Source organism: Homo sapiens, chromosome 3 (assembly GCF_000001405.40).
Source record: "Homo sapiens chromosome 3, GRCh38.p14 Primary Assembly".
In the NCBI taxonomy this organism is placed as follows: Eukaryota; Metazoa; Chordata; class Mammalia; order Primates; family Hominidae; genus Homo; species Homo sapiens.
Genome location: NC_000003.12, coordinates 126,210,655 through 126,656,194, shown reverse-complemented (window position 1 = coordinate 126,656,194; position 445,540 = coordinate 126,210,655). Strand labels below are relative to the sequence as shown.

The 445,540-nt window shown below is 47.5% G+C and overlaps 8 protein-coding genes, 6 long non-coding RNA genes and 2 pseudogenes across 47 annotated transcripts, besides 47 other annotated features; 9 read left to right on the top strand and 7 right to left on the bottom strand.

Moving 5' to 3' along the window:
• The first annotated feature begins 1,070 nt into the window (after positions 1–1,070).
• TXNRD3 (thioredoxin reductase 3) lies at positions 1,071–49,145 on the top strand. 2 transcript variants are annotated; one of them, NM_052883.3, is made up of 16 exons: positions 1,071–1,447; positions 8,899–8,959; positions 9,975–10,084; positions 11,794–11,898; positions 12,142–12,214; positions 14,044–14,163; positions 22,144–22,286; positions 24,316–24,431; positions 25,258–25,483; positions 26,724–26,816; positions 33,655–33,731; positions 34,297–34,453; positions 40,733–40,840; positions 45,063–45,158; positions 47,562–47,696; positions 48,222–49,145. In NM_052883.3, exons 1-16 carry the CDS (start codon positions 1,205–1,207, stop codon positions 48,288–48,290), a joined length of 1,932 nt encoding a protein of 643 aa, NP_443115.1. In that variant the 5' UTR covers positions 1,071–1,204; the 3' UTR covers positions 48,291–49,145. The 2 variants fall into 2 exon arrangements, with proteins under 2 accessions (NP_443115.1, NP_001166984.1); NM_001173513.3 differs by lacking the exon at positions 40,733–40,840.
• On the bottom strand, positions 30,087–31,403 carry METTL5P2 (METTL5 pseudogene 2; annotated as a pseudogene).
• Positions 45,169–45,352: a silencer, noted in NCBI's record as "fragment chr3:126329686-126329869 (GRCh37/hg19 assembly coordinates)". NCBI's record gives its function as "represses an EF-1alpha promoter that drives an FKBP-Casp9 reporter gene in an ReSE screen in K562 erythroleukemia cells {active_cell/tissue: K562}" and the evidence as "EXISTENCE:reporter gene assay evidence [ECO:0000049][PMID:32094911]".
• On the bottom strand, positions 48,655–97,182 carry LOC105374090 (uncharacterized). Its single transcript, XR_924455.2, has 3 exons — positions 97,006–97,182; positions 70,484–70,540; positions 48,655–51,567 (listed from the first exon to the last, which is right to left on the bottom strand). It is a non-coding gene; the product is annotated as an uncharacterized LOC105374090 (long non-coding RNA).
• Positions 84,877–85,786: an enhancer, noted in NCBI's record as "H3K27ac-H3K4me1 hESC enhancer chr3:126289252-126290161 (GRCh37/hg19 assembly coordinates)". NCBI's record gives its function as "activates a minimal SCP1, AML or CMV promoter by ChIP-STARR-seq in naive H9 embryonic stem cells {active_cell/tissue: H9 hESC(naive)}" and the evidence as "EXISTENCE:reporter gene assay evidence [ECO:0000049][PMID:30033119]".
• Positions 85,787–86,697: an enhancer, noted in NCBI's record as "H3K27ac-H3K4me1 hESC enhancer chr3:126288341-126289251 (GRCh37/hg19 assembly coordinates)". NCBI's record gives its function as "activates a minimal SCP1, AML or CMV promoter by ChIP-STARR-seq in naive H9 embryonic stem cells {active_cell/tissue: H9 hESC(naive)}" and the evidence as "EXISTENCE:reporter gene assay evidence [ECO:0000049][PMID:30033119]".
• On the top strand, positions 91,517–91,630 carry RNA5SP138 (RNA, 5S ribosomal pseudogene 138; annotated as a pseudogene).
• An 80-nt stretch (positions 97,183–97,262) lies between the features above and the next one.
• C3orf22 (chromosome 3 open reading frame 22) lies at positions 97,263–129,196 on the top strand. 6 transcript variants are annotated; one of them, NR_130715.2, is made up of 6 exons: positions 97,263–97,568; positions 102,765–102,893; positions 104,073–104,198; positions 106,588–106,658; positions 126,823–127,063; positions 128,322–129,196. NR_130715.2 is itself a non-coding variant. In XM_011512457.3 (5 exons), the coding sequence occupies exons 2-5, from the start codon at positions 102,805–102,807 to the stop codon at positions 109,615–109,617; spliced, it is 309 nt and encodes a 102-aa protein (XP_011510759.1). In that variant the 5' UTR covers positions 97,263–97,568; positions 102,765–102,804; the 3' UTR covers positions 109,618–110,431. The 6 variants fall into 6 exon arrangements, 5 of the variants coding, with proteins under 5 accessions (XP_011510759.1, XP_011510757.1, XP_016861240.1 ...); XM_011512457.3 differs by lacking the exons at positions 126,823–127,063; positions 128,322–129,196 and adding an exon at positions 109,595–110,431; XM_011512455.3 differs by lacking the exons at positions 126,823–127,063; positions 128,322–129,196 and adding an exon at positions 109,508–109,575.
• Positions 105,359–106,241: an enhancer, noted in NCBI's record as "H3K4me1 hESC enhancer chr3:126268797-126269679 (GRCh37/hg19 assembly coordinates)". NCBI's record gives its function as "activates a minimal SCP1, AML or CMV promoter by ChIP-STARR-seq in primed H9 embryonic stem cells {active_cell/tissue: H9 hESC(primed)}" and the evidence as "EXISTENCE:reporter gene assay evidence [ECO:0000049][PMID:30033119]".
• Positions 106,242–107,123: an enhancer, noted in NCBI's record as "OCT4-NANOG-H3K4me1 hESC enhancer chr3:126267915-126268796 (GRCh37/hg19 assembly coordinates)". NCBI's record gives its function as "activates a minimal SCP1, AML or CMV promoter by ChIP-STARR-seq in naive H9 embryonic stem cells {active_cell/tissue: H9 hESC(naive)}" and the evidence as "EXISTENCE:reporter gene assay evidence [ECO:0000049][PMID:30033119]".
• On the bottom strand, positions 112,904–132,040 carry CHST13 (carbohydrate sulfotransferase 13). The gene is made up of 3 exons (NM_152889.3): positions 131,766–132,040; positions 119,842–119,924; positions 112,904–114,462 (listed from the first exon to the last, which is right to left on the bottom strand). Exons 1-3 carry the CDS (start codon positions 131,860–131,862, stop codon positions 113,617–113,619), a joined length of 1,026 nt encoding a protein of 341 aa, NP_690849.1. The 5' UTR covers positions 131,863–132,040; the 3' UTR covers positions 112,904–113,616.
• Positions 116,076–116,250: a silencer, noted in NCBI's record as "fragment chr3:126258788-126258962 (GRCh37/hg19 assembly coordinates)". NCBI's record gives its function as "represses an EF-1alpha promoter that drives an FKBP-Casp9 reporter gene in an ReSE screen in HepG2 liver carcinoma cells {active_cell/tissue: HepG2}" and the evidence as "EXISTENCE:reporter gene assay evidence [ECO:0000049][PMID:32094911]".
• Positions 125,582–125,631: an enhancer, noted in NCBI's record as "active region_20439". NCBI's record gives its function as "activates an Ori minimal core promoter by ATAC-STARR-seq in GM12878 lymphoblastoid cells {active_cell/tissue: GM12878}" and the evidence as "EXISTENCE:reporter gene assay evidence [ECO:0000049][PMID:35858748]".
• Positions 125,616–126,604: an enhancer, noted in NCBI's record as "H3K4me1 hESC enhancer chr3:126248434-126249422 (GRCh37/hg19 assembly coordinates)". NCBI's record gives its function as "activates a minimal SCP1, AML or CMV promoter by ChIP-STARR-seq in naive and primed H9 embryonic stem cells {active_cell/tissue: H9 hESC(naive and primed)}" and the evidence as "EXISTENCE:reporter gene assay evidence [ECO:0000049][PMID:30033119]".
• Positions 125,642–125,761: an enhancer, noted in NCBI's record as "active region_20438". NCBI's record gives its function as "activates an Ori minimal core promoter by ATAC-STARR-seq in GM12878 lymphoblastoid cells {active_cell/tissue: GM12878}" and the evidence as "EXISTENCE:reporter gene assay evidence [ECO:0000049][PMID:35858748]".
• Positions 130,653–131,153: an enhancer, noted in NCBI's record as "H3K4me1 hESC enhancer chr3:126243885-126244385 (GRCh37/hg19 assembly coordinates)". NCBI's record gives its function as "activates a minimal SCP1, AML or CMV promoter by ChIP-STARR-seq in primed H9 embryonic stem cells {active_cell/tissue: H9 hESC(primed)}" and the evidence as "EXISTENCE:reporter gene assay evidence [ECO:0000049][PMID:30033119]".
• Positions 131,154–131,654: an enhancer, noted in NCBI's record as "H3K4me1 hESC enhancer chr3:126243384-126243884 (GRCh37/hg19 assembly coordinates)". NCBI's record gives its function as "activates a minimal SCP1, AML or CMV promoter by ChIP-STARR-seq in primed H9 embryonic stem cells {active_cell/tissue: H9 hESC(primed)}" and the evidence as "EXISTENCE:reporter gene assay evidence [ECO:0000049][PMID:30033119]".
• Positions 131,715–132,215: an enhancer, noted in NCBI's record as "H3K4me1 hESC enhancer chr3:126242823-126243323 (GRCh37/hg19 assembly coordinates)". NCBI's record gives its function as "activates a minimal SCP1, AML or CMV promoter by ChIP-STARR-seq in naive H9 embryonic stem cells {active_cell/tissue: H9 hESC(naive)}" and the evidence as "EXISTENCE:reporter gene assay evidence [ECO:0000049][PMID:30033119]".
• Positions 132,216–132,716: an enhancer, noted in NCBI's record as "H3K4me1 hESC enhancer chr3:126242322-126242822 (GRCh37/hg19 assembly coordinates)". NCBI's record gives its function as "activates a minimal SCP1, AML or CMV promoter by ChIP-STARR-seq in naive H9 embryonic stem cells {active_cell/tissue: H9 hESC(naive)}" and the evidence as "EXISTENCE:reporter gene assay evidence [ECO:0000049][PMID:30033119]".
• Positions 135,483–135,682: a silencer, noted in NCBI's record as "fragment chr3:126239356-126239555 (GRCh37/hg19 assembly coordinates)". NCBI's record gives its function as "represses an EF-1alpha promoter that drives an FKBP-Casp9 reporter gene in an ReSE screen in phorbol 12-myristate 13-acetate-treated (for megakaryocytic differentiation) K562 erythroleukemia cells {active_cell/tissue: K562(+PMA)}" and the evidence as "EXISTENCE:reporter gene assay evidence [ECO:0000049][PMID:32094911]".
• On the top strand, positions 138,422–175,029 carry UROC1 (urocanate hydratase 1). Of its 2 annotated transcripts, NM_001165974.2 has the most exons (21): positions 138,422–138,601; positions 145,401–145,531; positions 146,517–146,610; positions 147,720–147,779; positions 148,100–148,228; positions 148,392–148,453; positions 150,184–150,250; positions 150,351–150,494; positions 152,112–152,200; positions 154,247–154,394; positions 154,883–154,977; positions 155,321–155,500; positions 156,041–156,138; positions 156,786–156,858; positions 158,023–158,144; positions 160,087–160,157; positions 163,679–163,777; positions 166,820–166,919; positions 167,916–167,997; positions 172,727–172,826; positions 173,710–175,029. In NM_001165974.2, the coding sequence occupies exons 1-21, from the start codon at positions 138,476–138,478 to the stop codon at positions 173,848–173,850; spliced, it is 2,211 nt and encodes a 736-aa protein (NP_001159446.1). In that variant the 5' UTR covers positions 138,422–138,475; the 3' UTR covers positions 173,851–175,029. The 2 variants fall into 2 exon arrangements, with proteins under 2 accessions (NP_001159446.1, NP_653240.1); NM_144639.3 differs by lacking the exon at positions 154,247–154,394 and having other exon boundaries at positions 154,915–154,977.
• Positions 145,077–145,999: an enhancer, noted in NCBI's record as "H3K4me1 hESC enhancer chr3:126229039-126229961 (GRCh37/hg19 assembly coordinates)". NCBI's record gives its function as "activates a minimal SCP1, AML or CMV promoter by ChIP-STARR-seq in primed H9 embryonic stem cells {active_cell/tissue: H9 hESC(primed)}" and the evidence as "EXISTENCE:reporter gene assay evidence [ECO:0000049][PMID:30033119]".
• Positions 157,816–158,693: an enhancer, noted in NCBI's record as "H3K4me1 hESC enhancer chr3:126216345-126217222 (GRCh37/hg19 assembly coordinates)". NCBI's record gives its function as "activates a minimal SCP1, AML or CMV promoter by ChIP-STARR-seq in naive H9 embryonic stem cells {active_cell/tissue: H9 hESC(naive)}" and the evidence as "EXISTENCE:reporter gene assay evidence [ECO:0000049][PMID:30033119]".
• Positions 165,932–167,131: an enhancer, noted in NCBI's record as "BRD4-independent group 4 enhancer chr3:126207907-126209106 (GRCh37/hg19 assembly coordinates)". NCBI's record gives its function as "activates an origin of replication core promoter dependent on BRD2, P300/CBP, MED14 and CDK7 cofactors, and independent of BRD4, by STARR-seq in HCT116 cells {active_cell/tissue: HCT116}" and the evidence as "EXISTENCE:reporter gene assay evidence [ECO:0000049][PMID:35650434]".
• Positions 169,206–170,141: an enhancer, noted in NCBI's record as "H3K27ac-H3K4me1 hESC enhancer chr3:126204897-126205832 (GRCh37/hg19 assembly coordinates)". NCBI's record gives its function as "activates a minimal SCP1, AML or CMV promoter by ChIP-STARR-seq in naive H9 embryonic stem cells {active_cell/tissue: H9 hESC(naive)}" and the evidence as "EXISTENCE:reporter gene assay evidence [ECO:0000049][PMID:30033119]".
• Positions 180,035–180,544: a silencer, noted in NCBI's record as "silent region_14678". NCBI's record gives its function as "represses an Ori minimal core promoter by ATAC-STARR-seq in GM12878 lymphoblastoid cells {active_cell/tissue: GM12878}" and the evidence as "EXISTENCE:reporter gene assay evidence [ECO:0000049][PMID:35858748]".
• ZXDC (ZXD family zinc finger C) lies at positions 180,304–218,594 on the top strand. 7 transcript variants are annotated; one of them, NM_025112.5, is made up of 10 exons: positions 180,304–181,236; positions 183,890–184,042; positions 184,144–184,222; positions 185,170–185,300; positions 189,870–190,040; positions 193,975–194,660; positions 196,458–196,542; positions 214,249–214,430; positions 216,468–216,563; positions 217,734–218,594. In NM_025112.5, the coding sequence occupies exons 1-10, from the start codon at positions 180,330–180,332 to the stop codon at positions 217,818–217,820; spliced, it is 2,577 nt and encodes an 858-aa protein (NP_079388.3). In that variant the 5' UTR covers positions 180,304–180,329; the 3' UTR covers positions 217,821–218,594. The 7 variants fall into 7 exon arrangements, 6 of the variants coding, with proteins under 6 accessions (NP_079388.3, XP_011511421.1, XP_006713804.1 ...); NR_104249.2 differs by lacking the exon at positions 196,458–196,542 and having other exon boundaries at positions 193,975–194,925; XM_011513119.3 differs by lacking the exon at positions 189,870–190,040.
• Positions 180,615–180,874: a silencer, noted in NCBI's record as "silent region_14677". NCBI's record gives its function as "represses an Ori minimal core promoter by ATAC-STARR-seq in GM12878 lymphoblastoid cells {active_cell/tissue: GM12878}" and the evidence as "EXISTENCE:reporter gene assay evidence [ECO:0000049][PMID:35858748]".
• Positions 181,432–181,957: an enhancer, noted in NCBI's record as "H3K4me1 hESC enhancer chr3:126193081-126193606 (GRCh37/hg19 assembly coordinates)". NCBI's record gives its function as "activates a minimal SCP1, AML or CMV promoter by ChIP-STARR-seq in primed H9 embryonic stem cells {active_cell/tissue: H9 hESC(primed)}" and the evidence as "EXISTENCE:reporter gene assay evidence [ECO:0000049][PMID:30033119]".
• Positions 187,482–188,459: an enhancer, noted in NCBI's record as "H3K4me1 hESC enhancer chr3:126186579-126187556 (GRCh37/hg19 assembly coordinates)". NCBI's record gives its function as "activates a minimal SCP1, AML or CMV promoter by ChIP-STARR-seq in naive H9 embryonic stem cells {active_cell/tissue: H9 hESC(naive)}" and the evidence as "EXISTENCE:reporter gene assay evidence [ECO:0000049][PMID:30033119]".
• Positions 206,928–207,867: an enhancer, noted in NCBI's record as "H3K4me1 hESC enhancer chr3:126167171-126168110 (GRCh37/hg19 assembly coordinates)". NCBI's record gives its function as "activates a minimal SCP1, AML or CMV promoter by ChIP-STARR-seq in primed H9 embryonic stem cells {active_cell/tissue: H9 hESC(primed)}" and the evidence as "EXISTENCE:reporter gene assay evidence [ECO:0000049][PMID:30033119]".
• Positions 214,317–214,952: an enhancer, noted in NCBI's record as "H3K4me1 hESC enhancer chr3:126160086-126160721 (GRCh37/hg19 assembly coordinates)". NCBI's record gives its function as "activates a minimal SCP1, AML or CMV promoter by ChIP-STARR-seq in primed H9 embryonic stem cells {active_cell/tissue: H9 hESC(primed)}" and the evidence as "EXISTENCE:reporter gene assay evidence [ECO:0000049][PMID:30033119]".
• A 1,044-nt stretch (positions 218,595–219,638) lies between the features above and the next one.
• CFAP100 (cilia and flagella associated protein 100) lies at positions 219,639–261,286 on the bottom strand. Of its 9 annotated transcripts, NM_182628.3 has the most exons (17): positions 261,217–261,286; positions 260,146–260,253; positions 248,943–249,023; positions 242,016–242,110; positions 239,687–239,879; positions 237,670–237,737; positions 237,421–237,584; positions 237,039–237,119; positions 236,377–236,558; positions 236,174–236,215; positions 235,966–236,092; positions 232,819–232,870; positions 232,551–232,702; positions 222,991–223,126; positions 221,814–222,019; positions 220,543–220,636; positions 219,639–219,904 (listed from the first exon to the last, which is right to left on the bottom strand). In NM_182628.3, exons 2-17 carry the CDS (start codon positions 260,192–260,194, stop codon positions 219,791–219,793), a joined length of 1,836 nt encoding a protein of 611 aa, NP_872434.2. In that variant the 5' UTR covers positions 260,195–260,253; positions 261,217–261,286; the 3' UTR covers positions 219,639–219,790. The 9 variants fall into 9 exon arrangements, 7 of the variants coding, with proteins under 7 accessions (NP_872434.2, XP_016861811.1, XP_016861810.1 ...); XM_017006322.2 differs by lacking the exons at positions 219,639–219,904; positions 220,543–220,636; positions 221,814–222,019 and adding an exon at positions 260,766–260,870 and having other exon boundaries at positions 222,951–223,126; positions 235,966–236,084; XM_017006323.2 differs by lacking the exons at positions 219,639–219,904; positions 220,543–220,636; positions 221,814–222,019; positions 222,991–223,126 and adding exons at positions 224,197–224,283; positions 260,766–260,870 and having other exon boundaries at positions 235,966–236,084.
• Positions 222,013–223,399, top strand: LOC124906280 (uncharacterized). Its single transcript, XM_047449418.1, has one exon. The coding sequence runs from the start codon at positions 222,452–222,454 to the stop codon at positions 222,995–222,997; it is 546 nt and encodes a 181-aa protein (XP_047305374.1). The 5' UTR covers positions 222,013–222,451; the 3' UTR covers positions 222,998–223,399.
• Positions 237,142–238,039: an enhancer, noted in NCBI's record as "H3K27ac-H3K4me1 hESC enhancer chr3:126136999-126137896 (GRCh37/hg19 assembly coordinates)". NCBI's record gives its function as "activates a minimal SCP1, AML or CMV promoter by ChIP-STARR-seq in naive H9 embryonic stem cells {active_cell/tissue: H9 hESC(naive)}" and the evidence as "EXISTENCE:reporter gene assay evidence [ECO:0000049][PMID:30033119]".
• Positions 247,113–247,613: an enhancer, noted in NCBI's record as "H3K4me1 hESC enhancer chr3:126127425-126127925 (GRCh37/hg19 assembly coordinates)". NCBI's record gives its function as "activates a minimal SCP1, AML or CMV promoter by ChIP-STARR-seq in primed H9 embryonic stem cells {active_cell/tissue: H9 hESC(primed)}" and the evidence as "EXISTENCE:reporter gene assay evidence [ECO:0000049][PMID:30033119]".
• Positions 257,881–258,390: an enhancer, noted in NCBI's record as "H3K4me1 hESC enhancer chr3:126116648-126117157 (GRCh37/hg19 assembly coordinates)". NCBI's record gives its function as "activates a minimal SCP1, AML or CMV promoter by ChIP-STARR-seq in naive H9 embryonic stem cells {active_cell/tissue: H9 hESC(naive)}" and the evidence as "EXISTENCE:reporter gene assay evidence [ECO:0000049][PMID:30033119]".
• A 110-nt stretch (positions 261,287–261,396) lies between the features above and the next one.
• CFAP100-DT (CFAP100 divergent transcript) lies at positions 261,397–263,163 on the top strand. Of its 3 annotated transcripts, none has more exons than NR_103788.1 (3): positions 261,397–261,896; positions 262,661–262,712; positions 262,902–263,163. It is a non-coding gene; the product is annotated as a CFAP100 divergent transcript (long non-coding RNA). The 3 variants fall into 3 exon arrangements; NR_103787.1 differs by having other exon boundaries at positions 262,542–262,712; NR_103789.1 differs by lacking the exon at positions 262,661–262,712.
• Positions 263,164–263,946: 783 nt separating this feature from the next.
• On the top strand, positions 263,947–279,570 carry LOC107986044 (uncharacterized). Its single transcript, XR_001740563.1, has 3 exons — positions 263,947–264,012; positions 266,294–266,560; positions 279,222–279,570. It is a non-coding gene; the product is annotated as an uncharacterized LOC107986044 (long non-coding RNA).
• Positions 266,115–266,663: an enhancer, noted in NCBI's record as "H3K4me1 hESC enhancer chr3:126108375-126108923 (GRCh37/hg19 assembly coordinates)". NCBI's record gives its function as "activates a minimal SCP1, AML or CMV promoter by ChIP-STARR-seq in naive H9 embryonic stem cells {active_cell/tissue: H9 hESC(naive)}" and the evidence as "EXISTENCE:reporter gene assay evidence [ECO:0000049][PMID:30033119]".
• Positions 279,453–280,065: an enhancer, noted in NCBI's record as "H3K4me1 hESC enhancer chr3:126094973-126095585 (GRCh37/hg19 assembly coordinates)". NCBI's record gives its function as "activates a minimal SCP1, AML or CMV promoter by ChIP-STARR-seq in naive H9 embryonic stem cells {active_cell/tissue: H9 hESC(naive)}" and the evidence as "EXISTENCE:reporter gene assay evidence [ECO:0000049][PMID:30033119]".
• Positions 291,188–291,257: a silencer, noted in NCBI's record as "silent region_14676". NCBI's record gives its function as "represses an Ori minimal core promoter by ATAC-STARR-seq in GM12878 lymphoblastoid cells {active_cell/tissue: GM12878}" and the evidence as "EXISTENCE:reporter gene assay evidence [ECO:0000049][PMID:35858748]".
• Positions 293,320–293,821: an enhancer, noted in NCBI's record as "NANOG hESC enhancer chr3:126081217-126081718 (GRCh37/hg19 assembly coordinates)". NCBI's record gives its function as "activates a minimal SCP1, AML or CMV promoter by ChIP-STARR-seq in naive H9 embryonic stem cells {active_cell/tissue: H9 hESC(naive)}" and the evidence as "EXISTENCE:reporter gene assay evidence [ECO:0000049][PMID:30033119]".
• Positions 298,608–298,827: a silencer, noted in NCBI's record as "silent region_14675". NCBI's record gives its function as "represses an Ori minimal core promoter by ATAC-STARR-seq in GM12878 lymphoblastoid cells {active_cell/tissue: GM12878}" and the evidence as "EXISTENCE:reporter gene assay evidence [ECO:0000049][PMID:35858748]".
• Positions 298,608–299,485: a biological region, named in NCBI's record as "H3K27ac-H3K4me1 hESC enhancer GRCh37_chr3:126075553-126076312".
• Positions 298,726–299,485: an enhancer, noted in NCBI's record as "H3K27ac-H3K4me1 hESC enhancer chr3:126075553-126076312 (GRCh37/hg19 assembly coordinates)". NCBI's record gives its function as "activates a minimal SCP1, AML or CMV promoter by ChIP-STARR-seq in naive H9 embryonic stem cells {active_cell/tissue: H9 hESC(naive)}" and the evidence as "EXISTENCE:reporter gene assay evidence [ECO:0000049][PMID:30033119]".
• KLF15 (KLF transcription factor 15) lies at positions 298,787–368,070 on the top strand. Of its 5 annotated transcripts, XR_924449.3 has the most exons (6): positions 299,012–299,120; positions 303,248–304,354; positions 354,792–355,516; positions 361,718–362,276; positions 365,438–366,503; positions 367,258–368,070. XR_924449.3 is itself a non-coding variant. In NM_014079.4 (3 exons), exons 2-3 carry the CDS (start codon positions 303,273–303,275, stop codon positions 312,466–312,468), a joined length of 1,251 nt encoding a protein of 416 aa, NP_054798.1. In that variant the 5' UTR covers positions 298,787–298,958; positions 303,248–303,272; the 3' UTR covers positions 312,469–313,560. The 5 variants fall into 5 exon arrangements, 2 of the variants coding, with proteins under 2 accessions (NP_054798.1, XP_011511045.1); XR_001740124.3 differs by having other exon boundaries at positions 361,718–361,910; positions 365,438–368,070; XR_002959509.2 differs by having other exon boundaries at positions 365,438–368,070.
• Positions 299,486–300,245: an enhancer, noted in NCBI's record as "H3K27ac-H3K4me1 hESC enhancer chr3:126074793-126075552 (GRCh37/hg19 assembly coordinates)". NCBI's record gives its function as "activates a minimal SCP1, AML or CMV promoter by ChIP-STARR-seq in naive H9 embryonic stem cells {active_cell/tissue: H9 hESC(naive)}" and the evidence as "EXISTENCE:reporter gene assay evidence [ECO:0000049][PMID:30033119]".
• Positions 311,848–312,531: an enhancer, noted in NCBI's record as "H3K27ac-H3K4me1 hESC enhancer chr3:126062507-126063190 (GRCh37/hg19 assembly coordinates)". NCBI's record gives its function as "activates a minimal SCP1, AML or CMV promoter by ChIP-STARR-seq in naive H9 embryonic stem cells {active_cell/tissue: H9 hESC(naive)}" and the evidence as "EXISTENCE:reporter gene assay evidence [ECO:0000049][PMID:30033119]".
• Positions 314,064–314,825: an enhancer, noted in NCBI's record as "H3K4me1 hESC enhancer chr3:126060213-126060974 (GRCh37/hg19 assembly coordinates)". NCBI's record gives its function as "activates a minimal SCP1, AML or CMV promoter by ChIP-STARR-seq in naive H9 embryonic stem cells {active_cell/tissue: H9 hESC(naive)}" and the evidence as "EXISTENCE:reporter gene assay evidence [ECO:0000049][PMID:30033119]".
• Positions 323,720–324,323: an enhancer, noted in NCBI's record as "H3K27ac-H3K4me1 hESC enhancer chr3:126050715-126051318 (GRCh37/hg19 assembly coordinates)". NCBI's record gives its function as "activates a minimal SCP1, AML or CMV promoter by ChIP-STARR-seq in naive and primed H9 embryonic stem cells {active_cell/tissue: H9 hESC(naive and primed)}" and the evidence as "EXISTENCE:reporter gene assay evidence [ECO:0000049][PMID:30033119]".
• Positions 324,324–324,928: an enhancer, noted in NCBI's record as "H3K27ac-H3K4me1 hESC enhancer chr3:126050110-126050714 (GRCh37/hg19 assembly coordinates)". NCBI's record gives its function as "activates a minimal SCP1, AML or CMV promoter by ChIP-STARR-seq in primed H9 embryonic stem cells {active_cell/tissue: H9 hESC(primed)}" and the evidence as "EXISTENCE:reporter gene assay evidence [ECO:0000049][PMID:30033119]".
• On the bottom strand, positions 332,672–343,835 carry LOC105374088 (uncharacterized). The gene is made up of 3 exons (XR_924454.4): positions 343,680–343,835; positions 334,899–335,016; positions 332,672–333,931 (listed from the first exon to the last, which is right to left on the bottom strand). It is a non-coding gene; the product is annotated as an uncharacterized LOC105374088 (long non-coding RNA).
• Positions 354,762–354,962: a silencer, noted in NCBI's record as "peak4813 fragment used in MPRA reporter construct". NCBI's record gives its function as "represses an SCP1 promoter by STARR-seq MPRAs in K562 erythroleukemia cells {active_cell/tissue: K562}" and the evidence as "EXISTENCE:reporter gene assay evidence [ECO:0000049][PMID:32103011]".
• Positions 363,921–364,421: an enhancer, noted in NCBI's record as "H3K4me1 hESC enhancer chr3:126010617-126011117 (GRCh37/hg19 assembly coordinates)". NCBI's record gives its function as "activates a minimal SCP1, AML or CMV promoter by ChIP-STARR-seq in primed H9 embryonic stem cells {active_cell/tissue: H9 hESC(primed)}" and the evidence as "EXISTENCE:reporter gene assay evidence [ECO:0000049][PMID:30033119]".
• Positions 364,670–377,956, bottom strand: LOC107986124 (uncharacterized). The gene is made up of 3 exons (XR_001740882.2): positions 377,878–377,956; positions 377,187–377,221; positions 364,670–368,182 (listed from the first exon to the last, which is right to left on the bottom strand). It is a non-coding gene; the product is annotated as an uncharacterized LOC107986124 (long non-coding RNA).
• Positions 367,109–367,653: an enhancer, noted in NCBI's record as "H3K4me1 hESC enhancer chr3:126007385-126007929 (GRCh37/hg19 assembly coordinates)". NCBI's record gives its function as "activates a minimal SCP1, AML or CMV promoter by ChIP-STARR-seq in primed H9 embryonic stem cells {active_cell/tissue: H9 hESC(primed)}" and the evidence as "EXISTENCE:reporter gene assay evidence [ECO:0000049][PMID:30033119]".
• Positions 367,654–368,199: an enhancer, noted in NCBI's record as "H3K27ac-H3K4me1 hESC enhancer chr3:126006839-126007384 (GRCh37/hg19 assembly coordinates)". NCBI's record gives its function as "activates a minimal SCP1, AML or CMV promoter by ChIP-STARR-seq in primed H9 embryonic stem cells {active_cell/tissue: H9 hESC(primed)}" and the evidence as "EXISTENCE:reporter gene assay evidence [ECO:0000049][PMID:30033119]".
• Positions 388,067–388,777: an enhancer, noted in NCBI's record as "H3K27ac-H3K4me1 hESC enhancer chr3:125986261-125986971 (GRCh37/hg19 assembly coordinates)". NCBI's record gives its function as "activates a minimal SCP1, AML or CMV promoter by ChIP-STARR-seq in naive H9 embryonic stem cells {active_cell/tissue: H9 hESC(naive)}" and the evidence as "EXISTENCE:reporter gene assay evidence [ECO:0000049][PMID:30033119]".
• Positions 388,778–389,487: an enhancer, noted in NCBI's record as "H3K27ac-H3K4me1 hESC enhancer chr3:125985551-125986260 (GRCh37/hg19 assembly coordinates)". NCBI's record gives its function as "activates a minimal SCP1, AML or CMV promoter by ChIP-STARR-seq in naive H9 embryonic stem cells {active_cell/tissue: H9 hESC(naive)}" and the evidence as "EXISTENCE:reporter gene assay evidence [ECO:0000049][PMID:30033119]".
• Positions 397,062–397,969: an enhancer, noted in NCBI's record as "H3K4me1 hESC enhancer chr3:125977069-125977976 (GRCh37/hg19 assembly coordinates)". NCBI's record gives its function as "activates a minimal SCP1, AML or CMV promoter by ChIP-STARR-seq in naive H9 embryonic stem cells {active_cell/tissue: H9 hESC(naive)}" and the evidence as "EXISTENCE:reporter gene assay evidence [ECO:0000049][PMID:30033119]".
• Positions 408,462–443,163, bottom strand: LOC124909426 (uncharacterized). 7 transcript variants are annotated; one of them, XR_007096061.1, is made up of 5 exons: positions 440,498–442,959; positions 410,720–410,793; positions 409,578–409,731; positions 409,114–409,164; positions 408,462–408,512 (listed from the first exon to the last, which is right to left on the bottom strand). It is a non-coding gene; the product is annotated as an uncharacterized LOC124909426 (long non-coding RNA). The 7 variants fall into 7 exon arrangements; XR_007096063.1 differs by having other exon boundaries at positions 408,462–409,731; positions 440,498–440,777; positions 441,334–443,029; XR_007096057.1 differs by having other exon boundaries at positions 408,462–409,164.
• Positions 442,176–442,688: an enhancer, noted in NCBI's record as "H3K4me1 hESC enhancer chr3:125932350-125932862 (GRCh37/hg19 assembly coordinates)". NCBI's record gives its function as "activates a minimal SCP1, AML or CMV promoter by ChIP-STARR-seq in naive H9 embryonic stem cells {active_cell/tissue: H9 hESC(naive)}" and the evidence as "EXISTENCE:reporter gene assay evidence [ECO:0000049][PMID:30033119]".
• Positions 443,164–445,540: the final 2,377 nt, after the last annotated feature.

Here is a 445,540-nt window from a genome sequence, read left to right as displayed (position 1 = left end):
TAGTCTCAGGGAAAAGGAGGATGCACCTGACTTCAAGGCCCGTAGCTTCCACACACTCCCCCCTCATCCTGGACATGTGTCCTCACCTGAACAATGGCCCCATGACTGGTTGTGCCTCATGGGACCCAGGAGATGGAGAGACGCAGCCACACCTCATAGGAGCAGGGCGGCCAGCCTCATTCTCTGCCAAATCCGCAGCGCCCAGCACAGTATCTGGCACATGACAGGCACTCCAGCATCGCTGAGTGCACAGGTTAACAAAAAGCATAAAGTACCTACTAGGCTCCTTCCCCTGCTCTGGTTATTGCATGGGTTCCGCCTAGAGGACTTAACTGAAATGTAAAGAATTGTTGAGAAGAAGGAAACTCCAGGTTTTTGTTTTTGGTTTTGTTTTTTTTTTTTGAGACGGAGTCTCGCTCTGTTGCCCAGGCTGGAGTGCAGTGGCGCCATCTCGGCTCACTGCAAGCTCCGCCTCCCAGGTTCACGCCATTCTCCTGCCTCAGCCTCCCAAGTAGCTGGGACTACAGGCACCCGCCACCATGACCGGCTAACTCAGTCACTGCAGGCAAGTTCAGCTCCGAGGTCTTCCACTCATCCACCGAAATGGACAGAGGATTCCTCTTCTCGCGGTTTCAGAGTCCCTTTGTTAGGGGCGGCTCTGGAATTCTATGTAGAAGGGAACTGACGGGTAGCAACCTAGGAAACTCATTAAAGCTGCATTGCAATAGCAAACGCAATATATTTATTTAGCTTGTGTGATCTAAACTTTTAAAAATATCAATCTTTCCAATTCACACTTCCCATAAAAATTGAAGAACGTATATTTTAAGGTGGTTTAAAGGGGCTGTTGGGGATTATTAGGAGTAAAAGGCATTGCACAGAGGCCATCTCAGAGCGCCATCGCCAAGATTGGGTGGTCTCCGGACGCAGGCACAACCTGGAGATAAAGAGGCTCGCGCTTGGTACCCGCCCCTTTGCGAAGGGCAGGTGACACCTAGGCTGCGGGCGGGCGGGGGACCCAATTTCGCATGCGCGGGGCGGTGTTGGGGGGCGGGGCGAGCGGCTGCCTCGCGGATTCGCGCGGGTGGTGAGAGTGGCCAGCGAGGGCAGCGTTCGCCGCCCCTCAGGCCCCGTCCCGGCGCCGCAGCCGCCTGCGTTTCGGTTTGTGAGCAGGCCCGGCCGGGCCAGGAGCGAGAGCGAGACTCTGGAGCGGTCGCCGCCGCAGTCGCCCGGGCCGGGAAAGGCGGGCGATGCCCCCAACCGCCGCTCGGGCCATGTCCGAGGGGCGCGCGTGTTGTCGCCGCCGGGGCGCCGTGCCCGCCTGTCGTCCCCCGGGCCCAGCCGCTCGTCCGAGGCCCGCGAGGAGCTGCGCCGCCACCTCGTGGGCCTCATCGAGCGCAGCCGGGTGGTGATCTTCAGCAAGAGCTACTGTCCCCATAGTACTCGGGTAGGCGCGGCCCTCGCCGGTTCCACCGCGCGCGACCGGGCCCGCCACGCGGACGCCACCCGGGGCAGGGCGGGTCCGGGCCGGGGCGCCCGCGGGTCCCGGGCTGCGGCGGTGAGGTCAGCCGTCCGTCCTCTCCTCTCCCCGGTCGTCCCCTGAGGTGGGCTTGTGATAGTTTATCAAAACAGAAACTCTCCTAATTGCGTGACCTCGACCCGGGTTAGGACCCTGTGCAGAGCCTCAGTTCCCCCGTTTGTGAAACGAAGGTACGGGAAGGTTGTTAGGACGACTGAGGTAATTTCAGCTTCATGCACACTGCCTTAACTTTTCGGGGCGGACTAGGAATCCGGCATTATTTCTAAGGACAAATGTATTCTGTGTTTAAGAATACTTCACTTAGAAACGAGCCTTTGGGTGATAACCTACGTGTAAGGTACAGACTTTCAACGTTTAGGAATTTACTTCATTTTACAGAAAGTTGAAAAATGATACGTGGAAGACAGTATGCAAAAGCATAAACTATTGGGTTGAGTTCATGAAATTATAGGCTGTGTTTTTCAAATATATTTGAAGTTTACATTGATGTGTATAGTTTCTTAAAACATATATTATGCATATATATTTTTAAGAATAATAAAGTGACACTAGTACTGTAGAAGCTTCCTTGGCTGTCTCCTCCCTCCCTCAGGGTTAACCACTATGCAAAATTTCCTTTTTTTTTTTTTACATTTTTACCAAATATATATATTATTCATCAATATTTGGTTCCTTTTGGCCTGTTTTGGGACTTGATATAAATAGAACCATACATACATAGGTATTCTTCTGCAGTTTTCTTCCTCAACAGTTATGTTTCAGAGATTCATGCATGTTAGTATCTGTAGCTGGGGTTCATTAATTTTCGTTGCTGACTATTCCCTGGGATGAATCGTACCGGAGTTTATCATTCTGCTGTTTTTGGTATTTTGGTCTTAAAAAACAGTACAGCTATATGTTTATTCTTGCACGTAACTCCCAGCGCATTTATAAAAGACTTAACTCTAGAATAGGTATCTTGAAGCTGAGTTGCTGGGTCATAAAGGATGCATGATTTCTACCTTAGCAAGGTAATGCCCAACTGAGTTTCCAAGTAGTGATACCAATTTACTCTGCTCCTAGTTTGGAACAATTCATCTTGCTCTACATCCTTGCTAACAGTTGATATTTTTAATTTTTGCCATTCTGGCAGTTTTGAAATGGCATTCCATTATGGTTTGATTTTGCATTTCCCAAATGAAGTCCAGTGTGTTCATGCATCATTTGAGCTTCCTCTTCTGTGAAATTATATAGCGTGTTTTTCATTTTTTTCAGGCCTTTTGCCTATTTTCCTATGCAGTGGTTTTTAGTTGTTTGTACTGACTTATTCTTTATATATTTAGGATGCTTATTCTTTGGTTATGTATACAGTAAGTGCTCACTCAACATTGTTGATAGGTTCTTGGAAACCAACCTTAAGCCAAATGGCATGTAACAAAACCAGTTTTATTGTAGGCTAATCGATAGAAATAAGAGTTAAGTTCCTATGGCATATTTCTGACCACAAAAAGAAATCACCAGACTTTTAAATAAAGACCCAAAACATGTCTAATATTAAACATTGAAATAAACGTGAGCTATACATACATTTAAGAGAGATTAGTGAGAACAAGGAAGAAAATTATTTACCCAATTTCTGGTGAGTCAGGAGAGGTTGGGTTCTAATGGTGGTGGGTGAAATAAAAAAATGTTTGCAAAGCAGAATTTTAAGGAGCACCTCGTGCCACTGGGCAGTTCAAAAACAAAATCAGAGTCCCTTTGTTAGGGGCGGAGGGTGCACTGCATTCGTTATTGTTTGCATCTATATGATTATTGTCTACTTGATGAAGTTTTATTTGGCAATAATTTATATTTGCTTATTCATTCCTTTTCCAACCCACTTACTCCATTTCAGGGTTGCAAGTGGCCAGAGCCTATCTTGACAGCTCAGGGTGTTAGGCGGGATCCAAACCTGGCTGGGACACCATCCCATTGCAGGTGCACTTGCACACACACCCACACTCTCTGTGACTGGGAAAATGTAGATACACCAATTAGCCTAACATGGACATCTTTGGGATGTGGGAGGAAACCGGAGTACCTGGAGAAAACATGAAGAGAAGGTGCAAACTCCACTTGACAGTGGCTCTGGCTGGAAATAGTTTTTTAAATCACTGTTGTAATGAAATAATGTTATTTGAGGACCTGCTGCTGTAGAAAATCGGTCAGATTTAGCTTCCTTTTTCACTCTTTTTATGGGATTGATATGGTTTGGATCTGTGTCCCCACCCAAATACTGAAATGTAATCCCTAATGCTGGAGGTGAGGCCTGGTGGGAGATGAATGGATCATGGGGGTGGATTTCTCATGAATGGTTTAGTATCATGCCATTGGTACTGTCCTCATGATAGTGAATTCTCATGAGATCTGGTCATTTAAAAGTGTGTAGCATCTCCCCACCCCACTGTCTTGCTCCTGCCCTGGCCATGTGAAGTGCTGGCTCCCCCTTTGCCTTTTGCCATCATTGTAAGTTTCCTGAGGCCTCCCAGAAGCCAGGGAGATGCCAGTATCATGCTTCCTGTAGAGTCTACAGAACCGTGAGCCAATTAAACCTCTTTTCTTTATATATTACCCAGTCTCATATTTCTTTATAGCAATGGGAGAACAGACTAATACAAGGATCTATTCATTAACTGAAGTTTGTAAATTTAATGTATTTGCTTCTATCGTTCTTTTCCTTTTATGGCTTGCTTTTGGTGTCTTTTTTAAGAAATCTGTTTCTATTCAGAGATCATAAAGATATTCTCCTGTTTTAGCTCCTGAAAATTGAATAGTATGCTTTTCATACCTACATTCTTGACGTCTACTTGGGATTGATATTAGTAATAGGAGTGGGGATTCAGTTTGTTTTCTTCTTTGTGACTTCTCAGGTGTTCCTGTTTCCTTTTTTGGAGACCCCATCCTTTCCACACTAGTTCGTATGCTCACTCATCATTGATCAGGTTCTCATGTATGTGTTGGACTATTTCTGGGGTCTGTTTTCTATCTATATTTCTTAAGAGTTGTCCTTTGTAGTTTGCATAAACACCAAGAGATCAGAACTGTCTGTCTACTGCTGTATTACTGGGGCCTAGACAATAGTGTCAGGCACATAATGTAGGGTGAATTATCTTAAATAATGTTAGTCAAATCTTTCCTGATACAGAAAAATCTTAGGACAAATGATCCTCTATTCTGTATGTGTTAACATTTTCAGTAATGTGGCCACCATTTTGAGTCCCATGACATATTTGGACAACTCTGATTATTGGAATTTTTTTAAGTGAAGCAAAATCTGCCTCTCTGAAATATTTATTCATTCTTGGAGGTGAGCATTGCTCCAGTGGGCAGAATTAAGAACCTTGCTTCTGCTTGGAAGGCAGATCTTCCCGTACTTTCGCCAAGTGTTTTTCTTGCTTGACTGAGTAGCCTGCTTTCTTACATGTCCGTCTTTACATGTGGCCGCTCACTAACTTGGTTGTACAGTTTTCTTTTTGCCCATGAACCTCTTAAATGTATCCCCCAAAATTAGACACCATATTCCACATATGTTCTTATCCTTGCAGAGTCAAGGAGAGAGATTTGTTTCTTCATTGGGCTGCTAATGGCATTCAATAAGTGTTATTGGGTGCTTAGTGTTGCAGAGACACAGAAATGAATAAGCCTTGGTCTTGCCTCCCATACGCTCATAGTCTAATTGAGCTGTAATCAACCAGCTTGTTTGTGTAGAAAGAAGTGCGTAAGAAAAACAAGAGTTGTGGGAATAAGAGATAAAACAGTGGCTTCTGTGGAGGATCAGAACAGTCTAAGAAAATGCCATGTAAGCTGGTCCTTGAGAGTCTGTAGGTAAGAAAGAGCATCTAGTTAAGAAACTAGTATCAGCAAAGATAGATAACGATAAAAGGAAAATAGTATGGCTGAGCACAAAGTATATGCAAGGGAATCAGGAAGATTCATTGGAAAATGGCTGGAAGTTTAGTTTCAAAGGTGATTTAGGGAGGTCTTTTTTTTTTTTCTGAGATGGGGTCTTGCTCTGTTGCCCAGGCTGGAGTGCAGTGGCTTGATCTTGGCTCACTGCAACTTCTGCCTCCCAGTCTCAAGTGATCCTCCCACGTAAGCCTTCCAAATAGGTGGGACTACAGGTGCATGCCACCACACCTCAGTAATTTTTGCATTTTTTGTACAGACAGTGTTTCACCATGTTGCCCAGGCTGGTCTCGAGCACCTGCACTCAAGTGATCCACCGCCTGGCCTCCCAAAGAGCTGGGATTACAGGTGTGAGCCACCGTGCCTGGCCAAGGAGGTCTTAAAATGCTTGCTAATAAGTGTGGACTTAATGATGTGGCAAAGAAAAGTCATCTCACGCTTGTGAGCAGCGTCTGACCTGTGATTTGAAATCTAGCCATCATATGAAACTAGGCTCAGTGTAGAGGCAGCTAGACTAGTTGGAAAGTCAATGTTAAAGGACAGATGTAAGATAATAACGCAAACTATACAGTGAATAAAATGCCCTGACTTTTAGAAGTACTTTCCCCACATTAATTTTAAGCCATGTTTCCCCAGTCCTGAATTCATACATTTGTGAATTACAAATTTATATTTCCATTGGTTTGCTTTTGCTTTTTTAAAAATATTGTGATAAAATTCACATAACATAAAACTTACCATTTTTAACTATTTTTTAGTGTAGAGTTCAGTGGCACTACGTACATGTACATTGTTGTGCAACCATCAGCAGCATCCATCCACAGAACTTTTTCATCTTCCCAAACTGAAATTCTATACCCATTAAACACTTACTCCCTTTTCCTCCTTCTCCCAGCCCCTCATGACCACCGTCTGACTTTCTGTCTCTATGAATATGACTGCTTTAGGTACCTCATATGAGTTGAGTCATACAGTATTTGTCTTTTTGTGTCCAGTTTATTTCACTTAGAGTAATGTCCTAAACATTCAACCATGTTGTAGCATGTGTGAGAATTTCCTTTCTTTTAAAGACTGAATCATATTCCACTGTATGTATATAACACATTTTGTTTATCCATTTATCTGTCAATGGTCACTTGCATTGCTTCCACCTTTTGGCTATTATGAATAATGTTTCTATGAACATGGGTGTACAAATATTTATTTGAGTCTCTGCTTTCAGTTCCTTTTGGTACATACCTAGAAATGGAGTTGCTTGATTATGTGATATTTCTATTTGTAATTTTTTGAGGAACTGTCATTCTGTTTTCCATAGTGGCAACACTATTTTACATTCCCACTAAAGTGCACAAGGGTCTCAGTTTCTCTGCATCCTCACCAACATTTGTTATTTTCTTTGTTTTTAAAAATAATGCTTATCCTAATGGATGTGAAGTATTATTGTGGTTTTGATTCACGTTTCACTAAAGATTAGTGATGATGAACAACTTTTCACGTGCTTATTATTGGCCATTTATATCTCTTATTTGAAGAAATCTATATTCAAGTGCTTTCCCATTTTTAAGTTGGGGTTTTAACTTTTTTGTTCTTGAGTTTTAGGAGTTCTCTATATAATCCAGATATTAATCCCTTATCATATATGTGATTTGCAAATACCCTATTCAGTTCCTTGGGTCACCTCTCTACTCAGTTGATAATGTCCTCTTTTCTTTTTAAGAGATGGCATCTTGCTATGTTGCCCAGGCTGGAGTGCCGTGGCTATTCACAGGTGTGATCAAAATGCACTACAGCCCCAAACTCCTGGACTCCATGATCCTCCTGCCTCAGCCTCCTGAGTAGATAACTGTCCTTTGATGAACAAGAGTTTCAAATTTTTGTGAGGTGCTATTTGTCTGTTGTTTCTTTTGTTGCTTGTGCCTTTGAGATCATATCCATAAAATCATTGTCAAAGCCAGTGTCGTGACACTTTTGCCGTATATTTTCTTCTAAGAGTTTTGTAGTTTTAGCTCTGACATTTGGGTCTTTGACCCATTTCGAGTTAATTTCCATACATGGCGTTAGGTAAGGGTCCAGTTTCATTCTTTTGTTAGTGGACAGCCAGTTTTCTCAGCATCATTTGTTGAAAAGACTCTCCTTTCCCCATTGAATGGTCTTGGCACCCTTGTAAAAAATCATTTCCCTGTATATGTGAGGCTTTATTTCTGTCCTTTCTGGTCTCTTCCTTGGTCCATAAGCCTGTCTTTATGCCAGTACGGCACTGTTTTGATTACTGTATCTTTGTAGTAAGTTTTGTTGTTCTTCTTTACAAGATTGTTCTGGTTATTCAGGGTCCTTTGAAATTCCATATGAATTTTAGGATGGATTTTTCTATTTCTGCAAAAAAAGATCATTGGGATTTTGAAAAGGATTGCATTAAATCTGTAGAGTGCTTTGGGTACTACTGACATATTTGCAAGTATAAAATCTTCCAATCCATGAACATGGGATATTGTTATTTGTTGCTATCTTATTTAATTCCTTTCAGCAACATTTGTGGTTTTCAGCATCCAAGTCTTTTGCTTTCTTGGTTAAGTTTCTTCCTAAGTATTTAGTTCTTCTTGTTGCTATTATAAATGAAATTTTTTTTCTCAATTTCTATTTTGGATTGTTCGTTATTGGTATACAGAAAATCAACTGATTTTTGTGTGTTGATTTTGTACAATGCAACTTTGCTGAATTTCTTTATTTCAACAGTTTTGGTATGTGTGTGTCTGTGAAATCTTTAGGTTTTCTACGCATGAGATCATGTTGTCTGTGAACAGAGATAATTTAACTTATTTTCCAGTTAGGATGCCTTTTATTTCCTTTTCTTGTGGTATTGCTCTGGCTAGGACTAATAGTACTTTTTTGGAGGGGGACAGGGTCTTCTTGCTGTGTCACCCAGGCTGTTGTGAAGTGGTGTGATCATGGCTCACTGCAGCTTCAAACTTCTGGGCTTCAGCGATCCTCCCACCTCAGCCTCCTGAGTACCTGGGACTACAAGGCATGTGCCACCATGCCTGGCTAATTTGTTTTTTTATTTTTTGTAGAGATGGGGTCTTACTGAGTGGAAGGAGAGGAGTAGCATTGTGGGTGTGTTGCCTGTGAGATGCCTGTGGGACACGCAGGTGGAAAATAGATACTGCCTATTTGAGTTCAGAAAAGAGATTTGGGCCAAAGTTGTAGATTTGAAAGTCATAAGAGACAGTAAAAAGAAGGCAAGGGATGGCCTGAGATTATTCTGGGAAGATGTGTAGAGGAAAGGAAAAAATCAAAAACAAAAACAAAAACCACACGTTGGCTAGAACTCCTGTTCCTCCAGAACATTTATTGTTGACATCTCTCATTACTATGTTCATATTTCATAGCTGTTGAATCTTTTCTGAGAGTGAAACTTAGCTAAATTTTTTTTACAGGTGAAAGAACTCTTTTCTTCTTTGGGAGTCGAATGTAATGTCTTGGAACTTGATCAAGTTGGTAAGTAGACCAGTTACAACATAGTGTTGTTTATAATAAATGCCAGCGAGATTGACTTCTTTCCATTTACTTTGTTCAATTCAGATTACTCTTGTCTTCGGGTTAAATGAGGCATTTTTGTCTACATTCAGCCATGCAGAAAATGAACCCTAATGTGGCAGATAAATTGGTGTAGTTTTTTTATTTATACATTTTCCATATTTGAGGGAAGGGAGTGGGAGGAAGATATATAAGCTGCTCCCTTTGAAGTACTTAAGGCATTTCAGATGTATCTGCCAGCTCTCTAGCAGAACAGATAAAGCTGTAACAAATGAAAAGGATCCGCTCCCATTTCCTGGCTGTGTCATCCACCAGGGAGAGTGCATTAAGTTTTTAGCTTTATACTTTTGAATTCTTGGCATTCATACATCTAATATTAGTTCAGCACTTTACACATAAGGAGTTTTTCAGGGGTGAGGGCATGGTGATGAACAGAACAAGTTTGATTTCTGCCTTCATAGAACCTCACTGACTCACTTTAAAGTTGCCTTAATGAATGAAATGCTCTTGAATCTTGGAGACTTTTCTAAAGGGTTTACCAATAAGGTAGTCTTAAGTAGTGATGGACCAGTTTTATTTTTAGGGATGGAAGATAAATATTGGACTATGACCATAAACATTTTTCAAATGTAATTGTAAGAAGTATTTTCTGGGTTATTGTTACAGCGATTTTATCTTGATTCTTGCTCTTTAAAGAGGGCTCTTATCTGTCTTGGCATAGTCACTGAATAATATGTCAAAATCTAATTTTGAAGGGTTTATCTTTGAAGGAATCAGTAGATCTTTATTTTTTAAGATTTTCTTTGAAAGCAAGGATGTTTTCCCCTCTTGAGTTATCATTTCATAAAGTTATATAACACACTGACCTGTTATGAGTATGTACATGTGAACATTTGAGTGTTGTAACACTTTGTTTAACTCACAAAGATTTGAAACTCTTTTCAGTGTTTTTATATATAGTTTTTTTCTTCTTTAGATGATGGGGCCAGGGTTCAAGAAGTGCTGTCAGAAATCACTAATCAGAAAACTGTGCCCAATATTTTCGTGAATAAAGTGCATGTAGGTGGATGTGACCAAACTTTCCAGGTAATAATACTATTATATGTTCTTCAATGCTGTTTGTTCATATTTTAAAAAAGTATTTAAAAGAGGAGAAAATGGTTTTTAGGAGTCCACTCATCTTTTGGAAGTTATAAAATGAAGCATATAGGATAATTATCAGATAATACTGATTGCTTTAAGGGAAATTAGCTTTTCTGCCAGCCTGAACTTCAGAAGCTAGGATTTTTGTGTGAGGGCACCAGGACAAACCAGTGGGCCACCCTGGAGACATCCCAGGTCTTTTCCTCCTTGTAGGGAGAGATAACATTAATGTTTGCCCAGTAGAAAGAGGTCAACACTGCCATTCTTGTCTAGGACAATTAGAATTCCTGTTAAGACTGCTAACCTTGGGGTGGTTGCCAAAGGCCTATGGCTTTTGATTTTTTGATTCCTAGAGTGCTAAAAATGAGCAGGAGTTGTTAGGTAAGCAGTGATAGATAAAAATTGTTTATTAAATAAGATCCTTATTTTATAATTAGTTATTTACTTTTATTAAAATTCTACTCTGTCATATCCTTTATATATGTATACAATATGAGTAATCAGTGGTTGATTAAATAGTTGTATTTGAGACTTTAATTAAGAATTATATTTTTGTGGAGAAAAAAGATTGTCTATGTTGTGTGTTAATCTATGATCAGCATCCTTATGCAGTAACAATCTGCTTTATTAGTCCTAGAATTTATAACCTAGTTCACATAGTGGTAAGTCCTGTAAACACCTTCTGAAGTGCTTGTCTTGCCAATCCTAACTTGGAAAATGATGTCCAAGAATAAATCTGTAGATGCAGAGAGAGCAATTCTATTATTTCAAGACAGAAAGATATTTCTTGGATGGCAGATTCTGAGGAGGTGGATTTCCCTAAGGGCACCTAAAAGTAAGGAGGCCATAGGGACCCTTTTTAGAATGTCCCTAAAACCTTCTTGGGCACCCATTCTTCATGGGGACACATGGCATTTGGTGAGTCCACGTAGTTATGAAGCATCTGTTGTGTGTTACAGGAAGGGCTAGTTTGATCATGGTATTTGTCTAAAGCCAAGGTAATGGGAGTGAGCAACTGACTTGGCATAAAGAAAACTGTTACTAAATCACACATCGAACCTCTAACATCATCTAAGCTACTTCTGATCACAAGGAGGGCCAAATGAGCAAGAGGATATGGCCCAGGGCCAGCATCATGACTGTTGCTGAAAGAAAATGGGAGATGTTGGTGTTGTAAAGGAAGCTCACCTGTGTAACTACAAAAGTTAGATCGATTTATGAGAAGCCATGACAAAATTTGCTGATAATGCATAAGAATTGTTTTCAAAATGAAGACTAGCACAAGTGAGCTAATGAAAAATGATACTTGGCTATTCCACTGCACTTGACTATAATATTTTGATAATTAGACCAAGGAAAATGACCTCATCTTACATAGGTACAGAGCCACAACCTTCTAGGTTATTTGACACATTCCTAGCTGTCAGGTGTAAGAAGGGACAAAAACATATGTACTTTGGTATAAGTTCTAACTAGTTGGACCCTGTTTTTAAATAGCATCCAGATAAATTTACAACTCCAACTTAGATGAATTATAGATTTTTCCTAAGATTTTTATAAAAGAAATCCATACCAGTTGAACATAGGGTGTACATAAATAGCTGTAAAACTTTAAATTCTGCAGTGTTCTTTCTCCTGTAATTAAACCATAGGCATATCAGAGTGGTTTGTTACAGAAGCTCCTTCAGGAAGATTTGGCATATGATTATGATCTCATCATCATCGGTGGTGGTTCTGGAGGCCTTTCATGTGCGAAGGTATGAATATAGAAATGAAACTCGTAGATAATTTTCCTGATGACTGCCATAGCTATTTCTTCTGCTACTTAAAAAAAAACAAACTAATGTTACAGTTTAAGCTTTTGTTGTAATAGCTGGTATAATTCAGGTAAAAGATTGTGTGTCACACAAAAACAGTCTTTTACGGAAGACAAAGATTGAGGGAGTGTCAGGAAAGTGACAAGATCTTTATACGTAATTTTTGTTGTTGTTCGTTTGTAGGAAGCTGCCATTTTGGGAAAGAAAGTTATGGTGCTAGACTTTGTTGTCCCGTCACCTCAGGGCACATCCTGGGGTAAGTTGTTTTTCTCTGTTGTTCCTCTCTGCTCTTTACATATGTTGTTTGCTTTATGTAATCTCATTTAATCCTCACAACAATCTCAAGAGGTATAACTCGCCTGTTTCTTGGATAAGAAAACAAGCGAGTCTAGGCCTGGCCCAGAGGCTCATGCCTGAAATCCCAGCACTTTGAGAGGCCCAGAAGTTCCAGACTAGCCCGGAAATATAGTGAGACCTTGTCTCTATTCAAAAAAATAAAAAAATTTTAAAAAAATTAAAAAAAAGAAACTGAGTCTTAGTGAGGATATAGTTAACAAGCAGTGATGTTGGAAAGATAATATAAACATTAATAAGGAAGATTTTGCAAAAAGAAAAAAAAATTCCATGACCACAGTATTTCAGCACTTCTGCCGTAGTATTTTTTTGAGTGTATAGTTGAGGTCACAGTGTATGTACTGTGTCGTGGTCACGTAAGTTTGCCAGAAACACTTTTCTTTGTTTCTGTGTCGGTTTCATAATTGACTATATTAGCTGCACAATAGCTGATGGAGTGAGTGTATGTAATAATTACAGTTTAGCTTAACAAGGAGACCAATGACCAGCCCTGTGACTCTGCTGTCTACTGTAGACTAGAGTGCTCACCTTTCCATGTTGTTTTTCCACAGTGAAAAGAGCACATAGATTTTGTGCTGGATGTTTTCCATTTATTCTTTAAATGCATTCCCCCTCTGCCTCTGCCCTGCTGTACGCTCCATAAGACTGATCTGTTGGCAGCCTTGCCCTCTGGCTTCTGGGGCAGCTTGGCCACTTTGGGGTAAGGGGAAGAGGGCAGAGGAAGAGTGGAGTTGGGATTTTATTCCCCTGGCTCCTTCCCTGCTGGGTCCCTGCATCTTCCTGTGGAAGGCCACCCCCTCCATTGGATGGCTGGCTCCCTCTGGGTGGTGGCACTCAGTCTCCTTGCCCCTTCACATGGGGCTGCCAATGGTACACTGCTGTCACTAGTTTAGGGAACTATTCTATCCCTTTTTGCTCTTCCTGCTTACACCTTTGTGATAATTTCTCTGTTAATCCTTCAGTTACCCAACTCAAGTGTGTCTTCTCTTTTCTGCTAGAAAAAATTTTCTGGCAGATTTTTTTCACATAAAGTGTAAAAATCAATTTTTAAAATTCAAACTTACTCAGAAAGTTATAGCCTAGAATTTTATGTACAAAAGCTAATCTACTTCGATTTTTCTCATAATGTTCTTGTGGTGTGTGAACACTTGTTTTCTGTCCCTCACCCTGGCCTCTTTCCTCTTTTTCTCCTCCCTTTCTCCCTTTCTTGTCCAGAAATAATCCTACTTATCTGGGATACCAGAACACCTGCAGTCAGAGAGAATCTGAGACCTGCCCTGCAAAGGGGCACTCCGTTTTGCGTAATCCATTTTGTGTTGTTCAGGACTCAGAGTAAATGTGACCAGGCAGCTTGCAGTTGACAACGTGGCTCCGAGGAGTCAGAGTTATGGAGAGTACAGGGCTGGGAGCTGAGATTCTCACCCTTGGTGTAGTACATATCTAATTAATCTTAGATCATTCTGATCTCTGTGGATCAGACTGAAGTGAAAGTTTTGGATGCTGTGCCCAGAAAACTTCTCACATGCACATCTGTATTTTTACTCATCTTTGGGTCTCTTCTGTGAACCCGTAGTTGGAAAATTTGGGTTAATCCCTTGTGTCTTATTTTGGGGTGGGGTGTCATCCCCCCCACCATTGAGCTTGTCATTTCCACATGTTTTAATATAATATGATTGCAGATGTGTGAAACTAGACACACAAAGAAGCATTAAAACTTATTTTCTTCCTCAGGTCTTGGTGGCACTTGTGTAAATGTAGGTTGTATTCCTAAGAAATTGATGCATCAGGCTGCCCTTTTGGGGCAGGCATTATGTGACTCAAGGAAATTTGGCTGGGAATATAATCAACAAGGTGAGTAATGGTTCATAAAGTATAGATTGAGAGAAAAGAAAAAATGAGTTTTTTAGATAAAGACTTGGTATTCATATTTTTATAGTTGAGTTCGTAATTCATTTAATGAACATTCATTAGGAAGCTACTGTGTCAGCCAGGCACAGAGGATGCAAAAGGGCCCCCCGCTCTTGTGGGCCTCACCACCTAGAGAGGGAATTGTCTCAGCTGCAGCAATTCCACACCCTTAGCAGAATGTAAAAGATTAAGTAATCGCTATTTTCAGACTTCTTTCAAGTATAAGAAAAATAGAATAGCAAAGGTTATTGTTTGAATTATATCTGTTATTATAACATTTTTTCTCAGTGGTTATATATATCTTTGGTTAATGAAAAGTGGAAAAGAAATTCATCTAGTAAACATGTATTGGCTAAGCTCTGGGGATACAGATGTGAGGAAGACAGAGCTACCTGTAAGCAGCATGTAGTCCGTGGGAGAGAGACAAGGAGATCCATTCAGTGCACTCAAATTAGCCATGCTGCTTTGAGTATTGGCTCCATGTAGCCTTGAGGGTGGTGGGGGAGTGTCAGGGAAAGCTCTTCAGACAAGGTGACCCTTGAGCTGCATCTTGAAGGTCACAGAGGAGTAGGACCTTTAAGACTGGAAGCAGCTTGATGAACACTATGGAGATGTGAGGAAACATGGTGTTTTGGGGGGTTAATAGTGGCTGGAGTGAAGAGTAGATGAAGGGAGTTGAAGCAGGAGAGGAGCATGAGCCACGGCTGTGATTCTGAGTCCTACTGTCAAGCTAAGTAGCAAGCAGAAAAAAACTCCCTAAAGAAAATGATGCTTATTTGGGAAGTGGGCACTGCAGCTGGAATATGTGTGCCATAGTAAACTATTGTTTCCTACGCAAAAATGAGGAGGAGGATATGATTGTTTCGAAATGATTATCCTTGGCTACAAGGATCAATAACTAGGGTGACTCAAGTCTGAGGCTGGACAGGCAGTTGCTGGGCAGATGTCCTGGAAGATGTACTTTTATGTTAGGTTGTGATGGCCTTTGGGCAAGTTTGTGGTTTTTGTAGTCTTTGTGATGATTTTGTTATCAGGCATAGAAACCAGGAAACCCTTTCTTCATGGCCTTCCCCACCTCTGTTTGTCGGAGAGTTTTTTTTTTTTTTTTACACAAGTTACTCCATTTTGATTCTGACAACTTTCACACCTTTTATGGCACTGAGGAACTTAGAAAAGAGAGGAAAGGATAGGGAAGTGGGGGCAAGAAATGACAGAGGGTTGAGCAAAGACTGAAGTCTGGTTGAAGGGTAGTTGAAGGCATAAAATTGACCAGATATGGTGGCCAGTTGGATGTAGACACTTGGCTGTGTATCAGAATGTCTTGTGGACTTTAAGAAAAATTACAAACCACTTGTCTCTTTGTGCAGAGATTTTGATCTGGTAGATGTGGGCAGTGTACGTGCACATTTAAAGCATCATAGATGATCCTGGTTCTGACCGTAGCCAGGTGATTATGACAGGGCATCCAGGTCATGGTAGGATATGGATTGAGGGAGAGGAAAGAATACAGGAAGAGAGACTGGGGGGGAAATGGAATACTGTTCACTGAGATAGAAAACACAAGCAGCGGCCGGGCGCGGTGGCTCACGCCTGTAATCCCAGCACTTTGGGAGGCCGAGGCGGGCGGATCACGAGGTCAGGAGATCGAGACCATCCTGGCTAACACGGTGAAACCCCGTCTCTACTAAAAAAAATACAAAAAATTAGCCGGGCGTAGTGGCGGGCGCCTGTAGTCCCAGCTACTCGGGAGGCTGAGGCAGGAGAATGGCGTGAACCCGGGAGGCGGAGCTTGCAGTGAGCCGAGATCGCGCCACTGCACTCCAGCCTGGGCGACAGAGCGAGACTCCGTCTCAAAAAAAAAAAAAAAAAAAAAAAAAAAAGAAAACACAAGCAGCTTTGGTTTATTGGCAGGGTGGGGTTGAGTTCAGGATAATGGGTTGATGCTGGACACATTTCTCCAGTCAACTCAATGGAGAGCCTTAGGTCAAGCTAGGATCAGCTGGTTGTAGATAAAATGAGGCCTCCTGACTTGGCAGTGTAATTTTGGGGTAGTTTTATTTGCTTTCAAGAATCCTTCTTCTGGTTGGGCGTAGTGACTCACACCTATAATCCCAGCACTTTGGGAGGCTGAGGTAGAAGGATTGTTCAAGCCCAGGAGATTGAGACCAGCCTGGGCAACATAGTGAGACTCTGTCTCTACAAAAAATAGAAAAATTACTCTACAAAAAATAGAAAAATTAGGCAGGCATGGTGGCATGCACCTGTAGTCCTAGCTACTCGGGAGGCTGAGGTAAGAGGATAGCTTGAGTCCAAGGAGGTCAAGGCTGCAGTGAGCTCTGATTGCGCCACTGCACTCCAGCCTGTGCAACAGAATGAGATCTTGTCTCGGAAAAAGAAAAAAATCTTTCTTTTCCCTAAACCCTTCATCTTACTTGGACACTGTACTTCAGGTGCCTTGGGAACATCCTGGTAGAGTTTGCTGTATGAGGAAGGTTTGTTCCTGAAAGAGAGCTGGGCGAGAGCTGGGTGTGAGAGGCACAGCACATGGGGGACTGGGGAGAATGAAAAGCATAGAAAACAGAGACAGAACACTGAGATATTTTAATACCTATAGTAACTGGGTGAGGAAAAGGAGGAAAACCAAGAGAGTTGAATCACAGAAGCCAGGAGGAGTTTGGCTTTTTTAAGGGCATGATTGGGGCCTTAGGGAATCTAAAAAGAGCACTAACTGAATCAAATGCTGCAGAAAGGCTAAATGGAATAGGATTTGAATTATGCACATTTTGACTTGGCAGGTACTTATGGAATCTCTTTTTAAAATAAATATCTACACTGTTTCAAAACTAATTGAGTCCAAGAGGGGAGAAGCCCCTAAAACCTCAGTGGTAGGGAAGAGGCTGTAAAGGGTGAACCACAGCACTCACTCTGTGTTGGAGACACAGCAGGCAGAGGTGGCTTGTGTGGATGATATCAGACCTGTGTGGTCTGTGCCAGCTGGGGACCTTTCTGTGTGTTACTTCTGTCTGTTCTCCATTGTCTTACATTCTCAGAGATAGCAGGATGTCTGCACACATTGCTTTGCTGCACTCCCTGCCCCCATGGGGTCAAATGACGTTAATTCTGTTCTAAGTGCTGAATATTTCTAAATACTTTCTAATTTCCTTGAATGGGTAAAATCTTATAATTAGCTTCCTCAAAGTTCCCCCTATACAAAATACTTTCTTTTTTCTTTTTTTTGAGACAGAGGAGTTTCACTATGTTGCCCAAGCTGGAGTGCAGTGGTGCGGTCTCAGCTCACTGCGTTCCTCCATCTCCCGTGTTCAAGCGATTCTCCTGCCTCAGCCTCCCGAGTAGCTTGGATTATAGGTGCACACCACCACGCCTGGCTGATGTTTATATTTTTAGTGGAGACGGGGTTTCACCATGTTGGCCAGCCTGGTCTTGAACTTCCAACCTCAGGTGATCCACCCACCTTGGCCTCCCAAAGTGCTGGGATTGCAGACATGAGCCACCGTGCCCGGCTAAAATGCTTTCTAAGTCTTTGGGGTGCTGACTAAGAAATACTTAGCTAGCCAACACATGGTGTATTTAGGTATAGACTCAATAAAGGGCCAAGAGAAGTCATCAGAATCTGAGCAGCAAAAGAGAGGAAGTCAAAGCATGCCAAAATCATGTTCTGGGAGAATGTTCTAGATACTTGCATTCTTGATATTGATAAAGACATATAGGCTAGGCTGGACGTGGTGGCTCACGCCTGTAATCCCAGTCCTTTGGGAGACCGAGGCGGGCGGATCACGAGGTCAGGAGATCAAGACCATTCTGGCTAACACAATGAAACCCTGTCTCTACTAAAAATACAAAAAATTAGCCAGGCATGGTGGCATGCGCCTGTAGTCCCAGCTACTCGGGAGGTTGAGGCAAGAGAATCGCTTGAACCCAGGAGGCGGAGGTTGCAGTGAGCCGAGATCATGCCACTGCTCTCCAGCCTGGGCGACAGTGAGACTCCATCTCAAAAAAAAAAAAAAAAAAAAAAAAAAAAAAAGAGAGAGAAATATAGGTTAAAATAAGTTTATAATGTATAGATAATTTCCAGATTAGAAACTGAATGAGCTTTCAAGTGAAAGTTTAAAAAGAAAGGGGAAAATATACAAAGAGAAGGTAGTAAAGAAAAAATAGAAAGGGAAGCAACATGAAACTACAAGTTAAAACAAACAAAAATAGCAACAGAAAATAAGATACCTTACATAAGAGTAGTCATATTACTTACTAGGATAAAGCTGAATGAGTCAGATTTTTGGGTTAGTAGATGGCAAAATTCTTCCATATGCTATGTTTAAGACAAATACCTAAAACCAAAAGAAATAATTGTTGAAAATATGGAAATTTTACATTTTAAGTAGGAAATTAAGAATTTCCTATTTAAAATTTTAGATGAGAAATTTTTAAACAGGAAAATGATATAGCAGGAAAATGTAAATAATATCAGTGGTAGTTAATATCAGATAGGTTGAATATAAGCAAAAAACAAGCAAACAGAAAAACTCAGAAATTAATGTTAGCTCCCTTCCCAAATAGAACTGATAAACAAAACCAAGACTGTATTTGAAAATACAAATAAAATAGGCAAATGTTTGGCAAATCCAATTAAGGAAATAAGGGGGGAAACTCATACAGATATGCAGCATCAGACATTAGAAAAGAAGTATAACTACAGATGGGGAGAGATGCCACAAATTGAGTATAAAAATTAGTGGTCATAATGTTAAATATCTTGATGAAAAGGAATATCTTCTATGAAAATATAAATGACCAGAATTGACTTGAATAATCAAAGAAAAAATATTGTGTAAGAATAACCCAGTCTCCAAAAGGTACCATTAGTGTTACAGGTACATTTTTCCAAATCTACAAGTAACAGGCACTTCCTGTATAATTTAAACCAGGGGTGTCCAATCTTTTGACTTCCCTCGGCCACATTGGAAGAAGAATTGTCTTGGGCCACACATAAAATACACTAACAATAGCTGATGAGCTAAAAAAAAAAAAAAATCACAAAAGAAACCTCATGTTTTAAGAAAATTTACAAATTTGTGTTGGTCCACATTTGAAGCCATCCTGGGCCTCCTGCAGCCCATGGGCCACAGGTTGGACAAGTTTGATTTACACTGTTCTGGAAAAGCTAGACTTAGAAAAGCCACCTTTTTTTGGAGGCTGAAATAACCATGATACAGAAAGATAGTCTAAAAATAGAAAACTATACCCCATAGAGGTGCCCAAACTCTAGGGCAAGCATTGGCAAATCCTCTCTGGTAGTGTCTTGAAGGAACAAATGTGAGTGGGTAGGGCTCGCCGTGGGGTGCAGGGAGGGGGTCAGCCCAGGATAGCACAGCAGGAGTGCACAGAATCAGCATGATGGCCAGGATTTCAGCTCTGAGGGCATTTCACACAAATCTCATACCCATTCCTGCTTTAGAAAACAAACAGATACTTCTTCACATGGTGGAGAAGAGTCAGAAGCAATACTTATTGGAGAAGAACTTGGGGTATTTTAATTAAGTCAAGAATCAGACATTCACTACTGATATCTGCACTGTTTAGAGCTTTGGATCAGTGCACACAAAGGGCCGATAGAAAAAGTACATAGATTGGAAAAGAAGTAATAAAAAGATATTTTAAATGTATGAGTTATGTTATACATGATTATATACAACATACATAGAATATATAAAAGATTAAACAAGAAATATTAGAACTAATGAGTTAAGTTGATTGCTTTTGTGAGACTGTGGCAGGAAAATTGCTTGAGATGAGGAGCTTGAGACTAGCCTGGGCAACATAGCGAGACCCCTTCCTTACAAAAATAAAAAATAGAAAAATAAGCTGGGCATGGTGGCTCATGCCTGTAGTTCCAGCTACTCGAAAGGCTGAGGCAGGAGAATTACTTGGACCTGGGAGGTCAAGGCTGCAGTGAGCCAAGACCATGCCATAGCACTCCAGCCTGGGCAGCAGAATGAGACTCTGTCTCTTAAAATATGTTTGTGTGTGTGTTTGTATATATGTGTGTGTGTTTATGTGTATATAGGTATATATACATGTGTATGTGTATATATATGTATGTGTGATGTGTGTAATATAAATATATACACATACTCACATGTATAATGGAAAATTGTAACAAAAAATGAAAATAACTTGAAATAAATTCAACCAGGAATGTACAGGATATATAAGGAAAGAATATAAAGGCATAACAAAAAATTTACTATGCTTTTATAGAGGATGTCTCAATATTGTGAAGACAGTATCTCAAAAATGGTTTGTAAATTTTATATAAGTCCAGTAAGATCTCCATGAGACTTTTTTTTTCTTTTTGGAGATTGGCTGATTATTTTAAAATTCGTTTTGAAAAATACATATGTGAAAATAGCTAAGCAACCTTTGAGAAAGTATAGAGGGTGACCTTTCTCAGTATTTAAAAATATTATACTGTTGCAGGACTAAACACATCAATAAAACAGTAGAACAAGTGGTTTCAAAGTGCCAGTTCATTGATTTGGCATATCAAAAACTCCAGGAGGAGCTTTTTAACTGTACAGGTTCTGGGGTCCCACTCCTGATTCCATAGTTTTTGGCAGGTCCTAGGATTTGTATAGGTCCACATGATTCCCATTATGATGTGCAGCTGTATTTGAGAGCCTGTAATCTAAGATGCCTTTTGCAACAAGAACAAGAAACAAAAGGACACATGAACTGTTAGTTGAGCTGACAGGATTCTTAGGATAAATAGTTTAAGGGTTGGAAGAAAAGCTTTTCTAGGGGATGGGGAGGAAGTATCTTTAGGATGTGAGGATATGTGCCATTGTGGTGACGTGGTCACTGCTGGGACAGGTTCGGGAATCATAACCAACATCACAGGGTGTGGGAGGATGAGGTAATGTAGTAAGAAGAACGACTATTCTGGGTTGCAAAATTTTAGGAGACTGGTACATTGGCATCATAGAAAGGGCCGTGTGTGTTGACATTGGCTAAGCTTCTCTGTGCACTGACTGTCCCCTCCAGTCGACTCCCTTTCCTGCATGGTAACATCCCATGTCCCTGGATGAGTAGGGGGGCATTTCTTGACAGTGATAGATGGGGTAATTTTCCAGATGTTACCCTTGACCTCAGGTTGTTGGTTTGTCTTCGGGGATCTCATCCAGTTATGATGAAAGCCCTGGCTGGGCTGACCCCTGCATCTTATAAACATAGAGCTGCACAGGGTGACCTTCAGGATCTGGCATCTGTAGACAAGGTGAACACTATGCAGTAAATCCCACCTAGAAGATACAGGGATGACGTGGAATTCCAACACCCGAATCCTGCCCCACCTTCCAAAGGAATGGGTAAACACTGTAATATTGAAGGTTGGCAGTGGTGAGCGTGAACCATATTTGTTGTAAAGACATGTAAGATATTCACTGTCATGAAACCACTGCCCTGTGAACCAAATGAGAGTGGAACCATGCCAGTCTGTTGAGGTGAGTGTACCAAGCTCACTGACTTGAGGCCTTCTTCCCATCCAAGAGCCAAGTAAAGTAGGTCCCATGGAGTGGGAAAGGGTTCTAGGAGGTGCCACCGAGGAGAGGTGAGCCTCCTGCCTTACGTCGTGGCAGGCGTTGCCATATGAGGGCCAGTTTCCCCATTTTCTCCTCCATGGACTTTTCCCCAGTTTTCTTCTTTTCAGAACTCTTGATTTTTCCACATTCTTTGTAATATAAATTAGGAAGAGTATAAACTATGGCTGGCATACAAAATATTTAAGTTACTGATTGTCTACTTCTTGATTTTTAAAGCACTGTTAGTATGGCTCATGTGTGGTTATATGTAATTTACCATTAAAGGTAAAATTCACCTAACATCTTCACCCTGATTATTTCTTCTTAGTGAGGCACAACTGGGAGACAATGACAAAAGCGATTCAGAACCACATCAGCTCTCTAAACTGGGGCTACAGGTTGTCTCTGAGGGAAAAGGCTGTGGCCTATGTCAATTCCTATGGAGAATTTGTTGAACATCATAAAATAAAGGTAGTGCTTGAGTTTCTTGTCTTGTTCATCTCCTTTCTTTACAATTGTTTATACTTGCCTTCAACTAAAATTTCATGTTGCATGTTAAGGGGTGTAACAGGCGTGCGTGCACACACACACACACGGCCATGCATGTGTGTGTGTTTCTCCCCTATTGTTTGCTAATTCTACATGTTTGGTTAACTTGAAGAAATTGTGTTTTAAAGAACTCTTAATTAAAAATTATTTGTCTTTGATTTTATTGCCGTCTTAAAAGAGAACATGTTTAAACTAAGTAGTTCAAAGTTTAAAAGACTAAAAAGATCAAAATTTTATTAGTGGAATCCTTCCTAAAAATGAAACCTTAACTAGAACTCCAATATTATATTATTCATAAAAGCATTGATAAAGTAGCATTAGAATTAGTGTGTTTTATAAGTTTATCTTTGTAATATTTATATATTATTAGATTAATACATATGGAAAATGAGATCATTTTGAGGAACACAAACAGTTTAATTGGAATTATGACAATCAGATATTGTCCTCATCATCTAGTTTATTTTTGTACTTTGTTAGCACAGTGTGAGATAATCTTCACAAGATTTTAGATTATTTTGTATTCAGCTGTTATCTCAGAAATGTGTGAGGTATGGTCCATTTAAAGCTGCCCTTCAATGCTTATTTTCAGCATTTTATTTAAATTTTTTTAATTTAACAGGAAATTGGGAGTATAACACAGTAAATATCCAAATATTCAATTCCTAGGTTTAACGGTTGTTATCATTTGCCATATAATCTATATTTTGGATGATGTGCTTTATTCAGTTAAAGATATATTTCACCCCTAAAAAAATATAATAGGATAAAGTCAGCCCTTTAAAACCTTACATGGGCCAATTTGAATTATATTATTTACATGAAACACAGCAGAAATACATGTTGTGTTTCTCAAATTGCCTGGCACACATGGTTGAATAAGCCCCAACCAAGCCTGCCTGTTGTGTGGCTCCTTGTTTAGTGATGCTAGCACATTCCCAGTCTGCAGGCGAGAAACTCCAGAGTCTCCGTTTCACCCCAGAGCCTGTACTTGCTTGTCTGTTTCAGAGCCCTTCTAAGCAAGGCTCTTTCTCCAGGCTCTGTTCTCCATCCCACTCATGATGCCAACCCACTTGTTTAAACACCTTCATTAATATTAGCATGTGAATGGTTTTTTTCTTTTTTTGTTGTTTCTTTTTTGTTGTTGCTTCTTTCTTTTTTTTTTTTTTTTGAGACAGAGTCTTGCTCTGTTACCCAGGATGGAGTGCAGTGGCGTGATCTTGATTCACTGCAACCTCCAGCTCCCGGGTTCAAGCAATTCTCCCACCTCAGCCTCCCAAGTAGCTGGGATTGCAGGCATATACCACCATGCCCAGCTAATTTTTGTGTTTTTTTAAGTAGAGATGGGGTTTCACCATGTTGGCCAGGCTGGTCTCGAACTCCTGACCTTGTGATCTGCCTTCCTCGGCCTCCCAAAGTATTTGAATTTTTTTAAAATGAAAATGTATTTTTGAATTATTTGTATAATTAAAAATTGTGAGCAACCTTTGTTGGTTCCCCATAGCCTAAGTTGTTAGGATGACATAAGGGCCTTCGCACTTGGCTCTAGTCTGTTTCATGTGACTTCTGACACAACCCTGCTCTCCAGTCTTCAAACACCAACTCCTCCTGGGCTCATGTGCTTTTGTGCGCATTGTTCTGTCTTCCAGGTCTCCGTTCCTCTCCCATCATTTCATTTTTCTTATCTCCACTTGAAAATCTCTACTCCTTCTTTAATACATCCTTGATTGGCTTTCTAGTCCACTACCCTACCCTCACCATGGGGCTTTGATTAATATTTCATAAAGACTTCTGTTTTCTGTGCTTGTGCTTATCACATTGCATTATTACTTTTTCACATGTCTGCTGTTGCTGTTGAATGAGAAGCTCCATGAGGGTAGTAACTATTTTGTCCAGGGTGTCTGGTACTCTGTAGTGTTTGCTAAGTGAGGTTTACTTCTCTTTTTTCAAGGCAACCAATAAAAAAGGACAGGAGACTTATTATACTGCTGCACAGTTTGTCATAGCAACGGGTGAAAGGCCACGGTATTTAGGAATCCAAGGAGATAAAGAATACTGTATTACTAGGTAAGGTTAAATAGACTATTTTAACTTTAATGTTAATAAATTGAATTATATTGACATGTTTCCAGTTTACTTCCTGTCTTATTCCACAAAAGATTTGAATTAACAAATGAAAATATATACAATGCAAGAAGCTAAATAGTTAAAAGTAATGAAACAGAGAATATAAGGTCAGGTAAATAAGGCCAGTGGCAAAATTTATGTACAAAAATATGCCGTGTGTGTCTCGGTGATTCCTAGAAGTAGCCTGGGAGTTTTGTTCTAAACTTCTTACAGGCCAAAACAAAGAAGTAAATACAGTTAGCTCTAGGGGTTAGTGTCCTTATGATAAAAATGAGCCAGCTGGGGAGGAGCAGCACCACTTTTCTTAACACTGAGATTTAATGGGAATATTCCTTAGTGGTCAAACAGGACATGTGTGTAATGACTTGCAAACTTTTTTGAGCTGACTCACATTAAGAAATACATTTTTTGTTGCAGTTTTTTGTTCAGGTAAACAAACACACACCTCTTCACATAGCACATACGTACATACATCTCCAAAACAAACAGGTTTTTTTTTTTATCACATGTAATGTAGTCTGATATTTTCTATACTATTTTATTTTTTAAAAAATCTTGCTTGTGGTCTGATTTAGAAAAATCTGAGGTATACTTCTTGTTCCACATTCTCTCCACAGCAGACTCAATTACAAATTTCAAAAGGCTGTTGCTTCATTCAAGCACTAAATTATAATTCAGTCATCACAAGACCATTATACACTGAAACATGAATAACTCATTTCATTCTTGCTGCCTAGGTATTCTTTTTTTAATTTTTATTTTTCAGTGATGACCTTTTTTCTCTGCCTTATTGCCCTGGCAAAACATTAGTGGTGGGTGCCTCTTATGTTGCCCTGGAGTGTGCAGGGTTTCTGGCTGGCTTTGGCCTAGATGTCACAGTTATGGTACGCTCAATCCTTCTCCGTGGCTTCGACCAAGAAATGGCAGAAAAAGTGGGTTCCTACATGGAGCAGCATGGTGTGAAGTTCCTACGGAAATTCATACCTGTGATGGTAAGGCTGCATGGCATTTGCAATTTTTTTTCTCTAACTTTTCACTTTATCTCACCTTACTTCATTTCATTACATAAATTAGTCTGTATTCAAATAATGTTAAAACAGTGTTTCCACTCCCAAGTCTACAGAGCCAACCCCATTTTCCCCCTCGTCCCCTCTTCTGATATAGGAGGTGTCCTTGCTCTTCTCAGAGGCTGAGTCCCCTCATCTCCCACTTTGTTTCACCTTTTCAAGGATGTTCCATCTTCAGTTAGTAGTTTTCTTTTTCCTTATTCTTATCACTGTCTCTCATCTTGAACAATTAAGCCTTCTTTTACCCTCACTGCCTTTCTGACTGGGTGCCTATTTTTCTTTCTCCTTTACAAAAAAACAAAGAACAACTCTGCATGCTGCTTCTAATTTCTTGACTCCATTTCACGCTTAGCTGACTGTCAGCTGCTTCCATCTCCTTCACTTCTTTGAAGCTGATTGTCAGGCTTTTAGCAAACTTCCTGTCATCAAATCCAGTGGTCATGTCTCTGTCCTTATCTTACTGGGCCTCTTGGCAGCATGCGCTGAAACTGGCCATTCATTTGAAGCACCTTCCTTTCTGGCTTCTGTGGCCCCACAGTCTATAGTTTTCCCATCTACAGCTACTCAACCTACAGACTCCAGCACCCATTTGTTTTCCTCTGGGTCCCTCTTCACTTCTGTGCACTTGCATTACCTGGATGATCTTCTCTAGGCCCATAGTTTTAAACATTATCTAAATGCTAATGATTCTCAGATTTATATCTCCTATTTAAGAGTCTCTCCTGAATTCCATACTCATTTATACTACTGCCTACTAGAAATTGCCACTTGAATTCCTCATAAGCATTTCAAACTTAACAAGACAAAAATGAAACTAGATTTTTTACCTAAATATTCTCCTGCTAATCTTTCTGGCCCATCTCAGTACTCAGTAAATGGTACTTAACACAGTATATTAAGCCAGTATCTAGGAATACCCCTTAATTTATCTTTTTATGCTCCCTCCAATCTCAACTAATTCATTAATTCATTTCTACCTCCAAAATATATCTGTGACAGTCCACTTTTCTCTATTTCTGCCTTATCCAGAAACCTTATACTAACACCTATTATATGTACCACCACCAAACACACAAATGTACACGAACATACCGGTGTAGACCCTTTCGTGTATTTCTTTTTTATCATATTTAGATAACATCATTACACTCTTCATTCTTACTAGGTTCAACAGTTGGAGAAAGGTTCACCTGGAAAGCTGAAAGTGTTGGCTAAATCCACTGAAGGAACAGAAACAATTGAAGGAGTCTATAACACAGTGAGTTTTTATTTTATCATTACTAAGTTATTGAACACACTCCTAAATTAACAGAAATGAAACTTATGGGAAAATTATACCAGGATTAACATTTTTTTACTTTTTTTATTCTTTGTAAGAGCATTATCATAGAAGATAATTTGGCTACTGACATTTGAGTTTTCAGTAATGCATGAGGAATACCACGGTAAAGTATGTGTGTATGCGACTGTATGTAAAATTTGGAAGCACATATATCCAGATGTGTGCTTACTTTTGGAAAATTAGATATTTTATACATTTCTTAATTTGAATATTTTTGCAATAAATATTGAATATATTTTATAATGAAAAACAACAACAAAGCTATTTTTCTTTCTCAAAAACAAACAGTACAAAATCTCCAAACAATGTGAAATAACCCATGGAATACTTTGGAGGCCAACAATTCTTTTGTAATTAGTTTATAGTTTTGACAGAAACTATACATTTATGTTTTATATACTCTTTTTATGTAGAAATTTTTTCAGTTAAAAAAATGCAGCGTAGAGAAAGAACATCAACAAAGCAAAAAAACATGTAACAAAACCAAAATCCAAAAATCAACCTTATTGAGATTTTGATTAGGATTGGATTGGATATATAGGAAAATTTGGAAACACTTGACTTCTTTGCAATATTCAGTCTTCCCACCCATGAACATGGTATATCTATCCATTAATTTAGATCTTCTTTAATGATTCCCAGCAAAGTTAATACATTTCTCCTTAGAGATCAAGAATATCTGTTAGATTTATTACTAGATACTTATGTAATTTATATGTAGTCACAAATGGTATTTTTTTTGAAAATGTCACTATCTTTAAGTGTTTCTAGTGTATACAAATGCTGCTCATTTTTGTGTTTTGATTTAGTATTCAGTAATCTTGCTAAACTCTTACTGAAAAATTTATCCTTAGATTGTTTCAGATTTCCTGTGTACACATTTATTTATTTGTGAATAATAACAGTTTGTTTCTTCCTTTTTACTGGTTTTCTCTTTTTTTCTTGTATAAATGCATTAGTTAGGACCTCCAGTACAGTCCTGACAAGAAATGGCAATAGCAGGCACTCTTGTCTTATTTACAATATCAAAAGAAAAGACGTTTCACTAAAAAGCAATGTTTTCTGTAGGGTTTTGTTATATGCTGTTAATCAAGTTAAGGAGCTCGTTTTCTATTTTTTGTTACCTAAGTGTCTTTTTGTTTATGTTGTTTTGTATATTTAAGAAGGAATGTATGTTCAATTATAACAGTGTTTCGTTTGCAGCTGTGGATGATGAATTTTTTCTTTAATCTGTTAATTTGTTGAATTGCATTGATTTTCTAATATTCAACCAACTTTGTATCCTTTGTATAAACCCAACTTGGTAATGTTGGACTTCGTTATTTAGAATTTATGCATTTATATTTATGAATCATATTGGCTTGTAATTTTCCTTTTACATATTGAACATTTTAATTTTAGGTTTGAGTATCAAGGTATTCCTGCTCATGAAAGAATTTTGGAGTATGTTTCCTCATTTCCTGTTTTCTGGCAAAGTTCATGTAACATTAGAATTGGTTCCTTGTATGTTTCATAGAATTTACTGATGCAACTGTCTATACCTATAATTTTCTATGGAGATATATTTGACCACTGATTAATTTCTTTAATAGTCAAAGGACTTTTAAGACTTTTTATTTTTTCCTTGATTTACTTTTGATTAGTTATATTTTTTTCCAGGAATTAGTCCATTTCATCTGAGTTTTCAAATGTATTGGTATGAAGTTGTCCATAATATCTAACTGTAAATTATTTTTGTAATGAGGTATAATATACATGTAGTGAAATCCACAGATCCTAGGTGTACAGTTCAGTCAGTTTTGACAGATGTCCACGTTCATGTAATCCACACTCCTTTAGGTAACAGAACATTTCTGTGAGTCCAGAAAGCGCTCTGTGCTTTTTCCCAGTCATCGACCCCCAAGCAACCACTATTCTGATTCTGTCACTACAGACTTATTTTGTTTGGTTTGCCTCTAAATCTCATATAAGTGGAATTGTACAGTATGTATTCCTTGTATCTGACTTCTTTTATTCAGATTGATGTTTTTAGGACTCATCCATGTTGTGTGCATCAGTAGTTCTTTTTATCGTATAGATTTTATTAATGTAGCAGTTTATTCATTTTCCTGTGGGTAGATACCTAGCCTCTTTGCAGTTTGGACTATTGTGATTAAAACTGCTGTGAAGATTCTTTGTGGAAAGCTTTTTATGGAGAGATATATAGAGAGAGATGGTTTCACTCTGTCACCCAGGCTGGAGTGCAGTGGTGAGATCAAGGCTCACTGCAGCCTCCAACTCCTTGGCTCAAATGATCCTCCCAACCCAGCTTCCCTAGTTGCTAGGACCACAGGCACATGCCACCATGCCTGGCTAATTTTTTTTTTTTTACGGTTGGGGTCTCACTGTGTTGTCCAGGCTGATCTTGAACTCCTAGCCTTAAGCAAGCCTCCTGTCTTGGCCTCTCAACATGCTGGGATTATAGGCATCAGCCACTGCTCCCAGCCAACATATATTTTAATTTCTCTTTGACAAATACCTAGGAGTGAAATTGCTTGATCATGGGATGGTTTTTACTTTTTAAGAAACTACCAAACAGTTTCCCAATGATTATGCCATTTTGTATTTCCATCAGCTATATGTGAAGGCCTAGTTGTTCCAGACCCTTAGGACTTTTAGGGGCATCTGGCTTTCTCATTCTAGGCATTCTAGTGAATGTGTAGAGGTATCTTATAACTTTAATTTGCATCTCCCTGATGACTAATGATGTAGAGCAATTTTCATGTGTTTATTGGCCATTCATGTATATTTTCTTTGAAGTGTTTGTTCAAGTCTTCAGCCCTTTTTTATTGGATCGTTTGAATTTTTATTGAATTGCAGGGCTTCTATATATCTTGGGCATATTCCTTTTTCAGATATATGTATTTTGAATATTTTCTTCACGTCTGTGACTTGCCTATGTATTTTTCAGTAGTATCTTTGGGTTAACAGTAGTTTTAAATGTTTATGAAGTTCAATTTTATTAGTATTTTACTTTATGTTTCATGCTTTCTGTGTGCTCTAAGAAATCTTTGCTAACCCAAAGGTCATGGAAGTATCCCTTTGTTTGCTTCCTGAAGCTTTATAGTTTTAGCTTTTATGTTTAAGTCCATAATCTACCTTGAATTTTTTTAGTAAATAAATTAATTCTCATTCATTTTAATTAGAATTCATTTTAATTAGATTTAAGTTGCTTTTGGTTTTGGAGACTTTTGAAAAGAAAACTGAATTAGGTCCATTTCACTGTCCGTTGATTCCTTTTCCTGAAAGTTGTGTGATGCTGGCAGATCATCTCGAAGCTCTGCAATAACATCTGTCTTGATTTTCCATTCTGCAGCTTTGTTTTGAACATGTTTTCTAGTTGAAGATTTGGGTAAAGAATATACTGCTGTTCAAATCAAAACCACAATGAGATACCATCTCACACCAGTTAGAATGGCGATCATTAAAAAGTCAGGAAACAGGTGCTAGAGAGGATGTGGAGAAATAGGAACACTTTTACACTGTTGGTGGGACTGTAACTAGTTCAACCATTGTGGAAGTCAGTGTGGCAATTCCTCACGGTTCTTGAACTAGAAATACCATTTGACCCAGCCATCCCATTACTGGGTATATACCCAAAGGATTATAAATAATGTTGCTATAAAGACACATGCACACGTATGTTTATTGCAGCACTATTCACAATAGCAAAGACTTGGAACCAACCCAAATGTCCAACAATGATAGACTGGATTAAGAAAATGTGGCACATATACACCATGGAATACTATGCAGCCATAAAAATGATGAGTTCATGTCCTTTGTAGGGACATGGATGAAGCTGGAAACCATCATTCTGAGCAAACTGTTGCAAGGACAAAAAACCAAACACTACATGTTCTCACTCATAGGTGGGAATTGAACAATGAGAACACATGGACACAGGAAGGGGAACATCACACATCAAGGCCTGTTGTGGGGTGGGGGGAGGGGGGAGGGATAGCATTAGGAGATATACCTAATGTTAAATGACGAGTTAATGGGTGCAGCACACCAACATGGCACATGTATACATATGTAACTAACCTGCACATTATGCACATGTACCCTAAAACTTAAAGTATATTAAAAAAAAAAAGAATATACTGCTGTTCTTGCCATTTCCAAAGTGGTCTTTGGAAAAGCCATGTCTGTCCCTTTATTATTTTTGGTCCCAAAAGGAGGATTCAAAATTGCTGTCTCAACTGACTTGGACATTCCATTAGATAATGAGCACACATCACGTTGAACCATGCCAACATATGTTAATTCAGACTCTTCCACATGCCTATTAAATATTCCTAGTGCACCTGCATCTATGTCAAATCCAACATACAACCTGGCTCCTAACATTGCAGTTCCAAGACTAAGCACTCCACAGCCACATCCTAGATCTGCAGCCACTTTATTTTCTACCTCATCACATGTGTTATGGATTGTATAGAGCATACGTGCTTCACTGTGTAGTTCTTTTCTTTCCGTGTGGATATCCAGTACCATTTGTTGAAAAGACTTCCCTTTCTTTATTGAATTGCTTTGGAATCTTCAATGAAAGACCATTTAACCCAGCACTTTGGGAGGCCGAGGTGGGCAGGTCACAAGGTCAGGAGATCGAGACCATCCTGGCTAACACGGTGAAACCCCGTCTCTACTGAAAATACAAAAAAATTAGCCGGTCATGGTGGCGGGCGCCTGTAGTTCCAGCTACTCAGGAGGCTGAGGCAGGAGAATGGCGTGAACCCGGGAGGCAGAGCTTGCAGTGAGCCGAGATCACGCCACTGCACTCCAGCCTGGGTGCCAGAGCAAGACTCCATCTCAAAAAAAAAAAAAAGAAAGACCATTTAACTGTGGGTCTATTTCTGTGCTCTTCTCATAGACCGTTTGTCTGTCCTTTCCCCAGTACCACATTGTTTTGATTACTGAAGCTCAGTGGTAAGTCTTAGATCAGGTAGAGTGAGTCCTCTAATTTTGTTTAGATTGTTTGCATTTCTATATAACTTTTAAAAACAGCTTTTTAATTTTTAGAAACAAAAGTCTGCTGGGATTGTGGCTGGAATTGTCTTTTTTCCATAGTCAGTTTGGAAGAACTGACTTTTTAACAATATTGATTTTTCCAACATATGAACCTCATATGTTTTTCCATTTATTTGTGTATTCCTTAGTTCCTCTCAGCAATGTTTTATCATTGGGCTCTAGAGGTCTTTCACATATTTTGCTAAACATACTTCATGTTTTTAAAGCTAACATAAATGGCATTTTTAAATGGTTGGTTGGTAGTGTATAAAAATACAGTTTTTTTTATATTGACCTTGTAGCTTCTTAGGATTCATATCTACAAATAAAAACAATTTTGTTTCTTCCTTTCCAGTCTGCATGCTTTTAATCTTTTTTTTTTTTTTTTTTGGCCTTGTTTCACTGGCTAATACCTCCAATACAGTGTTGATTAGAAATGGTGAGAATGGGCATGCCTGTCTGGTTCCTGGTGTTAGGGGTGAAGCATTGAGTCTTGTATCATTGCCAGGATGTGACCTGTAAGTTTGCTACACTTGCCTTTTATCTGGTGACGAAAATTGTCTTTTCTTTTATTCCGAAGATTTTAATTATGAAAGAGTGTTTTAATTTTGTGAAACGCTTTATTGCATCTATTGAGATGGTTGAATTGTTTTCTCCTTTATTCTGTTAATATGATGAATTACATTGATGGATTTTTGTATGTTAAACCAAATTTGCATTTTGGGGACAAACTCACTTGATCACGAACAATTATCCTTTTTATATATTGCTATGTTTGACTTGCTAACATTTCATTAAAGATTTTACATCTATATTCATGAGGAGCGTTGGCTTGTGGATTTCTTTTCTTTTAATGCACTTGTCTGATTTTGGTGTCAGCTGCTTATATTGGCCTCATAAAGGAGTTGGGAAGTACTCCCTTTTTCTCTTTCCTGAAAGAGTTTTTGTACCATTAGCATTATTTCGTACTTAAGTATTCCATAGACTTTCCTATAGAAGCTGTCTGGGTCTGGAATTAATTTATGAGAAATTTACAAGTTGAGAATTCAGTTTCTTTAATGGTATAGGACATATTAGTTTGCCAGGGCTGCCATAGCAAAATACCGCAGACTGTGTGGCTTAAACAACATTTATTTTCTCACAGTTCTGGAAGAGTACCACAGACCAGGGGGCGTAAACAACAGAAATGTATTTCTCACAGTTCTAGAGGCTGGAAGTCTAAGATCAAGGTGTTGACAGGGTTGGTTTCTTCTGAGGCCTCTCTCCTAGGCTTGTACATGACTGTCTTCTCCTTGTGTCCTCACATGGTCATCCTTTGGTCTGTGTTGCCCATGTCCTCCTCTTCTTATAGCACACCAGTCATACTGGATTAAGGCACACCCATATGACCTATTTTACCTTAATTACCTCTGTAAAGGCTCTGTCTCCAAATATAGTCACCCTTGGAGGTACTTAGAGATAGGATTTCAGCATATGAATTTTGAAGGGACATAATTTAGCCTGTAGACTTTTCAGACTTGTGAAGTTTGGTAAGTTGTGTCTTTTAAGGAATCTATTTCACCTTAAGCTGTCAGCTTTATTGGCATAGATTGTTTGTAATATTCCATTATTACCCTTTTAATGTCTGAAGGATCTATAGTGATGTTCCTTCTTTCATTCCCGATATGGATAATTTGTGTTTTTGATTTCTCTGCAAATGCAGGTTTTGTTAGCTATTGGTCGTGACTCCTGTACAAGGAAAATAGGCTTGGAGAAGATTGGTGTCAAAATTAATGAGAAGTAAGTATATTGGGATCACTGCACTGTTGCTGCACAAAGCAACAGGTTTCTGCAGATCACCTCTAAGAAATTCTCATTTAATTACTGAGATATGTCTTAATTTATCTTATAAGTTCAGTGCCAGCTCTTTATAATCAATTTCTTCATCAATCAGTAACTCTTACTTAAAAAGCTCATATGCCTTAAAAAGCTCATATATTAAACAATGACTTTAAGAAATAATTGCAGAGATATATTTACCTAATGTCTGTGACTTAGAGCACATCTTTATGTCCTTGGTCAGGGAAAGAGATAAATTCCAAAGCTCTAAGTGAGTCTGTGGAGGCAGTCTATAGATATCCTTGGCATCCAGGAAATGCCTGTGGTTTCACCAGAGATATTTTCTTTTGGAGCTACAGAAACCCTTGTTACTTTAAGTCATTGACCTTATATATAATTGATATCCTGAGGTGCGTGAATTTTAAGAGGTCTTCTATGTATTTAGTCTTTTGGCTAATAGTATTAGTCAGCCAGCAGTGTAGAGTGAGTTGTAATATATATTTTTTCCCATTTCAAAAACTAATAGGAGTGGAAAAATACCTGTAAATGATGTGGAACAGACCAATGTGCCATATGTCTATGCTGTTGGTGATATTTTGGAGGATAAGCCAGAGCTCACTCCTGTCGCCATACAGTCAGGCAAGCTGCTAGCTCAGAGACTTTTTGGGGCCTCTTTAGAAAAGGTAAGTTTCTTACTGTTTTTGAGATAATGTCCTGATCAAGATCATGATTTTTAAAACTAATACAAGTAAAACTTGTGTGCCTGTTTTCCAAGTAAAGGGTTCCTCAGAGATATAATTTGCAGTAGACTTACTATTTACTAATGGATTAAAATAAGTATTTTTGAGTGTCCACTGTGTGCAAGATGTTGTGCTGGGTGATACACAAAGCACTGGCCATGGTCAGCCCCAGGGGCTTACCAGGTAGGTGGGATCATGAGTCAGGCAGGCACAGGCTGAGCAGAAGGCAGAGTGTGGTTGTGTGCCAGAGTGCTGTCAGCAGGTTGCTCTAGGGACACTGAAGGGATGTTTAATTCTAGCTGCAGGGAGGGGAAAGCCTTCATAAGTGGACTGTTGCACTGTAATAGCATAGGAGCTCTTGGCATGAATCAGGATTCTGGTCCTGGCTTCAGTGCCCACTTGGCCTGTAAACATGGTCAGGTTGTTTAACTTCTGAGGATCTTCTTAATTTCATCATCGACAAAGCCAAGGATGTGAATCAGATGATTTCTACAGAGGATTTCCACTTTTCATATTTTTAAATCAAATAATTTGGGATGAGCTTTATAGGATGAGTAATTCAAAATTGAGGAAGCGGAGGACTTTTCAGGTGGGCAGATAACTCGGCTAAGGACGCAGAGACCTGTAGTGCTTGGCTCGTGCTAAGGACTATGAGTAGTGTCCCAGGAGCTTTCAGCTGGGGAAGTACTGCTCAGCTCTGTTAGGAGCTCTGTGGCCGTGTGGTGGAGTTGGCGGGAGACGGATGACTGGGGAAGGGCCCTGCTGCATTAGTGGGTGGGGTCAGGAATGCTGAGTATACCATCTCATGCAAAGAAAAATTGTCCCAAACACAATGCAATAGAACATTTTGCAATGTGTGTAGGCAGAGTAGTTGGTGATAGGGAAGTACAATTGGGAAGGAGGCTGGAAAACTAATTTGGTGCCAGATCATCAAAAATCTTTGCCACAAAGAAGAATTGGTAGGGCCTTCTCTAGGCAGTAGGGATCTGTTGAGACCTTTATTTCCCCCAACTTTTTATTTAGAAAGATGTCAAAAGACAGAAAGAGTAGTAAAACAATCGCCCATATTGAACCTTTCACCCAGATTCCCCAGTTATTCACATCCTGCTGTTTTTGTTCTGTCTCTCCTTTTCTGAATATGTGTATGTGTAGTTCATATTCCTTTTTTGTTTTGCTGAGCTTTTTGCTGCCACTTTTTGAAGTGGCAGGCATCAATGACATTTTTCTCTAACTACTTCAGTATATATCTCCTAAGTACAAGGATGTTTACCTCCGTAACTGCAGTTCTGTTGCCATATCTGAGAAGTTCAACAAAAGTACTATAATATTCAATTTCCCCAGTTGTTCCTTAAGAGTGTTTGTGTGTGATTTTTTTTTTTTTTTTTTTTTTGAGACAGAGTCTCGCTCTGCCGCCCAGGCTGGAGTGCAGTGGCTCGATCTCTGCTCACTGCAAGCTCCGCCTCCTGGGTTCATGCCATTCTCCTGCCTCAGCCTCCCAGGTAGCTGGGACTACAGGCGCCTGCCACCACGCCCAGATAATTTTTTGTGTTTTTAGTTGAGACGGGGTTTCACTGTGTTAGCCAGGATGGTCTCAATCTCCTAACCTCGTGATCCGCCTGCCTCAGCCTCCCAAAGTGCTGGGATTACAGGCATGAGCCACCGTGCCCGGCCAAGAGTGTGTGTGTGTTTTGATTTGCACAGTACATGTGGCTCTTTTGACGCTTCAGTACATGTGGCTCTTATGACGCTTAAGTCTCTTAATCTGACACAGTCCCCCTGCCTTTGTTTTTTATTTTCTATGACAGTGACTTTTTTCCTTTTATTTTTAGTTGACACATAATGATTGTACATATTTATGGGATACAGAGTGATATTTTGATACACGTATACAATGTGTAATGATCAAATCAGGGTAGTTAGCATATCCATTACCTCAAACGTTTGTCATTTATTTATGTGGGAACATTCTGTTATATCCTCTTTTAGCTTTTTGGAAATATGCAATGAATTCTTGTGAATTATGTTCACCCTACAGTGCTGTAAAGCACTAGGACTTAACTCCTCCTGTTTAGCTGTAATTTTGTGTCTATTAACCAACCTCTCCCCATCCTCCCCTTTACCCTACCCTTCCCAGCCTCTAATAACCACAATTCTACTTTCTACTTCTATAAGATCAACTTTTTTAGCTCCCACATATGAGTGAGAACATGCAGTATTTGTCTTTCTGTGCCCAACTTATTTCACTTAATACAATGTCTTCCAGGCTCATTCATGTTGCTATGAATGATCAGATTTTATTCTTCTTTATGGCTGAATAGTATTTAATTGTGTTTATATACTACGTTTTCTTTATCCATTCATGCATTATGGATGCTTAGGTTGAGTCCATTTTTTCCTGTTTTGAATAGTGCTGCAGTAAACATGGGTGTGCAGATATCTTTTTGATACACTGATTCTTTCCTTTCGATAAATATTAGTACTGGGATTGCTGGATCATATGGGGTTCTGTTTTTAGTATTTTGAAGACCCTCCATACTGTGTTCCATAGTGGCTGTGTTAGTTTCCATTCTCACTAACAGTATGTAAGAGTTCCCTTTTTTCCACATCCTCACCAGCCTTTGTTATTTTTTGTCTTTTTGATAATAGCCATTCTAACCAGGATATGGTATCTTATTGTGGCTTCAATTTGCATTTTCCTGATGATTAGTGATACTAAGCATTTTTTCATATACTTGTTGCCCATGTGTATGTCTTATGAGAAACATCTGTTCAGATCCTTTGCCCATTTTTAAATCAAATTCTTTTTTTTTTTTTTTTTTTTGGCTCTGAGTTGTTTGAGTTCCTTGTGTAGGGATATTAGCACCTTCTCAGATGGATAGTTTACAAATATTTTCTCCCATTTTACAGTTGTCTCTTTACTCTGTTGATTGTTTCCTTTGCTGATTGCAGAAGCTTTTTAGTTTGATACCGTCTCATTTGTCTGTTTTCATTTTGTTGCCTGTGTTTTTGAGGTCTTACCTATAAAATCTTTGCCTAGACCAATGTCCAGAAGGATTTCTCCTGTTTTCCTCTAGTAGTTTTATAATTTGGGGACTTATATTTAAGTCTTTAATTCATTTTGAATTGATTTTTCCACATGGTGAGATATAGAGGTACAGTTTCATTCTTCTACATATACTGTTTTCCCACTACCATTCACTAAATATGATGTCCTTTCTCCAGTGTATGTTCTTGGTTCCTTTGTCAAAAATTAATTAGCTGTAAATATGTGGTTTTATTTCTGGGTTCACTGTTCTGTTCCATAGTCTATGTGTCTGTTTTCATATTACTATCATGCTGTTTTGGGTACTATAACTTGTAGTATATTTTGAAATCAGGTAGTGTAATGCCTCCAGCTTGATTCTTTTTGTTCAGTATTACTTTCGCTATTTGGCTTCTTTTGTGGTTTCATAAAAATTTTAAGATTGTTTTTTCTACTACTGTGAAGAATGTGATTGGTATTTTGATAGAGATTGGATTGCATCTGTAGATTGCTTTGAGTAGTGTGGTCATTTTAACAATATTAATTCTTCCAATCCATGAGCATGGGATATCTTTCTACATTTTTGTACCTTCTTCAGTTTCTTTCACCAGTGTTTTGCAGTTTTCATTGTAGAGTGGTTTCACCTACTTGATTAAATGTATTCCTAAATATTTTATTTTTTGTAGCTATTATAAATGGAATTGCTTTATTGATTTCTTTTTCAGTTAGTTTGTTATTGGTGTATAGAAACACTGCTGATTTTTGTATGTTGATTTTTGTATCCTGCAACTTCATTGAATTTATCAGTTCTAAGAATTTTTGGTGGAATCTTTAGGTTTTTCTACATATGAGATCATATTGTCTGCAAAGAGGGACAGTTTCACTTCCTGTTTTCCCAGTTTGGGTGCCCATTATTTCTTTCTCATCCTGACTGCTCTGGCTAGGACTTCTAGTACTGTGTTGAATAAGACTGGTGCCAGTGGGCATCCTTGTCTTGCTCCAGTTCTTAACTCTGACTTTTTTATGAATCCAGGTTACTTTTCTTGTAGAATGTCCCACTTTCTGAATTTCTCCAGTTGTTTTTGCATGAGTGTGTTCAGATGAAGAGGTTTGGGCACGGATTCTCCATGAGGAATGCCATGTTCTGCTTTGCTTCATCCCCCAGGTACCTGCCAAGGCCTTGCATGGAGACCTTGTGGGTGGGTGTATTTGGTGCATGAAGCCAGCCACTGGGGAGGGGTCTCTGCTGGCATTAATGGATGGGGACCAGGAATGCTAAATTTGCAAGGAATTATCTCAACTGCAAATAACATTTTGGGGTGTATGTCGGCAGAGCAGTTGCCTGATGCTGTAAGGAGTTAATCATGGTGACTGTGGGGAGGAGGGATTAGAATATAGAGCAATATGTGTAGAGTATAAAGAAAGAGATGAAAGGCTCAAGACGGAAAGAAGCCTATAAGAAGGATAGCATGAGTCAAGTCCAGGTGAAGGAGATGATGTAAGATGTGGAGAAAGTTTTTAGGAGAAAGGGGCAAAGCTGAGCCATTTCCTGTTTATTTTTCTTAGTTGATATGAAACAGGAAACAAAGGCATCTATTAAGAATGAGGCCTCCCATGTAAGCTATGGAATCTAGGGTCAGCTGCCAGTCAATAAATGGATCGGCAACATGTGAGTGCCTCAGAGAAGTCAGAAAATACCCAGGCAGTTCACATAGTTATGTGATTTTGTCAGCCATGTTGGGAAAAGAAAATAAATTCTTGGCTTACCCATGGTTTGCAGGTAGGCAAATATGAAGTGGCATGAGAGTGTAAGAATCTAGGCTGATGGATAACTTACCTGTGTTGTATGCAAATCCTCTCATTGATTTGGGGGATACGTGGTGGTGTTTTGGTTTTCTTTGGGGTAACAAAGAATAGAAGCTCACTCAAACTAGGCAAATTGAGGGAGGTTACTGTAAGAATCCTGGGATTAATAGGTAGAATCACAGAGGAACCTAAAAAAAGAACTATACTAGGGCTGGGCCTGCCTGCATTTGGAGGTGGGGTCCCAGCTGCTCTGGGGCCCAGCAGCACAGTGGGGGGTTTGTACAGATGTGCTCCTCCTTGGCCTAACTTGGCGACAACTCTGCAGGTCCATTTCTTCCCGTTCCTCTACCACCTGGAAAATTCTCTTTCCTTCTAGTTAATTTTCCTATAAAAGAAAGAATTGGATTGACTCAGCCCACCTTTTTCTGCCATTCTGTAGATTTCTGGCCAGCTTATGTGTTGGCTCTTGTGAGATCAGATGGCTGTCCCCAGTCTAATCACTTGTGGCCATTGGCAGGGATTGGGGAACATACAGTGCTGTGGATGGTGGTGTCTTTTGAAGGGGCTGTGGCTGAGCAGGCACCTTCCACCTTTTCTCTGCCACCTACACACAGCTTTCTCTCCATGCACATGGTTTCATGGTTCACCCACCAAAGTATTCCAGCTCCTCTCCACACAGCCAGAGAGGCCCTCTCTTCTCCCAAGTTGGGGCCTTTCCTAGGCAGGAGTGCCACCTTGCAATGTCCATTCTTCTCTGACTCAGTCTGATAAAGGCTCTGGAGATGGTTCTTTCTTAACCCCTGGACTATAGAGATGACCTGTGGTCATCCTTGTCCCTGCGGTGTATTAGCACCCCCCTCCAGACACACTCACACATGTACCATCCCCCTTTGATGGTCAAGAACACTTAGTCCAGCACCGTTGAGCTGCATATTTGCCTCACCTCTCAGTGGCATAAGGAATATGAAATGGCCAAGAGGTGGTCTCAGCTTCCACTGAAGTAGCATAATTCAAGGTTGCCTGGAAGAAGTGCTCCAGGAGCAGAGCCCAGAATCATGGGCATGGAAAGAAAACATTTTGGAGAGTGTCTTTAGGGGCAGATGGATGGCACCACCTCCACCTCTTACTTCTGGTTCTTAGACCTCCGAGTCTGTGCTCCAGGAGAGCCGGTCCCATTTGTTGGTGGCTAGCCAGTGTGTGGTCTCTTCCCCTGAGTCAGGGGCCCATCCCAGATCTCTGTTAAGGTACCTTAGAGTTTTCCTGAAGCTGTTGATGTTTTAAGAATTGGTTACACTGAACTGGACTGATTTATTTTCTTTATATAAATATATGCAATATAGATTTTTGCTATAAAGTTTCACAAAATAAGACAATGTAATTTGTTTGTCTTTCAGTGTGATTATATTAATGTTCCGACTACAGTGTTTACTCCTCTGGAGTATGGTTGCTGTGGATTATCTGAAGAGAAAGCTATTGAAGTATATAAAAAAGAGAATCTAGAAGTAAGATTGTGTTTTATTACTTCCTTAAAAAATTCTCTTTTAATCAACAATTTATCTTTGCGGTCACTTTTTATTTCATCATTTTGCAAGTTACTATGATGGTTATATTGTAGGAAATCATATTCCTATTTTAGGAAAATTAGGAATTAATTTAAATCCTGTCTGTCTAGCAAAGAAGAGGAATATGGTTGGGAAAGAGGGAAGTGTAATCTATAAGTCAGGACACTTGAATTACAAGTAACAAAAATCTATTTGAGCAAACTTGTACAAGGAAGCTCAAAGTTATTTTAAGATCTTTTGGGACTGCAGGGGTAGGAATGGCTACGGGTGGTAAGGTGGGAAGTTCCAGGGTTGTCTGCCTGTGGGCTCTTCAGATTTCCAAAAGGACGCCCTCTACACACCTTTATTGCTACCTCTTGTTTACCCCCCAACCCTGTCCAATTATAACCTTAAAAATATTTTCTTACATCATTTCTTGCTGGGAAGTTTGATTGGCTTTTTTCTGCCTACTCTCCCAACTAGGAGGGAGAGGGAGGATAAAAAGAATTGGAGGGTTATTAATACTTGATATTTCAAGTAAAAGAGAATTGAAATCACAGTGCTTTCCCTTGATTGTATGATTTAATTTATTATTGAGAATGTATTTAAATCACAGCACTGATATTCCCTAGTTAAATGGCCTAAGGATTTAAGAAACTCCTATTTAAATTTCTGGTGCTGGGGAAATGTGTGATTAAAACTTTATAATGTTATTTTAGATGGTTATTTTTGAAATTTACATTTTAGAGAACATTATTTTATCAGCGTTTATAACTAACTGTTTATATAATAATAAGCTATCCTTTTTGCATTGGTTGGTCTTTATGTGGGTCTTGGAAAATTGATGATAGTAATTATGGATTTAACATTTAGTTTTAAAACTTTCTGAAATTAATGAAAAATTAAGGTAGGAAGATGTCAGGCACATGACAGGAAGGATGTACAAGCCTGTATCCCAGACAAAAGAGTATCTTTATAGGAAACAAGTTCCTCAAGTTTTGGGGATTACTTTAAGGTCTTTCCACCAAGGTTTGCTGCAGATCAACTCACCTGTTTTATTTATTTATTTATTGCATTTTGACAGGACTGAAAATGTGATCTGTTAGTATTTTTTTAAAGTTCCTATTATAGAGAAACACAAACACATTGTAGAGCTGTACAAAATAATTTCTTTCTTTATATCCTTATTCTATAAGCTTTTTTCTATTAATTTTTTTACTTCTTGTTTATAAAAAAATGAAGACACAAACACACACATTAGCCTAGGCCTACGCAGGGTCAAAAACATCAATATCACCATCTTCTCCCACCACATCCTGTCCCAGGGGTAGTAACACACATGGAGCTGTCACCTCCTATGATGACAATGCCTTCTTCTGGATACCTCCTGAAGGACCTGCCTGAGGCAGTTTTACAGTTAATTTATAAGTTGAAGGAGTACATTCTAAAATAATAGTAGAATGTATGGTATAATAAATACATACATCAGTATCATAGTCATATCACATTTATTATCTTTATCAAGTATTATGTACTGTACATGATTATATATGTTAGACTGTTGGAGACTGGCAGTGCAGTGTCAGCATCACCAGCATCACCACAAACAGTGAGTAATGTGTTACACTATGATGTTACAATGGCTATAACGTCACTAGGTGGCAGGAATTTTTCAGCTCCATTTTAATGTTATGGGACCACAGTCACATATGCTATCCATCATAGACCAGCATTGTTTTGCAACACATGCAGTGCATGATTGGGGATGGGAGGAAGTGTGAGTGTATTTAGATCTGTGATCCATTTTGAGTTAATGTTTGTCAATGTTGTGAGCTAAGGGTGCAGCTTCATCCTTTGCTTGTTGCTTTCAAGTTGTCTTTGAATAGCTTTTACATAGTAAAGGAAACACTGGTAACTGTTGTAGCTAAGAGTATAACTGTATTGGGAAGATGGGGATGGAGGAGGGCAAGAAGGAGCTAGAGTGAGTGCTAGGGGACAGGGAAGAGAGCTCATCTTGCTCTTGCATAGAGCCGAATCAATAAATAAAGCCTAAATAGGAAAGTCAGGCAGTAACAATATAAGCATGTTATTTAGAAACATAGAGGTAAATACCCAAATGATTAAATAAAAGAGGTGAAGGTGGTGGCCTCTGGGTTCATTGAAATGGGTGGGGTCAGAGATCACTGTTTTCCACAGCAGAGCTTTAAAAATTATGTCTGTAATTGTGCATAAGTTGATAAAAAACTTCAAGAGTAATTTAATGAGGGGAGCCCTAATTAAATATGAAATGTTATCACATGGCTGCAGTGCTTACAGCTGTGCAGCAGTGGCACACAGATGGACAGCAAGATCAGTAGAACAGAATGTGAAACCCAGAAATGGATTCAAATGCTCGTAAGAATTAGTATGTGATAAGGTCATATTTTAAATCCATGGCAAAACACAGGCCATCCATTAAAGGGTGCTGGAATAAGTGGGTAGCTATTAAGGAAAAATGTAAAGTTGGAAGTTGAATCCACACTTCACATCCACTTTGAACCAGAAGGGTAAGAAATTTAAATATAGTAAAATCTTCAAAGTGCTAGAAGGAAAAACCACATTTGACAAAACCAGTGAAAGAATGAAAGGAAATGAGGGTAAGTGTGAGTGTTTACCTCCTTCCTTCATAGCAGAAGTGATAGAACACATCAGAAATAGTAGCTTGCTGTTTTAAAAATCATGTTTAAAACCTGGTAAGAGAACCCGGGAGGCAGAGCTTGCGGTGAGCCGAGTTTGTGCCACTGCACTCCAGCCTGGAGTGAGACTCTGTCTCAAAAACAAACAAACAAACAAACAAAAAACAAACCTGGTAAGAGTTTGTACCATCTCTTTTTAACCTTAGAGGTGTATTTTTAGGAAAGTGTATCCTAAGATAAAGAAATATGTCTATTTCTAGTAGCTGCAGAGATTAAAATGTTTGTGTTAAAATAGGTAGAAGTGGTGGGGGCTGGTGGCTCACACCTGTAATACCAGCATTTTGGGAGGCTGAGGCAGGTGGGTCACTTGAGCTTAGGAGTTCGAGACAAGCTGGGGCAACATGGCGACACCCCATCTCTACAGAAAATACAAAAATTAGCCAGGTGTGGAGATGCGCACCTGTAGTCCCAGCTACTTGGGGACTGAGGCAGGAGGATCGCTCGAACCTGGGCAGTCAAGGCTGCAGTGAGCTGAGATCTCACCACTGCACTCTAGCTTGGGTGACAAAGTGAGACCCTGTCTCAAAACAAACAAACAAACAAATAAACAAAAAAATGGGTAGAAGAGTTTATTTCTCTTCTGTTAAAAACAAGTTAAATCAATTTTGTTTTTGGCTACAAGTAACTGTATATTGTGATACCTCCTTAATAAAAATTTTGTTTTAACTCTACATGCACCAGCAATTAATGCTTTTCCCTAACATTTAAAATGGTTATTTCTGGGTGGTATTTTTAAATTTAAATCCATCCATCGTGGATTATTGTTCATACTACATTTCCAATTCTGTCACTCAGCATTAACTGCCTGTTTGTGTATGGAGTGATTCAGAGGTGCAACACTGGGAGAACACAGCAACCCCAAGCTGGAGAGAGGGCACATGGCATTTTATTCTGGTTCTTAGAAGACTGAGCCAGATTGAAGAGGCATAGAGGTACACTCAAGGCATTGGCATGAGGGCCTGGGGACAGAAATGTGAGAGACATGATCCCTGCTCTCCCATGGCTGGGTTCTGGAGCTCTAAATGGCTGGAGCGGTTTTATTTCTTCTGCGCCTCCTCAAGTTTGCTGGAATGTGAGCCTTGTTATCAGGGTCAGCTTTGACGTCAGGATCTCAGTCTTCAACTCTGCAGCCCACACGAGAGCCTGTGCCTAGTGCTCTGCCTTGGGTTGCTGGTACTCTATACATGTTTGAAAACTGAATTTTGTTTGTGGATTTTTGCTTGGACTAACAGCCAAACAAGCAAAACAACAGTCAACACACATATGCAGCTAGCATTTCAGGAGCCTTGACCCTGGGGCTCCCAACAGATACATAAAGTTGGGGTCACTGAACTTTGAATTTCCGAAAGCTGCTATGGAGATTATTGCCTTTATAGAATTAAAGAGCCTATCAAGGAATGGTTTCCATATACATTAATTCTGCCCTTTTTCTCTCTTTTATCTTCCAGATATATCATACTTTGTTCTGGCCTCTTGAATGGACAGTAGCTGGCAGAGAGAACAACACTTGTTATGCAAAGATAATCTGCAATAAATTCGACCATGTATGTAATACCACTAGAAGCCAAAATGCTGTGATTTTTAAATGTAGCTTTTATTTTTAGTATTTGGATTTCTATAATTTTTTTTTTTAGAGACGGGATCTTGCCATGTTGCTCAGGCTGGTCTCCAACTCCTGGCCTCAAGTGATCCTCCTGCTTCAGCTTCCTGAGCAGCTGGGACTGCTGCACTTTTATAGTCTTTCTAAGGTAGCTTTCAGGACAATGCAGAGCACCTCCACGTTGTCATTTAGTTAACATGTCACAGAGGCTGAGCAGTGACAGTTTGTGATTGAGCCCTACCAGTGTCCTCTCAAAATACATCACTGAAAGCTGCCTTTTCCCAGGGCCATCTTGATAGCTTGATAGTTTAAACTTGATAGTTTAGAACTAGAAGATCTGTGAAAATTTTGGTCATCAAATAATAAGTTGTATGTATGCATTTTATAAACAGACTGAATGTGTGTCAAAAGTCTTTAGATGGAGATGTTCACACAAAGTGAAACTTGACTTACTGAGCTAATTCCTGATGCTTTCACTAAAGCAGCAGCCCATTATTGGAGGCTTTCCTCCTCCCAGTTATGAGGGGTGAGCATGAAAATGGTTAATAGCCTTCCTCAGTAGCGTAGTTTAAAGCACAGTTTGTTTATAATTTGCTTTATAAAGAATTCTGAATGTAGAAAGCAGTGTTAAGACTTGGTTCTTCTCTTGAAGAGTTTATCATCTGGGGAGAGGAAACATACAAATAGATAAATATGAACTGCAACAAGTGACATCTACATAAAAGTTTACTGAACAGCAGTCATTATCTTGTTTAATTCTCACATCTCTGTATTTATCTTATTCTCAGTATAACAGAAAACAGGGTGTTGCAGGCTAGTAGCCCATTAGCATGTGCTCTTTTGCCTGAATGGTGAAGTCATCCAGAGCTCTAGGGCTTAGTCTGTTGGTAGTTGCATATGGCTACAGGGCAGTGACAGGGATGGCGGTCATAATGGCCCTGAAATGCTCCAGGTTGGGCAGGTTCACAGCTGTGCTCCTGAGGGTGGGTGCTCATGTGCTGGGCTATATCCTGATTCTTTGGGACAGAGTTATCTGAGGTCAATTTTTGGCAGTTGTGGGCGGCCTTTCCAAAGGGAGTAGGGAGAGACTGTACACATTGTTACCCTCTGAAAGTGAGAGGGTTGGGGTTTGATGGGAGAGCCGCTGCTGAAGGTGGGACTTGCAGCTGTCATGCTAGTTCTGACCTCCTCATGAGGGTGTGGGCTGCACCTCTGTGGCTGTCAGCCCCGTTTCCCATCTCTGAGCCCCTCTGCTATGTCCCACGCCACCCTTCTGGCTCCCGCCCAGATCCCTAGGCCACACTCTTGTCCTTGCTCTTTAACTATGGGGAGCATGCCCCTTCCCTTTACCCTGGCCACATGCCTATTTCTTGAGCAGAACCCTCGAACTTACGAAATGGAAATACTTGACTCCAGCTCTAGGGTCAAAATTGTAAATGAGACTTTCCTCACTCAGGACCTTCATTTACACCCCTTTTCTGCTTGCTGAGCAACCCACCACCTCAGGTTCCAATGCAGTAGTCTTCTGTGGGCCCTGGGAACTCACTCTGAAGTCCCAGCCCTGGCAGCTTCTGCCTGCCTCCCCTCTGGAGTGCCCGTCAGCAGATGTGGATGCGTGTGACTGTTCTGAGCTGTTGCTTTTTCCAGAAGCTTAGTGGGCAAGGGTTTCTCCTGGCCCTGGCCTCCGTTGCCCTTTTATAGTCTTTCTCTTCATCTATTGTATGCTTTTACTGTTGAAGATCACAGTGAAGGATAATCTGATGAAGGAACATTGACAAATGGACAGCCTAGAATGCACCGTTACCGTGGAAAACGACTGCACATCTTGCTTCCCATCTTGGTGGGTCAGCTCATTGCCTGCACCCCATACCTCTCAGCACACAGCCCTGGGTGACAGCCCTGCACCAGCCTCTCCTTTGTCTCCACTTGATGTTGGGAGCAGGGCATCTTGCTTCCTGGGCCAGCAACCTCTTATTTCCAGTAAAACCTGCTGCCCTAGAGTTATTCCAATGTTGGACTTTAATTCAGATTTGTTATGTTGTTGTTGAGCATTGTCTCAGCATAATTTGGAAATTTACATCATACTAATGAACTCCTTCATGCAGTGGGTAAATTGCTTGTTCTAGTAAATTTGAGTGCAAATTAACTCTGGATGTGCATTTACTGGCTCATTTAACAGATTCTTACAGTGGCTTAGTTTCATGGTAATGTTCTCTGCTCACTTTGACATTGAAGTTCTTTTTCTGTAGTAGATACTGTATATTTTAACTGTGAATTTGCAGTGAATGGATCCATATTCAGACCATTAACCTACTGGGATTCTCTTTGTTTTGTTTCTGTATTAAAGGATCGGGTGATAGGATTTCATATTCTTGGACCAAACGCCGGTGAGGTTACCCAAGGATTTGCAGCTGCAATGAAATGTGGGCTCACAAAACAGCTACTTGATGACACCATTGGAATTCACCCCACATGTGGGGAGGTAGGAAACAGGAGGTTTTAAAAATTGGCTTCAGTTGATGTAGTTTGAAAAACTATTATAAAGCACTTGTCAGAAAGATGTCATATTAGTAACTGATTTGTATATTTTTAAATTTATTTTATTTCATTTTATTTTTTTCAGACAGGGTCTCACTCTGTCATCGAGGCTAGAGTGCAGTAGCATGATCTTGACTCACTGCAACCTCCACCTCCCAGGTGCAAGTGATTCTCCCGCCTCAGCCTCCTGAGTAGCTGGGACTACAGGTGTGCACCACCATGCCTGGCTAATTTTTGTATTTTTAGTAGAGATGGGGTTTCACCATGTTGGCCAGGGTGGTCTCGAACTTCTGACCTAAAGTGATCCACCTGCCTCAGCCTCCCAAAGTACTGGGATTACAGGCATGAGCCACCATGCCTGGCCAGATTTGTATATTTTAAAGAATAGCATAAATATAATATTCAGAATGTGTTTTTTTAAAACAATACTAACATCTAAATATGTATTTGTTTTCTTTCTCTTGAACAGGTGTTCACGACTTTGGAAATCACAAAGTCGTCAGGACTAGACATCACTCAGAAAGGCTGCTGAGGCTAGGCCTGCTGCTGTTTAGTTCTCCTTGTCATATTCTCATTTCTCTCAAAGATAAGAATGCTCTCGGATAAAATGAGCCTGTGCTCATGACAGCTGCTCTGTTACTCAGGGACCAGTGCAGGGCTGTCTTACGACACTTAGATGAGAAAGTAGACAAGGAAAGAGGACAGCAGTGGGCATCTGCCTTGTGGTCTTGCTGACAGCGAGAAGCAGTGGGACTGCTTCCTTGACGCCTTAGCTTGGAGCCCCGTTATGAGGTGAGCCAAGGCTGACTCTCGCAAGCCAGGACTGAGCTTCCCTCGGAAAGACCTTTGAGTGGCACCATTCACCTAAGTTAGCTTTTCTGGTCGCTATTGTTTTTATCCCCTTTGCTTTGTTGTTTCTGTGAAAATATATTTTCAGTTAAGAAATGCTATAAAGTAGTGGTTTTCTAGTGCGTGGGCCTAGAATTCACACATGCTCACTGGTGAACAGTGTCTGTGGGCTGCTGTGGGCTGCATTTGGATAGCTGTCTGCATTAGCAGGAAGCTGTACACACTGTGTAGGGTTAGTCATCTCTTTTCTTTTTTGAGGCACATTTAACCTACTGTCAAAACGCTGACTCATGCTTCACCCTCACACTCACTACTTGGTGGTGATAACCTTGAAGCTATTCTCCCCTAATTAATATCTCGAGACTGAGCAAAATATCTCATGTAAGATAAAAGTACTTGAATTGCTTTTTCATGTTCATCTTAATAGTATTATTTCCAAAAGTTTTTAATACTGTATTATGTGAAATCTAACTAATTTATCTGTGAAATAATTCCATCACAGTCTGTTTAATGATGATAAAGTTCCATAAATGAATACAGGTAATATTAAGTGGTTGCATGGGAATTTACAAACATGTCAGCATTTCAGAGGTCCTTCAAGACAGAGGCCCATCCAAGGTCCTTTTGGAAAACCTCTGTGTTCTTGAGTATGCCACACAGTAGTCAATGCAAGGCTCTTTTAGGCCACTTGCTCTCATGAGCCACACTAGCTGTTTAGCTTAAGATTGGATAGGCTGGGGTCACAATTTCTAGCCATTTGTCTTAAAAGACAAATGTTAAGCTAACAGTTAGGAACACTGTTTGTAGACAGGCATTTTGTTACCCTCTTTGGAGGCAGGGAATGGAGCAGTGGGGGAGTGGGGCTGGGAACCCAAAGAAAACTGACATAGGACCTAGTTATGGAGTGGCTTTTTTATTTGGGAGAAAAAAATGTGTCTAAAAGGTGTAAAGTATGGTGTGGTAATTGCTATCCATGTGGCAGAAACAGTGCAGTGGGAAGCCGAGGGAGATGTTATTAATTTCTATTGGCTGTGGGGCAGGGGTAGGGTAATTGAACAGAGTTTAATAAAAGTAGCTGTATTTGAGCTGAATTGCAGGAGATAAAAGGATTAGATTAGAAGCAATATGGAGAGGGTGTGATTAATGCTTTCAACAGACTTGATTTAAATACTTGATAAAATATATTTTTAATAATTTTGTTACTGTATTGCTGAGTGCCACACACACACAGAGCCAGCAGAATCCCAAATGAAGCAAAACCAAAAACCCTGGAAGCCTTCAACTCCTGCTTTGCACTGAGCATGGGGCAAAAAAAAACGAAATCCCAGGCTTGCATGGGTGGAATTTCTAATAGGAAACCTTTGTATAAAGCTGGAAGCCCAATGGGCTGTACTCCAGTGCAAAGTTGAGTGGGAAGCAGACTGCCTCATAGAGAGAGGCAGCAGAGAAGCCTGTGTTCTCACTGATGTCGGTGGAAAGAAGCAATCCATCTTAAGCATTTGTAACCACTGTCCAGGTTACAGACCATTGGAACGGCTAATTATCTTTCTTTTGCAAGGAGGGGAGGATGCTTACATATAAACCTATCTGTGTTGGCTTCCTTTCACCTTTTTATTTTCCTCTCTGTCTCTTCTCCCTCTTTTTTCCTCTTTTTCCTCTCCTGGGGTAAATATGGTACCTATATATTGATGAGAGACTAATTTTACCTGGAAGATAAAACTAGTATGCATCAAATAACATACAGATGTATATAGATCTGCAAGAAATAATTGATAGTGTCTGTTATAGTGGAGATTTTAACATACTTCAGTAATTTATTAGGTCAGACACACAAAAAAATCAGTAAAGACTTATTTTTGAGTAGCAGAATTAACAAGCTCAACTCAAAGATTGTACCCAATATGAAAGCACACTCATTTCAAGCATGCATGGAATATTTATGGAGTTTGCCTTGTGCTAGGCCATAAAGGCTAGGCTTAAGAAATTTCAAAAGGCTAGTGTCGTATAGGCATTGGCAAGAGGATTTCAGCGGTGGGACTAACTAGAAACCCAAAGACCTTAAACTCCATATAGCATGATGGAAAGTAGAGGGAGGAGTTGGTGTGAGGGAAGTGAGGGGTTAGTGGGAGAACAAGCTGGAGAGTTGGTAGAACCAGGAGCTGCTTCACAGGAAGCAGAGAGCAATAGAAAGTTCCTAGGCTTTGAAGAATGATAAACTTGGGAATGCCTGGTCTCATGACTTACTAGATGTGTGATAGGATAAATTGCTTAAATTTTCTTATTCATTTATTAAGTATGGACAGTATTACCTGTCTCACAGACTTAAAGAATTGAACAACATTTATTAAGTTGTTAATATAGCACTTTGGATGGAAAATCTTGGCTTCTGTGATGATAAGTAGGGTCCCATTAAGGAAAGCTCTTGTGGACACTCAACAGTACAACCAGTAGGCAGGCAGACAGGAAGAAGGGGGACAAATTGCTGCTCTTGCAGACTTTCACTGTGGAAGGGAGCCTCCAGGTTGGCCGCCAAATTGGATCTCCACCAATGGGAAATCACACCTTTGTATAATCCCCGCCTGTTAGACCAGGGCTGGTCTGTGTGGCCAGTAGCATATGGCAGGAGTGATGGTATGTCCCTGCCACGATTAGGTCATGAAGAGATTGCAGCTTAAGTTTTGGTCACCCTCATGCACTCTCTCAGGTCACTTGTTTTGCGAGAAGGCAGCTATCATGTTTTGATGACGCTCAGGAATCCTATGGAGAGGCCCATATGGTGAAGAACTGAAGTCTCCAACCAACAGTCAGCAAGAAACTGAGGTCTGCCAATGTCTGTGTGAACGAGCTTGGAAATGAATGCTACTCCAGTCAAGCCATCCCTGGGCCAGCAGCTTGATAGTAACCTCTTGAGAGACTTTGAACCAGAACCATTCAGTTGGTTACTCCAAATTCCTGATCCTTAGAAACTGTGAGAGAATAAATATTTGCAATTTAAACTGCTAATTTTCAGAGTAATTTGCTACACAGCAATAGATAACTAATACATTCACCAAGGAAAATTAAACTAGTACAGACCTGATGAGTTAATAAAATGTCTTGGGGACTTTATTCCTAGGACAGATAAAATAAACCTCATATAGATTTTAAAATTCAACAAAAAGGGATTAGGGCACAGACTTAGCACTGAACTTACTTCATAATTGCAAACAAGGAAACCCCAAGCAGAGAAGTTCATGGGGTCTAGTGGAGTGCCCTCTGAGTTGGTGATCCTGAGCTGTGGCTGTGACAGGTTCCTGCTAAACTTCAATTAAAGCATCCTTGTCAAAGCTTGCACCAAAGATTACTAGGGAAACCTGTTCATCAAACAAAGCTGTGTTTATTAAGCTTAGCAAGGAAGAGCTCAGCCTTGACAGAGTCGAGTCTCAGTATCATTGCAAATGGGAGTTAGGAGAGAGTACTTTGTGAGACTAGGGTTAGTCATAGGGTAGTTATAGGAGAGAGATTAGTAAGTGTGTCTTGGCAGCAGTGGGTCAGAGTTTGAAAACTATTTGCTGGAATGGTCTGTTAGTGGTCTTATTTTTAGAATTGGGGGTATACGAGACCATATTGAGTTTCTGTTACTGTAGTCTTTTCTTGAAACATGGATCTGAATGAGCTAGTGTAAAAGATTTTCAACTTAGATAATTTGTTGTACAACATGGCTTAGTATGGTTCATCTATTTTTGAGTAATAGTACACTTGTTAAGTAGTTGGCTTTATTTTCCAATGGAGAACCATCCAGTGCTTCTAAGCAGGGAATAACAATGAGACCTGTTAGGATTTTATTGCAAAAGATTATTAAATATTTATTGAGACTTATGTTTCGAGCCATGCTGGAATTACAGTGACTATACTCACTTTTCCTCCATAAGCAAACTGGAGGATATATGAAATGACTACACCCAGACATGGAACAACAAACTGCAGGACGGTGATCCCAGACAGAAGGGAAACAAATGAGGTGATACTTAACGGTTGCCTCAACTTTCTGCATGGAAGTAATTTTCAGCTCCAAACAAAGGGAGAACTCAGACAGCCTGGTGACCTTCCTGAGTTATGGTGGACATCAGAGTTTAGGGAGGTTCAGACAGCTGACAGTTGTAGGGGAGATGCAGGTGGGAGCTATGGAGAAAAGAGCTCCAGAAATCTGCAAAAGGGTGCCCTTGAGTCTTTGCTGAGGACTAAATCCTTAGAATGGAATTCAGAGGACACATCCTATGAAAAGGGGGACACATCCTTAGAATGAAATTCTAGAAGGTTGGGCAAAAAGTGACAGGGAGTTGTAAGTTGAATAATTACTGTAGGTCTCAGAAGGTGGAGAAAAGTTCAAGCTCTGACCACCACAGAGGATTCTTCAATGATCCCTCCAGGCATTTTGTGAAGACCTGGTAAGGGGTCATGTCTTAGTATTAGGGTTTATCTGGAGTGAAAGCTATCTGTCCTAGATAAAATTGAAAAACCCTAGGCTTGATGGAACCACGATGATCCAAAAGTAATGGCCTGCAAGGGAAAGCATAACGCTCTTCAAAGGAAAACAGCAAAACATTCAACAATATGACAACCATAATGTCCAATATTTGGTTAAAAAAATTAATGCACATGCTAAGAAGGAGGAAAATGTGACCCATAGCCAGAAGAAAAATCAGTGAGTAGAAACAGACACAGAAGTGACAGATATGATGGAACTAACAAGGATGTTAAAGCCACTATTAAAACTATGTTCAAGTGTTTGCATGGAAACATAAACATAATGAGAGAAATGGGAGATGGTAAGAAGAACCAAATCAAACTTGCTGAGATGAAAAATTACAATATCTGTTTCAGGGGGGCTCATGAGCCTTAGCTAGTTTGGTACTTTGCTGAAAGTACTCATAACTCAACATAAAGTTATACTCATGCCTATGGATTATTATAGCAAAGGATCAAGTGCAGGAACAGCAGAAACAACAAAAGAAAACAACAGTCAAAGGTTAGATCACACACAGGCTTCCACGACCTCCATGTCTCTTTGAAAGGCATACAGATGTGCTTTTCTCTCCAGCTGTGAACTGAAAGATACATGTGATATATCCCCACCCAAGGAAGCTCACTCAAGTCCTGGAGTTCAGAGTTCTTCAAGGGGGACTGGTCACATAGCTACATGAGAAGCATGGTGTGGATGCCAGACCAGGCACCAGATGCACATCATGAATCTTCATGTTTACCTTAGACACTGATAAGCTGGTTCATCTTGACCCACCACTTTGGGCCTTTATAATAAGACTATCATTAAGCAGTAACTATGTGACCATTCCAGGAGTTTAGTTTTCAGGACTTGGCCAAAGATCCTTGTCCTGGCTACAGGGATACGCAAGAACTGAGTAAAATAAGCCTATTGCATTGTTTCCTGCCCATACCTCAAACTAATATTCACTGGATAGAATCAGCAGCAGACTACACAGTGTAGAAGAAAAAAATGAGTGAAGAAAAGATAGTTTCTACATAGCAGTAGAAACCATCCAAAATGAAGGACAGAAGGAAGAGACTAGAAAATAAAAACGCTGAATCAGTGAGCTCTGAAACAGTCTCAGATGGTTTAACATGTGTAATTAAGGTCCCGGAAAGGGGAAGCAGGAGAGCATCAGAACAATATTTTGGGAAATAATGGAAAAAATTTTTACAAATTTGATGCAAACTATAAAACTCACAGATCTGAGCCCTGTAAACATAACACATCATGCTAAAGGCCTGTCTACCTCAGTACATTTTACAAAGCCCATCATGTCTGGCTTTCAACAAAAAATTACAAGGTATGCTAAAAGACAGGAAACCGTTTGAGACAGAGCAAGCATCAGAACTAGAATCAGATATGATGTGTTGGGATTATCAAATTGGGAATTTAAAACAACTAAAATAAATGTGTTAAGGGTTCTAACTGAAAAAAAGTAGAGAACATTCAAGACCTGATGTGTAATATAAACAGAGAAATGGAAATTCTAAAAACTAAAAGGAAATGCTGGAAATCAAATCCGCTATAACTAAAATGAGGATGGCCTTTGGTGGCTCATCAGTAGACTGGGCACAGCTGGGGAAAGAAGCAGTGAGCTTGAAGACAGGTTGAAAGAAACTTCCCAAAGTGAAATGCAAAGAGAAAAAAGAAATGAGGAAATAAAAAGAGATCATCCAAGAATGAGGAAGAATTTCAAAGGCTGTAACATATGTGTAATTGAACTACCAGAAGAAAAAGGAGAATGGAGCAGAAGAAATATTTGAAGTAATAATGCCTGAGAATTCTACAAAATTAATGACAGCTACCAAACTAGAGATCTAGGAAGCTTGGGGAACACCAAGCAGGATAAATATCCCAACAACAAAAAACTACACCTAGGCATGTCATATTCAAACTGTAGAATTTAAAAAGAAAATCTGAAAAAAGCCAGAGGGAAAAATCACCTTATCTATGGAGGAATAGGAATAAAAATTATAGTAGGCTTCTTACCAGAAACCATGAAAGCAAGAAGAGTAAAGTGAAATATTTTAAATGTTTAAAGGAAAACCCTGCCAACCTAGGATTCCATATTCAGTGAAATTAACCTTCAAATATGAAAGAGAAAGATTTTCTTAGACAATGTGAAGTGGTATAGTGTTATCTGAAGGTTAAAATGCATATTGGAAACTCTAGGACAATCACTGAATTTCAAAAGGAAGTATATATGTAAAGAGAGGAGATAAAATGGAACAAAATAAAATGCTCAGCTGAAACCAGAGAAGACAGAAAAGAGGGATTTAAAAGAAATAATGAGTGCAACATAAAGCAGCTAGAAACATGGTAGATGTTAATTCATGTATATTAATTTAGTAGGTGATTGGGGCTGGACATGGTGGTGCACATCAGTAGTCCCAGCTTTTTGGGAGGCTGAGGCAGGAGGATTGCTTGATCATGCTCACATCACTGCACTCCAGCCTGCGCAAGAGTGAGACCCTGTCTCAAAAAAAAAAAAAAAAGTGGGGGAGACCTAAATGCACCAATTGTAACAGAGCCTCACTCCATTTTTGATGTTTGCTGACAGTTTTTAAACCTCATCCCCCTGTCTCTTTGTCCACATCTGGGCAAGCTGATAAAAAGCCCAGGTGCTTGTGTGAAGTTAAGACTGTGAAAACTCCAGCCCATGCATGGGAATCCCTAATTTCATGGTGTTTAGCAGCCCCACCCGCTGCATCAACTTGGGAAGTCTTCCCTCCTCTCCCAGAAAGCCTCACTATGTGTGTAATAAACCTTTTCATGTGCTCTTGGGGTGTATTTGAGGTCATCAGTCTTGTCAACTGAATCACAGTTGGGCTGCAGATCCATCCTGTCCCTCTGATGTGGTCGCAATAGTTGGCCAGCAAGCAGGACATCTTGATGATGACTATTGTGGCAGGGTGAGGGGTTCCTTCTCTTGCTTTGGCTCGCTAACTGGCTGTGCTGCTTGCTGACAAGCTTGCACTTTGAGCTGTGCTATTTTGTGTTGCATTGTGGAGTTCTGCTGAGCCTCCATTAAGGATTTAACTGACAAAAGTTGGAAATTTTGATTATTGGTATTCAGGACCAGAGCATGGGATTGGGCCATTCCTTAAAGTGGCCTTGGAGCATCTGTCTTGGTACAGATCTACCTGTATGTCTCAGATTGAATTGTATGTCTCACGCACAGGCATAACTGATGCTAGACTCAGGGGAATGACTCCTGCCCAGTGAGCACTGGCTATATTCTTAAGCAGTCATAACCCCTGTTCTATAGTGCTCAGGGGAAAGAATGATACCTTGTGCAATGCATGGGCTCCTCAACTGGTTGTTCATGTGGAGAAGGAGCAGTTAGCTGTGTGACATGCTAAGATCACACTCCTAAAAGCAGGTACTTTACTAGGACACTACAAAATGTCTTTTCAGCTACTGCTGCATATGCCTGTCACTAAAAGGATCTTGATCCTCAAGGTTATAGGAAAAAATTACCCACGGCACTCCCATGGCACAGGCAAGGAGTTAATTCCACAGTTGCCATGTGGGAGGCCTCTAACTAATGATACTGATTTGAGATTCTTTAGGGGAAGACAATTTTAAGTATGAGCAGCATGGAGAGGACCCCATCCCTAAAGTGTATTCAGTAACCACTATGAAAAGGGGAGGGATAGAGGGAAGATAGGAAAGAGGGAAGGAGAGAGAGAAGGAAAAAGGGAGTGAGGAAGAAGGGAGGGAAGGAAAGAAGGGAGGAAAGGAAGCGGGAAGGAGGGGAAGGAAGGAGAGAATGGAAGGAAAGTAGGGAATGGGGAAGGAAGGAAGGCAGGGAGAGGGGAAGGAAGGAGGGAAGGAAGGAAGGATAGAGGTGGGAAGGAAGGAGGGAGGGAGGGAAGGAGGAAAGGAAGAAGGAAGGGAGGGGAGATAATGGGGGTGGGGAGAAGCAAAAAAACTAAAATAGAAGCTCACAGTTTTACCCAATTGGAAATCTAAAATTATCTTTAAAAACTTATATAACAAAAAGATTAATGGACACTGATTGGCTGTTTGTTTCTTTAAAAAAAAAACTTTTTAAAGTATACAATTCAGTGGTGTTAAATAAACATCACCACTATCCATTTCAGAAGTTAAAAAAAAAATTCCAAATTGAAACTACTCATTAAACAATAACTCTCCATGCCTTCTCCCCCAAGCCTCTGGTAACCACAATTCTACTTATCGTCTGTATAAATTTGCCTGTTCTAACACCTCATATATGTGGAATTATACAATATTTGTCCTTTTGTGTCTGGCTTATTTCACTCAGCATTATGTTATAGCATTGTCATAATTTCATTCCTTTTGAAGGCTGAATAATGTTTTGTTGTTTGGATATACTGCATTTTCTTTATCCATTTATCTGTTGGTGGGCACTTGAGTGGTTTCCACCTTTTGGGTATTGTGAATAATGCTGCTGTGAACATTGGTGTACATGCATCTGTTTGAGTCCTTGCTTTCAATTCTTTGGGGTATATACCCAGGAGTGGAATTGCTGGATCATATGGTAACTCCATATTTAATCTTTGAGGAACTGCCAGATTGTTTTCCACAGTGGCCACATCATTTTACATTTTCCTCAACAATGCACAAGGTTCCAGTTTCTCTACATCCTCACCAACACTTGCTATTTTCATATCCTAATGGCTGCAAATTGGTAGCTTATGGGTTTTTATTTGCATTTACCTAAATAAAGCCTAATTAAAACATCAGACAAGTGGCCGGGTGCGGTGGCTCACGCCGGTAATCCCAGCACTTTGGGAAGCTGAGGCGGGCAGATCACGAGGTCAGGAGACCGAGACCATCCTGGCTAATGCGGTGAAACCCCGTCTCTACTAAAAATACAAAAATTAGCTGGGCCTGCTTGTGGTGGGCACCTGTAGTCCCAGCTACTCGGAAGGCTGAGGCAGGAGAATGATGTGAACCCAGGAGGCGGAGCTTGCAGTGAGCCAAGATTGTGCCACTGCGCTCCAGCCTGGGTGACAGAGTGAGACTCCTTCTAAAAAAAAAAAAAAAAAAAAAAAAAAAAAAAAAAATCAGACAAGTTGCTATTAAGGTATTCAAAAGTGAGGTATTCTACAAAATACCTCACCAATACTCTTGAAAGCCGTTAAGGTCATGAAAAATAAGGAAGGTCTAAAAAACTATCATAGTCAAGAGAAGCCTAAGGAGACATGGCAATCAAATAAAATGTAATGTCCTGGATGAGAACCTGGAACAGAAAATAACTAATGTTTTTATCTAATCTGAGTGAACTATTGACTTCAGTTAATAATGTAACATGGTTCATTAATTGTAACATGTGTACCATACTAATAAGGGAAACTGGGTGGAGTGAGGGGGTGTGTAGGAACTCTGTATTATTTTCTCCATTTTTTGTACATATAAACTGTCCTAAAATCTGTTTTTTAATGAAAAATCTACAGAAATTAACAAAATAATAGCAAAATATTTTAAACAACTCTATCCCACTAAATTGAAAAAAACTTATGGAAAATGGACAAACACCTGGAGAAACTGACTCGAGAAGAAATAGAAAATTTGAATATTGCTGTATTCATTAAAGAAATAAAAGGTATCATTAAAACCTTTCTGCAGTGAAAAAACAAGACTAAATGACTTTGCCGTCAAATTTTTTCAAACATTTAAGGGGAAAAAGAAGCCAATTCTACACAAATAGGAGAAGGAAGGAAAACTTCCCAACTCTTGCATCCAACAGAACAATGGTACCCAAAAACTGACAAAAATTTTGAGAGAAAATAACTATAGACCGATACAACATATGAAAATCAACTCCAATATTCCTAAAAATTCTATCTTCAATCCAACAAATTATACAATGGATAATACATCATGACCATCATGACCAAGTTTATATCCCAGAAATGCAATGAAATAATATGAGAAACAAAAGAAAGAAAGCAATATAGTCATCTCAATAGATTTAGAAGACAAAATTTTTTTGTTTTTTTATTATGTTTATCACTTATCCTCAAGTTTGCATTTATGATATAAATTCTAAGCTAACTAGGAATAGAACATCCTCAAACAAATAAATGACATCTACAGAACAAGTACAGCTAACATTATACTAAGATGACTGAGCACAGGCAAGGATGCTGACTTTTACCATTTTTATTTAACATTGTAATGGAGGTCCTAGTCAGTTAAGTGGTGCAGGAACTATAAATAAAAAGCACACAAATTTGAAAGGGAGACCTAAATGTCCTTATTTGCTGATGACATGATTGTGTACATAGAAAATCCTAAGAAATCTGCCAGAAATAACTACCAGAACTTCCAGATGAATTTAAAAGTTGAAGAATACAAAGTTAACATAAAAAATCAATTGTATTTCTTGTTTTATTCTTTTTTTTTTTTTTTTGAGACGGAGTCTTGCTCTGTTGCCCAGGCTGGAGTGCAGTGGCGTGATCTCAGCTCACTGCAACCTCCACTTCCTGGGTTCACACAATTCTCCTGCCTTAGCCTCCTGAGTAGCTGAGATTACAGGCATGCACCACCACGCCCGGCTAATTTTTGTATTTTTAGTAGAGACGGGGTTTCACCATGTTGGTCAGGCTGGTCTTGAACTCCTGACCTCGTGATCCACCCACCTCGGCCTCCCAAAGTGCTGGGATTACAGACATGAGCCACCACACTCGCCAATCAATTGTATTTCTAAGAACTAACAACAAACCATATTGAATTGAAAATATGATGATTACAATATCATGTACAACAGCATATAAATATGAAATACTTAGACATAGTTTTAACAAAATATGTGCAAGATCTTTATATGAAAAACTATAAAACATTGCTGAGAAATTGTAAAATGAAATAAAGATATATCATATTTTTGGATTGGAAGAATCCATATTATTAAGATGTTTCTTTCTGCTCAAATTGATTTTTGGATTCCGTGCAACCCCAGTGAAAAATCCCAGCTTTGTGGCCAAAAAAAAAAAAAAAAAAAAAAAATTCTCTTAATTTTTAAAAAATTTCACGCTTTCCGATGGATAATTTGCTGGATGTAGAAATCTGGGTTAATAATAATTATTATTATTTTCGAGACTGAGTCTTACTCTGTCACCCAGGCTAGAGTGCAGTGGCACGATCTTGGCTCACTGCAACCTCTGCCTCCCGGGTTCAAGCAATTCTCCTGCCTCAGCCTTCTGAACAAGCTGGGACTACAGGCGTGTGCCACCACACCTGGCTAATTTTTCTATTTTTAGTAGAGACACGGTTTCACCACATTGGCCAAGCTAGTCTTGAACTCCTGACCTCAGGTAATCCACCCGCCTTGGCCTCCCAAAGTGCTGGGATTACAGGCGCAAGCCACTGTGCCTGGCCAGTTTTCTTTCAGCAGTTATAAAATGTGGTACCACTTCCTTTTAGCTTTCATGGTTTCTAATGAGAAATCTGTAATTTGAATTGTCCCTTTATAAGTAAGTGTTGCTTTTCTCTGGTGGCTTTCAAGACTCTCTTTCATTTGTGCCAGTTTTATCATGATGTATTTAGATATAGATTTCTTTGGGTTTATCCTATTTAGAGTTCACTGAGTTTCTTGCATCCTTAGATTTATGTCTGTGTCAAAATTGGGATATTTTCAGCCATTAGTTCTTCAAATATATTTTTATCCCTGCACCCTTTCTCCTCTTCTTCTGGGACTCTGATGACAAAAAGGCTAGATATTATTGTCACACAGTTCCCTGAAACTCAATTAAGTTTAATTTTTTTTCCTGCCAGTTGTTTAGATTGGATAATTTCTGTTGATCTGTCTTCAGGTTCATAGACTTTTTAATCTGTCATATCCATTCTGCTATTGAGTCTATCTGATGCTTATTAAAATATTGGTTATTGCATTTTTCAGTCCTAAATTTTCCATTTTGTTGTTATTTATATCTTTTGTTTGTTTCCTGAGCCTTTCTATTATTTTATTCATTTCAGGAATATTTTCTATTACTGATAGGGACATTTTTATAAGAGCCATTTTCATATTTTCATCAGTTAATTTCACATCTGTATCAGCTCAGTGCTGGTGTCTATTGATTGTCCTTTCTTACACAAATGGAGATTATCTTGGTTTTTCATATGCTATTATTTTATATTGTATTCCAGACATTTTGAATATTATAAGTCTCTTGGTCTTATTTAAATCTTATAGCAAAGGTTGGCATTTTCGTTTTATCAGGCAATTGTCCTGATTGGGTTCAGGCTGCAAGTTCCTATGAGCATTGTATGGGGTTGGTTTCAATGTCAGTTCCATTTTCAAAGTGTCCTGCCACGCAGTGTTCTCTCTGCAACTTGAAATGTCCCACAATTCAGTTCTCAAGGCCTATAGTGTGCTGTTTAGGGTCATATCCATAGGTGTGTAGCTTTGAGTGAGATCAGTGATTTATAAACAACTTTGTGGGGTTGCATTCCCAAGTTCCTTCCTCTGTGCAATCTCACTAATATTTTCTAGTTCCCTAGGACTCCCTTTTTTTGTTTTTCTAGCCCCAAAGCTGGGATTTTATTCACCTCTCTCTGCCACACACTTTATGCAACTCTGCACATTAAGGGCCCAGTATCAGGAGGACAGAGAGAGGAAAAAATGGGGTTGTCCTACATTCCAGAGATAAGGTTCCCCTCAGAGTTTTAGGCCTCTGCCATCACTGCTACCAATCTCGTTGCCATGGAATTGCTTGGGGGCTGAGCATGAGCAGAGAAAAGGAAAAAAACAAAAAGCAAAAACAGAATTTCTCCCACTGTCTCTGAGCATCAGGAAGCCCTTTTCCCATTGCTCAAGTCAACAGTAGAAGGGCTTCAACTAGAGCTACCTGTCCTTGCCAATACCCAGTTCAGAGTTTCAGACTGCACCAACCAGCCATTCCTCTGTGCCTCTCTATCTCCTCAGGCCTCCCTATTCCCTGAGACACAGCAATATTGAAATTAGGCCAGTTAATAACCCTACAGTGGCCTCTAAGTGTTCAAGTGAAAGGAAAGGAAGAGTTGTACATCTCTCACTTTAAATCAAAAGCTAGAAATGATTAGGCCCAGTGAGGACAGCAAGTCAAAAGCTGAGATAGGCTGAGAGCGAGGCCTCTTGTGCCAAAGAGATAGCCAAATTGTGAATACAAAGGAAAAGTTTATGAAGGAAGTTAAAAATGCTATACAAGTGAACACGTGAATGTTTCACTGAAAGTGAAATAACCTTATTGCCCATATGGAGAAAGTTTTAGTGGTTTGGATAGAAGATCAAATCAGCCACAACATTCCCTCAAAGCCTAATCCAGAGCAAGCCCCAAACTCTTCAATTCTATGAAGGCTAAGAAAGGTGAGGGAGCTGCAGAAGAAAGATTTTAAGCCAGCAGAGGTTGGTTCATAAGGTTTAAGTACAGAAGCTGTCTTCATAACATAAAAGTGCAAGGTGGCCGGGCACGGTGGCTCACTCCTGTAATTCCAGCACTTTGGGAGGCCGAGGCGGGCTAATCACGAGGTCAGGAGATTGAGACCATCCTGGCTAACATGGCAAAACCCCGTCTCTACTAAAAATACAAAAAATTAGCCGGGCATGCTGGTGGGTGCTGTAGTCCCAGCTACTCGGGAGGCTGAGGCAGGAGAATGGCTTGAACCCGGGAGGTGGAGCTTTCAGTGAGCCGAGATCACGCCACTGCACTCCAGCCTGGGCAACAGAGTGAGACTCCGTCTCAAAAAAAAAAAAAAAAAAAAAGTGCAAGGTGAAGCAAGTGCTGTTGGAGAAGCTGCAGCAAGTTATCTGGAAGATCTAGCCAAGATTATTGATGAAGGTGGTAAACAGCAGATTTTCAATGTAAGCAAAACAGTCTTATATTGAGAGAAGATGCTATCTAGGACTTTCACAGCTAGAAAGAAGTTGATGCCTGGCTTCAAAGCTTCAAAGGGACAGATTGACTCTTGTTAATACCACTGGCGACTTTAAGTTGAAGTCAGTGCTCATTTACCATTCTGAAAATCCTAGAGCCCTTAAAAATTATGCTAAATCTACTCTGCCAGTACTCTAGAAATATAATAATAAATCCTGGATAACAGCACATCTGTTTACAACATGCTTTACTGAATATTTTAAGCCCACTGTTGAGCCCTGCTGCTCAGGAGAAAAGACTGCTTTCAAAATATTACTGCTCATTGAGGCCAGGCACAGTGGCTTTGGCCTGTAATCCCAGCACTTTGGGAGGCCAAGGTGGGTGGATCATCTGAGGTCAGGAGTTCGAGACTAGCCTGGCCAACATGGTGAAACCCTGTCTCTACTAAAAATACAAAAATTAGCCAGACGTGGTGGGGGGCACCTGTAGTCCCATCTACTCAGGAGGCTGAGGTAGGAGAATCGCTTGAACCAAGGAGGCGGAGGTTTTAGTGAGCCAAGATCATGCCACTGCACTCCAGCCTGGGTCACAGAGTGGGACTCTGTCTCAAAAAAAAAAAAAAAAAAAAAAAATATATATATATATATATATATATATATATATATATATATATATATATATAGCTGCTCATTGACAATGCATCTGGCCGCCCAAAAGCCCTCCTGGAGATATACAAGGAGATGAATGTTGTTTTCATCTCTGCTAACCCAACATCCATAGATCCCATGGATCAAGGAGTAATTTTGAATTTCAAGTCTTACTGTTTGAGAAACAAATTTAATAAGGTTATAACTTCCATAGATAGTGATCTTTCTGATGGATCTGGGCAAAGTAAATTGAAAGCTTTCTGGAAAGGATTCACCATTCTGACACCATTAAGAACATTCATGATTCATGGGAGGAGATCAGAATAAACATTAACAGGAGTTTGGAAGAAGCTGATTCCAACCGTCTTGGATGACTCTGAAGGGTTCAAGACTTGAGTGGAGGAAGTCACTGCAGATGTGGTGGAAACAGCAAGAGAACTAGAATTAGAAGTGGAGCCTGAAGATGTGACTGAGTTGCTGCAATCTCGTGATCAATCTTGAACAAATGAAGAATTGCTTCTTATGCATGAACAATGAAAGTGGTTTCTTGAGATGGAATCTTCTCCTGGTGAAGATGCTGTGCACATTTTTGAAATGATAACAGGATTTAGAATGATCACAAAATTGGTTGACAAAGCAGCAACAGGATTTGAGAGGATTGACTCCACTTTTGAAAGAAGTTCTACTGTGGGTAAAATGCTATCAAACAGCATCACATGCTACAGAGAAACCTTTTGTGAAAGAGTCAATCGATGTGGCAACTTTCATTGTCTTGTATTAAGAAATTGCCACAGCCCAGGTCCCACGCCCACAGAGCCTTGCTCACTGCTAGCACAGCAGTCCCAGATCGAACTGCAAGGCAGCAGTGAGGCTGGGAGAGGGGCGTCTGCCATTGCTGAGGCTTGACTAGGTAAACAAAGAGGCCAGGAAGCTTGAAATGGGTGGAGCCCTGCCTCTGTAGACTCCACCTTTGGGGGCAGGGCATAGCTGAACAAAAGGCAGCAGAAACTACTGCAGACTTAAACGTCCCTGTCTGATAGCTTTGAAGAGAGCAGAGGTTCTCCCAGCACAGAGTTTGAGATCTCAGAACGGACAGACTGCCTCCTCAAGTGGGTCCCTGACCCCTGAGTAGCCTAACTGGGAGATACCTCCCAGTAAGGGCCGACTAACACCTCATACAGCTGGGTGGCCCTCTGGGTCACCTCTGGGATCCTCTGAAGCTTCCAGAGGAAGGATCAGGCAGCAACATTTGCTGTTCTGCAATATTTGTTCTGCAGCCTCTGCTGGTGATACCCAGGCAAACAGAGTCTGGAGTGGACCTCCAGCAAACTCCAACAGACTTGCAGCTGAGGGTCCTGACTGTTAGAAGGAAAACTAACAAACAGAAAGGAATAGCATCAACAAAACAAAAAGGACATCCACACCAAAACCCCATCTGTAGGTCACCATTATCAAAGACCAAAGGTAAATAAAACCACAAAGATGAGGAGAAACCAGATCAGAAAAGCTGAAAATTCTGAAACGCAGAGTGCTTCCTCTCCTCCAAAGGATCACAGCTCATCGCCAGCAATGGAAGAAAGCTGGACAGAGAGTGACTTTGACGAGTTGACAGAAGTAGGCTTCAGAAGATCAGTAACAACAAAATTCTCTCAGCTAAAGGAGAATGTTCGAACCCATTGCAAAGAAGCTAAAAACCTTGTAAAAAGATTAGACGAATGGCTAATTAGAATAAACAATGTAGAGAAGACCTTAAATGACCTGATGGAACTGAAAACCATGGCATGAGAACTACGTGACACATGCACAAGCTTCAGTAGCCAATTCTATCAAGTGGAAGAAAGGCTATCAGTGATTGAAGATCAAATGAATGAAATGAAGCAAGAAGAGAAGTTTAGAGAAAGAAGAGTAAAAAGAATCAAACAAAGCCTCCAAGAAATATGGTACTATGTGAAAAGACCACATGTACGTTTGATTGGTGTACCTGAAAGTGATGGGGAGAATGGAACCAAGTTAGAAAACACTCTTCAGGATATTATCCAGGAGAACTTCCCCAACCTAGCAAGACAGGCCAACATTCAAATTCAGGAAATACAGAGAATGCCATAAAGATACTCCTCCAGAAGAGCAACCCCAAGACACATAATTGTCAGATTCACCAAGGTTGAAGTGAAGGAAAAAATGTTAAGGGCAGCCAGAGAGAAAGGTCGGGTTACGCACAAAGGGAAGCCCATCAGACTAACAGCAGATCCCTCAGCAGAAACTCTACAAGCCAGAAGAGAGTGGGGGCCAATATTCAACATTCTTAAAGAAAATAATTTTCAACCCAAAATTTCATATCCAGCCAAACTAAGCTTCATAAGTGAAGGAGAAACAACACACAGACAAGCAAATGCTGAGAGATTTTGTCAGCACCAGGCCTGCCTTACAAGAGCTCCTGAAGGAAGCACTAAACATGGAAAGGAACAACCGGTACCAGCCACTGCAAAAACATGCCAAATTGTAAAGATCATCAATGCTAGGAAGAAACTGCATCAACTAACGAGCAAAATAACCAGCTAACATCATAATGACAGGATCAATTTCACACATAACAATATTAACCTAAATGTAAATGGGCTAAATGCCCCAATTAAAAGACACAGACTGGCAAATTGGATAAAGAGTCAAGACCCATCAGTGTGCTGTATTCAGGAGACCCATCTCACATGCAGAGACACACATAGGCTCAAAATAAAGGGATGGAGGAAGATCTACCCAGCAAATGGAAAACAAAAAGAAGCAGGGGTTGCAATCCTAGTCTCTGATAAAACAGACTTTAAACCAACAAAGATCAAAAGAGACAAAGAAGGCCATTACATAATGGTAAAGGGATCAATTCAACAAGAAGAGCTAACTATCTTAAATATATATGCACCCAATATAGCAGCACCCAGATTCATAAAGCAAGTCCTTAGAGACCTACAAAGAGACTTAGACTCCCACACAATAATAATGGGAGACTTTAACACCCCAATGTCAATATTAGATCAATGAGACAGAAAGTTAACAAGGATATCCAGAACTTGAATTCAGCTCTGCACCAAGTGGACCTAATAGACATCTACAGAACTCTCCACCCCAAATCAACAGAATATACATACTTCTCAGCACCACATCACACCTTATTCCAAAATTGACCACATAGTTGGAAGTAAAGCACTGCTCAGCAAATGTAAAAGAATAGAAGTTATAACAAACTGTCTCTCAGACCACAGTGCAATCAAAGTAGAACTCAGGATTAAGAAACTCACTCAAAACTGCACAACTACATGGAAACTGAACAACCTGCTCCTGAATGACTACTGGGTACATAACAAAATGAAGGCAGAAATAAAGATGTTCTTTGAAACCAACGAGAACAGAAACACAACATACCAGAATTTCTGGGACACATTTAAAGCAGTGTGTAGAGGGAAATTTATAACACTAAATGCCCACAAAAGAAAGCAGGAAAGATCTAAAATTGACACCCTAACATTACAATTAAAAGAACTAGAGAAGCAAGAGCAAACACTTTCAAAAGCTAGCAGAAGGCAAGAAATAATTAAGATCAGAGCAGAACTGAAGGAGATAGAGACACAATAAAAACCTTCAAAAAATCAAGGAATCCAGGAGCTGGTTGTTTTGAAAAGATCAACAAAATTGATAGACCGCTAGCAAGGCTAATAAGAAAGAAGAATCAAATTGATGCAATAAAAATGATAAAGGGGATATCACTACTGATCCCACAGAAATGCAAACCACCATCAGAGAATACTATAAACACCTCTACGCAAATAAACTAGAAAATCTAGAAGAAATGGATAAATTCCTGGACACATATACCCTCTCAAGACTAAACCAGGAAGAAGTTGAATCCCTGAGTAGACCAATAACAAGCTCTAAAATTGAGGCAATAATTAATAGCCTACCAACCAAAAAGTCCAGGACGAGAGAGATTCACAGCCGAATTCTACCAGAGGTACAAAGAGGAGCTGGTACCATTCCTTCTGAAACTATTCCAATCAACAGAAAAAGAGGGAATCCTCCCTAATTCATGTTATGAGGCCAGCATCATCCTGATACCAAAGCCTAGCAGAGACACAACAAAAAAAGAGAATTTTAGACCAATATCCCTGATGAACATCAATGCAAAAATCCTCAATAAAATACTGGCAAACCGAATCCAGCAGCACATCAAAAAGCTTATCCACCACAATCAAGTTTGGCATCATCCCTGGGATCCAAGGCTGGTTCAACATACACAAATCAATAAACATAATCCATCATATAAACAGAACCAAAGACAAAAACCACATGATTATCTCAATAGATGCAGAAAAGGCCTTTGAGAAAATTCAACAGCCCTTCATGCTAAAAACTCTCAATGAACTAGGTATTGATGGGACATATCCCAAAATAATAAGAGCTATCTATGACAAACCCACAGCCAATATCATACTGAATGGGCAAAAACTGGAAGCATTCCCTTTAAAAACTGGCACAAGACAGGGATGCCCTCTCTCACCACTCCTATTCAACATAGTGTTGGAAGTTCTGGCCAGGGCAATCAGGCAAGAGAAAGAAATAAAGCGTATTCAATTAGGAAAAGAGGAAGTCAAATTGTCCCTGTTTGTTGATGACATGATTGTATATTTAGAAAACCCCATCGTCTCAGCCCAAAATCTCCTTAAGCTGATAAGCAACTTCAACAAAGTCTCAGGATACAAAATGAATGTGCAAAAACCACAAGCATTCTTATATACCAATAACAGACAGCCAAATCATGAGTGAACTCCCATTCACAATAGCTTCAAAGAGAATAAAATACCTAGGAATCCAACTTACAAGGGATATGAAGGACCTCTTCAAGGAGAACTACAAACCACTGCTCAACGAAATAAAAGAGGACACAAACAAATGGAAGAACATTCCATGCTCATGGATAGGAAGAATCAATATCGTGAAAATGGCCATACTGCCCAAGGTAACTTATAGATTCAATGCCATCCCCATCAAGCTACCAATGACTTTCTTCACAGAATTGGAAAAAACTACTTTAAAGTTCATATGAAATGAAAAAAAGAGCCCACATTGCCAAGACAATCCTAAGCAAAAAGAACGAAGCTAGAGGCATCACGCTACCTGACTTCAAACTATATTACAAGGCTACAGTAACCAAAACAGCATGGTACTGGTACCAAAACAGAGATACAGACCAGTGGAACAGAACAGAGCCCTCAGAAATAATACCACACATCTACAACCATCTGGTCTTTGACAAACCTGACAAAAACAAGAAATGGATTCCTTATTTAATAAATGGTGCTGGGAAAACTGGCTAGCCATATGTAGAAAGCTGAAACTGGATCCCTTACTTACACTTATACAAAAATTAATTCAAGATGGATTAAAGACTTAAATGTTAGACCTAAAACCATAAAAACCCTAGAAGAAAACCTAGGCAATACCATTCAGAACATAGGCATGGGCAAGGAGTTCATGACTAAAACACCAAAAGCAATGGCAACAAAAACCAAAATAGACAAATGGGATCTCATTAAACTAAAGAGCAAAAGAAACTACCATCAGAGTGAACAGGCAGCCTACAGAATGGGAGAAAATTTTTGCAATCTTTCCATCTGACAAAGGGCTAATATCCAGAATCTACAAAGAACTTAAACAAATTTAAAAGAAAAAATTAAACAACCCCATCAAAAAGTGGGCAAAGGATATGAACAGACACTTCTCAAAAGAAGACATTTATGCAGCCAACAGACACATGGAAAAATGCTCATCATCACTGGCCATCAGAGAAATGCAAATCAACACCACAATGAGATACCATCTCACACCAGTTAGAATGGCGATCATTAAAAAGTCAGGAAACTACAGGTGCTAGAGAAGATGTGGAGAAATAGGAACACTTTTACAGTGTTGATGGGACTGTAAACTGGTTCAACCATTGTGGAAGACAGTGTGGTGATTCCTCAGGGATCTAAAACTAGAAATAACATTTGACCCAGCCATCCCATTACTGGGTGTATGCCCAAAGGATTATAAATCATGCTGCTGTAAAGACACATGCACACATATGTTTATTGTGGCACTATTCACAATAGCAAAGACTTGGAACCAACCCAAATATCCATCAATGATAGACTGGATCAAGAAAATGTGGCACATATACACCATGGAATACTATGCAGCCATAAAAAAGGATGAGTTCGTGTCCTTTGTAGGGACATGGATGAAGCTGGAAACCATTATTCTGAGCAAACTATTGCAAGGACAGAAAACCAAACACCACATGTTCTCACTCATAGGTGGGAGTTGAACAATGAGAACACTTGGACACAGGGTGGGGAACATCACACACTGGGGCCTGTCGTGGGGTGGGAGGAGGGGGGAGGGATAGCATTAGGAGAAATACCTAATGTAAATGACGAATTAATGGGTGCAGCACACCAACATGGCACATGTATACATATGTAACAAACCTGCACATTGTGCACATGTACCCTAGAACTTAAAAGTATAATATATATATATAAAATAAAAAATAAATTGCCACAGCCACCCCAGTCTTTAGCAGCTACCACTCTGTCAGTCAGCAGCCATCAACATCGAGGTAAGACCCTCCATCAGCAAAAAGATTGTGACTTGGTGAAGTCTCAGATGATTGTTCGCATTTGTTAGCAATAAAGTATTTTTAATTATGTACATTGTTTTTTAGACATAATGCTATTATATACTTAACAGACTACAGGATAGTATAAACATAACTTTTATATGCACTTGGAAACCAAAAAATTCATGTGACTCCCTTTATTGTGATACTTACTTTATTGTGGTGGTCTGGAACCAAGTTCCCAATGTTTTCAAAGTATGTTTGTAACTTCTAGAAGAAAACATAGGAGAAAACCTTCATGATCTTGGTGTAGACAAAGATTTATTAGATAACATACAGAAATTATGAACTATAGAATAAAATAATGATAAATGTACTTCATCAACATTTTGAAAAAGTCATTGAGAGCTTTTATGAAAGAAAAAGGCAAGCCACAGACTAGGAGCAAAATATTTATAAAATATAGATCCAACAAAGGGCTTGTATTTGGATTATGTAGAGAATCCTTACCAGTCAACAATAAGAAGACAAGGAACCCAATAAAAAATGGGTAAAAGATTTGAGCAGATGTTTCATGTTTGCCAATAAAAGTGTGCATTTAGCAAAAATAGCAACATAAAAAGATGCTTAACATCATTAAGTATAGAGAAATTCAAATTAAAAATACAGTAAAATACAACAACACACCCATAAAAGTGGCTACATTTAGACTGACAATACTAAACGTTGGTGAGAATGTGGAGCAACAAGAACTTTCATACATAAAGGGTAGAAATAGGAAACCACTTTGCAGTTCCTTGTTAGGTTAGACATACACTTGCTATGTATGTTTAACTTACTATGTACTCTTACTATATATCCCCATGATTTAACTCCCAGGTAAAACACAAAGACTCGTGTGAAAGGCAGCTTTATTCATAACGCCCTCAAATTGGAAAGAACCCACATGTCCATCAGAAAGTGACTGGATAAATACATCATAATACATTCATACAATGGAATACTATTTGGCAATGAAAATGAGTAGATCACTGACAAAATTCAGTAACATGGGTGAACCTCAAGATCATTATGCCAAACGAAGCCAAAAAAGTCCATACTATTTGTGTATGTTCATAATACGTGTATGAAGTTCTAGAAAAGACCAACCTAATATGTAGTGATAAAAAGCAAATCAGTGGTTGGCTGGGGTAAGGGTTAGTAGTTATTGGGAAGGGACACAATGGGACTTCTTGGAGTAACAGGAAGGTTCATTATCTTGAGTGTGGTGATGGCTACAGGACTGTATGAATTAGTTGATTCATCAATCAGTCATAAATCAAAATGAATACCTATTTGGTGCATTTTATTATATGTAAATTATACTTCAAAATTGATTTTTTTTAAAGAGACGAGGTCTCACCCTGTTGCCCAGGCTGTATAGTGGTGCAGTCATAGATTACTGTAACTTCTAACTCCTGGGCTCAAGTGATCCTCCTGCCTCAGCCTTCTGAGTAGCTGGGACTACAGGCATGTACCACCATGCCCAGCTAAATTTTTTTAAACTTTTTGTAGAGTCGAGATCTCGCTTTGTTGCCCAGGCTGGTCTCGAATTCCTGGCCTCAAGTGATCCTCCTGCCTTGGTCTCCAAGAACGTTGGGATTACAGATGTCAGCCATTACACGTGGCCCAAATTGATATTTAATCAATGCTCAAAGTATACATTGAACAGATACCAAATGGTAGACACTGGTTGCATGAAAAGTATGTAACAATAGAGACTGGGGATGTCACATGTTTCTAGCTAAAGTGGCTGAGGACAGGATGAATGAAGGGAGATGAGAATCTAGGTAGAAGAGCAGGTCTGAGGGGTGTGTGTGTGTGTGTGTGTGTGTGTTTATCCAGAATTAGGCATCTGGGATGCAGTGTCACAGAATTTGCCCATTAGCAGACTGTGATTTTATTAACTCTCCTGATTAATCAATGTTTCCCATTAGCACTGGCAGACTGTATACTTGGGTTTCATTCTTTAGTCCCAGCATGACACTGCCATGTGAACAGTATGCAGGAAGAGATGTGTGGGAATTAGCTTCCAGCACTACTGATGGCTTTATTTCTGTGATTTGAACCACCTGTCTTGGGCTCCTATGGGCTGTACCAGGTCATCTATGACCCTGGCCACCCAGGTTTCTCAACTCCTTCAATTTCCCTCCAGATTCAAAGATGATCCATGATTGTCGCGTTTGAGGAGCAACTCAGTTGCTCCGTTTCACTTCTGTTGTCAAGCTACCTGCCACATGAGTGGGGAAAACATTTCATCATATTATGGCTTTCTTGGGAGCAGTTTCTATCTTAGGAGTGAATGCAGAGTGGCAGTTTTGTTCTTGTTTGGGGGCTGATGAAAATCCTTGGGTGAAGTCACTGCAGGATGTTAGCTGTGCGGGCTGAGTGGATGTAAGTGAACATATTCGGTGCACCGCTCCTGGCAAACATGCTGTGACTCTATTGCCCCAAATTGTCTTCTTAGAGCACAAAATGTTTTCTTAATATGTTTCTTTTGTGTGATATAAGTGACTATGGACTACTGAAGACTTCAGCTGTTCCCTGGAGGTTGCCTGATTATACTAGGTAGGAAACATTCTCTGCCTTGTTAACTTACCTTCATCCCTTTCTACAGCAAGAAGCCTGTGATGATTTTATAAGGTGGTATATGTGACTTCTTTAAGCTATAAGTCAGTGAATTCATTTAATACCATTGACAGCCTTAGCTAGTGCCATGCTATGGTGTTAGGAAATCACCCTTGTTTATTCGGCCATTGTTGTGACACAAGACCCAGTCCTGCATAGGGGATTATGTGTGGTCTGCACCCTCAAAGAGTTTATAATTGACTGGGAATACCAGGCACAGGTAAACAGTCAACTGCACAGATTGGTTTTGTCATGTGCAGGGAAGGGAATGAATATTGAATTCTGCAGTAAGCTGAAGTCATGCTGGGTTTATACATTCATCTAACCATCTCAACAACACTACGAAATACAGATGAGGAAACTGTCCACAGGGAGAGTGGCCCTCCTTTGGAGCCATGTTTCACACCTCAGCCTGTTGATTCCAAACTCATTCTTTTTCCACTTTATCAAGGCAGCATGAGATAATGTTAATAAATTAATAGATAGGACTCAGTTTATATTTCATGTGATCAGAACATTTTACCCGTTTTTGGACAGGTTTAATTTGTCTGCCATCTTTTGCTCATGAAAATTGCCATAAAAAATAAACAGTTTGAAAGGTATACATTATTTAAAAGCAGAGACCTATCTTCACTTAGTATTTCTTCTACTGATGGAAGTCTCAAAGTGATCAAAGACCATGCTGTGGGTTTTACAGCTGTTCATACAAAGCCCTCAGGCATAACTTCTCTGCCGTCTGTTCTGGTTGTGATCTTCAATATAAAGAGCCAGGACTCAAGTCATTCCCCAGCTGCGACAGATGTCCAGGGAATGCACCTCTTGCTTATTGGGAGAATAGGGGCTTGCCCCATCTGCTCTCGAGTCACTCACTGCTGCAGGTTGCTGCTGGATTTGTCTGCTTCTCTTGGAACTCTCGGAACTCATATTGCTTCCCTGCTGCCCTCTGCATGGCTCTCTGTGCCACCTAGCCACTTTCCTCATGGCCAGACATCTCTTTCAGCTCAGTGCTAGGACCCATATTTATATATTTTAATCTCTAGGAAGTTAAGCCATTTTCCATCTATGTTGTAAGTAGGGGGAAAACCCACAAGAAACAAATGAAAAGAAAATGCCTTAACTCACTTTTATCTGTTTTCGGCTTCAGCCAGAAGAACTTTAGCATTTCTCGCAGGTCTGGTAGAGACTGATTTCCTCAGCTTTTGTCTATCTGTAAATGTCTTTATTTCAATTTCATTTTTGAAGGTTATTTCTGCTGGATGGAGAAGTCTAATTAGACATTTTCCCCCTTTCAGCACTTTAAGGATGCAGTTCCTTCATCTTCTTGTTTCTGTTGTTACTGATGAGACATCAGCTGTCGCCCTTATTGTTTTCCTCTTATGTAATGTATCTTTTTCCCATTCTCTGCCAGCTCTTAAGATTTTTCTTCTTTATTTTTAATTTTCAGCAGTTTGGCTCTTATGTACCTATAGATGTTTTTCTTTGTACCTATCCTGCTTGAGCTTTACTGAGCTTTTGGATTTGTAGGTTGATGTCTTACACCAAGTTTGGAAAATTCTCAGCTATTACCTCTTCAAACGTTTATTCTGTCCATACTGTCTCTCCTAGAATTCCAGCTGCAGATGTGTTAAACTTCTAATGTCCTACATATCTCAGACTTTCAATTTTTTCCTCTTTGTTTTTCAGTTTGGATAATTGTAATTCAGTTTGGACATACTGACCTGTCTTTAGGTTCACTGATTATTTCTTCTACTATATCCAATCTTCTGTTAAAACTATTAAATGAATTCTTTATTTATGAATTGCATTTTTCCTTTTTAGCATTTCTGTAGGTTCTTTTTTATATTTTCACTTATCTTCTCAAATTCCTCCTCTATTCTCACATAACATCCACCTTTTCCTTTAGACTATTTAACATATTTATCCGAGTTCTATAGCCCCTGTCTGTTCCCAACACCTTGGTCATCCCTGTCTGCTTTTATTGAACGTTTTGAACGTTACCTCTTATTGATGGGTTACATTTTCTTGTTTTTTGACATGTCTCCTAAGTTTGCATGTCAGGCATTATGTATGAAAGGATAGGCTGAAGAAAGGGCAGGCTCTGCCCTCCACAGGTAAGGTAAGGGAGGGCTATCCAGGACCCTGGGGTTGGCTGCCCATTGAACAGCTTGAAGCCCAGCGCTCAGGGTGTTAGTGATTCTCACGACCTAAAGTAGAGGCTGAAGTATTAATAAATAACATTTACCCTCCAGAAAAAGAGTGTTCCTCCTTTTCTGCCCATGTGTTAGTGTGGGTGGCTCAGTCGTTCCAAATGTAGCCAAGCTGGGCTGGGCTTTTTTTGCAGTTGTAGTCAGACTCTTCTCCACAAACCTCACGTCTTGAAAGTGTGATCAGGACTGACCCATCGGTAGGGCTTAGGATCTCAGCACTGGAAAGACTCCAGCCATCTTCATGCTTTCCAGCCTGCACCCAGCATCTGACCACAGGAGACTTTTCTCTGCCTTACTGAGAGCCCTCGGCCCTGGGGACTGCTTAGGCATTCTTGTTGCTCTCCAGTGCTGCCTCTGGGGTCCCCTTGTGCCCTGCGCCATGCCTCCAGTCTTTACTGCATTGGAGGGATGCCTCTTATCAATCCTGTTCCGCCTTGTGCATGGGTGGAGAACCAGGGTGGGTGGGTGCCGACCTGTCCTGGGCTGGGGCTCCTGGGGATTGGAATCCACACACCCACTCCCCATGCGTTCTGCTGTGAGCATGGCTGGTTTCTCCTCCCCATCCATGGTGGGCTCCTCCACTTCCAGCCCTTTACCTGGAGGAAAGCAGCTTCCGGCCCCCTCCTTCTGAGCAGGCTTGTCACTTTTGGGGATTTATTTTAGTCTGCCTTGTTTTTGCTTTTGTTTTTGTTTGCATTCTCAGCTCTCTGGTGGGTTACAAACAAACAATCATTTTGTCACTTAAGCAGACTGTTTGTCTCATTAAGGCAGGATTGAGGATTTCCCTGTGACTTCCTCCATTCAGCAAATGTTTACTTGCCAGAAATACCATGTTTCACATAAACTGCTCCTTACAGAGCCCTGGGTTTCATAGCAGAATCCTAGCCCTTTGGTTTGCAGCTGTGTGTCGGAGGCCAACCTCTCACTTCTCTGAGTTCTGTCACCTTTTCTGAGGAGCGCAGGCAATGAGAGTCACTAACACCCTGAGTGCTGGGCTTCAAGCTGTTCCGTGGGCTTGAACAGGGGCCTGGCTAGCTAGCCCTCTCATACCTTACCTGTGGAGGGCAGAGCCTGCATTTTCTTATCATGGGAAATAGCAGAATGGCTCACACTAGTCCATATGTTTTATGGTAAAATACCAGGAAAACTGCTTTTAAAATCAACAACAACAATAGCAACGATGTATTGAGCTCTGTGCCAGGCACATTTTCTGTGTCTCATTTAACCTGCATCGCAGCTCTCTGAGGCAGGGGCTGTATTTAATTGTCAACTCCATGAGACACACAGGAAGCAGATGAAGATTTATAAAACTTGCCCAAGGCCCAGAGTTAGTAAGCGTTGGGACTGGGATTTGAACCCAGGCAGTCTGTCTTCTGAACCCAGGATGCCAGCCTGTGATCAGGGACTGCCCACCTTAGCTCTTGGTTTGCGGGAGGACAGGAGATGCCACCACACACAAGAGAGGGAGAGGATGGAAAGGAGGGTCCCATGTGGCATGCTGCTGATCACGGATCCAAGCCAATGGGGACCACCAAGGGGAGTGTTGGGGGTGCCACACAAAGCTGCTTCTCTGCTGGGGTTAGTGCAGGCTGAGTGTGCAAAGGGGAGGACATGGCGTGGACAGAACCCCAGATCTAGTGGTGGCTGTGTCTGGCCTGCAGAAAGGAGCAGGGCATGTGGGTGGGACAACAGCTCTCTGCGAGCCCCTTCTTCTGTGGCTGGTTCCTGCTCTACATGTTTGTCAGGGTGAAATGTGGTCATGACTATAGCTAAGATCACAAGGGAGAGACCCCAGACGAAGCAGTGTGACTGAGCACCTGGAGAAGTTGGCCAGGGCTGGAGCCCATCCCCTGGGAGGGCACAGGTGTGCAGGGACTGCTTGAGGGCAGTTTGGGGATCATCAGAGGCCCAGTGAGGGCAGCCCTTCTTCCCCCTTCATCCCTTTGCCCTGCGTTGCAAGGGACTCATCTAGCAGGTGTGTCGTCTTTAAGCCCACAACAACCCTGCCAGGAGGCATGGCTTAGTCCTGGCCTCCATTTGAGGAGACTGAGGGTCAGGAGGTGAAGGGCCTGCCCAGAGTCACACAGCACGAGGCGCAGAGCAGGACCAGGCCCCAGGTAGGGGGACCAGAGCCCAGGCCTCTCTTCCTCTAGGTGCAGCTCTCCAGGGTCGCCCACTCAAGGATCGTGTGGCCCTGGCACTGGGTTGTGTGTTGTTAGATTTTGTGTGTGGATCCCTTAGCTGCTGCCCAGAACCAGGCATGGGAGGCCAGGCTTTGTTCAGGGCAAGGGGCAGGGCACCAGAAGATGAGGTAAGGACATGGGCGTGGGGCTGCCCTCACCCCCACCAGGAGAGCAGTTCCTGGTGCACAGCAGAAGAATTAGGGAGTGGGGGGTGTGGAGGTCACTCGGGGCAGGAGGGGGGTGGGCAGAGCATTATGGGATGGTAGTGTGGGGGCTAGTTCGTGGGCTGGTACTTTGAGGATGGGCTTTTGAAGACAGAGCCCAGGGTCTGGTGGGGTCAGCCCAGTGTGTTGGGGAGGGCGGACTTGGAGCGCAGGGCTGCCCTCTGGGTGTTGGGCAGCCTTGAGACCTAGAGCACTGCCTCCAAACTGCAGTTGTGATGCCCCCCACTCCCCTCCCACCCTGCCCAGGGAAACTTGTCAATGTCAGAGACATTTTGGTCACCACAGCTGGAGAGTTGGGAGCTGCACTGGCATTCGGCTGGGAGAGTCCAGGGATGCTAAACATCCCAGAAGCATGGGCGGCCCCACACCAGGAAGGCCAGCAGTGTGGAGGCAGAGACCCCAGCCCCCCTGCTCCACAGCCCCGGGTCCTCCTTAGGCACTGTTTTCCCCTGGCCACCCATCTAGGCCGCAGCTCCCAGCACACACCCTGCCTCCTAGCACACACCACATCTACAACCCACATCTCAGCAATTGGCACCTCCATGCTGCCCCAGCAGAGGCTGGTCCTTGACATTTCCTTTGCCTCCCCTCCACATCCAACCTCTCAATTCCACGTCCTAAGTCCCCCTGTCATGTCCACCCCTCCCATCTGTCCTTCCCATGTCCACAAATCTGATGATACTCTCCTGCTTAAAACCTTTTAAAGATACCGTTTCTTTTGGATTGCATAAGAATAGCAAACACCCACCCAGCCTCCCAGTGTGCAAGTACCATCTGAGGACCTCCACAGCCATTTCATCCTCCCTGCAACTATGATTGCTTGCATTTGACAGGTGAGGAAACTAAGGTGAGAGAGTAAGTAATGCATCCAAGGTCATGCACTGGTGAGTTGTGGATCTTGACTTTGAGCCTGTGTAAATGACCACCAGTACTCTGATACCACAGACCAAAGTCCCTAGCATGGCTCAAGGCCCTGCCTAGTGGGGGGCTGCCCATCTTCCAGCTACCCCCAGCTCCCTGCTCTCCAGCCAGGTGCCCAGCCAGCCAGCTCTGCACTTTCTCTGCCCGCAGCCCTTTCCCTTCCCCTTTATCTAATCAATGTGTACTCAGCCCCCACCCACAGAGAATTTCCTTCTTGGTTATTTGGTTCCAGTCTGCCTCCCCCAGGAGGCTGCATACTGCGTGGGAGGAGGGCCTGTGTCTGGTTTGCTCATCACTGCATTCCCAGCTCCTGATACACTGCCTGACTCCTAGTAGGTGTGCAACAAATATTTGTGGAAAAGAGTTTAATGAATTATGTAGAAAGAACCTCTAACCCTAGGAGAACAGCTGCTGGGCACACACCTGCAGTGGTGTGTGGTGAGCACAGAAGAGGGTGCCTCCCACCCTGGTGACTGCAGCACCTGCCCTTGGAGGGGCTGCCAAGAACCTTCCCTGAGCTGGACGCATCAGTGTTCGTAGACCACATTTAATAACAGGCAGAACGGCCAGGCGCGGTGGCTCACACCTGTTATCCCAACACTTTGGGAGGCTGAGGCGGGCGGATCACGAGGTCAGGAGTTCGAGACCAGGTCGGCCAATATGGTGAAACCCTGTCTCTACTAAAAATACAAAAATTAGCTGAGTGTGGTGGCGTGCATCTGTAGTCCTAGCTACTCGGGAGGCTGAGGCAGAAGAATTGCTTGAACCCATTGAAATTTCTAGTTTTTCCACATCCTCAGCAATAATTCTTTATAATAGGCATTAATGGGTAGAGAGTGGTGTCTCACTGAGGTTTTAATTTTCATTTCTCTAATGACCAACAATATTGAGGGCCTTTTAGGTACTTCTCAGCCAGTCATATACCTTCTTTGGTGACATGTCTTTTCAGATCTTTTGTCCATATTTTAACTGGGTTGTTTGTTTTGTTATTTTTGGGTGATAAGAGCTCTTTATATTATTTGGATACCAGTTATTTACCATATATATGATTTGAAAATATTTCCTCCCCATTTGTGGCTTGTTTCATTTTTATAATGGTGTCTTTAGAAGCACAAAAATTATAATTTTGATAAAGTCTGACTGTCAGTTTTTCCCTCCTTTGGATTATGATTTTGGTATCTTATTTAAGAATTATGCCTAATGCAAAATCATAAAGTTTTTCTCATTTTTTCTAGAAGTTTTATAGTTTTAGCTCTTATATTTTAGTCTATGATCTATTTTTGGTAATTTTTGTGTATGATGTGAGGTAAGTTTTTAAGTTCATTTTTTTGCCTGCATATATCTAATTGTTCCAGTACCATTGGACAGAGTACCCTTGAAAGACTGCCTTTTCCGGCCGGGCGTGGTGGCTCATGCCTGTAATCCCAGCACTTTGGGAGGCCGAGGTGGGTGGATCACGAGGTCAGGAGATCGAGACCATCACGACTAACATGGTGAAACCCCGTCTCTACTAAAAATACAAAAAAATTAGCCGGGCGGGGTGGCAGGCGCCTGTAGTCCCAGCTACTTGAGAGGCTGAAGCAGGAGAATGGCTTGAACCTGGGAGGCAGAGCTTGCAGTGAGCCGAGATCGCGCCACTGTACTCCAGCCTGGGCAACAGAGCGAGACTCCGTCTCTAAAAAAAAAAAAAAAAAAAAGATTGCCTTTTCCACATTTAATTGCACAGCACCCTTGTCAAAAATCAGTTGGTCATAAATGTAAGTCCAGAAGGACTCTTAATTCTGTTCCATTGGTTATTCTTATGCCAGTAACACACTGTCTGTCTTCATTACTTCATTACTGTAACCCTGTATTACATTTTGAAAGTGGGAAGTGTGAATCCTTCTATTTCGTCCGTTTCCGAGATTGTTTTGGCTATTTTAGATTCTTTGTATTTCCATATAAATTTTAGGATCAGCTTATCAGTTTCTGGGATTTTGCCTGGAATATATAGATCACTTTGAGAGTATTTTATCTTAATGATGAAATCTCAGTATGTATGAACATAGAATGTCTCCCCATTTATATAAGAGCTTTTTGAAGTTTTCTCAGCAATATATTGTAGTTTTCAGGGTACAAGTCTTATACTTCTTTTATTAAACTTAGTCTCAAATATTTTATTCTTTTGGATGCTTTCGTCAATGAAATTTTCTTAATTTCATTTTTGGATTGCTCATTGCTAGTATATAGAAGTACACTTGATTTTTGTATATTGATCTTACAACTTGCAATCTTGCTGAACTAGTTTTATTAGTTCTGGTAGTTTTTCTAATGAATTCTTTAGAATTTTCTAGGTACCGGATCCTGTCACCTGCAAATAAAGATAATTGTACTCCTTCCTTTCCAATCTGGACAGGATTGTTTCTTTCTTCCTGGTTGCACGACCTAGAACCTCCAGTGTAATGTTGAGTGGAAGTGGCCAGAAGAGACCCCCGTGCCTTCCTCCCGATCCCAGGGGAGGCATTCAGTCTTTCATCACTGAATGTTCTATTCCCTGTGGAATTTTCACAGCCACCCTTTGTTGAGTTGAGGATGTTCCTTTCTATTCCTAGTTTATTGAGAGTTTTTATCATTTAAAGAGTGTTGGATTTTGTCAAAAGCTTTTCTCAGTCTACTAAGATGATCATTTGGGTATTTCAGATCAAACAAATTTGGAGATTTAGGTATCTTTCTTTACTTTCCTAATAGTTACAAAATCATTAAATTTCAGAAATATCTAAGGAACCTTAAAATTCCTTAAGTGCTGTGTTTCCCAAACTTCCATCACTCCTGATTTCTACCAGTCACTTTTCACCTATACTGTTTACCTAGTAATTTTTTTTTTTTTTTTGACATGGAATTTCGCTCTTGTTGCCCAGGCTGGAGTAAAATGGTGCGATCTCAGCTCACCGTAACCTCCGCCTCCCAAGTTCAAGAAATTCTCCTGCCTCAGCCTCCCAAGTAGCTGGGATTACAGGCATGCACCACCACGCCCAGCTGATTTTGTATTTTTAGTAGAGATGGGGTTTCTCCATGTTGGTCAGGCTGGTCTTGAACTCCCGACCTCAGGTGATCTGCCAGCCTCGGCCTCCCAAAGTGTTGGGATTACAGGTGTGAGCCACTGCGCCTGCCCTACCTAGTAATATTTTTATAAATCAACTCACATTTTATGAATATGTACTTAAATATATGTATTTTAAAAGGAAACAATATTGCTATGTGAAAGGTGTCAATGAAAAGAGTCAAACTGTAAAATATTTGAAGAGATTATTCTGAGCCAAATATGGGTGACCAGTGGCCAAAGAGATCCTGAGAACATGTGCCCCAGGTGGTCAGGACACAGCCTGGTTTTATACATTTTAGAGAGACAGGAGACATCAATCGAAAACATGTAAGATATACAGAGTGGCTTCCAGGTTATAGGTAGATTTAAAATTTTTCTAATTAGTAGTTGTTTGAAAGAGTTAAGTTATTATCTAAAGACCTGGGATCAATAGAAAGGAGTATCTGGGTTACGATGATAAGGGGCTGTGAAGACCGAAATTTTAACATGCAGATGAAGCCTCCAGGTAGCAGGCTTCAGAGAGAATAGAATATAAATGTTTCTTATCACACTTAAGGTCTGTGTTGATGTTAATGCTGGTCAGCTTTTCCTGAAATCCAAAAAGGAGTGTTATAGTATAGGTAGCTAGTCAGACATGAGCATGGCAGGAAAGGGCCTCCCCACCGGGAATGTCAGGCCACCATCAGGTGATGGTCAGGCAGTTGTGAAACTGTCTCTCTAAAAATAATAATTGGTCGCAGCCAGCGCCAGGAAAAGGCAGTCTCCCAATAGATAGATACAATCTGAAGCTGGTGAGCAGCAGCTTCCCGATAAGGTCTCTGGAGTTGGGCGAGTGGGTTCAAGCATGTGCACTAAGAGGCAAAACGGTGGAGTTTAAAACACTTGACTGGGACGGAAGAACGCCTCAAGCGAGCATGCGCACGGTTTCAGTAAACACACCACACCCGTGGCCCCTCCCAAGTTCTGGCAGGCCACTGCTCATGCAGACAGCCCGTCCCAAGGGAAGAATCAGAGAAGGGATGCAACCCTCCGGGAGCCTGCCAACATGTAAGCCCCAAGTCAGTGGTCAAACCGTGCACTTGATCTCTCAAGACACCCACTTGTCCTCTTCCAAGTATACTTTACTTCCTGTCATTCCTGCTCTAAACCTTTATAAAAAGTATATAAACCTTTTAGTGAACTTTCACTCCTGCTCCAAACTGCCCTCTGTCTCTCCCTTTGCCTTATGCCCCTCGGCTGAATTCTTTCCTCTGAGGAGGCAAGAACTGAGGTTGCTGCAGACCTGTACTGATTCGCCACCGCTGCTAACAGGAAGATGGTATGATGAAGCATGTTCAACGCTCCCTTCCCATCATGTCCTAAAACAGTTTTTCTGGTTAACTTTGGAATGCCCTGGTGGAGAGGAGGGGTTTATTCAAATGGTTGGGGAGCCTTAGAATTTTATTTTTGGTTTACAAAGGAAAATAAAACTGGGACCCCAATTCACTCTGCCTAAAGGAAAAAATTAAGCTGAAAGCCGAGTCGTGCAAGAAGCAGCCTTTCCTTTTGTTCCTGAGCAGACAGTAACAGATAAAAGTTAAAGAGCTTCACTCCATGTTCACCTTATCTTATAGTGAGCACAGGATGAACACATAATTGACCATTCCCCTACCTGCTCCTTTTCTCTTGCAACATGTGGATTCAGTAATGAGACCATACCCTCCCTCTGTCCCCTCCAGCAGGCTTTTCCCCTTTAAATATTGAAGCTGTTAAAACCATCTTTGGAGAAAGGCACAGACCTGTCTCCCGGGATGTGTCCTTAACCTTGGCAAAAATTGATTGGGACCTGTCTGAGATACTTTTGGTTTACAACTACCGTAAAAGGAAACCAATCTTACTGCCTTAAACAGAAAGGAATTATAATAATAATGGCACAGAAGAAAAGATATATAAGATAAAGTGGACCTCTGGGTTAAGAGGGTGGATTGAAAACAAATGTAATAATACTGTCTACCGAAGGTCCTCTCAGATTGCAGCGGGATGTTTCATGAAAGCCTAGACCCGGAAGAATAGGAGGATAGGAGACTGCAGCAGCTGACCTCTGGAAGCCAGAGCTGGATGAGGGACCTGAGCGAGAGGAGACTTGGGCAGCCGGAGCTGAAAGCTGAGCAGCAGATGCCACTGGAGCCTGTGAGGGCACGATTGAGTGTGGGGCTGGCTTGCTGCTGCTCCCACACCACTGCAGAGGCGTCCTCTCTGGAACATGGAGACAAGGTTTTTGGACAGGGGTTTCCCAGTCCCCTGGAAGAGATTAAGAGACTACTGAAGATCTCCAGGGCACTGCAAGCCAGATCTGTACCCTCCACCCAGGAGAAGGCAAAATGTCTTTCTGGAGAGCCTGGGCAGCCAGAGGGGAAAGGTCAAGAAACCTATCCTGGCCCTGGGAAAGTGGAGGGTAAGGCAGAGCCAGCCATGAGAAAGGATGATGTTTGCCCAGGCATGAAATGTAAGTGATGAATGCTGATTTATCCAGAAGTTCTCCTGTAATTGCTTTAGGGGATGAGATAGGGCATGGAGGCCGGTTTTTAACAGCTGAGTCCTCATCTCCCACAACAGGTATCAGCGGATGATCTCTCACATGGAAGAAGCCAAAGCAGCTACACCCAATGGCTTAGCAATAAGAAACACCAAACCAGACAAACACCACTGCTGCTGGGAAAGGGACCTGGCAGAAGGAAAAGGCTGTTCAGAGAGCAGAGGTATTTCGTGTGAGCCTTTTAGGGCTTCTTGTCTCTTTAGACCACATGCACATATTACTTGTATAAAATAATGCACCAGATACAAACAATGAAATACAAGTGCTGAGTTCGATAGACTCATACATCCCTGTTTGAGAATAATGCTCCCCTGTGAAGGATGGGAATGTCACCATTGGCCAGCTAGCAGGGGATTGTTGGCAGGCATGGCCTGAGACAGTAGGCACAGAGGGTATGGCCTTTGGTTTTGGTGAGCAGCGGGGAGCACCTGCCGCAGTGCGTGGTGGGGCAGGGGACAGCATGCCACTCACTATGCTGAGCTTGAGTCAGAAAAGTCATTCCTGAAGCAAAGCAGTGTGCTGGAGGTTCTGTTTGCTCCTGCAGACACCCCCCACCGCCCCCACCACCAGCCCTCCTCCACCTGCTTTGTGTCCCTGGAGATGACCTCCAGGACTTGTCAGCAGGACTCCAGCCTTGACCTCCACTCAGGTCCAACCCATGGGAGGCACCAGCAGGAGACCAAATGGGGTGGGAGCCCCACAGCCACCCCAGGTGGGCAGAGGCTGTGACCTCCACCCAGGCCGCAGCCCTCAGGCAGCTCCTCCCCGCTGACATGGGGTGCTAACATCTCCTGCAACTCTCCTGGTGAGTTCACCCTCAGGAGTGGGCCACCTGTTGCCTCCTGCCGGACCTGACAATGGGACCATGGGGGAAGAGCCCCCTGCTCGTGGAGGGTTATTTCAGGAAGGCTTTGCGGCTCTGGGCGCTGCTGCTCTGCTCGTGTCAAGTGATTCAGTGAGAGCCACAGAGTGGCAATGGCTGCTGTTGTCCAGTTAGGAAAGCCAGGGAGGCCCTGTTACCAACCCTCTCGCTTGAGCAGCTGCCTCCAGGAGCCCTGCAGCTGACAGCCATGAGCTCCTTATATGTGAACTGCTTGACTCTTTAAACCGCATGAAATAATGCGACGACACACAGTGATGGACCAGCAGAGAGTAGCGCGTATGGGAGACTCACGAACATTGAAGGGACGGAAAGGTGAGGCGGCTCCAGGGCCCAGTGTGCTGTCAGCCACCAAGCAGGGCCCTGAACACAGTTCGTCCTTCTAGTAGCCCCAGTTGACAGGGCCTATGAGCTGCCAAGGAGCCTCCCTGGCCTCTGAGCCCATGAAATGAGTCTGCCGCCATCTCTCCAGACTGCTTTCAAGACCCAGGCCTTGGCTGTGGATGGTTTCCCCGACCGCTTCTGCCAGCCCAGCCCCTTCCAGGAGGCCCTGTGCTGTGTGAGGGGAGGCAGTGAGGGTGTGTGTCTGGCTTCTATTCCTCCCTTGCCCTCCCTTCCGACCCTTGTCCTCCACCCCAGCCACATGTCCCTCCAGTCCTTGTCTGACGGTGTCCAACAGCCCATGTAGGCCACACACAGGTCTATGAGAGCCAAACCAAGAGCCCAGCACTGCAGGCTGCTCTCCTGCTCTCTGGCCACCCCCGGTGCCCTCTGCAGGCCAGGATGGGCTGTTCTGCTTCATGTGTCAAGACTGTCCAAATTCCTGCCTGGCTCACACCCCGGCCAGTTGGGCGGTGAGGTAAACCTTCCAGCTCCCCTCACCCCAGGAGGAGCTATTTTCTCAGTTTGCTGAGGAAGGGCCTGGCAGGGCACAACCATGGTGGCCTCCTGGGTGGTCACGGGGTGGCGGTGGGGTTGGGCACTGAGAAGGGAGGTGCCTGGACCTGGTATCCACATGTGATGGGACTAGGCAGGGCACAAGCTGCAGGAGCAGAGCAGGGCTCAGGGCCCATGCCCACCCTGCCAGAGGGTGCAGACAGGCGGGAGCACCCAGCTTGTGTGCTTCAGGGCATGGTCCCCCAACTAGCCTGGCTGCAGGACCCAGGGCAGTAAGGGCCTGTCCGGAACCAGCTTCTGCTCTGTGTCAGGGCATGCTCTGCTCTGCTGGACACATAGCACCAGCATTGGCGAGGACCCTCGAGCCACCAGTCTGTTGGGAAACTAAAGACCAATCTGCTTAGAGAACAGGCCTCTCATCACTTTAGAAGAGCTTCCTGCCAGTTCCTGCTGAAGCCAGTCCCTGCTTCTTCCTTTTAGGAGGAAAGTCTCGGCTGGGCATACAATGCCAGCTAGAGACCATATGTCCAATGTCCCTTTGCAGCTGGCATGGCTGCCAACCATGTGACTAGGTTTGGGACATGATGTTGCAGCTTCCACTTCAAGTCCTTATATGTGAAGTTTTCTGCCCTCCAGTTCCTCTCCTCTTCCAGCCCACAGGCGGGAGTACAGGTGTGAAAGGAGCCAGCTGCCGCCATGCACCTCAGGGAGAGGCGAACCACAAGGAAGGACCAGGGCTACTGAGTGACCTCACTGGGCACAGTCCCACCAACGTGGGCTGCTCATCTTTAGAGGGTTAGGAGAGGGAGGTGCCAGCTTCTGTGTTTCGGGGCCACTGCATTGGAGGTGTCTTTGTTGCAGCAGGTGAGTGCTGACCAACATGCCATCTCCGTGTGCCAATTTAAAGGGCATTTCCAACCCCAGGCATTTGGAAGACAGACTAGCCTCACAGTCAAGCAGTCTGAATTTCTTCCTGCAGCACCTTGAATGCACCTGTGGGAACCTGGGGCTCTGTTTTCTTGTAACCCCTTGGATCACCACCAGCATACCAAGGACGGCCCAGCCAAGTGCAAAGGCAGCCTGGCTGCCTGCACTGGAGAGCTGCTGCCCTGGAGGAACAAGCCTGGGCCTCTCCCAGCCCTGTCAAGGCCCCTTCCTCTGGTGTTTGGGGAAAGGGGTTGGACTCACATCTTCTTGGACAGCTGCCTGACCCCAGAGCTGGTGCCCTGCTCACATTCCCTCCATGGAGATGAGGCCAGGACTCAGGACCACCCTCTGCCTCCAGGGGACACAGCTCCCACCACAGGCTCTGGCACAGGGCTGGTGCCTTTCAGGTCACAAAAGGACTTCACACACAAAAGCTGTCAACAATATCAAATGTCCCTGCTCCTACAGCCATGAGCCACGCTCTAGTCTGGGAGGGGCTCACTCATTGGTCCCCCCTGCCGCCTCTGTGGTCCCCACTAAGTCCCCCACTGCACACACAGCTGTCTACTCTCAAACTTGAATCTGGTCTCTGTATTTAAAAATATGCAATTTGAGTTTTCTCTTTAGTGGACTCACAGGCCCCAGGTTGGACTTAGGGCAGAATTCAAAGCCCCATGATCTGATGTCCCTGACCCCTCCTCCCCAGCAGCCTTGTATGTGGTGAAAGGAGGGGATGGAAGAATGACCTCTTGCTGTCCCCAAAGCAAACACCATTACCCAGGCAAAATCCTGGGTCACAGTTGTAATGTGAAAAAAAGAATGTAAAATAAGAAACATTGAACAGGACGGAGAGGGTTTGTTCTGTTTTATGAAGGACACAATCTACACTGGAGTCATAAGCATCCTGAGCCTCTTTGCACCTGTGCCGGGAATGATGCTCCAGAAAATCTGAGGGGAGAGGTGGTTTCAGCCCTTGCCCACTCGTTTCATCACTGCACCACACGCATGCCTCATCAGAGAGCGCAGGCCTGCTGGGCCACCCCCTCCCTCTGATATTCAAAATCTCAAGGGCTGCAGTCCCAGAGCGGGGTCAGCCAGTCTTCCTGCCAAGCCTGGAGCCCGTGCATCCACCTCTGCTGTTCCCTTTTGCCAGCACACGATGGCACCAGGGAAAGCAGAGCCCATCCTGTGGCTGGGAGGGGCTGGGATTCCTGCACTGGCCACAGAGGCTTCCAGAGAGAGAACAGGGTGCTATTCCTGCAGATGCTTGCAGGCTGCCTCCAGATCAGGCTCCCAGGACACAACCCTTAACCCCAGTATCACTTCCCCCCCTTCTCTGTCCTGTAAGCCGTTTAGGAGTCAGGCACAATTTCTTTCTGCTCATACACCCTTGGAGTCCAGCGCTGACACAAATGAGTGAAGCAGCCCAGGTGTCCAAAGAGCACATGGGCCTTGTCAAGGGGCAGTCTCCACTCACCTGGCCCCCTGTGACCACCTGGGTCATGCGGGCCATGGCAGCTGGGTTCCCTGAATAGTGGAGAAATGTGAAGTCTCTTTCAAACATGGGCAGATAGTTCTATTTCCTATCCACTTTATTGAGGTAGCCACCATGATGGTTATATAGAATAATTCTATAACCCCAAAAATGTTCCCTAGTGCCTATTTGAAATCAGTCCACTCCCCTTCAGTACTGACCCCTGCCAACCACTGGTCTGTTTCTGTCACTATAGTTTTGCAAGTAGAATCACATGGTATGTAGTCTATAGTGGCTCATTTTGTTCATTTAGCAGAATGCATTTGAGACCAATCTACATTGTTGTGGACATCAGTAGTTTGTTTCTTTTTGTTGCTGAGTTAATAAAATACAGATTGTCCCTGATTTGACCAATTCAAGCTGGTTCTGGGTCATTTTGAAGTGTCCTCATCACTCTTTGATCACTGACTTGCTTTCTGGCAAACAAGATGTTCTAGGCTCATCTGTGTGTAGGGGGCGGTGGGTGGAGTTGTGTTTATTGAGATAAATTCACATGAATTAATCATTTTAAAGAGTGCAATTCAATGGCATTTAGTACATTCACAATATTGTGCCACCACCACCTCTTGTCAAAATATTTCCATCATCTCAAAGGGACACCCCATACCCATTAAACAGTAACTCCCAATTTCCCACCTCCCCAGCTCCTGACAAACTCTATTCTACTTTGTCTCTATGAATTTGTCTATTCTAGATATTTCACAAAATTGGAATAATATATGACCATTTGTGCCTGGCTTATTTCACTTAGTTTAATGTTGTTGAAGTTTATCCTGTTGTAGCATAAACTAGTACTTCATTCATTTTCATGCTAAATAATATTCCATTGTATGGCTATAACACATTTTGTTTATACATTCATCTGTTGATGGATACTTGAGTTGTTTCTGCCTTTTAGCTATTATAAATAATTCCGCAATGAATACTAGTGTACAAGAATCTGCCTGAGTCCTTGTTTCAATCATTTGGTAAATATACCTAGGAGTGGAATCACTGGGTCTTCTGGTAATCCTATGTTTAACTTTCTGAGGCCCTGGCGGGCTGTTTTCCACAGCCACTGTACCATTTTCCATTCCCTCCAGCAATGTGAGAGGGTTCTGATTTCTCCACCTCCTCGTCAACACTTGGTTTTTCCTTTTTTTCGGCTAATAGCCATCCTAATGGATGTGGAGTAGTATTTCCCTGTGGTTTATTTGCATTTTGCTGATGCCTAACAATGTTGAGCATGTTTTCATTTGCTTGTTGGCCATTTGTATATCTACCTGGGTAAAATGTCTATTTTAGTACTTTGCACCTTTTTAAATTGGTGTTTTGTTGTTGTTGTTGATTTGTAAGAGTTCTTTATATAATCTGGAATGTTAAACCATTATCATATTTGCAAGTATTTTCTCCCATTATATGGGTTGTCTTTGGCTTTCTCGATAATATCCTTTGAAGCATGAAAGGTTTTAGTTTTGACAAGGTCTAGTTAATCTATTTATTATTTTGTTGCTTGCACTATTGATGTTATATTTAAGAAACCCTTGTCCAATGAAAGGATATGGAGATTTAAACCTATACTTCCTTCTAAGACTTTTATAGTTTGGAAGACTCCTTTTAAGAGTGTTATATTCAGACTTTAGATCTGTTTTTAGCTAATGTTTGTGTGTAGTACAATGTAAGGGTCCAATTTAATATTTTTACATGCAGATATTCAGTTGTCCTAGTGCCATCTGTTAAAGAGACAATTCTTTCCCCGTTGAATGGTCCTGGTACCCTAGTAAAAAGACAATTAATGATAGATTTATGGGTTTATTTCTGGAAACTCAATTCTACCCTATTGATCTATGTCTATCCTCATGCTAGTATCACAATGTTTTGATTAGTGTAGATTTGTAGCCTGTTTTCTAATTAAGAAGTGTGGGTTTTCCAACTTTGTCTTACTTTTTCTAGATTGTTTTGCCCATTCAGGGTCTCTTGCCTTTCCATACGAATTTGAGGATCAGCTTTTCCATATCTGCACAAAATGAATGGGATTTTGATAAGTATTGCACTGAATCTGTTCTGATAGGGATGACATTGAACTGGTGGAACATTTTAGGTAGTATTTCCATCTTAATATTAAATCTTCCAATCCATAAACACAGGTTGTCTTTCCATTTACTTAGGTATTCTTTAATTTCTTTCAGCATAGGAGAAGAGACAAACAGTCAAGCAGTGAAATTTTGGAAAGAAAAGCAGTAGATGAGTGGAAAATAACCCAGCATATAAAAGAAATAAAATTCTGAGATGGTATGGGGGAAAGTCAAGAACCCATTCTGACTTTATATCAAAGTAATCAAAATCTCAAAGTGCTGGCACCATGTGCCTCTGGAAAAGGAAGTGAACAGGTTGGGGTGTGGTGGCCAGCTGAGATAAAGTAGATTCTTTGAAAGTTTACTTATGAGACAATGGGATTCCCACCTCCCACCACCTTTCAGGGCATTTTCTGTACTGTCCAGAAGGTTATTTGCTGGAGAGGGTTAAAACCAAGGATCTCTTGACTACAAGGCACTAGGCACAAATAGAGACATGGATGCTACACTAGCACAATATTGAGATGAACAAATACTTCCTGAATCCTCAGACCTCTTCTCTCACTCACCTTCCACAACTCTGGCAATGAGCCCTTCACCCTTGCTCTAGCCAGAGATTGGTAGTCTTATAGGCCCCTAAGGGAAGACTTAAAGATACTGAGTAAACGTCCTTAAGTAAACTTACCCAGTTAGATTATCTGACAAGGAAGCTCAAATTCAGTAAGCCATGAACGCATGCTTAGAGCCTTCAAATGCTGTTTTTCTTTTTAATTTTTAAAAATTAAGACATAATTTACTTATAATCAAATTCAGTTTTTAGGTGTACAGTTCTGAGTCCAGAAAACACAATTGTAAAACTACCATTAGAATAAAGATAAAGGACAGTTCCATGTCCCCCAAATCCAAACATCTTTTTAATCTCCAACATTTAATATGAGTAGAGAAAGATCATCAGACTTGAGAGAAACAGGGAGTATTACAGAAATCCTCAGAGAGAATGTATTACAATCATGACCTGAACATAGAATATATTATCAAAAGTAGCATTCAGAGACCCAAAAGATAACTATTAGAAATATTAGAAATGTGAATTTTCTCTATGGCCATACCACCCTGAACACACCTGACCTCATCTGATCTCAGAAGCTAAGCAGGGTCAGGCCTGGTTAGTACTTCGATGGGAAAAAATGTCAATTTTGATGGTAGAAACTAAAAATCCAATGGGTGGGCATTTATCCCAGAGAAATGAAGGCTTATGTTCATTTCTGTGTGTATCTGAATGTTTGTGGCAGCCTTACTTATAACAGCCTCAACCTGGAAACAACCAAAATGTCCTTTAACAGGTGAATAGTTAACCAAACTATGGCACGTTCATACCAAGAAATTTACTCAGCAATAAAAATGAATGAACAGAAATGACATTATGGGAAATGATGGCATAGGACATGCCAGGAATCCATCCCTCCACTGAGATAACAATTGAGCTGTCAGGAAGTTTCCAAAGCAGCTATTTTGGAACTCTGGAGTCTAGTTGAAAACTTGCATCATCCATGGAAGAACCTGATGAAGAAGCTGGTGAATTTCCATGTTTCTAATAGTGCCTAATATCCTCCATTCCCTAGCAGTGTGGCAGGCAGCCATGGGATGACAGCTTATGTTCATGGTGTGACCTGCTGGTGCCAGAGTGGGCAATAAGGACCTTGTCCTTCACAAACCAGGATGTGTGTTTGACTGCTGATGGCTGCATTTGGTTGCTGGGGGGATGGCTCAGAGGCTGGTCATTCTTTCAACTCCCACAATCTGAAACAGCTTCTCTGCCACAAGGGTAATTAGAGAAATAGTAATTTTTAAGAAGAGATATTTTATTTTTATTTTGCCCTTTTTGGGAGCCAGACATTTAAGGAAATCTTTGTCAAGTCACTGGCTGACCACAGAGAACAAACTCCAGCAACCACACTCCACAATGAATACACACTTTATAAAATTTTCAAGAAGTCACAAATAGGTGGCTCCAACCCTCAATAAACAAAAATAATTCCTGAGGAGTGGGAATATGTGGTTTCCAGAGTTTCCACATTACAGTACTCAGAATGTACAGTTCTCAGTAAGACAAAACCAAAAACAAAGCATAGAATTAGTTTGCTAGGACTGCCATAATGAACACAAACACATTCAGTAGCTTAAACAGCAGAAATTTATTGGTTCACAGTTCTGGAGGCTATATGTCCAAAATGGCAGGGTTGGTTCCCTCTGAGAGCTGTGAGACAGAACCTGTTCCATCCTTCTCTCTTACCTTCTGGTGGTTTGCTAGCATTATTTGGCATTCTGTGGCTTGCAGTTCTCTGTCTTTATCTTTAAACAGCATTCTCCCTAAGTTTGTGTCTACATCCAAAATTTTCCCTTCTTACAAGGACACGAGTCATATTATATTAGGGGACCATTCCTACTCCAGTGTGACCTCATCTTAACTAATTTGCAATGATCTTATATCCAAAAAAGTGATATGGTGAGGTGCTGGGGTTTAGAATTTCAACATATAAATTTCAGAGGGACACAGTTCAACCCATAACTTGAAGATAAGGCAATAAAAATTATTGTTTGAATAATATAAAGAAAAAATATGAAAAATGTGAATAGAGGCTGAGATACCTGTGGGACACCATCAAGCATAACATACACAGCATTAGAGTCCCAGAAGGAGAAGAGAGGGAAAGAAAGGGACATAAAAGAATATTTGAAGAAACAACGGCTGAAAACTTCCCAAATCTGATGAAAGACATAATAATACACATTCAAAAAGCTCAGTTCATGCCAACACACATTATAGTCAAACTGTCAATACTCAAAGACAAATGGAGAATCTTGAAAGCAGCAAGAGAGGAGCTACTCATCACGTACAAGGGATTCTCAATAAGATTAGCAGCTCATTTTTCATCAGAAACCATGAAGGCTACACAGGAAAGGGATGCCATGTTTAAAGTCCTGAAAGAAAAATAAGGTGTCAACCAAGATTTCTATTTTTAGCAAAATGATACTTTAAGAATGAAGGAAAACTTCAGACATTTCCAAATAACAAAAGCAAAAAAGGGGGGTTGTTATCAGTAGACTTTCCCTATTAGAAATGCTAAAGGGAAAAGGGAGGGTTTTAGCAGAAATGAAAATATGCTAGACAGAAACTTGAAACTATAATACAAAATAAGAACACTGGTAATGGTAGTTACATAGCTAAATATAAAAGTCAGTATGACTGTAATTTTAGTATATAATTCCTTTTTTACCTTAGGAATTAAAAGTTAAGTGCATAAAGGAATAATTACAAATTTATGTTAATGGGTGCACAATGTATAAAGATGTAATTTGTGACAATCAATATAAAGTGGAGTAATGAAGAGATACAGGAGTAGAGTGTTTATATATAATTTTAACTAAGTTGCTATTCATACTAGGAGGTTATAAGTGTAAGGTGTTGATTGTAACCTCCAAGTTAAACCACTAAGATAGTAACTAAAAACTATACTGAAAAAGACTGAAGAAAAGACTCAAAGTAGTACGCTACAAAAATCAAGTAACTTTACAGCTTAGGCAGTAATTGTGAAATTGAGGACCAAAAAACACATGAGACATAAGGAAAAGAAATACTAAATGGCAGAAGTAAGTTCTTTCTTCTCAGTAATTACTTTAAGTGAAAGTGGATTAAATTATCCAATTAGTAGGCAAAGATTAGCAGAATATATAAAAGACCCATATATGTGCTGTCTATAAAGAATCACTTTAGATTCAAAACTCATATAGATTGCAAGTAAAAGGGTGGAAGAAGATATTCCATTAAAGCAGTAACCAAAAGAGAGCTTGCATTGATATGTTATTGTCAGACAAAATAGACTTTAAGTCAAAAAGGTTACAAGAGACAAAGAACATTAAACATTGATAAAAGGGTTGATCCATCAAAATATATAGCTATCATAAACATATATGCACCTAACAACAGAACCCCCAAAAATATGAAGCAAAAATTGATAAAATTGAAGGAAGAAATAGTTCTACAGTAATAGATGGAGATTTTAATACCCAAATTTCAATAATCGATAGAACCAAACAGAAGAAGATCAATAAAGAAATAGAGGCTGAGTGCAGTGGCTCACGCCTGTAATCCCAGCACTTTGGGAGGCTGAGGCAGGTGGATCACCTGAGGTCAGAAGTTTGAGACCAGCTTGGCCAACACAGTGAAACCCTGTCTCTACTAAAAATACAAAAATTAGCTGGGCGTGGTGGTGGACGACTGTATTCCCAGCTACTTGGAAGCTGAGGCAGGAGAATTGCTTGAACTTGGGAGATGGAGGTTGCAGTGAGCTGAGATCATGCCACTGCACTCCAACCTGGGTGACAGAGTGAGACTCTGTCTCAAAAAAGAAAAAGAAATAGAGCACTTGAACAACACTCTAAACCAATTAGACCTAACAGATTATATAGAAAACTAAACCCAACAATAGCAAAATATACATTCTTCTTAAATGTACATAGGATGTTCTCCAGGACATATTAGGCCATAAAATAAATCTTAATAAGCCTAAGAAGATTCAAATCATACAAAGTATATTTTTTATCACAACGGAATGACTAGAAATCCATGACAGAAGGAAAACTGGAAAAATTACAGTATTTGCCTATTAAATAACACACTTTATGCAACCAGTAGGTCAAAGAATAAATCCACAAGGGAATTTAGAAAATGCCTTGATATGAATTAGGCCAGGCACGGTGGCTCACTCGTGTAATCCCAGCACTTTGGGAGGTTGAGATGGGTTGATCATTTGATGCCAGGAGTTTGAGACCAGCCTGGCCAGCATGGTAAAACCAAGTCTTTACCAAAAATGCAAAAATTAGCCAGGCGTGGTGGCACCTGCCTGTATTTCCAGCTACTCGAGAGGCTGAGGCATGAGAATCACTTGAACTCAAGAAACAGAGGTTGCAGTGAGCCGAGATTGCGCTACTGCACTCCATCCTGTGCAACAGAGTGAAACTGTCTCAAAAAAAAAAAAAAAAAAGAAAAGAAGGAAAGAGAAAGAAAAAAGAAAATGCCTTGATATGAATTAAAAGAAAAACTCAACATACCAAATGTTATGGTATGCAGAGAAAGCAGTGCTAAGAGGGAAACTTGTAGCTATTAATGTCTACATCTTAAAAATAAGAAGGATCCCAAATTAATGATCTAACTACACAATTTAAGGAATTAGAAAACGAAGAGCAGACTAAATCCAGAGCTAGCAGAAGTAAGGAAATAATGAAGGTTAAAGATAAATCAAGTCGAGAATGGAAAAACAATGGAGAAAATCAACAAAACCAAAAGGCGATTTTTGAAGTGATCAAAATTAACAAAGCTTTAGCTAGATTGACTAAGGAAAGAAAAAGACTCAAATTAGTAAAATAAGAAAGGAAAGTGGGAGGTATTACTACTGACCATACAGAAATAAAAAGGATTATGAAAGAATACGCCAAAAAATGTCACGCCAACAAATTGGATAACCTAGATAAAATGGACAAATTTCTAGAAACAAAAAAAAAAAAAACCAACAAGACTGAATCAGGGAGAAATAGAAAATATGAATAGACTCATAACTAGTAAAGAGATTGAATCAGTAACGAAGAAAAGCCCTGGGCCACATGATATCACTCGTGAATTCTAACAAACACTTACTAAAGAACATACATAAATGTTTTTCAAAGTTTTTCTAAAAGTTGAAGAGGTGGGACCATTTCCTAACTCATTCTGTGAGGCCAGCATTGCCCTAATACCAAAGTCAGACAAAGACCCTACAAGAAAGGAAAACTAGGGGCCAATATCCCTTATGAATACACATGCAAAAATCCTCAATGAAATATTAGTAAATGAAATTCATCAGCATATTAAAAGTGTTACACACTATTAACAAGTAATATTTATCCCTAGAATGTAAGGATTATTTTTTCATAATGAAAATATCAATGTACTACACTACATTATTAGAATGAGGAGGAAAAGACATGATCATTTCAATTGATGTGGAAAACACGCTTGACAAAATTGAACACTCTTTCATGATAAAAACACTCAACTCCTTAACATGATAAAGGCAATATATCCAAAAATCCCACAGCCAACACCATACTGTATAGTGAAAAACTGGAAACTTTTTCTCTAAGATCAAGAAGGAGACAAGGATGCCCACCTTCCCCAGTTCTATTTAACACAGTACTGGAAGTTCTAGCCAGAGCAACTAAGCAAGAAAAGGAAATATAAAGCATTCGAATTGGAAAGGAAGAAGTGAAGTTACCTCCGTTCACAGATGGCATATAGAAAACCCTAAATAATCCATAAAAACCCTGTTAGCACTAATAAGTAAAAAGCCGTAGGGTATAGCAGACAGTGGCACAGGTGAACAGCACTAATAAGTGAAAAGTCGTAGGGTACAGTAGACAGTGGCACAGGTGAACGGCTGAACCACTTCCAGTTCAGCTCCTTCACTGCCTTCTCCTTCCTCAACCCCCTGCAACCTGGTGTCCACTCCTCCACAGAAACAGCTTTTCTGCAGCCTCAGTGTCTGTACCTATTTCTGGGCGTCTCTTCTGTATGCAGAACCTGAACAGGGAGAGGTCTCTGCTATGAAGAGTGCAGATGTGGATGCTTCTGTCTGGGTGCGTGGAGCTGAGAGGCTGGCCAGCCCTGGCCCATGTGCTGCTGACTTTGCAGTCACTCCCTGGGCCAGAGGGGCTTCAGGCTGGAGTCTGAGCCTCATGGGTCAGCAGCTGTGATGTCACCAATTGTGACCTCAAGGGCTTCTGACCTTGCAGTGAGCTTGTTGGCACTGCCTGTCCGGGGACCCTGGGGCTGCTGTTCCTGTGGTAATGTGGCAGCTGGGACCATGGCCAGCTTCAGTCTGCCTGGCGTCACATAAGCCAGCCCACAGGGTCCTGCAGCTTGTCCTTTCTGGCTGGAAGCTCTGGGCATAGCCTGGGACTGGGTCTTTCCAGAGAGGGCTGTAGCCAGGGCCCTGCCAGCCTCGGGGGCCACAGCGGCTCTCACACCAGCATCTTGCTGGATAGGAGCAGTTCCAGGACTCTCTGATCACACCTGATCATCGTCACTGCCAGAATTCAAGGTAGCTGCCTGGTGAGTGCTAGCAGCCTGTGTGGCTGGAAAGGACAGTCCCCAAGTCGGTTAGGGACTTGGGAAGCAGCAACAGGGTGGCGGAGAAGAGCCTGGGACAGGGTCATGATGGCAGAGGGCAGCCCTGGACTCTGCAGCAGCCCTGTCCCTGTGGGGCAGATTCAGCAGTCAGCTTACAGGGTCATCTCCATGACCTAGGGGTCAGGTGGGAGGGTATGGGGTGGGGCTGAGGGGCGCTCCTGTCTCCCTTGATCCCTCAATTCCTGTGGTAATGCTGCTTCCCCGGTTCAGGACTGTTTGAGGCTGCATGGCCCAGCAGGAGGAGCACAGGCCACCCATCCTGAACCTCTTCCCCGACTCACTGTGTGAATGCAGGCAAATCAGTTAACTTTCCGGAGCCTCAGTTTCCTCACTTGAATTATGGGGGTGAGCATAATACGTTCTCCATCAGGTAGAAAAAAAATGAAGTGAGGTTATGCATAGAATGTAGCAGACACTTAGAGGCCACAGGCACCATTCTGCAGCCTCCTGCTGTGGCCCTGCTGCCTGTCCCGGCCCAGGCTTCCCCTGCCCCGCACTCCTCAGGGTTGAGCCTGGGCTGGAGGTGACTCACCCAAGTGCACCTGACAGGAAGGGGCTGAGCTGGGGCCTGGCCCAGGCTGTGGCTGCAGGACTGTGGGCTTAGGCCCAGCGAAGGCATCCCAGAGTCCTCAGAACAGCCAGGGCTGCAGGGGCGGAGGCCACCAAGACCCCCTTTAGCCAGCACTGGTGTAGAGAGCTGCACCCTGTACTAGACTAGTGGGCAAGTCAGTGGGGAAGCCTGCCCTTCAGGGCCCAGGGACTTCTTGGTGCGGGCAAGGGACAGGTCGTGAGCAGGGCTGGCAGTATTTCTGGGCCAGGGCAAAGGCCCTCTGGATGGCTGATCTTCCAGAGTCAGAGATGGGGCACGGAGGCGGTGGGTGAGCGGGTGTGTTCTGGCTCACAGACAGGCTGGTCTCCCATGCCATGGCCATGGTCCCAGTGGCCTGTGTTCAGTGTCCAGTGTGCAGCCTCCCGCCTCGGGCCTTGAGTGATTCCACACTTGGCGGCAGGCAGCCTCCCAGCTAGCCCAGTACCCCGCCCTCAGAGGGATGGATGAGCAGCATGGCACATTATGGGATCACTGCCGAGCAGTCTTGCCCGAGCCCACCGGCTTTTGGAGGACTCCGGAATCCCAGATTTGGAAAGGGCTACCCGTGTTCCCCAGGGGCTCCTCTCCAGACATCATCGGATTTTGAATCATGCCAGGTGTGGTAGTAGGTCACGCCAGCTGCTTTGAATTGGGAAGGGAAGCAAGGTGCGTTATGGGCTGGTGGGGGCAGCCTCTGCCTTGGACCAAGGAAGCGAGGAGCTCCCAGGTCACGCAGCAGAGGATAGGGACAGAGCTGAGGCCAGCCACACCCAGATGGCCACCTGCCTGTGTGTGGGGGTGTGTATGAGGTCAGGTCTGAGTGTGAGTCTGTAAGAGTGTCTGTATGTGTCTGTGTGTGAGTGTGAATCTGTGTGTGTGTGAATCTGTGTGTGAATGTGTGAGTCTGTGTATGTGAATCTGTGTATGTGTATGTGAGTTTGTGTGGGTCTGTGTGTATGTGTCTATGTGTCTGTATGTGTGTGTATGTGAATCTATGTGTGTCTGTGTGTATGAGTGTGTGAGTGTGTATGTGTCTGTGTGTGTCTATGTGTGTGAGTCTGAGCATGTGTGTGAGTCTGTGTGTGTGTGTGTATGTGAGTCTGTGTGTGGGGGGTGTCTGTGTGTGAGTGTGTATGTGAGTCTGTGTGTGTGGGTGAGCCTGAGTGTGTGTGAGTCTGAGTGTGTGAGTCTGTGTGAGTGTGCGTATGTGTGAGTCTGTGAGTATGAGTCTGTGTGTGGGGTCAGTCTGTGTGAGTGTGTGTGTGAGAATGAGTGTGTGTGTCTGTGAGAGTGAGTGTGTGTGTGTGTGTGTGTGGGAACGGCAGTCAGTGAGGCGAGGTGGGAAACCTGCTTAGCGGCCGCCTTCTTGGCCTGGGTCCTCTGAGGCTGGGGCGTTTGCAGCGGTTGCTGGGCATGAGTGTGTAGATGTGCAGTCCCCAAGCAGGCCCTGGACAGGTGCAAGTGCAGAGCTGCACTTGGGAGCTGCACCCAGGAGGCGCTGAGAGGAAAGTGGGATGTGGGGAGGGAAGGGGAAGGGAGGATGCACTCTGGGGTGTGTCCTCACCATGGCTGCAGCTCAGCCAGCCCCCACAGGCTGCTGTGGGTGACTGTGCAGAGCACAGCTCCGAGCTGCCCCCAAAGAGGGGCAAGGGAGCTGGGGTATTTATCCAATTCCCTGCCCTCATTGGTGAGGGGCTGCTGTCACTCTCTGTGCATGGCCTAGTGCATCTCTGCAGCCGGAGGGAGTCAAAGGCCTGGCCTCCAGGTGTGGAGGTGAGGGCAGAGGTGCTGTGCATGGGCCCCTGACAGCATCTGCTGCAAATCTCAGGCTGAAGCCAGGTCCTCACTGGCATGCAGGCTCCCTGCTTCTGGGGCATCCCCACCAAAGCAGTGCACAATCCTCTAGGCTGAGGGCTTTCAGTGGAGCACCAGGTAGGATGGGACAGGGTGTGGTGTGGAGGGGCTGGCAGGCCTGTGAGCTGGGCTGTCCCGATGTTGCCCACCAGATGTGGGAGGAGGCAGACATTCCTCAGGGCCACACCCCTGCCCCTGCAAGGCACACTACATGGCCCTGTCCATCAAGGGACCTCCCAGAGGGCAGTGGGGCTGGGGAGCCTGCGGAGACAAAGCTGGCACAGCCCTGGAGGGGCAGGGTTATGGAGCAGGAAGGTAGGGGGTGGCTGGCAAGGGTGTTAGAGGGTCTTTGAGGCCAGGGGGTGGCTCTAGTCCAGTGGTCCCTAACCTTTTTGGCACCACGGTTTCATGGAAAACAATTTTTCCATGGACACTGTGGCAGGGAGTGGTGGCTGGTTTGGGGATGAAACTGTTCCACCTCAGATCATCAGGGATGAGCTAGATTCTCATAAGGAGCATGCAGCCTAGATTCCCCACATGCTCAGTTCATAATGGGGCCTGCGCTCCTATGAGAATCTAATGCTGCCGCTGATCTGACAGGAGGTGGAGCTCAGGTGATAATGCTCACTCACCTGCCACCCACCTCCTGCTGTGCGGCCCAGTTCCATGCTGGAGCGGGGTCTAGCCTGCACCGTGTCAGGTCTCCTGCGACTGTACCGTCCTGGCCTCAAAGGGTGATGGCCCCCAAAGACTGCTCATCTCTCCTCTGAATGGGCAGGTGATGCCTCCTCAGTGTCATAAACACGGGGCTTCGGCACAGCATGGCTGGTTGAGAACCCCCAGCAGCCAGGGAAGCACGCATCAGGGGTCACCTTGACCAAAGGGCTGGCCTTCCTGAGAGAGGACAGGAGCCAAACACTCAGGCCTAGGGTTCTGGTGAAGTGCAGCCTCCAAGCTTGTCGCTAGAACCACACCCAGGGAAGCAGCAGACTTCCTCCGAGTGGCCAGAGCTGTGCTGTCCAATGCAGCAGGCACTAGCCATGAGCAGCTAGCCGTTCACAGTTATTAGAATTAAATACAACTGAAAACTATTCAGTCCCTCAGTCATGCTCAGCTGATAGCCTCATGTAGCCAGCAGCTGCCGTCTCGGACAGCACGGACCTAGGGCATTTCCATCATCTCAGAAAGTTCTACTGGATGGTGCTAGTCCCAGAGAAAGGCCACCACCTGGCTAGGCCACAAGGACCCAGCCCCCCAGACCAGGAATCAGCCCCACTCCCTGACCAGGGCTTCACTTGTCAGCTCAGGGGACGAAATGTGGCACCTGGGGAAACTGGCAGGCAGTCGGCATTGTCACAACATGCTTCAGGGTCCCGTGTGGTGGCATGCTGGCTGAGGTGGCTACCATGAAAACACACCAGTGAGAAGGAACAGGTGACATGCTGCCACAAAGGACACCAGGGGTCAGACCTTACCCTCCAGTAGTCTCAATGCTCACCTAACTCTGCTCACCTGGGGTGCTTTAAAATGTATGTACAGCCGGGCCAGGCGCGGTGGCTCACGCCTGTAATCCCAACACTTTGGGAGGCCGAGGCGGATGGATCACCTGAGGTCAGGAGTTTGAGACCAGCCTGGCCAACATGGTGAAACCCCGTCTCTACTAAAAATACAAAAATTAGCCAGGCGTGGTGGCAGGCGCCTGTAATCCCAGCTACTTGGGAGGCTGAGGCAGGAGAATTGCTTGAATCTGGGAGGCAGAGGTTGCAGTGAGCCAAGATCATGCCATTGCACTCCAGCCTGGGGACGAGAGCGAGACTTCGTCTCAAAAAAAAAAAAAAAAAAACAACAGAAAAACAAAACAAACAAAAAATGTATGTACAGCCTGGGCAATATAGTTAGACCCCATTTCTACAAAAATATATAATTAGTGGGGCATGGTAGCACATGCCTGTGCTCCCAGCTACTCGGGAGGCTGAGGTGGCAGGATCACTTGAACCCAGGAGGTTGAGGCAGCAGTGAGCCGTGATCAACCACGGCACTCCAGCCTGGGCGGCAGATCAAGACCTTGTCTCAAAACAAACAAACAGAAAACTAGAAATGGACTTACCATATGACCCAGCAATATATCTCAGAGAAATGAAGACTTATTTTCATGCAAAAACTTACATCTGAATATTAACAGTGGCTTTGTAAGTGCCCCAAGCTGGAGGCCTGAGAAGCTGCACAACCGCACCCTAGAACAGTGCTCAGCAGCAGGAGGGACAGACTGTGGGTGAAGTTTGGGCTGATCTGGAAGAAATGGATGAGAAGGAGCCAGTCTCAGAAACACACCTCGTGTGCAGTTCCTCCGCATAGCGCTCCTGAAATCACATGGCTGCCCCATGATGAGGACAGATCAGTGGCTGCCAGGGTTGGGGAACCGGGCTGTGGACAGGCGTGGCTGTGGAGGGGTAAGCGTGAGAGAGCCTTGGGGAGAGCGTCTGGTGAGGACCTTGATTACGGTGGTCACAGGAAGCTACACGCAGGAGAAAATTGAACACAGCGGTGCATGCACAGGGCAGTGATGCAGGTCATTTGGCGGCCCGCAGGCACCCCCAGCCCTGCTGGGTACTCATCACTCTGCCTTCTGCCCCCCACCACCCCTGCCCCCTCTGACGCCTCCTCTTGTCTTCCAGCCATGGCTGAGAGGTGTGCCTCAGCTTAACCCACTCAGTGATGGACTCCAGTGCCTGCAAGAAGTCTCACCAGAGTAAGAAGTGGAGGATCCAGGCCCAGGAGAATTTTGCCAAGAAGTTTCCGTACAGGTGCGGGAGGCTGACACCTCTGGAGACAAGCCCTGCCTCCCCCAGGTCACCCCAGCATCCTGGGAACTCAAATGCATTCTGTGGGGCTGCAGCTGGGAGGGGGTTTTGTCCACAGGGAGACCCTTAGCAGCCCTTGCCCAGCTGACAGTCTGGGGTCCGCCTTCGTTACCCCCATCACAGCCTAAGCCGAGGGGCCTCTGGGTGGGCTCAGGCCTCCCTGGGTCATCCCAGAGCCCAGGCCAGCTGCTTCCCCAAGTCACGCGAGGAGCATGGCCACAGACGACTGCCCCTCCTGAGCTGTGTTGGAATTGGTGTGCTGGGCACCCATTGTTTGTGAGCTCCTGGGACTCGCAACTAGCCAGGATAACGGGCAGCCCGAGGGGGCCTGGGCCAAGTCTCCACAGGGCACTTCACATAAGGACAGAGCCACGGGCCAAAGAGGCAAAACAAATGCAAGGGAAATCTTGCCAGCAATGCCTGGGGCGCAGGGCAGCTGGCCTCCCACCCGCAGGACAGCAGGCAGCACCTGGCACTGGGGCTCAGCTTGGCACCGTGCAACCTCAAGCTTCCCACTCCATGCTCACCCCCCACCCCAGAAGCAAGTGTTGTGCGCCCAGCAGTGGCCCTGGATGCTTGGCAGGGCTACCCACAGGGACCACGGGGGACCACCAGGGCAGCCACGCTCGAGGGAGGTGGGGACGATGAGCTCCATGCTGTGTCCCTGTGCCGGGCCAGCTGAGCACCTGTTCTTGTCCTTGCCCCAGGAAACTGTAGCCATAACCTTGCACCCCATTCTGTCCCCCACCGCAGACACCATCACATGAGGCCCAGGTGGCAGGTACACACCACACAGAGTGGCCTCAGGTTGAAACCAGGGGAGGCCAGCACCCAGGGGCTCAAGTGCTCTGCACCGTTTGGCTGCTGTGGCCATGACAAGGCTCTGGAGCAGGCTGCAGCTTAGTTCCCACCTCCTGGCTGTGGAACCTCTGTGCCTCAGTTTCCTTGTCTGTAAAGTGTGGGTAACACCTGCCTCACAGCATGCTTGTCAGCTGACATATGGGCTAATATTTGTGAAGCACTTAGAACAGTGCCTAGCAGATGGAAAGTTCCAGATGAGTGAGAGTTACTTCAGGAGGCTGGTGGATGGTGGCCATGTTGACATTCCAAGTGCTGTTGCAGGTTGTCGTGGCTGACAGAGCCCGACCCTGAGCCCCTGCAGCCCTGGGAGGTCACAAACGACTCGAACACGGTGCAGCTGCCCCTGCAGAAGAGGTTGGTGCCAACGAGGTCCATCCCAGTCCGAGGGTAAGTCCCTGCCCTGATGCCACCACCCCCACTGGCTGTGTGCATGCTGCCTGGCTTTCTGTCCCCCAGTTTTGCATGCAGACGTTCATGTTATCCTCCCAGCACGCGCCACTTTAAAGCTGAGGAAACTGAGGCAGAGAAGGGGGATGCTAAAGCCTGATAATTGTTCCCACAGCCAGGCAGCATCCAGGCAAGGGCACACAGAACCTTCCCTGGGCAGGGCCCAGGCCACCGGGGTTAGGCCTAGTTGGAGGAGTGGTGGAGAAACTGGCCTCAGTGCAGCAGGAGTTTAGCCAAGTCCTCCACATGGGAGAGCAGCAAGGGAAGGAGCCAGGAGCTTCTGCACTCACTGTGGCTGCACTGGGCCGGCTAATGCTGTACTCCAAGGGTGGAGGCCCTGGCAGGGACCTCTGCACTGGGTGGCCCTCAGCTGACCACAGCACAAACTCTCATGCCCCCTTGTCACCCCATGCATGGGGCGCTCAAAGAAACCCTGCACACCTTTGGAAAGATCCAGCCACGGAAAAGCAGACCCTCAGGCACACCTACTTCCTCCTAAACAGATGTGGAGAAAGAAACAGAGCTTCTGACCTGGTGTCTCCTCAGTCATGCACGGCACGGGGAACAGCTGTGTGGCACCGAAGGGCTTCCTCCACCAGCGGTGCAGGACCCCTAGCCTCCTGAATGCCCCGGCCCCACTGATGCCCTGGCCCCCCGCCCACTCCAGTTAATGTCAGGGGCAGGGGGGGGTCTGTGTTGACTTTTCCATGCCCATTGTTTGATATAGTGCCTGTCAACTCTGGCCAGCCATGAGGATGCACACGCGTTCCCCTGAACACACACCTGGAGAGATAGTAGTGCCACGCACACACACACACACACAAAGAACAGACTTACATGCACATCCAGCACACAAACGGCCCTGGCCTTTGCCAGGCCTCACTCCCCGTAGTTCGGCTACAGGAGCATCAGATCCCCAGGCTTTTGCCCCACATCGCCGAGCTGAAGCAATGGGGCTTAGCGGCCAGGGCTGGGCTCTGAGAGCTCAGATGTTCCTGGTCTCAGATTCTACCCATGCAAAATGGACTGGCTTAGAGTCAGGGGCAGCTGTGGGGTCAGAGCAGAGGCCTGGGGCTGAACCCCTGCTGCTGGGAACATGTCAGGGAGCTGAAGGGGGCAGTGGGCTGAGCCAAGGCTGGGGAGAGATAATTGACCAGGGACCAAGCGGCTCCCAGGGCCCAGCCACAGCAGGGAGTTGGTCCCATGCCAGGGCTGGGGGAGTGGGCATTGGTGGGTTTCCACATCTCTACGGCCGGGCCCATGAGCACAGGAGGTAGGGAGGGGGCTGTGGGTGTCAGCCTCAGTCAAATGGCAGCAAAACAATGGGGAGCAGGCAGAAGGGAGCTTTCCCACGCCATCCTGTCGGGGAGCTGCGGAGACAGTCAAGCCTGTGGGTGGCATGCTGGGTCCTGCATGTAGCTGCTGGGAGATGGGCTGGAAGGAGGAGTGGGAGACAGAGGGTGTCCTCACAGTCAGGTTGGCATGGCAGAGAAGTAAGTATGCCTCCGGCAGGTGCTAAAAATAAAGCTTGCTTAGTGGTTGGGCAGGACTTGAGACCACGTCCCCAGCCACTTATGGGCTGGGGCTCAGGAGGCACTGGGGAGGCTCCTAGATTCTGGCTTGGATGTCAGGTGGCTGGAGGAGCCTGTGTGGGGGGGTGAGTGTGCGGTGCCCCCATGGCTTCCTGGGACATCAGGTGGCAGAGCCTCTGTGTGGAAGGGGCCAGGTCAAGCCTGGTTGGGAGTAGATCTCAGTTGGAGCCCTCCCAGATGTGGCCCTGGCTGACTTCTCTGGGCTGCAATGGCTGCAGCCAGCAGGGGTCCTGAAGGCCAGGCGTGGCTCTGTGTGGCTTCTCTAGGCTCGGGGCTCCAGATTTTACATCACCGTCTGGCTCCTGCCCGGCACCACTACCAGCACCATCACCACCTCCACTGTGCAACCTTTGGGAACTCAAGTTGCTGAGTCGCCGCTTCCCCAGACAACTCGCCTTCCTGCTGTCCACCCGGCACACTGAGGCTGCCTGCCCCCAGACCAGCAAGGCGGCAGGGCTGTCCAGGGGCCTCTCCTAGAGACTGGGCTCTGTGTGTGGCCTTCTTATTGGCCACCTTCTCCTTGGCAGGCTCTGGGCAGTAGCCACAGAGACTTTAGTAAAGGGATCAGCCTTCATGGCCATCATAGACCGGGAGTGGTTTGTGGTCCCCCCAAAAAGCTACACCAAGCTAATAAACTGCGAGTTCCCACCCCACTTCCAGCTGGAATGATCACTTTGCCTCCCTGAGCCTTCATTTTCTCATCTCTAAAATTGTTGTAATAATGTTTAATCTTGCAGGGTTGGTGTGAGGATTAAAAAGAGCATGAATGTCACTTCTAGGACTTTATCCCAAATGTACACTCACACAGGTAAGTAAATGCTGTTCACTCCAGTGCTGCTGGAAACAGCAAAGGATTGGAAAGCAGCTAAACTGTTTGCTAAACACTCACAGGAAACTGCTAAATTATACAACTACTCCCGGAAATCTTAGGCAGCCATTCAAATGTAGAGGCAGCTCTTTATAGACTGATCTGAATGATGTACAGGTCTGTTACAATTTTTGTTAAAAAGCACAGCAGAAGAGTGTGTCTGATATGCTGCCATCTTGTGTTTACTAAAAACGGTGTGTGTATGTGTGTGTGTGGGGGGGGGGGCGTGGATGAGGAGCAGGCAGCAATCATTACCTTTGAGGAGGAGAATGGGGGACCTGGGGACAGGACCGAGAGTGAGGCACACCATTTTGTGGGTTGTCATACATGAGCCTAATGCCATATTCCTGTATTACAACATCAGTAATGTAAGGAGCGTGGTGTGGCTGCTGGAGGCTGGTGATGCCTTTGTAAAGCAAGACAGCAGCACTGGGCAGCGGGGTGCCTGCTGAAGATTTAAGGGTCCCCCCACTGTGTTCTACAAATACAGGGGCTAGAAAGTCACCTTGGAGTTCCTTGGGAGGGTGAATAAAATCAGGACACTTTGCAGCCTTCTCCCTGGAGTGGGATGTGGCTTTATTGTCTTCTCCCCAGGTGGGCAAGTGGCTTTATTGTCTCAGAAAGGAAGTGAAGTGAGGACCCTTGTGATGAAAAGATTGAAGGGGGTTGGCTTCCCAGGCCCTGGGGGCAGGACAGGGGTGGGTTCCCAACCTGCACGAAGCAGACCCTGGAGTCACATCTGTGGTGTTTGGGGAAGGGTGACCGGGCTGCACTGTGCCGCCCCAGCCAAGACTCCAGGCTCCCTCCCCAGGTGGGACCCCAGGTCCAGGCAGGGGACTCACAGCATTTGCCTGGGGATAGAGTACAGCTTCCAGCAGCACCCACAGACCTGCAGGAAGCAAAGATCCCTGGGGTCCCTTCCTGTGAGGGTGGGAGCCAGGCTGATCTTCATTTGGACTGTATAAGCTTCGAGGAGGTTGTCTCTGAGGTTTAAGCTATGCACTGTTTGATATAAGCAAAATACAGCAACGCATGTTTACCATGCAGCATAACCAGGGACACGAGACCCACTCTTATCCCTGCTGGGTGCTCCTTCCCCCACTTCACCACACCCTGAGTCCCTCGTACCCTGCCCATCAGGTCACCACATCTTTCTCCCCACTTAAAAAATGTTATAATTTGGCCAGACATGGTGGCTTACGACTGTAATCCCAACACTTTGGGAGGCTGAAGGCAGGTGGATCACTTGAGCCCAGGAGTTCGAGACCAGCCTGGGCAACATGGTGAAACCCCGTCTCTACTAAAAATACAAAAATTAGCTGGGCATGGTGGCATACGCCTGTGATGCCAGCTACTCAGGAGGCTGAGGCAGGAGAATGGCTTGAACCCAAGAGGTGGAGGTTGCAGTGAGCTGAGATCGCACCACTGCACTCCTTGAAATAACACATTGTTTGCTTTTTTCAATTATATAAGACTGTGTCAAACTCTGCAACTTTTTCCCCTCCACAGCAAGTTGCTAAGAGTCATGTGATGATGATGCTACTGCTGTAGTTCCTTCATTTTCCACTGTTTCTCATTCCATGATGTGTCCATTCTCTTTTGGGTAGATGTCTGGGTTGTTTCCACTTTGTGCTACTGTGGGTGCTGCTGCTCTAGGCATTCCTGTCCCTGTCCCCTGGGGTGTACTGTCTCCCCTCCCCAACCCATGATAGGATTTGCTGGTTGGTTGGTTGGAGGGCTCCTGAGCACCTCCTTTATCAGCTCTTGCCAGAACAATTTCCAGAGAGTTCCCAGCCTCTCCAGGTTCCCTCTGGTCCACACCTGCACTATAGGCAGGGCCCAGAGCTTTTGGGACTGGAGCAGGAGGGGTCGCTGGCTGCCTGCTCTTCCACTCATGATAGCAAAGCTGGTGGTGGTTTGTAGAAAAAGTTGGTAACTCATTACCTGAATCCAGAGTCAATTATAAAAACATACATGGTCTGTAATTCGTGCCTCCTCTCCTGGGCGTTTAAAGGAAGAATCTGAGGGCAGCTGGGATGTGTTTGCAGCCCCTGCCTTGTGCACTGAGTTTAGGTTTATGTGCATGTTATTCCTGCAAAGAAGAAAATGAGCCCCCAGGAAGCTGCACCGCATGGAAGCCCTTGCAGAGGAGCGGGTGACAGCTGAAATGTTTGACAGGAGAGAGATGGTGCAGCAATACTCTCTAAGCACAGCTACTCCATAAACTTTAGAAATGCTCACACAGTGGCCCAGATAGCAACATGGGCCCTGTGCCCTGCATCTCTGAGGCCATCTGGGTCCCCATGTGCCCTTAAGCTGTGAGCAGTTACAGTCAAACACAGATCCACAGGTAGAAAGGATGAGGCACGGTGGAGGTGCATTGGGGAGTGTGGACCCTCTCCCAGGAGTTTATCCTGCAGTCACACTCACACCTATGCAGGAGGAGGGTATGCAACAACATTCATGTCGGCACTGCCACAGAAAAGGATCCAAACTAACCTAGCATTTAAGACCAGTGGAACAAAAGCAGCATGTCATCATGGATTTATGGTTGATTCCCTCTTTGCCTCAGTCCCGCAGAACCAGCTCTGGAGGCAAGGATGGAGTGTGAGTAGTTTTTGTGAGAGGCAATCCCAGTTAGCCCATAGAGAAGTAGGGAGGAGACAGGGAAGGGACGGAACCAGACAAGGAATGTACCCTTGAGCTGGCAACCACGGCTTAGTCTGCTGGGACCACCGTAGCAAACACCACAGGCTGGGGGGAGTTAAACAATGTTCATTTTCTCCCAGTTCCAAGGAAGGCTGGACGTCCAAGGTGAAAGTGCTAGCTGCCTTGGTTCCCTGATGGGGGCTCTCTTCTCTCTTCTGGGCTTGTAGATGGCTGCTTTCTCCCTGTGTGAGAGGGAGAGGCGGGGAGGGAGAGAGAGAGAACTCTCCAGTGGCTCTGCTTATGAGGACACTAATCCCACCATGGAGACCGCATCCTCATGACCTCATCTCAACCTGATCACCTCCCAAAGGCCCCATCGCCAAATAGCATCACATTGTGGGTGAGGGCTTCCACATAAGACTGGGGAGAACATAATTCAGTCCACAGCAGCCACTGAGGGCATTTGGTGCCCAGTCCCCGTGGGGAAATCTGGGGCACCATGCAGATTGTGTCTCAATGTCCTTCATGCAGGGATAAAAGCTGGAGCATTTATCGCCCGACTTCCAACAGATGTAGGTGAGGACTGCTTCCAGGGGGCACTAACTCCTGCACACCCAGCCTTCTTGTGCCCAGGCCAAGAGGCCTGGTGGTCAGAGGGAGACTGCGGGAGGGTTGCAGATGCTAGGGAGCGCATTGAGGCACCCGACCTAAAACTGGCTGTCAGTTCCCAGACTCCCTTGCCACTGGGAATACAGTGGGCTAGGTTCAGGCCAATGGCATTGCACTGGAAATGGAATGGACTGTCCAGTTTGTGTCTTTAAAGCCAGCTTGGGTGCCCTTCTTTTCCCTTTGACATTGGGATACTTGAAAAGTGAATGGCTCACTCTCATGGAAAAGGGCCAGGCCCTAGGGACTAGGGAGCAACAAAAGAGAAGGGTCCTGGGCTCCAAGTGGCCCATTGGAGCATCTGTCCCACCAGCCCTCAGCCCCCTTCCTCTGGATAACAGAAAACACCTTAAACGACTGTCATCAAGCCTTTGTCCCAGGCAGCCGCACCTTTATCTTCATGCAGGAGCCACAGCATGATGGGGAAAGGTGGCATCCTGAGATCTGGGCCCACTGACCCCTTGGAGTGTGCTGGTGACACACATTTGGAGCTGCATGCAGCAGCCCTGGGCCTTGCCTTCACCCTGCTACTGTCTTACTCGTTGCTGAAGCCCACAGATGCATTCGGCTGTGCTTCCAAAACAATAATGCATTACATCTCGCTGTTTGTGAGAAACCAGGGATTTATTTTAAATTTTAAGCATTGGAAACATCCCTCTCAGGAAGCTGCCTGAATGACAAAGCCACAGAATAAAACTGAAAAGAAAAACAAGCCCTACCCCATAACTGCAGAAAGTTGGTTAACATTTTCCTGACAATGAAAGCCAGAAAAAAGCAAAAGAGCACTTACACTTATTTTAAAGAAGTCTGTAACCCAAACCAGCAATGGCACCCCATCCTGGGAGGTGTCCTGCCAGCACTATCCAACTTTAAGAGACTGAAAACCTGGGAAGTAAAAGACAATTTCAAGGAAGTTAAAATGCCGCGTGACCTTGGGTTTGTGCCATCAGCCCTTGTGGGCACTGGACTATGGTTTTAACAATCACTTGCCTGAAGGAGGTGCCAGATGGAGAATCACCTGGGCACCCCCCTGTGTTGTCCAGCTCTGCACATGTGACCCTGTCTTTCTTGTATCCTCTAGTGATCCAGCTGGGATCCCACAGGGTGGTCAGCCTGTGATCTGTGAGGACACAGACGTTCTGGCACCAGCCAGAGAGGAAACAGGCCACAGCAGGCCAGAGCAGGTGGAGTTCCCCAAGGACAGCCTCCAGAGCTGCCCCAGCGCCCTCAGTCCTCGAGGGCCTGGGCTGTGGCCCTGCACATACAGCAGAGGGTACAGAGCTGCATGTGGTGGGCACAGCGTCTGGGTGACACTGGGTGCCTGCAGCATGTACACATGGGGGCATCAGTGGGGAAGCAGTGGAGTAGCTGCCCACACAAGGGACTGTGAGTGTGATAACTGCCAGCATGTCCAGGTGCTGAGGGCATGACAGCAGGAGGCAGGGCACATCTAATTGTGAGACACCTGGGAGTGAGACATCCAGATGGGTGTCAGTTTCAGCAAACAGGTCCCATCGGGGGCTGTGTGGGAGCTGAGTGAGCTGGGAACAAAGGCATGTGTCATCAAAATGGGTGTGCAACAATTGCACACACAGTGGCCTAGAACACAGCATGTGTGGCCTCTAAGGGAGCATGTGAGGGCCAGGGAGCCCCTCACAAAGACAGTGGCCCCAGTGTGGCCAAGGCCCCATCCTTCCCTCCTCAGCCTGTCTCTAAACAGTGGGGCTCTGGCCCAGTACCTTAGTCCCTTTTCTGTTACTTGTAACAGAGCTCCTGAAACTGGGTAATTTATAAAGAAAAGAAATTTACTTTTTACAGTTATGGAGGCTGAAAAGTCCCAGCGTTAGGGACTGCATCTGGTGAGGGCCTTCTTGCTGACAGGGGCTCTGGACAGTCCGGAGGTGGTACAGAGCATCACGTGGTGAGGGGGCTGAGTACACTACCTCAGGTCTGATTTACTCTTCTTATAAAGCCACCGGTCCCACTCCCATGGTGACTCATTAATCCATCAACCCATCAATCCAGTAAACTACCAATGGATTAATTGATCCGTGAGGGAAGAGCTCTCATGACCCAGTCACGTCTTAATGGTTGGGTCATCTCTCAAGACTGCCACATTGTGGATTAAATTTCAACATGAGTTTTGGAGGGGACAAATATTCAAACCATAGCACCCAGGGAACGCTGGAAATGGTGCAAGGCCCTGGGCTTTGTATGTCCCTCCAGTGGGGGAAGGGCCCAGGCTGGGGGAGGCCTCATGGGGAAACCAGTGGCAGCTGCAGCCCCTTCCCAGGTCCACTGGAGTTGGCCACCCCATTCCTGCTGGCAGGGCCTCTGGACACAGCCCTGGGGGAGCTCAGAGACAAGTGGCCCAAGACACACCCACACTCACACATTCACACATACACATACACACAATTCCTCTCACACACTCATGCACACATGCACACTCTTACACTCATATACTCACTTATGCACACTCTCACTCATATACTCACACACTCATGCACACTCTCACAGTCACACACGCACAAAGGTGGGAGGCAGCACAAGGCCCAGGGCTTGGCTGAGCTGGTGTGGGCTTCAGTCCTTGGCCCAGGTCAGGGTGAAAGAGTAGATTTTCCCCAAGTTGTCAGTGCCAGAATTTAGCACCTCCTACACAGTGCACTCTCTTCACCTTATGCCCCATGTAGCCCCTCACTCCTATATGCACCACTAGGAGGTACCCAGGCTCTGTGGGCACTCTCATCTGATCTTCTTATGCCACTTGGCAACAGGGAAACAAAGGCTTGGAGACGGAGTGGTTTGAGATCAGACAGCTGCAGTCTCCCAGAGAAAATGGCCCAATGAAGCAGATAAACTCCAAAAAATCAGAAAGTAACAAAATACATTTATTTCAAAACCATGACCGCCCAGCTCACCAAAGTCCCATAAAACCTGTGACCGCATTGCACCAGGGGCTCTGTTGGCATGGAGCCTGAAGACCCAGCGTCTTGCCAGACTGAGACCGAAGGTGGCGCCTGGGTAGGGCCAGCCGCGTGGGAGAGGAGAGGAGACCCGATGGCAGTGGAAGGCAGCTCCCACCTGGCTCCCGGGACGGCCCCATCGTGAGGCCAGCCAAGGGAGGGCTTTCGTCCTTGGCCGCAGCTGTCCTTGCCAGGGTGGGCGAGGTGGGGAGGACACAGGCTCGGGCCACACTGACACCGGTGTCAGCATTATGTTCTGATGCACCATGAACAGGTTCAGGGGCAGGGCTGACCCCCAAAATGGCCTTTAAAAGCCTAAAACCCTGGTTATCAAGTCCTTGCCCATCTACGGGGCCTGGAGAGGTGCCTGTCAGCTGGAGCAAGTGGAGGAAGCAGGCCTCAGGCGACAGGCCGAGGCAGGCACACGCGTGCAGGGCCACCTGAGATGGGCTGCCCCCAAGCCTGGCCAGGTGTGCCCTGCGCCCGCTGGCCCGGCGGCCAGGTGAGTGCACGCAGTGGCTCTTGAAGAGGGGTCCTGGGGCCGGCAGCACCTGCATTCCCCGGGGGTCTTGTCGGAAAGGCACTTGCCCCGCGTGGCCACAGGACCTCCAGGACCGCTAGAGCAGCCGCAGGTAGGAGGGGGCGGAGTAGTTGAAAAGCAGGAAGTCCATCTTGTAGAGGTCGAAGAGGCGCCGCTGGTAGAAGGGGCTGATGTCCCGGAAGAGGCGCGCTGCCAGGTCGCGGGAGGCGGCGGCTCCCCGGGGCCGCGGCGGCCCAGGGAAGCTCAGGTCGGATGCGCCCGCCAGGCCCAGCACGAAGGCCGCGTCCTCCGCCAGCGTCTCGAACTTGCCCACGACGTCGTAGCGGAGGCGACACGGGTGGCAGAGCGCGTGCGCGCGCTCCCAGTGCTCGTTGAAGGGCTCCTCACGCCGCGTGCGCGGGTCCAGCAGGTAGGCCAGGAACTCCGCGAAGCGCACGTCGTGGCCGCGGGCCCGGGCGTCGGGGAGCGCGCGCGGCCGCAGGCGCTGAACGATGCGTGCACCGTAGCGCCTCTGGAAGGCGGCGCTGTAGGGGCGCGCGAGCTTGTTGCGGTAAGCCGATGCCAGGCGCTCGAAGGGCTCCCGCACGAACAGGAAGGCCAAGTAGGCGCGCAGGCGCCGGTTGATCTCGGCGGGGCTGAAGTCGGCCAGTGAGGGCAGGCGGCCAGGCGCGTGCGCCTCTTGCGCGGAGATGGCGCGCGGGTCGCCGCGGGCTTGGCCGCTCAGCGCCAGCAGCACGCGCTTCCAGTTGGTGCAGGCCACCTTGGGCACGTAGCAGTAGAGCAGGCCATGCGCGTCGTCCACCAGCACGTGCCGCAGGTCCTCCGGCTGTAGCAGGCGCTGCCGGCGTGAGTGGCGGCTACAGGCGCTGTTCAGCAGGTCGCGCCGCTGCCGGTGCACCTTCGCCAGGGTCGAGCGCGGGTCCTGTGGGCGACAGGAGACGGGACAGGGGGACGCGTCAGGGCAGCGCGGGCTCCCTGACTCTGGCGCTGCCCCGGCGGGATGCGCCCGGGAATTGGGAGCAGGAGCTGCGCCGGGCACCCAAATTCGAACCCCAGGGCTGTCACTGATCACTGTGTGGTTTAGGGCCCGGGCATCTGTCCTGGGCCGAGATTTGGGAGAAACGGATTCTGACTTTGCTGAGGCTGGGAGAAGGACGCGCTGGGTATGTATGCCGTGGGGCACTCAGAGGAGGAGTGATAAGGAATTGTGGCATCAGAGTGCGCTCCGTGTGAGTACGGGCACACATGGACTCTTCAATGTTTACTAAAAGCAGGAGGCTGCATAAGAAGCAGCGCTGTTTAATTCCACACCCAATTGAAAACTGCAGCCGCTTGTGGGCTGTCGGGCTGCTTTGGCTCAATAATAAATGGGCTGATTCTGTACTTACCAATCAGCACTCTCCTTTGCACCTTCACTCCTTTTATTCCCCCAGCAAATTCTTATCTCAGCGCTGGGACAGGAAGCCTGCCCCTTCTGAGCCTGTCCCTCCTATGAGAAGGAACAACGACTGGCTTTAACCTAGCACCTGCTGCGGGCCAGCAGCCTCACCGCTCTCCGAATTAGGTCCGGAGCCCCTCGCAGCCTCAGCCATGTAGAGACCCAGGCCAGCGCTTCCATGCTTCCAGCTCCCCTTTCTTCAGATCACTCCTGCCCCACCCGGGGTTCTTATCTCCAAGATTAACACCCCTGCCTATGATTTTTTGTGTAAGAGTTCATAAAAGAAAGTGTTTTAACTTCTTAAAATTACATTAAGAGCCTTCAGGATATAATTAAAAAGACAATTAGGAATTGGTGAGGATGTGGAGAAACTGGAGCTTTCACGAGTTGCTGGTGGGAGTGTAAAGGGGTGCCGTTGCTGTGGAAAGCAGTTTGGCAGTTCCTCAAAACCAGTAAACATGTGACTCAGCAATTCCGGTCCTAGGCATATTCTCAAGAGAACTAAAAACGTGCATCATGCAAAAAACTTGTCCATGAAGTTCATAGCACCAATATTCACATTAGCCAGAAAATCCAAGTGTGCACTGCTGAGTGGGCAAATGTATGCGGCCATCCATGCAATGGAATATGACTCAGCCATGAAAGGAATGCGGTGCTGACACATGCTGCCACATGGGCTGACCTGGAGGGCGTTATGCCAAGCGAATAGTACAGTCACAAAAGGACGAGTGCCAAACAGTCCCACTTAGTGAGGTCCCTAGAGCAGTCACATCCAGAGAGACCAAAACTAGAACCTGAGTGAACTGTGGAGGACTGCTGATAGACACTGGGCTGCTGATGGACACTGGGCTGCTGATGGACTGACACTGGGCTGCTTTTGAGGGTGATCACAATGTTTGGAAATTAGACAGCGGTGATAGTTACAAAACCTTATAAAAATGCTGCAAACCAATTGTAGGGTTTGAAAGAGTTGTATGGTATGTGAGTTCTCAGTTAAGAAAAAAGGCTTCAGGTGTTTCCATTTCAGAGGAGGCCAAAGCGGCCTTTGGAGGAACACCAGAGCCAGGGCCTGCTTGGGAGGGTCTGACGCCAGTGGGGTGGGAATGCGTGTGTGTCCTGTGCGTGTGTGGTGCACGCGTGTGGTGTGTGCCTGTGGTGCATGATGTCTCTGTGTGGTGTGTGGTGTGCGTGTGTGTGGCATGCGTGTGTGGCATTTGTGTGTGTGTGTCATGCGTGTGTGGCATTTGTGTGTGTGTGGCATGTGTGGCAGGTGTGGCATGTGTGGCGGGTGTGTGGTGTGTGTGGTGTATGTATGGTGTATGTGTGGTGTGTGTTTGTGTGTGTGTGTGGTGTGGGGTGTGTGTGTGTGATGTGTGTGGTGTGTGTGTGGTATGTGTGTTTGTGGTGTGTGGTGTGGTGTCTGTGGTGTGTGGTGTGTGTGTGCTGTGTGTGTGGTGTGGAGTGTGTGGTGTGGGGTGTGTGTGTGGTGTGGGGGGTGTGTGTGGCATATGTGTGTGGTGTGTGTGTGGTGTCTGTGGTGTATGTGCTGTGTGTATAGTGTGGGGTGTGTGTGGTGTGTGGGGTGTGTGTGTGCTGTGTGTGTGGTGTGGAGTGTGTGGGGTGTGTGTGGTGTGGGGTACATATGTGTGTGTGTGTGCAGTGTGTGTGCGGTGTGTGTGGTGTGTGCATGGTGTGGGGTGTGTGGGGTGTGTGTGGTGTGGGGTACATATGTGTGTGTGTGTGCAGTGTGTGTGGTGTGTTTGTGGTTGTGTGTGTGTCCATGTACGCTCCTGCACACATGTGCACACTATGCTCCTGATGCCTTTCAAACTATCCCACAGCTGTCTAAGATACACTAAGTGGGAAAACCAAAGTGCAGAACAGGGCTTAACATTTATGTTGAAAAAGGGAAAGAAATAAAAAACGTTTCACAAAGGGTGGGTGGAGGGAGACTTATTATTTTAGAGATACGTTCAGACATAGTCACAGAATCCACAAGGCTGGGACTGGCTTCGCAGTCATCCCAGGTGGGAGTAGGTGGTGGGAAGGTGGGGGTTCCTTGAACTATTCTCCCTTCTTCTTGCATATGCTTGAATTTTTCAAAATGAAAAGACAGAGGCAGACAGACATAGGACATACATGCCTGTAGGTGAGATTCTCAAGAAGTTACTGTAAGCACACGGCAAAGCAGTGGATACTACTTACACGCCTAGAGCATGTCTGGAAGGACACCCAGGGATCTGGTGGCCTCCGAGAGGACAGGTGCTGGACAAGGAGACCTACTCTTCACTGTGTCTACCCTTCTGTAGTGTCAAATGCCATGTCATGTGCTTACATTTTTAAAATCTCACCATTTTGAGAAACAGTGAACCCTGAGGACATCATGCTAAGTGAAATAAGACAGTCACTTAGCCACACTCACCATGGGAAGGCTGCCAGGTTCAGCTATGCCATGGGGGTATGGGGACACCTGGGAGACCCTGTTTCCACCGTCAGGACTGACCTTAGAAGCCTAGCTCCACATGGTGCCAGGAGAGGCTGTGCCCCCGGGGCCCACAGCCAAGGTCTGCTTTCAGCTTTTAGATGACCCAACACATTTCTTGTGGCAGGGAATGTTGGCCATCCGGCCACCTGTCAGTCTTCCTCCTTCCTTGCTGGCCGACCCCGGCTGTGTCAGGGCATGAGCCCAGCTTCAGGGAGCCATATCTTCAGCTTCGTGTGTCGTTGCTGAAGCACTGGGTCCGGGGGTTCGGGGGGAATGTGGCCTGGCTCTGCCTGAGGCGATATCAGGGGATTAGCCAGATGACTCCCAGGAAAGACTCCCTTAGGGTGAAAAGTCAGGGGAAACCCTTACCCCACCACTCACTTTCTGCCTGGGATGCCCTCCTGTGAGGTGTCTGCAGCCCTGGCAGTCCTCTTATAGTCAGGAGGCCAGCTCTATGACAGAAGTCAACATCCGGAGGACGATGGTGGGCAGCTGGCTGCTGCTGAACCGTGGGCTGCCAGTCTCCGAGCAGCTCAGGAATGGGCACTAACTCTCCTCATGGCTGGAAGCAGCTTGGGCTGCCACTGCTGTTGCTCATAGGCACATGAATACCCATTTTACAGAAGAGAAAACTGAGACTCAGGGGAAATGAGTTGCCTGAGGTCACACAGCTCTCTTTGGGGAAGCCGGGGCTCCAACTCAGGCCCCTTGGGACTCTAAAGCTGGACCTATGTCCACTGTCCGGGGCTGCACCTACAGCTCCTGTCCTCACCCCCACAGTGTGGCTGCCTGGATTCCTTGCTGGCTCTAGTCCATAGAAGCTCTGTGACCTTTGCAGGGCACTTGCCTCCCCATGCCTGTGTCCTTGTCTGTAAACAGGGACAACGGCCCCACCTTATGGGTTGACGTAATTAGTCCACAGAACTAAAGGGCCTGGCACGTGATCAGCACTTGTTGGCCAGATGGTTTTTACTATGTTATTTCTCCAGCCGCAAGGTGCTAAGCCTCCAGGGAGTTGACACCCAACGGTCACAGGGTCCTCAGGCTGTGAGGGGCCATCTGCCCCTCAGAAGCCGCCAGAGCTAGTGGAACCCAGGGCCCTACTGAGTGCCTGTCCTACCGTCAGCCTGCTGTGTGGCCCAGAGTCAGTCAGTCACACTCTGCGAAGGAAGGCCTCCCTACCTGCTTGTAGGCTTGGGCCAGATGAGCTCCACAGGCCCCTTCCGCTCAGCCCTCAGGATTTGGGGAGCAGCCACCTACCCAACACCACCCTGATCCTTCTCTACACAGCAGTAGGGATACCCCAAGGGTGAAAATCTGATGCTGTCCTTCCTTGCTTAAAACCTTGCATGGCTCCCCGCTACCCTTGCACACCTGCAGGGCCTGCGTGCTGCCCACTTCTCCAGGCTCCCCTTGTGCTCCCTCTCCTGTCCTCCACTCCCCGCCAGGCCTTTGGCACAGCTGTTTCCTCTGCCTGTGGCGCTTGGCCCTTCCTGTCTGCCTATTGACTCTTGCTCTTCACCTCAGCTTCAATGTCCCTACCTTGGAGAGGAGTTGCTCTCCCCCATCTAAACTAGGATCCTCTCAGGAGAGCTCTTGTTGCACCTCATACTCCCCTTTAGAGCAGAATTAGTTAAGTATTAGTGTGGGTGGTGATCAGATGACATCTTCCCCTGCTGGACTGGTGGCTCCACTAGGGGAGGGACCTGGCCAACCTGCTTGCTGCTGGATCTCAGCATCCTGACCACAGCCTGCATGCAGTAGGTGCTCAATATGTGCTGTCCGAATAAGTACTTGTGTGTGTGGGGTGTGTGTGTGTGTGTGTGTGTGTGTGTTTGTGTGTGTGTGTGAGAAAGAGAGAGAGAGAGCCAGAGTGTGGGGTTCTTGGTGGTGGGGTACAGTTGTATGTGTGTATTTGGGGTTGTGTGTGGTCCCTGCAGGCCCCCAGCTGAAGTTAGGTGTGTGGGCCAGCCAGCCCCGCCTGGTCCATCTGTTTGAGAATCACGCCGGGGCTGGGGGTCCCTGCACACCTCCCCACTGCAGCACACACTGAGATTTAGTCTCCCACGAGACTGTAAACTTCCTGAGGGCAGGTACAGGGTCTGTTTTGACTCTTTTTTATCTGCAACACAAAGAACTATGCCTGGCCTCAGATTGTTGATGGATGGGAAGATAGGTGGGTAGAGACTCCAGGTCTCTCATCTTACCCCCAAGATTTGCCCTTGTCACTGCTCTCTGACAAAGCCTGGTTTGGGGAGGATGCCCTTCTGTGCCCCAGTGTGGGGTCCAGTCTCATGCCAGCAGGTCTGCACTGTTGCTGTCAGGCTCCTGGCTGGGATGGAGGGGGGCATGCCTGGGTCGAGGGTCTGTCCACCTACCTGATCCAGGTCATAGAGCTTCTGCAGGGGGCTTCTCTTCTCCCCACCAAGCCAGCTGGAGCCCAGGGCTCTGTTTCCAAATGCTGTGGGCATAAGGAGAGAGATGTCGCCACCATATCAGAGGGACTTGCATGGACCTGGGGGTTTGGCCAACCCATCTAGGCACATTTGACCCACCTCTGGCACTCAATTTCCTTCCCGGATCTTGCCTACCTCCTAGGGGCTTGGTGGAGTGGGGGATGGCAGGGGGTACTAATGGGGCAGAATTACATCAGGGTAGTATCTTGTGTCATTCCTGCTCCCATGTCCTACCCTCCAAAGTTGGAGGGTACTAGGCAAGAGGGGACAAGTGGGAAGGTGATACCCAGCCCACCAACCCTCTAGGAAAGGCCAGATCACCCAAACTCACCCACTGCCATCTGCCCTGGCCTCATGCCCCAACCCTTGTGGGGTTCACCAGGCTGGCTGGCTGCCCAGCACCCTCAGATCCTGTGTATGGGCAGCCAGAAAGGTTTGGGCAACAGTGGAGATGGCACAGTGGGCTGTAGCCTCTCAGTGCCACCTTGCTAGGCTGGGTGACCCACTGTGGATGCCTGTGACAGCAGTGCTTCCCCATCAGGGAATATGCTGCTTCACATGGAAGCAGGTTTAGCTATCTCCAGATGAGAAGAGGGATGCTGTCTGTCTGTCTCCAGCTGAGGACAGTGATGCTGTCTGTCTGTCTCCTGGCTGAGAAAAGTGATGCTGTCCGGCTGTCTCCCGACTGAGGAAAGTGATGCTGTCTGTCTGTCTGTCTCCCGGCTGAGGACAGGGATGCTGTCTGTGTGTCTCCCGGCTGAGGACAGCGATACTGTCTGTGTGTCTCCCGGCTGAGGACAGCGATACTGTCTGTCTGTCTCCCGGCTGAGGACAGGGATGCTGTCTGTCTGTCTCCCGGTTGAGGACAGGGATGCTGTCTGTCTGTCTACCAGCTGGGGACAGCGATGCTGTCTGTGTGTCTCCCGGCTGAGGACAGGGATGCTGTCTGTCTGTCTCCTGGCTGAGGACAGCGATGCTGTCTGTCTTTCTCCAGCTGAGGACAGTGATGCTGTCTGTCTGTCTCCCAGCTGAGGACAGGGATGCTGTCTGTCTACCGGCTGGGGACAGCGATGCTGTCTGTCTGTCTCCCGGCTGGGGACAGGGATGCTGTCTGTCTCCCGGCTGGGGACAGGGATGCTGTCTGTCTGTCTCCAGCTGAGGACAGTGATGCTGTCTATCTGTCTCCCGGCTGGGGACAGGGATGCTGTCTGTCTGTCTCCCGGCTGAGGACAGCGATGCTGTGTGTCTCCTGGCTGAGGACAGGGATGCTGTCTGTCTGTCTCCCGGCTGGGGACAGGGATGCTGGTCTGTCTCCGGCTGGGGACAGGGATGCTGTCTGTCTGTCTCCCGGCTGGGGACAGGGATGCTGGTCTGTCTCCCGGCTGGGGACAGGGATGCTGTCTGTGTGTCTGTCTCCCAGCTGAGGACAGGGATGCTCTCTGTGTATGTCTGTCTCCTGGCTGAGGACAGGGATGCTGTCTGTTTTTCTCCTGGCTGAGGACAGGGATGCTGTCTGTCTGTCTCCTGGGTGGGGACAGGGATGCTGTCTGTCTGTCTGTCTCCCGGCTGAGGACAGCAATGCTGTCTATCTGTCTCCCGGCTGAGGACAGCAATGCTGTCTATCTGTCTCCCGGCTGAGGACAGGGATGCTGTCTGTGTGTCTGTCTCCCAGCTGAGGACAGAGATGCTCTCTGTGTGTGTCTCTCTCCTGGCTGAGGACAGGGATGCTGTCTGTTTTTCTCCTGGCTGAGGACAGGGATGCTGTCTGTTTTTCTGCTAGCTGAGGACAAGGATGCTGTCTGTCTGTCTCCTGGGTGGGGACAGGGATGCTGTCTGTCTGTCTCCCAGATGAGGACAGGGATGCTGTCTGTCTGTCTGTCTGTCTCCTTGCTGCACTGCTCAGTTTTCCTAGAACTATTATAAGTAAAAATCCGTTTACCTATAAATGTATTCCTTTACTCAAAATCTGTTTTAAGGAATATCTTTTTATGCATAGTCAATTAATATTAATATGTTCTCAGTAATATAGCCTATATATGATCATATGCTTCTGGATCCCATTTTCAGAAATATGATTATGCATATTAATAAACTAATAAGGTGTTAGGCGATCTTTGAAAAGATCTCAAAAACTGGCAAGACTTTTGCTAGACTGACCTAGGAGAAAATAGAAAAGACTCAAATTACTAAAAACAGGAAAGAAAGAGGGGATGTTACTACTGACCTTAAAGAAACAAGAAAGGATTACAAGAGAACTCTGAACAATTGTAGCCCAACAAATGAGAAAACATACAAGAAATAGACAAATTCCTAGAAAGACAGAAATTCTTGAAATTGACTCAAGAAGAAATATAAAATCTCAGCAGACCCATAACAAGTCAAGATGTTGAATTAGTAATAAAAAAAAAATCCCACAAACAAAAGCCCAGGATCAGATGGCTTCACTGGTAAATTTTACTAAATGTTTAAAGAATTAACACCAATCTTTCATAAACTCTTTCAAAAAACAGAAGAGGAGAGAACACTTCCCAACTCATTACATAAGGCCAGTATTATCTAGATGACCAAACCAGACAAAGACATCACAAGAAAAGGGAACTACAGAGCCATGTCCCTTATGAATATAAGTGCAAAGTTCTCAAAAAATATGGGCAAACCAAAAATAACATCCTATGAAAAAGTTTATACACCATGACCAAGTAGGATGGATCCCAGGAATGCAAGATTGGCTAAATATACACAAATCAATCAATGTAATACACTGTATTAATAGAATCAAGAAAAAAGCCCACATGCTCATCAATAAATGCAGAAAAAGCATAGGACAAAATCCAATACCCTTCTTCATGACAAAACACACTAAACAGCTTAAGAATAGAAGGAAACTTTGCCAAACTGATAAAGGGCATCAACGAAAAACCCTCAGATAACTTAATAGTGAAAGACTGGAAGCTTTCTCCCTAAGATCAGGAGCAAGGCAAGAGTGCCTGCTTTTGCCAGTTCTATTAATTATACTGGAGGTTTTATCCAGGGTAATTGGGCAGGGAAAATAAATAAAAGGCATCCAGGTTGGAAAGTAATAAGTAAAACTTTGTCTATTCATAGATGACATAACCGTATATATATATAGAAAACCCTAAAGAATTCACAAACTGTAAGAGCTAATAAATGGGTTCAGCAAGGTTGCACGATGCAAGATTAATATACAAAAGTCAATTATATTCTATATACTAGCAATGAATAATCAAACAACATCAAAATTAATAAAGTAATAAAGAAGAAGTTGGTAACAAAGGAAGTATAAGACCTGTCCACTGAAAACCATGAGACATCGTTGAAAGAAATTAAAGACCCAAATGAACGGAAAGACATTTCAGGTTTGTGGATTGGAATACTTAATGTTGTGAAGATGGCAGTACTCCCCAAAGTCATCTACAGATTCTTTGAAATTCCTGTCAAAATCCCAGCTGCCTTTTTCTGCCAAAATTGACAGCTGATCTTTAAATTCTTGTGGAAAGTGAAGGGATTCAGAATATCCAAAAGAATCTCAAAAAAGAACAAAGTTAGAGGATTCACATTTCCTGATACCACAACTTTACTATACAGCCACAATAATCAAGACTGTGTGGTGCTGGCTAGGAGAGACATATAGATGAATGAAATAGCACTGAAAGTTCAGCAACAAACCCTTACATTTGTGGTCAGTTGATTATTGATGAGGGAGCCAAGACAATTCAATGGGGAAAGGACAGTCTACAATAAGTGGTGCTGAGACAGCATGAGATATTCACATGCAAAAGAATGAAGTTGTACCCCATCTTCATACCACATACAAAAACTAACTCAAAATGGATCATAGCCCCAAACATTGAAGTTAAAACTATGAAACTCTTAAGTGAAAACACCGACATAAATCTCCATGACCTTGGATTAGGTGATGATGTATTAGATATGACACCAAAAGCACAAAACAACAAAATTTTAAAAAATAGATAAATTGAACTACATCAATATTAAAAAACATTTGTGCTTCAAAGCACACTATCAAGAAGGTGAAATGACAATCCGTAGTTGGGAGAAAATATTTGCAAATTATCTCTCTGGTAAGGAACTAGTACCCACAACGTATGGAGAACTCTTACAATGGAACAACAAAAGACAACTCAATTTTTTAAATGGGCAAAGAATCTGAATAGACATTTCTCCAAAGATATACCTACAGCAATAAGCACATGAAAAGGTGCGCAACATCACTAGCCATTAGTGAAATAGAAATCAACACCATGAGGATGGTTATTTAAAAAGACAGTAAATAACAAGGATGTGGAGAAATTGGAGCCCTCATATATTGCTGGTGGGGATGTAAAGTGGTGCATCCATGAGGGAAAACAGTTTGGTGGTTTCTTAAAAAGCTAAGCTTAGAATTACCATGCAACCCAGCAATTCCTCTCCTAAGTATGTTCCTAGAACTGAAAACTTGTTCACACAAAAACTTGTTCACAAATGTTCCCATCAGCATTATTCATGATAGCCCCAAAATGGAAACAACCCAAATCCATCAGCTGATGAATGGATAATAAAAATGTGGTATATCCATAACATGGGCTATTAATTGGCCATAAAAGGAATGAAGAATTGGCTCATGCTTCCGTGTGGCTGAACCTTGTAAACGTTATGTTAAGTGAAAGGAGCCAGACATAAAAGGCCAGCTAAGACACGATTCCATTTATGTGAAATGGCTGTCTTAATATGTCCGTAAGAGTTCATAAGAACATTGAATATTCATAAGAAGAATATGTTCAAGAATTCAGGTACATGTGAGAAAAGAAGGATAAATGCTTCTGTGATCCTTGGCCTTCAACCAAATGAAGAGTCTATAAATGTCGCTAAGAAGAATCTATTCACTTGAGACAAACTTCTGGCACGCCAGTAAACTTGGGAAATCTGAGGAACAGGTCTTTTGGCAAACTGACCTAGGGCAGTCATTCCCAAACTTCAGCTTGTGTGGGGCCCATTAAACTCAAGAATCCCGGGCCCCACCTCTAGAGTTTCTGGTCCAGTAGGTTGGGGGGTGGGGCCCAAGAATCTGCATTTCCAGCAGCTCCAGGTGAGGCTGCGGCTGCTGGTCTGGGAGCGTGCTTTGACACCAGCTGCGCCAGCGCAGTGCCTGGCAGGCAGAATATGGTCTGTGCTGAATAAACAGAGGTTCGTGGAAGGAATAGATGGCAGCTGGACGGGCCTTGCACTGGCCTCCAGAACCCTAAAGCCCATTGTCCAGAACCCTGCTGCGTGTAACTGAAGCCCACTGTCCAGGGTCCTGCTGCCCCCTGCCTGCCTCAGGCCCCCTCTGCGCCCAGGCCACATCCTGTAAGGCCCAGGAACAAGGGCCAGACTCCAGTGGCCAGGGCATGCAGAGGAGGCTGAGGAGGTTCAGGGCCACCTGTGTCTCCAGGCCACTGACCAGCCCAGCATTTGACCTTGCGTCTCCAGACAGAGTCAGAGATCTGAACTGCCGGACATGTCCCAGGAACGACACCGTCATCAGAAAAGGAGCTGACAGGAGAGGGCAGCAATGTTGGCTGGTCATGCTGGTGCAGGGAGACCCAGGCTGGGTGTGGCCTGAGTCTAGCAGCAACCATGGGGAGCTCCGCTGGTGCCACACCAGGCAGGGCAGGGCCAGGCAACCCATGAGAGGAGGCCAGGCCTTCTCGCCGTGTTGCAGATGAGACGTGTCCCTTTCCTGGGAACTGTGGCTGGGGACTGAGGAAGAACTGGTGCTCAGCAGCCTGTGTTCTGTGGGCAGGGGGTGGAGGGGCAGTTGCAGTGACTGAGAAGCCGACCCAGGCCTGTCTCCGCCCCAGGGCCCTGCTACTCGGAGGCTCCCAGCCTTCCGGAAACGCCAGCCCTTGCATAAGGCCTCTCATTTCCTGGCCAGACCACAGCCTGCTGGAAAGTGGGTACCATAACAGCCCCCAGGGGCCAGTGGGTAGAAGGGAAAAGGGAGCAGGTACCAGAGAGAGGCTCAGAATAGCTGTGGCCAGTGATTACAGGGCTGGGCCGCCTCCATCCAGCCCCACCCTGCCTGCCACCCTGCCCCGAGGAGCCTGGGCCCTGCAGACGGGCAGGCTGCCATGGAGGGACAGATGGGCACAGGAGGTCAGAAGGGGGGTATCTTGAGGATCCTTGGGTCCAATCCTGACTTGGCCAGCTGGGGGCTGGCCCCAAACAGGGCCACACTGGGGCATCCACCCCCTCCACCCCCATCATCCCAAACTCCCTTGTCTGTGTCCTCTGTACCCCCGTCCCTCCACTGGGCCCTAGGTCCCAGGCTCCCTGCCACCCCCTGCCAAGGGGACAGAGGAGCAGACAGAACAGGGAGAGCCAGGCAGTGTAGCCCAGGAGGGCCCATCCCAGAGCAGCACAGGGAAAGCCACGCGGTGACTGCTTAGAAAAAGGAAACAAAACCAGCAGGAGGTTAGGGAGACAGGGGAGAGAAGGGGGACAGGATGATGGGAGGGGAGGAGGGATGGGAGGAGTGCCAAAAACAATGACAGAGACAGGGAGACAGTGATGGACGACAGGGCCCGAGGCTGGGAGAAAGAGAAGGAAGAGACAGAAGGAGACAAAGCATGGTGGGGACTGCAGGCCCCAGCACAGTGCCGGGTGCTTAGTGCACACTGACATGCTTACCCCTCTCATGTAGAAACTATCTTTATCCCACTTGACAGAGGGGGAAACTGAGGCAAAGAAACTTGCCCGAGGCCTCACAGCTTCCTTGCTGTGCCAGAAACAGAATTTGACCCCAGGCCACCGGTGCCAGCATCTGCACCCTTAACACCCATGCTGCCCTGCCTCTGGGTGCCCCCTTGTCCTGACACCTGTCCCCCCTTGCGGCATCCGTAGGCAAGTGGGCCCCATTTCACTGACCCATGAGGAAATACCAGCCCAGGGAAGGAGAGCAGAGAGAGCTGCTCAAGGCCATGCGATTGCTGCACACAGGACACCCGCACACGTCATGTTGCAAGGCCTCCTCTGCCAATCAAGATACCGGGTGAAACACCACACTAGAAACCTACAGCAGAAGCACGACCATCCTCCTCTGCACACCCACCTCAGCCAAAGCAGGGCTCGCGCCCTGTGCAGGGTGAGGGCACAGCCATCATGTAGGGGGATGCTGTTTGCAGACTCCCTAGTCCAGCAAGCAGAGATGATGACACTCGGCTTCTGGTTAATAAGTTCCAGCAGGTTACAGTGTTGCAAGAGGAGATAAGCAGGGCAGCCAGGCCCCAGCAAGCTCCTGCCAGCAGGCATAGGTTCCCACGTGGCCTCCGAGGGCCTCTGTCCTGCCCCATTCCTTCCCCTAGGGGCTTTCTGGGGTGACCTGCATGTCTCAGAGTCAGGGACATTCCTTCTGGGGATCAGGCCCAAGGGAAGGACACATTGGACAAGCCCTTCATGTATTATTATAAGCAATTCTGTTTAGGGGAGAGAACTAGAGATCTCTCCACGTGTATTTAGTTCAAACTCCATTTGCTGAACTCCACAGGCCATCTAGAATGGAACCCCAGTCTGCCCAGATCCCCCTTGAGCACAGTCCTGTCGGCTGTGCCTCCAGAACCCTCCGGACCCCACTTCCACCTTCCCTGCCCATGGCCAGCCCCGGGTAGGCCCCAGGGCTCTCCCTGGAACAATTACCAAGACTGGAAGGAGACACCTCACCTATCTCCTATTTCTCCTCGCCCCACCTTGGTGATCTCTAAACCCACAGGGCTTCTCACTCCTTGCAGCAATCCCTGGTTCCCCCCAAGGCCCACCAGTGCACTACCACCCTTCCTGGTTCACTGCTCAGCTCCAGCCACGGCACTCTTTATTGCTGAAATCTTTTGAGTTCTGTGTAGGTTGATCACTCTGGAAGGTCAGATCTACATGGAAGGGGACTTTTTGCTTTTCTGTAACCCCTGCAACCTTGCCCAGTGCCAGTGACTATTTATTTAAAGACTGATGCCCTCTGACAGCCATAGGAAGAGCACCCCAGCCCCTAGCATCCCATTCAAGACTATTCATGACTGAGCCCCAACTTAGAGTATCTTCCTGCCTTCCATCCCACCATTCTCTCTCAAGGACCCAGAGCCCCACCCACAGCACATCCATTCACACCCCAGGCCATTTCACTCCTCCATGCTTTTCTCTGTGCCATTCCTTCTGCTTGCAGTTTCCTCTCCTCCTTTTCCTACCTGTTAAACTCCTATGCAGCTTTCAAAGCCCAACACAAATGCCCCTGCCCTGTAGAATGGAAAGAAAAAGGATTTGGGGTTTCAGCTGGGATTTAAATCCTGGCCCCATACTTCCTGACTTGAGCAAGTAACTTCCTCTCTCTTGATCTTTTCTTTTCTGCAAAATAGGATTGCCAATTCCTGTTCTGCAGAGCCACCCACCTGCCAGCTTGCCTCTTCTCACGGTACTTTCTGGAGGTCCTCTGAACTCGGGACACTCCAGCAGTACCTGAAGATGGACAGCAGCATGGGGAGCATCTACCAATTTGGCTCCAGCAGCCACTTCCCCTCCCTTTGCCCACCCACCAGAGGAGGATGCCTGCCAGGCCTTCAGCCCATGTGATTCCGATAGGCTCCCCTACGCCTCCACCACCTGCTGGGATAGGCATGTGGCCTAGGCCTGTCCAATCACAGCCTCCCAGCCCTTCCTGCCACCTGACTGGCTCAGAGACGGGCACTTGAGACCCAGACCGGGCCAATGGATGCCTCCTTGGGACTTTGGCTGGAATCAGTGGCAAAGGAACCCTCTCTAGCTTTGGGTTGGAGTTGCTGAACTGGTGCAGCTGAGAGTGAGGCTATGGCAGAGAAAAGCTAAACCACAGCTGGAGGTGTGATCTGAACCCCAAGATCTATGCCTGTCCGAGGCAGAGGCACCTGGCCTTTTCAGTCACAGGCACAGACCCACTCCCTCCCAGCTGAAGGGAGTCTGAATTGGGTTGGGTTTGTCCTCGCCGAGGCTACCACTGTGTGCCATTGGGTGGCCCACAGTCTTAGCTTCCTTGCCTGCCTAGGGGTGAGCAGGGGCTGGGATGGGATGCAGAGGCCCACCTGGCTCCAAGAGGAACACCTGTGACTCCAAACACTGGGACAGATGCTCAGCCCTGCAGCCGCGGGAGTGGAATAGGGGAAGGGGGCTGGTGCCAACACTGCTCCCGCCGGTGTCTCAGAGGCAGAAGACATAGAGCTGAGATCTTGGGTTTTCATATTAAAAATGTAAGCTCCTCGAGGCAGGGGTATTTCTAAGTTTTGTTCCCCACTGTCTCCCAGTACCTGCACGAGCAGACAACCAACAGGTCCGTGGTCCGTGGTGTGCCAGCCACGGGAAGCATGGTCACCATGCCCAGGCAAAAACACAGAGGGAGCCAAGGGGGCCGCAGGAGACCCAGGGGTCTGCCATTGGGAGCTGCCGCTGGGCACTGGGGATGAGGGTGGGGTGATGAGGGCAGCAGTGCTCTGGGCAGCTGCCCCACCTTCCTGGAATCTCCTCCTCCCTGGGACCCTAAGCAGTAGGCCAGTGCAGGTGGTGGAGCCCTGGGGCTGAGGCTGTGGCTGTGGAGGGGCTGCCGCAGACCTCCCCCTACTAGAATGTCTCTGAGCTCCCTGGGGTAGCAAGAGCCCCAGGCCTGAGCCAGTAGCCCTTCAGTGGCCCCTTGCCCAACTTACGGCAGCACCTCTGGCTCTGGAGAAGGAGGGGACAGTGCTGGGCCTCTTGCTCTGGAGAAGGAGGGGACAGTGCTGGGCCTGCCCTCCTGGGAGAAGGGGCTGAAATCCCTCCTGAGTTCTGGAGCCCTCATCCCCAGGCCAGAAGCCCTCACAGGGCACAGACCACATCCCTTCCAACTCAGGCATGGCTGCAGAGACACTGCAGGCCCTCGTGAGGCCATTTCCAGAGGCCAAGGGCAGGGGATGCCCCTCCAGCAGGACTAGCCTGGCAGGAAAAGGCCTTTCCCAGCTGAGTGCCCTCCCTGTGTGCCACCTGCAGGCCCACAAGCATAGTCTCAGCCAAAGCTTCAGCTCAGGGCTTGGGAGAGAGAAAAGCCAGTGTGAGAGGCTGGATAGGTTGGTCTGATTAACTCTTGCTCGCCCAAGGTCACTCACAAAGCTGTGATGGCTGGAGACAGGCCATGGGAGAGGTACAAGAGCGCTTGACAGAAACAGAGAGAGATGCTGAGATGCTGGGTGAGGTCATGGCCAAGAGCAGGACAGGCCAGGTGGAGAGCCCAGCCTGCGCAGAGGCTGGGAAGGGAGGTTCGGAGCCGTCCTCCTAACACCTGCTGTCTCTTCCCAGGCTCTGCAGGAGAGGGAGGGAGGTCAGAAGGAACAAAGCCCAGAAGGTGACTAGTACCTTGGTTTGTTTCTCATCCCTCAAACCTGGGTAGAGTAGGTGACAGGAGAGAGGTGTCCCACGGAGACATGGGGACGCAGACACTCCATGCAGTCACTCAAAGATGTATGCTCCTTTGCAGACACTCCCCGGGACCCAGGCACTCAGGTGTCCTCTAACATCCCACGCTGAGCCCTGAGGGGCCAGTAGCCACCAAGTTCTGCCCTGTCTTAGTACTGGGTAAACATCTGTCTACTGAATGACTCGGTGGACAGAGGCTGTGGCAGCCACAGACACTGAGTCCACACCCCAGACTGCCAGGAGATTGTCTGCTCAACACCACCAGACAGCTCACAGAAGGGGTTGTGGGGGTGCTGGAAAGAGACACCCCAGCCCTATCCCATGGGCTTGGGGAGGCATCCAGGTCTGACCTGCTGTGTCTGGACACACAAGGGGCAAGGGGCAGTGTGAGGGTCAGGGGGAGTGGGCAGAGGCCTCCCCAGGCCCTGATATCCTCAAGTCTTGGGCCACTCCCACCCCCACTGCCCAACATCCCCGCCCACCCTGGACCTAGTTACTTACTCCCTGGGACTGTGTCTGCCAGGTTCCAAGGGTGGGGCCCAGGATTCTCAGAGCCCACACTGGGGGTGGGGAGGCGGACTGAGTCGTCCCACCCAGCACGCATACCACATACAAGGAAAGGCAAACAGCCCTGAGGTCAGGAGACCCGGGCGCTGGCTGGGCCCCTCCAGTCCCAAGTAGATTGTATAGCCAGCACGTTGCCACCACACCTGTCTCCCCACTCTCTGGCCCGCTTCAGATTGTGTGAAATGGGTTGATGGGAGGCTTCACATGAGCTGAGGAGAGACTCAGAGCAAAGACTCAGCACCGGTGGAGCCCAGGGCACTCAGCTCTGCGGAGTCATGACTAACTGCCTCAGTTTCCCCAGCCAGACCACGAGTGGGTGCACAGGAGTCCCAAGCCCTACCCAGTGTGGATTTCAGGGTGGAGCAGGGAGTGGCACCCACTGCACAGTAGGACAACCAAGGGACCGGACCGAGTGGCCCAAGCTTCCCCTCCTATGCGCATGCGCCCAGCAGCGCTCATGTCCAGGGGCCGTGGGGTGCGCAGGGGAAGGGGGTGAAGGTAAGGGAGATGGCCTTCCCGGATTGGCCAATTGTCCTCTACCCCCCACAACTGACCCCGGTCTCCAGGCACCGGCTGTGGGACTCAAAACAGTCACCGCTCTGGGAGTGGGGAGGTAACTCCGGAGGAGGAGCAAGAGCCTTTGCTCGCGGGGGCGTCTAGAGCCTTTCTGTGCCTCACCAGCGCCCCTGCCCGCCACCCCTAGCCCCAGCCAGGAAGGAGACAACAGGTGTCCCCCGCGCTGTCGAGGGGTCAGGCCGCGGTGGAAAGCGCGAGGAGCCAGGTTTGGTTGGGGGTGCGCGGCTCGGCCGGCGGGCACTCACCCGGGCGCAGGGAGCGGGGCGCGGCGCATAGGAGCAGGAGCGCGGCGCCCAGACAGGCGGCCGCCAGCACGCGCCGCCGGCAGCAGCGCCTCCCCATGCTGTGCCGGGCGCGCGGCGGAGGACAGTCCGCTGGATACGGCTGGGGGCGGAGTTGCACTGGCCCAGGACCCGGCCCCGGCAGCGCAGCGCCTACCAAGACGCGCGGCGCGGCGCAGGGCAGGGGAGCACGGCAGCTGGACCCCAGCCCCACCAGCCCCTGCGAGTCGCTGGGGACTGAGGAGGCGGGACACGGTGGGGCCGCAAGCCCGCTCCTCTTTTCGTGCCCCCACCCTCACCCAATGGAATGGGGCCGAAGTCCAGGGCGCTAGGGCGGAGACTGATTGGGGAAGCCCCTCGCCTCTGGGCCCCGCCCCTAGGGTTTGCCCAGGGGTGCCATTATCCACCCAAGGCCAAGAGGCATTGTCGCGGTGGCGTGCCCCACCCCGGGCGGTGTCCCCTTGCCTTTTTGCTGCCTTAGATGCCAGGGGCCCAAGGGCTGATCTGGGATGAACCAAGGAGCCTAGTAGAGCGTTGCCCTGTCCATGGCTCTCCGGGACCCCCGCCCTCAGTAAGAGGCCTAAGAGTGTCCCTCCCTCCCCGACCCAAGGCTACCCTGCAGCCTTGCTTTCCTCCAGGGTCTCCAGGTCCTGCCTGAATCTAGCTCATGCAGGTGGCACTAGCCTTTGCACAGAGAGGTAGGGTCTCAGCTTACATCCCCCGGGGAATGGAGCTTGTGCCTCATCGTGTCACCCACAACTTCTCTGGGCACCACGTGAGCTCTGAGGACTTGCCAGGGACTGTGTGTGTGTGTGTGTGTGTGTGTGTGTGTGTGTGTGTTGGGGGGTGGAGGGGGCGAGGTGAGAGTAAAGTCCAGCCTTTGAAAGACACACACATCCAGCTAGCCCTGTGGGCAGGAGCCCACGTCTAACCGCAGGGTCTTGCTGCCCAGAAGTCAGGCTAGCAGGGAACGGGAGGGTGCAGCTGGCACTGGGTGCGCGGATGAGTGCGTTGGAAACAACATTTAGCAGTGTGAGTGCATGGGATAGGGTACTACATTACACTGTAGGTTTTTTTTGGAGTTTTTTGTATAAATGTAAGGGACACAAGTGCAGGTTTGTTACATGGAGATATGCAGTGGTGAGGTCTGGGCTTTCCGTGTAACCATCACCTAAATAATGTCCATTGTACCCATTAAGTAATTCCTCATCCCTCCCACCTCGCTCACTCTCCTACCCTTCCAAGTCTCCAGTGTCTATTATTCCACACTCGAAGCTCCAGTTGTTAAACTGTTCTTGAAAAATGTGGTGACTCCAAACCCACCTGGTGCCGCTTACTGCTGTGGGAGATTAGGAAATTAACTGCACCTCTCTGTTTCCCATTTTCCTGTACGGGGGGATAATCCTAAACCTCAGTGCTGTGAAGATTAAATGAGATACAGGAAATGTTTGCAACAGTGTCTGGCACTCAGTGAGTGCCAGGTAAGTATTTGATATTAGTAATTAATTTGTTTATGGTTACTGCCTGTTTCTGGCAAGTGGCTGGTTTCTGTTAAAGTGGTGAAATAAAAATTTCTCCCTACTATATTTATTTAAGTTGTGGAAGATCTATTTAAGGAAGAATATTAAGCAAATAATAGTTCTGCTGGTTTTGAGATACAGCTTTAAATGGTGATGATGTTCTCAAAGGACAGGGGTGGGAGTCCAGACTCACAGTAAGCTAGAAGCTTCTTATCATGACTTTTCTGGCCTTGGGGAACCTCTAGCCCACCCCCAGACTGGCCCAGGACCCAGGGATTCCAGGTCATCTGCATTCCCTGCCGGACCTAACTCGCATCCAAAGGTGCCTTCCAAATTTCCCCAGACCGGCATTCCCTGGCCTCACTGCCAGCCTGGAATCCTCAGCGCGCTTTGCCCTTATATGCTGCCACCTGGTGGCCAAAGTTGGGAATAACATCTCAGCCCTTCATCCGGAGATGTCCCTGGAAATGGGGTCCCTGGAGAAAGGAAGAGATGGTCTTGGGTCTTGGGGTGGGAGGGTGCAGATGCCTGGCTAGACGCCCGGGGCCTAGGGAGCTTCCCTGCGAAGACGCCCTCTCCCAGGGACTCGCATTCATTCATTCATTCGACAGATACAGAACACCCACTCCGTGCTGAGGCCTGGGTGGAGAGGGTGAGACCCATGCAGTGTCTGCCCTCACAGCATTTCCATTACAGATTGGAAGCACGGAAAATCAGGATAGAGAGATAGAGCGGTGAATGCTGCTGTGAAGAAAACACAGCGGGTACCAGGATGAAAAGTGTGTCCGGTGCAAGGAGGGTGCCGGGGCAGGCCTGGGGGAGGTGGCATTGGAGCAGAGATGTGACTCCAGGGAGCAGAAGCCAGCAGGTACCATTGCAAAGGCCCTGAGGTGATGTTCCAGTTGCTGTTGCTAGGTAACAAACTGCCCTAAAATTTGGCCGCTTAAGACAACCATTTAAATTTTGCTCACAATTTTGTGTATTGGGAATTGGGGCATGGGCTTGGCTGAGTGCTCATGGGAGTCTCAGGCTGCCACAGTCAGAAGGCAGCTGGCACTGCATCACTGGGAGGCTCACCCAGGCCCAGTGTCCCACTGGCTCACACTGGCAGGTGGTGTCCGTCTGGAAGCTCTGCTGGGCAGCGATCCAAGGATCCCCTCAGGGCACCCTTCATTCTGGGGGCCTCCTGGGGCACCCTCCAGCCCTCGGGGCACCCTCTGGCCTGGGGTCCTCCTGGGGGCAGCCTCCATTCTGGGGGTCTCCTTGGGCCACCCTCTGGCCTCCAGACATCCTCGGGGCACCCTCCAGCCTGGGGCCCGGTGTGCTGCTCCCACAGAGCCTGGCTGTGTGGCCATTTTCTGACCTGGCCTGGGGCTGCCTTTTGTTGGTTACCCAAAGATCGCTGAGGCTGGACCAGACTCAGGAGTGGGGCCACACCCACCAGCAGTGCCCAGGAATTTGCGGGCATGTTTTAGAACCACCACCGCCTGTCCCAGGAATAGCAGGGAGGTTCTGGAGTGGGCGAGAGTGAATGGGTGAAGTCAGAGAGGCAGACAGGGAGTCCAGATCCCATGGGTGGGTTTTTCTAAGCACAGAGGGAAGCCGTCCCTGAAGAACAGTTGAATCACAGATGGCACCTCTGCTGCTCTGTGGGAGGCAGGGAGGAGGTGGAGGCCAGGAGAGGAGCCAGAGCTGTCTCTGTGAGAGATGATGCTTTTTTTTTTTTCATGGAGGAAACCGTTAGAAAAATAATACTTCATCTTGTCTGGCACGTATTCTGTGCAAGGCACTATTCTAAGCCCTTCATGTGTGTTATCTCATGTGATCCTCAGATGCATCCTATGAGGTATATAATAGACTTTCATTTTACAGATGAGGAAACTGAGGCAATGAGAGGCTCAGTAACTTACCCAAGGACACAGCTAGAGAGTGATGTAGCCAGGGTTGTTTGAAACTAGCAGTCTGCCATATTTAACTTCTGTGAGATCTTCATTCTCTCTCTCTTTTTTTTTTTTTTTTTTTTTTTGATCTTTTGCCTAGACTGGAGTGAAGTGGCACAGTCTCGGCTCACTGCAACCTCCGCCTCCTGGGTACAAGGAATTCTCCTGCCTCAGCCTCTCGAGTAGCCAGATTACAGGTGCCCACCACCATGCCCGGCTAATTTTGTCTTTTTAGTAGAGACGGGGTTTTGCCATATTGCCCAAGCTGGTCTTGCACTCCTGACCTCAGGTTATCCTCCCGCCTCAGCCTCCCAAAATGCTGGGATTACAGGCATGAGCCACCGCGTCCAGCCAAGATCTTTGTGCTTTTAAATAGTTAGGCAATGTTTGTTTGCTTTTAATTAAACTATTCTGGGGTCACTAGATTTGTGTGCAGTTGTAAGGAAGAAAGATCCCATGTCCCCTTTACCCACTTTCCCCCAGTGCTAAGATCTTGCAGAACCACACTGCAGTAGCCCAGTGGGGATGTGACATGGACGCCATCCACACGACTTCTGCACAATGTTCACCTTTTCACAAATTGGTTGCTGATGTTTAAAACTCAGGAGATTTCAGAAAACCTGCTGGATTTCTGGCTGCTCTTGAGCCATGAGACGTGGGGCGTCCTGTGCAGTGGGCCCTGAGACCAGGTCTTGGTGCAGTTTGTTAAGGGTCTGTCTGTTGGGGAGTGCATAGTGAGCTGGGCAGGGGAAGCAACTGACCGAGGTACAATCTCCCCACCCTGAGGGGCAAGGGACCTGGGTGCTTAGGGGCTGTTCCCTGGGCAGGTGGGGAGGGGCTGCTAATTCTCCATCCCTTCCAGCTGCCCTCTGAGTGGGAAGAAGACACTCAGGGTCACCAGAAGACACCCTTGAGAAGACAGCCGAAGGTGCTGGCCGCTGGCGTCCAGGCTGCACAACTTCTGTCTTGTGCACTCTGTTCCCAGGGCCTGCAACAGCACCTGTCATAAGAAGGATTGAGTGTGGGATGCTTAAGCCTGAGCACCTTTCTGCATGCTCTGTCCCAGGTGGCCCTGGCTGGTGAGGAGCAGAGATGCCACAGGCCCAGTATGAGAACAAACCTTGTCCTTCTTCATTCACACAACACAACACAACACGCCCCAGTCACCAAAGTACATGTGGGCTTTTTCCAGCAGCCAGCTTTTCAGCTGGGTGTCTCCTCCAGCTAGGTGTCCCAGTCAGCTCAACTCTGACACCACCTGCTGGGGATGGCATGAGATCCCACAGGTTGAGGGCTCAGTCCCACAAGATCGCCCCCAACTTCAGATGCTGCAAGCACAGGTTGTGGTCTGTGGACTGTGGTTCTGACCACAGTCTGGCTATAAACTGGGGATTCCAGGGTTCATTTAATTTGCTACTGTGGCTCACAAAACTCAGAGAAACCCTTTATTATTGATGTGTACTGGTTTCTTATAAAGGACATTACGAAGAATATAGATGAACAGCCAGATGGACAAGATGCCCAGGATGAGGTGTGGGGAAGATGCACAGAGCTTCTGTGCCTTCTCTGGGCATGACCCTCTCCAGGAATCTGCCTGTGCTCAGCTGCTGGGAAGCTCTTCTGAACCCTGTCCTTTTGGGTTTTTAGGGAGGCTTCATGACCTACACAACTGACTAAATCATTGGCCTTTGGTGATCAACTCAGCCTTCAGCTTCTCTCTCCTCCCCAAAGTCAGGAGGCTGCTGAAGGTTCCAACCCTCTAATCACAGGTTGGTTCCCTTGTCAACCAGCCCCAATCCTGAGGATATCAGGGATCTGCCAAGAGTCCCCTCGGTAGAACAAAAGAGCTCTGCTCCTGTCACCCAGGAAATTCCAACAGCTTTAGGAGCTCTGTGTCAGGAACCAGGGTCAAAGATCAAACGTTAGAACAAAAGATTCTCCTAGAGTTTCCATCTACCAGGGCCTCAGGAGCTTTGTGGCAGGAACAGGGAAGAGATCAAAGCCTGTTTCTTATTCTATCACAGTCTCACATCACCCCCATTAAGGGCGCCCTCCCTGTGCTGCAAAAGGGCCAGCGTGGATGGGAGGGTGCTAGAGCCAGACCTCTGGGTCCTCAGGGCTCCAATCTCAGCTCCCCCCATGACTGGCTGTGTAACCCTGGGCAAGTCCCATCCCTCTCTCCACCTGTTTCTTCATCCTTAAAATGGGGGCAACGAACCCCTCAGGGCTGACCCACAGGATGCTCTCAGAGGAGCAAGCACTCAGAAGGCAGCTGGGCTTCCACGTGCGGGCCCTGCACTGGGGCTTGCCTAACGGCACTCCACCGCCTTGCAGCTGAGCTGTCCATCGCCACCCACTTGTGTAGACAGGACATGGCCAAAGGCCACAGGGCTGGTCAGGCTCGCACTGGGTACACCCAGGTGTGTTGCTTCCCCCGGACTGCTGGAATTCAGCTTCGGCCACTTCTTGGCTGTGTGAGGGAGACCCGGGCCTTGGTTTCTCCATCCATAGCATAGGGCTCATGAAGAGTGCTTTCTGGCAGAGTTGTTAACAGATTTGGGAATGAGGGTCATCCCTCAGGCAGGTCCTTCAAAAAGAGCTTTGGGAGGGGGTAGAGTGGTGTGCCCCCCAGCGGGAGCTGAAGAGAGCACACTTGCCACTGAGGGCCCCCACTGCACCTGTCACCCAGCCCTCCAGTGGGGAGCCAAGGAGGGCACACCTGCTGCTGGGTGCTCCCGCTCCACCTGTCACCCCACCCCCCAGCAGGAGGTAGCAGGAGGAGGGGCTCTACACTCTGTGTCCGGTTCAGTGTCACATGGCTTCCCATCTCCTCATCATCAAGATGCAGATCCCCACATCGAATGTTTGGTGTGGTGCACCAGAGGGCTGCCACAGCACACCCCAGCATTAGAGCCCCACCCACCCCCAAAGCTGTCCCGGACAGCACAGCCCTCCTGGAAGGGGAAGTGAGCCCAGCCCCCCTCCCCACTGTGAAGCCTGCCCTCCCGCAGAGCAATGTCCTCCCCAGGTCAGCGCTGCAAGTGCCCTACCTGAGGCCAGTGACCCTCCGACCTGCACATGGCTCCCTGCACAGGCCAGGCGCCCAATGAGAGGCTGGAGGAGGTGGCCCTGGGGCTAGAGGTCCCTGCCCTATCTGCCCAGTCTCTTCCTGGCCTCCCCACAGTGCTGGCCTCTGCCTCCATCTCAGTCACACATGTCTAGCCTCCAGGCGCTGTGCTCTGGCCTGCCCCTGCGGCCCCTCCCAGAGAACCGGGGACGCCAGGCTGGGGTGCCCCATGCCCCTGTCAGGACCCCCAGCCTCAGCCCTGTGGAGAAACAGGTAAGCAGTGGGCCCGTGCTCCCGAGGCCTTGGCCTCTAGGCATCCTCCAGGTGGTCCATAGTGAGCACCCAGGCTTCCTGCCCTCTTAGTGGGAGCTGCTCAGCCGCCCACCCTGGACTCCAGGGGCTCCAGCCTGTGCGGGTGCAATGCACAGTGGACTCTGTCTCTTGGATGCAGCCGCCCTTGGGTGCAGGATCGCCGTGCCTGTTTACAGATGAGGACCCTGAGGCTCAAGGTCAGCAGCCGGTCACTGGTGGCACTTTGGCCACCTCCAGTGGGAGGAGGCCTTGGGTGGGTGTGAAGTGTCCCACACCAAGCGCCGCGTCCACCCCAACACTCAGAACGTTTGCACACAGGTCAGCTCTTATTTTCATTTGCAAATGTCCCTCCCGCAAATCTCTGGAGAACGTGCGGCTGCATGGCTGAACCCTGTAGCTGGCAGGCAGTTGCCAGGGAAAGATGGGCTGAGGCCAGTATCCCCTCATCTAACAGCAAAGCAGTCCAGGGATGGTGCACGCTTGCCAGTGGTGCCCTGTCTGGGAACCTCCCTTTTGTCATTTGTCAGCTTGAGATGAAAATGGTGACACCAGGGGGTTGTGGAGAAGAGTAATGAAATAAAGTAGGTGACACGGTTATATAGACTTTCCTCCTACTTTTTACTGGAAACTACTCAAGATTTTCAGAAACAGTAGAGAAGTGGAAACTGCAAACAAGCATAAAGATTAAAAGAGGAATCCTACCTCCCCAGGTAAAGATGGCTGCCCTTTGCACCGGAGCCCACTGGACTTTTCTGGAGCCACCCACAGAGGCCTAACAGGACACAGTGGGGACAGTAGGGGTCACTCAGGGCAGAGCTGGCGCTGGGGAAGGGAGAAAGGGGAAGCAGGTTGGTGGGTGTGGGGGTGGAGGGGAGTTGGGGGGCTAGGAGGATGCTGGGGGTCCTTGTGGGAGTGGGGCACTGGGGGCAGGTGGAGCGGGTGCTGGAGGGAAAGGGAAATGGGGGAGGGGCCAGCAAGGTAGAGTAGGTAGTGGGCACTGGGGGGAGGGGGGAGGGTAGGTGGTGGGCACTGGGGGGTGGGAGGGTAGGTGGTGAGTTCTGGGGTGGGGGGATGGTAGGTGGTGGGTGCTGGGTGATGAGGGGGAGGGTAGGTGGTGGGTGCTGGGGTGATGAGGGTGAGGGTAGGTGGTGGGCGCTGGGGGTGGGAGGAGGCTAGTTGGTGGGTGCTGGGGGACGAGGGGGAAGGTAGGTGGTGGGTGCTGGGGTGACAAGGGGATGGGTAGGTGGTGGGCACTGGGGGGTGGGGGACATTAGGTGGTGGGTGCTGGGGTGATGAGGGGGTGGGTAGGTGGTGGGCGCTGGGGGGCAGGGGACAGTAGGTGGTGGGTGCTGGGAGTTGGGAGGATAGGTGGTGGGTGCTGGGGTGAGGAGGGGGTGGGTAGGTGGTGGGCGCTGGGGGGCAGGGGACAGTAGGTGGTGGGTGCTGGGAGTTGGGAGGATAGGTGGTGGGTGCTGGGGTGAGGAGGGGGTGGGTAGGTGGTAGGCGCTGGGGGACAGGAGGAGGGTAGATGACAGGCACTTGGAGACAGTGAGGGTAGGTGGTGGACATTGGGGGGCGGAGAGGGTAGGTGTCAGGTGCTGGGGGACAAGGGAGGGTAGGTGGTGGGTGTTGGGGGTGGGGGAGGGTAAGTGTTGGGTGCTGGGGGTGGGGGGAGGGTAGGTGGTGGGCACTGGGGGTTGGGGAGAGGGTAGGTGGTGGGTGCTGGGCAGATGAGGGGGAGGGTAGGTGGTGGGTGCTGGGGGTTGGGGGAGGGTAAGTGGTGGGTGCTGGGGGTTGGGGAGAGGGTAGGTGGTGGGTGCTGGGCAGATGAGGGGGAGGGTAGGTGGTGGGTGCTGGGGGTTGGGGGAGGGTAAGTGGTGGGTGCTGGGGGTTAGGGGGAGGGTAGGTGGTGGGTGCTGGGGGTTGGGGGATGGTAGGTGGTGGGTGCTGGGCAGATGGGAGGAGGGTAGGTGGTGGGTGCTGGGGAGTGGAAGGGGGTAGGTGGTGGGTGCTGGGCAGATGGGAGGAGGGTAGGTGGTGGGTACTGGGGAGTGGAAGGGGTAGGTGGTAGGTGCTGGGAGACAGGGAGAGGGTAGGTGGTGGGCACTGGGGGCAGGGGAGGGTAGGTGTTGGGTGCTGGGGAGGCTGGTAAGTGGTGGGTCCTGGACGGGGGCGGGTAGGTGGTGGGTACTCAGGGGCAGATTGCAAGCAGGTGGTCCTGCCCCTTTGCTCCCCTTGGCCCATCTCCCAGTTGTCCAGGTGTTGTTAATGTTTCCTCCCTTTGATCACCTCCCTGCTGGGCGCCAATGCCTCAAACTTCACCCCGGAGCTCAGGGAGGGCCCTGCGGCCTGCACATCCCCTGCGGCGCCCTGTGGCTGTGATCAGCTCCCTGTGGCTGTGATCAGCTCCCGGGGTGTCTTGTGTTGGGAGAAGGTGGCTCCAGGTGGAGGAGTGGCCACCTGGGCTTTGCTGGGTTATGTCCTTTGCTTGAATGTCAGGACACCCTTGGAGTAGGAGCGGGTGCAGTTCTGAGGGCTACGGGCGGCTCCCTGAGTCCTGCTGCTTGACTTCTATTTTCTATTAAATGTGTTTCGTTGATCTTTAACATATGTATTTGAAGACAATTTTATGTGATAAGAAATCGAATGTATAAAAGTGTAAATTCCCCAGTTCACCTTCTGAAGTCACCGGGGCCTTATTTTTTGGCATTTGTAAGCTGAAGATGAAAACAATGACACCAGGGGGTTGTGGAGAAGACCAAATGAAATAAAGTAGGAGGAAATATAGACTTTCCTCCTACTTTTTCTTTACTGAAAACTACTCAGGAATTTCAGAAACACATTCTATGCATCTATGCAGTGCAGAAGACGTCTGTGAACCCTCTTAAAAATACAAGCAGAAGCATCTATACACGTTAGGTTTTTTCAGATTGTTCCTTCGTGGTGCATTTAGAGGGCCCTGTCTTTGAATGGCTGCATAGTGTTTCATTATTTGGATGAACTAACGTGCGTGTCATTCTTTGCTCGTCTTTAACGGAGCTCTGTGACTGGAGTGGGGCCTTTCTTTGCCAAGTTAATCAGGACACTCTCAGCATGCGCCCGACACAGCTCTCACCATGCACAGGGAAACTTCAGTCACACGACTGGAGCAGTTCCCCTGTTAAAAATGTCCTCAGTACCTACCCCCAGGTGCAGTTTCTCCTGGTGACCTTTTCCCCAAATCGACCCCACCCACAGCGCCTGTGCCAGGCATCCAACAGCAGATCCGAAGATGGCCAGCGTCTGTGTCCCCATCACTACCAATGTACTCCCCTCCTGAACTTCTTGAGGGGCAGAGCTCCACAGGGTTCATTTCCAGGTCTCCAGTGACAGCAGCAGATGTTTGCAGAATGAATAAGAGTTGTACTAGGAGCCCTAACTAACATCCCATAAGATTTCAGCCAGCAGGAGAAACTTGACAGGACTTCTTGGAAGAGGTGGCTATAGCAGCTTAGGCAAAGTTCCTAGCCTGGGAAAGAAGAAAGGCCATTTGGAGACAAGGGGAGGCAGTGTGCACAGATGTGGAGACGGAGCTGTCTGAGGTGTGTCAGGGTGAAGGAGGCTCTGTGCAGGCAGGGGCTTGGTATTGAGCTTGGAGAGCCAGACCCAGCCGGCTGATGGAGGACTCTAAATGCCAGGAACAGCATGGCCTTATGAAATGGGTAATAGGGAGCCCATGGAAGTTTCTGAATAGGGGCATACCTACTGCTTAACTATGCCCCCCACAGAGTATAGAGGCTTCTATGGAGGTCCCAGAGGGGTGGGGTGGGCAGAGGCCCAGCTGGAAGAAAGAATGGGCAGCATGGAGGCCCACGAGTGTGGGAGATGACAGTTTTGACAGCTGGGCACTCACACACACTTAGGTGTGCCAGGGGCTGTTCTAAGTACCTCAATTCATTCAGTCTCCAAGGCAGTCCTCCGAGGTGGGTACTGTTATTATGCCCACTTTACAGATGGGGAAAGGGCAGTCAGAGAGCGGCAATGTGCATGTGCCATGTGGCAGGCCTGTGCCACAGCAGCCTCGCAGAGCCACTGCAGCCCATGCAACCCAGAGCGCTGTCCGCACCCAGGAGGCAGTGTGCACAGATGTGGAGAAGGAAGCCTGGCTGCAGCTCCTGGCTGTCAACGTATCCTCGGCCTAGAGCTGGTGGGGACCCTGCTGAAGGCTGCACTAGCAGGGTGCAGGAACAGGAGTGACTCAAATGAAGCCAAGCCATTTGGATAGTGGCCATGGTTTCTGGCAGAAATAGTGACAGTCAGAAACTTTCAGATGGGTGAGGTTTAAAAGTGAGCTACTGCCCCACAAGCTGACTGCCAGGTTAGAATGAAAGTAAGTCCTAGGCTGAACACACACACACACACACACACACACACACACACCCTGCTCTGTGGGCTGAACAACGTTGCAGGCTGGCATCCCTTCATTTCGGTGCTCAGCCACCATGCAGGACAGGCGTGCGCCTGGCACAGGTGCCCTGATGCCCGAGGCAGAGTTCTGTTACTGCCTGTATTAGCTTCCCATGTCTGCTGTAATAAATTGCCACAAGTGTAGTGGCTTAAAACAACACATATTTATTCTCCTGCAGTTCCAGAGATCAGAAATCTGAAGTGGGTTTTACTGGACTGCGATCAAGAAATAGTGCAAGTGTAGTGATGTTGAATCATGCTTGCTCTTTGCTTTCTTAGTGTGTCTTGTAAGCCTCATTTTTTGGCACAACTATTACATACAAGACTATCCTGGTTTATGTTTACATGTTTGAAAAGTTCATTATATATATACATATGTATACATTTTAGAGACAGGGTCTAGTTTTGTCCAAGCTGGAGTGCAGCAACGTGATCATAGGTCACTGTAACCTCAAACACCTGGGCTCAAGCAATCTTCCTACCTCAGCCTCCCGAGTAGCTGGGACCACAGGCATATGCACCATGCCTGGCAATTTTTTATTTTTCGTAAAGATGGGGGTCTCCCTATGTTACCCAGGCTGGTCTGGAACTCCTGGCCTCAAGTGATCCTCCTACCTTGGTCTCCCAAAGTGCTGGGATTACAGGCATTAGCCACCACGCCTAGCCTTATATTTTTCGTAGCATAAACATATAAAAATCCTGGGAGCGCCGTGCTCCTTCTGGAGGGAGCTGGATGAAGTGCCGCAGTGCCGCAGTGCCCATTGTTCCGTGGTCATCAGGAAGCTGTGGGCCCCATCACACCACACAGCCCTTCCTGGGAACAGTGGGCACTGCTCAGCCTGAAACTCCTCCTCTGCTGAGGTTGCCAGGGTGGGTGGAGGCACTGGGCCTCCCTCCAGGCCACCCACAGTCCTGTTGCAGGGCCTTGGCAGGTCACACGACCTGTGTGAGCCCCATCGTCTTGTTTTAATGTGGAGAGCTGCCTCCAGTCCAAGGCATGGAGGATTAAGTCCAGGCCAGTGAGAGTGAGCCTTTCTTCCCCACTTAAAAGAATATTTATTGCATGCCTGTTAGGTAACTCTAGATACAGAGGATGAAGTATTAAACAAAAATAGAAGACAACTTTCATGAACTAAATAAAAACATGAAATTGCAGATAAACAGACAGTTTATCCTGGAAAGAAAAAAAACCCTTGATATAGAATAATCAGCATGAAGACATATCTAGGCTAAATTACTGAATTTCAGCAATAAAGAAAAATTCAATGGTTAGCAAATGGAAATTTTATACAAGGGGAAAATGTGGCAGACAGAGCTTTGGGGCTGTATTTCGGATTTGGAAAAATTGCCAGAATCTCCTTTGCTTAGGGCACAAGTTTGTGCTTCATTTCAGAACAGATTGAGCTTCTTACACATTTCACCTTTAAGAATGGCCGAGTCATTTCCATCAACTGACATGATTTTAAATTCACTAATTTTCACAGAACCTTTGTTGTACTTTTTGAGCTATGTAATTATCTGAACAATGTTTCTAATGCATTTGACACAACTGATTATGAAAGAAGTCCTCCTTGTCTAGCACGTGAGTAAAATGTCCCGTCAAGCCCCGAGGCGGCGGCTGGCACTGCCTTTAGAATAGTGAGGACAGTGGTGTCAGGCTGCAGCTACCACCTAACCAGCAGGCTGTGAAATCAGTTTAGGAGGTGCAGCAGTATTGACTTGAAAGTGAAATGAAAGGAGTTAGAAGAGGATGGATGTATTAGAACCCACGTGGGAAGGTTGTCTTGTTGCATGGAGTATGGGTGTATGTATCTGGGTAGCCATAGGAATTGCTTCCTATGGCTCACGATCAAAAGAGTTCATGTGTGTGTGTAAAATATATGTTGCTTTTGACAGCTTTTTCTTATATGTGCTTGCACTTGCACAGGGTACTTAAGGCCATGTGGGGTCTACTTTCCACCCTGGAGCTTCTGCATTCTACACCATAGCCACAAGCCTCAGGCAGGCCCCTCTCTGGTGCCTGCCTGGGGGTAAGCAGCGCCATCCCCAGAACAGGAGATGGTTCACCGTAAGCAAGAAGAGAGAGGGATCAGTCTGCCTTCATGAAAGGGGCAGGAGGGGGCGATCAGGGAAGGCTTTCTGCAGGAGGTGACACTGTAGATGGGCCTGGGGTGAGAACAGTCTCTGGGTGGGCAACAGGCTTCTGAGTGGAGCAGAGACAAATCCATTTGGGAGGAGGATGGCCCATCGCGGGGCCTCAGAACACCGGGCCTGGAGTCCCAGCCCCGACTGCCTCTCCGCTCTCCTACCCCAGCTGGCGCTGAGGAACGCCCTGCGCTACTTCCCCCCGGATGTCCAGGAGCTGCTGGCCCCAGAGTTTGCCCAGGAGCTGCAACTGTACGGACACATCTACATGTACCGGTTTTGCCCCGACATTGAAATGAGGTCAGCCTTGTGGGTACAGCTTCAAAGGGACCCGAGGGGCAGGCAGCTCCCGCAAGGGACTGTGCTGGGGGCCAGGAACAAGGAGGGAGTCGGCAGTGAGGGGGAAACCCAGTCTGTCCAGACCAGGAGGCAGGGGAGGGAAGATTCTGTGTCGTCGCCTCGGGAGCCGGAGCCCAGCGCTGGCTGCCGCCCTGAGCCTGCCAGAAGATAGGGGCAGCTTCTCAGGTCTCTCAGGCCCGGCCCATCTGTCCTGAGCAGCCAGTCCTGTGCAATTCTGGAGACAAATTGTATACAAAACCCCTTTTAAAAACCATGGCTTGTTTTTCTGCCAGAGGGCAGGGAGAGCTTTGGGGAGCTCTGGCAGTGACTTCAAATACCTCACGATCTCGATAAGGGTCTCAAACCACAGTGTGCACAGCACCCCTGGAGGCCTTGTGGGAACATGGGCTGCCAGGCTTCACCCCAGTTTCAGACCCAGCAGTTCTGGGGTGGAGCTTCGAGTCTGCGTTTCTGCAGTTCATTGTTCTTGAAGGTGCCAGCGGCCCAGGCTTGCCTTGAGTCATCCCAGGGTTGTTCCCTTTAAAGTAGGAGCCACGTTCCTCACTCCAGCCAGTACCTCCGGGCCTGGCACCTGCTGGAGAATTGGTGCCCAAAAGTGTTTGTTGAATGAATGAAAGAACAAATGAATAAACTCTGCTTACCCAGACGGAGAGGCTTCTGGAGAGCAGCCATCAGTTCTGCTTTGCCAGCAGCTGTCTCCCAGGTGGAGTGTGCCAAGTGGGGAGGGAGAGCAGGGTGGGTTGGGGCCTGAACGCCACCTCCCTCAGCCCTAGTGGCTCTGGAGCCCCCACTGTACGTTCCTAGCTAGTTCTGCAGGCCCCGTGTCCGGCTATCCTTGCCTGAGCGGCCAGGGGCTGGGCGGGGCCAGGCTAGATGCTGTGCTTTGGCGGGAAGGGCAGCCTGGTGGTTGGGCTTTCCCTTGCAGGGCCTACCCGATTGAGCAGTACCCCTGCCAGACGAAAGTGGCTGCCGCCATCATGCACATGATTATGAACAACCTGGATCCTGCCGTGGCCCAGGTAATAGCCAGGGAAACCGAGGCCCAGCACTGTCCAGCAGAAACAGAACACGAGACACACGTGTCATGCTTTTAAGCTCTTAATTTTGAGATAATTATAGATTCACAGAAAGTTGCAAAGCTAGTAAGAGAGGTCCCTGGCCCTTCCCTCGGCTTCCCCCAGTGTTTGCATCCGTGTCTATAGTACAGCCTCAAAACCAGGAAGTCACTGTGGCTGCAGTGGACACACGTCCAATTTTAAATATTCTAGCAGCCATATGAAAAAGTAAAAATAAACAAATTTACACTATATTTTATTCATCCTGATATATCAAAAATATTATTTTTTTACTTTTTTTTTTTTTTTTAGAGAGACAGGGTCTCACTCTGTGGCCCAGGCTGGAGTATAGTGGCTTGATCTTGGCTCACTGCAACCTCAACCTCCGGGGCTCAAGTGATCCTCCCACCTCAGCCTCCCGGGTAGCTGGGACTACAGGCACCCGCCACCATGCCCAGATCCAAAATATTATTATTTTAACATGTAATCTATATAAACATTATTAATGAGATATTTTACATTGTTTTTCATCCTGAGCCTTTGAAATCAGGGGTGTATCTATGCAAGGAGCAGAGCTGAAAAGCCACTCATGACTGGTGGCCACCATATTGGGTAGCATGGATCTGGCCCCATGTGCCTGTCTTGGGCACCCTGAGCCAGTCTATAGAGCAGCTGCCCATATTTGAGAATGGAATGCCTCTGGGGTGTGTCCCTGCATTCCTTGGGGGTGATATGTTGCCAGAATGTGACCACTTCGCCTAGTAGGTGGAAACGCCCTAAACCCTGGCCCTGGCCCCAGACCCTGGTCACAGATCAACCCTGCCTTTGACCCCAGGCTGAGTTCCCAGAGTGACCCCAGACCCAGATCTGCCCCTGACCCCAAGCTGAACCCTTGCTCCAGTTGCAGCTGGGGCCGGTGTTCTTGCAGATGTGTCCGTCCCTGGGCCTCACCCTTCTGGCTTCTCTCCTTGTCCCATTGGGCCCCCAGGGGATGGGGGCCCTTTCTCTCCCTGTCTGCAACTCCATAGGCCCTTCCCAGGCCCTCATCTCAGATGACCCCGTGTCTTCCTCAGTTTCCCCAGGAGCTGGTGACCTATGGAGGAAATGGGCAGGTGTTCAGCAACTGGGCTCAGGTACTGCACACCGTGTGGCCTCGTCCCCACCCCTGGCCTTTCCTCTAGTCTGGTCCTCTGGCCTAGGAGCTTACAAACCCACAGCTCAGGATGCAGGCCTCTGCCTCCCTGGTGCCTGAGGCTCCAGCATTGGAGATTGTGTGGGGAAATTTCAGGTTATAGGAATGGGCGAGGTGGTGTTGAGGGAGGCACCAGGGCCACTGGAGTGGAATGGAGACCTGGGGGCCTGTGGGAGCTGTCCAGGCGTGGACGGTGGTGTGGGGCTGGGTGTGGGGTGCTGCTTCTGTTGACAGAATCCCCACGCTCTGCTCTTCCCCCAGTTCTGGCTGACCATGTTCTACTTGTCGAAGATGACAGAGGAGCAGACTTTGGTCATGTACAGTGGGCACCCACTTGGCCTCTTTCCCAGCAGCCGCAGTGCCCCACGGCTCGTCATCACCAATGGGATGGTGGGTCCCCAGCAGGTGGCACAGCACCTGCCCAGGGCTCCAAAGAGAGGGTGCAGACGCTGGAAAGAAAGCCCAGTGCCCCAACGCTGTGCATCATCCCCAGGGCTCTGTGCTCGCCCTCCAAGCCCTCAGCCCCTCTGTCTGCCCCCATCCTCTTCTCCAGGTCATTCCCAACTACTCCTCCCGGACGGAGTATGAGAAGCTCTTTGCCTTGGGGGTTACAATGTAAGTCACTATTTCAGTCTGTTTACACCGTGTTTCCCCGTTAGCCATGGGTCATTATAAAGCAAAGTGGTGATATTAAATACAAGTTTTGAAAGACATAGTCACAGAACTGTAGCATAATTAATTTTATTTTTACATATTCCCTAGTAGTTTTATGTATATGCTTACAAATTTTATATTCTTGAATGCAAGAGAACCTACAAATTTAGATCCTGCCTTTTTCCACATTTTATTATGAACAATTTCAAACATGCGAAAATTGACCGAATTTACAGTGAATACCACCGAATTTCTGTGACGAATGTGCTACTTACCATACTCACTTTATCATGTGGCTATCTGTCCCTCTGCCTATCCATCCATTCAACTTGTTTTTTTTTTTTTTTATGCATCTCACAGTCAATTGAAAATATTACTGACGGGAATTCAACGTTTGTTTATGTTTTTTTTCTTTTGAGGTGAAACTTGCATGTAATAAGATGCACACATCTTACATGCACCACATTTTGGGTTCTGACAAAGTGTGCATCTGTGCAACCAAAACCATTAGGCACAGAATGCGGCCAGTGCCCCAGAGAGGTCTCGCACAGCCCCTCTCAGGGAATGAAAGCTTTTCATTTGTTATAGAGGTAATGCAAACTATTTCTTTTTCTTTCCTTTTTGAGATGGAGTTTTGCTCTTGTTGCCCAGGCTGGAGTGCAATGGTGTGATCTCGGCTCACTGCAACCTCCACCTCCTAGGTTCAAGTGATTCTCCTGCCTCAGCCTCCCAAGTAGCTGGGATTACAGGCATGTACTACCACGGCCAGCTAGTTTTTTGTATTTTTAGTAGAGATGGGGTTTCACCATGTTGGCCAGGCTGGTCTCGAACCGCTGACCTCAGTTGATCCGCCCACCTCTGCCTTCCAAAGTGTTGGGATTACAGGCATGAGCCACGGTGGCCGGCAATGCAAAGTATTTCATTAAGCATTATAAATGGAGCTACACTGAAAAGGAGATCCCTCTTACGTCCTAGATTCTCCAGTTGACAGTGTCTCCTGTGTTCTTCCAAACACTTTCTATGCATGTGGGCTTGGCAATTTAGGTGGTTAGACCATTCGAGCCGGCCTCTGTGCCTTGCCTTTCCCACCTTCACAAGAGAGCTAGGAGATTGCTGCATTTCAGGAAGCAGATCTCATGTATTCTTCCTTTACCTGCAATGTTCAATTGCACTAATTTATTTAACCCTTTTGCCTCCCAATCTGTCTTGCTTCCATGGGCACAGTGCAGGGCCCTGTCCCTCTCTGCCATGTGGTGTTTCCGCCACTCACTTCTCTCGTCTCCGGTGGAGGGGCATCTCAGCAGCTTCAGGTCTTGGCCCTTGTGCCTAAAGTTGCGGTGAACATCCTTGTGTGTGTCTCTGCCTGGCGTAAGCATGTAGTGTGGGCATGCTGCACACATTCAGCTGGAGTCTATACAGCCAAATATTCCCCAAAACAATTCTTCACCAATTACACTACAGTTTTTAACAGAACAAAATCTGCTTGTAAAATGTCTGGAAGGCGAGAGGGGACAAGGGTGTCCATAGCCTTCTTGTGTTCTCTGTGCTCTCTCTATTTTATGTGAAGGAGAATATATTAATGCCTATTGGGTAGTTAAATACTAATTTTCAACCTCCTAAAAGGAGTGGCTGGGAGGACCTGGGCCTGGCACTGGCTGAGCCCTGGGCTTGGCTTCTCTCCCTGTGGTCAGGTACGGCCAGATGACAGCAGGTAGCTACTGCTACATCGGTCCCCAGGGAATCGTTCATGGCACTGTGGTGAGAGATGGGGCCACGCCTGGCTGTGGGCTTCCCAGCATGGGGGGTGGAGGGGGCGGGCTGGGAGTGGGCAGTGAGCCCCCACCTCTTCTCCCTGCAGCTCACCGTGTTGAATGCTGCACGTCGGTACCTGGGCATCGAGGACTTGGCTGGGAAGGTCTTTGTCACCTCTGGGCTCGGCGGAATGAGTGGGGCTCAGGCCAAGGCCGCAGTCATCGTGGGGTGCATCGGTGTGATAGCAGAGGTAAGCTGGGGGGCTCCTGGCCTTCGCTCCTGCCTGCCTCCCTCCCTCCCTCCCTCCCTCCCTTCTTCCTCCCGGATCACTTACACCACAGACCCCCCTTCTCATCCTTCCTTGCCCAGGCCACCCTTGCCTCCTCCACGAAGCCCCACTGGACCTCACTGGGTGGGTTCCCATGGGCGGCATAAGCTTCCTGCTTTCAAAGTGCCCATCACCCTGCATGGGCAATGCCTATCGACTGCCCTCCCACAAAACTCTGACCACAAAACTCTGACCGTCTATTTATGGGTATAGCTTTCCTGTATCCCACCACATCCCTGGAATACAGATGGGAGGGAATGAATGTGTGTGAATAAATGAACTCATAGACTCCCCACCTTGAACAGGTGGGGAGGCAGAGAGGTCACCCTCCATAGAGGTGAGTGCAGGCAGCTTTCCCTCAGTGGCCGCATCATCTTAGTTATTTGAGTTTCTATAAAGGAACACCTGAGGCTAATTTATAAAGAAACGAGGTTTGTTTGACAGTTCTGCAGGCTGTACATGAAGCATAGTGCCCACATCTGCTTCTGTTGAGGTCTCAGAAAGCTTCCACTCATGGTGGAAGGTGAAGGGGGTCTGGTGGGTCACACGGTGAGAGAGGGAGAGCAGGGAGAGGAGAGGGAGGTGCTGGACCTTTTAAACAACCAGCTCTTGTAGGAACAAACAGAGCAAGAACTCAGTCATTACTGCAAGGACTGCATCAAGCCATTCATGAGGAAGCTGCCCCATGACCCAAACACCCCCCATCAGGCCCCACTTCCAACACCAGGGATCAAATTTCAACATGAGGTTTGGGGGACAAATATATCCCAACTATAGTAGGCTCTCGCATCTTTCTTTGGTGGGTGCTAAGGAGAGGAAGGGAAGTCGGAAGTGGAGGAGGCAAGGAGCCTTGAGGCAAGGCTTGGCGATATGTGCCAGTGGGATTTGCACTCAGTTGATGCCAAACCTACATCATACGTACCTGTGCTTGTTAGGAGTGCACCAAGCTGCAGGTAACAAGAAACCTACCTACAGCGGCTTGTGTAAATAGGGTTTTATTTTTCTCACGTAACCAACAGTGTTGGCATTGGTTTGGCAGCTCAATGATGTTAATATCTCTTGATTCCTTTGGGCTTCCCTTGTAGAAACAATGGCTGCCCCTACCCTAGCCATCCTATCCATGTTCAAGGCAGGAAGAGGTGAGAAGGGAAGTGTCTGCTATGACTCTATTTTTTCAGGAAAGTCATGTCTCCAAACCCTCTCCTTTTATCTCATTGGTCAGTCTTAGTTGAAATCGATGTTCTTATCTGCAAGGGAGGATGGAGATCGTGGACAAGTCCTTGTGATTAGCTTGGACGTAGACCATCTCCTGGGGCTGAACCGTGTCACCCTGAACACTACCTGGGTTCTGCTTATAAGGGAGGTGGGAGAAGGAATAAATAGAGGGAGGGCAGCTCATGGTGTCTTCCCTGAGACTGTGTTATAGAAAAGCAAGGGACCTACAGGGGATGACACCTTCCTAGTTGAGGATGATACACTTAGGGAAGATTTGTAACCGGGTGGCCCCATGTCTCGTGGCCCCATGTCTCATGGCCCCAGGTGGATAAAGCAGCCCTTGAGAAACGCCACAGGCAGGGCTGGCTGATGGAAGTGACTGACAGCTTGGACCGCTGCATCCAGAGGCTCAGGTACAGCTCCAAGCTCAACTCCGGACACCTGACACCTGACACGTGGCAGCAGGAGACCACAAGAGGACCCCCATGGGGCAGCTTGGTGTGGGCCTGTTTAATGCCTGACAGCTGGCTACATGTGGGCACCACACATACATGCACATGTACATATACATGCGCACACACACACACACGCACACAAGGGCTGACCCGCGGGTGGTGATAGGGCAGAAGCCTCTGGAAGGGCCTCCAACATTCCGTCATTGCCGGCTGCAGCCACTGGGCTGTGGGCTTGGTGTCAGACACTTGGCCTTGATGGGCTTCAGGTAGCCTTCTTGGGGCTCCCATGCTCTTACCTGGTTCTGCGAAGCATGAATCTTCTTTTCCCTGCTGTGTGGGCTCGCAGAGCCACCCGGCCTGATAGGGGCTGCCCTGCGCTGTTGCAGTGGCGAGCCTGTGAGGCGTGCACTCCCTCCCTGTGCTCCAGGGCAGAGCTTCGCCCACGGTGCTGAGGGGCAGTCGGTGGGTTTCTCCGCCTCAACCCTAGGCAAAGTCTTCAGAGGTATTTCAGTGGGATGGTGGGAAGACTGCCTTGGGGGCTCCTGCTCGGATGCCACTTTTGAAGCATCCTCTCAATTAATTTACTGCCCAGAGCAGAGTCCTGTTACGGGAAGACACATCGGTGCAGTGGTTGCCCACCTGGCTTCAACTAGAATCTCCACAGGGGCTTAAAAGCTGTTTCTGATGAAAATGTAAACAAAATTTGAGAAACGATGCAGTGAACTATTTTGACCTATCATTCTAACATACCAATCCAACCACATTGCACCCTCTTTAGAACTCTCAGATAATTTTTCATCAATGATAGAAGAAATTCCACACTCCAGGTGTGCTGTGAGGGGCTTCCCCGACCTAACTCCCATCCCTATTCAGGCTGTTTAGCATCCTGAGTGTGTGCATGTACACACACACACACATAAACGCACACACATAAACACACACAACATGCATGCACACACATATAACCACACAGACACACCCACATACATAAACACACATATAACACACACATAAACACACAACACACACATGCACATACATACACAGAGAATGCAGCACACACATGCACACAAGCTTGCACACACAAACACACAACACACATGTAACACACATGAACACACTTAACACACATAAGCACACATACACAGAGAACACAGCACACACATGCACACATACTTGCACACACAAACACACACAACATACACATGCATGCACATAAACAGACACATAACACACAACACATACATAGACACACACATAAACAGACACACAACACATGCATGCACACACAGGCACACACAGAGTGCACACATGCACACACATAAACACACACATACACATAAATACAGACACAGACATACACACATGCACACACAAACACAAACATGCATAAACACATAACTCATGCACAAACATAAATACAGACATAACACACACATGCATACACACTAACATGCATAAACACAATACGTATGCACACACATGCACACACAACACACAATGCACATATACATAATAAACACAAACACATAACACACATACATGCACACACAACACATAAACACATGTAAACACATGTACACAAACATGCATGTAACACAAACACACAAACGCACACAACACACATGCACACATGCATAAACATGCACAGAGACACACAGCACACACAAACACATAAACACACAGGCGCACACACACATAAACACACAGACACATGCACACACCATAAACACACACAGACACACACACAAACACACGCAACACACACACGCACATGCCCATAACATATATTCTCACATGCATACATACACATATGCATATACACGCATATATACATATATATGTACAAATGCATGCACATCCACACATGAACACACACACATACACATACATCAAAATCAGTTTAAGGAACTGTCTCGAGCAACCTGTCTGCCACACTTCCGCAACCCCCGAGCTGAGGAAGACCCATGGGAATGGAGTGAGCTCTGCTCACGGTTCCCACAGGGTCCTTCAGCTGGGATTGCAACAAGCCCTGGGCTGGGCCGGCCTCCCTGCTGCCCTGGGACTGTGTGTCCTTTCCTGCTTTGTCAACCTTGCACCCCTGGGGGAGGGGAGGTGCCTGGCTCCCTCGGGCTTCTCCAGGCCACTCCTGGTAAGCATTCAATCTGCTCTTTCATGGGGACCATACCACCTTCCCTGTGCATTGCTGCTTTTTGATATCTCTACTACCTGCAAGGCCTGTTCAAATCTTCTGTTTCCCAAAATATGCTTTGATTTTTCCTGTCCTATTTTTCCGAATAATTTTGGGAATCATCTTTAGTGAATCCTGCAACTCTGGGACCACCTTGGGTGGGTTCTGTAAAGATCCCTGTGGAGGACCCACATCAATAACCCGAATTCCATGGATCGCCCAGGCAGTTTTGCCACTGCCATGTGGGTTTTCTGGTCTGGGGAATTTGGGTCTGGATTTTCCCTTTATAGTTTTGTGTCCTGGACAAAAGTCGGGGTCCTGCAGGCATGCTTCATGGCCCAGCCCCATGGCCCCCACGTTTGCACACAACACCTCTGGTGGCCTCCTGGGTCTGCCCCTGTGTGCAGCTGGGGTGCAGGTGTGTCTGGGGCACCTATGCACAGGTGCAGGGGGCACCTGTTCTGCTTTTGTGTCCTTCCAGGGAAGCAAGGAAAAAAAAGGAGGTGCTCAGCCTTGGTTACCATGGCAACGTGGTGGCTCTTTGGTGAGTGGGGGTTGGGAGTTGATGGCCAGCTTGGGAACCCAGATGGGGCCCCCTGAGCAAAGACCTCAATGCTGACCAGGAGCTGCCAGGACACAAAGCTTTGAGCCCCAGTTCAGCGCCACCCTTGTTGGCCCACACCCTTACCCAAGCTTGAGGCAGCCGTCCCTGCCCTGCCCACAGCCTTCCCGTAGGTTCTCTTTCCAGGGGGAAAGCAGGGTCTGGCTCGGGCTGTGCCTGCTGGATTTGTGGGTGGGAAAATGTGCTAGGGTCCCCACCTGGCTGGCCCCAGACTCTGGGCCCAGGCTGTGTGTGGCTTGCACTGACCACCGCATGGCTTCCCCAGGGAGCGCCTGGTCCACGAATTGGACACGACGGGGGAGTGCTTGGTGGACCTGGGGTCAGATCAGACATCCTGCCACAACCCGTTCAATGGCGGCTACTACCCTGTGCAGCTCAGCTTCACGGAGGCCCAGAGCCTCATGGCCTCCAACCCTGCTGTGTTCAAGGACCTGGTCCAGGAAAGGTGCTACTTGGAGTTGGGGGTGGCAGAAGCATTTGGCCTGGGCAGACCACCTTGTCCTGCTCTGGCCACCACCTAGTTCTCCAGCAACCAGCTGCTTGGCCTTGGGCAAGACCTTAACCTCTCTGAGCCTCTGCCTCCACCCATCAGACGGAGTCATGACACACTTACCTCTCGGCAGTGCAGGGGGACAAGCTGAGTGACATTTGCTGAATGCCCAGTGTAGTCCCGGCATGGCGCCAAGTAGATGCTGGGGTGTGAGACCTCTCTGGGGCATCTGTTTTTCCCCAGGGCCTGATGGGGTTGGGGACCAGGAAATGCTTGTTTAGGGAGTTGCCAGCTGGGCCTTGAAAGGTGCAGAGGTTCTAAACAGATGACAGGGGCAGGGGCATTCCAGGTGTGTGGTGCCGACCCGAGGAGCAGGAGCAGTCCAGGCAGTGGGGCTGGAAGTTGGTGGGGAGCATGGCGGGTGCGACTGAGGGTGCCACATTGGGGAGGCCCCAGGGCCTCACAGCGGTGGTGCTGACCCATGGCTTGTTGCAGCCTGAGGAGGCAAGTCTCAGCCATCAACAGGTTGGCCGAGGAGAAGTTCTTCTTCTGGGACTACGGCAATGCCTTCCTCTTGGAGGCCCAGAGAGCAGGTAGGAGGAAGGAGGAGGGAGGAGGAGGGAGGGGCCACCACCCTGGGCCCAGCCTCTCAGGCCAGTGCCACTGGCTCCCACCTCACTCGGAGGTGCCATGGGTGGCCCAGCAAATCCTGACCGAGGCTTCACTGTGCCTCTGCCAGGCCTTCTGGATGCTGAGGCCCAGCCAGGTGGCTCAGCCTCTCTGGGCCTCAGTTTCTCCATGTGCTTTAGGAACATAAAGTCCCATACGGAGAGCAGGTACAAGACTCAGGTGCAAGCTCCAGTCCCAAAATTGCAGCTTTCCTTTTCTGTGATGGAAACTTCCTTCTGTAAAATGGGCAATTCTTTCATGGGGTATGAGGTTCAAAAGGCACAGTGTCCGCAGTGGGAAGCCCCCCCAGCCCTGTCTACCTCCCTGCAGGTGGCGGGCTCTGGCGCGCTGGAGGCTGACACAGCGTCCATGGCAAGCGCATGCATCCTGCACCTGGCCACACAGACAGCAGCATGCTGGCCACGGCTGCCCCTGCTTTTCTCTTCTTTTACATGAAAAAGACCTTGTGCATCCTTCCCCAGCCTCCCTCTGGGCCCTGTGTTTAAGTTGCCATCTAGGGTGGCCATGGGTGTCCTGCCTTGGGTGGTGACTGTCCGGGCTCTGCCCACAGGAGCGGATGTGGAGAAGAAAGGTGCTGGCAGGACAGAGTTCCGCTACCCTTCCTATGTGCAGCACATCATGGGGTGAGTGATGGGCGGCTGCCACATCTAGTGTGCCCAGTGCCACCCCTGCCCCGTTCAGGGTCTGCGTCCTGGGTATTTAGGTTGGAGAAGCTTCAGCCTCTGACCGCCCCTGAGGTCATGCGCTGAGACCTCCACACTGCCCCAAAGTGGCCAGGCTCTGTCCATGGGTTTTCCACCACAGACAGGCAGGTGAGGAGGAAATGCAGACGAGAGACGCCTCCTGCAGGGCCTCAGTGAGAACAGGGGGCTGCGGGGCCTAGAGGCTGAGGCCACTTCCTGGCAAACAACTGCACCTGAATAATATGTCTTCACAGGCCCTCGTGGGTGGCTGATGGCTGGATCATGAAGCCCAGCACCTGCTGTGGCCCTGGGGGTCGTGGGCCTCTCTGGCCATGGGGGTGCAGGTCTAGGGAAGGCCAGCAGCCCAGGACAAGCAGGGGATGAGGGCGGGAGCCAGAGAGGAGCCTGGGCCAAGCTGAGAAGTCTGGGCTTTCTGCTGGGGGCAGGAGGGACCACATGACTTTTGGAAGATGTGCCAGTCCTCAGTGGGTGCCACATGGGACGAGAGAGAGATGGAGGTGAGAAAGGCAAATGCCACTTACTGTCAAGCTCACTGTGGGGTGCAGAGGTGGGAGGGGCTGAGCACTGTCAGCTGGCACTCTCCGGAGAGGGAGGGCTGCCCAGGAGGAGGCACCCCCTGGCCTAGCAAGTGCAGGAGCCCAGGGAGGGCCCAGGCCACGGCATCCTCCCCCCAGGACAGCCCTGTCCTGGAGCCTGGCTCCTGGGAAGATAAGCTCACCTAGGGCGAGTTCCCCAAGGCTACAGCCCCAGGTTGACTCTCCTCTCAATGTGACTGTCACTTTTAGGTGATGGATTTTCTTGTCATCTGTAACAGCAATTGGGGTCATTTCTGTTTGCCCAGGTCCCAGCTCCCCACTCCTGTAGCTAGAGATGGTACAGCCAGGAGGCAGGGATGGAGGGCTGGGGGCACTGGGACACAGAGAGGGGACAGGGAGGCCCCTGGAACTTTCTGTCCAATGACAGCTTAGGGGGTTCCACACCTGACTTCTGGATGCTGAGCCCTCCTCCCTGGCATGCTCACACCTGCACCCCCTCCCCCAACAAGCCAGCGGGCCCAGGGTGAGGAGGCATCTGTGCTTGCAGGGACATATTCTCCCAGGGATTTGGGCCTTTCCGCTGGGTGTGCACATCGGGGGACCCCCAGGACCTGGCGGTCACAGACGAACTGGCCACATCTGTGCTGGAGGAAGCCATTGCTGATGGAGGTGACGCCATTGGTGGGGATGCCCATGGGTGGGTGGCCCCCCCAAAGCTTCTGCCTCCATAGAGACAAGCTTCTATAGCAGGCCCACCTAGCTAATTCTGGGAGGGAACCTGGGCGCAGATGACTTTGTGAGTCTGGTGGGTGCTCAGCTGGCAACACAAAGGGACTTAAAGAAACTTGAGTGAGTTGCAAAGATCCTGGTCCCCAAGTGTCGTTCTCAGCCGTGGAGGCACAGGCCCCACCCACACCAAGCCTCTGCCCTCCAGAGCTGTCCTGGGCTCTGCCAGTGAGGACCTCTGGCTGCGAGTGACAGAAAGCCCCTCAAAGCGGCTGAAGCAGGACGGTCCAGGGCTAGGGTGGCCAGGCAGCAGTGGCCGGGGCCAGGCTTTCTGGGCAGCCCGCAGCACACCACAGTCCCTCTCAGACCCAGCCTCCCCCTCCACGTGGCCAGGGCAGTGCTGACAGCAGTGCTTCTAGTTCCTTCTTGCTGTCTTCCATGATGAAGCTGTCTCCACATGCTCCCGCCAGCCTTCCACGCCTGCCAGGTCCACAAGGGTCTCCTCTGCATCAGGGTCCCCCATGTTCATCCTGGGTTTTGCTGATGCTGAGTGTTGGTTCTGCCAGAGGGTTGTGTTTTTCCATGTCTACATGGCCTGCCTGGGTTTTAACCAACCTTTGTTCTCGTTGAGTGGGTCTGACGTTGTTGTTTCATGGTTATTTTATGACACTTCCTCTGTTGTTGCAGTTCTTACCCCGGTCTCTCTGCAGCTTTCCTGCAGGTCGGGTGGCTTTTCTGTGTGGTTCACCAGCCTCTGCTGTGTGCTTCACATCTCTAGGGCCCTTACACCCTGCTGCTGGCCATGTTCGGTGGGCTGGGCAGGGGCCCAGGTTACACAGACTCAGAGTAGGAGAGCCAGGCAGAGGGGAGACGTGGTCACCTGTGGAGGAGGAGGCGGGCAGGGGCCCAGGCAGGAGGGCAGGGGAAGCAGGGGCCTTCTCCTGGGGGTCTGGTCAGATGTCTCCTGGGCTTCCCTGGTGTGAGAACAGCAGGCAGCCAGTGGGGAACGACCAGCCCTCCGGAAAGAAGCCCTGAGCTGCTGCACCCACGAAGACCCTGGAGTAAAGACTCCAGGCCTGGCTGGTTTCCAGGCGTGCTGACCCAGCTCCACATGCCCGCAGCACATGCCCTGCGGCATCTCCACCAGGCAGATACTCTAGTCGAAGGCTGTGAAGTCACAGGAGTGAGGGATTTCTATTACCTTCATTTTAATATAATTTGGTAAAAGTGTAAGCTTATTTAAAATTTTAATGATATTTATGTTAACCACTGGCTCCCACAATTTCTGGAAAATTACCAGTCTGCTTTCACGAGCTGGTCAGGCTGGCTCCTGTGCCCTCTCACATGCACACATACTCCGTGAGCTTGGCCAGGTAGCTCCTGCATAGGCCAAGTTTATTTTCACCTCAGGGCCTTTGCACTGACTGTTCCCTCTGCCTGGAAGGCTGTTCCCTCAGAGCTTCCTTGTCCGGTTCCTTCCCAGCCTTTAGACTCAGCTTGATGGCCACTTCCTCAGAAAGCCCCCGCATCCACCATCCTGGGGAGCCCTCAACACAGTCCTGTGTTCCTCACGGCCCACAGCGGTCTTTGTTCCTGGTGCCTTGCTCAGTGTTGGTGTATAGTAGGCACTGAATAGCTATTTGTGGAGGGACCGAGTGCATCAGGCAGTGCGCTGCACGGCTGTGCATTATTAATTCATGGGGCCACTGGCACTGCTGGTCCCCAAGTTCACAAAGGCAGGGGTGGGGTGGGGTGGGCTCCCTCACCTTGTGTCCTAGCTCAGTGGTGGGCTCGGGGCAGGGTCTGTGCTGAGCTGAGCAGCCTGCCTGAGGGCAGGTCTGTGCCCCTGGAGGGTCTCTGACGCCTGCTGTCCTCTCTCCTGCAGTGAAGGTGTCTGTGAAGCTGCAGTACATGGACAACATCCGCTGGATCCGGGAGGCCGCCAGGCACCGGCTGGTGAGGGCCCAGGCCTGGGGGAGGCTGGGGTGGCTGTGCTGTCAGAAGACTGCCCAAAGGTGAGGTGCTGCTGACGGGCGCTCAGCCTGGTCCACAGCCTCCAGCTTGCCAAGCCCTGAGAGGGTGCACACACAAGATCCTGTGTGACTGTTTGTGCCAGCCCCATGGTGGCCACACTGGGAGGGGAAGCAGCCCAAGGGGCTGCTGGAGAAAGAAGCCGGGGACCTTTAAAGGGTGGCCTGGGAGAGGACACGGAGAATTTGGAACCCTTGTGCATTGTTGGTGAAATGGTGCAGCCACATGGAAATCAGGAGGAAGCTTCTGCAAAAAATCAAAAATAGAATTACCCTATGACCCAGCAATTCCACTTCTGGATGTGTAGCCCAAAAAATTGGAAGCAAGGACTCAGAGAGATACTTGCACGCCCATGTTCACAGCAGCACTATTCACAATGGCTAAGCTGCGGAAGCCACCCAGGTGTTCCCTGATGGACGAATGGATAAACAAAGTGTGGGTTAACCATGAGATGGAATATGACTCGGCCTCAAACGGAAGGGAGTGCTGACACACGTGACAACATGGATGAACCTGGAGGACACCATGCTAAGTGAAATAACCCAGTCACAAAAGGACAAATACTGCATGGTTCCATGTCTATGAGGTCCCTAGAGCAGTCAAATTCATAGAGACAGAAAGCAGAATGGTGGGTGCCAGGGGCTGGGGGATGTGGAATGGGGAGATGGATGGGGCAATGGTTTTACATTATGAATCGACTTAATACCACTAAACTGTGTACTTAGAAATGGTTAAGATGGTACATTTTATGTATGTATATTTTATAATTTAAAACGTAGAGGGGGAAAGTGGCCTGGGGCTCTGGGGCAGCGACTAGAGTTGGGCAGGTCGTTCTTCATCCTGTTACTCAACAAATAGAGGCAGCCCTGCAGAGGAAAGAGTTTGGGCTCTAGAGCCAGGCTGCCTGGGCCTGAGAAGCCTCCCGTATCCTCAGCTGTGTGACCTGGGGTGAGTGGTTCAGCCTCTCTGAGCGCCACGCCCTCATCTGCAAAGCGGAGACGGTGGTGGCAGTGTTTGGAGCAGGCCCCTGTGGCCCTGCTTGTACAGGGGGTGTGTTGTGAGGCTGAGCTAACAGATGAGTCTTGCCCAGTTTCTGCTGGGTGTGTGTGCAGGAAAGCACCAGCAGGGAGGGGTGGGTGGGGCTGCCTCACACAGAATGGCCAGGGAAGGGGTCCAGCATGTGCATCCAGGTCTACATGCTGAGAGGGTTGCAACCATGTGACAATCGAGGCAGAGGGACCAGCCCTTGCACAAGCCCCAGCCTGTACACAGGCCCCACGGTGGCAGTAGACTGGGTGTAATGAGGACAAAACAGAAGAAAAAGTGGGCATTTGGTTCATACACCTTTGGCCATGGACCGTGTCTGAACTAGTGGGTCTTGGCCCAGGAGTCCCAGGGCCAGGAGAGGCCTGCCCCTGTCCTGGGCTGTCTCATCCATACGCAATGGTTTGCATTTGTATCCAGCCTCAGAGTCCCCGTGCCAACAGCATCTCTGTGACGGTGCTGAGTCAGAGATGCCAAGGCCAAGACTCGGAGGCTGGAGCTGCAGGGTCAGTGCAGAGATGGGGTGGAGAAGAGAGGGGGGATAGCCTGAGAGGATGGATGCCAGCATGGCTGAGAAGGGGCCGTGGGAGGTGCCAGAGTTGAGGGTGTAAGGGGTGGATGCTGCAGCTGGAGCTGCAAGCAGGGTGCGTCTGCTTTGACTTAAAGTCCCCTGGAGATCGTGTGCCTCCTGATACTTACTGTTGCTTTCTCTTCTGAACGGTGACTGCAGAAGGTTGCCTTTTAAAATTTTTTGATTTATTTTCTTTTAATGTACCCTCTTGACAAAGTGGGCAATCCTATGTCAGTTCCTCACCAATTTTTTTCTGGATCCAAAAAATCTGAAAATCTCTGCAGTGCTGATTCACACGAGTAGTTTTTCTGAAAAGGATTTGAGGCAGCTGGTGTGAGTAAAATAAGCCTGTTCTCTAGGAACCCATGAGGGAGGAAGAAGCAGCTAGACTCATTGTCCCGGCCAAAGCTGAGCTTGCGGTCAGGTGCACAGCTGCTTCCGTGGCCCGGCCCTGCTGCCTTTTACCGGCTCCTGGTCGAGCTCACCAGCAACTGGGGCAGACACCTGCATCTTCTTTGGAGAAACCAGGGTTTCTCAGCCTCAGCGTACTGACATTTGGGGCTGTACAAATTTTCTTTAATTATGGTAAATTATACATAAACGTAAAATTTACCATCTTAACCATCTTTGCCATTTTTGAGTGTGCAGTGCAGTGGCTTCAAGCACATTCATACTGCTGTGCAGCCATCACCACCATCCATCTCAGAGCTTTTTCACCTTCCCAAACCAAAACTCTGTCCCCATTAAACACTAACTCCCCATTCTACTCCCACGGCCCCTGGCACTCAACAACCTCATATAAGCGAGATCAGACAGTGTTTGTCCTTTTGTGTCTGACTTATTTCTCCTATCATAATGTCTTCAGGGTTCATCCATCCATGTTGTAGCATGGGTTGGAATTTCCTTCCTTTTAAGGCTGAATCACAATCCACTGTATGGACAGACCACGTTTGGTTCATCCGTGCACCACGCTGGATACCCAGGTCGCCTCCACCTCTCAGCTGTTGTCATGCTGCTGTGAACGTGTGTGTGCACATATCTCTTGGAGTCATTGGGGGCTTCTTCATCACGGGGGCCGTTGTAGAGTATTTAGCAGCATCCCGACCCATGCCAGCAGCACCCAAAAATGTCTTCAGTCATTGCCAAATGTCATCCTGCTTGAGGACCGCGGGGCTACACAGTGACTCATTTCATGCGCTGAAGCTGTCTCCCGGGGACAACCACCCATTACTGTCAGGAGATGCGATCACTGGGTGGCTGAGCTCGTGGGTGCAGCAGACAGACAGAGGGCCCAAGGTCAACCTGTAGACAGGTGGCTCCACCTCTTGGGGCCATTTCCTCATCTGGAAAATGGAGCTTATGATGAGGATGACAGTATCTTCCCATAAGACTCACAGACAAGAGGCTGTATGGCACACTGAGAGTGGGGCAGGCCCAACGCAAACTTGCCCTGGATGGCGTTGATGTCATCACTGTGGGATGGAGCAGGAGCAGTGCTCGCAATAGGTAACCTCCCTGGAGCACAGATGGCTCAGGGGCTCCAAGGCCCCTCTGGGGATAATCTGGGATTGGGGGAGGTGTCTGGAGGCCCAGACTACAGTGGACATGTGGGGCCGGTATGGCTGTCTAGTGGGCTGAATGTGGGGGCTCACCTCAGGCCACAGATTTGAGAGCTACCATGCACCCTGGGGGTCCTCCTGGACCTTGTTAGGCGCTCAGGCTGCCAAGGGCCATGTCCCACAGTGGAAGTGCCACCCGTGTCTCCCTGCACCCCAGGTCCTGTTATTGCTGCCTATGTTGGCTGAGATGCCAGTTGCCCTTCTCTCCTCAGGTGGTGGGCTCCCAGGCAAGGATCCTGTACTCAGACCAGAAGGGCCGCGTGGCCATCGCTGTGGCCATTAACCAGGCCATCGCCTGCAGGAGGATCAAGGTGAGGTGTCCTGTGCTCTGGGGGAAGCATCCCTCAGCCTCTTCCCACTGCCTTTCCTGCCTTGGGCCTTCCTGCGTGTGCCTCGGCTGCACCCCACAGCCTTCTGGGTGGGGAGACACCCCCGTTGGGCCTCAGCAGCCCAGTGCTCAGGAGCAGTGGACCAGCCCCTCCCGGGAGCTTAGCTCTTCCATGGCTGAGGCCCAAACTTCCCCCTCTTTAGGGAGATCAGGTTTTGCTGAAGGTTTTGGTCCCTGGGACCAGCTGAGTAGTAGGGCTCTGCTGGGGAGGCAAGGGTAAGGCGGCTGTGAGGGGGTGGTGGGAAGGAGGGCCTGGGGGAGCAGGAGCAGTGCTTGAAATAGGTAACCTCCCTGAAGCATAGGTGGCTCAGGGGCTCCAAGGCCCCTCTGGGGATAATCTGGGATTGGGTGAGGTGTCTGGGGACCCTGCTCTGTGTGTGTCAGGCCCCATCATTGTTCCCTGCTGTGTGACCTTGGGCAGGTCCGTAGCCCTCTCCGAGCCTTGGTTTCCCTCTTCTGTGAAAAGAGACTAAAAAGCATGTGTGTGAGGATTGAGTGAGTCAGCTTCCACAAAGTAACTTTAAACATCTTTATGGAGTTCCCTTTTCTCAAGCAATGGCAAACTTCCCTAGCTTTTGCTCATTTTGCCAATCGCCAAGCCCGTCTCGAGGACGGAACCCTGGGCATGCTTGCTCCGAGGGGCTCTGGCTCCTCCTGCCACAGAGTTCTTGCGGGCGTCTCTCTTTTCAGAAGTGCCAGGAATGTTACTGGTCAGGTGTAAGATAGACATTGGGACAGAGGTATGAAGACTGCCCTGGCATGATTCTGGGGCTGGCACCGGCAGCAAAGGCAGTAGCCAGCCCTGCTAGGGCACAGCCAAATGCACCCACCCAGTGCTTCCTGGAAGCCCAGGTGTTCCCGGGGACTGCTAGGAAGCTCCAGGCGCACTCGCCCCGGGCTGCGGTCAGCTGGCCAGCAGAAAGGGGTCAGTAAGCATGTGTCCATTCACTGGACAGTGCTTGGCTGAGCATGGCCACTGTGCAGCGTGTCCTAACCACCAGGGACACAGCAGAGAACAAGACAGACCCGTGTAGTGTGGTGAAGGGTGACTGACGTAAAGCTGAAGGCACACATTGCGACAGGGTTTCAGAGGATGAGGAGCGGCGTGCAGGAAATGAACATGGCGAAGAGCGGTGGTCAGGACAGCCTCTCTGAGTTGCTAACGTTGAGCTGAGACCTGAATGGCCAGAAAGTGCCAGAATATCTGGGGGAAGGTGGTTTCATTGCACAGGTGAAGACGTGGGAACAGGCCTGGCCTGTTGAAGGTGGGAAAGGCAGACCTCTTCATTCAAGAGCACAGGGCATCCCAGGCTTTTGTCAGGATGCATCTTCTGGCACAGGGGCCTGTGAAATTTTGAGATCCCCTGGAGAGGTTGGGAAGATCACGCCCATCAACCAGCGCTACCTGAAAAGTTTCCAGGACCTGGTGATAGGAATAGGACTTCTTAGCTGAAACAGCTGGGCTGCTCCCCAGGTGCACTGCAAACTGCATACTGACCTGCGTGCTCCCTCTCCTGACTGAAAGGTGCAGAGCCAGGCTGACATGCTCCCTGTGCAGTGTCCGACGGCTCCCCCTACTCCTTCTCTTTAGTCAGGGTTCCTCCCAGTTCCTTCACTCTGTTTTTTAAATTGCCAGTTAGAACTCATTTTCTTTCCTCTTTTTTTTTTTTTGGAGAAAGACTCACTCCATAGCCCAGGCGTGGTCTCAGCTCACTGCAACCTCCACCCCCCAGATTAAAGCGATTCTCATGCCTCAGCTCCCCGACGAGCTGTGATTACAGGCGTGCACCACAACACCTGGCTAATTTAGGTATTTTTAGTGGAGACGGGTTTTGCCATGTTGGCCAGGCTGGTCTCGAACTCCTGACCTCAAGTGATCCCCTGCCTTGGCCTCCCGAAGTGTTACGATTACAAGAATGAGCCACTGTGCCCGGCCAGGACTCCTTTTCATAGCAGGCCTGCCCATGCACAGCATAAGGGAGTCAGCTGACCTGCCCTTAGCCATGGCCCTACCTGACTTCCAGGGCTGTACCACATCCATCTCGTGGGGGCAAAGCAGCAGCTGGCTGCCTCTCCTGGGTATCTGAGCAGCCGGAGATTCCTGGGGAACAAGGAGTGCTGCCGATGAGTGTATTAAAAAATCAAACTCAGCATGAATGCTTTCTCTGTGCGAAAAGTCTTTGTCCTCAGAGAGACTGGCAGCACGAAAAGGCTCTTAGCAATTACCTCATCCAGGAAACCAAGAGCTATTCCCAGACGGAAGTGACCTGCCCAAGGTCTCATGGTAGGTACTGCCAAATACTCCCCCAGTGAGGCCCTCCAACACCTCCAGGCCATCAGCCAGCCACGTCTCTATTGCACAGGTCAGGGGCCAGGCTGCCTGAGGCTTGAGCCCAGACTAAGTGGACACTCGGACTTAACAATTTTTCTGCTTTACAATGGTGTGAAGTGACACTTGTTTAGTACTCTCCTCGACATACAATGGGGTTGCGTCCAAATGAATACATCGTAAGTTAAAAATACTCTTAAGTCGTTTTTTACTTAGGGTACAGTGGGCTTATTAAGATGTAGCACCATCGTAAGACGAGGAGCGCCGGCATATAACACGTGTGGGGTTAAACCCCAGCTCACGACTCACTCGCTCTGTGATATAGGGGAAATTTCTTCTCCTCTCTGTGCCTCCGCTTTCTCATCTATGAAGTGGGCATGATAATGGTTGTGCCTATCTGAACAGGGTGGCTGTGAGTGCTCGGTGAGCTCACACATGTATTACACACGAGTGCTGCCGGGCACACGTGAATCTATTCCAGGCTACAGATGACATCAGAAATAGTTGTGAAGAGGGTCTATTTTCCAGGAGGAGAAATCCAGCGGGTTCTGGTGTGACCTGCCCCTTGTCCTCAGTCTTTACCAGGAAGCCATGGTGGACACTGTTGGCTGACAGCTTCTGTCCTTCCATGCACAGGCGCCGGTGGTCCTGAGCCGAGATCACCATGACGTGAGCGGCACCGACAGCCCCTTTAGGGAGACCTCCAACATTTACGACGGCTCTGCCTTCTGTGCAGGTGAGGAAGATGAGAATGTCTTAAACTTTCATCTTAGATTTGGATTTTATTAAAAATTGATGCATTTAGTCAGTCACAATGTTTCGAAAGATGTTCTGGCACCTGAGAGGCTCGGCATAGAGTGACCAACCCAGGACTGAGGGGGTCTGGGATGTGGGACTTCCAGTTGTAAAACCGGTAAGTGCCAGGCACACCGGGCCAGCTGGGTGCCCTGGACTTGGGTGACCTACAGGCTGTGGGCAGCCAGCTGTTTCCTTACCTTTCCAGATCCTAGAGCTGCATTTCTTGCCTTTTTTGGCTCCTGGTCTCTTCCCCATCTTCATAGCTGAGCACCAAGAGGAGGGGGATATTCTTAGGGTTCTCCCTGATCTTCTCTGTGGCACCCATTGGGATTTTTGGGGGAAGAGCCTGCAAGAGGGTGCAAACGCCTTTACCGCTGTCTACCCAGGGGCTCACGGTCTCAGGCTGGCCTGCGCCTGTCCCTTAGCAATGTGTTGCACACTTATAAGGTGACCGGCTTGGGCTCTGTTTCTCTCTGCAGATGCTCTCAGTCCCCAGGTTTCAGGTTGGATGGTTGTCCTGGGACCTCAGTTCCCTAATGGGGTCAAGGGAAGCCTATTATTTGCAGTTTGCTCCTCTGCCCCCCTTTTTAAGAATATGAGTGACTCTCTTTGGCACTCTACTTCTCTGAACTAACACTGTTTCCACATCCCTTTTAATTCTTCTGTTCCCTCTGCTTCCGGAGTGCTTTAGCTGGTGCCCAGTGCTGGAGAGCGCCACCATGGGACAACTAGACGTGTGTCAGTTTCTCCCACTCTAGCTCCAGCTCTGCCAGCACACACGACTGCTGCTGTGAGAGGCCCTGTCCCTAGGGCCTAGTTGCCGCCCCATCCTTCTGGCCTAGCAGTGCTGGCTTAGCCAGCGAGGCTGGCCTGACTGAGCCAGGTGCCCACCCAGTGCAGGGGGTGATGAGCAGAGGCGTCTCTATTTCCGCAGACATGGCTGTGCAGAACTTCGTGGGAGATGCCTGTCGCGGAGCCACCTGGGTCGCCCTTCACAACGGAGGGGGCGTGGGCTGGTAAGAAGGTTTCAGAGGACAGGGTGTGGGCTGATGTGGAAGTTTTGGGGGTTCCTTTGGGGCAGGGCCAGGCTGAGGTTCCTGAAGTCCTGGGCCCTACCTCCCTGGTCACCTCCCCTGCCCTCACCTTTGTGGAAAATGTGTTCCTTGCGTGAGCGGAGACAGTTGACAGAACTTCAGGAGAGGACTTGCATTAGCCACCCCACCTCTCTGGGTCTCCCCTGCCACATGGGTCTCAGGGGCCTCTTAGGCTCTGCAAGAATGGCAGCCGCCTTCCTCATGTCAGTTTCCAGTGTGCAGTTAGTTTCCAGCATGTCAGTTTCCATGTGTTCCCATGGAATTCCCGGCGCTTTCATGGCCAGGGTCTTCTCCTTCCTGCTCTGACCACCTCACTTGAGAGTGCAAAACCCAGCCAAGGCTCCCAGGGCAGCTGGGCTGGGGGCAGGAGACCTGGTGTCTTGGTTCCCCTCTCCCCTCGGCTCCCAGCTCTGCCCCTGCCCGGCTATTCTCTATGAGAAAAGCTCCCCAGATCTGGGCTCCTGGTTGAAGCTGGATTCTGGGCTGCGGGGAGCAGCAAGGGGTGCTGCAGCTTCGGAGGGAGGACAACGCCCCCTGCCTGGCTCCAGTGGCCATCTCCAAACTGGCCTCTGAGCCTATTTTGGCCGGATCTAGTGGTCCCCTGCCCTCCAGAGCCAAGTCCCGGTGGAGCATTCCGACAGGCTGGCTTGGCCTCGTGTCCTTGGAGGCTGCAGTTCCGCACTGCGGCAGTCAGGTGGCTGTAATTAGAGGAAAATGTGACTGAGGCTATGTCCTTTCCAACACAGGGGCTATAGAAAGCTCCGGGCAGAAAAGGGCTGCCTGGCTATTGGGTACCTGGCATTTCTGCACAGGATTTCCTGAGTCATTTCCGGAGGGGAAGAGAGTGGCTCTGAAGGAGGCTGAGCAGTTTGCCCAGGGCCACAGAGCTGGCGATGGAGCCACGGTCTGACCCCAGGTTCCCCAGGATCCATTATCATTGCTGACAGACAGCCGAAGGCAGGCCGAGGAAGAGTGCACACCCTCAGGGCCTTAGGGCAGGGACAGCAGGGCCAGAATTCAGGCAGCCCTGAGGGCAGGCCTCCCCAAGACAGGAAATGCTCCCTGCAAATTCCTAAGTTGCTCCCCCAAGGTTTCCCCCAGACTCTGTGGACAGGGACACAGACTGACCAGACACTGGGACCTAAAACCTTTTACCCTGCTGCCCTTGAGGGGTGTTTTGGGAAAGTGCCACAAATTCATCCTGGGACCCATCACACTTACACATGTACATAATCTAACCCATCGGAAAAAATGTCTATCCCTCAACCATGGCTACTCCAAAGGGACGCCACTCCCAATTCTGTCTCCACCGTGGCTACTCGAAAGGGATGCCACTCCCAATTCCATCCCCACCGTGGCTACTCCAAGGGGACGCCCCACCCCCCGCAACTCTGCAGCAGTTTCTCTTTCCTGCGCATTGATCCCTGTTTCCAGGCTGTGCGCTCACCCTCACATTCCTGGACCGAACTTCCCATGTTTCCACTTGTCTGTTGGCTCCACTCCAGGACAACCAGTGACAGCTGTGTGTTGTTTCTAGCCTCCTCTGTGCCACTGTCTCCTGCAGCCCCTCTTCCTGATTGCCCATTTGCCGTCTGTCTTTGTGCCATCTGCCCAGCGCTCACGTTTAAACAGGGCACTACTTGGCTGGCTGCAGCCCTGCATGCTCAGGTGGACGTTTGGACCGCAGGCTGCAGGACAGAGCCATCTGGCTGGGCCACAGAGTGCAAGAGATCAAGACAAGAGCCAGGCTCTTGTTCTTGGGTTGGTTGGACCTCAGAAAAGACTTTTCTGATCTCCTTTCCCTATTGGGAGGACCCAGTCAGAGGGGTGAGGCCTCCCTGTTGGTGCTGCGGCCTCACATGTGAGAGGGTCAGTTCCAGTGGCCACCGAGGGCCCACTCGGGCAGCCTCTAGGCAGCAGGTGGGTGGGCATCTGGGAGCCCACCTCAGGTGAGCAGGCTTCCAGCCGGTGTTTCCAACTTTACCTCTGCTCTTGCCCTCCTTCGGAGCCCCTTGGTGCTGACCACCAGCTCCTGAGGTTCCCTGGGTCCTGGGGCGCCGATGGATTCTGCCGGTCCCTCCCATGGCCACACTGCGCTGGAGCTTTCTGATGCCTGCCTCCAGCTTTCAGAATCCCATCACCCATTCTCCTGTCCCTTTCTCCTCATCCTTGTGGGTTAAATAATTCCTCTGCAGTTTTGTTGGTGAGATGCAGGAGGGGCAGGGGTAAATGGCTGTGTTCTATCCACCATCTATTATATATCTGGATACTGCCACTTTTTCACACTAAACAATGTCTTACAGTGCATCTGAAACTTGAATGTGCACAGAAATCCTCTGGGGATATCATTAAAATGCAGATTATTGTATAGGCGTGCACCACCAGGTCTGAGTCAGGCCTAGTGGTGCACGCCTATAGTCCCATCTACTCAGAAGGCTAAGGCAGGAGGATTGCTTGAGCCCAGGAGGTTTGAGTAAAGCCTGGGAAACATAGTGAGACACCCTCTCTACCAAAAAAAAATAAATAAATAAATGGGGAACAAAGAAAAAAAAGCAGGTGTGGGGTGGAATGGAGATTCAGCATTTCTAGCAAGCTCCTGGTGACGCTGATCCTCTGCCCCGAGGACCTCTCTGAGTAGCCAGGGCTTCCAGGGCCCTGTCTGTGCACACAGCCCTCCCCCACCCACCCACACGCCTTCTGCCCATGTGCAGGGGATGATGCCCCGATGGACAGCCCTGGAGTGCCATGATTGACAGCAGTTCTCAGGCCATCTGCCTGCACAGGGTAGCCTTGCTGTGCCTTTGTTTCTCAATGAGAAAATAAGCATAATAATAACAACTGCCTTGTAGGCTAGGGGTGAAGAGGAAATGAGCTGATGATAGCGAACGCTTGTAGAGTGTTAACATGTGCAAGGCCTTCTACACTATTCATGTATGTTAACTCATCGAATCATGCACTTTAATACATCTGGCATTTATGTTTTTCTACTTTCATGTTTTTCTCAAAGGTATAGTTAGTTGTTCCAACACCATTTGTGAGTTACCTCAAATTCACCATTAATAGCAATGTGTTAGCGTTCCCATTTTCCTGGGATCTGCAAGTTCAGAGTTCCTCTGTGGTCAGTTTGCCAAGGTCACCTGAAGCTGAGCGGCCTTGGTCTCTGACCCTCTGGGATGCAGGCTTCTAAAACAAAATCTGTAGTTCTAATCTCCAAGAGGCCTCTCTAGCTGCAGGACACTGGGAGTGCTCAGGCCTGGGCATGGCTGTTGCTCCTCTGACAGATGAATGGTAATGACCTTAGATCGACTTGGAGCACCTCCCACCTGGAGGCTGGTGGGAGGTGTGAGGGCAACCCACTGCAGGCCATGGACTGCCCAGGTGCAGGGATGCAAGTGCAGGGTGGTAGGCAGCACAGCTGGCTCACTTGCAGGAGGGGTGCAGCTTCTGGGACCAGGAATGGGGAGTGTAGGTGGCTGCAAGGGGCACAGGGCACCTCTCACTGGCTTCCTGGTGAGAACTGGCTGAGGTTGTGGTCAGTAGGATTCAGGCTGGGCAGAGAAGCAGGGAAAGCTGGATGGGCCTGAAGGATTTGAGACAAGGGAAACTAGATGCACATTTTGCATGCTGGAAGAAAAAGGAACAGATATACTGCAAGTGAGGAATAAGAGGCAGGAGGGACACATTTGCAACAACACAACGACAGGCGTTTACAAAATTAAGGGTGCTTCTTGTGTAACTGAAAGCTGAGAAGACTGAGCAGGAGCCAAGGCTGGATGCTTCAAGGGCAGCAGCTCGTAGGTGAATGGCTGAGGATGGGGAAGGTCATCCCAGGCTGATGGGGAACAGCTCCAGTGCACATGCATGGAAGCAGCAGCAGAGCTTCAACACAGTTAATGAAGTTCAACTCATCTACTAGGAAACAAATGAAACCAAGAACATATCAAAAACTGTTAGAAGGAGAGAAATGCATTAATTAGAAAACCAGAAATATTGAAAATAAAGGAACTTAGCCTTCAGATCAAATAATCAGAAGGACCCCCCATACACTTGAGGCAAGCAGAAAGAAGAGATAAGGAAGATAAAGATCATAAGGATAAAATCAGGTGGGGGCACAGTGGCCCATGCCTATAATCCCAGCATTTTGGGAGGTCGAAGCAAGAGGATTGCTTCAGGCCAGGATTTCATGGTCATCCTGGGCAGCATAGTGAGATACCATCTCTAAAAAAATATTTTTTTTAAAGATAAAACCAGAAAGAGTGATGACTGAATTGAGTAATACAAGACACACCAAGGGGAGTGTGCTTTATAGGGCAGCACTCTGAGAATGCAGGGAGGGGGCAGCTATAGCCCACTGGGGGTACCCAGGAGGTTTCCATCAAGGGATGACCTCCAATGGGTGGTGGAAGTGGGCACGAGGCCGACAGGCCCAGCACAGGGGGCACAAGTGGGCAGAGAGGTGGCAGGTAACCACGCTGCTCCCAGCTGTGCTTGCCTGCACGACTCCTGCATCCACCAGGTTGCAGAGGCTGGCGGTGTGGCGGCCCCAACCCTGACGCCGTCTCAAGCCAATGCTTCCAAAACATGGGCTTCTGCCTGCTCTGTGCAGTGTTGGGCCCCAGGAATGAACTGGAAACTCCTCTGCCTCCTGCAGGGGTGAGGTGATCAACGGGGGATTCGGCCTCGTGCTGGACGGTACCCCGGAGGCCGAGGGGAGAGCCAGGCTGATGCTCAGCTGGGATGTCTCCAATGGTGTAAGTCAGCCCAGTCCTTGCCACCTCCTGAAGGCAGGGCCTTCAGCTGGGTGATCCCCATCCACGTTTGCTGTCATACAGCATCTCCTGGGTGTGGGGATGGGGGCCGGATTCCTCTCATGACCACAGCACAGCAGCCAGGAAGGGGGAATCAGCTCAAATGGAGGTCAGGTCAGGTGATGATGGGGAGACAGGTGGGACCCAGAGAATGAGGGGAGGCTTGGAGCAAAGGCGGGAGTTCAGACAGCTTGGGTGACTGAAAGCCCCTGGGCTGGGCCCGGAGCGTGAGCATGAGGACAGAGAGGGTGCTGGCAGGAGACTCACCCCATCTCACCGGGAGCTGCAGGGCTTCTGGCGGAGCTGGGGATGGAGGTCTTCATCCCAGAGCAAGAGGTTTTGTTCTAGGAGATGCCCCGGCTGTGGCATGGAAAAGTGGGTTGGGGGCAGGTGTGGTGACTGTGTGGAAGGCGGAGGCGGGGGTGGCAAGAATGGCAGAGGGGAATGGGGGAGGAGGCGTGGCATCATCCAGGGGAGACCAGGTGGAGGGAAGAAAGAGGACTGCAGGGACATTGTGAAGGTAGAGCTCAGGCTGAGGTGGATTCTAGAAGGGAGGGAGGTGCTGCGGAGGACTCAGGAGGCAAGGCCATTCTTGGAGCTGGGGGAGCAGGACTGAGTGTGATGACCGCCAGTTTCAGATCCCAGAGGAGGGCCAGAGACAGGGAGCCTAAGCTGGGGGTGGAAATGGGGCAGACACAAAAGGGCAGCTGTCCCCACGGACAGCCTCAGAGGTCCCGAAGCAGAGAGGCCCCAAGTGTGGGAGCCAAGACTCACGTGGGGAGCCCGGTTATGTTGACATGGACTGCTATCCCCCTCCTTGCCCTAGGTGGCCCGGCGCTGCTGGTCAGGGAACCAGAAGGCCTATGAGATCATCTGCCAGACCATGCAGGAGAACAGCACCTTGGTGGTGACACTGCCTCACAAGGTGGAGGACGAGCGGGTGCTCCAGCAGGCCCTGCAGCTCTGAGGGAGCCAGGAGTCGCGGCCCCTGCCTCCCTTCCTCCCTGGCGATCCTCACCTGCCCAGCCATGGCACACACCCTTCCTGCACACCCGCACTACCTGCACTTCTCGCACATCCTCACGTGGCCCTTATGGTGCCCTGTGCAGGGTGCCACCACAGCCTCATTTTACAGACAGCCCCCTGAGGCCCAGAGACATGCAGCTCTCTGTCCACAACCATGCCACTTGCATGGGAGCCCTGAAGGCTGTCAAAGTCCATTTAGGGCCAAGTCCCAAGCCTGCCCGGGGGCCCTGCGGTGAACACTGGTCAAGCTCTCTCCGGCTGGGATGATCACACCCTCTGCTTCCTGGCCACCTGCCAGCCTCCATGCAACTCTGTCTGTCTGCTGCCCATCTGCTGTCTGTGCAAGCAACTTCTGGACCCTGGCACCCTGGGCTGCTGGCCTGGAGGAGTTCGGGAAGGAGGATAGACCAGGAAATAAAGGGTCAACAGAGCTGTGTGCTGCACTGTGGGCTGGTGGGACGGGCAGGCCGGGTCTGCCCTAAGGATAAATGATCACTTACTGGGGAAGAAATGAGAGAGCAGGGGCACCCCCCTAGGCCAGCACAGCCTGAGGGGTACAGCAAAGGGGACCCTTTGCTGGCCCCTGAGGCTGGAGTCTGGCACCCCTTCCCCAATCCCATAGCCCGGTAATGACTGGGTCCAGAGCCTCGTGAGAGGTCACCGGGATGGGGGAAGTGGCCTCTGTCAGGGCCAGGGCTCATGAATCTCATTCTCTTAGCTGGGCGTGCAACAGACCAACAGATAACTCATCCTAAACAGAGAAATGAGAAAGAGTCTGTGGGTGGGCCTCTGAGGGCCACAGAAAACCAGACACCCCACATGTCGGTGGATTGGAGAGGGGCAGGCCACTGCCCTCTCCAGGACCAAGCCGGGTTCTTGGTCCCCACCCTCCCTGCACTCCGCATCTCCTCCCCAGCAGCCATTCTCCCCTTTCCCTTGTGAACAAAAGCCTAGTTTTGTGTGGGCAGCAATATAGGGTAAATAAAACCACCTGATTCTCCAGCCTTCCTTGCTGTTAGGAGGGACTGTTGGCCTAGTCCTGGCCCACGAGATGAGGGTGGGGTCTGTGGGGCAGGGCTTCTTGAGAGCCGTCGTTTTTCTAATAAAATGGACAGATCCAGCGGGGTTGCTTTTTGCCTTCGCCCCTTCGTCCTGCCAGAACCAAGATGTGGGGCCTGGAAACACAGCAACCAGGTTGGTCAGCTAGGGCGGCTGCCACATAATGTCTGGCACTGGGGCCCAAACAACAGAAATGAAACACATTTGCAGGCTGGAAGCCCAAGACCAGGTGCCAGCTGGCGTAATTCCTGGTGAGGCCAACTTCTCACTGCATCCTTCCATGGCAGAGACAGAGAGGGGAGAGTGTTACAGAGAGGGGCAGAGACAGAAAGACAGAGACAGAGAGGGGAGAGTGTTACAGAGAGGGGCAGAGACAGAAGGACAGAGACAGAGAGGGGAGAGTGTTACAGAGAGGGGCAGAGACAGACAGAGAGTCACAGAGAGAGACAGAGAGAGAGGAAGAGACAGAGAAAGAAAGAGATACAGAGAGGAAGAGACAGAGAAAGAGAGAGATAGAGAGAGTAAGAGACAGAGAAAGAGAGAAAGACAGAGATAGTGAGAGAGACAGGACAGAGTGTGTAGGGACGAATCGTCTGTCCCCACATCTCCATGAAAGCACCCTGCTGCATGGATCTGTGCACACATCTTAAGAGCGGGCCACAGGGCCCTGGCATCACCCTTTCCCCATCCAGCACCTTCCCTCTTGAAGGACAGGGAGGGCTCTGGTGGCTTCCAGCTGCACACAGACCCCAGACCCCCTCTGGGCTCCATACCAAGCCATGCCAGGGAGCAAGCTACTTCCCTGGCCCCTGCATGCCAACCTGCTGTCTGCTGCTGCAGTGGTAAGTGACAGCTGACTCCCACGGGGCTCACAGCGGAATTGGGGCAGCTGGTCACAGCTGTAGTCGCCATGGAAGGAACAGCGTGGCTTCTGATGTGCCCAGTGCCATCTTCTTTTTCAGAAGGCAAGGATGTATAGTCCAGTTAGAAATGTTTTCATCAAAATGATTAAAAGAGAAACCAGTTGGCCATGATGAGTGTAGGGTTCAGTTGCCTTAAGAGTTGGAGGTGAGAAAGGCTCAGGCCCTGCAGTACAGCATTAGGGTCCTCCCCCTGGGCAGCGCCTGCTCTCTGCAAACCCAGGGTCCCTGGGAACTGTATGCTTTCCTTGCTGGCAAGCCAAGGTCAGGGAGGGAGGGCCTGGCTGAGTGATGCACTCTCCCATTCCAGTTTTCCCAGAGTAGACAACCACACAGGGGCCTGTGGGCCGGGCATGACCTGCAGTTATGTTTTATTTATATATTTTTTAGAAATAGGATCTTGCTCTGTCACTCAGGCTGGAGTGCAGTGGTGCAATCATGGCTCACTGTAGCCTTGAACTCCTGGGCTGAAGTGATCCTCCTGCCTTAGCCTCCCAAGTAGCTGGGACCACAGGAGCACAGCACTACACTCAGCCTGCAGTTGTGTTTTGTTTGGTCTGTCCTGTTTTTAAAAAAATTTGACTTTGTCACCAATGTTTACAAATTGGGAGAAATCCAGAGCTTATTTTTTGAAAATCAAGATATAAGGTAACACCATGTTCTCACCACCTCTGTGGCAGTGATTTGCTGGGGGCCCCTCTGGGCTGGCCTAGCTCTCTGCACTTGGCCACAGTCCCTTCCAGTCCCTACAGAACCCATGGTGAGGCGGAGCGTGTATGCTGTTTGTCCCTTGGCATGAGAGTCTATGTTTCCTGTGCCCACCTGTCTCCCACATTTGTGTGACTTGTATGACCTCTGCTGGGATTTGAACTTGTGACCTTTGACAAAGAGATGCTCTTTTGCTCCCAGTGAACCTCATCCCCACTCCCATCAAAATTTGGGAATCCTGGACACTTCTCTGTTAGCAATCTCAAGATCCACATGATGCCTTTTAGCCCAAAAGAGGTGCTGGACATCCAGCGATACCTGGGCTGATGGGATTTCTCCCCAGACACAAATAAATCTGAGCGTGCATGCGTGTGTCATCTGCGTCCCTTCCCCTGGCTTCTCCAAAATCCTTTCCACACAGCCTGGAGAGTACAGGTCTGGCTGGCCAAGGCACAATCTCTGTGGTCCTTGTAATTTGGGGCACTCCTTTGAGACTACCAAGTTCAAGTCTCTGCCTGAGCCCCACTGGATGACCACATTGAGCTGACTCAAGCCCACCTGGTGAAGTGGCGCGTCTGACCCTCGCCAGGAGTCCTGTTGCTCCTTTCAGGGTATCTCAGCAGAAGGCTGAAACAACCTAGTATCTGAAACAACCTAGTATCAGATTTGAGCTTTGGTTGGGTGGGGGAGTCTTAGGAAGCGGGGATTTGCTCTGGATTGGCTCTTACCAGAAATCGGGTCAACACCATGACTAGGTTTCTGACTAAATCCTATATACAGAGAGGGAAGCACACAGACAGACAGGCTGTCAGGGGTACAAAAGCGGCGGCTGCTCACGTTAGCTGAGAGAGGGGCTGCTGGGTATCTTGTAAATGGCACAGCAAGTGACCTCGCTTTATCTGGGTGGAGACACATCATGAAGTGGCCTTGCTTTGTCTCATGTCATTGTGTTTCAGTGACCTTGGCCTAGGTTGGTTTTCTGCGTGATGGTTCAAGTCTTACAGAACAGAGTGGCCCAGCTGTAGCACCCGGCCAGTTTCTGGATGGCAGGGGCTGCCCTTTTTCTTTCTCAGTCCCCTTCATTTTACACATGAGGAAACTGAGGCACAGAGAAGTTGTGATAGTTTAAAAATGGCTGCAAATTCTTTCCAGCACCTCCCATTGAGAGGTGGAGTACAAGTTCCCCTTGCCTGGGTCTGCAGTGTCTTATGACTTCTTTGATCACGAGAATGTGGCATAATCAATGCTGCGCAACAAGTTGGGCATGGTGGCATATGCCTGTAGTCCAGTTAATTGGGAGGCTGACCCGGAAGGACTGCTTGAGGCCAGTTGGAGGTCGCACTATGATTGCACCTGTGAATAGCCACCACACTCCAGCCTCAGCAACACAGGGATGGACTTGCTGGGTCATGTGGAGATTATGTTTAGCTTTCTGCAGAACTGCCAAACTGTTTTCCACACCGCAACGTTATACATTCCCACCAGCCATATGTGAGAGTTCCAATTTTTCTATATCCTGTTTTTAAAAAAATTACCACTATTTGAGTAGGTGTGAAGTTGTATCTCACTGTGTTTTGATTTGCATTTCCCTAATGATTCGTGATGTTGAGCCTCTTTTTATTTGCTTATTGGCTGTTTGTATTATCTTCTTTGGAGAAATATGTCTATTCAAACCTTTGCCTTTTAAAAAAGTGGACTGTTTGTCTTCTTGCTAAGAGTTCTTTATATATTCCAGATAGTAGATCCTTATCAGATATTCGATTTGCACACCCTTCTCCCATTCTGAGTTGTCTTTTCACTGTCTTATTGGTGTCCTTTTACCTGAGTAAGTTTTTAATTTTGATGAAGTCCAAGTTATCTATTTTTCTTTCTTGTGCTTTCAATATTATATCTAAGAAACTATTCCCTAATCCAGGGTCACATAGATTTACACCTACTTTTCTTCAAATAGTTTTATGTCTTACGTGTAGGCTTTTGCTCTAATTTGAGTTAATTTTTGCCTCTGATGAGAGATACACGTCCAAATTGGTTCTTTTGCATGTGGAGATCCAGTTGTCCCAGTGCCGCCATTATTGAAATGACTATTCTTTCCTCTACTGAATGGTCTAGGAACAATATGTTTTCGGCATAAACTGATATATATAATAGATGTATCCTATTCTTTTTAATATTATAATTTGTGTTACTTAAAAAAATACTCTTAATAATAAAGCATTCATGTATTTAACAAATATGCACCAAGAGTCTTCCTGGGCACACACAGTGAATAGGACACAGTTCCTGGGCTCCAGGAGCCTACATTCCAGAGAGGGAGAGACAGTGAAGGAGCAGGGAAGGAACTCAACAAAACAACGGGTGATGAGAGCTCTAAGAGCAAACAGATCAGACAGAGGTGGGAATACGGGACTGGGTAAGCATGTGCTTTGGATCAGAAGGGGCGCAGAGTCCTCCCAGAGGAATCAGAGATCAGCTGCGCCAAGTCTCTGAGGCTGGAACCAGCTTGGCTTGCTGGATGAACTGGGAAAAAGAGGTGGGGTGCGGGGGAGGGGTGGGGGGGGCAGCGGGAGAGTGGCGGGAAGTGAGGGCAAACAGGTAGGGGAGGGTAGACTAGCAAGGCCATAGGCGCCTTCGGGAGCAAGGTGGAGGTGAGCATAATTTGATGTGCAATTTTTAGATCATAAAACGGTGCCCCGTGGATGGGAGCGAGTGGAGCGGAGGGAGACCGATGACCAGCTAGTAGTTATTTTTCAGGTACCCAGGAATAAAGTGCGGGTTTGGATCTGAGTGGTGGTGAAGTTGAAGTGGAGGAGTCCAGATTGAATGCGGAGGTGTACGGTGAGGTGGGGGAGGGTGAGGACCGGAAACAGTAAGTAATTAAGCTGTTGCAGAGTGAGGTTGTGCCAAGTTTAGTAGGAAATACAGTTGGAAATACAGGCAGGGGTCCTGCGTATCAGGGAGGCCCCGTGTGCCGAGCAAGGACCTGGGCCAAAGCAAACGAGGTCTGTGCGCCAGCGGCGGCAGGCGAGCTTGCACTTAAGTGAGCTGGGGGTAGGCGTCCGGCCTGTTGGACAGGTTCGAATCCTGGATCTGCCGGCTGCCGAGTGACTCGAGCTCGCCGTCCCTGTTTCCTCACCCCTGGGTGACCGCGCACGCTTAATCAGCTCGGACAGGTACAGCCCCTGGGACGCAGTCAATGCCTACGAGAGGTTGCCTGTTAAGTGTCTGAAATATTAATACGATTCGAAGTCAAGACAAGCCTCGTCTTCCACGCCAGCGGGAACGAGAAGGAATCGCTCAGCGTTGGGAGCCTCACCCCGTCCCCTGTCGGTCCCGTGCCCCGCCGCTCGCCCTCGTAGGTGCCGGCGCTCCGCCCCCCGACCCCGCGCCCCGCCCCCCGACCCCGCGCCCCGCCCCCCGACCCCGCGCCCCGCCCCCCGACCCCGCGCCCCGCCCCCCGACCCCGCGCCCCGCCCCCCGACCCCGCGCCCCGCCCTAGTCGGTCCCGGCGCCCCGCCCCCGCCTCCGCCTCCGGCGCCCCGCAGCCCAGCCTCACGTCACGTCAGCCCAGCAGGCCTCGCGCATCGCCCGGCGGCGTCCGCGCACGCGCGGTTCCGAGCCGGACTCTACGCCGGGGCTTGGCGCGGATCGCGTCCCGGGGCGGCGCACGCACACCTGGGCGGGGCGCGGGCAGCTCTGCGTCCGAAGCTGCTCCGACGCCGTCGCTGGGACCAAGATGGACCTCCCGGCGCTGCTCCCCGCCCCGACTGCGCGCGGAGGGCAACATGGCGGCGGCCCCGGCCCGCTCCGCCGAGCCCCAGCGCCGCTCGGCGCGAGCCCCGCGCGCCGCCGCCTGCTACTGGTGCGGGGCCCTGAAGATGGCGGGCCCGGGGCGCGGCCCGGGGAGGCCTCCGGGCCAAGCCCGCCGCCCGCCGAGGACGACAGCGACGGCGACTCTTTCTTGGTGCTGCTGGAAGTGCCGCACGGCGGCGCTGCCGCCGAGGCTGCCGGATCACAGGAGGCCGAGCCTGGCTCCCGTGTCAACCTGGCGAGCCGCCCCGAGCAGGGCCCCAGCGGCCCGGCCGCCCCCCCCGGCCCTGGCGTAGCCCCGGCGGGCGCCGTCACCATCAGCAGCCAGGACCTGCTGGTGCGTCTCGACCGCGGCGTCCTCGCGCTGTCTGCGCCGCCCGGCCCCGCAACCGCGGGCGCCGCCGCTCCCCGCCGCGCGCCCCAGGCCTCCGGCCCCAGCACGCCCGGCTACCGCTGCCCCGAGCCGCAGTGCGCGCTGGCCTTCGCCAAGAAGCACCAGCTCAAGGTGCACCTGCTCACGCACGGCGGCGGTCAGGGCCGGCGGCCCTTCAAGTGCCCACTGGAGGGCTGTGGTTGGGCCTTCACAACGTCCTACAAGCTCAAGCGGCACCTGCAGTCGCACGACAAGCTGCGGCCCTTCGGCTGTCCAGTGGGCGGCTGTGGCAAGAAGTTCACTACGGTCTATAACCTCAAGGCGCACATGAAGGGCCACGAGCAGGAGAGCCTGTTCAAGTGCGAGGTGTGCGCCGAGCGCTTCCCCACGCACGCCAAGCTCAGCTCCCACCAGCGCAGCCACTTCGAGCCCGAGCGCCCTTACAAGTGTGACTTTCCCGGTAACCGCGCTCTCGGGGGCGGGCGGGCTGCGCGGTGTTGCAGGCAGGTCTGGGGTGCCACGTCCGCCCCACAGAGGGGCCTGCCAGACCTTAGCAAGCCGGGGACGCAGGCTCTTCGGGATTTGTATTCTAGCTCCTTCCATGTCATTCGATTTGAGATCTTGGCCCTGCCCTGCCGCAGGGATTCCGATGGCAGGTAGCGCAGATCACCACAGCTGCGCTTCCCAAAGGTGGCGGCAACAGATATCCTTAACCTGCTTGTGCTTGATGAAAGCGGCACGCATCTTCACAGAGTGGCACGGAGCTATGTGTCAGGTCTTTATTTTCCTCAGTCTCGTCATTTGTTTACGGGGTGCACACTCCGTGCTAGAGGAGCAGAGATGAATGTGGCCAGATTCAGGACCTTAACACGCTGGGAGGATAGCCACAGGTGTGCGCACATCCTGGCTTTTTTTGCCTTTTGCACTTTGATTTCCGTTGAACCTCACAGTTTTGTGAAGTTTTAAAAATTAGCCGTCTGTGAAGGTTAAAAACTGTCCTCTTTTACAGATGAAGAGACAGAGGCCGAGCCTTGTGGATAAAGTCCACTGCTGGTGGCTGGGCGCGGTGGCTCACGCCTGTAATCCCAGCACTTTGGGAGGCCGAGGCGGGCGGATTACGAGGTCAGGAGATCGAGACCATCCTGGCTAACACGGTGAAACCCCGTCTCTATTAAAACTACAAAAAATTAGCCGGGCGTGGTAGCGGGCGCCTGTAGTCCCAGCTACTCGGGAGGCTGAGGCAGGAGAATGGTGTGAACCCCAGAGACGGAGCTTGCAGTGAGCCGAGATCGCGCCACTGCATTCCAGCCGGGGCGACAGAGCGAGACACCGTCTCAAAAAAAAAAAAAAAAAAAAGTCCACTGCCTGTTCTTTCTCCTGTGTGTTGACCTGCAGTTGTTGGGAATGTAGGACTCCAACACAGTGAGCTCTTCACCAGGATGGGCAGCTTTCCCTGCTTTCACAGGGATAGGGTTCCTCCAGAAGGGCAAGAAAGGATTCCTCCCTGGAAAGGCAGAAGAATGGAGTCGGCTGGGTGGCAGAGCCCAGGTGGGGATTGTGGTCTGTGGTGAGGGCCCAGGAGGAAGGACCAGTCATTCAAACAGAAACTGGAATGTGTGCCTAGCATGCCCCTAACCTGTATATGCACACGGCTCTCCTTATAATGTCCTTAAACAAGAATTTTTAAAGGATGAGATGAGAATTATGAACGGGTTTTATTATTTTTTCCCTCGCATATGCCTGTGGACTGTCTTGCGCATTCCTCTTCAGAGAGAATGTGGCTTGAGGCCACTAGCTCAAAGTCTTTTTCAGTCATACACTCTTGGGAATCTGATGGTGGCTGTAGACCCTTTCCCTGCTAAAAGAGTATCATTCTGTGTATGACACTGGGAAGGTCAGGGATCCCGCCTGCTTCCAGGCATGAGGTCTCTTGAGGGTTTTGTGTTGGCTGATCCATGAGGCTTCTTGTGTTGAGATGAGATTAGATGGTTAGATGAGATTAGATGTTTAGAAGCAGGAGCAGGACCAGGGAAGCATCATCAAAGGGCCCAGACCTGAGTTTTCTGAAGGCCTGAGCCAGGGAGTGGGAATGATGAGGGTCTCTAGCAGGTGAGATTGCAGAGGGAGAACCAAAGGGTGTAATTATCTATGGGGGTGTGGGGGGTTCTTGCCAAGGCAGAGAGAGTCTGTGTTCAGATTTACATGACCAAGTGTGTGAACACACCGAAGCCCAAAATACCCTGGAGGTATTTTGGGACCAGATTGAGGCCAAAGATCAGCATTTCTGAGTTAGATGTTGCTGGGGAAAGTAGGGTTCCTTGGGCTGATACTTTTGGGCAGTGCTATGCCATGTACATCTGTGTGGCAGTTCATAGGCATGATAGTATCTCGTTAAAGGCTCCAAGAGGAGCTGCAGCAAAGACTCCTGTTAAACATCCTGCAGCCTCATGTTTTCCACCCTGTTGGAGCCCTGAATGTTTCTGTCGGAGGAGAAGTATTGCTGTGGAATTGTTGAGGCTTAGCTGCTTTGGCCAGGGGTTAGGATTGAGGTGAAGATTACAAAGCAGGGAACCTAAGGAAATTGCGAAAGGAAAAAGAATCCAAACAGCAAGGGACAGGGCTGGCAGTTGGAGGGTGTCAGGGAGGAAATTTGGATATGTAGAGGATGCAGCATCACCCCCAAGGGGTGAAAAATCCTGGCTAGTAGGATGATTTGTAGCCTTTCAAAGATCAACCCTACCAGACAAAATCTTGTTCCTTAGTATTTGATTTCTCTCATGGGGTTCTTGGGTCTCAGTGTGTGTGCAGGATCAGTGCTCCGGAGCCGGCCAGTAGATGGCTGTGAACGGAGGACTTTCTCTTTATCGGTTGCTCCATCTCCAAGTCATGTTGCAACAGGTGGCCAGCGTGTGCCTATTGGCTGCCATTAGCTGCCTTCCTGTGGTGATCACAAAGCCAAGCATTAATGGTCTTCCCTTTTTAGAGAGTGCTTCTGAGTCATGTTTTCCCTTGTCTGCTTCAGTGTGAACAGGGTCTGGTGGGTGTGACTAGCATTAGCTATGTTGTATAATTTTTGCCACGCTTTGAGCAGGGTTTGTGTTTTCCTTGTTCAGGCTGTGAGAAGACATTTATCACAGTGAGTGCCCTGTTTTCCCATAACCGAGCCCACTTCAGGGAACAAGAGCTCTTTTCCTGCTCCTTTCCTGGGTGCAGCAAGCAGTATGATAAAGCCTGTCGGCTGAAAATTCACCTGCGGAGCCATACAGGTAATGAGCTAGGGAACGCACAGCATTTGGACCCAAGATTTGTCTTCATCGTAGCTGTTGGAGTTGTAAATTTTATGCTGTATAATTTTTTCTTTTATAAGGTGAAAGACCATTTATTTGTGACTCTGACAGCTGTGGCTGGACCTTCACCAGCATGTCCAAACTTCTAAGGCACAGAAGGTAATCCTTACATTTTGGTTTGCATTATCAGGTTTGAAAATGAGTGGTTTGTCAGCAGCAGAAACCAATGAATGAAATATCTGTAGACATTTTTTAAGTTGTTAAAAAAGGAGCTCAGTGTTGATGATTTGGAAAATTCAGAAAACTGTAAAAAGAAAATTGCTCAGAATCTCATCACCTGAAGTCAGTTTTTTCTGTGTATACTTTTTTTAAAAAAAGCTAAATTGGCATACTCTGTTCTTAAAAAAAAAACAATTCCAGGTTTTTTTTTTAACTTAACATTGTAGAATAAGCTTTCTTCATGTAATTACAAGTTTTCATGGTGGTAATGACAACCCTGGAGACTGTGTCCAGGTGACACTCAGCACTTTACATGTGTGTCTTCTACCTTCCCAACAACCTCAAAGCTAATGTTCTTATTCTCCCTGTTTTACAGTGAGACTCGGAGAGATTCAGTGGTTTTTCTGTACTTGCACAGCTGGGCTCTGAGGATTTAATATAAAAATGTCACTTAGGAAAAGACACAGTCTTTACAAGTTGGCTTAAGAGAGTCCTTTTGGCATTGCAGCTGATGCTCTGTGCACATTTCTCACGACCGTCTGTCGCTCGGAAAGCTTGTTGATCATTGGGGTTTCTAAACAATAGAAACACCTTCATCAATACATTTGGGACTCCACTGTTCTTAGATTAGCTTATATTAGATTGAAGTAGCATTAATTGTTTGATGTGTGACTCTGGGGTCAGCTTAGTCATTAAAGTAGAATTTTTATGGGGTAGCTAAATTGCAAATCTGCTCACATGGATTAAAGACAGAATTAAGATTTTCCGAAATGTACTGATCATTTTTGTAAATGCAAAGTTTGTGTTTTGGTATGTTTTGTAGAATTTTAAAGAATTATGGTGAGTTGTGTGAGGAATCACAGCTCCTTTATTTTTCTGTCTGGCAGGAAACATGACGATGACCGGAGGTTTACCTGCCCTGTCGAGGGCTGTGGGAAATCATTCACCAGAGCAGAGCATCTGAAAGGCCACAGCATAACCCACCTAGGCACAAAGCCGTTCGAGTGTCCTGTGGAAGGTAGATTTTAAAACATTGCTTTGAGCAGTAAACTAAGTGCAATGCCAACATTTATCCTGTTAAGTTTCCGTTGTTTAAAGGTAAATGTTAGCTGCTTAAAGACTGACTCAATATAAGTTGCAGCATTATGTTTACTTACCTCATTGAGTTAATTGTACTATTTTGGGAGCAGTGACTTGAGAATCAGACGCAGTTTGACTCATGGCCCTGATCCTCATTAGATCTGTGGCTCTAGTTAAGTTACCTGTTTAATTTGGTGGTCGTGAGGATTAGGTGAAATGTGGAAAATGCCTGTTTATCCATCTGGCATGGAGCTCGGACTCAGTAAATGGTAGGTACTTTTGAGATCACGTTTGAATTGTCACTCCAATCATTTTGTAATTGGAGAGCAGTAAAGCTAGACTGACTTTTTCTTTTTTTGTTTAATTTTTGAGACAGTCTTGCTCTGTCACCCAGGCTGGATGCAATGGTGTGATCTTGGCTCATTGCAACCTCTGCCTCCCAGGTTTAAGTGATTCTTATGCCTCAGCCTTCTGAGTAGCTGGGACTACAGGCGTATGCCACCACGCTTGGCTGATTTTTATGCTTTTAGTAGAGACAGGGTTTCACCATGTTGGCCAGGATGGTCTCAAACTCCTGACGTCAAGTGATCCACCCACTTTGGCCTCCCAAAGTGCTGGGATTACAGGTGTGAGCCACCACGCCCAACCTGACTTTTTAAAAGGTATAGTAGAGTGGTTTTTTCCTTTAAAACACTGAAGGCTCAGTTCATTTGCCAGAAATTGGCTGCGTGACCTGTGCGTGACTTGTGCGTGCTGGCCCTACTCTAGTTCTGCAGGTGCACTGGGAGGCAGTGAGCCAGGACACGTCGGGTGGTCATGGATTCAAAGTCTGGCTCTACCGCTCCCTAAAGTGGTGGCCTCAGTCAAGCTGCTTCTCTGGGCCTTGGTTTCCTTACCTGGAAGAGAGAATAATAAAGACCCATTTAAAGCTGAGCCTAGCTCTTAGAACATAATGAACATATATACAAGTGGTGTAACTGAGAAACAGTTCCTCCTTCCGTCAGAGTTTCAGCTGGAGGTGCAGACAGGGGAACAGGTAACATGTAGGGTGCTGCAGGGGCGCAGAGAGTTTCCCCAGACCGGGGTGAGAACGGCCTCGCGGTCAGCTGAAGAAGAGGGGAGAGCACCAGACACGTGCGTGTGGGTGTTGGAGGCGGAGTGGCCTGGGAGAGCCTCTCAGGGCCAGGAGTGGCAGGCTTGAGTGCTTGGGTGAGCGTATGATGTCATCATGTTTGAGTTGTGGCTTAGCCTGGCTTCAGGATTGAAAGCAGCCAGGGGTGTGGGGAGGTGGGATGGCCTGGACGGGGGCCTTAACAGTGGGAAAAGAGAAAGGGGCATCAATAGCAGAGGTGGGAGTTAGAAGTCACAGTATATGGTGATGGATTTGGATTTTAGTTGATGTCAGTGTGTCAGCTGAGTGGATTTGGAGGAAGCAGAGTTTGGTTTGGACATGTTGTGTTTTTGGTACCCTTGTGCGTCTAATGCGCAGAGGGCAGGGGATGTGCCACTGGTGCTGGGGAGAGCAGGCCAGGCAGGGAGCGAAGCAGACAGCACCCGAATCATCATTTAAGCCACAAAAGTGGATGAAATTCTCAAAGAAGAGTATAAATGGAGGAGAGTCAGGGTAGTGTAGTTGATCAAAAGCCTGAATTCTGGAGTCAGACTGCCTGGATTCGAGTCCTAAGTTTGCCACGTAAGTAGGTCTGGGGCCTCGGACAAACACTTGAAGCTCTCTGTGCCTCTTCCTTATCTGTAAAGTGAATAAAACCTCCCAGGGTTGTTGAGAAGGCTGGATTGGTTACTAAGTTTAGCGCATATGGAAAACATCAGTATATATGTCAGTTACTGTCGTTGTTGTGATTGCTGTTAGATTTTCTTAAAAAGGACCTAGGACAGAGCCCTGGGGCTGCCCCAGATTCCGGTGGAGTGGCTGGGACGGGTACTGGCAGGACCAGCAACAGCACAGTGGGGGTGGTGCTGAGGTGAGTGGGGAATGTGTGGAAGTGGGGGTCACCTGGAGTGCTAGGGTGAGCCAGGACCAGGGAACACATGCCTCGGTGCCACCTGCGGGGTTGTCTTGGTGTGCTGATGGATGAGGTTCCGTGGGTCACTCAGGCAGAGTCCTGCTCTGGTGCCCTGAGAGGTGGCCTGAGTGGGAGATGGGGATGGTTTGTGCTGACACTTCTGCCAGAGGTGACTGGGGAAAGGGGAAAGGTGGGAGTTGGCCGTGGAGGATAGGGCATTTGTTTCTGTAGAGCTCTGTTTCTTCCAGCAAGTCTAGGTGTTGTGCTGGGAGAGAAACTGGGCACTCCCCACGTGGTGTATGGGCAGCACGTGGAGATGGAGTTGGAGCTGGTGGGAGGAGCCCAGAACCTCTTCTCAGCTGGACTGAGAGTTGATCATTCTTGGGGTTGGGCAATAGTTGGGGCTGATGACACCATTTTTTCCACTTTGGTAGGTGTTTGAACTGTTCTGTAATAAAAAGTAGAAGGCAAAACTACCTTTTTTTGTAGTAACAGGAGGAGGAGGAAAGGACAAGGCCACAGACCAGAAGTATGTCTGAGGGCAGGTGTTGGGTGGCCTCGTTGCGGCCTCGGGGCTATGTGTGCTGGGGCCTGTGTCTCGTGTTGCCGAGCCTTGTGCTTGCCTGGCCGTCCATGTGAGCGCCTCACTGTCCTCTGAATGCAGCTTTGCAGACAGGTCTGTCAGTGATGGCTGCTTCTGCCTCTCCCTGGTTGCAGCTTGGATTTGTAAAGAATGGAAACAGATCTCAATATACTGGCAGAATTTGGAAAAGCCAGCAGTTAGTACACTTGGAGAAATGATTACATTCCTGGTTGTCGCAGGAAATACAAACCAAAATGAAATATATTTTTTGCCTATGGAATTAGCAAGTACTTTAAAAAATGGAAACCCAGTGCTGGCAAGAGTGTGCAAGGGTCCTGTTGTAGCGTGGCCCTGCCATCAAGAAGGCATTTGACAGAAGATGTGCTCAGAGCCTCTGCTCTGTGACCTGTCTCTAGAAATCCGTGCTCAGGACCCCCAGCTGGGAAAGGGGGTTCCAGGGTACCCTGTGTACCATGGTGAGCAGGGCATGCAGAGGAAACTGCGCGCTTGCAGGGCAGTCCTGGGCCGTCGGACTGTCTCCTTTGTTTCCCAGATGGTTTTTGACGAGCCTGACCTGGAAACGAGTTTGCAGCTGTATTAGAAAATGAAAAATGTAGTTGAAAACTATATTCACAGGCATCCAAGGCCCTTACTCATCTGGCCGTATCCTATCTTCATAGCCTCTTTCCTTAAAATATCCCTCCTCCAGGCGCTGGGCTCTGGCAGTACCACCCCACCGTCTTAAGAAGGTGCCGCGAGTGCGTCGTTGCTCGCACCACTTGCTTAGGCCCGTGCAGAGGCTCTGTAGGCAGGTATGGCTTTATTGGGCCCTCAGCACCCCTGTGAGGTAGGTGTCACTCCCGTTTCACAGAACAGAAAAAGGAGACCCGCAAAAGATAAATAATTTGTCTAAGGCCACACTGCTGGTAAGAGGCTGAACTGGAACCCAGGCTGGGGTGCCTGCACTGCTGCCCTTCATGCCCCCATGCCTTGGCTGGGCAGCTCCTGCGGCAGGAGCACCATCTGCTCTGCTGCAGGGTGGCCCAGTCACCTCGAGGGCTGCATACTCCTGAGACCGCTTTTCTGCCTTCTCGGGAGGTGTGTGGTTTCCTCTGCTGCTTGCATGTTTCAGTGTTGGCACTGACTTCCTTCTGCCCTTTGTTGCAGCAACTGGCTGTTCTATTTGCCCCTACCAGGTCATAGGCCTCTGACCGCCAAGAGCTCCACGTCTCCTTCCTGTGTCCATATGGGGCAGAGCTCCAGCGTAGTAGAAAGCCAGGGCACGGAGGGGAGGTGATTGTAACTTTGAATGTGTCTTGTTTTTCCTCTGATGCCTGTGTGCAGATCAGAGACATAAGTGGACTGGGAGTGTAAGCAAGGAGTTGCCAGCTCTGGGCTCCAGGACACCTGCTCAGTCTCCCTGGGCATCCATTGTCTCAGTGGGAAAGTGAAAGGACTGGCTTTGGTGATCTGTCAAGATAGTTTCCAGCTCTAAATGTCATCCTAGGATTACATTTTTTATGATAATAGCTTAATCGAGATGACTAGAATAAATTGTTTTCAACTGAATATTTAAGCAGTTAATACTTAATTTGACTTAATCTTCCCAACATCTCCATGTAGTGGGTGAAGAAACAGGCACAGAGGTTGCTTAGGCATAGCTGAGGTAGGACTTCAAATCTCCCTACGGGTTTCACTGTATCTCTTGCTTTTTAAAAACAGTTTGCTTTTGACTTGAATTGCTTGTGATGCTACTTCTAGAGATATTTGGTCTCTGTCCTTGCCAGTAGCCAGGGTGCAAAATGCAGGTCTGGTGGTTCTGATCTGATGGGGAAGTGTCACTTGTTCCTGGTTCCTTGGTGATCCTTGGGTTTCACTCTCATTACTCTTTTTGTTCCAGGATGTTGCGCGAGGTTCTCCGCTCGTAGCAGTCTGTACATTCACTCTAAGAAACACGTGCAGGATGTGGGTGCTCCGAAAAGCCGTTGCCCAGTTTCTACCTGCAACAGACTCTTCACCTCCAAGCACAGCATGAAGGCGCACATGGTCAGACAGCACAGCCGGCGCCAAGGTCTGCACTTTCCACGGCCCCCATGGGGAGCTGCTTCCCTGTGAGAAACGGGAACAGTGCCAGTGCCGTCTGTTCCTTCTTCACCTCTTGGAAGGCGTCAGGCAGTGGGGTTGTGGGCGTGGCTGCCAAGCCAAGTGGCCTCTTTTGCACTCTCTGCCACTTTCTTGCCTTTGACCCTCTAATCCCTCCCATGTCTTTTGTTTTTTGAGACAGGGTCCCTCTCTGTCACCCTGACTGGAGTGCAGTGGTGTGATCATGGCTCACTGCAACCTCAGGCTCCTGCTCAAGTGATCCTCCCACCCCAGTCTCCAGAGTAGCTGAGCCCACAGGCATCCACCACCATGCCCAGCTAATTTTTGCATTTTTTATAGAGACAGGGTTTCACTATGTTGCTCAGGCTGGTTTTGAACTGCTGGCCTTAAGCAGTCTGCCCACCTCAGCCTCCCAAAGTGCTGGGATTACAGGCATGAGCCACCATGCCCTGCCCCTCCCATGTCTTTGAAATGCTTTCCTGGAAGAATGTTTCACTTTGTTGACTTTCCCTAGCATATGTCCCCTAAGCCTGTGTCTCTCACTGGGACTTTTGTCCTGAATTCTGAACCTGCCCCTCCTGTGTTTCCGTCTGCCTCAGCTATTCTATCTCCAAGTAACAAAGGCTAGAGCAGAGTTGTGTTTCAGGAGTGGACTGGGAGTAACGAGGGCTGGAGAGGGCAGGGTTAGAGAGGAAAGTGACGGTGGCCTGGTGACCTGTGAGGGGAATGCTGAGTGTGTGAGTGCCTAGTCATTGGGCAGCTTTGCAGCATGGGACTAGGAAACCTACCCCACTAGGCCTTCTCCACAGTCCAGGATACAGAAGTGCCTGGCAGCTGTGGTGGCGGCCCCTCTGGGGAGCACACCCATGTGCCCTATTCTCTGGGCCCTGGTGCGGTTGTCGCTCCTCACCGGGCCTGGCTGATGGCATCCTAGCTGGCCCTAGAGTTACTTCTGCTGCTCAGTCCGTGGAGGCTGTGTGTGTCACCAACTGGGTCCTCACGTCTCCTGTGTGACCAGCAGCACCACAGCAGAGCACCGGCTTTGGGGCGCAGCTGTGTCACAGCTGCCGCGTTGGCAAGGGACAGGCCTCCATGCCTCGCACAGAGTTTGGTGAGGGGTTGGGCTCAGGGCAGTTCTGTGGCCTTTGCTTTCTTGTGATCCTATTTAGAAGTGGTCATGAAGCCCCTCCTTGGGATCTTGGACACTGATCTTTCACAGTTTACAGCAGTTGCCGTTCAGCTTTATATTTAAATAAATTGCCCTTCTGGCTTTAGTAGTGTCTTGAGGACACGGAATGTGCGTGCCACCTGATTCATGTTGGAGGGTGTCACCTTTGCTCACAGAGGCCCACATGACCAGGCCCCTTTTCTCTGAGGGCTCTGTGAGACTACATCACTTAGGCCTCTCCCCTGTTTGGCCGTTCCCTCTCATGGCACACTTCCCCTTTCCTGACCTGGCCAATTGAGAAGTCTGCAGAGGCCCAGTGTTATACTAGATGCACTTTCCTTAAACTCTAGTGGGATGTGAGACCCTCTTCTGTAGCAACCTATGTATCCCAGGATTGAATTTCCTGTGTGACAATGACTTATTTGTGTGTCATCCCCCTGCCAGCTGTCAGGGGTAGAAGACCAGGTGTCACCCTTTCGTCTAGTGAAAAACAGGCACTCGAGAACACCCAGTTACCGTGGGATTATGTCACGCCCTCAATGGGTTGTTTCAGTCCCCCTAATGGTGGTCCTGGGAGTGGGTTCCTCACTGCTTTGTCACTGATGAAACCAAGATAGAAAGGACTTGCCAGGGTCACACCTGCAAGAAGGGCTGGGGCTGGGCTTTGAACTGTGGTGATCATGACTGTTTTGCCAGATGCTCTGCTATCTAATGTTTATTTAGTGATTGTGTTAATATCTGGCCCTTGTACATGTCTGGTCTCTGGTAGTAAATGTTTATAGAATTAGTAAAGTGCTAAGTAAGAAATTTATTAATAAGTGGGTATCATTTGCACTGAGATTATTCATGATCTCTTCACAGGGAGCTGAGTCCTCAAGAGAGTCAAGGGAATTTTTAGGAAGTTTTGAAAAACTGACATAGTTTTCCATTTTTAATTTCTCCAAAGGATCACTACCATTTTCTTTCAAAATGCTTCATTGGTACTAAGGGATATTTATTGAAGAAGTGATACTATATTGATACTTTTTTTAATCTTTAAAGTAATATGACAACTAAAGAGGATACATTCTGAATTTGATTTTCTTTTTGTCTAGAATAGACTTCTTTTGTAGATTTGCATTATTAAAAATATAAAATATAATAGACATTCTGGCCAGGTGTTCACAGCCTGCAGGTATGAGCTTGGGAACAGTAACAGCTGGCATGGGAGAAATAGGATCAGAGAACCGAGAGCAGCTTTTCCTCTGGGCCAGGTGCTGGCACAGTCAGGAAGCTGCTGGGGACAGTCCTATGGAAAGCGTGACATCAAGTCCTTATTTGGCTCTTTTGCCCAAATTAATTATGCTCCCATTTTACTGTTTGCTTGATGCTTGAAGCATCCTGTGATTTGGTGTAATTGGCATGTACTTGTATACAAACCCTAAACTTGCCTATGCATTAAAATTTTTTGGAAGTCATTATTCCCCCAAAAGTATGCTGATTATTTAAATTACGTAGTTGAATAACAAATAATCAAATATTTAAAGAGTATTATGACCAGAAATTAAGACTCCAGATGAAGAAGGGCCTGTTAGAATCATGACATGCTGCAGGCGTGGTGGCTCATACCTGTAATCCCAGCACTTTGGGAGGCCCAGGCGGGCCGATCACGAGGTCAGGAGATCGAGACCATCCTGGCTAATGCGGTGAAACCCCGTCTCTACTAAAAACACAAAAAAATTAGCCGGGCATAGTGGCGGGTGCCTGTAGTCCCAGTTACTCGGGGAGCTGAGGCAAGAGAACGGGGTGAACCCGGGAGGCGGAGCTTGCAGTGAGCCGAGATCGCGCCACTGCACTCCAGCCTGGGCGACAGAGCGAGACTCCCTCTCAAAAAAAATAATAATAATAATAATTACATGCTGCATCAGGGCTGGGCACTGTGCTGGGGGCTGAGGGGACAGTGGTGGTCAGATGGCTCTCCACCCTCAGGAGGCTTGCAGTCCTGCTGGGGAAATGTGAGGCTGGAGATGCAGTGGTAGGGGAGGCTGTGGGAGGGAAAGCCCATCAGGAAAAGCTCCGTCTAGGGGGCCCCCAGCATGCCTGGAAGTCTTGTGCATCTGCCTAGAGCTGAAGCTTTGGGTCTGTCCTGGCTTTGCCAGGCAGCCAGTTTTATTTCCTTTGTTCACCCCTATATGGCTCCAGTCGGTTTTGGGGTGGCAGCTAGTTGTGGAGTGGAGCACAGAGTTTGGCAAACATGAGCTGACAAGCTGATTCGGAAAATATCCTCAGAGCACAGGCCAGCTAGCAACTGGCAGCTGAGTGGAAAGGTTCAGTCCTCTCGGGCAGCTCCGGTGGCACCTAGAGGGGAGAGGGTGCAGGCTTTGAAGCCAGAAAGACATGGATGCAAGTCTTACTTTGCTTCTTGCTGTTACCAGTTGGCCTGACCTTAGGAAATGTTATTTAATCTCTCTCCAGTTGTTTCCCCTGGAGAAAGCCCTGTCAGCCTGAGGATCCAAGACGCGTACGTAAAGTGTCTGATTTCAGCCAGTGTCCCTTCCTGTCCCTTCCTGGGGTGTGTGTCGGTTGCCCTGAGCGACCGGCCATGGGACTCTGTCGTGATAACCAAGCTTCAGGGTGTGGGAAGAGGACAGTCAGTGCTTCCTTGGGGCATCACTCGGTAACATCATGGGCATAAACAAAAGTACTCAGTCTTCAAGGTCATAAAGTAACCAGAGTGTATTCCTTTTTTTTTCAGATCTCTTACCTCAGCTAGAAGCTCCGAGTTCTCTTACTCCCAGCAGTGAACTCAGCAGCCCAGGCCAAAGTGAGCTCACTAACATGGATCTTGCTGCACTCTTCTCTGACACACCTGCCAATGCTAGTGGTTCTGCAGGTGGGTCGGATGAGGCTCTGAACTCCGGAATCCTGACTATTGACGTCACTTCTGTGAGCTCCTCTCTGGGAGGGAACCTCCCTGCTAATAATAGCTCCCTAGGGCCGATGGAACCCCTGGTCCTGGTGGCCCACAGTGATATTCCCCCAAGCCTGGACAGCCCTCTGGTTCTCGGGACAGCAGCCACGGTTCTGCAGCAGGGCAGCTTCAGTGTGGATGACGTGCAGACTGTGAGTGCAGGAGCATTAGGCTGTCTGGTGGCTCTGCCCATGAAGAACTTGAGTGACGACCCACTGGCTTTGACCTCCAATAGTAACTTAGCAGCACATATCACCACACCGACCTCTTCGAGCACCCCCCGAGAAAATGCCAGTGTCCCGGAACTGCTGGCTCCAATCAAGGTGGAGCCGGACTCGCCTTCTCGCCCAGGAGCAGTTGGGCAGCAGGAAGGAAGCCATGGGCTGCCCCAGTCCACGTTGCCCAGTCCAGCAGAGCAGCACGGTGCCCAGGACACAGAGCTCAGTGCAGGCACTGGCAACTTCTATTTGGTATGAAGCACTCTATTCAGTCACCACCATATAGGTCACTTCTCTCATACTCGGTCTTGAGGATATTCTGGATTAATCCTTTCTATGCAGACGTTTCTGGTTTACAAAAGGACGCAGCCCTGGACTACAAGTCTGGAACTGACAAGTTCTTATGACCTTGACAAATCACCTTAACCCATCTGAGCCTTAAATTCTCATTTATTTCCTGCATAAGGAGATTTGGCTAAATGCTTTCTGAGGTCCTTTGGAGTCCTGTGGCTCCATGGTAATGTGCTCCTTTCCTTGAAGATTGGGGGTTTTGTAATGTTGAGATACTTTGCCTCTATGCTTGTCAGCTCATGACCAGTCCTAGAAGAGGAGTCGAGACATAAGCCACCTTCAGAGGTTCAATGGAAACTTTAAAACCATACCAAACTCTTTTTTAAAATTAGAATTAACAAGAAAAAAAAAAAGGGTGGGGTTTATGAGCCTTAGTTCTTGGAGGATTATAAGAGTACTTCCCCAGTTTTGAGGCTGGACAGTTAATATACTTTATATCAATTATACATTTAATATAATTTAATTTAAAATAATTTAAAGATTCTTAGGAGATAGTCTGACTTTCCTGACCTAGATGGGAATGATCAGATAGGGATTTTTTTTGTGGCACAGGCTAAATTTGATGGTGACATTTATATTGTTGAGAATGTTACATCTTATTTTACCACAACTTTTAAAAAATGTTACATCTTTTGCAGTAGGATCAGTTGTGAGGCACATAGTAGCTGAGGCTCCATGGAGCCACCTTTCATTTCTTTCAGTCAGAGAGGAGGACAGTCTCTGTCTCTGCATTTCTGGTGTCTTGCTTGTCGGTGGCAGAGCCATGCTTGCCGGCATTTGCTTAGGCGGCCATAGTAGTTGCTAAGTGTACAGGTGACTGGGCAGGGATGGGAGGTGGCCACAGGTCAGAGACAAGTGCTCAGTCAGTCCCTGGTGCCAGGACTGTGTGCCTCGGTGCCTTGGGAAATGGAAGCTCCCTGGTGCAGCTGCAGCTGTGGGTGGAGGTAGAGAAGCCAGCAAGACCTTGGTCTTAACCCCGTGTTCATTTTCTTGCTAGCTGTGTGACGTTGGGCTACCTCGCTTCTCTGAGTACAAATGGTGTGTGGTGAATGGGTCCCAGGTATGCTACGAGCTTTGAGGGCTGCTCTTTTTCTCTTCATAGCGATAAGTGTTAAACTGTCTTTCTTAGGAAACGTTCACAGACTTGCAACAGCTGATGTCCTCTGAGTACTGTCTGACTCCCTCAGGCAAGTTCCTGAATTCAGTACCATCATTATTATTTTTGTGTAAGACTTTGACAAAGTATAGCCCCTGCCACCAGAGCAGCCTGTACAGTGGGTCTCTAAGGTGGGACCTGCCCCGGGCCTGCCATGCACGTGTGTGAAACAGCGTGAAAAGTGTCGCGGTAAGGTGACCCTGGGTTACCCAGGCAAGGCTCGGTGTTTGTTTCAGAAAGCAGAGAAGTATGTAATTGATTTTAAAAGTTTCTGTTTAAAATATTTGGCTATGTTTTAGACTATGAAGGAATGAACTTTGCTTCTCTGGATAAGAAAGTCACATACATTGTTCCAGCTCCAAGTTTGTTCGGCCCTCGCCACAAGTGGATGTAGCGTTTGGCCCTTTGTGTGCCTTGCTGGTGACTCTGGTTTTGGGAGCTCGGATATGTCCCAGAAGCAGGCTTATGGCACTTCTGTAGCTCCCTTGCTACCCTTCCTTTGTGTCTAGATAAGTGACTGACATGCTTTTCTTTGGTCTCAGGAAAGTGGGGGCTCAGCAAGAACTGATTACCGAGCCATTCAACTAGCCAAGGAAAAAAAGCAGAGAGGAGCGGGGAGCAATGCAGGTGAGGCCGTGTGTGCTGCAGCCGGACGAGCAAGGGCCTGAGGGTTCTCTGTCACTGTTACTGGCAGAAGAAACACAGCAGGTGTTTCTGTGCTCTTGGTTTTACTTTTCTGTTCAGAATACCCTTTTATCAACTCCTTAGTTTTATTTGAACTTAAGGGAAAAAATTAGTAACAAAATTCCCAGCATCAGTATGAACATATTTTATTTGCCTAAACAAGCTTTGTGAAAGTTAAGCGTTCAAACACCAGTGTCAGTTACCTGGAAGGCTACTAAGGTAAATAAGCAAAGCAGGCCAGTTGTCAGGAAAGCAGAGATTGTGCCTGGTGCTGAATGGCCTTGGGGCCTGATCTTGGCATGGCAGAGACCTGGGGACTGCCACTGTCCCCAGGTACGTGTACATGGAGCCAAACTGTGTGTCCTGTGGCATTGTCAGAGTTATGTTGAAATCTTATTTGAAAATGTTAGCAACTTACTTGCATTTTTAAAGACCAAACAAGAGCTGGTAACCTATGGCCTCAAGCATCTGTCCTTCCTAAAAATGGAATAGTGGGATGTAGTGCTTAATGGAAACTGCTAAATCTTTTTCTAAAAACTAACAGTGGATTTTTAAAATATATTGTTTTTTGTGTATTTCATTTGTCCTTTGTATTTATCTAAAAGGGTTGATATGATTTTATATCTTGCTCTCTATTCCTAATAGTATTATGACTTCTTATTTAAAATAAATAACAATTGCCGGTTTTCTGTTAATCAGTTTTCTTAAAGCCAGTGTTTCACTATAGTGTATGCATCAGTGTGAATTGTGACTTAGGAAGGGACACCTCAACAGTTCACAAAGTACCAGAATGGAACTTGCAGAGATAATAGAAGGAAGTGTGGTGGTGAAATTTGTAGAAAGAGTTGACCATATACCAAGGAAAGTTCATGAAGGAAAGCGGATGCCTTTATTGAACCTGGTAGATAATCTTGAAGAAAAAAGAGACAAACATTCAAGTATATAACACGTGTCCTATTTATTACATTGCTTTGGAGTACTATCTATAAAGGAGGTTTGATGTTTTCATTACTGTTTTTGTAAATATTTCAGCATTATCTTTAAAAAGTAAGGACATTGGCCAGGTGCGGTGGCTCATACCTGTAATCCCAGCACTTTGGGAGGCCGAGGTGGGTGGATCACCTGAGGTCAGGAGTTCGAGACCAGCCTGGCCAACATGGTGAAACACTGTTTCTACTAAAACACAAAAAAATTAGCCAGGCGTGGTGGCACGTGTCTGTAATCCTAGCTACTTGGGAGGCTGAGGCAGGAGAATCGCTTGAACCCAGGAGGCAGAGGTTGCAGTGAGCCGAGATTGTGCCACTGTGCTCCAGCCTGGGTGACAGAGTGAGACTCCATTTCAAAAAAAAAAAAAAAAAGTAAGGACATTAAAAAAAATTATAGCCATCTAATGTTGCCACTTCTTTAAAAATTAACAGTATTTTCTTAATGTCAGTATCTAGCAAATGTTCAAATTTTCAGTTGTCCCAGATGCCTCAAATATTTTATGTAACTGTCTGTTGGAATCAGAATCCAGTGGGGTTCATATGTCACTACTGGTTGATACATCATCTCTTGACTGTTTGACAGCTGTAGGGTTCTCTGCTAGGTCTTGCCTGGTTTTTGTTGAAGAAACTGATTGTTCTTTCGAGTGTGCCAGTCTGGACCTTAATGATCACATCACTGTTTTAATAGGTTCCTTCGTTTTTTTTCTTTTCCTGAAAATTAGTAGTTACGTTTAGTGGTTAGATCTGGTTGGTTGGTAAAACTCCGCTGCAGGTGGGAGTGGGCTCTTGCAGGAGACCCCCAGCCTCTGGTGGCAACCATTGTGACCAGATACTGGATCCACTCATTTCTTAGGGGTTACTCTAAACGGTGGTACTCTAAATCTGTCATTCCTTTCTTACTTATAGCTGGGACATGTCTATAAAGCGCAGCTTCTCGTTTTTTTACCCTGAGGTGCAGTTCATGATGTTTGAATCTGTGTGAGTTTCTTAGCATCCTGCAGTGATGGTCAGAGTATTTTAATGCACTCATTGGTTTAAATACTTCATACACTTCTAAGGGAAATGGAAACCTGGTACCTGCTAGGTCTCCGTGTGTGAGTGCAGCAGGAGAATGTCCTCGTGAGGGTGAGGCTGCTGTCAGTGCCACCCACATCCTTGAAAAGCCCCTCCAGGTGCCTCAGCCAGTGCAGGAAGGCCACCGTCTCTTTTCCAAAACATGCAGGGCACTGGTGTCTTCCCGCGCCCATGGGTCTGCTGTGGTTTTAGACACATATTCCTGCACAGCGCTCCTCTGTGTGTCTTGTCACAGTGTTGCATCCTCTGGCGGGGATGCCTTTGCCCGCCTCCCCTCAAAGCAGCATCCTGCATACTCATGCTGCATTTATCACAGCTGAGAGTCCCCTGTGGCCGCAGTCCTGGCAGCTGAATGGCAGACTTGATGTGAATGTGACCAGACTCCCCCAGTGCCCTTCCCTGTTCCAGGTTCCATGTGCATTTAATTGTCACCCCTCCCCGTCTCCTCTGGTCTGGTTGAGGGCCTTGGCCCTCCCTTGTCATGATGCTTTCAAAGAGGATGGGCCTATCGCTCTGGACCGTCCTCCCTGTGGGCCTGCCTGATGTCTTCTGGAGATGAGACCCGGGCTGGGTTGCTGGAGACGGGGGTGAGGTGCCCTCCCCACACATCCTCCCTGGGCCATGCTGTCCACACGGCAGATGTGGTAACCTGGATCACTGGTTAGGGTGGTAGCTGCTAGGTTTCTTCACCATCAACTTCTTGTTTTTCCCTTTGTAATTAACTATCTTGCAGTAGATGCTTTGAGACTGTATGTGGGGCTTGGGGGTCCCTAAGACCACCTTCACTTCTAATAGCAACTGCAAGCTTGGGGGTCCTCAAGACCACCCTTAGGTAATTCTCTAGAAGGACTCATGGAGCTCACTGATAGCTGTTGTACTCACGGCTAAGGCTTATTGCAGCAAAAGGACACAGATTAAAGCCAGCTGAGGGAAAAGGGGCCCAGGCAAGGCAGGGCCCATGAGAGTTCCTAGTGTGACGCTTCAAGTGTCCTCTCATGGAGGTGTGAACAGTGCCAACTTCTCCCAGCATGTGACAGCACCCAGAGACCATTGCCCCCCAGGGAAGCCCACCTGAGACTCACTGTCTGGAGTTTTGTTGGGTCTCAGTTGTGTGGATTGGCTGGCCTTAGTCTCCAGCCCTCCAGAGGCTGAGCTGGCGCTGTGTGCCCGAGGCCTCCACCACAGGGTTAGCACAGACTGTGGAAGTGGCCCAGGGCACCCAGTTAGACAGACATTCTTACCAGGCAGGACTTTCCAAGGGTCTAGAGATCTCCCAGGAGCTGGGGGCAGAGGCGAGGCCTCTCTGGCAGGGTTAACCCTTTGCCTTGCACTGCAAGTGCCCTGTTTCTCTTTAAGCTTTCCTCTCATGTAACACTCAGCAGGGGCTTTTTGCCTGTGGGGTTTAATGGTGATTTTCCATTTCCCTTATTCTTGTGTACTTATTAATTTTATAAGGAAGAGCTGTCTCTTCTCCCTCATTTACTTATTCGCAGTATGGATTCAATGATACTGATTCTTTTTTTTTTGTTTTTTTTTGAGATGGAGTCTTGCTCTGTCGCCCCGGCTGGAGAGCAGTGGCGCGATCTCGGCTCACTGCAAGCTCCGCCTCCCAGGTTCACGCCATTCTCCTGCCTCAGCCTCCCGAGTAGCTGGGACTACAGGCGCTGCCGTGCCCAGCTAATTTTTTTTTTTTGTATTTTTAGTAGAGACGGGGGTTTCACCGTATTAGCCAGGATGGTCTCCATCTCCTGACCTTGTGATCCGCCCGCCTCGGCCTCCCAAAGTGCTGGGATTACAGGCGTGAGCCACCATGCCCGGCCTCAACGATATTGATTCTTTGGGCTGTAGTCAGTATTGGATTATGATCAATATTATCACCATTTATTTTGTTGCTCCAGTTCTTCCAGCTGTGGCCAATCCTTCAGTTGGATTCTTGTGCCCCATCAACATTCTCCATCCTGGCTTTTTGTTTTGAGCACTTCCTTCCTTCCTAGCACCACCAGGCTCTTGTATTATCCCTGTCCCTGCCCTGGAATCGACTCCTCCTCCAGAGAGCCCTGGTTTCTTTTGTTAGAGGATGGTATATAGAATCCAACATGCAGACACTCGGTGGACTTATTGTTACTGGGGTTTTGTTATACTAGGGTTTCAGTGGTCAGTGCTAGTATTTATGTATGTTAACCCACGCTGTGCTTTGGATTCAGGCTATTTCAAATTTTAGATAATATGGTACATATATTATTAATACCACTAGTTACTACATTGGTACTTTTCAGCAAAATATATCTAAGTGGGATCAAATGAGACTGTAAATAGCTTTACATCAGTTCAGGTCAGTTATGTTGCTAAATTACTTTTGGCATTAAGTTTAGGGAAAAAAAATTGGGTTTGGGATTTTTTGGTTTCAACATTTGTGATTGAGAGACTATGGACCTGTAATAAGTCCAAGAACAGCAGTTGCAGTGTAACAGGACTGTTAATGGAATCGGGTCATTTAGAAACAGTCAAGACTTCGCTGTTGTGCATGTGGTTAGGAGCCAGTGCACACGTCAGTTCTTAGGAAATGTACAGTCTGAGCAATAGCATTTGAAATCCAAGACTCTTCCCATTGTGTTGCTGTTGAGTGTAGAAAATAAAATGTGTGAATTTCTTTATCTTGAGTATTGAGATTCTCCCCTTAGAATAAAACAAGAATTTTTCTCTCAGTGTAAAAATGTCAAGTTTTATTCTTGAAATGAATAGCAAAGTTAAGCTTAAAAACGTGAACAGCTTCAGAACTATAAATGGGTATGTATACCTTTCTGCTGTCTAAGGGCAGAGAAGGGAAAGAAAGTGTGGTGCTTATCAGAGGAGACAGCAGCAAGACACATTGTGACAGAAAACCAAGGGTATCCTGTGTCACAGTGAAGTGTAATGAGGGCACCTCTCCTTTCAAGAGACGAAGATTGAATACATGGGAAGCACACTCTCCGCTGTGTGTTGTCTAGGAGAGGTGCACCCTGTATGGAAATATTTGGGAAGGTTAAGATTAAGACAGGGTAAAATAAAGCAAAGGCAAATCACAAAGCAAGGGCTAATGTTAATATGAAAAGTGCAGAATTCAAGGAAAAAGCATGGGGACAAAGAAGATTTTTCCTCTTTTTGGTTGCTGTTCATGTGTAGCCTACAACAGAACTATAAGACCTATAGACATTTATATGAATATTTATTTGAAAACGTATAATATCAAACAATGTAAAAGCCAATAGAAATCTCAGATAATTGAATGTATAGAAACTAGCAGTTTGAAAGTGATTAGTTCATTATTTGCTGATCAAGCAGAAAAATAAGCATATGAAAGATATTTAAAATGGGATTAATAAAGTTGATTTAACAGATCCTATTCCATGTCCTTTGAATATTTATAGAAATTAAATGGAACAAATTAGGGCATCAGGAAAACTATACAAAAGTCTTTACCAAAAAAAAAAATATATATATATATGTGTAGTACTACCTATATATATACATAATATATAGTACTGCTTATATATATATATGCCTATATGTACACATATATATATACATGTATAGGCAGTACTATGTTTTCTGATCATAATATGTTAAATTAGTAAAAATTACTTGGAAAACAAAACCTCTAGACAATCAGGTGAAAGAAGAAATAAAAGCGAGGCTGGGCGCGGTGGCTCATGCCTGTAATCCCAGCTCAGCTACTCAGGAGGCTGAGGCAGGAGAATCGCTTGAACCCGGGAGGCAGAGGTTGCAGTGAGCCAAGATCGCACCATTGCACTGCAGCCTGGGCAACAAGAGCGAAACTCCTTCGCCAAAAAAAAAGAAAAAAAATAAAAGCTAATTACAAATACAGGAAAATGGATAGGCCATGTGTTTATAAGTTTGAGCTCTTGAGCCAGTGACTTCCCTGCACGTTCAGCTTTCTCCTTTGTGAAATGGTAATAGAAGCACGCTGCACTTGGGATTCTTGTGGATTACATGTGAGGGTCTTAGAAACACTTGATGTGTAAGCCAACTATTATGTATTACTGTATATGGAACACAAGGGATGTAGCCAAAACTAAATGCAAGTTTGTGCCTCAGATGTCTTCCTATCAGAACAGAGTCAAATCCAGATTTTGATGCTTAAATGTGACAGCTTATTCAGATTTAGAAAAACTTTTGGTATGGGCCAAAGAAAACATATCCTTAAGGGGATATGGCCCCTAGGCCCTCATTTTCCTTTTCTGTCTGAGCAATTAAAAAAAGCATTAAGTAAATTCCACAAATTCTTTGGAATACCTAGAGATAAACAGATATCATGTTAACTGTATGATAATAAGTTAGAATACTTGCAACAAAATGCAGAGTTTTCTAGGAAAACAAGTAATCATTCAGAAATAAGAATATGAATAGTTCCTCAGTTCTCCCCCTTTGTGGAATTTGTGCAGTAAATGCTGCTCCAAAGCTCTGTGGAAAACAGAAGCTTCCCATGAAAAATCTGACAAGGGTATCTCTCAGAAAGAGAGCTGTAATCCCAGCACTGTGGGAGGCTGAGGTGGGAGTATTGCTTGAGGCCAGGAGTTCAAGACCAGCCTGGGCAACGTGGTAAGACCCCCATCTGTAAAAAAAATAATAATTAGCCACGCGTGGTGGTGCACACCTGTGGTCCCAATTACTGGGGAGACTGAGGCGGAAGAATCGCTTGAGCCCAGGAGATGGAGGTTGTCGTGAGCTAGGATCTGCCACTGCACTCTAGCCTGGGTGACAGTAAGACCCTTGTCTCAAAAAAAAAAAAAAGAAAAACTGCAGATTGGTGACTCTTACGAAGATAGATGGAAATGTTCTAAATAAAACACACTTAGGATCTGGCAATATATATATTTAATGTACTATTCTGACCAAATGGAGCTTAATCAGATAGCTTGAGAATGATTTAATGTTACGAAATCTGTTAATTGCATTATCTCAATAATAGATCGGTGAATAACTTTATTATTCTCTCAACAAATCCTGTATTTGATTTACAAAATGGATGGGAGGTTTCAGGGAGAGCAGTTGGAAGCCTGTGTGCTCACCTGTTAGGAACGAGAGTGGCAACAGCAGTGGGGAGGAGTGCTCGGCTCCTGCACCTGTCTCGATGGCAGAGCCCACAGGCTTGGCTGACAGACGTGGGATGAAGGAAAGAGAAGCCTCTCACTCTTCCCACAGCATTGTAGTGCGATTTCATGCAGAAGTCCAAGCAGGTTCCAGGACAATTGTGTAAGAAGCTATGGACAAGAACGTCTAAGAAAACGGAAAATGACATAGAGGATTTGCACTGTAGCTAAGACTTCACGCAAGGCTGTGGCAGCTGAAAGCATGTTCTGGTGCTGGGGCTGCGTGGCAGAGCCAGGAGCCCAGGATCCAGCGCACTGGGCACCGACCTGGGACCTGGTCATCTTTGCGTGTGGAAAAGATGGCATTTCCAGTTATTGACAGGTGAATGCTGGCCTTTTAGGGAAAAAAAAATATTAGAATTCCATACAGAATAAAGAATGAAGATGAGAGGTTAAAGGTTTTTCTAAGGCATGAAGAGCTGTGGGGGCAGCCTGCCCTTGTTCTTTTTGTCGTGTGTCCTTCACATGCAGTAACTCTGTTCACGCCTCACAAAAACCCTATGAGGTGGAGACCTGCCATCAACCCTTCCTGCACGGGTGCCACTGAGGCCCCAAGGTTAAATCATTTCCCAGAGTGTATCAGCAGAGGCACAGCCACAGAGACACGTCCGCACAGAGAGCTTTCCAGATCACCAGTAACAGCGTGAGATCATGGTGCAGAAGGTCATGAGGAGGATGGCAACGAGCGAGACACAGCCGGTTGGTGCTCACAAGGACATTGGTAGATCTGACTGAGGGCCAGGTCGGCTAGGCCTTCCCAGGTGACAGGAGCCCAGTGCCGGCCTTGGTGCACACAGCGCGTCCTTGTGCTTTCTCAGGAGAGCTTCACTGGGGACACTCTGTGATGTTTTTGGAGGGTCATTTGGTAATGTGTTCAGGAGCCAAAAAATATGCATAATATTCAGTCTTACAATTACATTTTTTGAATTTATCTCAAGGAAATCCCAGGGATCTGTGTGAAGCTGCACATGCTGCTGCTGCTCAGTGCGGGACTGTTTATAATATTTGTAACTCAAATGTCCAGAAGAACTGTACACTCTGTGCATGTTTTCAGTAAGTTCATATTTGTAAGAAAAAGTGGGTGTGTTGAGAGACAAATTTTTGTGTACATTTACCTGGAAACAAGCAGTAGTACACATATGCATGCATGAAGTGGTGTTTTCCTGAGTGTTAAGATTGTGAATGTTTTATTATGATCATTTCTACTTTTTCTATTGGAAAATACTTTGTGTAATTAAAACATGAAGATGGAGCTACCATCAAAATGGTGAGCAATAGAGCACTGTTCCTCCTGGGGTGGCCTGGTGGGCCTGAGGGACTCAGGTGGTGATGAGGAGTGGCCTTGAGTCCCTTTCCTTTCCATGGGACAGTGGGGACGAGAGCTAGAGTGATGAGGCAGGTTAAGTGTGTGCCTACCTCCCTGTGGCTGGAGCACTGTTGTGGCCACCCCGGGACCCCCTGAGCCTGGTGTCGCCCTGGCTTGCTGGTCCCAGCCTAGGGAGTGGGCCCCTATGGGCAGAGGGTGAGGTGGCTGTGCTGGCACTGCAGCTCAGGCACACACACACTGGAGTGTTCCAATGGGTGATCAGGTTGGATGGAGCCTTGAAATTAAGTCAGTGATGTAATTTTTATAATCTGTTTCACTTTAAAACAAAAATCTTTGCACACCTGGTCCAAGTTTTCTCCCCTTTCTTCCTGTTGCTGCCATGATGAAAGCAGAAGGGACCACCCTCCAGGGAGAGCAGCAGGAAGGGAGATGCGGGTAGGGGCCCTGGGTCAGCAGGGGCGGTCAGTCCGGAGGTGCACCCCCATTTATTCCTCGTTCTGGAAGAGATTTCTAGTCACATGCATGTGGCTCCTGTGCCACATGTGTCATGAGGTGCCCAGGTGGGTTTGGATTTGGATGAGGGCATCTTTGAGGATGCAGGGGCTTTGTCATACCCTGTGGGCCCCGTGTACACCCCTGGGGCAGATGTGGCCTCTAACAGGGGAGGGTGCGTGGATCTCTAAGCCGGGGAGGAAAGCAGATTGCAGACTTGCCGAAGTGGGAGCTGTCTGCTCTTGTGTTTTCTTTAGGGGCAGGAGAATTTTGCCCAGCAGTCCCTCGTGGCTCCCTCCACACCACTGACCCTTACGCATCCAAGGTTGGAGCCCTGGCAGGTAAAGGGTGAGCAAGGTGCAGTTGCCTGTGAGCAGCTGTGGAGGGGCCTTTCCTGTTGTACACTTCCTGTGAGGGTCTCAGACCCCTTGCAGACTCTGGACATCACTTCCTAGAGGGGCCTGGGCTCCTTTAGTCCTGTGAGTAAAGCTTTGGTTTTGATGACTGTCTCAGGGAAAGGTAGAAAGGTGCTTGGTGGCAGTGAACTTCCTGCTGCAGAAGTGGGTGTGACCCCAGTGCTGGAGAATGGGCTGTGAGCCGAGTTTCCCGCACCTGCATGAGTGAGCGCCATGGTCCTTCTCCACAGAGCGTCCTGCTGTCACTTTGGTTTGTGTTAACTTTGACGCCTTTCTTGTTTCTTACTCTGCTTTCCTGCATGGAGCACACAGCCCCGGCTCCCTTTCAGTCTGCATGGCAGACACCTGGCCTCTGCAGGTCCAGTTCATTCTGTGTCCCCTTTCGGTCGTCCCTATGTTGCCGTCAGGTGATTGAGGGTGAAGGTCGGCCTTGGCAGCCCAGTGGAAAGTCCCTTGACTCCTGGCCGTCAGTGGCAGGTCTCCAGCCTTTGGGAGGAGGAAACTTCTATTTAACAAAGAAATGGAATTGACTTTGCCACACACAGCCAGAGCGATGATTTGTAGAGCCAACCTGCTGAGACATTCAAAGCATCAGTCGTAGGGTCAGGACCGCCAGGTGAGGTGTGGCTCCACCTGCAGCAGCCTGGGGCAGGTTGCCTAGCCTCTGGCTTTAGCATCCCCTTCTGTGAAATGGGGAAAGTGATGGGACCTGGCTTTGTAGGGTGGTTGTGAGGACCTACAGGGGTTTTTGCAAAATACTTAGCCCAGGGCTGACTAAAAGATTCAGAGACGCTGGGCATGGTGGCACACACCTGTAGTTCCAGGTACTCGAGAGGCCGAGGCGGGAGGATCACTTGAGCCCAGGAATTAAAGTCCAGCCTGGGCAACATAGTGAGACCTTATTTCTTAATAAAAAAAGGTAAAAGCTTTGGTAATAGTTTTAAACATATATTTTGTTCATTACATCTTCTTCTGTACATTCAACATTTTGTCAGAACAAAGTAAGAGAAAGAGTGGCAGGGCTTTGTGTGTATGTGGTTTCAGAGCTGCTGACCTCTAGGATGGGGTCCTGCTACATTTACTCTTCTGAGGCCTCCGGAGCTGGCCTTGGCTGCCCTATGCCATACCCTGTGCTATGTGCCGTGCCTGTGGACCTGCCCTGCCTGCGTGCTGCCCCGTCCCGTCTCCCCAGGCAGTTCCTGCACCTCCTGCCGTGTGGATGCTGGCCGTTGCTGTCTGACTCGCATTCTTGGAGACACTGACCCAGGCTCCTCTCAGCGCTTCCAGCCAGGTTTGGCAGTGGGAACATTAGGGGGAGATTAGAGGGTGTGTGGAGCGAGGCAGGGCCTCACTTGCTCTGCTTCCGTGGGAGTTTCATGGCGATGGCCGTCTACCCTCATGGCTGTGGCCCCAGTTCTTCCTGGGTGGCCCCTGCTGTAGTTCTGCTATACGCTGTCCCTGTTCTGGACTCTGGTGACGCCACACCTTCCCTAGTCCCTCCAGCCCTAGGGGTGGCAGCCCCACGACGTGCTGGTCTCTGGTGCTTGCTTCTTAGTGCATGGCCGTGCCATGCCCTGGTGCCTGCCCGGGATGCCTGTGTGGAATGCCCAGAGTGTTCTAGGCAGGGTCCCCTCTGTGATTAGCTCCTCAAGGGTGGTGTCTGTGTCACAGACACTTTGGGGTCCTGTCAGTGGCCTCTCGAGGCTCCCAGGGTACCCTGTACTTTCTCACCCCTTGTTGCTCATCTATTGTGGGTTTGTCTGTGTGCTGCAAAATGCACGGCTGTACTGAGCGCACCAGCCAGCAGCTGTAAGCTCCATGTGCAGGGCCACCATCTGGCCGAGCACCTGCCATGTGGTGAAGATACAGTACATACTTGTTGAATGGGTGATGAAACTTGCGCAGACCTCAAATAAAAGCTAATAATTTAATGTATAAAGCTAACATACCCTGGTTCTAAAACTTGACAAAGGTGTGATAACTATTGAAGACATACGGTGTGCCCTGCACAGTTCTAAGCCCAGCACATCTACATCTATTACCCCATTAGTCCTCGCAACAATCCTGTGAGGTGTAGGTCCTCGTGTCCCCACCTTTCTGGATGAGAAAGCTGAGGCAGGAAGAGTTCAGCCAGGGCTGCATAGCTGGTAGGGGCAGGGGCAGCGGCAGGATTGAACCCAAGGCCGGCTGCCCTCAGAGCTGTTACTGAGCCTGTTGGCCACGTGGTATGCAGGAACACTGTGTCTCACCTCCAGCAGGTGAAGCAGGCATGGGAATCCCAAGTGAAATACCAGCACATGGACAGCGGGCGAGGGTGATGTGGGGCGAGGCAGCCTGTCAGCATGATTTGCCACAGCAAATGCCGCAAGAGACGTGCAGGGTCCACAGAGGCCGAACAGGGCAGTTGATGACATTCATCACCTGCTACTGATTTGAAAACATCACAAATATGAATCAACTAGGAACCCAGATTTCCCTAATACTAGAGAGCAGCCAGCTGTCAGTGGCATTTTCAGTGGAGAGATGTTGGCATCCCCCCAAAGCTGGAGGAATGGTAAACCAAACCATTGGCGCAATCTATTTGACACTTTTATGGAAGTCTCTATTTTTAAAGAAGCAGAATCAAATAGAAAGGAGAGAATGATGATTACTTAATGACAAAGTCATTGTCAGGCTTAGAAAACCCAGGGGAATCAACTCAAGCAATTAGAAATAAGAAGGATCAATAGATAGCTAATTGCACAGTACATATTTGTATATATAAAATTAATAGATTTTCCAATAAGAATAATTGTGAAAAACTGACCTTATTCATAATGACAGTAAAAGTAATAAAATATGCCAGGCTCACTCATGACAAGTGTGCTCTGAATGGGTAAGGTCCTGTGTAGGGTCTGCCAGCTAGAGATGCCCAATTCTTGTTCACTTACATACTTTATTCAGTTCCTGTAAAATCCCAGAGTAACTTAAACACCTGTCTACTTTAAGTTCATCTGGGAAGGTAGCTTGGTGAGAATACCCATGAAGGCTGTGAGATGGGAGGAGGCAGTCGGGTACTCAGGGCCTGCCAGATGCCCTGGAGGAGAGAGTGCCCCTGCAGAACAAAGGACCTGTCGTGTGAGCAGCACATCCCTAAGCAAAGGGTGAGCACTCAGCACAGGCAGGGCTGGTCATGTGGGTTTACTCTGGAAGAGATCATTGTGGGTTCCTTATGCTTTCTCCCCTGTAGCTTCACCACCCAAGAAAAACTACTTACAGTGTTTCAGTGTTAAACTGAATGAAACCTACACAAATGTGAAATCTGAAACCTACACAAATGACTTGTTTTTGAAAAATGATAAACATTTTTATCTGCTTTTTGTTCTTAATATGAATATTTTTCCTTGTGGATAAGTATATTAACATATTATATCTTTATAAGAGCTGTGTTGAACTAACCATGTCAGGGACCTAGTGAGTTAAGCCCCAGTGACCTCTGATCTTCCACCCTTGGGAGAATTGGGAAAATAGTCACTTACCTCCTGTTCAAGTGAGGATCTCAGTAGAGGAAGCTCGCATGACCCCCTGTGGTTATCAAGGGAGGGGCCTGAGCCTCATCTGTGCAGATCCTTTCTCGGGGCACCTGGCTGGCTCTGAACTCTGTCCTGTGGCAGGCACTGCGGTGCTACTGGTGTGGGGATGGCATGCTGTTTGAGCCAGGCCCAGTGCTGTTGACCTCACCTAATTCTCGTCATGGCACGGTGAGGTGAAAGCAGTGTGGCCATCTCCATTCACCGCAGATGATGGGAGCTGAGTCACATAGCTGGATCGTCCAGCTCCCAAGCCGGGGCCCTTGACCACTTTGCTATTTACCATCATACCTAGATAGGACTCTTCCTTAAGGAGTCCTTCCTTGCTTCCCAGGAGGTTGCTTGGTGTTGGATTTATACTGCTCCTCTCCCCACTCCTGCAGATTCTCCAGCACAAGCAAGCATTTTGGATAATGATTGAAAATATTGAAGCAAAATGTAGTTCGGTGTTGTTACCTTGTTCTATAAGGGTTTGTGGTTGTCCATTGTGAGAGAGGAATTTGATTTTTCTTGTGACTGCTTTATTAATTAAATTGATCATATTGCATTTGATGCCATGGCGCCCTTTACTAGTGAGGACCCAGGGCTTCATGGTTATCGTGAGGACGTGGTGTGGACCCCATTTGTTTGCTTTGGCATGTCCTTAAGCATCCCTAGATAAACATACTTGCTTAGTTAACCCAGGAAGTTTATGATTAACTTTCAGCCATCTTAAATGTTCACGACATACCACCAGACTTCAGGGTGTACCGTCAGGGATTCTAGGACAGAACACCCTGCTCAGGCCTGGGGGACAACTCAGCAACTGGGGCTTGGCCCCTCCTCCCCTGGCTGCCCTGTTCTCTCACAGCTGTTGGCCTGGACCCCTGCATCCTTTCCAGGTTCATCTTCCAGGTGCAGTCCTTGCTGGAACGGACTCTCTGAGAAGGGGTGTCCGAGCTCATCTGTGGCAGGTTCTCCCCCTCACCCACAGCTGTCCTTCTGCTTGCCAAAAAACGGGGAGGCTGCAACTCTCCACCAGACTTCTACTGCAGTGTGTTGCCTTGGAGTGCACACAAAAACAGGATATCCTTCCAGAGCACCAAACCCAGGGGCAGTTCCAAATACTGGTTTCAGGGAAGCATCCTGTAGAATAATACCGACATTAAAACTTTAATGAGCCGGGCTTGCCAGCTTACCCTTCCTGTGCAGAGATGTGTCTAGGGGTGGACGCTGAGATGTTCTGCTTGAGGTACATCAGAGAGGGGATGTGGGGCATGGATGGACATCTCTCGTAGAAAGTCCTCACCTTTGCCAGCCCTCTGCTGTTGTCAAAGAATGTATTACTTTTCAGGAATGAGCCCTATGTATGTATAAGCGTGAGCAATTCTTTTCAGCTATTGACTTTTTATCCCTAGACGAGTTGTTAGCTGGGAAGAAAAATACCTTCTGATGCAAATTAGTGGTGGTGTTTCTTCTCAGTGTAACTGGTGTCTACAGGACTACCTGAGACACTGAATTAAATGTGCGGATTGAAAAGAAATTCCTGTGATTTTTTTTCATATTGTATGCTGATACAGAAGTTGAAACCAATTTAGCTTGTCATGAGATATTCTCGTTACAGCCTATCTTTTTTCCTGTTGTAAAAGTAATACAAGTAAATTGTTAATAAAGATAGAATCATTTTAGTTACTGGTTTAGGTATAAAAGGAAAGTGTAACCATGTCTAGCAACATTAGTGGAATTATTTCTGATTTTGCACCCAATTCTGATTTTCCCATGATTCGAATGGCACATACATTCTAGCACACATTTTGCAAAGGAATATTAGGATTCAGTCATATTTCTTGCTTTGTAGGTAACTTAGAGCGTGGCGTACACATTTGGCATTGAATCATGATGAATGGCTCAGTTTTATCTTGTTTATGTTATAAAACTTGATAATAAATACTTGATATACATCATTTAAAATCTTGCCTGCTTTTAAAAGAAATCTGGAGAGATACACTATTCACTGCCTGCCTTAATTTATTCTACAGTGGTTTTCATATTATTATTATTTTTTTTTTTTGAGAGGGAGTCTCGCTCTGTCACCCAGGCTGGAGTGCAGTGGCATGATCTCGGCTCACTGCAAGCTCTGCCTCCTGGGTTCATGCCATTCTCCTGCCTCAGCCTCCCGAGTAGCTGGGACTACAGGCACCCGCCACCACCACTGGCTAATTTTTTGTATTTTTAGTAGAGACGAGGTTTCACCGTGTTAGCCAGGATGGTCTCGATCTCCTGACCTTGTAATCTGCCCGCCTTGGCCTCCCAAAGCGCTGGGATTACAGGCGTGAGCCACTGCGCCCGGCCAATATTTCTAATATAATAACATGTTTCAGTATTTTTATTTGAATTTAAAAATGAAGCCAGGCCTTTTATTAGAAAGCAAGCGTAATGCGACTGTTCTGGCTGCAGCACCGGCCCTGCTGCTGGGGCTTCGTGGGCAGGCAGTTCCCCCTCACTTGAATAAACTCAACCTGCAGCTGCAAAGTTGTGATGACACATGAGCATCTTATTTTAAAAAAGTTTTTAATTGACAAGAATAGATGCTGACCATGTCTAATTCTAGCAAGAAGTAATATTTAGACACAAATACATGAACTAACTGGGGAAGAAAACCACCAGTCAGTCCCACTCCTCTTGAAAAGCATTTTTAATATAATTTTGCTTTTAATATCATAATTATCTATCAAAGTTTCTGATATATTTTGTTTTGATTTGTTTTGCATTACTAATAATTGCAGTTGTAACAGTTCAAACCAAAAATGTTAATGCCTAGAAGTTAAATAAAAGTTAAGTTTATGTACATATTTTTATATGCTAGGGTGATAAAAGACTTGAAAGCATAGAAATGCATTCAGGTAAAATTCTGGAGGTAAGTGGGATAGTATACAAGCTCACGGAGGATATAGGCACGCTTCATTTTTTGCAGTTGACTTTTTTTTTGCTTTTTACAAATTGAAGGTTTGTGGCAAACCTGTATCCAGCAAGTCTGTTGGCACCATTTTTCCAACAGCATGTTCTCACTTCATGTCTATGTCGGTATTTGTTAGCAATAAAGTATTTTTAAATTAAGGTATGCATTGTTTTAGACATAATGTTATTGCAGACTTAATAGACTGCAGTACTAGGAACTGATGTGAAGTTTCCTCAAGGAGGGGTGAGTAAGTTTTGTGCCCCAGGCACCTCTCTTGCCCCAGACCCAGCCCTGCTCTTCTGTCTGAAGCAAGTAGAGCAATTAGAAAAAGAGAAACCAGGCGTGGAGAACAGTCAGAGATGATCCAGAGCGAGGGTTGCTGGGTTTTCTGGAACACTGATGGATGAACAGAAAGGAAGTATTTTGTAATGGAAGTGCATCTCCCTGCAGTGAGGGGGAACTGAATCTGTGTTACCCAGAAACCTCCTGGTTAGCATTTGCACTTCAAAGAAAAAGAGCCCTGAGGCACCCAGAAAAGACAGCAGGCTGTGCCTAAGTACAGAGGACCCAAGGTTTGTGCACCCAGTTGGCTTGCCTGCTGAGTGTGAAGCTCTCCGGGACCCAGGGCACTGCGGAAGACAGGAAGGGATCTGGAGTGAGGTGAGCAGGTCAGGGAGACAGCATATGCAGGGCAAGTCAGCTCTCACCCCATGGGCTGCTCAGAACCTTCCTGTCAAACAGCCTCGTAAAAACAGCCTGCCTTGGGCAGCAGGGTCACCCAATTGAATACTTTTATTAGGAATAACTTATATGATAGTCATTGTACAGTTGTTTTTTTGAAGCCGTTCATAGCTGGATCCCACACATCCAGGCAGGGATGTGTGGGCAGAGCAGTGACAGTGCCTAAACTCCTTGGCACTCGCCAGTCACTGTTCTAAGTTTTGATCACATATTTCCTATGAAATCCTCTCCAAAACCTTCCGAGGTTGGGACTAGCATTCCCATTTTACAGGTAGATAATGCTGAGGCCCAGAGCTTGAGTTCCTTTTCCAGATCCCTGGAGCAGAGTGGGTGGCGGGTCAGGGTGAGCCTAGCCGGGGTCTCTGCAGTGCACGCTCTAGGCTACCTTTGGGCCCTTTTGAAGCAGCTCTTGGGTTTGTTATGGGTGTTAAGATTTTTTCTTTTTTCTTTGTGCTTTACTTCATTTCTTAAGAAGCACATATTTGTAAAACCCATGGAGTAGTGACTTGGAAAGGAGCTGGACAGAGGCAGCAGTCCACCCACAGGTGGGGTATGGAGACCGCCCGCTTCCTTCCTATTCCATGATGCTGTGGCTCTGGGCTGTTGGCTGTCCTCAGTTGCGCTTGGGATTCCTGCCAGCCAGCAGCTGCTGGAGTTAGAGGATTCTGCTCTCCAAGAATTTGCAGCTTGTGTCTGATTACCGTACCGTCTGGCAAAAAAATACGTATGATGTTTTTACATTTTTAAAATCAAAATCCTGATGTTTTTTTGTTCGTATGGTTGTTTGTTTCAACCTCTTAACTCTTGATTTTTTCTGTTAAGTGATTTTACGTCTCTTAGCTGTGCAGAATGACAATTAATGGGAAGGCTGTCTTCCCCATAGTGAGACCTTGGTAAGGGCAGACCTGACTGGTAGATTGTAGATTGGGTGTGCTCGTTTTTATATTTCATTTTAGGAGCCTCACAGTCTACTCAGAGAAAAATAAAAGAAGGCAAAATGAGTCCTCCCCATTTCCATGCAAGCCAGAACAGTTGGTTGTGTGGGAGCCTCGTGGTGCCCAGCGGAGGACGGCCAGGACCAGCTCCAGCAGCTGGGGTGCAGTGCGGGGCGCAGGGCGTCCAGGTCCAGCTGGTGCAGGTGAGAGCTGGCCAGTCACACAGGCCAGCTGTAGGCGGGGTGGGAGGGTCACGCAGGTCTGAGCAGTGTGCGGCATGCTGCATCCCCTGCCCATCGCAGCACCCCCTGCCTGCCTGCCCCTCGTGCATCCTCCCCTGTAGACTGCCCCAAGTCCTGTCTCCTCACAGCCCAGCTCCTCCCTTTTTCCCAGCCTGTCCTGCATCTGCTCAAGCTCTGAGTGTTGCTGGGACCGTGCATCCACTTCCTGAACCTGTCTGTGCACAGCCCTGCGTCTAGCCCCAGAGTAGCCCGCCTCCCTGCCCGAGGCCCCCAGGGCTGTTTTGCAGCAGGATGAGATCTGTTTGAGGCCACCCTGCCCTTCTTCTGCAGGGCTGGGGCAAAAGGGCTCCGCAGGCCGTCTCAGCCACCCCATTTCTAGGGCGGCCTGCTTGTGGCGCACTAGCAGCCTTTCTATGCTGAAGGTGGTGGGGGTCTTTTCAGTGTTTTTCTATTTTCTTTCCTACGAAACAGAGCCCCTCCAGGGCAGGCCCAGGCCCCTCCCAGCCTGTCCGGGCCACAGATACCTGCAGCTGTGGCCAGTTTCCAGGAGGTCTTTGAGCACACCTGCTTCAGCAGCCCTGAGCACACCTGCATCTTCAGTCTCAGTTTGAGGGGCTGGAATGGGGAGGGAAGATGATTTGGAAGGATTTGGGGAGAGAAGAGATATACAAGCCGGGGCTGTCTGGGTTTGGCCCAGGTGTGTGCCCCTCTTCACCACTCCACTTTGTAGATTCCCTGTGGCAGGGGATGCGGTTGCAGGCCCCACGGAAGTGCGGAGGGTGGAGGTGACGCTGGCTCTGAGTTGGGAAACAGGCACGTTTGTGGGTTCAGAGTCCTGGGAGAGTCTCGCCAAGGAAACAGGACCAGGCCTGGGGCTCAGAGAGGCAAGAGGAGGGGCAGCCTGGGCAGAGGTGGGCTGGGAAGGGGGCAGGGAAGAGGCTGCGGGCAGCTGGGGGTGGCCCTGTGCTGGTTGGAAGCTAGCGGTGAGCGTCAGATGGGGGCTGAAGCTTGTCTTAGAGAGGGGCAGGAGCACTGGTCCTTTGTTTCCAGCTTCTGAAGAGGTAAGAACTCCCCAGGAGCAGGGGCAGGGGGAGGGGGAGGACCATCCAAGGAAACACTGCCTCAGCTGGCAGGGCAGAGGTACAGAGTCAGGACCAGAGGCTTGGCAATAGGGAGACGGTAGGGAAGCTGGTGCCACCGGCAGAACAGGAGCAAGTAGGGGGTATACTTTTAAGAGATGCCTGATTAAACCTGGGTTTGAGTTCTTTTTCTGTCCCTTACCAGCTAGCGTAGTCTTGGTTACTTAAGCACTCCGGGCCTCAGTTTTGTCATCTATGAAATGGGAACAGTAGTGCAGACCTTGACACACAGGAGCTTCTCAAACAGAAGGAATGAGAGGTGCAGAGCAGCAGCACCAGGAGCTCCGCTTCGGGGTGTGAATGGCCATGGGCGGACATGCAGGTGCAGGACAGGCGAAGTGTGGGACAGATGAAGTTTCTAGCCTGGACTGTGAGGGGCCTGGCAGCCTCCCCTCTCAGGAGCCCCTCTACCTGCCCTGGTCCTTCCAGCTGGCCCGTAGGCAAGCTGGGGCATGCAGGGAAGGCCCTCTGTGGGGCCCGAGGATTTGCTGGAGAGCACTCTGGGTACACAAGGTTGGTGGGGGTACAGGGCGTGCCAGGGCACCTGCAAGGAGTTGAGGAGCGTGCCTTAGGAGGGAAATCAGTATTTGGGCTGACTGAGGGGAGGAGCTGGAGAGCAGAAGGTTCCAGGCCCAGCAAAAGCTGCTGGGATCAAGGTGACAGAATGAGAACCAGGTGGGAACAGGTAGTACCCAGCCCCCATAAACAATTCCTGCTGGGTCCTCGGGCCTCCCTTGGAATACAGGGGGTGGGCTGGTTCTGCCACGCATTGCAGCTGGAGGAGACTTCTCAGGTGAGACGAGGACCTTTGCTGCACTCTCACAGACATGTGACAGGCCTTTCTGTGTTGCCTTCCCAGGATGACCCCTCCGGCGAAGGTGTCCTGCCCTCGGCCCGCGGCCCAGCCACCTTCCTCCCCTTCCTCACTGTGGACCTGCCCGTCTACGTCCTCCAGGTCTGGATGCCTTACTGCCCTTTGTTTTTCTTATTGAGACTCGCAGAGCCTTCGACTTCCAGAAGCCTGGCTTCACAGCTGCAGGCTGGTCACTGAGGCCGCGTGGCTTGGGAGGCTCAGTGGGTTGGTTGCCAGGATGTCTTGCTGCCTTCTGGAGAAGGTGGGTGAGTGGAGCTCAGATCTGCAGGACGCTGCAGCTCCTGCTGGTAGACAAAGCAGGAGAAGTTAATATGCTCTTGAAAGTGTTGTGCCTAGGAATTCCAGTTAATTCTCTGGGAAGAGGGCTGGCCAGGGCCCAGCCTGTGGGAGAATAGACTCGGATGAATTCAGTAGTTTGCTTACGTGGTTAAGCTAAGGATGGGTGGCAGTGAATGATTCAGAGTTTGATATGAAATAGCGAAAGCGTATAGCTTATCACATTTCTAACAGTTTGCCTTACGTGTTTATATATTTACAATAAGCCATGCAAATTGTGTTTTAGTTTTTTTGCATTCAAATTGGGCTATTCAGCATTTCCCTCGCAATCAAAACCAAACTTGGACAGAAGCACTGGTGGGAGCAGAGGGCCGGGCACCCAGGCTGCAGAGGGGTGAGCTGGAGGGCGGTTTGGCAGCATGGATCAGAGAACTTCAGAAGTGTCTGCTCCATCCTGCCTGGCAGCCCCCTCCTGGGACTGCTCCTGAAAAAATAAGGTAGTGACATAATCACCGTAGCCCGGAGTCAAATGGTGCAACAGCAGGAACACTTCTTGTAGCAGGAGGAGACAGGCTAGATGGGGCCTCCATAGCCCTGGGCCACATCCTGGTCAGCTGTGAGGGCACAGGCGGACGGACACCTAATACCTGGGAGAGTGCTCACCGCGTGAGAAGTGCGGAGAAAGGGTTGCAGAAGTAAAGATGATTTTGTTTCTGTAAAAAGGCATATGGGTATATGAACATGTGAGGGTATACGTCAATGTGCAGACAGAACAATCTTGAAAAATTTACAGTACAGTATTGAGTTCATTTTTCATCAAAGAACATGTGTTTAGAATAAGGGGAGCCTGTAGTTTTGAGTAAGAGAAGTCAGGTATCTCACCACGGGCCTGGTCAGTGTCCTGCTGTGTGGAGCCACAGGATCCCTCTGCCTCCCCTCCCTCCTCCCTCTTCATGACAATGCTTGGTTTTGCAGGAGGTGCTCCCCTCATCTGGAGGCCCTGCTGGACCGGAGGCCACCCAGTTCCCAGGAAGCACTATCAACCTGCAGGATCTGCAGTGACGGCAGCCTCGGCCTGGGCAGGCCCAAGGCCACGGTCTAGGACACACCTTCCCTGAGACTCATGACATGAGCCTGGGGAGACCTCATTTGGTTTCCGTTCAGAAGACCAGCGTAGCCCTTTTGAGACTTTTGGGTACATTTATCAAAAATGTTTTCCTTTTGTTTTACCAGGAATGAGTTCGGGCTATACTCTTTGAAACTGCCTTTGTGAGCAAAGTGCTTTGGCAAGGCAAGGGTCTCCCTCAGCAGGGCTAGGTGCACTACAGCCTCTTTCCCCGTGTCCCGTTGGATCTGAGCTGTGTAGCACTTGTTGCATTACAAAGAAAAAGACTTCTGCAGGAAATAGGGTAGAGAACAGGCTGTCTAGTCAGATGCAGCTTGATCTGTGGCAAAACCAAGTGTGGTCTTTCAGCTTCAGTGTGTTAGCATCCCAGCACCTGGGATGGGGTTTGTGGGCAAGTTGATTTTGCCACACTGTAGGGCCCAGGTGGTCCCATTGCCACCGTGAAGCCAAATTCTAGCCCAAGTCTGGTAGAGCAGTCGGGCAGCTAGTTTTCGGGGGAGGATGATGTGGTGGGACAGAGGACCTCAGTGGCCTATTACGGAGCCCTCTTCCCAGACTAAATTCATAGCCGAGAGCTCGGGGGGATGGTAGAGTTAAAATTTAAAATAATTTTCTAAATTCTGTATTTGGATATTAGTGTTTAAGTGGTAATTTGGCAACAGTTTATAAAGTGATGTTCTGAATACCATAAATTATGTGTAGGACTGTGATGGCGCGTGTATGTTTTATTATTGAGGTTGATGTGCACATAATACGTCAGTGTATATTTTTACCGAGTGAGGTCTGTCTTGTAAAAGGAGACAAGGTGATCACCTTGCCCATGTTTATTTGTAAGTCTGTCAACTTAGCAATGACACAGGGTCACTCCTAAATGACTTTTTTTTTTTTTTTTGCCTTGTGCCTTTTGAAGTATGTGTTCATTCAGAGGCTGTTTTGATTCTCAGACTGAATCATTCAAACTCTGCCCTGTGTTTGTTTCTTGAATTTGGGGGTGACATCAAGTTTGAGTGAGTCCTCCCTCTGTCTTGTCTCACTCTGAGGTGCTGTCCCCAGGTGCTGTTCCACGTGGAAGAATCCACACCTCGTCGACAAATGGGTCTTCTCCACAGACCGGCGCTCTGTCACCAACTAAAGGCGAGGGGAGAACTTGCCCACCTGGCAGGCTCTTTAGCCCCAAGGTGGCCCGGAGTCCTCCTCCCTCCATGGGAGGCTTTTGGCCACCATGGCGGGTGGAGCCGCACCCACCCCATCTCCATGGGGAGGAGAGTCTTCCCCCAGGAATGCCCTCTCGGCCTCTATTTTTCTCCCATGTGCCTCCCTGGGAACGTCACCGTGAAGTGACTGGGACTGGCACCCAGTGTTCTGGGCACCAAGGTTCCCTGCCGGTGATGGGCCTAACTCCTAGTGCAAATGAATGAAAGTTTTCTTATAGTCATGCACCGAAGGTTTTTCACCTTGGCTTAATTCAAGTAGCTACATATATGGCATTCAGCCCATTGTTTCTCCTTTAGTTGGTAGTGCTGGCCCTGCCATATACCTAGCTGCCTGCTTGTATTTCTTTGGTCTTTGCACAGAGGCTGATCTCACACTACACTCAGCGTGGAATTAGCTTTTGTCTCGCAGAGCAGCTGTTTTAGATGGGAACCAAGGTGTCATGCTCTTGCCCTCAAGCATCTGCTTAGGGTTAAATGATGAACCGGCGGGGTGCTGAGATTTGGCAATGGTGGCTGCATCCTTAAGCAGGCCTTCAAGACTCCAGAGAGACATGAATTTATTCAGGTGAGGAAGGGAGCACACAGGAGACAGAGAGGACTCAGTTGGGCCACTCGAGACCCAGCCCAGTCTCTGCTTCCTCTGCCAACATCTTTGCTAAGCCTTCAGCCAGAACAGCTATGGTCTGCGAAGATTAAGTAAAGAAAAATAGCAGCTCCTCCTCCTCCTTGTCCATCAGTGTGTGCTCAGACTGTTGTTTGATCCTGTGGGCTGGGGGTCGTGAGCGGCATACCAGTGTCCTGCCTCTCTGCAGGGGAAACAAGCCCAGTGAGCCTTGCTGCCTAGTGAGCCGTATGCCCATATACCCCTGCCCCTGGTGCAGGGAGAGGCCCAGCAGCTCCAGTCACCTCCAGGCCACTCTGGTCAGCCCTGCAGGCTGAGGGCTGGAGTTAACTCTGAAATAACTGGGGGTGTGAGTCTGCCTGGCATTTATCAAGCCTGGTCTCTGGAGCACCACCTATTAGATGTGGGGGCAGAGGGACCTGCTTCCTGTTGCCAGGGTCAGAAGGCAGGAAGGGTGGGGGCCTTGGGACACAGCAGTAGGGGGACCCCAGTGACGGGCAGTGAGCAGGGCTTGGGGTCTGGCCGGAGTGTGGGTAGGGTGGTGGGACCCTGCTCCTGAGCAGAGTGTACCTGGCTGGGGTGGGTGGGCATGGCTGAACCAGGCTCAGCCTGGCATGGGCCATGGGCTGGCAGCCTGGGGAAGAGCCCCCTGCAGGAAGCAGGTCCTGGGAGAGGCCTTGCTCCGAAGGCAGCCTGTCTCCCTCAGAGCCTCATTGAATGCCTTCAGAGTGGTAGCATCAGGGGCTTGGGCTGCAGGACCTCAGCTGCCATGCTGTCTTGGGACCCCCTCCAGCAGAGACCCCCCAAGGCGACCCTGCCTACCTTCTTCTTGATCTCAGCCTGGGCGCGCGCCCGGGCCCGCTGCAGATGCTCCTCCTGTAGGATCTTTTGCATCTGGAGCTTCTCTTCTCGAAGTCTGGGTGGCAAGAAATGACATTGAAAACTGGGGGGACCTGGAAGGTGTTGTGTAATCTCCACACGGAGTCCCCAGGCCAGGCCGTGTCCTCCCTCAAGAAAACTCCCAGCTCCTCTTCACCTCTTTTGCCAGGTCAAGTTCTCAATACCTATCCACAGCCAAAGCACCGCTGCTTTTGGCCAAGGTGGCCTAGGCCCAGAGGAGGACAACCAGGGCCCTGCTGCTCCGAGGCCCTGGCTCTGGCCTCCTGCAAGGGCTGAATCTAAGGTTCATCCAGCAGACCCCTCCCAGAGGCACATTTCTCTGAATCTACACCCATGGCCTGATCTGTGCACCTGTGGCCTCCCTTGCCACCATGAAGGCCAGCATCCCCCTGGGGCGAGAGTCCTGTCTCCTTCCTATATATACTCTCAGTCATCAAAGCCTGGTCTAGTGCCCACTCTGAGCAGGGTACCAGGGACCCAGAGGAGAAGCCCCTGTGCTTGGGGGGACGGATGGATGTTTGCAGATTGCGCTGTCTCAGAGCCCTGCACGGGGTGGATGAACCGGGCTGCCCACAGGCCAGGGAAGCCACAACCCCCATCTACCTTGGGTTCAGGCTGGTGTCCCGACAGATAGCAAGCTGCTGCCCATCTGCCCCCCTCCACTCCCCTCTGAGCTGAAACTCCCAAGGCTCTCTGAGCCTCTGCACTTTGTCTTCCGCTCCAGCAACACTGCTGTAGCCATGCCTTCTCTCCTGGGTGCTGGCAGCTGCCCTTGCCCTCAGCCTCCAGCCCCTCCAGTCCAGCCCCAGAGGGAAGAATCTAACCACACCCTACCTGGCCGTGTTTGCCCCACTGCTTAAAGCCCTCCACTGCTGTTCCATGTATTTGAGGCTGACCGTGCTAGCCACACTCTAACTAAGCTCCAGCTCTTCTATCTTCTAGACCCTGTCCCTCCCTGAGCCTCCTGGCCACATCGAGTCACTGTCGTTTGCTCTAGGAAGCTTTCCCTAACCACCCCCCACTTGACTGTGATGCCCCTCTAGATCCCCCCAAGACATGGGCTTTTGTCTCTCATAGCACAGAGCAGGAGGGGCCTGTCTCCTGGGAGTGCTTTGAGGGTGGGGCCTGTATGTGCCCTCTGCCCTCAGGGCCAGCCAGGACACAGCAGCTGGCAGGGAGAGCCTAGAGCTCACCTGATGCGCCGCTCCTTCTCCTTTGCCCTCTCGGCCTGCTCGATCTTGACCTGGGGCACGTGCTCCAGGTTCTCTAGCAGCTCATCCAGCTGGTGCTCAATGATGGTCAGCATCTGCACGGTGCCCAGGTTGGCCTCCTGCTGGGTGCCGGTGCAGTGCCGGTACACATCCAGCACCTTGCAGTTCAGGCTCTCTAGCAGCTTATCCTGTGGAGGAGGTGGCTTCCAGCAGGGTGCTGGCAGGCGGAAACCCACCCCCATGCCAGTGCCTTCAGCGGTGGCCTGCTGACCTCCCAGGGTGGGGGCCACCGCTTGGCACACAGTGGGAGCTCTGAGAACATGGGCTAAAACAGAACTTGGGGAACTGGCTTTTCTTGGCCAGAGCAGCCTATCCCCCGGGCCCCCTGGAGTCAGCCAGATCCCTGGTTCCAGCCCCTCTCCCAGCTGCCTCTGGTGAGCCAACGGGGCCCAGTCCCCTCCTCCAGGGAACCCTGCACCCTGGGCACCCCACAGGGCTATGTCTTCTCTGAGACTGTTCTGACACTTAGAAAACAGATAACAGCCCCTCCATGTGGGCTATATGAGGAGAGAGGAGCAGCAGGCAGGCAGCTCAGCCCAGCCTGGGCACAGCCAGTGCCCATGGATTCTGGCTGTATCGGGAGCGCTGTCTTGCTCATGGCTGCATCCCACACCCTTGGCCCTGTGCCTGGCACACAGCAGGCACTTGACAGTAGGAAGCCATCCCATGCCCGGGGTGGCCCCAGGCTGTCAGGTTGGGAGCGGGCTGAGCCTTTGTCTGGGTCCTGGCTTCTGCTGCTCAGAACACCACTGGCTTTCTCTTCTCTCCCAATTCTCTCACCCTCTCAGCCTGGCTTGAGGACACGCCTCTTCCCCCCCTTCAGGATCACCTTGCCAGACACAATATATGTGTTTAAGAAGCAGACACATTTGTTGAATAAAAGAATGAAGCAATGGATGAGGCGTGGGGGCAACCAAGCTGGCTGGCACAGGCATCAATACATGTGGTGGCTCCTGGAGGGAGGCAGGGCAAGGGCAGCTGCAGGGCACTCACCCGGGCCTTGTCCTCCATCTTCCCAAGGGCTGTCAGGGCTCCTCCAGTGGGTGCCCAAGGGTCCCTCCTTACCCTGGGCCTCTGGCCACCTTGATCCCCAGCCTACCTGCTGATCGCCCTTGTACTCGCCGAAGTGGAAGACTCGGGCTTTGAGCTCCAGCTCAGCTGCTGTGTCCTCCTCCTTGGTGATGGACATCATCATTGTGGTGACCCACTGCTTCAGCTGGTTGACCTCCCTGTCCCTGGAAGAGGGGAAAACCGGCAGGGCATCAGTCACTCAGCACAGCCCTGGGCACATCGCTTCTCTGAGCCTGTCTGTACAGTGCTTTGCCCCTACCAGCTGTCCTGAGGGCTGAAGGATCATGGGTGCCAAGTCTCTGCATGCCCAGGGGGTCAGAAATGCTGGTAGAATGTAGGGGAAAATGTAAAATATTTAACAATCAACATTAAAGAAAATAAACAGCTTCATTGAGGCATAATTCACAGACAATAAAATTAGCATAACCATCATAAAATATACAAGTCAGTAATTTTTTATATATTCAAGGAGTTTACACAACCATGACCATAATCTAATTTTAGAACATTTTCATCACCCTGTGCCCATTAACAGTCACTCCTCATTGTCCCCTCTATCCTTTGGTCTTAAGCCACCATGAATCTACTTTGTGTCTACCCTGAACACTTCATAAAAATGGAGTCACACAACATGTTTTCTTTTGTGACTCGCTGCTTTCACCCAGCATATTTTCAAGGTCCCTCCATGTTGCAGCATGTGTCAGCACTTCATTTCTTTTTATAGCTGAGTAATCTTCCATTGCATACGTAGGCCACACTTTGTTGATCCATTCATCCATTGATGGGCATTTGGGTTGTTTCCACCTTTTGGCTCTTGGGAATATTGCTGCTATGAACATTCATGTGCAGGTTTTTGTGAGGACATGTTTTCAATTCTCACGAATATATATCTAGGAGCAGAATTTCAACATTCACCTTTCTTTTTTCCTTTTTTTTTTTTTTTTTTTTTTGAGACGGAGTCTTGCTCAGTCGCCCAGGCTGGGTGGAGTGCAGTGTCACAATCTCGGCTCACTGCAAGCTCCGCCTCCCGGGTTCACACCATTCTCCTGCCTCAGCCTCCTGAGTAGCTGGAACTACAGGCACCCGCCACCACGCCCGGCTAATTTTTGTATTTTCAGTAGAGACGGGGTTTCACTGTGTTAGCCAGGATGGTCTCGATCTCCTGACCTTGTGATCCTCCTGCCTCAGCCTCCCAAAATGCTGGGATTACAGGTGTGAGCCACTGCGCCCGGCCTCAACATTCACCTTTCAAGTGAAATAAGAAACAGATGCACAAGGGACATGCTGCTCAGAGTTGGTCCTCAGACATCCTGGGCATCACCTGCAAGTGTGTCAGAAATGCAGAGTCTTAGGCCTTGACCCATGCCTATTGAATCAGAAACTTCATTTTAAGATCCCTGGGGGATTCAAGTGCACATAAAGTCTGAGAAGCACTTCAGTATAGGGAAAGTGATCTGGTTTCTTCAACAAATGGATGGCAAGGGGGAAAACAAAGGAAACCTATAGATTGATTTTATTGATAGAAGATTTTATAGATAGAAGAATTTAACGATACAACCAGAGGAATAGCATCAGCAAGATGGTGGAATAGGGGGTCCTCAGCTCTTGTCCTTCCACAGAAACACTAATTTGACAACCATCCATGGATGAAAATGTCTTTGTCAGAGCTCCAGAATTCAAGGGAGAGGTTATAGCACCCAGTGGTGCATAAAAACAGAGAAAAGCCATAGAGAGTGAGAGAATAGTTTCATTCTGCCTATGTCACCTCTCCCCCAAGCCATGGCAGTGCTGAAAGAGATCTCATTGGCCTGCAGTTTCTCCTGTTGGGGGAAGGAGAAAGCAAGGTGGAACCCCCAGGTTTCCATTCATTTTGGGGTATTTCCCAAGAGGCCCATTTCTCTCTCATCTCTGCCTTAGCCCTGGTGTAACTGTCATGGATGGATCACCTCGAGGGCAGCTAGGAACAAATAAAAGGCACAGGGGCTGATAGCACCCAGTGTGCAGACCTCACCTGTCTGTAGGCCCTGTGCAGACCTCACCTGTCTGTAGACCCACCACAGCAGGCCCCACCCACCTTGGACCCTGGCAGTAGGCCCTGCCCACAGACCCCACCAGCCAACACATGGAGAATCTCTGGCTGAGCTCTCTGGCTTTCTCCTTTGGCTTTCCTTGCTGAAGCCAGTCCCTAAAGACTGAAAGAAGCAAGTCCTTCTTCAAATGTGCAGATAGCAATGCAAGGCCACAAGGATCATGAAAAATCAGGGAAACATGACACCACAAAAGGAACCTGATAAGCCTCCAGTTATTGACCCTAAAGAAATAAAGATCTACAATCTGCCTGAAAAAGAATTCAAAATAATTGTCTTATAGACTCCCAGTGAACTGTAAGACAACACAGATAGGCAACTAAACAAAATCAGGAAAACAATATAAGGTCAACAAAGAAATAGAAACCATAAAAAAAAACCCAGAAATTATTGAGCTAAGAATGCAATGACTGAACCAAAAATTTCAAGAGAGCTGTAACAGCAGACTAGATCAAGCAGAAGAAAGAATCAGTGAACTCAGAGATAGGTCACATGAAATTAGCCAGCTAGAGGAGCAAAAGGGCAAAAAAATGAAAAAGAGAAAAAAGCTTATGGGACTTACAGACATCATCAACTGAAACAGTATATGCATTATAAGAGTTCAAGGAAAAGGAGAGAGAGAAAGGGCAAAGTATTTTTTATTTTTATTTTTATTGATACATAATGTACATATTTTTGGAGTACCTGTGGTAATATATTCATATAATTTATAAGATCAAATCAGTGTAATTGGGATGTCCATCACTTTAAATATTTGTCTTTATACTAGAAACATTCAAATTATTCTCTTCTAGCTGTTTTAAAGTATACAGTAGATTACTTTAGACTACAGTCATGCCACTAATGTATCAAACACTAAATCTTATTTCTTCTATCCAACTTTATATTTGTACCTAATAATCAAGAGAACTTAAAGAAATAATGGCTGAAATTTTCCCATGTCTGGAGAGGAAAATAGATATCCAGATTCATGAAGTCTAAAGATTCCCAAATAAGTAGAAGCTAAGAGATCTACTTTGGGACATATTATAATGAAATTATCTAGAGTCAAAGATAAAAAGATTTTGATAGCAAGAGAAAAGTGACTTATCATGTACAACAACTGCTCTAAGACGATCAGTATATTTCTCACCAGAAATCTTGCAGATCAGGAGAAAACGGGTTGATATATTTAAAGTACTGAAAGAAAAAAATGGCTAAAAAGAATACTATACGCAGGAAAACTATCCTTTAAAAATGAAGAGGAGATAAAGACTTTCCCAAACAAAACCTGAAGGAGGTGGTCACCCAGGATACTTGCCTTAGAGAAGTGCTAAAGAGAGTTCTACAAGTTGAAACAAAAAGTTACTAAATACCAACACGAAAGCATACAAAAGTATAAATCTCACTGGTAAATGTAACATCACAAAAAATGGTTACATTCAGAGGTTTCTGTATGCAATTGAAGTAAATTTGTTATCAGCTTGAAATAGACTATTATAAGATGCTCAATGTAAGTTTCATGGTAAGTACAAAAAAAAAAACCTACAGTAGATACAAAAGAAGATAAAGAGAAAAGAATCAAAGCAGATCACTGAAAAACAAAAACAAAAACATCAAACCCAAAAGAAAGCAGAAGAGGAAGAACAAGAGAGCTGTGAAACAGACAGAAAAAATGAACAAAATGGCAGCAGTAATATAGACAAAATAGACTTTAAGTCAAAAACTGTCACAAGAGGCAGAGAAAAGAAGATTAACATAAAATCAGAAATTAAAGAGACATTACAATTGATGCACAAACAGAAAAAGAAACATAAGGAGCTATTAGACAATCCAGAAAAAACAATGGATAACTTCCTAGAAACATACAACCTACCAAGACTGAATCAAGAAGAAATAGTCTTAACAGATCAATAACAAATAGGGAGATTGACATAGTAATCAAAACGCTCCTAACAAATAAAAGCACAGGACCTCATGGTGTCATGGGTGACTTCTACCAAACATTTAAAGAATTAACAGTAATCCTTTCTTTTTTTTTTTTTTTTTTTTTTTTTTTGGATGGAGACGCACTCTATCACCCAGGCTGGAGTGCTGTGGCACAATCTTGGCTCACTGCAGCCTCCACCTCCTGGATTCAAGCAATTCTCCTGCTTCAGCCTCCCAAGTAGCTGGAACTACAGGCATGCACAACCACACCTGGCTCATTTTTTTGTGTTTTTAGTAAAGACAGGGTTTCACTATGTTGGCCAGGCTGGTCTCGAACTCCTGACCTCAGATGATCCACCTACCTCGGCCTCCCAAAGTGCTGGGATTACAGGCGTGAGCCACCACACCCAGCCAGCAATCCTTTTTAAACTCTTCCAGAAACGGAAGAGGAGGGAACATTTCCAAGCTCATTCTATGAAGCCAGTATCACCTCGATAGCAAAGACAGACACCACCAGAAAAGAAAACTTAGGCCAATATCCCCTATGAACGTAGATGCAAAAATCATCCCAAAACTATCAAACAGAATTCAACAGTGCATTAAAACGATCAAACACACCTCACCCTAACACATGCACAGCCTCTCCCACTATCAACATCCCCCTCCAGAGTAGCACATTTGATACAATCAGTGAACCTTCCTGGACACATTATCACCCACAGTCCAGACTTTACATGCAGGTTCCCTCTTGGTACTGTGTATTCTATGGGTTTGGACAAATGTATTATATAATGATATGTATCCATCATTATAGCATCATACACAGTATTTTCATTGCCCTGCAAATGCTGTGTGCTTTCTCTCTCTTTATCCCTCTCTCCCTCTAAGTCCCTGGTAACCACTGATTCTTTTAGTTTCCCTACAGTTATGCCTTCTCCAGAATATCATAGAGTTGGAATCATACAGGGTATAGCCTTTCCAGGCTGAGTTCTTTCACTTAGTAATATGCATTTAAGGTTCTTCCATGTCTTGTCATGACCTGATAGCTCATTTCCTTTTAGCACTGAAAAATATTCCATTTTCTGGAGGTACCACAGTTTAATGATTAATATTGTTTGGATCTGTGTCCCTGCCCAAATCTCATGTTCAATTGTAATCCCCAGTGTTGGAGGTGGGGCCTGGTAGGAGGTGATTGGATCATGGGGGCAGTTTCTCATGAATGGTGTAGCACCATCCCTTTGGTACTGTTCTCCTGATAGGAGTGACTTCTCATGAGATCTGGTTGTTTAAAAGTGTGTGGCACCTCCCCACTCCCATTCTCTTGCTGCTGCTCCAGCCATGTAAGATGTGCCTTCACCTTCTGCTATGACTGTAAGTTCCCTGAGGCCTCTCCAGAACCTGAGCAGCTGCCAGCATCATGCTTCCTGTACATCATCATATGCCCAGGAGTCACAAATTAAAACAAAATACCACTACACATCTATTGGAATGGCCAGATCCAAAACACTAACAACACCTAATGCTGGCAAGGATTTGGAGCAAGAGGAAGTCTCATTCATTGCTAGTGGGAATGGAAAGTGGTACAGACACCTTGGAAGACAGTTTGTCAATTTCTTACAAAACTAAACATACTTGTACTATATGATCTAGAAATTGTGCTTTCTAGTATTTACCCAAATGAGTTGAAAACCTACGTCCACACACAAAAAAATCTGCACATGGATGAGCCATACAGACACGGCACTGAGGGAAAGAGACCAGACACCAGTGAAAACCTACTATATTATTATTATCTTGAAGTTCTAGAACCAGCTACTTTGGTTATCCATTGCTCCACAACAGGTTACACATAACATGCATTTATTACCTCAGAGTGTACGGTACTTATGTGGGTCAATTGCTAGGCTCTCTATTCTATTCCAATTATCTATTTCACTATTCTTTCACCGGTACCAAACACCATCTTCATTACTGTAGTTTTATTAAGTCTTGAGGTTGGCTAGTGTCAGTCACCCAGTTTTCTTGTTCATCTTCAGTGCTGTGTTGGCTATTCTGGGTATTTTGACTCTTCATATAAACTCCAGAATCAGTTTGTCAGTAACTACAAAGTAACTTCTTGGATTTTCATTGGGATTGCATTGAAGTTATAGATCAAGTGGGAAGAATGACATCTTGACAATACTGAGCCTTCCTATCCCTGAACATGGAATATCTCTCTATTTATTTTCCTTTGATTTCATCAGAGTTTTACAGCTTTCCTCATATAGATCTTGCATGTTTTGTTAGATTTATACCTAAGTACTTCATTTCAGAGGGTGCTAATGTAAATGGTATTGTGTGTTTAATTTTGAAGTCCACTTGCACATTACTGGTATATGAGAAAGCCATTGACTTTTGTATGTTAATCTTGTATCCTGCAACCTTGCTTCTTGCTATAACAGCTTATTAGTTCCAAGAGCTTTTTAATTTTTATTATTTATTTATTTATTGAGACGGAGTCTTCCTCTGTCACCAGGCTGGAGTGCAGTGGTGCGATCTCAGCTCACTGCAACCTCCGCCTCCCAAGTTCAAGTGATTCCCCTGCCTCAGCCTCCCAAGTAGCTGGGATTACAGGCACGCACCACCACGCCCAGCTAATTTTTTGTATTTTAGTAGAGACGGGGTTTTACCATGTTGGCCAAGATGGTCTTGATCTCCTGACCTCATGGTCTGCCTGCCTCAGCCTCCCAAAGTGCTGGGATTACAGGCATGAGCCATTGCACCCAGCCTTTTTTTTTTTTTTTAAGACAGGGTCTCACTGTGTCACCCAGGGTGGAGTATAGTGGCATGATCATGGCTCACTGCACTCCTGGGCTCAAGTGATCCTTGCACCTCAGCCTGCCAAGTAGCTAGGACTTCAGATGTGTGCCACCATGCCTAGCTAAGTTTTTTATTTTTTCTAGCAATATGGTCTCACTATGTTGCCCAGGCTGGTCTCGATCTCTTGGCCTCAAGTGATCTTCCTGCCTTGGCCTGCCAAAGTGCTGAAATTACAGGCATGAGCCACTGCACTTGGCCATCAGGAGCTTTTTGTTGATTGTTTTGAATTTTCTACATAGACATTCATGTCATCTGTGAACAAGGACAGTTTTATTTCTTCCAATCTATATACATTTTATTTTTCTTGTCTTATTACATTAGCTAAGACTTCCAATACAATATTGAAAAGTAGTAGTGAGAGAAGACCTCTTTGCCTTATTTCTGATCTCATGAGAAAGCTTCTAGTTGTTGTTTTTTTTGTTTCATTAGGTAAGATGTTAGCTGTAGGATTTTTGTGTTCTTTATCAAAATTGAGGAAATTCCCTTCTATTCCACATTTTCTGAAAGCTTTTATTATGAGTGGATGTTGGATTGTGTTCAGTGCTATTTCTTATGATCATATCATGTGACTTTTCTTATTTAACATGTGGATATGACAGATTATGTTAAGTTTTGAATGTTGAACCAGCCCTGCATACCTAGGATAAATCCCATTTGGTTGTGGTATATACTTCTTTTCCTATACTGTTGGATTCAATTTGCTAATATTTTGTTGAGGATTTTTGCATCTATGTTGAGGATATTGGTGTCTACTTTTCCTTTCTTGTAATGCCTTTGTCTAGTTTTGGTATTAGGGTCATACTGGCTTCATAGAATGGGTTAGGAAGTACTCCCTCTGCTCCTATCTTCTGAAAAGTGATTGTAGAGAATTGGTATAATTTCTTCCTTAGATGAAATTCTTCCTTTGTAGAATTCACCAGCAAACCCATCTGAGCCTGGGGCTTTCCCTTTTGGAAGGCTATTATTTATTTAATTTGTTTAATGGAATAGGCCTATTATGATTGTCTATTTGTTTTATATATTTTTAAGACTATATTTTGATTTTTTTTCTGAGAAAAGATGGCTGAGTTCATGGAAGTTAAATACACATGGGCTGTGACTCCCCTGGAAACAAAGTATGGGTGCTCTCAGGGATGGCTTGGCTGGCTGAAGACCAGCTTTGGGATGTCACATCCAGCATTCTGCTATGAGGTTTACGTTTGCATGCATGTGTTGGAGGAGGAACCTGTCTTCTTGCCCAATTATCTGGAAAGCTGGAGCCTGTCCACCTCTCCCCAGCTCATCTTCCTCTGTGTCTGTCACCTCCCAGCTTTCCAGGGCACATAGTCTTGCCTGAGGCTGGGGATTTCAGGTCATTATGGGGACTCTTTGCCATACTGCACCAACGGGACATGGGTGCTCAGGAGCATGGTTCCCCCATGGGACACTTAAGCCTCAGTGGGCTCCCACCTCAGTGCCTTTGCACCTGCTGTTCCCGCTGCCTGGGACCCTCTTCGCCCAGCCTGTGTGGATGGCTTTCCTCCCACTCCTCAGGAAGTTTCCTGACACCTCCTGGAAGCCTTCTCTACCCCTCCCATCTGCTGTCACCCTCCATTTTAGCCCTCTTTCTCAAATTGCTTTATTTTCCTCCTAGAACACATCAGTATGCACAAGTCACATCTGTGGATCTGTTTGTTGTATCTGCTGCCATTAAGGTCAGCTGCATGAGGGCAGGGCCTTGCTTTATCCTTGCAGAGCTTAGACCCAGGCCTGACCCAGAACGGATGCACAGGCAGTGTGTGGGGAGTGAGCAGAGGATTCCCTGCTCTGGACATGCCTCACCAGTGCCTCAGGCTGACCCTGCCCTGCCCAGTTCTCCTGGAGGCAGGTACCCTGCAGGGGACTGAGTGGCCACACCCAGCAGGAGGGACCATAATAGCCTCAATTGGGCTCCAGGTGAGAGCTGGGCAGCCACCTGACTTCTCCTGCTGCCTCTCTGGCTGGAACTGGGAGGGCAGGATTTTCCCAAGGCCCTAGCCACTTTGCCATGCTGGACAAGCTGTGTTTTAGGCCTGTCCCCAGAGGCCCCAGTCCTGGGTGGCCAGATGGCCCTCACCCATCCCTGCCCGTCTCAGCCCCACCTAGCCCCAGCCTGCAGGATGGCACAACTCGCCATGCCCATGTCCTCGTGCTCAGGGCTGCACCCACTCCCGTCCCCGTTATGCTGCTGAACAACAGCAGGGGACACACTTCACAGCAGCCCACAGGTGGCTTGGCCTTCCCCAGTTCTGTGCCGCGAACACCCGCTCAGTGGTCTACGAAATATGAAGCAGCAGCAGCTTCCAGGCCCTTCTGAGCAAATGACTGCTTTCGGTGCCTGTGTGAAGCATGTTAGTGCTGCTATGAACTGGGGGGTCAGGGTCGCTGTGGACCTCCAGCCACTCCAAGGGCCTCCCAGGAGCTTGGCAGCAGCAGAAGGCGCCTAGGGCAGAAGGTCCTTGGAGAGGCCTGGCTCTAGCCATGGGCTGCTTCAGGGTGGGCACGGGTGCCTGGGCCCTGCCCACCCCCAGCTCCACCACCCTCTCTCCAGGATCCGGCCCACAAACGGAGCTTCGCTCGGAGCTTTTCAGACAACCTGGACCAGGCCAGGGCCACGGACGGGTGTGGGCTGTTTCCCCAACTTGGCTCCCAGTGCTAGGGGGATCCCAGGATGAGAGCGGCAGGGAGCCCCCACTGGCCACCGCATAGCACCTACATGCGGATCTGGGTGTGTTTCAGGGTGTGGCTCAGCTCCTCCAGGGTCTTCTCCGTCTCCTGGCTGTTCTGGATCAGCGACAGGTTCTGCTCCTCCAGCTCTCGGAAGACATCCAGGAGCTGCTGGGGCTCCGTGAAGTACAGCTGTGGTTCCTGCAACCCACAGGTTTTGGCAGGGACTGGACAGGGACAGAGCCAGAGGGGCAGGGGTGGGGGCAGGGAAAGAGAGGGGCGACTTCCGAATTCCAGCCCAGCACTGGGCCATTCACCTCCCCATCGCTGTCGGTGTCCTCCTGCGTGGGGGGGATGGGAGAGTTCGACCTGCGAAGAGATGGCAGGGTCGGGACTCTGGGACCAGCCTGAGCAGACAGGAGCCAGGGGAGGGGGCACAGAGGTCTTGAAGGCGTTGGCAGCATCCCCATCCCTCCTCTCCCAGCTGCCCACAAGTTACCCAGAGGGCAGCACCAGCTTCCTCACAGTCCCCAGCTGCCACACTGCAGCCAGGGGATAGTTTCAATCCACTCATTTTCCCAAGGCCGTAGCCACTTTGACATGCTGGACAAACCATGTTCCAGACCTGTCGCCAGAGGCCCCAGTCCTGGGTGGCCAGATGGCCCTCACCCATCCCAGCTCCACTGCACTTAGAATAAAACCTGCTCTCCTCTTGGGTCATGCCAGGCAGCCCTCCCAGCACTCACCTTGCCTCCCCTTCCCCAGCCCCTCTGCCCTGCCTGGCCAGGTCCCATCTCTCTAGGTGCTGCCCTACCCCAGGCCTCTGCACCTGCGGCTCCGCTGCTGGGGCTGCCCCTCCTCCCTCACCCTTGTTTACTGAGTGCCACCTTTGAGGCCTTTCCTGCCCTGCCTCCCCCATCTAGGGTCAGTCTTGGCCCCTGTCCTGGGGGTCCCACTCACAGCAATAGAGGGACTCTCAGGGCTGCCTCCAGGTGATCCTGAGTGCCCAGGGGCAAGGTCTGTCCTGGACCAGTGGAGAGGGGCTGGGAACAAGCTGTGTGAGCTTTAAGCACTCAGTGTGGGCCCCAGAAGGCCCCACTCGATGGGGACCTCACCTGCACTGACTTCCAAACCTGCCCTCCCAGCCTGCTCCACCCTGGGCCTCACCTAGGATCTGCAGGTCCTGCTGACTGAGGTGGGGGGGGCTGCGCTGGCTTGCCCCAGGCACCTCAGGGACCTAAGCTTGGGCTTGGAGATGCCAGCCCCTGATCCCCAGAAGCAGAGAGGCATCAGGGCAAGGTCCTGTGGGACTCTGACAGCAGATCCAGGAGGGCTTCCCAGGAGAGGCTGTGATAACAACTACAGCACTCGCCAGACCCACGCCTCACACTGCACACCGATGCCCATTTTACAGATGAGAGAGCCGGCTGCCTGCAGGGCGCTGCTGGCCCATACGATGCCTTTCTGATAATCCACCCTCCAGATGGATGTAGCCTGGGTCAGGGAGCCTGACCTGGCGGTTGGTGGGCATGGGCTGGACTTCAGCCCCCATGTTCCCTCTTGGCTGAGTGAGTGCCTTATATAGCTCACAACCTGCCCAGCTATACTCAGTGGCCCTGGTCACCTGGCAAATAGATGGAGGGGCCAGGATTGAAACCCAGGACAGTGTGATCCCCGACTCTGTTCTCAAGTCTCCCAAGTGAGGGCCTGTCTGGTAGGGGGCAGTCCATGGCTGAGGGAGCCCTAGGCGGAGCAGGCTGCACTGCATACATTAGAACCTCTGCTCCTCAACGCAGAACTGGAAATGTCCCCCCACCAGCAGGGCGTCATGGTGGGCAACGTTAACAGCAGCCTGTGCGTGGCGCAGCAGCATGCCCCAGTGGTGGCTGGTCTTCACCACAAGGCGTGGCCACACTGGGCAGAAAGGAAAGCCAGCTTGGGTCCTCTTCCAACTGGAGAAGCATCAGTTTGGGCCATGGGAGGCTGATGTTGGGGCTACCCATCTGGGTGTGGAGTTCAGGAATAGGCAGTCGTGGAGAGGGGAAGACAGAGGGTGGAGAGCAGAAGGGCTGAGCAGCAGATAAAGGCCCCGTGGAGGAGAGTGGGTTGCCACAGACACAGGGCCCGGGCAGGGATGTAGGGAGCAGCCCTGAGCCCTACAGTGCCCACTTCTCTCCATCCCTGCTTCTGCCACCCTTATCCAAGCCGATAAAAAGCATCAGCTTCCAGAAGAAAACACAGGAGAATATTTTAGTGACTGTGATGTTGGCAAATATTTCTTAAGCAGGGCCCCAAATTCACCAATTATAAAATTAAAGATTGGTAAATTTGGCTTCACTAAAATTAAGAATTCCTGTTCTTCAAAAGACAATAGTGAACAGAAATAAGGTGGCCAGGTGTAGTGGCTCATGCCTGTAATCCCAGCACTTTGGGAGGCTGAGGCGGGCGGATCACCTGAGGTCAGGAGTTTGAGACCAGCCTGCCCAACATGGCAAAACCCCGTCTCTACTAAAAATACAAAAAATTAGCCGGGTGTGGTGGCACATGCCTGTAATCCCAGCTACTCGGGAGGCTGAGACAAGAGAATCGCTTGAACCTGGGAGGCGGAGGTTGCGGTGAGCTGAGATCACACCACTGCACTCCAGCCTGAGCAAGAAGAGCAAAACTCCATCTCAAAATAAATAAATAAATAGAAATAAGGCAAGATGCAAACTGGAAGAAGATACGTGTACCACACCACACCGGGCTGGTCCCCAGAATACATAGAGAACCAATAGGTAACCATAAGAACCAGGCCAATAATCCAACAAAAATGTACAGAAATCAGACACTTCACAAAAAAATGATATGTATGAAATGTATTCAGATTTGTCATCAGGAAAATGTCCTGATAACCATATGAGACCACCTCACCCACGTAGTGACCGTGACTGATGTTCTGTGCTTTGATGCTTTTGACACCTGTGGCCTTGCCGAGCCTGGAGGGACCACCTCTCTCAGGGTCCATCAATCCATGGAGACAGGAAATGACTCACCCTGGGCTCTGAGCTTGCCCTCAGCTCACCTTTCAAATGCAAACCACCCAATCCACTGTCCACACCCCAGCCAGATCATCTATCAGACTTTCACACTCAGTACCTATCCCCCCAGGGCCAGGACCAGACAACCAGGGGCAGGCCTTTGTCCAAGAGCCCGAAATTATTCAAAAACAAATCAGCCTTACACCTGCTCACCCGCCTCAACCTTAATTCCCATGGGAACCACAATGGAAACTCCTGCCCACAGGTCCTACTCCCTCTGCCTCCTGGCCGGCCTGGGACGTCCCTGTCTGGCCCTTCTTGGAGTAGGGACTGTGAGTAACACACTTTCTTTTCTGTGGCACTCAGACCTGACTACACATGGGTGCCACAAGGGAGGGCTCGCCGCTAGGCCTCAGCCCCTCCCAACCACCCGAGCCCACTCACCCTCTGGAGTCGCCACCGCTGGACTCGCTGGGCTGGCTGCCTTGCTGGGGGCTGCTCAGGTAAGACGGGCTCCGCCCCAGCCGCATCGTCTGCAGAAACCTCCAGGGCTTCTTTGTACCCTGACCCTCTGGAGAAAGCAGAGGAATAGTTTCCGAGCCCTGTGCAGGGCAGAGCCAGGCTCCTCCTCAGGCTGGGGGCGGCAGCTCACCTTTGGCCCACATGGAGCTCGCCTTGCCCTTGATCCCTGGTCCTGCAGGAAGCAAAGGGGGGGCCCCGATGGCCTCAGCTGCAGCCAAGCTTCAGCAACGCCATGTGGCCCAGATGCCTGCAGGTAACCTGCCAGCTGGGCTCAGGGTCGCAGTGGGCCACTGGCAGAGCCCACCTGGGAACCCACATTCTCTTTTCTGCTACCTTTGTCCCCTGGTGTGGAGTTAACACTGCTCTCTTTGGAAGCCTCGGAGACCTCCTTGGCCTTTTTGAGAAACGAGTGTTTCTTTTCCTGTTCTTCAAGCCACTCCTTGGGCGACAGCTTGTATAGGAAATCCTTATAGACCTTGTAATGCTTCAGAGTGTCTTCAAATCTGGAGATCTCACTACACCGGGGCGGGGTGAGGATGTGGGAAGGAGGAGGTCAGCCTCTGCCACAGCGAGGTCCCCATGCCGGGGCCACCCCTCCATCCTGGCCAAGTCTGTGTGGGCTCCTTGTTTTCCTTGAGAAAAGGTGCAGGAATGCCACATGCTGGAAGACAGGCACCCACCCTGCAACAAGCAGAGTCACAGCCCTTTGTGACTTGCAAGTTCCTCTCCACCCTGGAGACCGCACCTCTCTCAGGCTGTAGCTGGGCAAGCCTTTGAGCCAAGCTGCCAACCTCCAAGTGGAAGCCTTGAGAGTCACTGAATCTCTCTTGGTCTCACTCCCCTCGTCTATAAATGGGCAACAGCCTCATGGAAGCAGAGTCCCTGGGAGGTAAAGCCATGAGGTTCACATGGTGCTAGGCTTCCCTTGGCCAGGCAAAATGACTGAGGGACCAGGAGGTGGGCCAGCCAATGGCCAGCATGCCCTCTGACCTCACCTTTTGATATTAACAATCTGGGTGGTGAGGTCCCGGATCTCAAGGATCTTCTCTATCTTGGCTTTGGTCTCCTTCTCAGCCCTAGGGGTTGGGCGGCGGGGGAGGAGGGATGGGGGCAAGGGGCCAGTGGCAGCCTATTAAAGAGGGGTGAGCACACCACCCACAGGCCCCAGGGCTGGGCCCGGCTCCGGACAGGGCTGGAGAGCCACACAGTTAAGCCTTTTGCCCGTAGTGTCCCCTGCCCTTGGCTCCCGACCGGCCCTGGTGCTTCCAGAGGAGTTGCAGGGGCTGGGGGCAGAGGCTGGATAAGTGGGTGTGCACAGGCTCAGGGACAGTGGGGGTTCGGCATTGCCCAGCCAGCCCCTCGGGCCCGCAGGCTCACGCTCTCATGGCCTGCACGGAGCTGCAGTCATTCTCCCTGACGAACTCGTCGAACAAGGCGGCGTCCTTCTCCAGGGATTTCTCGGCCCGCTCCAGCCTGGCCTCCTCTTTGGTCGCCAGCGTCTCCAGCCGCTGGATCTCTCTCCGCTTGACATCCAGGGCATACTGGGGGCCAGCAGAGTGGGGTCATGGTGCCTGGCCCGGGCCAGCCACTGCTGGCATCCATCGCTCTGGGGGCCACGGGACCTACCTGGAGGAGGAACATTTGCCGCTTCTGCTTAATGTAGCCACTCATGTTCTCAGGCTCCACATTCTTTTCTGCTGGAAGAAGAGGGAGGTGAGCAGGAGCGGGAAGCCCAGGCTGAGGAGGGGCCTGGCAGGTCTGCAGAGGAGCCTTCCACCGGCTGCTGGCCACTGCTTTGCGTCCACGCCCAGGTGACTACCGGGACCATGGAAGGTAGTGTTCTTGTCCTCTGTCTCCACAAAAAGAGAGAAGGCTCTGCCTGAAATGTTACATTCTCCATGGCCAGAGTCCGGCCGCGTGGGAAGTCCTTACTGTGTCTGACTTGCGCCTTTCTTGCTGTAGCACTCACTTGCAGTAAGGCTCTGGACACCCCACCTGGGAAATTTCACCCAGCTGGACTTAATAGCCACAGGCCTTCTAGCCAGGACCTGAATGGGGATGAGGACAGAAAAATGGGGAGCCATAATTGCTACTTGGGGCACCTAAGCCCCCCGAGCAAACTGGGCAGAGGCTGAGTCTACACTGCCAGGGTTTAAACCAGACAGGAGGAAGTCGAGGTGGACGTCTGGACAACCTTCAGGAGAGCACGCAGAAGGACAGCGAGTCTGGGGCCAAGGGCCATAGGGGCCCCTTTCCCTGGCCTTCCTGGCGTGGAAGTTGTAGGCTGTCTCTGATTTGGGAGCTGTGGAAAGGACCTGGAAACCATGGGGCTCTCTGGCCCTGTCCCTCACACCCTTTCCTCTCCAGGAGCAGAGCCCTGCTTTGGCTGGTGCAAGAGCTCTGTTCCCAGAGTCCAGATCCCGGCAGAGGCCCTGGCTGGGCCTCCCTGGGTAGCCACGGAGATGTCCCTACCCCTGCAGGAGACCCAGCTCCTCTCTGGGAGTCATAGTCCCGCCTCCCCAGTCACTTGCCTCTCCTCCAGGTCTTGGGAATAAGGGTGGAGGCAGGAAAAAGAACAGGCCATGCTGTCTCCCCGTCTAACCCCCATTCCCCCTGCCTGCCTCTCCAACTGTGGGGCCTAAACGCCCCCACAAGCTCAGGGCGCCACTCCCCAGGTGGAGGCTGGAGGCCCTTGTGTGTTTCAGAGTCACATGGTACACCTCTAATCCCCTGTGCGCCAGGACTCTGATCTGACTGACTGCTTCTAACTTTGTAATATACTTCATCATCTGGGTTGGTAGAATATTAATACATATTCAGTACTTAAGATTTCCACCGCTCACACACATACATGGTTCTTACTACAGCCAATGTATTAGCACATTCAATCCCCACAATCCATGAGGCTGGTACTGTTATCAGCCAGGAAAGGAAACTGAGCTGCAAAGGGCTCAGGTGACCTGGGTATGACCACAAAGCTGTGAAATGCTGCAGCTGCTGCCACGGAAGCCAGGAAACCTAGGTCCAGCTCCATGCTCTTTCTTAGGAACCGCCCACTTCTACGCTGTGCAGCCTGCGCCCACTGTACACTGCCCACCTTCCGAATCACGCAATACAGCAGCCTCCCTTATCCAGGAGCCTGTGTTCAAAGACCCCCAGGGGATGCCTGAACCCTACCCTATAGACACTAAGTTTTTTCCCACACATAGCTACCTATGATGAAGTTGTTTTATTTATGAATTAGGCACAGTAAAAGATAAACAATAACGACTAATAAAAATAGAACAATTATAACAATATACTGTAATAAAAGTTAGGCAAAGGGTCTCTTTCTCAAAATATCTTGCTGTATTGTACTCACCTACTTTCAGCTCCGGCAACTGAAGCCAAGGAAAGAGAAACCAAGGATAAGGTGGGGAACTATTCTATTAGGATTGAAAAGCTCTTAGGTTTGCAATCCTGGAATAGAGCTTTGGGACCCCCCTGGAGAGGCCAAACACAGAAAGGGCAGGCCTTTCCGAAGCACTTGAAAAGCACTTCCCATCTGTGCAAGATGAGTGGCACGGAGGTTCCAGGCGCGCCCCCTGAGCTGCGGTTGTGGGACGCCACTGGCCCAGGTCCCCCCGCGCCGGAGGGGACGCACCTTTGGTCAAGGTGAGCTTCCAGGTCGTGTAGTCGCGGAAGGCGCGCTGATGCTCGGCCTCGGCGCGCGCCTCCAGGTCCTCCTGCTTGTCCTCCAGCTGCAGCTGCCGCCGCAGGCTGGTGTGCTTAGCCGACACTTTCGAGGAGTAGGTCATCTTCTGGTGCACCCGCATCGTCTTCTGCTGCTGCCGTTCCTGGGGGCGTCGGGCCAAGTCGGGCGGGGCCCAGGCTCCCCACCCGCGTCCAGGCCTCCCCGCGCGGTTCCCCATTCCTAGGGACGCGGGTTTGCGCGCGAGGACGCGGGGACCTGAACACTGCTGTCCCGGGCTGAGAGCCAAGCAGGCAGGGCAGCTGTTGGGGAGGCCATTTGCCCCCGAGAAGGGCGCCAGTCAGGGTCCCTAGGTCAAACACAGGCTGCCCGGTCAGATGAGCACTCCAGACCCACAGAGGGGGCACGCTTACCCGAAAAGATGATGTCTCATTTTCTCCGAAATCCACATTTAAGTGAGAGCCGTATATTTTGATGACCAACCCAGGGGCAGGGAACCTAGAGGCTCTGGGGTTCCCGAAGACTACGACTGTGTAGTGGGTGTAGCCTAGCTGGAAGGTCACCGTTGGTGGCCATCTCCACCTGCTCTCCACCCCACTCCAGCTCCTGTGCGGCCTGGGGGTGGCTTCGAGCCAGCCCTCCCTTGGGAGAAAACTTTCGGAGGAGCAGGAAGGCAGGACTCACCTCCCCACACCCCGACCCCGCCCCGTGTCCCTCTTGCTGTCCTGTTCTCACAGTGGGGACATCCCCTGCCAGCTCCACACCCCCTCCCACTTTTCTGCACCGGCCCCGGGAGTCTCTTCACGTAGACTTTCTGGGGTCACTTCCGTTTCCTGCTGGGACCTACCAGGTACACAAACGGCATCTAAGAACCCAGGCAAATGGGTCCAGCCTGAGGCCCCTGGAATGCACGTCCCCATCACTGCAGTCAGGAAAATGTCACCTACTGTATCCTCAGGGTACAAGGTGGCCTTTAGAAGACATTGGGCAGCTGACTGAGGGCAGGGCCAGACTGAGGGGGACCCTGTCGGGAGGGGGAGGTTGTGAGTGGTGGATGCTGGGTGGGGGAGGGTATAAGTGGGAGAGCCTGCCGGGTAGGGGAGGTTGTGAGTGGGAGACCCTGCTGGGTGGGGGAGGGTTTGAGTGGGGGACCCTGTTGGGTGGGGGAGGGTATGGTTTGGTGATCCTGTTGGGTGGGTGAGGTTGGGGTTCGGTGACCCTGTTGGGTGGGTGAAGATGGCGTTTGGTGACCCTGTTGGGTGTGGTGGAGAGAGTGTGTTGGGTGAGACTCTTAGTGGAAGGTGGGGGAGGCCTCGAGCTAGGCTGGGCTTGAGTGTAGAGGAAAACCGAACGCCTCATTGGAGAAGATACAGTAGGGTGGCCAAGGCGTGGGTCAGAGAGTCTCTGGGTCTCAGCCAGTCTAGGAATCACAGCCCACAGGCCCAGCCCTGGTCTCTGATGTGGAGGCCTGGGCAGGGCTGAAGCCTGTGCATCTCCACCCATGCCCTACAGATGCCAGTGTAGCTGTTGCTGCCTTGGGAACCACAGCTGTGAGGAATCTCAGAGACGCTGAGCCCTGAGTCAGGGCGAGGTGATGGAGTCTGTGGGGCAGCCCAGGTGCGACCCTGGGAAGGCTGCCATGCCTGGCACGTGGGGCAGGGCTGGGTGCCCAAGGCAGCAAGAGTGGGCTGTCCCCACTCAGGGCTCACAGCTCTCAGGGCTGGGAAAGCAAGAGGACAGGCTGGGGTGAAGATGGGGCAAGAGTGGGGTCGGTGCTGGCCCAGGGATCCTAGGCACCCGGAGGAGCACGTGTGTGCGTGCCGTGGGCGGCTGTGTGTGGGTCTGACCTGCAGGGGTCCAGCCATAGGGACGGCACAAGGCCTGAGCAGCAGGGGGTGCCTGTGGGATGGGAGAGGGCCTGTGAGGGCTGAGCTGGGCCTTGGAGGACCCGGAGAGTGTCAGGAGAGGATGGCATTTCACGCAGGCAGCAGTGGAAGTGGCGGCGAGGTGGCTGAGGCTGTTGCCACAGCAGCCCAAGAAGTCTATCTGACCAAGACCCAAGAAGAGTGGTGACAGACGGGAAGATGGGTGGGATGCTGTGAGTCCTGAGAGCCAGGTAAGGTTTCCAGCTGATTTTATAGTAAGTGGTGAGCTATTGACTATTCTGGAATGAGAAGGACCTGAGGAAAGTGCTCCTCTGAGAAGGGCAATGTGGCCACTCCAGGAAGCAGTGGGAGCAGGGAAGCTCCCGGAGGTGCTGGCGTCTGTCCTGGATACTCACGGAGAGAGCCTTATTCCGCTCCTGATCTCTGAGCAAGAAGAAATCCACATCCCCAGATAAGTGGAAAGGGTTCGCTGAAGGGTCAGGACCATGTTCTGGAAAGGGAGACACCTCTCTGGAAAGGGGAGCCAGCTCTTCCAGGCGGTGGTCTCTGTCTCTGGGGCCCCACTGCCTTCCCAGCCCAGCATGGAAAAGCATGAGTGAGTGGGAAGGTTCCCCCTGGATCCAGCTGTGCCTAAAGTCCAACCCTGGACCTTCCACCTCCAGCAAGGCACCTCTGTAGTTTAACCTGGTTCAAGTTGGGCTTCTGTCCCTGGCCCCTGAAAGAGAGCTCGTGAGCACAGCCTTGTCTCACACGTCTGCCCTCAGCCAGCCCTCACTGCAGGCCTCTGGAGTCTCCCTTATGGAGAAGGGAGGCCGAGCCTGCTGTTTGTTAGTGATGGGCCTGGTGACCAGGGTCTGCTGACACTGAACTCATGGCCCTTGCTGTGGGCCTCCAGGTGAACTTGCATCTGTCTCTTCAGGCCTCTCCAGTCCTCCCAGGGAAGGCCAAGAACAAAGTGCTTCAGGCCTGGGGAGGGCCCAGAGGCCCAGAGAGGGGCTTGTGAAGCTTTGCTTTGCAGGGTGGACTCTTGTCCCACTCCTAATTCTACACACTGACTGCAATTCAGAGACGGAGCTGATGCCAGCAGCCTCCCTGTGAGCCTCAAGCAGCCAAGAAGTCAGGTGGAGAGGGTAAACTAAGCACATGGGCTGCCTTCCCCACCAGCCCAACCCCAACCCCCCAGAAATGTTAGAAAATAAATTTAAAACTCTAGGACAGCTCTGGAAGACAGGGAGGGTGACTCTGGTGTCACAGAAGTTCTGGGAGAGGGCAGGCAGGTGGGATGGGGTAAGGAGGTGCAGCCTGGCACAGCTGCGGGGACAAGGGCATGGAGGGCAGTGTGAGGCTCCAAGGCTCTGGGTGGCAGACACTGGGACACAAGCAGCTAGTGGAGGAACTGCCAGGCACCCGCTTCACCTCCCCAATCTGCACTCGCTCTCCCTTCTGCTTCTGTCTAGCAACTCAACCAGGGCAGAGGTGTTTGCCCTCAATTAGGAATCATGGGACCTGGTGCTTGATCAGAGGGGCAGAGAAGTAAAATTCTTTATGCTCCCAAACTGGTGATGAACACGCATGGGCGGCCCATCCCATGTCCCCATCACAAAAGCAAATGGATAGCTAGCAAGCATCCAGCACTTGCCATGGGCCAGACTGGGGACTTTCTGTGATTTAATGTTCCTGACCACCCAAGGAGGTGGGAATCATGGTTACTCCCATTTTACCTGTGAGGAACTGAGGCTCAGAGCAGTCAGATACTCTGCCAAGGTCCCATAGCTGTAAGTAGCTATGGGGAGACTGGCTTAAGAAGTCAGACACTGCACCTGCAGTCCGGTGACTTGGGAGTGGTCAGAATTCATGTGAAGATGATTGATGTGTTTAGGTGAAGATGAGCCCACCCCAAAAATGGCAGTCATTTGAGGCTAATCATTCCAAAAATGCAGAGTTGGTTGAATATTTTTAAGCCGATCAATGTAATACCTTCCATTAACAGAATAAAGAAGGAAATGATATAATCATTTCAAGAGATGCAGTAAAATTATTTGATAAAATTCAAAGCTTATTTTTGAATAAAACTCTTAGCAAGTAGGAATAGAAGGGAACCCCCCAATCTGATAAAGGGTATTATGCTTTGGTTGAGTAACAGCCCCCAAAGATGCCCGTGCCCTAATCCCCAAACCTGTGATAGTGTCACCTTCTATGGCGAAAGGGCCTTTGCAGATGTGATTGAGCTAAGGATCCTGAGGTGGGGAAACTGTCCCGGCATGTCCAGGTGGGCCCAGTGTAACCACGGGGGACCTTGTAATTGGGAGGCAGGAGAGTTGGGGCAGAACAAGGAGTGCAGGAAGAGAAGCCAAGGTGGAGTGATGTGATAGAAACACACGGAAATAAATAATCTGCTCTTGAATGACATCTGGGTTAACAAGGAAATCAAAATGGAAATTTGAAAATTCTTTGAATTGAATGATAATAATGAGATAAGTTATCAAAACCTCCAGGACACAGAAAAGCGGTCCCAAGAGGAAAGTTCATAGTGTTAAATGCCTGCATCAGAAAGTCTGAGAGAGCACAAACTGACAACCTCATGTCACACCTCAAGGAACTAGGGAAACAAGAACAAACTAAATCCAAACCCAGCAGAAGAAAAAAAATAGCAAATATCAGAGCAGAACTAAATGAAATTGAAACAAAAGAAATACAAAGGATAAATGAAACAAAAACCTGGTCCTTTGAAAAAATAAAATCTGTGTAGACCACTCACAAGATTAACCAAGAGAAGAAGAGAGAAGATCCAAATAAACTCAATTAGAAATGAAACTGGAGATATTCATCCACCACCACAGAAATACAAAAGATCATTTAAGACTACTACGAACATGTATGTGCACAAACAAAACCCAGAGGAAACTGGTAAATTCCTGGAAACACACAACTCTCCTAGATTAAATCAGGAAGAAATAGAAACCCTGAATAGACCAATAACAAGTAGCGAGATTGAATCCATAATTTAAAAATTGCCAACAAAAAAAAAGCCCAAAAGCAGATGGATTCACAGCTGAATTCTACCAGACATTCAAAGAAGAATTGGTACCAATCCTACTAAAACTATTCCAAAATATTGAGAAAGAAGAGATCCTCATAGAATGAAGCCAGTATCACCCTGATACCAAAACCAGGAAAGGACACGAGCAAAAAAAAAAAAAAAAAAAAAAAAAACCAACAACAACAAAAAAAACTACAGACCAGTTTCCCTGATGAACATAGATGCAAAAATCCTCAACAAAACATTAGCTAACTGAATCCAACAGCACATCAGAAAGATAATTCATCGTGATCAAGTGGGTTCCATCCCAGGGATGCAGGGATGGTTCAGCATACACAAGTCAATACATGTGATACATCACATAAGCAGAATTAAAACAAAAACCATATGATCATATCAAAAGATGCAGAAAAAGCATTCGACAATATTCAGCACCCCTTTATGATAAAAACTCTCAACAAACTGTGCTGCTACCTTCGAAGACAGAGTGAGAGGCTTGAGCCAAGTGATGTGGGCAGCCACCTCTAAAGGCTGGAAAAGGCAGGAAGATGGATTTTTCTCCCAGCCTCCAGGAGGAAGGCAGCCCTGCCAATGCTTTGGTTTAGTCCTATAAGACTTCTGACTTCCAGAACTGTAAGATGAGCTATTTGTGCTGCTCAAAGCCTTTGAGTTTGTGGTGATTTGTCACAGCAGCAATAGGAAATAAATACAGATATCTACAAGAAATCTGCGGATGACATACTGAATGTCCCTCCACCCATGTAGGATCAGACCAGGAGCAAGGCAAGGATGCCTGCTCTTTACATTGCTATTCTGCATTAAAATGAGGGTCCTCACTGGGAGAGTGATTCAAGAAAAAGAAATAAAAAGGCTGGACAGGGTAGCTCATGCCTGGAATGCCAGCACTTTGGGAGGCTGAGTGGGGGGATCACTTGAACCCAGGAGGTCGAGGCTGCAGTGAGCCGAGATGGCACCACTGCACTCCAGCCTGAGTGACAGAGTGAGACCCTGTTTCAAAAGAAAAAAAAAAGAAAGGCAGAAAAGGTATAAGGATCACAAAGGAAGAGAAAATAATGCCATTCAAGGTGACATGATTGTATAGTAGAAAACCCAAAGGAATCTATAAATGAAATGGTTACGATTAGGTCAATTAAGATGTGGTTTGTAGGTCTTATTGTGAAAGTAAAACAAAAAGTTGTAGAAGACACAATCAGAGGATATCATGACCTTGGGGGTCACTAAAGAGTTTTAAAATAAGACACTAAAAGCCATAATGAAGAAACGATTGAGCTGCATGAAACTGAGCTACACTAAACTTAGGAACTTTTTTTTTTGAGACGGAGTCTCGCTCTTTTGCCCAGACTGGAGTGCAGTAGCAAGATCTTGGCTCACTGCAACCTCCGTCTCCTGGGTTCAAGCAATTCTCCTGTCTCAGCCTCCCGAGTAGCTGGGACTACAGGCTCCCAACACCATGCCCAGCTAATTTTTATACTTTTAGTAGAGACGAGGTTTCATCATATTGTTCAGGCTGGTCTCGAACTCCTGACCTCAGGTAATCCACCCGCCTCGGCCTCCCAAAGTGCTGGGATTACAGGGGTGAGCCACTGTGCCCAGCCAGGAACTTTTTATTGGTGCCTTTTAGCACCACTCAGAGAGTGAAAGGCAGTCCCAGGAGTGGGAGAAGATATCCGTCATACTCAGAACTAGCAAATGACTTCTATCCAGTAAAGAGCTCCAAGAAATCGTTAAAATAAACAGGCAATGCAACAAACAAGTGGGCAGAAGATGGAAACAGGTACGTCCCAACACAGAATCATCAAATGGCCCAGAACTATATGAAAAGGCAATTGCTCTCCTGGGTTACCAGGAAATATGAGATACTAACATATACCCAGAGGACAAAGTCATATTAAAAGGATCGATGGTGTACCAAGTTGGAGAGGACACAGAACAACTGGAAGTCATATGCCTGTTGGTGGGACTGTGAATTGGTACAGTCCCTCTGGAAAACTTCATTTATCCACTAAAGTTAAACACACGACCAGCAATTCCACTCTTGGGTGTGTACCCAGGAGACGCAAGTGCTTATGTCCCCAAAGTGACATGTACAAGACTTCATAGCAGTATTATTTGTAAAAACTGGAAACAACCTAAATGTTCACCAGCAATGGAAAGAATAAATGGTTGGCATATGCACAGAAGGGACTCTGGCTAGGTGCAGCAATGTGGATGCTTCTCCCAGACGGGATATGAGCGAAAACTGAAAGGATAGACAGTGTGCGATTCCATTTACAGGAGGCTGGAGAGGAGAGCCAGTGGTTTGGTGGGGATAGCTGAAGAGTGCCTGTCTCTGGGGGACGGATAATTTCTGGGGAGATGGAAATGGTCTAGATCTTCATAGGGTGGAGGAAACACATTGTACACATTTGTCAAAACTCATAAACTGGGCCAGGTGCAGTGGCTCACGCCTGTAATCCCAGCACTTTGGGAGGCCGAGGCTGAAGCACTGATTGAGCCCAGGAGTTCAAGGCCAGCCAAAGCAATATGGTGCAACCCTGTCTCTACAAAAAATACAAAAATGAGCCAGGTGTGTTGGTGCGCACCTGTTGTCCCAGCTACCCGGCAGGCTGAAGCAGGAGGATCGCTTAAACCCAGGAGGTTGAGGCTGCAGTGAGCTGTGATCGAACGACTGCACCTGCACCTCAGCCTGGGTGACAGTGTGAGACCCTGTCTCAAAAAAGGAAAGGGATAGATGGGTGATTGGGTGAATGGCTGCCTTGATAGTTTGTGCGGAGGGTCAGGTGCTCGCCCCCAGGACTTTCTCCCTCCCATGCCTCTGCACCCACAGCAGATGCGGGTGCTGCCTCTGCCCATGAGAAGAGCCTCATGACCAAGGGGAGCCGGGATCTAGTCAAGCACCTGGGGCTAATGTCCAAGGGCAGGAAGGATGGGCACAGAGAAGCAGTCCCAGTGCCAGCATCAGGAAGCAGACACACAAATGCAGAATGGGGACACTGGGGCTTGCTGCAGGAGAGGCGACACCACTGCTCAACAAGTCAAAGGCCAGAGAGTGATGGGATGGGCCAGGGAGGGGGCTGCTAGATTCACAGAGACTGAAGGAGCTCAGGTCTTCTTTGAATTCTGATTAGAAAGAATCTTCTACGGAAAATGTTTCTGGGATTACTGGGCCAGTCTGACCATGGGTTGGGCTGGTTCACTTTGTCGGGTGTGGTGATGGTGCTTGGGTTTGTGTGGAAACACCCCTATTGTTGAGAAGTGCACGCTGAAGTGGATGAAATGACATGTCTGGATTTTACTTTAAAATGTCCTGGCAAAGAAAAAGAGAGAAAGGACAGAGGAAGCAAATGGGCACATTTGAGTCAGTGGCAGAACCTGGTGGTGGGCCTGTGAAACTCGTTGGCTCCAATCTCTACATCTGGACATGTTTAAATTTTCATTTTATAATTTCATAATAATAAAAGAGAGGAAATGTGGTGGGGAGAGGGGTGGGAGCCTGGGCCATGGAGCACAGGCTGGGAGAAATGCTCACATCTGCAGACCTCTGCAGAAGGATCAGACTGGTCTGTTAGCCCAGGGGCAGAGCGGGAGACAGCAGGGAGTCCAGGCAAGGGAGGTCGGAGCCACAGTGCAGGTGGCAGCGATGCCCTGTTCAGGGCTACCAGGGTGAGGCACATGCAGCTAGCTAGCTACCTGCCCTCCTTCCTCCTAACGGTGGCAGCAGTGTGCCCTCCTTATAGATCCTGATGGCCATATGGCAAATTTAGCTGCTGGAATGTGGGAAGACATTGCTGCTTGGAACTTTTGGGAAAAATCCCTTCCCCTAGAAGGCTAAGTTGGCTGAAGGGTAGTTTTGCCCTTCCCTTTGTTACTTTTCCCTGCCTGGAATCAGATGTGCTGAGGCTGGAGCTGCAGCAGCCATTTTGTGAGCATGAAAGCCCTAATTGTGGTTGAAAGCCCTAATTCCTTTCTGGTGGAGCAGAGAGACTTGGGGACCTGGTCACCTGAGTGATTTTATGGAACTGCTGTTAGTGGAGCCTCAAGAAAGTCTGCATTTCGTCCCACATTTCTCATTAACAGAGGGAGCAATAAATCCTACTTTGTTTACATGCCTGTTATTTCAAGTCAACCCAATTCCTAATGGAAAGAGAAACATTTCCTTCTGCCCTTAGCTCTAGAGACCTGGTCTGAGGGGATCTGGGGGCAGAGGGAGAGGAGTTGCCTCCTGCCAACTTGGACTTTAGCCTCCCAGCTTGAAGGTTACCTTCGTTTTTTCTTGCCTGTTTCTTTGGGTTCTCTTCAGTGCTTGAAGAAGAGCTGATGTTCATGGATTCCAGGCTGTTCTCTGAGGAGACACAAAAGTGAGGGCCGCAGCAGTGACTCCCCTGGCCCATGAGAACTGTGAACACAGCCTGAGGCGGGGAATGTCTCAGACACACAAAGGCTCAACCTCAGCTCCCTCCCCTGTGAGACTGAGGGCTCTACATCCCAGAGATCACACTGACTTTGCTGGGAAGTTGTGAGAATTGTGCAAGAAAATAGCCTGAGAAGTCCCTGGCACCTGTGCCTGGTGCACGGATGTTTTGTGCCTCCCCTTTCCCATCCTTCAGTGTGTTCCTTAAGAGTAGCAGTGCAAGGCTGTTTTATAGATGGACATACCGGGACCCAGGGAGGACAAGGACCCCAAGCCTCTGACCCCGGCGTGGCCAGTGCCTTGCCTCCCAGGGGCTTCCTGCTGGACTTGGATGGAGGCCCCTAAGACCCCACCTCCTCAGGGAGCTGCCACCCCTATCCCACCGTGAGGAGTGGCCCTTCTGACCAAGCTGGAAAACTGGGGTTGTGCTGCCTGGAAGCTAGAGCCATTTTCTCCCCAAGGCCAGCAAGTCTCCTTCCCGCCCGGGGTGGGCTCCCCAGCACCCTGTTTCTTCAGGTGACTACTCAGGTGTTACTGCTGGGTCTCCAATGCCTTGCTGTGCTGATACCCACAGGGAAAGAGACATGTGGCCGGACACTTCCTCCACTCCCACCCAGGAATACTTTGCAGCTCGGAGATCCTGGTCGGTGCCTGAGGGGCAGGGGCTGCCAGAACGTGGTCTCCGGTGGGCTGCTCAGGGTGCCAGTCCTCCTGGGGCGGGATGGGGGAGGGACTGTGTGGTCCCGGAGTGAAACACTGAGCGGGAAGACAGGGTTTCTCATGAGGTGGGGCTATGATACCAAGGCCTGGGCCCTGAGCAAATGGTCATGGGGTGAGGGAAGAGTGAGGAAGATGGCGGGAGTCTTGTGGGACAGGCGGGAAGGCCAGGCCTGGGCTGAAACTCAGAGGCCTTCGGGGCCACACAGAATCCATAATGTATAGTCGGGGAGGCAGAGGCGGTCGGGAGAGGTGAGGCTGGGGAGAACTCAGGGGCTCGGTTGCTGAACCATGATTGTCCTCTAACTATCTTAGTAGGCATGTGGTTACATTTCCAGATAGAATTTAATTAACCATATCATATAAATCAGAAGATACCACTGCTATTTAAATAGACCAAAACCCAAACGACACAAACCAAAACCCTATTAGAAATGAAAAAGCAATGGATCTGGATGTGGTCCCAGTTACTAGGGAGGCTGAGGGGGGAGGATCCTTTGAGCCCAGGAGGTCGAGGCTGCTGTGAACCATAATTGCGCCACTGCACTCCAGCATGGGTGACAGGGTGAGACCCTGTCTCTAAAACAAGAAAGAATGAAAGAGCAATGCACATACATAGCACATATTTCAAACAACACAGGTTTGATGTATTGATATGATGAAATAGCCTCACCTGAAGCTCTTGCTACCTATATACATTTTATTTATTTATTTATTTATTTTGAGATGGCATCTTGCTCTGTTGTCCAGACTGGAGCACAGTAGCACAATCTCGGCTCACTGCAACCTCTACCTCCCAGGTTCAAGCGATTCTCCTGCCTCAGCCTCCCAAGTAGCTGGGACTACAGGTGTGCACCACCACCCCCAGCTTATTTTTGTATTTTTTGTAGAGATGGGGTTTCACTATGTTGGCCGGGCTGGTCTTGAACTCCTGACCTCAGGTGATCCACCCACCTTGGCCTCCCAAAGGGCTGGGATTATAGGTGTGAGCCACCATGCCAGGCCAAGATTTTTGCAGCTCTGACTAGAAGTATTTTATGCACACATACACTTATATGCCCTTGGTTTTTCACTAAAAAGCTCACCTGCTTACACACAAAAACAGAAATGAACCTTAAGGACATTACACTTAGTGAAACAAGCCAGCCCCAAAGGACAAATACTGTATGCTGCCACTCACAGGAGGTCCCTAGAGCATTCAGAGACTAAGTAGAACAGTGGTCGCCAGGGCTAGGGGAGGGGGAATGGGGAGGAGGTTCAGTTTGGGGATGAGAAGAGTTCTGAGATGGATGGTGGTGGTCGCACAGCAGTGTGAATGTGGTCAATGCCACCGAACCATACATTTAAATATAGTTAAGATGGTCAATTTTATGTGTATTTCATCAAAATTTTAAGACTTGAAAGAAAGTTCATCTGTGACCGGGCGTGGTGGCTCACGCCTGTAATCCCAGCAGGGAAGCTGAGGTGGGTGGATCACGAGGTCAGGAGATCGAGACCATCCTGGCCAACATGGTGAAACCACGTCTCTACTAAAAATACAAATATTAACCAGGCGTGGTGGTGTGCACCTGTAGTCCCAGCTCATTGGGAGGCTGAGGCAGGAGAATCGCTTGAACCCAGGAGGTGGAGGTTGCAGTGAGCCAAGATTGTGTCACTGCACTCCAGCCTGGGCGACAGAGCGAGACTCCATCTCAGAAAAAAAACCTCATTTTCCCTGCTCTGTGAATGACCGGGAGAGACTGGACACCAGAACTCCCACTTCCAATCACTAGACTTTGTTACCGATTAACTGCCTCTTTATTGTCCCATACCTAATTCAGAGCAGATGGCACCCAGGACCCCATGACAGTTGCATCTTCAGTGTGGAATGATAAATATACTTGTCCAGAGAGAAAAGGACCCCTTAGCGAGTCAGATCCTTGTAATGTGCAGGCAGCCTTCCATAGAAGGATGCTGAAATTCTGCTAAACTTCCCAAAGCTTTGTCTAGATAAACAATCTCAAACTTCTACACTTTGGAACATGGACTTTCATTCTCTGGATCTCTGATTACTGGGTGGCCTGTACTTCTCCTCAACTTCGTGCTTGGAGAAACTCTAAACCTGATTCTGACTCTTTTGGTTATTTTAGCTTGATACTCTTCCATCACCAACTTTAGTGGGACTGCTTTCCCTACACCAGAAACGGTCACTCTAACAGGTCACAAAGGGCATCTCAGTTTTCATCTGCATTTCTTAATTAGGAAGAAACTGTGTGTCTTTTTGGATGTTAATTATCCATCTTCTTGCCTCATTCTATTAGTATCCTTTGCCCATTTCTCTACTGAAATGTTCTAGTTTCTAGACGATTCTTGAGAACCTTCATCTATTATATTGATGGACACTGGCTTATTTGTCAGAGCTGCTGAAAATAATTCTCCTTCAGGCAATTTGACTTTATCATTCATTTTCCTTGTATGAAAATTTAACTTTTGCTTAATGAAATGCTTTGGGGTTTAGTGTCTTGTTTAGAAAGGCATTCTGCCGCTGAAGTTTAAATATTTTTTAGAAAAAAAAATGGTGTTTTCTTCTAGTATTTTAACATGATTTAATTTTTTAACTTAAAAAGTCTTTATTAAAGTGTAAGTCTACTTTTATAATAATTCAGGAGAGATAGGAAAAGAATGAACTGGGTGTGAAACATTCTCATAAAAAAGGATACAATAGGCCAGGTGCGGTGGTTTACGCCTGTAATCCCAGCACTTTGGGAGGCCGAGGAAGGTGGATCACTTGAGGCCAGGAGTCCAACTACAGCCTGGCCAATATGGTGAAACCCTGTCTGTACTAAAAATACAATAATTAGCCAGGCATGATGGTGCACCTGTAATCCCAGCTACTCTGGAGGCTGAGGCAGGAAGATAATTTGAACCTGGGAGGTGGAGATTGCAGTGAGCCGAGATTGCACCACTGCATTCCAGCCTGTGTGATAGAGTGAGACCCTGTCTCAAAAAAAAAAAAAAAAAAAGATAAAATACACTCGACTGGGCACTCCACTCATGTGACATGAGTTCCAAACATCCTCTATCCATCGGAGTCTTTTGGGCTGTGTCCCGGGCCATTCTCTCTCCTTTCCTCCTAGACGCCTCACCAGTGCCCATGGCTTCAGTTCCAGCCCCAGCGGATTTGCTGATGCCCTCACGTTTCCGCCTACTCTCCTGACCTCTGGGCCTCCATCCACAGCAGCCTCTTCAGAGTCTCGGCTGGGAGTTTCCCACAGGACACTGACACCTACACATCGCCAACTGAGCTCCTGGCCTTCCCCCTCCTGCGAAACCTGCTCCACCCCTGGCCTTGGCCATCTCAGCAAACAGCACTGTGATGCACAGGTGTCACTGAGGAGACAAGGCATCCCCGACACCCTCTTCTCCCTCATTCCACACCTAGTCACCAGATCCCACAGACTCTGTCTCCTGAGGAGCACTGGACCCATCCGCCCCTGCCACCTGCACCCTCACCATCATCCTATTTGCTGGTTCTCTGTGATTGCCCCCACCTGGACTCCCCACAGCAAGTCTGGACTGCACCCCCCACCACCGACCCCCAGGCAGTAAACTCCTGGAAGGCAGGCATATTAACCAAGTCTTCTCATTTAGATGCTTTGACCTCTGGGGCCTTCCTGAGCCTAGAGGACCTTCCCTTCCCTCCCCTCCCCCTCGGATTAGCTAATCCCTGGAGATAGAAAATGACTTGCCCAGAGCACACCTTTCAAATGCAAACCACCCAATCCAGAGCCCACACCCCAGCCACAGCCTCTGTCAGTCTGTCACTCTCAGGACCACTGATCCCTGCCCTATCCCCCCAGAGCCAGGACCAGACAACCAGGGGCAGCCCTGTGCCCCAGAACCCCGAAACTATTCTAACAAATCAGTCCTACACCTGCTCACTCACCTCACCGTTCCTTCCTGTGATTCCACAGTGGAGGCTCCTGCCCACGTCCCCCTTTCCCTCGGGCTTTCTGGCTGACCCTGCAGCTTCCCCCGCACAGCCCTGCGTGGTGCACCCCCTTCTGTCCTAGGGATCTGTGAGTAAGCAGCCATCTCTCCAGTGACAGTCATCTCCTGCTCTGTTGGCCTCACCACACAGCAATAATAAAACCTGTGTTTTAAACCAGCAGGAGCCATGTTTGTCCCATCCCTCACCACCCCCAGGACTGGGTTAGTGATGGTGCCAGACAGTGGCCAGGCCTCCTCAGAGTGGCATCTGCCTGGCCACAGCTGTGGGCGCTTTCTCAGGGTCAGGTGTGGCTGGGGATGCCGCCCTGAAGGAGGTGCCATGCCTACCTTCCTGGAGTCCACATTCTGGACCGGCAACAAGCACATAAAATAAAGAGAAGTGAGAGATATTCCAGTAGCTGGGGCAATCAGGGAGCCCACGGAGGAGGCACCATGGGAGCAGAGCCCCAAGGGGAGTGTGGTGACAGCGTGGGGTCATGGAGGCAAAACCTGCAGGCAGAGCTGAAGAGGAGCCACTGGGGCCAGCATGGCTGGCAGGGTGTGAGCCTGGGGAGCACAGGGATGAGGCCCTTGGGAGCCACAGAAGGACCAGGGTTTGGCAGGGATGTTCCCCACGGAATTGGGCCACGTCTCCTTCCCACTCACAGGTCAGTGTCCTCCCCTGCAGCTGGGCACACCCACACCTCCCTCCATCTCCTCCCCCTCCCACCTGCTGCTCCCTCTCCCGAGACACTCTCTCTGGGCTGCCCATCCCCATTATTCACCATCTCTACTCAAATGTCACCTTCTCCAGGAAGCCTTCCTGATCCCCCTGTCTAAATGCTTCCCACCACAATCACTGAATCAGCCTCCTATTTCAGCACTGCTGGGAACCATCCTGTCTATTTAGTTGTTTACTTCACTTATTTAACACATTTTAAGAACACATTTTTTGATTGCAGTAACATAATACTATATATATATATATATATATATATATATATATATATATATATATAAAATACGATTTGCCATTTTATGCCATTGAAACTTTTTTAGTATGGTAAAATATAAATATAACATAAAACTTGCTATTTTAATTATTTTTAAGTGTACAACTCAATAGCATTAATTACATTCACAATGTTGTACAACCACCACCAATATCTATTTCAAAAACTTTTCATCATCCCAAACTGAAACTCTGCGTGCATTAAACAACTCCCCATCCTCCCCTCCCCAGCCCCGGTGGCCTCCATTCCCCCTTCTGTCTCTATGACTCTGACTGCTCCACTCACTTATATGAGCGGAATCATACAATATTTGTCTTTTTGTGTTTGGCTAATTTCACCAGCATAAGGTTTCCCAGCTCATTTGTACTGTAGCATGTATCAGAATTCCCTTCCTTTTTGAGGCTGAATAGCACTCCACTGCATGGATGCACCACATGTTCTGTATCTGTTCCTCCATTGATGGATACTCAGGCGGCTTCCACCGCTTGGCTATTGTGAATAACACTGCTGTGAACATGCGTGTGCTAATATCTGAGTTCCTGCTTTCCGTTCTTTTAGGTACATATCTAGAAGTAGAATTGCTGGATCATATGTTAATACTGTTTAACTTTTTGAGGAACTGCCTATTTTTCTTTTCTTTTCTTTTTTTTTTGAGACGGAGTCTCGCTCTGTCGCCCAGGCTGGAGTGCAGTGGCGCAATCTTGGCTCACTGCAAGCTCCGCCTCCCGGGTTCACGCCATTCTCCTGCCTCAGCCTCCGGAGTAGTTGGGACTACAGGTGCCCGCCACCATGCCCGGTTATTTTTTGTATTTTTAGTAGAGACAGGGTTTCACCATGTTAGCCAGGATGGTCTCAATCTCCTGACCTCGTGATCCGCCCGCCTTGGCCTCCCGAAATGCTGGGATTTTAGGCGAGAGTCACCGTGCCAGGCTGGAACTGCCTATTTTTCTCAGTGGTTGAACCATTTTACACTTTCACCAACAATGTAAAAGGGTTTCATTTTCCCCACATCCTCGCCAACACCTGTTATTTTTGTTTGTATTTTTTGATAGTAGCCATCCTAATGGGTGTGAGGTGGTATCTCATTTTGGTTTTGATTTGCATTCCCTTAATGACTGATGATGTTGAGTATCTTTTCTCCTGCTTGTAGATCATTTGCATATCGTCTTTTGAGAATTATCTATTCAAGTCCTTTGCCCAGTTTTGAATTGGGTTGTTTGCTTTTTGTTGTTCTTGTTGAGTGTTAGGATTTCTTTCTATATTCTTGATATCAATCATTTGTCAAAGATTTCTAAATGTGAGCTAATGTCAGATAAAAGTCTAGCTCTCACAAGAGTGGAGGGGTTGGGGAAGGACAGCCCTTGACCAACAGAGCCGGGAGGTTGCTTTAGACCCTGGAGTTGGAACAATGGCCAGCCGCTGAGCCGGCCCCTCAGAAGCAGGCCATGATCAGCAATCAAACACACAGCCCAATTTTTGGAGGACAAGATCCTTATTTCCCACCCTGGCACCAGCAAGCTGTACCGGGAACACAGGCCACCTTCTCCTTGCTGCCTGCTGCAGGCTGGAGGCTGGTACAGCTGCTCCAGGAAATGCTAAAAATTCACTAAAATGTCCCAGCCTCCTCATCAAGATCTTCCCTGCAAGCTGCAAGCATTTCACTAAACTCCAGAGTTTCAGAAGAGTTGCTTCTGATAATTCACGCCAGCACAATTGTTTCAGGGGAGGGATTCCCAGAGCTTCCTACTTTGCCATGATGTCACCCCTGTTGTCAATGAGTGGCTTCATTTATGGGCTATTCATTGCTGGTGAACAGAGACAAACTGGTTTTTCTGTGTTGGTCTTGTAACCCACAACTTTGCTGAGTTCATTCATTTGCTCTAGTAACTTCCTTGTGGATTCTTTGAGATTTTCTATATATAGGGTTGTGTCATCTGTGAATAGTTTTACTTCCTCCTTTTCAGTCTGGGTCTTTTACTTCTTTTTTTCTTTTTCTTGCCTAATGACTCTGGCTAGAACTTCTAGTGCAATATTGAACAGCAGTGGTGAAGGTGGGCATCACTGTTTTGCTCTTGATCTTAGAGGGAGAGCTTGCAGGCTAACAGGTTTTGACTGAGGCCTGTGATGTTCCAGGCTCTGGGGGAACAAATGTCACTGCTGGATGGGAGTGAGACAGTAAGCAACACAGGTGAAGAAGGGTCAAAAGGCCAGAGGGTAGAACGTGCCACTGAGAAAATGAAACAGGGAACAGCAATGAGGGATGTAGGGCAGGTGGGGCACCGCGTTTTACCTTGTTTAGGGGAGGCCTCCCTGTGGAGCTGACATCTAAATGAGCTCCTGTGGGGTGTGAGGGAGGGAGTCCCAGGGAAACTGGGGAGAAGAGCATTCCCTGTGGAGGACACAGCAGTGCCAAGACACTGAGTGGGAGTGAACCAGGCCTGGCCTGGCCAGGGCTGCAGGAATGGATGGAGCCGGTGAAGTTGAGAGCTGTTTGCTGCACTCTACTAAATGCTCAGAGAGCAGGCGCCTCCGTCTCATGGCCCTCTGTGCCCCAGCCCAGCACAGTGCCTGACACACGGTAGGTGCTCCATGAACATTAGTGAAGTGACTGTGGGTCCCTGAGTGGCCTGATGTGGGCTGCATGTGTGGATGGCCCACTCTGCCCACGAGGCCACCAGGCCAGGCTTCGGATGTCCCAAGATGAAGGTTAGATTACTGAAGATCATGTTTCTCCACACTGCCAAATTAAACTCCTGCCTCCAGCCCTTCGCATCCCTCATAGCCAGAACTGGCAGGGGGAAGGCCTGGCCATCTGTGGTTTAACAACCTCTCTAGACCCCATGCCCTTCCTGAATGCTCCCATTGTGGGGGACGTGCACTTGAGAAGCAGCAGTGAGAGCCTGCAGGGCATCCTGGCCTGACGCGCATGCACACGGCTCCTTCAGCAGGGGCAAGCCTCTCCCAACCTGCTCCTTCTGGAGTCTTGTACCTGGAGCCTGGTGTCTTGGGAAATATATTTGGCCGCTCAAGGAACAAACTCTCCACACCCACAGTGAGGCTCAGGCAGGGTTCTGGCCCAGAGGGACCAGCCGCAGGCCCTCTCCTGACAAGTCCACGCGCGACCCCAGTGCCTCTCCTGGAACTGGCCCCGCACTGGGCTGGGTGCTGAGGGTGCAGGGCCAGAGCTCCGGGCATTCCTGCAGCCCCCACCCCTGCCCGCCCTGATGCCTCAAAGGAGGCTGTGGCCAAACCAGCCCCTCTGCCAAGGCTTAGGGAACAGCGTTCTCATCACAAAAGTCATAAAGCTAGACACTGAGCAGTCTCCCTCTTAAATCCTTCCCGTCATCTGGGCAGAGGCCAATAGTCCTCCCGGGCCACAGGCCCTACCCAGTTGGCCCATGCTGGCCTCCTGTCTCTCCCTTGAACACACCACGCCCACTCCCACCTCAGGGCCTTTGGGCCTGGCCAGCCGCCTAGAATGCCCTTTCCCTACTTGGCCTCCAGGCCCCTGCCCTGGGCCCTCTGGTTGAGGGGGGGTCCTATCTGTACTTGGCTCAGCATCCCCAAACCTCTCACTCCAGGTGGCTCAGTGTCATTTTGGCCCCTACCTTTGTCCCAGCTCCTGCAGCTGACCCCAGGACACAGAGCTCAGCAGTCCTCTTGACTGAAGCCCCTGGCCAGGTCCCCTGCCCACCTTGCCCATGCCAACCTCCCTGACCCACCTGACTCTGAGACCCCTGGCCCTGGGTGCCAATCCTGGCTCTGCCTGTCTGGCCTGGTTTTCTCACAAATGCACAGGCCCTCAATCAATCTCGAGGAATTACCAATGCCACAGGGTCATAGGGTACCCCAACTAGGCACTCCCCCTCATACCAATAAACAAATCAATATAGTTTACATGTCCTTCAACTGTCTTGTGGTAGCATAATTATCTGCATTGTTTTATGGGCACATTGAGAGTTAATTTGTTATCTATAAACATTTCAAAGCCATCTTTGTTTTTAAACCTTATTCCAGCCCTTCTTCATTTTAAAATTTACTCTGGAGCAAAAAAAGAACGAGAGAGCGTGTGCACACCTAAGTGTAATGGTGGGGGTCACTGTTTATAGCAGCACACTTTCTGAAACAAGCTAATCACCCATATGAACAGAGAATTGGTTAATAAATTATGATACAGCCATACTGAAAGATTACTATTCTACTCAAAAGCACAAAAAGTATAAGGGAATTCTTGATGTATTGATAAGGAACAGTCTCTACAATGTATGGGTTAATTAAAAAAATCAAGGTGCAGACAGGGTTTTCATTGTGTGATCTCCGTGTAAGAAAAGAACAAACCTCATCTACACACATTTGCCTGTATGTGCACTGAGCTGGTAGCCTAGAAGAGACAGGGGACAGTGGCCATCTCTAAGGAAGGGGCACTGTATGCCTTTGACAGGGTGGGAGAGGCTTTTCACAATGAGGGGCTTTTAACACACTTTTGAATTTTGAACCATGGAATACTATGCCTGGTCAAAACCAAATTAAATTCCAATAAAAAAGCTGAAGGGCCCCAGGTAGGCCTGGGCAGCCTCCCTCAGCGTCGCCCTGTGTGAGATCTTGGCAAATGCATGCAATTCCACTAGGGCAGGCATGTTTCATCCAGGGCCTAGCGCCAGCTGACCACCTCCTTGGAGCCCAGCCTGGCATTTGTGGTCAGAGGGGTGCTGAGAGAAGCTCACCTTCACGGTGACACCTTCCTCATGGTCTGTTGTGGGTTGAACTGTGTCATCCCAATTCGTATGTTGAAGTCCCAACCCCTACTGTCTCAGAATGTGATCTTGTTTGGAAATAAGGTCTTTGCAGCTGTAATTCACTAAGCTGAGGCCATTCTGGAGCGGGGTAGGCCTCCAATCCAATGTGATGGGGTCCCTGTAAAATGGGGAAATTTGGACACAGACACACACAGGCAGAATTCCACATGGGCAGGAAGGCTGAGATGGGAGTGATGCTTCTACAAGCCAAAGAGCACCAAGGATTGCCTGCAAAGCTCTGGAAACCAGGAGAGAGGCCCGGAATGGGTTCTCGCTCAGAGCCCTTGGAGGGACCTAGCCTTTTGGACAACTTGATCTCAGACATCCAGCCCCCAGAGCTTGAGAAAACAAATGTCTGTGACTCCAGCCCCCCAGTTTGTGGTGGTGCTTTGTTACAGCAGCTGCAGGCAATCCATATGCCTTGTTTCAAGGGAAGTAGGCAGATCTATGACTCCTGCCTAGTGTTTGGTTTAGAGCTACCTTAACCTGTGAGGGAGCTGGACAGGCTCCGAAGCTGCCCCTGACCTCTGAGAGTGCCCACCCTGGCCCGGTACTTACTGTCATTGGTCATGTTCTTGGAGACTATAGTGGACGGTATCTCAGACATCTTGGCTGAGGCCCAAGAGGTTGATGCAAGGCTTCTCCTCTTCTAAAGGAGATCCTCACCTGAGGAGTGACACAGTGCTTGAGCCTGGTGGTCCCCAAGCCCAGAGCTTCCTTCCCCCTGGGTGGCTGACAGCCACCGACATTTGCTGAGGGCTCACCTTGTGGGGACACCTGCCGGCTCCCTGCCTCTCCCACCCGAGGGTCCACTCTCACCTCCTGGACTTGGCTCTAGCTGCCTACTTTTTCTGTGCTTAGAACACATCAATCTTGGCCTCAAGCCTTTGCATTTTCGGCCTCCTCGGCCAAAAAATATTCTCCCATACCCAGCTGGGGGTGCTGGGCTTCCTTCTCTTCAATTCCGAGCTCAAATGTCACCTCTTTAGAGAGACCTCTCACCATCCCATCCAAAGTGGTTTCTTCCTCCCCACCCCCATGTGGCCTTTATTTTCTTCTCTGCAATTCCCACTATCTGATTATCACTTTAAAAATCCATTCGTTGTCTATTTCCCCCTAAAATGTGAGCTCCATGAGAACAGGGGGGTCTTTTCTGCTCATCCAAGCTCCTGACATACCCTTGGCACTTCTTAACTTCATCCATTGAATGAATTTTCATTTTTGCAGGGGAGGAAGCAGAGATTCAGCGAGGTGTCCAAAGTCACAGTCAGGAGGGGCTGCCTCTGGAAAGGGCCCCCACTCTAAGCTTGTGCCATTCCTGCCGCATTCCTGCTGCAGCCCCCTATTGGGTGAGCCTGGGGTTCGCAGGGTCGCCTCCTAACACCCGCGCTCTGCAAGGCCCCGAGCCACACAGCGAGGTGCACAGGGATGGTAGGACAGATGGGGTGGATGGTAGATGGGTGTGTTTCAAGCAAGTGGCATGCGAGCGGGCAGCCTTGGAAGGCGCCTTGCAAGTCCGCTCCCGGCCACGCGCGCCCCTCGGGCCCTGGTTTCGCACCCCTGCCGCCGCCCCCACGCGCCCTCACGGACCCCGCGCGCCCCCTCTCCCCGGACCGCGAGCGCACCCACCGACCCCGACTGCCCCGGCTCGCTCCGAAGCCTCCGCGCTGCAGTTCTCAGCTCCAGGAGCAGGGCTCTTGGGTTTACGTCTCCAAGGCAACCATTCTTCAGGCTGGCTGTGACGCCACAAAGGCCGCGGAGGCTGGGCGCTTGAGGGCTGGGCCTGCGGGCCGCGGGACAGGGAGGGCGCGGGGCCGGGCTGCTGGGTCCGAGCTCTGGGCACGATGTCCTCCCTGACGCCGCCAGGACAGCGCCTGGCCCAGGCCTGGGCCTGGTGAACGCGGGTTTCTTCCTCTGAGGTTCAACACTCCGCACTTGGGTTGGCTCCTTTCATCCTGATTGGTTTATTCGCCACGTGCCAAGCACTGAAGAGGGCGTGCAGGATGGATACTTTTGGAGCAAAAATAGCCCTGCTTCTTTCCTGGGGAGGGATCGCACTTTCTAGAGGGGCGGTTTTCAAAGTATGGTCTCAGGACTAGCAGCATCGAAAATGCTGGGAACTCGTTAGAAAAGCAAGTTTTCAATCCTCGCCCCAGAATCAGAAACTCGGGGTGGAGCCCAGCAATGTGTGTCCTGACAAGTCCACGCGCGACCCCAGTGCTGGCTAGGGTTGCAAAGCCACTGCTCTACGGAGCGAGCGAGATCCATCATAGTGGGACAAGCGAGAGGATGAGGCCATACAGACCAGGGCAAGTTTTGAGCGCGCAGATCCACCAGCTGCTTGAAGCCAGGGGCACCAGGATGTCTGGTCCCCCAGCTCAGGGATCCTGTCTCCCCACAAAAAGCAGCAGCAGAAGACCCCTCTTTGAGTTCTGAACATGTTCCTAGATTTTCCCAGTATCTATGGGGATTGAGAGATTGATAAAGGCTGCTTGGAGCTGAAAGCACAGTCAGTGACTCATCTTTTCAGGGACATTTAGGGGCTTCTGGGGGGACTCTGGAGCAGTCTGCAGCCCAGCAATGTAGTCCCAGTGAGGATCCCAGCTGTGCCAGGCTCTGCCTAAGGCCGGTGTAGTGGGTGGGAAGACCACATCCACAACAGGAACTCCATTGGAGCTGGGGGTGGGAGTGAGGAGGAGCTCCCAAGATGGAAGGAGCAGGGATCCCTGAATCTTCGCTGGTAGAATAGTGTCCCAACTTGCAATATCCACAGTGGGCTTTGCACAAGGGAGGAAGAATGTTGTATTGTGTTAAGCCACATATGTGATTTGTGCATGTGTGCATGTGCACATGTGTGCACATGTAGTGTGTGTGTGTGCATGTGTGCACGTGTGTGTTCGTTACAGCTGCTATTGTCAAATGTGCTGAAAGACAAGTTGTCCCTTTACCCTTAGGAGAGAGGCTCCTTACACTGACATTCAAAGTCCTCAATGACCCGGCCCCAGCCTACCTCTGCAGCCTTATCTCCCTACAAACCATCAAAGCAGAACAAAAACCTGTCCCTCCGATTTAGGTTTTAGCAAACCACAAGAAGCACTTCATAAACTGGTGACTCAAGTAGAAAAGTAAGTGTTTTTGTAATGGTTTATCTAAATACAAGGTGCTCTAATGAGACTTTTAGGAAGCTAGAACATAAGTGACCCAAAGAGAACAAAGGTACCCAGGCTCCTGCCCATTCATTGTCATCAACAGATCAGTTTATGAACAGTCGTGAATCTCCCCATGAACCTTACAGAGTGTTTTCTATGTGCCAGGTACTGTTCCACGCACTTGACACCAATCCACCCATTTCACCTGCATGATCACCCTGCCTTTGCATGAGTTGCCGGTGTGGACAGAGCAGGGACACAGTGAGACAGCGGATTCCAGCTTTGCTCTTACCTAGAACACACTGCCTCTCACCAGGAATCGTCCTTCCATTTTATGCAGTTATCCCAGACAATGATGCACAAGCTTTGGGAAAAAAACCCCACAAGTCCAAAGGTGTACTTCATAATAAAGGCAAGTTATCTGTCAGTTTGTGTGTTCTGGCCTTTGTTTTTGCTCTTGGTAGCTTACAAGGTTAGAAAGAAAACCACCTAGAAAACGTGACCTGATTTGGAACTTTTAGTCTTAGCCTAACAGGTCTAACTAGAAATACCATTTGCTGATTAAAAGCTAATTTTTAAAATCAGATGCATGATTGGTGGAGCAATGGTGGCTGGCTGGCTGTGTGGTGAATCGTAGTGGCCTGTGAGCTGTCCAGCCCAGGCAGTGGGCATGTGGATGTCTGCTTCAAAATCCTTCCAACATTTCTGTATGTTTGAAGCTTGAAAATGTTCATAATCAAACATTTTGGGAAAAGCTAACAATCTTCTTAAAGGAGAAATTCGTATTTCAGATTTCGTATTTTCCTCCTCAAAGAAGGTATATCAGTCTGGGCTCTCGGGAATAAACAACAGAAAGCAACTATAGCCACTTGGGGGAGAAAAGGACATGGGGGTGCCCCCAGACTCTGTAGGACGATAGGGAATCAAGCTGGGAGATGCTGTAGCCTGGAGCGGAGCCCAAAGCCATCGCAGGCGCGTTCTGGCAGAGAACATGCTGTGATCCGAAGTCTGCTATGCACTCCTGACCGGTAGGCAGCACCTGGATCGCCTGCCTGCACCTCCCGCCTTCCACACAAGATCTTTGGCTTCTGCCGTGGGAGGAGGGACTCAGAAACCAGGGGGGTCAGGAGTAGTCCTGTACCCAGACAGGGTATTCAGAGGTCTACCAGAACGACAAAGCCTGAGAGAGCAGCTTGTATTTCTTTCCTGCAGCACCTGGTCTCACCGTTGTTCTACAGCACAGCAGGCCAGGCTGGATTGGAGAGTCACCTTCAAGGTAAAATGCCTTAGATGCCCAGATCTCTCACATGGGGGTTTTCCTTTTGCTGAGAGGTGGTAGGTTATGGAGAATGACAGCCATGTCTACCGTGCTTCACGGTGAGTCAAGGGCTTTCCACAGGGAGGGCAGTGATATGAGCTCTTTGCACTACTTACACTGACCTAGGAGCCCCTGCATGGGTTGTGGCCTGCAGGACCATGTTTCAGGGGAAAGCTGCAAAGTCCTTAAAGAGTGTCTGAAGCCCCATCCCCCCTCCCTCTCTGGGAACGTGTCCCCAACCAGTGCCTGCCAGGTGCTCTAGCCTGGCATGCTTTTTATATTTTGTGAGCAATCACATTAATCAGATTGCTTTCCTGCCAGCTCAGATGGATGGATAATTTGATTGGAGTCTAGGAAAAAACAGGGATGACTTTTGGCATCCACATCCCAGGCATATCACATTTGACCACAGTGTCAGAGAAACAGTGCTAGTGGAATAAAAAAGAAGGTCTTGGAGCCCAGAGTAAGACTGGGCTCATATGTGGTCACAAGAGACCACATATCCTATGAAGGCGCCTAGATGGAATTGGGGAAACAGGCAAATGGGCAGTGGTGGCTAATGGAGATGGGATTTTGCTCTTTAGGGTGATGAAAGTGTTCTAAAATTAGACTATGGTGAACATTAGATTTACTCTGAATATAGTAAAATGCACTTTAAGTGGGTGAAGTTTAGATATGTAAATTATATCTCAATAAATATTTTCAAAAGGAGAAGAAGAAAGGGGTCCACATTGCCAAGTGCTCTTGAGTGGCCAAGTGAGAGGGACTGAAGAGTGTTCATTGGATTTGCCAACAAATCGGTTGACCTTGGTGTGAGCAGTTTCAGGATCTCCTGGGGGACTGAGATGGATGGGTGACGAGGAAGAGGAGAAAGTGCCCTGGACAGCACTTTTGAGGGTCCTGGCAGTGGCTCTATCTTGCTCCCTTATGGGTGTGCAGACCCACAGTGGGCCTGGAGAAATGACCCTGGTCTTCCCTGCAGCTCTGGTGGAGGCTAGGTCATTAAAGCCAGACCCCCAGTGCCACAGTTCAGAAGGCAGGATGCTGGGGCATGCAGCATGGCAGGTGAGAAAACTGCATGGCACTGGCCTGGTTCCCAGGTGTGCTCCTGGGCGTGGTCTCCACAGGTGGGGGTGGGGTGCAGGTCCCAGGTGGTTAGGGGACTGTGGTCAGCCAGCCAGGAAGAGGGGTTGAGACTAGACCAGGTTGTGGGCGTAGAGGAAATGAAAGAGACATACAGAGAGAGAGAGAGACAGAGAGAGAGTGTGTGTAGAGGCAGAAGGCAAGCTGGAGGGACCATGGTGCTGAGGAGGCTAGGGTGGGATCCAGATACAGGAGGAAGGGTAGGAGATGTGAGCATCAGGGGTGCTCCCCGGGAGGGCGTGATTTAGCCCCAGGAGCCCGGGGAAGGTAGTCTTTACACTAGTTTCAGGTATCATTTAGGTTGTATTTTGCTTCAAGAAACAGAAAGCTTCACCAGAAATGACTTACAAAGAAACTTCTCATGAGTAGCCCCTCAGAACACCTCTCCTCATATCTTAGCCAAAAAACTGCATGCCTAAACTAATCGCTGCCAGGGATAGAAGCTGGGGACTCTGTGGGAGGCCCCATCCCGGTGCCATAGGGCTGGTGCCTGGACGGCATCCGTTGTGTTAGGGAAAGGGATGGGGGGATCTGAATGGATTCTGGCTTGGCCATAGCACCCACTCCATGACATCCCCACCCAGGTGTCTGCAAGCCCTGAGGTAGGCAGCTCGCTCTGGGTTCCCTCGTCATCTAGCCCAGGAGCGCCGCTCTCCAGCGGATGCCTGGGGAAACCGCGTATGTGCACATACACCGAAAACTATGTCTGCGAGGCGAGATTATGGCTGATTATTTTTTTCCTATTGCTCGCTCTCATTTTTCTTTACAATGAAGTTGTAGACATGTATTACTTCTATAATAACAAAACAGTGAAAAGTAGAAGAAATTGCTGGGGGGCACCGTGACCCCGGGTGATGCCCGAGCTCTGTGGCGCTGTTGACGAGGACTTTCGGGTCTGGCCTCTTCCCGCGGCCCCCTCGGTGCCCTCTGCCTGGAGCCCACTTGGTTTCCAGGCTTTCCCCTCTGCCGAGCCCCTGCCAAGGGCCTAGCCCCTGTCCTCCTCCCATCTCTTCCGCAGCCAGTCTTTCCGTCTCAGCCCCAGCCTCGCCACCCCTGCGCCCAAGTCTCGGCTGATATGTCCTCTTTTTGCCCCCAGAGCCATGATCACTTCACGAGGACCTCTGCTGGTGTCTCCTCTGCTGTCCTGGAGGTCCCAGAGGACAGGAGCTGTGTCCTGTGACCTGCTGACCGCAACGCGTAGCACCTGGAAGGTGTTCATAGGATAGTTCCTCAAATGAGTCAATGGACAGTGAATGGGGAATGGAGTGGACGGTGGACGGGAGGGCAAGTTGTTTCCATGAAAGGAGGAAATTCCTGTGGAGGGAGTGGACAAGGCATGCCTGTTTGAGCCACGCGCAGATGAGTGAGTGGGTGGACGAGGCACGGACTGCGGGGAACCCGTGGGTGGGCGAGGCGTGGACGGCAGGACGCTGTGGGTGGGTGGACGATGTAAAGGGGGCTGGTGGCCGAGGCTATGGGCAGACTACGCGCTCGGCGGGAAGAGCAGGGCGCTAGGGGGCAGACGGGCGAACCGGCCGCGCGCTGTCCGCATCCGCCACGGCGTGGCGCCCCGCACCGTCAGCGCGCCGGGCGGCGAATCCCCTTTCTGCCCAGAAGGGACTTACAAAGAGGAACCTTTTGTCCCAGGCGGCGGTGAAAGGTTCCCGGTGACGCAGGCTTGTAAACAAGTTGAAAACCGGCCCTGGTCAGGCGTCAAGACGACCGCGCAGGCAGTGCTGCCGCGACCTGGGCTCGCTCGCCCGCTGCCGGGTCCCCACAGTTCCTAGCTCGCAGGCGGGGCGCGGTACCAAAGGGGCGCCGGAGGGGCCAGAGACCCCTCCACAGGCCCCAGTGTCCCTTCCTTGAGTTGTTACAGGAATCCACAGAGATATGTTGGGCAGGGCCTCCAAGCCTACAGAGCCCCTCTGCCAAAATGCTAACACATTTTTCTTTTTCTTTTTTTTCTTTTTTTTTTGGCAGCGTTTAGCTCTGTTGCCCAGGCTGGAGTGCAATGGCGCGATCTCGGCTCACTACAACTTCCGCCTCCCAGGTTCAAGCGATTCTCCAGCCTCAGCCTCCTGAGTAGCTGGGACTACAGGCACCCGCCACCGTGTCCGGCTAATTTTTGTATTTTTAGTAGAGACTGGGTTTCACCATGTTGGCCAGGCTGGTCTTAAACTCCTGACCTCAGGTGATCTGCCTGCCTTGGCCTCCCAAAGTGCTGGGATTACAGGCGTGAGCCACCACGCCTGGACCACTCTCACACTTCTAACCCTGCCTGATTTCAAACCTTCAGCCTGATTTTATGCATAATTGAGATTTGTGTGTTTTGTTTGAGACAGGGTCTTGCTCTGTGGCCCAGGCTGGAGTGCAGTGGTGTGATCTCGGCTCACTGCAGGCTCAACCTCCGTGACTCAGGCGATCGTCCTGCCTCAGCCTCCTAAGTAACTAGGGCCACCACAGGCATGCCACCACAGGCATGCCACCACACCTGACTAATTTTTGCATTTTTTTGTAGAGACAGGGTCTAGCTATGTTGTCCAGGCTGGTCTTGAACTCCTGAGCTCAAGTGATCCTTTCACCTTGGCAAGTCCCAAAGGGCTGGGATTACAGGAGTGACACCTCCCCCCACCCCCCGCCACCAACCACATCCGACTTCAAATCCAGCCCCACCCCAGCCTTGGCTTCATCAGATCCAAATTTATTCCAAATCCTGATTGAGGCTCACATTTTGAACCCAATCTTCCCCAAACCCTAACCCAAGGTGTCCACCCCAACTCTAATAAGGTCTTTTAGTGCAAAACCCGTTACTAACAGGATGCTAATTAGAGCACCTGGTAAACTTATAGCAACATACTTTCTTTCTTTCTTTTTTTTTTTTTTTTTGAGACAGAGTCTCTCTCTGTCACTGAGGCTGGAGTGCACTGGCCCCATCTCGGCTCACTGCAAGCTCCACCTCCCGGGTTCTCCTGCCTCAGCCTCCGAAGTAGCTGGGACTACAGGCGCCCGCCACTATGCCCGGCTAAATTTGTTTTGTATTTTTTGGTAGAGACGGGGTTTCACTGTGTTGGCCAGGATGGTCTTGATCTCCTGACCTCGTGATCCGCCCGCTTCAGGCTCTGGAAGTGCTGAGATTACAGGCGTGAGCCACCGTGCCTGGCTTATAGCAACAAGCTTTCACCCAACCCCAATGTGAACCAACTGCAAACCCAAACATAAATTGACAGACTCTCCAAAATGCTGTTTGCAAAAATAGACAAGAAATGCATGAATACATTGTGGGTGTAAAAAAATCCCAATGATACAACAATGAAGGTGGTAAAAGCTGGACGTTCCCCTTTACGAGCCACCACGTCCTCCTCCATGTATGTATTCTTTTTTTTTTTTTTTTTTTTTTTTTTTTTTTTTGAGACGGAGTCTCGCTCTGTCGCCCAGGCTGGAGTGCAGTGGCGGGATCTCGGCTCACTGCAAGCTCCGCCTCCCGGGTTCACGCCATTCTCCTGCCTCAGCCTCCCAAGTAGCTGGGACTACAGGCGCCCGCCACTACGCCCGGCTAATTTTTTGTATTTTTAGTAGAGACGGGGTTTCACCGTTTTAGCCGGGATGGTCTCGATCTCCTGACCTCGCGATCCGCCCGCCTCGGCCTCCCAAAGTGCTGGGATTACAGGCGTGAGCCACCGCGCCCGGCCCATGTATGTATTCTTCAACAGCAACTTGCTTGGCTTTTCTTACTGGCAAACCTTCATGGAATGGAATCATTTGCCCTTACTCTCCAGGGACTGGCTGCTTCTGCTCAGCGTTGTGAAATCCATCCACATGGATGCATGTGCCTGGGGCTGATCCTTCATTATTGCTGCATAGTAGGATTGCATTGTACCAATACAGCAAAATTTATTTGTTCCTTTTACTGTTGATGACATTGACTTGTGTCCAGTTTTTTCCTTTTTAAAAACAATGCTTCTAAAACCAATGGTGTACATGTCTCCTGATCCACAGAAAGAAGGATTTTTCTTGGGCACACATTCTTGAGTGGACCTGCTGGGTCATCAGAGGTACATGTGTTCAGTGTTACTAGATAACGCCACACTGTCTTCCAAACTGGTTGTACCTATTACACTTCACCAGCGGGGACTTTTATCTACTTCCTTGCCAACACTCTATTGCCAAGGCTTTTAATTTTTGCCAGTCTTTTAGGAGAGTCCTATCTCATTGTGGCTTTAATTTGCATGTCCCTGTTGACAATAAGGCCAAACATCTTCCCACCTGCTTATTAGCTTTCAGCTTTCCTCTTTTGTGAAGTGTCTCTTGAAGTCTTATGCACTTCCTATTGGGTTATTTGTCTTTGCCCTGCTAATTTGCAAGAGTGCTTTATGTCCTGCGGATACTTGTCCTTTGTCAGATACATATCTTCATTTTCCAAAAACCTTACCGATTTGCCTTTTATAGTTTGGTCTTTAATTCACTTGGAAATTACTTTTGTGCATAGTGTGAGACAGAAGGTTAATTTCACTTTTTCTCCATTTGGATAAGCAATTGCCTATCATATATAAAAAAGTCTATCCTGGGGCCAGGCGCTGTGGTTCACACCTGTAATCCCAGCACTTTGGGAGACTGAGGTGGGCAGATCACTTGAAGCCAGGAGTTTGCAACGAGCCTGGCCAACATGGCGAGACCTGTCTCTACAAAAAATATAGAAATTAGCCAGGCGTGGCAGCACATGCCTGTAATCCCAGCTACTCAGGAGGCTGAGGCATGAAGATCGCTTGAATCCGAAAGGCAAAGGTTGCAGTAAGCCAAGATTGCACCACTGCACTCCAGCCTGGGCAACAGAGTGAGATTCCATCTCAAAAAAAAAGAAAAAAGAAAAAATGTATCCTTTGTCCTCTGGTATGCACTTTTATTGGTGCCATATATTAAGCATCTATGGATACATAGGCCTGTGTCTGGGTCCTATTTTGTTTGACTGTCATCTGTTCCATTCTGTATATTATTATCACTAATCCTCACGACCCTGTGTATATCATTTTTCTTTTCTTTTTCTTTTCTTTTCTCTCTCTTTTTTTTTTCATGAGGGGGACAGAGTTTTGCTCTTGTTGCCTAGGCTGAAGTGCAATGATGCAATCTTGGCTCACTGCAACCTCCGCCTCTGGGGTTCAAAGGATTCTCCTGCCTCAACCTCCAGAGTAGCTGGGATTACAGGTGCCTGCCACCACATCCAGTTGATTCTTGTATTTTTGGTAGAGACAGGGTTTCACCATGTTGGCCAGACTGATCTTGAGCTCCTGACCTCAGGTGATCCACCCGCCTCGGCCTCTCAAATTGCTGGGATTACAGGCGTGAACCACCGCATCTGGTCAAATGTCATTTTCTAACAAACAAACACACAGATAATTCCATCAGTGCCATAAATATGTTTGTTTTCCTGCAGATATCCCGCCTGCATCTGCCCTCCCTCCCGCTCTCATCTTGACTGATCAATTTTTTCGGCTTCTTGTATAATTGCCATCATAGGACCTCCCTTCCCCTCCTTGTGTTAGATTCATGCAAGGAAGTGTCTTTTGCTTCCTTGACTTACTTTTATATTTTAGTGGATCATTCTTTGAGTAACTTTCTGAAAGAGAATCGCAGGAGGTAAACTTTAGAGAGGCAGCATGTCTAGAAGTTCTCCTGCTTGGCGGATTAGCTGGGCACAGGATTCTAGTTTGGAATAAGTTTGTCCCTGGGATGTTGAAGGTATTTTAGAGCTGTTTGTGACAGATAGTGTTTTCCACAAATAGCCAAAGCAGTATGTCCAGTCCTGCATGCTCTTTCCGAAACTTGTTATTCTCCATTAGGACGCAGAGACTGTTTCCCATGCCCTTGATCTGGGTGGGTCTTTGGAACTGCCTCGACACACACAAGGTGGCAGAAGTGAAGCTGCGTGACTTTCTTTTTTTTCTTTTTTTATTATACTTTAAGTTCTAGGGTACATGTGCACAATGTGCAGGTTTGATACATAGGTATGCATGTGCCATGTTGGTTTGCCGCACCCATTAACTCATCATTTACATTAGGTATTTCTCCTAATGCTATCCCTCCCCCAGCCCCCCACCCCCTGACAGGCCCTGGTGTGTAATGTTCCCCGCCCTGTGTCCAAGTGATCTCATTGTTCAATTCCCACCTGTAAGTGAGAACATGCGGTGTTTGGTTTAATGTCCTTGCGGTAGTTTGCTGAGAATGACGGTTTCCAGCTTCATTCATGTCCCTACAAAGGACATGAACTCATCCTTTTTTATGGCTGCATAGTATTCTGTGGTGTATATGTGCCACGTTTTCTTAATCCAGTCTATCATTGATGGACATTTGGGTTGGTTCCAAGTCTTTGTTATTGTGAATAGTGCCGCAATAAACATATGTGTGCATGTGTCTTTATAGTAGCATGATTTATAATCCTTTGGGTATATAACCAGCAATGGGATTGCTGGGTCAAATGGTAATTCTAGTTCTAGATCCTTGAGGAATCACCACACTGTCTTCCACAATGGTTGAACTATTTTACACTGCCACCAACAGTGTAAAAGCATTCCTATTTCTCCATATCCTCTCCAGCATCTGTTGTTTCCTGACTTTTTAATGATTGCCATTCTAACTGGTGTGAGATATTATCTCATTGTGGTTTTGATTTGTGTTTCTCTGATGGCCAGTGATGATGAGCATTTTTTCATGTGTCTGTTGGCTGCATAGATGTCTTCTTTTGAGAAGTGTCTGTTTATATCCTTTGCCCACTTTTTGATAGGGTTGTTTGTTTTTTTCTTGTAAATTTGTCTGTGTTCTTTGTAGATTCTGGATATTAGCCCTTTGTCAGATCAGTAGATTGCAAAAATTTTCTCCCATTCTGTAGGTTGCCTGTTCATGCTGATGGTAGTTTCTTTTGCTGTGCAGAAGCTGTTTAGTTTGATTAGATCCTATTTGTCTATTTTCGCTTTTGTTGCCATTGCTTTTGGTGTTTTAGTCATGAAGTCCTTGCCCTTGCCTATGTCCTGAATGGTATTGCCTATGTTTTCTTCTAGGGTTTTTATGGTTTTAGATCTAACATTTAAGTCTTTAATCCATCTTGAATTAATTTTTGTATAAGGTGTAAGGAAGGGATCCAGTTTCAGCTTTCTACATATGGCTAGCCAGTTTTCCCAGCACCATTTATTAAATAGGGAATCCCTTCCCCATTTCTTGTTTTTGTCAGGTTTGTCAAAGATCAGATGGTTGTAGATGTGTGGTGTTATTTCTGAGGCCTCTGTTCTGTTCCATTGGTCTATATCTCTGTTTTGGTACCAGTACCATGCTGTTTTGGTTATTGTAGCCTTGTAGTATAGTTTGAAGTCAGGTAGCATGATGCCTGCAGCTTTGTTCTTTTTGCTTAGGATTGCCTTAGCAATGTGGGCTCTTTTTTGGTTCCATATGAACTTTAAAGTAGTTTTTTCCAATTCTGTGAAGAAAGTCATTGGTAGCTTGATGGGGATGGCATTGAATCTATAAATTACTTTGGGCAGTATGGCCATTTTCACAATATTGATTCTTCCTATCCACGAGCATGGAATGTTCTTCCATTTGTTTGTGTCCTCTTTTATTTTGTTGAGCAGTGGTTTGTAGTTCTCCTTGAAGAGTTCTTTCACATCCCTTGTAAGTTGGATTCCTAGGTATTTTATTTTCTTTGTAGCAATTATGAATGAGAGTTCACTCATGATTTGGCTTTCTGTTTGTCTGTTAATGGTGTAGAGGAATGCTTGTGATTTTTGCCACTGATTTTGTATCCTGAGACTTTGCTGAAGTTGCTTATCAGCTTAAGGAGATTTTGGGCTGAGACGATGGGGTTTTCTAAATATACAATCATGTCATCTGCAAACAGGGACAATTTGACTTCCTCATTTCCTAATTGAATACCCTTTATTTCTTTCTCTTGCCTGATTGCCCTGGCCAGGACTTCCAACACTATGTTGAATAGGAGTGGTGAGAGAGGGCATCCTTGTCTTGTGCCAGTTTTCAAAGGGAATGCTGCCAGTTTTTGCCCATTCAGTATGATATTGACTGTGGGTTTGTCATAAATAGCTCTTATTATTTTGAGATACATTCCATCAATACCTAGTTTATTGAGAATTTTTAGCATGAAGGGCTGTTGAATTTTGTCGAAGGCCTTTTCTGCATCTATTGAGATAATCATGTGGTTTTTGTCATTGGTTCTGTTTATGTGATATATTATGTTTATTGATTTACATATGTTGAGCCAGCCTTGCATCCCAGGGATGAAGCCAACTTGATTGTGGTGGATAAGCTTTTTGATGTGCTGCTGGATTCAGTTTGCCAGTATTTTATTGAGGATTTTCACATCGATGTTCATCAGGGATATTGGTCTAAAATTCTCTTTTTGTGTGTGTGTCTCTGCCAGGCTTTGGTATCAGGATGATGCTGGCCTCATAAAATGAGTTAGAGAAGATTCCCTCTTTTTCTATTGATTGGAATATTTTCGGAAGGAATGATACCAGCTCCTCTTTCTACCTCTGGTAGAAGTTGGCTGTGAATCCGTCTGGTCCTGGACTTTTTTTGGTTGGTAGGCCATTAATTATTGCCTCAATTTCAGAGAGGCTGCATGACTTTCAAGGCTAGACCATAAAAGGTGATATGGCTTCCTCCTGGTGTTCTCTTGGGAAGCTTTACCTTGGAAACCAGCCTCCATGTAGTGAGGAAGCCCTGGCCACATGGAGGGGCCACATGTGGTGTCCTGGCTAAAAATCCCAGCTAAGGTCTCAGCCCACAGTCAGCGTCGATTCCCAGACAAGTGAATGAGCAATCTCTTAGGTAATGTCAGCCCCCAGACTTTGAATCATCTCAGCTGATGCTGAGCAAAGCAGAAATCTGCTATCCCCTCCCAGCCCCATGCAAGTGGAAGATTTGTGAGCAAAATAAACATTGTCATTGTTTTAGCTACTAAGTTCTGGCATCTTTGTTATGCAGCCAACATGACTGGGACTCCCCTCTGTATGCCAGCTACTGGCTAACTAGACCCTGGGGAAATGGGGTGGTGAGCAGGCCGTTCCCTGCATCTAAGGAGGTCAGAATGGATTCAATGCAACCTAAGTACACTTGTGAAGGCCAGGTGCAGTGGCTCACGCCTGTAATCCCAGCACATGAGAGGATTGCTTGAGTCCAGGAGTTTGAGGCTGCAGTGAGCTATGATCACACCACTCTACTCCAGCCTGGGCAACAGAGTGAGACCCTGTCTCAAACAATAAATAGAAAAATACACTTTCAAGACAAAGTAACAAATGTCAGAAGCCGTGTTTGTTTATTTTTGTTTTAATTTTAAATTAAATTTTGCAGAATTTTACAAAGCCCTTGCCTCTATGATGAGTGCAGCCCTCTGGAAGAATGCTTTGAAGACAAAGCAAGGCAGAGCACATGGTCCCCTATGTCTCTTGCCTGTGTCACTGTATTCTTTAAAAGAAAATGACCCTAGTCCTTGCCTTTTTTCTCACATAACATCTGATGAGCTTAGTGATTATGCCTCTGTTATCTATAAGCAGATATACTCTTGCACCCAAACTCTGATGGGACTGGATATACTGCACCTGCACCACCTGGGTATAAGCCATGCGCAGAATCACTGTGCAGAAATGGCCTGATAGAGCCTTTCAAAAGGGCTGCTCCCAGCTACGGGCCTCGGTCTATAGTCCTCAGTAAGGCTTCTACATAAAACTGACTTTAATTCTCTAAAAGCTTGACTTTTTTTAGTAGATACACTTAAAAATAATATAAAAGAGTGAGTGATTCCCTGTCCCCCAGTGCCTTAACATTTGTTCCAGTTTCCATCCGGACACTTTGGATAGCCCTGAGCTCACTGGTGTGCTCTCCTGAAAGGTAGAGGGAGGGATGGTGATAGTTTCAACCAGGCTCACCCAGCCCATGAGGAGGAATTGGTTAGTGATGTGGGGTGACAAGAACTTGGAGAACACTGCCCAGCAACGCTTTTGCCTGTGCTGCCCCCCAGAGCTGTGCTGTGGGGCCTGTCCTATGCATGCCTCTCCTCTGCCGGCGACGAGCCCAGCCACCTAAAAGGCTGTGAGCACAGATGGCTTTTTCCTCCTCAGCCCAGAAGAGAGTGAGAACTTGGGAACGCTTGTGGAGCTGAGCTAGAGAGCCACGTTCCTAAGACTTGAGGTGGCAAAGTTCAGATCGGATAAGGGATTGCCGGACCCTGTGTACATCCAGCTTAGTGACCCCAGAAACACAGTTGCCCTGTGCAGTCCCTGTCACCTCTGAGGAAGCCAGAGAGGTCTGTCCCTTGGAGAAGAGTGCGGCTGCTGTGAAGGGGACTCTGGCCAGCCCAGGACCAGCATGCAAAGGCCCTAGGGTCCAGGATGAGCTGCCTCTCACCTGCCGGGTGCTTCTCTACCCTGACCCTGCAGTGGAGCGAGGTGGGCAGGGGCTTGAGCTGCAAGAGGAGGCTTTGGGAGAAACATGGGGGGCAGGCCACAAGCACAGGTGAGAATCATTCCTCCCTCATTTGGAAAAGCGAGATGGAGCATCCCCCAGGCCAGGCATGCTGGGAATGCGGCAAGGAACAAAAAGAGCAGAATCGTCCCTCACAGAGCTAACCTGATGCAGGGAGACCCAGGCAGCTCGTCCTGCAGGCAGCAGGCTGGGAGAAGGGGCCCGCCAGGGGCTGTAGCCGCCTGGGTGGTGGGGCGTTCTATTTTACAGAGTGGCCACGGGGTCTCCCGGGGCACAGGGACCTGAAGGAGGAGAGGGCATGGGTCAGCCACTGCCTGGGAGAAGAGGATGCCGGGCAGAGAGCCAGCAAGAGGGCGAGCCCTGACCCAGAGCGGGGCCGAGGGACTGGGCAGGGTCAGTGTGGTTGGTGCAGAGCCAGTGAAGGGAGTGTGGTGGGCAGCCCAGAGCCCACAGGGTCGCTGGCCACTGCCATGCTCCTCACTCCCCAGGGAAAGGGAGAACACTCATAGGGGCAGGATCTCACTCATAGTTTTTTGGTTTGTTTTGTTTTTTTTCTGGGAGAGGGTCTGTCTCTTTGGCCCAGGCTGGGGTGCAGTGATGTGATCACAGCTCACTGCAGCCTCAAACTCCTGTGATCCTCCTATCTCAGCCTCCAGAGTACCTGGGACTAGAGGCACATGCCACCATGCAACTGGTTAATTAAGAAAATTTTTAGAGATGGGGTGTTGCTATGTTACCCAGGGTGGTCTCAAACTCCTAGCCTAAAGTAATCCTCCTGCCTCAGCCTCCTAAAGTGCTCGGATTACAGCCATGAGCCACTGTGCCCAGCCTCACTCATAGTTTTGAAGGGTCACTGTGGCTGTTGGGTTGAGAAGAGACAGGAAAGCAGGGTAGACACAGGGAGCTAACCTGATGCAGGGAGCATCATGTGCCTGGTGGAAGGCGACTGCAATGGTCTAGGAGAAGGGTGACAGTGACCTGAAGCAGGGAGGGGGGCTGTAGAGGTGAGGGAAAGTGACCAAACCCTAGCTATGTTGTGAACGATTTGCTAGATGCAGTTTATAAGACAGAGGAGTCAACGAGGACCCAGTGATGATTTTGGCCCTAGCACCTGGAAGGACAGAGCTGCCTAGGAGGGACCAGAGCCATGGGCTCTGGATAGTTTTTGTTTCCTGGCCTGTGGCCCTATTTGTTACTCAGCAGGGCTTCAACTGACCCATGCATCCCACCCTGAACTAACATATCCTGCATGTTGCAAGGGCTAGGTGTTGGTGAAAAAGATGACTCAGATGTAGATCTTCAGTTCAGTCAGTTCCTCACTCAGCAAACATTCATGGAGCTCCTCCTATGTGCCAGGCACGGTAGAAGGGGCTGGGGTGTGACAGTGAGCAGAGACATGGCCTCTGCCCCCAGGGAGCTTATAGCCCAGCAAGGGAGCGAGATGGTAATCAGGCAGAGAAATGAGAAGGTGAGTGAGAAAAGGGCTTCTCTGCACAGGAGACCCTGCACGCTGAGCTGCTGGCTGCACGTTCTCCCCTCACAGAGGGAGCATGAGGAAACAAAATGAGACTTACCTAAAGGGAGGTCAGAGATGGCCTTCTAAAGAGCAGCTGTTGAAGGTGAAGTCTGAAAGCCAGTTAAAGAGCTGGCCTGGCAAGATCTGGGTATAGCGAACTCTAGAAGGGAAGGTGCAAGAGTGACATCCCAGTGGTAGGGGAGGCCTTGGCGAGCCTGAAGAACAACAGGAAAGAGTCAGTCAAGTTTTGCTCTGGAAGAAAACACTTGAAAATATAGCGCTTAGAACAACAACCATTGGTTTTGCTCACGATTCTGTGGATTGGCAATTTGGGCTGGCCTCAGCTGAGACATTGTTCTGCTGGGCTGGGCCTGGCCCTGGCCCACGTGTCTGAGGTCAGCCACCAGTCGGCAGAGCTGAGTGGCCTTGGAGAGCCTTAGTTGGCATGGCCTGTCTCTGTTCCACATGGTCTCTCCTCCCCCATGGGCTTGTCACACACAGCTGGGCAGGGGTCTTCGGTGTGAGGGTGGAAGTGGCAAAGCCTTGAGACCCAGGCTCAGAGGGGTTCAACATAGCTTCTGCCACAAGCTGTGGACCAAAGCAAGTCACAGGCCAGCCCGGATCCAGGGGATGGAAGACTCCATGTCTGCACAGGAGGAGCTTCATGGAATTAAGGACAGACTGCATCTTCCCTGGCCCATGGGGCTGGAGCAGAGCAAGAGGAAGGATGTGGTGACGGCAGGGGTCCCTACTGCTGGGCTGTCACTCTTGTTCCTTCCCTTCTAGAGCCTTGGTTACCCTGATCCTGCCAGGCCAGCTTTTTTTTTTTTTTTTTTTTTTGTGACAGAGTCTTGCTCTGTCACCCAGGTTGGAGTGCAGTGGCGCAATCTCAGCTCACTGCAACCTCCGCCTCCTGGGTTCAAGCAATTCTCCTGCCTCAGCCTCCCGAGTAGCTGGGATTACAGGAGTATACCACCTCACCCAGCTAATTTTTGTATTTTTAGTAGAGATGGGGTTTTGCCACATTGGCCAGGCTGGTCTCGAATTCCTGATCTCAGGTGATCCACCCACCTCAGCCTCCCAAAGTCTTGGGATTACAGGCATGAGCCACTGCACCCAGCCCACCAGGCCAGCTCTTTATTGGCTTTTAGACTTCACCTTCAGTGGCTGCTCTTTAGAAGGCCTTCTTGCCATTGAGGTCACAGTGAGGAGTCTGTGTGTTTCCACCTGCAATGGAAAACCACTGAATGGGGAAAGACAACTTAATTAACATTACAAAAATCCAAGCAAATTGGAGAGGACAACGGTAGATATGGAAGCCACTACTCTGTGGTCCGGTTGAGGAGGAGAGGACTGGGACAAAGACGGAGGCACTGGGGAGGGAAGAGGTAAAGGAGAATTTGCAGGAGAAGGCCATGCATCAGGCATGGGATCAGGAGATGAGAGTGTTGGAGATGAAGTCCTGGGTTTCTGGACTCCAGAGTCTCCTATGCAGACAACTGGGAACCTGGCTTCAAGATCGCACAAGCCTTTGCCACTCATCCCCAGTATTGGAGTCTGCACCCGCTTAAGCCCAAGAGAAGCCAAGGGGTGCTGTCTGCCTGAGTGTGGTGGGGATGTGGACATAGCATGGACTCAGCCTGGGTGTCCGCAAATGTGTGAGTGAGGCCTTAGACCTGAATGTGTCCAGGGCAGGAAGGGAAGGGCAGTAGACTCCATTTTACTCTTGGCCTGAGTTCCACAAATATTAGGGGTGAGGCTGCTGGGGTGGGAGAGTGCCTGAGAGAAACCCATGTAGAGGTAGCAGACACGTGGCTGGATCCGTGATTGGAATTCAGCTGGCAGATCCTGGCAGGAGTCAGAAATTTGGAAGTCGCTACCCAACAGATAAAATAAAAGCCACAAACACTGATGAAGTCATTTGGGAAAGGCATACCTCAGGGCATGATATAGTGCCTGGCACACAGGTGTTTATCAGGGAAACAATTCAATGAGAGCAAAGAAAAAACACTTCTTTCTTTGCTAGGAACACCTATGCTGCATGAGTCAGAAGCAAGTATCAGAAGATGATGGATCTCATTACTTAGAGAAAAGAAGGCCTCAAACCCATTGCACATGGGTAGGGAGGATGAAAAGAAACACCCACAGAGTTAAGCCACAACACTGGGAAAACTGATGGATTTGTGAACATGGGAGATGAACTTGACAAAGACTCCAGATGCACCAGGAGTGGGATATGAATGGGAAGGATGGCCCTCCAGACAGCTGGCAGAGGACTTCCCCTTTAGGGCAAAACACATGGTTGAAATTTACCAGCTAAGATCCCAAAGGGGAGTGAAGAAGCCGGCTGGGGTTGGAGAGCACCCTCTTCTGAACTGAGGAAATTGAACATGAAAGCTCAGCAGCAGCCACAGCTGGGGCATTGTTACAGATCTCAGAGAAAAACGCCAACTCTCAGAAGCTTTCTGGCAGAAAATAAAAGTTACTTTCAAAGATGCAAGCTTCAGATTTACAGCCTCAGAGGGACCAGAACCCTCGGGGAAAAAGAACAAGACAGACGGATTTCGCGTTTCACAGCAGCAGAGGGGCAGGTTCCCGGCTGGCAGAGCACATCTAGTGTTTGCAGCAGGAGGCCGTGTCCTCCTAGCCGTGCCCTGACCAGGAGGATTTCTGGTGCAGCCAGCATTTTGCTCCTCTATTCTGCAGACGAGGAAACAGAGGCCCAGAGAGGTCCAGACCTAGGAAGGCTGCACGCCAGCCGGCCTCTGAGCAGGGGGCTGGGGCCGCCTCCACTCTGTTTCCTCTGCTTCCCAGGAGGCCACTGTCCCCCGGGAGGCCCTTGATGCAGCTCCACTGCTGTGGTCACTCCTGCCTGTCACAACTCCTGCCATCCCTGGGGCCCAGACCTCCCCAGCTCCTGTCAGGCCATCCCATCTCCGGCCCTGCCTCTTCTGCTCAGCCAGACCACCTCTGGCCCCTGCTGGGGGAATGGCGGGGCTAAGGCACCTTCCTGAGCACATGGTGCCCAGGCCGTCCCTTCCCCCCCGCCACAACTGCGAGGCAGCCCTGTCATGGCCTCAACTCCCGCAAGGTGAAATGGAGACGTGGGGAGGCCTAGGGACCTGCAGGAGCCCACACCGCCAGGAGAAGTGCAGTTGGGACCTCCCAAAGTCAGACTGGAGTGGACCTCTTGCCCCCCTGATGGCCCCTCCTGGATCCAGGGCCCAGTGTTCTCTTTTCTCTACAAATGTCCTCCCTCAGGGCAGGGCAGGGTAGGGTTTGTGCTTCTGTCTCTGAAACATGTGGCTCTTTTTTTTTTCCTTTTTGAGACAAGAGTCTCTCTCTGTTGCCCAGGCTGGAGTGCAGTGGCATGATCTTGCCTCAATGGCAGTGGCGCCATTCTCCTGCCTCAACCTCTGGAGTAGCTGGGACGAGAGGCATCTGCCACCTTGCTCGGCTAATTTTTTGTATTTTTGGTAGAGTCGGGGTTTCACCGTGTTAGCCAGGATGGTCTCGATCTCCTGACATCGTGATCCGCCCTCCTTGGCCTCCCAAAGTGCTGGGATTACAGGCATGAGCCACTGCGCCCCAGCCAAAATGTGACTCTTTAAGGGCTTGGGCTCTGACTTTAGACTACTTGGGTTTGAATCCTGGCTCTGTCGTCTTCTGGCTGTGTGGCCCAGGGTGAGTTACTCACCCTCTTTGTGCCTCCATAACCTTCTCTATAAAACAAGTCAATGAGTGTGCCTGTTTTACAGGGCTGGGCAAGCATTAAATGAGTTATTACTCGGGAATCACTTGGAACAGAGCTTGGCCTGGCTGAGCAGCCCATCCCAGGCAGGATCCTGTTAGATTCGTGCCTTGGCTGTCACTCGCCTCAGACACCCTTGCCCCAGTTACAGAAAGAGTCTCCAGCTGGTCTCTGGCTTCTGCCTTATCCTCCCCAACCCCACACCCGGATTCTGTTCTTGGTGGGCCAAGAGGGAGGGATCCTTGAAGACATGTTAGACCACGTCATCTCTCTGCTCAAAACCCTCCAATGGCTCAAACTCACTCAGCGTTGCATCCCCAGCAGGCTCTCTGGCCTCACTGTCTCTTCACTCTCCCTGTGCCATTGCAGCCGCACAGGCCTCCTCCGCCTCGCAGTTACACCAGGCATGCTGCCTCAGAACCCTTGTACTGCCTGTTTCCTCTCCCCTTACTCTACCTCCAAGATTTCAGTCACCTCAGTGAGGCCTGTTCTCACTGGCCTGCTCCACATTGTGGCCCATAGCTCTAGCCTGACACCCCCAGCACCGCCACCTGTCCATGATCACTTCTCATGTCTCCCTCTGACACTCCCTGTCACTTACTGCCTGAGTCTATTGCTTGCTTTCTGTCTTCCCCTCACACAATACAAGCTTTCTGAGAGCAGAAGTCATTGTCCATGGTGTTCACGGACGTGGCCCAAATGCCCGACAAGAGCTGGCACATGACCGTGACTCTGCATGAAGTTTGACTGAATTAGGAATTTCAGAATTAGCAGAGTGTCTCCTGCAAATGCAGATTCCTGGGCCCCTGGCTCCGCCTGTCTGGGAGTGAGACTCAAGACCGTCTTGTTAACCTTGCTGCCAATCTGCCAGTTGAATCTGATACAGTTACACATTCTCGTGTCATCGCATGGAAAGAGTTGCACTCCCGAGTGCAGAGACCACAGACCACATCTGACTTCTGAGGCTCTCTAGCCCTTCAAGTCCCTGAATTTTTCTGGCCTCTCTAACAGTGGCAAAATGCCCAGTGCTGTATGAGAAGCATTTGCTTTTGCAAGAAGTGGCCAGAGGCATGGAACAAGTCCCAGCCAGGACCGGGACCAGATAAAGGCCCGTTTCCAGGTGGCTGAAGAGGTCAAGGCCTTGAGGAACGAGGATGGCCTGCAGGCTGGTGAGGGGAGGTGGCCGATGACTCCCAGGCAGGATGATCCACAGGCCTGGGCAGGTCCAGAGAACAGCTGGTGACCCCGAGCAGAGTAGGGGGCCTGGCTCACAGGGTTGACCACCCTACAGGAGGAAGCAGAGCTGGTGCAGGGCTGCTGGCACGTCCTGGCATTACGGGAAGAAAGGGGCTAGAGGTTCAGCATGATTCTGCCCCTATGGTGCTCACATCAGGACTCGGCACTGTAGGATGACGCGTCAAGCCAGGGGAGGCAGAAACCAGAGGGAGAGGGAGAGATCGCAGGTCAGGGGCGCTGAGTAGGGGGAGTGGGTGCAGGGGGCTGGGTGCAGATGTTGAAGAGAAGCCAAGACCCCTGCCCACAAACACAGCACCTCTCAAGGCACTAAAATGTTGTAACCTGAATTCAGAAACTTATTCTCTGTCCCAAGCCTGAAAGGAGAGTGGACACCACTTCTCTTGCACCCGCAATGAGCTCTGCTGTGCTCTCCTTTCCTTTTCTATTTTATTCTTGTCTTTGTTGATTTTCTTGACAGTGCTGACTACACTTTCCTAAATGTGCAACTGGAAACAGCCCTGGCCTGGCTAGTGACATGTAGGGACTGTGAGGTCCAGGCCCGGCCCCTTCCCACAGGCCTTTCCTTGAGCAGGCAAGGCAGGGAGAGAGGAATGTCCAGGTCTTCCTCCTCCCTGCAGGTTCTGGCTGGTGGCCTGACCCCATGGGCCACCCTGGTCTGGGCTCTGCCTCTGAGTTTTTCCTTTGTCTTTAGAATATTCAAGCACAACTTCCCCACTCTTTTGGTAACACACCCAGGAGGCCCTGGCATGGATGGAGCAGCTGGGAAAATATTCCAGCCTGGGCAAAGGGCACTGCCTGAACACCCCAGATACCCCTGACTCCCAGCGACTGCAGTCGCTGGCCCTCCTTGGTGACCTCTGGGCTTCTCATGGCCAGTAACAGAGGGGACACCTCTGTCCCATCCCTCTGCGGCACCTGCGCCCTCCCGTGGTTAGATACTGTGAACGTCTCTCACCCTTGGGTCTGTGCTGGAACCTGCTGGCTCCAGGCCTGTCTGCCTGAAACCTGGTCTCTCTCCACTCCACCCTGCCTCTCTCCAGCACAGTTTAGCACCTTCTGCCTTTCAGAGTTACCAAAGAAAGGCAAAACAAAACCTGTTTCTCAACCATGTCCAATGCACCTAGTCCTGAGGTTCTGTCTCCAAAATATGTTCTCAAGGCCATTTGCATCTCCATGGCCACTACTGGGGTAGAGCCCCCACTCCCTCGACTCCCATCTGTCTCCTGTACTGCTCAGCTCCCTGTGCTGCCCTGTCCTGGCCCCCACAGTGTCCTGAGGCTGACCTCTAGGACAAGACACACTGACTTCTGGTTTGGTTTCATCAATAGGAGGCACCAGCACACTGGGGTAGAGGCAGCAGAGACAGCTCAGGGCACCTGGCTGCCTACTCCTCTGTCTGGGCGAGGTTCCAGCAGTGCCTGTCGGGTGGCTCCTATGCGTCCACCTACCGGCCCTGTCCTCAGCTCCTCCAGGCCTCTGGGTGGGGTGGGAGCCTCCACTCCCGGGAGCTGCACCCTCTAACCTGCCTGCCTCTGTCACGAGCCCTGGCATGACATTTATTCTGTTCGGCCTGCTTGAGTGTGCTGGTTTCTCCTGGGGGGCACCAGCTGATACATCCCGACAGCCCTTGTTTTATTTTAAATTGTGGTAAAGTATACGTAACATAAAATTACTGTCTTCATCATTTTTGAGTGTACAGTTCAGTACATTAAGCATATTCACATTGTTATGCAACAATTACCACCATCCATCCACAGAACTTTTTCATCTTGTAAAACTAAAACTCTGTCCCATTAAACACAGACTCCCCCAAAGCTTGGTGACCACCATTCCACTCTTCATCTCTGTGAACCTGACTGCTCTAGGGACCTCGTATAAGAGGAATCACATGGGACTTGTCATTCCATGCCTGGCTTGTTTCCCTCAGCACCATGTCCTCAAGGTTCATCTGTGCCTTGCATATGACAGATTTCCTTCCTCTCTAAGGCTGGTCATGTTCCATTATGTGGATAGAGCACATTTGGCTTCTTCATCTGTCGATGGACACTCGGGTGCTTCCACCTTTTGGCTACTGTAAGCCACACCATGATGTGCATCGGTGTGCTCAGCTGTGCTTTTGCACATGGCACAAAGGAATCTTAAAAAACTGAAGTCAGATCAAGTCTCTCTCTTGCTTAAACACGTCAGCGCATTCCCGTTGCTCTGAGAATACCAACAAAAATCTTTATTATGGTCTACAACAGTGTTTCTGAGTCGCCAGTTGCAGCCACTCCGTGGGTCAGGATGGTTAGCTGCATGGCTGCACCCTCGCTTCATAGAAGGAGGGCAGAGGTGCATGGAATGGAGCAAGAAGCTGTGCACCCAGGGCTCACACCACCGCAGGAGCCGGCGAGCATGACGGTGTGATGCTTGCATTGCCGGAAGACACCCGCAGGTTGAGCCAGGTGATTGCTCACTGTGGGGCGTGTCCTGCTTGTTGCGACCCAGGCCCTCCTCGCAGCTTCCACAGCTCCCACTCATCGCCCACATCTGCTGCTCTCAGCCTCAGCGTCCTGCAGAGCCACCAGCGTGCTGGCACTTCCCCGCCCCCAGCCCATGCCTCCGCATGGGTCACCCTTCCCTGGTTCCTCTCAAGACAGCTCCTTCTCAGCTCCAGCAGGACCTCTGTGGAGAGGCCACCCCGACGCAGCCCACCTGAAGCAGCTTCCCTTTGCCTCCATGCTTGTCTGGTTGGAATGTTCATGAGGACAAAGACCGTGCTGTGCTCCCTGCCCTTGGGCTGGGCGCAGGCTGGGCTGGCACGCCGTGGGCCTCCACAAAGAGCTGTCCTAGCACTGAGCACCACTGGGACTTCTCCATTCTCTGCATGGAGCCCCTGTATATCCCGCAGTGGAATAAAAGCTCCCAGAAGGTAGATCCTGCCTCTGTGGCGAATGCTGTGTCCCCAGAACAGTACCAGGCACATAGTAGGTACTCAGTAAATGCCTGTTGGGTGAATAAGCGTATGAACTGCATCTGTAGCCAGGAACAGGGGGATGTCAGGGAAAAGCGCCCCCAGGAAGGTGCATGCTCTGGGCTCTGGGCTGGGGGCTGGAATGCAGGAGTGGGTATGGGTGGGGGCAGCTGAGGGTCCCTGGGTCTCAGGCTTGCAGACTCCTTGCCTGCCCTCTGCTCTGGTGTGCCTGGCCAAGCTCCCCAGTCTCCCTAGGCAGCCCTGACAGCTTGCAGGTTCCACCAAGGCTCCCACCTGACAGCTGCGGCTCGGCTGCCACCGAAGCAGAAAGTGTAGACGCTGTGAGAGCCTGGCCCTGCCTCTACGCCCTGTAGCTATGTCACTGAAGTCCCTCTGTGCTCTTGGCTTCTCTCAGCTTCTTCCCTAGAACTCAAGCAGCAAAGCCTCCTGTGAGGACTGAAGGAGGCAGTGGCTTTGTAATCGACTGGGTGCAGTTTGATATCACCAATAATGAATTGTCTCCAGGTGCAGGGAGAGCAGGTACTCACTGACGTGGCTCTTGGGGAGGCATAGAGCCCCCCATCCCATGGTGGCTCCTCCATTACTAGGGACAACAGTGGTGCCTGGAATCCCAGCCATAGGACCTCTGCACCTGGTATGTTCTCCTGGGTCCTCCTGTAAACAGTAAAGGTCTCTGGGCAGGCCTGTGCAGGGAGGCTCAGCCTTGGGCAGCGGACGGTCTTTCTCTTCTTGCAGGTGGGGACAGTGTAAAGGTCTCACACATTGTGGGGAAGGTGCTGAGGGATGACAGGCAACTGGGGCTGGCCTGGCCATGGCTTTGACACATCTGAGATCTGACCTCGGCACAGGCCCATCAGAATAAATTAAAGCTGCATGAACGAGGTGGATGGTAACATTAAACCATGACAGTCCCAGAAGTCATGTGAACATGACTATGTGACATCAGTGAAAAATGTGACTAGATACACACACAGTCTTGAAGCAGACGGGTTCTAAATAGAACACCAAAGGCAGAATCCGTAACTATATTTGGAAATACAACAAATTCTGCAACTCCCAAACGATTGCTGGCCATAGATCCAGGCAGAGTGTGAGGGTCCTTCCCATGCAAGTAGATCGTGCACCTCAGCAAGGAAATGGGCAAGACTCCTCTAGGAAGCACAGGCCCGAACAGGCCCTGTAAAAGGAAGGCCCATCTGCCTGTCCAATATTTCAATAGTATGAACTAACCTTCAACTTCATCAAGTGTCAAAGAGATGCAAATGAATACAATGACACTTTTTAACCTGTCATACTGACAAAAATTGACAGAAAAAAGTGTCACTTTTTACAAAGTGAGGCCACCCAGTGGTGACAATGACCATGAGGACAGGGAACTACGGATGCAGGGGTCTGCATGAATGTAAGGTTTAGAGGGCAACAGGGTCACAAATATCACCCCTTGAACATTTGATGCTCAAATCCCACTTTCAAATTCTCTTTAAGAGATAGTAGGATCAATATACAAAGACATATGCCCTAGGCCAATTACTGCAGTTTTGCATATGAGAGTAAGAAATTGGAAATAATATACATGTTCTTCAAGCATGGATTGGCTGAATCAATTATGAAGCATCTACCTCTATGGATCACTAGGCAACCTTTAAAAGTGATTGATATTAATGTATCATTATTGCCATAGAAAAAATATAGAAATGATATAATAATATATTATTCTGTCTTTAAAAGGCTTTGGAAGCAACCCAATTGTCCTTCAATGAGTGAATGGATAAACAAAATGTGGCCTGTCCATACAGTGGCATATGATTTAGCTTTAACAAGGAAAGAAATTCTGACACATGCTACAACATGGGTGAACCTTGTGAACATTACCCTAAGTGAAATTAACCAGATACAAAAGGACAAATACTAAATGATTCCCCTTATATGAGGTACCTAGAGCAGTCAAATTCATAGAGACAGAAATTACAATGGTGGTTGCCAGGGGCTAGTGGGAGGGGGAATGGGGACTGGTTTAATGGGGACAGAGTTTCAGTTTTGCAAGATGAAAAGGTTCTGGAGATTGGTTGTGCAACAATGTGAATATAATTAACCCTACTGTACACTTAGAAATGGTTAAGATGGTAAATTTTTTAATGTGTCTTTAACCATAATTTTTTTTTTTTTTTTGAGACGGAGTCTCACTCTGTCGCCCAGGCTGGAGTGCAGTGGCGCGATCTCGGCTCACTGAGAGCTCCGCCTCCGGGTTCACGCCATTCTCCTGCCTCAGCCTCCCCAGTAGCTGGGACTACAGGCCCCCACCACCATGCCTGGCTAATTTTTTGTATTTTTTTTAGTAGAGACAGGGTTTCACCGTGTTAGCCAGGATGGTCTTGATCTCCTGACCTCGTGACCCTCCCGCCTCAGCCTCCCAAAGTGCTGGGATTACAGGCATGAGCCACCATGCCTGGCCTTTAACTATAATTTTTAAAAAAGCCTCCAAAGCAGTATGTATGATGTGTTCCCATTTTGGTAATATAGCAAGAAAATATTAATAATAATGTGGTTATCAATAATTGTTTTCTTCTTATACTTGTCTGTATATTCTGATGGTTTGGTCAGTGAGAAAATTTACAGAAAAACTATTGCAAAATAATAACTAAGTTGCACAATCAAAACAAACATAAAGCAAACCATTTTTTTCTGTTTATAAAAGTAATACATGTTCATTGTAAAAAATCTGAAAAAGCAAAATATGTAATGCTAAAAAGAAAGAGCACTTGTCATCCCACTATTCAACATAAATATTTGAAAAATCATTAACTTGAATATTTCTGTATTGATTTCTTTCTAATTTTTTTCTATGAATAAATTTTCCTTGCAAAATCATATCTAGAATAATTCCTATATAGAGTTTTAACTTTCATCAAGTAGTCTTAAAAACCTGATTTAAATAGATAAATGATGTTCCATTGCATGCACGGGACATAGTTTATGACCAGTTTTCCTTTTGTTGGTCATTAACTAGTTTCCATTTTTTTCTCAATGGCAAGTCATATCGGAAAGGACAAGTTTGTGCATAAATCTGGCTGCAAATCTGAATTTCTTTGAATCAGTTTCTGAACATAGACTTACCGGCTCAGGGCTCTAGTGCAAGGTTGTTTTCTGGAAATGTACCTATTTAACCTCTTTCCAACAGTGTTATAATTCCAGAATATCCCTGTCAATTGGATGAAAATAGCATCTTGTTTGCATTTGTGTTTCTTTGATCAGTGGTGAGGTTGAACATTTCCCAGTGTAAGGACTGGCCATTGGCATGCTCTGTCTTCATGCTACTCGGACTGGTGTTATCCTGATTGTGTGGAAGTGCCTGGTATCGGGCTGGGTGGGTGGTGCCATCTCATTGCCCTCTGAGGCCCCTCCTTGTGTGTGAAGCTTCCCCCTCATGTGCTGAGCCATGGCCCACCCTTGGTTCCTTTTGGGCAGCTTGGAGCTGAGTGACAGCCGGTGACCCCAGTCTGCTGGGCTTACGGGACGGGCACCTTGGGGAAAGGGGATGGGAACTTCAGGGCCAAGGTTGGCCTGAAAAACATGTGTTAAACTTTGAGGACTTTAACCAGGCAGGAGTGACTCATTAACTCCCTGTCACCCATCAATGCCCGCCAGCCAGATTCAGCTGGGGAGGGCAGGCTGGGGCTGGGGAGGTGATTTGGACCTGTCTTCCCTTCTGAATGGGAACTCAATTCCTTTCCAGTGGACACTGAAGCCTTGGCTGTGGAATATTCTCATGATTTCCATCTGTCGTTTTATTTGGCTCCTTTGGTGTGTCCATTCTGCTCTTCAGTCTTTGGATTGAGTTTGCATGGATATCATCAAGCATTACATTTCCAGGAATCATCTCTCGTTTTCTGAGTGCTCCTTTTTCATGGCGGCTGGTTCTTGTTTTATGGGTTCACCATGCCCATGGCAATAGCAATAGCGCCTGCCTAGCGGGAGATTATATGTTAGGTGAGGTGGAAGTTGTAGAGCACTCAGAACAGTGCCCGGCCTTCAGTAATTGCTCGAATGTTAGCTCTCAGCTGTGTGCCTGGGATACAGGAAGCACTCAGTAAAATTACCTATTATATTATCTGGTGGTCCACAGATGTTTTTCTAAGAAAGCTTGGAAGTTCCAGGGCTATGTCAATGGTCTGCCCCCTTCCTCATGCCATAGCCCAGGGAGGCCTAGCAGCCCAAACCATCTGTCCTTCCCCAAGGCATTGTCCCATCTGCCCCCAAAGAGCTGTAAGTTAAGAGTCCTCCACTCAAGACCCCCCAAAGGCTGTTTTGGCTGAACTCTTGGTGCAGAGGAGAAAGCAGAGACCGGTGGAGGGTGGTGACTTGCTCAGATCTCTGCAGCCAGTTAGAGCAGGGCTTAGCCTGCAGGTCTCCAGGCTCCCAACCTGCTGGCAGGGAGACATCACACCCTGGGCTGATGATGACTCCTTCTGCCGGATTCCCTTATAGAGCAGCTCTGTGCCTTCCTGCCCTCCTTCCTCTCCCCAGGGGCTGGAGCCCGTGTGTGTGTGTGTGTGTGTGTGTGTGTGTGTGTGTTTGAGTCATCTTGGGCCACGCGAGTGAGGGCTGTGACTGAGCAATGGCAGAGCCACAAAGTGGGAGGAGCCTGGGCCCCACACTGGGTTACCATCCCCATCCCTGACACTCAGCAGGTGGGAGGCCAGAGGGAGAGAGACAGTCTCCTGTTTAAGACACTGTTCTTTTTTGTCTCTGTGCCAGCATGGGGACTGTGTCCTGGCTCCTCGCAGTGGCTGGCCTGTACCCACCTAGCCACTGGTCACTGTTGGGACCTCCAGGACCCTGACCCTACATTCCTCACTCCCAAGCCAGGGGGCAGCAGGCTCCTACAGTCATGCAGGTGCAAGGACAATAAGGACCCTGTGGCAGCCAACACGGGTACAGGTGAGTGCCAGGCAGCACTGCCCTCCGTGTGCCTCAGCTGTGTCCTGCCCCAGCTCTTCCTGCAGGCTCGCACTTCCCACCTTGTATTGGGTCCCTCTCTACCTCCTCCCCCTTCCTGGGGTCTTAAAGCCTTCTCTATAGAGGAGGTAGCAGATTCTCCCAAATTCCCACTACCTTGCCATTTTCCGGATTGGGAGTAGTTTTTGCTGCCAACAAACAGCAGGGCCTGGCTGGTCAGCACTCACAGTGCTGGCAGAGCTTTAGCCTGCCTTGCAAAGCCCAGCACCTCATTCACACCAGCCTAGGTGGGGGTGTCATGGACCCTGCCATGGGCTCAGTCACAGCTCAGGGAAACTGGGACATGGCCAACACGGTTCTGAGAGGCAAGTGTTCGGCGCAGCTCTGGAGCTTTGCTGGTCTCTGAGCAGCATGTCCTCATCTACAGAGCGGGGAACAGACTGCGGCCTCTCAGCACATGCTGAGGGCTCAGGAGGCCTCTGCAAAGGGCTTTGTTAGCTGTGAAGTGTACTGCATATGCTGCCACTAACCAAAGAGCTGGAGAAGCCTCCAAGGAAGGTTGCCCCAGACAGGGTGATTTGTGGTGAGGATGGGGCAATTAAAGGCAGAGGCAAAGATGTGAGGCCAAGGCTTTGGGAAGCTCTGCCAGACCGAAGCCCCTCCCCAGACTGAGGGTGTCAGTGGTGGAAGGAATTCCTATGCCACTTGCTGCCATCTCCATCCTGAGCTGGCTCCACCAGGGTGGTCTAGACACTGCCTTCTTCCCAAACCTCTGCCTCTCTTGGAAGACCAGCCTGAATCACAGCCCCAGACCTTGAGTCCCGCCCACAGGGACCCACTCCTCCACTGCCTGGGATCCTCCTCAGAGGCCCAGCCCTGAACCAGCGTGGCTGTAAGCGAGGAAACTTGGGTGTGAATTCTGCTCTGCTGAGGACCCAGCACTGCTTTGGGTGAGCTGCTCCGCCCTCTGCTTCCTCCTCTGCAGGCAGAGGTGGGGCGGGCTGCATGCTCACCAGTATCCTCCTGTGCCCTTCTGGTAACAATGACAACACTCTGGTTTTGTGCTGGGGACTTCCCTCCCCACTCTGTTCATGAGATTCAGCAAGGTCAACTCTTCTCCCTTTCCAGGGCTGGCCCAGGCCTGGCTGTCAGTGGCCCACCTGCCCCTGGCCACAGCAAATGGGTCAGAGATGAGCTTGTGACACTAGCAGGACCAGCCAGCAGCCAGCCAGGGCCCCTGCTGGGCCCATCAGCATCAAGCAGTGCAGCCTGGAGCTGCTGAGACAGGCCCATGTGGAGGGAAGTGAGACCAAGAAGCCAAGGATCAGGGTCCCCCCAGCAGCAGAGGCCCTGGCATCAGCTGGGCCTGGAGCCCACATTGGAGGCTCCGCTTACTTCAGCCTATCAACTCCATTTCCCCTTAGACAAATGTGGGTTGGACTGGTTTCAACTGAAGTGTGCTTGAACTAGGGATGGTTGTCTCTGAGCCTGGGGCTGGAGAGTGGCCTTGGAATAGGAGCCGCAGCAAACAGGATTCTTGAAGGAGCAGGAGGGAGGCTAAGGTCAGAACGAGGAAGGCTGGCCAGAGGCTAGGAGGTGCCTGAGAGCGGCACACCCAAACACACATCTGCTGTGTATCTGCTCTGGACTGGACACTCAGACAGCGTGTCTGTGCTGGGGGCCTGGCCTTGTGCTGGCGGCAGGGGATCTGCAGATGATGCAGGCCTGGTTCCCACTGCCATGGTGCTCATGGTCTAGGGGAGGGAGCAGCATGTGCCCAGCACACTTCATGGCTCACTCAGAGCTCAGTGGAGTCCTGGGAATGGAGGGCCCTGCGGCAGGCCACTGCTTGGGAGGGCCGTTAGAAGTTACAGGTGGCCAAGGTGGGGAGCGCCTGGGCCACAGGACCCTGAGGAAGCTCCACTGGACCTGTGGACAACAGTGCTCAAGAGGATGAAGCACCAGTGAGGTGGCCTCAGAGCACGGGGGACTGGGGAATGAGAATGGAAGAAAAAACAACAAAAAAAAGTAATATAAAATTTTTTCAGAGCTAAATAAAAGCATGAAGTCTTCTTCACATGCTGACCAAATAGAAGAAGAATGAATAAATGAAGCCAACACCAGGTAAGTCACCATAAAATTTCAGATAATCAAGGATAAAGAGAAGATCCCAAAAGCTTCTTAGAGAAAAAAAACAGGTAGCCTCTGTCTTAGTCCACTGAGGCTGAGATAACAAAACTACCGTAAACTGGGTAGTTTATAAACAACAGAAATGTATTTCTATCAGTTCTGGAGTCCAGGAAGTCCAAGATCAAGGAGCAGGCAGATTCAGCCTAGTGAGGGCTCACCCTCGGGCTCACAGATGATGCCTGCCATAGATGGATGTTTGACCCTCCCAAGCTCGTGTGGAAATGGGGAGGTGGAGCCTGGTGGGACGTGTCTGGGTCAAGGAGGTGGTTTCCTCGTGAATAGATTAGTGCCCTCCGGGGAGAAAGGGGGTGAATTCTCACACTGTGAGCTCCCTAGAGACCTGGTTGTCAAAAAGAGCCTGGCACCTCCCCTCAACCTCGCTTTCTCTCTCACAGTGTGACCTCTGCACATAATGATTCTCCTTCACCTCCACATAATGATTCTCCTTCACCTCCACCATAAGTGGAAGCTTTCTGAGCCCTCACCAGGAGCAAATGCTTCCTGTACATGCATTTGCTGTACAGGTGCCATGCTTCCTGTACAGGTGCCATGCTTCCTGTACAGCCTGCAGAACTGTGGGCCAAATACACCGCTTTTCTTTATCATTTACCCAGTCTCCGGTATTCCTTTATAGCAATGCAAATGGACTAAGACAGCGTCTTCTCGCTGTGTCCTCACATGGTGGGAGGGAGGAGGGGTTATCTGGGGCCTCCTTTATAAGGGCATGAATCCGCTCAGGAGGGCTCTACCATGTGACCTCATCACCTCTCAAAGGTCCTACTTTCTAATACCATCACCTTGGGGGTTAGGATTTCAACATGTGAATTTTGGGGGGACACAAATATTCAGACCATAGCACCTACAAAGGAATAAAATTCCAGTTGGTATCAAACATCTCATAGCAACACTGGATGCCAGATGACAGTGGAGCAATACCTTCAAGTTCTGAGCAGAAATCATTTTGAATCTAGAATTCCATAACTATCAATAAAGTGTGACAGCAAATTAAAGATGTTTTTAGACATGGTAAGTCTCAGAAAGGTTATCTTCCAAGCACCTTTACTGAAAAAACTTACTTGATGATGTACTCCAAATAAAATAAGAAGGAAACTCAATCATAATCATAATCAATTATAACCATAAAAATAGTGGTATTATGAAAGGAAATCTGAGGGCGGATTTTCAAAAGGTTTAGAAAACACCAGTTCAAATTAGAAAAGAAAGGTGATTTGCATCTTGAAGTATGACAAAGAGACTGAATAGCAGCAATGCTAATGCATGCTGGTCCAGTCCCAGCAGGGCACATGGACACTGCCACAGGGCGATCAAGGGGACTTGAATGCAGGAGAGATTTACAGACACATGGGCAGGGTGAGGGGTTAAGGGACTTAAGGGTTTGGGGAAGGGTTACCTAAACCTGGAGAGATCTCTAGGAGAGGCTGCCTGATAGAGCCATGGCCATGGGTAGAGGGACACAGCCAGTAATGGTGACACATGGGGGGGCCAGGCAGTGGAACACATTGAACCTCACATCCTGCCCACACTCCAGTAGCTTGTCAGTGCCTCCCACGGGCCAAACTCATTCAGAGACCAAAGCTACCTATTCACAGTCTATGCAGCCATGCCTCTGGGGGCACAGACACTATTTGGCAGGCAGGGTGGGGCCATACACTTGTTGTACAGACACAAAAGACACAGGCATATTTTTATTTATTTATTTATTTATTTATTTATTTATTTATTTATTTATTGAGACAGGGTCTTGTTCTGTTGCCCAGGCTAGAGCGCAGTGTGCAATCTTGGCTCACTGCAGCCTCCACCTCCTAGGCTCAAGCAATTTTCCCACCTCAGCCTCCCAAGTAGCTGGGACTAACTACAGGCACACACCACCATGCCTGGCTAATTTTTGTATATTTGTAGAGACAGGCGAAACTGCCCTGTTGTCTAGACTGGTCTGGAACTCCTGGACTCAAGCAATCCGCCCGCCTCGACCTCCCAAAGTCCTAGGATTATAGGCGTGAGTCACGGTCCCCAGCCCAGAACATTATTTAGAACAACAACAACAACAAACAGAACTGGTAGGTGGCACTGGCGCTGAGTAGAATTTTTACTTTTTGTTTCATGCCTTTCTGTAGTGCTTGAACTTTAAAAATGTGTGCAGGTGTTATTTTTAAAAGAATTACTTAAATGAATGGCCTGAACACCAGTCTGGGAGGCTTGAAATTGAACCAACAGGGGACAGAGAATCCCATGGCTTTCATCCTATTGACAAGGTGGCCACTGTTTCCCTGGCTTCTAGCTTTTGCCGGGCTTGGTACACCCTTCCATGAGAGAGCCTGGAGTGGCGGCCACTCCCATTCCCTAGAGCTAACCTGCCCTGCTCTGTGGTCTCTTCCTGCTCCTTGGTGCTGCTCCTTGCTGCTCCCAGTGCGTCTCCCCAGGGTGGCGTCCATAGCCCCCTTCACACTCGTCCTTATCACCTGCACCACCGTCATCCTGCTGGGCCCCCTACACTGCACTGGGATCTCAGGAGGCCCTGGCAGTGTGAGTGGCATCTCATCTCCGCAGCAATGCTCGGCACTGGCAGGACGGCTGTCCAGGAGCAGTGAATACATATCAGAAGGAATGGTAACAGCCTGTAATGAATCTCTGTACTTTCCAATGCCTTTTCCCATCTCTTACTTTGGTTATCTTCAAACAACCTTTTGAGGTAAGTAGGATAGGGGTCTGAGCACCCATTTTATAGATGAGGAAACTGAGGCTCTGAGAGACAAACTGATTTGCCCAAGGCCACTCAGCAGTGAGGGACTGTGTGAAAGAACCAGAGTCCAGGCTGCCACGCATGTACAGCCCCACTAGGCTGGGGTTCAGGCTGCCTGCCTGCCTGGAAATCTGTCAGGTGTCAGAGAGACCACAACTCATGGCAGAGACGGGGATGAGGGGAAGCTGAGGAGCCCTCTGACCCCAGCACCACACTGATGTGTCCATGGACCAGGGGAAGCTGGAGCTCTCATCCCACCTCAGCCCCTGCTGCTTCTGGATCCTCCGGGCAGGGGTATACCTGGGGCTTTGCCAATGCTCAGAGCCAGGGGCAGAGGCTCTCAGGGCAGAGGCTCTCAGGACTCAGCCCTTCTCTGTGTCTTCTTGGACCACCAGGTCCCCAGGTCCCTGGGCTGATGTTCCTCAAAGCTAGGTGTGCTCAGGGCTGGGGGGCTGGGGGTGGGGACAACACTGGTCATGAGAGAGGAGTGGGCCCTCATCTGAGTCGCCTGGTGTCAGAACAGACCTGACCTCTTGTCTACACAGCACCAGGGGTCTGCTTGGTGGGGAAACGGTCCAGCCCAGCCTGAGGAACCTCCTGCAGCATGTTTTTCCTGGCCCCTGGGCACCAGCAGCCCTTCTGCCTGCCTATTCCCTAGCCTCCAGCTCAAAACCACTTCCTGAGCCCAGAATGGGTAGGATCTCTTCAGCACCCCAGCCCTTAGAGGAAGAGGTGGTGAGAAGGTAAGGGACTCTGGCCAGAGACCCTTGAAGCATGGCTGGGGACAGGGGAGCTGAGAGTAGGGGGAATTGTTGCTTCCCACCTGGGAAGGGTGAGGAGAAGTCAGTCACTGTGGGAGGTCACAGGGCTTGATGGCCACAGTGGGCCCTTTGTGCACAGACCATTGAGCCACTGAATGGGGCCCTCAAAATGCTTCCTGGAAGAGGGCAGGCTGGGCTCAGACCCCCGGGCAGGCATGAGCTAGTGGGGAGGCTGGAAGTCTCAGGTATGTGTGTGGAACAGGGGATGAGGACAAGATTGGTGGCTACAGTACTGTGGAAGAGAGCACCAGACCTTGAAGAGCTTCTCCAAAGATCCCATATCCATTGGCAGCTTTACTGGGGCAAGAAGAAAATCTCATTTCCTCAACATGTTTCAGAAGTGTTCTAGGTTCTGGGGATACAGCAGTGAATAAAAAAATACAAGTCCATGCTCTTAAGGAGCTTGTCTCCTGATAGGAGAGACAGGCAAGAAACAAATCAATAAATAATATAAAGATCAGGATCATGAAGCAAAATAAACAGAGGCCAGGAAACTGAGGGCAGCAGATGTGCTGTTTTAGACGGGATGGGTGAGGAAGGTGTCTGGGATAAGGTGGCATCTGAGCAGAGACCTGAGTATGCGATGGAGCAATCCATGCAGCTGTTTAGGGGGAAACAAGAGACAATAGAAGAACGTTTCCCTGAACGAAGAAAGACTTGAGTTTCCAGATTAAAAGGATACACCAAGCATAGAGTAGTAACAATGAAAACAGAAGGAGGCTAGAGTCAGACATATCCTGGTAAAATGTGTGAAATTCAAGCATGGAGAAAGATCACTCCAAAAAGGCACCAGGCCCAAATGGTTTTATAGGCAAGGTCATACAATATTTAACCAATATAATTTATATCCTTCCAAGGCCCTTTTCTATACTTGATTATGTAGAAGTAGGGAAGGAATTGCTTTGGAAGAAAAGAAACTTAGAGATTTTCACTGCTATGAAGATAAATCTTTACTGTTTTTGGTCATCTGTTTTGAAGAGCACCACCTGACTTTGTTCTCTCCTTTCTGCCAAGGAATCTCAATGATAGATTCTCCCCACTATATTGAGGGAGCTTTTCTCCTTAGATATGGTTTGGGGTAAATGCTGTACCTAGCTGTAGGGCATTAAAGATTGTGGTGAAAACTTGGGCTTTACTTACTCTGAGTGAGTTGGGAGCTGCTGGAAGCTTCTGAACCCAGAAGGGACCTGATCTGACTCAGGTTTTAACAGGACCATCTTGGCTGTTCTCCAGTTTCTAGCCAGTGGGGCCTCCTCCCTGTGTGCTGAAGGTGCTAACGATGTGTCTTTGCTTCCAAGCTTTTTCTGACCTTTTGCTGCAGCTTTCACCAAGGAGATGGGAGGCACTAGACTGAGAGTATGTGAGGAGTGAAGACCGAGGGCGGGCAGGGCAGATGGAGAAGTGCTGTGGCTATGCCCAATCCAGACCTGCACTGAGACAAAATGAGGAATACAGGCCTCTATCTCTTCTCTTATGAAAATGGACAAATTCCACTGTTCTGCCCAGGCTAGCCAGGGCTGCTGTAATGCCAGAGTGGTCATTCCAACTTCTGTGAACTAGAAAGCCTCTCACCATCCTCAACACAAATGTCCTTAAAGCCCTCTGGCAACGCATTGGTTTGGCTCCTAGTGGCAGCAGCAGCTGAATCCCTGGCACTGACCTGGTGCACAGTGTCCCCAGATCCCTGGTCAAGCAAGCCTAGACCTATAGCATTCCAGAGAGCCTGGAAAGGGTATGGTTAAAAATTCCTGTTCTAGCAATGTCTTCAAGAAGAAGCAGGAGAAAATGCTCCCCACCTCCCAGTGCCAGGAGGGGAGAGGAAGGAAGCTCAGTAGGACAGCTCTGCACAGGTGGCCTGGGGGTGTCTGCAAGATGACCTGGCTCTACCTCTCTACCTGCTCCTTCCCAGCTGTGGGGCTGGGGAGGGCTGGTGCCCTCTCTGAGTCGGTTTCTTCATCTGTAAAGTGCTTGGCTGAGGATCCAGCTGGAGTGTGGATTAAAGGGCACAGCAGGGTGCCTAGCACCGTCAGCCCACGTGTTTTTCTTGGGCAAGCCACTCTGAGCCTTACTCTTCCTGTCTCTAAGCGGGAACCCAAATGCGAGCCAGGATTGCTGCGGACTAAAGCAGTCTACGAACGCTTTTGTAGACTGCGAAGCATTGTTTGGTCTTCAGAAAGGTGCCCCAGAGACAAGGTGTCATTGGTTTCAGGTGGGGGGGGGGGGGGCCGGTCAGCAAACCTCCTTAGTCCTGGAGGGCAGGGTGGCAGCGCAGAGCGCGCGCAATTTCCGGAGGGTAACTGATTGTCCTGCTGAAAGCCCAATACCGTATTTATCCAAAAATACGTCCTTCTAGGCAAGTGATTTATCTGACACTCAGCGGGGGACAGAGCTGCTTGTACCGCGCTGGGGATGAAGGTGGGGACGTGGGCCAGACCGGGCCAGACAGGCTCCCCAGCGCTTCCCGCTCAATCACGCAGACTGCACTTTGGGGCGATCTCAGAGCTTTTCTTAAGTCTTCAGGCCAGTCTCACGTTCTCACCTTGGGAACCGAGCTTTAGAAGCCGGCCCTCGTGGACGCCGCGAGACAGCGGCGAGAGGTGGGAAGCAAGGAGGTGGCTGCGGGCCAGGGACCAGGCAGCGTGTTGGGGGGCGTGCGCGTCTGGCAGCTCCGGGATCCCCGAGCATCCGCCGCTCAAGTCCGGGAGCCGCGCGGGCGGGCCGGGGCGGGGCCAGGGCGGGGCCAGGGCGGGGCGGGACGTGTGACGCGCAGCGCGGGCCAATGGGGCGCGCGCCCGGGGCCGAGCCTCCTGCGAGCCTTCGCGGCGCCCGCTGCGTCACGTGAGCGGCGGGGAGTGAGTGCCCAGCGAGCTGCGGGCGGGCTAGTGCTCCGCCGCAGCGACCCGCGGGCCGGCGGGCGATCGAGCCAGCGCAGGACCCGCGGCTCGGCCCCCGGCCGCCGCCGGACCGAGAGTCTAGCCGCCGCCCCCAGCCCAGCCCGCCCGGCCGCAGGACCGCCGGGGCCTGGCCGCCGGTCCGGCGTGCGCCAAGTTCAGGTGGGAGAGGCGCGGCGGGGCCGGCCGGCCGCGTGGACGCGGCCCCGGGTGATCAGAGGGCTGGCCGGCCTCGGGGCGCGTGGCCGTGCTCCCGCGCAGCTCTCGGAGGCACCGCGCGAGTGCTGGAGGAATGTCGGAGGAGCGGGATGGGCCCCCGCGGAGGTGGGCAGGGGTCGGACTGGCCCGGGGGAGGTGACCCCCCCCGCCCCGGTCGCCCACCAGCACTTTGCTGAGGCCCGCGCCGCCGCCTCGGTGCCTGGCCGGGCGATTCCGTGGCGCGCCTTGCGGGCCGGCCCTCCCATATGGTGGGCACCGGCGCGGCCTGGTGAGAGGAGGGGGAGAGCGGACGCGCTGGCCAGCCCGGGGTTGGGGGGCGGAGGGGCTGGAGACGGAGGGGTTACTGTCGGTCACCGCAGCAGTGTCGGGGGCAAGGGGGGGGCGTGGGACGAGGGCATGGTGCCCAGCGGGCAGCGGTCCAGGACTCTAGAAGGGGTCTGAGCCGGCTCTCTTCATTTCCCACGCACGTTTCCCCTCACCCGCCGGCACCCACGGCGGCTCCACGCGCGAGTCCTTCGCGGACAGCCTCCCGCACAGCCACAGCGGCTGCCGCGCACCACGCCCCGCACACGCAGTCACACGACAGGAACTCACACCCCTTCACGCACACCCGCACCGTTCACGCGTCTCACTCCACGCTGAGTCCCCGTCCGCTCAGACCGAACATTACCAAAGCCATGGCCTGACCGAGGGATGGCGGCGGCGGGGCAGAGAGGCCGTCCCCATCCCATATGGTGGTCCGGTTCACTCTTCCCTCCCCGCCTTGGTGTTACTCATGGAACCCCCCTCTCACGGAGGGCACAGAGGGGCTGTTTTCTCCCACGGCCCTCGGAGGTGACAAAATCAACAATTGTTTGAGAGCCTCAAATCTCCTTCCCCCTGTCCCCCCGGACCAGGTGGCCCCTGGGGAGACCCTGCCGCCCTACAGGTGTGAGGACGCCCGGACTCTGCGACTTTGGGGCCTGCGGGCGGCTCAGGGACCGGAGACTCTTATTTTGAAGGACAGCCCCCGCCGCCACCCCCGTGATTTGCACGCTGACCCAATGGCAAGCCCTTGGCCGGCGCTGGGCTTGTTATCAATTACATGTTGTTCCTGCAGCCGCTGTGTCCCCGGGAGGATAAACAGCAGGCCTGGCCGGGCCAGGGGAGGGGGCGGAGTCCGGCGGCCAGCCGGGGACTGTGCCCGGAACAGCGTGTCCCCTCCCCCTGCACGCAGCCTGCGCCTCTGGCCGCCCCACGTGCTGCTGTGTTTCAGGGGCCGAGCCAGCTCCAGCCCTAGAGTGTCCTCTCTTTAATGCCGGTGCCCTGGGACATCCCAGAGCCCTTTCTGGGTTGTCAGTGCCTGGGTGCTTCCCCCTTGGGACGTTCAGCCCAGCATTAAGACCCTGTTGGCTGACCTGGGCCACCCATTCCTACTCTCCGACCTCCCCCGCTCTCCCCCGCACCTTCCATTCACTCATTCAGCAAATTTTGCCCGGTCCTGTTTTAGACTCTGGGATATGGCCTTGGAGTGAACAGTCAGGACAGCTGATATTCTGATGGGAAGGTAGACAGGGAGGAAAGTTCACAAACACATCACCAAGATAGTTTCCCACAGTAGAAACTGCAGGGAAGAGTATAATATAGGATGATGTAACAGAGTGGGCCTGGAGGCCCCCACAGGGGTGACTTCTGAGCCGAGATCTAACTAAGCAGCTCCCACCTGCAGTGCTGGGGGAAGAGCCAGGGCAGTGGCCCCGGGCTGAGGCTGAAGTGAAGTGAGCACACCTGGACTAGAAGAGAGGCAGTTGGTGGTGAGGTCTGCAGAGAGTCCCAAGGGCCCAGGTGCTGGGCTGCTGCGAGGAGATAGGGCCACCTGTCCTTGGGAAGCCATTGGAGGGTGTTTCCTTCCAGCCCCCCTACTGTACTTTTTAGATCACTTTATCTGTCAATATCTGTTTATATGTTTAAAAGGTAAGGCCTCCTTTAACCACAATATGATCATCACAATTAAAAATATTAACAGTAATTACTTAATATCATGGGATGGCCAGTTAGTGATCACGTTTCAGGGGAGGGCTCTAAGGCCTGCTCTGGGTCCCAGGAGGGCTGGAGGCCCCTGATTCCTTAACATCACAGTAGAGGGGCAGAGGCCGAACGTTTGCCGTGCCTGCAGGCTGACACCAATGGCTGGCACTGGCTGAGTGCTGCCGGTGTGCCAGATCCTGAGGGGGGTGCTTAGTGAGCGTCAGCTCACGGAATTCTCACAACACCTGAGGAACCAGGCACTGTTGGAAGCACCCCCATCTCACAGACTGAGACAGACACAGAAAGGCTGTGCACCTGCCTGAGGTCACCTGGCAGACAACTTGCAGACTCAGAAATGGAGCCCCTGCTTGGAGGGTGGGAAAGGGTTGGGGGAGGCCCAGGGTGGAGTGTGGGCTCTGCCCAGCCTTGTGCCCTTCACAGTGTCTAGCACTTTCATTCCTTCCCAGCACCTGATTTGGTGAATAGGTGCATTTTAAAACATATTCCAGGTTTAAATCCTTAGCTGAGTATTTAAACCAAAAAGCCAAATGTCCTCCTAGTAAAACTGGCCTGGGGCACAGACCTTGCCTTAGTTTCCTGGAGCTCCGTGAAGCTTCCTGGGTAAGTTGGGAACTGGGGCTAAAGGTCCTGGGGTCCCTGAGCAGGAAGAGACTTAGAGATCTTTGAAGCATGGAACAGATGAGGAAACTAAGGTTTGGGAAGGGGAGCAAGGACTTGCTCAAGGTTGTAGCTGATGATGGTATTGGCCATTGGGCAGTGCCGGGTGCCAGGCCCTGAAGGGGTCCTGGAGACAGAGGGGCTGGGTGTAGAGGTGATGCTGGGCAGCAGAGAACCTCTGACTTTGGTGCAGAGCATTCCCCTTCCCCAAGCTTGATAAACACCCAGCCTGCCCTGGTCACTGAGCAGGGACAAAGGTTCACAGAGGTGGCCCCGTCACAGCTGGACACTATTGACTCTCCTTGGCACCAGACCTAGCATGTCCTTGGCTTCAGAGGATGCAGCTTTCCCTTCTCCTCTCTATCAAAGTTCTCTGAGCCCCTGCTGGGCACCAGCGGCCAGTCCAGGCACTGGGGACGCAGCAGAGACATGGAGTGCACTGTCTCAGGGGGAGACAGGCATTAGCTGAACCTTCGCAAGGCGGTGAGTGTCCCAGATGGAGAGAGCAATGGCAGAGAGTGCAGGGGACTCCACTTCCTTATTGGTCAGGATGGGCTGGGGGGGTGGTTGTCTCCTTTCCCACTAGATGGGTGTGAAGTCCAAGGCAGTTAGGCACATGCGGGTGCTCTGGGACCCCAGTGGTCTGCTTCCACTCCACGGATTATCACCAGAGGGGCAGGGCCTTGGCCACCAGGATGCTCAAGCATCAGGGTGCAGGTGAGAGGGTTGCGTTCAAGCCTGTGCCACTCACAGGGCAGTCAAGGCTCAGAGGGGTTTGAGGACTGGAGAGTGGAGGAGCTTTAGGTGGGGAAACAGCTGCGCAGGCAGGCACTTTTTGGTCTTTGACTGTTTTGCCTACATGCTACACTTGCCCAGTTAAAATGCAGGCGGCCTAGTTAAATTTGAATCTCAGGTGAAATAATTTTTAAATGTAAGTGTGTCCTATCCAATATTGGGAACATACTTATATTAAAAATAGTTTATTTTTTAAATCTGAAATTCGAATGTAACTGTTGGCTTGTATTTTTATTTGCGTAATCTGGCAACCCTCTGGAAGCCTCAGCAACATGAGGGTCAGAGGGCAAATGGCTGTTCTACCCCCATTCTGTGACTCAACAGGCGTGAAGCTGAGGTCAGGAGTCCTCAGATGTACAGTGACTCCTATGATGTTGACGGTGGGCTGATTCAGGGCTTTGGCCCTCCTGGGGTCCAGAGAGCCTCCTCGCGCATGCCCTTCTCTCATACTCACCCATACTCAGTTGTTCACAGACATATGTGCTATTTTCCAGGATAATTCTGGAAAATCTGTTTGAAACCAGAAGTGCCCCTGGTTATGCAATGGGCTTGGAGAGGTCTCTTTTGCAAACAGGTGGTGCAATTTCAGAAAACACTCTTGCAGGCACAGCTCTCCTGGGGGATGGAAGCAGGATCCAGGCGTTTGGCAATAGGAGGCTGTGGGCAGGCAGCTGAGGGTGGGGTCAGAGGCCTGCGAGGTGGCAGGTGAGCACTGTCCTTCTGACCAGGCCTCCTGTGTTCCTTTCCTGCAGCCGCCACCGGCACGGCCAGGCCAGCATGGTGGACCACTTACTTCCAGTGGACGAGAACTTCTCGTCGCCAAAATGCCCAGTTGGGTATCTGGGTGATAGGCTGGTTGGCCGGCGGGCATATCACATGCTGCCCTCACCCGTCTCTGAAGATGACAGCGATGCCTCCAGCCCCTGCTCCTGTTCCAGTCCCGACTCTCAAGCCCTCTGCTCCTGCTATGGTGGAGGCCTGGGCACCGAGAGCCAGGACAGCATCTTGGACTTCCTATTGTCCCAGGCCACGCTGGGCAGTGGCGGGGGCAGCGGCAGTAGCATTGGGGCCAGCAGTGGCCCCGTGGCCTGGGGGCCCTGGCGAAGGGCAGCGGCCCCTGTGAAGGGGGAGCATTTCTGCTTGCCCGAGTTTCCTTTGGGTGATCCTGATGACGTCCCACGGCCCTTCCAGCCTACCCTGGAGGAGATTGAAGAGTTTCTGGAGGAGAACATGGAGCCTGGAGTCAAGGAGGTCCCTGAGGGCAACAGCAAGGACTTGGATGCCTGCAGCCAGCTCTCAGCTGGGCCACACAAGAGCCACCTCCATCCTGGGTCCAGCGGGAGAGAGCGCTGTTCCCCTCCACCAGGTGGTGCCAGTGCAGGAGGTGCCCAGGGCCCAGGTGGGGGCCCCACGCCTGATGGCCCCATCCCAGTGTTGCTGCAGATCCAGCCCGTGCCTGTGAAGCAGGAATCGGGCACAGGGCCTGCCTCCCCTGGGCAAGCCCCAGAGAATGTCAAGGTTGCCCAGCTCCTGGTCAACATCCAGGGGCAGACCTTCGCACTCGTGCCCCAGGTGGTACCCTCCTCCAACTTGAACCTGCCCTCCAAGTTTGTGCGCATTGCCCCTGTGCCCATTGCCGCCAAGCCTGTTGGATCGGGACCCCTGGGGCCTGGCCCTGCCGGTCTCCTCATGGGCCAGAAGTTCCCCAAGAACCCAGCCGCAGAACTCATCAAAATGCACAAATGTACTTTCCCTGGCTGCAGCAAGATGTACACCAAAAGCAGCCACCTCAAGGCCCACCTGCGCCGGCACACGGGTGAGAAGCCCTTCGCCTGCACCTGGCCAGGCTGCGGCTGGAGGTCAGTATAGCGAGTGACAGGCCTGGGCAGTGAGCACAGCCACTCATGTCTGCTTACTTGGGTGTGCAGCAGGGCCATTTTCCACCATTAACAGAAGGTAGATGAGGGAGGGGAGGGAGGGGCAGGCGGGTGCAGGCCCAGAGCTGGCACAGTTGCCTGGAGGCTTCCTTGGTCCTCCTGGTTCCTGAAGCCGGAAGCCAACTGGTGTCCAGTTTCCTGATGGCCAGGTAAGGCTTCACTGGCCTGTGCTGCCAGCTGGGTCTCCCCATCCAGTCTGACAAGGGTGGGGATTGAGGGGCTGGCGAGGAAGGATGAGTGCGGTCTAGGGGCCAGGCAGCGGCTCCCTTTGGGCCCACAGCCCCACAGGGTAAGTACCACCATCACTCCCAACTTACATCACAGGACACTAGGGCTCCGACTGGCCAGGTACTTGCCCAAGGTCACTCTGCTTTGTGAATGGGATTTGAACCCAGAGGCCGGATTCGAGAGGTCACATCCTGAAAATGCTGCTTCCCCAACCAGTGGGACTAGCTTCATTCACAGATGTCTCTGGACACATGGGCTGGGCCTCGCCTATGCTTCCTCCCTGGGGACGTGGAAGCATGTTTGGGAGGCTGCAAAGGCCAACCCAGAGGGAGGCTAGGCCAGCTGGTGGTGCTGTCACAGGTGGCAGAACCCAGGCTGTCTGGTCTGCATGGCAGTGGGGAAATCAGGCCTCAAATGGTAACTGGTAGTCTCCCAACCAGGGAGCACCCTTCCCTGAGCACCGGGTGCTGCTCAACCTCCTTGGGAGTGGCTGTCCACCTTTTCCTGAAATGTAGGCTGCTTGCGAAGAGCTCATGTGCTCCGGGGTGCCAGAGCCAGCCCTCTGCAGTTCCTGATGCCCATCCCAAAGGAATCTCTGGCCTGCCTGGGGGGCGCTGTGTGCTGTTGGCACATTCCAAATCTTTGCTGCTGTGGCTGCTGCTACGTGTGTGAGACGGGGCACACTCATCTGTATCCCTGGGGGTGTATACAGGCCTGGGCCTCGCCAGCAGGTGTGTGGCTGTGTGTGTGCACACCCACATGTGTATGCATCTTGCTTTCTTTGTGTCTGTCTGTGCCGTGTGACCATATGTGTTTGCACACATACATGTCTTAGGTGTTTGTGCACCATGTGTGGCTGCCTGTGTGTGCATGTGTTATGTGTGGGTGCAACACCCGGGGAGCAGTTTGCAGCTTTTGTTTTCTTGACCATACTCTGGTTCTGAGAGCTCTTGAGAGTTGTCTGGGGCAGAGGTTCTGGCCAGTGAGGCTGAGCTGTGGTCAGGGAGCTGTGAGTGGAATGTATGTTGTGGCACTGGTGCCACCTTTCCATTGAGTGCCAATCTGGCCAGAGAAGGGAATTTTCCTGAACAGTGTCTAGGTTTATGGAGGCCCCTCCTGAGTGAGGACATCACTCTGTCCTGTCTCCCACCCCATTCAGACAGACCGGAGAGGCTTCTGTGAGAGCCCACCCTGGGGCCTCACAAGGTCTCCATCCTGGAGTCCCCACCTCTCTGAGCTTTGTACCTAGGCCTGCCGAGTGGGTGCATGGCTGACAGGTTGCTTGTGAGAGGAGGACACAGCAGCAAGTACACTGCATAGGAGGTTAGAGGAGCCGAGAGAAGGGCCAGGAGTGCTCTTGATTGAAGCAGGAAACTTGTGCAGAGAAGGCGAGGGCACAGGTATGTGGGGGCTGTGGTCTTGAGCCTACGCCTGGGTCAGCCACTAACTTGTCATGTGCCTTTGGGGTGGTCCCCCTCCAAACCTCAGTTTCCTGTCTGCAGAGTGGAGGGCTAGCCCTTTGCAGCCCAGGGCAGGCGTGCAGGGCTCCACAGCGGCCTCCTTGTTGTTTGTACATCATAAGGATACAAACTCATACACGGCAGTTTCTGAGGAGGAACCCTGAAGGCATTCTCTCCAGCCCCCAAGAGGGTGGTGCCTATTGTGAAGGGACCCCCTACTCCCAGGGACCCTGTATGCACTCTCCTCTTGGTGAGGGCGGGCAGGGGCTGCAGAGAGGCAGGGAAACCTCCCTCCAAGCACCAGTCTGGACTCCTTAGTCGGGCTCAGGTTTCAGCGCCGTCTCCTGGCCATAGTCGACCGTTGGCAAGTAGCTCCTCTAGATGCCGTGAGGCTGGGTAGGGTGATGGGGAGGGCAGGTGTGGTCCTCATCCAAGGCCAGCCTTCTTCCTGGATATCTTAGGGCCAGAGAGCTGATAGGCCCCTCAGCCCAAAGTGTATCTCAGTGAGGCAGATCTTAGTTCTCTATACAGTGGCCTCAGGAGGTAATGAGTTCCTCATGGCAGGGGGTGTACATGAGAGAGTGGGGACCTGTGGAGGGGATTCAGCTCTGACACATCTGAGCCCTGGCACTGGTCGTGCTGCCCAGGACCCACTTGGCAAGAGAAGGTGTAGTGGTTGCCTGGCCCAGTGAGATCACAGTGGCACTGCCCCCAGGAGCTGTCCCTGCTGCCAGCCATGCCCCGGGCTTCCTGAGGGCTCCTCCAGCTTCCCCCAAGGTCCCCTGGAGTGGGTCTGGCCCTGGTGGGGTAACTCATGGCAGAGGCGCTGTTCGGCTGGGAGCTGAGGACACCGGCCTCTAGGGAGGGCTGCTTTTCTGAGGATGCGGGGAGTCCTCAGCTGGCTTTCAGGGATCTTGAAACCCTGGGGATGTGCCCAGTCTGCTTGTGTCTCTTAATGTGGTGATAGTCTTCAACTGAGAGGGAGCCCCTGCAGCTCCTTACAGCAGTCAGGAGGGAGGATGGACCCCGCTTTGGGGCAGCTGGGTCTGGACAGGACTGGAAGGGTAACGATGATGATGGTGAGATGGCGTATTTACTGACCACTCACTGTATGCTGGGCACTATTCTAAGTTTCTCAGAGCTGGAATCCCCTCCGCCCACTATTGTAACTTGCATACTTCCTGCCATGGGGAGCTCATTACCTTCTGAGGCCTTTAAGTGTACTTTGCTGTGCTTCAGTTTCTATTCAAGCTTCTCGTTCTGGCCCATAGACCCACACAATGTGCTTACCTGTCTCTTCCCCTTACTGAGTGGGATCCAGCCACGCTGGCCTCCCTGCTGTGGCTCAGGCTCCCGCGTGGGCATCCGCCCTCTCTGTGCCCTCTGTCTCAAATGACCCCTGCCCTTGAGGCTGTAGTGACAGCTTAAGGTTTTCGCATTAGCTCATCAGGTCCTTGTAACTGCCTGGTAAAGTGTAGGCACCAATCTTCATTTTACAGAGAGGGAAACTGAGGCACAGACTGCTCACGTCACATGCCCACAGGGACATAGCTAGTGAGCAAGGATCTGGGTTGCATGACTAAGCCCTAGCAGAGCCCTGCTCTGGCCACCTGGTGGTCCTAGCTGGTATCAGAGTCGCCATGTGTGCCTCCAGTCTCCCACCAAGAGGTCGGCCCAAAAGGCATTATGCTTCTGGGCTATGGGAAAAGAGCTAACGACCACAATCGAGATAATAACCAGGGCCTCTAATGCATACTTGGCACTGCTCTGAGCAAAATTCACACATATTAATTTACGTAATTCTCAAAATTAGTAGGCATCAGCATGTTGTCCCTATTTCACAGAGGAGAGAATTAAAGCACAGAAGAGTTAGGTAAATTCTCCAGTCAGCCAGCCAGTAAGCCCCAGAGCCAGGAGTTCAGCTGAGGCTGTCTGCCCAGAATCAGGGACCTCCCTCTGCACCCCGGTGTTGGGTGCTAACTCTGGTGTTGGGAACCTCCACCTCCATCTGCAGCTCAGCCTGGTCTTTGGGGTGGCAGCTCTACACACTCACCTACTCCCCGTGGGGGAGCTCTCCACTCCCAGGCCGCGTCTCTTCTTCCTGGTGGCCTAGATGAATGGGATGCTCTTTCTGCCCAGGCTGGCTCTGGCCTAGTACCATGTCCTGTGCTCGGAGAACAAGCCAGGGCCCCTCAGGCCCCTCATACCTCTGTGTAATGGACAGTGCCCTCCCTCCACTGCTGAGGTCGTCACCTGCCCAGGTACTCAGCCTCCACTTCCTTCTGCTTTTGGTCCTAAGAGTACTCCCTGTCCCTTCTCTGGTGACATGATTTTGGCACCCTCAACAGGGCTGAGAGCAGGCTTTCCCTGTTCTGATCCAGCCGTCTGGGAAGTGCTGCTTGCCTGCCTTCCTAGAAGTTTCCTTGCCTCACTGTCAGACATAGGCATCCTTTGTTCCTTGCAGCAGAACGTCCTGTTCCAGAATGGCCAAGCCATTCCATCCAGAAAGAATCCCTTCTGCTGCAGTGAATATGAATATGAATAACTGTCATCAGCCTGTAGGGTGGGTACTTTTGTCGTCCACAGTGGATGTGGTGGGGGACAGAGAAGGGGAGTTCCAGGCTCCTCTTGAGCGTCAGAGCCAAGAGGTGGTAGGTGCAGGATTCAAACTTAGGGGTCTGGCTCCCAGCCTGCTCTCATGACCCCTCTGCATTGAGGCTTTTTCTGACCTCCTTCCCTCTGTAGGCAGAGGCCCCCAGTATGGTTGGGCAGGTTGTGAACTGCACAACTCTAGGGAGCACCATTTCCATTGCAGTTTCTGAGACTGGACTGTTTGCGGTGTTGTCTGGCGGATGAGGGTTAGTGTCTCAAGGAAGGGACGCCTTCATACAGAAGTGCTGTATGCACCAGCCCTGACATTATAGCTGCTCTAGAGAGACACTGGACCCCTGTGTACCCTCTGCCCTACAGCTCAGCACAAATCATAGTGCTGCCCTGTCTGCAGCAGGACCCACCAGGAACCAGGCCCAACACTCAACTCCATGCAGGTGATAAGAGCTCATCATTCTTGAATAATTGCCACGTGCTAAGCAGGGCTCTAAACCGTTACTGGTTGCCTTGTACAATCCTCACAGTCCTCAGGAATAGGTCTTTTGTTCTCCCTTTGTCTGGGTAGAGAAACTGAGGCTCAGGGAGCTTGGTGACTTTCCTAGTTTGCCTGGTTGGTAAGTGGCAGAGCTTACTGCCTACAAGGGCTGCATCTTACCCACCGGGTTCCCACATCCCCCACTGTAGTCCCCAGGGCTCTCTGTTGGCTGCTGTTTGGGAGAATGTGGCATGCAGGGGTGAGGCAGGGGGTCTTCTGAGGGCTCAGTTCCCAGGGAAGTTCCTCTCAGGTGCCAGGACCCTGTGGCAGCAGGGAGGGAATTCAGGTGAGGACAGCATGTTGTCCAGCTTGGTTCTATCTCATCTGCCTGTCCTTCCCAGGGTGTCACCATGACCAGAGATCTGTGTGGCCCCACGTCACCACCTGTGGCCTTTGAGATGAGTCTTGGAAGGTGGGCAGGAATGCCAGAGTCTTCATTGGATGAATGAAGAAATTGAGGCCCAGAAAGGACCATTCAGGGCACCCAGTGGGGTGGGAACTGTCAAGGCAGGAGCCTGAGACTCTGTCCCCTGGGCTGTGTGACTTGGCCTCTTTAAACCCTTGCCATGGTCTTGCCAGTCCAATGGGGCTGGCTCATCCTGGTTCCCTGGCCAGTGAGATGCTGGGTGACCCCAGGGCTGCAGCCTGGGAGGCGTGGCACTCTGTGTCTGCAGCTTTCTGCTTACCCCTGCCCTGGGCCAGCTCCTCTGCTCAGAAGCTGTGTGCCCAGCTGCAGCTGGGGGCAGGTGTCCTGCCCAGGAGCACAGGTGTCAGCTTTGACTGCCAGGGCACATTTATCCCATTTCCTCACTGGCACAGGGCCCTGTGACACACACACCCATCCAGGCCTGTACAGGAGGCTGGGGGGCTCTGCTGACTGGGAGTCCAGGTCATCTGCCATTGCCAGGGCAGGGGGCTGTGTCAAGACCTCTGCTCCAGCCTCAGGGGCCCTGTCTTGTCAGTGACCTGGACCAGGCCCTCAGCACCCTGAGCTTCAGTTTCCTCCTCTGACAGGCAGGGCAGTTGGGCTTCACCTAGTCTGGAGATGTGCTGAAAGCACTGCCCTGTGCCTGGTGCCACCACCACTCTGTGATGTGAGTCGGAGTTCCTGTCTCCTCCTGCAGGCCCTCCTGCCACCCCCTGTGCCTTGTCCAGAGCATGTTCTGCTGGGTCCTTCTGCTCTTCCACCCACAGGGTCAGGGCGCCAGGGCATCACCAGCCCTTACCAATTGCTGGGTGGGAACTGCTGCTCTGGGCACCGCCTCTCGCTGGGTGGCCCTGGTCCACAAAGGGGTGTTGGGCCTCGTGTCCCTGTGTGTGTGTGTGTGCGTGAGTACATGGGGGCATGAATTTGTGCCTGTGTGTGTGTGTGTGTGAGTATGTGTGGGCACATATTCGTCCGTGTATGTTTGTGTGCCTGTATGTGTGGGCATGTATTTGTCCGTGTGTGTGTGCGTGCATGCTTTGGGACTGCTCCTTGACAGTGTCTGCCCCCCTAGGGCTGCTTGCTGTGCCCACTCTTGCATTGAAATCCACCTCCTCAGCACCTACCATATACCAGGCATTGGGCTGGTCATGGGAAGACCACCGGGAACCAAGACAAACATGTCCTTTGTCATGGAGCTGACAGTCTAGTGGGACAGACTGACAGTCATCAAAAAGTTGAAGATAATTTAAAATCAAAACAACAGCAAGAATGAGGAGAGAGAGGTGTGTAATGCCACAGGAGCCTAGAATTGGATGCAGTCCTGGAGGGATTTCCTAAGGAAGTGACATTCGAGCTGAGCTCTAAGGAATGGGTAGGAGAGAGCAAGGAGGGGGAGGGAAGAACATTCTAGAAAGAGGGAACAGTATGTGCAAATGGCCTGTGGCAAGAAGGACCAAGGAAAGGTCAATGCAGGTGGAGCACAGAGCGGGATAGTGTGTCGTGGGAGGGGTAGGTGGGGTGGGAGGGACCTGCTGCCAAGCCAGGGGTGGAGAGGGCCTCAAATCCCTGAGGTTGGTGGCAAGCAGTCCAGGCCCTCGATGCAGCTTGGGCTCTTGACTGTCACATGAGTGCCTGCTCCCAGGCCAGCAGGGCCAAGAAAGCGAAATGTCGGGAGCCACCTGAACTCCCAGATACACTTTGCAGGGTCAATCTTTATTTGGGCCTGCCTTAGAGGGCCCAGCTTCCAGCACAGCTGGTTTCAGGAGTGGGTGGACTCAAGTCTGAGGACCTCTCTCCCTGTGCTGCTTCCTCCTCCCAGGCCTCCGTTTCCCCTCCGGATGGGCGGTCCTGTACAGGCCTTCACAGATGCCCCTGTGGAGTTCTGGTCCAGTGGGGTAGATGAGGCCAGGGTGGTGAGAGGCAGCCAGCATCAGGGCCTGAGCGACTGAGTGCACCTGTGGCCTCAGAGACCCCTGCACACTGGGTGGGCTGTGGGAGGGAAGCCCTGGTCCCTGGTAGCATTGGGGTCCTTTCCTGTTGGGAGCTTTTACCAGCTGCTCTGGCAGTTCCCAACAGAGAATGCCCACTGTGCCAGCATGAGCCTTTACTGTAGTTCTTTCCATCTTGGAGGGGTGGCAGGGGCAGCTTGGCACAGTGGCTCACGCCTTTAATCCCAGCACTTTGGGAAGCTGAAGTAGCCTGATCGCTTGAGCCCAGGAGTTTGACACCAGCCTGGGCAACATAGGGAGGCCTGGTCTCTAAAAAAAAATACAAAAACTATCTGGGTGTGGTGGGCACACCTGTAATCCTAGCTACTCTGGAGGCTAAGGAGGATTGATTGAGCCCGGGAGGCTGCAGTGAGCTGTGATGGCGCCACTGCACTCCAGCCTGTCTCAAAAAAAGAAAAAAAAATGGTATTTTGAGAACTGGTATAGCCTTACCGACGTAGATGGGGGACCCTCCCCTAATCCTGTAGAGGCTGCAGGTCTGCGCAGCCACCCTTTGGGTGAGTGCCAGGTGCACGCCTTGCATCCCGGCAACTTCGTGGGGTCGGGGCAGGCAGGGGCAGGCAGGGCCAGGCCTCGCTGACCGCGCCATGTCCCGCAGGTTCTCGCGCTCTGACGAGCTGTCGCGGCACAGGCGCTCGCACTCAGGTGTGAAGCCGTACCAGTGTCCTGTGTGCGAGAAGAAGTTCGCGCGGAGCGACCACCTCTCCAAGCACATCAAGGTGCACCGCTTCCCGCGGAGCAGCCGCTCCGTGCGCTCCGTGAACTGAAAGCGCCCTGAACCCCAGCCTGTCCGTCACCCCGGATCCCCACCCCATCCCCATTTTTTTAAGCAATAATTTATTTGCCTCCTCCAGAGGGACATGGCAATGTTACCAGCCCACCTTCTGAAGCCTGGGAGGTGTGAACCCAGGGCCCGCCAACCGCTGCCTTTCTCGGGAGTACTTAGAGCCTCGAACCCGCGTCCCTGGGGGCTGGGCCCCAGGCGCACGGGGCTGGAGGCAGGCCTTCGTGCCTTCGTGCCTTCGTGCCTTCCCGCGGTGGCCAGGCCTCTGCTGCAGCCGCTGGTTGCAGGCAGAGTTTTGGGGACCTGGCCCTTCTCCCACTGGGCTCCCCCATCCTGGGCCAAGGCCAGAACTTTAGTGCTAGGGGAAGATGAAATGTGCAGTTTTGAAATGTTGGGTTTCCAGAGAGAGTCATGCTGGAGGAGAAGGAAGTAGGCCAGAAGTCCAGGGCTGCACTGTGGTGTGAGGGTGGCTTTGTCTAAGATGCCTGCTCAGCATGATCACCAGAGGGTGTGGGCAGGTCCCTGGAGCCGGGGGGGGGGGGGGGGGGGGGGGGGGGCAGGACCGGGCCGCTGGGCCCTCATGTGGGAGAGAGGTGAAAAGCGTCCCCCACTAGGGGGCTGGCAGTGCATGTGCTTGAGTTAAATGTGCAGGGCAGACAGAGCCAGAAGGGCCTGTACCCAGGGGCTCGTCCCCTCCTCCGGTTTCCCAGACAAATCCAGACACCAGCCTTTAGGGTGGCCTTGGGAGGAGAGGGCCAGGCTGTCCTGGGTGTGAGAGAACTAGATAGAGCCTCCCAACCCTGATTTAGAAATGCATTCCTTATTTTGTCTAGAAATTAATAAATGAACTAGCTTGTTTTGACAGGTTTATTTCACATCCTATGAATGTATGTAAATAAACTGTACATAGGTCCATCCACATAAAATATCTTTTAATAACATATCAACATTTGTGTAAATTTGAAATTTAAAAAAATCTATGAAGCTGGTGTACATATGTTACAATTACGTATATTTTCTTTGGTCCTTCATAAAAATATATTTACTTTGCCAATAAAAAGAAAAAGAACTCACAGCTTTTGGCATTCATGTGCTGTTTTCCTGCTTTGCCGGGATGTGGAGGTGACTCTGGGGCCGAGTCTATGTCTCCACCTTCGCAGAGTTCAGGGAACTCTGTTTTGTATTTGGAGGGATAGAAAGGCCCCTTGGGGTCCAGCCCCGGTCCAGCAGGGTAGGGTTCCCATACAGCTCAGCTCCAGGCCAGCTGCTGAGATTCTGCTCATCCCGGCTCCCTGACCTGGAGCTCCGTAAACCCAAATCCAGCCCACATTCCGACAGCACCTGTGGGAAGCTGCCTCAGGCCTGGCCAGTCCTGCGAGGCTCACCTACTCTGCTATCGGAGACCCTTTCTTGCACTTCCTACCCCCATCCAGTCCACCAAACCTATTACACATGCCCTATATGTTTGCTGTGCCTTGGCAGAGTATTTACCCCCTTAGGAACGTGGCTGTGCCATTTCCTACTGGCGTGGGTAATTGTGAAAGTGTTAGGAATCCTGAGCAGGCAGAGGTGAGACTCGGAGAGGCCAGTATATGCAGTTACGTCCTGTCCTCCATCGTCCCTAACTCCCCAACATGCCTGGGGTCTTCGCTGTGTGGTTGCACAGTTGAGGTTGGACCCATCCACACGTCCTGTGCTGGCTGGAGCCTGGGGGAAGTGGGGGCCCAAGCACAAGGAGGGGCTATGAGCCCCACAGGGAATGGCAAGGAAATGGAGGCTGACCAGGGCCTGCTTCAGTGGCTCAGCTGGTATGAAGCACACACACACAGAGAGGGCTGCCCTGGTTCACCCAGTCATGTGCAGTGGGAAGCAAGAACCTTCTAGAAGGATCCTTTGCTTTATAAGAACTGGATGCAAGTCGGGTCAAGTGTTTCTCGGTGAAAACCTTGGAGATCTGGAGGCTGGGGGTAGGGCACCCATGGGCTCCCAGCAGAGAGATGTCTGAATGTGGGGGTCTGTGTGAGGTCGTGCATCTCAGAGGGCAGAGGCCGTTGTTCTCACCAGCCGCCCAGCACACAGCACAGCTGATAGGAGGATGGACATCCTATCCTGACTGGCCATGGTCCCGAGGAGGAGGCTGGGCCTAGTGACCTCTGTCCTTTGCCCCTGACCGGATGTACCCTCTGTGGGCAAACACACTCTAGGGAAGCAAGGCATTGATTTCCAGCCTTGTTAACATGGGCTTTCTTCATCCATAAACAAGCAGTTCAGCCCTAGATAAGAGGTACGTCAGAGGGACAGGGAGGATTGTTGTCTGGTCAGGATGATGACATGGGACGTGGAATAACCTCGGGAGCATATGCACCTTCTGTGCCAAGGACCGGCCGGACACGCTGCTCACCTCCCCTGGGTGTGTGTCCCAACATCCTGCTGTTGTCTTGTGGCAGGGAGTGTGTGTAAGGGGTGGTCTTAGTGGTCTCCTCAGTCTGGGCTTCCAGGCTTGCACCTGAATTGTGTGTACGTGCACACATATGGTGCACCTCCCCGGGATGAGTGTGCCTCCTGGAGGTCTTGGCTGAGTCGTGGAGAGTACAGCACAGTGCAGGGAACAGGGATAATGGGGCCGCACTGCCTGTTGATCCTGGGCTCCAGCTCTTTATGTGTGTCCTAGACCTCTCTAGATTTCAGCTCCTTCGCCCTGCAGAGCAGTGTGAAAGGCCCCGGGCAACAGCGTGGTGGCACGTGGTAAGTGACTCTGGATGCAGAGCCCAGGATGCAGAGCCCAGCTGTGTGGCACCCCCAGGTTCCTGCTGCAGCCCCAATGTCAGCATTGCCTTGGCCCTGGTGGGGGTTGAGAGTCTGTTACAGTGCCTGGCCTGGCTCCTGCCTCAGAGACCCCCATGCCACCACCTTTCTGACCGTCTGTGATTTCTGTGGCTGGAAGGGGAGTGCTGTGTTGACCTGCAAGCTGAAAAAGCAGGTGGAGATGGGCCCTGGACTCACCACGGTGAGGAATAGAGGTGGAAGCTGGAAGGCTGCAGAGCAGGAACTCCAGCCATAATGGTGCCACCCACCCGCCTGCCCCTAAGGCACACAGAGAGGAAGGAAGTACCATCTACTGATCACTGTACTAGGTAGAGTATGAGTTAGGCTACTATAACAAAGAAATCCCCAAACTTTGTGGCTTAAACAACATAGCAGTTTATTTTCCTCTGCTTAGATGGTCTCAGAGGGAGCAGCCTGGGCTGGCACAGCAGACTGAGTACAGGGCACCCAGCCTCCTTCGCTCTTGTTGCTCCTCCAATGCCCCTTGGCTCCACAGGACTGGGCCAGCTGGGAGAAGCAGGCAAGGGGCCATGTTTCTGCCCTGCCCTCCTGGGATTTGCACACTCACTTCCACTCCCATTCTGTTGGCCGGAACTCAGTAACTCAGCCTCATCCACTGCCAGGGAGGCTGGAAAATGCAGTCGTCATCTGGGCAGCATGAGCACAGCTGGAATGTGGGGCACATGTTGCAGGAGAAGGCAAGGAGGTAGGAGCAGAGGGCAGCCAGGAGTTTCCATTGTAAGCACATTGTTTTGTCCCAGCTGTGCCCACAGTGGGTCCCCCTTCCCACGAGCTGGCAGCATGGCTAAGTCTGGTGGTGCCAGGTGAGTTCAGCTCCCCATGGCCTCGTCCACATTCTCAGAAAGGGCATCACTGATAAGTGTGGGATCAGCAGCCAGACTTCTGGGGCAGCAGATTATTAAGAAGGGAAACTCTGTGGGAACAGAGGAGCCAAAAGGCCCTACGTAGGAGCCAAGATGCCTTGGTTGGGAAACCAAGGCTGCAAATGACAATCTTGACTCCTGCAGACAGCAAACCCTTGCAATGCCATCACTGTCTGTTCGTGAATAGGGTCCAGAGTCTATGTGGGGCCGTGAGAGCCGGGAGGTGGAGAGGGGACATAGGCAGAAAGCCTCAGGACCAGGGCTTCCAGGAAAATTGTCATTTTCCTTGTGTTTTATTGGTTCAGGCTATCCAAGGCCTGGCAGGGGAACCTGTGAGGAATGAACATGTCAACCTGCACAGTGAAGGCATGAGGAGGCGATCTGAACCCACAAGAGAGGGCTGAGAGTGGGGGCCATGTCTGAGTAGGTCCCACTTCATTTGGTGATGAACAGAGATGAAAATGGGGCTTGTTCAAAAGATGCAGAATGAGGCAAAGAGAGCAGCATTCAAACACTCCTGGAAAGTGCACATCTCGATGTGCCCTGGGGGGCCGGGAGGGCACGAGAAACGCCCTGCTGTTTTCAATAAGGAAGAAATAGAGAGCCCAGGCTGTAGTGGGAGGGCACCAGGACCAGGTAAAAAGAGAGCTGGAAGGGATAGCGGGGGATTGCAAGAAAACAAAAGATGCAGGGCAGAGTTAAAATCCACATGGGAGAACGTCAGGAGTGGGCATGAGGACAGGGAACTCCCAGCACTGCTGCAGAAGACAAATGATGACAGCTCGGGCTCTGGCTCGGCTCCCATTCTGTGAGGTCCTGCTCTGTGCCCCAAACAGCCGGGCCCGTCAGGAAGGGACACCAAGGACCCCAAAGGAGCCCCTCCTGGAGGTCTGGACCTGGAGATGAGTGACCAGTCCCCCACTGTCAGCCTCCCTTGGCCCTGCTGCTCCACCCTGCTCTCCAAGCCATCCTGGCGCACGGACATATCCACACCCAGCACTGATAGAGATCGCAGCCGGTCCCCAGGCTGTTCTCAGAACCCAGCCGGGACGTTCCCTGCTGTTTCCATCCTCTGGGTTCTGTGAATTTGGCCTCAACCCTGAGCTGAGCTGACACTGAAAGACAGCAAGAGCAGTGTCTGTAGCAGGCGGCTCCATCACGAGAGTGAGGCGCAAGGCTACGACAGAGCCAGCTGAGGGAGGCCAGGGAAGGGAGTGCGCAGCAGGTGCTGGGAGCTGGAAATACCTGATGAGAAGAGTGAAAATACATTTCTGCAGAAATACGTCTAAATCATTGCAAATGTGTTTAAAACCTAAGTGCAAATGTCAAATATTGATAGAGAAAGAGAAGAAATTTGCGATGTGAAAGTAATAAGACATTACTAGTCTGGCTGTAAATCCCCCATGATATGAACAGACAGGGAAATTGTGTGAAGGATTGAAGTGTGGCTCTCAGGGTCTCCTCCTTCCCACAGAAGTCTTTGCATTACGCATGAAATGAAGAAAAGACATTGATGTCATTTCTGTAGGGTTAATTGGTGAGTTGTTGAACAGCTATCCCCAGAGGGCTCTGTTTAAATGCACGAACGTCACCTTGACAGAGGAAAGAAGGACACCTGTCTGTTTCCACAGCAAAGTGGCAGTGCTCTTCTCTCCCTGAATCCCTGGACAAGGCGTGGACGGTCATGCTGACGTGGCACTGCTGGGAGGACAGCTGGACCACTGCCCATCAGAGGACACCCTGGTGCCACACAGGAGTCCTGGTTCCCACCTTGGGCTGGTTGGCAAAGCCCCTCCCTGTCCTCTCCCAGCCTTCCCAAGCTGGTGGCCTTACTACAAATCTGGGCTCACAGCTGGGATTCCATCCACATCCTGGCAGAGGATGCCCTGCACAAAGCTACCAAGGTGCAGTGGGTTCAGTCTTCCGGATGCCCGAGTCTCTTTGCCAATCTCTCACGCTGGCAAAATGCTTTCCAGATGGTCATGAGGAGCCACAGCGGCTGGAGTGCACTACACTGGGCATCCTATTTAAACTGTACACCAACACCGCCTTCTCTACAAGGCACCCAGGGACTTGCTTTTTGCACCTTCTCCCGCCTTGAAAGCACCTTCATCTTCCTCCTGGAACTTCAAATTCCCCATCTGTTTAAACAAACAGAAGAATTTAGAGCCAGACTCCCCATAAGGGATGATAATAATAGTACCTTCCTCATAGGGTCATTGTGTGGACTAAATGAGTTAAAATATGCAACACACTTAGAATAGCATCTGGCAGAGAGCAACAGCTGTAGTTGTTGGTGGCAATTGTATTATTATCCATTGTTACTTGAGTATATCCTTAATATCCACCCTTCACCCCAGGAAACTTAATAAGACATTTCTTCTCAACGAATACAGCACTCTTCCCACTAGACTTTTTTTTTAATTATACTTTAAGTTTTAGGGTACATGTGCACATTGTGCAGGTTAGTTACATATGTATACATGTGCCATGCTGGTGCGCTGCACCCACTAACTCATCATCTAGCATTAGGTATATCTCCCAATGCTATCCCTCCCCCCTCCCCCCACCCCACAACAGTCCCCAGAGTGTGATATTCCCCTTCCTGTGTCCATGTGATCTCATTGTTCAATTCCCACCTATGAGTGAGAATATGCGGTGTTTGGTTTTTTGTTCTTGCGATAGTTTACTGAGAATGATGATTTCCAATTTCATCCATGTCCCTGCAAAGGACACGAACTCATCATTTTTTATGGCTGCATAGTATTCCATGGTGTATATGTGCCACATTTTCTTAATCCAGTCTATCATTGTTGGACATTTGGGTTGGTTCCAAGTCTTTGCTATTGTGAATAGTGCCACAATAAACATACGTGTGCATGTGTCTTTATAGCAGCATGATTTATACTCATTTGGGTATATACCCAGTAATGGGATGGCTGGGTCAAATGGTATTTCTAGTTCTAGATCCCTGAGGAATCGCCACACTGACTTCCACAATGGTTGAACTAGTTTACAGTCCCACCAACAGTGTAAAAGTGTTCCTATTTCTCCACATCCTCTCCAGCACCTGTTGTTTCTTGACTTTTTAATGATTGCCATTCTAACTGGTGTGAGATGGTATCTCATAGTGGTTTTGATTTGCATTTCTCTGATGGCCAGTGATGATGAGCATTTTTTCATGTGTTTTTTGGCTGCATAAATGTCTTCTTTTGAGAAGTGTCTGTTCATGTCCTTCGCCCACTTTTTGATGGGGTTGTTTGTTTTTTTCTTGTAAATTTGTTTGAGTTCATTGTAGATTCTGGATATTAGCCCTTTGTCAGATGAGTAGGTTGCGAAAATTTTCTCCCATTTTGTAGGTTGCCTGTTCACTCTGATGGTAGTTTCTTTTGCTGTGCAGAAGCTCTTTAGTTTAATTAGATCCCATTTGTCAATTTTGGCTTTTGTTGCCATTGCTTTTTGTGTTTTGGACATGAAGTCCTTGCCCATGCCTATGTTCTGAATGGTAATGCCTAGGTTTTCTTCTAGGGTTTTTATGGTTTTAGGTCTAACGTTTAAATCTTTAATCCATCTTGAATTGATTTTTGTATAAGGTGTAAGGAAGGGATCCAGTTTCAGCTTTCTACATATGGCTAGCCAGTTTTCCCAGCACCATTTATTAAATAGGGAATCCTTTCCCCATTGCTTGTTTTTCTCAGGTTTGTCAAAGATCAGATAGTTGTAGATATGCAGTGTTATTTCTGAGGGCTCTGTTCTGTTCCATTGATCTATATCTCTGTTTTGGTACCAGTACCATGCTGTTTTGGTTACTGTAGCCTTGTAGTATAGTTTGAAGTCAGGTAGTGTGATGCCTCCAGCTTTGTTCTTTTGGCTTAGGATTGACTTGGCGATGCGGGCTCTTTTTTGGTTCCATATGAACTTTAAAGTAGTTTTTTCCAATTCTGTGAAGAAAGTCATTGGTAGCTTGATGGGGATGGCATTGAATCTGTAAATTACCTTGGGCAGTATGGCCATTTTCACGATATTGATTCTTCCTGCCCATGAGCATGGAATGTTCTTTCATTTGTTTGTATCCTCTTTTATTTCCTTGAGCAGTGGTTTGTAGTTCTCCTTGAAGAGGTCCTTCACATCCCTTGTAAGTTGGATTCCTAGGTATTTTATTCTCTTTGAAGCAATTGTGAATGGGAGTTCACTCATGATTTGGCTCTCTGTTTGTCTGTTGTTGGTGTATAAGAATGCTTGTGATTTTTGTACATTGATTTTGTATCCTGAGACTTTGCTGAAGTTGCTTATCAGCTTAAGGAGATTTTGGGCTGAGACGATGGGGTTTTCTAGATATACAATCATGTCATCTGCAAACAGGGACAATTTGACTTCCTCTTTTCCTAATTGAATACCCTTTATTTCCTTCTCCTGCCTCATTGCCCTGGCCAGAACTTCCAACACTATGTTGAATAGGAGTGGTGAGAGAGGGCATCCCTGTCTTGTGCCAGTTTTCAATGGGAATGCTTCCAGTTTTTGCCCATTCAGTATGATATTGGCTGTGGGTTTGTCATAGATAGCTCTTATTATTTTGAAATACATCCCATCAATACCTAATTTATTGAGAGTTTTTAGCATGAAGGGTTGTTGAATTTTGTCAAAGGCTTTTTCTGCATCTATTGAGATAATCATGTGGTTTTTGTCTTTGGCTCTGTTTATATGCTGGATTACATTTATTGATTTGCATATGTTGAACCAGCCTTGCATCCCAGGGATGAAGCCCACTTGATCATGGTGGATAAGCTTTTTGATGTGCTGCTGGATTCGTTTTGCCAGTATTTTATTGAGGATTTTTGCATCAATGTTCATCAAGGATATTGGTCTAAAATTCTCTTTTTTGGTTGTGTCTCTGCCCGGCTTTGGTATCAGAATGATGCTGGCCTCATAAAATGAGTTAGGGAGGATTCCCTCTTTTTCTATTGATTGGAATAGTTTCAGAAGGAATGGTACCAGTTCCTCCTTGTACCTCTGGTATAATTCAGCTGTGAATCCATCTGGTCCTGGACTCTTTTTGGTTGGTAAACTATTGATTATTGCCACAATTTCAGCTCCTGTTATTGGTCTATTCAGAGATTCAACTTCTTCCTGGTTTAGTCTTGGGAGAGTGTATGTGTCGAGGAATGTATCCATTTCTTCTAGATTTTCTAGTTTATTTGCGTAGAGGTGTTTGTAGTATTCTCTGATGGTAGTTTGTATTTCTGTGGGATCGGTGGTGATATCCCCTTTATCATTTTTTATTGTGTCTATTTGATTCTTCTCTCTTTTTTTCTTTATTAGTCTTGCTAGTGGTCTATCAATTTTGTTGATCCTTTCAAAAAACCAGCTCCTGGATTCATTGATTTTTTGAAGGGTTTTTTGTGTCTCTATTTCCTTCAGTTCTGCTCTGATTTTAGTTATTTCTTGCCTTCTGCTAGCTTTTGAATGTGTTTGCTCTTGCTTTTCTAGTTCTTTTAATTGTGATGTTAGGGTGTCAATTTTGGATGTTTCCTGCTTTCTCTTGTGGGCATTTAGTGCTATAAATTTCCCTCTACACACTGCTTTGAATGCATCCCAGAGATTCTGGTATGTTGTGTCTTTGTTCTCGTTGGTTTCAAAGAACATCTTTATTTCTGCCTTCATTTCGTTATGTACCCAGTAGTCATTCAGGAGCAGGTTGTTCAGTTTCCATGTAGTTGAGCGGCTTTGAGTGAGATTCTTAATCCTGAGTTCTAGTTTGATCGCACTGTGGTCTGAGAGATAGTTTGTTATAATTTCTGTTCTTTTACATTTGCTGAGGAGAGCTTTGCTTCCAACTATGTGGTCAATTTTGGAATAGGTGTGGTGTGGTGCTGAAAAAAATGTATATTGTGTTGATTTGGGGTGGAGAGTTCTGTAGATGTCTATTAGGTCCACTTGGTGCAGAGCTGAGTTCAATTCCTGGGTATCCCTGTTGACTTTCTGTCTCGTTGATCTGTCCAATGTTGACAGTGGGGTGTTAAAGTCTCCCATTATTAATGTGTGGGAGTCTAAGTCTCTTTGTAGGTCACTCAGGACTTGCTTTATGAATCTGGGTGCTCCTGTATTGGGTGCATATATATTTAGGATAGTTAGCTCTTCTTGTTGAATTGATCCCTTTACCATTATGTAATGGCCTTCTTTGTCTCTTTTGATCTTTGTTGGTTTAAAGTCTGTTTTATCAGAGACTAGGATTGCAACCCCTGCCGTTTTTTGTTTTCCATTTGCTTGGTAGATCTTCCTCCATCCTTTTATTTTGAGCCTATGTGTGTCTCTGCACGTGAGATGGGTTTCCTTAATACAGCACACTGATGGGTCTTGACTCTTTATCCAGTTTGCCAGTCTGTGTCTTTTAATTGGAGAATTTAGTCCATTTACATTTAAAGTTAATATTGTTATGTGTGAATTTGATCCTGTCATTATGATGTTAGCTGGTTATTTTGCTCGTTAGTTGATGCAGTTTCTTCCTAGTCTCGATGGTCTTTACATTTTGGCATGATTTTGCAGCGGCTGGTACTGGTTGTTCCTTTCCATGTTTAGTGCTTCCTTCAGGAGCTCTTTTAGGGCAGGCCTAGTGGTGACAAAATCTCTCAGCATTTGCTTGTCTGTGAAGTATTTTATTTCTCCTTCACTTATGAAGCTTAGTTTGGCTGGATATGAAATTCTGGGTTGAAAATTCTTTTCTTTAAGAATGTTGAATATTGGCCCCCACTCTCTTCTGGCTTGTAGGGTTTCTGCCGAGAGATCTGCTGTTAGTCTGATGGGCTTCCCTTTGAGGGTAACCCGACCTTTCTCTCTGGCTGCCCTTAACATTTTTTCCTTCATTTCAACTTTGGTGAATCTGACAATTATGTGTCTTGGAGTTGCTCTTCTTGAGGAGTATCTTTGTGGCGTTCTCTGTATTTCCTGAATCTGAACGTTGGCCTGCCTTGCTAGATTGGGGAAGTTCTCTTGGATAATATCCTGCAGAGTGTTTTCCAACTTGGTTCCATTCTCCCCATCACTTTCAGGTACACCAATCAGATGTAGATTTGGTCTTTTCACATAGTCCCATATTTCTTGGAGGCTTTGCTCATTTCTTTTTATTCTTTTTTCTCTAAACTTCCCTTCTTGCTTCATTTCATTCATTTCATCTTCCATTGCTGATACCCTTTCTTCCAGTTGATCGCATCGGCTCCTGAGGCTTCTGCATTCTTCACGTAGTTCTCGAGCCTTGGTTTTCAGCTCCATCAGCTCCTTTAAGCACTTCTCTGTATTGGTTATTCTAGTTATACATTCTTCTAAATTTTTTTCAAAGTTTTCAACTTCTTTGCCTTTGGTTTGAATGTCCTCCTGTAGCTCAGAGTAATTTGATCGTCTGAAGCCTTCTTCTCTCAGCTCGTCAAAGTCATTCTCCATCCAGCTTTGTTCCGTTGCTGGTGAGGAACTGCGTTCCTTTGGAGGAGGAGAGGCACTCTACGTTTTAGAGTTTCCAGTTTTTCTGTTCTGTTTTTTCCCCATCTTTGTGGTTTTATCTACTTTTGGTCTTTGATGATGGTGATGTACAGATGGGTTTTCGGTGTGGATGTCCTTTCTGTTTGTTAGTTTTCCTTCTAACAGACAGGACCCTCAGCTGCAGGTCTGTTGGAATACCCTGCAGTGTGAGGTGTCAGTGTGCCCCTGCTGGGGGGTGCCTCCCAGTTAGGCTGCTCGGGGGTCAGGGGTCCGGGACCCACTTGAGAAGGCAGTCTGCTGGTTCTCAGATCTCCAGCTGAGTGCTGGGAGAACCACTGCTCTCTTCAAAGCTGTCAGACAGGGACACTTAAGTCTGCAGAGGTTACTGCTGTCTTTTTGTTTGTCTGTGCCCTGCCCCCAGCGGTGGCGCCTACAGAGACAGGCAGGCCTCCTTGAGCTGTGGTGGGCTCCACCCAGTTCGAGCTTCCTGGCTGCTTTGTTTACCTAAGCAAGCCTGGGCAATGGCGGGCGCCCCTCCCCCAGCCTCGCTGGCGCCTTGCAGTTTGATCTCAGACTGCTGTGCTAGCAGTCAGTGAGATTCCGTGGGCGTAGGACCCTCCGAGCCAGGTGTGGGATATAATCTCATGGTTCACCCGATTTTCCAGGTGCATCCGTCACCCCTTTCTTTGACTCGGAAAGGGAACTCCCTGACCCCTTGCGCTTCCCAAGTGAGGCAATGCCTCGCCCTGCTTCGGCTTGCACACAGTGCATGCACCCACTGGCCTGCGCCCACTGTCTGGCACTCCCTAGTGAGATAAACCCGGTACCTCAGATGGAAATGCAGAAATCACCCGTCTTCTGCGTCGCTCACGCTGGGAGCTGTAGACCGGAGCTGTTCCTATTCGGCCATCTTGGCTCCTCCCCCCCACTAGACATTTTATTAAATCAAATGCTTTCTAGCATCTGTGCCTTAACATATTACTTGCAAGTAGGTTTTTGGAGGGTGAACACATTCCCTTACAAAAGGGTTGCAGGGCTCAGTTGAAGTTGCATCTTCTCAGGGTTCATTCACAGGTCATTAAATACTCAACCGTGGGAAGAACTGAAAGCTGATGTGTTCAAGACACTTCTAATTGCATATCAAGCAATAAACCAGATAAACCCAATCTGAAATTGTAGTGGTTTTACAAGGCTGTGCACATTTCCTGGGTTTGGTTTGTATTCCCAGAGAGGAAGCTAATCACTGGAGTGCTCTGTTCAATACCAGATGCCTGCGACTTATACCTAGGTCTCTGTCCTCTTATGCCATCACTCCTAAGACCTCCACAGAAGGGCAGGCCCTGCATCCAGAAGAGGGGCTCATGATGGGGGCTGGTGACTCTCTAGTTTGTGACCAGGGAGTTGAGTGTGAGGGGCATCTTATGTGCCTGATGTTTTCCTTCCCCACTACCCTGCCTCTGTGCTGCCCTCAGACTCCTGAGGATAGGGGCAGATTGCATCCTCAAGCCCCATTCATGTCAGTTCACTTCCAGCTTCTGCTGCCTGGGTACCCATGAGGCTCCCCCATCCTCTGCTGCCCTTATGAGAGGGATTCTGGACAAATTTGTCATATCCAGAGAGATGTTCTCATTCTTTCAGAGACACTGGAGACATAGACATTCTCAGGCTTCTGGAGACACTGGTTATTCACATGACAAAAGAGAAAAGATAGAGCTTTTCCTAACATCGTCACATCATGCACAGAAAATTCACTCCAGGTAGGTTAAAGAAGCAACCATAAACACACAATGCTAAAAGTACAAGAAATAATGAGACACAGGGAAGAGCACTGTATTCATCAAGAAGAAATGTCTTGTTAAGTCTCTCAAGGCAAAGGGTGAATAGGACACACTTATATTCACAAATAGCAGCATGCACCCAGAAGACCCACAAAAACAAACACAACTTATTATTTGCAAAGTCCTTGCCAATGTAATATGACAAGAAAAAAAAAAGACTGAAAGGATAGGAAAGGAAGGGACAAGATGACTTTTATCGCATATGATGTAATTATCTGTCCGGAAGGGCCGAAAATGATCAATTGAAAATCTGCCAGAATTAATAAAACTGTTCAATCAATGGCCAGACACAAGATAAACCCACAGAAATACATGGACTGATTGCATGTCAATGTTTCAGTCAGCAATTACTGTGTAATTGACAGCCCACCTCAAAGCTCAGTGCTCTGAAACAGTCCTGATTTAGTACTAGAGCTATGATCCTGTGGGTTGGCTGGGAGTCTGCTGACCTGAGTTAATCTTGCTCCTGTGTCTGTGGGGAACGAGGGATTCTGCTGTGACTCAGGCTGGGCTGGCTGGGGCTCTGCTCCATGTTGCTCACATTTCGCCTTGGGCCAGCAGGCCAGCTGGGGTATAGCCCATGGCTGCAAGATAGCAAGGCCCACCTTGCAAGCTCATTTCAGACCTCGGCTTGCATCCTGTCTGCTCTGACCCACTGGGCAGAACAAGTCATACGGCCAAGCCCAGTGAGAACATACAGCAGAGGGTGTGGATGAATGAGGGGCCATCACTGAGGGCACTAACACAATCAAAATCAACTAAAAACTGCAACAGTAAGTAGAGTTCATAACTTTTATGACAGGAAGAAAAATCACAAGCAACATGGCAGGAAATTGGTAAAAAAAAAAAAAAAGTGTAATAATATGCTGAAACTTTAATGGAAAACATAAAGAAGACCTAACTGGAATTGCTTACCTTTTTTTTTTTTTTTTCTGTATGGGGAGACTCAGTATTGTAAAGATCCCAATTTCTGTCATATTGATCTATAATTCATTGCAATTCCAGTACAAATCCAAAGAGGATTTTAAAAAATGGGACTTGATTCCAAAATTTATCTGGAGGAGAAAATGTATAAGATGCAACCCAATATGACACGACAATGGTGGTAGAGGTGGGGAGATTGCCTGACAAATTACTGAAACATCCTATAGAGGTTTAAATTGTTTGGTTTTGTTTTATTATTTAATTTATTTTATTAATTCTATTTGAGACAGGTTCTTGCTCTGCTGCCCAGGCTGGAGTGCAGAGATGGGATCATAGCTCACTGCAGCTTCAAACTCCCAGGCTCAAGCGATTTGCCACACCTCAGCTTCCTGAGTAGCTGGGACTCCAGGCACACACCACCACACCCAGCTGAGGTTAAACATTTTTTTAATGTGGTGTTATAACAGATAAAGGCAAAGAAGACATGAGGCAACATACAGATTCTAGAAAATAACTCAAGTACATATGGCTATTTAATATAAGTTATCAATACAAGGTTACTTATATGATAAGAGAGGAAAGATGGAGGTTCTTCTCACACCATACACAGAAAATCCACTCCAAGTGGGTAAAAGAGCCAACCACAAACACACAATTATAAAGGTACAAGAAATAGCAAGATGCAGGTGCCATTATGGAAAAGATAGACATGCTTGACACTACCATTTAAACTCCTGTTTAAGAACAGACACCCTATGAGTGAAGTTAGAAGATAAATATGAGACATGGATAGAAATATATGAGTCAACAATCCGAATATATCTGGAATGCACAAAACTGTTCTACAAATTAGTGAGTAAAACATAAAAATCCCAATAGAAAAATGGGCAATAGATATAAACTAGCAACTTACAGTAAAAGACATGCAAATGGCAAGTAGGCACATGAGAAGATATCTAACTTTGTAAATATGCAGAAAAATGAAATAAAAAAACAATATATCCTGTGGAGGTTGACTACATTGCAAAAATGTAAAAGATTATATCCAAGCATGGGGGAAAGAGTTACTCTCATTACTGTTGATTGTAGTACAATTTTTTTTTGGAGGATAATTTGGCAAACTTCATCAAAACTTAATCATTCTTTTGGCCATAATAAAAAAATCAAAAAACAGTAGATGTTGGCTTGGATGTGGTGAACAGGGAACACTTCTACGCTGCTGGTGGGAATGTAAACTAGTACAGCCACTATGGAAATCAGTGTGGAGATTCCTTAAAGAACTAAAAGTGGAACAACCATTTGATCCAGCAATGCCACTACTAGGTATCTACCCAGAGGAAAAGAAGTCATTATTTGAAAAAGATACTGGCCCACGCATGTTTATAGCAGCACAATTCACAATTGCAAATTGTAGAACCAACCCAAAAGCCCATCAGTCAACGAGTGGATAAAGAAACTGTGGTATATATATATATGATGGAATACTACTCAGCCATAAAAAGGAATGAATTAACAGCATTTGCAGTGACCTAAATGAGATTGGAGACTATTATTCTAAGTGAAGTAACTCAGGAATGGAAAACCAAACATCATATGTTCTCACTGATATGTGAGAGCTAAGCTATGAGGATACAAAGGCATAAGAATGATACAATGGACTTTGGGGACTTGGGGGGAAGAGTAAGAGGGGGGCAAGGTATAAAAGATTACAGATATGGTGCAGGGTATACTGGTCGGGTGATGGGTGCACCAAAATCTCACAAATCACCACTAAAGAACTTACACATGCAACCAAATACCACCTGTACCCCAATAACTTATGGAAAAAGACTGCAATCTTTCTTTGACCTAGCAAACCCATCATATTAAAAATCCACATATAAAAGTATATATACAAGTCTGTTCTTTTAGCATTATGACAGCAAACATTTGTGAACAATCTAAACATTTTCCAATGAAGAATCGAGTAGATAAATTATGGTAACCAGAAACTAGCTCTTTCATTTGGCAATGAAATGGTCAAACTCGCATAAAATTTACATTATGTAAACATGACATGCAGGCTTCAGTTTCTGGAATCATCCTATGTATGAAGTCTGGAATGCAGGTGTCAGCATCCTTGACAACAATGCCCCCAGCAGCACAGGAGATGGGGAGGCTGGGGGAAGACTGCAGACCTCAACAGCAAGGCGGGTCAAAATCCTAAGTGTCTTCTGCTTTGTCCTGAAAATACACCTGGAGTTTGACCCTGCTCCTCACCCACTGTGGCCCACAGCACCCATGATCTCTTGCCTAGACTACTGCAGAATCATCCACAGACATCCCAACCTGGCCTCACCCCTTCCAGCTCCCTGAGGGACAGCAGCCAGAAGGGCCCAGTTAAAGTCGGTCTGATCATGTCCTGCCTCTGTTCAGGAGCTTCCTGGGGGCTCCCTGTTTGCCTCGGAGGAAAAGTGAAAACCTCTATGAGGTCCCACAGGAGTCTGCCCCACGCTTCCCACCCAGACCTCACTGCCTGCTATACTTCTCACTTAGCTCCAGCCCCACTCCATCCCAGAAGTGTCAAGGGCACAAAAGACAAAGAAAGACTAAGGAGCTGTTGCAGAGTGGAGGAGACCATGAGATGTGACCACAGAATGCAGTGAAGAATCCTGAACGATGTCCTAGGACCGGCAAGGCACCTCTGTGGAAAAACTGGAGAAAGCCCGTTCAAGCCTGGAGTTGAGCCAGCAGTCCTGCACCCATCTTCATTTCCTAGTTTTGATGAATGTACCCTGGCTATGTGATGTGTCGGGGAGGCTAGGGAGGGGTATTCAAGAATGTTTGCACTATCCGCAATGCTTGTAAATCTAAAATTTGAAAATTAAAAATTTATTTATTAATTATAGTTAAATCAACTATAAGTTATTCAATCAATATTAATCGACTTAATTAAAATTATTAAAATAATTTAAAATTAAACTCTAGTTAATAATTAATTGATTTAAACTAATAACTTAAAATTTTTGAGGTAAATACAACAACAGTTAAAAACAAACAAAAGCCACCTCTGCCAGCACTCCTCAGCTCTCTCCCCAGCTTTGCTTCTCTCCCTAGCCCTTCCTGCCTCCTAGGCACAGCCTAAAGCACAGATTCGTTCAGGGTGTGCGATCTGTCTTTCTGCACTCCAACGTGCTCCATGAGGGCAGGTTCTGCCTGTTTTATAAACAGTGCTGTAAACCCAGCAGCTACAACCTGTATCATCATATTCATCTATAAATTCTAGTTTCTGGGCACCACAATTTATTTTCCCAATTCTCCTTCAATATATTTTTGTTCTCAAACATTTGCTGTTATAAATTATGCCATAAAGAACAGGCTTATACTGCCCAAGGTAATTTACAGATTCAATGCCATCCCCATCAAGCTACCAATGACTTTCTTCACAGAATTGGAAAAAACTACTTTAAAGTTCATATGGAACCAAAAAAGAGCCCGCATTGCCAAGTCAATCCTAAGCCAAAAGAACAAAGCTGGAGGCATCACACTACCTGACTTCAAACTATACTACAAGGCTACAGTAACCAAAACAGCATGGTACTGGTACCAAAACAGAGATATAGATCAATGGAACAGAACAGAGCCCTCAGAAATAATGCCGCATATCTACAACTATCTGATCTTTGACAAACCTGAGAAAAACAAGCAATGGGGAAAGGATTCCCTATTTAATAAATGGTGCTGGGAAAACTGGCTAGCCATATGTAGAAAGCTGAAACTGGATCCCTTCCTTACACCTTATACAAAAATCAATTCAAGATGGATTAAAGATTTAAACGTTAAACCTAAAACCATAAAAACCCTGGAAGAAAACCTAGGCATTACCATTCAGGACATAGGCGTGGGCAAGGACTTCATGTCCAAAACACCAAAAGCAATGGCAACAAAAGACAAAATTGACAAATGGGATCTAATTAAACTAAAGAGCTTCTGCACAGCAAAAGAAACTACCATCAGAGTGAACAGGCAACCTACAAAATGGGAGAAAATTTTCGCAACCTACTCATCTGACAAAGGGCTAATATCCAGAATCTACAATGAACTCAAACAAATTTACAAGAAAAAAACAAACAACCCCATCAAAAAGTGGGCGAAGGACATGAACAGACACTTCTCAAAAGAAGACATTTATGCAGCCAAAAAACACATGAAGAAATGCTCATCATCACTGGCCATCAGAGAAATGCAAATCAAAACCACTATGAGATATCATCTCACACCAGTTAGAATGGCAATCATTAAAAAGTCAGGAAACAACAGGTGCTGGAGAGGATGCGGAGAAATAGGAACACTTTTACACTGTTGGTGGGACTGTAAACTAGTTCAACCATTGTGGAAGTCAGTGTGGCGATTCCTCAGGGATCTAGAACTAGAAATACCATTTGACCCAGCCATCCCATTACTGGGTATATACCCAAATGAGTATAAATCATGCTGCTATAAAGACACATGCACACGTATGTTTATTGTGGCACTATTCACAATAGCAAAGACTTGGAACCAACCCAAATGTCCAACAATGATAGACTGGATTAAGAAAATGTGGCACATATACACCATGGAATACTATGCAGCCATAAAAAATGATGAGTTCATATCCTTTGTAGGGACATGGATGAAATTGGAAACCATCATTCTCAGTAAACTATCGCAAGTACAAAAAACCAAACACCGCATATTCTCACTCATAGGTGGGAATTGAACAATGAGATCACATGGACACAGGAAGGGGAATATCACACTCTGGGGACTATGGTGGGGTCGGGGGAGGGGGGAGGGATAGCATTGGGAGATATACCTAATGCTAGATGACACATTAGTGGGTGCAGCGCACCAGCATGGCACATGTATACATATGTAACTAACCTGCACAATGTGCACATGTACCCTAAAACTTAGAGTATAATAAAAAAAAAAAAAAAGAGCGAAAAAAAAAAAAATTAAAAGCAAAAAGATCAATGAAAAAAAAAAAAGTTAACATCACCAATGAAGGACAGATGGACATGATATGCTTTCAGATGTGATAGCCTGAGAAGGACACAACATCTCCTATGCAACATTCCAAAGAAGAATGCATAACTTGAAAGTGATCACGAAAGGCTATCTAAAAAACCCCAAACAGGAAATGTTTCATTAAAAAAAAGTTGGGGGCGGGTGTGGCAGTAATCCATTCTTCCAAAATGTCAATGTCAGAAAAAAAAGTCAATGTCAGAAAATAAAAAGAAAGGTTGTAGAAGTATTCCCTATTGAAAGTGGGTAAAGAGACATGGCACTTAAATGCTATACCTGATGACAGACTGGATCCTGTACCACAGAGGAAAATGCTATAAAGAACATTACTGGATCAAATGACAATACTGATGTATGAAAGGTAGATAAGAAAAAAGTATTCTATCAATGTTAAATATATTGAAGTTGGAGAAATGCAAATCAAAACCACAATGAGATACCATTTCATGCCAGTCAGAATGGCGATTATTAAAAAGTCAAGAAACAATAGATGCTGGTGAGGTGGTGGAGAAACAGGAACACTTTTACACTGTTGGTGGGAGTGTAAATTAGTTCAACCATTGCTGAAGACAGTGTGGTGATTCCTCAAGGATCTAGAATCAGAAATATCATCTGACCCAGCAATCCCATTACTGGGTATATACCCAAAGGATTACAAATCACTCTACTATAAAGACACATGCACACATATGTTTATTGCAGGACTATTTACAATAGCAAAGACATGGAGCCAACCCAAATGCCCATCAATGATAAACTGGATAAAGAAAATGTTGCACATATACACCATGGAATACTGTGCAGCCATAAAAAGGAATGAGATCATGTCCTTTGCAGGAACATGGAGAAGCTGGAAGCCATCATCCTCAGCAAACTAACACAGGAACAGAAAACCAAACATCACATATTTGGGTATTCAGACATGAGATTATCAGGCGTGACTTACAGTTTATAATGGTACCCAAAATATGATGTTCTCACTCATAAGTGGGAGTTGAACAGTGAGAACACATGGACACAGGGAGGGGAACAACACACCAGTGCCTGTTGGGGGGTGGGGGGCCAGGGGAGGGAACCTAGTTGATGGGTTAATAGGTGGAGCAAACCATCATGGCACACGTATAGCTATGCAACAAACCTGCACGTTCTGCACATGTACCCCAGAACTTAAAGTAAAATTAACATACATATTTATATATATATGTTATATAGTAGTTATATATATATATGTTATATATATATATAACATATATATGTTATATATATATATAACATATATATGTTATATATATATATATATATATATATATATATAACTACTGGGGCTAAGTAAGAGAATATCTACATTCTTAGGAAATATGCACTGATGTTTGGAGTAAAGGGCCATCATGTATGTGACACCTTCAATTTACTAAGAAAAAAATTAAGTATATAATTATGTGTATGTAACATGTATGGAGAGAGAGAACCATGGGGTGAGGTGGGTGGGGAAAGAAAGAAACCAAAAAGCCAATTGTGTGAAATGCTAACAATAAGTCTTTCTGGGAAAAGGGTGTATGGGTATTCTTTACACTCTTTTTATATTTGCAACTTATCTATAAAATTTAAATTTTTTCCAAATAAAAAGTTTTAAAAAGTGTGCAAATGTCAATATGTATAATCACAGCAAATAAAAATTATTTCATTAAAAAAAAAAAAAGAACAGGCTTGTACACATATCATTATATATGAATTTTTAACAGCAGGCTTGCAGAGTCAGAGAACAGGCACAATTTAAATTTTCATAAATTTTACCAAGTTATCCTCCAAAAAGCAATTGTGCTGAGAATATCATTTATTCATTTATCCCATGTATTGCCTGTCTTTCCCCACTGGAATATAGGCTTTGGGAAAATAAGGCTTTGCCTGGCTTGATCAGTTGTGCAAACCTAGCTCCCAGAACAAATATTTATCAAGCAAATGGCGTGGGCAGGCAAGAGCTACACTGAAATGGATGGGATAAGATACAGAGGTTTAAACCTATGATTTGAAGTTATGAAGGTACTATGGTGGACCTTCACAATTGAGTGGCTCCTCAAAGCTGTCCACATATGAATCCCCAGAACCTGGGAAGATGTTACTTTACAAGGCAGCAGGGACTTCCTTCGTGGATGTGATTAAGTTAAGGGTCTGGAGATGGGGGGAGGATCCTGGGTTATCTGGTGGATCCAGCGTAATCACAAGGGTCCTTATGCGAGGGGCAGTAGGAGGAACGAGGACCGAAGAAGAGGTCAGAGACAGAGACTGGAGGATGCCAAGCTGTGGCTCTGAGGATGGAAGAGGGGGCAAGGAGCTGGGGAATGCAGGTCACCTCTGGAAGCTGGGGAAGCACAGGAGACGGAGTTTCCCTTAGAGCCTCCAGGAGGAACCAGCGCCACCGATGGCACCTTCATTCTGGGACTTCTGATTTCCAGAACTGTAAGAAAATAACCAAGTGTTGTTTTAAGTTCCCAAGTTTGTGGTCATTGTTACAGCTGCAGTAAGAAATTTATCCAGGTAGAAGAATGAAAACAAACATGTAAATCACATACATAGAGGTGGGAAAAACACCAAGTCCCTGAAGCCTCAGCTTTTGTAACTGGGAAGCAAGAGATACAGTCTAAAATCGGTGACCAGGGACACAGGTTCTTCCACATTTCAGCTACAGTGATGGACAGAATGCAAGGATGAAAATCAAAACAGCTCCAAGCAGCTGCCAGAACCTGGAGGTGGAGGGGCTGTCACTTGCCTGCATTTGCTCTTCGGTGTAGATGAATTGGTCATCATGTGGGCATCTGACTTCTGTAAAACTCTATGTTAAAACCTGCCTGGGTGCTTTGGCAAGGTGCAAGGACCGCCTGCAGCAGTGCCACCCCGGAGCCGACACACATACGGCACACTCAGGGCCCAGCGACCCACAATTGCCCACCCAGACATCCAGCGGGGACACCCAGCAATTCAAGGAATAGGATGTCGAGTCAAAGAAGGAAGGCACCAAGTCTGTGGCCTGGCTGTGGACTGTGGACATGTCCACTAGTGGACACTGCACTCCCACCATCCCACCATGCACAGGGGGCCTCCAGGGTTCTGTCCATCTTCACAGAGGTCATGAGGGGCATGGGGCAGTGAATGACCACTGACCTGGCTGCGGGCCACACAACGTGTCCTGCTGGTGCTCTGGACTGCATGCATGTGTGGTCCCTATACCTCCTGTAGCACTGCTGCAGATGGAACCAGGCACTCAGTGGTGCTGGGCAGAGCTCTGCCTGGAGCAGGAGCCACAGCCTTTGCAGGGGCTCAGCCCCACCTCCTCCCCACAGCAGGCATGGCCACTAGAGCATGGCTCTGGCCCTGGGGACTCAGTTTCCTCATTTGTCAATGACATATTTGACAAGGGCTCTTACCCATTGAAGCTTTAGGATTCTGAGAGTTCAGGGGCGATTCTTCCTCTGTGGCCCTGGCCCCTTGCTGGGAAAGGGTGTAGAGAGACTTGGTTCTGCCGTCTCCAGGGTTGAGAGCACTCTGCAGAAGACATCAAACTGGAGATCACATGTGTAGTACACATGCTACACCTGTGCCTGTGTAGCCAGATGTGAGGACAGAGACAGAGCCTGGGCCACCAGCTGATACCCTTCCTGGCTGTGTCACCTGTGTGGATCAAGTCCCCGCCAGCTCCAGCTTCCTCACCTTCCTTGCTATGAAGCTTACCATGCCCTCCTGCCACCTTTCCGGGACTGAGGATCAAATAGAAGAATTCCAGAGGGTTCTGACCCTGCAGCTGAGGGTGTTGTGAAGCCAGGGAAGCTCAGGACCACCCTTCCCCTGCTAAATCAGGCAGCTGGCTAGAGGCAGCCTGAAGTGTAGTTTGATCAGCATCCTAGATTTTACTAGTGATCCTCCTGCTCTGAACTCTGCTTCCAGCTGAGTTGGGAAAGGCCAAGTGAAGTGGCCCCAGAGGGCAGCTCTGGCTTCCCCCAAGACTGCTGAGAGAGAAGGGCCCAGCATCCACAGGGCAGTCTGGGGACACCAGGGGACATCTTCTTAGGCTACTGCTGGAGGGTTCCCGTACAATGCTGCACGCATGTATGCAATACCAGTGTGCTCGTGTGTGCATCTGTATGTGCAATACTTGTGTACATGTGTAGCCAGGTGAACTCAAACACATGTGCACAGGAAAGCACTCTTATCTCTGTATGTGTGTATGTGTGTGCATTCAGGGCTGTACTGCATGTGCATTTATACAGATACACATGAGTTTGCACAGGCCCTTGTGCAGGTGCACTGGCATTCACATATATGTACATGAGAAGCATATGACAGCCTTGCTGTCAATTTCATTCATGGCTACATTTTGTTGGGCTGGCATGTTGTGTTAAAAGAGTCAGAGCCGGCATTTAAAGCCAGAAGATTTTACAAATCCACATGTTCAGCCTCTTTTGAAAAATTGAGGCCCTGTTCCTGCAGGGCAGCCACCAATCATAGCAGATATGTTCACCCTGTCCTGCCCCTCCAAAGTGGTCATGTGATCTCCAGTTTGTCAGAGTCTTCAGCACTCCCTATCACCTCACACCTTACTTGCTTCACCCATTTATGTTACCTCCTTGGCCCCTCTAGGAAGGTGCGATCCTTGGATAAAGCCCAAAGTATGCTTAAGCCTGGTCTACACTGATCCCCCTGCTCCAGCCTGGCCAGCTTCCCCACCCGCCACCTCCACTCATCTTGAACCACTTTGCCTGCCAGATCATTCTGTGCCTCCCCAGGCTTCTCCTGATCTGTGTCCCTGGTCTGCTGTCGCTCCGTACTCCCTCTCATATGGAGTCCTACTCTTCCTCCAGTTCCCCCTCCCCTGCACCCCACCCCGAGCCAGTGGGCTTGACTGTTGATCATGCCTCTGGCAGGCCACAGGAAAAGATTATTGTCTTGTAAGCTGGGACTAGAAATGCTCCCAAGGAGAGAAATAACTTTGTTTGAAAAAAAGCCTTGATATGCCCGTAGTGTTAAAGGTGAGGGTTTAATTGTGATCAGATAAATCACTAAAAACACAACAAAACAACTCTTAAAATGCAACAATAAGAAAATGAACACCTTGATTCAAAAATGTTCAAAAGATCTGAACAGACATTTTGCCAAAGAAGATTTAGAGATGGCAAATATGCATATGAAAAGATACTCAACATCATATGTCATCAGGGAAAACAGCAACGAGCTACCTCCACATGCCTGTTAGAATAGCCAAACCCAAAACACTGACAATATCAAATGCTGGCAATGATGTGGAGCAACTCTCAGTCATTGCTGGTGGGAAGGCCAAATGGCACAGCTACCTTGGAAGACAACTCGTCAATTTCTTACAAAACTAAACATATTCTTATATGATCCAGCAATTTTGCTACTTGGTATTTACCCAAATGAATTGAAAACTTATGTCCACACAAAAACCTGCATGCAGATATTGATAGCACCTTTACTCATAATGCCAAAACTTGGAAGCAACCAACATGTCCTTCAGTAGGTGAATGGATAAACTGTGGTACATCGAGACGATGGAATATCATTCAGCACTAAAAAGAAATGAGCTATCAAGCATAAAAAGACATGGAAGAAATTTAAATGCTTGTTACTAAGTGAATCTGAAAAGGCTACATACTGGATGATTCCAACTCTGTGACAATCTGGAAAAAGCAAAACTATGGAGACAGGAAACAGATCAGTGGTTTCCAGTGGTTATGGGAGAGGGAGGGATGAACAGGCAGAACACAGAGGATTTTTAGGGCAGTGATGCTATTCTGTGTCATACTACAATGGTGGATACGTTTGTCAAAACCCACAGAATGTACACCACTAGGAGTGAACCCTAATTTAAACTGTGGACTCCAGGTGATAATGATATCAGTGTCTGTTCATCAGCTAAAACAGGGACCACTCTGGTGTGAAATCTCTACTTTCTACTTGATTTTGCTGTGAACCTAAAACTGCTCAAAAAATAAAGTCTACTAAATAAAAAAAATAAGTAAGTAGAGCCATGTCTTAAAAGAGAGTTGAATTCTAAAACCAGCTCAGAAGGTGAAATCCCAGTTAACTAAAATTACTTTTGAAGATTTTCTTAAATCGTCCCTAGAGCACAGTATGCCACGTGTCGGCCAACACTGACGTTTTATCCCCCTGCACGTCCATCACAGATACATCACCCTTCCCCTTAGGTCAGATGAGTAGTTGGCTTGCATTCAGAGGCAGCTAACTTTGTATCACAAATACCTACCCATCAACATTAGGATCAATGTAAAGGAAGCTAGAAACTAGTGCTACCATAACAGGAGTCAAGAAATGAAGTAGCAAATTTTAATCTCCTACCCCCAGGCTAATCCCTGGGCATATGGAAGGGAATGAGGGGAAGAATTATCCCACACAATTTAAACCAATACATATTTTCCTCCCTCATATTTTGGAAATTACTATAGTTCAACTCATGTAGGTTAAAGGCATGTATGAGGTGAGTCCTCAGAGTGAGGTTGTCGCAAAGTTGCATAGCATGAAAACATGGGAGGAGTTGGGGGGAAAGGACCAAGTGCAAGAAGAGAGTGGGCAGGGTGAGAGCGGACAGGCAGCTGGGTGGAGGCGTCCAGGAAGAGGAGCTGTTTTCCCATGGGTCCAGGTTGGTGTCGTGTAGAACACAGAGAGCCAGCATGGAATCAGGAGCTCAGAAAACAAGGTGACCGGAAAGATGTTATTGTTAGCAGCAGAATGTATGTGAGTCACCAACGTATGTTAGTGGCGGCAAATCTGTACGGGTTTGCAGCAACCCCAGTTCTAGTCTCCTCAGAAGAATCCGACCGAGGGACAGAAGACATAGTGAGAGACACCCAGGCAAGTTTTTAAGCAGGAGTGAAAGTTTATTAAGAAAGTTTTAGAGCAGGAATGAAAGGAGGTAAAGTACACTTGGAAGAGGGCCAAGTGGGCAACTTGAGAGATCAAGTATGTGGTTTGACCATTGACTTGAAATTTATATGTTGGCAGGCTTCCAGGGGGTTGTGTCTCTTCTCCCCTGAGTCTTCCCTTGGGGTAGGCTGTCTGCATGCACAGTGACCTGCCCGCACTCCGGGGTGCGCAGTGTGTTTACTGAAATTGTGCACATGCTCACTTGAGGCATTCTTCCCTTCCCAGTCACATCTCCCTGGAAGGTCATAAAGCAGTTCAACTCTGCCATTTTGCCTCTTAGTGTGTATGCTTGAGCCCACTCGCCCAACTCCTGAGATCTTATCGCGAAGTTGCTGATCACCAGTTTCAGGTTTTTTCTATCTATTGGGAGACCGCCTTTCCCTGGTGATGGCTGCAACCAATTATTATTTTGGAAAGACAGTGTAACAACCACCTGATCATCACCTGATGGTGGCCTGACATTCTGGGGTGTGAGGCCCTCTCCTGCCCTGCTCATGTCTGACTAGCTACCTATTGCTTCTTGGGAAATGTATAGACATCTTTGGAGGGACATGAACACCACAAGGCATAGAAGTAGGGATGTAGAAGCAATGCGGCCCAGCCCCCAGGGCACAGGCAGGCCCTGTTCACCCTCTCTTATATTTGGGCTTGTGGTGCTGCTTGCAGTGTTTGACTTAATGGGTTTGCTGCTACCCAGAGAAGGAGAATGGATGGAACCCAGAGGATTCACAGTGGGGCTCCCAGGACTTCCACCTCTGGTAAAATATACCTCCATTGCCCTCAAGGTCAAAGTAACCTGGCCTGCTTAGCTTGCAAAGGTCTCCATCTCCTGGATGTTTCTGTGGCTTCCAGGAGCACATGTTCTCATGCCTTCCTGAGGGCTCGCTGGTCCTGCTGAGGGGGCACTCAGCCCCTGCTGCCCCAGGCAGTGCCAGCCACGGGCTCTGAGGAAGAGTCAGGCAGGCCCTGGGCTGCCCCCAGCCCCACTCTGCCTGTGCACTCCCTTCCCCACTCCGGCCCATGGACTCCCCTCACCACTCCGGCCCGTGCATTCCCTTCCCCACTCCGGCCTGTGGACTCCCAGCCCCACTCCAGCCTGTGCACTCCCTTCCCTACTCTGGCCCATGCACTCCCAGCCCCACTCTGGCCTGTGCACTCCCTTCCCCACTCCCCACTCTGGACTTCCTTCCCTACTCCAGCCCGTGTACCCTCTTCCCCACTCCGGCCCATGTACTCCCTCCCCACTGCAGCTCATGCACTCCCAGTCCCACTCCGGCCTGTGGACTCCCTTCCCCACTCCGGCCCATAGACTCCCTTCCCCACTCAGGCCCATGCACTCCCTTCCCCACTGGCCCATGGATGCCCAGCGCTGCTCCAGCCGGTGGACTCCCTTCTCCACTCCGGCCTGTGCACTCCCTTCCCCACTCTGGACTATGGACTCTCTTCCCCACTCCAGCCCTTGCACTCCCTTCCCCATTCTGGCCCATGCACTCCCAGCCCCACTCCCACCCGTGCACTCCCAGCCCCAGTCCGGCCCGTGGACTCCCTTCCCCACTCCGCCCGTGCACTCCCAGCCCCGCTTTCCATATTGCTCTGGCTTTTTCTTGTGAAGGGCCGGATAGTAAATGTTTTAGGCTTTACAGGCCACACGTGGTCTCTGCCGCAATTATTTGTTTGAATTCTTGTCTCTTACAACCCTTTAAAAATGCAAATACAGTTCCCAGCTTGCACAGAGACAGACAGCAGTGGGATTTGACTCTAGAGTGCGGCTTGCCAACCCCTGTTCTAGAATCTTAAAAACCTCCTTCTCTTATGTCGGAATCAGCCATGACCTAGTTGTCAGAGGGTCCCAAGCCTTGACCCCTCTTTTCCACATAAGAATATTTTCCTTCCCAGAACCGTAGCATTTTCTTTGCCTCATAAAATGATGGCTTTTTATTCAGAAGTGGCACAGTCCAGGGAGGTGCAGGAGAGGAATTTCAAAGGATAGGTAGAAAGCCCACCTCCTTCTTGAAGTGATTTGGAGTCATGCAGGCCTGAGTTCCTGTCCTGGCCCAGCCTCTCACTCAAAATGTGTCTCTCTGAGCCTCAGTTTTCTGTTAAGATGCAGCCGGAGACAGCAGTGTTGCTGTGAGCTGTGAGAGTGTGTGCTGGCCCTCGGAGCCTGCCGGCCTTCTATCCCTCCCCTCCCGCTCTCCTCCTGTCCCCCCTGACTTCCCTCTTCACTCTTGTGTAGGGAGCCCAGGATCCCAATGTCTGGGAACTTCCCTGCTCCATATTGACAAGATGTGGCCCTAGGTCCCGCCCCTCCCCCATCTGGGGCACAGTGGGGTGGACCATGCAGCACAGGCTGGGCCCATCCTACCACTTAGCTTCCAAGACACAGTGCGTTACTGTTGAAAAGTGCCCCCACCAAGAAGAGATATGTTCTAACTCTAACTGTACTGGGAGTTACAGCCCTAACTCCCAGTACTTCAGAATGTGAACTTGTTCGGAGCTAGAGTTGTTGCAGATGTAATTATTTAAGATGAGGTTGCACTGGAGTAGGGTGGGTCTCTCTAATGCAATATGACTGGTGTCCTTATAAAAAGGGGACATTTGGACACAGACACACACATGGGGGAACCCCAAGTGGTCATGAAGGTGGAGATCAGGGTGACAGCCTACAAGATAAGGAACTCCAAAGATTGGCAGCAAATAGCAGGAGCCAGGAGGGGGACTTGGAACAGACGCTATCTCAGAAGCAGACATCCCTGGCCGCAGTTTCATCCTGGACTTCCTTCCCCCAGAACTGTGAGACAAGAGACATCTGCGGCCCCTAGTGTGTAGTGCTCTGGCAGCCCTAGCCAACTCTATGCAAGGTCTGTATCTTTCTCAAGGAAAGCAAGCCATAAAAAGATGGCCTTGGGGTCCTGGCTGTCTGTCTTTCTTTACCAAATTAGTGGAATTTTCTGTGATCAGAGAGAACGATGCTGATGCAATAGACAGACAGAGGGGATTACTACTATATGGGGGCATAGAGGGCCCTCATGTCTAGCCCTCCCTGGACTTCGCCTCTGTTCTGCCCCAGGTGGAGCCCAGTATTCGTTTGCTGAGCTGTGCTGTGTGCAGCTGTGGGGTGAATGGCTCTGGGCCCTGCTGGGGTCACTGTGGGAAGTGTAGTCCTCAGTTCTAGTAGCAAGAGCCTGGGGCACAGAGGTGTGGGAGGCAGGAGCTACTGGTTGGATGGGAGGAACCTGGGAACACGTGTGGGTCCCTGTGTGGGAGCCCTGAGCCCTAAGAACACAACTGGCCATAGGGAGGTTGCTCTGTGTTCTGATTCTCTGCTTCCCCAAGCGGTCAGTCAGGCTCTGTCAAGCATCATGGCCTTGACTTAGCTGTGCTTGGCCCATTCAAAGGAAGACACATGAATGACATTTGCAAGGAAGGTGGCAATGGCTCCTCCCACCCCTGTATGTGTGGTCCTTGGTGATGTGCTGTGACTCTCCTGTCAAGGGGGGACCCATATCCCCACCCTTTGAATTTTGGACTGACATTTTGTGAGCTATTGGAACCCCGAGAGCACCCCAGCCCCCATGAGGAATCCTGGGCAGGCCTTGTGAGGATGAGTCCCTCTGGGTGACCGTTGGCCACCGAGCGAGGGAGTGACACAGCCTGAGACCAGGGCTCAGCAAGCTTTTGTATAAAGAGCAAGATAATAGATATTTTAGGCTTTGTGTGGCCACATGCAGTTTCTGTCTCACCTCATCAACTGCTGTTGCAGCATGAAGCAGTCACTGGCAACACATAACTGTATGAGCCTGGCTGTGTGCCAATAAAACTTTATTTACACAAACAGATGGTAGACGGGTTTGCAGTTTGCTGAGTTCTGCTCAAGCCTCAGCTGAAGACATCCCTAGATGACTTTAGCCACACAACGTGCCCCAGTGTAAGGACCATGGCTGAGCCCAGACCAGATGGTCAGACCACAGGAGTGAGAGCAAAGAAGATGGTGGTTGTTTTAAGCCTAAGTTTTGGGTAGTTGGTAAGTAGCAATAAGTAGCTCATACAAGGCAGGTCTGTGTGTGGAACCAGTAGGGAGGGCAGGAGAAGGTGGGGTTGAGCCATGCCAGGGACTGAGGATGACAAGTGTGAAAAATGACCCTCTGCAGGAAGTCCAGGGCAAGTCAGTATTCCCAGACATTGCTTGGGATGGGGATGCCAGGGCCAGGGCCCAGAAACACTAGGTTACAGGTTGAATCATGTCCCCCAAAATTTATATCTCAAAGTCCAAATCACCAGTGTCTCCAAATGTGACCTCATTTAAAGATAGGGTCACTGCAGATGTAATAGTTAGGATGTGGTCATCCTGGAGTCATTCTGGAGTAGGATGGGCCCTTGTATGAGTCAGCTGAGGCTGCGTAACAGAATGCCCCATATGAGTGGCTTAAACAACAGAGGTTCATTTCCCCACAGTTCCAGAGGCTGGAAGTTGGAGGTCAATGCGTCAGCAGGGTTGGATTCTCCCACGGCCTGTCTCTCTCTGCCGTGCAGCTGGCCGCCTTTTCGCTGTGTCCCCATGTTGTCATTCCTCTGTGCACTTGCATCTCTGGGGTCTCTTTGTGTGTCCCAACCCCCTCTTCTTACAAGCACCCCAGTCAGGTTGGATTAAGGGCTACTTTTAAAGGCCTCATTTTCACTTTATGGCCTGTTTAAAGGCCTAATTCCAAATTTGGTTCCATTCTGAGGTTCTGGGGGTTAGGACTTAGATATATGAATTTTGGGAGACAGAACTCAGCCCATAACATCCCTGAATTCTATGTGATGAGGATCTTCATAAAAGGGGAGCTGGGAGCTGCCATGCACAAGGAGAATGCCACGTGAACATGAGCGGGAGGTCAGTAATGCTGAAGGGCTCCAACCACCAGCAGAAGCTAGGCGAGGGCCCAGGACAGACAGACCTTCAGGGCCTTAAAGGGAACCCGCCAGTCTACACACACCTTGATCGAGGACTTGCAGCCTCCAAAACTGTGAAAACGCAAATGTCTGTTGAAGCCCTCAGGCTGTCGTACTTTGTTACAGCAGCCCTGGAAAACTCACAGATGCTGTAATTTAAATTTTAATTAGAGAGATGATACAGTATTTGGTGCCCTGCATGGATGAAGCAGGAGGGTTCTTGTGTTAGATGGGAAAAGCACTTAGCGCATTGCTGGGTGCCAGGCGGGCCCCCTAAGGGAGAGTCAGACATAAGAAACAGGAGGGAAGCTTACCAGTGAAATCCATTTATGGAAACATTGAATACTCAGGTTCTGGCTGGGCGCGGTGGCTCATGCTTGTAGTCCCAGCGCTTTGGATGACCAAGGTGGGAGGATCACTTGAGTCCAGGAGTTTGAGACTAGCTTGGGCAACATAGTGACGCCCCATGTCTACAAAAAAGACAAAAAATTAACAGGGCATGGTGGCATGCACCTATAGTCCCAGCTACTCAGGAGGCTGAAGTGGGAGGATCCCTTGAGCCTGGCAGGTTGAGGCTGCAGTGAGCCTTGCATCACTCTACTCCAGTGTGGGTGACAAAGCAAGACCCTAACTCTAAAAAATCCCAAAAGACTCAGGTTCTTAGATACAAGGGCTTCCACATGAGCTCTGACAGCCACAGCATCTGCTGCACACTGGAGTCTGATGCCAGATTCTGAAAGAAGGGTGCTCAGAGGGGCTATAGCCTCTGAGCTATAGCTCAGGGGATTGCAGCCTGCCTGGTCAGCCAAATCAGCCAGGGATTGGAGAGTAACTTCCCATCCTACCAGGAAGAGCTGGAGCAGAGTGTGCATAAATGTGGATCCAACAAGAGGGCTCAACCCAGTGATTTACGATTGATAGCCAACTGGTCAGACCAGTGGCCTCCCCACCTTTGAGCCAGTTGATAGCAGCAGGGCTGGGGCAGGGCCGCCTTCCTGGCCCACTCCCGATCTCTTAGGAGGCAGGAAGGAAGCTTGACAAACACTGGGCAGAGGACGGCTCAGGGGGTGAGGGGAGCTATACAGTCATGTCATTCTTGCCTTGTCCAGTGCCCTTGAACCTGGCTGACCTCCCCAGAAGTTAGTGAAGGTTGGAGGATGTAAGTCCTCAGCCTGGGAAGGAAAGTGCCAGAGGAGATGGGGTGTTTTCCATCTGAGGGGTAGCTTGTGAGTGAGCTGGCTCCAGAGGAACTGGGAGGAATTCACTCTGTAGCCAGGTGCCTAGCCTAGGGCAGAGAAGGCCAGGTTGTCCCATCTCAAGCCCAAGCCCCTTTCCCACCTCCGGGTTGGACTGATGGGAGAGGATAGAAACCTGGAAGGGCTGCCATGACCCTATGTGCAGAGGGTTCACCCGAGGTGAACACCTCCAGCCCCCTCCAGGATTCAACTTCTACCCGCTTCCAGACAGCAGAAGCTTTGCCTCCCTCCTGAAGGACAGTAGGAGCTTGGTTTGGGAAGAGAATAGAGGAGGAGAGAGTGCCCTGGGACTTCTCAGCCCAAAAATTCTTGGCCTGGACTTTAGCTTCTGGAGTTTGGGGAGTTTCTTTTTGCCTGTCTCTGGATGAGGATGAGATTCCAGAGCAGCTGTGGTGGCTGGAAGTGGCCAACGTGCCTTGAAGGGACCTTGGAAGATGTTGGGCAGGTGAGCTGCAGGGGCCCAGTGGTGTAGGGAGAGTTGGGCCTTCAGGAAGACCCTCCCCAGCCCCAGCCTGGGACCCTGCACTGCCCTCACCCTGAGGATGCTGGTGAAGTACATGGATGTGCCTGGCAGAAACCAGCCTCCAGAGTGGGCCGCGGTGGCGATGGACAAGTGGGAAGCTGAGCAGGTGAGAGAGAGCAGGGTGGAGATGGTTCAGGGACTAGCCCACAGCGGGGCTTGAGAGTGTGTGGAAGCCCCATTGTGAGCTGCATTGTGTCCCCCAAAATTCATGTGTTGAAGTCCTAACCTCCAATGCCTAAGAAAAGGACTCTATTTGGAGACAGGGTCTTGCAGAGGTGATTAGGGTAAAATGAGGTCATTGAGGTGAGCCCTAATCCATTAAGACTTCTTAAAAAAGGGGATTAGGACACAGACACACACAGATGGAAGACCATGTGAGGACACAGGGAGAAGGTGGCATCTACAAACCAAGGAGAGAGGCTGCAGGAGAAACCTACCCTGCGGCATCTTGCTCTTGGACTTCCAGCCTCCAGAGCCGTGAGGAAATAAGCGTCTGTTGTTTACACCCACCCCCCCTTCTCTGATTTTGCTATGGTAGCCTAAGCAAACTAAGACTCCCTGCTCTGAGGACACTGTGAACTTAGTAGGGGCTCTTTGTAGGGGCTGTGATGTCGCCACATTGTGCACGGGCCATCTGTGCTATCCAATGCTGGGGTCACATTCATTCGGTAGCAGGAGTGAAACCTCCCTGAGTTTCTAGCTGGGGCCATAGCCTGCAGCCAGGCCTGGGCAAAAGGGCTGCCTGGAGCTTGGGCCCCAGGTCTCAGTGATGTGTATTTTATACTTCTGGTTTGCTATGGTTTAAATGTGAGCCTCCAAAATTCAGGTGTTGCCAATGTGCAGTGTTAAGAGGTGAGGCCTTTACAAGGTGATTAGGCCAGGAGGGCTCCTGCTGGGAGGGGATCTGTGCCCCCATAAACAGGCCTGATGGAGGGGGTGGTGTCAGGCTTGCCCCTCTGCCTTCTGCAGTGTGAGGGTACAGCACGAAGCCCTCACCAGGCCAAATGCCGGTGCCTTGGCCTTGGCCTTCCAACCTGGGAGAAATGCATTTCTGTTCTTGATGAACTGCCCAGTCTTTGGTGTTCCATTTTTGCGGGACAAACGGGCTCAGGGTTATAGTCCCATACCACGTTGTATACCTTGTTGCTCAAATGGCTCCTGCCTTGGCCATTGAGCACTCTCTCCGTTGGCTCCTGGGCACCCTTATCACTGGGGTTTTGTTCTCTGAGCACTTCCTGACGTTCTGGTGCTATAAGAGTCACCAGGATCATCTTGTACATTCTCTGCCTGGTGCTACAAGAGGCACCAGGATCATCTTGTACATTCTCTGCCTAGTCCCAGAACCAGCCATTTCCCTAAGGAACCCATCTCCTTTTATTTGGGGAACGGTGTTAGACACCAAGGTCAGGATGAGCAGTGCTCCTTGCTAGGGAGTGTCGTTTCTTGTAGGCCCTCTCAACTAACAAGGCACAGAAACACATGTGTGCGCCGATTAATAAACACCTCTGGGGACATTTCTGCATGTAACCATCTGCACCTATGGTAAGCAGAAACGTGGGTTCCCACTGACACCTCCAACTCGAATCTGTCGCCACATGGGTCATCCTGGGCTCTGCCCCTTGCTTATCTGTGACTCTCACCGCAGCAGGGAGAAGCTTGCTCCCACTGGCTGCCACCCACTTCCTTAATTAATCACTCAGCTCCAGGATGCACGCATTGTGGTATGAGCAGCGCTGACCTGGAGAAGTGGCTTCGCCGGCCAGAGCGCAGGGCTGTGTACAGTCCTTCCACTTTCCTCTCAGAGGCTCCACTCATGTCCAGAGTTACTCAGCTAACCCCATTTCCCTGTCCCTTCAGAGAGGTTCTTTCATGCATTGTTTTGTTCTAGATTCCTTATGTAAGCAGTTCATTGACTCCTGACGTCACGGTGTCCCTCAGGCCTACGCCTTGCCTAGACCAGTCAGTGGCGCCCATTACTGGCGTTGTCTCACCTTTGATGCCTGCTCTCCACACATCTGAGGAGGATGTGAGTCTTATGGTGCCACATCCTTTCTCTCTCTCCCCTTTCCACATGCCCCAGCTGCCACCGCCCTCACCCTGGGCCAGCGATCCCCTCTCCCTGATCACAACCTCAGCTTGGCTTCCTTCTGGCTTCTTCCCTGGAGCCCAGCCTCCCTGCCGAGCTGTCCTGCCGTGAGGCCAGTGCTGTCCTTCTCTGTCTGCACACTTCTCAGCATGTGAATGAAGTCCTCCTTCCGCTTGGAGAACCCACGGAGAGAGCTCAGGCTGCTGTTTTTGGGGAAATGGTCCCAGAGCTTCCTCATCATGGGGGAGAAAGACTTCTTTCCACGTAGGAGTCTCACTCCACTCCCCGGGAGAGAGCCCTTAAACCGCTGCACCGAAAATGCCCCTGTGAGGCCTTCGCGCTGAGCCCTAATACCAGCCACACCAAGCCATGACTTCCACAGACAGAGAACCAGGGCAGGCAGAACCCCCGAGCGCCAGGGTCGCACTTGAGGATTTCCCCTCAGCTCTGTGTCAGCACTGCCTGCGGCAGACACCGGGACGTGCAGCTCCCTCAGCTGGAATGAGGTGGTCGTCCCCTGGCGGCCAGCAGGGCTTGGGGTAGCCTTTGGGGGATTTCCTTGGCTGAAGAGAACTGGCTCAAACAAGGCCATATGTCCTTCCAGTGACTGATGGACACCAGGGAGTGAGGCCGGCCCTGCCTCCCCATCTTGGGTCAATTCTGCAAGGCCGCCAGCTTTCCAGCTCCTTGGGGGTGGTCAAGGCCTGCATCAGGGTTGTGCTGGACTCAACCGGTACCTCCACCGATATTCGCTTCCTGCCTGCCCTCCAGCAGTGTGGGTTGCCAGGGCAGCGCGCTTCCTGTATGTCTCTGTCCATCTCAGAGTCTGCTTCAGGGAGATCAATACCCTGCTTAGAGCAACGAGCTGGCCAGGAAGGTGCCCCCGTCCCAGCCAGGCCACGGCGCTCCTCCCCACATGGTAAGGACCCAGCTTGGTAGCTGGGACGCTGGCTCTCTGCCCAGCTCCCACCCAGACCCAGCCTGTGCTTAGCACCGGGCTGCGGGCACAGCCAAACCCCCATGGCTGGAGACACGGAGTCCAGACAAGGGGGGCTAAGGAGGTTCTCACCAGGGTCTGGAGTTCGGGTGGCCTGGCCTGGGGGGAACTAAGTGAGGAGAGCTGGTAGCAGGAAAGGAAATCGCTGGGCCTGGGGGCTCTGGCCAGCTGGGGACGCACAGCCCAGGCCGAGGGGATGGCTCCCCTTAGCCAGTGGATAGTCACCATGCAGCAGAGGCCCAACATGACCTGTTCTGGTTCTTAAAGACCAGCTAGAAATCCTGACCTTTATGTGAAATATCCCGGTCTTTAATGCTGGTTCCACTTCTCAAACACAAGCAAAGAAACAAATAAAACCCAAGTGTGGCTGAGTCTCCCACACAGCAGTGAGAGGAGAGGGAAGGTGCTGTAGCGCTGGCTGTGTCGGGGGTCATTAGCACCCTCTTTTAGACTGCATTCTAACAATTCCCCTTAGGACCTTGCCCATAGCCACCATCCCGCTCATTTCTCTCCTTTGTTCATGGACACAAGCCCTGTTGCACAGTCTTTGTCCTCTCCTGTGGTCCAGCTCTTCCTGGATCCACTGAGTCCCCAGTCCGCCTCCCAGAGGGAGTCCCTGTGAGCCCGCTGGATGGTGGCCCATTTCAGGCCCCATGCTGGAGGCTGGGCAGGGCTGATAGTGCCACACTGGACATGGAGGAGCCCGGTGACCCAGGAAGGGTGCTGGGTGGTCAAGTCCTTTGGGAGTGGGGGAGGGGAAGGAGCGTCTGCCCCAGCTGCTCAGGCGGTGTGTGGTGGGGCCTGAAGGCTGACGGGTACTGCTTGGGGTGCTGGATCTGTGCTGCTCAGAAGGGCCTGTCTCCCTTGGGTATGTAAAGGAGGTGACATCACCAGAAGTGCTCTGTGAGAGGAAGCAGCATTTACTGGAAAGATAGTTGGTTAAGAGCAGCCTGGAGTATGGGGGGCCTGAGGGTGTGGTACCAGCAGAACTCAAGGACGTGGCAATTGGCAGAGGAGAAACTTGCCTGAAGCAAGGCAAGGAGACAGCTTGGGTGGAGTGGAGGGAGAGTGGAGAAAGGGGCACCATTGCCAGAGATGGAGGCTGCAGCTGGGGCCATAGGCCCAAGGCCTAGCAAGAAGCCATGGAGGAAGAGACCAAAGGGCTGCTTTCTAACCAGCTGAGCAGAAGACCAGGGGAACTCGCTGTCATTCTGCAGTGCAGACAACCTCCCAGTGGGCCTCTCGCTCCCAAAGCTTCAGCACACAGGGCTTCATATGAATAGGCCATACACACATGAACATGTGTTTGTGCACTTGTGCCTATTTGTGCACATGCATGCGTATATGTATAACATGTGTGCACGTGCATGTGTGTATGTATTCACGTGTGCATGTGTATGTTAAAGACAACAGCCATTTCATGCCAAAGTCAGAGGCCAAGGTTGCCCTGAGACCACAGACCCACGGATAGCTCACAGAGGCCTTTGGACTTCTTCAAGGCATGGAGTGAGGTTCAACCAGCCAACATCTGGGTTACGCATTTATTTTCTTAGAGTAAATAATCTTAGGGGTGGGGAACAGCTGACACAGTGTGGTTTTTTTCTCCATGTGATTTCGAAGTGATATCCACCAGGACTTCTGTCCTTAGGCTTCTTTTCTTTTCCCCAGTTGTCAAGGGGAGTAAAGACTCCAGAACTGTGTTTAGTCCTTCAAAGGAAAGTCCACCCCTGGGCGGAGAGAGAAGTGCTCTGTGAGAGGTGCTCAGAGCACCTCTGAGTGCTTCTGATACCAAAATAACCAGCTTCCCAGGCCTTTTTGTCTCCTCAGTACGATGCATGAGATGAAAGTTCCTTCGGAAAACTGAGCATCTGAGACCCCATGGGGATGAAGTTCCATGGAGAAGAAGTTGTAGTGCTGCCTCTGCCTCAGGGGTTAGCCTCCAAGTCAGTGAGTGAAGGAAAGAAGCTTGTGTGGTCAAAGTGATTTGCAGGAGCCTCTTCAGCCACTTGCCAAGCACAATTCTTCTGGACCTGTCCACACAACTCCATTCAGTAAATCTCCTGCACACTCAAAGCTTGAGAATCACAAAGACAGTCTAAAGAAAACATTTCTCTCTTCTTCCTTCTTCTTTCCCTTCCAGACCCCACCCTGAAAAGGGTTTGTGGTCAGACATCCAGCTTTTCAAATCTTTCACCTTTAAGATGGCTGTAATCCCTACTGTGTGGGGCAGATGTTGGCTGCCCAACCCAGCAGCTACTTCCAAAAACTTCCACTCTTGCCTTCCTCCCACACCAGAGGCTAGAAAAGCAGCTCATTCCTTTCCCAGTCTCCCTTGCAGTAAGTGTGACCAGATAGCCCAGCTCTGAGTAATGAAATGTGAAAGGGACTTCTGGGAAGGCATTTGTTTCATTTTGCTTTGTTTTACCTTGATAAAAGAGACAGACACCAGATGAGAATGGAGAGGGCTACTCTTTTCCTCCTATTTTCCTTTGAACATGGATGTGATGCTGGATTTGTGGCAGCCATTTGAAACCCTGAGTTGTCAAGCATGAGAGCAAAATGTCAACAGGCTAAGGAAGTCAGAACGTAATCATGAAAGGAGCTGAGTTCTTCACAGCACCCTTACATAATGGGCCAACTGGGAGACTCATCTGCCTCTGTGATTCTTGTTTATTTGTTAGAATAAGTTCAGACATGAGTGACAGAAAGCCTAAACTGATGATGTTAAAGAAAATATAAGTTTATTTCTTATAGAAATCCAGGCCATAGATGAAAACATGGCTCCACAAATTTCAGGGACCAGATTCAATATGTAGCTTTCATCGTGTGGCCTAAGATGTTGCTCAAGCCCCAGCCATCACACGTGGCTCCAGCCACCAAGATGGAGAAAAGGAGAGTTGATAAGCAGGACTTCTCTCTGTAACACACTCTGGAAGTTGCAGGCACCACTTCCATCTACCAGAACTTAGTCACTTGACCACATTTACTACTTGCGGGACTGAGAAAGGTAGACTCTACTTGGACATCCATGTGCCCAACTAACATTTGATATGTTAAGGAATGACTAGTGGTGACTGTTGCATGAGTAAACATTAAAAGGTTTACATATAGTTAGTCACATTGTCTGTTACTTGCAGCCAATAGCTTTCCTAGCTCATACTCGGTGAATTTCAAAAGCATTTCTCAGATTTCCGTTTCCAACCAACATGGGAAAGTGGAGACTTAATTATTCTTCCTGCATGAAGCAATAACAAACCTGGGCAAAATACAAGAAACAATTACATTCAAAACTTTAGATGTCAAGCTGTGAAGGACAGTGATTCCTGAATGATGAAATCGAATGAGGGAAAGCCAACTTATTGCCTCGAGAGCATTTCCAGGTGGAGGTGCTGGGAGGAGAAACCCAGAGAAACACAAGAAGAGAACCCTGAAGATCTTCAGAGAGTTTCCCTCAAGTAATCAGCTGTAAACATGTCAGTGCTTGTATGTGAGGGAACGAACTGAGGTTAGGAGAAGAACCATTAGAAAAGATTAGAGGGAACAATGCCTGGGGCTGATACAGCTCATATAGGTCCATAGAGTGCCTGTTTCCACCAGCCAGTCTAGGAAACCTCTTAATTCACACAGCATTAGATACCATACTCAGGTATTGTCTTTCAGATTTATTAGAGCAGCATTTATCTACCAATGGTCTTGCATCGATAACAAATCCGAAAGATGATACTTGAAATGATCAAACTGCTTCCCAATAACTTAACTGAGTACCAGAACAAAATTTAAGAATATTTATAGAAATACAAAGCCAGCACAAACATAGTAAAATTCACAATGTCTGGTACCCAGTAAAATATCTTCAGGCATACAAAGAAACAGAAAAATATGACCGTTACTAAAGAAAAATCAAACAATCAAAAGCAAATCAGAACTGACACAGATGTTAGAATTATCAGACAAAGGCATTAAAACATTTATAGTTGCATTCTATATGTATAAAAGCTCAAGTAGAGACCTAATCAAACTTCTGCAGATAAAAACTACAATGTCTGAGATGAGAAATTAATGGCAAATTACACGTTGCAGAAAAAGAGATGAATGAAATTGAAGATACAGCAAAAGAAATAATATAAGGTGATACACAGAGATAAAAAATATAAAATAAATAAACAGTACATCAGAGGAAACTTCAAGAAACCTAATAAATGTTTAATTAGGATTCCCAAACAAGAGAGAGTTTAGTTAAAAAAAAAGATATATAAAGAAACAATGGCCAAAAAATGACAAACTATGATATAAACAATTAATCTACAGATGCAAGAATATCAACAAACCCTAAGCACAAGAAACATAAAGAAAAAGACACCAAGATACATCATGATCAAATTGCTTAAAACCAGTAATTCAAAAAAACCTTAAAATGAGCCATAGAAAAAGGCATATTACATACAGAGGGACAAAGATAAGGATAACAGCATATTTCTTGTTAGAAACAATACAAATGAGAAAACAGTGGAATATCATCTAAATGCTGAAGGAGTGGAGGATGGGGGAGGATTGTTAACCTAGAATTCTATACTCAGCAAAAAACAAAGGCAAAGTAAAGAAACTTTCAACAATAGCTGAAAGAATTACCAACAGAACCACTCCAAAAAAATACTACCAGAAGTCCTTCAGGCAGAAGGAAAATTATACTAGATGAAAATATGAGTTTATAAAAAAGGATGAAGAGCCCTGAAAATGGTAACTATGTGGGAAATGTTAATACTTCTTTCTTATTATCTGAATCTTTCCAAAAGCTAATTGATGGACCAAAAGTAATAACAAGGTATTTTGGCTAATGTAAAGGCTAATGTAAATAAAGGGGCATAATATCACTTGAAGGTGACCTGTGATAAATGATGTTTACTAAAAATTCTAAAGCAACCATTAAAATAACAGTTATAGATATAAGCCAACAAAAGAGATAAAGTGAAATAATAAAAAAATGCTCAATTAAACAAAAATAAATAGACAGGACAAATAGAGAACAAGTAGCAAGATGGCAGATTTAAACCTAGCTATATCAATAAATACATTCAATGCAAATGGTCATGACACTCCAGATAAAAGACAGAGATTTCCAGATTGGATAAGAAAGCAAGACTCAAGTGTATGCTACTATAAGAAATCTATTTCAAAAATAAAGTCACAAATAAGTAAGAAGTAGGAGGATGGGAAAAGATATACCATGCTAACACACATCAAAAGAAATATGTAGTAGCTATTATATATCAATATCAGACAAAGTAAATTTCAGAGCAAAGAATATTACCAGAAATAAAACAGGTAATTTCATATTACCATTATTAATGGAGCCAACTCATCAAGAAAAATAACAATCTAAAACATTTGTGCACCTAATAACAGAACCTCAAAATACACTAGCCAGTAAGTGATAGAACTTCAAGGACAAATAGATAAATCTACAATCATAATCTAATATTTAAATACTCTGACCTCAATAATTGATAACTGATAAAAGAAATAAACAGAAAATCAGCCACAATATAGAAGCCTTAAATAACACTATGAACAAACTTGCCCTAATGGACATTTATAGAACACTCAATTCAATAACAGTAGATACATATTCTTTTGTAGTGCATGAAGAACATTTACCAAGACTGACTACATTCTGGGCCATAAAACAGTCCCAATAAATATTAAAGGATCCAAGGTCACATAAAGTCTATTTTCATATTATAACAGAATTAAATTAGAAATCAATAACTAAAAGATAACCTGGAAATCCCCCAAGTATTTGAGAAGTAAGTAGCACACTTTTAAATAACCCATGGGCAAAGGAAGATATTTTTTAAAATTGTAAAGGTTTTTGAACTGAATAAAATCAAAATGTGACATATTAATACTTGCAGATGTTATTAAAGCAGTACTTAGAGAAAATTTATAGCACTGATGCTTGTATTGGAAAAGAGGAATGATCTCAAATCAATGTCCTTAGTTTTCACCTTAAGAAACTAGGAAAAAAAAAAGCAAATTACGTTTAAATAAAGCAGGTCTGGGCACGGTGGCTCACTCCTGTAATCCCAGCACTTTGGGAGGCTGAGGCCGGTAGATCACCTAAGGTCAGGAGTTCAACACCAGCCTGGTCAACATAGTGAAACCCCGTCTCTACTAAAAAAACAAAAATTAGCCGGGCATGGTGGCGGGCGCCTGTAATCCCAGCTACTCGGGAGGCTGAGGCAGGAGAATTGCTTGAACCCCGGGGGCAGAGGTTGCCGTGAACTGAGAAGGCGCCATTGCACTCCAGCCTGGGCGACAACAGGGAAACTCTGTCTCAGAAAAAAAAAAAAAAAAAAAGAAAAAGAAAAAAGAAAGAAAGCAGAAGTAATAAAGATTAGACTGGAAATAAGTGAAATAGAAAACAGAGAGGGTGAGAGAGTGTGCGTGGCGGCGTGTGAGTCCTGTTTTATTATTCCTATAGTGCTCTGTAAGCTCATTTTTCTGCAGCTCTTGTGTGTTTTCTTGTTTTATTTCTTCAATGTCTGCCTCTCTGCTCTCTCCTAGGTCTGCCAGCCAGAAGAGCAGATCTGATTTGAGGGCAGCTGGGAAGCCGTCCAATCTGGAGAGCCTCTACAATTAGCAAAACAAGGTCTGGAATTCCTGGACTTCACTCCTTGTTAGCGAGAAAGCGAAACACGTGATGTTCTGCTTTGCTCTCAGTGTCAAAACCTTGTGCTCATGGGCCCTGGCGGCTACACAGAAAGCCCTGAGGACTGAAACCCTGCATGGGTACATTTTGATGGGGCAGGAAGAAAAGTTCTGGAGTGTGGAGAGCAGAGGTCCAGAGCATTCACTGATTTAGCCACAGAAGAAACAGATGCGGAAACCGGGGCACAGCAGGCGAAGTGAAACTTCCCATGTTCCAGCAAAGCCCAGTCCATAACGTGAGGCTTTGTGAGGTTTGTGTGTGCGACCTTCACCCCTTCACCTGGACCCTCTCTTTGTCCTCCTTTCGCACCCAGTGATGTGTGGCCTGGATCACTTCCCTGCCCTCAAGTCTTGCCCTGGCCTGACGTTCAGCGGACCCTCCGTGCATTAAGGATGGAGGATGGTTCCTTGTGCTTCCTCTACCAGGTGCACTTGTATCTGCTCGGAATTCTGGAAGAGCAAAGACCCACTGGCCCCACTAATCCATCTATTGATCCTGCCCCGGTCAGCAGGCTGGGTCTAGCCTCCACACTGCCGCTGCTCAGGGTCTGTGGAGGAAGTCGCTGCAGCCATTCAGCCAGGTGGGTCTTTCACAGGGGTGAGGGCAGCACAGAGCTCAGAACCTGGGGCTCTGGTTGCAGGAGGACTGCAAGTGATGAGCCCACAGAGCATGGGGACGGGGAAAGGGGAAGCCGGAAAGCCGCACATTGTGAGCAAGGGGTCACAGGGGAGATGGGGAGCCATGGGAGGATGCCTGTCCAGTTGTCACTGCCCACACCTACCGTGCAGTGGAGGAAGACCCCCGACGCTCTGGGCCTGCCTTGGGGGCACCCGGTAGTCCCCAGGCAAGGACTGACCTGTCTCCGCTGGGAGGACGCGCTGCACAGGGCAGATGGAAGTGCCTGCGAGGGCCAGCCTGAGCTGTGAGGTGGTGGGGTCCAGTTGTTATAGGCACAGGACGCCACAGCAAGGGAAGGGAGGGCAGAGGCCAGGAAAGGAAGCCGCTCAGGGGTCGGATGGCCTCGTTCCTGCCCACCACAGCAATTACTCCTGAAACTGGTACCACCCTGCTCTAATGTCCCCTGGCCAGGGTGGGGACAACCTGACTCATTGTAGCCTGAAGTCCCCGGGTCCCCAGAGCCCCCGTTGCTGATACACAGCAGGATGATTCACCCCCCTGTGGAGCTCCTGGAGCCTCCCCTCATGACAGCCAGCTTCTGAGGCCCATGCTACCGGTATGTCACCACACGTGGGGGCACGTACACCCCATATGAGTTTGCCTGGGTTGACACGACAAACTAGCAAAGACCGGGGGCTCAAACAACAGACTTCTATCGTCTCTCAGTCACGGAGCCTGGAAGTCTGAGATCAGGGTGTCTGCAGGGTGGGCTTCTCCTGAGGCCTCTCTCCTTGGCTTGCAGATGGCCGCCTTCTCCCTGTGACCTCGCGTGGTCATCCCTCTGTGCATGTCAGGGTGGTCATCTCCTTTTTTTTTTTTTTTTTTTTTTTTTTGAGATGGAGTGTCGCTCTGTTGACAGGCTGGAGTGCAGTGGCGTGATCTCGGCTCACTGCAAGCTCCGCCTCCCAGGTTCATGCCATTCTCCTGCCTCAGCCTCCTGAGTAGCTGGGACTACAGGCGCCTGCCACCATGCCCGGCTAATTTTTTGTATTTTTAGTAGAGACGGGGTTTCACTGTTTTAGCCAGGATGGTCTCGATCTCCTGACCTCGTGATCTGCCCTCCTCGGCCTCCCAAAGTGCTGGGATTACAGGCGTGAGCCACCGTGCCCGGCAGTCATCTCCTCTTTTTATGAGTACAACAGTCATACCAGATTAGGGCTAACCAATGAGTTCATTTTAACTAAAAGCTCCTAGATACGATAAATGAATTCAGTAAACTTTCAGGATACAAAATCAATGTACATAAATCAGTAGCACTGCTATACGCCAACAACAGCCAAGCTGAGAATCAAATCAAGAACTCAATTCCTTTTACAACAGCTGCAAAATAAATAAATAAACAAATACATACATACATACATACATACATACATACTTAGGAATATACTTAACCAAGGAAGTGAAAGATCTCTACAAGGAAAACTACAAAACACTGATGAAAGAAATCATAGATGACACAAAGAAATAGAAATACATCCCATGGTCATGGATGGGTAGAATCAATATTGTGAAAATGACTATAATGCCAAAAGCAATCTACAGATTTAATGCAATTCCCATCAAAATACCATCATAATTCCTCACAGAAGTAGAAAAAACAATCCTAAAATTTATATAGAACCAAAAAAGAGCCTGCATAGCTGAAGCAATACTAAGCAGAAAGAACAAATCTGGAGGCATCACATTACCTGACTTCAAACTATATCACAAGGCTGTAGTTACCAAAACAGCATGGTACTGGTATAAAAATAGGCATATAGACCAATGGAACAGAATAGAGAACCCAGAAATAAAGCCAAATATTTACAGCCAACTGATCTTCAACAATGCATACAAAAACATAAAGTGAGGAAAGGACACCCTGTTCAACAAATGGTGCTGGGACAATTGGCAAGCCACATGTAGAATGAAACTGGATCCTCATATCTCACCTTATACAAAAATCAAGTCAAGATGGATCAAAGCCTTAAATCTAAGAACCGAAACCATAAAGATTCTAGAAGATGACATCAGAAAAACTCTTGTAGACATTGGCTTAGGCAAAGAATTTATGACTAAAAACACAAAAGCAAATGCAACAAGGACAAAATAAATAAATGAGATATAATGGAGCTAAAAAGCTTCTGCACAGCTGCTAATAATAATAATAATAATAATAATCAGCAGAGTAAACAGACAACCCGCAAAGTGGGAGAAAATCTCTACAGTCTATACATCCAACAAAGGACTAATATCCAGAATCTGCAAGGAAATCAAACAAATCAGAAAAAAAAAAAAACCTAATAATCCCATCAAGAAGTGGGCTAAGGACATGAATAGAAAATTTGCAAAAGAAGATATACAAACAACCAACAAACATATGAAAAAATGCTGAACAACACTAATTATCAGGAAAATGCAAATCAAAACCGTAATGAGATACCACCTTACTCCTGCAAAAATGACCATAATTAAAAAATAAAAAAATAATAGATGTTGGCATTGATGTGGTGAAAAGGGAGCATTTCTACACTGCTGGTAGGAATGTAAACTAGTACAACCACTACGGAAAACAGTATGGAGATTCCTTAAAGAACTAAAAGTAGAACTACAATTTGATCCAGCAATCCTGCTACTGGGTACCTACCCAGAGGAAAAGAAGCCATTATATGAAAAAGACACTTGCACACGCATGTTTATAGCAGTACAATTCAGAATTGCAAAAATATGGAACCAACCTAAATGCCCATCAACCAATGAGTGGATAAAGAAAATGTGGTATATAAACATGGAATACCATTCAGCCATAAGACAGAATGAAATAATGGCCTTTGCAGCAACTTAAATGGAGCTGGAGGCCATGAATAATGAATAAGTTAAGTAACTCAGAAAAAGAAAACCAAATATCATATGTTCTCACTTATAAGGGGGAGCTAAGCTATGAGGATGCGAAGGCATAAGAATAATACGATGGACTTTGGGGACGTGTGGGGAGAGGTGGGTGAGGAAAAAAAGACTACATACTGGGTACGGTGCACACTGTTTGGGTGATGGGTTCACCAAAATCTCAGAAATCACCACTAAAGAACTTATCCATGCAACCAAAAACCACCTGTTCCCCAAAAATGACTGAAATAAAAAAAGAATATACTGGATTGTGAAACCATAAATGGATTCAAATTTATATGAAATTTAGTATATGATAGAAAGCAATATTTTACAATAGTGGGGCAATAATAAATTAATTAAAAAGTAGTGTTAGGTCAACAGGCTTATCATTTGGAGTAAAAGTTAGATACATTACATGATATCTTACATCAAAATAAGTTCCAGATTCATTACTTAAGCATAAAGATGAATAAGGCTGTTAAAATATGGTGCTAGAAAAAAAAACAGGTGACTCTTTAAGCAAATATAAAACAGGGCAAGTATAACACTGTAGCTAGAAACTATAAAAGAAGACATTTCAAGGTTTAACTAACAAAATTTTAAAAATTAAGTTTAGAATTAATCACCACACAGAAAGTTACTAAGGCGCAGTGACACATGCCTGTTGTCCTAGCTACTTGGGAGGCTGAGGTGGGAGGATTGCTTCAGCCCAGAGTTCAAGTCCAGCTTGGGCAACATAACAAGACCCTGCATCTAAAAAACAAAACAAACGAAAAAAAGAAAGTTACTAAAGAAATGATCAACTAGAAAATAAAAATGTTTGTATCACAAAGTTAATACCCTAAAGTATATACATAATTCTTACAAACTAAGAAGAAAGGAGATGAATATCCCCTCAAAATAATGAGCAATAACAACTGCCAACTTTTCCTATTTGAGAATGGAAGCTGCCTTAATGAATTAATTTGTATTCCCTTCAGAACAAACTTTTGAAGTAGTTACTGTGTTTTCTACACTTTGGAGGTAAGGAATCAGAAGCTTAGGGAATGTAACCAAACTCCCACATTCACTCGGCTGGACTTGCAGATTCAGGCCATAGCCCTAGACATGCTAGGTGCTAATCCCTAGGCTGCAGGCCTCTCTTGAAAAGACAAGGCATCTAAATTGCTAAGAAATATAACTTGGCAGATTAAGAATGTATGTTGCAGTCTGGCGTGGTGGCTCACGCCTGTAATTCCAGCACTTTGGGAGGCCAAGGCGGGTGGATCACGAGGTCAGGAGATAAAGACCATCCTGGCTAACATGGTGAAACCCCGTCTGTATTAAAAATACAAAAAATTAGCCGGGCATGGTGGTGGGCGCCTGTAGTCCCAGCTACTCAGGAGGCTGAGGCAGGAGAATGGCGTGAACCTGGGAGGTGGAGCTTGTAGTGAGCAGAGATCACGCCACTGTACTCCACCTGGGCGATAGAGCGAGACTCCAAATATAAATTTAGCACACATTAAAAATAACAGTAAGATTTTTCAAGCCCCCCTGAGGCTGAGAAACATGAACAATGAGTAACACCCAGCATTAGTGACACTGTGGGATGTTAAAGAAAATATTATGCAATATTTAAATAATACCTTGTTAAAGCATGGCAAGGTAGGCTTTATTCAGGACCATTGTGATACGTACAGGGACAACAGCAATGGGACTGTGCAGTGGGGAAGAGAGATCAGCATCAACTATGAATATACCACAGACAAGTCGGAATTTACAACCAGGAGCCAGACTAGGGTCAGTGGATGGGAAATGACTAAGAAGAAGCATCAGGGTTTAGGGGGTCCCTGGCTAATCCAACCTAACAGTGTTCTTGCTGAAGACAGGTCAGCATAACCAACATCACCTGGGGGATGGTGGTGGGTGAAGAATCTGATCAGACATGAAGGACAGGGAGTTCTTGCCAAACTGACTTAGCTTTGTTCTTGCTAAATCTGGATTTTGCAAGGAAGTGCACAGATGGGTCAAGGGGAAGGTTCAGAAGCCTGACTAAAGTTTGGCCAAGCATATAATCTTTGTCAAGGGACAGACAGTCTCACTTGTTGGTAGCCATGTGAAGCTGATCACATCTCTGGGTGGAGGGGAGGGTGCCAGGGGAGGGGAGGAGGCACTGATCTGGCCATGGCACTCGGGATACGAATGTGGATGCCTTTGTATCCTCAGTGCCATACTTTGTATCCTGAGTTGGTTTGGGCCTTTTGACCAAACCAACGGGGAAACTAATCTTAGAGCAGCATATGGTGACGGGGGTACAGAGACAGGCTTCGAGCAAAGGCCTGGATGTAGTTCCCAGCGTTGCCCTCACTAGAAGTGTAGGCTTGGGCCAAGGAAGCTGGAGGTTCTTCATCTTCCAAAGTGGATAGTAACTGTATCTGCTCTTAAAGTTGTTGTAAGGACCAGTAGGCTGTAGAAGAGCCTAAGCTGTTTGTGTCTTCTGTGATTGTTTGCTTTTTAAAAACAATGATCTGACAGCTGTTATTGGAATATATATTTATATATGTATGTAGTTCTTTATGAGCATATATGTATGTGTATATGTATGTATATGCATGTGTGTACATATGTGTGTGCATGCTCATGTGCATCTATGTGTATCTATATGCATGTGCGTATAAGTGCATGCATGTGCATGTATATGTGCACATGTGTATGTGTGTATTATGTGTATATATGAATCCATAGACGTATGTATATATGCACATATATACATGTTTGTGTGTATCTATGCATGCATGGACATGCACATGTGTGTATGTGTACGTATCTGTGTGTGTGTGTGTGTGTGTGTGTGTGTGTGTGTGTGTGTATGGAGGGGCAGGGCCACTGGCAAAAGACTTGGCTTTAGAAGTAGAGAGGCTCTGACAGGGAGGTTTCTTCCTAGCGGCAGGGCAAAGGGAGCAGAGATGCTTGGAAGGGAAAGAAGGAACCCGATTTTCTCTGGAGAGGGCCCCAAAGCCTGTGCAAGGCTCGTTCTTGAGCTGCTGACCTCAGCAGCAGAGATGGGGCAAAGTTAGAGAGGCCAAATGCAACCAAGGGTCAGCCTGCAAGCAGAGAAAAGTGCTCAGTTAAAAAATTACTCGAGCCACCCTTTGGACTGACTGAAGGCCTTGCTCTTCCTCCTGCCCCACAGGCTATCAACTGGTGTATGGCTTAATTATTGACGTTTAAAAGTGAGTTAACTGCTTTCTTACAGATGAATCGCAATTAATAAATGTGGAACGAATGAGAGACGAAGACGATGAGCACCAGAGGACTGCAGGGAGCACGGCTGAGGCAACATCACCAGAGGATAGTAAAATTAGCAGACAGAGATCTAAGCACAAACAGTGTCTCTGTGTAGCCTTAAAGCATCTCTTTGAATATTTAATGGTTACAAAGGAAAAACAGTGAGTTGATGGGGGAGAACCCTGGCAGGCACCACCCTAACCAAGAGATCAAAGTTGGCATGACCAGGCACAAGGCACACTAACAGCCCACACCCACTGATCTGGCCCACCGAAAATGCACATCACTTCTGTGGCATTGCCACGGAATTTCCAAAAAGGCATTACCTCAGTCCAATGCAGAGAAGGCGTCAGGCAGACCTAGGCGGAGAGACTGTCCAAGAGCGACAGACCCATCCTCTTAAAAAGCCGGCCCTGACACAGAAAGGAGACAGAGAAAGGTGACAGCCAAATGCACGTGGGAGCTGGGAACAGAGGAGGGCACTGGGAGGGGCCTGCCTGCCGTCCAGCTCTCGAGACCACGGCGAGGTGAGTCTCAGCTCTCATAATCGCACTCTGATTCATGGAATGCCGGCATGAGAAGAGGCTGGGGGTGGGGAGGCTGCTTTCGCAATTCTTCTATAAGTCTAAAATTATCTCAGAATGGGACACTTTCGAAAGTGAGTTCATGAATAGAAACAGGCAGTGGCAGTGTATGTGTCACCCTCTAAGCATATTCCATGGCCCTTGCTAGGATCCGACTTGTGCTGATTTAGGAACAAATACTGCAGGTGAGATGGCACCACCATGAGCACTTTCTGCAGGGTCTTCTGGACAGGCATGGAAGGGGCTACCTGAGCCCTGGGGTGAGAGGCATTTAGAGTCCGACGTTGACACATCTCAAACCAGACCTCTCTCAGACAGCCCAGGCCCTGTGGCCACCAGGTGTGTGCTTACACAGGCCAGAAATGCTTCACCCCTACAGACATGTCTGGGTTCTCCACAGCTCCTCCCAGACCCCGAGGAGGCTCCTGGAATGTAACCTGGCCAAAACGGAGCTCCAGATACCACCCACCCACAAGCCAGCTTCTCCTCTGTCTTCCCTAGGTCAGAAAATGGTCCCAAACCAATAACTCATCATCTTTTCTTTTTGAGACAGGGCCTCACTCTGTCATCCACTGCTAGAGTGCAGTGGCACAATCATGGCTCATTGTACCCTCAACATACCCAGCTCAAGCGATTCTCCCACTTCAGCCTCCCAAGTAGCTGAGACTACAAGTGTGCACCACCACACCTGGCTAATTTTTTTTTTTTTTTTTTTTTAGAGATGCAGTCTTGCTATGTTGCCCAGGCTGGTCTTGAACTCCTGGGCTTAAGCGATCCTCTCACCTCAGCCTCCGAAAGTGCTGGGACTAGAGGCATGAGCCACCGCCCCTGGCCTAAACATCATCTTTGATTCTCTGTTTCTTTCATGCTCTCCTGTTTGCTCTGCCTCCAAAATCTATCCTTAGTCCATCACTTTTTCCCCCTCTGCCCCTTCGTCTCTTCTCCACCAGGCAGACAACTGAGCCTTTTAAACCTCCATCAGATTTGTCCTCTCCTGGCTTGGACCCCTGCAATGACTTCTTACCTGGGTCCAGCCTCCTCTGCCCCTCCTGCCACCTGCAGACCTTCGAAAGGTCCTCTTTGTCTCCTTCTGGGAGCTGCACCCCTGCCCTGTCTTCCTGCTAAGCACTGGCTGCTTCCCTCCCCTCGTCCAGACTCAACCCCATGGACACCTCCCCCACTGCTGCTCGCTCGCTCTCCCTTCTCATCTCATCCTCCTTCCTCTGCAGTGCTTATTCCTGCCTGGAATGCTCTTCACTGATCCTCGTGTTTATCAACCCCACTCTTCTAATGCCCATCCGTGAGAGCAGGGCCTTCTCTTTCCCTGTTTTGTATCTCAAATCTAGAACAGCATCTTGCACACAGTAGATGTTCAATAGACACTCCTTAAGTTAATTACTTAGTGAATTAGCCACTTTCCCTTCTTTAACTGTAGCCCTCCCGTGGGGAGCAGCAGGAGCTGGGCAGGCGAGATGGCCCAGGGGTTTTCTGGAGGGAAAGATAGCAATAGAAACTGTTGGCCCTGTGGCTGAGTCTGTGGGGAATGGAGAGTCACTTGGGGTGACATAGGGTCACCTGGAGCCTGCTAATTCCTCAGAAGTGGTGGAACTCTTCCCACCTGTTAATGAATGGCCCGGTGTGGGAACTGGGACCCCAGCCCTGTGCTTCCCTGGAGCCAGTCTGTACCTGGCCTCAGGTAATCATGCCACAGGGAATCTGCTCCACATCCTGGGAAGTGGAGAAAGAAGAAATCAACCAAACAGCAGGGTGCAAAGGAGGGGGCTTGCCTTGGGGACTGGAATGAATGCTCCTCTGTGGTTTTACTGTTTCAGCCACTTCCGTGGACACTTAGGGTGTGGAGGGAATGAATTAGGCGAGCCGTGATGGCAGCAGGCCACAGAAATTAAAGGGATGGCATTTGTTGAGTGGGTACTCGGGGACTTCTGGGCTGAAGTAAGAGGAGGCTAAGCCCGGCAAGGAGCAGGGATCACAACAGTTCCAGGGCACCTGGCTGGCTGGCCCAGCCATGAGATTTGAAACCTCGTCTCCTGGTGCTGCCAGATCCATGGAGCCTGAGTTCTAGGTCTCTGTTCATCCCTAACATTCCTGGGTGACCAGCTGATCAGCAAGCCACAGGCAGGTGGCAGAGTCCTGGTCACAGATGCAACCGGCCCAGGGACATCTGTGAGCCTGGAGAAAGCACACATCAATGGCAAAGGCCGGGACGCAGCCACCTGGGAGAGTGGCAGCCCCGGCCTCCTTCCCTCCTCCAGGGAGCATTGCTGCTGTGGTTTAGGAACACTCGTTTGCAGTTTACTTATTGACCAGCCAAAGTCTTGACAGTTTTAAAGAACACTCTTTAATTTATCTCAATGTCCAATTTCAGCCCTCCCAGTTCTGGCGAACCTTCCTCTGTCCCGACCTTGGTTATTCATTCCATGTGGGCTCCTCTTTCTTCTTAGCCTCTCCACCTACATTGTTCTGGATGCTTCTCAAGCTTTTCTCCTGCTCAGCTGGACCTCTTTTGTGCGGTGTCAGTCTGATGTTTCGCAGCTTCCAGGCATTATTTTCAGGGGTCTTTTGCAAGTCTTCTATTTTTGCCCTCATTAAAAAATATCGTGGGCTGCTCTGGTCTTAAGGTTGCTGTGCCCTCTTTCATTTCCTTGTAAGTAGGTTTCTGCCATCCTCTGAAATTTCAAGTGGGAAGCCACCTGGAGGCTAGGTGAACAGGGCAAGGGCATTGCCCCTTCCTGTGGGAGCCCCTCCCTAGGTCACACGTGACTTTTCCTCCACTTGCTCAGAAGTCTTTCCATTTAACTGCCTTTCCTCTTCAGCGGCTGCTGAGGGTTCCTGGTTGTGGGAGAATGTTTCAGACATGGCCCTCTGTCACCTTCTCTGAAGGCAGTGGCCTGTAACAAGATGAAAGTGGATAAAGATAAAAAAGATTCAAAAAAATGGTAAAAGTACAGAATGAGACCTTTTGACAAGGCTTATATGAAAATTTTGAAGTAACTCCGTCAAATGGCTACATTAAATGTAAAAGTGGTATATAATTTAAAATGGCCAAATAATATGTAAAGTGACCCAGTTCTGTTTTCTTCCAGATTCAGAAGGGAATTGGGCCATTCCTTCTCCAAAGCAGAACGTACTGCAGCTGTGAGAGTTCTAGGAGAAAATTCAGGTGGATGCTTCTGTAATCTTGGAATGGAGGCTAAGCCTGGCAACAATGCTAGAAAACAGTGCTGAAGTTTGACAGATTTAGCCACATACAATGGCAAATGACAAACTGTAAAAGGAATTCTTGTGAGACAGAGGAAGGAAGGAAGGAAGGAAGGAAGGAAGGAAGGAAGGAAGGTAGGAAGGAAGAAAGGAAGGAAGGAAGGGGCACCCTAATAGGGCAAACAGTAGTATAGGTCAGAAATAACTTTGAAAGAACCACAGGGTGCTGGTGGGCCAATCAGGGACAGACAGACCCCCTCTTCCAGGGGCTGGGCTGGGCTGGGGTGGGGTCCACAGGTGCAGCCCTGGAGCTGGGCTTGCCTGTCTGCATCCAAGCATCCCTGTGCTTTCCCTGTGAGCTGGCAGTCCCCACTATGAGATTCTAGCCTGGGAATGTGCTATAGGGAAGCTTACAGCAGCAGATCATAGAAAAGCAAAATAGAAATGTGAAAGGAAAATAAAAACTTGGGACCCCTACTCCCTCCGCCAAAAGAAAAAAAAAATGCTGAAAGTGGAGTCATGCAAGAAGCTGCCTTTCCCTTTGTTCCTAAGCAGATAGAGACAGATAAAAGGTTAAAGATCTCCACTCTGCATTCACCTTATCTTGTGTGAAGAGTCGAGTTACTGAGCATGGGACGAACACATAACTGACCATTCCCCTACATGCTCCTTTTCTTTTGCAACATTTGGATTCAGTAATGTGACCATACCCTCCCTCTGTCCCCTCCAGCTGGCTTTTTCCTTTAAATACTGAAGCCCTCGAAATCATCTTTGGAGAAAGGCACAGACCTGTCTCCCAAGACGTGTCCTTAATCTTGGCAAAGTAAACTTCTAAGTTGATCGAGGCTTGTCTCAGATATTTTCAGGTTTACAGAAAGAAATTCAATTTCAGTCACAAACGGAATGATAAAATAAGTTGTTACGCATCCATAGAAAGAAGATATTAACATGGTAAGCCCTGTATTTATTAACCTATGCTTACGATAAATAAAAACAGGCTGTATGGTCAAAGGTGGAATACAGCTATAAGGAGAGAAGAAGTGAGAAATGTATCGTCTTTTAAATTCGTTTCCTTTATTACTAGTGAAGTTGAGGATATGCTCCCATTTAGGGGCCGGTTACTTTGTCTTCTGTGAATTGCCTGTTAAATCCTTACCCATTTCCTACTCTTTTCTTATTGATTGGAAAGACATGTTTATGCAACACAGATATTAACCATTGGCACATTACTTCTATTGTAAACTATTTTCTCCCTGCCTGGAATTTGTCCTTTAATTTGTTTAAGGAGGCATTCATTTAGTTCTTGCAATATTCAAATCTGTCAGTCATTTCCTTTACGGTTTCCAGGTTTTGTTTGCTGCTTAGTAAAAGCCTTCTTCACCATAGGATTTTAAAAATATTCTTCCATATTTGGCTTTAAAACTTTTATAGATTTTTTAAATGTTTAGCTCTTTAATACACCTGGAGTTTATTCTTGCAAATGGTAAGAAGATTCTAACATTGGTTTCAAAATGGATAGTGAGTTTTCCCCAAAGCCTCTGTTGACCTTCCATCTTTCCAGCTTGGCTTTGAAAGGTCTCCTGTATCAAATACTAAATTTCCCCATAAACATGAATCTGTTTCTGGATTTTCTGTGTGAATTACTGAAGTCTTTTTGGAGGTTTTCGAAATCATCTTCAGGATTCCTATATATTTTCTCTTTCAGATGAACTTTCAAATCAGCTTCTCAAGTGTCAACATCCTGTTGCGATTTTCATTGATATTGAACTGAATTTATAGATTTTGTAAGCAGAAAAAAATTATTTTAATTTTTTGAGAAAAAAAGTTTTAAATGGTTTGTTTTCAGACTGTGTCAAGATATCCCTACCTCCGAAGTTGTCAGGTTTGCGGACCTTGGGGTGAAGCGTGGGGCTGCTGGAGGCGTCCAGCCCTGACTGTGTGTCCAGGACAATGAGCCCCGAAGTGAGCGGGCCGCGTCCTGTTGGCGCAGCCAACTTCACGCCCTCTGTCCAGGGAGGACTAAGGGACAAGCTGCAGCAGGCGCAGAGGACGCTGTTGGTGTCCGGGAGGCCGCTGGTACAGGGCGTTGGGCGTGGCTCCTTTCCAAGTGCCTTGCACTTTCCAGGCTGGGCTGCAGAAGCAGGCTCGGGGGCGACTCGCGTGGGGACTGAAGCAGCCAGCCTTGGCACCTGCCCACAGCAAATAACTGCCTTGACTTGATCTGGTTTTTTTGAAGAAAGGTTTATTCATACCCATTATGTGCGCATGTGTAAATTCAAACCCACGGCTTGCCGGAGCCTGGGCTTTCTCGAACATCAGTTGCTCCCATGCTACCATTTTGCAGTTTGCCCGTCTCCAGTAGATGATTTCTGAATATTTTAATCAACTCATTATTAACCATTCACACGTCTACCTTAGCCTCATTTTAAGCAATTGCACCTGTGGGTTTCACAGGCCTGCTGTATTTTTAGTACATATTAAATAAAGCATGTCTGTTGGGGCGTGCTGTGCTTGCCCACCTGCCATGTCGAGTCATTGTAGCCGCACGCTGGCAGAGAGGACGGAGCCTGAGTCCGGGTGCCGAAGGCGTTGGTCTTGCCCGGGCTTTGGCCCCAGCCGCTGCCAAAGACCTAGAGGAAAGAATTTCAGCGTTAGGGCTTCATCCGCCTATCGTGGAATCAGGACTTCGACTCAGCGCTCCAATTGCTGGGGCGGTGAAAGGCGTATCCCCGCGGCGCGGCGCCTGAGGGAGCCTCTGGAGCAGATTCCCATGCACAGACCCTCGCGGTGATGGGGACGGAGGGGGAAACCCAGGCTCCCGAGCAAGCTGGGGCTGGCTTGGGGCCAAGGAGTGTCCTTATTCTGTAGCTCCCAGAGCTCACAGGAGGGGGCTGGGGAGGAAGCGGACAGCCGGGAGTAGGGGCAGAAGAAAGCGCCCACATCAACTGGCTGGCACGAACCACATGTTCCCTAGAACGGGAATCCCTGCCGGGTGAGGGAGGCCGGAGCTGAGCCGCAGCCCCAGGAAGGGCGGGGCCTCTTCAAAGCATTCCCTCCGCAACGCTCTGGTAGCCCTGGGACTCCAGCCTCGCCTGCCAGCCCCAGCTCAAAAGGCCTCTGTCTCCCTCGGGCCTGGGGGTGGGAGCAGCCTCAAGATAATGGAGTGCGTGAGCTGGGGCCTCATTCAGACCTCTCCCCACCGTAAGGAGAGAACAGAGGGCCCGGACAGGGAGCGGGGGACTGGGCAGAATCACACAGCCAGCCAGGGGCTCCAGCTACAGTCCCCTGAACCAGCCCAGGCCATCCCTGACTCCCAGGGGACACTGGTAGCTGTTTTGGCTCTATTGGGGCCGGGGGGGTGGGGGGAGGCTAATGCTATGGAAAACATGCCGTAGGCATAGTGCAAAATGGACCAGAAGGAAAATTTTTAAAGTGGGACAAATACAGTACAGAATGCTGAGCTAATATGCTTAAACATCTTAAAGCAATACATAATTTTTAAAAGAAATGTCAGGCCAGGGGTGATGGCCTGTAATCCCAGCACTTTGGGAGGGAGAGGCAGGAGCATCCCTTGAGCCTAGGAGTTTGAGACCAGCCTGGGCAACATAGGGAGACCTCGACTCTTAAAAAAATAAAATAAATGTCAAGTACTAAAATTAACTCAAGATATAAAAAAAACACTGGAAAAGAAATCTCACTTAGGTGCAAGTCTCAGAATCATAGCAAAGCAAATGTAAACCAAAAATTAAATTCTAAGGCTCCCCCCAACCATCTGAATGGAACCCTCCTCTTGGCCAAAGGTATTCCAAAGTTAACCTGAAAAACTTGTTTAGGCCATGATGGGAAGAGGGGTGGTGGGACATGCCTCTTTATACCTGCCTCTCTTTTGGAATTCAGGAAAAGGTGACCAATGTTAACATCAACATAGACCTTAGTGTCTGATGAGAAATATTTACCAATTCTCTCTGAAGGCTGCTACTTGGAGGCTTCATCTGTGTCATAAAACCTAGGTCTCCACAACCTCTTATAGTAACCCAGACATTCCTTTCTATTGGAAATAACTCTTTCAAGCAATTAGCAGTCAGAAAATTCTTAAACTACCTATGACTGGGTGTGGTGGCTCACACCTGCAATCCCAACACTTTGGGAGGCTGAGGCGGGCAAATCACAAGGTCAGGAGTTCAAGACTAGCCTGGCCAACGTGGTGAAACCCCATCTCTACTAAAAATACAAAAAATTAGCTGGGCATGATGTGGGGGCGCCTGTAATCCCAGCTACTTGGGAGGCTGGGGCAGGAGAATTGCTTGAACCCAGTAGGTGGAGGTTGCAGTGAGCCAACATCATGCCACTGCACTCCACTCCGGGTGACAGTGCGAGATTCTGTCAAAAACAAAACAAAACAAAACAAAACAAAACAAAACAAAAAAACCTACCTGTGACCTGGAAGCCTCCACCTCCCCCTTTAAGTTTACTTATCATCAAGACCTCCTGAGGCTGTGTCACAGGTGTGTGTTCTTAACCTTGGCAAAATAAACTTTTTCTAAATTGATTGAGTCCTAACTCAGATATTTTTGAGTTCATATAGAATATGAAGAATCCACCAGGACAATAAAACAAAACAAGGCTTGTCCAGGGATTGTAGACATGGATCATTCTTGCAAGATCCATTACTGCTGGTCATTAGATTATTAGGCAAAGCAAGAGATTAGCGCCTCAAAAGGTTCTGAATAAGTATTTCATAATGTAATACCATATTTAGTATAAAAAGCTTTTGCTGGTTAGGAATAAAATATCCTTAATGAAACAAAAGGAATTTTACCAGAACCCAACAGGCATCACTATACTTTCAGGGAAAGACTTGAGTGGTATTAAATGCCTTTGAAAATCCAGTGGGGAACCTGGATGTTATACACACAAAAATAAATTTGTGGACATGCATTGAAAATTTTGTACAGATTTTCAAGGGGCTCATGGGGCTGCTTGAAGCCTTTTGGTGGCCCTCTTAGACATGTCTGGACCCTGGCTTCAGGTCTCTGAATTACAGGGGGTAAGCCAGAGTCACATGCAAGAGTGACGTACTCAGTTCTGTATTCAAATCCCAGCTCTGCACCCAGATGCGTAACTGTGGGCAACTTACTTAACCTAAACTTTGTACCTTTGCTTCCTCATCTGAAACTGTGGCTCACAATGGAACCCACTTCACAGTCATAAGGAGGATTTAATATTAATGTATGCAAAGCTCCTAGCATATAATAAGAGCTCAATAATGTGTAGCAATGGACTATTATTCAAAGGAAACACATCCTTTTGGGAATAAAATAAAGATTCCTGCCTCATCTGTCACTATTTCATATTGTATTTGAGATCCTAGACAATGAAATGAGTCTAGAAAATTATTTAAGCTGTAAATATTAATAATATAGATAAGAACCATTTTTACAAGTATAATTTTAACTCCTCAAATTTAAGAAAATAATATAAAAACTATTAGAATCAAGAAATGTTCAGTAAATTAAACAGATTTTCCATATAATAGAAATAATCATAAGATATAAAGGGGTATATTCTATCTCTCATAGCAACAAAAACTTAGAAATAAACTGAAACATAAATGTGATTCTAGTCAGGGCAGTAAGTGAAGAAAAATAAATAAGAAGCATCCAGATTGGAAAGGAAGAAGTAATGCTATCTTTATTCACAGATCACATAACTTGTATGTAGGAAATTCTAAGAAATCCACTAAAAAACTATTAGAACTAATAAAAGAGTTCAGCAAGTTTGCAGGATACAAGATAAATGAATATACAGTAATGTGCCACACAAAAACATTTGGTTAACAATGGATCGCATATACGATGAGGGTCCCATAAGATTATAGTGGAGCTGAAAAATTCCTACTGCCTAGTGACGTCGTAGCTGTCGTAATGTAGTAGCACAATGCATTACTCACCTGCCTATGGTGATGCTGGCGAAAACAAACCTGCCGTGCTTCCAGTCATTTCAAAGTCCAGCACACACAGTTATGTACAGAACATAGTGTTTGATAATGATAATAAACGATTATGCTACTGCTTTATTTACTATATTCTATTTTAATTGTGGTTTTTAGCATGTACTCCTTCTACTTATTTAAAAAAAAATAGCTGCTGTAAAACAGTCTCAGACAAGTCCTTCAGGAGGTATCCAGAAGAAGACACTGTCATCACACAGGAAATGACAGCTCTATGTGTCATAAAGCTGAACACCTTCCAGTGGGACAGAATGTGGAGGTGGAAGATGGTGATGTTGATGATCTTGGCCCTGTGTTAGCTTAGGCTAATGTGTGTGCGTGTTCTTCATTTTTAACAAAAAAGTTTAAATAGTAAAAAGAAAATAAAATCATTTTAAAATAGAAAAATACTTATAGAATAATAGACAATATTTTTATACAGCTGAACAATGTATTTGTGTTTTAGTCTGTGTTATTATAAGTTAAAAAGTTAAAAGAAAATTAAGTTTATACATTAAAAAAGATAGGTAAGTTTAATTTATTTAAAATATTTAAATATTTAATTTTTTTATTTTAAATATTTTTATTTTAAATATTTAAATATTTTAAATATTTTTATTTTAAATATTTAAATATTTTAAATATTTTTATTTTAAATATTTAAATATTTTAAATATTTTTATTTTACATATTTAAATATTTTAAATATTTTTATTTTACATATTTAATATTTTAAATATTTTTATTTTACATATTTAAATATTTTAAATATTTTAAAAATGAATTTAGTGTAACTTGAATGTACAGTGCTCATAAAGTCTACAGTAGTGCACAGTAGTGCCCGAGGCCTTCACATCCACTCACCACTCACTCACTGACTTGCCCAGAGCAACTTCCAGTCCTGGTAGCTCCATTGATGGTAAGTGCCTTATACAGGGGTACCATATCTTATCCGTTGTAATATATTTTTACTGCCCCTTTTCTATGTTTAGTTATGTTTACATACACAAATACCATTGTGTTACAATCACCTACAGTTTTCAGTATAGTAACATGCAGTATGGGTTTGTAGCCTAGGAGCAATAGGCTATATTGTACCATATAGTTTAGATGTGTAGTAGGCTAAATCATTCAGATTTGTGTAAGTACACTCTAAGGTGTTCACACAATGACAAAATCACCTAACATCACATTTCTCAGAATGTATCCCTGCGTTTAAGTGATGCATGACTGTACAAAACTTAGTTGTATTTCTATATGCTTGCAATGAACAATCTGAAAATAAAATAATGAAAACAATTCAATTTGTAATAGCATCTAAAGGAATAAAATGCTTACAAATAAACAAAAAGAAGTGTGTAAGGGTATTGAAAAAACATTATCATTTTCCCCCACTGTACTCTTACAATACAACACAGAATTCTTCTGTGAACAAATATATAAGGATTTCTCCCTACCAATCCACCAAGCAAATTTCGGCCAGATTCTCTAGTGGGCACCAGTTAGACGTTCTCTAATTCAATTAAATTCTGACTCTGTTTACCTAGAGATAGTGTTAGATTCCACAGATAGAGGGCTCAGCCCCACAAAACTACCTCCAATTCAGATACCTGGAACCCTGACTACAAACCAGGATTGCCATGACCTCCCTCCTTGGGGTCAATTAATTTGCTAGGATGGCTCACCAGAACTCAGGGAAGCACTTTCCCACATTTGCTGGTTTAGTATAAAGGACATTAAAAAGAACACAGATGAACAGCCAAATGAAGTATATGTAGAGTGAGGTATGTGGAAAGGTGTGCGGCAGTTTCATGCCCTCTCCAGGCATGACACCCTCCAGGAACCTCCATATGTTTAGCTATCTAGAAGCTCCCTGAACCCAGTCTTTCTACATTTTTAATAGAAGCTTCATTACATAGACATGGTTGATTAAATTGTTGGTCACTGTTGATCAACTTAACCTTCAGCTTCTCTCCCCTCTTTGGAGGTTGGGGGTGGGGCTGAAAAGTCCCAACCCTCTAATCATGCCCATGTTTTTCCTGTGATCACCCCCACATCTTCAAACTACTTAGGGGCTGCTATCCACCAGTCATCTCATTAGCATACAAAAGACATCCTTATCACGCTGGAGATTCTGAGGGTTTTAGGAGTTGTATGTCAGGAAATAGGACAAAAACTATATATATATATATATATATATATAAATATATTTATATATGTATATCACAATATCACAATGTAATGTGTAAAACTTATACTCAGAAAACTACAAAGCTTGGTTGAAAAAAATTGAAGAACTTAAAAATGGAAGGACATCCCATGTTCATGGATCGCATATGGTATAAGATGGCAATACTCTCCAAATTGTTCTACAGATTCAAGTCAATCCCTAGATTCTTTATAGATTTTGACAAATGGATCTAAAAATTAATGTGGAAACTCAAGTGACCCAAAATGGCAAGAAGATTTTGAAAAAGAAGAATGAAGTTGGAAGGCTTGCATTTCCTAGCTTCAAAACTTACTACAAACCTACAGTAATCAAGACCATGTGGTACCAGCGTAAGATTCAACAGAATAGAATTGAAAGTCCAGAAATAAACCCCATGTGTCTATGGTTAACTAATTTTTAATAAGGGTGCCAGGTACATTCAACAGGGAAGGAATAATCTCTTTAACAAATGATGCTGAAACAATGGAATACCCTAATGCAAAAGAATGTACTTGAACACTTACATCTTGCCATATACAAAAATTGACTCAAAATGGATCAAAGACCTAAATGTGAGTCCCAAACCTAAAACTCTGAAGAGAAAACACAGGGTAAATCTTCATGACTTTGTATTTGGCAATAGATTTTAAAATAAGACACCAACAGCATGAACAACAAGAGGAAAAATAGATACATTATACTTCATCTAAATCGAAAACCTTTCTGCCTCAAAGGACACTCTCAAGAAAGTGAAAAAAAATCCCACAGAATGGGTGAAAATATTTGCAAATCATATATTTGATAAGAAACTTGTATCTAGAATATATAAAGAACACAGCTCAATAATAAAAAGACAACCCAATTAAAAATGAATAAAGGATCTGAATAAACATTTTTTCAAAGAAGATATATAGATGTCTATTAAGCAAATGAAACAGTGATCAACATTATTAGACATCAGAGAAATCCAAATCAAGACAACAATGAGATACCATTTCACACCCCCACTATATAATAGCTCTAATCACAAAGTCAGACAATAATAAGTGTTAGCAGGGTTGAGCAGTAATCCTCATAGATTGCTTGTGAGAATGAAAAATGGAGCAGCTGCTTTGGAAAACAGTCTGGCAGCTTCTCAAAAAGTTAAATGTGGAGTTACCATTAGACCAGCAGTACTTTTTCCAAGACGACTGAAATATGTCCACATAAAAACTTGTACATGAATCTTCATAGCAGCATGATTTGTAATAGCCAAGAGGTAAAAATAACCAAAATGCTCATCAAATAATAAATGAATAAACAAAATGTGGTTTATCCATACAATAGGAATATTATTTGGTCATAAAAAGGAACCAAGTACTAATACATGCTTCATACAATATGATTGAACCTTGAAAACATCATGCTAAGTGAAAGAAGCCAGTCATAGAGGATCACATATTATATGATTCCATTTACATGAAATGTCAAAGAGCCCTGTTGCTTTGGTCTGTAGGGATAGCAGATGGGGCTGGGGTGGGATAGTAGCTAAAGTGTACCAGGTTTCTTACTGAGGAAATGAAAATGTTCTGTAATTGAATCTGGTAATAGTTGCACAACTTTGTGAATATACTTAAAAACATTTAATTGCACACTTTCAATGAGTGAGTTGCATGGCACATGAATTGTATCTTAATAAAGCTGTTAGAAAAAAATTAAGTAAATGGGCGCAAACCAATGTAGGGAAACAATAACAATAAAAGTCAACTAAAGGCATATAAAGAGAATTAAATAAGCAGTGACTTTCCAGATTCCTGGAAAAGGAGATTCAACATTTTAGAGACAGAATTTCTTTTAAATTAATCTACTGATTCATTTCAAGTCCATTCAAATGGAAGTGATTTGAAATTCAATGGTTGATTCTAAATTTAATCGGCAGGAATACATGTTTGAAAATAGTTCAGATATTTTTGAAACAAAAAAAAGCAATGTGGTTATTTGTATTATCAGATGCGATATCATATTATAAAAGCACAGTGATTGAAAGAATTCTTCAGGGCACAGGAAAAGGCAAATAGAGCAATGCAGGAGTACAGAGAAACAAAACCAGTGTCTTGCATGCCCGGCCCTTTAGTAGGTGATAAAAGTGGCATTCCAAATCAATAAAATGGATTGCAGTTCACCCTTGGATAATGCAGGGGTTAAGAACACCCCTCACCTCCCATGCAGATGAACACTTGTGTATAACTTTTGGCTCCCCCAAAACTTAACTACTAATAGTTTATTGTTGACCAGAAATCTTACTGATAACATAAACAGTTGATTTACACATATTATGCATGTTATATGTATTATGCACTGTATTCTTACAATAAAGTAAGCTAGAGAAAAGAAAATGTTATTAAGAAAATGCTGAGGAAGGGAAAACATATTTACTATTCATTAAGTGGAAGTGGATCATCATAAAAGTCTTCATCCTCATCATCTTTGTGTTAAGTAGACTGAGGAGGAGGAGGAAGAGGAAGGGTTGGTCTTGCTGTCTCAGAGGTGGCAGAGGCGGGTGAAAATTTGCCTATAAGTGGCAAACCCTTGCAGTTGAAACCCTTGTTGTTCAAGAGTCACCTGCATTTGGTAAATAACATTGGGCTTTATGGCCAAAATCAGTAAAAGTTAGATTTCTTCCACATACCTATCCATAAGAATAAATTCCAGAAGAAATAAATATTAAGACTTTAAAAATAAAACCTTAAAGGAATTAGAATAAAATATGGAAAATGAATTCTATAAACTTGGCATAGAGAAGGCTGTTGTCAGCCAGCAGAAAAGGTTGATTTCCCATAAAAACTAAAATTTCCACATGGTAAAGGCCTTAAAATAAATGATGGAATGAAAAAAAAATAGTTTAAAAATTTCAACATTTGTGGATATTTTAAGATCTGAAATATATAAAGTATTCTTAAATTCAATAAGAAGAAGATATACATACACATATAAGACCCTTCAAATATTATGTATGTAAAAAATACATGAGTTGAATTTAGCCTGAGAACGTCTTTGCCATCACAGGATTTTTTTTTTTTTTTTTTAGACAAAGTCTCGTTCTGTTGCCCAGGCTGGAGTGCAGTGGCATGATTTCGGCTCACTGCAACCTCCACCTCCCGGATTCAAGTGATTCTCCTGCCTCAGCCTCCTGAGTAGCTGGGATTACAGGCGCGTGTCACCACACCCGGCTAATTTTTGTATTTTTAGTAGAGACAGGGTTTCACCATGTTGGTAAGGCTGGTGTCGAACTCCTGACCTCGTGATCTGCCCACCTTGACCTCCCAAAGTGCTGGGATTGCAGGCATGAGCCACCACGCCCGCCCCATCACAGGATTTTTTAAAGTGAAGTTGAAGGCTCTTCAGAAGGGAATGCACTGGTTGGTTTAAAGATCCTGGGTGCTAAGTGAATACTCACCGCGGAGGGATCTTGGCAAAGGAGAACCCGAGGCCCTGGAAGGACAGGATCGTTGTTAGAGGGCACTCTTAAGCCCCAGGCCCTGTTTCAGGACGCTTAAACACTATCATCAAGTTATCACTGAGACCCAGAGAGATTAAATAACTTAACCAACATCACACAGCGAGTAGGTGGTGACGCTGGGATTTGAACCGAGTTAGCCTATTCCAGGAGTTGGCTGCAAACCACTGTAGCGCAGCTGCCAGGGAGCGGGGTGGGCTTTCCTCCATTCTGTTTCTCATGCCAGAAGCCTGGGAGCTCCCTGGACCCCTGTTCCTCTCCTGCCCGCACCATCCAGGGCTGTCTGTGCACCGATAGCGGGCCCCCGCAGGGCATGCCCCCCAAGCCCCCCACCCCTCAGGCCTTTCCCAGCTGCAGGACTCTCCACCAGCCTCTACTCCCCCTTGGATCCCTATATCCTACTTTCCACGCAGCAGCCCTGGGTGATCTCTTCACAGTGCAAATCGGATGTGTTTACTCCCGGTCCTGAAATCTCCCAGCAGCTCCTATTGCAGCTGGAGTCTAATCTTGTCCTTTGAATGGTACTGCCCCTCCCAGTGACCACTTTGGCCCTCACTGGCCTTGTGCTTCCACCTCACGGAGCAGGACGGGCAGTTTCCTCTGACTCTGCACCTGGGTGACCCCTACTCACTCTTACGTGGCAGGTTCACACCTCCTCTTCAGAGATGCTTTCCACCAGCACCAACTAGGAGGGAGGCCAGGACACCACTGGAGGAGCCAGGGAGGACACTCCTAAGACCTCTTGCTTCCAGCAGCGTCCCATTCCAGCACTAGTCCCCATGACAGCCTGGGCTCTGTGGTGCTAATGGGCAGCACTGTTTGCTCCCTTCCTAGAGGCTTAATTTCAACATCAGGTTGGCCACAGTCCTTCATTCCCATCCCAACCTCACAAGGCTCTGAAAACTGACATTTTGCTCATTAACAATTTGCCAGAAAAACCCGAATTGCCCTGAATTCATGTAGTGGCAAAACTTGACCTGAACTGACTGAAGCCATTATAGTCTTCACTTGCCCTACTTAGTATGAATACTCATAACTGTCACCATGGGAATGTTGATGCATACTACCGGGTGCTGCCTCAACCCCTGGAGAGAGTGTTACACAATACAGAGTGTGGACACTGAGTGCCTTCTAACACTTCATGGAGTCCGAGTTCAGAAGCCATCTGGCCTGGGGAGCTCAGGGCTCCCTCTTCTGTCTTCCAACACCTTGCCCCCTCTTGTCTGTTGTTGCTTCTCTGCCTCATCCTGTGGGGCTGGCGCAAAAGCTTGATTCTTGTAGGGGTATGGGAGGGAGGAAAGACAAGCATGTGAATTCACTGTCACATTTTACAGGATGGTGTCACTTTAACAATTCAGAAAGGAGGGAGAGCGAGCAAAAGAGAGAGAGAGAGAACACATAAGAACGTGTGATTCATGAATACCAGTGAAAGCAACCTGTCCCACATCTCCACCAGGATCACAACTCCAGCCCGTGAGATGTCAATGGCCATTCTGTGCCTGCAAATGTGATACTCTGAGGGCATGCTCATGGGTACCCAGCCTGGAACGAATAATCTGAATATAACTGATACGGTTTGGCTCTGTGTCCTCACCCAAATCTCATGTCAAATTGTAATCCCCAGTGTTGGAGGGGGACTTGGAAGGAAGTGATTGGATCATGGGGGTTGCTGTTCTCGTGATAGTGAGTGAGTTCTCCTGAGATTTGGTTTTTTAAAAGTGTGTGGCACCTCCCCCCACCCCTCTTCCTCCTGCTCTGGCCAAGTGAAGGTGTGCCTGCTTCCCCTTCACCTTCCACCATGATTGTAAGTTTCCCAAGGCCTTCCTAGCCATGCCTCCTGTACAGCCTGCAGAACCGTGAGCCAATTAAACCTCTTTACTTTATAAGTTACGCAGTCTCAGGTATTTCTTTATAGCAGTGTAAGAACAGATTTATACACTAACCAGCAAAATGAGAGATGCGTTCTTTATTAAACAAAGGGAGAAGGCATCATATGCTTCAGAAATGTTAATGTCATACAGAGTCAAAGAAGGGCTACAGAAATGTTCCAAATTAAAGAATGGGATGACTAAATGCAATACCTGATCCTAAACCTGATCCTGCACTGAAGGAAAGAAATACTATGAAAGGCATGATGAGATCAACAGACAAAATTGGCATATAGACATTGGACTTGAGAAAGAAATATATCAATGTAAAAGCCACTGAAATCAGTAACAGCACAATAAATGAAAATGCCTTATTGTTAGTAAATACACACTGGAATAGGGGTAAAGGCCTGTGATTTATGCAACTTACCCTGAAATGGTTCAGAAAGAAATTTTACATATATATATATATATATATAGATAGATAGATAGATAGATAGATAGATATGTAGATATATATATGTATATATACATGTATGTGTGTTCATGTATATACATGCCTATGTGTGTACATGTATACACACACATACATATAGACAGAGAAGATAGTAAAGCAACTGTGGCAAAATGCTAGCAATAGGTGACTCTGGGTAAATAATAAGTGGGCATTTGTACTTTTTTTTTTTGAGACAGAGTCTCACTCTGTCACCAGGCTGGAGTGCAGTGGTGCAGTCTCGGCTCACTGCAACCTCTGCCTCCCAGGTTCAAGTGATTCTCCTGCCTCAGCCTCCCAAGTAGCTGGCATTACAGGCATGCGCCACCACGCCCAGCTAATTTTTGTATTTTTACTGGAGACGGGGTTTCACCATGTTGGCCAGGATGGTCTTGATCTCTTGACCTCGTGATCTGCCCGCCTCGGCCTCCCAAAGTGCTGGGATTACAGGCATGAGCCACTGTACCCGGCCTCTTTGTACTATTCTTATTCTTACCATTTTCCTTCATTCTTTCATTTCCAAATGAAAAGGTAAAAATCTATTCATATCTTGCCCCTCGACATCTCCCATATAATCTTCGCTTCTTGCCTTATTAGCACTCATATCTTGTTTCACAGATTTTCCAGTTTTTTAGAGTTTTATTGAGATTGCTTTGCAAATGTTTGCTGAAATGTACATTTTGCTTTTGTAGTGAGTAGTCTCAACAAATATGCTCTTCCTCTGTGAGTGTAGCTTCCTGACAACTTCCTCAATTTTGCCCATGGCGGAACATTCAGTCTCTGTCTTCTCTGATCTAGAATCTTTTCAGGCCTCATTTCCCCCTGTTTACTCCTACTTGAAGGAGAGGAGATCCATATGGACCTGGTGCTTGTTGGTAAACAGAGTGGATGACTGCCCCTCCCGCTACCTCTTGAAAGAAGGGTAACTTGAGCAAAACATTTCTTGCCAACTTCCTGGTGGCCTAGAGGCTTTAGTGTCGTGAGCCTCTGCTGTCCTGAGAGTTGAGTCTTCTGAGAGCCTGTGGTCTGGCTGTTCTTCCACAAAGGCATGAGTTTATTCCCGCAGCTTGCAGCAATCTGCAGGGTTTTCCTCTGGCAAGAAAAATCAAAACCCAAAGCGCAAGGCCCCTGGGTCTCCTGGGCTCCCCCAGTAGGTCAGTGTGGCCTCTCAGAGGGCTCTTCTTGGGGCTGCTTAGGTGGCTGGGAATTGCAGTCTCAAGGTGGTGCTGGAAACGAAGCGTGGCCATGGGGGAGGAAGGCATCAGATAGCTGGCTGCCCCACACAGCTGTCACACGCTAATGCTCAGGGAAGGCCTCTGATGAGCTATTGAGCAATATTTCCAATTTCCAACACTGTTGAAACCTTGCCGTGTTTCACAAACTTTGCCTCCGCAATGTCTGGGTAGGGGAGACTGTGTCAGGAGTGGCTGAAATTTGCTATCAATACCAGTATTGAACTGTGTCTATTCAAGCCACGAAACACCTCCTGACCCCAAGAAAAGAAGGAAAAAAGAAAAAAGGAAAGAGGAAAGGGAAAAAGAAGAATGAAGGAAGAAAGGAGGAAGGAAGAAGAAAAAGGAAGAAGAAAGCTGCAAGGAAGGAGGGAAAGAAGGAGGAAAGAGGAAGAACAGAAGGTAAGAAGGAAAGGGGGAAGAAGAAAGGAAGATGGGAGGCAAGAAAGAAGAGGGAAGAAAGAGGGAGGAAGGAAAAAGGAAGAAGGAAGCAGAAGGGAGGATGGAAGGAAGGAATGAAAGTAGGGAGGAAGAAAAAAGAAGGAAGGAAGGAAGAGAGGAAGGGAGGGAGGGAGGGGAGGAACAGACGGAGGCTGCTGGGGACAGCAAGGTTGGGTGAGCAGTTCTGGGTCTGGTCTGTGAGCAGCTTCCTCTCTTTAGTGTCAGCCCACCCCTGCTCACTCAGACACCTTCTGAGCAGAGCTTCCCATCACTTCCAGGGTTAACATGACATTCAAAAGGTTCTCTGTGGTCTGGTTTCACCCTGCAGTGAAGCAAATTCTGACTTAACAATGGACATAATTCTTACCAGGCTATTGGAGGTTGGTCTTCCGCCACCATGGGGGTGGGTGGGAAGCAGAGCAAAGAGCTAGTCCCATCCTGCTGTGGGAGAGCTGTGAATCTTGCTGAAGGAGACCACACAGGCGCCAGGATGGGGCCTGAGAGGGGCAGGTCCAGGGAAATGGGCCCGTTGGGGGCGGGAGGGTGTAGGGTAGGGCCCCAAGGTGAGCTTCTGCAGCTGATTGGGAGCTTGCAAACTGAAGGTTTAGAGGGAGCAAGCAGAGCTTTGTGCAGATAGAGACAAAACTCGTGTGGGACTTCAGTCACAGGAAGGCCGGGCAGGCACAGAGGGTCACTGCAAGGGGTGCCAGAAGAGAGTTTAAGGTAGGAGCTGGTGAGCAACAGGGAGTGGCCAGTAGGGAAGGGACCAACAAGATGGTGGAGCCCTGGAGGGAGAGATGTGAGCCTCCTGGGCCTGCAGGGACGAAGAAGAGGAAGCCACTCCCAAAATATGCCCACAGGGCTGGGTGTGGGGGCAGGACAACCTGGGACTTTTATCCTGCCAGCCAATGTCAGAGCTTCCCATTGTCCTGCAGGACCCCAAGGGCGAGGGCCCCTAGAGGTGACCCTCCTAGGACACTGAGCAGATCAGAGGGTAAAAGGGGTTGGAAAATGCAGGGTAGCCCACCTAGGTGTCTGTGCATCCTCCCATTCATATGGGCAGTGGTCAGGATGGGAATCTGCAGAGGGAATGGAAGTGACGACTACTGAGTGCTGCCTCCACAGGGAGCTGTTCTGTGCGCTTCACATTAGGAATCACTCAACACTCATGCCTCTCTATGAGCAAGGGGTTATTTATGGCTCCATTTTGTAGAGAAAGAAGTTAAGGCATAGTCAGTGTTCCATGAGATGGCCACTCTTATCATCCTTATTGTACACCTGGGAAAGCCAAGGACAGAGAGAGCCACTACCTCGACTAGGAAGAATAAGCTGGGATTTGAACCCAGGAAGCCTGGCATCAGAGCTGAGCCCCTCACCACTGCCTCTGTTCAAGCCTGGCCAGGGTTGTACCAGGAGGCTTTTCTGCCATAGCTGAGATATTCTTATTCTTATCCTCCATACCCACTCCCTTGATTGTCTTCAACCCCTCCAGAATCACCCCTTTGCTCCCCTGCCCCAGCTCAAGCCCCTGTACTTTGTCTAGACCTCTTTGTCTAATCTCCCAATGTTTCTCATTAGTGGTCCTGACAGGCAGCCTGAGCCAAGCCTTTCTGCAGCTGCTCTTTGAGGTCAGCAGTATCTCGCCAATGCCCTTTTCCTTGTCAAGGTCATGAATTTCCCCATGCACTTGAACCACCTGTATTAGTATGTATGTAATCTTGTTCTTCCAATCAAGTCCTTACTGAAATATATTTATTTCAAAGGAAATGGCCAGGTAAAGTGGCTCGTGCCTGTGATACCAGCACATTGAGAGGCCAAGGCAGGAGAATCACTTGAGCCCAGGAGTTCCAGACCAGCCTGGGCAACACAGCCAGACCCCATCCCTGCAAGAAGTTTTTTAAAAACCAGCTATGTATGGAGGTGTACACTTTTGGTCCCAGCTACTCAGGAGGCTGAGGCAGGAATATCACTTGAGACCAGGAGGTTGAGGCTGCAGTGAGCCATGATCACACCACTACACTCCACCCTGGGCAACAGAGCAAAACTCTGTCTCAATTAAAAAAAAAAAGAAAAAGAAGGATTACAAAAAAGATAATGTCATATATCTCCCATAAATGGAAAATGATTCTTTCTAATACACCTTGAAATGAACAGAAAACTATTAAAATTAGAAAGACACACCCATAGACCATCTACAATCAGGAACTTTCTTCCATAGCACCATTTGAAATTGTACATTTATTTGTTATTATTTATGTGATAGGCTGTGAGCATTCAGTCTTTCAGTGATGAGTAGAAGAAAAAGGAAATAGCATGGGATGATGAAAAAAATACTAAAAAAGTGCAGAGGAAGATTTCTCTGAAAACAGCCTACTGCAAGACTAGATGAATATTTCAGAAAACTTCTGAGTCACAGTATGGATAGGTATCTCCAAGCTGATTGCCATCTGCTGTTATTAGCAGCTTCTCCAATACCTTGTTTTTTTTTTTAAGACAGGGTCTCACCCCATTGCCCAGGCTGGAGTGCAGTGGCACAATCATAGCTCCCTGCAGCCTCTACCTCCTGGGCTCAGGCGATCCTCTCACCTCAGCCTCCCCAGTAGCAGGGTCTGGGATTGTAGGCATGAGCCACTATGCCTGTCTAATTGTTTTACTTGCTGTGGACTTAGGGTCTCGCTATATTGCCCAGGCTTGCTTTGAACTGTCCACCTCAAGCGTTCCTCCCTCCCTAGTCTACCAAAGCACTGTAATTACAGGTGTAAACCCGAGCCCAGCCCCAAACCTTGTTGTTAATTTGAGTTTTGATCCAGGTTTTCAATCAGCAGTCTTTTGTTTGTTTGCTTTCTTGCTAGTTGTTTGTTTCCCATTCTTGATGTCTACTCCATTAAGGCAGGAGTCTTTTCTGTTTTTATTTATTTATTTATTTTGAGACGGAGTCTCGCTCTGTCGCCCAGGCTGGAGTGCAGTGGTGCGATCTCGGCTCACCGCAACCTCCACCTCCTGGGCTCAAGCGATTCTCCTGCCTCAGCCTGCCGAGTAGCTGAGATTACAGGTGCCTGCCACCACGCCCGGCTAATTTTTGTATTTTTTAGTAGAGATGGGGTTTTGCCATGTTGGTCAGGCTGGTCTTGAACTCCTGACCTCAGGTGATCCACCCAACTCGGCCTCCCAAAGTGCTGGGATTACAGGTGTGAGCCACTGTGCCCAGCCTTTTTTTTTTTTCTTCTTTTTTTCTTTTTTTTACAATCACTAGATGAATATTCCCTGCCTGGATGAACGTGGCAAGTTTCATCTTGCCCCGTATTATCAAGAAGTAGAAAATGTCTGCAGTCAAACCTACTAGAGTTCATTTTTAATGCACAGATTGGTTCGTATTTATTGACACAGTGAAACTTTAAATTTTTTTCTGGTCAAACCCATTTACCTTTTCCCTTATTGTTTTAATCTCTGGTTTCGTATTTATTAAGTTCTCCCTTACCCCCAAGATTACATAAATATTCACTGAAATATGCTTCTTGTGTTTTTATGGTTTCATGTTACGTTTGAATCTTTAATCCACCTAGAGTGAAAAACAGAAAGCTAACTTTATTTCATTTCAAGGGATTGGCCATTTGCCCAAACTGTTTATTGAAAAACGCCTATGATTTACACACTAATTTGAAAGGTCATCTTATCGCATATTAAATGCTTACATAACTTCCGGTGGGCATGTGGAGTTCTGATTCTGTGCCACTGCATTCCGGCATCAGGAATTCAATTTTTAAAAGACTTTTAGCTTTAATATCTGATAAGGCAAATCTCATTCCCTGCTGCTCTGGTTTTCTTTTCAAATATTTATTGCCAGAAAATGGACATTTTTGCAATATTGTGTCTTCCTATCCAGGGACATGTATACATATATCTCTCCATTTACTAAATAATTTGTGCTTCTCAGGTAATAGTTGGAGCCCTCTGACTTTAGGTCCTGTATGTGTTTCCTTGTTTAGTTTACTCCTAGGAATTTCTAATTTCTTATTGAATTGTGAATGGGGCCTTTTTTCCCCCAATATATTTTGTTACGACTATTTTGGGGCACTTGGCAAGCCGCAAAGTTTTGTATATTTATTTTGTAACTGGCCACCTCACTGAATTCTCTTTTCAACTTGAATAGCTCCTTTTCCCCTGTGGTTTTCTCTGGATGTTTGACTTCTGTGCCTTTTGTGGCAGAAGCCAGGCTGTCCAGGCTGAGTCCCAGCACTCTTGGGGGGACGGCTGACCCTCCTGGAATGGCCTTAGGAGGAGGCATTGCACCCTCCACTAGCGTTTAAGGATCACTCTCCAAACAAAATATTTTTTCCATGAAGGAGGTTTTTTTTAACGTCAGTTGGTATTTTGGTCAGGAATTACAGAATGTACTTCGCAACAAGTTAAAAACACACTGCTCTTTAAAACCAGGCCTTTTCCAACAAGATCAACAACAAATGTGTTACTTTTCTCACACCTTAGACATGTAGGAAAATGTGTACTCAGGGAGCTGGCCGGGCGCCCGCCTGGGGAGGGTGCCAGGCTGGATGAATGCTCTGGGGCAGGGGCTCTGCTTGTCCTTGTTGGCCAGCCTTTGAGGAGCTAGCTGCTAAGAGTCCCTTCAGAGTCCATGGGCACCCTGGTCCTTGGAGCGCAAGCCAGGGCAGCTGGCAGCCTCCACCCGGAAGGAGAGCTCCACCATGCAGGAGGGCTGGGCACATGTCTGTGTGTTTTGTTTGCATTGTCTCAGTAATGAGCCACATCACACAATGAGGAAGGTGCCTTTTCTCTCCTTTTAAGAAGAGAAACTGAGGCTTCACATGTTTAAAGTAATTTCCTCTAGGCCTTGTAGACGTTCAGGGACAGAACCTGGATTTAAACTCTATTTAATCCAGCGAGTCTCAAAATTTTAGTCTCAGGACCCCTTTTCACTCTTAATAAATTAAATAAAAATTGCTGAGGACCTTTTTTAAATGGTGAGTTACACCTATTGGTATTTAATGTATTTGAAATGAAAATGAAAAGCTTATTTATTTTTATTGATCTATATTAGGTTGTACATATTTTGGGGGTACATGTGATATTCTGATACACATATACAATGTGCAATGATCAAATCAAGGTAACTGGGATATATAAGACCTTAAACATGTGTCTTTTCTTTCTGTTGGGAACATTACAAATCTCTTTTAGCTATACTGAAATATACAAGAAAATATTGTTAACTTATAACACTTGTTCCTTCTACCTAACTGTATGTCTGTATCCCTTAACCAACTTTGGAGGAACTTTTAAAGCCCAGGAACACATGCTGTCAGAGTGGTGACGTCATGGCCCCTGCCCATTGGCTGTCGGAGCAGTGACATCATCATACCTGCTGGAAGTTGCTGCCATACCCCTGAGAGAGAATGAGACAGAAGTAACATGTTAACATTGTCACGAACAGAGTTTTCACCTTGAAGATGCCTTGAAAGTGTATCGGGGCCCCAGAGCTCTCTGGACCACTTTGAGAACCACTCAGTCCTCTAAACTGCTGAAAACTGGTGCCTTTGTGAACACAAATCAGGGCAACTTGGAGTTTCTGTGCTGGAAGGACGGCTTCAGAGGAGCTCATCGTGGCCAGAAAAATGCAGGAGGATGAAGAGGTCAGTGATGAAGAAAGAGCCAGCACACCTCTACTGAGTGACCTCTGTGCAGACAGCATTCCTAGTGCTGTCTGTACTTCCCTCATGATGGAGACACCAGGACCACTGCTGCCCACAGAGGCTAGAGACATGAAGGGGTTTGCCCAAGGTCACACCACACTGGGGAATGGCTCTAGGCGATTGAGCGGGGGGAGTGCCCTGCTGAGATGACCTTCAATTACCTGGCCAGCCCTCGCCAGCCCAGGACAGGCTCCTACCTGGTGTTTTAACCTGATGTTTGGTTGACAAAGCAGGGAGTGTTAGGGCCCAGCCTGTTCTAGCACCTTCTTCATCAATCAGCAAACCTCTAAGCACCTACTCTGCTCTGCAGGTGAATCTGGGAGGCAGACAGGAACAATCAACTGAACAAATACAGGATGCCAGCCTGTGTGAAGTGTAGCAGAGGGCGTGCAAAGACATCGCTCTGCCCTCGGGCTTCTGAAGAAGGTACTCTATAATCTAACCACCCAGTTGTCCCCATCTGCCTGCTAGGTGACCCGAAGGCCCACCCCATGTTCCCTCCTATGTAGCCTTTCTCCTTGCAGTTCCCTCTGCAGGGGCTGCCCTGCTGCCCCCCTTTCCCCGCCCCCCCCCCCCGCCCCCAACCTCCAGCTCCTGAAAGCTGTCCTCAGAGGCCCACAGCAAACCTGCACCCTTTCCAGCCTCACCTCTGGCCAGGGCCAGTGGCACCTGGAATCAAGCCGCCTTCTCCATGTTGCCCTTGCCCAATTCTGGGATGTGGCCAGAGTTGTCGTGGCAGAGTGTCTCGCACCATTTGTCCCAGACAAGTTGGTCGTCCCCCATCCCATGGGCCTCCCTGCCCACCTGGGTGCCAGGTCAGATTCTCCCTCTTCTCTCCTGTTTTCACGGCTCTGTCTCAAGGAAAGCCATGCTCCATCCCTCCATATGTCAGGACGTCCCCCAGATAGACCCCCGCCTGCCCCACTGCCCACCTACATCTAGGATCCATGCTGCCCACTGACCTCGCACAGGTGGTTCACAGGACCTGTCCTGGGGGAAGGCCTAGCTCAGCGGGGGAGGCAGTGGGACGGCACACACAGTGCTAAGAGAAGGGGCGCTGGAAAATGCAGGAGGATGAAGAGGACGGTCCCAGAGGAGAGTGTCACTGAGCTAAGGGAGATGTGGGGGTCAGGAGAGCAGAAACACACGGTGAAGGGCTGGGTCCTTGCAAAGGCAATCGGTACTGCCATCAACGGGAGGAGGTACCAGGCCTGGGACCCTAATGAATGGCACAAGCTACTTCCTGTCTCTGAGCCTCGATTTCCTCATCTGTAAAATGGGAGTGATAAAAAGACCTTCTCCTTAGAAGACCTGAGAGCAGGCGGCTTCATCCGCTTCAGTTGCGCAAAGGCGGCGCTGGCTGCCCCTGACGCCCCCGCCCTCTTGGCCTGGGCAGCTTTTCCCTGTCCCGGCCACAGCCACAAAGGCCGCCTGGGAGAGAGGAAGCTGCCGCTTAAGTGCCGCCGCACAGCGCCCTCCGCGGAGGGTAAATGGAGCCTCCGGCCACGGGCGCGCGGCTGGGCCGGGCTGCTCTGCAAACCGCTCACGTGCTCCTGCCTTTCCGAGCCGGGGACTGCGCCAGGGCGCGCAGGAAAAAACACAGCCCGGAGCTGCAAGAAGCCCTTCTTTCTTTTCTTTAATCACTCACTCCCCGGCTTTGCGTCTCCTCCCCTCGCTTGCGGGAATGTTATGAATGGAATGTACGGATTCCAGCCTGTGCGCGCGCGGCCAGGAATGCAGGGCGCAGCGACCTCTCGACCCACGGCCAGCGCACCGCCCCAGCGCCACAGCCTGGGATCCCAGAGCCACAGCCTGGGATCCCTGAGCCACAGCCTGGGATCCCTGAGCCGGCCCGGCCGCCACGAACACTCAGGGCCACGTGGCCTGACGTCTGCAGTGGGAGATTCAGACGGTAAGCATTCAAAGTGAGGCGAGAGAGCCAAGCAGCGCCGCCGGGACACACCGGGGCCACTCTCACGCTTCGGCCCTGGGGATGTGCGCACCGGCACACACAGCAGGGTGTATGCACACAAAAGGGTGCGCACACACACAGGGGCGCACACGCAGCCTTTGCATGCACAGAAACACCTCAGGTGGGGCACACATACACACATTGGTGTACAAACACACACTATGGTCTTTTCAAACCGATGCACATAGTAGGTGGTTTTTGCACACAAGGAGACCTACACTCACATTCCAGAAGCCTGCACATTGTGCACCCCTACCCACGTATAACTCCAGTGGTGTACACACAAAACATAGCTGGTTGTGTACCCAAATAAAAGGGGCGCACATATCCATGGCACAGCGTGCACACAGGCACAATAGTGGAGTGTTGTACTCACGAGGGACTCCAAACACAGCTCCATCGCCTTGGCGGACAGAGGCTCACAGAGGGCCCGAAGTCCTGGACACAGAATGCCAGCCCCTGGCTCCCTGGGCTGGAGGAGAAACCTTGGTTCCTCCCTCCCTTCTTAGCCCCCGCCCATCCCGGCCTGGCCTCTCAGGACTGAGTCTCCTGCAGATGTGAAGGGCTGGGAAAAGCTGCACAGAGAGGACGTTGAGGGGTGCAGTGGGGGGCCTCTTTTGGGGCTTGTGTGTGTGTTAAACCGTGACATGAGGGGCTAAAGGACTGGAAGCTGTTGCCTGGAGAACCGGAGTGCCCATAGGGGCTCCAAGGCTGATCCAAGCAGCGCCTGGCCTCCCCAGTCCTGCTCCTGGCCGCGGGTGGCCGCCAGCCAGCCCTGTGTCCATGCCAGCTCCACCACCTCCCTCTGGACACAGTGTTCTCTCTTGGGATACGGGGCAAACGTGAGCATCCCAGCCCCGTGGGAACCAGGGCATCCTGCCAACCCTTTCATTCATTCACTTATCCATCCAGTCATTTATTCATTCATTCAGGAACTGTTTGCTGACTGCCTACAACATGCCAGGCACCACATGCCAGCAGAGGCCATCGAGACACTCTGCCTCTGTCCCCAGTGCCCCACATATTTCCAGCTCACAGATACGTTTTGTTTGGCCTTGCGACAATTTTAAAGCTTGTAAAATAATAAAGTAATATAATTTTAGTAATATTAAAATGACATTAATTAAAATTATGTGAACCCTGAAAATCTGAGACCGGTCTCAGTTAATTTAAAAAGTTTACTTGGCTGGGTGTGGAGGCTCACGCCTGTAATCTCAGCACTTTGGGAGGCTGAGGCGGGCGGATCACAAGGTCAAGAGATCGATCAAGACCATCCTGGCCAACATGGCGAAACCCCGTCTCTACTAAAAATACAAAAATTAGCTGGGCATGGTGGTGTGTGCTGTAATCCCAGGTACTTGGGAGGCTGAGGCAGGAGAATCGCTTGAACCCAGGAGGTGAAGTTTGCAGTGAAACGAGATCGCGCCACTGCACTTCAGCCTGGTGACAGAGGGAGACTCGTCTCAAAAAAAAAAAAAAAAAGTTTACTTATTTTGCCAAGGTTGAGGACATGCCCGTGCACAGCCTCAGGAAGTCCTGACGACATGTGCCCAAGGTGATCAGAGCACAGCTTGGTTTTATACTTTTTAGGGAGACAGGAGACATCAATCAACATATGTAAGAAGTACATTGGTTTGATCTGGAAAAGCAGAACAACTTGAAGCAAAGGCTGAAAGACCCAAAGTGGGGAGGGGCCTTCCAGGTCACAGACAGGTGATACACAAGCAGTTACATTCTTTTGAGTTTCTGATTAGCCTTTCCAACGGAGGCAATCAGATATGCATCTATCTCAGTGAGCAGAAGGGTGACTGAATAGAATGAGAGACAGGTTTGCCCTAAGCAGTTCCCAGCCCGACTTTTCCCTTTAGCTTAGTGATTTGGGGACCCCAAGATTTATTTTCCTTTCACAAATATTATTAAGATAAAATAATAAGAATCCAGACTTTCATCTTACTTTGGAAAAATGGGAGAATCTGACCTTCGGCCTGCCTTCTCACCAAGCAGCACTGCTTGGCGCGGAGCCCAGCCGCCCCCTTCCGCCAGCCCGTGAGCTGCACCTTACCACTGCTCTAGCCATCCTCTCAGCCTTCCTAGGCTGGGCCTGTCTTTCTGGGGGCTCATAGAGCATCTGCGTTAGGCCCTAGGAGTGTTTGCAGCGGGAGCCTCCAGGGGAGGTGGCTTGCGCCCCACACTGTCCTAAGTCCAGGAAGGGACAGCCCCCAGAGCACGGCTGGGTGGGACTGTCGGCAACCCAAGTGGATTAACTCCCTGACTCAGAACTCGGGGTGTTTGTGTGTGTTTTAAGCAGAAGGAGGCAGAGTAGGAAGGGTTTGGAGAGAAAGGTCAGCTGAAATCAAGACATGCACACACCTCGGATTCTTCAGAAATGGATGCAGCTTGAAACGTCTCACATTCCAAATTCTGGCAGCCAAGTGAGCGGTTTCCTACTTCTGTTCATAACGCCCCCTTGAAGAGATCCTGTGTGGCTGCCAGCTGCCAGATAGACTTCAAGCTAAACAGGACAGAATCCCTAATCCACTTCACTGTTCTCAGACATGATCCTTGATGACTCCTCTGGCACTCCTGACTTGCATTTTAGGGTCATCCTTTTCTTTCCTAATCGGATATCTGGTTGCAGGGTTCGGTGGATGAGAGAGCCAAGCGGTGCCACTGGGACACATAGGGGCCACGCTCACACTTCAGCCCTGGGGATGTGCTCACCGGCATACACAACAGGGTGCTCACACACACTGGGGTGCACATGCAGCCGGTGCCCCAGTGAGTGAGCCCAGACACTTCCTACAGCCCCCAAGGAATGTTGGTCTCATTCAGGTGGGGTGGGTTTAGGGCAGCTCTGTATCTTGTCACCAGTGTCTGCACTTCCATTTCTCTGTTTACCATGCCTTGTTCTTTTGATGATAAGAACAGAGCATAGGCAGACCTTGGAATCACCACAGGTCTGCTGTGCGACAGACTAGGCTGCTGGAGGAGCCTCTGGCCACACCACCCACAGTGGCCTCCTCTGCCTCGCTGAGGGGCATCTATGTCAGTTGGGCACCAGGGAAAGTGGGCTAGGGGTGTCAGGGTCAGAGGTACCCAGATGCAGGAGCAAAGACAAGCTAAAGCTGCTGTCTCCCAGAGAGCGGGTGTCCTGGGAACATGCTTGAGAGAAGACAGAGCATCCTTGCATGGTGGCAGAACATTAACCCAGGCCTTGTGGAACCCAGACAAGTGCAAACCAACATCCTACCGCTTCCCCAGCTGCCTCTCCTCCTCCCTTCTGCTCCCCAATCTACCCCTGCATGGCAAGCTCCAGTCTACAAAGTCCATCTCCAAACGCCATCTCATCTTGCGAATGCAGTGCCATCACCTCCATTGCAAGGATGAAGTCATCCAGGACCAGAAGATGCACCTGGCTGGCCAACGTCAAATAATGGATTGACGGAAGGGGCCGGAGTTAACCAGAACAAGATGCCCCAAGCAAGAGCCATGTCTCCATGGACATTGCCGGGCCGGCCTTCTTTCATTTCTCCTCCTTGGAGGCAACACAGGTAGGGAGCCACCCCAGGGCCCTGGCACCACTTCTGTGCCCAGCACTGGGGCTAGGATGATGCACTTGAAGATGAGAGGTCACTCCCTGCCGTGAGCGTCTTAGGGCCTCTAGCCTCATCCCTTCCAAGCTTCTCCATGGATAGAGACCCAACCTGGGATCCTGCTTTCCAGGAAGGTCTGCCTCTTTCTCCCAGTACCCAGGGTCTGGATCCTCACACCCTGGGGTGACAGGGCCCACTTATAAGAAGGAGCTGCCTGTTAGGTGTGGCATGTCCCCACATCTTCAGTACTCTGTAAGTCTCTTTCCCTCCCCTAATTTCATGAGGTGGCCCTAGTGCCACAATCTTGTCTCTTCTACACAGATGCTGTGTAGATGGTGTGAGCCCAGAATTGGGCACAGACATTTTGGGTGGATTCTAGTTTGTGTTGACCTGAAAGCAAGGGGCCAGGAGGGGCATGAGCGTGGCAGGACTCAAGCCAACTCACTCTACCTATGCACAGATGGAAAAAAGGGGACATACCAGAATTCCTCTTGGGACAACACTGTATTTATTTGGAAGAAATAACACCTCTGGGGCTGGGGCATCTCTAGGGCTTGCCCAAGTCATGGAAGTTGGTTGATAAGGCCCTTCCAAGGAGGGCAATCCTCTTAATGCAAGCATTGTGCACTTATGGGAGCCATGATAGATGCGGGAATGATTGTTAAAGCAGAGACCAGAGTGGAACTGAATTGCTCTGCATAATAGAGGGAAGTTCCTCCTCCTGAGGAAGAAGAGGAGGAAGAGGAGGAGGAAGAGAAGGAGGAGGAGAGACAAAGGGGGCTAGTACTGCCTGGAGGGAGTAGGAAACATTCGATGGTACCAAGGGAGTTAGGAAATGCTTACGGGGATCTGAAACGAAGGTGAAGTGTTCAATACACACCCAATTCCCTTCCCCTGCAAAATATGCATTTAGGCTTACATCATTTCTAGATGCTTTGTCCACTTGGTTATTCAGTGCAATGGGTGGGGGAGATCTGAAAGGGTGCTGCCTTTTCAATTTTGGTTGACCTATGGTTAAACCTTGAGATGCTGATGGTAAGCCCTCTGTGTGGTCTGCAGATGAGGCTAAATCCCAGGCCTAGTGTGTGCAGCCGACCTGTGCACTGCATGCTGCCCTGGCCACACCTTGAAGGAAACTCTGTCATCTATCTCCTCTGTGACTTTAGACAACTTCGCTGTCCTCTCTGAGCCTCAGTCTACTCATCTGTAAAATGGGGAGTGCATTAGTTTCCTGCTGCTGCAGTAACAAATAGCCACAAACTTAGTGGCTCCAAACAACACACACCCACTCTCTAATGATTCTGGAGGTCAGAGGTCTGCGGTGGGTCTCACTGGGCTGAAATCAAGTTGTTGACAGGGCTGCATTCCCCCCTGGAAGCTCTGTTTCCTTCCCTTTTTCCCTTCTAGAGGCTGCCTGTACTCCTTGGCTTCTGGCCCCTTCCTCCACATCACCTCATTTCCACTGGCTCGCCTGCCCTGCTTTTTCATATTTAAGGACCTTGTGTCCACCCGGGTCATCCAGAATGATCTGCCTACCTTAAAGTCAGTTGCTTGGCAACCTTAATGCCGCCTGCAAATTTTATCTCCCTTTGCCATGTAAGGTGACATATTCCCAGGTTAGGGAGATCAAGACATGGACATTGCTGAGGGGCTGTATTCTGTTTCCCACAGGGAGGAGAAGTGAACCAACAGCAAAGTGTTTCTCAAACACAAGAGAGAGAGTGCAATGTTAGCTTGGAGAGGGCTGGACTCATCAGGTGATGCTGGGTAGAAAGGAAAAGCAGACTCCATCTACAACGACAGCTGAAGGGAATGACAATATTGTCAGCAGATGCTAGGGCAAGGACACGCCTCGGCAGTAGATAAGCCAGCTGGGACACGGGCTCAGGAAAAGGGGTGGAGGTCCCTGAACTGACTGGGATTTTGGTTAAATTAAAATAGAAAACGGAGACAGATTAATTTGAGCAACAAATTGCATTAAAATGACATGCGCACCTTTGTGGGCTAAAACTCATCCTCACTGCATATAGGTCTTTGGTTTGTGGAAACAAATCTAAGTTTGAAATGTGAACATCTTCTAGCTTATTTTATTTTATTTTGCCTTATATTTTGAGCACAGGCCTGGATTTGGGGGCATTCAGCTTGGGGGTCCAGAGGGCTCATCCTAGAGAAGCTATGGAGAGCCGATCTTCATGGGCCTTTTCTGCTGGGGCCTTGCCTGGGAGCCCCTGGCTCTGAGACAGGGTGGCCCAAGCTGGGCTTGGCGGGAGTGAGGGGGGCACGAGAGGAAGTGGCGGTGGCCACATGCTAGTGGCTGGAAAGAAAGCTCTGACAGCTTGGGCCTTGCTCTTGGCAGGAGGGTCTCAGACCCCCCAGCCCCACCTTGCCCGCCAGAGAACAGTTACTCAAGAGGCAGCAGAAAGCCCTGGGGTGTGCTGAGTTTTGTGTTGGCCGGGCCACTGAGATGATGCAACTCCACTCTGCATTGTGCAATGAGATGAAAGGGCCACCAGGGAGGGCGCACACACAGGGGCTTTGCATCAGCCACACATTGAACTGGGTCACAATCAGTTATACACACAGACAGTCTAAGATTCAGAGGAAAAGGAAGACATAAAACTCACACCCTGAGAGCCCAGGAGAGACCAGTGAAAAGGAGGAGGAGGGGGAGAAGGAAGAGGAGGGAGGGAGGAGGGGGAGAAGGGAGAGGAGAGGAGGGGGAGAAGAAAGAAGGGGAAGTAGGGGGAGGAAGAGGGGAAGGGGGAAGAGATGGGGAGAAAGAAGAGGGAAGGAAGGAGAGGAGAAGGAAGATGAAGAGAGGAAAGAAGGGTGGGGAGGAGGGGGGAGAAGAAGGGGGAAACGGGAGAAGGAGTGGGAGAAGAACAGGGAGGAAGGGAAGAAGAAGGAAGGGGGGATAGAGGAAGGGGAGGCAGGAAGAAAGAGAGGGGTAGGGGAGGAGGAGATGTGGAGAGGAAAGAGGGGGAGGGAGAGGGGGAGAAGAAGGGGAGGAAGAGGAGAGAGGAAGGGGAAGATTACAGGAGGGAGGAGGTTAGGCAGGAGGAGGGGAAGGAGGAGGAGGGGAAGAAGATGGGGGGAGGAGGAGAGGGAAGAGGGAAGGGAGGAGGGAGAGGAGGACAAGGAGGGTTTGGGTTAAGGTTAGGCTTGGATTAGGGTTAGGAGGAGGGAGAGGAGGACAAGGAGGGTTTGGGTTAAGGTTAGTCTTGGATTAGGGTTAGGAGGAGGGAAAGGAGGACAGGGAGGAGGGGAGAAGGAAGAGGGGGAGGGGGAAGAGGTGAAGAGAAAGAAGCGAGGAGGGATGGGGAGGAGGAAGAAAAAGATGTGGAGAGGGAAGGGGCTAGAGGGAGGATGGGGAAGAGGAGGAAGAAGAACAGAGGGGGAAGAGGAAGATGTAGAGAGGGAAGAGGGGGAGGGAGGGGGAAGAGAAGGGAGGAAGGGGAAGAATAGAGGAGGGAGGAGGGAGGTAGGAGAGGAAGAGGAAGGAGATGTGGAGAGGGAAGGGGGAGGGAGAGGAAGAGGTGGAGAGGGGAAGAATGGAGGAGGGAGGAAGAGGGGAAAAGGAGGAGGGGAGGAGGGAGGAGGGAGGAGGGAGATGTGGCACTCATGCTAGGTGCTCTGCCACAACGGATGGAAACCTGGCACCTCCTGCCCCACAGTAGGTCTCCGTCCTGGATCTCCACTGTCACCCTGAGGCTGACGCTAGTGTGTAAAAATAGGTATGGCTCACGCAACAAGGTCCTGAAATTCTCCGCTGAGCTACATAAACAGCGATCCGATCCAAGGGTGGAGGAAAACCCAACAGCGTTGACTTTGCGAGGCCCATCGCTCTCTGTGTGGCAAGTTATTAAGGCGTTTCTAGTGGTTTTGGGTTGTCTGTGCCCCGTCTTAGAACCTGAGCCATGGGGGCACGGCCGTATCCCCCGACCCCATCTGCAAGAGTTTCCAGAAGACCGGGATTGGGGCCATCAGCAGCCCTCCACTGCCCCCCGCTGGTCAGGCTGTGGGGCCCGTGCAGGACCTGAAGGCCATTAGATAGGCACCAGGAGACACCAGTCCCTGGGGTGCTTGGGGGCTGCAAGCTTTGTCCAGTCTTGGAGAAGAGCCCTTTCCCCTCAGCAGATGATGCTGGGACCTGCCACTGTGAGACCAGCCAGGCCGCGCCCTCCCGGGGGCCCCACTTCTTCATGCATAAAGTGGGGCTTTCAGCGAGGAGGTCTTTATGCTCTTCCAGGTCTGACATCTGGAATTCTGAGATTAAGAACAAAAGAAAAACCTTCTCCAACCCAAGTAAAGGATGCACAAATGGCTGAATTTCCCCCTGTGTGGAGTGTGGAGGCACAGGGATTCTCAAAGCCTGTTTCTTTTTGATACCTTTTAATTTCAAAATGTAGATATCTTTGTACATTTTTCTGGTTATTGAAGCAATATGAACAGATGAAACTACCCTCAACTTCCCCAGTACCAAGGAACTAAAACCATAAATTATATTATTGTGTCACTTGCTACTCACCAGACTGGCAAACACAGAAAAGCCCATGGGTTGTTGAGGGCAGAGGAGAGGAGGACCTGGGGCCTTTCACACCAAGGTGCAAGTGGGAGGGGCACACAGACTGGGGGTGGGGGAAGTGTCAGCAGCACCCATCACAGGAAGTGCAGCTGCCTGGCCTCTGAGCATCTGAGCAGTTGTACTTCTGTGAATCTGTCCTGCAGAAGGGCTTGCCTGAGGCCACCACACAGGCCCCACCAGGAGCAAGTATTTTTTCTTAGAGCAAAAAATGGAAAGTGAACTGAGGGAGGGGAGCTGGCTGATGGCGCACATGAGGATAGATGAGTCACACCCACTGTGGCCACACCCTCTGCAAAGTGACTTTGCTGTCCTGCTGAGGAGGCTGGGGATGTGGTTCCCACCCTCCAACAGGTGCTGGCCTGGGACACACAGAATGTACCAGAGTGGCCTTGTGCAAGTCCAGGGCTCGGGCCTGGAGGGGCCCTTCACCCTTTGAGAGCCCTGAGCCCACCGTGCTATAGGAAAGACCAGTCCAGCCTTCAGAGGGCAGGGGTCATGTGGAGAGAAACTAAGGTGCCCCAGTCGACCGCCAGCACCAACTGCCAGACACGCCAGAGAGGCCATCCCAGCCCCACTAGCCCTATTGAGCAGACAGGTGACAGTAGCCATGCGAGTGACTCCTGGATGGACCAGCAGAAGGCCTGCCCCTGCTGGCACCCTACAGATTCATAAGCAATAATAAATCGTTGTTTTTAGTTGCTATGTTTTTGGGCGGTGTGATGGTTAATTTTATGTGTCAACCTGGCTAGACTGTGGTAGCCAATTTTGGGTTAAAGTCAGTCTAGCTGTTGCTGTGAGGATATTTTTTAGATGAGATTAACATTTAAATCAGTAGACTTTAAGTAAACCAGATGACCCTTCAAAATGTGGGTGGGCCTCATCCAATCAGTTGAAGGTCTCAAGAGAAAAGACTGAGGTCCCCTGAAAAGCAAGGAACTCTGCCTGCAGACTGCCCCTAGACTTGAGCTGCAACATCACCTCTTCTATGGGCCCCTGCCTGCCACTCTGCCCTGCAGATTTCACATTTGCCGGCTCTCACAATGACATGAGCCAATTTCTTTAACTTTATGTAGGTACATGTCTATCGATCTATACACACACATATCCACACATACACACACACTCTCTCTCTCTCCACACACACATACCCCTATAGTTCTGTTTCTCTGGAGACCCTAACACAGATGGTTTGTTATACAGCAGAAGCTAGTGAATACAAATGCTACCCAGTCATGAAAAGGAATGAGGTACATATCTATGTGCTACTGTGAAAATAGTTTCGTGATATATGAAGGGGAAAAAAGAGCTACTTGTAGAACAATATGCAAGCCTTACATATGAACCAGTGTGTGTTCATGCTTGTGTGCACACATAGCATATGTTGTGAGTGTGTATACAGCACATAGAAGTGGCTCCAGTAACTCACACTGTACTGTTCCGTGTGGTACCCTGTGAAGGATGGTAGTGATTTTGCCCTGTGACCTGCTGCAGTTTGGAGCTGTTAGACTAAGTATGGATTCTGATGTGATTTTCATGATAAGGCCCCATTGGGAGAGAAGGGTTCTCTCTATGGCTTGTGGGCCGTCAGCTCAGTGTGGGAGTCCAGTGTACAGGTTTGTGTCAGATGCGGGTTCCAAAGTCGTTTGTCACCCGTGACCATGAAGAGGGAGCCCCACGCCCAGCACTCAGCCCTGGTCTGCACTTCAGTCTTTGCATCTCAAATGGGGCAAAGACGCCGGCTCCAAAGGGTGTTGCAGGCCATGTCGTAAAGGGCTGGTAAAGGGCTAGTGCCACTCCGAGAACCCAGCGTGCACACACCACATGGTGTGGCGCTCACTCACTGTCATGAGTTTTCTCCACCACCTCTGATGCTAGGGGAGAGGCAGAGTGACACGTCCACAGTCCATGAGTTAGTTGAAGTCTAGCTTCCCATGGACCACGTGGCAGCTCAGGCCCTGAGAGTTCTTGCTCTTCTGCCTCCTGTTACAGACTGAACTCTTTGTGTCCCCCCAAAACTCATACGTTGAAATCCTTACCTCCAGCATGATGGTGTGAGGAGGGGGCTTTGGGAAGTGTCAGGTCATGAGGGCAGAGCCTTTGGAGTGGGATTCACCATGTGAGGACACAGTGAGAGGGCACTGTCTGCAAACTCGGCCTCTTCAGAGCCCTACTGTGCGGGCACCCTGATCTTGGACTTCCAGCCTCCAGCACTGTGAGGAATCAATGTCTGTTTTTTATAAGCCATCCAGTCTACAGCATTTTGTTACAGTAGTCTCAACAGACTGAGACATGTCCCCATCTGTAGACAGGCAGCGAGGCTGCAGTAGGAGGCTGAAAAGGTGGGAGATGCCAGGAAGGCAACTCCACAGAGATGCACTGCCTACCCCCAAAAACTCCCCCTCCCCATCAGCCAGTTCCCCACCAGCAGGGAGACAGGACTTTACCTCCTCAGCCAGAGCCTTTGAAGGTATCCAGATGCTCTGTTTCCTGGATCCCGTTCCCTGTTCCCTTCTCCTCTGGCCCCAGGCCTCCTCCATCTCCCTGGTGAGCTCATTGGTCCCTCCCCCTACCCGTGGCACTGCTGTCTTTAGTCACTACCATCCTGGCTGTTTACCAAAGCCACTCACCCAACAGTTGCGAAGTTGAACACTGGGGTCAGGAAGGCCACACACATAGCAAAGCATAAGCGTTACAAACTATGGCCCCCATCAGGCAAAGACGATGGACGCCTGGCTGCAGCGTCAGGGACCCAGGAGCAGCAGAGGCAGTGGTGAACAGAGAGCAGGAGCTGGGGCACAGTGGCAGCCACACCTAGCCACTATAGGATGTGGCCACTGGACAGTGGGAGCTGGTGGGCCACATGGGGCTCTTGGTGGGCCCCTCCACACTGCAGGCTTCTGGCATACCATCTTTAGACTAGAGAAGGCCCCCAAGCATTGGCCCTTAGGCCTTCAGAGCACCTTAGAGAGGTTTTTATCATTGTTTTTCTCTTATCTGGTGTCATTATGCCCATGTACAATTAAGGAGTTGGGAGTGCTGCGGCCCGACCTGTGACTTAGAGAAAAGAGATTTTATTCAAACTTTATTCATTGATGTCACTATCACTATCATAAATGTACTTACTTGGTGTCAATACCCACTGGTAAGTAGCAGAACAGTGGGTTTTGTGAGGTGGGAACAAGGACCTCAGGTTATATTTTTTAAAGGTTAGAGTAGAGGGTATGTTCTTATGCTGCAATCTCCTGTTTGCGGAGGGTAGTGGGGGGTGGGGGACAAAAACTGGTCTGTTCTAGGGTCTATCTGTTTCCTTAAAGTCTTAGTTTGATTCCATCACATTTAGCATGAGTGTCTCCATTTTGGTTTGGTCTGGTCTGTTGGGGTCTAGTGCATGAGCTCAGTCCAAAACAATGGTCTCTCATAATGTTGATTAAAAATTACTCCCTTTTGGTCAGGTTCTAACTTAGGTAAGAGTATGATTAAAACTTAGGACCTTAGCACCACTCTCAGTTACCATGATTTGGGGCTTCTGGCCTTAGCATGTCATAGGTTACAGTGCCTTCATGGTCACACATTTCTTTCAGTTCTTGTCATTCTAGTTGAAGAGAGACCATTTGACATTCTAGAGATGGCTGCATGCAAACATTTAAAACTTTTGAAAGAATATAGCACATCAGGGAGGCTACTATTATGATCATCAGAAGGATAACACCAAGAGTTTGGAGTATGCTCCTTAGCCAGGGTCCCCATGAACCTAACCAACTAAAATCAAATAGAGCAAATAATGAGCTATACAAAAAGTCTGCTTGCTTTAACCAAGCAGCCTGTTCATTAATCCCCTACAACTGACTCTCTATAATATCTGATTTATTCCTCCACGGGCAACAAGAAGTGCCAGCAACTACAAAGATACTTCTCTGTTTGGCCGGTAAGAAATCTAGAGCAGTTTTATTACTTAGCATAATTTTCACAAGAGAATTTAAAGTCTGCTGTGTAACCATAGCCTTTACAGTAGAATCTGCTATAGAGCCTATCATGAGGGATACATTTCTAACAATTTCCTAATTTACTTCAAACCATGGAAAAAGGCACCTAACAAATGTTACCCATCTAGAAGAATGAAGACTTCCTGGCAATGTTCTCTTTAACCCATGATGTAGGTTAAGAGGAGTAGACAAATGTTCTGTTTCTGACTATGAGGTAACAAATGTATCATTAAAATTTGTCACCTATGTTGGGCCTTCGTCATCCATCTATCGAGGCATAGGCTGTTGATGTACAAAGCTGGCACAAAATCCCTTGCAAATAAAAGTATACCCCATGAATGCACACAATAGACCTCCTTTCCACTTCTATTGTTTACAGAAGCATAAGGAAGGAAAAAATAGATAGATAAGAGTCTCATGATAGCAGAGAAATCTTGATCCCTGATCGTGGGACAAAGCTGTCCATGTCAAGGATGCTGTCTTCTTATGGGGAGAAACATCCCTGGTTAGCTTTACCGTAAGGTTTCCAATGGGTGTACAGTTCCAAGAGTGTGGAGAGACCTTTCTGAGTTGTGAGATTACAAACCCAAGGTTCAAGGTCACCAAATTTTGTTGCAGTATATATGGCAAGGGCAGTCTTTCTTTAATGTTCTCAGAAGATCCAACTTTCAAGCTCTAGGCTATGAAGGGGTTGGTTGTCTTCAGTCAGTGGACTATAAAAAATATTCTTTACCTGTGAACATATACTTAGGCATAATGAGCCGCTGTTATAACAACAGCCCTCTTGCATGAGAAAGCTTTTATACAACCAGAAAACGTGCATTGAAAATGACAATTAAATGAAATCCCTCTATAAATGTTTACATGGCCTGTCAGGTAGTGAAAATGTACTTGAAGTTTTGATTGTCCTCCCAGGAATATGGATTTGACAAACTAAACATTGGTCATAAACTATTTTAGCAATTTAGAACAGTCACCATATAGATATATTTAATTTGGATCATTTTATCTCTTCCATGATGATTCATGGAATGCAGAGCTTTTAATATGGAAAGTTTGAAGGACTCAGGAAGGACAAGGAGGCTATCTGGGTTCTCCATGAGTCCACGTTTAACACTGGACTTATGTCCTCTTAAATACCATTTTTTCTCCTATTTAGGTGCATAGTACTGATAACTGATGGGTTATCATAGGGAATTTGACTTGGACCATAGAGTTTATTCAAATAGTATATCCAAACAATTTTAGTACTGGCTGATTTAACATGAAAATCTGGCAAAGTATTTTCTTGGTATTCAATTAATTTTTGTCCTGCTTGGGTTAGTAGTTTTACAAACCAGTTGTGTCATCATTTGCTCAAATCAAGGAAAAAAAATGGTGCTCACATAAAAGTTCAGTCAAGACAAGATGGCCAGAAAAGCACCTTAGACAAAAGTACGATTTATTATGTAAATTTAAAACAGTGGTAAAATTTCCAATGTACATAGGCAGACATCCTTAAAAATGGAGATTCCTTAATAGGTGTACATTTCTTTTACAAAAGGGTTTCAGGTTAGCCAATCATATTCCAGAAAGGTGTATTTTAGTTAAATAGGTGTTCCGTTTAACTTAGCTACTGTTTCTTGGCTAAAATTACTGGGTTCACAGTGGACTCCATTAAGGAATAGGGCAGAGAAAGCATCCTTTATGCCTGGACTCAGCAGGGAGAGATCTGAAAAAGAAGCCTTTCCTTTTATAAACGCTTTAGGCTAGCTTTCTTTCTGCTATTAGGGCAGGATGATGACAAAACTAAAAGGTCAGCAGATTCAATTTTTCTTATCAATCAGTCACTTAAGCTTTTTATTTGCCTTTTATAAAAAGCCTTTTAAAATATTAAAGTCTCTTTAGAACTTCTGCATATCACTAGGCATCCCTAGATGAGACTAATTTGAAAGCCCTCATTTTCAAATGCACTTCTTCAAGTGCAGAGTTGTTCGTTTGGATCATTCTACTGTAACTTATCTTTAGTAAAATTTCATAATTTCTGTAAGTCTTTGTTGCTTCCAGGGCCTAATACTTACCCATCGATAAACCAGAAGGTACTGAGTTCTTCAGAAATTAAGGATCTCATTTTTACCTCAAATATTGGCTTTGGCTCTCAGGCCCCCTTGATCAACTTAGCCAGTGATTTTTCGTTCCCAAAGCATGCAAGAAGAAAGAAACAAAGGAGGTAGAACACAAAAATCCCTGTCAATTTCCCAAAGCCAAAGTTTACACCTCCTACAGCATTGCCTTTTACTACTGGTTTCTTTCTGACCCAGTTAGAGGTCTCTTATAAACCTCTAACTAGATCCAAGCCAGTTAATTATTGAATCCAATCCAATTCTGAATCCAGTTCAGTTTCTGTCATGCCTTCCAAACACAGTTTGGATCATAAATTAGCTCAAAGAAACTTGAAGAGCTCAGAACACAAATCCATGGAGCTTTGGAATCCTGGAGAGAACTTACCAGGATCCCCAGTCACTGCCAGAGAACAATGAACACAATGGGCCTGGCGGGAACCTTGCTTGGCCACTTGGTGCTCCTGGAGGTCACCAAAAGCTCTACTTTGGATCTCACTTCTGACATCATCTGTTAAAAGGGAAACCTTAGCCAAATTAAATTTTATAGAGTTTAATTGACCAAAGAATTATTCATGAATCAGGCAGCCTTCCAAGTAGGCTCAGAGACTCCAGTGAAGCCAAGAGATAGAAGATGATTGAAGGACAGAAAAAGGAAAATGATATATAGAAAACGGAAATGAGGTACAGAAACAGCGGGACTGGTATAGCTTGGCATTTGCCTTATTTGAACACTGTCTGAACAGTTGGCCTTCTTTGGTTGGCCAAAACTCAGTGATTGGCACAAAAGTGGACTATAGTCTATCTACACCTCCATTTAGGTTATAATTTGTCATGTACAGATAAACCTTTAGGCTGAACTTAAAATATGTAAGGAAGTGGCTTTAGGCTAAACTTGATTTACCAATGCCCTGCCTGGGTATCCTTTACCAAGATATACAAGAGAATATTGTACTTTCTGAATGGGGAACTCTACTAGCCACCATCTTGAGTGTCCACACTTAGTAGCATTATTGATAGTGCGGCAACTTTTACACTGAACTCAGTTAAGCCCCAACACCTAATTTTCAGTTTACGAGAGAAGGGGAGGTTGGGAGGGCATATAGGAACAAGTTAAATAACCTCATTAAAGAAAGGTCAGTCAAGTCAGAATGTGAAACATTTTACAAGAAAACTGATGTGGACTTTTAAAGAAGTCAATGCCATTAAAAACTTGTTTTTTGTTTTTTGTTTTTTTAAGAAAAGCAAGGCAACTATTCTAGACTAACAGAGACCAAAAGGCCTAATAGCCAAATGCTTTGTGTGAACACAGACTAGATCCTGCTTTAAGAAAAAGCTATAAAAGACATTCTTAGGATAACTGAAGAAATTTAAATAAGAATGGGATAGTAGATATATGGAATTATTGTTAATTTTATTGGATGTGACAATGACATTGTATCTTGTAGGAGCTGATCTTTATTCTCAGAAGATGCAGACTTAAGTATTTAAGAGCAAAGCACCATGATGTCCGCAATTTACAACCAAATTGTAAAGCATAGATAGATAGAGAATAAATATGACAATACTTTGACAATTTTATTGAGGTAGGCGATACACAGATATACAGGGATTTGATGTATTCTTTTAACTTTTCTGTTGGTTTGAAATTTTTCATAATAAAATGTTAGGAAATGTATTTAAAATGGAATTTGTCTGTAAAAAAGAATAAGAATCAAATGCTGTAAAATATTTGAATATATTTATTCTGAGCCAAATCTGAGTGACCATGGCCCATGAGGCAGCCCTCAGGAGACCCTGAGAACATGTGCCCATGGGGGTTGGGCCACAACTAGTTTTTATACATTTTAGGGGGATATAAGACATCAATCTATACATGTATGATGTACATTGGTTCTGTGTGGAAAGGTGGGACAACTGGAAGTGGGCAGGAGGTTTAAGGTTATAGGCAGATTCAAATATTATCTGATTGACAACTGGTTGAAAGAGTTTATCCAAAGACCTGGAATCAATAGAAAGGTATTGTGGAGAACAAGTTTCTTATTATGCAGATGAGGCCTCCAAGTAGCAGGCTTCAGAGAAAATAGATTGTACATGTTTCTTACAGATTTAAAAAGATGTCAGACTCTTAGTTGATTGTCTCCTAGATCAGGAAAAAGGCCCAGAGAAGGGAAAGGGGATTCTGTACAGAATGTAGATTTTTCCCCACAAGAGGCAACTTTGCAGGGCAATTTCAAGATATGGCAAATAAACATATTTGGGGTTAAAATATTTTTATTTCCTTCTTTATCTGTCATGTGATGTTATGCCAGAGTCGGGTTGGAAAGTAAGCCGTGTTATAGGGGGTTAACTAAATCCCCTCGGATGAGGCTTTATTGTTTGTGGGGCATGACTCCCCAAGCCCCTTAGATAGGAATTTGGGCAAGACAAGGAAAAATGTCTGCGTTTATCCTCAAATTACTCTATATACATACTGTTATGCCACCTGATTTTTTTAAACTTATCAACATGTGGAGTGTGTGTTTCCATGTCAGTGCATACCTTGTCCTCTTTATCCATTGTACAAACGTCAACAGGAGGGTTTGAATTTCAAAATCCCTACTGGAGATTTCTAATTGTTTCTCTGCAACAAACTGTTTTGCCCTAAGGTAAATAAAGAAAGAGAAAGGGAGGGCCAAAGATTCTTTAAAAGGTTGATTATTCTTTCACCTAGTTGCATTTAAAAGAACAAAATGAAGAAAATAAGGAGGAGGAAAGAAAAGACTTTCCACCCCACCCACTGCCGCCCCCACAGACAATGTGGCATGTCTGAGCATCCTTCTTGGGCTGGCCCGAGGTTAATGAATAAGTGGTGAATTTTGAGTTGACATGATCATTGACACTGTGGCCCTCAAGGGGCTTGTGCAAGGCTTCCCGTGTGCACTTTGATGCCTGTGATGACAGGAGCCTGGACCGTGAACAGCTGCAGCTTCAGCCTGAACCTATGCTGACACCGTCCTCCATCCTCCAGGATGCTTCTTTGAAAACTGGTTTCATTTCCATGTGAAAGAGTATATATGTGCACATTTATAATTTTTCATACATGTGTAATTGCAAGCATATTATATATAATTATTTTTACTTCCTCTATTTTTAATTTTTTTCTGGATTTCCCCCACTCCTTCCCCCATTTCAACCCTACTTTATCCATTGCAGTTCCTCAAGAATCCATGATAACCAAGTTTCCATGAGCATGATAATATTTTCATCAATGCTCAAATAATAACAGAGCTAGAGCCATTCATATATATATATGTATATGCATATATGCAGTTTCCTTATCATTGCTCATTTTTTCAAAAATGGAATCATATTGCATATACTTCTCAAAATCTTGCTGCTGACTCAACAATACTTTGTGGAAACTCTTCCAGGGCAACTGGTCACTCCTGCTCTAATTCAGAATGTATAATTTCCATTGTGTGGCTATACTGTATATTTTTCAACCATTCTTCCACTGATAGACAATTCTGGGTTGGTTTATTTATTTATTTATTTAGGTCAAATGAGTGATGTTACAATAAAGATTATCTATATCTACATCCATAGCTATACAACCTCTGATTGTGGCAGATGCTTAACAGATATTGCTCAATTGCTTTCTAAAGATGTTCACCCAGCACACCTCCACCAGCAACGTCTGATTGCATTATTCTCCTTGCATTGAACTGTTTATGAATGTAAAATAAAATCTTGTTCATTTCATTTTCTTGTCAACTAATACATCTAACCATCTTTTTGTATGTTTGGTGGCCATTTGGATTTGCTCATCTGTAAATTTTCTTTTCATATTCTTTACGCATTCTGCTATGGGATTGTTCAGACTTACCACTTTGTGAAAAACACCATATCTCTTACAGATATGGCTTCATTTTCTGTAATATAAACCTAGCATTTATCTGCTGACTTTATGTAATTTTTCACTCTACAGGAAATGATTTTCATCTTAAAAATATTTTATAATATTGATACAGGCAGGAGACAGGGAAATACTGGGCGGCAGAAGGCAACTCCCTGGCAAGGGCCCCGCCCTCAAGCCTGGAAACCCGAGGCCCTAAATTGGAACAGGCAGTCCTGTTTTTGGCCCAAAAGTTGCCTTTCAGACTGCCGTGCCCGTCTATTTTGTACCCATATAAACCGCAAATCCTGGGCTCCAAGAGCAGATGAACAGAAGAGCAGAAGAGTAGCAGAACTGAGAGGCAGATAAGTGGGGAGCAACTTGAGGAGGAGCAGTCTGGGGAGGAGGGAAGAAGTCAAACGGGTTGGTAGAAAAGGAAGATTCAAGACTCAGCAATGCTTGGGGTTGAGAGTGAAGGGACAGGTGGGAGGGAAAGAAGGAAGATTTGGGATGAGTCGCACTGGGAACAGAGATTAGGGAGGGAACAAAGTGTGAAAAATGCCCGGATGTAAGGCCCCTCATACCGTTTGCCCATTTTTTGACAAAAATTATCTAGGTTTTGTAGGATGGAGAAATCGAAAATGCTGTTTTCTGGCCATTTAGAGCCATTATCAAGTTTGTATTGGGGCCAAGCAGTGTTGCAGAAGAAAATAAGACACTTAGGTTTTAGGTCAGGTGAGAGTTGAAGAGGTTTTAAGTTTTTTAGAACACAGGCTAAAGGAGGAGAAGGAGGAATGGAGGGTGGAAGGTTGCCCATAGTAAAAAGGTAAGTTTAGAGAAAAGAGAGGGTAGAGACACGGGGTTGGGCGGGGGGGTGGTACTTGCCACCCAGGGGAGGTGGTACTTGCCGCCAAGGTGAAGGATCATGGCAGGCATCCCCGTGGTGATCAGACACCTCTGAAATATGGGTGAATAATCAGGCAGGCATCCCCGCAGTGATTAGACACCAAGGGAAGACTGTCTTCCCGAGTCCATGACTGGCACTGGAGTTTTGAGTTCACGGATAAAATGTGTCTCCTCTGTCTCTACCAGAAAGGGAAAGGAACTGAAATTAAGGAAGGGAGAGATTGAAGGGTGGAGGGATAGCAAGAAAGCTTGGAGAAGAGAATAAAAAGAGGCCACTTACCTGATTTAAAATTGGTGAGATGTTCCTTGGGCTGGTCTGAGGATCCGACGTCATAGGTGGATCTCCTCACGGAGAGAGGGCAAGGACAGGGGATTGATCTCCCGAGGGAGATCCCCTGTCCCAGGTTTTTCAGCACCAAATGTTACAAGAGTCCATGTGAAGAGACCACCAAACAGGCTTTGTGTGAGCAATAAAACTTTTTAATCACCTGGGTGCAGGCAGACTGAGTCTGAAAAAGAAGTCAGCAAAGGGAGATAGGGGTGGGACAGTTTTATATGATTTGGGTAGGTAGTGGAAAATTACAGTTAAAGGTGGTTATCTCTTGTGGGCAGGGACGGGGCTCACAAGGTGCAGGGTGGGGAGATCATGAGACTCGTTGCCCAGGAGAAGGAATGTCACAAGGCCAATTGATCAGTTAGGGTGGGGCAGGAACAAATCACAATGGTGGATTGTCATCAGTTAAGGCAGGAACTGGCTATTTTCACTTCTTTTGTGGTTCTTCAGTTGCTTCAGGCCGTCTGGATGTATACGTGCAGGTCACAGGGGATCTGATGGCTTAGCTTGGGCTCAGAGGCCTGACAGACAGCAGAGCTAAAAGAGCACTGGAGCACACACACTGGGGCTTCAGGAGTCACAGACACACACCCCTAGATGCCACCATGGGGTTGAAGCCCAAAAGCGCTGGCCCTGGCACCTGCGCTTGCCCATCTGCATGCTCCCCCTCCCATAAGGTGTTTCAGCAGTGGTGGAGGCTGAACAGACTAGCCACACTCCTGTCACATGTCCTGTGAGGGGGTCAGAGAACTCTCCCATTTCATCTGGAGTCTCACCTGGGATCCACAAGGGTGAACACAGATGTGGAGCTGTCATGCCTCCCTTTCCTGCAAGTAAAAAAAATATTGGCTGTTTCCCTTCATGGAGATCTAGCTGTTGCCGGGGACTGGAGTAAAACCCTGGGGCAACTGAAGGCATCTTTTGTTGCTGGAAAGCCCAAAGACTGAACTCCGTTGGCCAAGACAGGCGGACTTAACTGTGGTATCTCTTCTCCTTTCACGGTTTGAAGTGGCTCTATCTCTTCCTTTGTAACGTTAAGGGTTTTGCTACAGACTGCAGCAATGATGTTAAACAGAATGAGCATTTGGCCTAGCCATCAGAGGTGCAATTCAGAACAATGTGGCTTCCGTTTGGTGAGACACCAAACCCCACCTCAATGGCCTCAGGGTCACGGCACAGTGGCTTCCCTTCTTACCCCCTCCCCTCCCATCTCCAGCGGCTGGGCATGTCCATAGCATACACAAGGTGCACTCAATGTCCATGAGAGGTGGGAGAAAACTACGCCTGCCGCTGGAACACTGCACGGCCAGCTGGCTGGCTGGCGCCCCCTGCTCGCTGTTGCTGTGTCAGCAGAGCCTTTCCCCCAGTGGCTGAAGGATCCTCACTGGTCTGAACTGGGGGAAAGACACAATAATTAAAGGAATCCATTTTCACAAAGCAAGAGGTTCTTCCCCCAGGACCCCCCCCACCCCCCATCTTTTGCCCCTTAAGCTTTTTTTTTTCCTCCTTTTCTGGCAAAAGGATTCTTTTCCAGCCCTAGCCCTCTGCTTATGCTAGGAAAAACAACGAGGAAGCGACCCCTGCTGGCTGATAACTGCAAATCTGGCAAGGCCCTTTTGAGACAATCTAAACAGATACACGCAGGCCCCTGAAATACTTTCTTCTTCTTCTTCTTTTTTTTTTTTTTTTTTTTTGGTCTCAAACTCAGTTCCAAGCTTCAGGCTGAGGCCCTAGAAAGGAAAACCAGATCTGAGGGATCCAAAGCCAGGCAACAGGCACAATGTAAATGGGCAGGGGCAAATTCCTGTTGACTAAAGCCCTGCTTCATGGAAGGAGGCCATGGTCCAGGGCATAGATGCGACCCAAGGAACCCAAAGGTTGCTGACAGTAGCGGGGATAGAGACGTAGATGAGGATGGATAATTCCTGTTCTCTAGGCCCTCCCTGCTTCACAGGTGCAGGCCACAATAGCATCCATGGGTGGCATCTGTCTAAGGTTGCCAGAACTCAGGGATAAGAAGACAGAAGGGAAAGCGGGGATGCCCTGCTTTCTCTCCATCACATCCTAAGTTTTCATTGGAAGAAAAAAGGGAAATGAGGGATGCCTCTATTTCCCTGTCTTTCAGAATAGGCAACCAGCTCTTTTTACCACCCCCAGCTTATACTCCTCTGGAGTGCATCCTCAACCACTGGGACTGCTTTGACCCTCAGAGTCTGGAAGAAAAATGCCTCATAGCCCTCTGCACAAAGGTTTGGCCAAATTGTGAAGGATGGCTTGGCTTCAGGAAGGAACAATTCATTTCAATACCATCCAGCAGCTGGATCTTTTCTGTAGATATGAGGACAGATGGTCTGAGGCCCCATATGTGCAGGCTTTCTTTACCTTGCAGGGTAATCCAGACATTTGCCGACACTGTAGGATTGATCCAGACCTCCTGTTTGCCATCTCAGGAGAGGCTGCAAGAAACAATCCCAGGTAACTAAAGAAACGAATCCCAGAGGCACCCCCAGCAGAGGAGCCAGCTCCCTCCAACCCTGCTCCTCTGGGTCCACCCTGATCTCCCTATCCAGCTTCAGTCTCTCACTTACCCAGTCCTAGAAATCCTCACCCCAGACAAGCCCCAGTCTCACTCTTGCCCCTCCAACAGATGCCTGGTGAATTTGGCCCCAGTAAGGTCCAAGTCCCCTTCTCTCTACAGAACTTAAGTCAATTAAGGAGGATCTTGGCAAGTTTTCAGATAACCCTGACAGATATATAGAGGCTTTCCACAATTTCACCCAAATATTTGAACTCTCCTGGAGAGACATGTGTTACTTTAGAATCAGATCCTGATGGACACTGAGAAGCAGGCTGCTCTGCAAGCCGCAGAGAGATTTGGGGATGAGCTTTGTATCACATATAGCTCAGCGAAGGGGACGACATTTATCCAACTGGAAGAGAAGCAGCACCAGTGACTGACCCTGGTTGGGCTCCCAGTGATGAGATGGAGGCTGGAAGAGGAGATACTTTCAGGTGTGCATAATGGAGGGCTTACATAGGACTAGGACCAAGCCTTTCAATTATAGCAAACTATCCATGATAGACCATGGATTTAATGAAAATCCCACTGCCTTCTTGGAGAAGCTAATAGGGCCTTAGTTAAGGCATACCTCTCTATCTCCTGATTCCATCGAGGGACAACTAATCCCAAAGGAGACACTTATTACTCAAGCAGCCCCTGATATTAGGAGGAAGTTGCAGAAACTGGCCCTGGGACCAGATAGTACTTTAGAGGACCTCCTGAAAGTTGCCACCTCGGTTTTTTACAATGGAGGTAGGGAGACACAGGAAAGAGACAGAAGCTTTAATGGACACCATGCAAGCCCACAAACCCCATAATTCCCAAGGTGCACCTGTTAACTGCTACAGACGTGGTGAGAACAGTTAGCTCTCTCATAAAGTTTAACTGCTCCCTTACAAGGTTTAATTTCTTTCACCAGGGTGAGACAGATTGGGGTACAATGTTGTTAGTATATTTCACTTCTTATTTCTGTAATCTTTGGCACTAGATTTTCTCCTTGTATAACACACATGTTTAACCCATGTATACTTAACCTTATGAAACTTGTTTTTATCCTCTCTCACCTAAAGGCAATCAAAACTCCAAATGGTCAGGCAACCGAAGCCTCGGACAATGGCTTCCTTTTGCTGGGGACCCTTACATAGACCTCTGGAAGGACTCAGACTGTCATTTTCTCCAAACAATGCCCCTTGTCAGCAGGAAGTAGCTAAGACTGGTCGTCGTCCATATTCTAAGGGCAGTTAGATATGCCTCTTGAGAGGGGGGGAGGTGATATGGACAGGCGACAGGGAAATACTGGGTAGAAGAGGGCGGCTCCCCAGCAAAGGCCCTACCCTCAAGCCTAGAAACCCGAGGCCCTAAATGGGAACAGGCAGCCCTGTTTTCATGCCCAAAAGTTGCCTTTTGGCCTGCCATGTCCCCCTATCTGGTATCCATATAAACCCTAAACTCTGGACTCCAAGAGCAGATGAAAAGAAGAGCAGAAAAGTGGCAGAACAGTGAGGCAGAGAAGGAGAGAAGAGAAGGAGCATCTGAACATCTAGAGTTCAGCTGGGGACTGTCAGAGAGAAGATCAGCCACTGGACGGCCAAACTCCAGGGGAAGATCATCTTCCCACTTCATCCCCTCTCCAGCTTCCTATCCATCCCACTGAGAGCCACCTCCATCACCCAGTAAAATCCCCACATTCACCATCCTTCAAGTCCATGTGTGACCTGATTCTTCCTAGATGCTGGACAAGGACCTGGGTACCAAGAAGGCACTGAGCTGGTTAACACTTAAGCTGTCTGCAGACAGTAGGGCTAAAAGAGCACTGTACCATGCCCACTGGGGCTTTGAGAGTCACTCCACATGTCTAGGCAAACATCCCTAGATGCCACTGTGGGTCTTAAGCCCAAAAGCACTCACCCTGGCTCCTGCACCTGCCCATCTGCATGCTCCCCCTCCTGTAAGGGGTCTGAGTAGTGGCAGCGGCTGAACAGATGAGCCACACCCCTGTTGTACATCCTGCAAGTGGGTCAGGGAACTCTTTCATTCTGGTATTTTTCTTTTAAAAAAAAATTAACCTCTTGGTTTCCAGTATTAATTAATAAGTTCTTTCTTGCCCTCTAGGGTGGTCATGTAATCTTATAGATTTTTTCTTGCAGTATTTCCATTATTTTGCTTCTTAAGTTTAAGTCATTAGTATATTTGGAATTTAATTTTGTATATGGTATAAGATGAGAGTCCAATGTAATTGTTTTGCAAATGGACAGCTGGTTGTGCCAGTACCGTTCATTAAACAATTTCCCATTTTCCCACAAAATTGAACAACGATCTCTGTCATATGTGAAAATTCTACGTCTGTGTATACACACATACACATATATATGTATGTATATTAGGATCTTACTTGCTGTTTCATTGACCCATTTGTCTCTTCCTACATTAAGGCCATATTGTCTCAATGACTACGGTTTTACCCTATGCCTTTGTTCCTAGTTAGGCAAATCTTCTCATTGTTATTGATCTATTTTATAACTTTCATTTGCCATCCTTGGTATCTGTTTTTCCCCATAAACTTTAAGATCATCTTAACCAATGGAGAGAAAAATGTTGTTGGGATTCTTGCTAGAATTGCACTGATTTTTAATATTAATTTTAGAACAATTGGCATTTTGATGCTATTCAGTTTTCCCATTCAAGATTATGGTTGTTTTCTATTAGTTCGGTTCTTGCTTTATGCCTTTCAATAAGGTTTATTAATTTTCTTTATAGTTTCTATACTTTTCTTATAAGTACATTCCTAAATTTTTGAAACTTTTTAAGAAAAAGAGTAGTTTTATTTAATATCACATTCATCCATCTTAAATGTTCTTATTCCACCCAGAAGATTTTTATAACAAGTTTATTGAGGCATAATTTACCTACTAAAAAATGTACTCATTTAAAATGTACAACTTATAACTTTCAGTAAATTTACAGAGTTACACAAACATCACTCCAATCCAGTTTGCATTTCCTCATTCCCAACTCCAGTCTAGACAAGCACTGATTTGCTCTCTGTCTCTACGGTGTTGCCTCCTTAATAGGTTATTGGTTTTCTATATATAATTGTATCATTCTGAGCAGAGGTTATTTTATCTCTGCCTCCAATATTTATTAGTCCATTTTCATGCTGCTGATAAAGACATACCCAAGACTGGGAAATTTACAAAAGAAATAGGTTTAATGGACTCACAGTTCCACATGGCTGGGGAGGTCTCACAATCATGGCAGATGGTGAAAGGCATATCTCACATGGCGACAGACAAGAGAAGAATGAGAACCCAGTGAAAGGGGTTTCCCCTTATAAAACCATCAGCTCTCATGAGACTTATTCACTACCATGAGAACAGAATGGGGGAAACCACCCCATGATTCCATTATCTCCCTCTGGGTCCCTCCCACAACACGTGGGAATTATGAGAGCTATAATTCAAGATGAGATTTGGGTGGGGACAGAGCCAAACCATATCACAATGCTTATAGAAATTATTCCATGTTCTTATTTCATTGCATTCACTACAACTTCCAAGACAATGTTGAATAATGGTGAGAATGAGTATCCCTCTGTAGTTAATGGTTTAATTAAAATGATGTTAGTGTTTTGTAGTTCAAAATAATACTTGCTGTTAATTTTGGTGGACCATCTTTATTAAGTAGTTTTCCTTGGTTCCTGGAGTTTTTATTAAGAACAACTGATAAATTTGGTTAACTGCATTTTCAGCTTGTGCTAATAAAATAATGCTTTTATTTCTTAGGTTTTCCTGATATTAAGCCACTTTTTCATTGTTGGAATAAACCCTGCTTGATAGTGTACCATTTTTTGAAACATTACTGATTTGTTTCACTAATGTTTTATTTAGAATTTTTACATCTATATTCAGAAGTAAAATTGGTGTATAGATTTCTTATATTTCTTTTATACAATTTGGGTGTTAGAGCTGCTGACTTGTTATAATGAATAGGAAAATTTTCCCTTTTTATGTAGGTTGACATAGTTTAAATAGCACCAGAATGATTTGTTTATTGATCCTACCTGGCTCTGGTGCCTTATTCAAGGGGAGATTTCCTATCACATTCTCAGTCTCTTCTATGGTGGTTTTCTATTCAACATTTCCACTTCATTTGTATGAAGTTTTATAATTTATTTTTTTCTAGGAAATCATTCATTTCATCTAGATTTTGAAATTTGTGCCATGGGTGTATATTTAGCTTTCACCTATAATTATTTTTCTCTCTCCTGTGACTATCTTCTCTTATTTTTATTTCTATTTTATGTTTTAATAATTTTATCTTTAAATTAAATTTTTTTGTAGCGATAAGGTCTCACGATGTTACCCAGGTGTTCTCAAACTCCTGGCCTCAAGTGATTCTCCCACCTTGGCCTCCAAAAGTGCTAGGATCACAGGCATGAGCCACCATGCCTGGCCTCATCTTTTATTTTTACCAATTCTCTCTTCCTTATTTCTTCTGTTTTCTGGAGTTTACAGCTGAGTCCTTCCTTACTTCCTTCATTTTCTGATGTTGTTATGAAGTGCTCCCCTTTGGGTTGCTTTTCTTTTAGTCTGCACTCTTTATTCTGACCACCCCCATGATTCAAGTTCAGCTGGGAGCACGTTTTTTAACATATATATATATATATAACTTTTGGTCCTATTTTTATTAGCTGTTTCTAATATTATTGAATCCTGATCAACAAAATTTCTTTTTATTTTTGGACACAAGGATTTCATGGTAAATTCCTTTAAATGTTTAAGGGATATAGAAAAAGTACATTCTCCCTTCTAGAGATGTAAGATTATTTATCTATATAAATAGACACACAAGGATGCAACACACACATATGTATGTATAATCACATTTGATTCCTCTTTTTATTTAAAAAATTGAGATGAAATTCATATAGCATAAAATTCAACATTTTATACAGTGTACAATTCAATGGCATTTAGTATGTTTAGTACAAGTTTCAAAACATTTTCATCATCCCTAATAAAACCATGTACCTGTGAGCAGTCACTTCTCAGCTGCTCCACACTCCCAGCACCTGGCCAAAACCCATTTGCTTTCTGTCTCTATAGATTTGAATATTCTACCTGATATGGTTTGGCTGTGTCCCCACCCATATCTCATCTTGAATTGTCGTTCCCATAATACCCACATGTCCTGGGAGGGACCAGGTGAAAATACTTGAATCATGGGGGAGGTTTCCCTCATCCTGTTCTTATCCTAGTGAATTAGTTCTCGTGAGAGCTGACGGTTTTATAAGGGGTCTTTTCCTGACCTCTGCTCTACATTTCTCCTTGCTGCCATCATGTGAAGGACATTTTTGCTTCCCGTTCCATTATGATTGTAAGTTTCCTGAGGCCTTCCCAGCCCTGCAGAACTGTGAGTCACTTAAACCTCTTTCCTTTATAAATTACCTAGTCTCAGGTATGTCCTCCTAGCAGCATGAGAATGGGCTAATACAGTAAATTGGTACCAGGTAATGGGGTAATGCTGTAAAGATATCTGAAAATATGGAAGCAATTTTGGAACTGGGTAACAGGCAGAGGTTGGAACAGTTTGGAGGACTCAGTAGAAGACCAGAAAAATGTGGGAAACTTTCGAACTTCCTATAGACTTAGAGGGCTCAGAAGACAGGAACGTGTGGGAAAGTTTGGAACTTCTTAGAGACTTGTTGAATGGCTTTAACCAAAATGTTGATAGTGATATGAACAATAAAGTCCAGGCTGAGGTGGTCTCAGATGGAGATGAGGAACTTGTTGGGTACTGGAGTAAAAGTCGCTGATATGGTTTGGCTATGCCCCCACCCAAATCTCATTTTGAATTTTAGCTTCCATAATCCTCATGTGTTGTAGGAGGGACACAGTGGAAGCTAATTGAATCATGAGGGTGGGATTTTCCTATGCTGTTCTCATGGTAGTAAATAAGTCTCACAAGATCTGATGGTTTTAGAAAGGGCAGTTTCCCTGCACATACTCTGTTGCCTGACTCCATGTAAGATGTGACTTTGATCCTCCTTTGCCTTCTGCTATAATTGTGAGGCCTCCCCAGCCATGTGGAACTGTGAGTCAATTAAACCTTTTTTTTGTAAATTACCCAGTCTTGGGTATTTCTTCATAGCAGTATGAAAATGGACTAATCCAGTCACTCTTGATATGCAAAGAGATGGGTGGCATTTTGCCCTGACCTAGAGATCTATGGAACTTTGAACTTGAGAGAGATAATTTAGGGTATCTGGCAGAAGAACTTTCTAAGTGGCAAAGTGTTCAAGAGGAAGCAGAACATAAAAGTTTTAAAAATTTGCAGCCTGATGATGCAGTAGAAAAGAAAAACCAATTTTCCGGGGAGAAATTCAATCTGGCAGCAAAAATTTGCATAATGAGAAGCCAAATGCTAATCACCAAGACAATGGGAAAAATGTCTCCAGGGCATGTCAGAGACCTTCATGGCAGCCCTTCCCATCACAGGCCTGGAGGCCTAAGAGGGAAAAATGGTTTCCTGGGCCAGGTCCAAGGCCACTTGCTGTGTGCAGCCTTGGGAGTTGGTGCCCTGCATCCCAGCTGCTCTAGCCATGGCTAAAAGGGACCAATGTACAGCTCAGGCTGTGGCTTCAGAGGGTGCAAGCTTAAGCCTTTGCAGTTTACATGTGATATTGAATCTGTGGGTGCACAGAAGTCAAAGATTGAGGTTTAAGAACCTCTATGAAGATTTCAGAGCATATATGGAAATGCCTGGATGCCCAGGCAGAAGTTTGCTGCAGGGGTATAGGCCTCATGGAGAACCTCTGCTAGGGGATTGTGGAAGGGAAATGGGGGGTCAGAGCCCCCACACAGAGTCCCCACTGGGGCACTGCCTGGTGGAGCTGTGAAAATGGGGCCACCATCGTCCAGACCCCAGAATGGTAGATCCACTCACAGCTTGCATTGTGCACCTGGAAAAGCCACAGACACTCAATGCCAGCCCATGAAAGCAGCCAAGAGGGGAGCTGTACCCCACAAAGACACAGGGGCAGAGCTGCTCAAGGCCATGGAAGCCCACCTCTTGCATCAGCACAACTTGGATGTAAGACATAGAGTCAAAGAAGATCATTTTGAAACTTTAAGGTTTAGTGACTGTCTTATTGGATTTTGGACTTGCATGGAGCCTGCATCCCCTTAGTTTTGGCCAATTCCTCCCATTTGGAATGGGCTTATTTACCCAATGCCCATACCCCCATTCTATCTAGGAAGTAACTAACTTGCTTTTGATTCTGCAGGTTCATAGGTGGAAGGGACTTGCCACGTCTCAGATAAGACTTTGAACTTGGACTTTTGGGTTAATGCTGGAATTAGTTAAGACTTTAGGGAACTGTTGGAAGGGCATGATTGTTTTGAATTGTGAGGACATGAGATTTGGGAGAGGCCGGAGTGGAATTATATGGTTTGGCTCTGTGTCCCTACCCAAATCTCATCTTGAATTGTAGTTCCCATAATCCCCATGTGTCATGGGAGGAGCCAAATGAAGACAACTGAATCACTGGGCAGTTTCTCCCATCTTGTTCTCATGATAGTGCGTTAGCTGTCATGAGATCTGATGGTTTTATAAGGGACTTTCCTATCCTCTTCATTCTGCATTTCTCTCTGCTGCCACTCAGTGAAGAACATGTTTGCTTCCCCTTCTGCCATGATTGTAAGTTTCCTGAGGCTTTCCAAGCCCTGTGGAACTGTGAGTTGATCAAACCTCTTTTCTTTATAAATTACTCAGTCTTGAATATGTCCTTATAGCAGTGTGAGAATGGACTAATATACAACCTATAAATGGAATCATACCATGTGACATTTTGTGTCTGGCTTCTTTCACCTAGCATAATGTTTTTGCTTCTTATCCACCATGTAGCATGTACCAGTATTTCAATCATTTTTAGGCCAAATAATATTCCATTGTATGGCTATACCACAACTTATTTGTCCATTCATCTACTGAGAGAACTCTGGATTGTTTCCACCTTTTGGCTATTGTGTATAGTGCTGCTACAAACACTTGTGTCTATGTATTTGTTCAAGTTTCTGTTTTCAATTGTCTTGGGTATGTACCTAAGGGTGGATTTGATGGGTTATATGATAGTTCCCATTTTAACTTTTTGAAGAACTACCAAACTGTTACCATGGTGATTGAACCATTTTACATTTCTGCCAGCAATGCATAAGGGTTGCAATTTCTCCACATCATCAACACTTGTTACTTTCTGTGTGTGTGCTTTGTTTTCAAGGTAATAGCCATCCTACTATTTATAAAGTAGTATTTCACTGTGGCTTTCACTGGCATTTCACTAATGACTAATGATGTAGAGCATATTTTCATGTGCTTGTTGGTCATTTGCATATCTACTTTTGGGAAATATCTACTCAACTCATTTGCCCATTTAAAAAAAAAGTTGGTTGTTTGCATGCTCATTGTTGACTTATAAGAGTGCTTTATATATTCTGAATATTAGACCCTTATTAGATATATAATTTACAAATATATTTTCCCATTTTATAGGCTTCCTTTTTTCTTTCTTTCTTTTTTTTTTTTTTTTTTTTTTTGAGATGGAGTCTCACTCTGCTACGCAGGCTGGAGTGTAGTGGCATGATCTCTGCTCCCTGCAAGCTCCACCTCCCGGGTTTGCACCATTCTCCTGTCTCAGCCTCCTGAGTAGCTGGGACCACAGGCGCCCGCCACCACATCCAGCTAATTTTTTGTATTTTTAGTAGAGATGGCATTTCACCATGTTAGCCAGGATGGTCTCGATCTCCTGACCTCGTGATGCTCCCACCTCGGCCTTCCAAAGTGCTGGAACTACAGGCATGAGCCACCACGCCCGGCCCCTTTTTTCTTTCTTGATAATGTTTCTTGATGCACAAAATTCTCACTTACTTTTTTGACTATGACATCTGTCCTGTTATTGCAGAAATACGTTGAAGTCTTTTACTCTTCTTGTATGTTTACCAATTTGTATTAGTGAGGATTAAGTTTGGCTCATACAATAGAAAGAAACTAGATTGGATATACATATATAGATCTTGGAGACAGGATATTTCTCTCTTGCCAAGGCTGGAGTGCAGTAGTGTGATCTCAGCTCATTTCAGCCTTGAACTCCCAGGCTCAAGTACTCCTCCCACCTCAGCCCCCTGAGTAGTTGGGACTACAGGCATGGGCCACCATGCCCAGCTAACTTTCACAAATTCTTAATTTTTTAGTAGAGACTGGATCTCACTATGTTGCCGAGGCTTGAAAATATTTTAAATACAGAATATTTAGTACCTTACATTAAAAAATGCTTAGAGATGGGACACCACAGGCTGATGTGGTAGCACCACTAAGTTACAAGAACCAGGCTTCTTGTATCTGTTTGCACCACCATTCTTAGCATGGGTTCACCTGCATTTCTTAAGACAGCTGCTGGAACCATTGTGTCCTATTGAAGAAGGAAGAATGAAGGCAGGCAAAAGGCACATTTCTGAAATAGTGATCTCAAAGAGACCTTTTCAGAAGTTCCAAAAAACACATCTGCTTACATTTTACTAGCCTGGTCCTAGTTGCATGATCATTGTGGCAGAAAAAAAAAAAAAGCCTGAGAAATGTGGTCTGTTAATTGGGCACATTGTAGCCTGCAGCAGAATCAGGCACCTCTCATGAGTAAGAAAGGAAAATTCTATTGGATAAAAAATGGACACAGCTTCCTGGCATTTCTAATAAATTATTTTTATGTACTAAACAGCTATATTTGGTGCATATAGGTTAACTTCTGTTGTATCTTCTTTACAAGTTATGCTTTGTATATTTACAAAATATACATTTTTAACCAGTTGGGAGTTAGGGAAAATGCATTTATATTTATCTGTTTTAGTGCTTTTAATCAATGGTTTGGTTGCTACTGACATTGTTTCCTTTTTACTTGTATTTTCCTTTTTACTTGTATTTGTTTATTATCTCTTTATCTGCCTCTTTATTTGCAATGTTTTCTTACCACTTTGATGAGTGTTTAAACTCTTCCAAAAACAAACTATGTTTTATTTTTTAACTCACTATGGCAGGCTCTGTATTTTTGGGGAGGTTAAAAATGTGGAATACTTCATCTCATTTCAACACGCCAGTGTGCCCCTTCTGAGGGTGAAGCACCGCAGTGTTGCAGGCTTCTTTGATAGGAGATGGGCAAGGTTTGGGTTAGCATTTATTTTTTAAATTGTCTCTTAAAAAAACTTTTTAAAATTGAAAAATAAAAATTGTATGTATTTATGGCACAGGAATTTAGTCAATTTTGGTTTTTTTTTTGGTATGGTGACTTTAATCTTGATTTTATTCTTTCCATCTTGACTTGGTTTTATTTATTTTACATGATTGCTCTTTAAACATATTCTTTATTTTAATTTTCCCATTGTTTATTTAAGGTTCTACATTAGTCTTTTATTCCTACTATTATTTGAGAACTCAATATCAATTTTCCCCACATTGATATGCTAAGAGAGGAGAGAAAATGAAATATTATAATATGCTAAGTTAAAACCACAGAAAGCACTAAAAGAACAAGTGAAAAAAAGAAACAAAAAGCAAGTGAAATGAATAGAAAAAAGCTGCAAATATGTTAGCATTATTCAACTATATCAATAATAACTTTAAATCTAAATGGTCCAGATACACAAATTAAAGGACAAAGACTGTCATATTGGATTAAAAATGAGACCAAACTGTATATTGACTGCAAGAAATCCACTTAAATATAAAGACATAAACAGGTTAAAAGTGAAAGGGTAGAGAAGCAAAAGTGGCACAGTAGAGAACATCAAAATTTGTCCCTCCACAAAAGCAATAAACTAACTGCAAAAACTGCCAAAATCAACTTTTTAGGAATTCTAGAAACTAATCCAAAGCCTAATGTTTAATTAAGAAAAACCAGCTGAATCTCAGTAAAAGAAATTCATGGCATTTTAACTTATCCTGGTTCCATTCCTGGCTTGATGGTGTCCTTGAGACAACAGCTGGCATTCACAGTACAGGTATTTAGTACTGGAGGGAGCACAGCAGAACTTATCTTTAAATAATTGCATTTTTTTTTTTGTTTTGACCTGTATGTTGGCTCCCAAAAGGAAGGGATCAATGGGTTTGCCTTTATTTCTCCTAATTCAGAACATACCAGGGTTTTCAACATTCTATCAGAAACTTTTAAAGGCAAATGTTAAAATCACTCCATCTCACTCAAAGGATAGCAATTAGGAGAAACAATAGACCAATCAATAAGCTTGGGAGGAAAGGCTGAGGAATGAAATGCTTTGGGGGAATAAAGTCTTTGAAAAGCTCCTGGGAGTCAAGAAGTCTATGCACACTCCCAGGATGGTTGACTGCATGCCTAAAAGAGACCTGAGAAAGCCCTAAGATTTAACCTCTGGCTGACTTTCTGACTCTGTGTAAGCAGGAAGTGAAGGCTAAGGCAGAGTTGTAAACTGCCTGGTGGAGGCACAAACACAAAACACAAACAGAGCGCATCTTTAGACTGGGAGATTTTCCTCCCAGGTGTTTAAGGAAATCTCTGCTTAATTACTAGCTGACTATTAAGCTAACAGGAACTGAGACTTCAGTGGCTATACATGACAAAGAATATAGACTTTACAAAACTAGTTCAGAAAAGTTACTAAAGAAGGAAAAAACAAATACAACAAGCAGCAACACTGGAGATAGGGGAAAATCAGAGTTCCAAAACTTCCATATTATAATATTCAAAATGTCTGATGTTCAACAAAGTATTACAAGGCATTGCAAAGAAACAAGAAAGTATGGCCTATATACATTAAAAAAATGAATAGAAACCTGCACTGATGATACCTGGATATTGGGCTTATTAGACAAAGGCAGTACATCAACTATTTAAAATATATTCAAAAAACAAAAAGAAACCACATACAAATAACTAAAGGAAACCAGGAAAACAGTGTTTCACCACATAGAGATTATCAATAAAGACATAGAAATCATATAAAGACACCAAATAGAAATACTGAAGTTGAAAAGTCCAATAACTGAAATAAAAATTTATTAGAGGGGTCCAATAACAAGTTTAGTTTCTAACATTGACTGCAAATATTAGAAAATTAGAAAGATCTCAAAATTAAACATCTAAGCTTTAATGTTGGGAAAGAAAAAGAAGAACAAATTAAATCCAAACTAAGCAGAAGAAAATAAATAATCAAAAAAATTTGAGCAAACATTAATGAAATGTAAAATAAATAAAAACCAAAAAAAGAAATAAAAAAACTTGCTTGAAAAGATCAATTTTATTGATCTTGGATAGCCAGGTTAACTGAGAGAGAGAGAAGGAGAGAAGACACAAATCACTAATATCAGAAATAAAAGAAAGCCCACCATCACTACTAATCCGTGGATATTTAAAGGGAAATAAAGAAATATTACGAACAACTTTGTCACTACATATTTGATAACTTAGGGGAAAAAAACCCAATTACCCAAAAGACACAATCTACTAAAACTCACACAAAGAGAAATAGTTAATTTAATAGGTCTATACTGAAAAAGAAATTGAGTGAATACTCAATAATCTTCTAAAACTGAAAAAGAAATTGAGTGAATACTTAATAATCTTCTAAAACAGAGAGTACCAGACCCAGATGATTTCATTGGTGAATTCTACAAAACATTTAAGGAAAAAACAATAAAAATTCTTTACAATCTGTTTCAAAAAACAGATGCCAAGGAATGGCTTCCTAACTTATTCTCTGAGGTCAGCATCACCCTAATACCAAATGCAGACAAAGACTTTCCTTACAAGAAAAGAAAACTACAAACCAATATTTCTCATGAATATGGATGTAAAGCTCCTCAACAAAATATTAGCAAATCAAATCCGACAGTGCACAGAACTATACACCACCTGCAAGTGGAATTTATTCCAGGTATGTAATATTGGTTTAACATTCAAAAATCAATTAATGTAATTTATCATATCAACAGATTAAAGAAAAAAATCATGTGATCATATGCATAGATGTAAAAAAAGCACTTGACAAAATCCAATATCCATTTATGATACAGATTCAGCAAACTAGGAATGGGGGGAGTTTCCTCAACTTGATAAAGAGAATCTACAACAAACATACAGCTAACATCACACTTGATGGTGACAAACTTGAAGCTTTCCCACTAACATTAGGAAGAAGGCAAGGATGTCCCCTCTCACCACTTCTATTCAACATATTAGGAGTTCTAGCTGGTGCAATTAGATAAGAAAGGAAAATAAAAAGTATACAGATTTGGAAAGAAGATATATAACTGTCTTTGTTCACAGATGACATAGTTGTCTATGTAGAAAATTTTAATGAATCAACATAAAACTCCTGGAACTAATAAGTGATTATAGCAAAGATGTAGAATACAAGATTAATATAGAAAAGTCTATTGCTTTCCTATATACCTCTGTGTTTCTGAAATTAAAAGGAACACTTATATTAGCACCAAAACAATGAAATTCTTAAGTATACAGCTAACAAAACTTTTTACAAGTTATACTACAAAACTCTAATTAAAAAAAATCAAAGATATACAGGCAAGATAAAGAAATAAAAGCATTCAAATAGGAAGAGAGGAAGTCAAACAATTCCTATTTGCAGATGTCATGATCCTCTATCTAGAAAACCCCATAGTCTTTGCCCAAAAGTTCCTTGATATGATAAACAGCTTCAGCAAAGTTTTAGGATACAAAATCAACATACAAAAATCAATAACATTCCTATATAACAACAGCATCCAAGCTGAGAGCCAAATCAAGAACACAATCCATTTCACGATAGTGCAAAAAGAATAAAATACCTAGGAATATAGTTAACCAGGAAGGCAAAAAATCTCTACGAGAATTACAAAACACTGCTCAAAGAAATAAGAGATGACACAAACAAAGGGAAAAACTTTCCATGTTCATGGATAGGAAGAATCATTATTGTTGAAATGGCCATATTGCCCAAAGCAATTTACAGATTCAGTGCCATTCCTATCAAACTACCAATGACATTCTTCACAGAATTAGAAAAGACTATCATATGGGATCACAAAAGAGCTCTAATAGCCAAAGCAATCCTAAGCAAAAATAAGAAAGCTGGAGGCATCATGTTACCTGACTCCAAACTATGGGCTACAGTAAGCAAAACAGCATGGTTCTTGTACAAAAAGAGATGCATACATCAATGAACAGAATAGAAAGAGCCCAGAAATAATGCCACGTGCCTACAACCATCTGATATTTGGCAAAGTTGACAATAACAAGCAATGGGAAAAGGACTCCCCATTCAGTAAATGGTGCTGAGATCACCAGCTAGTTATATGCAGAAGATTGAAACTGGACCCCTACATTACACTATGTACAAAAATCAACTCAAAATATATTAAAAACTTAAATCTAAAACCTAAAACTATAAAAACCCTAGAAGATAATTCAGGAAATACCTTTCTGGACACAGGACTTGCAAAAGATTTCATGACAAAGACACCAAAAGCAATTGCAAAAAAAAAAATTGACAAATAGGATCTTATTAAACTAAAGAGCTTCTGCACAGCAAAAGAAACTATCAACAGAGTATACAGATAACCTATAGAATAGGAGAAAGTATAGCTATACATCCTTATTGATCCAGAATCTATAAGGAACTTAAACAAATGTACAAGCAATTTTTTGTAACAACAACAATCCCATTAACAAATAGGCAAAGGACATAAAAAGACACTTTTCAAAAGAAGACATATTAATACAAATGTTCAAAAAACATATGAGAAAATGTTCAACATCACTAATCGTTAGAGAAATACAAATCAAAACCACAATGAGATAGCATCTCACACTAGTCAAAATGGCTATAATTACAAAGTCAGAAAATAACAGATTCTGGTAAGGTTGCAGGGAAAACGAATGCTTATATGCTGCTGGTGGGAGTATAAATTAGTTCAGACATTGCAGAAATCAGTGCGGTGAGTCCTCAAACAACTTAAAATAGAACTGCCATTTGACCCAGCAATCCCATTACTGGGTATATAGCCAAAGAAATATAAATCATTCTGTTATAAAGACACATGCACAGGTATGTTCATTGCAGCACTATTCACAATAGCAAAAACATGGAATCAACCCAAATGCCTATCAATGGTAGACTGCATAAAGAAAATGTGGTACACATACACCATGAAATATTATGCAGCCATACAAAAGAAGAATGAGATCATGTCTTTGCAGGAACATGGATGGAGCTGGAGGCCATTATTGTTAGCAAACTAATGCAGGAATAGAAAACCAAATACCACACATTCTCATAAGCAGGAGCTAAACAACTAGAACACGTGTATATTGGGAGGGGAACAACATACACTGGGGCCTACTTGAAGGTGGAGGGTGGGAGGAGGGAAAGGATCAGAAAAACTGTCTATCAGGTACCACGCTTATTACCTGGGTAATGAAAGTATCCGCACATCAAACACCTGTGGCACACAATTTGCCTATATAATAAACCTGCATATTTACACTTGAACCTAAAATAAAATTTTTAAAAAATCAAAGATATAAATAAGTTGAAAGATATCTCATGTTCACGGATAGATAAGAAGATTTAATATTGTTTAAGATGTCAGTCTTTCCCAACTTAATTTTATTCAGTGCAGCACAATCAAAATCCCAGCTACCTATTTAGTGGATATCAAAGACTAATTCTAAAGTTTATACAGAAAGGCAAAAGACCTGGAATAGCCAACACAATACTGAAGAAGAATGAAGTTGGAGGACTGGCCAGGCTCACACCTGTAATCCCAGCACTTTGGGAGGCTGAGGTGGGTGGATCATCTGAGCTCAGGAATTCGAGACAAGCCTGGCTAACATGGTAAAACCCTGTTTCTACTAAAAATACAAAAAAATTAGCCAGGCATGGTGGTGCACACCTGCAATCCCAGCTACTGGAAAGGCTGAGGCAGGAGACTCACTTGAACCTGGGAGGCAGAGGTTGCAGTGAGCCGAGATTGCACCATTGCACTCCAGCTTGGGCAACAAGAGTGAAACTCCATCTCCAAAAAAAAAAAGAAGATGGAAGACTGACACAATCCAACTTCAAGGCTTACTACTATAAAGCTACAGTAATCAAGACAGTGTGATACTGGGAAAAGAAGAGACAAAGAGATCAATGGAACAGAGTAGAGAGCCCAGAAATAGATTCACAGAAATATAGTCAACTGATCTTTGACAAAAGTCAATATCAACAGTGACAAATCATGTTGATAGCATGTAATATTATTATAACGTGATGAACATTGCTTCTCTACCTGTGTGGTCTACATATAACCTACATCTAATCATGACAAAAATATCAGATATACATCACATAAGTTTCAAAAAAGGGGCATCTTATAAAATTCTTAATCCTCAACACTGTTGAAATCTTCAAAAACAAGGAAGGTCTGAGAAGCTGCCACACCAAGAAGAGCCTAAGGAGACATGACGAGTAAATGTAATGTATCCTGGATGGAATCCTGGGACAGAAAAACATGTTAGGTAAAACTAAGAAAATCAGAATAAGCTCTAGATATTAGTCTCAGTATTGATTCATTAATTGTAACAAATATACTATACTAATGAAAGATACTAATTTTAGGGAGAAATGGATGAAGGAGTATTTGGGAACTCTCTATACAATCTTTTAAATCTTTTTGACAATTTAAACTGTTCTAAAAGGTAAAGTTAATTTTTTAAAAAAACCAGTAACTGCAGCAAGGGTTTACATCTTAGATGAAAAGAAGACTTTTTTGAGGACTATTGTATCACTGATGTTGTTGAGTATTGCCAGTCCATTGTGATCATAGAAAACCAACTGTCTTTTAGTTGGTTTTCTAAATTATCTCCTGACAAGGCACACACTATTGTCTGAGCTGAGGGTGGACACTCCCACTGTCTCATCCTTGGTATGCACTGCTCCAAACCTTTATATATTTGTTTATGATGATTTCTGTCTTATTTGATATATTTGCTATCTTATTTAATATATTTCTGTCTTATTTGATATATTTTTGGAAATATTTGATATATTTTTGAGATATTTGATATATTTGCTATCTTTTGAGATATTACTGCAATAAGCAGTAAATATTCAGAATGCTAACTCTAATTCAGGTTTCAACAGTGTCTCTTTTCTCTTGTAACTCATCCACTGAATTTTTGGAGCAGAAAATTATGTTTATTTTTAGCTCCAGAAACTCTTTTGTACTGCTCTTGAATCCATGTAAATGTCCTTTCCCTCTTCACCTCCTCCAATTTTCTTCCAGCTGCACCCTTGTCCTCTAGCAGCTCTCTTTCTCCAGGTGTGAGTTATATTTGTTGTGGGATAATCTTACCCTCTGGCTGGCATGATCCTGTGGGCTAGGTGTTGGCTCATCAGGGCTCAAGTCTAGCTGTTGGTGTTCCCTGCATGGCAGCAGCTCTACAGGTTGTAGAAGGTGCAGAGATTTCTGCCTCCATGTGCTGGTGACACTGCAGCAGGCTGACTGCAGGTCATGTGCTGAAACCCTTGTTCCTCCATCCTGTTTGCGTTTCCCTAGCTGCAGGGTCAGGAGGACTCAGCCCACATTTAGTATCTTCTTGACCAGGGAAACCAGGCAGGCTCATGGGGCTGATGGGAACTTCCCCCAAGGCTTCCCAGGATTTTCCTAGCAGCTCCCCAGTGTTGACTTCCAGGCACCTGCCACTGAGCTACTGGGGAGAAGGCACCACAGAGGTCTTCTTTTTGAGATGCTCATAGAAGCCCAGGCTGCATGAGCACCCAGATAGATGCTCAGAGTCTCAGCAGCTGATTGGTGCAGAAAAGGTACATGTGGGAATGAAGGAAATGGATCTGGGCTCAGGTTACCATATTCCCAGAATTCTCCCTAAAAGATGGTGTTTGCTGTGCATTGTAAATTTATTATTTCTTCCTGGCCTCCCATCTCTGGCATCAAGTATTCTCCCACTTCAAATACTCAAATACACCAGTCATATTGCATCAGGGCCCACCCTAATGCCTCATATGAGGCACTTACTTTTGAAAAGATCCCATTTCCAAATAAGGTCACATTCTGAGGTACTGGGGTTAGGAGTGCAACAGATATTTTTTGAGGAGCACAATTCAACGATTACACCCTCTGTGATCATTTTAGTTGTGAATACTTTTACCAGTGACTTCCTCTTTTAAGATTTTTGGTGTTTTTTTTTACCATAAAAATTATATATTTTTACATGGTTAAATGAGTCAAATTGTTTCTTTTGGACGTCTGAGAATGAAAACACTTTCGATTCCAAGGTTTTAGGATTACTATTCTATATCTTATTGAAATAATTTTATTGATGTTTCATGTTTAAATGTTTAGTCCATTTGGAAATTAATCTATGTATGGTACAGAGTGTCTGTTGACTTAAGCACAAACATGTCTTTCTTAAGGACAAACATTAGTTCTTGCCACAGCAAGGAAGAAAATGTCTCCTAACTGACTCTTAATTAGGAAGAACACACTTCCTCCCATGGAATCAGTAAATCACACTATTATCCAAAGTGGTATTTAGTTCTTTGTTCTTTTTCTGCTTCCCTTTCAGGCTTAGCAGGGTAAGAAAGCAGCCACAAACCTGCTATAAACACCTCTCCCTTAGCAACACAATTAGAGCCTTAGAAATGCACAGTCTAGAAAAGACTGGATTAAATTATTTGCCAAGAACAGTTACTCTCTCTCCTCAATCTCCATCTGGGTGAAAAGAAGGGTGTTACCCATTCTTACATACATGCACATACACACATGTCACACACGTATGTTATATGTATGTATATAGAAAATATTGAATTAAAAAACACTCTAAAACCTAGTTTTCTGTACTTTCTTATTTTCTAGAAATGGACAATTAATATAATGACAATTTTGTCTCTTTTCTTTCCAATGTTTTTAAGCTTTTTTTTTTGTCCTATTGCATTGTCTAGAAGTTTATGAACAACTTTGATTGATAGTTATAGGTTTACAGCACTTCACCTGCAATTCCTAAATGCCAAAAAACTCTGAAATCTAAGGTCTGTGGCAAACTCTTTGGGTAATAAAATCTGGCCTGAACCAATGAGGACTATTTATACTCTTCAAGTATACAACTTGGGGCAAGAGCATTTGGTGACCTAGGCAGTAATGTGCTCGATTATGGACTGTCCTCCCGGTCCTCATTGGGGTTGTTTTCCAAGGTATAATATATGTATGACATTATCTTTGAGAAATCTGAAAAAAAAAACCTGATTGTGAGATTTAATTGATCCCAAGGATTTTAAAGGGTTTCTGGGATCTTAGATCATGAATAATGCATATGTTTGTCTCTAGTGTTTAATCATTCAACTTGTCGTAAGTTGTTGGCTTGTGACAGATACTTTTTAAATTAAAGGGGTTTTCCATGCCATGAATATTTATTGATTTATTTACTTTTTCTACTACTTCTTGGTCATTTATATTTTCTATGAAAAGTATCAACTGTATTTAGACTTTGAAATGTTTTGGGACTTCTGGTTTTTGGTGTGAAATATAAGGAGATTGGTCTTCACTCCCATCCTTGTAATAAGAAGAAAGCAAAACCAAACTGAAAATTAACAACTCTTCTTAGATCCATAAAGAACTGAGACCACAGGGCAAACAACGGCCTCCACAACCCCCATTCTGGTTCCAGAGTCACCAAACTCTTTTCCTTTGTGCATTTGAGAATGTGATAAGAATCCATCTTGGAGAGTCTTGGAGAAACCTGCTGTTCTTAACATAAGTTAACCCCAATCTAGCTAAATTCTGTTTTCCCTAATGTACTTTGAAAAGTTTGATTAGGTCCATAGAGAGTTTTTCTTTTTCAAAACATGATAGATAAATACTGATATACAATATAATACCACTTAAATACTTTCCACATATGTATAAGGCTTATCTGTGCATTTAAAACAAAGTTGTGGGATATTTTGTGGACCAAACTTGAAATGCTGGCTACGGTGGAACTGGAGATGGGGATGGGAAGGAAGCCTGGGGGACTGTGTGTGATGATGGGGCCCTCCCCTTTATAGAGATACATGTCATACACACACACACACACACACACACACACACACACACATAATTGTAGTAAAAAATACATAGCACAAAATGTACCATTTTAACCATTTTTAAGTGTATAGTGCTGAGGTGTCACATCTATTCACATTATTGTGAAACAAATCTCTCTGGAGCTTTTTCAAGTTGCAAGTCTATGCCCATTAAACAGCAGCTCCCCTTCTCTCCTTCCCTTCTTCCCTTGGTCACCACCGTTCTACTTTCTGTTGCTATGAATCCAGCTACTTTAGATAGCTCTTACAGCAGGATCATACAGTACAAATACTCCTCGACTTACAATGGAATTATGTTGATAAACCTGTGGTTAGTCAAAAATACATTTAATACACCTAACCTATTGAACATCATAGCTTGGACTAGCCTATCTTAAACGTGCTCAGAACACTTACATTAGCCCACAGTTGGGCAAAATTGACTGGCAAACAAGTGTGGAAGCTGTGACTCGTAGCTACTGCCCAGCGTTGAAAGAGACCATGGTACTGAATATCCTTAGCCTGGGAAAGATCCAAATCTAAATTTCAAATATGGTTTTTACTAAATGGATATTGCTTTCGCACCATTGTAAAGTGGAAAAATTGTAAGTCAAAACATCATAAATCAGTGATGACCTGTACTCCTCTTTTTTCTGACTGGCTTGTTTCGCTTAGCATAATATCCTTAAAGTTCATTTATGTTGTTGCACAAGACAAAATTTTCTTCCTTTTTAAGGCTAAATCATATTCCCTTGTAGGCACATACCACATTTTGTTTATTTATTCATCCATAAAGGGACATTTGTGTTGCTTTCACCTATCAGCTGTTGTGAATAATGTTGCTATGAACATGGGTGTGCAAATATCTCTTTGGGGGACTGCTTCCAGTTCATTTGGGCATTTAAACAGAAGTGGAATTGCTGCATCATATGGTAATTCTATTTTTAATTTTTTGAGGAACTGTTGTATTGTTTTCCACAATGGCTGCACCATTTTATATTCCTACTAACACTGCACATGAGGTCCTCCACATCGTTTCCAATTTGTTCTTTTTTTTCTTTTTTCTTTAAATAGTAGTCATTGTAATGAGTATGAGGTGATAGCTCAATGTGATTTTTATTTGAATTTCTCTGATGATTAGAGATGTTGCCATCTTTTCATTTGTTTCTTGGCCATTGGTAAATAATGTTAGGAGAAATATCTATTCAAGTCTTTTGATCATTTTTAAACCTGGTTGATTTCTTGTTGTTGAGTTATAACAGTTCTTTTGTAAATTCTGGCTATTAACCCCTTATCAGATATATGATTTGCCTGTTCACTCTGTTGATCTTATCCTTCGATAAACATTTGCAAAGTTTAACACAGTCCCATTTGCCTATTTTTGCTTTTGTTGCCTGTACTTGTGGTGTCATTATCCAAGAAATCATGCCAAGTACAATGTCATGAAGATTTTCCCCTGTAGTTTACTCTAGTTTTATAGTTTTAGGTATTACATCTTTAATCCATTTTACCTTAATTTTTGTATATGCTATAAGGGTCCAAATTTATTATTTTGCAGGTGGATATCCAGTTTTTTTCCTTAATGTGATTTCTTGAAAATACTTTCCCTTCTCCATTGAATGATCTTAGTACCCTTGCTGAAGTTCATTTGACCATACACGAGTGTTCATTTGGGGTCCTCTCTTCTATTCCATTGGTCTATTTGTCTGTTTTTATGTTGATAACACACAGTTTTGATTACTGGAGCTTTGCAGTATGTTTTAACATCAGGAATATCAGGGCTTGTGAGTCCAGCTTTGTTCTTCTTTTAAAATATTGTTTCAGCTATTTGGAATCTCTTGAGATTTCACATTAATTTTAGAATGACTTTTTCTATTTCTGCAAACAATGCCTTTGGGATTTTGATAAGGGTTGCATTGAATCTGTAGATCACTTTGGGTAGTACAGATATCTTAACAATATTGTCTTCCAACTTAAGAACACAAACTATCTTTCTATGTATTTAGTCTTCCTTAATTTCTTCCAGCAATATTTTACAGTTTTTAGTGTACAAGTCTTTCTCCTTCTTTAGAGTAGATTTATTACTAAATATGTCATTCTTTCAATGCTGTTGTAAATAGGATTTTTTTTAATTTCCTTTTTCAAGTTGTTCACTATTGCTGTATAGAAATGCAAGATTTTTGTTTGCTGATTTAAAATCCTGCAACCTTGCTGAATTTGTCTATTAATTCTAATAGTTTTTCTGTGTGTGAAAGCTTCTGGGTTTTCTACATAAAAAAACATGCCATCCGTGAGCAGAGATAATTTTATTTCTTCCTTTTCAATTGGATGCCCTTTATATATTTTTACTATCCAATTGCTCTGGCCAGGACTTCCAATGCCATATTTAATAGAAGTAGTGAGAGGGGAGATCCTTGCCTCATTCCTGATCTTAGAGGGAAAGCTTTCAGTTTTTCACTGTTGAGTATGATGTTAGCTATGGGCTTGTATAAACTGCCTTTAGTATGTTGAGGTGATTTACTTCTATTCCTATATTGTGGAGTGTTTTTATCATGAAGGGATGTTGACTCTTGTTAAACGTTTTTTCTGCAACAATTGAAATGATCATGTGGCTTTTGTTCTTCATTCTGTTAATGTGTTATAACTTTGATTCGTTTTCATAAGTTAAATCATCCTTGCATTCTAGGAATAAATTCCACTTTATTTAGGTCATGGTGTATAATCTTAATGTGCTTTGAATATTGTTTGCCAGTATTTTGCTGAGGATTTTGGCATCTACATTCATCAAGGACATTGGTCAGCAGTTTTCTTTTCTTTTTTTTTATATTTTTTATTTTTTTTTATTATTATACTTTAAGTTTTAGGGTACATGTGCACAATGTGCAGGTTAGTTACATATGTATACATGTGCCATGCTGGTGTGCTGCCCCATTAACTCGTCATTTAGCATTAGGTATATCTCCTAATGCTATCCCTCCCCCCTCCCCCCACCCCACAACAGTCCCCAGAGTGTGATGTTCCCCTTCCTGTGTCTATGTGTTCTCATTGTTCAATTCCCACCTATGAGTGAGAATATGCGGTGTTTGGTTTTTTGTTCTTGTGATAGTTTACTGAGAATGATGATTTCCAATTTCATCCATGTCCCTACAAAGGACATGAACTCATCATTTTTTATGGCTGCATAGTATTCCATGGTGTATATGTGCCACATTTTCTTAATCCAGTCTATCATTGTTGGACATTTGGGTTGGTTCCAAGTCTTTGCTATTGTGAATAGAGCCGCAATAAACATACGTGTGCATGTGTCTTTATAGCAGCATGATTTATAGTCCTTTGGGTATATACCCAGTAATGGGATGGCTGGGTAAAATGGTATTTCTAGTTCTAGATCCCTGAGGAATCGCCACACAATGGTTGAACTAGTTTACAGTCCCACCAATGTGTAAAAGTGTTCCTATTTCTCCACATCCTCTCCAGCACCTGTTGTTTCCTGACTTTTTAATGATTGCCATTCTAACTGGTGTGAGATGGTATCTCATTGTGGTTTTGATTTGCATTTCTCTGATGGCCAGTGATGGTGAGCATTTTTTCCTGCGCTACCTGACTTCAAACTATACTACAAGGCTAGAGTAACCAAAACAGCATGGTACTGGTACCAAAACAGAGATATAGATCAATGGAACAGAATAGAGCCCTCAGAAATACCGCCGCATATCTACAACTATCTGATCTTTGACAAACCTGAGAAAAACAAGAAATGGGGAAAGGATTCCCTATTTAATAAATGGTGCTGGGAAAACTGGCTAGCCATATGTAGAAAGCTGGATCCCTTCCTTACACCTTATAGAAAAATTAATTCAAGATGGATTAAAGATTTAAATGTTAGACCTAAAACCATAAAAACCCTAGAAGAAAACCTAGGCATTACCATTCAGGACATAGGCATGGGCAAGGACTTCATGTCTAAAACACCAAAAGCAATGGCAACAAAAGACAAAATTGACAAATGGGATCTAATTAAACTAAAGAGCCTCTGCACAGCAAAAGAAACTACCATCAGAGTAAACAGGCAACCTACAAAATGGGAGAAAATTTTTGCAACCTACTCATCGACAAAGAGCTAATATCCAGAATCTACAATGAACTCAAACAAATTTACAAGAAAAAAACAAACAACTCCATCAAAAAGTGGGCAAAGGACATGAACAGACACTTCTCAAAAGAAGACATTTATGCAGCCAAAAAACACAGTTTTCTTTTCTTGCAGTGTCTTTGTCTGGATTTGGTATCAGGGTTATGCTGACCTGTAAAGTAACCTAAGTATTCCCTCCTCTTTAATTTTTTGGAATAGTTTCAGGAGGATTGGTGTTAATTATTTTTAAATATTCTGTAGAATTCTCCAGTGAAGCCATCTGGTCCTGGACTTTTCTTTGTTGGAAGGTATTTGATTACTGATTCAATTTCCGTGCTTGTTATTGGTCTGTTCAGACTTTTCGTTTCTTCATGGTTCAGTCTTGGTAGGTTGTGTGTTTCTAGGAATGTGTTCATTTCTTTAGGTTATCAAGTTTGTGGAAATATAATTGTTCTTAGTATTCTCTTATAATCCTTTTTATTTCTGTGGCATCAGTTGTAATGTCCTTTCTGTGACTTCCGATTTTAGTTAGTTGAGTCACGTCTCTTTCTTTCTTAATTTAACTAAGGGGTTGTCCATTTTGTTGATTTTTTTTTTTTGAAACCGAATCTGGTTTCATTGATTTCACTTCTATTCTCTATTTTAATCATTTATGCTATAATCTTTATTTCCTTTCTTCTCTTAGCTTTAGCTTTAGTTGTTCTTTTTCTGCTTTCTTGAGATGTAAAGTTAGGTTGTTTATTTGAGATATTTCTTCTTTTTAATATAAGGCATGTATTGCTATCAACTTCCCTCTTAGCACTGCTATTGCTGTAGCCCATAAGTTTTGGTATGTTGTGTTTTCATTTTCACTTGTCCCAAGGTATTTTCTAATTTCCACTGTGACCTCTTCTTTGACCTATCGGCTGTTCAAGACTGTGTTAATTTATTTACACGTTTGTGGAGTTTCCAATTTTCCTTGTGCTATTGATTTCTAGTTTAATTTCCTTGTGATCGAAAAAGGATATTTTGTGTAATTTCAACCTTTTTGAATTTGTTAAGAGTTATTTTGTGACCTTATATGTTGCCTTTCCTGGAAAATGTTCCCTGAACACTTGAGAAGATTGTGTACTCTGCTGTTGTTGGGTGGAATCTTCTCTGTATGTCCGTTAGGTCCAATTGGTGTAAAATGTTTCAGTCTTCTATCTCATTATTGATCTTCTGCTTAGTTATTCTATCCATTATTGAATGTGAGGTATGGAAGTCTCCTACTATTATTGTGTTTCTGTCTATCTCCCTTCAGTTCTGTTAGTTTGCTTTATATGTTTAGGAGCTCTCTGGTTTGGTACCTAAATATTTTTTGTTATTATGTATTTTTGGTAAATTGACCCTTTTACCATTATACAATATCTTTTTTTGTCTCCTGTAACAGTTTTTGATTTAAAGTCTCTTTTGCCAGATATTGGTGTAGCAATTCCTGTTGTCTTTTGATTACCATTTGTATGAAATCTTTTTTCTATCCTTTCATTTTTAGGCTATTATATTTTCAGATCTAAAGTGAGTTTCTTGTAGACAGCATATAATTGTATCCTGTTTTTGAATACATTTAGCAAATCTATTTTTTTTTTTGAGACAGGGTCTTGATCAACTGTTGCCCAGGATGGAGTGCAGTGGTGAGACTGTGGCTCACTGCAGCCTGAATCTCCCAGGCTCAAGCAATCCTCACACCTAGCCTCCCCAGTAGCTGTGACTACAAGTGTGCACCACCACACCTGGCTAATTTTTAAAAATTTTTATAGTAATGGCAGTCTCACTATGTTACCAGGGCTGGTCTCAAACTCCTGGGCTAAAGCAATGTTCCTGCCTTGACCTCCCTACATGCTGATGTTACAGGTATGATATGCTGCGCCCAACCCAATCTGTATATTTTGTTTGTGGAGTTTAATTTGTTTACATTTAAAGTAATTATTTATAGGGAAGGACTTGATATTTTAGTTGTTTTATGGATCTTGTAACTTTTTTGTCCCTTCTTTCATCTCTTAGTGACTTCCTTTGTGTTTTATTGGTTTTCCACAGAAGACATAAAATTGAAAAGGTTTTACAACCAATTTAACACAGACTCCAGCCAATAATAATAGACCCTGGTTGTTCACCATCATACTATTGTACTGGTGTGCTCTTTTAAAAAAATGTCTAAATGTTGCATTAATTTGCATTTCTTTGATTACTTCTAAGATTGAGTATTGTTTTATTTCCTTCCTTCTTTCTCTCCTTTCTTCCTATTTCTGAGAATTGCTTTTTCATATTCTATGCTCATTTGGTGTTGATTGTCCATTTATTAATTTGAAATATTTTTTGTAAATTAACAATATTTACTTTGTCATATTTTGCAAATATTTTTCCTAGTTTGAAATTATCTTTTAGTTTTGTTTATGGCACATGAAAGATATATGCAAATTTATCATTATATATATTTAACATATGTAAGTTTTATAACATCATATAATCAAATCTATTCCTCTTTTCTTTATGGTTTCTGCCTCTAGTATTGTGTCATCTAGTGCTAGAATTACTTGTCAGGAGTCACATTTTCTTTTAAAACTATACTTCCAAGCATTACTTGCACTTTATTCTGTTCATAACAGTTTCAATGTTCAATCCATTGAATGTTCTATATCTTATGATAGTCCTTGAAATGAGCTGTTTTTTTTTAATTAGCTTTTGATTGATCAAGACATGTGTTCAAGTAAAATTTTCCTTTAGGTTTTATTGTCTATTTTTGAACCATTGTATTTCTGACAGTGTCTTTCTGTTGCTTTCTCATTTGAATAAAACCTGAATAAGAGCTCTTGATTTATAGACTTTTTCAGCAATGTTTTCTGTAGGTATTTCTCTATTGGCTTTTAAAGTTGCAAAAAGTGTTAGGGGTTTTTAAAATTTATTTGAAATTTTTTTCTTTTTTGGATAATTTGTATCCTTTATTGTCCACCCAACCCCTGCAGAAGGGAATTTTTTTTGAAAAAAGAATATGTGTGCCTTACCTGGATGCTTATACTTCATTTAATCTTGAAATAAAAATAATTGCGCATAGTAGTGTGTAAATATAAGTGCTCTGAATTTTAATTCAGGTATTTTTATAGCTCAGGAAAGTTTTCTGTTATAACTGTATTATTGTGTATACTGCGTGTGTTTTCTTCAGAACATTAATTACCCATATGTTAGATCTGCCATTTTCTTCCTCCATATCTACTATCTTTTTTCTCATGTTTTAAAATTCTTTGTCCCTATTTAATTGTTTACTTATTTTGCTTCTGGAAAAGTTTCTTAAATGACCAATGTTTAAGTTTTCCATTTATTTTTGTTTTGCTGTATAGATTTTTTTTTTTTTACTGATACATTGCATATTTTATTTCTGGTATTGCACTTTTAATTTCCTCGCCATTTTGCCTATAACTTCTTTATTTTCTTTCTTTATTTTCTTTCTTAGTTCTTTTCTTAGAAAATTAGCCAGCTATTTTTCAGGCTCATTGGAATCTGGTTCTATACCACGTTGCCTTCCCTTCTTATTTCTTGCTTTAAAGAGCCTACGTATGGTTGAGATTTATGGTTACCACAAAGCAGTTGCTCTCTAAAATTTCCCCCCTTCTTGGTAAATAAAGCAATGTTGAAAAACATACCTCCCTGCCTTTTTAATACCATGAACACTTACATCTTATAAACTGTAAAATATTTTTATAGGTCCCCTTTTTACTGGTGTTTACAACCTTGAACAAGGCAAGATCTATTCAGGCTAGACATTTGCCCGAAGCAGGCTATAGACACTCTCTTGATTCCTAGCATTGTCTCTCTGGTTGCTGTTAGTATTTATGCTGGCTGATGTAAAATATCATGCCCAATGAAATTATTAAATAAAACTGTGGGACCAGGAAGGGAAAATTAACACTTTGTGGTTGCATCATTTTTCACTATCTTGTTGGTGTCAGGATGAGGAATCTGGGAAGCAGGGTCTGTCCGTTGTCTGTTCAGCCTTCAGGTTGGAAAGAATAACACCATAACCTGTGTCTCCCTTTGTCATGATGAGCCAAAAGGATCTATAAAAAAACACCTCACCTCTATGTGCTAGCACCTCCAGGAAGTTTGTGGTGTCCAATAAGCAAGGGTCTAGGGAAGCAGTCTCTGCTTGGCTCCTGCTGCTGAGTGGTGAAAATTGGAGTACATTTAAGGCTACCTTGCTACTTGGCTTTATTCCGACAACTGAGCTCCCATCTCTCTCCAGATAATCCCAACCCCAAGGGCTTACATCTAATCTTTGGAGCTATTTCTGTTCTTCATTTTTATTTCCTTATCAGTCTCCTTTTAATGTTATGCCTGCATTGCTCACTCTTTCATGCCTACAGAAGTGATTCACAGTACAAGAATCTGAAGATCTTTCAAATTATTCAGTGATGGATCACCTAAAATTTTAAAGTATTTGCCTGTTTGCTGAAGATTCCTTCCAGCAATTTAAAACTTTGCTCATTCCCAATGGCTTCTTGGTCACTTCAGCCTACAAAATCTGACATTTGTAATAGATGCCATCAGGTGGTGTGGTTTGTGAGATGGCTCTGCCTTACCCCAGAAGGATGCAGCTTCAGGGGCTCTACCACTATGCTCACTTTTCTAGAAAATGAAAAGAAACACCTCTATTTGGAAACCTTGAGACCATTTTTGAGGTTTGGGGATAAAAGTGATTTGCCAGTGTGTCGTAGGTGGCCAGCAATGGGACCGGGGTTAGAACCCAAGCAGTCTTCCTGGCCCCAAGCTCTCATTTCCCCACTGCACTGTCCCCAGTCGTGCACTTCAACATGGGGCTGGGTTCAAAATTATTGCACCATCTTGCCACCTCTTGTTTTCTGGTAATCCCAAATGCTAGGGGATTCCAGTGCCAAGAGCCAAGAGTTCAAAGTAGTAAAGGAAGCATCCCAAGAAAAGGACTTTGTAGTCCCGACTGTACCAGCGTAGGTCACCCAGCACTGGCAGTGGGCAAACACCTACACGGAATGTTGTCACTGAGAAAAACGGCACGCAGAGCTAGCTGAAACTGAGAGTGCAGGAGGCCAGTGCTTCCCCTCTGCTGTAATGTCGATCCAGGGGCCACCACAATGGGTTCCACCGAATGTAGACATAGGACACTTGGGCGGTCTGATACTAAGTGTGCTGCTACCTGGCCAAGGCCAAGAACAAGCGCAGGGCACCAAAAGGACAATTATTCCTCTGTCGAGCTCCTACACATCCATTTTAGTCAGGATAGGGCATGTTATGCTGTGGTAATTAACCACTCTGAAACAGCATTGGCTTAATACACTTACGGTGTATACTCCCTCATCCAGAGTCCACTGCAGGTCCAGGCGACTCTCCATGCAAGGATTCAGCTGTCAGCTCTTGATCTTGGGACTTCAGAGGGACTGCCACAGTGGAAAGGTAGGACTGGAGGACCTGGCTCTGGCAACTAAAAGCTTCAGCCTGGAATTGACATCCGTCATTTCCCCTCACATTCCATTGGCCAGAACTGGTCCCATAGTCTCAGCTGCCAAGCGGGGAGGTACTGGCTGTTGTCAGTACTAGAAGTTTCTACCACAGCTCTGAAACCTGACCATTTTGAGAAGAAAGGTGAAGGGTAAAGTTTGGCATACTTTTCTTTTCTTTTTCCTGAAAGATAATGTAAGTACACAAGTCTTAAGTGCACAGGTTGATGAATTTTCACAGAGTATGCACTCCAAGCAGGACGCAGCTAAAGATATGCAGCACTCACAGCTCCCCACGCAGTATCCCGGTGCCCAAGCAACTACCTCCAAAATTCTCTCCTGACCTCTAACACTGTAGATCAGTCTTGCCTGGATTTTGTATTTTATATAATGGAATCCTTAGTTATGCACTCTATTGTAGCTTTGCATTCAATACTTTGAGATTTATCCATGTTGCTGCAAGTATTAGCAGTTTGTTATTTTTTTGTTGCTGTGCAGTATACCATTGCATTCTTAAAATACTACCATTTAATTAATCTTTCTAAAGACATTAAAGACATTTGTTGGGGGATTAAAATAAATAAGTAAATTTGCTGTAGGCGATCTTGACCATGATCAGGAACCTAGCACTCGGTTCCCTTGGATATACACGCTGGTTCCTATGGCAGGCGTTTGCTTACCTCCATTAGATGTTTCCACGTGGTTGCTCCAATCCACTCTCCCATCAGCAGGGTATGAGAGCCCAGCTGGTTGTTCCACAGTCTCATCAGCACTTGGCGTTGCTATTTTAGCCATCCAGTGGCTGTGATATGGAATCGAATGTCACTATTTGCAGTTCCCTGATGCTAAGTACCCTTTCGTGTGTGGATTGACTGTCTGGATCTCTCCTTTTGTGAAATATCTTTTCAAGTCTTTTGTCAATTTTTAACTGAGCTATCTATATTTTTCTTGTTGTAGGGGTCTTCATATTTTCTGGTCCTGAGTCGTTTACTGAACAAAAGGCAACTTTTTTGTGAGTCATCTTTTTACTCTTAATGGTGTCTTTTGAAGTTCATTTTAATAAAGTTCAATGTTTTCCTATTTCTTTTCCGTTTAGTATTTGACAGTATTTTGATATTGTTATCAAAATATACACAGCCAGTCCCCTCGTGCGTTATCCTCTGCTCCAGGGGGCTCTCAAGGGGATGAGATGCAGAGAAGGGGAGAAAACTGGAACCCCAAGTTCCCTGATTAATAAATAGGGACCAGCGCGAATCCTTACCACAGCAGGGGGCGAGGCATTGGAAGCCTGGGAAGGGAGACTAGACTCCCCTGCCCAGAGGCCCGGGCAGTAAGCAGGGAATGGAAGCAGAGGCGTGGGTCATGGGTGCTGCCCCACTGAAGCCCATGGTCCTGCCCCCTACAGTCAAGGGCTGACCAAGTCTCACCCTCAAGTCAAGCAAGTAGGCCACTCCCATTGCAGGGGGATCCAGGAAGGTCCCTGAAGAGTCCTCTGCTGTCCTTCCCTTCTGGTGACCACACCTGCGTCCACAAGAGGAGTGGCTGCCCCTGAGAGGGGACAGCAGCGCCCAGTGTCCCTCCTCGCCTCCGCGCGGCTGCTGTCCCTGTCCTTCCCTTCTGTGCCTGGCTGGAATCACGAACATGGAAGGCCCGTCTGCCTTTTCCGCTTCAGACTGCAACAGGGCTTTGCTCCAAAGTGCTGGGAAACGGCAGTTCCACTACTAGACAGGTCTGCACCCCAGAGAAATGTGTGTGCGCGTGCACCAAAAACACACGAGAACGCTCACAGCAACCTTATCCCTTCTAGCCCCAGACGAGTGCCCATCAACAGCAGAAGGGGTAGATAAAGCGGGGCTCACCCTCGCAGTGACCTGAACACGGCAGCGAGAGCACACTGCGTGGATGACACACAGCGCCGCGTGGAAGACGCTAAGCTCCGGGAGCCCGCGGTGTGATCCCCTCGCCCCAAAGCGGCGCAAGGGCCCCAGGCGCCAGGCCCTGCGGGGCCCGGGCAGCGCGCGACGCGCTGTCTCTCCACCTGGGGACGGCTGTCCGGCGAAGCCAGTAAAGCTCAGTAAGCTGTAGCTCAGGGGGCACGTCAGGACGCGCACTCCACGCCAAAAAGTTAAAAGAGGTCTGCGCCAGGGAGGCGCGCGGGCGGGAGACCTCGACTCTCAAAGCGCCTCCTCCAGGCTCTCCGCCGCGTCCTCTGGGGCTGGGGCGGAATCCTCGCATCCCCGCCGGGTCTCCCTCCAGGCCGCCGGGCTCCGAGCGGAAGGGCCGCTTCCATGGAGACGGCTTTTTTGAGCTCGGACAAAGCACTCTGGCTGCGGCGAAGGGCCGCGGCCGCCGGGCGGCGCCTTCCGAGGGCGCAGGGCGGACGCGGAGGCCCGAGAAGGCGCGGGGAGGGTGGGGAGGGTGGGGAGGCGAGAGGCCGGGCCTCCGCGTTCCCGTTCGCTGCGGGACAAAGCTCCCTGTCCTGTCCCTTCCTGGGGGCGCCCCTGCCGTGAGAAGCAGAGCCGGCGGTGGGGCCCAGCCCCTCCCAAGGGCGACTCCCCCACCCTCCACAGGCCGGGGCCTGAAGCCGTCACAGCGGGGTTCGCTGCTTCCCATTCAGGCTGTGATGGCCCGAGGCTCGGCGTGGTCTCGCTCTCTTCTCAATTAATCCATTTTAGGGGGACAGGCAATACATTTACATGGTTCAAACACAAAAATGATGGAAAAGTTAGCTTTGAAATACTTGCTTTCCCCCAGCCCTATCGACCCTGTTCTTCGGTGCCCCCTAAAGGCACCTTCTGCTCTTTATCTATCACAGGCTTATGCCAAATGCCAGCAAAAGAATGCAGCAGGGCCACTCCGCTTCTTTGTCACAGCAACCGGAGCCTAGGCTGCCCTTGTTGTGTACCCCTCCCCGCCTCCCTCCTTCCTTCCCTTCCTCCCGCCTTCTTGCTTTCCCTCCCTCCTCTCCTCCTTCCCTCCTTCCTTCCTTCTTCCTTCTCTCCCTCTTTCTTTCCTCCCTTCCTCATTCCTTCCTCCCTTCCTTCCCTCTTTCCTTCCTTCCTTCCTCCCTTCCTTCGTTCCTTCCTTCCCTCTCTCCTCCTCCCTCCCTCCTTCTTTCCTCCCTTCCTCCTTCCTTCTTTACTTCCTTCTTCCTTCCCTCCTTCCATCTTCCCTTCCTCCTTCCCTTCCACCCTTCCTCCTTCCTTCCCTCCTTCCATCTTCCCTTCCTCCTTCCCTTCCTCCCTCCCTTCCTCCCTTCCTTTCTTCTTCCTTCCTCCCTCCTTCTTCTCTCCTTCCTTCTTTCTTCCTTCCCTTCTCCCTCCTTTCCTTCCCTCCTTTCCTTCCTTCCTTCCTTCCGTCCTTCCTTCCTTCTTCACTCCCTCCCTTCCTCCCTTCCCCCTCTCCTTCCTTCCTCAGTCCCAGAGCCCTTTCCATAGGCCTGCACAGAGCTTTTTCATTCTTTCTGACATCCGCCTCAAGTGCTCCAAGGTGTACCCATGATCTTTTCAACGGACACCCTGTGGATAGGAACTTGGGCTGTGTGCTTGCCATTTTGTGCTCATACAGGTGTATCTATAGGGTCAATCTCCCCTGTTTTTGACATCCTGACCTACCGCCCGCTGACCCTCCAGCCCCACCATGGCAGTGTATCCAGTGTCAACTACCTGGAGACTTGCCAGGGCTATAAGTCTTGTGGCCCTGACTTCCTGGCTCAGCAGCCGTGAGTCTCTGCCTGCAGGGGACTCCTGCTGAGAGAGGACTTGACTGACCAGATCTGCCTCCTGGGCAGGCCCCTTAGATGGGACCTTGTGTGAGCCTTTGGTTTCCAAGGACCAAACCATGGAAGGCTCAGAGTGACTAAGAGGTTCAAAGACTCTTAGGCAGTGAGGCCCACAGGAGGTAGGAGCCCCCAGCGGTGTGATGTGGGAGCCGGGTCAGATGCAGAGGCGGAGGACGGGTGTGGATAGGGGCAGGCTGGAGGGGCTTAGCAGGGGGACCCCACACACTGGGCTGCCAGCCTGCAGCCTCCAGGGCCAAGTGTGAGGCCTGTGGGTGTGGGGGTCCTGTGTGTAAGGCCTTTGACTTCACCTGTGTGAGAAATGAATATCTCAGCCAGTGGGTGAGCTCTGTGTCCCACCCAAGCATGAAGCCCACTTTCTAATCTTCATGTGAACTTCATGATCCATGATGGAAGCTGATCATGATGGAAGCTGCCTGTGACACCTTATTCCTATCAGTATCCAATCAGTATCTGTCAAGCACTGTGGGAGGCTGTGCAGTTATTCCCAAGTTGTTCCCTGGAGACGGAGCTTCCCGGCCCTCGTGACTCAGTCTCTGCCACGGGCAATGAGCAGTGTGGCAGATGTGGCAGCTCCAGGCGCCATCGGTGGCTGCACTGTCGCTCTTTCTCCCTTGGCAGCAGCCTGGCACGTCTGGTAGGGGCTGCTGCATCAGCCTTGATTCTGGAATGAAGCTGACATGGATCAAGACCCAGCCATGCTGAGAGAGGCATAAATATGCGAGAGAAATAAACCTTTGTTATTTGAAGTCCCTAGGACGTGGGGTCGTTTGTTCTTTGGTATGACAGCTTAAGCTGGCCCATACAAGCTCTTACTCCGGCCAGGCATAGGACATAGAGCAGGGAATGGGACAGACGTGGTCTCTGCCCCTGTGGAAACATGAGGACCTGGGGAATGGCCACTCCCCCTGGCAGAGAAGCCTGGAGAAAGCAGGATTAGGGCAAAGGTCTGGAGTTCTGTCTTCAGTGTGCTAAGCTGAGGCGTCAACAAGATAGCCAAAGAGAATTGCCAAGTGTATGGTCAGGTGCACACATCTGCAGCTCAGGAGAGAGGCTTGGTGTGTAAATCTGGGCATCAATGGAACATG

Excerpts from the sequence above, each read along its gene's own strand:
- C3orf22 (XM_017005751.2), top strand. The coding sequence starts at position 102,805 with ATGGACTCCAGTGCCTGCAAGAAGTCTCACCAGAGTAAGAAGTGGAGG. Across the intron at positions 102,894-104,072 it reads GCCAAGAAGTTTCCGTACAG|GTTGTCGTGGCTGACAGAGC; the intron begins GTGCGGGAGGCT and ends GTGCTGTTGCAG. Across the intron at positions 104,199-106,116 it reads AGGTCCATCCCAGTCCGAGG|GCTCGGGGCTCCAGATTTTA; the intron begins GTAAGTCCCTGC and ends TGGCTTCTCTAG.
- CHST13 (NM_152889.3), bottom strand. The coding sequence starts at position 131,862 with ATGGGGAGGCGCTGCTGCCGGCGGCGCGTGCTGGCGGCCGCCTGTCTG. Across the intron at positions 119,925-131,765 it reads GCCCCGCTCCCTGCGCCCGG|CATTTGGAAACAGAGCCCTG; the intron begins GTGAGTGCCCGC and ends TTATGCCCACAG. Across the intron at positions 114,463-119,841 it reads AGCTCTATGACCTGGATCAG|GACCCGCGCTCGACCCTGGC; the intron begins GTAGGTGGACAG and ends TGTCGCCCACAG.
- UROC1 (NM_001165974.2), top strand. The coding sequence starts at position 138,476 with ATGTCTAGCCTCCAGGCGCTGTGCTCTGGCCTGCCCCTGCGGCCCCTC. Across the intron at positions 150,495-152,111 it reads GCATCGGTGTGATAGCAGAG|GTGGATAAAGCAGCCCTTGA; the intron begins GTAAGCTGGGGG and ends TCATGGCCCCAG. Across the intron at positions 154,978-155,320 it reads GGCAACGTGGTGGCTCTTTG|GGAGCGCCTGGTCCACGAAT; the intron begins GTGAGTGGGGGT and ends TGGCTTCCCCAG.
- ZXDC (NM_025112.5), top strand. The coding sequence starts at position 180,330 with ATGGACCTCCCGGCGCTGCTCCCCGCCCCGACTGCGCGCGGAGGGCAA. Across the intron at positions 184,043-184,143 it reads TCACCTGCGGAGCCATACAG|GTGAAAGACCATTTATTTGT; the intron begins GTAATGAGCTAG and ends TTCTTTTATAAG. Across the intron at positions 190,041-193,974 it reads ACAGCACAGCCGGCGCCAAG|ATCTCTTACCTCAGCTAGAA; the intron begins GTCTGCACTTTC and ends TTTTTTTTTCAG.
- LOC124906280 (XM_047449418.1), top strand. The coding sequence starts at position 222,452 with ATGGATTCTGGCTGTATCGGGAGCGCTGTCTTGCTCATGGCTGCATCC.
- CFAP100 (NM_182628.3), bottom strand. The coding sequence starts at position 260,194 with ATGTCTGAGATACCGTCCACTATAGTCTCCAAGAACATGACCAATGAC. Across the intron at positions 237,120-237,420 it reads TCCGTGCAGGCCATGAGAGC|GGCTGAGAAGGAGACCAAAG; the intron begins GTGAGCCTGCGG and ends CCCAACCCCTAG. Across the intron at positions 232,871-235,965 it reads AGCGGTGGCGACTCCAGAGG|GTCGAACTCTCCCATCCCCC; the intron begins GTGAGTGGGCTC and ends ATCTCTTCGCAG.
- KLF15 (XM_011512743.3), top strand. The coding sequence starts at position 299,089 with ATGTCGGAGGAGCGGGATGGGCCCCCGCGGAG. Across the intron at positions 299,121-303,247 it reads CGGGATGGGCCCCCGCGGAG|CCGCCACCGGCACGGCCAGG; the intron begins GTGGGCAGGGGT and ends CCTTTCCTGCAG. Across the intron at positions 304,355-312,299 it reads TGGCCAGGCTGCGGCTGGAG|GTTCTCGCGCTCTGACGAGC; the intron begins GTCAGTATAGCG and ends CATGTCCCGCAG.